Consider the following 576,716-nt stretch of genomic DNA (forward strand, 5'->3'; position numbering starts at 1 on the left):
CTGATGAGCATCCAGACCCAATGAAGCCAAGATCACCTATAATCAGATTTTTACTAGAGAAACTGCACACATACAAAAGGAAAAATAATATTCATAACAAATGTTTGTTATTTTCAGTACTGTTTCCCTGCCTAGCTACTTGTTCAGGTCCAGTTAATTTGCTTTTGAAAGAAGACATGAATTTTCAGATACATCCTAAATAAACTCTCACTTCTTTTTTAAATAGAGATAATTAACCTTTAGGTTAAAATACAATGCACCTTCAAATAAACAATACAGACTATGATGTTCATTTAAAATTTCTCAGAGCTGGGCACCAGTGGCTCATGCCAGAAAATCCGTAACACTCTTATCTCTAACTAAGCACCAAAAAGCTGGAAGTGAAGCTGTGTCTCAAGTAATAGAGTGCTAGCCTTGAGCACAAAAGCTTATGAACATCACCCTGGCCCTGAGTTCAAGCCCCAGGACTATGTATATGTATGCGTGTACACACACACACACACACACACACACACACACACACACACACACACACACACACACACCCTCAGAGACAGTATCAGCCATAGAAAGCAACAAATCCCTAATTTTCTCGTTTGCACTTCCAATATAGACATTTGAATCTAACTCTCTCTTGCAGTAAAAACTTGATTTATAATGTTTCAATAAGCTATTAAAATTTTCCATTTCTACTGTCCACTTTTCTTTTCTAGTAAAAATCACTCAATACTGAGATGCACCATGACTTTGGCTTACAGCAACAAATATTGATCTGTTTCTTCACAAGTCTATTTTTAAAAAATGTTAGAATTATAACTTGCTGAAAGTGAACAACAGTTGTTAAAATCTTTTTTACAGTATCTATATTTTGAAGAATCAATTTTAATTTTTAGGCTTCTCTATGTTCTCTAGCCTGCAGTCTTAAATTTTTGAAGTGTTTTCTTAAACACATTTCCAGAAAACTAGTAAAAAGGAAGTGGTGCTACAGCTCAAAGTGGTAGAGTGCTAGCCTTAGGTGAAAAAGCTCAGAGACTGTACCCAGGCCCTGAGTTCAAACCCCACAACTGACAAAAAAAATTAAAGTCTTCTAATCCAAAACAGTTTAAAATTGATGTGCTTAACACCATACCAAAATTAAACACTCTATTATTAGATACAGAAAAGTCAGGATAGGTAAATTAGTATTCCTTACTCATGTATAGTAACATGAACTTTACTTTGTAATATGAACATAGAACAACATATAAACCACCATCATTCTGAAATGCAGAGTCTTTCAGACTAACAGGGACTCAACTGATTTTATTTGTAAATTATGTCAGTTACTATGTTTTAGACACCTAAAGACAAATTCTAATTTTACTCATACTATCAAATAACCTTGAGATTATAATTAGTCATGTACTGCATAATGACATTTCAAAGATAAGTAGCATATGACAGTGGTCACATAGGATTATATAACCTGGTGACATCATAGCCATTTTGTGTTAAGTATACTATATTTGAATGACAATGCTACAATGTGCATAATGACAAAAGCATCTAATGGTATAATTCTCAGAATATGTCCCTGCCATTAAGCATAACATACTACATAGTGATAAAACATATGAGACAAAATTAGTGGCAAGGAGGTAAATTTCCACACTTGAATTTCTATGGTCTGTCTACCCACATTACTATAATATGACAAAAAGAAGAAAAAAAATTATTTCAGGTCACAAATTACTGAATTATTCTGCTTGGGAAGAGACCTACAATGATTATACAGCTTTGAAAAATAAAATGACATTAAAAAAATAAAATCTAGTTCTTGTAACTGTCAAGTAAATTTCTAGAATTTGAGCAAATATTTTCAAATCCATCAACAAATATTTCTTGAGAACCTACTAATTTATATAGGTTTATGGAGAAATGTAAAACAGGGTATCTACATTTTAAAAATTTCCTGTTTGGTTAAGGAACTTTATCCCTTGAATAATTCTAAAGCAAACAATTAGAATGTAGAAGACATCTCCTAGTTTTCTTTCCTTTTCAGATCTGGTCACTTCCACAATGCTATTTCCTTCTTCCCCCACTTTATCTGAATCGTAATAAGAAAGCACATTATCAGGTGACAAACTACTGGCCCACAATCTCTTATACAACTCCTTTGAGACTAGGTGAGTTGTAGAATTCTTTTATTTTCTGAAAGGTACCACAGTGCTGTTCCATATAGTAACCCACCTATAGTAAGAAGTGGAGTTGCTGATGCATGGATAAGAATGAAAGCTGTAACAACATAGCTGTAACAAAAATATGCTAAGTAGTTGAAATAAAGACTATAAATGGGGGGGGGCCCAAGGGGGGGGGAGGGAGATGGGAAGGGATAGGAAGGGGAAACAAAGGAGGAGGCAACAATGCTTGATAAGATGTACTCATTACCTTGCCCATGTAATTGTAACCCCTCGGAACGGTATTTTCACAATTAAAAAAAAAAGACTATTAATGTCCTCACTTCAGTTCAGATTTAACTACTGAGTTAGAAAGAAAAATTGGTTTTCAAAGTTTTTCAGATTCTAGGATTGAGAACAAGATTTATGGTAACTAGATGGACTATCCAAAGACTTGGGATAATTGTGATAATGGCACCTAATCATGCTCACAGGCTCTCAAGAAGATGCACTTAAATAGTGCTATGAGGGTAAATCTGCTCTTGTTTGTGCAAGTTCTGCCTTGAGTTTGGGTTTGAGATAGAAGTAAGCTCTGGCTGAGACTGTTAGGGGAGAACAATTATAGACAATACTATGACATTAGGGGTGTTACTGCTTTGATGAAAAGAATACTTTAAGAGTCAAATATTTTTTGAGTCTCATCTGTGTGTTCATTTATTTATTCAGCTAACAATTTAATAGTTTATTATGTGGCACCTCCATCCTATGAAAGGAAAAAATGGACGCACAAGACATAGTCTCTGCTCCCGTGGAGTAAATGTCCCACATCTGGTCTTTCACATGTTATTTACTGCCAATCCTGGGGCTTAAACTCAGGGCCTGGTGCTGTTCTTTAACTTTTTTCTTTCTTTTTTGTCTGTCGTGGGGCTTTAACTCTGGGCTTGGGCGCTGTCCCTGCGTTCTACCGCTTGAGCCACAGCGCCACTTCCGGTTTTCTAGTGGTTTCTTGGAGATAAAGAGTCTCACGGCTTTGTCTGCCCCAGCTGGCTTTAAACCGCGATCCTCAGATCTCAGGCTCCTGAGTAGCTACGATTACAGGCGTGAGCCACCGGCGCCTGGCCTGTTGCTGAACTTTTATGCTCAAGGCTGGTGAGCCACTGTTTTTGGTGATTAATTAATCACCAAATTGGTCATAAAGAATATCACGAACTTTCCTGCCTGGGCTGGCTTCGAACTGCAATCCTCAAATCTCGGCCTCCATTATAGGCATGACCTACAAGCACCTGGTTTCATCTCATTAATTATTAGAAAGAAAAGAAGAGAAGGGTTTCATCTCATTAATTATTAGAAAGAAAAGAAGAGAGGGTGGAGGGAGGGAGGGAAGGAGAGAGAGAGAGGGAGATAAGGGGAGAGAAGAAGGGAGAGGGAAAGAAGGAAAGGGAGGGAGGGAGAGTCCTGCTTTGCCTTTTTTTTGGGGGGGGGGGATCCGGTCGTGGGGCCTGATCTCTGGGCCTGGGCGCTGTCCCTTGGCTCTTCAGCTCAAGGCAAGCGCTCTACCACTGAGCCACCTTCCCAGCCCCGTGCTTTGCCTTTTTTCTAGCTAAGGCTAAACAAGTTCTCTGAGCTTTGGAGAGAATTTGAGAGAGCCAACTTCTTGTCTACAGTCTTTCGACAATCTATTTTTCCACCTTGGGAATGGCCACTGTGCACCAAGCGCACTTTGTGCCAGACGCTGGGTCACACAGAGAAACGGACCCATGACAGCTGAGCATGGCCGGGACCATGATGAAGCTTCTAGAAGGAGGGAAGAAGTGGTGCTAGGTAGGTGAGGCCTGCTACGGGGCCATGAGGAAGCTTTTAGGAGGGGAGGGGTGAGGCCACATAGCTGCAACCTTGCAGAAAGCCAAGGGGAAGCTTCTAGAAAGAGTGGAGAGGCGGTGCCAAGCGGCTGCGGCCTCGCAAGGAACGATGAGGAAGCAAGAGGGAGGGATGGCGGCACACAGGGAGCCATGAGGAAGTTTCTAGAAGGTGGAGGGGAGCGGTGGTGCAGGCAGGGGCGGCCTCTCCGCACTCCCGTCGGCCTGCCTCCTCCACACAGCCCGTCAGGAGCCGGCGAGAACCCGGCACGGTCGTAACACTCCCACGGCAGCGGCCATTACCTGAGAGGAAGGCCCCGCCGCCGGCCGGGGCTTCTTCCCGCTCAAATCCTGAGCCTCTGTCGCCTCAGGCTACTCGGCCGCCTGCCAGGCCCCAGCGCCCACAGCGGGCCCGCTTCCGCTCTTCTGGCCCCGCCTCTGCTTCCTCACTTCCGGTTCGTCACTTCCGGCTCCTCAGCGCCTGCCTCTGCCATGGCGGGTCAAGGAAGGCAAAGCGGCCCCGCTGGAGGGTTTCAAGCCGGAGAAAGGCAAAAGCTTTTCCTCTGTGACACCACCCGCAGTGTCCTTCGAAAGGCTTATTTATGTTATGCTTATTTTACAATTTATGTTAATAATGTAATCTAACGGGGAAAACAAACAGCTGGGCAGGTGGCTCAGGCCTGAGGCTGAGATCTGAGGATCGCGGTTCAAAGCCAGCCCGGGCAGGAATGGCCGCGTGACTCTTATCTCCAATAAACCACCAGAAAACCGGAAGTGGCGCTGTGGCTCAAGTGGTGGAGTGCTCGCCTTGAGCACAAAGAGGCTCAGGGACAGCGCCAAGATTCTGAGTTCAAGCCCCAAGACCAGCAAAAACAAAACAAGAAAAGCCTCCTGTGAGCTCTGGTTGTCACTTCCAAGGATGAAGAATTCAAGACTTTAACAGCCGAGAGAGATGAAGAGCGTTGTTATCTGCAGTGGGCAGGGGCAGAATGCCTGGAGAGATAGACGGTGCCATGTACTAAGGGGTCGTCTTTGATATAGTTAACTGATCTTCAGTGAGCACCTGCTTTGTGCCAGGCAGGAAAGACCCAGAGATAACTGAAGGCCCTGTGCTGGATGGGTTTATAGGCCAGTGGAGGTGATGGGCACTGTCATGGAATACTGTGACAAGATTTATATAGCCTAATAGGAGAGAGCATCTAACTGTGCCTTTTAGGGCAGGTCTTGCAGAACAGTTTAAATCTGAGTTGATGACAGGGAGTTCACTGGCTAGACAATGTAGAGGAGGACATTAGAGGCAGAGGCCACATCACCTGTAAGGGCATAAAAGCTATTATTTGGGTAAAACCGCAAGTGCTGTATGACTGTGGCTGTTGCAAAGGCTATTAGTGGAACAGTGGAGGGAGATGACCTGAAAGAAGGAAGTCAGATCGGGAAGAACCTTGCTCGCATTATCAGGTGATTTTTATCCTGCAGACATTGAAAATATAATCAAGTCCAAGTCTTAAAACATGTTGGTGACTGAGCGGAATATTAATGATAGGGGGAAAGACTTTTGGATAGGAAAATGCTTAGTAGTCAAAAGTAATGTCGATTTTAGCTTCTACTTCAGCTATAATTTTGATAAAACCAACATTATTGATATTGACATGTAGATGGGTAAGCACAATACAAAATGAAGTATGAGAGAAGTTGGAGTGTTTGAAATATTATTCAGTTGGCTAATAAAGTAATAGGGTAGTAGTAAGAAGAGGCAAATTGAAAGAGAGGCCTAGCAAACAGATTGGTAGGGCCATGAATGCCATGCTAAGATATTTGGATTTTATTTAATCAAGTAGTAAGATACAGAGAAGCATTTTATACATTCAGTATGAAGTATTCTTTTTTTTTTTTTTGCCAGTCATGGGGTCAGAGCTCTGGGCCTGGGTGCTGTCCCTCAGCTCTTCAGCTCAAGGCAAGCACTCTATCACTTGAGCCATAGTGCCACTTCCAGCTTTTTCTGCTTATGTGGTGCTGAGGAATTGAACCCAGGGCCTCATGCATGCAAGGCAAACACTCTTATCACTGAACCACCTTCCCAGCCCAGTATTAAATATTCTATATCAAACCTTAATGAAGATTTTTAACATACATCATATAAATTAGAAAGGAATGCTAAAGCATAGGCATCGTATCCTATTTCACATGTGAAGAAGTTGCATTAGGGAAATGAGCATAGATTCTGTATTTGTTGGATATATGCTATGTACTAGGCACTATACTAAGCCATGAGAATGCAAGGAAATGATAGTCCTAAGAATCTAATCATGGAAACCAGAAGAAACCAAGAAGTATAAGTAAATTGACACTAGCAAAGCAGGCATAGAGTGTACAATGAGAAAAGGCTTTCTGGAGGAGGTGAGTTTGAACTGAGTTTATAAAATGAGTTGGTTATAAGAATTGATCAGAATATTCAGTGAGCCAATTATTTAGTTGGGCCTAAACTCAAATCTCTTGTGACCAATTCTATGCTCTTTCCCCTCTACTCTGTGGATCAATTTTTGGCCCTTAATTTCAAGATCCATAGATACCTCAATCACAGACATACCTGTTATATTTTGAGGACAGAGATCTAATGCTTGCTTGCTTGCCTGCCTGCCTGCCTGCCCTCCTTCCTTCCTTCTTTCCTTCCTTCCTTCCTTCCTTCCTTCCTTCTTTCTTTCTTTCCTTCTTTCTGTCATGGGGCTTGAACTCAGCCTGGGCACTGTCCCTGCACTCTTCAGCTCAAGGTTAGCACTCTACCACTTTAGCCACTGTACCACTTCCAGTTTTCTGGTGGTTAATTGAAGATAAGAGTCTCACGGACTTTCCTTGCCCAGGCTGGCTTTGAACTGTGATCCTCAGATCTCAGCCTCCTGAGTAGCTACAGTATTAAGCCACCGGTGCCCAGCTTCTAATGTTTTTCTTTTAGAACATATTCCTGTCTGCATGTGGTCAAAAATATATTGGAAGCAGAAGAGAGGAAATGGAAGAAGAACAGAATGTTACAGTAATTCTGGCAATGAGTGATGAAGGCCATAAGTTCTTATTTATTCAGTTTCAAATTTATCCATTTCAGATACCTGTAGAGCAAAAATATTAAGTGAAAATTCCAGAAATAATTCATAAATTTTAAATTTTATGCTACTCTAAGTAGCATGGATGACATTCCTCATCTCCTGTTCTATTCCTCTATGGACAGGAAACACCCCTTTGCAAGAAAATACACACTGTATAAGTCACTTAACAGCTGTCTTGGATGTCAGGTGAATAGTTGAATTATTGAAATGCTTGTGAACATAACCTTTCATAGTAGTCACAGTGTCTAGGTCATTCATCTCCCTTCATTTCCCCATGGAGGCATTTTATCATATCATCGCAAGAAGGAAAAGCTGGGCATAATACAATAACATATTTTGAGAGAGACCACATTTACATTATTGTTACTATAGAATATTGCTATAATCACTCTGTTATTAGTTATTGCTAGTCTCTTATTTTGCCCAATTTAGAAGTTACATTTTACTCTAGGTATGTAGGAAATTAAATTAGGAAACATATTAAACAGTACATACAGGGTCAAGTCCCATACCCAATTCTAGGAATCCACTGTGCATCTTGGGATGCATTCTCGAGACAAGAGGAACAACTGGAGTGGCATGGCATGACACACTATTGGACTAACTCTCCTTGGACACATGTACTTTTACATTTAATGTGAGGTGGAGAAGTTACTGGACTTGGATCCAAATAAATGTGGGAATGAGAGAAAACAGAGTCTACAGTGACTCTCAAGTTTCTTTTTTGAGTGACTCTCACCAGGTCTTAGAAGCAGGTTTGGCAGAAACGATGATGAATTCTGCTTTGGGACATTTTGAATACGAGGAGCCTGGGGTTGGTGGATGCCCAAGCGAGTAAACAGGAGAGTACTGAGAGCTAGAATAAAGGAAACAGCTGGGTCTTGGTTCACAGACTTGAGAACCAGACCTGAGAGTAGTCAGCGTATGAAAGGTAACTGAAAATACAGATGGAAGGAAGATAGGGCAAGATCAAGTGCTGCAGGCCTGGTAAGGATGGAGCAGCCAGTAGTACTCAGGAACTTGGTTAAACTCAACAAAGGTTGGTATTATGCCAGGTGCTAGTAGCTCACACCTGTAATCCTAACTACTCAGGAGGCTGAGATCTGAGGATCACAGTTCAAAGCCAGACTGGGCAAGAAAGTTTGTGAGAATCTTAACTCCAGTTAACCACCAGAAAACTGCAAGTGGCACTCAAGTGGTAAAGTGCTCACCTTGAGCTGAAGAGCTCAGGGACAGTGCCCGGGCCCAGAATTCAAGCCCCATGACAAAAAAAAAAAAAAAAAAGTTGGTGTTACTAACCTAGTGGAATTAACCCCATTGAAGTGAAATTTGATAAGGGTACCCTTCTTGATCTGCTTTAGGAGCACAGTTTAGTTGCAGATTTTTCTTTGAACTCAGTCGTACAAAAATGAACGAAATTTGCTTCATTTCGTATCCCAGACATCCATTGTTTTAAGTACCTTAGTTCATTTCTTCTCATTCTCCAGTCTCTCAGCTTTGGAGGTGTCTCCAGATGCTCATCTCTGTCTGTATTCATTCTCCAGGTTGTGTGGTGCAGTTCTTATAGCTGTCAATCCCTTTCACAGTGGGCCGCTCTCAAGGCTTTATCAGCCCTAATCTCTCTTGACTTCCAAACTCATGTGTCTTTTGACCTCCCCATTGGTATGTCTGACAAACATTTAAATTCAATATATCAAAAAAACTTGATTTTTGTCTTCCAGATATGCTCTCTCATAATCTTTCCTGTCTCAATACATGACACATTCTTTCTTTTAGTTTCTTGGACCTTGAACAACCAGTTTGGAATTTTTGTGTTCTGTTTTTTGGATTTTTGTTTTGTTTTGTTTTTGGTTATGGCGGTATTGGGGTTTGAAGTGATTAAACAATGAATCCCTTGTGCTTTCTAGGCAAGTATTCTTCCACTTGAGCCAGACCTAAACATTGATCAACCTCTATATTGATTCTAGCCACTTCCCATCATTTCCATTTCCCAGTTCTAACCCACTATCCTCTCTTACGTGAAATGTTACAGTAGCATCCTATTGTCTTTGCTTCTGTTCTTCTGACATAATCTAGTTTCAACAGCCAGAGCAATCCTTGTAAAACTTAAATGCTAACTTAGATCTTATCAAATCTTCCATTTGCTTCCATTGGCTCCCATCTCACAGTAAAATCCTTGCCATGGCTAGAAAGACCCTGGTGTTTTCCCCACTCTTTTTCACCCTTGTCAAGCCGCATTTCCTATGGCTCTTCCCTATTGTACTTTTTCTCCAGGACTGAACAGTCATCCATGGAGATGCTCACTGGTATATGCCCAGCCTGTCCTTGGAGAAAGAAGGCCTAACCCAGAGAAGGCGTTTCAATCAATTGAACGAACGAAAAGGGAGTATCTGAATTCACAGTGTTGAATCCACAGTATCCATTTTACTAGAAAGTTAAATTAAGCATAATTGTGTATAAAAAAGGTTCTGTTGTTTACAATGACCCTTCAAGGAGGAATTGCTGAAAATCTGTTTAGACAAGTATGCTTTAATGGTCTACATGGTGGGCATGCTGCGGAGTCCTCCTGCAGCTGCTGTTTTCCTGAGTGTCTCCTGATGAGGAGGACTGACATTCTCACAGTAGGGTCTTTATTCTTAGGTCCTGCCTTTGTATTTGTTCAGTGACACACCTGTTATGAAATAAGCCACCAAAGTGGCCTGCTTTCCTCCCTGTGCACTGTGTACCAGCTCTGCCTTCTAGAACTCACAACCAAAATGAATTCTCCTTGATTCTTCTGTTTGGCCCTCTGCCCTTGCTTGGAAAGAGAGAGTTTATAATCTGATCCCTGGGGGATAGTGGAGAGGTATTTTCTATAGTAGATGACAAGTTGTAAATGTCCTGACACTTTCTCTATAGCACCCTTAAAGATTTTTCTTCCTTCCCACTCCCTGGCTATGGAAGTTAAAGCAGTCACTGTTTTAATTACTTCAGACTTCTGACTTGGATACTGTTTCATAATAAGGAAACTTGGCAATGGAGCTATTCAATGTAATAGGATCCAAGAAAGTCTTGAAAGTCCAAGAAAGTCACAAAGGCTGAAGAGCTCCGAGGCCAAATGTTAACATACTATTGGACTTGTTGCTGTTAGTTTTGGTTTTGTGTGAGTGCCAGTACAGGGCCTTGAGCTCTTAGCTTTTTTGTTCAAGGCTAGCACTTTACTATTTGAGCCCTGCTTCCTACTCATGTGTTGGAAATGGACTTTTCTGTCCAGGCTGTCTGAGGCTGTAAACCCCCCAAGTCTCAGCCTGCTGAATAGTTAGAACCACAGACGTGAGCCACTGGTATCCAGTGAAGATATTTTTGTTTTAAAATTAGTAACATGTTATCTTTCAAATCTATCTTTCTGTGGAAATAGTGGATATCCTATTCAGATGTAACCTGTTTTTAAGAAAATTAGACTAACTTGTATTAGTAGAAAGCAAGCCCATTATTAAAGAATTGGAGCAGCAGATGACTCATTTGATGTATAGTTTCTGAGCACTTGTCATGAATAAGATATTTAGCTGATTCTATAACAGATTCTTTCATTTCAACAAAAATGTTGAGCAAGCCAGGCACCAGTGGCTCACACCTGTAATCCTAACGACTCAGGAGGCTGAGGATCACCATTTGAAGCCAGCCCAGGCAGGCAAGTCATTAGACTCTTATCTCCAATTAATCACCAAAAAAAGCTGAAAGTGGCACTGTGACTCAAGTGGTAGAACACTGGCCTTGAGCAAAGCTCAGGGAGAGCTTTTAGGTCCCAAATTCAAACTCCAGGACTGGTACCAAAAAAAAAAAAAAACAAAGACATGTTGCTCAAGCTGAGCATATTGGCTCATGTTTGTAACTGCAGCACCCCAGAGGTGGAGGCAGAAGGGTCACGAGTTCATGGTCAGCTTGGGTTACACAAAACTCTGTCTCAGAAAAAAAAAAGCCAGGCGCTGGTGGCTCTCGCCTGTCATCCTAGCTACTCAGGAGGCTGAGATCTGAGGATCATGGTTCAAAGCCAGTCCGGGCAGGAAAGTCCGTACGATTTCTTTTTTCTTTTTGTGTCTCCTCCCCCCCACCCCCACCTCCCCACTGGAAGCGGCACTGTGGCTCATGTTGTAAAGAGCTAACCTGCAGCCAAAAAAAAAAAAAAAGCTAAGGGACAGCACCCAGGCCTTCATTTTAAGCCTCAATACTGTCATATCAAAAGGGGAGTGGGAGAAGAGGAAAAGGATAATGTTTCACAATGCAGAAATAGTGAATAATTGAATCTTAAATGATACCATCCTTCTAGACACCCTTAAGAATTAATGCCAGGACCACCCTTCTTGACCTTGGGTTCAGTCTCCAAACTCTGATGGTACCAGTTAGCAGCCATATGCCTAACTGCATGTGAAAGATCCCTATTGGTAATCCATCTTTAAGCAAGAGTAAAAGGAAGAAGCCTTTACTGGTTGCAGGTGATATGGGAAGAAGGGTAAGTTAGAAAGTCGAAGGTAAGATCTAAAGAAATTGAAGGTAACAAGATTTAGTTCATAACTGGGTCCTAAAATGCCAGAAAGCCTCCAGTCAAACCTGCTCAAGAGAAGCCCCAGAAATCTGAAGACTAGTTCTCAGACATGCTGTAACAAACCTGAGGTTAGAACTCAGCCTACTCAGAGAACTTTCTTTCCTTCTTTTTCTTCTCTTTCTGCCCTCCCTCCTTCCTTCCTTCATCCTTTCTTTCCTCCTTTCCCTCTTTTTTCTTTTTTCTGTTTCTCTTTCTCCCTCTCGTCCTCTCTCTTTCTCTTCCTTCCTTCTTTCTTTTTTTTTAACTCAAGAGTTACTATAAGCAGAGCACCACTGTCGTCTGAGTGCACTAAGAGAACATCTTCTCTGAGATTTAGCATTGTGACTGGTAAGGGGAGGTTTCAATAAGTTTCCCCAAGGAGCTTTCCTCTCTGCCTACATGCTGGGATGAAAAAGAAGGGCTTCCTTAAGGCCAGTAGCAGCTTTCTGATGGACCATGTCCAGGATTCAAATTTTTCTTATGCGAGCATAAGTGTTCAAGGGGGGGATGTTGTTAAAACTGAAACCAACATAAAGAAGCAAAAGTGTTTCAGTGAGCCTCCTGCATTTTTAGTTCAGCTCTGGCAGCCAGAAAACAAAACCACAGCATCTAAGGCTCACACCCAGCTCTGGGCAGCCCCATATCTGCTAGTTCCTGTGTGGTTTGCCTACAGACAGCAGGCTAGCTGGAGCAGCTTGGAGGGGAGAGCAAGAAGTAGAGAGGAAGAAATATTACAGATGGACCTGTAAGTTTGCACCCTTTTTCAGTGTGGCACTTGGAAGAGAGCAAAGGCGGATCTGTACTCTGAAATGCAGTAATTTTGATGTTTGAAGTCATCTTCCTTCTTGCAAGAGAAAATTCTAATAAACTCGGTGTCAGAGCCAAGACATAAACTCAACTTCTTCTCTTCTTAAAGGTATGTTGTTATGCAACATCAGTACACATTCTTTGAAAACCGTGAGCAGTTGTATGATTTACAGAATGATCCTCTATGAGTCAAGTCTAATTAAAAAGAATCCCATGGGCTTTCTCAATATTGCTTTTAATATTTCAGTCCATCAGTGAAGGTCTCTTAGGTCGTTTGTCATGACGGTGTTTGTGGTGATAGAAGCGGACTTCCATCAGATGAGCTGAAGACTTGGTCCTTACTCAACTCCTAAGAAAAACCTCCTCTAATTGGCTTCAAATCTATCTCAGGAAAAGGCTTTAGATGTTGGGGTCACAGAAATAAAATTCCACCTTACTGTCATCAGAATGTAAGCCAAATTGTGATAGAACTCTCAGCAGAGAATGAACTCCCACACTCCAGGGTCAGGGTTTCTGTCTTTGCTCAAATTGCTAGTTCTACTAGTATTTGTGTTTCCTTTACCAAGAACACCACTTGAGGCTCCTATAATGAAACACAACTTTATGATGAAATCTATTTTGAGAAGGTCTTGTTTGCCTGTCTCCTCATTAATAGCTAGCCTAGATCCCTGTGACTGTATCTAATCTATGCTTAGATTATTAGATTTATGCTTTTGTCCCCAATGTGCCTGAACATGAGTGAATATGAAGTTACACCAAAGTTTTCCCTAACTGAAAAATTACTGTATTTATATACTTCAAATTAGGCCTGGTTAATAAAGGATATGTAAATGAATTTGCATATTATTGAAAATATGCAAGTCTAGATCAATTAAGGGAGAATGTTTAGGATATAAAAATACAGCGGGGGACGGTGGTAATTCATGTGCTCATGTTACAAAGTATAGGAGGCTTCCTTTGAACCAATTTTCTTGCAATTTATCATAAGCTGTTAATTTTTAGTGGGTCCCTTTTTCCTTCCTAATTGTTTATTCCTGAAAGCATATTTAAATGAAGGCATTCTCTGTTAGTAACTTGGTATGGTATATAAGTCATCCCATTTATAGAGTAATTTTAAAGTGGTTCTCTTTGTAAAAGCATTCACTATTAAATAAAGAATACAATATAAATAGAAAACCACTTAAATGCATTTGCATTTTAGCTCTGAAAAAGTTCTGATCTCTGCCCTTTTCTGGGAACTTTAATATAAAAAAGATATGACCCTTGTATCATTGAGTAAAACTACCATTTTACATCCAACTTTGAGCATTCCCCACATAGTAAACTGTCATCTTATTCTCTCTAAATTGTAATAACTTTTCTCTTTCAAAAATGACTTGACTGAAGCAAAGGAGGAGGTGATTGAGCTGTTCAATATGAAGAGATACTCTGTTGCTAATATAATAACTTTTTTGAATATCCTCACATCTTAGGGCCTCATGAAAATGCCTTTTCTTCTTTATTTCAACTGTTCTATGCCTACCTCCCAGGGACATTGTAAGAATTAATGAGCTAACATAGATATAAAGCACCTCAGAGAAAGGGCACTCTAAGAAGGCAAAATGATATCATTATTAATTATTTCTTTTAATCTTGATCATTCTCTTCCCATCTCTTTTTCTAAATGCACTTCTCTTGCTGCTGAAGCCATTTCTTCTAGAACCCATTGCCTTCCGAAACGCTGACAATGATCCTAATTCCCACATATTTATTGATTCCCAGAGAATAACACCTGCTGGTATTGATGGCTTAAAGTACTCATGCCTGAACTTGAGCAGAGCTTGCCTCTCTTCCTGGATCAAGAAGTCTGCAATTGTTCACAAATATGTCATTAAGCGCAATTCCATCAGGATTTATTAAATAAGTAACAGTTGCTGCTGGATGAATCCTAGGGAGATCCTTCATGTCTGTGTGCCTATAAAAGCTCAGAACTTGTTCAGGAATCTTCATGAGTGCAGTTACTTGAATCAAAGGATAGAGGAAGCTGGTGCCAGTGGCTCATACCTGCAATCCTAACTTCTCAGGAGGCTGAGATCTGAGAATCAGTTTAAAGCTATCCCAGTCAGGAAAGTCCTTGAAACCCTTATCTCTAATTAACTACCAAAATGCCAGACGTAGAGTTCAAGTGGTAGCATGCCGGCTTGGAATGAAGAAGCTAAGGGACAGTGCACCCAGGCTCAGTGTTCAAGCCCCACAACTGGCACACACACACACACACACACACACACACACACACACACAAACACACACACACACACACACACACACACACACACACACACACACACACACACACACACCCCGCGCGCATACACACGAACAGATCAGGCTCCATTTTATCCACCTGAAGTATTTGAATCTCCATCTACAAAGATGCAGCTGAGCCTTGTGTCTCTGCCATTTTCTTCTTTTTCTTCTTTCCTTAGTATTTTGGCAGTTCTTATGAAAGCATAACCCCATCTTACAAACAGTTTACAAATGGTTGTTGAACGATGACTGTGTGTCAATGCTATGAGCCATATCTGTGCTAGGCACAGACATCTCTCCTACAATGCCATGCTAGATTTCAATAAGTTTGAGCTAATAGGACTTCAGTAAATTATTTTTAAAAGCAGTTCTCTTTTTCAAGATGTACCCGCATACAAACATTTAAGAGAATTATGTGAAACTATTACAAAGTACAAGATGAGAAAGGTCTTCAATGCTCTCCAAAGTAGGTGGAGGGCATGTGTCAGGAAGATGGTAAATCAAATGTTCAAATCTAAAGAAAAGTTGAAATGTCAGTGTGGTGGATGCATCTGTCCTCACCTCCTAGGTTCAAAACCTACCTTTTGTCATATTTGTTCCCTACATAAGAATTTCTTTCTGAATTACCTATAAGTGGTAGATAAAATGGCACTTCACTGCTAAATAATTCAGGTCCAAACTCAGAATCTGGACATTCTGCCACAGAACCATAAAACCATCATCAAACCTGAGAAGATGAATAGTAATTGCTCAGTATCATCCAGCACCTTCCTTACAAGTCTGTTATAGCATTAAAAGACAGGATCTAGTTTTCAAAAGCAAACACCTGTTTTGCAGTTGGCTTTTTTTTTATCTCTATTGGATTTTTTTTTATGTCTTGTAGAAGGTCCCACTTTCTGAATTGGTTGTTGCCTTCTGGTTCATTTGTTCCTTACCCTCTGCATTTCATATAAATGGTGAGTTTGGACTAAAAGCACCGTTAGGTTTCAGTTGGACATGTTTTCAAGGTGCTGCAGGGCATTCGGCACGTGTCTCGTTGGCAGGTGAGTCGTGCTGGCTGTTGTTGTCGTGGTACTAAGTTCCATCATTGCTCAAGACTTGCAGGATCTCTCCTATTATAATGGAATTTCTTTCCTTTTTGCAATTAGCAAGTGATCTGAAGGCATGACACTTTTACTTGATGGTTTTAGGTGATAATCCTTGCCTGAATCAACTTTTATTTTGATGGTCATACATATATATAGATATATATTAATGCACTGTGGCTTGGGTACTGAGATTTGAACTTAGGGCCTCATGCTTGCTAGGCAGGCATTCTACTGCTTGAGCCACACCTCTCAACCCTTTTTTTGCTTTAGATATTTTAAGATAGGGCCTTGTGTGTTTCCCCCCCCCCCAGGGCCAATCTTGGGTTAAGATCCTTCTCCCTATGCCCCAGCATAGTTGAGATTATAGGCATATTCACCATACTCAGCTGGTTGATTGAGATGTGGACTCATTAAGTTTCCCAATCTCACTACCCCCCTCTTCTTCTGGGGCGGGGAGGGCTGCCTTGAACCATGGATCCTCCTGATTCGTGCCTCCCAAGTAGCTGGTATTAAAGGTGTGCACCACCTTGGCCAGCCTTATACACTTTGAAGAAGGATAAAACATGCAAATTCACCATTATCAGCAGTGCTAGTTATAAGTATTAAGTAGTTATAAGTATGATAAGTAGTAGTAATGAGTATTTGCTGAGTTTGAACCCAGCCCTCCACTTTGTGAGGAGTGAAATGCACAAGAACACAGACTTTTTGTGCTTGTTTCTTAAGCTACAAAATGAGAGTGCTAATAGCACCCATCTTGTGGCATGGTTTTGAAAAGTAATCCACACAAGTCCCCTAAAGTAGTGTGTGTTCCGTTCATCATCAGCATCATGGCCATCATCATTAGCAATGCACTGATCTGACATTTGGCAAGTGTTTATCATTCACTTGTCTCCTGGCACCATGAAAGAAGTATTGGTATCCCTCCTCATAAATGGGGAAACTGAGGTGCAAAGAGTTCAAGTACTTTGCACAAAGTCACTCAACTAATATACTATAAAGCCACAATTTGAACCCGGGCAGTTGGATTCCAGAACATTCTGTCTGAAAAATACTCCAGGAAAGAGGAATGATGTGTGACATTGGCAAGAATCCACTCCCACCCCACCCTTACTCCTTCCCTGTGAGTTTGGAGTTATTGAAAATCTACTTCTGGTCTATTCAGATGAATGAGAATAGCATTCTATTAAGCATAGGTAACTAATTATACTTATTTCATTTACATAGCTTAAGGCCCTGTATGAGAAACTTAAAATATAAAGCCATTGGAAGTGAAGAATAAAAGTAGGAAGAAAAAAAATCGAAAGAAATAATACAAGAGCAGAGTTACGAGACCTCAGAGCCTCAAGGCAGAAGATGATATTTTGATAGAGTCAAGATAGAAGGGGAAAAAAAACCTTCTCATTTTTCATGCTCCTGTACTCCAGAAGATTTTTACCACTAAAACACAAGAGGACAAACCTTGTCAGATTTATAAAAGACCACACAGGGTTTCCTTATGGGATGATGGATGACTGTTGTTAGTAGGCAATCTCTCTGGATTGTAATTTCATATGCCCAGCTATTCCAGAAGTCAGCCCAAGCTTCAAAACCAGAACTGTATCCAGAAAAAAAGCCTCCCAAGTGCGGATTGGCCCATGCCCTTTCATTAGCATTACAAAAGGGTCCCAGTGTTGTGCCAAGTCTTTCTGCTCCTTAAATTGTCATTACTGAAAGCCCTCAAGTGTAATTTTCTAAAGAGAACTAAAAATAAGTGAGGAAAAAATTCCAGCATTAATAATGTTGTCTGTGCGTTCCTAACAGTCATTGCTAAATTGGTTTTGCCTTTTCATGTTTTTTAATGAAACTCAGCTGAGTTGATCAATTGGTCACAAATAATACTTTCTCATTTGTTTTCTTCTACACCTCTCAGCCTTTGTGCGAGTCTACAAATGGTTTCTGATTTGTGTCTTTTGTCTATGGGAGTTCTATGGGAAAAATATTAGAAATAAACCGCTGAGAATACCGTAGGAACTCAGTAAATAATAAGTAGCTCTCTTCATAAATGTGATTTTAAAGAAAAATCTTTTTAAATAAATAGGAAATATCATTAGGAAAGTATACAATGAACAAAAACCTGGTTAACTTATGATTTGAAATTTATGTTTATCATTTTATAGGTCATAGATTTTAAGCCTTTTAGGAGACAAAATGTGCAGTCAGCTAAAAAAAGGCTCTCTCTCGCCTCCCCCAGATAGAATGTTCTAAAAATATGGATCACTGCATCAGTAACAGTACCAGGAGGAGCTCAGTGGTACATTGTCTAAGAAAAGCTGCTCAAATTATAATACCTTCTATCAACTCTTTAAATTGACTGTAAATATGCTGATGCCCACAGCAGGTGGGTTTCTGTGGTGCTGGCATGTGGAGGAGCAGAGACATACATGAGAAGCTAATGAATGCTTCCCAAAAACTCTCCCAGGAGCCAGGCACCAGTGGCTCATGCCTGTAATCCTACCTACTCAGGAACCTGAGATCCGAGGATCAAGGTTTGAAAATAGTCTGAGCAAGAAAGTCCATGAGACTCTTTTTGTTGTTGTTGTTGTTGTTAGTCTTAGGGCTTGAACTCTGGGCCTGGGTGCTATCCCGCAGCTCTTCAGCTCAAGGCTAGCGTTCTACCACTTGAGCCACAGTGCCACTTCCAGTTTTCTGGTGGTTTATTGGAGGTAAGAGTCTCACGGTCTTTCCTGCTTGGGCTGGCTTTGAACCATGATCCTCAGATCTCAGCCTCCTGAGTAGATAGGATTATAGGCGTAAGCCACTGGCACCTGGCCCATGAGACTCTTATCTCCAATTCTAACCACCAAAAACTAGAAGTGGAGCTGTGGCTCAAGCAGTAGTGTCAACCTTGAGGGAAAAAATAAAAGCTAAGTGACACTGTCCCTGCCCTGAGTTCAAGCTCCAGTACCTGCACGAAAGAAAAAAGAAAGAAAGAAAGAAAGAAAGGAAAGAAAAGAGAAAAAATACAGAGGGAGGAAAATCCCCATGCTCAGCTCTCAGCCTCCTACAACTTTACACAAAATTTCCCTGCAGTCCATAAATGTGCAGTAGGATGTTTTCCCTTTGTATGCAGTTGGTCTATGCGGAACCCAATAGAGCCTTAAAAGGGGGGTTCACACATTTATCTCATTTGATCTAGCTCTAGTCTTTGAGGTACATAGACCACATATTTTACCTCTCATTTTGCAGAAAGGGAAAGAGTGAAGCTCAACAAGTTGAAGTGACTTTCTCAGAGTAATTTTGCTAGTGTCTGGTAGGATTCGGCACCCAAGCTATGTTGTAGCAACCCCTTCTCCCCCCACTCCTCTCCTTTTCCCCTAGCCTTCCCCTCCCTACTACCACCCATCCCTCCCCTTCCTCATGATGGGATTCTGCAACTCTAAATTGTGCTCTATGAAAAACTACCTGTGTGACCTTGACTAAGTTATGTAACGTCTCTGGGCCTCAGTTTCCTTCTGGTTAACATGAGAGGTCACAAGTATTTTCTGAAGTCCTCTAGATCTCTGCTGAAAACAAACAATCCATCGAGAACTTGGGGAATAACTTTTTCTCTTGTAGATGGTGAACCCCTTCCCCTTTCCCTGTGGGTCATGAGCGCTGGCATCCAGTTCCTGACAGATTCCTTTGCAGGGTCTAAGGCCTGTTAAGAACTATAAATATCAGTAGTGCCTGTGTGGGCTACTCTGGGTCGGTCTGCTGGTTGCCTCATTTGCTGCAGGGCCAACTATTTCCTAGCAATTATCCTCTGACCCCATGCTCATCATCGAGCAGCCAAACCACAGTATTTTAAATCCCTCCTGGGCAGTGCAGAGTGCAACATAGAAATAAATAATGCTGATGGACTTGCACACGACTGATGGAACCTTGCCTTCTAAAGAGGTTACTCCCTTTGAAGGACACAAAGCCTTCCACCCTAAGTTTTCATAACGGTGATATCCTTCAATGTCCGTGAAATGAGCCCATAACTCTAGATGCAGAAGCCCTGAGACTCACAAAGAAGTTAACAATATCTCCCCCAAGGGCTGTTAGTTTGGATAACTGGCTACCTCCACAGGCAGGGAGTAACCCTCTCTATTTCCCAGGAGAGCCTGTGAATAAGGAAATCAGGGCCCCGATTCTCAGTCTTTTTGCTTATGAAGTTTTCTAAGTGAGCTTTAGTCTGCAGAGTAGGGTCCTGTCTGCTTCTTACATGTGTGAGTATAATTTGTTCTGCATTGTGTCAGGGTCCTCGGGCTGTGGAAGGTGATGTGGTCCAGTGATGGGAATGGTGGGGCACCAACAGGCTCCCTTATTCTGTCTTCTATTCCCAGCCTCTTGGGTGACCCACATGTCCCAGCCCCTGCTCTGTCCCTGAGCCCACTGGAGACAGGAAGAGTCATGCCTGGCCACCCTAGATGATTTGTAGTTTTGATGTAATAGCAACATGCAGTATCTCACTTGAAAAATACATAACATGATGCTTTCTTACTTAAACAAACTCATTCTGTAGAATCTGGATTTTCTAGATTTTGGTGTGGGGGGGCATTACTCAGGGCCTCTTGTTTGCTAGACAAATGTTCAGCCACTTGAGATATACCCCAATCCTTTTGGTTTTAGTTTGTTTTTCTTTTTCTTTTTTTTCCAGATAGAGTCTCACACTTTTGCCCACTCAGCCTCATACCTCGATCCCCCTACCTCTGCCTTCAGAGTAGCCGGATCACAGGTGCCGTTACCCCATAGACCAGTATTTTAAATCAGACTACGCTTCATTTTATGGACTGTTATAATATCATGACGTGATATTGGAACTCTGTGAACACTCAAATAAAAGAAAAGGTGTGAAGTCAAGGAATCCCCTCACTGGAGAGAAATGTCTAGTTTCTGGAACCAGAGTACTGTAGCTTTCAGACAGTAAATGGACTTAGTTTGTTTCCAGCATGGGTGCGCATCTTCTACATTGAAATGAAGCTATAAGGAAGTAAGACTCACTACACAGCCAACTTTGTCAGCTCATATTATTTCAAAAAGTGAAGGGTCAATTCAGAGTTATTATCATCAAGAGAGTAGCTGTAATGCTTTGTCGTGTCGATGCTACAAAAATTACCTGTCTGGTTACTTTAATTCATCTTTTAGCTACCATCCGCAGAAATCCCTTCAATTTCTAGCTGATGAATATCCAGATGTACTGAGAACATTTAGGCTAATAAAAACAAAAACATCATAAAGTTCTTTTCGCTAAGGCCCTCATAATCTCTTAGGAAACTAGCACAGACAAAAGAAAAATGCCTCTGCAGTGCAGAGCTCCTGACAAAGAGATCCCAGGCACATAGCTCCAGGTGAGGATTTTCAGAGATGGCTTCCTGGAGGAGGCTCACCTGCAGGCAGAGGTGCGGTCTTAGCAAAGAGGCACAAACGCAGCCAGAAATGTTTATACCTCATGGAAATCATGGGAGGATCTGGGTCTTATTAGCTGAAGATAATAGGCCCTCAGGATCTCCCTCCTCTCTCTGCTCCCATTTAAACTTTTGCTCCTGGAAAGTGTTACCTCAGGCTCTTTTTCCAAATAGACTATTCCCTACTTTCAATCACATCCTTCAAAGCCCTCTGTGTGTGTGTGTCTGTCTGTCTGCCTGCCCGCCTGCCTGTCTGTGTGCACGCACACACACACACATCATTACTAGGCTTGAACTTGCAGTTTCTTGCTTGCTGAAGGCTGGTATACTACCATTTGAGTTATACCTCCACTCCCAGCATTTTGCTAATTAATCTGAGGTAAGAGAGTCCCATGGGCTTTTCATCTCAGGCTCGGCTTCAAACCATGACTCTCAGATCTTAGCCTCCTAAGTAGCTTAGGCTTATAGATGTGAGCCACTGGCACCCAGCAAAGCCTTTTATTTATTTATTTTTTTTTTCTTTTGGGTCTGGTTGTGGGGCCTGAACTCTGGGTCTGGGCTCTGTCCCTCAGCTCTTCAGCTCAAGGCTAGTGGTCTACTTGAGCCACAGCGCCACTTCCGGTTTATGTGGTGCTGAGGAATCGAACCCAGGGCCTCATGCATGCAAGACAAGTGCTCTACCACTGAGCCACCTTCCCAGCCCAAAGCCTTTTTTTTTAAGCATAAAAATTCTCGGTTCTTTTAGCCACCTTATATGATGCAGGTTTTCATGGCAATATTGTTTTTTTAAGTGCTCCCTTCTGAAGAGACTCCAGTTCAAGTCCCCTCTTCAGTCATAGTGTCCAGAACAGGATGAGCTCTTTAAGAGTACTCGAACAATGAATGTAGACCACGATGGAACAACTACACTAGTCCCTCCCATGGTGTGGGAGTTATGTTCCAGAGCCCCCGTCATAGGTGAAGAATCCTTGAAGTAGCAGCATTGTATAGTCGTCTCTGGCTATATTGTGGCTCACTTACTGCTGCTTTGCAGATTTTCACCTATCATGGGGTCTCTGGAACTCCTATGAGAGGGGAGGGATCACAATTTACATATATTTTTTAAAACCTGCAATATAATGAAGCTGCAATAAATGAACCACGATATAGTGAAGGATGCCTGTACTCCCTCCATCTATACCTTATCCTTTTATTAATATGGCTCAGATTTGTATTAGTCTTGTTGGCATTTATGTCATACTGTTGACTCATACTAAAATTGTGGTCAATTAAAACCCATGAATTTCCCATGAGCTACTAGTAAGCCAGATAGATCTCACTTATTCTATATTTACACTATTGGCTTTAAAGAAAACTGTCTAGGCACAGAGATTTAACATAGTGACATTTATCCCAATTACTCTTGATCAGATTGATAACAATCTATCAGAATATTCTAGAACTTGCATATTAGCTCTATCTCCCAGCATATGAGAGGCCTATTTATGCTATCACAGTGTAACTAATCTCATATTGGATCCCTGGCCTCAAGAGGATCACACATTTACTTTCTCTTCACTGTGCACAACTCATCTGCAGCCCTGGACATTTCCAACAAACCAGTGGGTCTCCGTCTTCCTCACTGTAAAAAAGGCACAAACATGAATGGTCGTTTCCTCCCCAAAGATATATAACAGTAAGCTACGTGTGTATAAATCCAGAAGTGTTCCTTGGTGGCAGTAGTACCTGAGAAGAGGAAAAGTTTATTTCAGGCTCTGATCACAGCTTGCAAAAGATATGATTAAATCTGGTACTGGTGGCTCACACCTATAACTCCAGCTACTCAGGAGGTTGAGATCTGAGGATCGAGGTTCAAAGCCAGCTGGAGCAGAAAACCCTATGACACATATCTCTGATTAACTACCCCAAAAAGCCAGAAGTTGAACTGTGGCTCAATTGGTAAATCACTAGCCTTAAATACTTGTCCTTGAGCTAGCACTCTACCATTTGAACACAAAAGCTCGAGGACAGTGCCCAGGCTCTGAGTTGAAACCTCAGAACTGGCACACACACACACACATACACACACACACACACACACACACACACACACACACACACAGATGATCATCCTTATTACTCTATTACATTTAATGGCATTTATTTGGGCAAGCTAGGCCTAGGTTGCCTGATTTGGGGTTCTAGTAACATCATGCAGTGTTATTACAATTTTTAGGTAAAACTATTTGCAGTTTATGTACATGCTACAAGGTATTATTTTCTTAGCCAGATCCATTGAGTGTGGTTGTCAAATTGTATGTGTGTGTGTGTGTGTGTGTGTGTGTGTGTGTCTGAGAGAGAGAGAGAGAGAGAATTGGGATGACATTAGTAGAATCAGGGCTATTCCACAATCTCACTCCTATTCTTCATCTAAATTTACAAGTTTCTGGAGAGCCCTTAACACATCCAAGGATTTTATGCGTCCTAGTGGTTGGATCAATATGGAAAGTAAAGAAACTGCATAGTCTTTAAGGAATAAAACACTCAAACTATACTACAGAAAGATGTTGATTAAGTTAAAAAAACTGAGTGGCTCTCTTCTCTTCAACCCACCCCCCACTCTATCCTCACCCCTGCCCCGCCCTTTTCCTTTATTTATTTATTTATTTATTTTTTGGGTCCCGTCATGGGGCCTGAACTCTGGGCCTGGGCGCTGTCCCTCAGCTCTTCAGCTCAAGGCTAGTGCTCTACCACTTGAGCCACAGTGCCAATTCCGGCTTTTTTCTTTTTGCTTATGTGGTGCTGGGGAATCGAACCCAGGGCCTCAGGCATGCAAGGCAAGCGCTCTACCACTGAGCCACCTTCCCAGCCCCCTGCCCTTTTCCTTTAGTAACACAAAGACCTTGAAGTTTTAAGTTACCTTCAGATTTTTTTTGAGTCCTCTGAAAGTCTCACCAAACCAATAGTTTGTACATCTCCATGGCCAAAGCAGAGCTCCCAGGGAATTCCTGTAGTATGTATCATTTCAAGCTAATAGAAATGTCATATTTCAAAACCTCCCCATGACCCGTTTTACTCATTACAGAAAGGTGCAGGGACTCTCTCAAGAGCTTGAGTCTTATCATTCTAATGAAAAAGTTCCTGTTGTTCTTGTGATCTTGTGATTACTGAGTCCATTACCCCTCTCCCACCTCTCACTGGCAACTGGGACCTGAGCCTCTGTACCTGGCTTAGTGAGTATGATCCAGGACTAGTAGCCCTTGAACCTCTTGGGAGCCTGTTAGAAATAAGGATCTTATTGAGTATAGTGATTCATGCCTATAATCCCAGCATGGAAGCTGAAACAAGAGAATGGAGGGCTTGAGGCCAGCCTGGGCTACACAGTGAGGCTGTTGTCTTCAGAAAAATAATTGAATTAAAAAGAGGATATCAGCCAGGCACTGGTGGCTCATGCCTATAATCCTAGCTACTCAGGAGGCTGAGATCTGAGGATCATGGTTCAAAGCCAGCAGGGGCAGGAAAGTCTCCAATTATCTCCAATTAACCACCAGGAAACGGGAAGTGACACTGTGGCTCAAGTGGTAGAGCATTCACCTTGAGCTGAACAGCTCAGGGACAGCACCCAGGCCTAGAGTTCAAGCACCACAACCAACAACAACAAAAGAGGATATATAATCTAGTTGATTCTCAGCCAATGCACCAAAAAAATAAAAATAAGTAAATAAAAGGAGAGGCCTTGTAAAGCATAATTCAAAAATTTCAGATCATGATATAGAAAAAAGTACAGTGTTCTTTTATTATGTTAGGGAGTGAAGAATTGTTTCTTAGGACCTTTCTCAAGTACTTTAAATTAGAACCTGAACTTTAAAAAAATATGAGGGCCAGTGGCTGATGCCTATAATCCTAGTTACTCAGAAGGCTGAGATCTAAGGATCTCAATTTGATACCAGCCCAACAGGAAATTCCATAAGACTCCTATCTCCAATTAACCACCAATAAACTGGAAGTAGTAGAGCACTAGTGGTAGAGCACTAGTATTGAATGAAAGAGCTCAGGGACAGTGCCTAGGCCCTGACCCCAGTCTCCACAACCAGAAAAAAAAAATTCCTATGGCTGAGTGTGGTTCAAATGGTAGAGTATGGGGCTGGGAAGGTGGCTCAGTGGTAGAGTGCTTGCCTTGAATGCCTGAGGCCCTGGGTTCGATTCCTCAGCACCCCATAAGCAAAAAGAAAAAAGCTGGAAGTGGTATTGCGGCTCAAGTGGTAGAGCGCATGCCTTAAGCTGAAGAGCTGAGGGACAGCGCCCAGGTCCAGAGTTCAGGCCCCACGACCAGACCCCCCCCCCCCAAAAAAAAAAAAAAACCCAAAAAACAAAAATCAAATGGTAGAGTACTTTCTTGGCAGGCATAAGGTCCTGAGTTCAAACTGGGAGAGGGGGAGGGGAGTTTTCCTGGTGATTCTAGGAAGAACTAACCTAGGGTGATGGGATTTCATCCATTTTACTTACTTTCTGCCTGTGTGCTAATACAAAATGTATAAAGTCACCTGTGATATTTAAGAGTGATGTTTAAGATGTTACCAGATTGAAAAGTTCACTATACATCCAGGTCTATCTCAAAGCAGATAGAACCAGTTTTCAGGTCCTCTTGCCATTCTGGCTCCTCATGGAGCAGTTCTGCCATGCCTGACACCACCAGGAAAGACATCTGGCAGTAGCACGAGATAGTTCAGTGGTCCCATTAGGGCCTGGCCAACCATCTGCCAGTAGACACCAGTGATGTCGCTAAGGACCCTCTATGTCCCTACAAGGACTTGCCCCAGATGTGGAGAAGCCCTGGGAGAATGCATATGGTTTTCTACAGAGGAACTTTACTCAGGTACAGCTATAAAAAGGACAGTGTTGTAGAAAAATGGAGCCATATGGTGTTTCGATATGGCCAGGCAAAGAAGAAAGTAGCAATGACCAAGAGTGGTTGGTGATGAGAGGGGCGGGCGTGGAGAAGCCTGCCACAGGCCAGAGGAGACATCTAGCACAGGCAGTCACCAGGGCTGGGTGGTCAGCTGGTTTAACAGGGCTGGGCAGGGACTGGACACCTGCTGAGAGCTACAGGAGTGGCAGGGGAGGGGTAGGAGAGGCTAGAGAGACAGATGAGGGAAAGCAGAGGCAGGGTGAGAGGAATGGAGAGAGAAATGGAGAGAAAGGGAGAGAAGCAGTCAGATTCACTTTTCCTATGTAAGACCTGAAAAGCGAGAAAGCACTTCGAACATTAGCATGGAAGTAGTGGGACTGATTTCAGGTAAATGGATTAAGCAGTGACTTAGGAGCAGGGAAGAAGCCCACTTGCTGGAACTGGGACAGCTGGGAGCCAGGCCAGCAGCAGGGGGTGACCTAGTGAAGGGGCAGCTGAGAGCAGCCAGCAGCCAGCGTTCAGCTCCAGCGAGCTCCTTAAATCCCTCCCAGCCCACAAGAGACTTAGTGCTGAGTCCACAGTTTGCTCAGCTTGCAAGGGGTCAGGCGCTGCCAGCTGTGGAGAAAGGGGCCCAGGAAGCCAGCCAAGCCCTGACCCTGGCCATCGCACAGCCACAGGATCAGCATGGGAATAGAACCAAAGACGTTCTCCAGGTCATTTCTGTCCTGCAGGGCATCTAAATCATTTCAGAAAGATTTTCTACTCTTTAAGTTGAAATCTTCCAGAGAAACATTTCCTAAGGACCGACAGTGCTTTCTAATCTATCTAAGTCACAAGTGCTTCCCTGTTACTGACCCACATCCTCTCCCTGGGACATAGCAGCTTTCTCTCACCCTCCAGACAGGATGGGCTTCTTAACATTCCTTAATGGCCTGTGCCTCCAGCCGCCCTCCTCTGCCTGCCAGACACAAGCCTCCCTTGCCAGGCCAGACGAGCACATTTAGCTAGCCACCCTGCGCTTCCCTCTCCAACCTTTTCGAGCCTTGGTAATCCTGTGGACCTGCCCCATGTCTTGCCTGCTGGTGATCATTACCACTAAAATGTGTTTATTAAATGTATCCTGTGTGTGAACTGCTCTTGAGGCCATGGAGAGCAGAGAAGGGAGGATATAAAAGAATATTCACAGCTTTGTTGGTTTTTATTATCGCTCTCTTCTTTCTCGAAGGAGCTGTCAATCTTGGCGATCTTGGCTGCTTATAGTTAAGTCAAAGCACTAAGTCCTGAGGCTGAGTTCTAGCAAAACATTTCCATTGTCCTGTAAGTGTTTACACTGTGACCCTCACCTAAGGACAAAGGATATAAAATAATGATCATATAAAATAGCTCTGATGTGAATTTAACTGTAAAAAAATGGATAAAGGCATTTGTTCATTCCAGAGATGATACTCTGAAAGTGTGGGTTTTGTTTCAAACGAACTGCAAAGGGATTTGTTAACTGAATTCATTCTCTTTGCTGCAACGGGATTAATTTCATTTCACATCATGTCTCTTAAGTAGGAATGTAAACTGATTTACAACAGGCTAAATGGATGTGTTGATGCTTGCAACATCAGTAGGATTTATTCCAACTAAATTGCAACCGTAATGGTGTTGCGTTTGTTTCCCCTTCCCTGAGGGCTGTCAGAGCCTGTCCTCCACGTTAGGACAGGCTTTGGGGGAAACAGCTTACCAGTGTCATGCTAAATGGGATGTAAGGAGGCAGATATGTCACGCGAGATGCAACTGGTCCCTTCTCACATCCTGGGGAGGGGTCTGTTCTATTGTTTTAAAAATATTTATTTTGGGAGCTAGGAAGGTGGCTCAGTGGTAGAGTGCTTGCCTTGCAGGCATGAGGCCCTGGGTTCGATTCCTTAGCACCACATAAGCAGAAAAAGCCGGAAGTGGCACTGTGGCTCAAGTGGTAGAGTATTCATCTTGAGTTGAAGAGCTGAGGGACAATGCCCAGGCCCAGAGTACAGGCCCCACAACTGACAGAAAAAGAAAAATCTTTTTTTTTTCTATACCATGATCCAGAATTTTTTGATTATGTTTCAGACCCCACTGATGCCTGGACAAGCACTTGGTACCCAGTAGGTTCCCATGCTAAGCAGGGTCCCTCATCTCCCTCCAGGTATCCCTCCTACATCTGTCTGTCTGCTCCATTCTCTCAGTTTGTAAGGCCACAATCTCATCATCCTCCCAGATTCTCAATCTCTATGTTGGGCCCTCTCCTTTTTTTTTTCTCTCTCTCTCTTTCTTGAATTGCTGACTTCTTGCCAGCCTGTGCTTCTAACACAATAAGGCCTGCTAGTAGAAAATTTTTCTGATTTCTATAGCTGGTAGGCTCTGTCACTACTGGTTACTTTTGAAGAAAAGGTCTTGTGGAGATGAGCCTGGGGTGTCACAGGGCTGTTGTATGGAGCAAATGTAATAATGGGTATAAAAAAGCAATTTGTAAACTGCAACATGCTCTCTGAAAGTAAGTTATGATCGCATTACATGATTTTAGGGTTTAAAGGCAGCTGGGTGGTATATAAAAATTCAGTAAGGTTCCATAGCACCATTGAAATAAAACAAAAATAGAGAATTTGGAGCATTGGCCCTTTCATCAACAAGATACAGGCTTCTCAACGATTTTTGGGTTTGTTTTTTTTTTTGCAGCCAAAGTGTGCCCATTGAGTTGAGAACACTCTGTTCCAAGGACCATGTCTGCTCACCATTCAGGAACAGAGGCCTTCACTCTTGGTTGAACTCCCCAGTCCCTCACATTGCCTCCCAAATCCCACACAGCCTTCAAGGACTAGCCTCAAACCTACATTTTCTTCCCAACTCTTCCCTGAGGTGAGGGGGAGGGAGAATCTCTTTCTCCTGACACTCTTGTCAGCCTCATCATAGAATTGTTCAGGGGGTATGGACCTCTCTGTAACCAGCTTCTGATTGGTAGCGGCAGTCTTAGCACCTGCCACAGACCCTCCCCTTCTCCCATAGTGATGCCTGGGCCATCCTGAAGGCAAGCAAATGGAAGTAGCAGATCAATTACAGAGAAAAAATTCCAGTTGTGAATCCGTTTTATCCCTGTACTTTTCTGTACACTTGAAATGCTTTATTTATTTATTGTTGGTATCAGGGTTTGAACTCAGGGCCTTGTGCTCACTCCACTTACTGCATTCTACCACTTGAACCACATCTCCAGCCTAGCTTCTTGCTGGATACTATGCTTTTTCTTTCTTTCTCTTTCTTTTCCTTCCTTCCTTCCTTCCTTCCTTCTTTCCTTCCTTCCTTCCTTCCTCCCTCCCTCCCTCCCTCCCTCTCCCTCCCTCTCTCTCCCTCCCCCCCTCTTTCTCTTTGATCTGAGACCAGGACTCAAATTCAGGACCTGATGTTTTTGCTCATTGTCTAGCACTCTAAAAACGGAACCATACCTCCAACCCCAACTAGATATTGTGGAGATGGAATCTTGCAGACTTTTCTGCCTGAACTGGCTTTAAACCATAATCCTTGGAATTTCAGACTTCTGAGTAGACAGGATTGCATATGAGATACCAACACCTGTGAATATATATTTTGTCAGTTGTAAGGCTTGAACTCTGGGCCTGGGCGCTGTCCCTCAGCTTTTCAGCTCAAGGCTGGTGCTCTTGAGCTACAGTGCCACTTCTGGTTTTCTGGTGGTTTATTGGAGATAAGAGTCTCACGGACTTTTCTGCCCAGGCTGGCTTTGAACCATGATCCTTGGATCTCAGCCTCCTGAATAGATAGCTAGGATTACAGGCATGAGCCACCAGCTCCTGGCAGCACCTGGCTATATTTTTAATAAACATCCATTTTTAAGGATAAAATGACTGTTTCCTTTTAACTTGATTTTCAGCCTACAAATTGTATTAGAGCTGGAATGATAAAAGTAAATCTTGGCTTCCCAGCCTCCTTGTAAATAATCTACTGACTGTGGAACCCCAGGTGACCTCAAGTTCTGAGACTGTATTGCATGCAGTGCAAGTTGTATTGAAAAATGAAAAATGCCATTTTTGAGAGCATTAGAAATAAAAATCCATGGTTATGTGTGATAGTGCACACCTATAATCCCAGCCTTTGGGACACTTGGGTAGGATTGCAATTTGAGCCTAGCCCAGAACAGGCCCCTAATCGCAAAATCCTAAATTAAAAAACGAACAAATCTCGAACTGATTTACTAATTTTTACTGGATTGTAAGGAATCATCTTTAAACATATGAACTAAGAACTATTGCTAAGTACATAATAGAGGTCATACCCCTCCCTCCCCCTCAAAATGTGGCAGGCTCTGGTAGCTCATACCTGTAATCCTGGCTATTCAGGAAGCTGAGATCTGAGGATCATGGTTTAAAGCCAACCCCATCAGGAGAATCTGTGAGACTCCAATTAACCACCAGAAAATCAGAAGTGGAGCTGTGTCTCAAAGTGGTAGAGCACGTCTTAAGCAAAAGAGCTCAAAGATAGTGTTCAGGCCCTGAATTCAAGCCCCACGACTCACCACCACCACCACCACCCCCTGTCCCCAATGTGTCAGTTATGAGGCTTGAACTCCAGGTCTGGGTCCTGTCCCTGTGCTTGCTTGCTAGTGCTCTGTCACTTGAGCCACAGCTCTACTTTTCAGCTTTTTTGGTGATTATTAGAGATAAGAATCTCATGGACCTTTCTGCCCAGGCAGGCTGGCTTCAAACCATGATAATCAGGTCTTAGCCACCAGAGTAGGTAGGATTATAGGTATGAGCCACTGGTGCCTTGAAACTCATTTTTTCTTTTTTTACAGACTATACTTCTATACAAAAGATAGCGTCAGTGTTTTGTAACAGCAAGCAGTGAATATGGTTTCCAGTTGCTTTCCTTTGATGCTTATTAGAAATCATCTTTTTAGTGGAAAATTGGAGGGGCAGACACTATTATGGAAACAGCACTGAGCTCTGTGGAAAGCAGGTTGTGTGCAGTGACGCCGTCCACACCCGTTTGAATGATTCATTGTTGTGGTGGATTAAAGCAGTGCTGTTACTGTAATACAGGTTTGGCCTGGAGCCCTTGCCCCACGCCAAGCTCTTGAGCATCGCTTCTGCCCTTTCCTCGGCAGCCCAAGGCCCCCTCTAGAAAATTCCTTGCGATACAGGCCTGGCACAGACCCCTCATCACAAACCCCAGCCAATTTCCCTCACAACACGCCTTCTCCCTTCACCTGCCAGCTGCTTCTTAGTCTCATACACTGTGTCTCTGAAATCAAGAGCTCCCAGCCAGTTACAAAGGGAAATATAGAATTACCTGGCTCTGTGAGTATTTTCATATCCTTGTAGACTTAAATAAGAGCACTTGTACAAAGCCACTTGAACTTGTTCTTAAGATATGCTAATTCTTTTTTTCCCCTCTTTTTCATTGCACTGTTGACCTTCTGGCTGGCTGACTAGTTATTACCTCTGGTATGTTTGGAACTATTTTTGCCCTAACTGTTCTCAAATGTAATTAGCATGGCTGCATGGGGGACTGTGATCTCATTAGAAGGCACAAATCGAGCAGAATTGGGAATGCTCCATGCTCATACACATCTCCAAGAAAAACACATAGCACTGAGTGAAAAGGCAGAATTGGTGATTTTGTGAGCTCTCTCTTGTCCATGGTTTGATTTGTCTAAGGAATCAAATGCAGAAGGTGTCACGGTACTTCTGTGTTAAAAATGAAAGCAATCGTGTTTTCTCAGGACTCTGCTTATGCAATGCGGCTGCTGTCACAGCTCTGGGTCAACCAAACCCCAAATACATCTTCTGTCTCTGGTTTCTCCCCACTCAAGAAATGCAAATCAGACAGGAGCCCATAGCTCTTGCCTGTAATTCTAGCTATTTGAGAGTCTGCAAATGGGAGGATTTTGGTTTAAGGCCAGCTCAGACATGAGATACCAGTTCATGGGGCTGGGAAGGTGGCTCAGTGGTAGAGTGCTTGCCTTGCATACATGAGGCCCTGGGTTCGATTCTTCAGCACCACATAAGCAGAAAAGCCAGAAGTGGCTCCAGTTCATGAGATACCATCTTAATAAAGGAAAGCTAAACATATGGTGTGTACCTGTCATCCCAGTAATGATTTGAAACCAAAAATAGGTGGATTGTGGTCCAGGCACACACTTGGGAAAGACACTATCTCCAAATTACCCAGTGAAGAGCAGTGCTGGAGGAACCTGCCTAACAAATGTTGAATCCTGTGTTCAAACCCTAGTGCTGCCCTCCCCACCCAAAAGCATCACATTTTTAAAACAGTATCTCATTTATCCTCACAAAATGGAAAATGAATATTCCCTAGAAGGTGGTTAAGAAATAGGGGGAAACGGAGGCTTAGAGAGGTGCTGTAGCACATGGACTGTTGTTACTTTCTTTGAGCATCTCTCTGCTCTTGCATGATAGAAGGAGCTCTTTATTTTCTGAACTGAAATCCATTTCTTCCTGCCTGCTCAGTTATTTCAGTACTTGTTCCTGAGTTTGGGTTCAATCCCAAATATTATTAAGTCTTTTATGAATAATAGTGAAGTGCTTCATCCCCGGGATCCCACAAGGTTTATCTTTTGCTAGCTCATTGCAGAGCATTTTGGAGGCCCCAAGTGGGCTCTACGTAATTGGAACTTTCCAGAAAGAGATTGCCTGACCGCTATTCACCTTGTTTGTAAGTCTATAATGTATTTTAATGGGCAGAGTTGTATTATATAAACAATAATTCTTCACTATTATAATAACATTTTCCCCTTAATTGCAAAAATATTTCTGACCTGAATTTATGTTCCTCATAGCTGCATGAGCAAGCAGAGTCTTGTTTGCCTCTATAATATATTAATAATGTATTAATTAGCTTCCAAGTGCTGTCCAAACAAGGAACAGGAAGGTTTTATCTAAATCATGAGATGTGAAATGAAGCTAACACTTCAATAATTATATTTTAAGAACAGTCTCAGAATTAAGCAGAGACCTAACTCTGAGAGAAGTTTACAGAAAACACCACTCAATTAACAGAACCTTTATTTGGTATCTACTGTATAGAAACTCTGAAAGGCCAGGAAGGCTACGACATAAAATTAGCCAATTTCATTTTATGGTCACAGTTAAAAGGAAATAAAAGGCAAGATAATCTAAGTGTTTGGATTTAGTGACAATTAACTTCAATATATTACATTGAACTGTATAGAACTGACAAAGTCTGACCATTTTTTAACCCAAAAAGCGACAAGTTCATATGATTTGACCTAACATAAAGTTAACAGCTCCTGAACTTTCTTTCTCTCCTTTTTTTTTTTTTAACTAAATGGTTCATATCAAATTAAAGTTACTATCACAACAGCCGGCACTTACTTAGTAAGTAAGCAGAGGTCAGAAGTTAGACTTCTATTTTTTATATTTATTTATTTTTATAGACTGATAAGGAGCATATTTTGTATGGTTGCTTATTTGTAGTAATAGGGGTTGAAATCAAAGCCTTGTGCTTGCTAGGTAAGTGCTCTACCACTCAATCCACACTTCAGCTTTTGTAGTTTTAAAGTCTCTGATTGTGTCAGATGTTTCTCTGGATTCTCTTTAGTCTCAGACCCTGTCTCCATGCTACTTTTTGTGAATGGGTTCATGGAGATTAGAAACACTTACTTTTGCCAACCACCTCCTAAATTATAGGCAACTATACATGTATCTCACTAAATATTTTCTTCTGGTTCTTTTAACATTGAACATATATTTACCAAGCACCTATTTTGAGCAAGCATCTGGAAATGACTAAGTTGTGTTGATACAAGTATATATGTTAATATGAGTCTAATGCAGACTCTTTACCAGATACTGTCCAAGTCTTGATGTGTATTATGTACCGTTGTTATATCCATTTTAAAGAGGAAAACTGAGGCCCCAGAGGTTGAATGAATTTCTGGAAACCAAGGGACCAATAACTTATCTGTTTATTTTAGGGGTCTCACTGTTTTTTGTTATTGTTGTTGTTTTTTGGGGGGGGTTGCAGTCATGGGACTTGAACTCTGGGCTGGGGCGCTGTCCCTGAACAATTTAGCTCAAGGCCAGCACACTACCACTTGAGCCACAGTGCCACTTATGGCTTTTTCTGCTTATGTGGTGCTGAGGAATTGAACCCAGGGACTCCTGCATGCAAGGCAAGCACTCTACTACTGAGCCACCTTCCCAGCCCCATCACTGCTTTTAAAAAAAAAAAAAAAAGTGCTTTCCCAAGAGCATGAACTCAAAAGTGTGACAAACTTCTAGTACCTGCTGCTGCCCTGAGAGAGCAAATACCAGCTCAGGCCCCGTGTGTGTCATGTGAAGGGACACAGTGCTCCGGGGACCCCACCCCCACCCCTGTGCTCCGCGCACACTGGAGCGCATGGCTGCAGGAACTATTCTTGCAGAGTCTGTATCTTACCCCAGATCTTATCACTGAGGCCCAGGCTCTATCAAGAAAATGATGATTCCTCTTCCCGTTATGCCCAACTCGTGAGTGCTGATAACACATCTAAATTCGAAGAAAATCTACACAAATCATCTCAGTCAACCTGAAAAGTCCAATGACTCATTCACACCTTCCTCACCAGCTCCTGCCTGGAGCCCTGGTTCCTGAAGCAGCCCCAGGCTCCCCGCAGCCGCAGCCCCAACCCAGTGCAGCACCCCAGCACAGCGACCAAGTGCTGGCTTTCCTTGCCCAGGCACTGGAGTTGCCTTGAGTGATATGGCCAGCTGCCCTCTTCTGTGCTAACTGTGACCCCACTCCGAATGCCCCCAAGGCAAGCTAAACAAGGTCGCCTTGCACAAAAATAACAAGAGAGAAAATGCTGGCTCTTCAATCTCCCAGGGTAAATGCCATCACTCTGGAGGTAAAAATCATAATATCTAAATATGATTCGATTTATGTCAGGTCTTATAAACACATGTACACATGTGGATGCCAAAACTGTGGGTGCCCTGAAGCCCAAAGCAAAACCAAACAAGACAACCTACGGTCTCATTAGCAAGATATGACCTGGTAGGACAAGTCACCAAGATAAAGACTAGAAAAATGAGACTGGCACAATGGCACATGCTTATAATCCTAGCTACTCAGAAGGCCGAGACAGGAGGATCACTTGAGCCCACAAGTTCTGAGTTCAAGGCAGGCTTGGGCTATGCAGGAAGACCTGTCACAACAAAAAGGAAGAATCAAAAAATGGGTGCTATGCCTTTTACACACACACATATACACACACACACACACACACACACACACACACACACACACACACACACACACACACACCCTTGTGTAATGCAGACCATTAAAGAGCTGGGTGCCCTAGCAATGATGAACTACTGGTATAACTAGGGATTTTCTTGTTTGAATTGAACCTATGAATGTACTGAACTTTCTTGAGCTTAGCTTCAGGCCTCCAGAGATGGAAGCCTGGCATGTATCTCTGCCTCAGTTCAAGGCAGTGCACAGCGTAGGGAAGAGCAAGGGTGGAGGAACCAGCCTGTTGGATTTCAGTGCCAGTTATATGATGTCCCAGTTGTGTGATCTTAGCTACTCCTGGGCCTCCATTTCCTGACCTGTGAAATGGGAATGATGAAATTAAAATGAACTCACAAGAGTTCATTGTAAAAGTTAGAGATGGAATTCAATAACAGTGTCTAATTTCAAATAAGCTCTTAACAGAGGTGAGTTATTTCTGATAGTATGGGTCCACACATCCCAGTAGGAAACCAGTGGGTTTGTTGTTGTTTTTACCTTTAATCTTGGAAGCACTTTAATCTCAGCTTTTTGTCGTTGTGATTATGAAGAAGGAGATGTTTAGCCATCCTTGGAGTACAATCTTTCCTTTCATTAGAAGCCATTATTAAGTCTCTTAGAGCTTTACTTCTGCAGGAAATGATGCAGATTACTTAATGGGTCTGTTTTGCATGCTTTGATCATTTATTTGAACTTCTCAACCATCTCCACATGCAGCATACACAAAAACATTATGGAAGATAGTGTGATGCTAGAATTCCTTATCATCTGTGGACCATTAGCTCAAATGTTTAAAATTCTCTGTTTCAAAGAGCACAGTTAAATTATTTACCCTATGGGTCAGTGGGTTTCATTCTGTCATGGTGGCTGGGCCACCTAATTCCCAAATACATGTTCAGCACAAGCCAATACAAATGATTCATTCACTCAACATCTATGGAATATGTGATGTGTGTCAGGCACTGAGCAATGCTCTAAGATTACATGTAATATGTTCTGCTTAGAGGAGTTTACAGCTTGGGAGGGAAGACAGGTGGAAAAAAATAGTGTAAATGTCTTCCCATCAGGCACTATGTCTTTGTGTGTATGTGTGCGCTTGCACACATGCACCTGCAAACTAAGGGTCCAGATGCTGTCCCTGAGCTTCTTTTGCTCACTGCTAGTACTCTACTACTTGAGCCACAGCTCCACTTCTAACTTTTTTGGCTTTTTCAGTAGTTTATTGGAGAGGAGCATCTTATAGGCTTTCCTATCTAGCTGGCTTTGAACCATGATCGTCAGATCTCAGCCTCGTGAGTAGCTAGGATTACGGGCATAAGTAACCAGCTCCTGGCTGTAGTTTCTTTTAATATACCCCTTAATAGACATGCTATATATAAAGTAAGGTAATATTCATGTAGGAGACCTAATATTTTTAATTTTCTGATACTAATTTTTCAAATACAGCCAGATATTAGGAGCATTTCAGTTATCTGATTATATTTACTTATTTTCCCATACACACACACACACACACACACACACACACACACACACACACACACACACACACGTGCTAAGGTCAGGGACTTTGTCTCTTTTGTCCCTGCCTGCATCCCCTGCCCCTAACTCTGTATCTGGCTCCTGAGAGAAGCTCAATAATATTGTTGAGTAAATGAATGGATTTCCATGAGCGTGAAATGAAGCAGTCATTTGCTTCACTAATGAGAGAAGAAAAGGAGGGGAGGGAACCACCACCAACAAACAAAACTGGGCTTAAAACAGTTTTTCACAAAAAGATCCAATTTGCAAAAATGGAGCTGTAGCTTCAAAGCTATCTTTCTCCCAGCAGCTCTACTTGGGGGGGAAGGGGGGAGAGGGGAGGGGAATCTCAGCTGCCAGCTTAGATGGTGGTTTTAACTGCCCAGTTACAAATTCCACCCAGTTGTACGTATTGGCAGATCCCACTTCCTTAAATGCTGTTGGATCAGTAAGGAAATGGTGGTTTTCCTCATTGATTTAATGCCAGTTCCTCTTTGGTGAAAAATCGCGTGTGCTGCTCATGGCACATGTGCACAAAAACTCAGTGTTGGAGGCCAGAAATTAAGTAAGTCGCTCATGTTTCTCTGCAGCCAGGTGACAGGAAACCGTTTCTACTTTCAGGCTAGAATGTTCAATCACTCTCCCTTCAAACTCAGCAGCGTGATGATTCCCCCTGGTGGACTGCACATATGCTGCTTTTGATCTGTGAAATAGCTCATTCCTGGGTGAACTTTAAGCTCCCAAGAAACGCATGTAAAATACTGTTTATGACTCACGGGTGAAATGCTTCATATTCTCATTACTCCAAAATGGTCGCATCAAACCACTGTCTCCAAGGTTCCTTTTTTCTCCAGGAAGAGAGTAGAAGAATGTCAGGCAGCTGCACTGTGATGATGATAGCGGAATGATTATAATCAATCATGATCATACTGTCCATGAATTGTGCCCTTTAATCTTGCACAGGCAACAGTAGCAAACCCTTTCCTCAGCAAATAGTTACCAGGAAGATGCGGGGATACAGTTCGGTTCCTGTTCTCTGATGCTTACAGATTAGCTGGAGAACACAAAGTAAAATTAACAGCCACTAATGAACTATTTGAACACAGGGTTCAGGAGAGGACAGGCAGACAGCTCTCCTAAAGGAGACAGACTTGAACTTCAAGTTCAACCTTTGGGGGGGCATTGGAATGAAACAATGGAGAGTGGTGGTACTAGGTGTCATGGATACTGGTACTAGGTGTCCCACCAGGCTGAGGTGGGCTTGTGGCAGGCAGGATTGGGAACAGATGGAGATGACCTTGAGCACCTCTCTAAGGACGTAGAACTCGGTTAAATAAGCAGGAAGGATGGGAGCTGAGCAACATAAAACTACATGGGACAGGGATTAAATTAGAGCTATTTCATCTTTGAGATAGCAAGACCCTGGCCCAGGCTGAGGACTGTGGGATACCCCCATTCTTCTACTGAAGGATTAATATAACATTATGCCTCAAAGTGCCTACACGCCGGGCAAGACAATGATGCTGACATACTGCGTGCTGTTGGTTTATGACTAGCCCCGTTCCCTTTAGATCCGCCACAGTTTGGGCATGGCTTAGGTCCCTGTAATGGCTGTGCACCACCCAGCCTTCTTTGTCCCCCACTTCATCTCTGTCAGTACTTTGTGTTTCTTGGTTTCATCCTCTCGGGGGTTTTTTTGCATCCTGTCCTTGGTTGTGCCGTTCCAGGAGTTCCTTCATGGCCACAGCCCCTCCCTTAGGTAGACTGAGGTCTCCCTGTTTAGAGCTCCAGTGCTGCCCACCCCTGCCCACCCCCAGAACCACATGGGGCTCTGTCACTGTGTCTCTTTTGTTTTTGCTTTGTTTTGTTGAGATGGGATCTTGCCATGTAACCCAGGCAGGCCTCAAACTTGAGATCATCCTGCTTCAACATGGAGAGTGCTACAATTAGAGGCAGGCACCATCACGTCCTGCTCCAACCATGAATCTTATAATTCCCTAATTAAGCCAGAGCTAGTGGCTCCCATCCATGAGCCTAGCTACTCAGGAGGCTGACATCTCAGGTTGAGGTTCAAAGCCAGCCCACGCAGGCAAAAGTGAGAGTCTTTTATATCCAATTAATCACCAAGTTGGGGTGGGGGTGGGGAAATAAAGCTGGAACTGTAGGTGTAGTTCAAATGCTACAGTGCCATCTCTTGAGCAGGAGAGTGAGGTGCTGAGTTCAAGCTCCAGTTCTGGCACTCAAACAAAAATAAAATAATTGCCTGATTATTTTGCCTCCCACACCTTAACCGTGAGCTCCTTGAGGGCAGGGACTGTGGGTATGCACAACTGAATACTTAACATCTGTCAGTTTCTGGTAGCTACCAGGCATTCACACATCTGAGGAATGAATGAATCTAATCTATGTACACCTTCTTGGTGCATTCATTCAAACTTCCATAAATATTTATTGAGCAATTAGTTGTGATTGGCACTATGGAGTTACACTTAAATGTCAAAATAAACCTATGCACTCAAGTTCTAAATTATGCATGCATACATTATCTTTGTGAAGTGTTAACGTGCACGCGCAGTAGCGAGCGTGTGTATCTACAAATACCAGAGCTAGCAAACGCAGTAAACCGTGTGCCAGATGTCCCTGAAATCTACAAAGAACCAAGAACCAAAAATGACAGTTAGCTCCATAAGCCCAGCAAAAGAGCGAAGAAAAAAAAAAAGGAGGAAAAGCAAAACACAAAAGAACAAAAGAAACTCCAGCAGAAGGAAGTGGCTGTTTTTGGGTTTGGGGAGTTGGTTGGGGGGGTTTTTTGTTTTGTTTTGTTTTGTTTTTCTGAGTGCTGGGGCCAAGGGTAGGGAAGATTTATAAAAGCATTCTGTGCTGGGCAGGTTCTTGTAAAAAGTCTGAGTTCTTCAAGAGCTGGCTCTTAGGAGCTGTTTGGAAAATTCATTGCCATGCACAAGCCAGGGGATTGCTTTTTATTCCGCTGGAAATTGTTAATGGGGACTGCATTAGCGGCCCCTTATTGCTTTGCCTGATAGAGAGACAGCAGGTTCGCCCAAGCAATTCTGGAACCCTGATCACTGCCAATTAGGGGAGCATTGTCTGGCTGACATAATCAAGTGAGTATAAATATGTTTATCGTGATTGGAATGGGGAAGGGAGACTGTAAAAAGATTGAGGCAGAAGCTCTCCCCCTTCCTCCCCTTTGCCTGTCCAGGATCAAGCCCAGCATGTCACTCAGGGCTCAGCAGTGGTGGCCCCTGGCTTTTGGAGATGGAAGATACAGTTGAGAATTTAGGGCTAAAACTGTTTTTCCATGAGGGGACCTGTCTGTCTCTCCTTATTTTACCTCCTTGCTTCCCCCCACCCCCTCCTGTCTCTCTCACTCTTCATCTTCACTTCTGTCATCACTGGAAAAGGAGGAGATGCCAGATGTCACATTGAGCACATTTTCATGCTGTCCTGTTGCTCTGTAGGGAGCGTGGCCCCAAGGAGCCCACACCCCCTGCAGCCAGACCAGCATGTCGTTCTGCGTGCAGTCCCCGCAGCATTGTGTTTATTTCATTGCTGACTTGTGGAACTTTTGTGGAAATACTTGTGATGTGTCTCGGAGGTGGGGGTTGAAAGGCTGATAAAAATAGTCTCCCACATGGGCTAGCTTTGGGAGGAATTTCTTGAATTTAAACAGCTGAAAAAGAAGGCACAGATCAGTCACATCTGCTGGCATTACTGGCATCAGACTGGGGAGCAGGCTCTGGTGGGCATCTGTACAGATTTCAACGCAGACTGCAGCCCAGGGCAGACACAAATGGCCCAATGTAGGGTTATGGGGGATGTCACTGACAAAAACTCATGTCATAGAAGGCTAGTCAATCAAAGGCAAGACATTTCTCACCCTTAACTATTTGATGATAGCCATTTCTGGAGCTAAATTGATATTCCAGCTCTGTGTGTGTGTGAGGGGGTGAGGAGGAGGGGAGGAAGAGAGAGAGAGAGAGAGAGAGAATGGGGATTGAATCCAAGGCCTCACTTGAACACTCCACTCCTTGAGCTATATCCCTAGCCCCTTTGTATTTTATTTATTTATTTATTTTAGATAGGATCTCAACAGCTGTGTGTGGATTGGCCTCAAATGTTCATCCTCCTTCTTCAACCTCCCAAGTAGCTGAGATTACAGGCATGAACCACCATGCCTACAAGTTTCATCTACTTCCTTTGTCCCTGCCTTACATGTGCTATTTTTCTTATCCCCTGATGAAGGCTAAGGACCCTTCCCAATAGTAAGAGTCAAGGAGCCCCTTTTCTGCTCCAGGTCCCTTTCAGCTATACTTGCTCCTTATAACTGCAAATTGCTCTCTGGCCTGTCTTCCTGGATTTGACATGATGATGTCAGTATGAAGATAAATAAGGTGCTCAGGTAGGAGAAATGCCATTTACAAGGATCACTGCCTAAAGGCATTGGCCACCTGAGTTCAGCCTATCCCAGCTACATTTTTCTGCCTTTGTTCAGAAACTGCTAAAGCTAATCCCCCTCCCACCCAGCTACCAGAAAGACATATTCTTTCACTTTTCAAACCTTGATGGATGCAACATCTATTTTGCTTCTTTTTTTCCCCATTTCTGTGTGTGTGTGTGTGTGTGTTGGTCTTGGGACTTGAACTCAGGGCCTAGACTCTGTCACTGAGCTTTTTTTGCTCGAGGCTAGTTCTTTACCACTTGAGCCACAGCTCCACGTCCAGCTTCTTTTGGGAGTGGGGATGAGGAAGGTAGTTTATTGGAGTTAGGAGTCTCACAGACTTTCCTGCCCTGCTGGCCTGCAACTGCCATCCTCAGATCTCAGCCTCCTGAGTAGCTAGGATTATAAGACATGAGCCACCAGCACCTGGTTCTTGTACTTCTTTTATTCAAATGCTTTTGTTTCATGGCCAGATACTGGTTTTTGAGAATTCCAGCTCATTTATCTCCAAGGGAAAAAGAAAGTCATTCTATATTTACTGTTAACAAATTACCACTTAAAGTAAAAATGCAGGGAAATCTCTCACTCTCTTAACTAAGGGTTATTCACCTTGGCTGAACCTTGTCGGGCTGACAACTACTGTTCCCTTCAAGTTGGCTTCGTGCCTGTCATTGGCATTTGTTTCTGTGAAGCAGAGACCTTTCTGGGTTCTGACGTGGTCCAATTCTGCTTTTGAGCAATGGGCCTGACTGTTGTGGGGCTGATTGTTTAGTAATCACATTTGATTAAATTCCTGACATTTGTGGAGGAGCTTATAGTGAGGGTGCTCTGGCTTCCTTGCCATTCTCCCCACTTAAATGGGCCTGGGCCCTCCCTGGAATGCTTGCCCATCCTCATCTGGTGGATACCTGCTGTGTCGATGGAACATGATAACCCTCTACCAACAGCTAATGCAAGGTCCTTTTTTTTTTTTGTCGGTAGTGGGGCTTGAACTCTGGACCTGGGTGCTGTCCCTAAGCTCATCAGCTCAAGGCTAGAGCTCTACCACTTGAGCCAGAGCCACAGTGCCACTTCCAATTTTCTGGTGGTTAACTGGAGCTAAGAGTCTCATGGACTTTCCTTGCCTGGGCTGGCTTTGAACCGCCATCCTAAGATCTCAGCCTCCTGAGTAGCTAGAATTACAGGCATGAGCCACCAGCACCAAGCTTAATGCAAGGTCTTAATGGCAACTTGAGTTCTGAGGTCAGCAAGCCCTACCTTCCTCATTGTAGATAATGAGGGAGGAACAGAACTGTGTGTTCATCTTTGCCCTCCTCCATAATCATAGCAAATCAGACAGGTGGCTAAGAACTGAATGTATCCTCAATGACATGTGGTCATGATAAGGGGCTTTTCATGTGCATGGTTAGGGGACATCTAGTTTAGTGATGCTTGCCATTGTACCCCCATTACCCCCCACCCCAAGACAGGCAAAGCTCTTAGACTGGTTGAACTTACATTTTATCTCATTTGGACTTTTTTTACTCAGGATGCCTCAAGCTAGGAAGAAGTAAATGGGGAAGCAGAAGTCCAGCTTCAGTGTCTTGGTTTTGTTGGTGTAGTATTTGGTGCTGTAAGATGTGAGCATCGAGGGGAAGATGTCAGCTGAGTGAGGAGTACCGGCATCCTCTCTCCACCGAATTTACAATTTTCTGTGTCTCTGTAATTACTTCAAAGTAAGAGGTTTAATGGAGGGAAGAAGAAAGAGGATGAGTTGGAGTGACATTTAGAAGACAGAAGTGGTCTGGGTTTTTGTCACTGGCTGAGCAAATATTTATATTTTGTTTGTAATGTAGGTTTTCCAGGGATGAAAGCTAGAGCTTCCTTTTCTAAGGAATGGAAGAAAAAAGAGAAAATGAGTCAACCTCTCCCACCTCAATTACCTACACACACTCACCTCGGCATCCATGCTCCCTGTGTCCTCCTCCTCTAGCCAAAGGGAGAAGCCTACCTGCTCAGCCAATGAACCCTGCCCCCAGAGCTGTCCCGCCCTTCCTGCTGCTCCCATTGGCTGCATCCTGCTGTGTGAGCTTTCTGGGTTCACTCTTACTCAGGGTTTTAACAGCCACCTGCATATATTGAAAATAGTCCCCAAATTTATATCTGTAATATAATTTTTCTATTTGCTAAGAAGTAGACCTACATGTCTAACCCCCTAGGGGGAGTCTCTGCCTAGGTGTTTCACAAGCATTTCAAATTCCTCCTGGATCACCTCTCCTTCTCTTCCCTTTTCTCCTCTACCAAAGTGGCCCCAGCAGAAATCTGAGACTCATTTCAGAGCTTTGTTATCCCGGGTACCTCTAGTATGTCTAGTCTAAATGGAAACGTGCTTGAACTGTAAAATATATACCTAATTTCAAAGACTTAGGGGGAAAATGCAAAATGTAAATTTTTATATTCATCTCACATGGCAATGGTGATAATTTGGGTACACTGAATTAAGTAAAAAAAGATACTAAAGATCAGCCTGGCACAAAATATATATATATGTTAAAGATCATTTCTTTATACTTTTCAGTTGCCACTCGTATATTCTGTGTGTGTGCATGTGCGCGCACATGTGCGTACATGCCAGTCCTGACATTTGAGCTCAGAGCTTGAGCCTGTCCTTGTGCTTTTATGCTCAAGGTTAGTGCTCTACCACTTGAGCCACTTTTCCACTTCCATCTTTTTGTTGGTTAATTGAAGATAAGAGTCTCATGGACTTTTCTGCTCAGGCTAGCTTCAAACCATGATCCTCAGGTCCTGCCTCCTGCATAGCTAGGATTACAGGTGTGAACCACTGCGCCCAGCAGAATATTTACTTTTTAATGTGCCACACACATAAAATTATGCACATGTCTTTCATTTGTGGTTTTCATCTCATGTTTCAGGATGATGCCATTCCAGGCTCTTCTTAGCCTTTTAGCCACTTGCAACTAGTCACTAATTTACAGCAGTTCTCTGAAATCAAAAAGGAAAGGAAAAGGGCCAGGCATGGCACATAATAATAATCCTAGGTAGGAAGATCATGGTCCAAGGTTAACTGCAACAAAAGCATGAGACTCTTATCTGAAAAATAAAATGGACCAGAAGGAAGAGGGAGGTGTGGCTCAAGTAAACTTGCCTAGCAAGCAGGGGGCCCTGAGTTCAACCATGAGTACTATGATGATGATGATCATGATGATGATGATGGTAATGATGAAGATGGTGATGATGTTGTAGGAGGTAGTGATGTTGGTGCGCAGGCTGACTTTGAATCCAGGGTTTACTTTTTTGGGGGGGTCATGGGGCTTGAACTCTGGGCCTGAGCGCTGTCCCTCAGCTCTTCAACTCAAGTCTAGCACTCTACCACTTGAGCCACAGCACCATTTCTGGTTTTCTGAGTGGTTTTAGGTGGAGATAAGAGTCTCATGGGCTTTCCTGCCTGGGCTGGCTTTGAACCGCAATCCCCGGATCTCAGCCTCTGGAGTAGCCAGGATTACAGGTGTGAGCCACCGGCACCCATTTTTTAAGCATGGCAACATAGGCTGTTACAGAACCATTTTGAACCTTAGCTGCCTCACTGGTTGGCTACATATAATAGTTCCTAGATTATTATTTTTTTTTGCTAGTCTGAAGATCATGTTTCTCAGATTCTGCCAAGCATTAAATGAGACAGCATGTCTAAAGCACTGAATATAGGGCAGTCTACCCTGTTACGGTATACCCCTCATCATTAATAGCCAGGAGGACTGCAGTGTTTCTTCTTCCTCTAGTTCACCCTGCCTTCCAGGCACTGCCTCCAGCCCACACATCCCCAAAGCAAGTGTTAGCAAAGTCTCCAATAAGTCCAAAGCTCCTACCACACTATACAAAGGTCTCATGCCCTGACTTCACCCCAACCACCAATGTCATTTCCTGACAGTCCACCATAACTGTAATTGGTTAGTGGGTCGCCCCACCCATTTGCATACACCATTCTGTGTATGTATGTCATGCTCACTGCTCTTTATGCTGCCCATTGCAGGGAAACCTTTTCTGCACCTGTCTCCATCCCAGACTGCATTAGGGACCTCTCCTTTGACCTCCACCACCACCTGAGGTTGGCTCTTTTAGTGCCATGCTACCACATACTTGGTGGACTTGTTGGCACTTCCACCTATTCTGCGGCCTATTGAAGGTCTGGAATAGGTTCTCTAGTCTACTCCAAGGCTCCAGGCCCAGCACAGTGCTGGAACAGAGTGAAGCCCAACATATGCTGAGTGGATGCATAGTCTAGATAGATGAGTGAGGAGCCAGTGAAATCGAGCAGCAGGAATTCTGATAATTAACCTGGGGAGAGATTGCCATTTCCTGGTGGTAGAGAGGGAGTCGGAAATGAAAAAGGAGGGCTGGAGATGTGGCTTGGTGGTAGAACACTTGCCCTGCATGTGAAAAGCCTTGAATTTAATCCCCAACACCACAAAGAAGAAAAAAAGAAAGAGGGAGGAAAGGAGAGAGGGAAAGAGGGAGGGAGGGAGGGAAAGGAAGGATTTGGACTTAGACAAGTAAATCAATGATGGAGGATTTGAAATGAAAAAGATCACAACAAGAACAAAACCACATTTGGTGCTGCTGGTGGCTTAGTAACTTCCTCTAAAATAGTTCTAGGAAGAAATGCAGTTCTAGGAAGGCTGAGATCACATAAAGAAACAATGTGGTATAATCAACTGATTCAAAGAATATTTGTCATCAGGACAAGTTACCCAGGTGACATAGTCGAATGTCAATCTGACAATTATATGGTAGACTTACTAATAATTTATTGAAGCTACTGCCCAGGAATTTTGTACTGTGGTGAAAAAGCCAAACATGGAAAATGTGGACAAGTTATAGGTAGTAAAATTGGGAATAATGATGCAAAAGGCCAGAATAATGACAAAATACACTTCTGAATGCCTAAGAGGGCTTTGAGGATTCCTGCTTTACTTCAAATATGGATTGCAAAGAAAAAAAAGTCTCTTGTAAGAACAGAAACACCAATAAAGCCTAACTGTAAAATAAAGAATTCAGAATACTACAGAATGCATAATGGCTAAAGCACACCTTTGACCCCTAAAATACTAAAAGCAACAAATCACACAAGGAAGTTAGAAAAAATAGGAGTTATGACATGGGAGGTACGCAGGATGCATGAATGAGAATATATACAATATGTGCAAACCACAACCTACCTGAAGTCTAGCCAGTCTTGCCTGCTATGTGCAACACAATAGGTTCCATCTCCAGCACTGCAAAAAATAAAAAATGAAAAAGCAAGAGAGAGGGGGAGGGAGGGAGGGAAAGAAAGAAGAAAGGGAAAGGCACTTAATCCTGGGACTACAGACTTGATCCCAAAGGCTAATTAACTCTCCAATTTTTGTGGAAATGATTTCAGGGGTAGGTGTTGTGTAAGGGGTAGAAAGCTGAGTTTGGGGGCACTAAGGAGCAGATGATTCCTTATACCATTTTTCTCAACAACGTCCAGTATATCACTGGAGATTCCATAGAGAAGGACATTTGGGATATGGACATTGTGATACGCTAAAAATATTATTTATCTAAAATGTAAGTTTAATTGGGTATTCTGTATTTTACCTGGCAACCCTACTTACTGGGGTATACATTTTCTGTCCTGTAAGCTAAAACATATTTCAACCACTGTTAGACACTGAGAAATATAAATATTTTCTGTCATAAAAGTATAACAGCTCATGCCTATAATCCTAGCTATTCAGGAGGCTGAGATCTGAGGATCACGTTCCAAAACCAGCCCAGGCATTAAAGTCTGTGAGACTCTTATCTCCAAAAAACTACCAGAAAGTCAGAAGTAGAACTATGACTCAAAGTGGTAGAGCACTAGCCTTGAGCAAGAGCTCCAGGACAGTGCCAGACCCTGAGTTCAAGTCTAATAATTGACAAAAAGAAAAAAGTAATAATAGGTAGCAACTGCTGAGCACTTACTATGTGTCAGGCTCCATACTAAGTGGTTTAGATGGCTATATTGCATCTTCTTCCCAAGAACACCATTACCCATGTTTTTAAAGTGAAGAAACTAAGGCTCAGAGGATTGGCCACTTGCTCTGGGTGCTCTGGAGAGCTACTGGCAGAGCTAGGGTTTGCACTATGGTTGCAGGACTCTGAAGCCCATGTGTTGGCTTCTTTACTCCACAATGGGCAGCACTAGGCAAGAGATAGATGTATCTGGTTCTCCATGCCATCAAGAAAGCGTGAGACTACAGGAAGTCATGGGAGAAGGCCCCAAGGGAAGGCAGTTGGTGTTAGACCTGTGCCCTGGTTTACGTAAGAAAAAAAAGAGCCCCTAAATCTAGACAAATGCAGCTCCATGCCAGGACTTGTGTCTTGATTAGAAGAGCAATGATGGACTTCAGTCCCCATCACAGCCTCATCCAGGGACCTGGATGCACCATCAGCCTGCACAACCACACGTAGTGGTGTGAGTTCGATGACAGGAGGAGGACCAGGGCAGAGGCGAGGATGCACATGGGTGCCCACAGAACAGAGAGAAGCCATTTACCAAGGCTGGGCAAGATTCTGAAGTCAGTTTTGAAAGACAAGAATGAGAGAGCTTGCTGAAGGCCTGACATGACAATGAGAGGCTTGAGCGGATGTGGGAGGACCCGTGACAAGGTGACATTGACAGACTCTGAATGGAAAAATGATCCTTGCAAAGCTTCAGCACACAGGTCTTTGTCAAGCAGGAGGAGAAGGGCGGAGGGAGAAGAAGGGCACGGGGAGCCACCAGCAGCCACCTCTGACATAACAAAAAGAAAGAGGACAGGAGAGGACAGCAAGAGAACTTCTGCCACTTGGTGTCTCCCCCCAAGTGAGGCCCTGGGAGAAGCTGACCCTGGGATGGCACGTGTCCTTTTCCGGGGCGGTCACACGGGCATGTACAGAAGGACCAGGCCCGGCTCAGGTGGGCTTCCACAAGGCATTTTCTGAGATTCTAGAGGAGGAAATGAAGATAGCCAGGCCAAACAACTTAATCTGGAGGGTTTGTAGATCATACTTACAGAACAGCTTAATGTCCACATGGAGGAGATTGTAGGTAAAGGAATTGAGTTTAGGATAGACATAGTGGTCGCCTGCCTGTAATCCCAGCTACGAGGGAGGCAGAAGTGGAGAGTTGAGGCTGCCCTGGGCACAAAGAGTGGCAAGACCTTGTCTAAAAAGACAAAAGGTCTGGGGGTATAACTCAAGTAGAGCATTTTCCTAGCATGCTTGAGCCCTGGGTTCAATCCCCAGTATGGGAAGAAAGGGAAGATGTGGAGGGAACAAAGGAAGGAAGAAAGGGAGGGAAGAAAAGAGGGAGAGAAGGAAGGAAGGAAAGGAAGGAAGGAAGGAAGGAAGGAAGGAAGGAAGGAAGGAAGGAAGGAAGGAAGGAAGGAAGGAATTATAGAGATGGCCAACTGGGTGATGGTCACATAGGTAGTAAATGAACCCAACTGTACCTGGCCCCAAAGTCCATGTCCTGTTATGAAATAAAGACTGAAAAGTCCTGAGTTTACTTAATGAGAAAAGAATTGCAAGCCAGGTGCTGGTGGCTCACACCTGTAATCCTAGCTACATAAGAGACTGAGATCTGAGGATCATGGTTCAAAGCTAGCCTGGGCAGGAACATCAGTGAGACTCTTATCTCCAATTAACCATCAGAAAACTGGAAGTGGCTCTGTGGCTCAAGTGGTAGAGCACTCACCTTGAGCAGAAAAGCTCAAGGACAGCGACCAGGCCTAGAGTTCAAGCCCCATGTCTGACCAAAAAAAAAAAGTGTGTGTGTGGGGGGGGAGTTGCAAGATGTAACTGGAGGTGAGGCACAGAAATCCTGCCCATGGGGAGGAGCTGAGCAGTTGGCCAACAAGAGGAACAAAACAAGATGTGAAGTCTGGAATTCAGGTTTCCAACACTCCATTGCAGTAATAGAGCGTCCTGGCTTGGCCATGTTCCTGAGTTCTTATTACGGTTTTTACCTCAGGTTCAGCTAAAGATGGAATACAATTTGAGAACACTGGTGGGCTGATACAGTAATTTAATCCTATTCTGCTTAGCCCACCTCAGGCCCCGTCTTAAATACTGACTTACATTTAGCTAACAGGACAGTGGGTGACTGAGATGAAACCATCAGAAAATGACGAGGGCATGGAGAGGTACAGTGGTAGAGGACCCTAAAGATATTAAACTTTGTTTTTTTTGGTCGTGGGACCTGAACTCTGGGCCTGGGCACTGTCCCTCAGCTCTTCCGCACAAAGCTAGTGCTTTACCACTTGAGCCACAGAGCCACTTCCAGCTTTTTCTGCTTATGTGGTGCTGAGGAATCAAACCCAGGGCCTCAAGCACTCTACCACTGAGCCACCTTCCCAGCCCCAGGATATTAAACTTTAAAAACAAGAACTTGGGACTTGTGGTACAAAGATCTGAATTTTCCAAAACTAAGAAATTTCGTGAGATGAGTAAAATTCACAACATCATCCCTTTGTTTTAGACATAGTTTTGGTTTCATTTGTGGGATTTTACTTTGTTTTTATTTTCTGGTGGGATTGGGGGTTGAATGCAGGGCTTTGAGCCTTGCCCCCAGCCCTTTTTGCTCTGGTTATTTTGGGGGATAGAGAGTCACTATTTGCCCAGGGAGGACCTAGACCACAAACTTCCAATCTACTTTTCCCATGGTTTTACATGTAACCTGGACTGGCCTGGAACTTAAGATCCTCCCGCCTCTGCCTCTAAAGTATGGAGATATAGGTGTGCACCACCAGGAATGGCTAATATTTGTTTGACAAATTTTAGTACTTTTCCCAGGTAATGTGCTACATAAAAATGTCATTAGCTGGGGGAAAGTAAAGGAAGGGATAGCATCATCCAAAAAGAAATGTACTCATTACCTGACTTATAAGATGGCAGCCCCTCTGTACAATCCCTTAATACTAACAATAAAATTATACATATTGTTAGGAGTAGGGCTTGAACTCAGGGCCTGAGCACTATCCCTGAGTTCTTTTCACTAAAGGCTAGCACTCTACCACTTTGAACCACAGAGCCACTTCCGGTTTTCTGGTAGTTACTTGGAGATAAGAGCCTCACAGACTTTCCTGCTAGGGCTGGCATCGAATTGCAGTCCTCAGAACTGAGCCTTCTGAGTAGCTAGGATTACAGGCATGAGTCACCAGTGCCCAACTAAAATTATTTACTTTTATAAAATGTCATTACCTCTAACTTTTCAGCAATAGATTTATTGAATAAAGCCAGTTAAGCCACTGTCTGAATTAATGTCCCCTTTATAAACATTGAGACCAGTGCACTAAGAAATGACCAGTGTTCCAATAGCAAACGGGGGTTTGGGAACACAGCAAAAGTGGCAAGAAAGATTTAAGATTTTTGTAGTCATTCAGTCATTCTACCCTCTGAGCTTTGCCCAAATAAGACTGAAAGCAGCCCAGGCCCAGGCAGCAAGGAAGGGGGAACTGAGGGCACGAAGCACATTTGCTGCATTTGTGAACAAAGTCACCACCCCTAGTGACAACGGAGCAAGAAGATGGAGGTTTGCAATATGTGATAAATATGACAAGCTTTCAGGGTCCAAATCAATAAAAATAAATTTTAAAAAACCCACGAAGTAAACAGAAGGGAAGAGAGAAAAGAGAACAATGAAGGAACATAAAACTCTGGCCATATATTTGAAGGGAAGTCATGATGTGAATAGAAAATGGGAAGTGAAACCAAATACATAAAGCCCGGATTTTGCAAAGCGTCTGTCCATTCGTCTGCCTCTTTCTTGCCCTTTCCTCGCGTAGACCCTGCCGCTAACCCCCACCCGAGTTCCTGACAGAGCTCATTACGTGATTTCTGAGTGGAGTGGTAGTTTTAATGCTTCCTTTCTGTGTGGTTTAGTCAGTGGGGTTCATGGAGTATCTGTAGACAATTGCTATGGCTTCAGGAAATAATAAGGGTAAACCGATGCTCGAGTGTCAAGGGGCTGCAGGAAGATGGGGGGGGGTGTTCTTTATGATTTTTTTGGATTGATGGATTTGTTCATCATGCCATTTTAAGAAGAGAGGGGTAGGATAAATTAAAACAAAGTATTGTAAGTACATTCTAATTAGAGTCATAGTAAGTCACTAATATTTCCAGGAGAAAGAACAAATTTGAAAACCCCCAACTATATTGTGGGGGAAGAAATGTTAGAGAGGTGGGGGGAGGGAGAAAGAGAGGGAAAAAGAGGAGGAAGGGGAGAAGGAGGAAGAGGGGGCTGCGGCTTGTAAGTTTATGAACTGACATTGTCCCATTTCTCCAATTGCCTTAAAGCACATGATTACATGGTCTGAGGTCAGCTGGGTTCACTGCAGTCTTTGCTCTTTGACCAGACATAATGGGCTTGAATTTCAAGGGTATGTGAGAATTATTGCTGTCAATTTCTTGGCTGAAGGACAGCCACCTGGGAAGGTTCAGGAGTCCTATGCTATTATCCTGAACTAGTAGCAGGACTTCTGTGATTTTGCTAGTCCACTACCAGTAGAGGCAGAATGACAGAACACACTGCCTTAGAGGCAGACAGCCATGTACTCTAACTGCTTGCTTCCATTTTCTATCTGTAAAATGTGAAAGCCTCTACTAATCATAAATCTCGCAAAGGATTCCCATTTGTAGAGCTTTTGGCACAAGTGAAGCCAGGGCCCTAAATGGTAGCTTGCTCTCGGTTGGCTGGAGTTTCCAGGCATTGGCAAAGCTTGGGTGGTAAGTTCCCTGGTTGCTGTCCTAGTACTTCCCGTTTAAAGACAGCATGCATCACATCGGCCTTGCTCAGAGAATGGCTGCGAGCAGACACCAAATTGGTGTCTCCACCTGGCTGCCCTACCTTCCCTCCCTTCCTCTTGAGCCTTCTCCATCACTACAGATTGTTCCTTCAGCCAGGGCTCATTGCCAGGAAGTAGAAGATAGAAGTGAAGACAAATGGAGACTTGAAACTCTACAGGAGCATATGCTTGGTAAATCCACATTTTATTTATTTGTTTGTTTATTTTTGTTGGTCATGGGTCTTGAACTCTGGGCCTGGGTGCTGTCCCTCAGCTCTTCAGCTCAAGTGCTCTACCACTTGAGCCACAGCACCACTTCTGCTTTTATGGTGGTTAATTGGAGATAAGAGTCTCACAGACTTTCCTGCCTGGGCTGGCTTTGAACCATGATCCTTAGATCTCAGCCTCCTAAGTAGCTAGGATTACAGGTGTGAGCCATCAGAACCTGGCAGATTCACATTTTTAAAAAGCTAATATGACGTTCATTTTTCTCTACAGTCTATTTGATATAGTACTAAAAATGCAAAAACACTTTGGAGAAAGACATTAAACCCTGGAACCCCAGAGCCAAGCCAAGCTTTCTGCAGCCCCTCCCTGAAAGCCAGAGAGTTGTTGTCATCTGATTCCTGGAAGAGAAACTGAGGCATAGAAAATTAAGATTCTCAGCTGGGTGCCAGTGGCTCACACCTGTAATCCTAGCTACTCAGAAGGCTGAGATCTGAGGATCACATTTTGAAGCCAACCTCGACAGGAAAGTCCATGACACTCTTATTTCCCATTAAGCACCAAAAAAGCCACAGTGGAACTGTGGCTCAATTGCTAGAGTGCTAGCCTTGAGCAACAAAGCTCAGAGACAGAGCCCAGGCCCTGAGTTCAAGCTCTAGTTCTGGTACCAGAGAGAGGAGAGAGGGAGAGGGAGAGGGAGAGAGAGAGAGAGAGAGAGAGAGAGAGAAGATTCTCCAGCCACCAAGTGAACAACAGGTCTTGATTTCCCTGCTCTGAGAGCCGCCTTTCTATTGGGACAGTTTCCTAAACATGACAAGTTAGAGGGATGTGCTTGAGTTTAGTAGAATATGTGCTTTATGTTTAATCACATATGCTTTGTTTTTCTTACAAAAAGAGTGAGGATGAATGTGGTTGTGTGTGATAAGCCTTGAGCTAAAAGAGAGTTTGGTCTTCGAAGCAGGGCTGGAGTGGATTAAAAAGGAGGACCAGTGATGAGCAGGCAGTCTAAGAGTAAATGCTGCTCCCTTTGTCTAGAGCTGCACCTAAATTCTGGCGGGGAGTCCCCTGACTTGTCTCTCCCTTCTTCTCCCTCTCTCTCCTCTTCCTCAGTCACCCCCTCCCCTACCCCGCCCCCAAAAAACAACTTAAGCAGGGGGGAAAAAAGAGCTAATTAAAAACAAGGAAAGCATCCTGGAGACCAGTGAAATCTCCATAATCCTCAGTGACAGACGGGGACAGCAGCATAGCAATTTGATTAAATAAGGATATCAGGGACTCTCCAGTTGTGTCAAGTTTGTAGGTATAGAAAATATTGCATTTACTTGGCTTCCAAATCCTAGGGGATCCTGGGGGGTCCTGGGTAGAACTGAAGCCTTAGGAAGGTAGCCAGGGTCTGCCTGCAGGAGGGGCCAGGAAAGAGGCATAGGAGAAAGACCAGAGAAGCCTCCTCTCCCATTACTGGTAATGGGCTGAGGGAGACCTGAGGGAGAATGCAATACATCCCCTGCCCACATTCAGTGCTTCACTCAAGATCCAGATACCCATTAGTTGCCTGTCATTGGAGACAGCTCTGTTGGTGGCTCTCTGCAGAGGAGAAGCAGCACGAGGCTGAATTGTTATTCAGGGAACACACCTGCGCTTAGGACGGGAATGGATGGGAGATGGCGAGCGCCCTGGTGACTTCTATTCATAAGCCCCTTCCTTGTGGTCTCCAAGACTGGCACTGGCAGATGGGCGCTGATGAATTATTGTTCTCGGACAAGCAGGCAGAGAGTCCCCTGTAGTTCCATGTGTTCGGCCCTGCCGGTCGTGATGGGGGAGTTGTGCCTTCCTGGGGCTTAGCTGGGGGAAAAATAATGAGTCACCTGAGGACAAGAAAAAAAATAAGAATGTCTTGTATGTGTGAAACCATTTCACATCGAGCCTTTTTCAAGGGAACTAACATCTCTCATCTAACTAGCCAGAAACCCTTTGGTGGAATATAGGTTTCTAATCTTTGCTTTTGGGGTTGCCATAAAATCAGAAATGTTTATATCCCCAGAAAGGGGCCCCTGTCCGACTGAGAAGGCTGCTGCTTCTCCTGGGATCCTGAACCAGAAAGAAATGGCCTTGGGTCTCCAGAAAGAAATGGCCCTGGGTCTCTGACTTAGGAGGGCTAGCTCGGCAGAAGAACTGTTTGCCTCCGAGGACCTGGTGCCACCCCCAAGTTCCTGGCTCCCTTCAGCCTTGATGGAAGGAAGGCCAAGAAGGTGGAGAGGACACTGGCACAATTGCAGTTCTAACCTCACCCTCTACACCTGGCCTTGGATCCAAGTGTGGAGAAAAGCAGAAGTTGGAATTTTCTAGAAAAGGGTGTGAGGGTCTCTATTTTACAGGCTGCAGAGGATGTTAGAGGTAATTGGAGAGCAGACACACAAAAGAAATATATAAGCCGCGTCAGACTCTTGGCAAGGTTAACATTTCAACACCGTCAGCTGATGAGGAGCAATCTTGTGACAGCGATTCTGCTGGCATCCAAAAAGGTTTTTATTAGAGAGTCTAAAATGAGGGAAAGCCAGTCCCTGGTCAGGCCCAGCTTTCTCTCTCCCCTCTTTGCCCCCAATGCTTCCAGAATAGATTGGTTTGGGTCTCTAGAAAAAATATTTAAGCAGTAATTTAATGGGTGAGCTGTGAGGTAGTAACACATCCTAGGCTTAGGAATCTTTAAGGACATCTGAAACTTGTTTGTGTTTCCTGTGTCTATCCCTGATGCTCATAAAGACACAAAGAATCCAAACAAGGCTATATGGTTGGAGGGGGAAAAACCAAACAATAGGAATTTTGACACAAGATCATTTACAACCAGAAAAGCAGAGTGAAGCAACTTGAGAGGCTGCTTCTCATTCTCTCCCATCTAAGCAATTCTGTATTTTAGAGGCTCTAGACCCTGAAATGCTCGTGTTTATGTGTCTGAAAACTCACAAGGGACAGAGACAACCATCAGCAAACCTGTCTAGATAAAGATTATAGGGCTTCAAGAGGCAAAGAAAAGTTACAAGAACAAACGTTGATTTGGGGTGCACCATTGCCCTCTGTTGGATCAGATAAATCAGACTTCTTAGTGAAGGTGCCTGTTTCATTCTCTGGTTGGATTTGCTCTTTAAAAAAAAAAAAATGGGGGCTGGGAAGGTGGCTCAGTGGTAGAGTGCTTGCCTTGCATGCATGAGGCCCTGGGTTCGATTCCTCAGCACCACATAAGCAGAAAAAGGCTGGAAGTGGTGCTATGGCTCAAGTGGTAGAGTGCTAGCCTTGAGCTGAAGAGCTGAGGGACAAAAAAAAAATGAGGTGCGGGGTGCGAGTGGCTCACGCCTGTAATCCTAGATACTCAGGAGCCTGAGATCTCAGGATCAAGGTTCAAAGCCAGTCCGGGCAGGAAAGTCCGTGAGACTCTTATCTCCAATAAACCACTAGAAAACTGGAAGTGGCGCTGTGGCTTAAGCAGTAGAGCACTTGCCTTGAGCTGAAGAACGTAGGGACAGTGCCCAAGCCCAGAGTTCAAGCCCCACGACCGACAACAACAACAACAAAAAGAGTATCTTTGAGTGGGAAATTAATTGATCCTTATAAATGAATGTTTCTCGGCCATCCCTTTTCTTAGGAATTCCCAAATTCTGATGGCAAGTCATTTATTACAGATTTTGTTTTGTTTTGTTGTATTATTTTTTTTCTTTTGGTGATACTGAGGTTTGAACTCAAGGCCTGGTGCCTGCCAGAAAGATGCTCTACTACTTGAGCTAAGTCCCTAGCCCTTAGTTATCATAGTTTTACTCACCAACAAATGTTTACTAAGTGCCTATTAGGCTCTGGTCTAGGGTCTACACATCCATGTGTACTTCAGTAAGGATGCTTGCTTTTACTTTATGAATGGGTTAACCAGTGGTGACCAGTGGTCACATAAGTGGCATGAGCAGATTCAAATCCAGGTCCATGGATATCTAATCCACCCTTTTTCCACTCAGCTATGGCCCTCCCTTCAAGAAGACATATGTGTGTGTGTGTGTGGGGGGGGGGTTGTTCAACTATAGCTGGTTAGGCTAAGATTGTTTTACATATTTAAATGGCTGGAGGCAAGGCATCAAGACTAATAATATTTGTCAATCTGTAAAAATTATGTTAGATAGAGTTGGATTGAAAGCCAGCTATGCCCATTTGTTTATTATCTAAAGCTGCCCTCCTGGCTACAACAGCTCAACAGGATATTGGTGACCAAAGCCAAAAATACGTGTTCTCCTCCCTTTACAGAGAATGTTCGTCAAGCCTTGGCCTATTCTCCAAGGTGGAATAAACTATCTGTAGCAAGTTTTTAAAGGGCTCTGAGAGTTGAGAAGAGGGGGAACTAATATTATTTTACCCCCAGTGTGAAAAGCCAGAGGTGACTTACAGGTGTGCTTGGTTTTAAGATTCTGCACCTAAAAGCCCAGACGTTAAAACAGATCAAGTAAAAGACAGTTATTTGCATAACAAAGTTTTCTTTTTTATTTTATAAAGGGCTTCGCCACAGGGCTCCTTTGTACAGTGAGTCTCCATAATATATGCTAATATGATTCCATTTACAAATACTCTATTCATAATAACTTTTCAAGAATATTCCTACTGTGTACAGTGAGGCTTAGATATCACCTTCCTCCCCCCCACCCCCACCCCCAGTAGTGTAAGGTTTCCTACTTCTAAAAAGTAATTGAACTGACCTTGTCAGTTCCCTGGGGGGGAAGTGCTCTGCCTAATTGTCTCCCAGGAGCTTTCCCCTGCCAGCAGGAAGCCCATGGGTCTGTTAGCCACACAGGTGTGTGCCTCAGGTCCCAGCACTCTGGAGGCTGAGGTAGAAGGATCCCTTGAGCCCAAGAGTTTGAGGCTAACCTAAGCAACATAACTAGACCCTAGCTCAAAAAGGATGATGTAGATTGTAACAGTCTGTGAGTGTTTTAGTGTGAACCTAACATCACATTAGGTAGCTGATATAATTTTCCATTTTTTGCTAAGCCCTTCTTGGTAGATGCAAAGTCCTAAGTGATAGTCATCATTATTCTTTTCACTTCCTACACAAAGTCAAGTAATAAAAATTACATTGTGGTTAATGTCCTGATAAATATGTGACCAGCAGTACTTAAAAAAGCAATCTCAAGCCGGGCACTGGTGGTTCAAGTAAGCATCAAGCCCACCTTTGGTCCTTGGCTCCACCCAGACCTGAGCTTCTCCCAGCCCTGGAGTTCCCACCATACAACTGACTACTCCCTCTCTCTGCCCTGAGCTCCCATCTACCTCACTTCCGACCCTCAGACCATGCTGCTACCTAGACAGTGGAGGCTGCCATGTGCTCCCTTTCTGGGGGAAATTTGGCTCCTCTAATAAACCTTGTAATAATCTTTCTCCTGTGCCTGCCTGCCTCTGCACGGTCCCCTGAGATGGATGTGATGGATCCTTTCAGTTCACACCTGTCATCCTAGCTACTCAGGAGGCTGAGATCTGAGGACCACAGTTCAAACCAGCCCAGGCAGGAAAGTCTGTGGGACTCTTATCTCCAATTAACCACCAGAAAACCAGAAGTGCACTGTGGCTCAAAGTGGTAGAGACCTAGCCTTGAGCAAAAGAGAGCTTAGAGAAGCACCCAGGCTCAGTTCAAGCTCCCTGACCAACAAAAAAAAAGGAAGGGAGGGAGGGAGGGAGGAAAAGAAAGAAAGAATGAATGAAAGAAAGAGAGAGAGAGAGAGAGAAAGAGGGGGGAAGGAGGGAGGAAAGGAAGAAAGAAGAAAGAAAGGAAGGAAGGAAGGAAGGAAGGGAAAGGAAGGAAGGAAAGGAAGGAAGGAAAGGAAGGAAAGAAAGAAAGAAAGAAAGAAAGAAAGAAAGAAAGAAAGAAAGAAAGAAAGAAAGAAAGAAAGAAAGAAAGAAAGAAAGAAAGAAAGAAAAAGATTTCTCACATCCATACTCCAGTCCTAAGGCTTGAACTCAGAGCCTGAGCTTCTTTAGCTCTAGGCTAGCATTCTACCACTTGAGCCCCAGCTCCACTTCTGGCTTTTGGGTAGTTTAATGGAGATAAGAGTCTCACAGACTTTCCTGCCCAGTCTGGCTTCGAACTACAATCTTCAGATCTCAGCCTCCTGAGTAGCTAAGATAACTGGCATGAGCCACAGATACCAGGCTCTCCCTTAAGATTGCAAGACATTATGTTACCAGCATTCCCACATAAATGGGGCAAGTATTCACAATAGAGCTCTTCCCAGCAAAGTAGGAAGGGGTATGGCTGATTCAATTAGGGTCCATCTCCCTTTCAATTCAGATGGGAGCCTGAATCTTAGCCTAGCTTTATGGTGTTATGCAATTGCTCTTTTTAAGGGGTATAGGAAATGGAAACCTTGGCTATTCATAGTCAATTTAGGAGGAGCTGAAATTATTCAAGAAGTTTCTTGCCTGGTGCCATTTTGATGGTAACTAGGTTTCAGAACAAATTCACTTAATCTGGCTTTCAAATGGAGGCTATTTTAAAGAGCTGTCTCCTGCCTTTGGTTTCCACCTTCTGTAGTGACTGTATTTTAGAAATAGCCCAGTATTCCTCATCTATAGCCTGAATATTCTTCAGGATTGTTTTGTTTTTGTTTTATTGCCGGTAAGAGATGCTTTTGTGGAAATTGGAGGTGGAGTGGGGAGGGGGGATTCTGTCGGAGGGGTCTTATGTGGTGTTAACCTCTGATGAAGCAGATCTCAGGCACAGGGCTGCTAATGGATAATGTCTGCATTGCAAAGGGCTGGCGAGAAGCCGAGCTGGCATTAGAGCCCCACAAATGACATCTTACACAGGGCTGGGGTGGGAGGAGGCTGCTGGAAGTGCAGGCTGAGGCTGCCCCCGAGGCTGCAGCTTCTTACACCGTGGGGTAGGTGGCATTTCCGTGGCAGCAAAAGCACACTGATTCCATCTGTGATGTTCTCTGAAAAGGGGTCTCTCTCTTTGTCTCCCCCAGAGGCCGGAAGCATAGAAATTACAAACTCATTCACACTCTTGAATTCAGCTTGTGGTGTGCTCCCTCTCTGTCTCTGTCTCTGTGTCTTTCCCCCAGCCCAAATTTGTTGCCACCAAAATAATAATCATATATATGTACATATGTGTGTGCATATATATATATATATTCCCAAACCAAATATGTATTGGTGGCAGATACAGATTATAAAACAGATCAATACATACTGAATCAACTATATTAGTTTAGCTTACTTTCTCCCAGGTGGTCATTTTTAAACTTCTCAAAATTAACACTAATGGATAAAGAGGAATAAGGATATAAATGTGAATGACTTTTGACGTGCAGACCAAACTCAAACCTCTGGGGGATGCAATTTTTCTTTATCATTCTCTGCTATTGGAGAGAGGATGTTGAGGGTCTGGTCATTCCCCATCCTACCTTGAATGTTGCTCCTGGTGGCCCCCTGGTGGGGGGGGGGGTGGAGGGAGGTGTTCTGGCAGCTGAACAGATTTGACTTTACAAATGAAAACAGGAGCAAATACATTCTGTGAAGAGCAGGCTTGTTTAATTGGCTTTGGGGAGCCAGGTTCACTCTTACAAGCTGGGGAGTTGTGATGTACCTGTGTCACTGGCTTGCCACACTGCCTGCCTCCTGGGGGAAAGTGACGCTATTCAGAAGCAATTTTATTCCTGCCTCAGCTTCACAACCAAGTAATTTCCAGCCAGCCTGTACCAAGTGCCCAGGCCTGAGCTAGAGTCATGTGTCACGTGTGATGTCAGAGATGTCAGCCCAAGGTTATATCTAAACCACTCTCCTACCGCCCCCCCCCCATTTGTGCAGGGGGAGGATTTGCCCTCCCCCTGCCTCTGTTCTGCCTCTCAAGGTAAATCTGCATGGAAATGGCATGGTTTTCAGGACCAGTTACCTGACCCTTGATCTCCTGAAGTGAAAGTGTCCTACTGTGGAGAGTGACCCACAAAAGCCATTGTCACCCCCACCCCCACTGCAAATCAGAATGAAGGCCTTAATTAGGAGAAGTTTCTCGTGTTAATGTAAGGAGGTGAATCAAGTCAGCAAAGGCGCTTAGCATGGACCAAGGAGGGCAGCATCCTGGTCCCGCTGAGAGGGTGATGTGGGCTGTGAAAATGCTTGCTTGCCTTAGATGGACGGAGCTTGAAGAAAGTGCACAGAGCCTGTACTTATGTTGTTCCTGTTTAGAAATAAGTGTGGCTGGTGAAAAAGCTCAGCGTCAACTATGACATTTTATTAGGCTCCTGAGCCAACTTTTGTTTAATATCTACCTTTGGGCTGAGAATATTCAACTCTACAAATGATCTTTGGGAAAGCAAGCAAATGCAGGAAATCAGAGCCACGAGCCCCTTGCTATCACCAGGTCACAGTCGCCTTTAATCCTCCAAGCTCCCTGAGCTGTACCCAGCCACCTGCTGCCATCTTCCTTATTTACCCAAATCTTGTCTACTGGGACAGAAAGCCCCACCGAGAGGACAATTGTGGCCCCAGTGTGCTGATGATTGAAAGTGCCCTGGGTCTGAGGATTACTTAGTAATTCACCCAAAGGGTTTGGGACTTAAGGAAATTTTGAAAAAAACATAAATGCCAAACCACAGCCTTCCAGATTCTGCCCTGACATTAATCTGTCTTAGCAGGGAATTGAATGATTTGATAGTCTTTTAAGACTAAAGTGTCACATTTCAGTGAGAAATTTTTATATCAGACAAAACTTCCCTGGTCAGGCTGCTTTGACTGGGCAAAGATGCATGCCAAAAGATTCTCTTTAAAATACAGGCATGGCTCAAGGGATAGAGTGCCAGGGGACAGAGATTCTAAAAGCTTCAGCTATTTATTTAAAAAAAAAAAAAAAAAGCTAAGATTAACTCCTTAAAAACAAACGCAACAACAAATGATTCCACCCTCAATTTAGTACCTGGACCAGCAGCATTGATCTTTTTTCAGGGCATTGCCAGAAAGGATAGGTCTGTCACGTCTATAATGTTAGCTACACAGGAGGCTGAGATCTGAACATCTTAGTTCAAAGCCAGTCTAGGCAAAAAAAAAAAAAAAAAAGAGTCCTGGAGACTCTTATCTCCAACCAACCAGCAGAAAGCTAGAATTAGTAAAATGCCGGTCACAAAAGTGAGAAAGCCCCAGATCCAGCCCAAAAAAGCAGGGGGAGGGGGAACAAGATGTTAATTTAGAAATATCAAAATAGAAATGTCTGAAATGAACTTGGTTTACCTTATAGTAATAAAATAATTTATTTAACTAACCAAATCTCCCACCTCAAAAAATAAAATAAAAAACAAAAAACCAAAACACTTCCTACTCTCAAACCATGCAGAAGGATGCTGAGTTCCCCACTGGCCAATGCTGGATAATTCTCTTAAATGATTCAGATATAAGAGGGAAAATGGCATCTGTCTAATTAACACTGCCTGGTTAAATATAGCTGCCAAGGCACAGCCTGGGGACAGTGTTTACAGAGCAGCCTTCAGCCCCTTGGGCCTCGCGTTCCAATTGATAGCAAGCCTACGGTGCTTATCAGCTGGAAACAGAGAGGACCCAGAAGTGGGGACTGGCCAGGCCAGGCCAGGGAGCTGGATGGGGAGGAGAAAGGCTGAAGCCAGCTGAATTTCTTGCTCCCTGTTTCTGGGGATTCAAAACAAAAACGATCCTGGGCACCAGATCCCAAAGGTTCTAGTAGCTGTTGCTTTAAAACAACAACAACAACAACAATAACACAAAGAAAAGAATCAAAAAGAACCACAGAAATAAGTTCTCATCCTGCACGCAGCGCAGACCTCGCTGTTCCCTGAGCCTTGCGGTCAGGCCTGCAGACATTCACTGTCAACAGCTCTCCTGCCTACTGCAGAGACTGCTAGGCATTGCCATCTGCTCTGCAGTCCTGGGGTCCTTCCCTGGCAGAAAGACACAATGACCACGTCATTTCTCTTCCAGCTCTACCTCAAGACATGGAAGCTGTCGCCAAGTTTGATTTCATGGCCTCAGGCGAGGATGAACTGAGCTTTCGTACTGGAGACGTCCTGAAGGTAGGCAAGGTGTTGGGGAGTTGAGGTCTTGGGGGGGGTGGGGGGGTGCGTCTGGCCACTGTCACCTGACCATCCATACCAAGAACTGAACAGTTTGCTATGGAAAATAGTTCATTTCTTTCTAGAAAGTTCCTTCTAGGTACCCATGTGCCAGACACCAGGCTGCACTATGGAAACAGAGTTTCCTAAGTCATTATCCTTGTCCTGAGAGGGAAAAACACAAGAAAGAGCTGGGCCTGGCACAGATGGGCTCATGCAGATGCTCTGGCTGGGGTGTCAGAGAGCTCAGGTGAGGGGACACATGGCTCTACCATGAAAGATGGGGCTTGGAGGAGCAGGTGGCATGGGTGTCCAGAAGCACAGAGTCTGGGTCTCAGTGAAGTACCAAGTCACGCTGGATGCAGGGAAATGGTCAGGGGCAAGAGGGGGTGGATAGGGAGCCCAGGGTTTGACTAAACAAAGGTCCTGCACTGGGGCTGCTCAGAGCCTCCTTAAACTTGCCTTCAGCCTGCCCTTGAGTTGTAGTGGCCACTTGCAGAACTCAAGTGGCCTTGGACTTCCACCTTGCAGGCTCCCACTCACAGATTCGGCAAGTTAGCCCTTGCTTTTTTTTTGCAAAAGAACATAAGCCCTTCCAGAGCCCATCTGGAGTATAGGTAACACCACTGCCCCAGGGGGAGGGGCTCTGAGCATCTTCCTGGAGCCTGGCCCTGTCTCCAGCGGCCTGGGCTGTAGGTCATCTCCACCTCCCTCACTGAATCCTGGTGTCAGGACACTGAGCTGACACTCACTGAGTTCCTATTTAGGGTCAGACCTGGCTCAGTGACTTGGGGGCATTCCTTCCTCATCTCAGCAAGCCTAGAGACTGCTTTCTCCCCCATCAACAAGTCTTCAAGTGAGTAAAACTTACACGAGACCTGGGTCACACCAGTAGACGCTGACCAAGCCAGGTCTCTCTCTCTCTCTCAACATGGACATGTGTCCTTCATACCTCTCACTAGAAAGGAGCAGGAGCAGTACACAAGGAATAAAACAAACCTTGAATCCACATAGCTGTGGGTTAGCCTCTCACCCTACTAGCTGTGTGGTCTTGGGCCTAGTTGCCTGCCCTCTCTGAGCTTCAGTGCTTTCCTCTATCTATCCCTCGGGATCCAGGAAAGGATTAGGAGTAATTGTCCTGACCAAAAGCAGTTTCTCAATAAATGGTCACTGTATTAACAGTATCCTGTTTAGATGATTTCCACCACCCCTCGACTAACTTCATTGCCTCCTGCCTCTCCCTCCTTCAGGCATTCTGCATACTGGTCCCAAGAGGCTTTTTATAGAAGGCAAACCAGATCATATAGTCTACTCAAAATCTAAACCATCCGGCTCCACCATACCATCTGATCTCATGCTGTACACACACAGGCACACAGACACAGATACAGACACACAGACACACACAGACACACACACACACAGACACACACACACACAGACACACACACACACACACACACACACACACACATGGTTATTTGTTTATTTATTTTTGTTGGTCACTGGGCTTGAACTCTGGGCCTGGGGCACTGTCCCTGAGCTTTTTTGCTCAAGGCTAGCACTCTACCACTTTGAGCTACAGCTACTTCCCATTTTCTGGAGGTTAGTTAGAGATAAAAGTCTCTAAGAAGGACTGAGAATGTGACCTAGTGGTAGAGTGCTTGCCTAACATGCATGAAGCCCTGGGTTCGATTCCTCAGTACCACGTACACCAAAAAAGCCAGAAGTGGTGCTGTGGCTCAAGTGGTAGAGCGCTGGCCTTGAGCTGAAGAGCGCAGGAACAGCACCATGCCTAGAGTTCAAGCCCCACGACCAACAAAAAACAAAACAAAAAATGTCTCAAGGACTTTCCTACTGGGCTGGCTTTGAACCATGATCCTCAGATGTCAGCCTCCTGAGTAGCTAGGATTACAGGCGTCTCACACACACATCTTTGTGCACATACTGCCCCCAGGTTCCACTGCAACACACACATACACTGCCCTAGCTCAGACCCCAAGCTATGTGTCCTCTTCCCCACTGTGCACACATACTGGACCGGCTCTGCTAGGCACTCCTCCCTCTTCAGCTCTTCCCTGGCATTCATACACTTCATTCTAGGACATGTTTACCTTGCTTCGCATGGCAGCTGTTTATAGATAGGCTATATAGGGCCCACACTACTGCACCCTGGTTCTATAGTATCTGTCTGTGGGAACGTGCAGGTGTATAAGTGTGGTACTGGAGATTCTCACATCCAGAGCCTTCCCTTGTTCAAAAGCACTCTACCACTTGAGCTACAACCCTGTCCCTTTGGGGGTTTAGTTATTTTAGGCAGTAGGGTCTTGCATTTTTGCCCATGGCTGGCCTGAACTCTTTTGATCCTCCTACCTATACCTTCCAGAAGCTGGGATCATAGGTGGGAACTACCATGCCCACCTTACTGGTTGATAGGGGGTTCTCGCTAAGTTTTTCCCTGTGCTGACTGGAATTGCAATCCCCCTGCTCTCAGCTTCCAGAGGTGCTGGGATGAATGACAGATGCGAGCTACCATACCCAGCCCTTGTGCTTGGGATTAATTACACATTTCCATGTTGCTACCCTACTGGCCAAAGCTCTTTAAGGACAGGATGTCTCTACCTCGTGTTTCCAAAAGCACGAGGTTGGTCCTCCAGAGTGTTTGCGAAGTAAATGAGTGGTAAATTCTTTCACAAAAAATACTACCATGCGAGGATCATCTTTGTGTCTTCCTAAAATTCAATACAAATCACAGCCTTAACTAGATGCCCAGTATCTACCTCTTTTTTTTTCAGTATCAACTTCTTAAATCACCAAATCATGTTTCCACATGCTTATTTAGAATTCTTTTTTGTTTGTTTTGTCAGTCGTGAGACTTGAACTCTGGGGCCTTGGTGCGCTATCCCTCAGCTCTTCAGCTCAAAGCGAGCACTCTACCGCTTGAGCCATAGTGCCACTTCCAGTTTTCTAGTGGTTTATTGGAGATAAGAGTCTCATGGACTTTCCTGCCCAGGCTGGCTTTGAACCGTGATCCTTAGATCTCAGGCTCCTGAGTAGCTAGGATTACAGGTGTGAGCCACTGGCAACAGGCCTTATTTAGAATTCTATCGGACCAACTCTCTCTCTCTTTTCAAATTGTGCCCATTGCTGGTGAGAGCACCCGCAGGGAACCCACAGGACTGCTCGACGGTGGCCTTAGCACCACATCTTGGCTCCCACGTGTCATCTTAGTGGCGGGGGGGGGGGGGGGCCTATCTCAGCCTGAAGTGGGAACCACCCCACCCTTACATTCACTTTAAAGCCAGCACTTGGTGGCTATCCCAACAATTCACTTTGTGGTCCTCTTGGCTCTTTCCTGGCCTTCAGTGCTAAAGACGAAACAGAACTTTCCATTAAACAGGAACAAAAAAGAATCTTCAGTCACCAACCACCCTTAGACTGTGAGTTCCCCTAGGGGAAAGCCTCTACTTATCTCTGTATTCCAAGCAGCTAATTGCAAACAGCAGGTGCTTACTACATGTTGATTTGACCCGGCTAGTAAACAAGATTGTAGGCAAGAAACCTCTGCCGAATGACTTGATCTCTGTTCTCCCAGGAGAGAATATTCAGAAGGCACGTGGGCACGTCACACCTCAGACCTGTAGCTACCCACATCATCGGAATTATGTTGGAATTTGCCGGGAGCTTTGAAAAATGTCTCTTGACCCAGTCATTTCTACCTGCGTCTGTAATGTGTCCAACTCAACCCCATTTCTTTCTCCTAAAAGGGTGACCTGAAAGCACTGAGTTAATCCCACATAATTACCTTCCTTGGTGCTTCAGCTTTCTACTCTGCCTCTAAGAGCGGTAATTCCATCCAATTTTACTTTTTTTCTCCAGCTGTACTTTTGGTCTTTCTCTTCCCACGTCCAACTTATTCTCAGTCCATGTAACCCAGAAAATTATTCTCCTAGGGAACATTTTAAGAAGTAAGGTACAGCAATTTCAGTGTAAAATTCGGTGTGTTTAGGCTGAACACTTTGCTCAGGTTTATTTGATGGGTACAAGAGATAGGGGGAACCAAATTGATGGAGAGATGAGAAGAGGAAGTTATGGGTTCTGAGCCTGCAACAGCAGGAGGAAACTGTCCCCTCCTCCTGCCAAGTACTGTTTTTTCTTTTTGCAGAAAATGAGATTTTTTTTTTTTAAGACCTTGTCTTCTCTCTACCATAAAAAGCCTGTAAATTCAGCCTCCGGCAGGCCAGGCACCAGGCGGTAGAGACAAATGGCCAGCATTGTGGGGATAATGTTTCATTTTCTGCAGGAGGTGGTTAGGTAGATATGAGACATGGTTACTAAGATCATGGCTTGATTCAGGCCAGAGAACCAAGTGCCAAATGTGGCTCCAACCTTGATAAACTAGTTTCCAAATGACCTTTCCCCTTTGAATCTTCTCCCCTGGCAAACATCATGTCTCAGTGTGATTCCAAAGCTGAAAATCCAGAAGCAGCAACATGGAGGAAAATGAGCAGGATATCTTCCAAGTGGATAGAAGGCACTGGTGCTGAGTTTTGTAGTTCTTCCCCTGACCTAGATTTTGGGCTCTCTCTTCAGCAACCCCCGCCCCCTCCAACATCCACATGCACACACACAGCTTGAGTGATACCAACAGTCACATCTGATGTTAGAGATTGTATCGTTCTCTCTTCTCAGCAATTCTCAAACTCAAATATGGGACATGCTTTTATTTCTTCAGAACAAGTGATTATACTCCAAACACACACACGTAGAATGCTTTAAAGAACCTAGAAGCCCTTCCACACCCTCCAGAGCTGGAGGCCTTCCTGTAAGGACATCACATTGGGCAGAATTATATTTGACAACAGCATACACTTGCAGCTGCCAGGGCTCATTTGATCTCGCCTTGGCGCTGAGGCGCAGGGGGTTATTATTATCCCAGTTTTTAGATGGCTAATTGACTTGCCCAGCGTCGCTTAGCTAGTGACAGAGATGAGCTAGAAAGCAGGTCTTCTCGTTCCACATGCATGGCATTCTCCCCTTTCTCCCATCCCCGGAGTGATGGTAGAAATAGGTCACCATCGCTTCTCCAGCAGGTTGCTCTCTACAGTTCCTGTTCCTCTTCCCAACCTTTGTGTTTCTGGGAGAGAGAAACCCCTGACTTCAACCCCACCCACTGTCCCGAGTCCAGCACACACATCAGCTGCTCGCTGAGCTTTATATCTCAGTTGAAAAATTCAACTCAAATTCACCCGCGTACAATCTGAGCCTTTCCTGCTCCTCCTCCTCCTCCTTTCTATTCCAGCAAAGCCATCTTCACCCACTCAGTCTCCCAGGCTAGAAACCCAGAGTCCCCCCAGAATCCCCTTCTTCCTCAGAGCCCCCAAATGGCTACAGAATCCTGTCTGTCTTGACTCTTCCATTCCTCTAAAATACATCCTCAAGTCTTCTTAGCCTGGGGGAGCTACACTCATCTTCCTCCTGGCCCCGCTCTGATTCTACCCTGCCCCTTGTTTATCTTCACGCCCCAAAATTCGGATCCCCTTAATTCCTATTTTTACTGTTAGTTCTCTCCTTTTGTGGCTCTTCACAAACTTCCAGATAAAATCCAACCTCTTTGACATGAGCGAGGCTGTGTGCTCCTGGCTTTCCTCCAGAATTCATCATCTAAGCCCCAGCCATACTGAGGCACTTAGCTCCCAGAATGCACCACATTTCTCATACCCTAGACGTGGTTCTGACTCTGCCACCTAACTGACTTTTCTCATTGCTTGGACAGCTAGCCTCTCCAAGGCGTCCTTCCTGCCCATTTCCTGCCTTCCCCTCCTCTCCAAGTACTGCCATCTATGAAGACATTTTCAGCTACAAGAAATGGAAACTAAATATGGCTTAGGCAATAATGAGTTATTATATCTCAAAAGCCACAAGTGGGAGGATTGTCATGCAATTACTTCATCGGGGTCCTTTCCATCTCTTGCTCTGCCATCCTCATTTAGAATTGTTCAGAAACATTCTTGGTGGGGGTGGCAAATACTTAGCAGCGAATCTCATTATCTGAAATAACAAGGAGCAGTTGAGAGCCAGGGCTGGTGGATAATGAGGAACCGAGACAGGTGACAACACATGAGGTAATGTTGTACGGCGAGAAAACAGAGAAGCCATATTTTGAGAGGTAGAATGGAGAGTCTTTATTAAAAGGCCGGTGTCTGCAAATGGACTCTTGTCCCAAGATCTGCAGCCTCGCAAATACACTTAAGCCTGTCAGAAAACTGAGCCATGAGAGCTGGAGAGGAAAGAAAAAGCAGACCAACAATACCAACAAACCAGATCAGCTCCAATGGAGAGCTGAAGTGGGATGCCACGGTGACCAGAGAAAAGACAGGAGAGGGCTGGGAAGGTGGCTCAGTGGTAGAGCGCTTGCCTTGCATGCCTGAGGCCCTGGGTTCCATTCCTCAGCACCACATAAGCAAAAAGAAAAAAGCCGGAAGTGGCGCTGTGGCCCAAGTGGTAGAGCGCTAGCCTTGAGCTGAAGAGCTGAGGGACAGCGCCCAGGCCCAGAGTTCAGGCCCCACGACCGGACCCAAAAAAAAAAAAAGAAAAAGAAAAGACAGGAGACAGGAGACAGGACATGCACACGGAGACATGTGACATGACGTAATGGTGCCTGAGTTGGCCCAGGCCTAAATAGGGTCAGGTCAGGGGGCGGGATCACAGGGAGCTTGAGAGTTCATGCCCAAGACTGGCATTATAACCTATTATCCAAGTCCCCGCCCCTGCCTCTAGAAATTCAGGCATGCCCATCACCTGGAAGGTGGGACTTCCCTGCCTCCACCAGGAAAACAAGATGGTGTCAGTCAAATCTAATACCCTGTCATCCACCATGTGGCCAAGATGGTGCCAGTTAGATTCAGCATCGCTACTTCATTTGGGGATTCAACCCCTCAAAATAGCTTCTCTGTTTTCTCACCATACCACAGTGTCAGCCACCACAGGACCTTGTAACAAGATGGAACTTTTGGGTTTACTTGTGAGCTGACTTTTTCAGCAAGCAAGTCATCCCAACTATTTGTAAAACACTCAACATGAATATAGAGAGTCTCTATTTTCAAAGCTGGTCCCAGTTAGACCTGTAAGTTTTAATCCTCTTGTTTAAAAAAAAAAAAGTCCTTTTTTTTTTCTTTTTGGTTTCCTGGTTACCTAGGAAAGAAGGAAAAGTCACAGAGTAGGTGTTACCACCTCCTACCATCTGGCCAGATGAGGAGCTGAAGGTGCTGAGATCTGGGAATTTCCATCGTAGAAGGAGAGAGAGAATGATAGAAATCGCTCAGTGCTGGGTCAGGAGGCCACACTATAAGGAGGTGGCATAGATAGGTGGTACAAGTGGACAGAAATTACTAGCGGTTGAGAAAAGCCAAACCCCAAAGACAGAGCAGCTGTGTTCCCTCCTCCTCTGCTGGGGGAACTTGCAGAGCCACTCTCTAGATCCTTGGGCTTATTTTCCTCTTGCCTTGTGATAGTCTCCCTGCAGAATCCTCGTCCTGTTTTCTCCCATGTAGATCTTAAGCAACCAGGAGGAGTGGTTCAAGGCGGAGCTTGGGAGCCAAGAGGGATACGTGCCCAAGAATTTTATAGACATCCAGTTTCCTGAGTAAGTATTTCCAGCCTGCTGAGATGGGCCTACCCACACACGTTCTTACTTTTTTCAGTCGTCTCTAAAATTATCCATGCATATCCAAGAAACTGTCAGAAGTGGCTGCCTCTAGAGATCTTCCTTCAGAGCCTCCCGAGCCACACAGTGGAAGGCCAGGGGTGGGAGGAAGATTTGCATTTCATTTCATTCCCTTTTGAAGTCTACACCATGTGCTTGGATCACCTGCTTTAAGATTTTTTTTTAATATATATAAAAGGAATTTTACATTAAAATCACCTCTAATGATTGCACTAGCAGTTTCCAAAAAATCCACAGGGGGCGCTGTTCACCTCCCCTGCTGCAAATGCAAGGCACTTCTCCATTTACCTCCCAAGCTCACTTTCCACCCTCTGGAGGAAGCCCAAACAACCTGGCCCTTAATGGGGGGTCAATGGGGGGGGCGGGTACACGGATACCCCTGCCTTCCTTAAAGCCTGTACTCCCCCTCAGAGCAGTGGGTAGGGAAAGGGGGAAATTCCTTCCAGAAAGAGGAAGTGAAACACTGAGATTACGCCCTGTTAGTATCAAGAACGGACCACAAAGGTTAGATAGAAATCTAATCTTGTCTCAGAGCCAAAGTCTAACCCCAAGAGCACAGGTTTGTCAGAAAACCAGAGTGGTATTGATGATTTGTGACGTGTGGCTGCAACACTTTCAGTGGCCCACTACTGACCACTGAACCAGAAGAACAACTGGTGAGCACGCCTGCACCTGCCCTGTCCCAGATACTCCACTGTCCCGCCACCTGCTGGGGGGCTGCTTTGTACTTCCCTGCACCTCCACCTTCCAGCCCCCTCCTCACCTCAGGTATGCAAGGACAAAGAAGCCACCCGAGAGAAGCTCCCGATTCCCTCCCTTTGTCCCCACACCTCCCCCTCCTACAACCCCACTCAGACACTCTGCCTTCCTACAGCTGTCAGGAAGGAACTGTGGGTGCTTCTAACAGAAATCCCCACCCCCTTTCTCCCACATCAACTTTCCGTCCCCCTCTGCTGGAACACTTCTGTCGGCAAACACACACTACAATCATCTCTGCTATCATCTTACCAAAAGAGAAACACAACCAAGAGACTCGGCCCCCAGTGCTTTCCAGCTACTGCTTTATTTCTTTAAAAGCATTGCTTATGTTCAGTTCCAACCTCTCACCCCCCATTCTCCCTGAAGCCCCCAGGACTCCTCTGAACCTTCCTGCCAGGCCTCAGCCACCTATTCTCAGCCATCATCTCAGCACAAACGGACCTAGGTATCTCTTCTTCCTATTGAGACATGTTCTCCATCTGGACTCTGTGGGTCCTATGATCTTCCCACCTTTCTGAGTGCTCCTCCCTAGTTCTCCTCACCTCCTCCACCCTTCTTTAGGTTTCCGTTTAGAGGGCTCCCTTCTCAGTGAAGTATTCCTCATATACATACATATACATACATATGTACATGTATGTATGTATGTATCACAGTGCTGATGATTGAACCCAGCAGCTCACACATGTTACACAAGTGCTCTGCCACTGAGCTATATCCCCAGTCATCATATTTTAAGTGAGTTTCATCACCTACAACCTCTCTCCCATTTCCATTTCTTTCCATATGCTTATCTTCCTCTGACACACTGTACATTACGAAGTTGTGTGTCTCCTCGATGAGAAGACTGTCACTTCCCTAAGGTCAAGGTTGCTTGTTGATCTGCACCACACCCTATTCCCAGCACCGAGAAGAAGACTGTGCAGGCAGTACTAACAAAAGCTGTCACATGCATAGCTTTGGAATGCTTCAGAATATTGAAATCCTGGCCGTTCAGGTCTAATACAAAAAATGTGGGGAAATCTCCAGTTGGAGAACAAATCTACTTTCTGTATCCCCTGTTGCCTCTGATTTAACATTTCCTCGGGGCCGTGGCTATTGTAGAACTCATGGTGTTTTCTTCCCCCTTCTCTATTGCATTTCCTACATGCGTCCTGAAGGGGTGGATGGCAAATTCTCTGGCAAGACCTCCATTAGCCTTGTCTCTGGGGACAACCTGGCTTTCCCCACTTTGACAGTGGTTTAGAATAAGCACATCCCTCCTATCTTCCCTGTCTCTAGTCCAGAGTCTCTATCTGGAGGGTATGGTCAGTGGCCCTCAAAGGGATTCAGGGCAGAGGCCTGCTGGGCCTTTGTGTTCAAGCCACATGCAGAGTATTAGCCATCCGGGCAGCAGTTAGAGCAGTCACCTTGAAGCCTTGGGATCCTGCCCCACCTTTGGCTGCAAACTCTCATTTCACTCTCAGGGATAGAGGGAGGTTCTGGCCTCCTGCCCTGAGGGAGCCTCTGTTTGCCTTGCTGTGTTTGCCTTGAGTTGTGTAAGTGTTTGACTTGGTCACGCACGCCCTGCCCTCTGTGCTGCCTGTTGTGGCAGCCGTCCTGAGACAACAGATCTGGCTGTTTCTTCTTTCGACAGTAAAGATGAGTTTCCAGGCTGGGGTTGTTTTTTGTGTGTTTGTTTGCTTCTTAAAGTAGAGGGCCCCAAGGTACTAGGAATCACCCATAAACGACTGCAAAAGAGCTGGTTGCCAGCCTCCCTCTTCTTGGAGCGTGTGCAGGGCTCTGAGCCCTCGCACCCCACAGCAGCCCACGTGTACTCCCCCTCCGGTGCCCCAGGAAGGATCTCCACTCAACAGAGCTCCTGGTGACCAGGCAGTGAGTGTCCCAGGCCCTGTACTGCAGTGTCCACAGCAGCCCGCCCTCCCCCATCCTCTGTCCCTTCCACTCTTTCCCCCTCCCCACAGCTGCAGCTGGCGGCTGCTCCTCGGTGACTCACTCCCACACTGCCCCATTTTGGTGCAGTGGCACATTGCCAGGATGCACGCTTTCCAGACTGGAGAGCCGCTTCTCCTGGAGGGAAGGAACAAAAGGATGAGAGCTGAGGAATACCTTTCTTCTCCAGAGAACTGCTGAGAGCAAGCCTGGAGCCCTGAGGTGCCCTCTCTGCCCTGGGCTATGCAGGGTCCCTGCCTGGCCTCTCTTCCCTGCTGTGGACCGTGTCTCTGTTTCCCCCCTCCACTAGTTTGTTCTCACAGAGATCCTTTGTCCTCTCTTCCCCTGTAGGTGGTTTCACGAGGGCCTCTCCCGACACCAGGCAGAGCACTTACTCATGGGCAAGGACGTTGGTTTCTTCCTCATCCGAGCCAGCCAGAGCTCACCAGGTGACTTCTCCATCTCCGTCAGGTACGGCCACCCCCAGCCTGCCCTCACCTTCTTAGCCTGGAACTCCCAGACGGCTGAAGCCAGGAGGCAACAACCCCTCAAACAGGCCCCAGCGAGCAGAAGCCAAGGGGACTGCGCATGCTGCCTCCTTATCGTCCGTGCTTGCTGTCCACTTCCTGAACATGTGTCCTCAGCACCTCACTACATTGGGTCGTGTTCAAAATTCGATATCTAGTCACCTGTCCCTCCCCCCCCCACATACCATAGCCCAGGTGTTCCTGGAAGAGCGGGATTATTATCTACTCCATCTCTGTGCACTTCACAGAGCTTCGCACCCTTCAGACAGCTCATGAAGGACTTGTGGAAGGATGGAGATGAGGAAGACAAAGAGAACTCCCTCTTGCCCATACCCTTCTGGGGTTTAAATCTTAACCTTTTCTATTACCACTCATGTGTGTCTGAAAAAGGGCAGGGGAAAAATAGAACCCAGTCCCTGCTGTGGGCTGCTATGAGCTGCCTCAACATAGGAAAGCAGAGCCGAGCAGAGAACAGCAGAGCAGAGCAGAGCTCAACTGATCTGGGAGTTGGGGGGAGGGGGGTAACCTGAGAAGTGACTCCCAGGCAGAGGCCTCAGGTGTGAGTGTGGGGCATGGGGTCAGTATGTCCACCATCGATCGATCGATCGATCACAAGTCAGACTTGGCGAGCACCCGTGAACATGCAGGAAGTGCAGCAGCTGACAGTAGAGGCGGAGAGGGAGGAAGAGAAGAACCTGTGTTGTGAAACCTCCTGCCTGCTGCCTGTGATCCCACAGGAACAGGATCCTGGGGTCCTGTCGCGGGTCCCTGTCCTTTAACAGATTTTGAAGGCACACAGCTTTACTGCTTCCAGTTTAAAAATCTAATCTCAGGTAATAAATGGTAGCAACTTCGCTATGGAGAAAGAATACATTTTTATTTCATTCCATTCTGTTTTTGAGTGATACTGAGGTCAACTCAGAGGGGTGCATTTGCTAGGCAGGTATTCTACTCTCGAGCTATATCGCTTGCCCTTCTGTGCTTTTAGTTCTTTCTCAGATAAAGTCTCCTGTTTCTTCTCAGGACCAGCCTCAGATTATGATCCTCTTTTCTATGCCCCCACATACCTGTGATTACAGGCCTGTACCACCACACCAGCAAGGATAGATATATTTTAACATAGGAACAAAGGACATATAAATAAGGACTTACAACCATTTGTATGTACATGCACCTCTAGAATGCTTGAAAATAGCCTGCCCTTTTAGCATTGCTCTTGCAGTCTTGCTTAAATTCTTATTTCTCCTTAACTAAAACTCTTTGTGGCTGGGTGCCAGTGGCTCTCTCTCTCTCTCTCTCTCTCTCTCTCTCTTTTTTTTTGTCACTCATGAGGCTTGCATTCAGGGCCTGGGTGCTGTCCCTCAGCTCTTCAGCAAAAGGATAGTGCTCTACCACTTTGAGCCACAGGTCTACTTTCAGTTTTCTGGTGGTTAGTTGGAGATAAGAGTCTCACAGACATTCCTACCCAGGGCTGGCTTTGAACTGTGATCCTCAGATCTCAGCTTCCTGAATAGTTAGGATTACACGTGGGCCACCAGTGCCCAGCCCTCTGATTTCCAACTAATGACCAAAAAAGCTGGAAGTGGAACTATGCTCAAGTGGTAGAGCACTAGCCTTGAGCACCAAAGCTCAGAGACAGCACCTAGGCTCTGCATTCAAGCCTAGGATGGATGCGCACACACACACACACACACACACACACACACACACACACACACACACACACACACACACACACACACACACACACACACACACACACACACCTGTTTGTGTAGTTTAGGCAATGGTCAGCTTTAGCTCAGGTCAATATTAATGTATCACAAATTCTAAATTTCATAGATCCTAATTAATGAACCTTTTTTCTATTTTAAAAAACTTTAAGTCTATTTTTTAAAGACCCTATTAGAAACTAGTAGTTTATAAACCAAGTAGTTCATGAGATTGAAGGGAAGCTCTCAGCTCCTTTGATTTTAATGACCTTGACCCTGACTTTGTAGCTAGGAATTACAGCTTCTGTTTTCTTGACTGAAACAAATTCTGTTAAAGGCCAACCTTGTCTTCACCCCAAGTCAGTTCAAGTACTGAGGCAAGCAGCTCTTAGGGTGATTATTACTGTAGTCTCTATATCTTCTGCAGAACTATAGCACCATCTGTTCCAAAGAAAAATCATTTGTTTGCTTGGGCACAGGCTTATATCTATAACCCTAGCTACTTTGGAGGCTGAGATCTGAGGATCACAGTTTGAAGGCAGTCTGGGCAGGAAAGTCCATGAGACTCTTATCTCCAGTAAACTATGCCAAAAAAAGGCAGAAGCTCTAGCCTTGAGTAAAATGAAGCTCAGAGGCAGAGCCAAGGCCCATAGTTCAAGCCCCAGGACTGGCCAAAATAAGTATTTTTTTATTTTAACATCTGCTTTCTGCCATAGGTACAAATAATTAAGAATGTAGTGTGGTCCCATCACTTAGCACTTACTGAGGATAGAAAACTCTAGACTGGATCAGAGCCCTGAGCCCCTGAGCCATATCTCTTCTATTCTCCTCTCAGAACTATGTCCACAGACCTGCACTGGCAACCCCCATGTTTCTCCTCCCCTGTGGCTTTTGAGAGGAGGTTTTTGAATAATTATAGCATGAAGGAATAGTTCCTCCTGCTGTAGTAATGGTTATACATCAAGCCATGGATCATGGAGAAACCTGTGTCAGTGACCAAAACTCAGGCAAGACACAGTTACCCAAACATTTGGGCATGAGGTAACTGGATAGACTTTAGTTGCACTAAGCTACGAACAGGGCCAGCCCAGCAGATGAGAATGAAGGCCAGAACTTTTACTCCAAGCACAGACCCCTAAACCCACCTCTAAGGAGCCTACACTAGCCTTCAGAGACATCTCTGATCTCTAGAACCTTCTTGACTCTTGCCCTCTCTGCTAGATCAGGCTATCAGTAGCATTAGTGCCAGTATATCTTTAGACAGAATGTGTGACTGTTTGGAAAATAAACTCCACATCCAGCACAAAGTGACATGGTAGTGGAATAAGACTGGAGCTGACAGGCAAAGTCCAGTTGCCTCTGTCTAGATGAGTCAAACCCAGTGTTGATCTAAAAGAAAGTAATACCTTTCCATGATCAGAAGCAGACCTGGGCTTCTTGCCTCGACTCTGCCCCTGATTCACAGTGACCATCACCAAGCCCCTGCACCTCTCTGAGCTTTCAACATGCTCACCTGAAATAGGAAAACAATCATGAATATCTTTCTGATTAAATGCTACAGTTCTATATCCCTGAAAGCTCACGATGCTTCTGTAACCTTAGTTATGCAAAACTTGAATGAAGATCAAGAAATTATCAAGATGGACTGGAAAAATTATGACAAATTCTCTTAAGACCATTGGTAATAGACTTAAAGGAAATGGTTCAATGTGTTTCAGATGTCAGAAAGAGAACTGGGACTTGAAGCACCCTTTGCTGCAGAATCTTTTTTTTTTTTTTTCTTCTCTTTTTTTTGGTTGTATGGCTTGAACTCTGGGCCTGGGCACTGTCCCTGAGCTCTCCAGCTCTACCACTTGAGCCTCAGCGCCACTTCCGGTTTTCTGAGTGGTTTATTGGAGATAAGAGTCTCACAGACTTTCCTGCCCAGGCTGGCTTTGAACTTCGATCCTCAGATCTCAGCCTCCTGAGTAGCTAGAATTATAGGTGTGAGCCACCGGCACCGGCTTGCTGCAGAATCTTTAGCATCATTAGGGCTCTGGCAATGCCTTGTTTCAAACAAACATTATGAAAAGGACTTTGGTCACATAGTCTTCAAGACTCTTTGAACACTTTTTTTTCTTGTAAATGGTTCCACTGTCCAAGGCAGATTCCAGATCATCTGATGGGAAGTTGCCTCTCATGCCGCTGGTGTTGCATGTTCCTGCCTGCCTGCCCATTGATAGGCAAGTCATCCATCGCTACACTTCCTGCCCCATCAGACTGCCACCTTCCCTGCATGCAAACAGCCCTGCAGGCAGGGACACAGTTACCACGTAACATACAGCTTGGATTTGCCTTGCTCTCCAGGCACGAGGATGACGTTCAGCACTTCAAAGTCATGAGAGACAACAAGGGCAGTTACTTCCTGTGGACTGAGAAGTTTCCATCCCTAAATAAGCTGGTGGACTACTACAGGACAACATCCATCTCCAAGCAGAAGCAGATCTTCCTGCGGGATAGAACCCAAGAAGATCAGGTACAAGTCAGGTCCCAGTCGAACCCGATCTAGAGATTGGAGGCAGTCCAGGTTCCCACATAAACCACCAGGAAGGTGTGTCTGCTTGGCAGATCTTCTGAAAGACAGGCTAACTGCAGACAGATCTCAGTTTCAGTCTGAGCTCAACACTTCCTAGCTTTGTGACTCTGGAAAGTTCTTAGATCCTCAGTTTCCTCATCCACAAGATGGGTGATATCCACCTCATGGAAGGCAGTCTGAAGGTAACAGAATGGAGTATACCCCCATTTCCTGCATCAATCCTAATTATACTGCAAATACTCCATAAATATTAGTTCTTACTGGGAGTGCTGTTATTCTGCTATTCATGGGCATTACAATATCAGTTTTCAGCCATGCTCCAGAGTTGCCCAAGAGTAGAAATGGGGGCTGCAGGCCTAGAGAGCAGCCTAGGGCCAGAACTAAAGCACCAGATGGGGCTTTGTGACAGCCTGGGGTAGGTTGGGGAGACACTGGAAGAGCAAATCAGACCTGGAATTATTTCTCTTAGAACTGTTTAGAATACAGAGGATTGTTCATAGAAATACATTAAATTAAATATTAATTTAGTTGCTAACTGCCCATATTTCCCTGGTCAAGTTGAGAACCTTTCTGAGTGGGTTTTCTCAGTTGTAGAACAGAGAGAGCCAGCAGTACCTCCCTCACACGGCTCCTGTGAGGGCTAAACATGGTAGTCACAGCCCTGCCATTGAACGTGGCCCATGTCAAGCACTGATGCTTCCGCTCCCATAAGTGTATTCACACCCACATGTACAAACACTCAATATCTAAACAATCTTTCAGTGGAGAAGACTTGGTTATATGAGACAGGTATTATAGGGGGCGTAGAGATTGATTGGAATGCTTTGTATCCATGTGTGGAAATGTCACAATGAAATCCCCCCTTGTCTAGCTAATGTATGCTAATTAGACTAATCATCATCATTTTTAAAACGAGAGGCAGAAGCAGTGACTAGCATAATTGGAATCCTAAGGACAGGTGATTTGTTTAAAACCACATGTGCTTTGGGGAAGTAGAGAAAAGCCACCAGCAGTTTTTCAGGCTGGGAAGTTACAGTCTCAGAAGGGGTGTTCCCACCAGGTCACACGGCACAGTCCAGAAAAGAAAACAGACCTTACCCAAGACATCATGAGTGATTTCTAACCAGGACACGGACAGAAATATTAACTTACTAGGTAGGATGTGTGCTCAAGAGAGAAGAGAGGCAATATAAAACTGCATTCAACTGGATTAAATGAGTTAATATTTGTAAAATGCCAGCATCGACGAAACCCAGGGCTCTATGTCATTGTTTGCTAATAAAAACAACAATAAAACATTTCTGATTCACAGGTTGTCACAGCATGTAGAAAGGCTTCACTCTTTCCCACCATGCCCAGCTCTGGGCCTGGTTTCCATGACACTGCCAGACTGTTGTTGCCCGTGTCCCTATCACCAAGCTGTGAATGGCAGCTCAAACCAGGCAAAGTTGTCAATAGCAGGGTTTATCTGGGGTGGTAGGATATCCAGCAGCATGGCAACTTGTGATAAGAAGAGATGGCATTGTGTCCATAAAATAGAATATTTAAGCCTGATTACCCAGAGAAAAACAAAGCCACCAGCTATGGCCTTCTGAATGGGTGCTGTGTGCACAGTGCTTATCTGTTAATGCTGAGGCCGGAACTTGAAACACTGGGCAAGTCTGAGACTCCCAGTGGCCACATTCTCAAGTATAAAGGTGGGCATCATGGCTTCTCTTGGATGCTCAGCTATGAGCAGTCCAGAAGCTGCCAGAAGGCAGGGCCTGGATGGTGCCTATTCTCTCTTCCAGGGTCACCGTGGTGGCAGCCTGGACTGGAGGTCCCAGGGCAGCCCATACCCCAGCGGGGCTGCAGGAGAGGAAGTCAGGCCTTCAGTGAACAGGAAGCTGTCGGAGCACCCCTCTTCCCTTTCCTTCCAGTACCACCCACACCAGCCCCCACAGGGCCCCCCGGAGCCACAGCCCCCTCCACAGCGGTATCCGCCACAGCACCATTTTCATCAGGTATGGGGGTACATACATTCGAGATGCAAGGGCCTGCCCTTCCTCCCCCACAACCACACCCCAGGCTAGGCCCAGCCTCATTGGCACTCACAGAGTTCACCAGGCCTCCAAATGGTAGAAGAAATTTCTATGTACTTAAATGGCTTCCTGCCTGAACACACACACACACACACACACACACACACACACACACACACATTGGCACTCACAGAGTTCACCAGGCCTCCAAATGGTAGAAGAAATTTCTATGTACTTAAATGGCTTCCTGCCTGAACACACACACACACACACACACACACACACACACACACACACACACACATTGGCACTCACAGAGTTCACCAGGCCTCCAAATGGTAGAAGAAATTTCTATGTACTTAAATGGCTTCCTGCCTGAACACACACACACACACACACACACACACACACACACACACACACACACACACACACACACACACACACACACACACACACACACACACACACACACACACACACACACACACACACACACACACACACACACACACACACACACACACACCTGAGGACTCAATGAATCATCTCTTCATTTTCCTATCAGCAGAATTTCAAGTCTATTCATGCCCCTTAACCCATCTGGCTGTGGAATTGGACAAGAAAAAAAAAGGATTAACTCCTCCAATGGAGCTTTGCGTATTTATTTATCCCCTACCTATTCCAGATGGGATTTCGGGCAGCTTATGGAGATGGACAATACAACAGGATAACATCAGTCCTAACTTGCTTAGCAGGGCACAGAGCCCGCTGTGAGCTGCTCATATCTACTTCCCCAGCCCGCTCTCCCCCTCACCCTCACCCCCACCCACTAGCAGCCACGTGGCAGCCACACGGCACCACTCTCCCTACCTGGGCCCACGGTACTTTCTCTCATCTGTGGACTGTTAAAAGTTGTTCCTCTGCCTGAACAGCCCTTCCTTGGCCAATGCTGGTATTCAGGAATTGCATCTTCTATGAAGCCTTCCCTGATTTACCCAGGCTGACCTAAACCCTCTTCTTTCTGCTTGCTTAGCCCCTTAATATGCATGATACCCCTCTAAAGGAAACTCCCTGGAGGCAGGGCCCTTCTCTTTCTAGCAGTGTATCCCTAGTGCCTGGTACAATACCAGACACAAGGCAGGTGTCTGGTAAATATATCTGTTTTATTTTAATAGAACACACAGACAGACAGACAGACAGACACATACACACACACACACACACAAGATGTAGTGGTATGTGCTTGTAATGCCAATATTGGAGAGGCTGAGGCAGGAGCATTTGAACCTAGCCTGGGCTACAGAGCCAGACCCTCTCATAAAACAAAACAATGTATTAGAGGCCTGAGACCTGGGAGCGAGCAACTCCACAAGTAAAATATCTAGGGTCCCTTCATCCTCCTCCCCTTCAGTTCATTACCCAGTGCCATGCCCAGCAGATATTCCTGGACACTGGGAGGGATGCCCCACCATGATGGGTGCCTGCTTGCATCTGCTCTTAGGACCGCCGTGGAGGCAGCCTGGACATAAACGACCGGCACTGTGTCATGGGCCTGGGCAGCGAAATGAATGCTGCCCTCATGCATCGGAGACACACAGACCCTGTGCAACTCCAAATGGCAGGGGTGAGTGAGCCAGGCCGGGGGAGGGGGGGAGGGAAGGACAGTGTGGAGTAGCTCCAGCGAGACTGTCCGGTCCTACTCTGTTCTCATCCATTTCTTGGCTCTAGTTCTAGCACTGGGAGCCCAGTGGCCTTTCTTTATGACCCACTGTAATCAGGACTAGATGGCACTTAGTCTCAGTGGTAGAGCACTTACCCAGCACATGTGAGGTCCTGAGATCCATCCCCAGCACCCCAAGAACAGAACAGACCTGTCCTGTGTCAGCCTCCAGGGAGGGTTGCACACCCGTTCTGAGGACCCTGTGGCCAGAGCAGCCAGTGGCTCCTCTATGCCTGTGGTCAGCAGTGTCCCTCGCTTCCCCACAGCGCGTGCGCTGGGCCCGGGCGCTGTACGACTTTGAAGCCCTGGAGGATGACGAGCTGGGGTTCCACAGCGGAGAGGTGGTCGAGGTTCTGGACAGCTCCAACCCATCCTGGTGGACCGGCCGCCTACACAACAAGCTGGGCCTCTTCCCTGCCAACTACGTGGCCCCCCTGATGCGATGAATCCCTCTGGGGGTGCCAGGGACTTTCTGGCTGAGGACACCCACAAGAGAAGCGGCCAGGGAAAAAAAGCTGGACCTAATGAGTATTTTTACGTTCAAGTGTACATATATACATGAATGCGTGAATACATTTTTTTTGGGGGGTCCGGTCGTGGGGCCTGAACTCTGGGCCTGGGTGCTATCCCTCAGCTCTTCAGCTCAAGGCTAGAGCTCTACCACTTGAGCCACAGCACCACTTCCAGCTTTTTTCTTTTTGTTTATATGGTGCTGAGGAATTGAACCCAGGGCCTCATGCATGAAGACAAGTGCTCTACCACTGAGCCACCTTCCCAGCCCCGTGAATACATTTTATCACAGTAAATTATTGACAATTTGAGTTGGCCAATTAGCTGATGTGAGAGAGAATTCAGGTTGAAAGGATATTTCTACTTCTTTCTTGGGAGAGAAGAGGCAGTGGGGGAGTAGGAAGGGGACAGGGAGATGGAAGGGGATTTCTTCCTGCCCTTGATCCTGCCCACTGCCTTCCTGGTTGGGAAGTCTTCCCAGAGAGCAGCCATGCAGAGGCCACACCCGGCGTTGGACGCAGAACACTGGGTAGGGTAGACGTGGCCAGGCACGTTGCAGCTCACCTGCTGGGTTTTCCTCCAACTCCCCAAGGGTGGCACTGCCCTACTGAGAACACAAGGGCAGCAGGTTCAGAGCCATAGGCAGCAGGCAAGTGAGCAGGGAGCAGGCGGGATGAGGTCAGGAGTGGCAGTTTGGAGAGCCCGGCCCCAAGGCTGGCCTCTAGTCTTTCATCTCAGGCTTTCATCTCAGTCCTCCTCCCTGTGACTGACGAAAGAGTCTCTACCATGGAGAAAGAGACAACGCAGGCACCAAGTGCTGGGGAGCAGAGGATCTGCCCTAGCCGCGGGTCTTCCCCCCTGCCCGCCCCTCCCGGCCCTACGGCTCCCTGGGTGTAACTAACCTCTGATTCCTTGATTCTGCAAACAGAATCCCTGCTTCAGGAAAGTGCTTAAAGAAGGCCTGGCTGAGTGTGGAATTTGAAAGTCATGGCTTTGTGACTACAGGGTGGCCCTACAGTGCTCGGCTGGGTTTGCTCTTCACTTTCTGAATTTGACACACCAAAAAATGCTCTGCCCAGTAGTCCAGGGAGAAGCAAGAAATTGACTGGGGATGGACATATGGATGGATGGATGGATGGATGGATGGATGGATGGATGGAAGATGGCCCAGGACAGGAGCTGGCTTTGAAATGAATATCAGTTCAATCTGACTGTTGGACCCCACTCCCCCCCACACCAGGAATTTCATGAGGGAGAACAACCCTACCCTTACTGTCCCTTCTTGTCACCTCAAACTAGAACTGTGTGTCCTGGTGCCCAGCCCATAGCTTGGCTTGGCTGGAGGACACCAGGACACAGGATGGAGAGGAAGCTCAGTGCTTTTGTGGCATCCAGGAGCAAACATGTCTATATGTAGAACCCTTGTAAGGGTGTGTGTGTGTGTGTGTGTGTGTGTGTACACATACTGTGTGCACACACGTACAAATGTGTGGTCACATGTATGCTTATATGCATGTGTGTGTGTAGTGGCTGTGATGGGAAATGAAGAGCTGGGGTGAAAGCACCGGTGAGAGCGCATGGTGGGGGCCCCTTGTTCCCCCTCCCCGGCCTTCTGGCTTTGGGGAAAGTGTGGGGAGCAGCCCTCACCGGAGAGGATGAAGGAGGAGAATCTGACTCAGAAGCACTCTGTGTCCCTTGGACTCCGATTCTGCAATTCTCTGATCCCTTTCCATCCCAATTCTCTAGGTTCCCTTGAGGGAAAAGAGGGAAGGAGGGGACTGCACGGCAGGCACAGTAGGCACAGGGAGGGAAGGGGAAATAGCCCTCAAGTGTGAGGGGAAGCAGAGCGTGAGTGAGGAGAAGCCGCAGCCTTGGAAACGAAAGCAGGGAGGGAAAGGATGGACGGGTGCGTGCGAGGCCATGGGAGGAGAGGGAACAGGGCTTGGACAGGACAGAGCGGACCACTGCGGTGGCCAGGGATGGCCTGCACGGGAGGGAGGGGCCGCACAGGTGGGGGGAAGGAGAGTGAGAACAAGGCAAAGGGCAACGAAGAAAAGAAACGGGAGAAAGGGAGCCAAGATGCAGATGACCCGGTCAGCTATCCTGGTGCTAGGTAATGTTTTCACATCCCAGTAAATAAAAGCCAAAGTGATGTTGAAGTTTATAGTATTTGCAAGCCATATGCTTTAAACAGCCCACCACCTCCAGCCCCTCGTCTGGTTCCGTGGGAGGATTCCACCAGCCCTGGTTAAGAGAGACACATGACTCAGTTCTAGTCTACATCCTGCTCCTTAAAACACTTGGCACGAAGGCACTAATAAAGCAAGGAGCGCCGTCTTGCCCTCCTCTGACTGGTGCTGGAGGGGGCTCAGCCCTCAGGCGGCTGGGAGCCACCAGCATGTGATGGGGTCCTTGCCCTGGAGAGCTGACCGTGTGGGGTAGGCGCAGAGTTCCCAGACCCCTGGTCCTGGAGACTGCCTAAGCAAGGGCCATTGCGGGGAAAATGTTGGGGTACTTTCTGTTGGGAGCTAGAACTGACACCTTTCAGAAGGTGCTGACTGGGGTGCGGGGGGGGGGGGGGGGGGAGGAGTTGCCGCCCTGTCCCCATTCCCTACCCACTTGGTTTCCATCTATCAGTGTCTCAGCACCTCTCCCAGCCACACCACCAGCAATCAGCTCCTTTTCTCTGATTTGGGCTGCCACATTCTACATGACTTCTGACTTCAGAGCAGGGAGCATCCAAAGCAAAGCCAGTGCCTGTTGGACCAGTTGGATTTTCCTAATGGCTACCTGAGGCTCCCGGCATTCACAGTGCCTGGCACCTGCTACTGTCTACCCAGCTGAAGATAGTTTCTAGGTAATCTAAGACCAATGAGTCTCAACATTTCAAGGGCTTAGGACTTGTCAGGGGGCTCGTGTTAAAAAATGAATACAGGTTCTGATCCAATCCTGCTTTATTTATTTTGGCCAGTCATGGGACTTGAACTCAGGGCCCAAGCGCTGTCCCTGAGCTCTTTTGCTCAAGGCTAGTACTCTACCACTTTAAACCTCAGTTCCACTTTCAGTTTTCTGGTGGTTGTTTGGAGAGAAGAGTCTCACAGGGACTGGGAATGTCATTTAGGGGCAGAGTGTTTGCCTAGAATGTGTGAAGCCCTGGTTCAATTCTTCAGTACCACATATGCAGAAAAAGCAGGAAGTGGAGCTGTGGCAAGTAATAGAGTGCTAGCCTTGAGCAAAAGAAGCTCAGGGACAGTGCCAGGCCCTGAGTTCAAGCCCCAGAACTGGCAAAAAAAAAAATAAAAAATAAAAAGCCTCACAGACTTTCCTGCTGGGCTGGCTTCAAACCATGATCCTCAGGTCTCAGCCTCCTGAGTAGCTAGGATTATAGGCATGAGCCGCCAGTGCCTGGCTTCCAGTCTTGCATTTCTAACTAGCTCCCAGATACTGTTGCTAGGTCTGTATCTAGAGGAGTGAGGGCTAAGAACTTGGTAGTGAGTTCGTCAGCATTCTTTTTCTGGGGCATATTCAGCCATTTCTCTTCGCTGCTAATGAACAAGTCACTTTGGATTGGGGACAGACATGATTCAGAGCTGTCATTATGACATCATTCATATTTGATGGCCCAGTGACTTGTTCTTTTTAAATCTTCATCTCTATCTGGAATCAAAATCATTTTTGAGAGACAAGCATTCTGATGAAACACAAACAAGAATTTCCTGGGAGAAATTCTTTTAAACATGAGCAGAGGTTACAGAAAAAGTTGTGACAGCTTTCTCAGGAAGTCTTTAAACAGAAAATTGACACCCATCACATTGGGCCGTGGGTGAGGCAGGAGCATTAGGTCTTGGAAACCAGCCCACACCAGATAGATTGGCATGGCCAGAATACTTTGGCAGCCTTGTCTAAAGTCAGCATGTCTACCCTTTTGTATCAAAGCAAGCGAGTAAAAAAAATTATTTATTGTTTCAATTCTTTTAAAAAAATTCCTTCAGTCTTTCCGCATCATACTCACTGCCATGCTACCTCCATCCTTCCCTTTCCTTCCCTATCCTACCTTACCCTATCCTACCTTACCTTTTTTCCCCCTCTGCTGGCACTACTGGGTTTGAAGCCTCAAGCTTGCTAGGGATGTGCCCTACCACTCTAGCAACACCCCAAGTCTTTTGTTGCTTTAGGTATTTTTTTTAGCTAGGGTCTCAGTTTTCACATGGAGCTAGTCCAAAATCCTACCAACACCTCCCACATAGCTGGCATCACATATCCCACCATGCAGTCTTGTTTGTTGAGATGAAGTCTTGCTAACTTTTTGCCTGGGATGGCCTCAAACTTCAATCCTTTGGATTACTCTCTCCTGAGTAATTGGGAATACAGGCATGAGCCACCATACCTGGCCTTTTCCCATATTCTTCTGCCTGCATTCCATCTGTTCCCCAGTTCATTCTCCACATAGACCTCAGAGTGATCTGTACCATTCTTCTTCCCATTCACAAACCTGAGCATGCATCCCCAAGTCTTAAAGGCCTCAGATCCCTCTGTTCTTCACCTGACAATTTTGTTTAGGTCTGGATTTAAACGTTACTTCCTCAAACAGTTCCTTGCTGACTCCTAGTCTAAAATGGAACTTCCTGTTCAAACAGCTCAGGAACTCCATGCTTTTGCTAGTGGTGCATACACAGACAAATGGTGCCAGGCTGTGCATCTTTTAGACTGTAAGCCCCAGGTAGCAGGGCTCCATTGTGCTCTGTGAGCCGGTATGCCGAGCACCGAGCACTGTGCACGGCCCTCGGGGGTTCAATGGTATGTGTCTGATGAATAAACAAATAAGAGCCGCCTCATCTCACCTCTCCATTCCTCTGTGTGTGTGTGTGTGTGTGTGTGTGTGTGTGCGTGTGTGTGTGTGTGTGTGTGTGTGTGTATGACAGTCATTGGGCTTGAACTCATGGCCTGGGCACTAGCCCTGAGCTTCCCCCCACCCCAACAAGGCTGGCTCTTTACCACTTGAGCCACAGCTCCAGGCTTTTTACAGGTAAGTGTCTCATGCCCAGGCTAGCTTTGAACCTCAACCCTTAGATCTCAGCCTCTTAAATAGCTAAGATTATGGGTGTGAGCCACTGGTACCCAGCTGTCCATTCCTTCTGTGGCTCATATGGCTCAGGCTTTGCCGACGGTTAGATGCAAAGAAAGCAATATTACCATTGTGGTTAAATGCTGCTATAGCCCTTCGATTCTCCCCTCTGGATTCCCTTCTGGGAATCCAAAAGAGAGAGGCTTTTTTTTTCTCTCACGTGTTTAGGCACTGGTCTACTTAGGTCTCCTACTCAGGCTGTGTTCCATATGCCCTGGAGTCCATGTGGCACAGAGACTGGAGAAGGGTGGGCTGGAGAATGGCCTGCTCCCAATTCTGAAAGGCATTGCCAGTGCCCAGGGTGCCTCATCATCCTCCAGGAGCACAGCTTAGCCCCCTGTCACCCAGGCCCTCTCTCCGTCAGATGGGACATGGGTGCTAACCTTCCTCTCCATCTGTCCTTTCTTCCCCCTTTCTCCCTCAGCTGAAAAGGAATGTTCTGGCATTCCCTTCATTTGTGCCATAGACAGCACTCAGGGGCTCAGCACAGGAGTTGTAGGTGGGTTCCACCACAGCTCACTCATGAAGTCAGCAAGTACTTCCAAAGCAGCTCCCAGGCGCTGCTGTGGTCACAGTCCTGCACATGTGCTGTGATTTGCTGGCCCGCCTCGACCACTCTACTGAGGGGCCGAAAGGCAAGCAACGTCCTCAAGAAAAGGTGACACACAATGCAATGGTATGCCGGTCAAGGTTTAACCATTGGCTCTCTGAGAGAAGCCCTGATTTGGATCACTTACCAATCCTCTGGAGAAAATATTCCTCTTCTGTGGGAAGAGAATAAGAAGGCAAGCCCCAGACTGGGAGAAAACCTTTGCAAAAAGTTAATTATGGAGGTCAGTACTGGGGCTTGCACTCAGAGCCTCACACTCCAGCTTTCTTCACTCATAATTGGCACTCTACCTCTTGAGCCAAGCCTCCAGTCCATCTTTTTTTCTCATTAATTGGAGATGGAGTCTTACCGTCTTTTCTGACTGGGCTGGCTTCAAATGGCCATCCTCAGATCTAGCCTCTTGAGTAGCTAAGATTACAGAAATGAGCCACTGGTGTACAGCTGAAAGACAAATCTGACATGGGACTACTACTGGAAAGATAAAAAGAATTCTTAAAACTCCATCATAAGAAAATGAACAACCTGGTTTTTAAAAAATGGATAAAGACTTGAATAGACATACCCATGGAAAATAAGCATGAGAAAAGATATTTTGACACCATGGGTCTTTAGGGAATTTCAAATTAAAACAATAGTGACTTAACACTACACAAATACCCTAGATGGGGCTGGGAAGTGGCTCAGTGGTAGAGCGCTTGCCTTGCATGCCTGAAGCCCTGGGTTCGATTCCTCAGCACTACATAAGAAAAAAGAAAAAAGCCGGAAGTGGCACTGTGGCTCAAGTGGTAGAGCGCTAGCCTTGAGCTGAAGAGCTGAAGGACAGCGCTCAGGCCCAGAGTTCAGGCCCCACGACCGGACCCAAAAAAAAAAACCAACTAAAAAAAAAACAAAAACAAAAACACAAATACCCTAGAGACACAAGCACTTAAAAAAGTGGAGCAGCCGGGCGCCAGTGGCTCACACCTATAATTCTAGCTACTCAGGATCATGGTTCAAAGCCAGGCTAAGCAGGAAAGTCTATGAGACTCTTATCTCCAATGAACAACCAGAAAACAAGAAGGAGGGCTTGTGGCTCAAAGTGGTAGAGCACTAGACTTGAGCAAAAGAGCTCAGGGACAGCGCCCAGGCCCAGAGTTCAGGCCCCATGACAATAAATAAATAAATAAGTGGAGAAACAGGAATGTCCATTCTATGGCACAACACAGCACAGACAGTTCAGTGGTCTTTTATAAAATGAAAACAAAATACACCCTTACCGTATGATCTAGCAGTTACACTCCTTGCCACTTATCCAAAGGAGTTCAAAATTACATCCACACAAAACCCTCCACACTGATGTTTTAGTAGCTATCTTCAGATTGCCAGAACTTGGAAGTAGCCAAGAGGCACTTCAGAATTAGTAAACTGTGGCACATACAGGCAGTGGGATATTACTCGGTATTTTATTTTATTTTTAAAATTTTTATTATAAGGGTGATGTTCAGAGGGTTATAGTTACTTGACTCATAGGTCAGGTAATGAGTACATTTTTTAACTTGGTATTGTAAATAATACGCCACTCAGCCATGAGAAGACCTGGGGGCACCATAAATGCACAGCACTGAGTAAAGAAAACCACTCTGAAAAGGCAACAGTTCCAACTGCATCACATTCTGGAAAAGGCAAAACTGTAAAGACAAATAAGGACCAGAGGCTGCCAAGGGTTGGAAGAAGCAAGGGAGGAGCCAACCAAGCACAGAAGATGTATAGAGCTCGGTAGTACCTGCCAGAGTGTGGACACCTCCTTATACAGTTTTCAAAGCTCATGGGATATACAACAGCAAGAGTGAACCCCAACGTTAGCTGTGGTTTGGGCCATTGTGATGTGTCAGTGTAAGCCATCAGTTGTAACACATATACTTTGGTTTTTGTTTTGTTTTGCAGATGTTGACAGTGGGGCTGACTATGCATGAGCCCAGGTGGGGTTATAAAGGAACTTTATCTTATGTTCCAAAGGACTAAAGTCTATTTAAAAAAGAAAATTTTAAGTTGGACACTAGTGGCTCACACCCATAATTCTAGCTACTCAGGGCCTGAGATCTGAGGATCAAAGTTTAAAGCCAATCTAAGCAGGCAGGAAAAGTCCAGGAGATTCTAAATCTCCAGTTAACCAGCAAAAAGCCAGAAGTGGAACTGTGAATCAAGTAGTAGAGCACTAGCCTTGAGAGAAAAAGCTAAGAAAAAGCTAGAGGAGCCAGGTGCTGGTGGCTCACACCTGTAATCCTAGCTACTCAGAAGGCTGAGATCTGAGGATTGCAGTTCAAAGCCAGTCTGGTCAGCAAAGTCCATTAGACTCTTATCTCCAATAAACCACCAGAAAACCAGAAGTGGCGTTGTAGCTCAAGTGGTAGAGTGCTAGCCTTGAGCTGAAGAGCTGAGGGACAGTGCCCAGGCCTAGAGTTCAAGCCCCATAACCACCAAAAAGAAAAAGAAAAAGCTAGAGGATAGCATCTAAGCCCTGAGCTCAAGCCCCGTACAAGCAAAACACACAAACAAACACACACACACACACACACACACATCATGACGGCTGACTTGTAGCTACCAACATATCACAAAACTTGAAGTTGGAGGAGATGCACATGTTTTCTCTCTAGAGCAGATGGGGTGTGCCCAGCACCAGACCCAGGTGTGGGAAGCCTCTGGGCTCTTCAGGGAGAAGTGCTTTCACATCTGCAAGAAGCTGGGCATGCAGGGGCTGGGAAGGTGGCTCAGTGATAGAGCGCTTGCCTTTCATGCATGAGGCCCTGGGTTCGATTCCTCAGCACCACATAAGCAGAAAAAAAAGCTGGAAGTAGCGCTGTGGCTCAAGTGGTAGAGCACTAGCCTTGAGCTCAAGAGCTGAGGGACAGCACCCAGGCCCAGAGTTTAGGCCCACAACTGGACCCCCCCCCCCCAAAGAAAAAAAAAAGAAGCTGGGCATGCAGCTGCAGGTGGAGTTTTAGCTCTGGTGCTGGAGACAAAGGACTGGGGAGTCATACTTTGCATTATTCAGAGGGACATTTGTTTGGGTCCTTTACCTTGAATACCAATACACGTCCAGGCATCTACTGAGCCAGGCCACTGAAGACTAGTGGAAAATGAATGAGCCTGAGGTGTGACGACACAGGCTCCCCTGAAAATAAATGAAGCTATGAGGGGTTTGGGATCTTCCAGAATAAGGAGTTCAGAGGCTGGGCAGTTCTTGGCTTGCTGAAGTCAGACTCTCAGTAAGGCCATCCTGTGGGCATCAGAAACTGCCACTGCTGTTCCCATTGTCAATGCAGATTGGCTGATGCTTGGTGGAGAAGAGGCCCGTTCCCTCCCAACTTTAGTCTGTGAGAAAACCTTTGCTGAAAGTCCTCAGTAGCCATTCCTCAGATCCCAACCAGCTCCAGGAGAATGAACCCACCAATGAGCTACTGGCTTAGACCAATGGGTGGGATGCTACAGGAAGGAGATTGGATGAGGTGGGGGGTGGGGAATGGCCAACATACAAGACCCAACATACAAGGAGCATTAGAGGAAGACTCATTTTATGACCTGGTCTGACACAATTAAAGAATAAGAAAACAACCTGAGGGAGTCCCCTCCCCTCTCCCCCTGCAAGTGGAAATGCTTATATGGGGACACACATACACACACACACACACACACACACACACACACACACACACCTCTGTCAGCCTTCCTCTATGGACACCCACAGTAAGCCAGCAAGTCAGGGAAATAGGTTCCAGGGTACTCAAAAGAATGGGTGCCACACCGAGGGAGGCCCTGTGAGGACAGAGGCCCCAGCCAGCCCAGGACTGTGTCACCATCCCAGCAACACGTTGATCCTCCTGGCCAAAGATGCCCCGACCCAGGAAGGAAGGGTTGTGTGTGGCCACCCCATTTTCTCCATGGTCTGAATTCCCCAGGGCAGGCAGTGTGGGGCGTCTGGCTCCCTGGGCTCTGACCTGGTTATGGGGAGTTGCTAGGTAACTGCTTCCCACGCTAGAGGAGCTTAGTTACCATGGCAAGTCCAGATGGGTGGGGGTGCAGAGGAAAGGGAGCTCCGTGGTGAGGGAACAGCAGCCTGGACCCTGTCCCCATCCCCCCCTGTCAGTTTCCTCATCCGTAAAAGGAGGAAGGAGTAGCTGAGTCTTTTCTTGCTCTATCAGACCCTGATGCATACAATTGGCATATCCTAAATAAATGGGGTCTGACCCTCTGACCCCTACTCAAGAAGCAACAACTCAGAATGGGTGCAGAAAGGGAGTGGATTAAGTCTGCTATTTTTACAATGAAAGGCATCAGCAAGCTTATATTTCCATTAAAGACAATTAGAAGCTGTGGCAATTCTCCCTTCTGCTGGCAGAAGTTCAGATTCTGGAATTGAGAAGTCACCAGTCCTTGGGGCTCTCTAAGTCCCTTCCTGAACCTAAACTCTACAGGGAATAAAATCACAGCACCAGCTCCTAAAACACTTGAGCTAGCACCGAGCCTTCTCTAGGGTGACCCTAACTCCTACAATGAAGGCCTCTGCACAAGCTTCTCGGGTGTATTACTTCACCCCGGCTTCATTAGGAGACCCAGTCCCACTTGAGACCCCTCTCCCCTTGTTCCCACAAGCAGATCCCTGCCCAGGCCCTGGAGCTAGGCTGTCTGCAGAACCTGGCTCTTTGCTCCCCTGCTTCTGTCCCACCAGCCTCCCCAGGATACAGACCAAGTCTTCCTATACCGGCTGTGGTTGTGCCTGTCTGCCCACCTGCACCTCCATACACTGAGGGGCTGCTGCTCCCTTCCCCACTCTGTTCTTCACCCCTCAGTACTCAGATGACTTTGACCTGTCAGCTGCCCAGGTTTGTGTGGCTCTGGAGAAAGACTAGGCCCAGTGTACTCCCAGGAGCAGATCAGTCTCCTTCCTCCTCCTGAGACCCTGCCTCTCTAAGTCTCGCCTTCTTACACACACACACACACACACACACACACACACACACATGCAGAGACCAAAGGGGGGTGAGGTCAGGGAACTTTCTTCACCTCCCAAATGGAGGTTCCTTATGGCTAAAGGCAGTAGAAGAAAGATTTTCTTTTTATCTTGTATATAGGGTATGAGAATGTGGGGGTGTCAGGGTATGCTCAAGTAGTAACAGTCTCTCAACTGCCAGTTGTGCTCTGGGGTATTTTAGAACCTTCCAGTCCCACACCAAAAGCCCCATTGTTGAACTGTGCACCTCAGCCTCTTCTCACCTCTCTAAGCATCCGCCATTCTCCTGTCCCTTTCTGCCTGATGTGGAAAAGGCACAAGCCTGGAGACAAACTGACCTGGGCCCCAGCACAGACTCTTCCCACTCACAGTGTGAGCCTGTTTGCTACTGAGGCCATCTAGAGAACTGGGGATGAGTCATCCCGAGGAGCAGACAGCCAAACAGGAACAAACAGTTAGAGGGATGACTTCGTAAGGTCCTACAAAATGGGATGGGGTGCTGTTTTTCTCCCCGGTCTTTTCATTTCTCTGGCCCAGGCCAAACAACAGGGCATGGGAGAGAAGAAACAGGAGCCTTCTCTGAGGGTTTTGCTGGCTTCTGAGCTCTCTGACTATCTCATGCGTGCTATCTTCCCTGGCCACTTGTGTTCTCTGTCATTCTCCCTCTGTTTCTCTCTGTGTTTCCCTGTCTTTGTCTTCGTCTCTGTCTCTCTCTGTCTCTCTCTCTCTCTCTCTCTCTCTCTCACACACACACACACACACTTTTTCATTTTCACTTGGGCAGAAACAAACCTGCCTCCCTTTGCCCCCCCCCCCCCCCCCCCCAGTGAGGAATAAGAGTATTGCTGAAAAGCTTGCCTCCCCTCAAAAAACCTGGCCTGGCTTGTATTCCGCCTCTCACGCTAATCTTTGCACTCATTACACTAGAGCTGATGCAGTAAATCAACCTGAGAGCGTGGCCCCTGCCTCCTCGCCCACCTCTCCCCTGTGGTGCCCGCCCGGCCAGTGATGGGGCCAAACACTGAGAGTCTACAAGGATTCTTTGCTTGGCCAAACTTGAGTCAGGCATCTGGATCGATAGCTAGGCCCATCTGTGCAATTCCTTGTAAAATCCACTTTTGGCAAAGAAACCCTGCTACGTCCAAGTAGCCAGAACCACCTACCCCGGTATCTGATCATCCTCCAAGTCAAATCAGATCTCTTACCTCCCCCGAGCCCCAGGTGTGGTCTGGCCACCCTAGCCTTCCTTCGGCAAGAATCTGATAGGTTAGTTTGGCAGAGCCCCTCCTTTTCCCTCCCCTTCTTTACTCATTTGCCTCCCACACTCCCCCTCTTCCCCCCAGCTCCTTGGCTATAACTCCCCTGTGGCCTGTGCTACATTTGAATGGGAGCCCAGTCTCTTGCAAGACCCCGCTGTAGGGATCTATGTAGTTAAATCTTCCTTATCACACTTTGACAAGTATCACTGAATAATTTTTTTCTTTAACAGATGTCCAAGTAAAGGAATTCTTCTTTTCCTTTTTTTTTTTTGCCTGTCCTGGGGCTTGAAGTCAGGGCCTGGGCTCTGCCCCTGAGCCTCTTGTGATCAAGGCTAGCGCTCTACCACTTGAACCACAGCCACACTGGCCTTTTCTGTTTATATGGTACTGAGGAATCCAACCCAGGGCTTCATGAATGCTTGGCAAGCACTCTACCACTAAACCACATTCCCAGCCCCAGGAATTATTCTTGAAAGGAGAGTGCCAGGCTGCTTGGGGATGCGGCCCTGCCCAGCATGAGGTCCAGCTGCCTCCAGGAAATGTTAGGTGGAGGCAGGTGGACTGGTTGAACCTCAACCCTTGAACCTAGCCCTGTATTTTCCCTCTTTGGTGTCTGTGTTCATGCAGGACCCTGGGAACCCTAGGACTTGGCAGGTGCACCTGAGTTGGAATCTTTAGCTGTGTGACCCAGATTGGGTTGCTCAACCTCTCTGAGCCTCATCTTTATCAGTTATTCATGTCTCGGTTGTAACATTCCAGAGGATAAAACAATCACCTCTGAGGCATGCAATTGGCTCACATCAGAGAGACACCAATTCTTAGCCCCCTCTTAGGCAAAGAGTGACTTGAGACAGGTGCAGCGAGATAAGAGAATGACCAAAGCCCTGGTTTGGGACCTGGGGGAGGGGGAGGGTCCCAGAGTATCTACTTCATCAGGAATCCTCTCCTGCTACTCAGCCAGTAAACGTAGCCTGAACAAGTCACAAAAGACCAGAGCCAGTGGGGTTGTAGCGAATGGTCAATTACCTGTTCGGTGGCCAGCACTTTCCAGGGTCAGGCAGCCCAGGAGCTCTTACTGGCTGACTCTGGCAACTATCCCTTGGCTAAGGCAGAAGCACAAAGCTTACTGACCCCTCCACCCCCTCTGGTCAGCTGGAGGAGGGGATTCCCCCTGTACCTCACAGGAGGACGGGGACATTGAAATTCATGTTGTCTTCGAAGACAATCAGAAACTTACACCTACAGTGTAGTGTGCCTTGCCACATAGCACCCTCCTCTACACACACACACACACACACACACACACACACACACACACGTGGTCCCTCTGTGGCTTGAATGGTGAAAGGTTCACATTCAATTGAGTTGCCTTTTGTATCCCAGGTTCTTCTTTCTTGCTTTCTTCCTTTCTTTCTTTCTTCCTTTTTTCTGTCTGTCATGAGCCTCAGGGCTTAGATGCTGTCCCTGAGCTCTTTGCGCAGGACTAGCACTCTGCCACTTTGAGCCACAGCTCCACTTCCAGTTTGGGGGTTGTTAGTTGGAGATAAGTCTGCTGAGTCTGGCTTTGAAACATGATCCTCAGATCTCAGCCTCCTAAATAGCTAGGATGCCAGGCACGAACCTGCCAGCACCTGGCCTAACCTGTTTTTAAGAACTTCCTGGTTAGTTTGGAGTTGGTAGTGTCAGGGGAGAAGGGAACTGGGTTAAAAGTCTTATGGTTAGGGTGTAACTTCTGGGAGCACTAAGACAATTCAACAGTGCTACCTCTGACTGACGCCTACCTGTTGAGGAAGGCAACCATCTCCCCCCATCCCCTCAGGGAAGGGATTTAACCCAAACTTGGAGGCCCAGGAGAGAAAGGAAGGTCTTTGGCACTGGCCTAACTCACTCTGTTTGTCCCTCCCTGAATTGACTTTTGCCTCTTTATAACCCTTTGCTCTGAGCCTCTCATGAGCTCACCCTGGATTCTGGGAAGTACAGGGCTGATGGACAAACATCCTTGATCTCCCTTGCAGGCAGCAAAGGCTCCTAGAGCGACAGGCCCCACCTGGCCAATCCTGACATAAAGGTCAACCTCACTACATTTTTTTTTAGGGTTGGTCATGGGGCTTGGACACTGTCCCTCAGCTCTTCAGCTCTAGGCTAGCACTCTACACTTGAGCCACAGCGCCACTTCCGGTTTTCTGAGTGGTTTATTGAAGGGTCTCACAGTCTTTCCTGCCCGGGCTGGCTTTGAACTGAAATCCTCATATCTCAGCCTCCTAAGCAGGAGGATTACAGGTGGGAGCCACCAGTGCCCGACCACAATCCATTTTTTTAAATTTTATTATGAACCAGACTGCATTTGAGAGAGACTACTGAAACTATGCAAACCTCGGGCCCTTTGCCCCGGTTCTCCACTTAACCTAACGTTCTTGTCAGTACCCCAAAGACAGACATGGGGCTATGGAACCCCTTTATCTGTTCTCCCCATGTGGCTGCGTTGAAGAAATCCCTTTTGTCTGCCATTCACAGCAATGGGCACATTGAGACATACCTAGGCCCTCACCTGCTGGAACTGTCAGAGAAGAACTTTTGCCCCAAATGCTGGCAAGAGAAAGACAACTCAGAAGAAGCGGCCATGGCTGAGGATTGAAAGATCAGAAGAGCTTCTGGTGAACATCAGATAAAAGCATTTGCTACACCATGCCAAGGAAGGAAGGCAAAAAATGCCAGCAATGTAGCAGATTCAGATCACCAGTGACCTCAAGGTGCTTGAGCTTTGGATAGGGCGTGGTGGGGGATCATGGAAGAGTTTTATGTAGGCAAGGACACCATTACATTTGCCCTTTCAAGGGGACTAGAGGGGGAGACTTCACTTAGGGAGAGCCATGAGGATCTGTAAGAATGCAGGGTGGAGATAGCGAGGGGAGGGGAGGGATCGGGACAACACAGAGGAAATCCCTTCTGGCCCAGCGGCTTCCACATGAGCCTAGTCTTCCATCTGGGCAGAGGGTAGATGTCGGTGCCATTCCAGATGAGGGAAGAGGATAATGAGATTCCTTCAGGACATGAATCGGAGGGGTCCATGAGTTGTGTAAGAAGAGATGAGCAGCAGGACCCATATTGAGTTGTGGGGAGAGATGGAATTCTGGGTGATACTGGAGCATGAGAAGTACCCCAGCATAGGGAGGCTAGGTACCACATGGCGCTGCCAGATCTAAAAGACATGCAGGCCCTGAGGAACCAGACATATACAGGGTGGGTGAAAGACACCCACAGAGTGAGTGGCAAGGAGGTGAGGGGGGAAAAAAAAAGCAATTCACCCCATCAGAGATGGGTGGGGAGGGGTAGGCTGTCTCCAAGGCTATAGATAGAACTGCATCCTGGAGCTGCAAGGTCTGCAGGGGTGTGAGGTTGTCTAGGACCTAGTTAGTGCTCAATAAAGAGCTGTGAGCTGAAGAGATAGAAAGTTTAGATAAGCCACCAAGCAGCAGTGGGAGACCTCAGGGGTTGGTTCCTTGGGGCAGCGGGGTAGGTGAGAAGAGAAGGCAGCTTCACCCCTTCCATCCTCGGATCCGGCAGCCATGAAACCTTTTTCTTTTTCTTTCTTTTTTTTTTTTGTCTGGGCGTGTCCCTCAGCTCTTCAGCTCAAGGTGAGCACTCTACCACTTGAGCCACAGTGCCACTTCTGGCTTTTTCCGCTTGTGTGGTGCTGAGGCAAGGCAAGCACTCTACCACTGAGCCACTTTCCCAGCCCCCGAAGAAACCTTTTCTCCTTTTTCCTCTCACCCTGTCTGGAACTAAGCAACAAGGAATTTTTTTTATTTTTTTTTAAACTGAGATGTGAGAGAGCCCCCAAAGTTTTATAACAGGCTCTCGACACAAATTGCTATAGAGAAGAAAAAAAAGTCACCCCTGGGAAACTTATCTAAGAATTTATCATGAGTTGGCCTATTTTGAGACTCAAATTACACAGGAGGGCTTGGGGAAAATAGACGCGTGCAGGGATGAACACAGCTACAATTAATGTTAACTATAAGGTGTCATATCTTTACAGAATGCAGGCAGCAGTGTGTGCTGTGGAGGGCGAGAGGAAGGTGAATTAGGTGGGAGGGGCAGCAGCCTCGGGGAAGGAGGAGGGAGCAAGAAGCAGGAGGCAACCTGCTGGAGAAAGCAGCAGTCACCTTGGGCAAGGTGGCCTCTAAAGTTGGAAATGCAGCCAGTATGGGCCCCACCTAGTTCCAGGGAACTCAACTCAAAACTGGAGGGACCAGGAGAAGAAAGACCAGGGGCTTTCCTAAGGTGTCACTGCCTCAAGGAGTATCACTGGGCCCAGACTAAGCTACATCACTTAGCTAAAACTATAGAACCAAAGTGAGAAATCAATTTCCCCTGGATGGAGGAGCGGCTCAGTTGGTAGAGCACTAGCCAGTGAGCAAAAGCATCAGTACTGAGTTTGAGACTTAGTCTTAGACCTTCAGAAGGAAGGAAGGAAAGAAGGAAAGAAGGAAGGAAGGAAGGAAGGAAGGAAGGAAGGAAGGAAGGAAGGAAGGAAGGAGGAAGGAAGGAAGGAAGGAAGAAAGGAAGGAAGGAAGGAAGCAATTTTTCTTTTTAAAAATCTCATTAGTTGGTGTTGTTGGCTCTAGCCTATCATCATAGGTCAGGAGGCTGAGATATGAAGTTCAAAGCCAGCCCAGGGAAGAAAAGTCCCAGTGAGACTTGTATCTCCAAGTAGCAGAGCGCTAACCTGGAGAAAAAGAGCTCAAGGACAGCACCCAGGCCCTGAGTTCAAGCCCTACAACCGACAAAAAAAAATATTACTAGTAATACCCAGAATGTTTAGTTGTGCAGGAGAGTGGTAGGTAACAGTATCAGGCTCTATGAATTTGTATCTCCCTATTTCCAACTGGCAGCCAATAGCATAACCTTGAATGGGGACATTTCACCTCCCAGAGTCTCTGTTTATTCTTCTGTAACATCTCACAATTAGCATCTTCAGTCTACTTTAGCAGACTTGAGGGAGTCAAATAAGAAAACTGTACAACCTCTTGGTCCTGTGTCACCATCTTACAAAGATTACTGTGAGTCATTTGTTCTGGTTTGATTTTCAAGGTTGAGGATGGGACCCAAGGCCAGGGCTCTAGCAGTGAGCTACATCTCTAGCCCTTTACCAGAGGGCTTGACTTCCAGCTAAACGGAGCTCTCATATCTGATTCCTCTTTTCTATTCCTGTCAGCCATCATGTTGGCTAGCACGCATTAACCTCCCCCATGAATAAATCATTGGTATGTAAATAAGAATTATTATAAAAAGACCATAGTTGTGTTTCATATTAGTTCTATCTAGGGGAGATCTTCAACTGGGAACTGGTTCTAAAATATTCTACTCTGCTTCTAACCTTTTATTTTTTGGGGGGGGAGGGGTCAGGTGTGTGGGGCTTGAACTCAGGGCTTGGGTGCTGTCCCTGGGCTTTTTTTTCCCCTCAAGGCTAGTGTTCTACTACTCTGAGCCACAGCTCTACTTCTGGTTGGGGGGTGGTTAACTAGAGATAAAAGTCTCATGGATTTCCTGCTTAGATTGGCTTCAAACTATGATCCTCAGATCTCAGCCTCCTGGGTATGAGCCACCAGCACCTGGGCTTCTAACTTTTTCTGTCCAATCCCAGCCTGTGTCACCTAACATTTGTGTCCACGTGAGAGCAAAGTCCATGTTTCATCCACTCTAGTTCATGTTTCATTCACTCTAGTTCACTCTGTTCTGAATCCAGAACAGAGCCCTGTGCTGAATGAAGCTCAAGATTTGGTTAATGGCTTCTACAACTGAGCACAATGCTTGGCACTCAGCAAATAGCTATTGAGTGATTAAATGTTTAAATGAGATGAACACTTTCTATGGTCTGCTTTCTAATATTTCAAAAGAAGCAGTATAAAACATGAGTAGAAGGCAAGCCCTGGAGTCAGCTGGTCTGGGTTTGAATTCTGACTCTTGTACTTCCACCAGAACTGTACCACCCTCTCCCTCCTCCACCCACAGGGTGGAGGAAAATCTTAGAAAATGTACTGGAAAATCTTAGAAGCTTCTCTGTTGGTCACTTTCTGCCAGTCAGACGTAAGTACCAGTTAAATATGATATGTAATCTCACTTAACCCCTGCCACAACCTGGGAGGTCAGGAGACGCCTACCTCATGATCTCACTTTCCAGATGAAAGGCTGAATCCATGAACATCTGGTGGAGGTGTGCTTGCTAACCATAACCCATTTCTCTTCTCCCTGTCCTCCCTGTCCATCTTTCAGGGTCCACTCAAAATCCCTTCTGCTAGGCGAAGCCCTTCTTAGCCACATCCCACTGGGCAGATGAATTGCTTTTTCAAACTTCCCAGTCCCCACAGCTTTCTGCAATTACTTTTCTCTTGGCCTTCATTCATTCTTCTATTTAAGAAGTATGTACCAAGCATGAATTGTGTGGCAGGCACATAATAGTAGGATCATGTAAATATTGAGTCCCACACATCAGACTGCCTGATTCCTCCTGCCTTAGCCTCTAGGTTGCTGGGATTACAGGTGTGTGTCATGACACCCAGCTTCACTTCATGTATTTAAAATACCCTGAAGACACTCGTGTTATCTTGGGTTAGCCTTGATTGTCCCTCTCTCCCACTGCCCTGAGCTCCTTTGTGTCTCCAGGGCTTCCAATCATTAGAAAACAATTTTGATGCTCTCTTATCTAAAGATGGAAAGTGCATAAAGTGTTACCAGGAGAGAAGCCTTCCCGCTCCCATGAGTGGTAAAGAAAAAGTGAGGTGATAGGCTCTTTACACCAACCACCTTTACACCAACTGTCTTTGGGATCACTTAGGGCACCAAAGCTAACTACTGGCCACCAAGTTTGCAGATGTTGGTCCATGAAAGGTCTACCTAAGAAGTGATAATGTAGCTCAGTGGTACAGCCACTTGCCTAGCATGTACAGAACCTTTGGGCTCCATCCCCAGCAGTGAGGAAAAATAAAATAAAATAAAAAAGAATGCTTAGAACTTATCATTGAATACATCCCTCATCCTGGAAACTAGGTTCCCAGTACCCTTGTATCATTTCCCAAGAAAAGGAGAAAAGGCGAAGGTGACCAGGATGGAGAAGGAAGTCCTCTTAGACACAGCCTCGTTGTCCCTATTCTCAAGCTCTCCTTTCACTCTTAGAAAAGCACTTGTTTCTAGGCCTCAATTTCCTCATTTGTAAAATGAGGGGGTTGGACCAATTTCTAAAGCTCTTTCCAGCTCTAAGCTGCTGTGCTATAAAATGAGAGAAATGTGAACCCTTTGGTTGCTATGATCTGAAAATATTTTGAACGTGGAGAATCAAAATTGTACAGCAGCGCAGGAACAAAATAATATGTTAATGACTAAAGATTGTATTCAGTCCAATGGGAAACGGCAGAGCTCCCGGCAGTGAATGTGAGTGCGTGTGTGTGTGTGTGTGCGCACACGCACGCGTGTCTGTGCTCGGCTTCCTTCCTGGAGCTCAAGCATATATTCTGAATCACTAATATAGTAATCAAGGCCTCTGGCAGCCTCTTTTGCCCACTCATAGAAACATACGCACACTCCCCTTCAAATGAAACAAGTGGGGTGTCCGGAGGGGGAAATCCCACCGCAGCCTGCTTGCATCCTTTCTGTTGGGGTGTTGGTTTGTTTTTAAAGAAGTTTTTGCCAGGAGGTGTTGGGTTGACCGCCCCCCCCCCCCCCCGCCCGACCCCGGCCCAGGCCTCAGATCTCAGAACAGGGGCGGGATGATGGTGTGTGTGGGGGGGGGGGGGGGGAGCTAAGGATTCCATTAGCATCCAGCTTTCCCTCACCCTCCACAGCCCCCACCACCCCAGCCGACGGGGGAGTGGGGGGAGCCGACCCTCCCCGCGAGAGGGGTTCGAATGGCTGCCCCAGAGGCGCCCCCGCCGGAACCCACGCTCCGGGCCCTACCTGGGGGGGGGGGGGACGGGGCGAGCGTGCACCTGCCGCTCACCTGTCACACACCTGGGTGCGGGTCTGGCCGCGGGAAGAAGGTTCGGTTAGCTCACTGGCTTGTCCCTCTTCGAAGGGGCGGACCGGGGCGGGCGGACAGGCCCGAGCTAAAGGTCCGACTCCAAGTCGCTTTCCCCTCAGCTCCGGGAGTCCCTGAGGCGGGCGGGGCGTCTCCGGCACGGGCCGGGGCGCGCCCACGAGGAAGCCCCGAGGTCCCGGGAGACTCTAGCGCAGCGGCCCCGCCCCGCCCGACGGCCGCGCCCGCGCGGCGGCCCGCGCTGATTGGCGGGCTGGAGGGCGCGGGGCGGGGCGAGGCCGGCCTCGCGGCCAGGTGAGGCGCCCGCCCCGCCCCTCGGCGGCTCCAGGTGCGGCGGCGGCGGCGGCGGCGGCGGTGGTGGTGTGGGACCTCGGGGGGCGGGGGCGCCGGGGCCCGGGCGCGGCGGCGGCGGCAGCGGCAGCGGCCGCGGGGCCATGGCCGAGTCCCAGCTGAGCTGCCTGGACGAGGCGCACGTGAACGAGAAGGTGACCGAGGCGCAGGCCGCCTTCTACTACTGCGAGCGGCGGCGGGCCGCGCTGGAGGCGCTGCTGGGCGGCGGCGAGCGGGCGTACCGCGAGCAGGTCCAGCGGGAGCGGCTGCCGGACTTCCTCTCCGGCCCGGAGCGCCAGGCCCTCCGCGCCGCCTGGATCCCCTACGAGGACGCCGTCGTTGCCCCCGCGCGGGGCAAGGCCAAGGCCCCCGCGAAGGGCCCCGCCGAGCCGGACGAGTCCCTGGCCTACTGGCCGGACCGCTCGGACACCGAGGTGCCGCCTCTGGACCTGGGCTGGACCGACACCGGCTTCTACCGCGGCGTGAGCCGCGTCACGCTTTTCACGCACCCTCCCAAGGAAGAGAAGGCCCCGCACCTGAAGCAGGTGGTCAGGCAGATGATCCAACAGGCCCAGAAGGTAGGCCCGGCCTCGCCCCCCACGCGTGCGGGGGTCCCCTCACCTCACAGCACATGCCGCCGCCTCACCTCTAGGAGATGCCCTGCAACCTCCCGCCCCCACTTCCTCCCCGCTTACCTCGTGCGGCTGCCGTCGAGGCCTCTAGAGAGGATGGACGTGAATGACGACTGTGAGGCCCGGTGGTAAAATGGGCCTCTTGGAGGCCTGGAGCACAAGTTATGTGCAGCCCACGACGGTCCTCAGCCATTTTCTCCATTCCTCAGTCCCAGCTTGGTCGTGTTTCTCTTGGCAAAAGCTTTGTCCAAGTCCCAGACAGCTGACCCGACCCTTACCTTCTCCTGGGGCTACACTGAAGCTCAAGCAGCCTAGAATGAGTGCAGGAAGCTATTGCAAGGGCCAGCTGTGGCCTGACACATGCTGGGCACCCTTGACAAGATACAGGCCCTGCCACTCAGGAAAAACAACAAACCTTCCACTTAGCCCCATCCTCTGTGCTTTTCTGGAAGGAGGAAGTGTTTCTAGGGTGGCTGGTTAGAACAATGGTGTTCTAACCCAGTGTATGTGAAGCAGAAGACCACTTAAGATTTCTTTTGTGCCCTCCCTTACCTGGGTAGCGTTTCCAGGTAAAACGTAGGCTATTCTGTTAAAGTTGAATGTCAAATAGCAGCTCTTTTGTGTGCATGTGTCCCAATTATCACATACCAGTACAAAGAAAAAAAGTTATTAGTTGTTTATCCGAAGTGGGAATTAATGGAGCATTCTGTATTTTTATTTGCTAACCCAAGCTCCTCCACCAAGGGTTGTAAAGAAATAGGGACAGATCAGAATATGCAACAGGAGGCTGGAGTTCACCAGGCTGCTTGCGTGTCTGTGGCCATGTAGCCAGGAACACGTACGATCTTGTCTAATTCAACCTCTCTTAAGTATGATTGGAGCCTCCTTTCTGTCGGAGGCTGAATGTGCCTGAAAAGGGGAAAGCAAGCTAGGAAGGGCAGAGGTGAGATTCCTTTTCCTGGGAAGGTTGATCTAGGTAGTTTGCTAGATGGGTTGCCAGAGGAAGGGTTAACTTTTCACTATGCTTGCTTCCGCCGGCATTGTTCCTTGCCTGACTGAGCTTTCTTTGTATATTGCACTTTGTAGAAGAAAAAGACAAGCTTGAACATAGAGGAGAGGGAAAAGGAAGTAGGTGGCAATGCTGGGCAGCAGGCTGCAGCTGGGGTCAGGGGTCAAGTTCATGATGCAATACTAACAAAGGCTCTATTTAGCACTTCGTTATATGCCAGCCACAAATGACTGCATTTTCTCATTTGCTTTTTACAACCACTGGTTTCAGGTAAGTATTGTCCTTATTTTTGGAAAAGAAGAACCTGGAATCCAGGAGAGTTAGGTATATGTTGAAGGTTACATATACAGTTAGTAAGTGACTGAACCAGGATCCGCATACAAGAGCTCTTGCTCTTCACCACTGTGCTACCCTGCTCCTCCTTTTTTCCTCAAGTAATGGTGCGGTGGGATTAAGCAAGGAATTTGGATGGAGCTAACCTGGCTCTAATCTGAGGCACAGAATGTGTGACTGTTATAAGAAGGGAGACAAGGGACCGCAGGGGCTTCTAGTCTCAGGTGGGAAGACAAGGCTATCCTGGGAGTGGGATTTTCTCAACTCTTTACATATTTACCAATGGAAACTTCAAAAGTTGTGAGCCAGTCCAGATATTAAATGCGAGTTATTTCCCGAGTATCTACTGCAGTCCTGGCATCATTCATAAAGAAGATCCAAGCTGTGACCTTTGCCCTTCCAAAGTTTACTCAAACATTGGGACTCTGGGGGAAGGAAACAAGTTTTTAAGGACAAACATACTTAATTTGGGAAGGCTCCTAAGGGAAGTGTGTTGGAGAGGGAGAGAAAGAAACAGGGATGGGTAATCTCTCAGTAAGAGGCCTGGAAAAGGAGTGAGATTTTTTTGGCTCTAGAAAACACCAGGAGGTTTGGCAGCAGAGCTGTCCAGGTAGGAGCTGAGTATGTTTGGAACTTTGGGGGAAATGGGACTGTCCCCTGGGAACAACATCTCTAATCCACCCACCTTTAGGACCCTCTAGGCTCTTCTTGCTCTTAATAACTTCCCCTCATGTCTGTATAGCACCCTGTTTCACAGGCAAAGAAACAAGCATAGAGAAGGAAAGGCGCTTGTCCAAAGTTTATATGACTGGTTAGATAAGAGCTAGATCCCTGGGCTGTGTTCTCAAGGAGGCACCTTATGACCACTACCTGGCCCCATTTCCCCACTCCAGCTTGTCCAGCTGGCAAGCAACCTCCGGTGTTACGGAATTAGAGTCTTCCTCCTCCCCATTCACCCCCAGGGAGGGAATTTCCTTTGTTCCTGGGAGAGTCCGGCTGCCAGGAGCCTGGGTGGGGCCATCCATGAAATGGTTTCTTTGTAGAGACAGTGGAAGGCAAGCAGAAGTATGTGCCAAAGAGATCTGGGTTTTATTTCATTTAGTCCTCGGAGTAACTTTCTCAGGTGCTATCATTTTTGTTCCCAAATGATGAACAGGAAATTAAGGTTCATAGGAAGTTGTCTTGATTTGCCCACAGTCATAGCCTGGAAAGGGATCTGCCGTTCTGTACCTGCTTCTCTGGGACAAGGAGGAAGAGGCCTAATTAAGGGGTACTTTGTAAACATGGTTGAGGCTTTGGGGGGGAGCTATAACTGTGGTGGCCAGTGGGAAAGCAGCCCAGCAGGTATGGAGTAGGCAGGCCCCTAGAAACAACAGCCCTAACCCTGTCTGTGTCCCTCCAACTCTCAGGCCCTCTAGGCTTCTCCCTTTAATAACTACCCCTCCTGTCTGTGTATCATAGGCAAGGAAACTGAGGCATAGAGAAAGAAAGGTGCTCATCTGAAGCTTATGTGACTGGTTAGATAAAGACCTAGATCCCTGGGCTGTTTTCTCAAGGTGGCATGAAGGGAAGGTCTTGGAGTAGATGAGTCTAAAGTACTACTGTCTGGAAATGGCTGAAAGTCCTTCCCAAGCTGTGCTGCTGGATAACCAGCATCCACAGATTCAGCAGTATTTACTTATGGGGTAGATTTCCCTTCCCCTGAGAAACCTGTTTATTTTTGTGTCACTTAATGATGTCCTTTATCTGCTTAAACTAGCTTCAGAAAGGAGGCCTTTAGAGACCCACACATGAGTGAAGCCCTGGCCTGTGTTAGGGCAAGTTGCAGCTGCTTGGGAAGGCAGAGATCATTGAAACTGCCAGGGAGTGTCTGACAGGTATGACCTCTTGTGGACTGGGATGCTCTGGGTTCTTGTTTTTGCAAAGCCAGAGTAAGAGGAACAAGCATCAGTAATCGCACCCGGCCGGCAACTTGGGAAGGATTATGTGTGCATCTCTTTAGTCACCAGCCAAAGATTTGGAGATCTACTGTGTGCTAAGTATACATTAATTTAAAAAAAGACAACATATAAAACACACCTAGGGTCTTAAGTAGCTTAATAGTCTATGCTAACCCATCATTATAATTCAGTATGATAAATGCCTGAGAAGAGGGTGTCATGAAGCAGGTAGGGCACTCATCCAGTCCTAAGTCAGGTTAGGAATGGCCTTTAAAGTTGCATGTCTGAACACAGAAGGAAGGATGAGATGGCATCATGCCCTCTGCCTTTCCTCTTGCTTGGCTCCCTGTGATCAGCAGCATCCTTTCTTTTAAAGGCTACTCGGTAGATTCAACAAGTTATTACACTTCAGGATCCGTGGACAACTCAAAAAGAAAAAAAAATATACTTCACCTCAAAAATGGATGCTTGACTCCTACATTTCTGGTTCCCACCACCAAACACACCAGCTACCCAGCCCCTCAGACTGTCTGGTTTCCTTGCTTGTCTCCATAACTGCTAGGCAAGGTATTGCCTTTGTTTATCAGGGGAGATCCACAAACAGTCAGTGACATCTCTAGACCAAGGACAAAGAGATGACACAGCCTCCCTGGGTTTTGGGTTAGGATTACTTGTGACACCACAAACTTTTACAAGCACAGCTGAGGAGAGAGGCTGCTAGTATAGGGGGTTATTACTAAGTAGAAACTTTTAAAAAAAATTCCTGTTGTAGGCAATGGAATAGACTTAGCTATTTAGTGGAGAAGGGGAGGGGGGAGAGCAATCAAGTTGATCCCCACCCTGTTCATGGGATTGTCTTCTATCCTAGTTTGGCTGAGAAGCTACCTTTTCCTTGTTATTTCCTCATGTTCCCAATCCAGAATTTCCATGTGGCTTGCTTATCCTCCTTGGCTGAGAGCATAGACAAAACAGAGACTCTCTCCTCTGGGTCACTTTTGTAGGGCTACAATGGTAGCATGTCACTGGGTGTTGAGGACCTTTTGAAAGACAGGTCTGTTCCCTCCAGGGAAACAAATGTCTGGAGTCCTCCCTGCTGAATTGCCCATGGGAGATGGGATCTGGGTTTCCTTTAGTCCCCATCATGAAGGAGGCAGACATGCTCTAAATGGGGAGGGGGAGGGGTGTCAGAAGGATCTGGAGAATAGCTCCAGAGCAGGTGACATAGGCTGGGTAGAGATCTGGACTGCTGATGGTGCCCCATAGGATGTGGCAAAATCCTGGAGCCACCAGTTCACCTCACCAAGAGAGCCATCTTGAAGATGGCAGCCTTTGTTCTGAGTAAGGCCACTGTCTTTCCTGAAGAACCTCAGTGGACTCTTTCCTGTCTGCTACATCCAGGAATAGCAAGATCTCCTCTATACCAATTACGATGCTGGGCATTGATATACCAAGATAAAACTCACACACACACACACACACACACACACACTACACATACACACACTGGGCATTGATATACCAAGATAAAACTCATACACACACACACACACACACACACACACACACACACACACACACACACACACACACACACACCTACCTCTAAATGGTTTACATTTGAAAAAATGTCCTGGTTTATAGAATCAGAGTCAGACAATACACTCACACCTCACCACCTTGCTGGAGAGCTGGCCCTAGTTCCTGTTCCTGATGCTTCCCTCTCTCCCTTCATATCCGCTTCTCCCCTTCCATCTCACAGGAACAGTGGCTTCAGGAGCTTTTAAGCTGCATCTGAGAAGTGACTTAAATGCACAGAGTAAAAGGAGGCCTCTCAATACTCTGGGGACCTGCAGCTCCCTCTCTTTCTCCCACACAAACACTCTCCCTTCTTCTGCCATTACCCAAATTATTGTTCCACATAGGCCTTGTTTGGGAGGCACCAGGCAGTCCTGGAATCCTGGTCCCAATAAGGCTGGTGGATAATGGCCCAATGCAGACCAGCTCCTGAGAATAAGGACTACATAGCCCTTCAGGGTTCTTGCCCAGCCTGTCCAGGTATCCTTGGCAACCATGGTTTTGTATATGGGGGTTCTGCATCTTTTTCCTGCTGAATCATTGATCCCAGAAGCAGGGAATCCAGAACAATGGAGTTCTTCCTTTCTGGTCAGGACAGAAGACAGGCTGTGGTGTTGAAAGATCTAGTTTCTGTCCTGATGTAACCTAGCTAGGTGCTTTTCAGCAAATCTCTTCCTTCTCTGCATTTTCAGACTAGTAAAATTGAGGCGATAATGTCTAGGTTTCTGAATGGTTTTAGGAAAATAGAAATGGTGTGAAAGGTAGGATACTGCATGTAAATGGTAATAGTCTGGAAAATAACTACCACTTTCTCAGAGTGTGGCTGAATTTCCTCCCAGGAAGCTGGGGTGCCCCACCCAGCAGTTAGAGTTGGGAAGTTAGGGCAGGGAGGGCCCTGGCAGGTGTGCTTCCTGTTTCCTCCTCAGACCTTTGCCCACCTCCCTTCTTGAATCCATCTGTTGGCCTGGATTTGGTGACACTTGGTGAGGACGGCTATGTATCTGCCTCTGAGCTACCTGTAGGAACCTGTGGCACTCGAATCCTTATGCCAGCATTTTCTCTGGGATCTGCCATGGGCACAGAGGTATAAGACATGAAAGAGGTGTGGAGGTTCCCCGGGTCCTAAATCCAGAGTCCTCTGAGAATGATCCTCAGAATCGCTGGGAAGCTTACACAGGCCCAGCCAGAGCCTTGGGCACTCTGGAAAGACTCCCCAAGTCCTTGGACTCAGGAGATGGAGACCTGACACTTTCGTTGGAGTGGGCCTGTCCCATTGTCCAGACCTGGACCTAGGCGTGGTGCTAAGTGTGGTTTGGGGCCATTCTCTTCTTGAAGAGGGAGGATAGGCCTGGCCCCTTGGAAGTCTTATACATTAGGTCCCTGAAACTCTTGACAATGGATGGTTCCCTCAGAGATCAAACAGAGGAAGCAGAGCCTCAGGAAACTTCTTTGGAACCTGTTGGTTTCATGGTGGCTTTAGTTCTATGAGGCAGAGCTCTCACAAGACTGAGGCCATGGCCAGAGGAAGGAGTCTAGGGCTGGTAGCTGGGAGCCAGGGAGTCCTTACTCCTGTACCGGCCAGCTGTTTTCCTTGCTCACTGGACAATCTTGAACAAATCATTTGATTTTGCTGGGCCTCTATTTCTGCATCTCTTAAATGGGGATCATTTTTGCTGTCTTGTTTGTGTTTACAAGGTTGTGCTGAGAATCCAATGCAAGGCTCTGAGAAAACCTTGGAAAAGGTGAGCGATATATGCACAGAAAGGGATTTTTCCACCATTGAGAAAACAGGTGTTGTGTGTGTGTTTGCTTCCTTCGGCTACTGCAGTTCCGCATCTTAGGAGGGATGCAGTATTTTCTCCGAGTCTCAGGAAAAGTATGACATTACAGAGCTCCTAAACTGCTGGCGAACTGAGATCCTACCCAGGTGTCAGCAAAGCACAGGTTACCCTTGAGAATTGGCCTTTGAAACCAACTCTTTCCTCAAAAACTTCCAGAAACACTCAAAATATATTTATCCCCAAATATATTTTTCCCAGCCAGGCCCTGGTTATCTCACAGACTAGTTCTGGAGTCAGACAAACTATGCGACTGTTCTCTGATCTGACTTGGGTGGAGTGAGGGACAGAGGGTTCTTCCTGCCCAGCAGTACTGGAGGTTACACGGGGACACGGAGTGTGGGAAGCTCTGGGAAAACCTGTTTTGTCCTCTTCAGTAGCCACTTTCTGGTACCTTGGGGTTTGTGCCTCTTCCCTGACTGGTAGAGGAGACCTTTCGGGGAGTCCCAGCCCTACCCCCCGCCCCCATGCTCTCAGCTCTGGGATGCTGGCTCACCGTGGCTGGCTGCCAGCTCCAGTGCCTGCCCTTGGAGTGGAGTGTACAAAGTGAAACCTCTTCTGGGGCCAGCATCAGCAGAGCTGGGACGGAGGAAGCAGGGCAAAAAACAAACATGCAAGGCCGGGCCCTAGCTATCACCTGCCTCCTTTCTAGCACTGTTTTCCTCTGCCGATCACCAGAGCCATCCCTGCCCAAGCCCCGGTCTCCCCTACCACTACCACCATGTGCCACTGGAACTTTCTCCAGCTTTCCTTTTTCTTCTCTGATGGCTGTGGGTCTGTGGGCCCGCTAATGGTCTCAGGATCTTAGACCTGGCCAAGAGCCAATGGCTTTTGTAATGATGAGTCTCTGGCCCCAGCTCTCTAATGACCTGTACACCCATCCCCAGCACAGCGTGTACACTGGTCATTCTGCCTGGCTTTGGAGGTTCTGGTGGGGTGTGTGGGAAGCTCTGGATTAGTGGGTTTTTTGCTTCTTTTTTTTTTTTTTTTCATCAGTGAGTGAGTCAGGAGTGGAGGCGCAGAGGCATGGACCAGGACTTTTCCATCTGGGAATTTTTCAAGGACAGGTTGTGAGTGTCCTTAACTCTCCAAGAGAGTTTCCAAACTGCCTAGAAGATCCCCTATTTCAGTACTCACTCAGCTTGTTTTACTGAGGACCTACTGTGTGCCAGGTACAGATGAATAAAACAGGAATTCTACCTTAAGACTAATGGATCAGAGGGAAAGAAAATGAATTTCAGTTTAGTGGTGCTAGCTATTATTTATTGGGCATTGAAGTGCTGTACCTTTTATTTTTTGTTCATTGGTGGGCTTGTTTGTTTATTGTGATACTGGGGATCCAACTCAGGCCCCTGCACATGCGAGACAAGACAGGGTTTCTAGCACTGAGCGCCATCTCCAGCCCTACTAGCCAATTTTATTTAAACATAATGACAACCCAACAGCTTTCTACGTTACAGATGAGGGAACTGAAGGTCAGAGAGGATAAATAAGGTCATAATGCCGGTAAATAGTAGAGCTGGATAGGAGCCAAGATGAGTCTGATTCCCAGACTTGGGCACAAGTATAGAGTTCCAGGGAATTGACAATCTAATCAGCCAGTTTTTGCCAGAGCAGGCAAAAGGGTGGGGCTATATACAAACCTGGGGCATGTGGACTCATCCTATTCCTTGCACACAAACGGCTCCCAGCTACCTTCCCCTACCAGACCCTTCCCTGCCCTCTCACCTTGCCTCTCTGGGGAAGCCTTCCCAGAGCCCATCAGCAGGCCTTGGTGGCATTACCCCCGGAGATGACAAGCTGTCACCTCCAGTTGCCCTGCCCTTATGGATCAAGTGGGAGACATTTCTTCTGCAAGACGTCTTGATCCCTGCCTAGCTCTTCCACAGAGCCGAGAGCTCAAGGCCATAACCCCAACCAGCCAAGGATCCTAAAACTCGTTTGTGTATCTTTATTGGATTTTTTTTTAGCAGCTGATTTATCTTCCTAATTATGTTTGGCTTTAAGCTAATGTTAAAATGAGCTTGCATTAGATAATTTTCACTAATTAACACCAACTTAGTGCAGGGGAAGTCATCCTAGAAGCATGCCGTGGGGCAGGGAAAAGCTGGCCTCCGATCTTAAAAAGAATTACTATGCTTACTCCCTGGTGGGTCACGTATGCTTCTTCACGGCTGAGTGAGCTGACCTTGTACATGTGCGTACATCTGTCCTCTTTCTCTGCCATCAGGCTGGTATCCTCTGGCTGTCCCTTTTCATTTCAACCTCTGTCTCAGCTTGAGGATTACCTCACAGGATCAGATCCGTAGGATGGAAACCCCAGGGGGAGGACATGACCTGAAGGGTCAGAAACCCAGCCCCTGAACTGAGGCTGAGGGATCCAAAGAAGGATGTGGCCTGGCTGGGCCCAAGTGGGCACCAGCCACTGCCAATGCAGCCAGGGAGCCTGGTGTTTAATGATGTCTCATTAGTGAGCCCAAAACAGCAGAATGTGACTACAGACAGCTGGGACGCCTCGGCTGACAAAGCACAGATGCCCTACTGGGGCAGGTGGGGGCAGCCTGGCAGCCACATAGGAAACAGGACCCTGTCAAAGCCTGGCCTCAGTCGGCCTCCTTGGTTGTCCAGAATTCAGCCCCAAACTACATCCTCTTGCTATGGGAGGAAGCTGCTGTGTGCAGGTGACCGAAGGAGTGAGGACCATCGACCACCTCGTGGGCAGATGGAAAGACAACCAACCCATGGCCTTGACAAACATAGGCCTGAGCAGATGTGTACCAGGGGAGGGTTTGTGCTGGGGGAGGGGGCTGTCAGATAATCCTGTGATGCTTTGGAAACGGGAAAGCAAGGTTGTCAGTGCAGAAAGAATATTCCCATCATCCCAGAGCTGGAGAAGCATTAAGTTGTGGCATCATGCTGCTGGTGTATTTGGAGAGCAGGCTAACCTTAGGCAGCACAAACATGGGGAAGGTGGAAGAACACATCTTTGGGACAAAAGCACATGAAAGGTCTTCAAGTGCTCTCCCTCAGGGCCTACAACTTGTTTCTATCAGTAGTTAGGAGCGGTATCAGCTATGGGCAGAGAAATGACATGCTGAAGGTTGTGTTGTAGGATCTACGTGATGGGAGGGAGAACCACTTGGACAGGTAAAGTGATTGTCTATCAGGCTGACTATGAGACTCAGCATGTGCCAGACAGGGTCAGGAGGAAAGGCTACACTTACCTAGGTCGAAGGTATCATCACAGTTGAAGAACCATGTGGTATCTTCATAGATGGACTTCAGAGAGGTTTACCTGGTCCCCACACAGCCAGTGTGGAAAGTCTGATTCCAAGTCTGCTCTTTGCCTTACTGCAGTACACTTTTGGACCTGTGGGGATTGATACATCTAGTCCAAGGGTGGAAAGAAGCAAAGGGGTGGAGATCAGTGACAGGCAGTATTCTGTGGGGTCTCCCTCCTCTTTTAGTTCAGGCTACATGGAAGAGAAACTTAAAGCCCATCAGTTATTCAAAGAACATCTTTGTTTTGTACCTAGAGAACTTTCCTCATCCATGGCCAGACTTAGTCATTTTCTTAGAGCTGTGTGTGTGAGCTCAGTGAGCACCTGTAGATGCTCAGCATTGATCAGCCAACCGCCTGCTGCAGGCTCCTCAACTGTGCAGCCTTTCCCCTTAATTAATTCACATTGTAACCTTCCTGTTAGGTACAGCATTGCCTAGGCCTTGTGGACCCAAGAATGTCTCTACATGAGTGTATACCACAGGGCTATTCGGGGCTGGCTCCCAGGAGCTGTGGCCCCACACTGCCACTCCTCTCATTTCTTCCTCAGAAGTGAGTTGAGGGCCCTAAGTGATTGAGAGTTTTTACATACAACCCACTGTCCTGTAGCCCTTGCTCCCTCTTGGGGACTCTCAGAGAAGGGATTCTGCAGTCAAAGATGTTGGGCAGACCTAGCATGACTCTCTGCAGTAGGAAGGGAAGGGAATGACTGTCCTCTGGCCCCAGACAAACCAGCTCTCCCCCATCCTGTTGGAAGCTGGACAGGTGACTATTTTCTACATAGTAGCTGCTTGGCCTATTGTCTCCCCTGAAGGAGTTAGGACTAGTCAATTCAGATGGGGGCCTATAGCAGTCTCTGTGACAAAGAAAGGTCTTTGCCAGAGTGGTAGCAATCAAGTTTAATGACCCCCTCATAACTCCCCAGCCTTCGCTGGGACTTGATGGTGTGCTCACACCTGAACCTCCAACAGCCCTGGGATACAAGCACAGCCCTGGGAGGCTTGTCAGATAGGTGTGGGAGGAGCAAAGTCAAGCCCTAGGCTCACATTCTTGTACATAATCAGCAGTGAACTACCCCCCCCCCATCCTTTCCCTTTCTCCCAGAGGACAGATGACTATCACCGTGTACCTCCTGGGTTAACAGGGCTTCAGGTCAACAGGCTTGGCTTGTAGCCTTTAGCTTTTTCTGCTGAATAAGGGAGGGGTGGAGTTTGAGATCTTACTGGTACTTGCTTCAGAGCCTGGAGCTCTAGGCCAGATTTGATCTGACCCAGTGGCTTTCTAAGTTCATATCACCTGGGGGTAACAACTTGTTGATTACCGAAAAGCCCAGAACTGGTGTCAGAAGTGAGGCTTTAGTCCCAGCTCTCCCAAGACCTAGCTGAATAGGTTAATGCCTTCTGAGGTTCTTACTACTCTGAGATTCTTTTTTTTTTTACTCTGAGATTCTTGAGTCTGCAATGTCTTCAAAGGTAAGAAGCCAAGTACAAGTACACTGAGCAGGAGGGCAGGCCTAGAGGCTTCCAGGGGGCTGGTGCAGCCAAGCTCCACCTCCAGGCCTGGCCCTCCATCCCCAGAAAGATTTGTAGAGACAGTTGCTGTGTGAACTGCTTGCACCATCACCTGGCCTGGTTTCTTTGGACTTTTCCCCTTGGTTTATTCTGTCTTCCATCAGGGCTGGCTGCTCCTTTGAGGTTTTCAGTGGGCAGAGTGAAGGCTGAGCCACCAGACCTTTGAGCTGTTGCCAGAGCCACAGCCCCCTTCTCTGCACCCTTGAGGAAGCACTTCAACTCTGCTTTCAACAAAACAGTCTAACCAGGAATCCTGCTTGACATCTTTCATTCTCTTTTGCCCCAGTGCCTTGCCATTAATGAAAGAAAAATGAGTGAGACTGCAAATAAAGCAGTAGACATGAAATTTCTTCCCATGAACATGGAGAATGGACTGAGTTCTGCTCCACAGATGGAGGCATTTCATGGGGAATGGAAGATAACAAGAACAAAAGGAGTTGAAACTCCCTCTCATGTGCACATGGTTGGGGGATGCACCATTTGACCCTCACAGGAGACTTTTATCCAATCACTTGGGGTGGTACTGCTGGCACTGGTGGGTACCAACCACAGATGCTGCTAAACATCCTGTGCCAGATAGAGCAGCCTCCACAACAAAGCCCTAGGCAGCCCTGAAAAATCACTTATGCTAGTAGACAAGCCCTGGTTAAGGTGACCGGAAGCCATTGTGTGGGACCCAAAATGAGGGGCCCAGGTGGCATGCCCCGAAATGAAGCTAGAGGGGAAGAAAGGGACCAGCCATCAGGCCCCTCAAAGCCAGGTCCTGTGGCTTGGACCTCCTTTAGGGCAGCAGAGCCTACTGCCTCAGACTTGTTTTAAGGAACTAATGCTTGGAAAATGAATTCAGAGGACAGAGGCAGAGCAGGAAGGACAGCTAGGAGGCTTTTCCCCAAGTTCAGCCTGAAACGAGAAGATCTTGAGCTAAAATGGCAGTACTCCTGGGAACAGCAAGGAGCTAACCCTGAGAGGGCTAGGGCAAGCAGCGCTGACTCAGGGACTGACTGGAAAGAAGCTTAGTGGGCTTCGGTTCTGGACAAGTCTGGGAAGATCTGATTTTGGAAGGGCCCGAGAGACAGGCTGGGGGCATGCCCCAGCAGCAGCCCGCTCTGGGCGTGGACATCTGAGAGTCCTGCACAGTCTAGGTCATCCAAACTCACCAGGGCTGCAGGGCAAGGTGGATCTCTTGTCTCCATCTTTGTTCTCTTAATGGCAATTAAGGAATCCCAAAAGAGAATCTGCAAAGCTGGCGGTGTAATTAAAGTTGAATGGCAGATAGAGGGGTATTCTGGGGCTCCCTAACACTTCCCCCGCCCCCCGGCTCCCCCTCCTCTGCCCTCACCACCTGGGCAGGCTATCAAACGAGATGATGAGTTAACAAAATGTCCCGGGAGAAGTCCTATAGCATCAGAGCCTCTTTGCCAGTGTGTCTGCGACAGCTTCTAAAAACGACTGCCAGCTCAAATTAACCTCTCCCCCAGCGTCGCACATCAATAGACAACCAGGTGAACGAAGCTGGGTGAGGTGCCAGCCAGGAGAGGGACAGGATTTTTCTCTTCTGATGCAGCCCTGGGTTACTGAGCCTGTAAAGTCCTTTTCTTAAAAACCCAATTTCCTTGCATCTACCGTACACCGGGAGCCTTGAAGTTAGTGTTGACATGGGGAATCACGTGAACCCACTCGGTGCCGCAGCGGAGGGGGGCAGGGAGGCTGGTTTCCCTGGCCTGATGCTGAAGAGCTGAATGTCAAGCCAAGCCCTCAGAGACCAAAGCAGAGGGTAATTATCACTTCTCCACAAGTAGATTGCAGGAGTCAGTGAGCAATTGATTTTTTTTTCTACTACAGATATTTCATTGTTTAATTGGTAGTGACACAGATGACTGGCTCTCACCAGGGTGTGCAGACAGAGCCTCCTACAAGCCGGCCCTGGTGGCTGCCACCTCTCATACACTTAGAAAGTTTGGGGCTAGGGGAGCTCAGCTTCCTCCATTTTCTCAGTTGCAAAATAAACATTAGCAGTGCGAAATCCAAGAAGCTCAGCCAGGCGCCCGTCAGGCAGTCCTTGAGTCAACTTGAGTCCCACAGTGTAGGAGAGAGCGTGGAGAGGAGAGGACAGCAGGTCTTGGCCTCAAACTGTGGTTGGAAAGTGAGCTGGTACTCTGGGAACCCCATTTCTGATGGAATGAAGCTGGAACTCGGTAGTACCCTGTCAAAAGCCCTCGTGAGCCAGCCCAACGTCCCCCCCCCCCCCCCAACCCACCCATAGTCACCCTGGACTGGGCCTATCCATCCGGAGGACATGAATAAGGGCTTTATTCATGTGATTGGTTTGGCTTTGCGGGGTGGGGCTTAAACTTGGGGCCTGGGCATTGTCCCTGAACTCTTTTTTGTTAATGGCTAGCACTCTTTCACTTTGAGCCACAGTTCCACTTTTGGTTTTTGAGTGGTTAATTGGAGATAAGAGTCTCACAAGGACTTTTCTATCCAGGCTGGCTTAGAACTACGATCCTCAGATCTCAGAGTAGCTAGGATGACAGGCGTGAGCCACTGGCATCCCCCCCTACCCCCTGACCCTTCACCCCCTGTCCCCATCCCCGTTTGGCTTTTTGAGAACTCAGGTGTGACTGAATGTGCCACCATTCATAGAACCCTGCAGTTGCCAACCCATCAGGCACCTCTCATTTCCTTTCCCTTTCCCTCCCGTCCTTTGTCCACATGTAGGCAGTCACAGTTGTGTTCAGTATACATCTATGGGCATATTCATATCCTTGAAAAAGATACAGAATTATTGTAGTAAAAACTGTTTTACATAAATTGTATTAGGCTATGTAGCTCTTCTAACACTTTCAATTGAACTATCCATTTTTAAAAGTACTATCCAAATCATTACACACAAAACCAGCTCATTGCTGCTGTCGGCTATAAAACATCCTAGCTCATGACTCACATTTTCCTTACCCAGTCTTCTGGAGAAAGATATCTAAATGGTTGCCAGCTCCTTGCTATCCCAAAGAAAGCTGGAATGCCTTTCTTCCCGCCCACTTCTAGGCCTGTGCCAAGATCCAAGAGACTCTCTCGGGTGCAGGGCTAAAAGTGGTTTTGCTGGCTTATCGCTATGCATATGTTAAAATCCAGGACATTCTGCCTGTTGCTCCAGGCAACCGTCTCCTCCCAGTGTAATGAGAGTTCTCCTTTCCCCACTTACCAACACTGAAGATTTTCCATCTTTCTAATTTTTAGTTCATCTGTAGTTATAAAATGGTAGTTCTCTCTCATTTTTCTGATTATTGCTTGAAGTCTGTTCTTTATATGCTTATTAGCCATTCAGACACTTTCTCCTGGGAATTGCCTCTTCAGATCTTTTGCCCACTTTTCTAATTATTTTTCTGTCTATTCTTTGCTGATTTACAGAAACCCTTTGAATATTACCAATTCCTCTGGTCGCATAGATTGCAATCCCATCACTTGCCTGTCCACCTTTGTCTATACTAAACAGAAAATCCCTCATTTTTTCAAATACATCTTTTAAATTTTATTTGATTTGTGGCTGGTGATTTTTGGGACCTTAAGAAATCCTTTCTTAAGCCCAGCACTGGTGGCTCACATCTATAATCCTAGCTATTTAGGAGGCTGAGATTGAGGATTATGGTTCAAAGCGAGCCTGGTCAGGAAAGTGAGACTCTTTTTATTTTATTTCACTTTTTGTTGTTGTTGTTGGTCCTGGGGCTTGAGTGGCCTGGGCTCTGTCCTTAAGCTTCTTTTTGCTCAAGGCTAGGGCTCTACCACTTTGAGCCACAACGCCACTTCCAGTTTTCTGGTAGTTAATTGGAGATAAGAGTCTCACCGACTTTCATGCCCAGGCTAGCTTTGAACCATGATCCTCAGATTTTAGCCTTTTGATTAGCTAGGATTACAGATGTGGGCCATCAGCACCAGGCAAAGGTGAGACTCTTTTCTCCAATATACCAGTGAAAAGTTGAAAGTGGAGCTGCAGCTTAAATGATAGAGAACTAGCCCTGAGCCTAAAAGCTTGGGAACATTGCCTAGGCCCTGAGTTTAAGCCCCAGGACTGGCACCCAAACAAAACAAATCCTTTTGTCATGATGATGTTTTTATACATTTCATCACTTCCCATATTAGTTTTGTCTTTTACATTTCTGCTTACCTGAAATTCACCTTTCTATGGTGTGAGATAGGGATCCACCTTTATTTTCCCTATATGAATCAAATTTACCAATAGCACCCACAAAACAGCATCTTTTCTCCATTGAGTTGTGAGTCTAGCCCTACCATAAAATGTGTGTGTGTGTGTGTGTGTGTGTGTGTGTGTGTGTGTGTGTGTGTGTGTGATTTCACTGTTCTGTTCCAGTGGTCCATTTGTCAGTTCCTACCTCAGTACTATGGTTATTAGTACTGTAGCTCTGTCCTAATTTCTGGTAGGAGGCATGTCTCCTTTTGGCTTTTGTTTTCAAAATTGATGTCGCTATTTGTGCCTCTTTATTCTGCCTCAACTTAGAAGTACTACATGGCTCAAAAACATGTACTACTCAGGAGGCTGAGTAGCTAGGATTACAGGTGTGAGCCACTGGCGCCCAGCTGAATGCACCCTTTTTACAGTATTTCAGTTGATTACTATTGGAAAAGAGAGCTATTGATTCTTTGAAGTTTTACTTTTATCTGGCACACTTTCATCTCACACACTTCTATTCTAATAGCTTTTCTCCTGCTACTACAGGGATTTCTATGAAAATGTTATCTCTAAATATTGGCAGTTTTGTCTTCTGTTCTCACATCTCTTATTCATTTTCTTGTTGAATCGCATTGGTAAGGACCTCTAATCCTGTACTGATCAATAGCATATATTGAGATGTATCCTTGGTTTGCCAGAGATTTAAAGGAAATACACTTTAAGTTTTTCTATTAATAAAATATTTCATGTGAAAAGAAAGGTCCTTTCTAAGAATTTTAATCATAATTAGGGATCTAGCTTTGTCCAATACTTCAAAAATTATTCAGAAAATATATGATTTTGATTTCATGATATAAATGAAACTGATGTGTTCTCTGATATTGGATTATCCTTACATTCTTAGGACAGTAGCTTAGTTTTTATTTTATTTATGCTTAAATGGATTCATTTCTAGTAACTTTTCTTGATGGGACTGGGGTTTAAACTCAGGGCCTCACTTTTGCTAGGTAGCCACCGTACCACTTGAGCTACCCCACTAGCCCTAATTTTTTGTTTGTTTTGTTTATTTTGTTTTTTTAGTGTGTTATCCACACTATTTGCATTTTCAAATTCATTAATTGATTTTAGTATTCTTTTTGCCATTCTTAACTCTCTATTATGTCTATACTTTTCAGTCAGTATATTTTCATCTCCTTTTGTCATCTCACAAGATGTCTCCTTTAGTGTTTTTTTTTTTCAAGAATGATTCACTGTTTTTAAACACATCAAGCAGCAGTCCCATTGCTGTGAAACAGTGACGTGGGGACTCCCGTCAGCTGGACCCAGGTTTCTTGCTCTGCTGTGTGCTAGGTGTATGACCTCGCACCTCTGCATCTGTGTCCTCAGTTATGAAGTGGGAATAACAAAGGGAAAACTGTGAGAATCAGATTGGAAAATTCACCTAAAGTAAATGAATGAATTCATGAATACTTTAGTGTGGAATACACAGAAAGTATCTAGTACATGACAATCCCATCCACGGTGTCTATATTAGTTAGTGAGGGTTCTCCAAGGAAATAGGTGTGTGTGTGTGAGAGAGAGAGAGAGAGACAGACAGACAGACAGAGACAGAGACAGAATGCATGTGCTAATTTGGTATTGCTTGAGATGATTATTTAAGATATGGCCCCTGGGATTGTGGAGATGGGGAGTCCAGAATCCCAGGGTAGTCTGCAGGCTGGAGACCCAGGGAAGAGTTGCAGTCCGAGTCCAAAGGCTGCTGGCAGAATTCCTTCTTGCTCAGGAGAAGTCAGTCTTTTTTCTGCGAAGATCTTTGAACTAATTGGACAAAGCCCACCAATGTTATGGAGGGTAATCTATCTTATTGGAAGCCTTGTTGATCTAAATGTTGACCTCATCCAAGATACTTCCCATTATTCTTTCAGAATAATGTTTGCCTAAATGTCTGTACATCATGGGCCAGTCAAGTTAACACATAAGATTAACCATCACAGTGCTTTAGCCACTGCTAAATATTTTGCCTGAAATGCCTACTTCAGTGGCCCCTGCTAGGTCACCTGGCACCTGTGTATAGAGTAGAAAAAATCATCGCTTCCTCCAGCAGGCATTCTCTCCTGTAGTCCCCCTCACCTCTTTTCAGACAGCCCAGCCAACTTCCCTGCTCCCTGTTCACTTGACTTGGCACCCTAAGGCACCCTGTTCTTAATTTCTTTTATGTCATGAGGCTTGACCTCTGGGCCTGGGCACTATCCCTGAGCTCTTTTGCTCAAGGCTTGTGTTCTACCACTTTGAGCCACAGTTCCAGTTCTGGTGTTGAGTGGTTAATTGGAGATAAGAGTCTCATGGGGACTTTCCTGCCTGGGTTTGGCTTTTAACCTTGATCCTTAGATCTCAGCCTCCTGACTAGCTAGGATTATAGGTGTGAGTCACCAGCATGGGCATACCATTCTTTATCGTGAGGTCTTTCCTATTCTGCCCTGGCTGGAAATAATACCTGCCCCTCTTGAGACTCAGGGCATTTTGCAGTTAGTTAGCCATTGCTTATCTGTCTTCAGATTCTCACTTTGCCTGCAGGGCTCAAAACTATCACCCTCTTATTAATGATTCACTGGAAAAGCTGTGGAGAGTGAAAGTGATATTGTATGAGGGTGGGGGCAGGGAGACCCTGGAGCAGTGTGGTAGTGGTAGAGCATGTGGGTGAAGATGGTGTTGGACCATGCTGGTGATGGAGGCTTGCGGAGGTTACCTTGTGCAAGGCACTGCTCTAAGTATATGTGTACTCCTAAGTCTTCAACTCAGTGAGGTGCTATTGAGATAGGTGTTATTATTAGCTCCATTTTCCTGCCCAGGAGGCATGGGACACTGAGGCTGCAGGCGCAGAGTTGGTAAACTAGGTATTTGCCCTAGGGTTGTCTTGCTTTTGTGTGTGAGAGCATGCCAAGTCCCTTGACAATGAGGCTGCCGCTCTACAGACATTCTCTCCAATCCTCATGGCAAATGTATAGAGTATAAATAGAAAGTGATGGGTGCGAGATTGAGACCACATCTCTCTCACCAGAGTCCAGGCCTCTCCTTGGCATCTCACGGCTAGAGCACGGGGTGGTTTTCAAATCTGGTGTTTAGAACTCATGCCCAAACTCAAGGCATCCTGCCTTAGGTCTAGCTACCATGCCAGCAAAGGACATACAAAGGAGATTTATTACATGACAGCCATGGGAAGACAACTTTCATTTGTTATCTTTAGCCATGGGGTGGGGGAAATACAGGCATTGGCCTTAGGTTAAACAGGGAAAACTGGGGTCAGGGGCTGAGAAAGGCATGCAGGATCAAGACAGTCCCAAGCCCCGTCTCCAGCCTTTGTCCCAGAGGAATTCCTGGGAAGCTGTCATCACTTCACCTGCAACACTTCGCCTCCCAAGCTTTTGGCCTTTTTCTTTCTTTGGAACAGTTGGGTTTTTTTGTTTCTGTTTTTGTTTTAAATTGGTAAATCCATTTCTTTCCTGGAGCCTGACATGTGATTGCAAAGACTGCATTTTCTTTCCTGGAGCCTGATATGTGATTGCAAAGACTACAGGAGAGAATGGCTCAGGCCACAGGGCACAGGTGCAAACGGGCATGAGGGAAAGCGTTCCCACAAAAATAATTTTTAAGGTTGCCTCTTACAATTTGTCTGAGAATGAATGCAACTGAGTTAGAAAGATAAGTCTGCCCTACCCTGCCCTACCCTGCCCTGCCCTGACCTGCCAAAGACCTGCACCGGGTGCATCATCAGGACTGACTTTTGCCAGGGAAGGGTTCTGAGCAGTGTCCTTGATCTGGAATAGGAGGGAAGCGCTAGACACCTGAGGCCAGAGGCACAGCCGAGCCAACTGGAGGGCTTCCTGCCTCTGGACTGGGGAAGCACAGGGCTTTGAACAGCTGCGGGGAGGTCAGAGCACCCTCCCTGTATCTCAGAGAGGACGTCTCCTTGCGCCTGTTCATTTCCCTCCACTACCCCCTGATGCAGCATGCTTTGGCGAGCGGGCGGGGCCTGGAGAACCCATGAGTGGTGCATGAAGGCTGGAGTTCCCCCAGCACGCGCCAGGTGTGGGCAGGTGCGTCTCGGCAGGTTCTGTAGTCACGACATGCCTCAGCAGTGCCCTTCCCTGCCCAGGTCATTGCTGTGGTCATGGACCTCTTCACCGATAGCGACATTTTCCAAGACATTGTAGATGCTGCCTTTAGGCGTCGGGTGCCTGTGTACATCATCCTGGATGAGGCCGGAGTGAAGTACTTCCTGGAGATGTGTCAGGGTCTGGGGCTCACTGACTTCCGTATCCGGGTAAGCTGTACTATGGGGGGATGGGGCATGGCCAGGAGATGCCATCTACTCCTTTCCTCTGGCTCCTCCTCCTGCCCACCCCCCCACATGCCCAGCTTAGGGGCTCAGGTAAAGTTCATATCTCTTCTCTTTTTCCCAGTTCAGTGTTACCCCCTGGCTGCTGAGGCTGAAGCAGCAGCTTTGGCCCAGTAGTAGGGTAATGAGCCTGCGGAGCCCCTTGGGGCCACTGTCAGGGTCAAGTTAGAGCTGTGGGGAACTTTGGGGAACCCCCGGACTTACCCACACCCGGAGCGAGATTGTTGCCTCCTCCCAATGGCACTCTTTATGTACAACTGGGGGAAGCAGGGACGGTAGTGAAGCAGAGCCCACAGGCAGGGTCTGAGTACAAGAGGCTCGTCCTGTGTTGAAGCGAAGCCTTGTTCCCGGCAGAACCACAATGCCTTTCCCCTCTTCTCAACAGAACATCCGCGTCCGCTCGGTGACGGGGGTCGGCTTCTACATGCCCATGGGGAAGATCAAGGGGACCCTGTCATCGAGGTTCCTCATGGTGGACGGGGACAAAGTAGCCACTGGATCTTATAGGTGAGTGGAAATGGCTCAGAGAAGGTTCCAAGAGGCGTTTCTTTCTTTCTTTAGTCACAGTAACTGTTCAGGAAGGAGCTCCACTGGCCAATTCACAGCCAGAGTTTGAAGAGGCATCATTTGCCCAATGCCAAAGAGCCTTCTACCCATCCCTCCCCTTAAACTTTCTGGCTAATGGATTATTCCAGAAAGAGTCAACTTTTCCTACACATTAAGCACTGCCAGCGTCTTGGGGGCCTCAGCAGCTGGTTGCATTTTGAAGCTGGTTCTTAGTTGGGACAAGCCGAAAGTAGAATGGAGCAGATCTGGGAATGGAATATGCAGATGTGGCAAGGAAGGATGTCTCTAGAATTTTATTTTATTTATTTATTTATTTTTCTGTCGGTTGTGGGACTTGAACTCTGGGCCTAGGCGTTGTCCCTCAGCTCTTCAGCTCAAGGCTAGCACTCCACCACTTGAGCCACAGCGCCACTTCCAGTTTTCTGGTGGTTTATTGAAGATCAGAGTCTCACAGCCTTCCCTGCCCAGGCTGGCTTTGAATGGCGATCCTCAGATCTCAGCCTCCTGAGTAGCTAGGATTACAGACATGAGTCACCAGTGCCTAGCTTCTCTAGAATTTTAATGTAAAAAAATATTACCAGGAATCTGAGAGACAGTATGTGTGCAACCTCTCTCTTCCACGTAAATTAAAATCTAGGTGAAAAGAGACATGAGCACATGTAACAATTAATAAATGACCCGAGTTCTTTCCAGGTTAAAGTAATGGGTTTCTGCAGTGCTCCAGAAATTCAGAGGAGAACCAGTAAGGAGTGGCGCGCAGTCCTCAGCAGCAGCTGGTCACTATGTAGTGAGTGCGCTTGTTCCAGGGACTTGGCTAATGTCTGAATGTGAATTTATAAGTCGGTCCTCACACACTGTAAGTTCAGGGATCTCTCTGGGATGTTTTGCATCCGGGGTTCCATAAACCCCATTTTTGAACAACACACAAGGGTAGAAACCTGGTGTGAAGCCAGGCCTGGTTTCTCACACCTTGTGTCTGCTGCTGCCTTTGTCTGTGGCAGGTCAGTGGCAGGAGAGCAGCCGAGCAGGAAGAAGGAGGTGCCTTCCTCTGCCAGGTGCTGGAAACCAGCCGCAGTGATAGGGCAGGTGGAGGCAGGAAGCGGAGTGTTGAAAAGGCCCCTGGCAGGGCCGTGGAGAGGCTTGAGCACATGTAGAGGCTTTTCTGTCCCCTCATCCCCAGGTTCACCTGGAGTTCCTCCTACGTGGACAGGAACCTTCTCCTCCTGCTGACTGGGCAGAACGTGGAGCCCTTTGATGTGGAGTTCCGGGAGCTATATGCCATCTCCGAGGAGGTGAACTTGTACCGGCAACTGGGCCTGGCAGGAGGCGCAGGCAGACTTGGCCTTAACTACTCCTCCACCGTGGCCCGCAAGCTTATCAACCCCAAGTATGCCCTGGTGGCAGGCAGCCGCCCCCCTCCGGGGGAGATGATGCGCTGGGCGAACCGGCAACAGCAGGAGACTGGTGGCAACCCGGTGGGGCAAGAGGAGGGCAACAGCGGTAGCGAGGCAGCCCGGCGCCTGGAGAGCTTCCTGAATGACCTGGTCACGGTGGAGCAGGTGTTGCCCACCGTGGAGCCCATTCCTTTGAGGGAGCTGAGCCAGAAGGATGCCAAGATGGGCTCTCACCTGCACTCAGACCGGAAGCCAAAATCCCGAGAGATTCTTACCCAGAACGGCAAGGGAGAAGCTGCCAACGGGGAGGCCACCCCGGCCAAGGAGGGCAAGCGCTTCGGCAGCAGGTTCTTCAGCCGACGGGCCAAGAGGCCGGCGGTGCCCCACAGCATGGCCAGCTCCCTCTCCACAGACACCTTTACGGATGGCGAGCTCCTGGTAGGGAAGAGGCCTGCGGGGGATTCCAGTGCCGACGTCTCAGGTGAGCCTGCTCCCCAGGGGCCCTGGGGCCACCCACCACCCCCCCCCCCATATCCTAGGGAGGAGCTTCACCTCACATGGGCAGGCAGCAGCTTGCTGGCCTGGGGTGCGCAGGCAGTCAGAGAGCCCCACCTTTCAGTCTGGCTCCAGACTTCTTGTACTTGGTGGCCCCCGGCACGTCCGCACAGGTCAGCACAGTTCTGAGTTTCTGTCTTTTTCTGTGCAAGGGGAGAGCGACGCAGGCCTTGCCCTGGATCAGGGTCACTGTCACAGTTCTCTGGTGTCACTCCTAGTAGCAAGCACTCAGCTCAGTCCTCACCGAAACCGGAGCAAATGAAGGAAATGTGGCAAGAAAGGAGCCCAGCCCATCAAGGCGCAGGACGGAGACTTGAGCTCCGGCTCTGCTGCTCCGGCTCTTTGTGGCCAACCTCATTTCTTGTTAGGTTACCACCATCAAGCTCTAACCTGGTCAGGCACACCCACCCTCACCCATGCCCCGTGAGCCCTGACCCTGCCTCCTGTTTCTGTGCCAAACAGACTTGGTTTTTCTACATCTAACAACTGGGTTTGTGCTCTGGGAAGCACATGGTGGTGGTGGTGGTGGCAGTGGTGGTGGAGATGTCTTTCTGGCCATCTTTCTGGGATCCTCTCAAGACCCTGGATCTTTGGGGTTTTTTTTTTTTTATCCCAATCTTGGGTCTTGAACTCAGGGACCAGGCACTATTCCTGAGGTTCTTTTTGTTCAAGACTGGAGCTTTACCTCTTCAGCGAGTGCTCTACTTCCAGCTTTTTGGGGTAGTTTATTGGTGATAAGAATCTCATAGGCTTTCCTGCCTGGGCTGGCAGGAAATCTTCAGAGCTCAGCCTCCTGAGTACCAGGATTACAGGTATGAGCTACCAGCGCCCAGCTAGGCCCTGGCCGTCACCCCTCTCTCTGGAGCAACCTCTGTATAGCTTTCCAGGAGGCTGATGGTGCCAACCTTTGTTGGCAGTGCTGCCTTTCTCATCTCCCACATTCCCGAGCCAGAAGAATTTCCATGTTGGGATTTCTCCCTCCATAGTTCTGCATCAGTGAGGCCTCAGGTCTTGTCCCTGGCCCAGAACTCAGGTGTGATCCCCTGAGCCTGGCTCTGACTTGATGGTGAGTGGTTGGAGAGCAAGGACACACCCCTCCCCTCCACCGACTCGCAGCACTGCTTCCAAACCTGCCGCCCGAGCTGTGCTCAGGAATGTATCTGCGTCCTAGCGCAGGTTGGGGTGTCTGTGACATGAGCACAGAGGGCGCACCAGGACTGCCTCATCCCCCCCCCACTGCCTAAAGGCCCTGATAGTCCTTGCTCCCCCCACTGTACCCTGCTGAGCCCCAAAGTGGCAGGTAGAAGCTGGGAGAGGTGCAGTAAGTGGTCTCAGAGCTGTCTTGGACCACCTCAAACTCAGGCCCGAGCCCAGGCCCACATCCTGGCAGAAGAGGGATAGCTGGCCCCTGTTCCGTTCCCCTGGGCTTCCCCAACACCAGATGCCATCTTGTTGGAAAGAGGGTTGCCATGGTGAACACCTGGCTGGGAAGGGGAGGGCCGAGCCCAACCACAAAGGGGCTATTTCCCAAGTCTTGACTGGAAGTGCGGTGGAAGCTTTCTCTTCCGTCTGCCCCTTATCCTGAGGTGCTGTTGCCATAGAAACGCAAGGCCCATTGTCTGGTCCCTTCCCTGATGCTGACACTAGTGTGTGTGTTGCACAGCCCCAGTCATCTGCCACCACTGCCGCCTGTCTCTGAACATTTGAAAACTGCCCAGAAGCCAAGCAGACCCAATGTGGTTATAGAAGTCCCTCTCCAGCACGCCTGGCCACGGGAGTGGCAGCACACAGGCAGCCGGCCCCCGGGGATGCCCAGGGCCAACCCCTCCTCCTCCACGCTTGGGAGGACAGGGCGCATCCACACAGCCCAGGGGCCAAGGTTCCAGAGACCCTGCCCTGAAACTCAAACTCCCTTCGGAGACCTTCCTCTGCTTTCTTTCCCAAAGACAAGGATGAGACTCCAGCCCCTTCCCAAGGCCTTTGCAGCGCCTTCTTCCACGTGTAGGATGCAGGCCCCCACAACTCAGAGAGCTGAGATCCTAACAGCACAGAGGGGCCGGGGTGGGGCTGGGACTGACCCTCGCTCACCTGCAGCTGTAGTGGGGGAGGAGATGGCTTTAGCTTCTATGGCAAGGTCTCTGCTTAAGACACATTGCCCCCCCTAGACACACCCCTCCCTTCCCAGCGCTGTCTTTTCTTCCAGAAGAGGAAGGGTGAACCGAAGAGGGGTTCCCCCATCCCTTTGAGTTGATTGTAACTCTGCCCTGACTCTGTCCTGTCTCAAGGAAGAATGGGGGTTGATGACAAGGTGGATGAAAGAGAAAGGGAAAGAGAAGAGCCAACTGCAAAATTGCTTGATAAGAAGTATATATAGTTGTCAAACAGCATGCAAATTTTTGCAGACCCAAGTGTGGCCCCTGGGAGAGGCTCACAAATGGAACCGCTTCCTTTGGGGCTGGGGTGAGGGAACAGTGGGTAGTTGAAGGCTCAGAGCCCCCTCTAGTGGCAGAAGTCAGGCATTCCCTTTCTCCTGTCCCTGCTGGACCTGGCTCCTGCACTAGGTGACCTTCTGCCTTCCCTCCTTCCTGCCACCTGGGCTCACCCATCCAGGCGAGATCCCCAGCCTTATTCAAATGTCTGAACAGAAACCGTATGGCTGAAGTGGTCTTAGAAATCTGCATGTTAAACAAGAGCCCTGATTTTCCCAAGTAGTTTTCCACTAGAGAGTCCTCGGACCAGCAAATGACGTGGGGACTTCCCAGCATTCTCTTGAGGTGACCCTCAGTGCCCATGCCTCAAGAACTCCCTTGGGTGCCCCTGACTCGTGTGTGCGTGGGTCTCATGCTGTGCCCCCCTCCGGCCCCCCACCAAGCCACTGGGTTCCTGGATTGGGGGACTTCAGGTTTTTTCAGTGTCATCTTAGGGAACTGAGAGGCTGTGGACTCTCATCTGGAAACTGGGGTTCCTGTCAAGGATAAACTGATGGGAAAGTGCTCCCTGGCTCAGAGCTGCCTAAGAACCCGGGGCCTCCATTCTGGGTTTGACAAACGTCTGGGTGCTGCCTGAGCTGTGTGGGGCAGGTACTTCACCCACAGTCGATCACTTAATTCCCATCACTGTGATTGGGGAGGGGGGAGGAGCGCTATGCCCCTAACCACTCAACTCCAGAGCCAGGCAGCCAGCCGTGCCTGCTCACACTGGCAGGTGTCACCATCCCTGCCCTTCTGTGTCGCCTGGGCCTGGCCGGGGCTCGGGAAGGCACTGGGCACTGAGTGAGTGAGGCCACACACATCACCAGGGACGGCTGCTGTTGTCTTGTTAGTGTTGGGCTGAGTCCCCAAAGAGCTGGCCAGCACCTGCTCATTCACTGAATCCGCTAAGTCTGTGTCTGTGAAATGTGGGCCCTGTGTGGGGCCCTGCTCTAAGGCAGCCAAGGACACAGGAGGAGCCAGGAGCCAGGAGGTTGGCAGGGGCTGGGTGGGCAGGGGGAATGACCCTCCTGTGGAGGTGGGCGGTGGCCTCTGGTCAGGGAGAATTCAAGCAAAGCCGTGAGGAGGAGGGGCAGTGTGGAAATCAGGAGTGACTCTTCCAGATAAAAGGAACAGGAAGCCCTGCAAGCTATAGGCAGTGGGGCTATTCTTGTCACAGCCTTGCATGGGGTTCACATGTCCCAGCCACAGGGCATCATGCCCTAACCCCTGCTTCTACACCTCTTCATTCAGTGACCTCTCCCTGCACTCTGTACCCAGCTCTCAGACATGTGTCCCCTCCTTTTGCTGCCTGACTTCTAAGCCTTCTTTGGGCCACCCACACCCATGCCACACATACTCTGTAGAAACAAATGTGTCCTTCATGGGTTTTTTTCCCCATTGATTGGAGTGCTGGTGTGCCTGCCCACAGTAGGTTCCTGATAAATGAGCATCGACGGATGGAGCATCAAGAACTTCACCTAAGCCAGCTTCTGTGTCCTGTCTGAGGCATGGAGATGAATTCTGAGCTCCAGGATCTCCCTAGGTTCACACCCAGCCCTAGGAACAAAGGTGGCAGGTCATGTGAGGTCAGCCTTCTTCAGGAAGGAGCTGGGGAGCCCTCCTGCCCCCCTTTGCCCCTCCTCTCCCCCACCCCGAGCCCCGGTCCTGTCCAGATTCTGGCTCTAGAGATGGATTTTGCTTACCTGCCTCCAAAACATGCTGAGGCCTCTGGGGAGAAGCTCTACAGCTGCTTAGCAGAGCAGGCCACAGATCAAACCAGCCGCTGTGCAGGGTGTGTGTGTGTGTGTGTCCACAGATCAAACCAGCCGCTGTGCAGGGGTGTGTGTGTGTGTGTGTGTGCAGGCCACAGATCAAACCAGCCGCTGTGCAAGGTGTGTGTGTGTGTGTGTATGTGTGTGTGTGCCACAGATCAAACCAGCCTCTGTGCAGGGGTGTGTGTGTGTGTGTGTGTGTGTGTGTCCACAGATCAAACCAGCCTCTGTGCAGGGGTGTGTGTGTGTGTGTGTGTGTGTGTGTGTGTGTGTGTGTCCACAGATCAAACCAGCCGCTGTGCAGGGTGTGTGTGTGTGTGTATGTGTGTGTGTGCCACAGATCAAACCAGCCTCTGTGCAGAGGTGTGTGTGTGTGTGTCCACAGATCAAACCAGCCTCTGTGCAGGGGTGTGTGTGTGTGTGTGTGTGTGTGTGTGTCCACAGATCAAACCAACCGCTATGCAGGGTGTGTGTGTGTGTGTGTGTGTGTGTGTGTGTGTGTGCAGGCCACAGATCAAACCAGCCGCTGTGCAGGGTGTGTGTGTGTATGTGTGTCCACAGATCAAACCAGCCGCTATGCAGGGTGTGTGTGTGTGTGTGTGTGTGTGTGTGTGTGTGTGTGCAGGCCACAGATCAAACCAGCCGCTGTGCAGGGTGTGTGTGTGTGTGTGTGTGTGTGTGTGTGTGTGCGCGCGCGCCACAGATCAAACCAGCCCCTGTGCAGGGTGTGTGTGTGTGTGTGTGTGTGTGTGTGTATGTGTCCACAGATCAAACCAGCCACTGTGCAGGGGTGTGTGTGTGTGTGTGTGTGTGTGTGTGTGTGTGTGTGTGTGCAGGCCACAGATCAAACCAGTCGCTGTGCAGGGTGTGTGTGTGTGTGTGTGTGTGTGTGTGTGTGTGTGTGTGTGCAGGCCACAGATCAAACCAGCCGCTTGTGCAGGGTGTGTGTGTGTGTGTGTCCACAGATCAAACCAGCCGCTATGCAGGGTGTGTGTGTGTATGCGTGTGTGTGTGTGTGTGTGTGTGTGTGTGTGTGTGTGTGTAGAGGGCCTGTCTCCTCTCCTGTCTACCAAGGCAGTTGCTGCCCAAACCTGGGGACTCAAGGGCTTTTCAGGGAAGTCCTGCAGAGTGGCTTCCGCGTAGCACAGATGTGGCAGAGACTGACATTCGTGCACGCCATGGGCGGGACAGTGGCCTATGGCAAGTTTGGGGACACCGCTACAGACCCAGCACCCCAGGTCCAGCTCTGCTAGGGGAGGCTTCTTTGTCAAGCTCACAGCTGCAGGGCTCTGGAAGGTGGAGTGAGCCAGGAAACCAGCCCTTGCCCTGCGGGGAAATAACCCAGCTGCTGCCCAGGAGAGACGCTGGACGACTCCCGAGAGGACTCTGCCTCCTACTGTCCCACACCTCCGGAGCCAACTATAGCCGCCCCACCTACCCACACAGGCCAGCTGGAGTGGGCCACAGCACTGGCCAGCCCCCATGGGATGGCCACGGCAGGAGGGTGGATGCAGAGCCCAGGATGGGGAGGAGAGGGCCACCGCCTGAGCCGCCCACCCCAGCCCCTGCCTGGCTCCTCCATCCGTCCAGCTTCCTGCAGCGTGGCCACCCCGTGCTGCAGGACAACGCGCTGCGCAAGGCACACATTTGCCTCTTCCAACCCAGCCACGGGCGAGCCAGGGCAGGCTGCCTGAACCCCCGGAACACCTCGGGCTAGGCTGGGCTGGGCTGAGCTGAGCTGAGCTGGGCTGGGCTGGGCTAGGCTGGGCTGGGCTAGGCTAGGCTGGGCTGGGCAGAGCTGAGCTGAGCTGAGCTGAGCTGAACAGAACTTCGAGCCTGTGACAGGCGAGACTTGTAAGTCGCTGGTCACAGGGACTCCAGAGCCCTGCCCCTCTGTGGTCAGAGATGACAGCTTAATGTCCCAGTCCCTGGGGAGCCTGCTGAGTCTGCTGTGGCAGGAAGTGTCTTTTCTTTCCTGGGTGCTCAGAGTAGCTGGTTCCTCTATCAACAGAGTAGGAGGGTGACAGAAACCCCAGCCCCCCCCCCCCAAGGGAGGCATAGACAGCACCCAGGACAGGGGCTGCCGCGCTGCTCGCTAACGTCCCTCCCTGCCTGGGTCTCTGTCTCCACAGGTAAAACAAGTCTGGGTTCCGCTAAGCCCAGCAACTGCGTGGTTTCCTGAGCCCTGGGCCTGCCCTGCCCAGAGAGCACCTGTTTGCACATCAGACCCCGACCCGCGGGCCTCCATCCTTCAGCCTCTATCCTGACCTCAGGGCGGAATCCCAGATGGGAGGATTCGCAGCGCTTCAAGGACTGCCCACTGCGGGACTGCCCACTGCGGGACTGCCGACTGCGGACTGCAGTGGCCAGCAAGGCCACTGCCACCTTGTTTACAGGAAGTGGAAGCTTCACCAGTGTCCGCCATCCTTTCTGCCCTGCCCTGCCCCGCAGGTTCCCACGTCCTTATGCCTTCACGAACAGTCTCCAGGGCAGCTCCGGCTGTCTGGCTTCTTCCTTGGGCTTCTGGTGCTTTCTGGTCCCCCTGAGAGGATGAGTGGGGGGGAGCAGGAAGTTCAAGGTTCAGTCTTGCTCGTTCCCAGAATTCCATGTGGAAGACAGGGCTGCTTTGGCCTTCCTGCCCAGTCCCTTTGGGCTCCTGCACCAGACTGGGGTGTGGGGGAAGATGCCCCAGCCTCCTGAATGGGGGTGTGTGTGTGAGAGGCCATTTTTCTCTTCCCTTCCCTACATACTGCCCCTCCCATTCCCCCCCCCCAGGCGGGCTAGCCTGAGAACCCCGGCCTCCTTGGCAGGGGCCTGCTGCAGGTCTTGGGGATTTCAGGGTGCCTTTCCCTGGGCCTGCTCCTCCCCTCAATGTGCCTTGGTGTAAAGCCCAGTTTGGTTTAGGGTGTGGTGAGAACCTGGGCTCCCCTCCCTAGCCAGGGCTTCTCAAGCAACCCTAGCCTCCGGGGCTGGGGGCAGGGTGGGGGGGAGACACCGACACCGCTGTTGGCAAGGCAGCAGGCGGGAGGGGAGGGAGGATGTCCTGTCAGCCATTGGTTAGCTTCCAGTGGGGGGGGGGCGGGGGGAGAAGGGACCCCACACCCCTTCCTGAGCCCCTGTGAGGATTAAACACTTCTGGGAAGTGCTTCCTTTGCACCGGGGCCTGGCAGTGCAGCGGCGGCTTGTTCTGGGGGGAGGGGAGGACAGCGACTGGGCTGGGGTGCGCGCAGTTACACCCCAGCTCAAAGTGGTCACCTTGAAGATACAGGATGCCTTCCCTGCAGTGGTGGAAAATCTCGTCCTCCGTGTGGCTTAGCAGAGGGACCAGGCTCGTTCCGAGGCCTTAACCCCTGCCTCTTTCTGCCTCAGCTCCTCCCCCCCCCCCCCCCCCCCCGCCCCCTATGCCAAGAAAAGGGTCCTCCCATTCTGTAGGAGGGAAGGGGGAACCGTATGCCAGAGAGAAAGCCACTCCATGCGCTGGGCAGAGTGCCAGCCTGCAAGACGGGCCCCTGCGCCCCTTCGGCCTCAGCTTCCTCATCTCCTGGAAGGGGGTAAGAGGGACCCCCTTCCCCCCACCCCGCCCCCGCCTGTGCCTCCTGGCTTCTCCGCGTTAAGTGCCAGCACACACACACACACACCACACACACGCGAGGGGCTCCGATCCATCTCATCCCAAGGGTGCGTCTGGCCTGCCCGGCTGGGTGCCACGAGGCCATACAAGAGGGACGGGGTGAAAGGGCATTCGCAGCACCAGGCCCCGGCTTCACCATCCCTGCTCACTAGGGAGCTCCAGGCTGCCATTTTGCACTCCAACCCGGCTCACTCGTGGAGGCTGTCCGGGCTGGGTTAACAATCGCGCTGGGCAAGGCCGACCACCCAGTGCTGAGGCTCTGGTGCTGCTGCCACCTGGGTTTCTGCTCCCAGGAGGGCAGGAAACGCAGGGAGCCCAGCCTGAGGCTGTCCCTGCAGGCCAGAGGACACTCCCTAGACTGGTGTCAGCTGTCTGTCCTCCAGGTAGGGTTAGTTCTACCTGGATCCTAGGAGGAGTGGCTTCTGCTGATAGCCACACGGTGTGCTGGTGCAGAATTCATAGAAAGGCTAGGCCAAAAGGAAGGCCCAGAAACACAGAGGAAACTGGCCAGGCGTGGGCAGATGCACTGAGACCTATTTCAGCGAGCACCTGCTCTGAGCCTGTCATCTTGCTAGATGCAGCTTTCAAACTAAGAATGGCTCAGGAAAGAGCCCTTTACAAAGTCCCCAGAGTTGTATGGTGAACCCGGGGGATGCCTTATCTCTGTGGCTCTCCCCCCCAAAATCCCACATCATATCTCAGTCTGCACCCCAGGCCGTCAGCACTGGGGGCCAACACTGGATAACCCTCTTGGGAGAGGGGTGGTTCTACCATCAGAGGACATTGTCAGAAATCCTGGCCTCCTCCCCCTGGGTGCCAGCAGCACCCCTCCAGATGTGACAACCCAAATGCCCGTGGGGGAGGGGACACCCTCAGCCCAGGGCCCAGCGCCTGCCTTCCCTGTGAAGCTCTCCAGGGCGCTTAGGCCCAGACAGCGGCTGGCCTGCCTGCGATGGCACTTTGCAGGGCACAGCTAGGCGGTGGCGTCGTCCATCTTGGGCCTTGCTGAGCTCCTCCCTGCCATGTTCAGCCCAGAACAGGTGTGTGTATGTGCATGCGCACACAGGCCTCCTTCCACTCCACCCACCCCACCTCCCCCCCCCCAGCCCAGGAGACCTCCCAGGCTGGTCCCCTCCCTTCAGCCACACCCTCCATGGAAAGCACCCAGCAATGGCGCCCCCTCTTCCCCCCAAGGATCAAAGGCTGACAGCAAAAGAGCCCCAACTCGCACTGGGCCAAGGGTAGGGTCTGGCAAGCTGGCTGGTGATGGACTCTCAGTAGATGCCAGCAAGGGGGATGAGCCTGTCAGGCGCTGTGGATGTAGTTTGTCGCCTGGCAGGGGGCACCCTCGGGCCCAGCAGCTGTCACAGATTGCAACACCGAGCTTTGCAACAAAACAGGGTCCAACCAAGACTTTGAGCACCATGGTGTCGCCTGAGAGGGTGGCAGGGACACACCTGAGAGCATCCCTAGGCAAAAGAGCAGCGAGCTCTGCCCACAGGCCCTCACAGTGCCCGCCTCCCGCCTCCTGCCTCTGTCCCAGGGCTCTGCCCACAGACCCCTCACAGCCCCCCACCTCCCACCTCTGTCCCAGTGCCCTGCCCACAGACCCCTCACAGCCCCCCACCTCCCACCTCTGTCCCAGTGCCCTGCCCACAGATCTCCCACAGCCCCCGCCTCTGTCCCAGGGCTCTGCCCACAGACCCCTCACAGCCCCCGCCTCCCGCCTCTGTCCCAGGGCTCTGCCCACAGGCCCCTCAGCCCCCGCCTCCCGCCTCTGTCCCAGGGCTCTGCCCACAGACCCCTCAGCCCCCGCCTCCCGCCTCTGTCCCAGGGCTCTGCCCACAGGCCTCCCACAGCCCCCGCCTCTGTCCCAGGGCTCTGCCCACAGGCCTCCCACAGCCCCCGCCTCCCGCCTCTGTCCCAGGGCTCTGCCCACAGGCCTCCCACAGCCCCCGCCTCCCGCCTCTGTCCCAGTGCTGCTGCTCTGGCAGCAGGCAGCAGACGTCAGATGCCATTTTTCCTTCAGAGTTGACCAGGAGGCCAGGCGTTGTGAGCCCCACGGCTGGCTCACTGGCATAACTACAGTGCCTGATGAATACCTGTTCGTTAAATGATTGAAGATGTGACAGCCGCTCCGTTACAGAAAATAAACCGGCCATTAGACCGAGGCTGTGTGAAGAGGTTGCAGAATTGAACATGACCCTTTCAGGCTGGCTTCTGACTCACTACACAGGCAAGTCAGGAAGCGGTGCCTCTGTCTGCTGTTTAGTATAATGATTGGACTTTTCAAAAGTCCCTTCTGAGCAAGTCCTTTCTTCCCAATCCCTCAGGACTGGGTAGAAACTGGCTTCAGGCCCTGGCTTCTCAAGGATGCCCTCATTGCTGTCAGACTCTACAAAGACTAAGCAAGAAGCAAGGAGGAAAGGGGCCATGAGGTGAGCTCTGTCCAAAGCCCACCACCCATCAAGTCACAGAAAAGTCTAGAATCTGTTTATGTGGACATCTGAGAGTACTTGTACTTCACCACTCCAGGATTCAGCCATGTGACGTTAGAGCAGTGTCTGAAGCCACAAGAAAAAGCAGCTTCAGGAACAGATCTCATAGAAGACCAACTTGGATGGGTGTGTGGTGCAGTCCTGTAATCCTAGCTACTTGGGAAGTGGAGATCAGGGAATTGTGGTTTAGGACAGCCCAGAAATTCTGGAGAAATTCTGGAGACTCCATCTCTAGCAGTGAGGAGGCATGGGAGCACACACCATAAATAGGAGGATCAGAGTCCAGGCTGGCCAGCGTGCAATAAGAGAGCCTATCTCAAAAATAACCAATAGAGGATGGCCTAGTGGTGTGGCTCAAGTGGCAGAATGCCTACGTAATGAGGTCCAGAATTCACAGCCAGCACTGCAGAAAGAGAGACAGACAGACCAGGTAGAATCTGCCTTAGGAAACCACCAAGTAAGCCAGGGGCCAGTGGCTCACACCTGTAATCCTAGCTACTCAGGAGGCTGAGATCTGAGGATGGCAATTCAAAGTCAGCCTGGGCAGGAAAGTGCCATGAGACTCTTACCTCCAATAAACCACCAGAAAATACTTGGTGCTGTGGCTCAAGTGGTAGAGCGCTCATCTTGAGCTGAAGAGCTAAGGAACAGCGCCCAGGCCCAGAGTTCAAGCACCACGGCCAAAAAGAAAAATAAAAAAAGAGCTTGGAACCTGTGAAGAGCATAGGCAAAAATGGGCATCACACTCATAATGCCTACAGCCCTATGGGGAAAGAACCAGTGGTGTACAAAAATCTTGCACACTCATCTTACACGTTTTCCCCTTGCAGCTTTGTCGGTTGGGCTCTTCTTGGAACTGTCCTGGAGGTCAGACAACCAGGCAGGGAAGGGCTGCTCACTGCCGCATGAAGGCTGTGTCCATTTGTTTGTTTACTCAGTGGATGCTTCCTGGGGCCAGGCCTGATCTCAAGGCCACACAGCTTGCTGGGCCAGGCACAGACACGTGGTAGAGAGCTGGCAGGCTTCAGAAAGGGCAGGACAGGTGGGGGCTGCCATGGAATAGCTAGTGATCTGCCACATGAGGCGATACGCGATCACTCTCCTGGGCAGAGCACCCAGGGCAGGGCCTGGCCATTCCTCCCGGGTCCCCTCCTTCCTGTTCCTACATATTGGCTGAACAACTGGCACAGGGGGGCCAGACACGTGCAGGAAATCCCAAGGCCCCAAGTTGGAAAGGACCAGTGGAGAAAACTTGCCAAAGCTGCCATTTGTGAGCTGCTTCAAGGGGACAGAAGAAGCTGCCATCACTGCACACAGCCTGCAATTTCTGGTAATTTTCGGTGAGATACTTTTACTATGGAGAAAACTGTAAATATGAAACATAAAACAGAAAGCAAGGAAACAGAGTACTCCAGAGAAGACTGCCAGCCCTGCTCCAAGCCCCAGTACCCTAGGTGTGGACTCCGAACTCCTGATGTTCCTCTTTTCTGCCCACTAGAGACTGGTCAGGCCTCTGGAGAGCACTCAGTGCAGAGGCTCCATGGAGAAAGACTGCCACCTTGTGTCCAGATGGGAGAATGCAGACTTCTCTAGCTCAGGCCAGGAATGAGCAAACACTTTGGCTATAAAGGAGCAAAGTAAATAGTCTAGGCTTTGCAGGCATTTGACATCTGATGTACACAGATACTGCAGTAGCACGAAAGCAGCCACAGATGATAAGTAGGTGAACCAATGTTACTATAAAACTACGGACACTGAAATATGAAGTTCAGCTAGGTGCTAGTGGCTCACCCTTGTAATAATCCTAGCTGTTCAGGAAGCTGTGATTTTAAGATCTCGGTTTGAAGCCAGCCTAGGCAGGAAAGTCCATGAGACACTTATCTCCAATTAACCACCAAAAAGCTGGAAGTGGAGCTGTGGACAACTTTGAGGGGAAAAAACCCAAAAAAACTAAAGGACAACGCCCAGACTCACCTGAGTACCAGCACCAAAAGAAAGAAAAAGCTTGATTCCTGTAATTTTCATCTATCAAAATATTAGTTTTTTGTTTTGTCTTCCAGCCATTTAAAAATGTAAAAACCCCAACTGAGGGTATAACTCAGTGCAAAGCCTGTGTTTAGAAGACACAAGGATCTGGGTTGGATCTTCATCATGCGCGCACATCATGTGTGCGCACACATTCTCACACACACATGCTCTCTCTCTCTCTCTCTCTCTCTCTCTCTCTCTCTCTCTCACACACACACACACACACACGTTCACATGCACTAGCATGGCCCAAATGAAATTCAGGAGCTGCCATTCATTTTCACCCACTTCATAAGTTTCCACATGTAGCCTGTAGATGTTCGCTGTGGCTAACCCTGCGCTAGAGGTATATAAAAGCCCAGAGTTTTAGCAAACATTTACTTAATTTTTTGTGCATATGTGCTAATACTGGGGTTTGAACTCAGGGCCAGGACACTGTCTCTGAGCATTTTTTACTCAAAGCTTAATGTTCTACCACTTGAGCCACGGCTCCACGTGTAGATTGTTGGTGGCTATTTGGAGCTAAGAGTATGATGGACTTTCCTGCCCAGGCTGGCCTTGAACCACAATCCTTAAGTCTCAGTCTCATGAGACTAGGCTTACAGGTGGGAGTCACCAGCACTTGCCTTTCATAGCTATACCACTCATTCACTAAAACAAACTCACTGCAGATGATCTGCATCCTTGGCACTGTGATAAGACACAACTGAGCTCTGTCCCCAAATGCTCCCAGCTTATTGGAACAAATGGCCCAGGGAGGGCACTGCTATGATCAGAAGCATAGAAGGCGGGGGAGCTCAGAGAGACCCTTCACCCTGAGGAGGTCAGGGAAGGCTCCCCAGAGGAGGAAGGGAGAGTGAGGCCGGGTCAGAGCCCAGCCAGAACTTTTTTTTTAGTTGTGGGGCTTGAACTCTGGGCCTGGGCGCTGCCCCTCAGCTCTTCAGCTCAAGGTGAGCGCTCTACCCCTTGAGCCACAGTGCCACTTCTGGTTTTCTGGTGGTTCGTTGGAGATAAGAATCTCACTGATGGTTGGGAAGGTGGCTCAGTGGTAGAGAGGTTGCCTTGCTTGCATGAGGCCCTGGGTTCGATTCCTCAGCACCACATAAGCAGAAAAAGCCGGAAGTGGTATTGTGGCTCAAGTAGTAGAGTGCTAGCCTTGAGCTGAAGAGCTGAGCGGCAGCGCCCAGGCCCAGAGTTCAGGCCCCACGACTGGCAAAAAAAAAAAAAAGAATCTCACTGAGTTTCTTGCCCAGGCTGGCTTTGAACCGAGCTCCTCAGATCTCAGCCTCCTGAGTAGCTAGGATTACAGGCCACCAGCGCCCAGCCCAGCCAGAACTATTTTTTTTTTTTATTGTAAAGATACTATACAGAGGGTTACAGTTACATGAGTGAGGTAATGAGTACACTTCCTCTTGAACATTGTTACCCCCTCCATTGTTTTCCCCCTACCATCCCCTCCCTCCCTCCCTTCCCCGAGGTTCTTTTTTTTTTTTTTTTTTGATTGTGATTAAATGATTACATAATTTCAAAGTCACAAGTTCATTCTAACTTCCCTGGAGCAAATTGTCTACCACAGTCTGTAATATATAACAGTGTTCACATGTTATATACCATATTTGTGATCAGCAGCATGGGGATATTTAGTAGTGGTTCAACCAGATGAGCAGGAGTTCTTTGTTTCTTAAGTCCTGTTAGTTTTGTCGTATCACCTAACATTTTGGATTTAGCATCCACTTATCAGGGAGACCATGTCTCTTCGTTCTTGGCTTACCTCGCTCAACATGATTCCTTCTAGCTCCATCCATTTCCCTGCAAATGCCATTATTTTGTCATTTCTAATGGCTGCATAATATTCCATTGTGTATAGATACCACATTTTTTGGATCCATTCATCTGTGGTGGGGCATCTAGGTTGTTTCCATATCCTAGCTATTGCGAACAGTGCTGCAATAAACATGGAGGTGCATGTGTCCTTGTATATTGGTTCCTGTTGTTCAGGGTAGATACCTAGAAGTGGTATGACTGGGTCGTAAGGGAGGTCAATCTTTAGCTTTCTAAGGACCCTCCAGACTGCTTTCCAAAGTGGTTGTATAAGTGTACATTCCCACCAGCAGTGTAATAGGGTTCCTCTTTCTCCACATCCCCTCCAGCATTTGTCGTTGGCTGATTTGTGGATGTGGGACATTCTGACTGGGGTAAGGTGGTATCTCAGGGTTGTCTTTATTTGCATTTCCTTCACCACCAGGGATGATGAACATTTCCTCATGTGTTTCTTTGCCATTTTTATTTCTTCATTTGAGAAGTCCCTCTTTAGTTCCCTTGCCCATTTAGTAATTGGTTTGTTAGGTTTGGGAGGGATTAGTTTCTTGAGTTCCCTGTATATACAGGATGTTAACCCCTTGTCTGATATATTGCTGGTAAATATTTTTTCCCAATTAGTTGGTTGTCTTTCTAGCTTAGTTGCGATAGATTTAGCTGTGCAGAAGCTTTTTATTTTAAGGTAGTCCCATTTGTCGAGTCTCTCTCCAACTTGTTGTGACCCTGGGACTCTGTTCAGGAAGTTCCTTCCTGTGCCTGTAAGTTCAAGTGTCTCTCCTACTCTGTCCTGCAGTAGTTTCAGAGATTCAGGTTTAATGTTAAGGTCTTTAATCCATTTTGAGTTGCAGCCAGAACTATTTTAAGGAGACCTATAAGCATTGTGGACATAGTGAAGACTCAACATCTGTGCCGATTGCCAGTCCAGCCAGCGGCTCCGGAGGGGGATGTGAGGAATCTCCCTCCCTCCCCCTCTCCCCAGCCTTGTTGTGTCCTCACACTGAGAGCTAGGAGGGCAGCAGAAATGGCGGGTGTGCACCAAGAAGAGGATGCTTCCTGGAAAGAGCCGTTCTTCAGCCTTTTTTCCTTGCGAGTCTCTCCTCAGCTCCAATCGGCAGGGATTTTGTTTTGTTTTGTTTAACAGTTAAAAATGATATGACCTTGGGTAGTTACTTAGTCTTTCTCAGCTTGACTTTTCTCATCTGGACTCAAAAGGTTGTTATGTGAATGACTAGATGAACACAGATAAATAGATGAATGACTAGATGAACACAGATAAATAGATGAATGGATGAACGCAGATGAATAGATGAATGAATAGAAGAACTCAGATGAATAGATGAATGAATAGATGAATGCCTAGCACAGTGCCTGGTGTGAGGGCCAGCTTCGTTGTTAAGCAGCCTGTGCAGTATCGCAGGGTCCTCCACTCCAAATGTGACGGGTCTGTGTTGAGTTTAATGCGCTGACATCGCCATCTTGACATTTTTTAAATTTTCTTTTTATTTTTTTTTTCAGTACTGAGGTTTGAACCCGGCCTTGTGCTTGCTAGGCAGGCACTTGCCTTCCAAACCCACACCTGCAGCACCCCCCCGCCCTTGAGATGGGCTCTTGCTTCCTGCTTAGGTATGCACATGGACTTCAATCCTCCTGTTTTCCCTTTCTGAATTAGCTGGGATGATGGGTGCATGCCATCGTGCCCAGCTTCTTCCATTGAGATGGAATCTCAATGACTTTCCTGCCTGGGCTGGCCTGGAATCAATACCCTGATCTCAGCCTCCCCTGACAGCAAGGACAGCAGGCATGTGCCACTGCACAGCTATTGCTTGAGAAGAGGTCTATTCACATGTGCATCCAGGCTGGCCTCATACATAATCCTCCGGATTTCAGCCTCCCAGGTAGCTAATCCTGTAGTTGTAAACCATCAGCACCAGGATCTTAGGAGTTTTTTTGTTTGTTTTTGGTTGTTTTAACAACCTCATGATTCCATTTTGGATTGGATCCTACTACTTATGTAGTGATCTGGCTTGAAATGTTGTATTAAAAATGTTAGCTTTTGTTATTTTCACAAAGATGAGAATGAGTGCCCTGAGAGGCCTACTTTAGGAGGGAGGAGCAGACAGGTCCTTTGAAGGAGCCTGGAGCACGAGATGATGGGAAAAAGAGCAGGGGCCATTGTGGAGGTAGGAGGAAAGCTGGCTATTTTGGGAAGCAAAGAAGATTCTCAGAGTAAAAAACATAGTGGTGAAGCCATGGAAACAGGACTGGGAAAGTCTCTTGGATGTTGGCCAAGGTTATGGATGAGCTTAGAGAAATGAGTTTCAGTCGAGTTAGGGCTTGAAGCCAGGATTAGAGAACGGAGGGGGTGGGTGGAGAGAAATGCTGGTGGAGTCATTATTAAAGAAGCTGGGGTAAGGGGAAAAAAACGAAAGGAAATAGGAGTGAAGGAGGGGTTTTGAAGAGGGTGGGAGAAGCAGGTCCCAAGATCTGCACTGGGATGCAAAGAAGGGCCAATTGAGGCAGTATTTTTATGTGTGTGAGACAGTCCTGGGCTTGAACTCAGGGTCTGGGCACTGTCCCTTAGCTTTTCCATTCAAGGCTAGTGTTCTACCACTTAAGCTTCCCTTCTAGCTCTTCAGTTTATTGGAAATGAGAGTCTCACGGACTTTCCTGCCCAGTCTGGCTTTGCACTGTGATCCTCAGACCTCAGCCTCCTGAGTAGCTAGGATTATAGGCGTGAGCCACCAGCGCCCAGCCAGAGGCAGGAATTTAACCAAGAAGAGGTGGACCTCTTTTGTTTCATCTTTAGGGGAAAAATAAACCCATTGTGTTCCTGGATTCACTGTACAATTCTACAGGAATATGGACAAGAGCTCACTCATGGGAGTCAGGCTGCTTGGGTTCGAGTGTGGGTTTCATTACTACCCGCAGGGACCTGCAACAAGCCAGTCTTTCTGTATCTTCATTTTCCTGTCTGGAAAATGGCCATAACTGGCCACTGTCCCTGCGCTTCTTTTGATCAAGGCTAGCGCTCTACTACCTGAGCCACAGCACCACTTCCAAGTCTTTCTCAGTAGTTTATTGGATACAAGAGTCTCACGGACTTTCCTGCCCAGGATGGCTTCTAACTGTAAACCTTAGATCTCAGCCTCTTCAGTAGCTAGGATTACAGGTGTGAGCCCCCGGCGCCCAGCACAGTGTCTACTGCTCACAGACCCTGTCCATGTCAGGGCGGTGATTATTTATTATTATTATTATTTTGTCAGTTGTGGGGCTTGAACTCTGGGTCTGGGCACTCTTGATGAGCTCTTCAGCTCAAGGCAAGTGCTCTACTACTTGAGCCACAGCACCACTTCCAATTTTCTGGTGGTTAGTTGGAGATGAGCCTCATGGACTTTCCTGCCTGGACTGGCTTTGAACCACAATCCTCAAATCTCAGCCTCCTGAGTAGCTAGGATTACAGGTGTGAGCCACCAGAGCCCGGCAGGGTGGTGATTATTCATACCCACATCTCAGGATTCTCTTGTGAACTCCCCTTCTGATTGCAGGCCTTGCCCTGGGGTGGGGGGAGGGGGGAACAGTCAGTGTTGGGTGCTTTATAGAGTAGCTGCTCAGCAAGCGTACTCATAAGAAACTAGAGGTGATTTGAAAGTAGCACAGCGTCTCTCTCCAGGGCTTTGCTGTGCAGTAAATACTGCGACACATCATAAATGCTATGAGCATGTCTTCGGTAATCGACACCTTCTCGAATGTTCTCCTTCCCTGTTGCTTGTGGATATTGGCAGCAGCCATACCCCTGCCCCAGTAGGCAGTATCAGCTGTCAGCTGTCCCTCTGTCTTTCAGATTAGGTTCCTTTATGGAGAGTGTCCCATTGTTCTGCGCTTCAAGAATTTGTACACCCTGCCAAATGCAGGATAGCCAGTGAGAGCCCCACCTCCACCCCCCACCCCAGACCTCAGCGCGGGAGCCCCGCCAGCCAGCCATGCGGCCCCAACGCGTGTGGATCACGGCAGAATTGTTTGCAAAATTCTCATCCTCTTGGGTCTCATCCAGGCCTAGAGTGAGGAGCGCGCGCTGATCTCTCAAGGGACCGGAAGGAAGGCTGTTGCTTGGGGGTGACTTGGAGCACTTTTGGGAGCCATCCAAGACAGCCAGCGCTCATTAAATCTGACTTCCCTTCCAGCAAAACACCAACTGTGTAGAGCCCCACAGACGGCGCTCTAGCCGTACAGCGCGCCAGCAACGCAGAGCCTGTGTCCTGCACACACGCCAGTGCACACGGCTTACACAGTCTTTCTACTTGCAAAGCTGGGTGGGAGAGATGAAAAAAATATATATATATTGGTGTGTTTTGTTTAGTATGTAAGTTTAACATATATCATGTATTGTACACACACACATATATATATTCCCCAAGTGACAGACATGCAGAAAGTAAAAGAGAGCTCGCATAAAAAAACAATATCGTATGTCATCCTGTGACCTATGCTGCCTTTCAGAACAGTCTGACTCAGCAGCCACTAGGGGATTCTTGGATGTCCTTCTGGCTGTGAGTTCAGGATACACCCTGGCCCCATTCATTAACTCCACCTTCGTGCTAGGCTGACCAATACCCTGAAATCTTGACATGTACTGTCATAAGGCTTTGAAATCCTCAGCTTACCCCATAAACACTTAATTGATTTATTGGCTTCCTTCCTATGGGTTCAGAAACTAAGGACAGGCTCTGTCCAGAGCTACAGTTCAGAGCAGTGAGAGTTCTTAGAGCCCAGATTAAAGTCCTGCACCAACTCCCATAGTTGATTAAAAGAAATTGGGGGGGAGGGGAGAAGAGTATAGGAAGACCTTAATGGGTGAGTGGCTATAGGAGTGGGAATATGAGAGACTTTGCTTTTCTGTTTGTTACTTTCTAAACTGTCTGGCATATAGATGGTTATACTGAGCTGAGCAAATGTGATATATCTACTCAATATTATTTCTCGGATCAGGAAAGCAGCAATCTTATTTGGAAGTTATTTTCCTATTCTTGAGTGGGTAGACAGGCCAGAGGTTCAGGGTTCCCACTTTTCTCCAGCGGAGGGCAGGTAAGCAGAATGATGTGAAAAGGACAAACAGCTAAAGAACCTTCACAGACAAAGAGATTCTTAGAAGAACAGCTTTTGCCCATTGGTGGAGATTTCTAGTCTGCTTCTCAACCCCCAGAGAGTAGATATTGCCACTTGTCACAATCTCATTTTGGCTGACTACATTGGCCCTGTGGTTTTCCTTCTACTTGTCACCTCTTCCATGCCTCCCTTTCCAAGGTGGAGTCCTATGTGCTTGGGGTGGGGGGTGGGGGGAGGGGAGCATACTGTAGCATCACAGTATGGTTGTGAGTTTATCTGTTCACTTGACTGAGGTCCTTCCTCAATGGCAGAGGTAACCCTGTACTTTATGAAGGTGTTTAACAAGCTCATTGCATAATAATTGCTTCAGGAGTTTTCATCATCAGAGCAACACAAAAGCACAACGATGAAAAAGAAACTGTATTCCAAGGGATGTACCCAACCATTGATTGCACAACCAAGCATTATCTTCATTGAGGGTTTAGGAGGTACAGCCAGGCACTAGTGGCTCACACCTGGAATCCTAGTTACTGTATTCTGGGGTCTGAGGTAAGGAAGATCCAAAGCAAGGTTTGAAGCCAGCCAAAGCAGAAAAGTCCATGAAATTTCACCTCTGAAATAACCAGCAAAAAAGCAGGGCTGAAGGCATGGTTCAAGTGGCAGAGCACCAGTTATGAGCATGAGGCCCTGAGCTCAAACTCCATCACTCATTAGGGAGGTGGGGAGCCATATTAAGAGAGAAGCCATCAATGGAAGTTTGGGAAGGTTTTGGACCTTCAATGTTTTTCTCTTCGTGTTTTCTGGCTCCAAATCCCCATGTTGAAATGTTACCATGTGCTTTGTGTGTCAAATTATAAGGATTCAGGCCCATAGGATCTTTATTAAGAGTTGGTCTCATCATCTTTCTTTTTTCCTGCAATTGTCCTAGGAATCCCTACCATTTGCTCTCAATTGATATTTGTGCAATAGCTTTTCTTCCTTTGCTGAAAGGCCATAAATGTTGAGGTTTATTACTGTGTTACAGTGGTTACTTCACTATTAAACCTGTGCCAATGGGATTACACAATGGCTAGGATCAGGAAGCACAACAAGGGTCCTGATCACACTGAAGCTATATGAGATAGGGTTTGGGGATGGTAAAATGTTTTATGCAGGATGGATTTTGGCTAGAGTCCAGTACTGTGGCTCTTGGAGATCACTGCAGCCCTAGGGGCTTGGGGGTGACATTGGGACCTAAAGCATCCTGCCCTCCCCTGGCTGAAATGTGTTCACTTGGAGAAAGAACCCCATGGCCAGGAGCCAGGAGAACACAGCTCGCTGGGCATCAGCTACCCTGGAAGCACTCCAGGAGCTGAAGGGCTGTTCCACTTGCATGCAATCAATTATTTACTTCTAAGGCGATTTATTCTTTATCTCTTTCTAGATTTTTTTTCTCCTTGTTTCCAACTCTTGAGGAACAAGCTAAGGGACAAGATGGCTGGCTGGTGGGGGTTGTTAGGGGTAGGGCAGCTAGATACACAAAAAATGGTTGACCAACATTCATTTACAAATGAACACAGCTGTGGATATGTTGCTTTTATCAGGAAATATCAATATGAATGGGGATGCATGGCTGCTGAGAAGGAAAATAAGATAGAAAGGGAGTTAAAGAGCTTGAGTTCCAAAGGAAACTTAAAAAAAAAAATAAGTTATTATAAAGGTGATATACAGAGGAGTTTCGGTTACATGAGTACATTTCTTTTGGAACAATGTCACTCCTTCCCTCGCTCTCCCAGTTTTTCCTTCCAGTTCCCACTCAAATTACATAGTTCATCTTCCACAGTATCTAGCAAGTACCACTGCAGCATTTGTTCACCTTTTGGCCTTGCATTTCTCTGCCTCCCCTTACTTTCCAAAAGACAAATAGGTGAACAAACAAAAAGAAACAACAAAGAAAAGAAAGTCTCGTTTCCATTTCCTGGAATTGGTTTCGATAACTATTATATGATCAGAGGCACGTGGGCACTGCGTCTTTCTGGTTTTTTTCCCCCCTCGGGGGAAGTGTTTTTAAGATGGTGGTTCCATTATGAGCGAAGGTGGAAGCAATACACCATACTACAAGGAGGGAAGATTCTAGAGCTAGATAGAGAGACCCAGGCCCCAATGCAAGGCCCACCACCGATCTGGGTGACCTTGGGCCCCTTTCCTGACCTCCCTGGAGTCTGTCCTCTACGTCTAAAAACCAAGCAGGATCTAGCCAGAGGACCGGTGCAGAGACCTCAGTACCATCATCGGCACAAAGCAGACGCACGGCCAGCAGCAGACGTGACCATCGCCCACTTCTGCACAAATAAGCAGAGGCGACCACCCGCCCTCCCCCAAGCTCCACGCTGTGCAACCGGCCCCCGGCGCCGCCGCGAAGCCCGGGTCTCACCGACGCACCGACGTGCCCAATAAGGTACCAGGAAAAAAAAAGTGGGTGCAGTCAAACCAATGGCGTCGGCCCTTGTTGCTGGCCGGGCTTTCTGTCAGATCCACCAATAGTCTGAGGCTCTGAGTCGGAGCGACACCCCGACAGTCCAATGACGCCCAAGCAACCCACACAGCCCTTCGCAGGGGATAAACCAAGGAGCCGGCACGTATAGATTCCGTTATTACGCATTACTGGATGGAGAGAGGAGCTTAGGGGAAACTAGGCCTGGGAGAGGCACTAATGAGCTAAGAAAAGAGAAAAGAGGATGGTTGCGCAAAGCGAGCTCGGCCGCCATCATGCTCTAGTTTCCCCTTCGTCTCTCCGGTCCCGCGACCGAGGAAGCGGCCTCTGGGATGCTGAGGGGGTGTGTCCCCGCATGATTGGCGCAGGCCGCTCGGCCAATCCTAGCTCGTCAAACGGGAAGCATTTAGCCAATGAGGGGCGACAGCAGCCGCGAGAAATTGGAGGGGCGGAACAGCAGGTTGACAGGCACAAGCGTCAGCCAGTGAGATCTAGAGGCATCCTCCCCACAGCCAATGAAGTGGGGCTCTGGGCGGGCTCCCGAGTGTTTGTGTTGTGGTTTTGGGGGAGGGAGGCGGAGGGGAAAGTTTGTTTATTTTGTTTTTAGTTTCTGGGGTCCCCGTGCTTCAGGAAGGTGAAGCGGGAGAGAGCGACCCCCCCGCGCCCCTCAGTCCCTCAGCGACGTCGCCTCCATAGCCGGCGGAGAAGCGAGAGCCGCGGTCATCGCCCGGCCCCACAGCGGACCGCCGCGCTCTGGAAGCCGGCGCGGCTCGGCGGTGAGTGGGGACCGAGGGCCGCGGCGTCCTTCCCTTCCCCCTCTCTGTCCTTCCCCCCCCTTCCCTCCCCCTCCCACGTCCCCCTCCCCTTCCCCGCACGCCGCCGGGCCGGAGCGGGGCGACCGCGGGTGGGCCCGGACGCCAGCCCGGGGGCGCGCGGCGCGGCCTGGCCCGGCCCTCCGAGGGGCGGCGTGTGCGTGTCCTCGCCGCCGAGCGCGCGCACCGCAGCCGCGGGCCGCGCGGGGCGGGGGGCGTGGGCGCCGGGGTGGACGAGGGCGGCGGCGCCAGGCGCGCGGCGCGGGGCTGGCCTCGGGTAGCCGGCGAGGCGAGGGCCCCGCGGGGCCCCGTGTGGCGCGCGGCGCCCCGGGGCGGCCCGGCGGGGGCGCGCGCGCGGCCCCGCGTCACGCGCCGGCAGGTGTGAGCCCGGAAAGGGCTTCCGGGTGGGCTGGCGGCGGCGCTTCCCCGCGCCCCGGGGTGGGGGGTGGGGAGCGGGGGAGCTCGGGCCCCTGCCGTACCTGGCGGTGGGAGGAGGCCGGGGGAGCATCGGGCCCCGGGGTCCTCGGCGTCCGGCCCTGTGTGCGGGATCTGTGTGATGGAGTCACCGGGCGGAGGCCCCTGCGTGCGTGGAAGCGTGGGGAGGCGGTGGTGGCAGGAAATGAGGGGCTGGAGGGATGACAGGGTTCGAAGCCACCCTGGGGAGCGGATGCCACCTGCCCCTGGGCTGGTGCCTTTTAGATTTTAAACCAGGGTTGGGGGGTTAGTAGCCCTTAGCGGCCAAATACCGGATCCCGCAAAATACATTTTGAGGGACGGGCGAGTGACGCCCAGAACCGCAGCCTCCGGTCCGCCGCCTCGGAGCCCAGCCCAGCCTGCATTCCGTGGATGCTGGTAGTTGCAGGTCACCGGCCTGGGGCTTAGGATCCTCTCGCTTTCTTATGTATCTTTTGATTATTTTGTTACTTTTGACTCAGTGAATAAAGCCAACCAAGAGTCAGTGAATGCATCATTACGTCCCCAGCAGTTAGAAAGGTGCACAGAAACCCCACATCATCGCGTTTTCTGAGTTTAATGATAGAGGTCATTTTTTTTTTCTCTAGTGGAAGATTTCAGGAGTGTTAAGTTTTCCTGTTAGTTTGGCCAAACATCAGTAATCTTCCCTTTAACACGACGTAGGTTTTTCTGGTAACATGCACTGGACTTATTATTTCTCCTGCTTCTCGGCCTGGCCGCAGGTAGGTAAGTCGCTGTGCTTACTTAGGTTCACGGGCATCCCAAACACAAGACAGACTGACTTGTACTTAGGATGCAATGATGGTAATAATGATGCTTGTATACTTACTTATTTTGTGGTCACAAAATCCTAAACATCATGGTTTGAACAGAGTAGTTTCAGTGTAGGATTAGAAGAGAAGAAATTGCTAAGCTGCTTGTCTCTCTGAACATAAATATACTCCAGAAAAAAAAAAAAGCCCTCTCAAATAGAAGCACTTAAAAACGTTTTGAAATTAGCCATACCATGTATTCAAATGACAATAATAATATCCGCTCACATTTATGGCATGCTTACCATGTGCCCTTTATTTTCCTAATCTTTGACTTAGACCTGTGGCATAGATGCCATCACTGTTCTGGGGACAAAAAAGGCCTCTAAGAGCCATGCAGTGAGGAAAAGCTTGAAGTCTGCATGGTTTCACAGCTGTGTTTGTTTCATTTGCCTCTTAAATTATCCAGAGGAAGAAAGACAGGATGCTTTAGACTGTGAGGGACATGGCTTCAGTTAGGTTCAACCCCAATATTTAAAAATGTAGAAAAGGAGACTGTCATCTGGGGTGCCCATGACTCATGCCTTTAATCCTAGCTCATCCCTCTAATCCTAGCTGCTTTGGAGGCAGAGATCAGGAGGATCACAGTCAATGCTGGCCTGGGAAAAAAGTGAGACCCTATTTCAAATATAACTAGCAAATATATACTAGCAATACCCAAGTAGTAAAGCTCCCACTTAGCAAGTTTGAGGCCATGAGTTCAAAGCTAGTACCACTTCTACCCCTCCCATATACACACACACTCAAAAGAAGAAGAAAAGGGAGAATGCCACTAGTGATTACCTTTTCCTTGCCTAACAGAAGAAGTTAAGGTTAAATTAAGTTCATTCAAGATTTTCTACAGAAGTACATCTAAACTATTGTTGGTTTTCTACTGGGGTGTGTGTGTGTGTGTGTACGCGTGCATGCACGCACACGCACACACACACGCGTGCCAATCCTGGATGCTGTCTCTGAACTTTTTTGCTCAAGGATAGTGTTCTACCACTTGAGCCACAGCTCCACCTAGAGCTGGGGATAAGAGTGTTATAGACTTTCTTGCCTGGGCTGACTTTGAACTGTGATCTTCAGATATTAGGCTCTTGAGCTGTTAGAATTATAGGTGTGAGCCACCAGTAATGAGTTTGATTTTTTTTTTTTTGAAACAGTCTTGTCAGGCCGGCTTGAAACTGGTGATGGTTCTGCCTCAGACTCCCCGGTGGGATACCGGCATATGCCATCACATCTATGAAGAAACTTTTTTCTTCAATTAATTTTTTTGCTTCCTTATTTCAGAGGAAATAAGGAGCAGAGAGCTCTTACAAAGAGATTATGGAGAAAGAGGTGAGGCTACAAGTGGTATAAGAGACAAGAAAAGCTGGAGAATCCTGAGGCCAAGGTCATTGGCTATCCTTCGAGAAACTTCTGTATGTTCTTGTTCCATTAGTCCCCAGCCACCCTTTGTGCCAGGGTGTCTGTTCATTCTTCATAGCTCTCACCACAACTTGTGGATCAGGACCAGACCTGTTTTTTTGGTTTATTTTTTCCCTAGGGCTTGGGCTTGAACCTAGGGCTTTGTGTGTGCTACCTAAGCAAGTACTTGTTGGCCCACTCTCAAGAGCCTGTCCCAAGTGTCAGGCATACAGCCTGACTCCCAGACTCCTAGAAAATAGTTGTTGGTTATATTATGAGTTAGGCTTTTGCTTTTATTATTTATTGTTATCCTGTGGTTTCTGGTAGCCTCACCCTCTGCCTGGGCTTCTCTGTGACTTAGCCTGGCTGATGGAGGGCTTGCCACATAGAACTGAAATGTCTGAAGAGAATGCCAGTCCTTTTCTCGTGTGCTTTGAGCCTCTGCTGTGAGACTTACCACTAAGCCAGACTAGATTTAACCTAAACTGTGCTGAGCTTGTGGGTCCGGTGAGCATTGCACTCTGGTTATGCTGGCTGACATCAGCACTTGCACCTGTCCGTCCTCTCTTGTCTCAACCTGTTCTTGAGTTCTCTCTCCACCCAGCAAGGTGTGTCTGGACACCTCGTATGCTTTCCAGCCAAGCAGCCTGCTTGTCCTTTGATATAGGCAGTCTTTGACATTGACAACTGTTGAGTATTTTGTTTCTACAGATTACCCCCATGCTAGAATGCTTCATCTTTCCTGTGCCCCCTCCTCCCAAATCTATCACAGACACTTAGGATTGAAAGCTTTCAATGGTGTTTTATTGTCTATAGGGTTTACACTTTTTATTTTGTTATTTAAAACTCTCTGGACTACTCCTGTCTAATAGAAATAGAAAGCAAGCCACAAAAGTGAGTTGCATCCATAATTTAAAATTTTCTAGTAGCTACAGTAAAAAGGAAAAAGGAGCTGGATGCTGGTGGCTCATGCCTGTAATCCTAGCTGCTCAGGAGGCTCAGGAGTCTGAGGATCGCAGTCAGAAGCCAGCTTGGGCAGGAAAATCTGTGAGACTCTTACTGCTAATTAACTACCAAAAAGCCAAGCAATGAAGGTGCGGTTCAACTGGTAGAGGGCTAGCCTTAAGAAAAAAGCTCAGAGATGGGACAGTGCCTAGGCCTTGAGTTCCAAGTCCCAGAACACACATATACACACAAAGTGAAATTGACATATGTACCATTTTATTTCCTGAATAAAATATTACTGAAATACTTTATATTCTTTTTTGTTTTTTTTTGCCAGTCCTGGGGCTTGAACTCTGGGTCTGGGTACTTTCCCTGAGCTTCATGTGCTCAAGGTTAGCACTCTAGGAAGTGGTGCTGTGGCTCAAGCGGTAGAGCACTTGCCTTGAGCTGAAGAGCTGAGGGACAGTGCCTAGGCCCAGAGATCAAGCCCCATGACCAACCAAAAAAAAAAAAGACAGAAAAAAAGAAAAGAAGGTTAGCACTCTACCTCTTGAGCCACAGCTCCACTTCTGGCTTTTTCTGCTGTTTATGTGGTACTGAGGAATGGAACCCAGGGCTTCAGGCATGGTGTGCCAAGCACTCTTATCCCTAAAGCCTCATTCCCAGCCCCCTTTACATTCTTTTTTATGTTAAGTCTTTGGAATCTGGAATGTGTTTTTTAGTCAGATCCATCTCAACTCACACTAACCACATTTCAGTTGCTGGGTAGCCTCATGTTGGTAGGTGGCAGCCAACATGTTGGACAGCTCAGCCCTAAGCCATGCCTTCAGCATAGCTGACTACCAGACATGGGTAATTCCAGCCACTGGCCTTTTGATAACTGGATTCACTTCATCTTGAAGCAGCTTCATCATTCCAGTATGCTAAGGGTGGAGATCAGGCGGTGGCTGGCTCTGAAGTTACTGTTCTGTACAACGTAAGGGAATTGAGCTACAAGAAGGAATAACCTTTGAGCAGGCACACTGACCCTTCCTTGAGAAACACAGGGACCCGAGGATCATCCAAAAACTTGTGTTCTTCCATCTCTTCTGTAGTGTCGTAATATAATTAATTTTTTCTTGTTTTGAGATGATAATCTTCCCCTATTGCCAAGTCAACCTCAGACTCTCGGGCTCCGGTGGTCCTCCTACCTCAGCCTTCTAGGTGGACACCACTGTTCCAGGTTTCATGTGATATTTTTATAACACTTGTGTGTCCATTACTCAGAACCAATCTTTATTATATTTACAGCTGAGAAGACATAGACATTGACTAATAAGAATGGGTGTCTGGTGAATTAGACTCAGTGTCAACCACTCATACCCTCAATGAGGGTATGTGAAACACCTTGATTGTCCTCCATTGTATGTTGTCTGCTTCCCTATGAAGCCTGAGTTTCTTGGAAACAGGCCTTTGCTTTGTCCCCTAAGCATCTAACCTAGCCTGTAGTAGGCAATCTGTAAGTATTTTAAGTGGAGTATATTATCAAAATTGTTTTGAGGACAGACATCATGAACTATGAAGGAGTATATGGCCCTGAGGATTGAATTCAGGGCCTGGTCCATGCTGGGCATCTTGCTCTCCCACTGGGCCATCTACCCAAGGCCTCTGGCATGTTTTTTTTTTTTTTTAATTTAATTTTATTTTTTTTGTGAACATACTGTACAGAGGGGTTACAATTACATGGGCAGGATAATGCATACATTTCTTATCAAGCATTGCAGCCTCCTCCTTTGTTTACCCTTCACATCCCTTCCCTACCTCCCCCCTACCTCCCCAATCCTCCCTCCCTACCCCCCCCCCCCCACCAACGTTGTAAAGCTCGTTTTCGACATGACCTTGTACTTCTCACTGTTGCAACAGGTCCACCTGTATCCTTAAATGCCTTGTTTTTCCCATCTCCTCCACAAGTTATACTGACATCAAATATAGTGAAAGCAGGGGTTATACTGTGGGGGAGGGACATACAAAGCAACAAAGAGATAATCTTATAAATGCGTTAGAAACAAATGCATGAAATAAAAAAGCATTAAAATACATATCTAAGGGTTCATTTTCCTAACATCACATTATCTGACCTTTTCCGCTTGACTCATACATATACTAGATATTGCAAATAAGGGAAACCATGGGACCTATGTTTCTTTGGGCCTGGCTTACTTCACTTAATATAATTTTTTCCAAGTTTTTCCATTTCCTAACAAATGGGGCAGTGTCATTCTTTCTGATGAGGCATAGAATTCCATTGTGTATGTATACCACATTTTCTTGATCCATTCATCTACTGAGGGGCATCTGGGTTGGTTTGGCATGTTTTCTTTATTGTCTTGATGGGATAGTTTCTTCATCCACTGATTGTACGTTTATGTCTTTCTATCCCCCCCTTTCATCTTATTAGGGTAGATTAACAGGTATAGAATTGTGAATATTATGCACCTTACATGTTTCAAGTAGATTTGCTTTAAAAAAAATTAAACAATAACTGAGCCAGATGCCAATAGCTCATGCCTGTAATCCTAGCTACTCAGGAGGCTGAGATCTGAGGATCATGGTTTGAAACCAGCCCAGGCAGAAAAGCCTATGAGACTCATCTCCAGATTACCACCAGAAAACCAGAAGTGGCCCTATGGTTCAAAGTGGTAGAGTGCTAACTTTGAACAAAAGAGCTAAGGGACAGTGCCTGAGTTCAAGCCCCACAACTCACACAAAAAAAAGAATAGCTGACTAGATACTGTTACAAGTTTTCAGGTTGACTCAGAATTGAACTTTGCAGCTGTGCCTGGTGATGTATACCTATAATCTTGGTATTGGTAGGAGGATCAATAGTTGGAGGGACTCCAGTATCCCTTAGTGAGATCTTTCCTCAGAAAATGAGAAACAAAAAAGTTTGACTTTAATGGCTCATTTTTTCTTTCGTTGTTTGGAAACTGGCTCTCCACCAGCTTCAAAATCAGAGCTCCAAAGTCGTTGCATAATTATTGGCATTCATGCATACCTTGTTCAGAGAGACTTACTAGTAAGTCTAGGAGTCAAAAGTTCTGCATTTGTTTGTATTGCAGACACTTGCTTGAGAGCCAGCTATGTTCCAAGCACAGGAGTGCTTGAGAATTCAAAAACTGTAGTAAAAAAGTGTTCTTTAAAAGCCCTAACATGAAGGTGAAATGATCAGTTCTTCCTAGGAAGTTTTAATTTCTCTCTTGCTTCCTTATTCCCTATTGACTACATCATATCATGTTTCTAGATTTATCTGTCCTGCTAGAGTGTAAGTTTATGAGAGACCATTCAGCTCTACATATCCAGGCACATACTGTAGACATGCAAGTTTTGATTGAATAAATACCCCAAATAAATTACTTAGTTTCATGGAACCCTAGTTTTTTTCTCTTGCAGATAGGGAATTCTGTGCTTTTAGAGAATTGTTGAAACTTTAGTGAGAATAATCTTTTGTTAAAAAATGAAAACTATGGATCTATACATGTTTTACATCAATCTCAATATAAAACATTTATTCAAAAACCAAGTATAGCTCAGCGCCGGTGCCTCACATCTGATTCCTGTCTGCTTAGGAGGCTGAGATCTGAGGGTCAAGGTTCAAAGCCAGCCCGGGCAGGAAAGTCAGTGAGATTCTTATCTCTAATAAACCACCAGAAAACCTGAAGTGGTGCTGTGACTCAAGTGGTAGAGTGCTAACTTTGAACTGAAGAGCTGAGGGACTGCGCCCATGCCTAGAGTTCAAGGCCCACAACCAATGAAAACAAAACAACAAAAAAACAAGCATAGTGGTTGGTAGTTATAATCCCATCACTTGGGAGGCAGAGGCAGAAGGGTGAGGGGGTTTTCAAGGCCAGCCTGGATACACAGGAGGATTTTGTCTCAACAGAACAGCCTGTGCTGCCGTTGGCTCACACCTGTAATTCTAGCTACTCAGAAGGCTGAGATCTGAGGATTGTGGTTAGAAGCTAACCCAGGCAGGAAAGTCCAAGAGACCCTTACTTACAATTAATTAATCACCTAAAAGCCAAAAGTGGAGCTGTGGCTCAAGTGGTAAAGTACTAGCCTTGAGCACAAAGCTCAGGGATGACTTCCAGGCCTTGAGTTCAAGCCCCAGGACTGGTACACTTGCATGTGCATGCACATGCACACACATACACAAAACAATTTTTAAAAAACCATGCAAGTGGGCTGGGAAAGTGGCTCAGTGGTAGAGCACTTGCCTTGCATGCCTGAGGCCCTGGGTTCGATTCCTCAGCACCAATAAGCAAAAAGAAAAAAGCTGGAAGTGGTGCTGTGGCTCAAGTGGCAGAGCACTAGCCTTGAGCTGAAGAGCTGAGGGACAGCGCCCAGGCCCAGAGTTCAGGCCCCACGACGGGACCCCCAAAAAAAAACCCGTGCAAGTATAAATCTGATGGTTCCCCCCACATACTTAAAGAGTTCATGAGACCTAGAGTACCTGCCCTTGCCCCTGCCCCAGATGTGACTGCCATGTGAATAAGAACCTGAATTCTTATTCTTGTCCTAGTAACTGAGTGCATAGTGAAGACCCAGCCACCATCTTCATTTCCTGCCGCCCTCTCCTTGATTGCCTGTGCTCTCGTCACATGGGGTCCTCTTCAAGTTCCCAAAAGGCCTATTCTTTCTGTCTCAGGTACTGTGTGGTTCACAAGGCTCCCTCTGGATGGAAGACTGGCACCCAAATTTGAACAGATACCCCTGAGTCTTCAGAGCTCAGTTAATATGCCAATGTGTCGTTTATTTTTACTTTTATTTTTTTTCTGTCCGAGACTGGGACTCGAACTTGGTATCGGATACTTCCACTCATTGGCTGGCATTCTGCCACCTGAGCCATGCCTCCACCCCTTTCTTTAATTAATGACTCCCTAGTTACCCCACCCTAAAGAGAGAGCCCATTTTTAAACACTCAAAGAAAGCACTTAATACAATTGTAAGACAAGCACTTAATTTGTATATTACTTTACCCTGCTGGAAAACAGCTGCATGGATAAAAATACTTTGTCTCTTGTTCGCTAGTATCTAGCATCATGTGTTACGTGGAGTAGAGAGGCCTTCAAAATTATTTCAATTAAATTAGGAAGACAGAGTTAAAAAAGTATTTTAAAAACCTGGGCTGGAGGTATAGGTCAGTGACAGATCACATGCTTAGCAGATAAGAGGCCCTGGATTTAGTTTCTACCCAATACCACAAGAAAGTAAAAATTAAAAAGAACAGTTGTGATAGTTGAATTAAATATGGGGGACTTTCCAGGTTGCTTGTTTGTTTGTTTGGTTGATACTAGCAGCACTGGGGATTCAATCTGGGGCTTATTAGGCAACCATTCTGCCACTGAGTTATACCCCCAGATATTTATCTTTTTACTTTTTCAGTTGACAGATAATAATTATATGCCTAGGGCTGGGAAGGTGGCTCAGTGGTAGAGTGCTTGCCTTGCATGCATGAGGCCCTGGGTTTGATTCCTTAGCACCACATAAACAGAAGAAGCCAGAATTGGTGCTCAGTATAGTGTGCTAGCCTTGAGCTGAAGATCGCCTAGGCCCAGAGTTCAAGCCCTACGGCCGAAAAAAAAAATATATGCCTATATGGTATACAATGTGATGTTTCTATGTGTTTATATATTGCTCTTATCTTTATTTTTTTGTTTTAAAAAATATTGTTATTATAAAGGTGATGTACAGAGGGGTTACAGTTACATAAGCCGGGTAGAGAGTACATTTTTTTCTGGACAATGTCACCCCTTATAAATACTGATATTGTAAGACCAGCAAAGTTGACTCAAAGCAGAATGTGAGAAAATTGTCAGCAATCTCATACTCTCTATGAATGTAACCTTATGACTGTGCTGTGGAAACCAAACATATGAAATCTGTTTACACATAACAAAATTTTGAAAGAAAAATTATACCCAAACTGCCACCTGATTTGTTCATGTCTAATAATTGGCCCATAATGGCAGTTATTAATTGCTAATGTAAGATGAAATAAACATATCAAAATTCTCATCACTAAGAATGAAATTTTAAATGTGAAATGGATTTTTTATAATACCAATTATTTTCAGAGAAAGAGGAGTTCATATATATATATATATGTATATTTTTTATTTTATTTAATTAATTAATTTTTATCATGGGGTCTGAACTCTGGGCTTGGGCACTGTCCCTCAGCCCTTTAGCTCAAGGCTAGTACTCTACCACTTGAGCCATAGCACCACTTCTGGCTTTTTCTGCTTATGTGGTGCTGCGGAATCGACCCCAGGGCCTCATGCATGCAAGGCAAGCACTCTACCACTGAGCCACCTTCCCAGCCCCGAGATCAGATATATTTTATGTGGGATCTTAAAAGAATTTTATACATCCGTATTTGGAATTTTGGACTTTTTTTTCCTGTCAGTCATGGGCTTGAACTCTGGGCCTGGGTGCTGTCCCTGAGCTCTTGAGCTCAAGGCCAGCGCTCTACCACTTGAGCCACAACATCACTTCTGGTTTTCTGGTGGTTAATTGGAGATAAGAGTCCCATGGACTTTTCTGACCGGGCTGTCTTTGAACTGTGATCCTCAGATCTATGCTTCCTGAGGAGCTAGGATTACAGGCGTGAGTCACCCGGACCCGATGAGACTTGCTTTCTTTTTTTTTTTTTTTGGGTCCGGTTGTGGGGCCTGAACTCTGGGCCTGGGCACTGTCCCTCAGCTATTCAGCTCAAGGCTAGCACGCTACCACTTGAACCACAGCACCACTTCTGGCTTTTTTTTTTCTGCTTATGTGGTGCTGAGGAATTGAACCCAGGGCCTCATGCATGCAAGGCAAGCGCTCTACCACTGAGCCAACTTCCCAGCCCCGATGAGACTTTCTTTACATTCCATTCCGTTCCTTGTGAGAAAGTATGTTCAGTCTGCAGCCATGGTACTTATCTTTAATACTACTTGTAATAAGTAAACATTTAAAGATTTTAGAAAATATTGTAATGGAAGTTTTTAATTTGTCTGAAATTTTGTTTTAGTCATTGTAGGTTTTAGTGAGTAAACCGCTTAATTCTTACTGGTAGACATAATCACAATGGTCGTCACTTTAAACATCTTGTTCCGTGCTAAGGATGCATGTGATTACTGTGGGACATTTGAATGCTTACCATGTACTGAATGCTGTGCTAGAAGCCAGGACTGCCAGGATGGGAAAAGGAGAAGATCTTTGTTCCTGAGGGATTCAGAGCCAAATGCACAAGATAGACATGGACGCAGGGTGCCATTTGGTGGGATAAGTACTATACTAGACCGTATGGTACAAGGAGTGGGGCAACAATGTAAAGGAAGCTGATGTCAGCGTCCAGGACCAAGAGCGGACTTCCCATTTGAAACTAGAAATGACTTTATTTGTAATGATCTAGCGCATAGTATTTGAACTCAAAGACATTTTAAAGTTTCATTCTAGGAAGATAAACTAGCATCGTGCTTAGCTGATACATTTGTTGAGAAGAGTACCTGTAACTGCAAATGATGTCAGGTAGATTTACAATGTGGTGACTCACATCAGCTTATCTGTCAAAGCAGAGTGAAGGAAGTGACCTCTAGGTGACCTGCCGCGGTGCTGATGCCATCTCATAGGGCTCAGAGGCTCAGCAGTGAAAGGGATTAAATCAGGAAGGACGTACCCAGACCACTGTGGGCTCCTGGGTATGTGTCCCACAGCCTCCACTCTGCTTCCAGGTCACTCACTGAAGTAGCATTAGTCTCATTGGCTGCTAACCAGGGTTGGCGAAAAGATGGAAGGGAAATCTAGCTCTTTTTCCTTCTCTTCAGTTTCAACACTTCTTTTCTTTTCTGTCCCCTTCTGTGTTACCTTTTTGTTACTATAACTGATTTACAAAGAGCAAGTACTTAGGTTAGGGTATCCCTGGTCAGTTGGCTTATTCACAGTTTTGGAGGGCTCAGTCCATGCTCAGTTGGCTCATTGCTTTTGGGCTTTATGGCAATGCTGTACATTATGGTAGACAGTGGGAGCACCTGGTGAAGGGGCCCCTGACTTCATGGTGACCAGGAAGCAAAAGAGACAGGAAGAGGAGGAGCCAGGGTTTCAGTAAATCCTCTTGAAGGGCATATCCATATGACCTCACTTCCCTCTACAGGGCCTTCTACTAAAGGCTCTTCACCTCCTAATAGAACTAAGCCTTCAACACAGGGGCCTCTGGGGGTCATTCAAGATCCAAACTCTTAACACCTCCTGCCATCATTCCCTGCCAGTCCATCCCATCTTTTGCTATCTTCATTCTATAATCACTGAATTATTTTTTAAGAACAATTGTAATGCCAGGAATCCCAGTGCATAGTCATGTTTCTTGATTGATTGATTGCCAATTCTGGGGGCTTGAACTCGGCCTGGGCACTGTCCCTGAGCTTTTTTTTTTTTTTTTTTTTTTGGTCTTGGGGCTTGAACTCTGAGTCTGGCCTTCAGCTCTTCAGCTCAAGGCTAGCACTCTACCACTTGAGCCACAGCACCACTTCTGGCTTTTTTGTGTTACTGAGGAATGGAACCCAAGATTTCATGCATGCTAGGCAAGCATTCTTTTTTTTTTTTTGTCAGTCGTGGGGCTTGAACTCTGGGCCTGGACGCTGTCCCTCAGCTCTTCAGCTCAAGGTGAGCGCTCTACCACTTGAGCTACAGCGCCACTTCCGGTTTTCTGGCGGTTTATTGGAGATAGGAGTCTCACGGTGTCTCCTGCCCGTGGGCTGGCTTTGAACCGCGATCCTCAGATCTCAGCCTCCTGAGTAGCTAGGATTACAGGCGTGAGCCACCAGTGCCCGGCGCTAGGCAAGCATTCTGCCACTAAGCCACATTCCCAGCTAAATTTATTTTTTGTTGGTCATGTGGCTTGAGCTTAGGGTCTGGGTGCTGTAAGCTGTTTTGTTGAAGGCTAGCACTCTGCCATTTTGAGCCACAGTTCCACTTCAGTTTTAAGGTGGTTAATTGGAGATAAGACTCTCATGGACTTTCCTGCTGGGGAGCTGGCTTTAAACCATAATCCTCAGATCTCAGCCTTCTGAGTAGCTAGGATTACAAGTGTGGACCATAAGGTCCCCGGCTTAAATTTTTTTTTTTTTGTGGGGGGGGGGGGGGTCCGGTTGTGGAGCCTGAACTCTGGGCCTGGGCACTGTCCCTCAGCTCTTCAGTTCAAGGCTAGCGCTCTACCACTTGAGCCACAACGCCACTTCCGGCTTTTTTCTTTTTGCTTATGTGGTGCTGAAGAATTGAACCCAGGGCCTCAGGCATGCAAGGCAAGCGCTCTACCACTGAGCCACCTTCCCAGCTTAAAATTTTGGACAGTACTGGGCTTTGTACTTAGGACCTAGTGCTTTCTAGGTAGACACTCAACTACTAAGCCACACCTCCAGCCCCAGTCCCAGTGCATGGGAGGACCCTCCTGCCGGGACTGCTGGGATGGGAAGAGAAGACCTTTGCTCCTGAGGGATACCCAGCATTATGCGGGACAAATACTGTGATAGGCCATACAAAGGGTGGGGCAGAGATGAAAGGGAATGTCCTCAACAGCCAAGGGGCATGGAAATAGTCTTCCGTGGAAAGTTTCTTTTGGGCTATTCAGTGAGATCCTATCATTATACGTATACATACAAACCAGTGACAGAATAACAACAAAAGGTTAAGGGATCACTATACCTTATTGATTACCCAGTGCTTTTCAGCTCTGCAAGTCTGCTTGGTATTTCTGGAGTGAGAGTAGATGATTAAAGTCTAGATTGAGGGCTGGGAAGGTGGCTCAGTGGTAGAGCGGTTGCCTTTCATGCCTGAGGCCCTGGGTTCGATTCCTCAGCACCACATAAGCAAAAAGAAAAAAGCCGGAAGTGGCGCTGTGGCTCAAGTAGAGCGCTAGCCTTGAGCTGAAGAGCTGAGGGACAGCGCCCAGGCCCAGAGTTCAGGCCCCAGGACCAGACCCCCCAAAATAAAATAAAATAAAGTCTAGATTGAGAAAGGTACCAGAGACAATTAGTACTGAGTGTGTCCTATTTCTATAATGCATTTCTTGGGCATGTCTGTATTGTAAAAGTATATAACCCGGGAGCCTCAAAAAGTAAAAGTGGCCTAGGCTCTCTAACTTAGAGCCCTCCCCCCCTTCAGCCCCCAGCCCTCGCCCCTTCAGCCCCCAGGCAGATCCAGGGAAAGGTCTTGAGCAACTGCTGCTATGAGGTTCTGAAACTGGGAGAGCTGAGTAAAAGATGGAGCTGCGTTGTTCCTCCCGTGCAGATCCTGCTGATGGAGCAGTGTGCTCCATGCTCCCTTTGGCAAAGTGAGGAGATCTTTACACAGATGCACATCTCCGCGGAACTTCTAAATATACTTTCTTGTTAGGTCAACTGTGGACAGTGGATTCTCTTACATTTGTCTTCTATGATAAAAGTTTGTGTTGTTACACTGTATGCTTAACACTTAGGATGTTTTTATTTTGCAGTTTGGCTCAATCCCCTTAAAGCAGCACAGTCATTACTGCTGCTTCAACTATGCAGGGGCAGAGGTTGTGAATGACTATGGAAAATGGGGTCTGTGTGTGTCTTACCCTACCACTGTGTAGCACACAGATGGCCCCGGGGGAGTGTTACCTTTAAAACACCGAAAACAAAAAGAAAACAAACAGTGAAAGGCTCTTTGTAGAAAGAACAAAACCCAATAGAATGAAAATGCACAAGACATCACATTTCAAGCCAGTAAAGGCTGGGTTGAAAACTTTAAAAGGGGGGACCCTCTGCCCCAACCACAGCTTGTGACTCTGTCTCAGCACTTTGTGTGACACCACCCTACGCTTCTCGAACTTACCAGGGTTCCACTGATCTGTGTGTTTGCCTTGAAACTGATGTGCTCTGCACTTCCTGTCCTGAAAAATGTGTACTTGGGGTCATTTTCTTGAAATTCGTTAATCACTTAGTCTCCTTCTTTGGGATGGAAGGCTCAGGATGCTTTTCAGAAAGGTTATTCCAGGGGGCACTGCTTCATCTTCCTCCATGTGACTAATGGTCCTGGAGCCCATCCTCTAATACTCAAATTTTGAAATCTACTGACACTGATCTTGAAATACTTCCCTATCACTTAGCTCTTTTTTCAGTGACTTTGGACTCTTTTTAAGATAGGATCTTCCTTTCTTCTCTCAGACTGACCTGGAACTCTTGATATTCATGAACACTGAGATTACAGAAGTGAGCCACCATGCCCAGCAGTTTAGCATTCTAGTCATCCTCAGGTTATGTCTACAAGGCTTGGGTAGCTTTCTGTCATTTCTGCTGCTGCTTGTTGCTCCCCAGAAAACATTTCCTACCCAATATTTTCTTTTCTCTTTCTTTAAAAACCTATGTTTCCTTTTCTTTTTCTTTTTTGGTTGATTTGTGGGGCTTGAACTCTGGGCCTGGGCGCTATTCTCAATTCTTCAGCTCAAGGCACGTGCTCTACCACTTGAGCCACAGTGCCACTTCCGCTTTTCTGATGGTTAATTGGAGATAAGAGTCTCATGAACATTCCTGCCCGGGCTGGCATTGAAATGTGATCCTCAGATCTCAGCCTCCTGAGTAGCTACGATTGCAGGTGTGGGCAAACAGTGCCCGGCAGATTTTGTACTTTTTAGCATACACATTTTACAAAGAAATATGATTTCACTTACCAGTCTTCATTTTGCTGGCTAGGACTTCAAGTATGATCCTGCATAGAAGGGGTGTAAGTGGCATTGTTGATTATTCTCTTGCCCTCCCCATCTTAGGGGAAGGCATCTAGTTTTTTTGTTGGTGGTGTTTTTTGTTTTTTTGTTTTTGTCAGTCACAGGCCTGAACTCTGGGCCTGGGCACTGTCCCTCAGCTCTTCAGCTCAAGGCTAATGCTCTATTACTTGAGCCACAGCACCATTTCCGGCTTTTTTTTCTACTTATGTGGTGCTGAGGAATCAAACCTGGGGCCTCATGCATGCAAGGCAAGCACTCTACCACTGAGCCACCTTCCCAGCCCGGCATCTAGTATGTTTGATGACATTAGCTGTCTTTCCTAGTTGCCCTCTATCATGTTACAGAATTCCAGTGCTCAGGATGAAACCAGGGCCTTACCTGTACTAGGTAAGTGTTATGCCTCTAAGCTAAATTCTCAGCCCATTGTTTCTTCAGATGGGGTTTTGCTATATAGTTTAGCTTGGCTTTGAACTATATATTCTTGTGTTTCTGCCTCCTGAGTCCTGAATTACAGACATGTACCACTACAACTAGCACAGCATTTCTTTTTTCTTTTCTTTTTTGTTTTTGGGTCTGGTCGTGGGGCCTGAACTCTGGGCCTGGGCGCTGTCCCTCAGCTCTTCAGCTCAAGGCTAGCACTCTACCACTTGAGCCACAGCTCCACTTCCGGCTTTTTTTTCTTTTTGCTTATGTGGTGCTGAGGAATCGAACCCAGGGCTTCAGGCATGCAAGGCAAGCGCTCTACCACTGAGCCACCTTCCCAGCCCCAGCATTTCTTTTTTCTAATCCTAGTTAATTGAGAGTTTTTTTTTTCTCCTCTCAGTCCTGGGGTTCCAACTCAGGGGTTCATAAGTGCTAGGCTGACACTTTACTGTTGAACCATGACTCTAGACCTTTTGCCTCAGTTATTTTTGAGATATGATCTGGCTTTTGTCCTCACATATACTGATGTTGGAATGATACAGAGATGATTAGCATGACCCCTGCACAAGGATGACATGCAAATTCGTGAAGTGCTCCATATGTTTAATTTGAAGAATGAAATTGAAAAAGACATAAGGAAGTAGAAGGACCTTCATACTCCTGGATTGACAGGATTAATACTGTGAAAATGGTAATATTGCCCAGAGTAATCTACAAATTCAGTGTAAATCCCATCAAAATCCTATCATTCTTCAGTGAGAAAGAGAAAACAATCCAAATCTTTGTTACCAAAAAGACCCCACTTGCAAATGCAATCCTGAGCAGAAAAAGTAGAGGTAGAGGTATAACAATAACAAACTTCATGCTCCACTACAGAGGTATAATAAGAAACACAGCTTGGTACTGGGACAAAAACAGGGTTAAGGACCAATGGAACAGAATAGAATACCCAGAAATAAAGCCAAAGACCTATTGCCATTTAATATTTGATAAGGGCGCCAAAACACAGGCTGGAATGAAGACAGCCTCTTCAACCAATGGTGCTGGGAAAACTGGATGTCCACATGCAGAAAACAAATTGGATCCCTATCATCTTGCACCAGCATCAATTCAAGATGGATCAAAGATTTCAATCTAAGACCTATAACCATAAAACTATTATAGGAAGGAGTAGGAGAAACATTAGGGCTCCTTGGTACAGGCAGGAACTTTCTGAGTAAAGATCCAGAAGCATAGTAAATCAAAGGAAGTCTTGATAAATGGGATTGCATCAAACTACAAGGTTTCTGCACAGCAGAGGATACAGCCAACAAGTTAAAAAGACAGCCTACAGAATGGGAGGAGATTTTTGCCAGCTATACATCAGATAATAGCCTACTGTCAGAATATACAGAGAGCTTTAAAAAACTAAATCCTCAGAGAACTGACCACCCGATTAATAAATGTAGTCCATTTATTAAGGAGCTAAAGAGACTTCTCAGAAGATGTAAACATGGCCAGACAGACACATGAAGAATGCTCAGCATCTCTGGCCATAAAAGAAATGCAACTTAAAACTGAGTTCCATCTCATCCCAGTTAGAATGGCCATCACCAAAAATAAAAGCAATAACAGATGCTGATGAAGATGTGGCCCAAAGGAAACCCCAATATACTGTTGGTGAGAATATAAACTTGTTCAACCAGTTTGGAAAGCAGTATAGAGGTTCTTCAAAAAATTAAACATAAGCTAGGTGCCAGTGGCTCAGGTCTGTAATACTAGCTACTCAGATGACTGAGATTGGAGGATTGGGGTTCCAAGCCAGCCTGGGTAGGAAATTCTTGAGACTCTTATCTCCAATAAACTACCAAAAAAAAAAGAAAAGAAAAGAAGTGGAGCTATGACTCAAATGGTAGAGTACTAGCCTTAGCAAAAAAAAACCCTAGGGGATAGTAGCACCCAGGCCCTGAGTTCAAGCTCTAAGATTGTCAAAAACAACAAACTAACCATAAGAACTACCCTGACCAGCAGTTCAACTTCTGGACATTTACCCAAAAGATTATAAACCAGTATACAGTAAAGTCACTAGCACAACCATGTTTTATAACAGCACTATGTACCATATCCAAGGTGTGAGATCAGCCCAGATGCCCTTCAGTGGACAAATGAATCAAGAAAACGTGATGCTAGCTAACTAGCTAGCTAGATACACACACACACACACCACACACACACACACACACACACACACACATGCACACACACACACACACACACACACACACACAATGGAATTTTACTCATCCCTTAGGATGATATTGTACCATTTACAAAGAAATGGAAGGAGATGGAAAAAATTATGTGAAGTAAGTCAGGCCCATATTTTCCCTCATGTGGAAGCTAGAGTTAGCTTATAAACTTACAAGTAAATACATTCAGTGGTGTGCAAGTGTATACAAATATATTAACTGAAATATGGTAGATTCAAGGAAGAACTCAAATACTGTATTCACTTAGAATGGCAAAGTCTAAGTTCAATAAAATAAAAATCAGGAAACAGGTACTTGAAAGGGGTGGGGTCAAGAGGAGTGGGGTAGACAGTGAAGAGCCAGGGAAAGAATGTAGTCAAGAATCCAGTGTATATACTACAAAATTAAGAAAATTTGAGGGAGCCGGGGCTGGTGGCTCATGCCTGTAATCCTAGCTACTCAGGAGGCTGAGATCTGAGGATCAAGGTTCAAAGCCAGCTGGGGCAGGAAAGTCCATGAAACTCTTATCTCCAATAAACCACTTGAAAACTGGAAGTGGTACTGTGGCTCAAGCATTAGAGCGCTTGCCTTGAGCTGCAGAGTGCAGGGACAGAGCCTAAGCCCAGAGTTCAAGCCCCAGGACTGACCAAAAAAACAAAAAAAAAAAAGAAAAAAAGAAAAGTGAGGGAATGGGTGGGTTGGGAGGGATGGTGAGAATGCCGAAAGGGATAACATTGATTAAGACATATCGTATTCATAAACTGCTTTGTAGAATGGCAACTTCTATACAACTACTTAAAAATAATTTTTTAAAGATCTTGCTTGTATAATTGGGATGGCAGGCATGTGTAGTAACACTCAGCTTTTTTGTTGAGATGGGGGGGTCTCATGAAGTTTTGGTCTGGGCTGGTCTGGAAATGTAATCCTCCCGATCTCTACCTCCCAAGTAGCTAGGATTACAGGAATAAGCTGTTAGCACTTGGCTTACTGAAGTAGTTTTTTACTTCTTTATTTTAAATCAGGAATGAATGTTGAATTTCATCCAGTGCTTTTTCTGATCAGTTGAGATTTTTTTTTCTTTTTTAGTCATTTAATATGGTGAATTTTTAAAAAACAACTTTTGAAGTTACCTAGCATCCCCTGGGTTAATCCCATTATTCCCATTATAGTGTCTTAAAAAATTGGTTGAGCTAGGTGCCAGTGTTTCATGCCTGTAATCCTAGCTACTTGAGAGGCTAAGAGCTGTGGCTTTGGTTTGAAGACAGTCTGGACAGGAAAGACCATGAGATTCTTACCCTCCAGTTAACCACCAAAGTCAGAAGTGGAACTGTGGCTCAAGTGGCAGAGTACTAGCCTAGAGCAAAAAAACTAAACGACAGTTCAGGCTTTGAATCCAGGCCCCGTGACTGGCACACAAATGTTAAATCTAATTTGATCCTCAGATCTCATCCTCCAGAGTAGCTAGGATTACAAGCTCCCTACCGGGCTTTTAATATCAGTACTGGTTGTAGGTAGAGATATTGCCCCTCTCTTGATATTGGTAATTTGTGGTTCTTATTTTTGGCTTTATCTGGAAAAATATTAATGTCGTTTTTCTTCACAAAGAATGTTTTTGCTTTCATTGATTTAATTTTTTATTTAACAAAACAGCTTAATATGAAAATGTTCATGACCTGATTTTGTATCATAGTAAAACAAGCCTGTAGAAAGGAGACATATAGAAGCAATTGAGTTTTCTCAATTGCTTCTGAGTACAGTCATTTTAAAACTCATTCCAAGACTTCAAACACGATGATACTATTTCATCATAATTCCGTCATTCCAGTATTATTCTGTTGCTTGCCTTTTGCCACCACTACACATTCTTCTATCACAAGATTCATAGAAGTTAAATCTCTACAATCTCCACAATATTCTTTGGGCATATCTGCTACTTTTTAATTTTAAAGATAATTTTACAGTCGTCTTTTTTTTTCTTTTATTCACCAGAGTGACCTTTGTTGTCTGGTTTTTAAATGATGGGTTTAGAACATTATTGATTTTCTTTCCTCCTATTTTTGTGTTTTCTACTTCCTTAGTTTCTACTATTTTATTAATCTCCTGATTTCCATTTATTCTAACTTCTCTAGGTAGGAGCTGAGTTGAGAACTTTGTTCTGACATAGGTAGTCAGTGCTATAAATTACCTTCTTAAATATTTCTGCAAGAACTATAAATAATTTCCATTTGGTATGATGAGATATGATTTGGTTTTAACCTACTATCTTGCTATTTGTATTCTGTTAGTGCTATATTCCTTTTTGATGCCTCTAACTTCTTTGGAGACAGGCTCTCACCATGTAGCCTAGGCTGGTTTCAAATTTACTATCTTGCTGCCTGTGACTCCTGAGTGTTGGGACTACAGGTATACACCACCATGCCTAGTTTATCTGCCTTCTTTTTATTGAGTTCTATTGTATTATTTTTTAAGTGGTTCTGAGTTCTGGGAATTGAACTCCGGGCCTTACATATACTAAGCACACACTCTACCACTGAACTATATCCCCAGCCTTCATTTTTATCTTTTTGGGCAAATTAGCTATATTTCTTTGTTTTTATTATTTTATTAAGTGATAGTATGCATCTTCAAAATCTATCTTTAAATAAATTGTATCATCAAATACTTTATATCTCCATTTCACACCTCCAAGGTGTTTTGTTATAATTATTTATTTTGCTTTTATGTGTTATCAATACCTATATAGTGTTGTTGTTTGCTATCCTAAGGTTTGAACACTTGAGCCATGCCTCAAACCAAGTACTATTTTTGCTTTAAGGTAGCTATTTGAGTAGCTACCAGAACATTTTCAAAAAAGGTTGAACCATTTTATATTCCCACCAGCAACGAATGAAGATCTGTCGATATATAATACTTCTTATTTTCTACCATTTTTATTTTGGGGGTCCGGTTGTGGGGCCTGAACTCTGGGCCTGGGTGCTGTCCCTCAGCTCTTCAGCTCAAGGCTAGCGTTCTACCACTTGAGCCAAGCTCCACTTCCGGTTTTCGAGTGGTTTTTATTGGAGATGAGAGTTTCACAGACTTTCCTGCCCCGGCTGGCTTTGAACCACGATCCCCAGATCTCAGCCTCCTGAGTAGCTAGGATTACAGGTGTGAGCCACCGGCGCCCTGCTCACTTTTGTTTTTTTCTGCTTATGTGATGCTGAGGAATCGAACCCAGGGCCTCGTGCATGCAAGGCAAACACAGTACCATTGAGCCACCTTCCCAGCTCCTAAGATGGTTTTTTAAATTAGGTTGAGGAAGTTTCTTTCTTAGTTTCATTCCATTCTTAGTTTTAGTACCCTTAATTTATAGGGTATTGAATTTTGTCAAGTATCTTTTCTGTGCTTATTGAGATAAATCAAGTAGTGTTGTTAGTCTATTAATTTAATGTATTAATTTATTTTTCATTTTTTTGGGGGGGAGGGTTCCGGTCGTGGGGCCTGAACTCTGGGCCTGGGCGCTGTCCCTCAGCTCTTCAGCTCAAGGCTAGCGCTCTACCACTTGAGCCACAGTGCCACTTCCGGCTTTTTTTTTCCTGCTTATGTGGTGCTGAGGAATTGAACCCAGGGCTTCATGCATGCAAGGCAAGCGCTCTACCACTGAGCCACCTTCCCAGCCCCTTTATTGTTCATTATTAAGCCACCTTTGTTTGTATCCTGAAAGTTTCAAATAGTTATGATGAATGTTAATTTTTTGTGTGCCTGTGCCTATACTGGGTGGGGCTTGAAATTAAGTCCTGGGTGCTGTCTTTTAGCTTTTAAAAAGGCTCAAGCCTGGTGTTCCACCACTTGAGCCGTACCTCCATGTGCTTTTTGGTGATTAATTGGAGATAAGAATCTCATAGCTGGGTATTAGTGGTTTATGCCTGTAATTGTAACTACTTAGAAAGCTGAGATCCTAGGATTGTGGTTCAAAGCCAGACAGGGCAGGAAAGTCTGTGAGACTTTTTAACACCAAAAAGTCAGAAGTGGTAGAGTACTAACTTAGGGATAACACCCAGGTCCTGAGTTCAAGCCCTGGGACTGGCATAAAAAATTAAAAAAGAGTCTCATGGACTGAGCTGGCTTTTAAACCTGTATCTTCCGATCTCAGCTTCCCAAGTAGCTAGGATTACAGGAGTAAGCCATTGGCACCTGGATGAATGATACTTTTTATACATTATTATATTTGATTTGCTAGTATTTTGTTGAGGATTTTCTCATTTGCATTCATAAGAAATACTAGTCTGTAGTTTTATTTTCTTGTGATGTCATTTTCTAGTTTGCTATCAAGGTAATACTGGTCTCATAGAATGAGTTGAAAAATGTTCTTTATTAATTTATTTGAAGAGTTAGTAAAGAATTTCTCTTTAAAATTTTTATAGAATGCTAATGTGATTATCTGGTCCTGTGACTTCTTTATAGGAAATTAAAAATATGAATTCAGTTTATTATAGACCTATTAAAATGCCCATTTTTTATTTTTTTGAATTTTTAATATTTACTACTAATACTGATGCTTGAACTCAGGGTCTAAGCACTGTCCCTGAGCTCTTCTGCTTAAGGCTGGCACTCTGCCACTTGAGCTGCAGCCCCACTTCTGGCTTTTTGATGGTTAATTCTGGAGATAAGAGTCTCAAGGACTTTTCTGGCAGGCTGGCATTGAACTCTAATCCTCAGATCTCAGCCTCTTGAGAAGCTAAGATTACAGATGTGAGCCACTGGCACTCACTTTTTTTTTTTTTTTTTGTATGGGGCTTGAACTCTGGGCTTGGGCGCTGTACCTCAGCTCTTCAGCTCAAGGCTAGTGCTCTCCTACTTGAGCCACAGTGCCACTTCCAGTTTTCTGGTGGTTTATTAGAGATAAGAGTGGGCAGGCTTTGAACCTTGATCCTCAGATCTCAGCCTCCTGAGTAGTTAGGATTACAGGTGTGAGCCATTGGCACCCTGCCCACTATTCTTAAATCAGTTTGGTAGTTTGTGTTTTCCTAGGGATTATGTCTGATGTTATTGTTTTTACTTGGATGACAAACACTGTAAATTTTACCTCATTGCGTTTGTATTCTAGCTAATGAGATTAGGCAGTACTCCTGTCTTGGTGTGAGTTCTGCGGATCAGTTTTCTCTGATCCTTGAGATAGCCATGTCCCCAGTTTATGATAGTTTTCTCACATCCACATGCTGTTTTGGTACTCAGCTGAATACTCAAAGGGTCTTCCACAGATCTCTGGAATGCTTTCTCTGTGATTCTCTTTCCTGTCTAGTGTTGTGTCCTTATAGTCTGTGCAGCTTAGACTTTCCAGTCCAGCTCTGTCTCCTCAATAAAGGAGATCTTTGAGCTCCACCTGAGTTTCTCCTTACTGTTCTTTGACATGGAAACTTTTGCCAAGAGGCAAACTCTTGCTTGTTTCCACCTGTGAGGGATCGTGGTCCAGTGCTTCCTCATGTCCAGTACCTTTGAAAACTGTTGCTTTATGCATTTTGACCATGCTTTTAGTTATTTCGGGTTTAAAAATAAAGATATGTTGCTCCATCTTTTCTGAGAGTATATGTTTGGCCTTTTCTTAAAACATCTGAAGAATTCTTCAGGAGTCACTTGAAGCACATGAGATGATCTTTGGAATTTCCATGTGAGAAATCTTCATTCTTTCACATTTTAGGGAGAAAGTAAGAATCACTTTTTGGGTCTGATTGAGTGATATTTTCATCTAGATAATTGTTTGGGGTCCAAAATGAATTCAAAGTAATGCAGATTTCCTTGTGTGATTTTTAACTAGTTCATAAATCAGGAATTGCAGAATGCTTCATGTAAGCACAAAATTTCTTAGGAGTATGCACCTTTGCACCTTGAGAAGTCACATTGAATATTTCTATATATTAGCTGGTAAACATTTAGTATCATTGGTTTTTATTTCTAGCTTATTCTCAACTGCTTGTTAGCAAACTTTCTAAATAGCTATATGATACTCTGTTTTCCACTTAATGATAAGCTTTTTTGGGGGTGGGGGGGAGGATCCGGTCGTGGAGCCTGAACTCTGGGCCTGGGCGCTGTCCCTCAGCTCTTCAGCTCAAGGCTAGTGCTCTACCACTTGAGCCACAGCACCATTTCTGGCTTTTTTCTTTTTGCTTATGTGGTGCTGAGGAATCGAACCCAGGGCCTCAGGCATGCAAGGCAAGCGCTCTACTGAGCCACCTTCCCAGCCCCAGGCTTATATTTTTAACTACTACTCCTAACTATAAAAGCTTATTAAAACAATAGTCAACTAATTTCTGTGTAGGGTAACTAAGATCACTGATAAATACATTACATGACATAAAGCATGTAAAAGTGATTTGTGATATCTGTGCAAACATAACTAATACCTTCACATGTTTAATTAAAAGCAAGTCATGCTTTTAATTGCAGTAGCATAAGCCCTTGTCTACTATGTTGTGCACACTGTAGACATCATGGCATGGCCTTGTTCACACAGCTGTCTTCCACTTGGTTGCATTATCTTATTAACCAAGAGATAGCCCTAGATCCTAGTAAATTACCACACACACTGCTACTGTGTGTAGGTAGCATGTAACTGGATAAAATTCTTTTTTGAAGGGGAAGACCTTACATTCTCTTTCCAAGGTATTAGTATTTATCTTATCACCTTAGCATCCTATTAACTCTAATCACCCCTATTAGGGAACTGAAGGATGTAAAAAAAAAATACTTGGTTCTCACCTAGGGGTTTAGTTTAGTGATAGAGTGCTTACCTAGCATGAATAAAGTGACCTGAGTTCTAAACTAAATATGAAAGAAGGAAGGAGGGAGGAAGGAGGAAGGAAAGCATAAATAAATTAAAATTATGGTTTAATTCTTAGAATTTTCAACTTTTAATATTGATTTTTTTTTTAAAGTTTTACTTTTTGTAGCAGTGCTGACTATCAAACTGGGCCTCCTGCTTGCTAGGAAAGTATTCTACCATTAGCCTGAACTATTTGTGTGTGTCTGTGTGTGTCTATATGTCTGTGTGTGTGCTGTTCCTGGGGCTTGAACTTAGATCTTGGTTATTATCCCTTAGCAGTTTCACTCAAGGTGAATGGTCTACCATTTGAGCCACAACTCTACTTCTAGCTTTTTGCTGGTTAGTTGGAGATAAGAGTCTCATGGGCTTTTCTGCCCAGGATGGCTTTGGACTGTGATCCTCAGATCTCAGCTGAGTAGCTAGGATTACAGACATGAGCCACCAACACTGGCTTAGTTTTTGTTGTTGTTTTTTGTCGGTTGTGGGCCTTGAACTCAGGGTCAGGGTTCTGTCCCTGAGCCTTCTTGTTCAAGATTAGCACTATACCACTTCGAGCCATAGTGCCACTTCCGGTTTTCTGGTGGTTAATTGGAGATAAGAGTCTCATGGGAACTTTTCTGCTGAGTCTGGTTTTGAACTGAAATCCTCAGATTTCACCCTTTTGAATAGGATTGCAGGTGTGAGCCACTGGCACTAGGCTGTGTTTTTTTGTTGTTGTTGTTGTTTTGTTTTTGTTTTTTGTGTCAGTCCTAGGGCTTGAACTCTGGGCCTGGGCGTTGTCCCTCAGCTCTTCAGCTCAAGACCAGTGTTCTCCATTGAGTCACAGCACCACTTCAAGTTTTCTGATGGTTAATTGGAGATAAGAGTCTCACAGACTTTGCTGCCCGGGCTGGCTTTGAACCAAGATCCTCATATTTTAGCTTCCTGAATAGCTAGATTGGGCTGGCTTTGAACTGTGGTCCTCAGATATCAGTCTCCTGAGTAGGATTATGGGTGTGAGCCACTGGTGCACAGTGCGTGTTTTTGTTAATTGTGTTTTTTTTTTTTTTTTTTGGTCTTGTTTTTGGTACTAGGGATTGAACCCAGGGCATTCTACATGCTAGGCAAGCTCTTTGCCACTGAGCTATATCCCAGCCCTGGTTTCTGTTTTGTTTTGTTTTATTGGTCGTAGGTCTTGAACTTTGGGCCTGGGCACTGTCCCTGAACTCTTCAGCTAAGGGCTAGTGCTGGACCACTTGAGCTGCAGCACCACTTCTAGTTTTCTGCTGGTTTCACGGACTTTCCTGCCCTGACTGGCTTTGACTTGCAGTGCTCAGATCTCAGCCTCCTAAGTAGCTAGGATTACAGGCATGAGCCATTGGTGCCTGGCTCTTATAAATTTTTAAAACAGGATATTTGAGTATTGACTAGTTTTAGGAAAAGAGTTTATGCAAATATTTTAAGTGATATATCCCAGTGGATGTTGACAGGTATTTTTTAAAAAAAAACTTAGGTCTTACTGGATACTCCAAGAACCCTATCTATGTATTGTAGAATTCAGATTTTTTTAAATATCATAAGACACATTTACATATATAATGCCCCTGTCAGCTCAGGGGCAGAATTTATAATCAAATATATTAATATTTTGGCAGCCAAGATATAACTTGTTGTCTTGCTAAAGTGGGTAGACTTACTTTCAGGCCAGATTTTGCTGCTGGTTAAATTCACATAGTTTTGCCACCAAATGAATCGCTGGCAACCTTGGGTTCTGAGAAGTGTTTGGATTTGGAAATGTGAATCGGGGATTATGTAGACTGTGTTTACTTTCTTAACTTTCCTGTTTGGTTGCTTTTGTCACTCTCAGAAAATGAAACCTACTTTCTTTTTTTCTTCAACAGGATATGAGATTAAATCTGTTCTGTATAGGCCAGTTAGAAGAAATTAGGACACTTCTCCACAAAGCTTGATACCTTAGGCAGCTGTCTGTGTCATGTGACAACCCTGCTGGATTCTTCCTGCAGTTGGCTGAAGACTCATAGTTTGCTTTTTCCACACTTCTTTCTGAAGTGCCTTGAGATAATAATAGCAAGGAAAAGAGATACAAGATACCTATAGTATAATGTATACCTTATCAAATAGGAGCAGCCACTTTTCTCTAGACTTTTATTAACTAATGTGGTAGCTTAAAAAATAAAATTTAGGTTGGGCTCTCACCTGTAATCCTAGCTATTCAAGAGGCTGAGATCTGAGCATCACAGTTCAAAGCCACCACAGGGCAGGAAAGTTCCTAAGGCTCTTATCTCCAATTAAGCATCAGAAAACCAGAAGTGCCACTGTGGCTCAAAATGGTAGAACACTAGGCTTGAATGAAAAAACTCAGGCACAGCTCCCAGGCCCTGAGTTCAAACCCTGTGACCGACTAAATAAATGAATGAATGAATAAATAAATAAACTCTATATGGGCTGGAGATATCCCTCCGTGGTAGAGTGCTTCCCAAGCATGTGTGAGGCCCTAGGGTCTATTCCAACACTGCGAAACAAATGAAAAATGTTTGTAAAGGAAAGGTAAAAACTGAGATAGTACAATTAACAGCAGAACCTTTCTCTAACCTTACCACACCCTCACACTACAAGTTGTTGTTTTCGTTATTTTGGTTTTTGGCACATGATCTTGCTATGTACCCCAGGCTGGCCTGTTTCTGCCTCAGCCTCATAAGTGCTGGGACTGAAGTCATGGGCTTCCATGCCAGGCTTTTTTTTTTTTTTCTCTTTTTACAATATCAGGGTTTGATCTGGGCCTTGTGCTTGCTAAATACTCTACCACTTGAGCCATGCCTTCAGCCCTTTTTGCTTTAGTTATTTTTCAGGTTCTTGGGCCAGCTTCAAACTATGATCCTCCCGTCTCCACTGCTTGCATAGCTTGGATTACGCCATGAAACATCACACGATGGCCCATGAACTTTCAGTAATTGGTTTGTAGCTTTTTAGAGGTTTGGTACCATTGGAATGACTTTTTTTTTCTTCCAGACACTGCAGGATTTATTGGTATATTCTGATTAGGCATTTTGACCCCTACTAGATTAACTTTGGAGATGACCTTTTTATGGTAGCTGGTAGTTACAAATTTTATTTCTAGAGTTGCTTGTTTGCACTGTAGGGTTTTAGCCAATTGTGGGTAAGAGTTAGAGGCCAACATGACAGAAAAAAGAAGAAAGGAAAAAATACGTGTGTGTGTGTGTGTGTATGTGTGTGTGTGTGTGTATATATATGTATGTATATATATATACACATACATATATATACACACACATATTTTTATATATACACACGTATATATATACACACACACACACACACATATATATATATATATAACTCCAAGATATAGAAACAAGAGATCTCTTTTTTTAATTTTTGATTATTCTGTCTTTTTTTCTTTATGATGTATTCACCATACATACATACCATACATTTGGGAGGGTTGCGGGGAGGGTACAGAACTCAAGGGAAAAGGGATAAAAAAGTACAGCCATGGAACTCACTGGACACTAATAAAAGTGAACTGCACAACTGTGGGTGGTGATGGGAGGGAGGGAGTAGGAGAGAGTGAGGTAAGGGAAGACACTATGAAAACCAGAAATACAAATGTGTGATGGTTTGGCTTTGGAAGTAAATAATCCAAGTACTCCATGGGGCTTTACTGCTTTACAGCCTTGTGACCTGAAACCAGTTAACTTAGCATTTCTGAGCATCACTTTCCTTAGGTACAAGATGGGGAGCAATAATAGTTCCTCTGCTAGTTTATCAGGAAGACTAAATGAAACCATATCTCTGAGGAGCTTAGTCCTATATCTGGCACATGGGTGGCCCTCAGTAAGTACTACCTGTTACATCTGTCTCCACCAGACTTTGTCTAAGACTCTTCCATTTATCTCTGGAATTCAATCCTTCACTCAGAGGCTGGCAGGGAGTGGAGTGATGAATAAATTACTCAGTGTCCTCGAACTCTCCCCCTTGATTACAGTTTTCTCAATGGTGCCATCCTTCTTATTAGAATCATTCTTAACCTTCCCACTCAAAACAAACTTACTGAGGATTTATCATGAATTGAGCACCATGCAAGGAAGGCCCATTAGTGCTTACCGTACATCAGTACATAGTGAGCTGCCGGTGCTGAGCATTGGTGCCCAGCATGTTGAAGACTTTTTTTTTTGGCTAGTCCTGGGGCTTGAACTCAGGTCTTGGGCACTATACCTGAGCTTCTTTTACTCAAGGCTAGCACTCTACCACTTGAGCCACAGCACCACTTCTGGCTTTTTTGGTGTATGTGGTACTGAGGAATAGAACCCAGGGCTTTATGCATGCTTGGCAAGCACTCTACCACTAAGCCACATTCTCAGCCCTGTTGAAGACTTTTAGGCTGATTTAATTTATATTTCTAAAAGCTGTATATCAAAACAATTGGAAGTATACAGAAGGGTAACAGAAAGGCCAGTTGGTAAGCTATTAGAATAGAGAGAGAGGAACACATTCAAGATATATTTTAGAGACAGATTCAGTGGGACTTACTGATGAAATAGAAGTGGGAGACGGATGAGGTCAGCAATGGATTTCAAGCATGGAAGCTATGTATCATGTTAACTAACTGAGATGTACAAAGCAGATGGAATGTTTTGGGGAAAAGTCAGGAGTTAAAATTTGATCTGTATTAAAGTCTGAGATACTTTGAGGCATCCAGATAGAAATGTCAAGTAAGTAATTGAACATGAGAGAATTGAAGTTACAAAGAAAGTTCCCAAGGTGGGTATCCAGTAGTCACGCTTGTGGTCATGCCTATAATCCTAGCTACCCAGGAAGCTGAGATCTGAGGATAGTGGTTCAAGGCCATCCTGGGCAAGAAAGTACATGAAACTCTTATCTCCAATTAACTACCAAAAATCTGGAAATGGTGCTGTGGCTCCTACTAGCCTTGAGCACAGAAGCTCAGGGACAGCTCCCAGGCCCTGAGTAGTTCAAGCCCCAGGATTGGTACCAAAGAGAGAGAGAGAGTGAGAGAGAGAGAGAAGAAAGATGAGAGAGACAGAGACAGAGAGAGAAGGAGGGAGGGTGGGAGAGGGACAGGGAGAAAGAGAAAGAATATTCCCAGTTGTATATATAAAAGTGAAAGCTTTATGATAACATAAGAACAATAATTAAAACCTTAGGAATGGATGATGCCATTTAAGGAGTAAAGAAAATGGGGCTTGGTACCAAGTTCTGAGCTATTGTTAACATTTAAAGATGAGCTAAGAGAAAGAGAAAGGAGAAGAAAGAGCAATTTTAAATGCGGAAGGAAAATCCCAAGAATCCTCTAGCAGAGACCCTGGTGAGGGCTTTGCCATTCAGTAATTTTTGAAGCAGAGGGAACAGAATTAGTATTGCCGAGAGTTCCAGAAGCTGGAACTACTTGTTGGATGGACACAGAAGTCGTATTGAAATGCTTGAACAGAGCATGCAGGGGATCTGAGAAAGTGCAGATTGCAGACTTCTAACTTGACTGTGGCTGTGGAGGGAGCAGAGAAATGGAGTGTAGCTGGAAAGAGAGCTGACCCCAAGGAATTTTTGTTTTTTTTCAACAGGACCTTGTTGAGCACTGACATCTGCAGATGGGGAGGAGAGTACATGATGGTTGATGGAGGGGAAAAAAGGGCTGATTGAAAGGTTGGAGTTTGAGTAGAGAAGAGACGCTGGATTGGGAATGTAGATTTTTGGTTTTTGTTTGTTTTAGAAGGTAGGTCTCTTCTTTTGAACTAGGTGAAAGAAGAAAGAGAGACACAAGGCTAGGGTAGATTATATGAACTGCTCACGGGTAGAAAACAGATCACTTGTTAGTTCTTTTTCGTTCTCATTGCAGGGTCAGCACACTTGTAATCCTAGCTACTTAGGAGGCTGAGTTCTGCGGATCATGAGTTGAAGCTAGCCTAGGCATGAAAGTCAGTGTGATTCTTTTTTTTTTTTTTTTTGTCGGTCGTGGGGCTTGAACTCTGGGCCTGGGCGCTGTCCCTCAGCTCTTCAGCTCAAGGCGAGCGCTCTACCACTTGAGCTACAGCGCCACTTCCGGTTTTCTGGTGGTTTATTGGAGATAGGAGTCTCACGGTCTCTCCTGCCCGGGCTGGCTTTGAACCGTGATCCTCAGATCTCAGCCTCCTGAGTAGCTAGGATTACAGGCGTGAGCCACCAGCGCCCGGCAGTCAGTGTGATTCTTATCTCTAATAAACTACTGCTACTGAAGAGAGAGAGAGAAAGAGAGAGACAGAGACAGAGACACAAGTGGAGCTGTGGCTCTAGTGATAGAGCACTGGTCTTGAGCAAGAAAAGCTCAGGGACAGCGCCCAGGCTCTGAGTTCAAGCCCCAGAACCAGCGTGTATGGGCACACACAAAGAGGTGATCTTTGAACTGGAGGTATGATTCTAATTGTAAAATGCTAAGCCCTGAGTTCAAATTCCAGTACCTCAAAAAAAAAAGAAGGAAGGAAGGAAGAAAATGACATTTGTGCCTAGATCTGAGTGGTAAGGTGATATTTAGAGAACAACCCAAGCGGAGGGAACGACTTGAGCAGAAGCTTGCTGTGTGTGAGAAAGGTGGCAGGTAAGCTAGATCTTACTGTTCAGGAGCGGGCAGGAGGACAGGAGGTGAGAGTAATGAGTGTGTGCGGTCAGATGGTAAAGGTTGGAAAACAATGGCCAGGAGTTTGGAGCAGATATGTGCCACTGTATGGTAGCAGCCTCCACCAGGCCTGGACAGTCCTTGCCTCCTCCTTGTAGCAGAACTTCCTGTGGTTTTCTGTGATGCTGAACAGGGCTGACCCGTGTACCCAATGGGATAGTGTGGCAATGATGGCATGAAATCTCTAATGTTAGCGCAGAAGACACTGCAGCTTCCCTCACAGTGAGTGTTGTAAGATGAGGAAGCAGAAACCACGATATCTTTTTTGTTGTTGTTGTTGTTTTAAAGAAATTTTGTTATTATAAAGGTGATACACAGAGGGGTTATAATGAACATGAGTCAGGTAAAGAGTTCATTTCTTTTTGGACAGTGTCGCCCTTTCCCTTGCTCTCTCCCAGTTTTTCCCTTCTGCCCCCACCTATAAGTTTGATAGTTCATCTTCTGCACAGTGTCCAGTGAGTACCATTGTTGCATTTGTTCACTCTTTGTCCCTCCATTTCTCTGCCTCCCCTTACACTCCCAAAGACATATAAATGAACATATAGAACAAAAAGGAAAGAAAACAAAAACAGCAAAAAAGAAAAAAAACTTTTACTTCCATTGAGTGCAGTTCGATAAATATTATTTTGTATGATCAGATGCACATAGGCAGTGCACCTTTGTGTTCCTCTCCTGAGAGTATCCTCCTTTGGCCTCACTATGTGTGAATGCCTAGAGACCTGTATAATTTACTATGTCAAGATATTTTAGATCTAGCTTCTGAATAGAGAGAAAACATGCATCATTTATCTCTTTGAGCTTGGCTTACTTCAGTTCCTATGCTTTGTTCTAGGTCCATCCATTCATTTGTTTTTTAAGGAAGTATCACTAGTAATCTGGGCTGACCTCCAAACCTTCAATTCTTGATGCTTCTAGGCTGAAGTAGCCTGTGGAAAGGCTTATCTGTAGAGGAGCGCTCTCTCTCTCTCTCTCTCTCTCTCTCTCTCTCTCTCTCTCTCTCTCTCTCCCTCTCCCTCCCCCCTCCCTCTCTTTCTCCCCTCCCCCTCCCCCTTCTCTCTCACACACACATATCAAAAACCACTATGTGAGCACCATTTTAGAAATAGATCCATCAGTCGTAGATAGACCTTCAGAAGACTGCAGCCCTTGCTTGAGCTTCATTTATAAATATTGTAGCATATAACTGAAAGACAGCACAGTTATCCCATCTAAAATTTTAATTCTTTTTAATTCTTCAATATTGCCAAAAAAGTATTCTGATTTTATTTTTTAATCTCTTGTTAAATTTGGCTTGTTTACAGTAGGACTTTCAAAGGGATGAGCACAGCGTTTGGTTTATGTGTCTTAGATTTCTTTGTAGGTCCCACTCACTCATCTTCCCCTCAATTCATCTTGAAAATAAATTAGTCCTGTAGTTTCTGAATTTTTTAAATTGCGTCCCTATGGAGAGCTTTACATGTTCCTCTGCCTTGATTTTCAGGCAAACTGATAGTTATATATTGAATTCAGATTCTTTTTGCTTATAAGAATATAGGAGGAGATGTGTACCTTAAGAGTCTTAGGTGGGGCTGGGAAGGTGACTCAGTGGTAGAGTGCTTGCCTTGCATGCCTGAGGCCCTGGGTTCGATTCCTCAGCACCACATTAAAAAAAAAAGGCTGGAAGTGGCGCTGTGGCTCAAGGGGTAGAGCGCTAGCCTTGAGCTGAAGAGCTGAGGGACAGCGCTCAGGCCCAGAGTTCAGGCCCCACAACCGGACCAAAAAAAAAAGAAAAAAGAGTCTTAGGTGTAGTGGCTCATGCCTGTCATCTTAGTTACTTGGGGGCCTGAGATCAGGAGGATCTCAATTTCAGGCCAGCCTAGACAAAAATGCGGCTAGACTCCATCTTCCCTGTTTTCTCTGTCTGGTTTATTTTCTTATTGTCTTGATTTTAGGTTGAAATTTTCTGTATATATTTTCAATAAACTTTACCTTAAAAACAAACAAAAGGAGGAGGAGGGGTGGGAAGGTGTGGGTGGCAGGGAAAGTAGGAGAAAAATGAGGGAAGGTGTAACAAGTTGGACAAGAAATGTACTTATTACCTTACTTGGGCAAGAAATGTACTTATTACCTTACTTATGTAACTGTAACCCCTGTGTACAGCACCTTGACAAAAACAAAAAACAAAAAACCTTGTAGCTTATTTAACTGGAAAAGTCCTAGAAATAGTGGCCAGCCCAGTTTTAATGTGTGAACCTACTGTCCCACTGTCTTGAAATTCCATTGCTCAGTAAACGGAAGCAGAAATCTCTGGAGCAATAACTGGTCTAGGTCTGTAACAGGTTTTGATGTGGCAAACCTAGAACTTCTGGCTATGCTACAAAGCAGGGAAGCCATTGAGACAGCTCAAGAGTATACATGAAGAGATTCCTTTTTACTAGTGATGGGACATTTTGGATACCAATAAAATATTAATAGTGATATTTTTAAAAAAATTGGGTTGGTGATATAACTCAGAGATAGATCACTTATGAAACACTAGGTTTCTTCACCAACTCTGCAACAAATGAAATAGACACATATGTACTTACATATATGCATAGACATCCATTCATATAGATAAACAACAAGCTGTCCAGGATTTGACTCAGTAACAGTGTACTTGCTTGGCACGCATGAGGCTCAGGGTCCCAACTCCAGCACCACCATAAATAAAACAAATAATTGAATTACAACTTGCTCATGTTGTATTAAGTATGTATCTCCCCTTTTCACAAATGAATCCAATTTCTAGATCAAAGAACTAATTTCTAAGAATTATAGGGACTTAGGATATAGCTCCATGGTAATACACATACTAAGCACAAGGAAGGTCTGGGTCAAGTGCCAGTATGCACACACAAACTCACATGTGTGTTTGTGCACAGAGATACACATAAACATAGCTCCCTCCCTGCAAAAAAAAACCCACCATGGGGTCCAGACAGAAAAATCTACACAATGGAAAACTTTACAAGATGTACAACTCAATTTTCTTTCAACCAATACGTTGGAAAGGAGAAAAGAAAGCCACAGCATACTAAAGCAATAAAGAAGCAAAGTTCTTGTATTCAATTAATGATACCATTAAAAACTTGAATTCGGTAGATCCTTGAGAGAACATCACTGAGGAGCTTGAAAGATGACTTGAGCATTGTTGGAAGCTAAGGTACACATGCAGTATCCATGGCTGGAGAGTTTGGGGTGTGAAATGTTGAAGGTTTGAAAACAGCTGCTTTACTTTGCTTTCTTCAGTAGTAAGTGTGAGCTACAACTGAACTGCTCTTGAATTGGATTGAAATTTCCCAGTGGCTGTTACTTAAACAAAAACTTGTCTTCACTATCACGCTAGTAGAAACAGCATGGAGAAAAGCCAGATGTTGAATGTGGCACATGTTTGAGACACAGAAGCTTAATATGCAGCAGAAATAGCCTTCTTCCGCAGGTGCTTTTTGAAATGTTTCAATTTTCTTTGCCACTTAGTTTTGATTACCACTTCTGTGTAGTGAGAGAGGTTGTTGCTAATTTCCTATGAGGGTAGATGTTTTAGTTGGTCTTATTGCTGATGATTCTGCAATGTGTGCTGGAGTATATATAAGCATAAACACTGTCCAAACATTGTGATTCCTTAGATCAAGTCAAATCATCACTGTGTTGCTGCTGGAGGGATGCCACTTACTGAAACTTCATAGTTTTATTTCCCTACTCCGTGGCTTGGGAAAGACTATCTCTTTCTTACCTCTGTGTTTTTAAAAGAGGAATAAATCAGGCAATTTATTAGAAAATACAACATTACCTTAACCAAATTGAGATTTGTTTTTTCTTGTGCAGTAGAAAATTGAGACCAAAGAAGTCGAAGGTGGATGCAGTCAGTTGGCAGTACTGTGAATGTCTCAGATTCTTTGATCATTTCTTTGGTAGGCATCTCTTGATGATGTTGAGGTCATTTCTCAGACATCCCCACACCTTCCAGGTAAGGCACAGTAGGTGTGCCTCGTCTCACTACCACATGGCCACCTCTTCATGAGAAAGACTGAGAAAAGTAGTTTCTTATTTAAGGACAAGCTTACTCCTAACTGAATCTGGATCCCAGTAGAAGTATAAACATCGGCTTGTTTATCATGTGCTGTCTTACTTCCTGACATACAAGCTTCATTCATTTAGCAAGTGTTTTCTGAGTATCTGCCTTGTGGGTACCATGTATAAATATAAGGAGCCCCATTTGATGGGAGAAATGGATATTTAAACAAAGATTGTAAACTGGGTGTAAACTGGGTGTGCTGGCATATGTTTATAATCTCAGCACTCAGGAGGCTGAGGCAGGAGTATTGCATTGTCATTATGGGATAGGAAAAAGAAGGATCCTCCCCTCCCTCTTTCTCTCTATCTCTCACACAATAAAACACACAATAACAATGATTTCAGGTTTATAACCTGTGTCCCCCATGCTAGAGGCAGATGTAATTAACAGTTTCAGTGATTTACCCATGTCATCATGGGGTGACTGGTGACTTGAGCCGAGGCCTCCCATCCAGTGGAGCTCCTCCCCACTGTCTCACCCCCAATTGCAACTATTTGTGTTTTTCTGGCTTGATAGTCTATGATCATGAGCATGATGCCAACTTGGGGAAGCACTCTCTGCTGTATTGAACAATTGATGTCCATGATGAAATCGCTAAACCTAGGATTGTGGCCAAGATTTTATGAGACTTCACATTCCAGTCTTTCTCACAGGGAGCTTCTGAAATGACCAGTCATTAGGAGGTCTGTGAGGACAATTGTCAGCTGTAAGGAATAGGTTAGAATAAAGCTCATATATTATCTAGCGAACATTCAGAAGCTCTGCTTATTATGGGATGACCAGAGGAGAAGGTCTGTTAAACCAGCATGGTCTTTTTTTTTTTGGGGGGGGGTCCGGTTGTGGGGTCTGAATTCTGGGCCTGGGTGCTGTCCCTCAGCTCTTCAGCTCAAGGCTAGCGCTCTACCACTTGAGCCACAGCGCCACTTCTGGCTTTTTTCTTTTTGCTTATGTGGTGCTGAGGAATTGAACCCAGGGCCTCATGCATGCAAGGCAAGCACTCTACCACTGAGCTACCTTCCCAGCCCCATCATGGTCTTTTTATTTATTTATTTTTTAGCCCAGGCTGGATTCCAACTCCCAACCCTCTTGCTCAGCTTCTCAATTTTGTCCTATTCCAGCACACCTGGCTCACTGCATTGTGAGGCCCTTGCACAGGCTGGGCACAGTGCGTGCATGCGTGCAGGCATATGTGTGTGTGTGTGTGTGTGTGTGTGTGTGTGTGTGTGTGTTTTAAAGCATTTGCTTTTCTTGCAGAGACACAGTATTTTTATTGCTTTACTCCCAAGCCTTACAGGTGATGTGATGTTGATAAACCTTGGACAGCTTGAGTGAGTGTGGGCCTGCAAGTTTTTGTGCCCTCCTCCTGTCACAACCCAGTCACAAAGACATCACAGAGCTGGCTCTGCTGCCATCTCTTCTAGGAAAATCTCCTGATCCTGATCAAGTGGTAGGCTCTTTATCCATACATTACACAGGGTACCAGGTAAAAGACAACAAATGTTATCAGTCTGCGTATTGGCTTGTCAGCTTACTTTCCTGTAACCGTAGTTCATTTATTTGAGCACCTCTGTCAACACTTCAGAATAAAACAAGTTGGCATGTGGCACCCAGGGGCTGGCTCCTGGATGTGCAAGCTTTCCTACAGGCAGAAGGGGTTGTAGGGGTGCCCATTAGAGACCCTGTAGTGCCTTCTTGTGTTCAGAAGGGTAGAGTGGAGGGTGGAGAAAAACACTTTCCTAACCTGCCCTGCAGGGGAACTTGCCCTCGTGACCAGTGGGGAGTGGGTCAGGAGGGCAAGCTGGACCAGCCTCCTCATATCTCACCAGGAAGTTTGCGTTGTATTCTGCATGGGCCTGGGAGGCTCTGGAACTTTTTGAACAAAGGAGTGATTGGATCCGATTTTCGTGTGTGTGTGTGTGTGTGTGTGTGTGTGTGTGTGTGTGTGTGTGTGTGTTGTTTGTTTTGTTTTGTTTTCAGTTCTGGTGATAGAACCTAGGGCCCCACAAAAGCTAGGCAAATGCTGTACCTACTGAACTACATCCCTAGATCTAGATTTCTTTTTTTGGTCTGTCCTGGGCCTGAACTCTGGGCTTGGGCGCTGTTCCTGCGCTCTTCAGCTCAAGGCAAGCGCTTTAGCACTTGAGCCACAGAGTCACTTCCGGTTTTTAGTGGTTTTTTTTGAGATAAGAGTCTCACGAACTTTCCTGCCCAGGCTGGCTTTGAACTGCGATCCTCAGATCTCAGTCTCCTGTGTAGCTAGGATTACAAGTGTGAGCCACTGGTGCCTGGCTACCCAGATTTTTTTTTTATAGGAGCAATTTACGTTTTTTGCAAAGGACTTACAGTGTATGAAGTAGAAAAATAGAACATTCTCCCATCCCACTCCTCAAAAGTCCGTATTTTAAAGGCTGTTGTATATTTGCTAGGCTTTCCTATGTCTTTTGTTTGTTTGTTTCTTTTTTTTGTCCCAGTCCTAGGGCTTGACTCAAAGCCTGGACGCTGTCCCTGACTAGTGCTCTGCCACTTGAGCCATATCTTCACTTCTGGCTTTTTTGGTGGTTAATTGGAGTCTCCTAGTCTTTCCTGCTCTGGCTGTCTTCTAACTGTAATCCTCAGATCTCATCCTCCTCAGGAACTAAGATTACAGATGTGAGCCACCAGCACCTGTCTCATCTTTTCTTTTAATAGCACATACACTTTATTATATATTGTATATATACATATGTGTGGTGATGTACATGAGGAACATACCTGTATAACAAGATCATACATATATTTAGTAATGATTTTTTGTTTTACTTTAATGAGATATTGCAAGCATATTCCATGTTATCTTTGCTTCCTTTTTAATGGCTGCATAATACTTTATTTCTATTAGAGAACCCTAGTGATTAACACTTAGATGGTTTATAGTTCAGGATTATACATAGTATACCACCAGCAGCAAATAATATTTTTCCCAAATATATGTGTACATTTTTGGCTTTGTGTGTGTGTGTGTGTGTGTGTGTGTGTGTAGATTCATTCTTTGAAGTGTAATTGCAATATCAAAGAAACATACATTTTAAGTTTGTTGTCATATTGTGCTATAGGAAAAGAGTAAAAGAGCACAGCATAGGTAGGCCAAGATGAAAACCTGGGACCCACTGAGAATTCCTACTACAGTATCACCTCAGACTCCAACCCAACTCATCAATAAAGAAGCATTGTATCCCATGACTATCTATAGGCGCCTCTGTCTCTACACCTTTGCTGCATCAGTCTTCTTTGCCAATTTTCCAGTTCATTACAAATACTAAACTCTTTTCTCAGTGGTAGAACACTCATCTAGAGTGCTTGCCTTATACATGGTAAGGTTCTGGGTTTAATCTCTAGTACTACAAAAATATAAAAATTCTAATTTATAAAGATTTATTTTTGCTTTAGCTTTTGCAGTACTGAGGGAGTGGGGTTTGAACTCAAGGACTTGCACTTGTTAGGTGTGCTACTACTTGGGCCACGGTTCTTAACCCTTTTCGTGTGTGTGTGTGTGTGTGTGTGTGTGTGTGTGTGTATGTGTGTGCATGTGCATGCTGGTTCTGGGGTTTGAACTATCCCTGAGCTTTTCTGCTTAAGGTTAGCACTCTACCATTTGAACCACAGCTCCTCTTCAGGCTTTTTGTTGGTTAATTGGAGATAAGAGTTTCACAGACTTTCTTGCCCAGGCTGGCTTCAAACCAAGATCCTCAGATCTGAGCCTCCTGAATAGGTAGGATTATAAGTGTGAGCCACCAGCACTTGGCTTTGTTTTGGGTTTTGGTTTGTGCTGTTGTCCAGGGTCAAACAATCCTTTTGCCCATGCCACTGGTGCCCAGCTTTAATTTTTTGTGTAGTGTAAAATTTATTAGTGAAACAAAAATTAAATGACCAGCAATTTATGTCTTTGGAATGAAATTATATTGTGTTTTCAGAAAAACTTTCTACCATTCAATTTTATCTACTGTCATATTCTGTTTGGTTCTTCTGGTGGAGTGATTATTATCTGAAATTTTATTTTGGTACATGGAATAAGTAATTAGAATTAGAATTCCTGCTCTCCACTCTCACTGTGACTACCTCAGTATTACAAACCATTTGTTTAATTCATCTTTTTTCACTAATGTGAAGCACTTTTTTAATCATCATTTCCCATGTAAGGTACATTTCTTTTCCTCTTGACTTCCCAGAGTCCCAACCATGAAATTAACAGGATTGGCATCACACTGGGTAGAGACATGGCGGGGTGGGGGGAGGAGAAGTGGGAGGAGGCTGCTGGTTAGCTAAGTGATGTAGATTTGATGTCTGAATGAATGATGTTTGGAGATCAAGTTTGAAGAGGAGTTATTTTTCCACAAGGTGGGCTAGAGATTGGAGAGACTATGGTAGAAATTCCTAGCAGGTCCCCAGGTTATCCCCTTACCTTAGCCCCTTCCTTTTCTCTTCTAGATAAAACCATTAATTCTCAGACTCTAGCCTATGTCAGAGTCCTAGGCTGAAGGCCTTGTTAATCCTTACTACAACGATCTCAGCTAGGTTGGGAGCCTCAGCTCCAGGCCAGATCGCTCATTCACGTCCATGGTCCCACCAACGGTCTCCAGCTGCCTTCCTTGTCTAGTTTTCCTGCTTTCAGTGTCTCTAGATGCGAATTTGGACTATACTTGTCAGAGTGGAAGTTGAGACAAAGGAGTAAAGCTGAGAAGGGTTTCAAAAAAAGATAAATGGGCTTTGGAGACAGTAGATGTGTAAGACAAAAGGGAGGAAGCGAAAGAAGCATTTCTAAATATTCAAACCAGATTCACTCTTTGAAGAAATACTGTCCAGAATTCTGAGATCAATCTGAAGTGGAATTTATTTGAATAAATTTCAGCTGACAGTTGACACCCCACCAGTGGTTTCTCTTGTTTGTCTTAGTGAAATCTCATTATGACAGGTGACTTTGCAAGTAGATCTCTGCATTACCAAATACTTGCATGGCCGAGCCAGTGACCTACTTTAAGCAGTATCCAATTTAGCAACTCCAGTTCAGCTGATTAATTTGGACAGCCTTGTAGGGCTTGTAGAATTTAATCTAAAGTACTGTAGTACACTTGTATAGAAAAAAAAATGTCAATTTCTCAGGGTTAGCTTTAATCCTATTTAGAAATCTTGTTTATTGTGCATATATCTTTATTCTTTATCTCATTATACATTATACTTTATGTACTTACCTTTACGCTTAATGTTGAGATAAAAAAATGAGTGGACATGGTTAAGAAATAGAGGAAATGAATTTATCAAAACATATGCATGTATGAATGTATCACAGTGAACCCCTTTTTTTCTAAAATGCTAATAAAAATAAGTAAAAAAAGAAGGGACACTATGCTAAATGTCAGTTTTTATTTTTAAAAATTAAAATTTCCGCTTAAGAAATTCTTATTTCGGGCTGGGATGGTGGCTCAGTGGTAGAGTGCTTGCCTTGCATGCATGAGGCCCTGGGTTCGATTCCCCAGCACCACATAAGCAAAAAGAAAAAAAGCCGGAAGTGGCACTGTGGCTCAAGTGGTAGAGTGCTAGCCTTGAGCTGAAGAGCTGAGGGACAGCGCCCAGGCCCAGAGTTCAAGCCCCACGTCTGGACCCAAAAACAAAAACAAAAACAAAACAACAAAAAAAGAAATTCTTATTTCTGGGCTGGGAAGGTGGCTCAGTGGCAGAGCGCTTGCCTTGCATGCCTGAGGCCCTGGGTTCGATTCCTCAGCACCACATAAGCAGAAAAAGCTGGAAATGGTGCTATGGCTCAAGTGGTAGCGTGCTAGCCTTGAGCTGAAGAGCTGAGGGACAGCACCCAGGGCCAGAGTTTAGGCCCCACGACCAGACCCTCCCCCCCCCCAAAAAAAGATCTTATTTCTGCCATTGTAAATGTAGATATAGGGGAATAGAGTGTGGATTGATATAGGTGGGATGAAAAAATGATGGTGAACAAGGAGCAACAGGATGCAAAACAGCTTGAGCTATTACATACTGAGACCTATCCAAAAATAATAATAAAGAGACTGGTTAAGATGACTTATACTTGTAATCATGGTTACTTGGGAGGCAGAGATAATAAGGATTGTGATTTGAGGCCAGCCTCAGCAAAAAGCTAGCAAGATTTCCATCTCTGTCAACAAACTTGGTTTGATAGTCTGTGCCTGTGATCCCAGCAATACTAGAGGTGATACGTCAGAGGGTCACCTTCAGAGTCTAGTCTAGGAAAAATATAAAACCTAATCTGAAGAATAAGGCAAAAAAGGTCTGGAAGTATGGCTTAACAGTAGAATACCCTCAAATAAGCACAAGATGCTAAATTCAAACCACAGTTTTGTCAGAAGACAATGAAAGTCTGTTTATCAACGTATTTGTTTACTGCTCCTCGATTGAAAGATTATAAGTGAGGACAGTTTGGGATTAGATGGTTTGGCTTTTGTTTGTGTTTTGCTTTCTGGTTTGGTTTAGGAGATTGAACCCAGGGCATGTATTTTGCCATTGAGCTACCCCTCCAGATGTTGTTTGAATTTTTATTATTTTTTATTTTGGTTAGTCATGGGGCTTGAACTCAGGGCCTGGATGCTTTCCCTGAACTCTTTTGTTCAGGCTAGTGCTCTCCCACTTTGAGCTACAGCTCCACTTCCAGTTTTGAGGTTGATTGGAGATAAGAGTTTCATGGGAATTTTTCTGGCCAGTCTGGATTTGAACCGTGATCCCCAGATCTCAGTCTCCTCAGCAGCTTGGATTACAGGCATTAGCCACCAGTACCCAGCTTGTTTGGGGTTTTCAAAGTATTTCATAGATGACATTTTTATAAGCGGACTTGAAATCCATGTAACTTGGTTCTACATATATGTGTGAGATTATTATTATTATTAGACCCAGTCTTTCATATGCCAGGCAAGCACTCACCAGCCATGTGGGTAAGATTGTAAAGATGTCAGACATACAACTGGCTTTGAAAGAGTGTCAAAATATTTGTGTTTTTACATTTCATTGAGATGTGATTTACATACCTCAAAATTCATCCATTTTAAGTGTTCAATTAAAAAACTTTTAGTTAACTTTATACATTTTATAACCAACAACAACTCAGTTTTAGGAATTCCCACTATCCCAAAGATTTTCCTCTTCTCCATTTGCTGCTCTTTTTTTTTTAAGGGTGTGAGGGACCAGGACTGGGCTTGAATTCAGGGCTTAGTGCTCTTACTTACAGGGTGGTGCTTTACCACTTGAGCCATCCCACCAGCCCTCCCCTTCTTGTCCGTTTGCTCTTAAGCCCTGTTTCCACTTCTGCTTTAGTTAACCTCTTGTTTATTTTTTTTTTTCTGGACAATTCACTTAAGTCAAATCATACAATATGTAATCTTTCACTGAGTACAATGTGTTTAAGGTCCATCTATGTTGTTATTTGTTCCTTCCTGCTTTTATTTTGTATTTTTGTCAGTGGTATGGTTTGAACTCAGGGCACTTGAGCACTGTCTCTGAACTCCTTTGCTCAAGGTTACCACTGTGTGCCACAGCTCCGCTTCTGGGTTTCAGGTGGTTACTAGGAGATAAGTCTCACAGACTTTCTTGCCCCTGTTCGGCTTTGAACCACAATCCTCAGATCTCAGCCTCCTGAGTAGCTAGGATTATAGACATGAATCACGAACACCAGGTTGTTTTTTTTATTGCTGAGTAGTTTTCTGCTGAGTGATTGAATGCTTGTCTACTCATCAGTTGATGGACAGTTAGGTTGCTCATTCTTTAGCTATCATGAGTCATGCTGCTGCCAACATTCACGTGCACAAGTAATAACCAAATGAGAAATGGCTAAATGTGAAAACTAGAAAATTACATTGAGGTATTTTTAACTGTGAAAACTAAAAATCTTATCTTACACTATCTTAGATAGCAGTTTCACATTAATTCTTGCTCATAATCTGTGCTGTACCACTTGAGCCACACCTTCCAGTTCATGTTAATTCTTTATTGCTTCTTGAAGCTCCTTCTTGATTTGTAACTCCGCAATAATCCTGTTGTTTTAATGAAGTAGTGGAGTTTCATACTTGATATTTTCATAGTTATCACTTGTACTTCACCCTGGACTTCTAGAGCAGTGGCTTGGTTATACATGGAGGCAGCCCCTCTCAGGCGGCTGCTGTAGGAAACCTGTCTGTGTAAGGAGTTCAGGCTGGGGAGGCCGGGGGTGAGGAAGATGGGGGGGGGGGGGCGTGGGCAGAGGACGACCCATATGGTATAACACGCAAACTTAGAAGTTGAGTAGCTCTTCTGCTCCACAGGTCTTCACTGAGCATCTACTACTGTGCTACATACTGGAAGGTAGAAGAGGAAGGTTTACTCCCTGCACCAGGAATTAATTACCTGTACAAGCTTACCTAGGAACTAAACAGTACTACAGGCCATGGGATCCCAGAGGAAGTCAGGGATGGGAGCAGGGACAGGGTTAGCAGAGTCTAGATGATGGTGGTGATAATGAAGAGGAAAGTACTTGTATTACTGAGCTAATCTTGAGACAGGTATTTTTAGTCTGTTTTATAGATGGGAAAGCTATGAAACTGAGGTAGATATTTTGACCAAGGTGTTGAAATAGCTCAGGACATTGGGGTGTCACATAGAAATAACGACAACAACTCAAAGGAACTTGGCAAAGTTCACTGCCACAGAGGGGTCTGCCATCAGAAATCTGGCAGGCAAGCATGCAGAGCAGGCTGGCTGTCCCCTTTTTATCCCTAACCCAACAGGTCCCACCCCTCTGCTCCCATTGCTTAACTAACTGGAAGTAATTAAAATGCAAGGAGTTTCTGACAGGATGTCTTAAAGTGCTCAGGAAAAAGGATGTATGTAACTGAAATGCAATTAACAAGAGCCAAGCTACCTGGCCAAAGCAGGAATCCTACAGAAAACAATTTGCTCAAGATTAACAGAAAGGAAGCACTGCTTTGATTTAAAAAAAAAACAACGTTTTTTTTTCCACAAAGGTCAAACAGTCTTGAAATTGGCAGATCTAGAATTTGGGCAAAACGGGTTATGTCTTGAATGACCATGCACTTATCCTGGTGGAAGGGTGAGTGACCGCGTGCCTAGCTTGGAAGTGTGAGGAACAGGTGGGACAGGCGAGGGGGGAGCGTGGCTGGGAGGAGGAGGGCTCAGCTTTCTGTCTCGTGACCTGAGTTGCTGCTGTACCATAAACCAGCTGCCTTTTGTATTAATTCTACTTTTGCTTTGCTTTCAGTCTTTTTTACTGTGAAGTATGTCACACAATCAGAACACTGCATAAGCGCTGGCAGTGCCTTCCTTCATGACAAGGCTCTGTTACCCCAGCAGCAAAAAAGAAATGAGTATAAAATATAGATGGAAAACTTAGTGAATTATTTTACTATATCGCCTTGGACATCAGAGAATAGACATGTAGGGACCCAGCAGACCCACTAGTCCTGATCCTTCCTCCCCCACCTGGACATGGCTACACTTCTCATTTAGGTTTCTTTCACTTCACTCACACATACCTTCTGTAAACATTAATGTTTGGTCTGGTCTAGAACATGGAATCATATGCCATATGTTACTTCCTGTGTGGTTATCATGTTCCCAAGATTTGTTCACATTGCTGTTTGTAGCCTGTTACTTTTTCATGCTTTATAGTATTCCTTTTATTTATTTTCGTCAGTCGTGGGGCTTGAACTCTGGGCCTGGGCGCTGTCCCTCAGCTCTTTAGCTCAAGGCTAGCGCTCTACCACTTGAGCAACACTGCCACTTCCGGTTTTCTGGTGGTTCATTGGAGATGAGAGCCTCACGGACTTTCCTGCCTGGGCTAGCTTTGAACTGTCATCCTCAGAACTCAGCCTCCTGAGTAGCTAGGATTACAGGTGTGAGCCCTCAGCGTCTGGCTTTTTTTTTTTTTTTAAATGACATTCTGTAATGTACTTACTATTCTGCTGTGGAAAATATTTGGGATGGTTCCAGATGGAAGATGCCAAGGATAAAATCACAACAATCGAATTTAAAGATCTTAATTGGGTTGACTTCACTCCCCCCATTCTCCAAAGCCTCACACACATCTGTAATCCTAGCTACTCAGGGGGCCGAGATCTGAGGATCATCATTCAGTGTCAGCCTGGCAGATAAATCCAAGAGATTATTTGCTCTTAGCTAGCCAGCAAAAAGCTGGAAGTGTTGGTATGGCTCAAATGGTAGAGTGCCATCCTTGATCTAAAATGCCGAGGGAAAAAGTATGAGGCTCTGAGTTCAAGTCCTAGTACCAGCACAAATAAACCAAAACAAAACACATATTAAAAAAAAAAAAAAGCAAGCACTGGACCACTGAGCTACCCCTAATCCATCTCTGTCTTTAAATAGTTGATATTTTTTGTGTCTTAAGAAATAATTTTCTATCCCCACATTATAAAGCTATTGTTCCATAAGAGCTTCAAAAACCTTATTATTTCTCTTCTACATGTAGATATGTAGTTATGTAGTTCATTAGAATTTATTTTCATAGTTGGTATTCTAATTCATTAATGCTTCTAATGCTTCTCTGCATTCAGTAATTTTTTTTTAATGTTTTATCCAGTTCTCTTCAGCAGGGTGGTTGCCTGAATTGCCTATTCCCAGAAGCAGAAATAATCTTAGCTTTTTAGAATGGAAACTCAGAATTTTATTAGTGCACAAAATATCATTAAATTCTTGTCATGACGTTTGTCATGTTAAATTTGTTCACATGAGCATTTCAGGTTGTACAGTAGATTGACACCATTACCACAGAAATCCTTTGAAAATTTTGTTTTCACTTTGATCTGAAAATAATCTGTTTTTGTTTGATGCTTTGGGCTTAATCTCCAGCATGTATGTGTATGGCTCTCTCTCTCACACACACACATACACACAAATCTGTCTTGTTAGGGAGCCTTAATGAATATATTTACTAAAAACTAACTTTCCAAAGGACTGAAAAACTATATGCTGTAGCTTCATGACTCTTTTCTATTTTTGTATACTGTTTTCTCATTTAAAAATGAGACCAAAAAGGAGCTTCTGTTTGTTCAGCGCTTCTCTCAGGTTGTTGCATTTCCCGCAGGGTAGTTTCAGAGCACTAATCACAGGAAGAATTCAAGTGAACGAATGCATACTAGCCAACATTGGCTTGGTAAGAAAACAGATTAACACGATACCGCCAACCCGCTTTCTCTGGTTACTCACGAATTCAAACCTCTCTGTTCCAGAGATGGACTCTATGCCAACCACATCCAGAATGCTGTTAGTTTCTGCTACAAAATATGAGAAACTGTTTTCAGTTGATGGCAACTAGAACAGTGGCATATGATGCTCCGGAACTGTTTTTACAGCGAGCACAGGGACAGAACAGCAAACTCTCATGGTTGTTGGCACAGAAAAGCTGGCTACGTGGCTGATGTTAAATTTGCCTTTCAAGACAGCCAGATCAAGAAATGGCTGAAGGCTTTTGCAGTTAGTAAACACAGCTCCGGGAAGCCATGGCTAGGCGTTGCTGGGGGAGCCTTTTGCAGCTTCCAGCAGCCTAGCTCAGGGGAGGCGCCGGAAAGGAAAACCTGACGTGGCCTCTGGGGAATGTTGCCCAGCGCATAGAGGCTCCCTGAAGGCAGAGAGCTGTCCAGGCTCCGTGCCCAGTGCCAGGCTACCTTACCCTAACCATCTCCATCTTTGAGATTTACCAGGAGTGAGGTGGTTTCCCTGAGTTGCTGGGACTAAGCAAGTGTTTGTCTCCAGTACAGCCATGCCCTTCCTCTGTGCTCAGCCCCAGTTAGCACTGAATGGCTCCCAAAATGCAGTCTGGGGTCTCCTCTCCACCAGTCCATTGAAGACTCTTTCAGAGGGTCCTCAAGGTCCCAGCTAATTTAATTTATACTTGAGCGCCATATACCATTTAAATGCATTCTCCTGAGGCTGCAGAGCTTGTGATACAACAACAGATTGAAAGCCAAAGCTTCTAGAATGATCCATTTGTCATCCTGTTGTTCCCATACTCTCCTCCTCCTTGTCTCCCTCCCTACTGTCCCTTCCCTGTCCTACTCCTGTCTTCTTTCCCTCTCTGTATATCTATTCCCTCTCCATATATCTATATTTCTCTCTTTATATGTATGTATATACCATATAAATGGGACCTAAGGGGAGAGGGAAGAGAGAGAGAGAGAGAGAGAGAGTGTGTGTGTGTGTATATGTGTGTGTGTGTGTGTGTGTGTGTGTGTGTGTCTTGGACATTGGCTGCTCAATCCTATAATCCTCAAGAGGCTGAAATCTGAAGATCAAGGCTCAAAGCTAGCCCAGGCAGGAAAGTCCATGAGAGTCTAATCTCCAATTAACCACCAGAAAACTGGAAGTGGTGCTATGGCTTCAAGTGGTAGAGTACTACTAGTCTTGAGCAAAAAGAGCTTTGGGACATTGGCCAGGCCCTGAGTTCAAGCCCCATGACTGACCAAAAGAAGAGAAGAGAGAGAGAGAGGAGAGAATATCTCTATATATCTCTATACATCTTTGACTGTATTGGGATTTGAACTCTAGGCCAGGCTCTAAGCGAGAGTCTTACCCCTTAAGCCATACTTTAAGCTCTTTTGCTATGTTTCTTTTTCAGATTAGGTCTCACTAGGTCAGCCTTGGACTGTGGTCCCCTTACCTTTGTCTCAAGTAGTGATCCTCAAACCCATTTACCTTGGAACCCCATTTCATTCGTAAAAATTACTGACAACTACAAAAGTGTCTCTATGTTAATTATAATTATCAATATTTATCATACCACAAAGTAAAACTATGAAATCTTTAAAATATTAGTTCATTACAATTTACTAATAATAAGGTATCACATTTTAAAAATTCAAATTATGCTATTTCAAAGGATTAAATCCATGAGAAAAGCACCACGTCTTACAATTTGATAAGCATCTTTAATGTGTGCCCTGAAGCCAGGTGTCTCTGTGTTGACCAAATCTTAACAGTTGGCAGGCAGAATACTTGAGTACGCTCAGAACACTGTATCGAGTAGACAGTTTTTCCTAGCAATGTGTGTGTTTATTCCACAAGAGTTTTTGAGCGCGTCCCTGTCTAAATGATTGTGATAGCATGACAAACATATGCAGACGCTGCCTTCTGGAAGCTTATAACCTGTAGTGTGCATGCACATAAACAAGTGCAGACACATGCAGCAAGCCCAATTACTAGCTTAAAGGAAGAATGCACCCAGCTTACGAGCGAGAAGAGAGGGCATCACGAAAGACTTTACAGTAGCCCGGCGCCAGTGGCTCACGCCTGTGATCTTAGCTACTCAGGAGGCTGAGATCTGAGGATCATGGTTCAAAGCCAACCCAGGCAGGAAAGCCTGTGAGACTCCTATCTCCAATAAACCACTCAGAAAACCAGAAGTGGTGCTGTGGTTCAAGTGGTAGGTGCATTAGCCTTGAGCTGAAGAGTGGAGAGACAGCACCCAGGCCCAGAGTTCAAGTCCCTTGACCTACCACAAACAAACAAAAGACTTCACAGTTGTTTCCTGAGCCTGCACTGCCAGTGGACGCGGCATGCACCGGGCCCAACTTGCACAGCATGCATGGCCAAGTGGTGCTCTAGGAAACGGAAAACAGTGCAGCTTTTGTGAGATGAAACCAGTGGGTGGGCCATACCAGTCCTGTATAACACACAGGGGAAATGGCTTGTACTTTTTGTTTTGCCAATACTGGGGCTTGAACTCAGGAACTGGGTGCTGTCTCTGAGCTTCTTTTGCACAAAGCTAGTGCTGTACCACTTAATATAGTTTGGAGTCATTAATAAGTTCCACTTCTGGCTTTTTGGTAATTTATTTATTTACTTGTTTGTTTATTGGTCAGTCATGGGGCTTGAACTCTGGGCCTGGGCACTGTCCCTCAGCTCTTCAGCTCAAGGCTAGCGCTCTCCCACTTGAGCCACAGTGCCACTTCTGGCTTTTTCTGCTTATGTGGTGCTGAGGAATCAAACCCAGAGCCTCATGCATGTGAGACAAGCACGCTACCACTGAGCCACCTTCCCAGCCCATTTTTTGGTAATTTATTGAAGATCCAAGTCTCACAAACTTTCCCTGGTTTTGAACATGATCCTTAGATCTCAGTCTTGAGTTGCTAGGATTACAGGTGTGAGTCATTGGCGCCCAGCTCTAAACTTACTTTTGAGAAAGGACTTCTGGGACTAACAGTAGTAGAGACAACAATATTTTGTCTGAAATTTATTGATTCAAGCAATATAAGTGAAATATGCAGAGGTAGTTATTGTGACAGAATGTAGGCCTAAAGCCATGGGAAATGAATGCACTGTCACTCAAGTGCTAAGGAAATTACCACTGTTACTTGATTTGGTGATGGGAAAGGGAATCACAGAAAAAGTGAGACAAAGGACAAAGGGCAAACCAGTGCAGCAGCAATACTCACAAGACACTATGTTGGAAATGAACTTTACAACTTGGGGGAAGGGAGTCGGGGTGGGAAAGCAGGAGAAAGTGAGGTGGGGGGGTAACAATGTTCCACAGGATTTGTACTCATTTCTGTTCTTATGTAACTGTAACACTTTTGAATATCACCTTTACAATAAAAATTTTAAAAAATTACCAGTGAGCTACATCCCCAGCTTTAAGTCCACATTATTAATAGCCATTTGGTTTTTATTGAGTGGGGTTTGGGTGCTCTGTCTTATACTAGGCATTTTTTACACACTTAATTTACACTTGGAAAGTACCCTCTGAAGCCAGGGATGCTGCTGCACAATTATAATTGTAGCTACTTAGGAGGCAGAGACAGGAAGGACTTTGAGTTCCAGACCAATCTGGGCCATGGACAAAAACAAAATACAAACAAGAAGTCTGTGGGTGTAACTTGAGTGGGAGATTGCCTTTGTAACATGTGTGAAATCCTTGGTTCAGTTCCCACTACCACCTGTAGTCCTGGAAGATGCTGTTCCTATCCAGTGGATCAGAAGCTAAGGGTCTGAGTCAGGCCACAGGCTCACAAGTAGCTGTACTTGGTGGAGACTGTTCGCCCTGCTGCCAACGTGCCCAGAGCATGGAGATCATTGTGATGTTTCTCTCTTTCCAGGGTTTTGGTTTTTTGCACTGAATGTAACTTAGACTCATCGTCTCTGGCTGGTGTTGCCCCTGGATACTGTCAAAGGTAAGTTTCAAAAGTTTAAATCTACCATGTACTTGCAATAAAACAGGAGTATTAATTGTAAAAAGAAAAGAAAATATTGTGATATTCTTTGCAGTGTTCTTTTAGAAGGATGTTTGAAGTGATAGTTTCTCCTTTGTTAGTTCTGACTGTCTGTCTGCAGTACTGGGGATTGAACCCATGGCCTGAAACAAGCTAGGCGTATGCTTTACCACTTGACCTGTGACCCCACACCTTTTGTTTTTATTTTTCAGACAAGATTTTACTACTGGAGCTGGGAAGATGGCTCAGTGGTAGAGCGCTTGCCTTGCATACCTGAGGCCCCGGGTTCAATTCCTCAGCACCACATAAGCAAAAAGAAAAAAAGCCGAAAGTGGCGCTGTGGCTCAAGTGGTAGAGCCTAGCCTTGAGCTGAAGAGCTGAGGGACAGCGCCCAGGCCCAGAGTTCAGGCCCCACGACCGACCCCCCCCCCCCAAAAAAAAAAAAAAAAGATTTTACTACTACCTTCTTGCCTGATCCCCCTGCCTCCACCTCCTGAGTAGCTGGGATTATAGATGTGTGCCACTATGCTCCACTGTGGTAGTTCCACTACAGTGTCTGGTGTTGGAGCTAGGGGTGCAGCTCAGTGGTAGAGTTTTTGCCTAGAATGTGAGAGGCCTTGGGATCCCCAGCCCACATGTGTACACAGGCACACTTGTACATGTGCACGTACTAACTACAAAAGCATGGGTACTCACATTGATGCTGAGTTTAGTCATCAGGAGTAGGAATTCACACAGTTTCACAGAAATGTATCACTTGTTTCTTTGCGTCTAGTCCTCACTGCTCCAACCTGAAGTCCACATACTACCCCAGCTGGTTTTCTGAATGAGCATTAGACATGTCCACTCCTTTACTGAAACAGCCCCTATGACTTACAGTGGCTGAAGATGCTAGTCTACAAACCCCTCCAAAACTTAATTCCAGTCATCGGTTCTGGCTTCTTTAATGTGGAATTCCTCTCTTTGGAATTCCTCCCTTCTTTATTTTTCCTTCCCTCGCTTTTCTTTCCTTTTCCCCTCCCTCCCTCTTTTCCCTTCCTCTCCCATCTCTCTCCCTTCCATTTTCCTTCTCGTCCTCTTCCTTCTCCTCCTCTCCCTCCTTTTTCTCCTTCCTTTCCTTTTCTTTATTTCTGTACTAGGGCTTGAACTTAAGTCCTGGGTGCTGTCCTTAGTTTCTTTTTTGCTTTTGTTTGTTTGTTTATTTTTGCTGGCCATGGGACGTGAACTCTGGGCCTGGGCGCTGTCCCTCAGCTCTTCAGCTCAAGGCTAGTACTCTACCACTTGAGCCACAGCGCTACTTCCAGCTTTTTCTGATTATGTGGTGCTGAGGAATTGAACCCAGGGCCTCTTGCATGCAAGGCAAGCTCTCTACCACTGAGCCACCTTCCCAGCCCCTGTTTTTTAAGTTAAGGCTAGTCTTCTACCACTTGAGCCACAGCTCTTCTGGCTTTTTGCTGGTTAATGGAGTCTCAGGGACTTTCCTGTCCTGGCTGGCTTACAACCTTGATGTTTAGATCTCTGAGTAGCTGGGATTACAGGAGTGAGCCACTGATACCTGTTTGTCTCTGTTTCTGTCTCTGTCTCTCCCCTTCCTTTCCTCCCTTTTATACTGGGATTAAGTTCAGGACTGCAGACAGCTGACAAGAAGTGTAGAAGCATATGTATGTGACCCCTGTCTTGTACTAAATGATCTATCACTGAGCTATACCTCAGCCTCCTTCTATAAGTCCGACCAGACTATTTTCTGTTTTGCAGATATAGTTCTTACAGTTTTATGTCTTATTGGTATTTTTCTCTTCCCGTAGAATTTGGGACAGATAGGAAGAATACAACTCCTCGTCCCTCCCTTTTCTACCTTCCATTGTCTCCTTCTCCCAGACTCTGTAGAATTTCTAAATTCTAAAAGCACTATTGCTGCAGTAATAAAACATCCATTATTGTACATTAAAATTATTTATTTGTTTCTGTTAGCTTTGCTAGTCTATAAACTCTTTGAGATGTTTTTGGAAAGGAACTTTCTTAGATTTATTTTTAATAGATTATATAAAAGTGATACATTTTTATGGGGTAAATGTGATGTTTTGACACAGGTATACATTGTGTTATGTTTAAGTCAGGGTAACATCTGTCTCCTCAAATATTGGTCATTTATTTCTTTGTTAGTGAAAATACTTACAAGCCTTTTCTCTAGCTTTTTGAAATATGAAGAAAATTATTTTCACTAATAGTCATTCTGTGCAAAGCACACCTGAACTGGGAGTGAACTTATTTTTAATGCCTCTTGACTACTCTTGGACACCTTGCTAAGAACATATGTATATTTTAGACTATTTCTTCCTGCCTGGTTTTGTGGATAAAAATACAGAATATTAAAATTAACTTTTCCAAGATAATAATTAATAACTGACAAAGAATGATTCAGTTGCCTCAAAATCAAAGGTCATTCTGGGTTCTGTTCTGCACTAGCCCAGTACTATCTAGCATGCTGTAGGGACTCAGTAGATGTTTATTAAACTAATCTGAATTGAATTTTTTAATTTTTTTTTGGTGATAGTGGAGTTTAAACTTGGATTCATGCTCAAATGGGCAGGCATTCTACTTGAGCCATGTCCTCAGTTCTTTTTTGCTTTAGATCATTTTCAGTTAGAGTCTAACACTTTTTACCCAAAGCTAGGGATCCTTTTATTGTGCCTTCTGTGATGCTGGGTTTATAGGCATGTGTCACCGTAACCAACTTGCATTACATTTTAAATTTTAAAAGGCATTTCAGGGGGTGGGGAGAGATGGGAAGGGATGGGAAGGGGAAACAAAGGAGGAGGCAACAATGCTTGATAAGAAATGTGTTCATTACCTTGCCCATGTAATTGTAACCCCTCTGTATGGTATTTTCACAATTAAAAAAAAAAACACTTCAGGGGCTGGGAATGTGGCTTGATGGTAAAGTGCTTACCTAGGATGCATGAAGCCCTGAGTTCGGCCGGGCGCTGGTGGCTCATGCCTGTAATCCTAGCTACTCAGAAGGCTGAGATCTGAGGGTTGCGGTTCAAAGCCAGCCCGGGCAGGAGAGACCGTGAGACTCCTATCTCCAATAAACCACCAGAAAACCGGAAGTGGCGCTGTAGCTCAAGTGGTAGAGCGCTCGCCTTGAGCTGAAGAGCTGAGGGACAGCACCCAGGCCCAGAGTTCAAGCCCCACAACCGACAAAAAAAAAAAAAAAAGCCCTGAGTTCGATTCCTCATATACGGAAAAAGCCAGAATTGGTGCTGAGGCTCAAGTGGTAGAGTGCTAGCCTTGAGCAAAGAAGCTCAAGGACAGTGCCCAGGGCCTGAGTTCAAGCTCCAGGACTGTCAAAAAAAAAAAAAAAAAGAACTTTTGCTGGGCACCAGTTGCTTACACCTGTAATCCTAGCTACACAAGAGATCTGAGGATTGTAGTTCAAAGCCAGCCCGAGCAGCAAAGTCCATGAGACTCTTATCTCCAATTAACCACCAGAAAACTGGAAGTGGTGCTGTTGATCAAGTGTTAGAGTACTAGCCTTGAGCTGAAGAGCTCAGGGACAGTCCCCAGGCCCAGAGTTCAAGACCAATGACTGACAAAAAAAAGAAGCACTTTCAGTTGATTGTCATTCTTCTATAGAAACTCAGGTACAAGTTTAAAGTAGGCTGAACATAGAAATTAAGAATTAGTAGCTGGGTATTGATGGTTAGTATTCCTAAGCTGCCAGGACACTAAGTTCTGAAGATTGTGGCTCAACACCAACTTGCTGGAAAATCTGTGAAACTCATCTCCAATTAACCACCAAAGAGCCAGAAATGGAGAGGTGGTTCACATGATAGAATGCAAGCCTTGAACAAAAAAGCTAAGGGTTGGAAGTGGTGCTGTAGCTCAAGTGATAGAGCACTAGCCTTGAGCTGAAGAACTGAGGGACAGCGTTCAGGCCCAGAGTTCAAGCCCCACAACCGACAAAAAAAAAAGCTAAGGGGGCTGAGTGCTGATGGCTCATGCCTGTAATCCTAACTACTCAGGAGGCTGAGATCTGAGGATCCTGTTCAAAGTCAGCCTGGGCAGGAAAGTTTGTGAGATCTCCAATTAAAAACAAACAACAAAACACCAGAAAACCAGAAATAGCGCTGTGGCTCAAATGGTAGAGAGCTTGCCTTGAGCTGGAGAGCTGAGGGACAAGGCCCTGGCCCAGAGTTCACTATCGACAAAAAAAAAAAAAAAAAGCTAAGGGACCTATGTAGATTACAGGCTATAATCCTAGCTACTTAGGAGACTAAGATCAAGGATCACGACTCAAAGCCAGCCTAGGCAGGGAAGTCCATGGTGCAGGGAGAAGGGGAGGTGGTTTCACAGTGAAATCCCTATTGCATTTGGATATATCTCACATTTTCAGGCCATACCAAATTATCCATACAGGCTGCAGACAGCTGACAAGAAGTGTAGAAGCATATGTATGTGACCCCTATCTTGTACCAAATGATTTCAAGGACCTTCTATAGCACAAGGATCAAATGTTCCTTACCCCTGACAGGATCTACATGAGCAAATTAACTCAGTAAAGTGTTACAGAGTCTATAGTAGAAATCAGACAGATGTCACTGGGGGCACTGAGAATTGTCACTTTTCCCTAGAGAGGCTCAAGAAATACTTTATAAAGATTGAATCTGTGTATGTGTATGCACACATGCGCACGTGTGCACGTGCATGGTAGTACTCAGCCTTGAACTCAGAATCTCAGGGTTTTGCTTAGCTTTTGTGCTTAAGGCTAGCACTACCACTTAAGCCACAATTCCACTTCTGAAAATTGAGTCTAACATAACAAGTTAGTGTGTTAGTTTGCAGCAGCAGGAGAGAGAGAGGCTGGAGAAATCTGAACCAATCTGGCATATTGGTAAAGCTACAAGTATTTTTCAGTATGGCTGTAACAAGGAAACCAGACACATGAGGCTGGAGAGATGTGAGGGCTAGTCCTAGAGGATCTTGAAATACTAGCATATTTGCCAACTTTTATAGAAGACGTGCAATAGGATCTGAATCAGATTAGTCATATTAGCCATTCACATTTGTGAGTCATGTCCTGTATGTGTCAATCACTTATACATGTGTGGCAGAGCAGTGACAGCTCAAGATGAAGTGTTCCACACATGTTGTCACATCTTCTCCTGACAGCTTTGGTACCACCTCTTCACCCTTCTTCATGGAACTGGGCTTGGCTTTGCTTTTTACAATTCTGTAATGCTGCCTTGTTCACCTCACACAATTCTAAATAGTACTCTGCTCACTTGTGTACTTTTGCACTCCTACTTTATTCTCCTCCCATCTGTCAGAAAGATGGCAAGATGGACTGAGACCCTTAGGCACAATCAAGGCCGTGCTCTTCAAACAAGAGTGCTGCACAAGTCTATGTGTTTTGTGTGTGTGCCTGTGTGCACTGGATGTATGCAAACATAGTACATGCTAAGGATTGAACAGAGCCAAGCAAATGCTAAGTAATATACACTACTATCTTTTTTTGGGGGGGGGTCTGGTCGTGGGGCCTGAACTCTGGGCCTGGGCGCTGTCCCTCAGCTCTTCAGCTCAAGGCTAGCGCTCTACCACCACTGGAGCCACAGTGCCACTTCCAGCTTTTTTCCTTTTTGCTTATGTGGTCCTGGGGAATCAAACCCAGGGCCTCATACATGCAAGGCAAGCGCTCTACCACTGAGCCACCTTCCCAGCCCAGTATACACTACTTTTGAATCATACCCTAGCCCATCAGGACTTTTTCATTAAGAACTTTTTATCAGAATATATTAATTATTGAGGGGGAGATTTCATTGTGACATCTCTCCACGTGTATACACTCACCCTCTCTAACCTGTCTTTTCCCTGTTTTCTACCTTCCTAAAACAATTTCAGCAGATTTCATTATTCTGTTTTCATACATGCGAACAGTCTGCTTAATGAACTTCATCTTTATTGGTCCTCCTTGTTAGGCCACTCCCCCGCTGGCACACCCTTCCCTCAGACATTTCTCTATCCCCGTCCCCTCACCCCTCTTGGTCAACAGCTTTTGTGGCTGTTCTTTATACTGTGTTCACATATGGTTAGAGTGTATTTCAACATTACTCACCTTCTATCTCTTTTCCCTTTCTAAGTAGTCATGCAAATATGTAAATATGGATGTAGGTATTATATATATTAATAAGTATGTCTTTTTTAGTCTAGCTTCCACATATGAGCTTGGTTTGTTTCATTCAGTATGTTTTCCGGTTCTATCCATTTCCCTGCAAATGACATTATTTTGTTTATCTTTTTGGCTGTGTACTATTCCATAGTGTGTGTGTGTGTGTGTGTGTGTGTGTGTGTGTGTGTGTGTGTACTTTATTTATTTATTTGTTTGTTTGTTTTTGGGTCAGTCGTGGGGCTCAAACTCTGGGCCTGGGCGCTGTCCCTGTGCTCTTCAGCTCAAGGCGAGCGCTCTACCACTTGAGCCACATCACCACTTCCGGTTTTCTAGTGGTTTATTGGAGAGAAGTCTCATGGACTTTCCTGCTCCAGCTGGCTTTAAACCGCAATCCTCACATCTTAGCCTCCTGAGTAGCTAGGATTACAGGCCACCAGCACCCGGCTTGTACATCTTTTTTATCTGTTGTTAAGCACCTTGGCTGATTGTGCCATTTGGTTATTGTGAACAGTGCTGCAGTAAACATAGGTATGCAGATGTCTTTCTGGTATATTGACTTACTCTCCTTTAGACATACGCCCAATAGTTGAGGTCATAAGAAAAGTCTATTTTTAGTCTTTTTGTTTTTTGGTGTCAGTTCTGAGGCTTGAACTCAGGGTCTGGGTGCTGTTCCTGAGCTGCTTTTGCTTAAAGGACCACTCTACCATTTGAGCCATACCACCACTTCAAGATTTTTTATGAATAGTTTGTTGGAGATGAGAGTCTCATGGCTTTTCTTGCCCAGGCTGGCTTTGAACTGTGATTGTCAGATCTCAGTCTCCTGAATATCTAGGATTCCAGGTGTGAGATACCAGTTCCCTGCTCTTTTAGTCTTTTGAAGAAACCCCACACTGATTTCCATTGTAGTCTCACTAGTTTACATTTGCACCAACAATGAATGGGTTCCATCTTTCCCACATTTCCATGAGCATTTGTTGTTGAAGAAACATTAAAAACTATTAAGGATAATGCTAAAAGAAAAAAAAGGAAAAAAACTGAAGGAAAAAAGCAATAAGTAGGCAAACTATAGGATATTGATCAGGAAAGTTTTTTTTTTTTTTTGGTTGGTTATAGGGCTTGAGCTCTGGGCCTAGGCACTGTCCCTCAGCTCTTCAGTTCAAGGTGAGCACTCTACCACTTGAGCCACAGCACCATTTCCGGTTTTCTGGTGGTTTATTGAAGAGAAGAGTCTTACGGACTTTCCTTCCAGGGCTGGCTTTGAGCCATGATCCTCAGATCTTAGCCTCCTGAGTAGCTAAGATTACAGGCCTGAGCCACTGGCACCTGGCAGAAAAGAGTTTTAGAAATAAAAATAGAGTGGGATTGGGTGCTGGTGGCTCATGCTTGAAATCCTAGCTACTCAGGAGGCTGAGATCTGAAGATCATGCTTTGAAGCCAGGTTGGTCAGGAAAGCATGAGACTCTTATTTCCAATTAATTACCAGAAAACCAGAAGTGACACTGTGGCTCAAAATGGAAGAGCTCTAGCACTGAGCAAAAGAGCGTAGGGATAGTGCCCAGGCCCAGAGTTCCAGCCCCAAGACTGACAAAAAAAAAAAAAAAAATCGGGGCTGGGAAGGTGGCTCAGTGGTAGAGTGCTTGCCTTGCATGCATGAGGCCCTGGGTTCGATTCCTCAGCACCACATAAGCAAAAAGAAAAAAGCTGGAAGTGGCGCTGTGGCTCAAGTGGTAGTGCACTAGCCTTGAGCTGAAGAGCTGAGGGACAGCGCCCAGGCCCAGAGTTCAGGCCCCACAACCGGACCCAAAAAAAAAATCAAGTGGATATTATAACAAGGCTAGGAGTATAAGTTGGCAGTGAAAGAAAGGGATTTCCAATGGGATGTTGTTTGCTTTCTGACACTAATAAATACCTGAGATAATAAACTTACACAGAGAAAAGGTTTACCTTGGCTTATGGTTTTAGAGGTTTAGTCCATGACTGGTTGGCCCTGTTGCTTTGGGAAAAGCAGCACATGATGGCAGGATAAAATACTCACCTCATAGTCAGGCATGGAAGATACTGGGGTCCCACAGACCCTTCAAGGGCAGTGCCCCCAGTGACGGGAAGACCTCTCCTGGTCCCTACATCTGAACTCTCTCATCACTCTGGGTAGCACCTCTTTGGGCCCAAGGCTCCAAATTGTAGGGCTGTGGCCTGAGCATGTACATGGATGGATACTGGCATGTTGGGTGGAGGGAGTAGAGAGGGTATCTGCATGAAGTACAGCATAGTGTGTCCGGAAGCAGCGAGGGTAGGGAAGTGCTTCTGGAGTATGTGCTGATGGGCTGATAGGGAACACTGATCTTAAGTCTAGATGTAAGTTGGTGTAGAAGGGGACCCCATAAATAATAATCTTTTCCTTGAGTGAGTTCTGAATAAGCAGAAAAGTATAGAGCAAATCATTGGGATTCTTTTATTATTGTACAGTTGACAGAGAACTGGCTTACATCTAAGAACAAGTAAAAAAGAATTTTTTGGGGGGTGCTGGTACTGGGGCTTGAACTCAGGGCAAGAGAGGGCCAGTAGTGTGAAAGGAAGCATCTAGCATGCTCTCCAGCTTTAGTGTCTCTCCATACACTAAGCCAGAGCATGCCTGGCCATTTTCTTCCTTTCGTAAGGCACAGCCAGAATCCTCTTCATTTCCATTTTTCTCTTTGAAACACCTACACATGTCTAGCACAAACAACTTAAATGAGAAACTTCACTAACACGTAATATATATGTTGTTGGAAGTTCAGCTGCTGCACGCAGTAAATAATTGTCCTACTTTCTGGTGTCTAAAAGCCCTGCATGAAGACAGTCTCTTTCCCCTACAGTCTAATCTTTGCCTCAGCCATGCCGCTTAGGAAAAGCTGTGCCGGCATAATTCAAGGTCAGGCAACCTCTTCTGTACACGGAGCCACCGAGCTTGCTAATGCCCGCTCCCTTTGCTGAGGCCAGCATAGCTGGCATTTGCTTGCTAGGCCAGAGTGGCCAGTGTGCTGTGGCCACCTGCATAGTTGATATTTAGTTCAGATGAGGGTGTGTGTGTGTGTGTGTGTGTGTGTGTGTGTGTGTGTGTGTGTGTGTGTGTGTGTGTGTGTGTGTGTGTGTGTGTGTGTGTGTGTGTGTGTGTGTGTGTGTGTGTGTGTGTGTGTGTGTGTGTGTGTGTATTCTGGCTTTTAAACTCAAGGCCTGGGTGCTGTCCCTGGACTTTTTGCTCAAAGCTCCTGCTCTACCACTTGAACCACAGCTCTACTTCCAGCTTTTTGGTGGTTCCTTGGAGAGAAGAGTCTCATGGACTTTTCCTGCCCAGTCTGGCTTTGAATTGTGATCCTCAGGTCTCCTTGAGTAGCTAGGATTACAGGTATGAGCTACCAGCGCCCGACTAGTTCAGATGGATTTTAAATACTACCACCACCACAGTCAACTGAGGCTGGTGAGACCAGCAAAGCTCCCAAGCCTTTGTTAAGGCCTCTAGCCTAGCACATGCAGTCTTGTCTCTATAGAAACAGCCACTTAACTGACGACAAAGTTGCCATAACTACAGGCACAGTGAAGGTCAGAATACTTTGTCGCCTATAGTTTATCAGGCTCACACTTAAAAGCTAGCACAGAACTCTTAAACATTCACGAGACCTCCTATACTTTGCCTCTCACTAAATTTCTAGGCCCCAACAGAAAACTCTGAACTTTCACATGTGTTATATTCCTAAATATGACTTCATGTTCCTCCATCAAGATTTCAGTCCCATCTACAACAGGTTTAGGGCTAGTAAATAGCGGGGTTCTTCTTTTGACTTAGTGCTTTAACAATTGAGTTTTTTGGTTTTTTTTTTGCCAGTCCGGGGGCTTGAACTCAGGGCCTGGGCATTGTCCTTGAACTTCTTTTGCTCAAGGCTAACACTCTATCACTTGAGCCACAGTACCACTTCCGGATTTTTTTAGTGTATGTGATTCTGAGGAATTGAAGCAAGGGCTTCATGATGCAAGACAAGCGTTCTACCACTAAGCCACATTCCCAGTCCATTTTTTTAAATTTTTTTTTTTTTGGGGGGGGGTCCGGTCGTGGGGCCTGAACTCTGGGCCTGGGTGCTGTCCCTCAGCTCTTCAGCTCAAGGCTAGCGCTCTATCACTTGAGCCACAGCGCCACTTTCGGCTTTTTTTCTTTTTGCTTATGTGGTGCAAGGCAAGTGCTCTACCACTGAGCCACCTTCCCAGCCCCTAAAATGTTTTTTATTATAAAAATACTGTACAGAGGGGTTAGAGTTACATGAGTAAGGTAATGAGTACATTTCCTGTGGAGCATTGTTACCCCTCCTTTGTTTTTCCCCTACCATCCCTTCCCTTCCCACCTCCCAACTCCCCCACCCCAAGTTGTAAAGTTCGTTTTCAACAGTGTCTGGTACATCTCATTGTTACAATGGGTCAACCTGTATCCTTATTTCAGCATTTTGTTATTTCCCTTCTCCTCCCCAAATAAAAATGTATATACAAGATGCAGGGCACCGACATCAAATAGAGTGAAAACAGGGGTGATACACAGGGGTTATACCGTGGACAACATACAAAAGAAACAAAAAGATGACATAGTACATTATAAATACGTTAAAAACAATAGCAAGAAAGAAAAATCCACTTGTGTCCCTAACATGGGGTTCATTTCACTTAACATCATCTTATATGGTCATATGTACATGGCTTTTGACCTTTTCTGCTTGTCCTAGACATATACTAGTTATTGCAAATAAGGGAAACCGTGGGACCTGTGTTTCTTTGGGCCTGGCTTACTTCACTTAATATAATTTTTTCCAAGTCTTTACATTTCCTAACAAATGGGGCAATGTCATTCTTTCTGATGAAGGCATAAAATTCCATTATATATATATATATATATATATATATCACATTTTCTTGATCCATTCATCTACTGAGGGGCATCTGGGTTGGTCCATATCTTAGCTGTGGTGAATAATGCTGTGATAAACATAGTTATCCTGGTAGCTTTAGTATACCCTTGTTTGTGATCGTTTGGGTAAATACCCAAAAGTGGGATTGTTGGGTCATAGGGGAGCTCCATGTGGAGTCTTTTGAGGAACCTCCATACTGCTTTCCAAAGTGGTTGAACAAGTTTACATTCCCACAAACAATGTAGTAGGGTTCCCTTTTGGCCACATCCCCTTCAGCATCTGTTGTTACTAGATTTCTTGATTCTAGCCATTCTAACGGGGATAAGGTGGATCTCAATGTTGTTTTTATTTGCTTTTTTTTTTTTTTTTTGTCAGTAATGGGGCTTGAACTCTGGGCTTGGGCACTGTCTGCGCTCTTCAGCTCAAGGCGAGCACTCTACCACTTGAGCCACAGCACCAGTTCCAGTTTTTTGAGTGGTTTATTGGAGATAAGAGTCTCACAGACTTTCCTGCCTGGGCTGGCTTTGAACCGTGATCCTGAGATCTCAGCCTCCTGAGTAGCTAGGATTACAGGCGTGAGCCACCAGTGCCCGGCTTTACATTTCTTTTATGGCTAGAGAAGTTGAGCATTTCTTCATGTGTCTATTGGCCATTCTTATTTCCTCTTCAGAGAAGTTTCTCTTTAAGTCTTTAGCCCACTTACTTGTCGGGCAGTTGTTTCTTGAGGATTTGTTGTTGGGGGATTTAATTTTTTGAGTTCTAAGTGTATTTTAGATATGAGAACCCCTGTCCATTGTATCCAGCCCGGTTTTTTTTTTTAAGGGATTGGAGTCACCAAATATTGCCTTTGTTACCAGCAAAGATGAATTGCAGATGTGGCTTACATGTGCAAACCAGGTGAACTTCATAGCCCTGAATCTCAGAACCCACCAGACCTAGTAGTAGAAAATTATGAGGGTCCTGAAAAAGTTTATGTGTCCTAGGAAAATACCTGCCCCCGGGGAAGCAGTTTTGTTCTTTATTCTATACCTGCTCTGAGATGGGGAGGAGCAGAAGGAAAGTGCAGAGAAGCACAGTCACAGAGAGATGCTAGGAGAAAACGGGCTAGGAGCCTATAGGCTAGTGCGAATAAATCAAGTAGAAGTATCGAGAGTGGTAGTCAGCATGTTCTCACTGAGGATCTGTTGTCTACTGAGCCACAAATGTATTATTTAATCCTCAGAAAACGTAGTGTTCAGTATGAAGTCTGAGATGTGAAAGATCGAGTTTTGAAGCTACCCTGGGCAGAAAAGTCTGAGGCTTCATCTACATTATCCAGCAAAATGTTGGGCCAAGGCATGGCTCAAGTGGTAGAGCATCAGCCCTGAGCAAGAAAGCCAAGTGAGAGCTTGAGGTCCTGAGTCTAGACAGCATGGCTCCATAGATCTAAAGTATGCACCCTTTGGCTTTACACAGGCAAGAAAGAAAGCCTAAGACAGTCATTTTCTCAAGGTCACATGTGGACAGGCATTAGTATCTGACTCTGGTTACTGCTCTCTGTCCAGCTTTGTCACTTGTTCTTGCCCCTCACACCTAGCAGTGGTAAGGCTGCCCACTCTTGCCAGGCATGGGCGGTTCAGTATCCTTCATTCGTCTGTCTTAATTATTTCTTTTCTAACATGCTGGAAAACTGAGGGCTGGAGTAGCAGAGGGGGTAAGACAAATGGTAGTACCTCAGGAGGAGATGATGAAGTTTAAGAGGATAGGAAAGCCGGGTGTTGGTGGCTCACACCTGTAATCCTAGCTGCTCAGGAGGCTGAGATCTGAGGATCGTGGTTCAAAGCCAGCCCGGGCAGCAAAGTCCCTGAGACTCTTCTCACCAATAAACCATTAGAAAACCGGAAGTGGTACTGTGGCTCAAGCGGTACAGTGCTCACCTTGAGCTGAAGAGCACAAGGACAGCGCCCAAGCCCAGAGTTCAAGCCCCATGACCAACCAAAAAAAAAAAAAAAGGATAGGAAAGATTGGGAAGACAGAAGCATCAGGTGAAATCAGAGAGTCCCAAGGAGGGACCGCCATATCCAGCTGTTGGAACACCAGACAACCTGCCAACCTTACTGCCAGTCTGGAGACTTGAGAGGTAGGGATTTCTCTCTTGCGAGAGGCTTGACTTGGGAAACTATGATAGTCAAGAGGGCAACAGAGAGTCACCATCTTGAGAAAGTTTCTCTGGAATCAACAAGCAATCACAACTTTAACAATCCACAAGATGCTTCACAATAGAACTTGGGTTTAAATTAGTTGTCAGAGGTGTGGGAAGGGAGAGCAGACTAGCCAACAGAAAAAAGCAAAAAGATTTAAGCTGTAGGAAACCAGGTGGCAGCCCTGAAGCCAGAGGCTACATGAATGAGCCCAGCAGGCCCCACTCCTGGTAGATGAAGGATTGGGAATTCTCAATGAACCCAAGAGCAGAGACATCTGTAAAGCATTTGTAGGTCCCACCTCAGAAAGTGTTGCAGTTCCCTTGAAACCTGACCCATGTGTGGGATGTACCACTAAGCTCTGGCAACTCAAAAAGATCAGGCACAAGTCCAGCACAGCCCACATTAGATAAGAGTTAGCTGAGCCACACCTGGCAGCTCAGCAGCTTTGGGCCACCCTGCTGAGCCAAACAATAGGGCTATCAGCCATCAGCAAGAACTCTCAAGCCCTGCCACCAAGTAAAGTAACAGCTTCACACTCAGGCCTAAAACAGCTTCTTGCAACCTGTAGAGAAGTCTAGATATAAATATAGATATGAATATAGATATGAACCCAAACAAATATGAGTTATTATTTCACTAGGATTATCCCGTCTATCTCCTTCCTATTACCCAATTGGTGAAAGAAGGTCTTCCTAGAGCATGAAGTTACACCTTGGATCCTTTTTAGAAAGATGAATATAGGTAATTCTTAATCATTAGTACTTAACACAGAGGACTATGATTTACTACCTATTACAGCCTTTGAAATCATATAAATATATAGATATGAATATACATATGAACCAAAACAAATATGAGTTTAAAACTCATTCATTTGTTATATATCTGTCTTTGTTATTCTATTGATTTAGTGTTTTATGTGTTATATTTGTTTAACTTTATGGTTTTTCTCTTCTGTGAATCATATAAAAGCCATTTACCTTTTAATATCTACATTTTAGCATAGACCTGTTATTTCCTCCCATTTAATCTTATAGTTTGCTTCTCCTTCTTTTAACCCAACTGTGGTATCTGAATGTCATCACTGCATTTTAGTATTCTCCCTTGAATCATCTTTTGATTTCCTTTACATTGTCCCTCATCAGTTCTGCCACCTTATATCTACAAGTGGAACTTTTCTCTCCCATTCCTGCTTTTCACCCATAAATCTTCAGTTCCTAAACTCATGCCTAGAAACTAGATTATCTGAGTATCACTTGTTCTTTTTGTTTTTGTTTTTCACTTTTTGCTTTCTGTTTTGTCTTTCTGTTACTGTTGTCTATTTTTCTCTTTTCCTTGGTCCATTAATGTTCTCTGTTTTCTAAAATGTGTGTGTGTGTGTGTGTGTGTGTGTGTGTGTGTGTGTGTGTGTGTGTCTTCACTGTACCTTGACTGCTCCCTAACGCAGCACAACATTAAGTTAATAATTTTCTGCTTATCTCACCCTACCTTCCTAATAACCCGTCCCACAAAAGTTAGCTCTCAAGCCAGATATTGATAGCTCATACCTGTAATCCTAGCTACTCAGGAGGCTAAGATTTGAGGATCATGGTTTGATGCCATGATGCCATCCTGAGCAGACAAACCCAAAAGGCTCTTTATCTCCAGTTACTTACCAGAAAAACTGGAAGTGAAGCTGTGGCTCACTAGCCTTGGGCACTGAGTTCAAACCTCAGGATGGGCACACATGTATGCACATGTGCCCACACATACACAAGTTATCCCTATATAATATAGCCAAATAGTATTATTTCACTAGGATTATCCCCTCTATCTCCTTCCTGCTTACCCCATTGGTTAAAGAAGGTCTTTCTAGAGCATGAAGACACATCTTGGATCCTTTTTAGAAAGATGAATATAGGTAATTCTTTATCATTAGTACTTAACACAGAGGAATATGGTTTACTACCTATTACAGCCTTTGAAACCAAGCTTCTTCACTTTGAATAGAGAAAAGTTATACACACAATATCTCTAGCACTGAAATTGACTATTGCTCAGCTGAGACTCACCTGCCAGTTGATACACTACCACCACCACCAGCAGTCATTACCCCATTTTAATCAAACTGCAGAAAGGCACCAACTGAAAGTACGCAGGAGATGGAAACTGCAACAATCTTATACCCAGATGAACAAGTTCCAGTGAAAAATCATGAAGTTCATGAGCTAACAAGTCCTCAAAGATAAACAATGCTACAACAAAGGACTTAAGTGAGAATGAAGAGGAAAAAGTCTAAACAATGAAACCAATAAAACAATGATAGTATGGTTAATGAAACATAGGAACAGGTGTTTAAAAAACTGGACAAATTCCTAGAGAATTTGAACAAATAGCAAAAGAAACAAGAGAATATGAACAAGTTGGAGATTTATCTTAGTGGAAAAACACTTGTATGGCAAGTGCTAGGCCCTACTCAGTCCTCAGCTCTGGAAAAAAACAACAAAACTGAATAAAGAAACTGTGTAGGAGCTGGATGCTGGTGGCTCATGCCTGTAATCCTAGTGACTCAGGAGGCTGAGTCCTGAGAATCATAGTTCAAGGTAGAAAGTCTGTGAAACTCTTATCTCTAATTAACCACCAGAAAACAGGAAGTAGCACTGTGGCTCAGAGTGGTAGAGCAATAGCCTTGAGCTGAAGAGCTCAGGGACAGCACCCAGGCCCTGAGTTCAAGCCCCACGGCTGGGGGGTGGGGAAAGAGAAAGAAAGAGAGAGAGAAAGAGAAAGAAAGAATGAGAGAATAAAGAATATATTGAAAGCTGCAAAAGTGAGGAAGTAAGTAACTTACAATGGCAAACTTGTTAGAATAACAGATTTCTCAACACAGTTAAGTACAAGGGGTCATGGAAAGATATAATTCAATTCTTGAAAGAGATAATTCAACTTTGCCAACAGAGACTACTGTACCCAGTGAAGCTGTCCTTCAGAATTGAAAGAGAAATAAAGACTTTCTATTATAAACAATAGCTAAAGGAATCCACAACTTCTAAGCCAGTGTTGCCAAAGATACTTAAGATAACCCTGCTTGCAGAAGAAGATGATCCAAAACAGAAAAACAAAAAGAATAAACTCCATTAGAAGAGTGATTAGCAAAGTAGGAAGTAAAGAAGCAAGCATTGCAAAACAACAAAATGACCAGAAATGCTCTCAAATGATTGTGGACCTCTCAATATTAATATCAATTAGCTCAGCTCAAAACTGGGCTAAAAAATGTATAAAAGCAGCTTGGATTAAAATCAAGATTCAGCCATTTATTGTCTGAATGAAATACATCTCATTGAAAAACATGTACACAGCTTAGAGTGAATGTCACTGAAAGCAGGCAAGAGTAGCTGTACTTACATCTGATAAAATAGACATCAAGCCAGAATCAGTCAGAAGGGAATGATCCACGAACAGGAAATTATAGTTATTAAGATATATGCACTTAATAGCATGTACCTGGGTTCACTAGACCTGGACTTGATAGCATTAATGTGGTACACCCAGCACACTTAATAGAAGGAGACTTAGCACCAATAGATAAGCCATCCAAACAGAAACATCAACAAACAATTATTTTTTTGTTTTGGGTCCGGTTGTGGGGCCTGAACTCTGGGCCTGGGCACTGTCCCTCAACTCTTCAGCTCAAGGCTAGCGCTCTACCACTTGAGCCACAGCACCACTTCCGGATTTTTTCTTTTTGCTTATGTGGTGCTGAGGAATCGAACCCAGGGCCTCATGCATGCAAGACAAGCACTCTACAACTGAGCCACCTTCCCAGCCCCAACAAACAATTTTTTAAAAACAATTAAAATTAAATAGTACTATAGACCAAATGGAATCATCAGATATCCGCAGAGTTTTTCACCCAGTAGCTACACAATACACATTTTTCTTAGCATCCAAAGAACATTTTTGGAAACAGCATATTCTAGGTCATACAAGTTTGGACAAATACAAGAAAACTGAAATAACTCTTTGTATTCTTTAGGTAATAATGAAATTAAACTAGACTACAGTGAAAAATAATACAGAAAATATTTAAACCCATGGAGACGGAACAACCCATTGTTAAATGACAAGTGGGTTACTGAAGAAATAAAGGGAGAGTTCAAAAAGTGCCTTAAAAACTAAAGAGAGCCGGGCGTTGGTGGCTCACGCCTGTAATCCTAGCTACTTAGGAGGCTGAGATCTGAGAATCGCAGTTCAAAGCCAGCCCAGGCAGGAAAGTCCGTGAGGCTCTTATCTCCAATAAACCACCAGAAAACTGGAAGTGGCACTGTGACTCAGCTGGTAGAATGCTGACCTTGAGCTGAAGAGCTGAGAGACAGTGCCCAGGCCAAGAGTTCAAGCCCCATGACCACCACCAACAAAACAACAACAAATATAATAATAATAATAATAGAAGTACATCCTACCAGAACCAGGATATCCACTCTCTCCCCTCTTATTCAATATAGTACTAGAGTTCTTATCCAAAGCAATAATGCAAAACAAAGAAATGAAAGAGGGAAAGAAGAAATCAAACTATCTTTATTTGCTAATATTCTAATGTTATACTCAACAGACCCTGCAGGCTCTACCAAAAAAACTGGTAAAACTAGCCAGGTACCAGTGGCTCCTGCTTGTAATCCTAGCTACTTAGGAGGTTGAAATCTGAGGATAGTGGTTCAAAGCCAGCTTAGGTAGAAAAGTCTATGAGATTCTTTTCTCCAATCAATCAGAAAAAAAAAAAAAAGAAGAAGAAGTGGTGGAATTGAAGCTATGGCTTAACTAGTAAAGTGCCATATTTGAGCAAAACAACTGAAGGACAATACTCAGGCCCTGACTTTAAGCCCCACTTTAAAACTGGGTCGTAGAAGAATACAGAGTTAGTGCTCAAAGATCAAAAGGCCAGACACTAATGGTTTATACCTGTAATCCTAACTACTCAGCAGGCTGAGATCTGAGGATTATAGTTTGAAGCCAGTCTAGGCAGGAAAGTCTGTGAGACTCTTATCTCCAATTAATCACAGAAAAAGTCAGAAGTGGCGCTGTGCCCCAAGTGGTAGAGCACTAGCCTTGAGTAAAAAGGAGCTCAGGGACAGCACCCAAGCCCAGAGTTTGGACCTCAGACCAGCAAAAAAAGAAAGAGAAAGAGAGAGAGAGAGAGAGAGAGAGAGGAAGGAAGGAAGGAAGGAAGAAAAAAAGATTAGTAGCTTTTCTGTATACCAGCTATGAACCAACAGGCTGAGGAACAATCAGGAAATTAATTCTATTCACATTAGCCTTAAAAACAATGAAATACCTAGGTATTACGAACTAAGGAAATGAAAGACCTCTACAGTGAAAACTGTAAAATCATAAAGTTAAGATGTCAGAAGATGAAAGACCTCCCATGCTCACGGATTGGCATTATTAGTATTATGAAAATGAACGCACCGCCAAAAGCAGTGTTATATAATCAGTGTAATACCATCAAGATCTTAATATCATTTCTGACAGAATTGTAGAATTAGCCCAAAAGTTCATATAGAGGCATAAAAGACCCTGGATAGCAAAAGCAATCCTAAGGAAAAGGAGCACTGCTAGAGCCATCACAGTACCAGACTCTTAACTCCTACCACAGACCTACTACAATAACACACAGCATGTTATTGTCATAAAGAAACCTGAAGATCAGTGAAAACAGTAGAGAAGTCTCAGGAATATTTTTTTCTTTTTTCTTTTTAATTGTTATTATAAAGGTGATATACAGAGGGATTACAATTGTATATATCAGATATTAGTATGTTTCCTTTTGAAGAATATCACCCTTTGCCTTGCTCTCTCCCAGTTTTTTCCTCCTGTCTCCACTCGCAAATGGTATAGTTAAACTAATTTTTAACAAAGGAGCCAAGAACATACAATGGAGAAAACAGAGAGCCTCTTCAACAAATGGTGTTGGGAACACTGACTAGTTGGGAACACTGCAGAAAACAGAAATTAGACCTCTGTCTCTTCTCCTGTACAAAAATAAACTCCATTGAGATCCAAGAGCTTAAAGTAAGCCCTGAAACTTTAAATCTACTATAGGAAAATATAGGAAAGATCCTGGAAATTATAAGCATAGTTACATTTTTTTTCTGAATAGGAGGATGCCAAATACCCAAGGGCAAGTATTGACAAATGGTACTGACTACATCAAATGAAGAGTTTCTGAACACAAAAGAAACAACAGCAGAACCAAATAACAACCCATGGACTAGAAGATATCTCTGTCAGTTATTTAGCAAATATAAGATTAATGTCCAGGAGGTGTAGGGTAGATGTATCTTGTAGAATATTACAAACCCATAAAGAAGGAAGGGAAAAATCAGTTCAGGGAAGCCCATTTCACTTGGGGCAGGCAGACACGGACTGTCGGGCAGTATTTGTTTACCTTGGAGAAAGGGAATAGAGGTCAAGTGACAGCTTCTTCTCTACTCAGTATACATTTCACATTACCTAAATACACATTTGTTCCCAAAACACGGTGAGATAAACACAGTAGCTACTTTGATAGTTCCTTTCTGCCCAGCAGAAATGGTGGGAGAAGCAGAAGGTGAAGCAGAAAAGAAGTAGAACTCAGGAGGCTGAGATCTGAGGATCGTGGTTCAAAGCTAGCTGGAGCAGGAAAGTTCGTGGGACTCTTATCTCCAATAAATCACCAGAAAACAAGAAGTGGTGCTGTGGCTTAAGTGGTAAAGTGATCGCCTTGAGCTGAGGGACAATACCTAGGTCCAGAATTCAAGCCCCACCACAACTGACCAAAAAAAAAAGAAAAAAGAGAAGTAGAGGTCTTGGGGCTAGTCCAGAGCAGATCACCAGGGCTGGTATACACCAGCAGATGTTACACAGATCATTTTAGCTTTTATTTTTGTTCGCTATGAACCATTTTAAAATGCTTGACAGATTTATAAGCATTTGTACTTCTATTTTAATGGAGATTTGTTTTGTATTTATTTGAGTTTTCTTCAATAATTAGGTATTTAATGAGTTTGTTAATATGTTGCATAATTTGAAGAGCAGTAGGGAGTTTGAACTCAGGGCCTCAAGCTTGCTAGATTAGATTAGCACTATATCACTTGGGCCATGCCTTTAGCCAGGCAATTTGCTGGTTACTTTGGAGATGGAGTCTAGAGGATTTTTCTGCTCAGATTGGCCTCAAACCACAGGCCCCCAGATCTCAACTTTCTGAGCAGTTACTATTACAAGCCTAAGCCCCAAGACCTAGCTTGCCTTACATTCTTTTTTCTTTTCTTTCTTTTCTTTTTCTTTTTTTTTGTTTTGGGGCTTGAATTCAGGGTCTGGGTGCTGTACCTGAGTTTTTTCATTTAAGGCTAGCACTCTACCACTTTGAGTTACAGTACCATTTCCAGTTTCCTGGTGGTCAATTTGGAGACAAGAGTCTCACACAAACTTTCCTGCCCGGGCTGGCTTGGAACCACGATCCTCGGATCTCAGCCTCCTGTGTAGCTAGGATTGCAGGTATGAGCCACCGGGGCTTGGCTTTATTCACATTCTTCAGAGGAAAAATGTCTTACCCCAAAAATAGCCTAGTACTATTTTTTTAAACAAATGAAGGATTTATTGGGCATGTTTTCTTCAAATAAAAAGATGGGATAGTCGGGCACCAGTAGCTCACACCTGTAATCCTAGATACTCAGGAGGCTGAGATCTGAGACCCACGGTTCAAAGCCAGCCTAGGAAGGAAAGTCCATAAGACTCTTATCTCCAATAAACCACCAGAAAACCAGAAGTGGTGCTGTGGCTCAAAGTGGTAAAGCTCTAGCATTGAGCTGAAGAGCTGAGGGACAGTGCCTAGGCCTAGAGTTCAAGCCTCATGATTGACAAAAAAAAAAAGGGATTGAATACATTTTAATTTTAGTTATAAAAAAAATCAAGGATGTTGAACATAACCATGAATCCAAGAAACCCATTCAGTCGCTGTAGCATGACATAGCATGATGGCAGCATAACCTTCTGCAGCCTAACTCTGGTACACACCTTGGCTCCAAGGGTCTCCTTTCTGCCTACTGCAAGAACCACTGAAGATTTCCATATCCAGCTAGGTACTGGTGGCTCACGCCTATAATCCTAGCTACTCAGGAGGCTGATATCTGAGGATCACAAATTTGAAGTCAGACCCTAAAGGAAAGTTCATGAGACTCTTATTTCCATTTTACTAGCAGAGAGACAGAAGTGGAGTTGTAGTGCAAGTGTAGAGTGCTAGCATTGAGTGAAAAAGTTAAGTAAAGGATTATATCCAGGCTCTGAGTTCAAACCTCAGTACTAGGTTTAAAAAAACAAAAACAATAAGATTTCCATGGGGGAAGAAATCTAGAGCTGTTAATAGCCTGATCCATCCAAGGAGGGGGAACTGTTTCTTCCCCTTAGATGTGTGTTTGTGCACATATGTATGCGTGTGTGCACATACTCATACCTAAGTGGTTTAAGGTCACTGCCTCACAGTGCCCAGGATCTCAGTTACTGAATTTCAATTTAGAGCTTTGAAATAGCCAACTCTTGTCCTGCATTCCTTAACGTATGTTTTTTTTTCTTCTTTCAGGCAGTATTTTGCATTTCTGCAAAGTTTTGCACAGTGTCTGTTCCCATGCAAACCAATGAAGGAGAAGTGTCGGAAGAAAGCAGTTCCAAGGTTGGTAAATTGCTTAACAATACAAACAATTTGAGTAGAAACTAAAAAGTAGAGGCAATGGAAGAGTGGTGTGGGTGTTTTGTTTTAGATAAATCTAGAAATTAAATTGATTTGCATTATAACCTAAGTCCAAGAAGATATTTTTTCTCTGTATAATTTTTTGTTACACTGTATGACAAATTTAAAACTTATTTGACCAAATCTATGGTTCACTTTTAGCATACTACTACTGTATTTTTTAATTTCTATCAGGAAAATTATATACTCTTATATAAAATGAAAACTAATCAAAGTACAAGAGGTAAAAAGTCAAAAGCTATTCCTTACTTTTGCTGCATAGACGTAGTCACTGATAACTTTTGGAGATTAGTATGTTAGAAAAAAATGTTTTTTTCAGTTGTGGGGCTTGAACTTAGTGAATGGGCACTGTCCCTGAACTCCTTGTCTCAAAGCTAGCCTCTACCACTTTGAGCCACAGCTCTACTTCCGGTTTTCTGGTGGTTAATTAGAGGTAAGAGTCTCGGAATTTCCTGCCCAGTTTGGCTTTGAACTGAGATCCTCAAATCTCATCCTCTTGAGTAGCTAGAATTATAGGCATGAGCCACCAGCATCTGGTTAGAAATTTTTAAGTGGTAATTGATTTGTTGTTTAGATCACTAAATTGATTTTTTGTTTAGATCAGGTTTAGATCACTAAGCCTGAAGGAATACTGTCTTTGTCAACTCTCTCTATAAGTAATTATCTATGTGTTTATCATTATTACTATTGCTGTGTAGTTCCATGTCCTGACTTTCTGTGACTCCTTCCTGGCCCAGTCACGTGGGACCCTTGTCCCCTTTGCATATCCCCTTTCTTCTTCAGAATTGGCTATAGTGCTTCCTTGGAGCTTTTGAGGGTCACATTGTTTACTGCCCAGGTTGTACCCAAGTTTGGGGTACCTGATTGCTGCTATTGCTATCTGCACTAGACCAAAAGTGGAGCAGTGTCACACTCGAAAGTGTGCTATGTTGAACAGAAAAGATTACACGTTGTCTCATTCCTTAACATGATATGAAGAATTAACAAAACCATGGATAGGGGCTGGGAAGGTGGCTCAGTGGTAGCGCGCTTGCCTTGCATGCATGAAGCTCTGGGTTCGATTCCTCAGCACCACATAAGCAAAAAGAAAAAAGCCGGAAGTGGCGCTGTGGCTCAAGTGGTAGAGCGCTAGCCTTGAGCTGAATAGCTGAAGGACAGTGCCCAGGCCCAGAGTTCAGGCCCCGCGACCGGGCCCAAAAAAAAAAACCAAAAAAAAAAAAACCATGGATAGAGTCCAGATTGGTAGTTTCTGGAACTTGGTTGAGGAAAATGAGAAATAGGAGTAACCACTCAATGGGGCAGGGATTCCATTTGGCATGATGGAAACATTTCAGAACTAGATAGAGATGTTGCACATGCTGTAAATATACGGAATGCCTCTGAATTGTTCATCTTAAAATGGTTAATTTTGTGTGTCTTTCACATCATTGAATTCATTAAATGTCATTGCATTCCTATCGCACCAATCCTCACTGCCTCTAGGCCTCCTGCTGTGATTGGTTGAATTCTAGAGAGGCTGTGCCCATGTTCGCTGTTGTGTTTCCTGAGCTGGCTTCAGAAAAGCACTGTTTGTGCAGAGTCTCCGAGTCCTTCTTTCAAGTAGCCCCTCAGCATCTTTCTAAATCCCCCTTTACTACGTGTCATCATCTAGTCCTCTTGTTCTTCCTTTCCTATCTCACCGGTTCTCTTCTTTGGTTTTGTAGCTAAAACATCAGGCCTGTCTAGACCCTGTGTTCTATTGAGGGCTCATGAGAATCAGTGAGACACACAGATTCTGCTGTAGGATCTCCCTGACACCTACACGTGCACATGCACACGTGACCTAAGACACACCAGCCCCAGGACTTCTAAGGGAGCCATACACTCTTCCCCCCCAAGATCCTAATGATTAATTTATAATGAAATGTGATGATAAAGAAGGCTGGATTCTAGGGTGCTCTGGCTAGTACTACATTCTTTTCCTGGAAAGCTAAGATTTAATTGAAATATTGCTTGATGTACAGGGCTTGATTTTCCTGTAGTGTATGAGAAACAAAGTATTGAGTAGAATGAACACAGCGTTCCATGCTTTTAGAGGTTAAGTATGAAAAGTATGTTTTGTGAAACATAGAAGACCTAACAGGAAGTCACAGGTATACACCTTTTGGCCTGATTTTCTTAGAGAGAAGTACATATGACCTGCTATATTTGACATCTGTATACTTGTTGATCTGAAAAACATTTTATCTATGATTCATGGCTTTCAGTCATTGAATTTAATGTTATATGTGTGTGTGTGCGTGCACGCGCACACGCGTGCGTGTATGCATGTACCTGTGCCTCGTCTGGCTATTACGGAGTAGAACTGTGTATCACCTGGCAGTTTTACATCTGTTATATGATTACATACGTATTTTGGATGTCAGCTGTTTATGTCATCCTTTCTTCATTTTTAAAAATTGAGATAACTTGTCAAAAAATGAAAGAGTTATATAAACATTCACTTTATTTAAGTGAACAAAGCATTTACTGGGCATCTATGATGTACTGATGTCCTAGCTATACTACAGAACAAACAGCACCAGTGGCCCACACCTCTAATCCTAGCTGCTTAGGAGGCTGAGAACTGAGGATTGTGGGTCAGAGTCAGACCAGACAGGAAAAAGTTTGTGAGACTCTTATCTCCAATTAGCCACCAAAAAGTTGCAAGTAGAGATGTGTCTCAAGTGGTGGTAGAGCTGCAACTTTGAGCGAAAAAAATTTCAGGGACAGCTCCAGGCCTTGACTTTAAGCCCCAGATAATAGAACATATTACATATATTCATATAATATAGAAGTGCTAAATGATGTTGCACATTGAGAACTATTAGTCTAGGTGAGGGAACCATGTCCACCATGATACTTATGTTATATGTGCACATAGCTCTAAGCACTGACATCCTCCTTCACAGCAGAGAGGGTAAGACACAACTAGACTTAATACGGAGGACAAAGGTATTTTTGTTTGTTTGGGTTTGTTGGTGGGTGGGTGGGGCTGAGAGGAGAAGCATTTGTAGCATGTACATGGCAGAATATGACAGGAGATAGTCTTTCTTTAATTCTTTCTTTCTTTCTGTCTATCTGTCTGTCTCCCTCCCAATCTTTCCCCCTTTCCCTCCCCCCTTTCTTTTGCCAGTCATGGCGCTTAAACTTAGGGCCTGAGCACTGTACCTGAGCTTCTTTTACTCAAGGCTAGCATTCTACCACTTGAACCACAATGCCAATTCCTGCTCTTTCTGTGTATGTGGTACTGAGGAATCTAACCCAGGACTTCATGCATGCTAAGCAAACATTCTACCACTAAGCCACATTCCTAACCCAGGAGATGGTGTTTCATACATCTTCCTGTATATTAAACCATACCAAACTTAATGGTTTAAAATCCCCAAACCAGCCAGATGCCAGTGGCTCACACCTGTAATCTTAGCTACTCAGGAGGCTGAGATCTGAAGATTGCAGTTAGAAGCTGGCCTGGGCAGAAAAGTCCCCTTGAGACTCTCCAATTAACCACTCAAAAATCTGGAAATGGATCTGTGGCTTAATTGATAGAACAGTAGCCTTGAGTACAAGAGGCTCAGGGACAGCACCGAGGCCCTGAGTTCAAGCCCCAGAACCACAAAATTTACTTATTATTTAAAATAAAAATAAAATCCCAAATCATTATACTGGGCAGAAGAGTCCCAAATGCTTTATGTAGAGGGTTGGGAATGTGGCTTAGTGGTAGAGTGTTTGCCTAGCATGCACAAAGCCCTGGGTTAGATTCCTCAGCACCACATATACAGAAAAAGCCAGAATTGGCACTGTGGTTCAAGTGGTAGAGTGCTAGCCTTGAGCAAAAGAAGCTCAGGGACAGTGCCCAGGTCCTGAGTTCAAGCCCCATGACTGACAAAATAAAATCGAAATATTTTATGTAGATACTATCCTCAAGAATGAGGAACATATTTTCTTTCTTTCTTTCTTTTTTTTTTTTTTTGGTCTGTCGTGGGGCCTGAACTCTGGGCCTGGGCGCTGTCCCTCAGCTCTTCAGCTCAAGGCTAGCGCTCTCCCACTTGAGCCGCAGCACCACTTCCGGCTTTTTCTGCTTATGTGGTGCTGAGGAATGGAACCCAGGGCCTCATGCATGCAAGGCAAGTACTCTACCACTGAGCCATGTCCCCAGCCCGGAGCACAATTTTCTTTAAATGTGGCTTTATGTAGTGGAGAAACTTAACAAACACCACCTCAGCCAGAGCGGCCACCTCAGCCAGAGCAGCAAGGTCATGGCCATCTTGTCACCTGTGAGGTCATGTTTGTGGTATGTCCCCTGGATGAGTGGTGGTGAAATAGCACATCACATCTGCGTGCTCCTGTCCTCAGACCCATTGCCCAAGTCCAGTCAGAAATGCACTGGTCTGATCTGGCTAGAGGGCTACTCTGCAAAGGATCTGATTTAAAAAAAAAAAAAACTGCCAAGGAAAATGAGAAAAACTAACAGCAAAGCAGAGCCAAAGGAGACATGAGGAAATACAGTGTGGTATCCTGGATAGAGGTAAATAGCAAGAGAATGGAGGTAAATAGTAAGAGAATCTCCATATATGGGCATTAGGACATTAGGAAGTAACAGGTCTCAATATTGGCTCAGTAATTGTGAGGAACAGTAATAGCAGAGCTGGATGTGGGACATACTTGGAAACCTTCTCTCTGTCTTGTTTTTTAAAATCTAAACTTGCTCTGGAAAAAATAAAGTTGACTTATATTTTTGTTTTTGTTTTTATTTTTTGAGATAGTATCTCTGTGTAGCCAAACCCACACACAGCCTTTCGTTGTTTTTAATGATTTGATATTTGACTAAGCTCAGTAGGACAGTTCTGCTCCAAAATGGTGTTGGCAGGAGCTGAAGTCATCTGGAGGCTCAGTTGTCCAGAAATGTCCAATATGGCTGCTAGCTGGCATTGCCTGTCAGCTGGTGGCTCAGTTTTTGAGGCTGCTGTCCAGATGTTTTTCCATATGACCTCTTTGCTTACCTTGGGTTTCTCACACATGGCGTCTGGGACTCCAGAGGGCCCATTCTAAGCATGCATCTTCTGGCTCTGCCTCAGAAGTCACATTCTGTTGAATTAAAGTAAGTCACAGGACTACTTCATATGAAGGGTAGGAGAGAGAAATACCATCCCACCTCTCAATGGGAAGACTGGCAGGGAATCTGAGGCCATCATTAGTCTACTGTATAATGAATTAAAGTGCTGGGCTTGCCAGACACTGGTAGCTCACACCTGTAACCCTAGCTACTCACAAGGCCGAGACTTGGAGGATCACATTTGAAGTTTAGCCTAGGTAGAAAAGTTTGGGAGACTCTTATCGCCAGTTAACCAGTATAATGCCAGACGGGAGGAATGGCTTAAGTTACTAATAGAATGCCAGTTGTGACCAAGAAAGCCCAGTGAGAGTACAAGGCCCTGAATTCAAGCCCTAGTATTGGTACCAAAAAAAAAGTGTTGTGTTTAAAAAGAAGGCACAAAGCCAGGAGCCGGTGGATCATGCCTGTTATCCTAGCTCCTCAAGGAGGCTGAGATCTAAGGATCACTATTCAAAGCTAGCCTGGGCAGGAACATCAGTGAGACTCTTAATCTCCAGTTAACCACCAGAAAAAATGGAAGTGGTACTATGGCTCACTGGTAGAACACTACCTTTGAGCTGAAGAGCTGAGAGACAGCACCAGGCCCAGAGTTCAAGCCCCATGACTGAGGGGAAAAAAATAAAAAGGAAACAATGGAAATTAACTTATTTTAGAATGAGGAGTTTCTAGAATAGGTAGCAGATTTTTCAGAGTAAGAAATGAATTGCTTATTTTACTTTAACACTTGCTCTGTTAACTGATCTTGACAGAAAATATAATAGACAATAATGTTTGTATCTTTAACCCCAGATTCTTTAATTTTATATACTCCTGCCAAAAAATGTTATGGTTCCAATTGATCCTTGCCTTCAGTATGTTTTCATTTTAGCCATTCTAATGGATGTGAAATGCTACTTCATTTTGTGTGTGTGTGTGTGTGTGCGCGCGCGCGCGTGCACACATGTATGAGCACCCTGTCCTAATACAAGAGTTTGGACTGGCGGGCTGGGAAGGTGGCTCAGTGGTAGAGCTCTTGCCTTGCATGCATGAGGCCCTGGGTTCGATTCCTTAGCACCACATAAGCAAAAAGAAAAAAGCTGGAAGTGGTGCTGCGGTTCAAGTGGTAGAGCTCTAGCCTTGAGTTGAAGAGCTGAGGGACAGCGCCCAGGCCCACAGTTCAGGCCCCACGACCGGAACCCCCCCCCCAAAAAAAAAAGAGTTTGGACTGGCTTCGTATTGTTTTGAGGCGTTTTCACTCAAAGCTAGTGCTCCACCACTTACACCTTACCTCTAGTTTTAGCTTTTTTCTAGTTATTTGGGTTTCAAAGATTTGTCTTCCTAGGATAGCTTTGAACCAAGATTCTTAAATTTTAGCTTCCTGAGTAGCTAGGATTATAGGTTTGAGCTGCTAGTGCCTGGTTGTGGTTTTGATTTACATCTTGCATACTTTCTAAATTGAAGGTGCCAGCCAGGTGTTGGTGGCTCACGCCTGTAATCAGAACTATTCAGGAGGCTGAAATCTGAGGATCACAGTTTGAAGCCAGAAGGGAAAGAAAAGTCTCCTGGGAGACTCTTATCTCCAATTAACCTCTCTAAAAGCAGAAGTGGAGCTGTGGCTTAAAATGGGAGCTCTTTGAGAAAAAGACCTGAGGGACAGTGCTCAGGCCCAAGTTCAAGCCCCACAGATATAGATAGATAGACTAAGATAGATAGATAGCTGATGTCTAGGCCTCATGTTGGACTTACTGAAACAGAATCTCAAGAATTAGAACTTGTAATCCTAATTACTCAGGACTCTATTGCCATTTGAAGCCAGTCTGGACAGGGAAGTCTGTGGGACTCTTATCTCTAGTTAACCACCAGAAAACCCCAAGTGGAGCTGTGGCTCAAGTGGTAGAACACTAGCCTTGAGCAAAAGAGCTCAGGGATAATGCTTAGGCCCTGAGTTCAAGGAGCATGATTGGCCAAAAAAAAAAAAAAAAAAAGAGTGGGCTGGGAAGGTGGCTCAGTGGTAGAGTGCTTGCATGAGGCCCCAGGTTCGATGCCTCAGCACCACAAAAGCAAAAAGAAAAAAGCCAGAAGTGGCGCTGTGGCTCAAGTGGTAGAGCGCTAGCCTTGAGCTGAAGAGCTGAGGGACAGCACCCAGGCCCAGAGTTCAGGCCCCATGACCAACTAAATAAATAAATAAACAAAGAGCCAGACAGACAGACACAGTGGCTTATGCCTCTAACCACAACCATTTAGGAGCTAGAGATTTGAAGGGTCCTAGTTCAAAGCCATGCTAGGCAAAGTGTGGCAAAACTCCTATCGTAACCAACAAGCCAGATATGTTATACACTGTCTGTGGGCCCAGCTACCCAGGAGGCATGGATAAGAAGATCGTGGTTCAAGGCTGTGGATAAAAGGCACAGGGTCCTCCCTGAAAAAACAGAAAGAGGGGGCTGGGAAGGTGGCTCAGTGGTAGAGCTCTTGCCTTGCATGCATGAGGCCCTGGGTTTGATTCCTCAGCACCACATAAGCAAAAAGAAAAAAGCCAGAAGTGGCGCTGTGGCTCAAGTGGTAGAGCTAGCCTTGAGCTGAAGAGCTGAGGGACAGCGCCCAGGCCCAGAGTTCATGCCCCACGACCAGACCCCCACCCCCTCCCAAAAAAAAAAAAAGAGTGAGGAAGAAGGTTGTGAATTGAGGCCAGTCTGGGCTAGATAGTGAGACCTTCCTTAACAAAAAATAGGATAGAAAACACAGATTCACAAAAGGTGTCTACACACCATGTTGATAGCAGCAGTACCATAGTAGTCAACAATTGGAAAGCAACCCAAGTGCATGCAGGGCTGCACATGCTGTGGAATACGATTGAGCCCCGGAAAAGGAGGAGATCCTTCCATACACTACAATATAGGTGAACCTTGAAGTTGTTCTGCTGAATGAAATAAGCCGGTCACAAAAAGACTAATACCAAATCACTTTGCTGGTACTTCATTTCATAGAAGTAGGAAGCAGACACATAAATGGAGGAAGGAATGGGGAGCAAATGCAGTCATTATGTTCAATGTATACTATGTAGAAATTAAACAACGATGTAACTTGAGGTTTGGGCTTGGAAAGGGATATGGGGGAAAACAATGGGAGGGGTGACATGGACTGAGCTGTGTTGTATTCATAACCTGATTTATGGAATTGTAACTCCTTCGTACAACTACATCTTAAAAAGAAAGAAAAAAAGAAATAGCAAGCAGAATGGCCGTTGTCAGGGACAACAGGAGGAGTGAGAAATAGGGATTTATTGTTTAGGGAATGCAGAGTTTCAGAAGAAAGATGAAAATATTCTAGGATAGGTGGTAGTGATGGCTGCACATCAGTGTGAATCTACTTAATGCCACTTAACCGTACACTTAACGGTAGCTAAGAAGGCTGGGATATAACTCAGTGGTAGGGCATCTTCTTACCCAGGGTCAAGATCCTAGGTTCCAGCATAAAGCCGTGTGTATAACAAGTGTTAGGAAGTAAAGCTGAAAGAATTCTGTGGATTTCTTTCAATGATGAGAGAAAAAAAATGGGGAGACAGAAAATCAGTTTATTAATTCCAGAGACTCAACACTGAATAACAGGTATCCCACAAGGCAAGAACAAACTGGAGGACAGAGATTGTCAAATAAGTAGGAGAAAATATCCCAAACCTGAGGAGATGGAGTTCCTAGATTGTTAGCACTTACCCACTACCAAGTCAATAAGTGAAAAAAGAACTGTAGTTCATGGTTTGTATTTTTAGAAAACCAAGGATAATAGAAAATCCTAAAAGTTTCTAGAGAAGAAAGAGGTCACACCTAAATTTAGGCTTTAGAATGATACAGAACATCTAGGAGCTACAAGACAGCAGCACATTACCTTCAAATGAGGAAAAATATTTACTACAAATTCTATATTCGACTAGGAGTTCTATATGTCTAACTGTATGTGTTGATAAGAGTGTTTAAGTCGTTCAATGTTTTAAAACACTCAGTCCACATTCCTTTGACCAGAAAATCACTGGAATATATGCTCCACTTAATCTGGGGAATAAACAGTTATAAAACAAACAAAAAGATCTGGCAGCCTGTCTAGCGTAGGAGAGATAAGAGGAAGAGGAAATTCCAGAGAGGAAGGGAAGAGACATAACCTGGCTAGCTAGTTGTCAGTGGTTCAGCAACCTAAAGCACAAATAATCCAGGTTTGAATGTGAGTGATCCCTGAGGAGTGTCTACAAGATTGTGGCTGACCTGTCACCGGAGGGGTATGAGATGGTGATGAGATTTCTGGCTCTGGTGGGGATTTTGAGAGTCATTCAGTAAAAATACATAGCAAGTGGTGGGGGGAATCATGGAAGAGAGAGAAAAAATGGAAGGGAAGAAGGGAAGATAGGAGCAAAGAAAGAAGTAAGAGATATTAGTAATTGCTAGTTTCGGGGAAATGAAATTATACAATAAAGGAAATTTAATTATACCATTCCAATTTTGGGCTCTGTATATTGTTTACTTAGTAATAGCACTGTTTGAGCTGACTATTGATTTAGAGAAAAATGATGACTCATGTTGGGAGGACTGGGGAAGGAAGAGAGGTATGTATTGGGAAAGAGGTATTAACTTTTAAAATCATGTTTTTAGGGGATGGGGTTTAGCTCAGTGATAGAGTAGTTGCCTAGCATTCAAGAGGCATTGCAAAAACCAATTAGAAAATCAATTCTATATAGATATATGTATGTATATATAACAAGTAAAAAATTAAGTATTTAAGAAATAGATTAGTAGTGAGAACATGGAGGTAATGGGGCATAGTTTATTCTTAATAATTTGGGTTGTAAAAGCCAGGCATGGTAGTACATATCTGTAAGCCCCACACTGTAGAAGCTGAGGCAGGAGGATTGCAAGACTGGCTCCATACCTACACAAAATCAGGGTGTTTAGAGTATTGCAATTGCCCCCCCCCAAAAAAAAATAAGACAGTCTCCAAAATATGGATGAGTTGAGATGGATTTACTAGAAAGGGAGAAAGAATGAGTTCAACAAAAAGAATTCTTGATACAGGAAGCTCCCACAGGAACTAGGGCGGCAGAAAAAGCAAATTTAGGATACTCATCTGGCCTTGCAGACAAATAGAAAGGGCAGAAATTGAATAAGCAGGAAGGTTTCAGTGCCTAGTATGAGAAGAATAAAAGAGAAGGGGCATTAGTCAAGACATTATTAGACCCTGCCATCCTGTGGGATAGACAAGGGCTCCGTGTTTTGGAGACTGGAAAAGGGAAGTAGTTGGGTAAAGTCCTTCCTCAGGTACTTAGTTTGGGGAGTAGGGATTTGGAAAGTGTGCTAATGAATGGAGGCCTATCTGGGAGGGCTGTGTTCCATTGACTAGAAGCAGACAAAGATTGCATTGTTTCTTCCCAGGCTCTCGTCCAGGGTGAAATAGGTGCACACAGGGTCAGGGCTGCTGGAGGTCTCCTAGAGAGAGCCGGGGGAGCTTGGAGAAGGTCACCTGACTCTTCCTAGAAAAGACAACTTGGAAACCACCTTTGAAGTTGAGTAGAATGACACCCCAAAAAAGAGGAGAAGAGGGGGCTTCCCGGCAGTGCCAGGTGCTGAGATAGGAGTACAGAGCGGAAGTCACCTGCATGCTTTCACGAAGGAACCAGCTCTGTCGCTTTCTCCAGTTGCGCTCTGCCGTCCAGGGCAGTAGAGAAACAGGTTGGTAAGGTGGGAATATCCTAAGAGCATGTCTGTGGAGAGCAAATCTAGGATGCTGAGAGGAGACTCATGGTGTCTGTCATCGAAGGATGCAAATAGACTCTAGAAGAAAACCTATGGACGATTCCAGTTCCAGTGGAAGGGTAGAGTAGCAGAGGCAGTGAGGTTAAAGTCAGATTGCAGGATTTTCCTCTTTTCAGCATGGACTGAGGTGTATAGGGGAACCTGTTGCTGGTAAGAGCCCAGACCTGCCCATTGCCTAGCTGAAGTGGGAAGCAGCAGGCTGGCTTTCTGCCTGCCTGGGATAGGTCTACACAGTGTCTGAATTCCTTTAGGGCTCTGCCCAGGCCATATGCATTGTATTCCCACTGCATGGTAAATGAACATGGGAATGGAATATTTGCATAGACTTTACACACCAAACATCCCTAATCTGAAAACCTGAAATCCCAAACTTTGGATACCAACATATGATTTTCAGATTAGAGACTTAAGCTGTATATGGTTAAGATTGCATATAGGCTGAAGCAGGATGATTGCTAATTCCAGGCCAGCCTGGGCTACACAGAAAGCTCTTGTCCAAACACATACCAAAAAGACTTTCTCCTCTTCTTTCTTCCAGGGAAGAGGGCCGAGGCCTAGCCCCTCCCAGCTCTCTGGGGCAGGACTTTGATACTCCCAATTCGGCTGGCTAGTGCTTTGGCCTGCCGACCTGGCACCTGCCACCCAGAGGCTCAAACCTGAAGGATGTCAGTGTAGGTGACAAAGTACTATACTTGGAAACAGTGGCTTCAAGAGGTGTTACCCAGAATGATATGACATGACTACAAGCTTCCTGTGCTGTTTGTGTGGTCAGCATTTGATCTAAAGAAGTAAAAGAATAAAATATACCTGGGACAGTACATGAACAACAGATGGGAAATAATTACAGATTCACAACCATCACTCAGCAGTAGTCTTTGAATGTGTTTTACACACTTGGAATGAATGAATGAATAAAAATGACTCTGTATTTGTACAGCTCTCCCTGTCTATGATTTCTCATCCATGGATTCAACTGACTGCAGATTGAAAATAATTGGGGAGAAATAATGAACTGCAACTATGGCTCTTTGCGTGAGGCCCTGGGTTCCAGCCCAGCATCATCAAACAAAGAAAAAATTCGGAAACAACTATATCATGTTTAGATTTTTAGAATCACTCTTCCATAAACAGTACAGTAAAACAACTGCTTATATAACATTTATGAGATTATTTGAAGTATATGGAAGAATGTATGTAGGTCATTTACAAATTACCACACCATTTTGCATTAGGGAATTTGGGCATCCTCAGATCCAAAGAGGTTAATCCTGGAAACAATACTCTGTGGATACTGAGGGATATTTATGTTCTTTTTTGACTTTCTTCTCTTATCAGTGTTACATTTTTGAAACTCAATCAGATTGAGGTATATAGCTGTGTTGATGGGTATTAGCTTCTATATTTCTTTTGTAAAAAACAATACATCCTAACTACCTAGGAGGCTAAGATCCACGGATCATGGTTTGAAGCCAGCCCAGGCAGGAAAATCTGTGAGATTCCACCAGAAAGTTGGATGTAGAAATGTGGCTTAAGTGGTAGAGTGCCTTCAGTAAAAAGGAAAAAAAAGTTCAGGGCTAGATGCTGGTGGCTCATACCTGTTATCCTAGCTACACAGGAGGAAGCTGAGATCTGAGGATCAAGGTTCAAAGCCACTCCTGGGCAGAAAGGCCCAGGAGACTCTCATCTCCAACTAATTATTGAAAAGCTGGAAATAGAGCTGTGATTCAAGTACTGGAGCACTAGCCTTGAGCAAAAGAAGCTCAGGGACAGCACTCAGGCCCTGAGTTCACACTCCAGGATCAGCACTGGGGAGAAGACCGAAGGAAGGAAGGAATTTCTATATATTTGCAAAATTTCTTTGGATGTATACTTAGAAAGGAATTTGCTGCTCTATGTTCAACTATACTAGATAGGGAAAACTTTTTCAAAGCATTTGCACTAGTTTGCCCTCCCACTAGGAGTAAATGAGAGTTGCTATTGTTTTGAAATACCTTTGTGATTTTCATACAAATTCCTTGACTGGTAAGAGAGTAAGCAGCTTTTCATATGTTTAAAGGACATTATGTGAACCTTGTACTCAGTTATTTTGCAGACTTTTCTTAGGTTGACTTGTTCTCATTGTTTGTTTTTTTTTTTTGGGGGGGGGTCCAGTTGTGGGGCCTGAACTCTGGGCCTGGGCTCTGTCCCTCAGCTCTTCAGCTCAAGGCTAGCACTCTACCACTTGAGCCACAGCGCCACTTCTGGCTTTTTTCTTTTTGCTTATGTAGTGCTGAGGAATCAAACCCAGGGCCTCATGCATATGAGGCAAGCACTCTACCACTGAGCCACCTTCCCAGCCCTTCTCATTGGTTTTTAGTCATTCTTTTTCAATTCTGGATCCTAACCCTTTGTCTCCGTTTGCAACATGGGTTGCAAGTCAACACGCCTCCTTCAATTCGGCAAACCTGGTTACCAAAGAGAAGGGCCTTAAACAACAGGGAAGGAAAGCCATAAGCCCAGGCGTCTGTTGTAGGCACTGTAGTGACATTGCTCTGTGGGTGTGTCAGGCACGGAGCCAGCATCTGGAGCGAGTCTTGGTTACATCTTAGTTCCCGACTGCTGCTGACCTATGTATGGTACTTGCCTTTGCAGGTGGAACAGGAGGATTTTGTAATGGAAGGGCATGGCAAGACTCCACCTCCTGGTGAAGAAAGCAAACAGTGAGTCACAGTTTATTTTAAAAGGGTCCTATTACAGATCCTCACAAGCACTTTGATTCAATGCGCTTGAGATCCTGTTTGCCTGGGATGCATACATTGTGGAACATACCAGTTCCTTTGGTGGTGGTTAATGCATTGCTTCTATTTATAGGCCAACTAACTGGAGGGACAAGAAAGTTGGCTTTGTAGCTTTTTACATTTGACTAATCAAAATTTATGTTATGCTAAGCAAAGGCTTTAAGACTTGGGATATTCCAAATTGAACTAATTCAGTTTAGTTGTTTTCCAAAGAAAATATAAAATTGTGCATCTTTTCATAGCAATGTCTTCACGAAGTGAACTAAATTAATAGACTTTTCCTCACATTCCAAGTGTGAATTTATTTGAATAGTACTTCCTGAATTCTATTCCAGTGGTTATTTATACTTCTGATCATTGTTTAAATAACAAATCGCTTCCTAACAGAACAGAAATTATAAATAATACAACTTAGCCAACATTCTAAATAATTCAGGATATCTCCTCTGACTTTTTAAAGGGTGATTGGTTTTAAACTTGATTTTGGAAACTGCTGGGTAGCTTTTTCATGGCAGTGGGTAGATTTTTTTTTTTTTCCTCTGTCATAGAATTTGAAAAATTGTGCTGCAGAGTAGACTGGTTTTTCATATGCCCTTTTAAAGGAAAAACACTTAAGATTGGCTTAAAGTACTGACATACCTACTATTTTTTTTATTTAGTCAGTAGTCTCCTGAATTGAATAGGATCATAATTCATGGAATTTACTGAAAATCTGTAGAGAGAGAGTTCTTTCCCTCATCTTTCCCTCTCTCCCTTGAAAATAGTTTAATTTTGGTCTGTCTTGAGGAAATGATGCCTCTGGAACACTTAGGAATGAATTTTGTGGGCTAGATTGTGCTGGCCCGGTTGAGAATGGCTTGTCTTGAGTTTGCAGTGAATGGAAACCAGGTTATTTTCACAGCCGGTTTAATTTGCTAACCTAGCAGTTTTAAAAATAGCTCACAATATAAATCCTAACTTTGCTGTCTTCTGTCTAATGCATTTATATTTTAGATGAACTGATGGAATCAATTCATCTTTAGCAAATTAGAATGCCAGACATCTGTCTGCTCCCAGTGAGACTGAAATAAGAGGAGAAATACTTGCAGAGCTTTTCTCTGTGGCCCTAGCACCATCCTCCCCTTACACTGCTCCAAGGTCTTGTAACTTAGAAGTTATAGCTTCATTTGTCAAAAGCTTTCTGTACATAGATAGTTTGGTTAGATAGCTTTATAATCTATCATCTCTACTCCTCAAAGCATATTGTCTCAATTTTACTCAGATTAGAGTGGGAAACTTGCCCATGGTAATGCATTTTGAACTGAAAGTTAGGATTTGAACCCTGATACTGCTGACTTTAAGGTGTTTTGTAGTGTCACTCTGTCAAATCCTTTCCCTCCCCTACAGTGTTCCTAAAAAGTGCTGTAGTTAGCAAAGCTGCAGCTGTCCGGGTCACAGCCTCGTAAGTAGAAGGGAGTTGGGGGAATCAATGAAAATGGCACTAAGCCCATCTTGAAGACACAGATGAAAACTCCATTCTCCAGAGAGTGTCCATTTCCCAGACAACCTGCTGATTGTCTTTAAAGCCCTGCTCTAGTAACCCCTGTTCTGAATCAGCTTCTATAGGTACTCAGGAAACATTTCAGGGTGAGATTCTACCCAAGTTCTATGTTGTGCATCCAGTGTGTCCTGCACAGTTTCCAGCAGCCCTGTGGGACCTCAACATCTGTGTAGTGTCTTTATTTGGCTCTTAGAAACCTCCTATGACCTACTCTTTGCATAAATGAATTCTGCTTTGGTTTGGAGAGTTGTGTTTTGTTCTGTTGGTGCAAAGGATAGAATCCTGGGGCCTGGATTGCTAAGCGAGCATTCTCTCACTAACCTATATCTCCAACTCCTGCTTTTTTGGGGAGGGAATGAAGTCTCCTATCTCATAGTAAAGTAATAAAGCAAAAATGCATCTTCTCACTATGTATTCCTCCTCTGGACCTGTGAGAGTGGGAAGCAAAAAATTTGTGTTCTTTTAATTTTATGTATATGTGTGTGGGAGGGGGGAAGGATACTCATCCTAGTGCTTGAACTCAGGGCCTGGGTGCTGTCCTCTAGCTTTTTGTGCTCAAAGCCAGCAGTCTTAAGCCACACCTCCACTTTCATCTTTTTCTGAGGTTATTTGGAGATGAGGCTCATGGACTTTCCTGCCCAGGCTGATCCTCAGATCAGCAGTTGAGTCATAGATTCCTGGCAGACTTTTAATTTTTTCAAAAAGTTAATTATTTTGCAGTGCTAAGAATTGAACCCATGGCCTTACACATACTAGACAAGTATTTACCAGTAATACTGACTTACGTTCCCCAGTACTAAACTTTTTTGTGTTCGTACTGGAGCTTTTATTTATTTATTTATTTGTCAGTCATGGACTTGAACTGGGCCTGGGCGCTGTCCCTCAGCTCTTCAGCTCAAGGCTAGAGCTCTACCACTTGAGCCACAGCGCCACTTCCAGTTTTCCAGTGGCTAATGGTAGATAACAGTCTCATGGACTTTCCTGCCTCGGCTGGTTTTGAACTATGATCATAGGTGTGTACCACTGGCACTGACTTTTTGTTCTTTTTTAGCTTTCTGGTTTTTTTTTTTTTTTTTTTGTGGAACTAAGGACTGAACTCAGGGCCTTGCACTTGCCTGGTGCTCTTCCACTGAACTAAATCCCCAACCCTTTACTGAAGCTTTAAACTTAGGACCTTGAGCTCTGCCTTGGCTCTTTCACTCAGGACTAGCACTCTGCTGTTTGAGAGACATCTCTACTTCTGGCTTTAAAAAAAAAAAATCATTTGGCTGGGTGCCGGTGGCTCACGCCTGTAATCCTAGCTGCTCAAGAGGCTGAGATCTGAGGATTGCAGTTCAGAGCCAGCCTGGGCAGGAAAGTCCGTGAAACTCTTTATCTCCAATAAACCACCAGAAAACCGGAAGTGACGCTGTGGCTCAAGTGGTAGAGCACTAGCCTTGAGCTGAAGAGCTCAGGGACAGCGCCCAAATCATTTGGACATAAGGATCTCAGATTTATATGAGTGGACTTCTGCACATAGGCATGTGCTGAACCACAATCCTCAGATTTCAGCCCCTTGAGTAGCTAGGATTACAGATGTGAGCCATCAGTGCCCAGCAAGCTTTATTTTTTTTCTTGTCTAATGACTATTGCTAAACTTTATATACATTGAACCCTGATTGAATCCTGGACAGGAGATCTATGAGTGAATACTACACAGCAGGACCTAGAAGTGACACATTCCTAGATGACTTATGAGATTACCATTATCTCTTTTAAGATTAATGGAGAGTAGTGTGCAAGGAGAGAAAAGTGCGACTCTTTTCTTACCTTCCTTCCCTTTTAATCTTCCTAAATATATCCATATATTTCAAGACAAATAGATTAGATTAGTTTTGTTTTTTTGAGGCAAGCTCTCTAGAGCCCAGGCTGGTTTGTAAAACATTTTTTTAGCCCAGGCTGGCCTTGTACTTGATATCCTCCTGCCTCTTCTGTCATATGGTAATTCAGTCACAAGATACAGAGAAGCCACATTTTGATTGGTCGAATTGGGAGTCTTTATTAGAAAGACAGTGACTGTGTGTGGAGACATGTCCCCCAAAAACTTGCATCCTTGAATACTCTTAATATTGTTAGGAAACTGAGCCATGGGGGTAGCTGAATAAAGAAAGAACAACAACCAAAAAAAACCTATCTCAACCAAGTAGATCAGCTAATAGAGAGCTGAAGAAGGATGGCATGGTGACCTGAGAAGGGTCAGGAGACATGAGACACAGTGCAGAATGGCAGCCGAGGTGGTGATGGAGTGTCAAATAGGGTCATGGTCAGGGGACAGGGTCACAGGGAGCTCAAGAGTCTCCAGAGTACTTAGGATAGGTCTGACAGGTGCAGTAATCTATTGTCCAAGTCCCTACCCCTGCCTCTAGGAATTCAGACCCGCTGCCCATCACCTGGGGGTGGTACTTCACCTTCCATGTACCAAGAAGCCAAAATGATGCCAGTTAGACCCAATTCCTTATTATCTACTACATTATCAAGATGGCATCAGTTGGACCCAGTATCCTTATTTCACTACCTTCCATGTGCTGGGATTACAGATACGTATCACCAAGCCTGGTTGAAAACAAGTAGAGTTTTTCCCTCAATATAATTCTGAGACTTGCTTCTGTAATTTGATATCTTTTATAGTCTCATTCTTTTAGACTCAATTTAATTGAGCTGTCACTTACATTTGTGTATGGTATGAGGTAGAATGCTAGTTTACTTCTTTTCCAAGTTGATTTCCAAAATGGCTGGCATTCATTTTTTATTTTTATTTATTTATTTATTTTTTGTCGGACATGGGGCTTGAACTCTGGGCCTGAGTACTGTCCCTCAGCTCTTCAGCTCAAGGCAAGCACTCTACCACTTGAGCTACAGCGCCACTCAAGGCAAGTGCTCTACCACTTGAGCTACAACTCTACTTCCGGTTTTCTGGTGATTTATTGAAGAGTTTCATGGGCTTTCCTGCCCGGGCTGGCTTTGAACCACAATCCTCAGATCTCAGCTTCCTGAGTAGCTAGAATTACAGGCGTGAGCCACCGGTGCCCGGCTTCATTGGCTATTTTAATTGGAGGCCTAGGCTAGATGCCTGACTCTAAGGGTTCCACCATGTGAATAAGGGTGAAAAGGCAGGGAAGATTTTAATTCGCCATAGCCATGCTAGGAGGAGGAAAGGTAAACATGTCAGCCCATCTATGGGATACTGACATCTGTTTCAGTTGGAATTGAGGAAGGATTGGGGCAGAGCTTTGGGATAGGCAGAACTAAGCAGTTTTTGTCCTGGAGAGTCTGGTTGATCACTAAGTTCTGGTGTCATAAGGTGGCCTGAAGAAGTTCCTATTCTTGGAAGGGACAGTCTAGTTCCAGTGAGACAGCTGCAGTTGCTGATCACAGGGTGATCTTTGTAGGAATCTCTGTTGTTCCTGGATTCCAAGGAACTGACCATAGGTTTAGGATAATGACTGGAGAATTTCAGGTGGCTTTTGGGTGTTCTGGACAACGTAGAAATTGACAATAAGATATCTTCACTACTGGCAGCTTTGTGCCTTCAGCCTTGAAAGGGGAGGAGATAGCCTACGTGTTACCAGGTTTTAGCCTTTGCCATGATTAATATGCCTATGTGCAGTTAAGAAGGAGTTTGGCCCGAAGTTTTAGGGCAAAGAAGACAGGTGTAAAATGAATGTAGAAATGCCAGGTTCTAATGCCACCTTTAGTTTCCTTTTGGACAAAAGTGAGAAGTCAATGCCTTTTAGTTTTAGTAAAGTAGTTCCTATGTACTCTCACAGTATCTGTTTGATAAACAGTCTTTAACTTATGAAGGTCAGGGTAGGTCTCAGAGTTAATACCATTAGTCCAAGATCAGAAAGCAAATTCTTGTAAGATTAGGACTTTGTTAGATAATTGTGCCACCATTTAACACTTTACCATAGATTCTAGAAACCTTAAGTAATAATTATTTATTGGCAGTATTGGAGTTGGAATTCAGGGCTTTGTGGTAGGCCTGTGCCCTACCAATTGAGCCACATCTAAAGCCTGATTTTTGCTTTATTTTTCTGGTAGCATCTAAACTTTTTGCCCAATCCTTCTTGAGTTGTGATGTTCCTGCTTATGTATTTATGGTCATTACACCAGCTTTTCTATTGGTTTAGATGGGGTTTTAACTAATATTCCCCCCCCCCCCCCCCCCCCCCCCCCCCCGTTGGTCATGAGCCTGAACTCTGGGGTGGAATCTCTCAAACTTTTTTGCCTCAGTTAGCCTTGAACTATGATTCTCTTGATTTTTGCCTCCTGGCAGCTGGATTTATAGGTGTAAGCAACCACATCTGTTAAAAAATTATTTTGTTTCTGTGATTCTTTAAACTAAGTTCTATTAATAGGTAGAAGATGATCACCTGACATATAAAAAGCTCTCCTAAAAAATAGAATTTCTTTGAGAATATTGAGAAATTTCTGTGCTAACTGGTTAATATTTGCATCATTTGTGCGGAATTCTGGTGTATGTAAACAAGACGTAATAGTGTTTATGCTTTTAAACACTATATATTGTTCCCATGTTATTGCTTTTTAATAGAGTTTATTTACTATTAGTGTATCTAATGTAATCATTTTCTGAGATACTCACTTTAGGAGAGTTACTATAGCAAATCAGTCAAGCTAAATTTATTGCCATATAATTACTGCATTAGAATTACACAGCTATAACTACATGACGTGTTTAATGCAGGAGTAAATACAAAAACTATGATAGCTTTTCAGAAAGCAGCATGAACAGAAACTTACTCATAAGCTGGGCACTGGTGGCTCACGCCTGTAATCCTAGCTGCTCAGGAGGCTGAGATTTGAGGATCATGGTTTCAAAATCAGCTTGGGTAGGAAAAGTCCGGGAAATTTTTGATCTTCAGTTAACTACCCAAAGAAGCCAGAAGTGGAGATGTGGTCCAAGTGATAGAAAGCTAGCCTTGAGCACAAAAGCTCAAGGTTAGGCCTTGAGACAAGCTCTAGGGTCCACACACACACACACACACACACACACACACACACACACACATTCATACACACACATATAGACACACACATACACATATACATACACATACATACACACACACACACATATACACACATACACACACGAAATTTGCTCATAGTATGTATTTTGCTATGCTCCTGAAAAGCTCATTTCATATCAAATGTTCCTTTCTAGAAGGATATTGGATTATTTATGTGTATGTATGTATGTGTGTATGCATGTATGCATGCATGTATGTATGTATGTCAGTCCTGGGGCTTGAATTCAGGGCCTGGGCACTGTCCTTGAGCTTCTTTTGCTCAAAGCTAGCACTCTACCACTTGAGCCACAGTGCTACTTCCAACTTTTTCATTTATATGGTACTGAGGAATCAAGCCCAGGGCTTCATGCATGCTAGGCAAGCACTCTACCACTAAGCCAAATTCCCAGCCCATGGCTGTTTTCATTTTGCTTCTTTTTTTAATGTTTTTTATTGTAAAACAGTGTACAGAGGGGTTACAGTAAATGAGTAAAGTAATAAGTACATTTCCTATCGAGCATTGTTACCTCCTCCTTTGTCTTTCCCCTGCCATCGCCGCCCCCAGTTGTAAAGTTGGTTTTCAGCATAGTGTCTTGTACATTTCATTGTTACAATGGATAAACCTATTTCCTTATTTCAGCATTTTGTTATTTCCCTTCCCCTCCCCAAATTAGGAAAATGTATATACAAGATACAGGGCACTGACATCAAATACAGTGGAAACAAGGGTTATACTGTGGGAGAAGAACATACAAAAGAATGGGAGAAGAACATACAAAAGAAACAAAAAGGGCTGGGAAGGTGGCTCAGTGGTAGAGCGCTTGCCTTGCATGCATGAGGCCCTGGGTTCAATTCCAGTACATTTTAAATACATTAACAACAATAGCAATAAAGAAAAAACAAGTTGTGTCCCTATCTTGGGGTTCATTTCACTTAACATCATCTTATATGGTCATATGTACATAGCTTTTGACCTTTTTTCATTTTGCTTCTTTATGGTACTCAGGATGGCCTGTACATTTGTGGGAAGATATATTTGTAAGCTGCTTTGAAGCTAAGTATCAGGTTTTGAGTGGCAATGAGTTTGGCTTTCCCCTCCTCTCCCTCTTCCCTTTTTTCTCTTCCCTTTCTATTGAATTGAGATTGAACTCAGGTATACTTGTGAAGCAGGCACTCTACCACTCTAGCCATACCCACAGCCCTTTTAGCTTTATTTTTTGGATGATTTGGTCTTGCATATTTACCTGGGTCCAACTGGGACTGAGAGCTGCTTATTTCTGCTATTTAGCTGGAATGGCAAGTATGTGCCACTACACTCAGCTTATTGGTTGAGATGAGGTCTTTAGAACTTTTTGCCTAGGCTGGCCTAGAACCATGATCCTTGTGATTTCTACTTCTTGAATAGCTGAAACTTTAGGCATGAACTGTTATGCCTAGCCTAGTAGACTTTTGTTAATTGAATTTTATTGTTTTGACTTATTTTATGAGACCATTATAAAAAACAAATGTCTGAAAGCAGAATCTGTTGGAAGTTACGTTTGCACATCCATGTTCATCATAGCACAGTGATCAGAGGAAGAAGTCTAGTTATCTGTCCACTGATGAACTGCTGAACAAAGTGGAGTGTTCTCCAGCCTTCAAAAAGAAAGAAAGAACTGTCACATGCTACAACATGGCTGGATTTTGAGGATATCATATGAAGCAAATAAGCTAGTCACAAAAGAAAATAGTTGTATAATTCTAATAGGAAATACCCAAAGTAGTTAATATCATAGAAACAAGGCAGAAAAATGTTTTTTCTGCCCTTTTAGGTATTATAAATAAACATCCTTTTATCTCTCTGGCCCTGGTTCTGCCACAGTACCTGCTTCATAGTAGAAGCTTAGGTAACCACTTTTGACATCCTGAGTGAATGAGTCCAGAGTTTAGAGTCTCAATTTTTGTTTTTGTGTTTTGCTTTTCTGTGGTGCTAGAGATTAACCCAGGACCTCCAACATGCTAGGCAAGTGATCCATTACAGAGCTGCAGTTCTAACAACCAAGGACCAGCTGACTTCGAAATGTTCAGTGTGTGTCCTTGATTCCTTTCCTCTACTTCTCCCACCTCTATTTCCAGGCTGTCCTCTCTCACCTACACCACCATAGCTGCTTCCGGCTTGTCACTGCTGTTCTTGATCATCAGAGTGTTCTCCACCACAGCCAGTGTGAGCCCTGGAAACATAAATCTTCACTGTTTCTTCCTGATAGCTTGTAAGATGTATATGGGTCCTGGCCAAACTTGCTCTTGGAGATATTTAGAGCTCTGTCTCACATTATAGGAAATATTAAAAGGTACCCACCTCCTGGATTAAATACGTACTGTTATTTATTCCTGTAATCACATTTTAAATTTTTATAATTATGCTTCTGAAATTCTTTGGTTACGAGCACCTGCTTAATTCATAGTTATCTAAGACTTTTTTTTTTTGGTAGGTCATGGGCTTGAACTCCGGGACTAGGTGTTGTCCTTGAGCTCTTTTGCTCAAGGTTAGTGTTCTACCATTGAGCAACAGTACCACTTTCCCTTTTTCTGGTGATTACTTGTAGATAAGAGCTTCCCAAACTTTCCTGCCTGGACTCGCTGTGAACCTTGATCCTCAGCTCTCAGCCTTCTGAGTAGCCAGGATTACAGGCGTAGCCACCAGTGACTGGCTAAGACTTTTTTTTAAAATAATTTTTTTATTGAAATTAAGTGATTACATAAATTTCACAGTATTGTAGGATAGTGATACTTAAAGTCACAAACACAAGGCAAATTGTCATTATCTTGGTCTATAAAGTTTGTGAATTCTATGAGCTTTGACAATACAACTATTTCTTCTGTGTTGGGTGATATGTACATTTCTTTCCTTTTGCTTAGTGTCAGCTGTTCCCTCTGTCCCTCTCATTCCTTCCCTCCAGTCACTGCCCTTGAGTTTCTTAGTTCATTTTCATCCATGTCCAGTGCAGCTGATGGGCCCCTCTGATGTCTTTTTTCCCCGTTTCCCTCTGATTCTATGCCCTCCTCCTAGCTTCCCTCAGATGTGCATACACACACACACACACACACACACACACACACACACACACACACGAGGTCAAGAACATGAGAGTCATTTAGAAATTATATGGCAAATTAAATTAGATGTCCTTTGTTTCTTGAGTCCTATTTACTTTGTCATATCTCCTTGCATTTTGGATTTAACATCCACGTAGCAGGGAGACCATGTGCCATTTGTCTCTCTGATCTTGGCTTACCTTGCTCAAAACGATTTGCTCTAGTTCCATTCATTTCCCTGCAAATGACATTATTTTGTCCTTTCTAATGGCTGCAAAGTATTCCATTGTATATAGGTACTGCACTTTTGGGGGCATCTGCGTTGTTTCCATATCTTGGCTATTATGAACAGTGCTGCAGTGAACATGGAGGTGCATGTGTCCCTGTATCCTGGTTCCTGTTGCTCAGGGTAGATGCCTAGGAGTGATATGGCTGGGTAATAGGGGAGGTCTATATTTAGCTTTCTGTGGAACCTCCAGACTGCTTTCCAAAGTGGTTGTATAAGTGTACATTCCCACCAACAGTGCAATAGGGTTCCTCTTTCTCTGCATCCCTGCCAGTGTATGTCGTTGGCTGAATTTAGGATGCGGGCCATTTTGACTGGGGTAAGGTGGTATCTCAGGGTTGTTTTTATTTGCATTTCTTTTACAGCCAGGGATGATGAACATTTCCTCATGTGTTTCTTTGCCATTTATATCTCTTCTTCTGAGAAGTCTGTCTTTAGTTCTCTTGCCCATATAATGATTGGTTTGTTAGACTTGGGAGGGATTAGTTTCTTGAGTTCCCTGTATATAATGGATATTAGGCCTTTTTTATTTTTTATTTATTTTTATTGTAAAGATACTGTACAGAGAGTTTACAGTTACATGAGTAAGGTAATGAGTACATTTACTATCGAACATTCTTTTTTATTTTATTTTTTATTGTGAAAATACTGTACAGAGGGGGTACAATTACAATAATGAGTACATTTCTTATCAAGCATTGTAGCCTCCTCCTTTGTTTCCCCTTCCATCTCTTCCCATCTTCCCCCCAGCCCCGCTACCCAATCCTCCCCCCTCCACCCCCCTGCACCAAAGTTGTAAAGTTCGTTTCGACATAACGACTTGTATACCTCATTGTTGCAATGGGTCCACCTGTATCCCTATTTAAACGATTTGTTTTTTCCCTTCCCCTCCACAAATTATACCGACATCAAATACAGTGAAAGCAGGGGTTATACTGTAGGGGAGGGACATACAAAGCAACAAAGAAATGATATTAGGCCTTTGACTGATATGGTATTTTTTCTCAATTGGTTGGTTGTCTTTCTAGTTTGGCAGCTATGTCTTGATGTGCAGAAACTGGACATAGAAAACATTTGTTACATATTTGTTGAACAAATGAAGAGTTCTGTTAACAAGTAATTTAGTCATCCTTTACTGTTGTAACTTAACTATTGTTATGTTATTGGTATAAACTCTCCTATGTAAAGTGGGTTATTGTTTTAAAACGACAGAATTCCATTTCCTGATAACTTTACAAGGATTTTATATCGGTTTCCAAAGTGAAAATTTGTCTTAAGTTTTACTTTTGTAATAACTTTCCCTCTACCCCCCTCCTTCATGGAGCTTGAACTTTGGATTCTGTCTCTGAGCTTCTTTTGCTCAAGGCGAGCACTATACCACTTGAACCACCCACTTCTGGCTTTTTTTAGTAGTTTATTGAAGATAAGAATCTCATGGACTTTCCTGCCAGGGCTGTTTTCCAACCAAGATCCTCAGATCTCAGCCTCCTGAGTAACTAGGATTACAGGCATGAGCTACCAGTGCCTGGCACACTAATAGCTTTAAATGTAGAGGTACAGTACAAAAATATGGTACCTAAAGGTTGAAGAAAAAGTTTTGAGTATATAATTTGAAAATAGACACGATTTTTCTACCCTCCCTCCCTCCCTTTCCTCTTCCTCTCTCTGTCTCTCTGAGTCTCTCTCTCCCTCTCTTTCCCCTCTCCCCTTAGCTCTCCTTTTTTTTTTTTCTGACCAGGACTAGCTATATAGCCCAGACGGGCATCAAAAATTGTGATTTTCCTGTCTTAGCTGGAATTCCAGGCATGCGCCATCACCCAGCCTCAGTATTTCTTTTCAGAATGTATTTGTTCTGTTCCTTGATTTTTTTGTACAGCTTGCTGTCTATACACAAGGCATCATGTTTACACATTCCATCTTGGAGAATGGAGACTTGGCAAAATTCAGTTTCATAGAGATTGTGCCCATCCCAAATTAAAACAAGTGGCTATATAGTCAGTCTTGTGCATTTTCATGTTGAGCATGTTCCACATAAGTAGGCTTTCTGTAACTCATCTGGAAGGTATTGGAAGGATAAAAATAGAATAAATGTTCAGAATTTCCATCCTAGGAGTTTCCTGCTTTTGCTTTCATCTCAATTGTCAGTCTAGGCTTGGCTGTTCCCTTTGGTGCTGTTCAGACAGTAGGGGCATTTTATACCGCAAATGTCCATGCTGCCAGATTGGGCACTGGCCTCTGCCTGCCCTGAAACAGCTCCTTTCCTGTTCTTCTGGGAATGGAAAAGGCAAAGAAGAAAGCCAGTATAATGGCCCAGAAGGCAAGAAGACAAACACATTGAATTTAGACCATGTGTACAGGTTCCTTTGCTTCCAGAGTCCATTGGTTCTCTGGTGGCTGACCTGTCGGCTTAGTTCGTTTGAGAAACATATCCTGGGGAACTCACCTTTACTGGTTTCAAGAAACCGGTGGAATCTGATAGTAACAGACTATTCTCACCTTCTCTCTACCATTTGAGTTCCTTAACGTCCATCCTTATGTAATCCTGAAACCAAGCCAAAGAGATGGGAGTTTCTATATACTATGTGACTTTTACTGCCCTCGGTTCCTTATGGTTGTGTGCTTTTTTTCTTCTGATCTAATAGAACTCTTAATTAATTATTCATTTATTCAACTTCACTAAGTGTGGGCCTCACAAAACAGTGAAGGAAGATAAAACAATAAAGCAAGATAAGTTATTTTCCTTTAGATAGTTTATAGTCTACAGGGAAAGATTGATGTTAAGCAGATTCTTTAACAAACACTAATTTGCAATTTTGGCCATTGTTCTGAAGTAGTAGTAAAGGATAGAAAGGAAATGCCAAGTGTTAACCTCATACCTGTAATCCTAGCTACTCAGGATGATGAGATGTAAGAATTGAGGTTCGAAGCCAGCCAGCCTGGCAGGCAAAAAAACAAACAAACAAAAACAGAAGCAGAGCTGTGACTCAAGTGTTAGAGCACTATCCTTGAGCAAAAAAGCTCAAGAACAGCATCCAGGCCCTGAGTTCAAACCCAGGACCAGCCCCCCCCCCCCCCAAGAAAAGTATATCATAGGCTTTCCCCAGGTGTAGACCAGTGTATTTATTTGTATCTATGCATTTTTGTGCCAGTTCTGAGGTTTAAACTCAGCTCTCTCTGTGACTCTGGGCTTAGCCTTTTGCTCAAAGCTGGAGCTTTGCCACTTGAGCCACACCTCCACTTCTGGATTTTTGCTGACTAATTAGAAATCAGAGTCTCTGGGATTTGTCTGCTCTGGCTGGCTTCCAACGTAGATATGCAGATCTCAGCCTCCAGCATAGCTAGGAGAAAAGGTGTGAGCCAGTAGTGCCTGGCTTGAGACTAATTTTTGACCTGGCCAGGCTAAGATAAAAGAAAGAAGCCAACCGCAGAGTTTTAGAACAGAAAGAAACCAAAGGCATCATTGAGGGATGTCCAGGGTCTGTACTCTACACCTTTGAAATAGAGGTCCAGAAGGCTAGGGCTTCCTTTTAGGACTGGAGTCCTGTCAGCCCTGGGCTACAGAAATAAGCACTGGGTGTTTTTCCTAGGTGGGCAGGAATGAAGATGCCTTGAGGTGAAGGGGATGAGGGTGTTGGAATCTCAGTTAAGTTTTAATTTTGTGTCCAGTCTTGTAGCCACTGAGCTACTTCGAAGCTCTGGTGGGGGAGGGGACTAGAGATGACTCAGAGCTGCTTAGCCCAGAGGAATTCAGTTTGCACCTCCAACCTAGTAGTTATTTCTGTTTGGGGGAGGAGCTACCCAACATAGGTCACCCTAAACAATAAACAGTTCACAATTGGGAAAGCAGTCGATTCTGCCTAGCTGTGTGATTTTGTGTGCCACCTAACCTCTCTGAATTGCCACTCAGTTTAGGCTGGGGCTCAAGTTTTTTTCTGTGTTTCTGGAGCTAGTTGGAGATCACTTGTGCTCTGTATTTCCCCTTAATCTGAAAAGTAAAGTCTCTTGTTGGATAAAGCTTTGTTTTAGCCCCTTTTAAAGAGCAGTTTGCCAGCCTGTGCTTGCTCAAACATCTAGAGAATCACTAGCAAGCACGCCAAGATAAGATCCAGGATCTGCAAAAATCGTTAGCAACTGAGCATATTTCTATAAAGCAACGAAGGTTTTTCTATTCTGTTCATCTGTTACCCTTCCGCATGCTGCTGCCACTTTCTCATGCAGGGTCTGTAGGCGGAGCATTGCACAAACGAGAGTGGAAAGGGGCCGCTTCCCCTTTAAGACAGCTTCAGCCCTAGGTCCCTCCCCTTTCCTGATTGACAAACCTACCCAAAGTCACATGATCCGCCTCTATTTGAAGGTCACAAAAAGCTGCTTCCTTTAGAGACAGAGGGGGAGAGAGAGAGCAAGAGGGAGAGTGAGTGAGAGAGAGTTAGTTCAAGCCAAAATGGCCGACAGAGTCTCTGCTGGTTTCTGAATATTTAAAATACAAAAAAAAAACAACAGATAGACAAAAAGAATTCATTTTTTGGACCTTTTTTCATTTCTATTTCTACCTTGTATGCCTCAATTTGCTGGATTTAAGCACTGCTGCACTTTATGAGGTTGGTAAATATTTTCAATTTTTAAAATCCAATTGATTTATATGGATCTTGTCTAACCGTTTTCACTAGTGGTGTTGCAAGTCGACATTTGATTAGCATGGAGACTGGCTTCAGACATTTCGTGAATCTGAATCAGACTCATGATGTACTTTTGGTTCGGCGTTTTAGGAATGGAAAGACTTGGTAAAATATTTAAATTTTGAAGTGATTTAACTGCACTTTAGTTTATATGTAGATTTCCATCTTTGTTTGTCTGGCAAATAAATGAAGCTGTGAGTAATTGGAAATTTGATATTTAGAAAGAGGTTTTTTTTTTAAACACAGCTCGCCCCCTCCCCCCTTAAATCTGCTGCAAAAATTTGCATAAATATAAATGGGTTTGCATTCTTTCGGCTGCTGAGGCCGACAAAGGATCTGGGAGGACAAGCCCTAAAATGGGAAAGCTGGTGGGGTTTTTTTTTTTTTTTTTTGGTCTTTTTTTTTTTAAACCGGGCCATCCTTCCTAGAGAGATATAAAACCTACAGTAAGACTTCATACATTTTAAACCTTAAACCTTGGGTTGGAGGTGAGTGACATCAGGTTTGGGGTGTATAAATTCCCCTGCTTGAAGCCCTCCCGAGCACTATGTGGCTCGCGGTGTTCTGCGCGCGCTCATTTGTGGTGGGTCTCCTCTCTCTGTCTCAGTGTGCAGCCAGATGCGCCTTGATTTCCATCGAGCTTTCAAACAAATGGCAGCATAGCCTCCTCAACATGATCGTTTTAAAGATATAAACAGCCATTTACTCCTATTCGGAACTGTTGCCTTTATCAATTCTCCCTGCGCAGTGGCCTCCCATGTCTCACAAAATAAAATTTTGGTTTCAGGTTGTACAAATGAATAAGCCTTTTCAGCACAAAGTCAATGTGTCTGCGTGTGTGCTGGCTGTTGTGTCCATGCACTCATTGTGAAGTGGCCACATAAGTGAGTGGCGGAGAGATGGTAGTATCCCCTGGAACTGGTGTCTGAAGTTAAATTCCATTACTCCTAACGCAGGATTCTGGAACAGGAAGGAAAGAAAGCCGAAAACTTGCTTTCAGGAGCCACCTCCCCTATCCTTGTGAGAGTGTGATGTAATGCGGCCCCGGCTGTGGCGGGTAAAGGGCTCCCTCCCACCCCCTCCACACATCTCGGCTGCTGGGAAGCCTTGTTTTCTTTGCTCTCTTTTTGTGTGTGTGTGTGTGTGTGTGTGTGTGTGTGTGTGTGTGTGTGTGTGTGTGTGTGTGTGTGTGTGTGTGTGTGTGTGTGTTTTTCCTCCTAATTTGTGTCCTCCTGAATTATGCTGTGGCATACTGGCAAGAGAAACAGTGATTGTCTAAATCTGTTACAAAGTATAGTTTAGAAAAGGCATTTAAAATATGCAAATGGGTAGAATTGTCATATCCCCATCATTAAATATGTAGACGTGGATTAAAGCTAATTAAGCACAAATGGAATAATTTTGATTAGAAGGGAGCAGTGCTTTTTGTTGTTTCCTTTTTAATTAATCTAATTATGAGATGCTTGCTGGGCTTGAAAGTGTTAAAAAATGGGAAAAATGCTGGACCATTTTGAAAATTTGACAGTCTGGAAGAGGGTGTGTAGTGCTTTCAAAAGCTTTATTCACAGTTAAATGGGTTGGCCTCTTGTGCTGAAAATGGCCTGTTTCTTTGGGACAATTGTGTGTAGGTGAAGGGACTTTCAAAAGACTTTCCATTTCAATACATAAAGATAATTAAAATTCTCTGTCTCTAAAGAGAAAGTATTATATCTTTAAAAATGTAATGTTGTTATATTAGTAATGGTTCTAAGTGGAGAAGTGCTAGTTTACATGCAGTGTAAATTTTTTGGAGATAGAAATTTAGCATTTGTATAAAAAGGATTTGAAGCACCACACTGAAGAGGCAGACAAATCTGCCTTTAAGTTATTACAGCTAGAATTTAAAGAAAAAGACAAATTAGTGATAGGAAGTGTTGCATTGTGAGAGACCTAAGGAAAATTAGAGCTCTGATTTTTGTTGTTTTCTTTGAGAATGAAAGATGACTCATTTTATGCCTATTTCCTAAGTTGGCCTCACTGAAGAAGAGAGAACAACCTAGGCTTTCCATGTTTGCCCCTTGCTTGTTTTTGTGAGCTATGAATGGCAAGTTAATTCAGTTTGCAGAACTGAGGACCCACAGCAGAAAGAATGAGACTAAGAGTATTAACAAAATGCCATCTGATTCATTAGGACAGTTGAAAGGTGAGATAAATAAGACCTGGTCTCACATATGGCTAGTGATGGATGGCTCTGGTGAATTTTAGAGGCTCAGCTGCCATTTTGGATCTAAGTTCCTACAGAGCCAGTCCTTATGGTCCACCAAAACTTACCAGAGGGATAGTATTAAATTTGTGTAATGTGAATTGAAGCTTTAAAAACTTTAAAGATGGGGCTGGGAAGGTGGCTCAGTGATAGAGCGTTTGCCTTGCATGTCTGAGGCCCTGGGTTCGATTCCTCAGCACCACATAAGCAAAAAGAAAAAAGCCAGAAGTGGTGCTGTGGCTCAAGTGGTAGAGTGCTAGCCTTGAGCTGAAGAGCTGAGGGACAGCGCCCAAGCCCAGAGTTCAGGCCCACGACTGGACCCTACCCCCCCCCCCCCCCCACCAAAAAAAAAAAAAACAACAACAACTTTAAAGATGTGGTTGATGTTACCAAAAGGTATTAAAACTTGTATGTTGTGGTTTGACATTTTAAAAGTGAGATGGCATGTGCACAGGAAGTTTCTTACTGGAGAAAGTTAAAGTTAATGTAATCCTTATTCTCCTGTTATCCTTATATCTTTATGCTGGGTCTACTTACGATTTTATAGCAGGAAATCTTCATTCATAGCACTGCTCTGCTCACAAAGAAGTGTTCCAGGATCAGATAGCATTTATCAGGAATAGTTTCTTAATTTTAGAGTGTGTTTTCTGCCTTTGCATCAGGTTCTAAGGAAGTCTTGGCATCTTTGCTCGATGGAACAAAGTCAACTCTGTTGTTCAGCTTTGGACGACTGTCTGCTATTTGTGGTCACGTCTAAGAGACTGTTGGCTATTACGGTCATCTCTAGGACAGTCCTTTAGAAAGAAACTTCTGAACATTGGAGCAGAGACATCTAAGGCTGTTGAGCTCTCCAGCTGTACCAGACACAGAAAGATGGTGGCAAGAAGAGCCTCAGGCAGGGCCTTGCAGGGGATTGTAACAGTGAGACTGAGTGGTCCTCACTTCCGTTGCCCTAAAATTGAAAAGATGATGGGAATTTCATTTTTATAATTCAGGTTGTATAATTATCTACTCTGCAGCTTACCCTGGACATGGTCTTGAGGTGACACAGGTGAATGGCACTTTGTTCCTTTCCTCGATGAGTACCAGTCTAGTAAGACTGCCAAGCAGTCTTGGCTGTATAGGTACAATATTTAGACTTAAGTGCCTGGGAACAGTATACTTAAAGAGTCCTTATTTAAAGAAGCCAATTATCCCATCAGTAGTTTTTAGTCACTATTTAGATACTAGACTTCCTTTAAGCGGAACTTGTGATTTCAGGATGGGGTTCTAGAGGGGGAACGGCATATGCCGATTGTTCCCTGCCACAGTATTGTGTGTGGATTTGCCCTAATCCCCCTTCCTCACCTGCTTCTAGTGATGAAGATGGTGGCAGGAATTAACACATATATTCTTTTAGCAATCATTTATTTTGTTTTTCCCAAAATAATGATTCATTATGGTATTTCCATTTTTATTATAATATACTTCGGTCATATTTTCCTCTCCCATTACCCTCTGTTGTCCCCTCTCCTGCTAGTCCTCTTCATCTTCCTAAGTAGTCTTCCTTTTTCTTAACTATCCTTTTAAATCTGGATTTCATGTATGAAAGAAAACACACAGTATTTGTCTTTCTGAGCCTGGCCTGTTTGACTTAGTATGATGGTCTTCAGTTCCATTCATTTTCCTACACATGACATAATTTGATTATTTATGGCTAATAAAATAGCACATTTTCTTTATCCATTCATTTGTGGCCAGGCACCTAGATGATTCTGTATCCTCTGATGTAGTTGCTGAGAGACCTAAGTGTTAATTTGGTCTGCCGGTCACCCCTGACAGCCACCTGGTTTGTGTGGAAATATTTGCTATCTGGCAACTTTGGGAGTAACTGCCTTGGTGGTAAATAGGATAAACTCTACAGTTCTCTACTGATAATCAGGGAATGCACAGTAATTTATCTCTGAGAATTTTGTGACTGAAGTTGCCTTCCTACTTCCTCTGTGACAGCCATCAGTTTTATTCTTTTAATCACCCTTCATTGTATCACCACCTAAAATACTGTTTGTATATGGACCATCTTTGAACACAGCTGAGCTTTCCTGAGAGCGGTGTCTTTATCTGACTTTTGTTGTGCTTGTTTGTTTTGTTTGTTTGCTTTTTAAACTGGTACTGGAGGTTTGAACTCAGTGTCTGGGTGCTCACTGTCCCCTAACTTTTTTGCTACACCACTTGAGCCACAACTCCACTTGACCTGTCTTAAACACTGTTCTATTAACAGAATATAGAGCAAGGGTTGGCAGAAGGAAGTCAAAGTGATCAGTAAGTATGTTTTTGAGTGACAGAGGTGAGGTATATACCCGTAATCTCAGCCCTGTGGAGCCTGACAGGAGTATTGAGAGTTTTGAGGACAGCCTTGATGACAGACCCTGTCTGAGAACAAAGCAAAACAAAACTCCAGAAAAGCCCACAGTATCTCAGCTCTACCTGAGCACAAGGATGCCGGGACTTGCTGTGTGGCCACAGGCCCTCTTCCTCCTCTGCAACAGGAGACAGAAGAGCGTTGTGAAGTGTAAGGGAAATGTGGCACCTACGGACCAGGCCACCTTAAGTTTGTTTCTCAGTGTTTCCTCCCAGCACAGTATTTGCCTTGATTGCATAAATGAGGAAGGCTTTTCTGGCTCCACAGAATACCTCCATTCTTTCTTGTGGCTGCCAGCATGGTGATGTGTGCAGACACTGGACAAGAACAGGAGCAGCACAGGGCCTTTTCTTTTTATTAAAGTCGCTGAATTCCTGTGGTCTGATGTCATCTCTTCATAGTCTCCAGTTTCTATCAGGCTCCGTGTCTGTAATGTATCCACATTTGCTTGGCTGCTTTTCATTCATTCTGTGTTTTACATCAAAGGCTCCTCAGAACTTTCACAGGATTCGATTGTAGAGTTCACAAGGCAAAGGAAAGCATAGAATATGATATTTTGCTTAATTTTGATCATTTTGAGCCCACACATATAAATTAGGTTTAACCAAAATTATTAGTTTTGACTCAAGAGATAAAAATGTAGTTCAGTTGCCCACTTTGTAAAATGTCATTTAATTAATATGGATGTCACAGAATGTTTCACTCATTAACCTTGGAATTTATTTTTTAAGAACCTAGAAAATTATGTTCTGTTTATTCATTCAGCAAATAATTATTGAGTACCTATTACATGCCAAGTATTAAGATAAGCAGTGGCATCTTAGAAGTAAGTAGTATAAAGATTTTCACTAGGAGCCGGGCGCTGGTGGCTCACGCCTGTAATCCTAGCTACTCAGGAGGCTGAGATCTGAGGATGGCGGTTCAAAGCCAGCCCTGGCAGGAGAGACCGTGAGACTCCTATCTCCAATAAAACCACCAGAAAACCGGAAGTGGCGCTGTAGCTCAAGTGGTAGAGCACTCGCCTTGAGCTGAAGAGCTGAGGGACAGCGCCCAAGCCCAGAGTTCAAGCCCCACGACCGACAAAAAAAAAAAAAAGATTTTCACTAGGCACTGCTGAATTAATATAAATGCAAGGAGGCTGGCAGGTGCTCAGGGGTTAGGGGATGGGTAAGGTTACTCAGCCAAACAGAAGTGACAGCTTGTGCAACGGCCCTGCAGCAAGAGTGGACACTGGCAGATTTGGGGAATTGCATATAGCATATGTGGACATAGTTGGAGTCTAATTATACTTGAGGGGGGAGGAAATGATCTATAAATGAGGTGAGACTGAAAAGCTAAACCTTGACCACATTGGAGGTCTTTTTCTTGAGGACAGTCAGAAGGTTTTAAGCAGAAATGTCCCACGTTCAGATTGGATTTGGGAGCACAGGGGGGAGGTTGAATACATGACCATTTGATCACCAGTTCAGATACTAGTGGCCTGAACCAGTAGCGCAGTTGGGAAGACTTAACAAGACTGATTACTAGGTGGAGGTTGGGGAAAACAAAAAGAAAACCCCTGTCTGTGGCCTGGGCACGTGATTGGGGTGATAGTGCCTTTCACTGAGAAGTCATTCAGACAAGGGACAGATGGGGCACTGACATCATGGATTCAGTTTGGGAGTTACTACATTTTGTTTGTTTGTTTATTTTTTGCTTGCTAGTCCTGGGACTTGAATTTAGGGCCTGGGCACTGTCCCTGAGCTGCTTTTGCTCAAGGCTGGTACTCTACTACTTGAGTCATAGCGTGACTTCTGGCTTTTCTCTTTATGTGGTACTGAGGAACCAAACCAGGGCTTCATGCATTCTAGACAAGCACTCTACCACTAAGCCACATTCCTAGCCTGAGTTACTGCGTTTTAGAACATTCAAATGAAGGTCTGCATAATTAGAGATTAGATCGATAACCAAAAAAAAAAGTAAGAATTGTCAGTTCCATGTTTACTGAGGTTTCCCTTAAGTTGGTTTTTTTGTTGTTGTTTTTGTAAGCTTTCCTAAGATGTACGGTATGCAATGTGAGGTGCTGTTTAGTGCTATTAAGGGGATGCTATTTTACAAAGATAAGGTCATATACATAGTCCCACTACTACCAAAGGCATTTGAGGAAAGAGAAACACTGGTTGTGGCTGGGTTGGTCAGGAATGGTTTCATAAGGATCTTGTGTTTGAGCTGAGCTGTAAAGTGTGGGCAGAATTGTGATAAACATTAAGGGCAGGCCATTTTAGCTTGATGAGGGTGAAGGATGGCTGGAAATATCCAGGGGGAATGGCTGGGGGATGAGTGGGTGTAGAAGAGCTAGAGTCTCTGCTGAGTAGTTTGTGTTTCTATAATAGACAGAGGGGACCTGTTGAAAGGGTGGTGGCATTGTGAGAAAAATGGTCTTTAGGGAGAGCTATGGCAGTAGTGCAGAGGAGGGTGAAGTGGGCTGTGAGGGGAGGAGTGGATATAGAGTCTGACAGGCCAGTTAGGAGGCTGTAGCAAAAGGGCTGTTGTGAAAAGGGCCAGCTATAAAACTTGGGTATGGGATGGGAAAAGGGGTTAGAGCCTCCCCAGTGTTTAAGGTGAATGATTGGAGTCTTCAGCACAAACGAATTCCAGCTTTATACGTATGACATATGGAGTTGAGGAAAGTTGGTGGGACTCCACATGGAACTGATCAGCAGGCCAGTGGCAGCGTGGAGCTGCAGCTCTAGGATGAGGCAGAAGCAGAGCTAAGGCTTGGAAAGTTTCCATAAGAAGGTATAGGCGATGCTGAGGAGTGCATGAAGTTTCCAGGAAAGACAAGAACTTCAGAATGGGACCCTGGGAACTGGAGTACAAAGAGGACCTGGGAAAGGGTGAAAAGAATGGTAGCCACAGACACCTAAGGATGAGGGAAGGATTTTTCAATCACAGATGCAGTCATACAGGAAGAAGACTCTTTGGTAATGGCACTGTTCCAGGCGGGTGTGGAGATAGGCTCCTGTAGAAGATGTTTGGGAATCATTATATTATATGCGATAAGCATAGTCCAGTAGAAATAGAAAGCAAGCCACAAGGGTTATTTACAATTTTCCAGGAATCACATTAAAGTTTAATTTAGTATATACAAGACGTATCATTGATTTAAGATATAGAATTGATACGTAGCCAGATACTGGCAGCTCACACCTATAATCCTAGCTATTTGGAAGATCCAAAGGATGGTTGTTTGAGGCTAATCAAGCATAAACATGGACCTCCATCCTAACCCTATAGCTAGGTGTGCTATAGGGTACATGAGTATCATTCCAGCTATGTGGGAGGCTGAGATTAGGTACAAGGTTAGCCCAGACATGAAAGTCTCCAGTACTCCCTCTCAACAAAAGGAAGAAGCTGGGTGTGATTTACCATGCCTGCCATTCCTGCCGTGACAGGAAATGTAAAGTCCAGGTGTGGGCCAGGACAAAAAAGGGAAGTCCTATTTCAGAAGTAAATCAAAAAGGGTTGGAGGTATGGTTCAGTGGGATTTGGCAGTACTGGAGTTTGAACTCAGGACCTAGCACATTCCCTGAGTTCAAACTCCAGTATTTTTTTTTAAAAAAAGGGGGGTATGTAATTGATTTTAAACTAGTGAGATATTGTAAATTTTTTTCATACTAAATCTTTGAAATCTCGTGTGTATTTTGTAGTTGCAACACATTTCAGTTTGAACATAAAATTTTTCTTAGCAATACATGATTTGTATTTAGAGCTGGTCAAACTTAGTGCTTTTTTCATGAAAAAATAAGTTTACATAATACCCACATTTTCCTAACCATACAGATTTTCCTGTAGGATGGTGCAAGTCTTTAATTAATTAAAGTAAAATCCCGTTTGAGGGCCACTAGCTGTGTGTCACTTTCAGAGAGGATGCATAGCGGATGCTCAGATTATACAAAAGCATGCTGCTCCCAGCCAGATGTCCAGATTGCTTCATCACAAAGCAGTTCACAGGACTAATATTACTTTGGACACATGTGGGTTTTGCCTAGTGAAATTTTTGCAACTGGAAGGGTGAAGGCTTTCATTTTTACTGGTGATCAGTTACAAACAAGACAATTTAAAACATTGCTCAGCTGAAATCAGTAGAATGGTACTTTGCTACCAGTTTGTGGTGTGACACTAGTGTGTGTCATTTTTCTTAAATGCTTCCCATGAGGAGGCTTCCATTTTAACATCAGACTAAATATGATGGGGGCAGGAGCACTTCTGCCCCTTTTCATGTTAATTTCTTTTGAACTCAGGGGGATGGTGGCTAGACTGGGGAGAGTGGGGCAGGGCATGAAACAGGAGTCAGGAATTTCTGCAGCTTTAAGTCAGCTTTTCCTCTACCCAATGCAGGGCAGGGGGTGGGGGGCATCTACCACAGGGCTGGAGAGTTTGTGTACATATATATATATATATACACACATACATGTGTGTGTGTGTGTGTGTGTGTGTGTGTGTGTGTGTGTATTTTTATCCATTGTGGGCTTGAACTTGGGGCCTGGGCTGTGTTGCTCAAGGTTAGCACTTTGCCACTTTGAGCCAGAGCTCTACTTCTGGTTTTTGAGAGGTTACTTGGAAATAAGAGTCTCCTGAACTTTCCTTGCCCAGGCTGGCTTCAAACTGGGATCCTCAGATCTTAGGTAACTAGGATTACAGGCGTGTGCCACAGGTGCCTGGCGTGCTTATATTTTGTATGCAGGCTATTTTTGCCCACTTGAGTCAGGAGAACTATTGTTTACTGAATCTAAGTGACTCTTACTAGTTTATAAAAAGCAGGTTCCAAGACTTTTAATGAATCTACTCGTTAAGACTGCTTTGTTGCCATTGACTACCTAGATCTTCAAAGCAATACCCAAAAAGGATAGACATTGCTTTGCACCTGTTTGTAACTAAACCTTGTTCACTCTAGGAAGTAAGCATTTTGTTTTTAATTACTGCACAATTTTGATTTTGGACAACCAAAAAAAAAGCCATAATACAATTGTGGCTCAAGTGGTAGAACACCAGCCTTGCTTAAGAACAGTACCTAGGCCCTGAGTTCAAGCCCTAGTATCCCCTCCACTCTTCCCCCAAAAGATAAATTGAATCTCTCTTGCCCTGGCTGGCCTTGAACTCCTGGACCCAAGCAATCCTTTTGTCTCAGCCTATAGAATAGAATACTTTGAGCCAGGCACTGGTGGCTCAATCTTGTAATCCTAGCTACTCAGGAGGCTAAGTATAGTGGTTCAAAGCCAGCCTGGGCAAGGAAAGTCCATGAGACTTTCTCCAATTAATTTATCTCCAATTAACCACCAGAAAACCAGAAGTGGCTCCATAGCTCAAGTGGTAGAGCACTTGCCTTAAGCTGAAGAGCTCAGGGACAGCATCCAGACCCAAGACTGATCAAAAAAAAAAAAAAGGACAAAAACATATTGATTATAGATTTATGCATTTGTAAGAACCGGACTTACATAATGGGCTAAATAAAATAATGCCTTTGAGTGTCTTCAAGGTTGGAGACCTAACAGATGATTGCTGTTTTCTCCAGGAGTCTGGAGCAACACAGTTTGGGATCAGTAGGTGTCTTGCCATGTGATTGTTTCTTTTCCTGTTTGGCTGACAGAAATAACTGCTCTTCTTTCTTTCTTTTTTTTTTTTTTTTGTTGGTCGTGGGGCTTGAACTCTGGGCTTGGGTTCTGTCCCTGCGCTCTTTAGCTCAAGGTTGAGCTCTCTACCGCTTGAGCCACAACATCACTTCTAGTTTTCTAGTGGTTTTTTTTTTTTTTTTGGGTCTGGTTGTGGGGCCTGAACTCTGTCCCTCAGCTCTTCAGCTCAAGGCTAGCACTCTACCACTTGAGCCACAGTGCCACTTCCAGATTTTTTCTTTTTGCTTATGTGGTGCTGAGGAATCGAACCCAGGGCCTCATGCATGCAAGGCAAGCACTCTACCACTGAGCCACCTTCCCAGCCCCTCTAGTGGTTTATTGTTGATAAGAGTCTCACTTTCCTGTCCGGACCTGGCTTTGAACCGTGATCCTCAGATCTCAGCCTCCTGAGTAGCTAGGATGACAGGCGTGAGCCACCAGCGCCCTGCTTGCTGCTCTTTCTTAGGCCAAGAAGTTTCTATTTACAAGCTGAAGTTAAATAATTGGGAAGCTTAGAACAGTGGTTTTCAATTTTTTTATTGGATCTACTATGAGAAATAAAATTTGCATGGAAATCCTGAATACAAAATTAAGTGTACAGAAGCAAATTGTCTGATACTATGTATAATGTATTCAGGTATGTTCTGTTTTACCCCATTCAAAATAGAACCCCAAGAAGTTGGACTCTGCCTACTAATTTCCTACTCTACGAAGAATTTCCTCACTGGTTTGAAAAAATTTTAGAGGGAGCTGCTCATGGATCACTATATTCCAGAATGTGATACCCATTTTTGCTGTTCTAGAGAATCAAATCGATCATTTCATCTAGTTATCACTCCAATCAAATTCATAAGTGACTTAAAGAAAAAAATGTTAGTTTGTTACTTCAGCCTATGGAAGCGGATTTTTCTTTTTTTGATACCAGTCCTGGAGCTTGAACTCCTGGGTGCTGTCCTTGAGCTTTTTTTTCTACCACTTGAGCCACAACTCTACTTCCGGCTTTTCTTTGATGGTTAGTTTTAGTTGGAGGTTAAAAGTCTCATGGACTTTCCTGTCCAGTCTGGCTTTGAACTTCAATCCTCCCATCTCAGCTTCCTGAGTAGCTAGGATTATAGGCATGAGCCACATGTGCCTGGCGTGTGTGTGTCTGTGTGTCTGTGTTTGTATTGTGGGGCTTGAACTCAGGGCCTGGGTACTGTCCTTGAGCCTCTCTGTGCTCTCAAGGCTAGTATTCAACCACTTGGGCCACAGCATTACTTCCAGTTTTTGAGTGATTAATTTGAGATAAGAATCTTAAGGGGACTTTTTTGCCTGGGCTGGCTTTGAACCACAATCTTTAGATTTCAGTTTCCTGAGGAGTTAGGATTATAGACCACTGATGCCCAGCTAGGTGAATATTTTTGATAACCAAAATGTTGTCTTTTTTGTTCATGACAGGGAAAAAGACATTATGATCAAAGAAGTTTTTTTTTAATCTACAATGAGAAGTAGACTGTTACTTTTTTTTTTTTTTACACATACTTAGCTGTCTGTGTATATGTGTGTATATATTTATGATAAGAAATGAAAGTGCAGTCAGGAAAAAAACGTACTGCATCCAAACAGACCTGTAGTCTGGAGATGATTTAAAGAATATGGAAGGTGCATGTAGGTTTCACGTAAATACTCTGTCATTTTTTTTTCTTTTTTTGTCAGTCATGAGGCTTGAACTCTGGGCCCTGAATACTGTCCCTCAGCTCTTCAGCTCAAGGCTAGCACTCTACCAGTTGAACCACGGTGCCACTTCCGGTTTTCTGAGTGCTTTATTGGAGATAAGAGTCTCAGGGACTTTCCTGCCCAGGCTAGCTTTGAACCATGATCCTCAGATCTCAGCCTCCTGAGTAGCGAGGATTACAGGCATGAGCCACTGGTGCCAGCTTACTCTGTCATTTTTTACAAGCTGCTTTTGAGTATCTGCAAAGTTTGGTATGCGAAGAGCATCCTGGAATCAGTCTCCCATAGATACTGAGGAATAACAAGGTATATTTCCTATTAGAGATTTTAGAGAAATTTAAGTAGAAAACATCTCCCCAACTGGCAGATTATGTATTTTCTTTGAAAAACCTTATATTAAACATTGCCATGCTTTTTTTGGTAGGGAAGTGGAAGCACCCTTCCATCCCCCCTTTTCAGGTTTCCTGGAGATACATCTCCCAACTAAGAGTAGTTAATATATTCTGTACACACACTCAGTATGTTTGGTTTCTTCAGTATTTCCCACTGTTCTGGGGTTACTAATAGATTTGCCTACATAAAGATGGCTCTTTCTATGATGAAGCTAAACTAAAATTAGCCTTTGCCAACTACAGGAATTCTTACATGGCTTCAGATAGTATAATATATTTTTTCCTATAAGTACCCTTGGTCTTGTTCTTGGGTTTTAGTCTCAACTTAAGGAAGTACACAGTTAGCTTCCCATTTCAGTTATTCCTTTCTTTCTTTTTTGTTGGTCATGGGGCTTGAACTCAGGGCCTGGGTGCTATCCTTGAGCTCTTTTTTGCTCAAGACTAGTTAGTGCTCTACCACTTTGAGCTATAACTCCACTTCTAGTTTATTGGCAGTTATATGACGATAAGAATCCTATAGACTCCTGCCTGGGCTGGCTTTGAACTGTGATCCTCAGATCTCAGCCTCCTGAAAAAGCTAGGATTATAGGAGTGAGTCACCAATACCTGGCTCAATTATTCCTTTCTACAACCAAGCTAGATTTAGGTATTCCCAGATGTCTCCCAGATTTACAAATAGGAGAGCTAGAACACTGAGCAGTATTGGAATCCAGCATTAGTTACCAGTTTTAAATTTTTAAAGACTCACTTTATTTCCTTCCTTCCTTCTTTCCTTTTTTTTTTTTTTTTGGCCAGTCCTGGGGCTTGAACTCAGGTCTTAGACACTGTCCCCGAGCCTCTTTTGCTCAAGGCTAGCACTATACCACTTGAACCACAGCACTGCTGTCCTTTTCTGTTTATGTGGTACTCAGGAATCAAACCCAGGACTTCATGCTTGCTAGGCAAGCAGTCTACTGTATGGCTAAGACACATTCCCAGCTCTATTACCATCATTTCAAAGGGGAAAAAAGAATTTAACAAAAACGTAAAGGGATAATCTCATTTAGTTGAATATTTCTTTATGAAAACCATTATACTGTTTTCTTCTGCCGTTGATAACACAGGTGCTCCAGTTGAGCATTTGGGAAGCACATTGTAATTAGAGACTGTCTCAGCCAGAGTTATAGTAGGCCTTGTGCTTGCTGGCTTTGCTGGCCTCATTCATAGGAATAAACCTATTCAAGCTTCAGAACTGCCTTCCTTCATTCTGTTTACTGATTACAGTAATGATAGTTTCATTGAGTCACCTTGTAAGAAAAATTGCTCTGTATCTGTTCTGTATTAGTGTAAAAAAAAAAGGAGAAAGAAGACTAGTCCTTTAGATACTAAACAGTTGTAGGCTCTAGAAAAATAAAAAAGGTACTTGTCAGACTTAATGAGATACATGATGGTAGTGATTATATAAAAGTGTCAAGTAGGTCACAAAATTAATATTACTTGTGTTATGACTATTACTTATAAATGATTTATTTTTATTATTTTTATTTAACACTGTCTGGTCTTGAAATGATAATCCTTCTGCCTCAGCCTTTTCAGTGCTGGATTACAGACATGTCCCATCACAACCCTGTTCAACTGACATAATTTGCCAGTCTTTTGGCTCTTAATGAGTTGTGTATATTGGCCATGACAGCTTATCTAACATTATCTAACATACTTGTCCTCCACTGTTATATTTTAAATGACAGAGACCTAAAATCTGGCCATCCTACGTGAAATGTCCCCTTGTCCCTTTCTCTCAGTGAGAGACAGAGCTTAATGGATGCAGTGCACTCCTCTAATCAAGACCACAGCTAGGAGGTCTTGGGCCTGCACTTGTGTGATAATGCTTATCAGCTGGCTTGGTGGGGTTGCAGCCTCAGCAAGGGTTTTAAGGGAGCTGGGGCAGAGAGAGAAGTGAGAGGTCAGGGTTAGCTGTGTTGGGTGCTGGGTAGACTTGAACTTGAACGTGGGATTGGAAGGATGTGTTTATTATGTAGGTATTCATTGATCATATTTAATGTGTCAGGCCCTGTGTAGTGCTGGCAATAGAAAAATGAGACCCAGCTTTTACCTGTGGATTTTAACTAGTAAGAGTGATGTTGCCTGTAACAAAGACAGTGCTGATGTGCTGAAAGCTGGGACTTAAAGGGAGGAGTTGCTTAGTAAAGGGAATAGTGAGTAATCCGGGGGGGGGGGGTGGCCTTTTAAAGGGTTCAGAACATTGCTTGGATCAGTGTGGTTCTGTTTTGTAATTACTATTGTTATCATTCTTTCAAGTAGTGGTAACAACATCAGGTAAAGTTAGGGATAGTGGGAAGTGTTGAGTTAGTAGGATACAATGTTGGCTGACTGGAGAAGAGTAGATGGATCGTTTGGACTGGTATGTTTTTTTGTTTTTGTTTTTTTTGCACTGGTCCTGAAGCTTGAACTCAGGGCCCAAGTTTCTTTGTTCAAGGCTAGCACTCTACTACTCTAACTTCTTTTGAAGCTCTATTGTAGATAAGAGCCTCACAGACCTTTGGGTGTGGGGGAAAATAGTATTATAAGAGAACTCAGACAGGAAAAGGCTTGGGAAAGTAGGTTAATGCCCCAGAGAGCCAGCAAACATAAGCCTCAATTGCCTGACTTGGGGAGCAGAAGGGTCTACTAGGCTACTCCAAGGCCCACAGGGCCCCCTCCCCCCCCAATGTCATCATGCTTATTGCTGTCTGCCATGGAGGAGTCCCCAGGATTCTGTTTTCTTCTTGCCAGTATATTGAGTAGCTCTAGGACCAGAACTTGTTCTCCTTTTGTTTTTGCTGGGGATCTAATCCAGGGCCTTATCTCACACTAGACAAAACACTCTGAGACTGTTTGTATATGAACAAATGAATCAAGAATGACTTGAAGTAACTCATCAAACATTTATTAATGGTTTTATGTGTTTTAGGAGCTATGCTAGTCTCTGGGGATTAAATTAGTGAGCAAAAATAGAAAAATCCTTGCCCTCAGTGGGCTTTCATTCATTTTTTTTTCTCGTGCCAGGCATAGGTACTATCCCAGAGCTTTTTTGCTCAAAGCTGGTGTTCTACCACTTGCCACAACTCCACTTCCAGCTTTTTTGGTGGCTAATTGGAGATGAGTGTCATGGACTTTCCTGCCCTAGCTGGCTTTGAACCGTGGTCCTCAGATCACAGCCTCCTGAGTAGTTAGGATTACAGAGGGGAGGCATTAGCACGTGGCAGGCTTTATTCCAAAGTGTGAGTAGGAAGTCTGGGGGAAGGAGTGGGTGGAGAGCTTTGAAGGTGCAATAATGATTTTGTCTTTGGCAACTTGAACTGAGCCTGGCATCTAGCAAGCATTTGACTAAGTCAGAGAAGAGACACTAATTGTGGGAAGTGGTTCATGGCATAGATGACATGCTAGCTCTAGAGAGTAAGGTGTGTTGGGAATGGGAGGGCATTCCCCAGGGAAGCATCACTGCCTCTATGAAGTAGGAGATAAAGCCTTAGAGGAAAAAGAGCCCTGGAATCCCCATCACAAGAAAAAGCAAGCTACAGAGAACTTGCTGCCGTCTCCAGTGTCAGGAGAGAGGGGTGGCTCTGTTGGTAATGCTGCAGTCTGTGTCAGTGCAGGCCTTTTCTCTGCAGGCAAAACTGTAATTAGTTGGGGCTGTCTGAGGCCAAGTAGGAGTATACCTAGAATGGTAGTGTTGGACAATGTTGCATGTATTGGTGTGTGAAATGAGAGTTCAAGCTGGGTTTCCAGTAAACTAAAAACCCGAGGTAGCCATAGAGAAATCTGGGTTGGGAGAAATGAGACCCTGTCCATTTGAAGGGAAAGCTAAGATGCCTTCTGGTGTGCTACCCCAAGTATGCTGTTCTGGGTACTTGAGTTGCACTAACTCAGCTAGACTCTTCCTGAGGCCCTCTCCACCAACTGGTGTGCTACCCCAAGTATGCTGTTCTGGGTACTTGAGTTGCACTAACTCAGCTAGACTCTTCCTGAGGCCCTCTCTCCACCAACTGTTGAGAGGTTAGATAGATAGCCTTGGCTTGAGCACTCTTCTATTCTGCCTTAGGAAAAAAGAAAGAAACAACCCCCCCCAAAAAGCACTCCTAGACCAAGTAGCTCTGTAGTCGCTTCCACAACCTTTCCTTCTGGAAGAAATCTACACTTTAGGCAAGATGAGTGTACATGCTACCCTCCACACTGAAGTGTTCTGCATCTTCCTTCAACTGGTGATTGAAAATGTTCCATGTACTGAACATACACAGCATTGTTTTCTTTGTCAGGAGTCTCAGACAGGACATCTGTTTACATAATATCAGGTATGACAAGCTATCTAGAAATGATTTAAAATAAACAGGAGAATGTGCTTATCTATGACATTTTATAACTTAATCATCTTTGGATTTTGATATCTGCAGGGAGGGGCAGAGGCTGACTGACTATACTATATGTAGACTAGTGTGTGTGTGTGTGTGTGTGTGTGTGTGTGTGTGTGTGTGTGTGTGTGTGTGTGTGTGTGTGTGTGTGTGTGTGTGTGTGTGTGTGTGTGTGTGTGTGTGTGTGTGTGTGTGTGTGTGTGTGTGTGTGTCCTGGGGCTTGAAGTCAGGGCCTGGTCACTGTCTTTGAGAGTTTTTTTGTTTTGTTTTGCTCAAGGCTGGTGCTCTACCACTTGAGCCACAGCTCTGCCTCTTTCTTGGTTTTGTGGGATTTTTTATTGTGTTTTGTTTTTGTAGTTTTTGGAAATAAGAATCTTACGGACTTTCCTGCTCAGGCTGGCTTCAAACTGCAATTCTCAGATCTCAGCTTCCTGAGTAGCTAAGATTGCAAGCATGTGCCATCAGCACTTGGCTTCTTAATAAACTCCTTAAAAAGTAAATAAACTTTTGGACTTCTGCTGTTGGGTAAGGACACTAGCCTGATCCTATGACATGCCACTCAGGCTTAGGTCTTTTGTAAGCCTAAGGAAACCCCCTTTAAACTTAGCCTCGAGACTGAAAGCACATGGGCTTGGCAAATGCGTGCGGCCTTACCCTTATGCATGAAGGAAGAATGACTTGTTGAGACCATGGTGTAGACTCATGGTAAAAGACTGGCAAAAGCCAGACGCTGGTGGCTCACGCCTGTAATCCTAGCTACTCAGGAGGCTGAGATCTCAGGATCTAAGTTCAAAGCCGGCCCAGGCAGGAAAGTCCATGAGACTCTTATCTCCAATAAACCACTAGAAAACTGGAAGTGGTGCTGTGGCTCAAGTGGTAGAACACTTCCTTGGGCTGAAGAGTTGAGGGACAGCGCCCAAGCCCAGAGTTCAAGCCCCACGACCAACAACAACAAAAAAAGACTGTGGCATAGCCTCATCTGCCTCTGGACATTTTTGTGTGTTCTTTTAGTACCAGGTTTCCTCTTGCAGCAGTTTGGAAAGGAAATGCCACTAAGCTTCTACCTCATCAATGGAAACTAATTTTCATGGTTTTAAAAGAAACACCACATGGAAACCACGTAACCTGGATTGCCAAGAAATCTTAGGTTGTCAAATGGTGAAGATAAACAGCAAATAAATCATCCGGTATTATATGTGGGCAATTTTAAAATTTATTACTGATCCTAGTGCTTTCTATTGAGGCCACACATTTGAAGTATTTTGCCCACTTGATTGTCCCACTTCTGCTTGTCTCCTCTTTTCTCTCCTCTTCTCCCTCTCTTCCTCTCCCTCTTTCTCTTCCCTTCCCCATTCCTCCTTTTCTTTTCTCTTCTCTTCTTTTCTTTTCTGTTTTTTGTTGTTGTTGTTGTTGTTGTTGTTGTTGTTGATGATGGTGGTGGGTCTTGAACTCAGGTCCTGGGCTCTGTCCCTCGCCTCTCTGTGCTCAAGGCTAGCACTCTGTCACTTGAGCCACAGCACCACTTCCAGCTTTTTCTGAGTAGTTTATTGGAGATAACAGTCTCACAGACTTTCATACCTGGGCTGGCTTTGAATGGCCATCCTCAGATCTCAGCCTTCGGAGTAGCTAGGATTACAGGCCACTGGTGCCTAGCTCATTTATTCCTTTCTGAGATCAGGCTAGATTTGGGTGTTTCCAGAAGTCTACCAGATTTTTACCTGATGGTTCTCAGTCTTAGGTATAGGGGAGCTTAGAACACTGAGAAAGCAGTATTACAATCCAGCGTGAGTTACCTGTTTACCAGCGTCCGGCTACTCTTTTTCTCTTTAAGCACTATTGGATAGCCTATGATGCATCACATTATTAACACCTTTGATTTGAAAACTGTTTTCTTCTAATAGGTTTTTAATAATGTCTTAAATGAAGAATCCTAACATTTGGTCTCTGGCACATGTCAGAGCTGATAGGTAAAAAGCAGACAGTCCACCACTGAGAAACTGTCCAGTGGTCTCAGGGCCAGGATTCTTTGGGATCCCTGAGACTAGTTGGTATCTCTCTGTGGAAAGCAAGGTAGAGAATGTAGCCTATTTATTTTTAGTTCTTTGTTAGGAAATGTCACCTCCATCCTGAGTACTGATACTGCTTTCCTGGGTCACTTTAGGTGCTTTCTACATCTCCCCTTCCCTTGGTCAAGGTGGTGAATGGGCTCTCTCCAAGATGGTGTTGGACTAGTGTTGAAGCATTGCTCTGAATCATACTGTTTCCTTAAGGCTCTCTGAGTGGAAGGACACGAGCAATAATTATTAGGTGCCTATTATTTAGCAGGTACTTCCCCTTACCTGATTTAGTCCTTCTGGCAGCATGTTCAGGTAATGGTTTATCTTCATAAGAAAAATGGAGTCCTAGCACTTAGAAACCCGGCCAAAGCCAGAAAGCAAGAAGTGAATGAACAGTGTGCTCTAATCCTGACATACCCTCTTCCCAGGCCTTCCTAAACACAGTTCAGAACCGAACTTGCACCGATTGAGCAAATCCCTGCTTTATAAAATGGGATATTTTGGATGGAATAAGATACAAATGGTGGGAACAGATAGTTTTTTGAGTACTCACCTCACTGTATCCGTGGTTGACGGTGGTGGTTGTGGGTCTTGAACTCAGGTCCTGGACTTAGGCCTTCGGCCTGTGTTGATGCCATGGGGAACAGGGGCTTCAGGAGCAGTCTTGGGTGGCCATGAGGGAGTGGTCCTAGGTGGCCATGCAGAGCAGGGGCTTCAGGAGTGTCCTGGGCAGCCACTGGGAGGTGGGGCTTCTTGAGCCACATGTCACTCAACTGAAAAAAAAAGAATCACTGGGAAGTTAAAACATTGTTACAGTGATTAATTGTAAGGTGAAAGTGATTAATCTTTTTAAAAATCTTAACTGTATTGGGACTAAGTACAAATGTAATCAAGTAGGGCTTATCAAAGCTATAATGAAGAAAATAGAAATCATTTGTAATTAGACTATAATTAAAGGCAAGTACATGCCCAGTGATTTTAATGTTTAAAAACAATTAGTTTCCTTAAGTAGGTTAAACATCTGGGTTACAAGCTTGTTTATACTATTCATGTACTTAGCAAACCTGTTCTTCATAAATGATGCAAAGGTGAACTGTGGCTTGTTCTCTGAGTGATCACAAATTCAAATTTAATGGATATCCTTTTTAAAATAGACTTTTACATATTATTTTAATTCTAAAAGTGTTTGTTTTCTCTTCTTCCCCCCCTCATCCTCCTTCTAAGCAATTAAGTCCCAAAGCCTAGTAAATAGGCAGAGCTTAGTATAGGAAGCCTGCCCAGTAATGTCGGAGCCCAGGTAGGTTGAGGTAGTTGGTGTGGAAGAGGTGGAGGCATTCATGAGGGGCACATGGTGCACCCCTCAGCAGGGAGAGACTGGTTAAATATCAGTAAGTTCAGGATAATGGGAGCCAGCAGCTCTCCTTTTGGAGAAAGTTTTATAAATATCATTAGAGAGGAGACCACAGAGCGAGCTCTGCAATCTGCAGGGCCCGATAACAATCCAGTCCAGAGTTTGGGTGTGAAGGGCTGGAGCACTTGACTCAAATGTGGAAGGCCCTGGGTTTGATGCTTAACACCAGAACAAAAAGTATTGACGTGGGTACATGGATTTTAGTAAGTACGGATAGATATCAAAGTAATATCACTATAAAATGCACACATACTTGTGTGTATGTTCTTATGCACCTGTGTACCTACATCTCTTTTCTCTGCCCCAGCTCTGTCCCTAGTAGAGATGAGATGCCTAGAAGCAGTACCTCCAGGAGTAATGAGACCCTCAGGTGCCCAGATCCTGGGTTCTGTATAGCAGTTTCCACTAACAGGGTCCCTGGCTGCTAAGAGTAATGGCCAACCATGGGACTGGTCAGGTATATTTAAAGTAACTGAGGAATATCTTATAAGAAAACAAGGAACATTTTGAAGAGGGATGGAAATGTGCCAAAAAGGACACAGAAGCCAGTTTGGAGGCTTCACTGACAAGTTTTCATAACTTGGTCACGAAATTTTAAGAAGCAATAGTCATGAATTACAACCTATTGAATAAGAGTGAACTGAGAGTTCTCCACGCCTACTTTGCAAGAAAACCCATGTATGAACTCCTGATTCAGAGTTTGAAGAATAAATCATTTAAATTTCAAAATGAATCTCCACAAAGGCCAATTGGCTACAAAGGGAGAAAAGAGTAACTTTACAGTGGAAAATGTGGCAGATGCCACTTAAATCAGCTGAACCAGGTGAACATCACTAGCAAAGAGGCAAATTGAAATTATGTCACTTGCAGAGGATGTGAGACAGTGTAGCATCACACGATTCCTGCCGAGGCATGGCCTGAATCAAATCCTAAAGCAATGACAAGCAAACCTGCCTGAGGGATATTCTGTAAAACATAAATGGCCTGTGACCTCCAAAAACTCCAAGCTATTAAAAGTCTAAAAGGACTTGATAAACCTTTCTAAACTGAAGGAGAGTAAAGATTCATGTCAGTGAATGCAACACATTGACTCTGTCCTGTGTCCTTATGTTGTAAAGGTCAATCCTGGATAAATAGCAAAACTTGAATGGGACTTGGGAAAGATTGGTAGGGAAAGATGTATCGGTGTTGATTTGAATTGATTTGATTTGATTTCCCCTCCCCCCCATCCTCTTTTTTGGTCGGTTGTAGGGATTGAACCCTGAGCCTGGGCACTGTCCCTGAGGCTCTTCAGCTCAAGTCGAGCACTCTATCTCTTGAACTACAGCGCCACTTCAGTTTTCTAGTGGTTAATTGGAGATAAGAATCGCATGGCCGGGGCTGGGAAGGTGGCTCAGTGGTAGAGCGCTTGCCTTGTATGCCTGAGGCCCTGGGTTCGATTCCTCAGCACCACATAAGCAAAAAGAAAAAAGCTGGAAGTGGCACTGTGGCTCAAGTGGTAGAGTGCTAGCCTTGAGCTGAAGAGCTGAGGGACAGCACCCAGGCCCAGAGTTCAGGCCCCACGACCGGACCAAAAAAATAGAATCGCATAGCCTTTCCTGCCCTGGCTGGATTTGAAACAGGATCCTTAGATCTCAGCCTTCTGAGTAGCTAGGATTACAGGCGTGAGCCACTGGCGTCTGGCTATGTTGATTATCTTTTTGTTTATATTATAGTAGCATAGGTTAGTGGTTTGGTTTGGTTTTGCTCTTAGGAAAACACATATTAAATATTAAATTATTTAAATATCACCCTCAGTGGTTGTAGGAGAGTTCATAATATCCTGTCAATTTTTCTATAAGTTTGCGATATTTTTTTTCAAAATTTAAATAGAATTGAAAATTTTAAGTACTTCTCATAGTACCTAAAATTTAAAAATCTTACATTTCTTGTTTTACTTCTTTGGGGCTGGGGCCTCTGCTCTGATGTGGAGCTAGGTGAGGCATTGGATCCCTTATAGTTTCTATTGAGAATTTGTGATGTGCTAATAAGCACACCACTTTCCTAGGAATACAATGCTTACTGATAAAATGGAACATTCCTCTCCCCAAAGTCAGTAGGCTTTGTGTTATTTGGGGGTGCCAAAAGTCTGACTATACATATTTTTGCAGTGCTGGAGTTGAATCCAGGACCTCAGGCATGCTGGGTAAGCACATTACCACTTGAGCTACACTACCAGCACACAGCTTTACCATTTTTCCTGAGAGAGGCAGTAGGAGGTAGTGTGAGATAAAAGACTCTCAACTCATATCCTAGCACTGCAAGAAACCTGAAAACTACTCAGCCTCACTGGCTTGGTTTCCCTGTCTGAGGTTGGAAGGTTCCTGGTCCTTTCCAGAACTGTTGTGAGGATGGTGGTGGCAGCAGGGACACATGCAGGGTGCTGAGGCAGGCGTGTGTGAGGCTTGTAGGGAGCCAGCTCTCCTGAGGGCAGCCTGCCCTGGTGGATGGCTTGCATTGATGCGTATCTAGGGTACAATTCTGTATTTTTATAATATTGAATTGCCCTGGCCAGGCGCAAGTACCTCAAACATGTAATCCTAGCTACTAAGAAGGCTGAGCTCTGAGGGTCTGGCTTGAAGCCAGCCTGGGCAGACAAATCCTAGAGACTAAAAGCTAGAAGTAGAGCTATGACTCAAGTGGTAGAATACCAGCCTTGAGAGAAAAAGCTAAGGGCCAGCCCCCAAGGCCTGAGTATGAGCTCCAGTATCAGTGTGTGCACAAGCATACACACACACACTCACACTTTTCCCTTGTACACATTTTTGCATAGTTGTGCTTTAGGTTTTTTTTTTTTGTGGGGGGGAGGTACTAAGGTTTGAATTCAGGATTTTATACTTATTAGAAATATGTTCTACCACTTGAGCCATACTGTCTTTTTCACTTTAATGTTTTCAATAGGATCACCCATTTATATCAGACTTGCCTATTGAGGCTAGCTGCATACCTGGATGACAGGAGGTACCATCATACCTAGCTTTTATTAGTTGAGAATGGAGCCTTGAGAACTTTTTGTCTGGTTTGGTATAACTGAGATCTTCCTAGCTAGGATTACAGACATGAGCCTCTGTGCCTAGCCAGGTGAAACTTTTAAGAATATTTCATTACTTTTCTATCATGAAGTTTGTTTTTAGTGGCTTTGTCAGTGTCTCAGTGATGTGAAGAACTAGGTGGAGAATGGGGACATGTGTCTGAAATTCCGTGCCATATAAAACTGGAATTTATAGATCCTAGTGGAAAATATGAAATACTTCCGGCATTTTCCAACATTGTTCTTATCGCAAAATTTTCCGACTTTCAAATAATTGAATTGTAGAATAAAATTCAAAAGGCTCATATAACATATGTCATCACTGGGAAATATGAAATTACCACATCCCAGGTAGTATGAGATTTTTGAGAGCTTTGCCTGGTAGATTTTGAATGTCAGAGATATTCCTGCATTTTCAAGTTTAGTTCAGGTCATTTAACTTGACTTTTATAGGCTGCATATCCTTTTTTTCAAAAAAAAAAAAAAAAAAGCATAAACTTTTAAAACATCTAAATGTGGATGGATGTGGTTTTTGCCTGTTAGAAGTAGTTTGCAAATGACCGACTTTCTATTTTGAGTTTTTAACAAGAATGTTGCCTCTTGTTACCTTTCACATTTAAAAGAATCAAGTGACTTATTTTTAGGATATTATAATTGCAAATAGATGGTGATTTTCCTATACTCAGGGGTGGGGTGTAAATAAGCCATTGCTTCTGTGACTGTATAATGAGCTCTTGTAGGGCAGGAGAAAGCTCGAAAATGAATGTCACCAGAAACGTGCGTGTCAAAGACAGACAGCTGGTTTCCTTCAGGTGAGTCTCATTTCAGTATTGACTCAATGGAGGAAATGACTTAGATCTCGGCCCAGTGTTGGACAGTATCCTTTGTAGCTTCATGAAGATGAGATTTGTTCATGTTACTGGCCTGTATCAATTCCTACTACTTGAAGTTTGCCCCCGAGTTTGGAAGGGGCTCATCTGCATGGTGTGTGCTGGAATAGGGACAAGAAAAGACTGAAGTTGCATACCATTAGCTCATGCCTGTAATCCTAGCTACTCAAAAGACTGAGATCTGAAGATCCTAGTTTGAAGCTGTTCTGGGCAGGAAAGTCCATGAGAGTATTATCTCCACTTAATCACCAAAAAGCTGGACATGGAGTTGTGGGTCACATGTAGAATGTTTGGCTTGAGCAAAAAAATCTCAGCGACAGTGTCCAGGTCTTGAATTCAAGCCCCAGGACTGGTACCACTCCCCCCCCCAAAAAAAAATAAAAATAAAAAATAAAAGGACAGATGGTTGCAGGTGGGAGAGAACTCTCCTCTGCAGATCTCACATCTGAAAATGTATCCTGCTGTGAAGCCCATCCATGTTGCTTCCATCTGCCTCCCCCTCCCCATTGACTTTGAAGAACTTCAGAACTATTGTCTTAGACTGTGATGAGTAAGCTCCGTGTTGAATGGACTTTTGCTTTGCAGGTTGGCCTTAGCTTACTAACAAAACACCACACCACAGCCAGCTTTTATTGGTTTTGTTATCTCGTGAGGTTTTTGCCCTGCTGGCCTCAAACTTGTATCTTCCAGATGTACCTCCCTCGTAGCTAGGATTGTAATTACCATGAGTTACCATGCCCAGCTTTATTTTGTTTCTGAGACAAGCACTTGTTAACATTGCTGAGGCTCGATGCACATTCTGCTTTCTGAATAGTGGAGATTGCAAGTGATACCTAGCCAGACTCACGTGGGCTAAACAAGCTTGATGAATAGCTCAGAACAAAAGCATATTAGGTCTTAAACTATTGGTGCCCTCCAGCTGGGTGTGCTGGAGTGCATCACAATGACTTCACATGTCACAGCCACCCAGCTCTCCCTGGGCCCAGTGCCTGACTTGCTTCTTAGTGGATTTCCATCAGGGTTGCTTCTGGCTGCATGACCCGCCTTCTTTCCATCAACCCATGTCCTACCACTTGCCCTCCTGTAACCGCAGTCAGCTTCATGAGAATACTCCATGCTGCTGCTGTCTCTTCTTGCAGGTACGTCACGGAAATGCAAACATGCATGGCTGCATGGTAAAAGAGAATTGTGAAGGCATTCTGTGATTGTTTTGTTAAGACTACTTCACAATGATGACAAATGCTGGGGATCCATGCTCTGCCTTGCTCTTGCTGGCAAGCTCTGTTACTCATAAGAAGTTCTATATTTAAGATGAACTTTTAGCCTACCATCTTTTTTCTTCAGCCTTAAGTTCAGGCTGTCTGCTTAAATTTTTTGTTTTGTTTTGTTTTGTTTTTGTTTCCTGCCATGTGGCAGATGTAGCTGAGATGGACCTTTAGAAACTGCTGAGAATTCTGGCCTCATCGTTGTGAGGGCTCAGTGAGCTAGAACCAACGTAGGGAATAGCAGCTACCATCCACATGGGCCTCCCTGGTCTTTTATTGCCTTTATTATGTGTCTCGCTACACCTTTCCTTCCTTTCTGTCTTTCTGCCCTTTACTTTTCACTACCATTTATTTATTAATAACTGAAAAGGTCAATAAAATTGTATTTTAAAAAATTAACTGAAAGGGAATCCATAGAAAAAGGAAGGAAAAGAGAAAGGAAGAAGAAACATTACATAATGTAATGTTTTAATCAAAACACTTAGTTGCTGAACTCAGAGCTTTGTGCTTGCTAGCGCTCTACTACACCTCCAGTGTGTTTTTGTTTTGTTTGGTTTTGTACCAGTACTGGGGCTTAAACTCAGGGCCTGTGCTCTTTCTCCTAGCGTTTTTGCTCTAGGTGAGTGCCCTCTGCCACTTGAGTGACACCTCCACTTCCATCTTTTTCGTAGTTAATTGAAAATAAGAATCTCATGTACTTTTTCTGTGTGGGTTGACTTTGAACTGAAATCCTCAGGTCTCAGCCTCCTGAGTAGCTAGGATTAAAGTCATTAGCCACTGGTGCCCAGTTGCAATCTTTTTTGTTAGATTATTTTTCAATTAGGGTCTCATGGTTTTGGCTTAGACCAGCCTTGTACCACAATCATCCTATCTACTCCTGCCTCATAGTTGGGATTACAGGTGTATACATTATACCTGGCTTATTTGTTGAAATGGAGTCTTCTTAACTCTGCCCAAACTAGCCTCACACTTTGATCTTCTCGGTCTCCACCTACTGAATAACTGATAAGTGTTTGCTACAATACCTGAACTATGTGTATCTTTGTTGTTGTTACTGTTTGTTGTTTGGATTTGATTTTTAATTGTTATTTTTGTTTATATGGATATGAGGCCTGTGCTCTCACTTGGCCTTCTCTCTCTGGGTTGGTGCTTTGCTACCTGAGCCATACCTACAGTCTACAGTCTGCCATTTTGGCAGGTTAAATTGGAGATAGACTGTTTCGTAGACTATTCTGCCTGGGCTGGCTTTGAACCTTGATCCTCAGATCTCAGCCTCCTGAGGATTACAGGCGTGAGCCACTGGTGCCCAGCAGCCTCTTATTTTTGACCTCAGTGCCTTGAGCTCTGCTTGGCTTTCTCTGTCATTGGCTGACTCTTCCACTTGAGCCATGCTCCTCCAGTCTGGCTTTACGCTAGTAATTTTAGAGATGGAATCTTGCAGATTTTCTGCTTGGGCTGGCTTTGAGCCACAGTCCTTCAGATCTCAGCCTCCTGAATAGCTAGGATTACAGGCGTGAGCCCCCAGTGTGTGGCTTCTCCCTCAGCCTGTGAGCTTAACCGTTTCTTTGTATGTTGCTGCATCTATTCAGTTGGTTTTTGTTTTTTTAAGATTTGAATATTTTGGCTTTCATAAATACTGTTTATTCTGTGGGTTCTTCGTTGTTGACGTGTAAGGAACTTTTTATATACATACTTGTGAATGTCTTGTAGAATGTAACATTCTAATGTTTGCTCTGGCATGGAAACTCAGTTCTTTTCCCTGTGGGGGTTCTGGGGCCAGGCCAGGCAAGGCATCTCCGAGTCTAGCAGTGTGCATGTTCCCGGCTGTTGACCTGCTCTTTTACCAGCTCTGTCCTGCTGTACAGGCAGTTCTAACAAGTAAGTAGCCAGCGTCTACTGTCTGTGTTACAGTGGGCTTGTAGAATTGGGTTTTTATGTTTGTACCAGTGTTTGAAAACTCAATATAGCTTTCAATCATGAGACCTGTAACTCCCCTGAGGCTGCCTGTGGCTATCAGCTGTACTCACACCACCTGCCATTATTCTCTTTCCTTTGTGGTGGACTTGGTGGTGTGGTACTAGATGCCTTGTCTATTTTTAACAAGTTGCCAGTTATCTGGTTTTTGTAGAGCAGCTCAGATGGCACAGGAAAAATGGAGCCTGTTTCTGATCTTTATTTTCATTTTCCAGTAAAATTAATGATCTTCATGAGGACTCTCACAGTTATTTTGAAAGCATGACGCATTTTACCTCTGTTCTGTTTGTCTTCTCTTTCCTCTACTCTCAATACCATTTTGAAAGCAGTGTGCATTCATGTAGCTAGCTGAGAGTACTTGGCTTGCGTACACATTAGTTTTGACAATGTTAATTCCACAGATAAGACACACGAAGCTGATCGACTGGCCACAGTGGTGGAGTTTGCTAGCCCCCATCTCCCCATTGGTTGGCTTTTTGTCATAGGAAAAAAGTAGTTAGGATCAAACTTTGTTTTGTTTGCTGATGGGTCCCAAGCACTTAGCATGTTATGTGATAGTGAGCAAATGATTTAAATAACTATCCACAGATTATTAATACAAGGTTAGATCAAGGGTTTGTGCGTCGGTGTGGCAAAGGATTGACTGGGGTCATGACTAAAGGTCGGAAGCCTGTTGGCTCTGGAAGTGCTGCTTCTGTGGTTACATATTAAAAAGACACCAGACATAGTAAATAACAGAATGGCTGGGAAATCACCAGAGCAGTCAGTAGTTGGTGTACCCAGAAGCCATCATAGACACCAAGCAGGTGTTTCAGGTCTTGGTGGAATCTGTTGTTGAGTCTTGAATCAATAATTTTAAAATTGGCAATTAATCATTGAGAATTAAAAAAAACTAATTGAAAAATTATGTGGCAAGTAAAATAGAGACAGATATGTTAATTTTTCGTGGTTCTGGGGATTAAATCCATGATGTTATATGTACATGCTAGACATGTACTCGGCACTGAGTTTTATATCCTCAGCTCAGGAATACTGGTTTTGTGAAAGTCTCCATTATAGTTATATTATCTCTACTTAAAAAGTATAATTGCTGAAAGTATTGGATGCTAATTATTTATAGAGCAGCTTGTCATTTTTAATGCATTAGAAGATTACTCTGTAAATGCAGTATCAGTGTGGTTTTGTTAGAGCTCAGCTAGCAAATTTGGGTGTATGAGAGGGATTTTGACTACCCTCAGTCCCTGACTTGTCGTTCAGGCTTATCTTGAAGTCATGAGTTCATGGGTTCCTTGTACCTCAGCCTTTCAAATAACTGGGGCTATAGCCATGGTTACTAGATTTTTGGTTTTGTGGGTATTGTTTTTGAGCTGAGTTTGAGCCGAGGACTTTGCTTGTTAAGCTGTTTAAGCTGTACCTCCAGCCTCCTTAACCTCTAGGTTCCGAGATTAAAGTGGATTTCATTCTTACCTGTCCCAACCAAGAGGCAAGTCACAGAAGAGTAAATTAAAAATTAAGCTTCTTTTCCTGGAGCTACCTCCTTGAGTTTTGAGTGTTTAGCTCTTTTATTTTTACCAACTACAGAATGAGATTAACAGACTTTTCCCCAGGTTTATGAAGTTTATGCATTTGGGTCAATGTCAAGTACATAGTAAGCACTGAAATACTAGAAAGATTACTAAAATGTTTTGCCCTCTGGGCCAGTGGTGCTACACACTTGTAATCCCTGCACTCAGGAAGTAGAGGTAGGAGGATTGAGTTTGAGGTCAAGTCAGCCTGGTCTCCATAGTGAGATTGTGTGTGTGTGTGTGTGTGTGTGTGTGTGTTTGTGTGTGTGTGTGTGTATTTAATTTTTAAGTTAATTTCTGCAAGCGCTGATGGCTCATGCCTATAATCGTAGTTACTCAGGAGGCCAAGATCTGAGGATTGCATTTCAAAGATAGCTCAGGCAGGAAAGGCCTTGAAACTAGATAATATACTGAGGGGTTACCGTTCCATAAGTCAGGTATTGATTACGTTTCTTTTTGAATAGTTTTACCCCCATTTTCTCCCAGTTTTTCCCCTCTCAACCCCCTTCGCCCACAAGCTGTATAGTTCATTTCAAACATAGTGTCTGGTGAGTACCACGCTGAATTAGTTTACCCTTCGTCTCAGCGCTTCTGTGCCTCCCTACCCTTACCAAATCAGATGAACTTACATACAAGGCAAAAGGTACAGAAATCAAAAACCAGCCACAAAGGGAAAAAACAGAAGAAGGAAAAGAACCACAAAAAGTAAAATAAAAACCTCTTGTTGCCATTTCTTGGAGTTCATTTTGATAAGTCTCTCTCTCTCTCTTTTTTAATCCAATAAACTATTTAGAAAAAGCCAGAAGTGGTGTGCTGTGGCTCAATTGGTAGAGTGTTAGCTAGCTTTAAGTAAAAAAAAGCTCAGAGACAGCATCTAGGCACCTGAGTTCAAGCTGGCATACAAAAAAGTAAGTTAATTTTTGTGGATTGTCCACTTAGGAGATCACTGGGCATGAGTGGTTAGAAGTTTCTAACAGTTAGCAAGCATTTCATCTTTTTTGTATTTAAATGATTTACTGTTTTAAGAATGTAATTTTTTAGAAATATTACTGTAGTAAGAGAAATTTAATTTGGGATTCAGCCCAACAAGACCCCCCCATGGAAGACTATGTAAAATATTAGAAAACATTAAAGAGGCATAGAACCCTGTCATCTTCATGGATAAAGAAGGCTCACTAATTTAAAGACACATGGGCACATAAGTTCAAAGAAATTCCAACAAACATCCCAGTAATCTTTCCGAGATATAAAGTGATTTTTAAATTAATTGTGGGAGAAAGAACTGGTGCGCTTAACTGACTAGGCAGCTTAAGGGAAAACGGTAGTAATGATGGCAGGGGTCCGACCATCTCATGCTCTGTGATGGCACTGCCCTGCTGGTCCTTGGGGAGAGGTGGCAGTTGACACTATAGATTACTTGGAGAAATAATGTTTTTTTCCAACAAATGGTGAGAATCTTCTGGTAGACTGCATTAGTATCTTGGAGCCTCAGACAAAATACCGCAATGTGAGAGTGCATCCAAAATCATGCTCCCTTGAAAGGCTCTGGCGGCACCTGTTTCTTCTCTCTTCCTGGCCTCTGGGTTCACTCCTCGGAGCTCCCTGGCTTTACAGCTACATGACTTTAGATCCCGCCTTCATCTTTGAAACAATGTCTTACTCTTTGCATGAGGATCAAGTCAGACACCCTGAAATGCAATGAGATCCAGATGAATATGAAAATACTGCTCTAGAAATGAGTAGGTTAGAGCCTTCAAAGTTATGACCTTGGAGCAGAGATAAATGTTTAGATACAGTAGCCAAAAGCAAAAAACATGAATTTAAATTGACTTTTTTGTGTGCCAATCCTGGAGCTGAAACTCAAGACCTTGGTGCAGTCCTTGAGCTTTTTCACTAAAGGCTAGTGCTCTACTACTTGAGCCACAACTCCACTTCTGAGTTTTTTGGAAGCTTAAGTGAAGATAATAGACTCACATGCTTTTTCTTTCCTGGGCTGACTTTGAACCCAAATCCACAGATTTCAGCCTTCTGAGTATCCAAGATTACAGGCAAGAGCCACCAGTATTTGGCAGTACATTCTTGTTTGTTATGATTAAGATTTACACGCACCAAATGATACTACAATAAGAGTAATGTAAAGACTGGAAGTGTGGCTCACATGTTAGAGAGCCTGCCCACCAAGCTTGAGTCCTGAGGTCAAACCCTGGTACCTCCAAAAAGAAAACAAGAAGTGATAAAATAGGAGAAGATATTTTGGGTACATATGATCAATACAGGACTTGTATCTAGAGTGTAATAAAGAGCTCAGAAAAAAGATCGGGGTGGGGGGAGGGAGAAATAAGAATTTCACAGTAGGGAAAATGCAAATGGCCAATAAACCAAGAGGATAGAAGGGGACTCTTAAATAATTAGTAATGAAGGAAATGGAAGTTAAATCACACGAGATGCCTCCTTTTAAAGTCATTAAATCGGCAAAAATAAAAAGATTTTAAAATACCAAATGTTATTAGAGGATACAGAGCAATGAAAGATTACATTCTTCTGGGGAGATTATAAATTGTTGTAGGCCCTTTGGAACATAGTATTATCCAGTAAAGTTGGAAAACATGGGCCCCTTGGTCCCCACAGTCTCAGCCTCAGTGCTCAACAGACCCTTGGAACCCACTGTCCACGGGTTCCATGTGACCACCATCCTGGGAAACCCAGGATGCTGCTCAGGATACAGGCATACAGTTAGATTGCATACCACAGATGCTTGATTCATGTTTTTCAATAGTAGTCCCAGTCCTATTATCACTAAGCATATTTACATTTACTTTGTTTTTTGGGGGGAGACTATTAAGGACAAAGCAACCAGGCACAGTGTCGATAAGCCCAGCCACTGGAGAGATTTAGAGGATCACCATTCAAGTCCGGCCCAGGAATGATGAGCAAGACCCCATCCTAATACATCTTCATAAGCCAGGCATAGTAGAACTTGTCATTCCAGACACACAGGAGGAGTAGATGGGAAGATCTCAGTTCATGTAGACCTAGACAGACACATGAGACTCTGAAAAACAACTAAAAAACAAAAACAAAAAAAGGCTGGGAATTGACCTGGGAGGCATGAGATTCTGAGTTCAGACCCCAGTACTGCACTGCCCCAGGATCACTTTTCCATAGATCACACACCATTTAAACACAACAGATGATAATGCAAAACTGAGAGCTTCTCTGCATCAGCTGACATGCATAATGCACACAAGGAATTACAAAAAGTTTTGTTTAGAAATTTCTTTTGCATTCTAAAAAACTATTTACATCCTTGGTAAAAGCCTATATAATAAATTCATGAATAGGCAAACATATTTCATCTACTTCACGAAAGAACTCACATCCGCATCTCTAGCAACTTGGATGTAGTGATAAAAATGGGAAACCTAAATGCCTGTTAAGAGAATGAATAAATAAATACATTGTAGCTATTTGTTGTTGTTGTTGTGGGGCTTGAACTCTGGGCCTAGGCGCTGTCCCTGAGGTCTTCAGCTCAAGACTAACACTCTACCACTTGAGCCACAGCACCAGTTCCAGTTTTTTGAGTGGTTTATTGGAGATAAGAGTCTCATGGACTTTCCTGCCCGGGCTGGCTTTGAACTGTGATCCTCAGATGTCTCCTGAGTAGCTAGGATTACAGGTGTGAGCCACCAGCACTTGACTACATTGCTGTATTCTTATCTCTATAAACTACATCAACATAAGTGAACTTTAGGAACGTAACATTAAGTGAAAAAGGTTAATCACAAAAGAATAGTATAATTCCATTGATAAAATTCAGAAGTATATAAAACTAAAATGTTGAGGTCATCATGTGGTAAGTTAAGTGGTGGTTAGCACCAGTGAAATATGAAAGGATGGGCTTGGCTTCAGGAAAAATGTGAAAGATAGGCCCAAGAAACTTTTTCGTATGTGTTAAGTATTTAATCATGAAAGTGTTTAGAAATTACCCCCAAAAGTTTTAATGTTTTTAAGAGTGGGAAATGTCATTTCTCTATCCTAAAACCAACTCATATACTGAATACTTTTTTTTTTTTTTTTTTTTTTTGCCAGCCTGGGGGCTTGAACTCAGGGCCTGGGCACTGCCCTTGAACTTCTTTTGCTCAAGGCCACAGCACCACTTCTGGCTTTTTCTGCCTATGTGGTACTGAGGAATTGAACCCAGGGCTTCATGCTTGCTAGGCAAGCACTCTACCACTAAGCCATAACCCCCACTTATTTTTAAACATATTTTGAGTTCTCTCAGATGAGAGGTGCTTGAAACAGGGAAGAGAAAGGCCTGGTGATCCTTGTTTGTCTTGTGATTTTGGCATTGAGAGGGCTGACACGGGCAGTTGCTCCAGAACTGGCTGGGGGGGAGGGGGGGAGGGGCGGCTCGGCAGAAAGATTAGCTGCATGTAAAAGCTTATTCACATTTTTATCGGAGCAACAATATGCCTGTCTTCTGTTCATTTTGTTTTTTCTTGGCACCTAAGTAATTGAGCCAGATGGAAAATGTTTCCCACATTAGATTCTCTTTGAACGTGTCAACCATTTAATTTTTACTGTCCCTAATCTTCTGTTGATAGGACTTTAAAATGTGAGTAGTTGACTAAAAGAGTCCAATTTATTCGAGTCAAAGTTAATTGCAGACTGTTTCCTAAGGTAGTCTTGCTTCCCACTGAATTCTCTAGTGTGAAAGCTTTTAACAATAGCTTACCCCAGCCCCTTTCTATTGAAATCATGTAGTTAATAGATAGTAAGATCAAAACAAATAAAACTAGCTTTCATTAAAATGCCTGTCTGAACATGGCAGTCATCTGATTAGCAGTTGAAAAACCCAAACTTTTATCTCATAAACAACATGGAAAATGCACTGAGAAACTAAGACAAAACGGTTTGGGGGATGGGTTGGGGAGGGTGCCTAGGTTTGTAATCCTTGCTACTGAGGAGGCTTTGACATGGAGGATTGCAGTTCAAAGCCAACCTGAATCGAAAAATCTGTGAGACTCCATCTCCAATTAACCGGCCCAAAGCCAGGCATGTGGAATGGCTCAAGTGATAAAGCTCCAGCCATGAACTAGAAGCCAAATGAGAGGGCAAGGCCTTGACTTCAAGCCTCATACTTGGAAAAAACAAACACCCACTTTATTCCTTTTATTATCCATAGCTATCCCAAAGAAAGCCTGGAGATAGATTTAGCCAAAGCTTCCTGAGAGCTAGCTGTAGGAGTTAGAATGCTAGCCAGAGGGGCTGGGAAGGTGGCTCAGTGGTAGAATGCTTGCCTCACATGCATGAGGCCCTGGGTTCGATTCCTCAGCACCACATAAGCAGAAAAAGCCAAAAGTGGCGCTGTGGCTCAAGTGGTAGAGCGCCTGCCTTGAGCTGAAGAGTTGAGGGACAGCGCCCAGGCCCAGAGTTTAAGCCCCATGGCCAACAATAACAACAACAATAACAAAAAAAGAATGCTAGCCAGAAAAGGGATACAACCACATTTCAGCTGTATTCTAGCCAGGAGTGTGATGTACATTTCTGTCTAGTCTTATTCTTGAGGTCCCAGTCTTTTGGTTGTGCACCTGTATACAAACAGTGGATAAGCTGTTATCTGCAGCAGATGTACAGTAAAGTTGTCAAGATGAAACAGGAAAGTTTCAAAAGCTCTCTGTGGGAGAAAATTAATCTGTAGTGCAGTGTTGTTTATCTGGAATATTCTTTTTTTTTTTTTTTTGATCCGGTCGTGGGGCCTGAACTCTGGGCCTGGGCGCTGTCCCTCAGCTCTTCAGCTCAAGGCTGGCGCTCTACCACTTGAGCCACAGTGCCACTTCCGGCTTTTTTCTTTTTGATTATGTGGTGCTGAGGAATCGAACCCAGGGCCTCAGGCATGCAAGACAAGCGCTCTACCACTGAGCCACCTTCCCAGCCCTGGAATATTCTTTATAATGACCATTTTAATTATAAATTATATTGGCCAGGTGCCAATGGCCCACACCTGTAAGCTACTCAGGAAGCTGAGACCACAGGATTGCAGTTCAAAGTAGGGGTAGGTGGGAAAGTCCATGAAACTCTTAGCTCCAATAAACTCCTCATAAAAAGCTGGAAGTGGTGCTATGGCTCAAGTGGTAGAGCGCTAGCCTGGAGCACAAATCAGCTCAGGGGACAGTGTCCAGGACCTGTGTTCAAGTCCCAGGACAGTCAAAAACAAAGATTATAAATGAGCTGGGTGTCAGTGGCTCGTGCCTGTAATCCTAGCTACTCAGGAGGCTGAGATCTGAGGATAGTGGTTCAAAGCCAGCCCAGGCAGGAAAATCCATGAGACTCAGATCTCCAATTAACCACCAGAAAACCGGAACTAATACCGTGGCTCAAGTAGTAGAGTGCTTGCCTTGAGCTGAAAAGCTGAGAGACAGTACCCAGGCCCAGAGTTGAAGCCCCACGACTGACCCCCCCCCCCAAAAAAAAAAATATATATATATTAAGGATTCTGTTTTGAATCCGAGTCTCTCAGAGATGAATAAGGCTAAGGAGCAATGCCACAGGGTTGCATCAGGTAATGCTTCTACAGTGTACCTCAGTGTACCACAGCCCTCCCCGTAAACCCCTGCAACTGAGATCACAGGTGTGTATACCCTGTCCAGTCTGCATCTACATTTTCTTGAAACTCTTGGGTAACCCTCTATCAGCTAGCCCATTTAGTGACCAAATGTAACCTAGCAGAGCCTTCGGTGTGATCTCTCTAATAGCTCTTTTTGTGTAGGGTTTCTGGGGGTGTTGCTGGTCCTGGGGCTTGAAGTCAAGGACTGGATGCTGTCTCTGAGCTTATTAAAGCGAATGCTCTACCACTTGAGCCATTGCTCCACTTCAGCTTTTTAATGATTAATTGGAGATAAGAGTTTCACAAACTTTCTTGTCCAGACTGGCTTTGAATTAGGATCTTCAGAGCTCACATTCTTGAGTACCTAGGATTACAGGAGTGAGCCACTGGTACCCTGCTTCTTCAGTACTCAAACTGTCCATCATCAAGTTCTGACTTTGGGTCTAAGAGTTGTTGTTGTTTGTTTGTTTGTTTGCTTTTTCTCACATTAATTTTGGATTTGAAAGGCAAAAGATGAGGACCAAAGATCTTACTGTGCGTGAATGCCTAGATTCCTGTATAATTTATTATGTCCTGGTGTATTTTAGATCTAGCTTCTGCAGATGAGAGAAAACATACATCATTTCTCTCTGAGCTTGACTTACATCACAACATAATTTGTTCTAGGTCCGTCGATTTCCCTCCAGATGACATAAGTATTCTTTCTAGTGGCTGTGTAAAATTCCATTGTGTATACATAGCACAATTTTTAGATCTATTGTAGAGAGCATCTGGGCTGTTTCCACAACTTAGCTATTTGTAAGTAGCACAGCAATGAACATGGATATGCAGGTATCTTTATGGTATCCAGGCTTGTGATGTTTTGTTCTGGATAGATCCCCAAGAGTGGTATGGCTGGATTCTAGGGAAGATCTATGTTTAGTTTTTTGAGGAACCTTCAAACCACTATCTAAAGTGGTAGTGCTAGTTTACATCCCCCACCAACAGTAGGCACCCACTTTTAAAGGTAGAAAATAAGCTGCTTTTCTTTAAACAAAATAATGTGGATAAATACTATGAAGAGAGTTGACCGTGGTTATTAAAAGGGTAACATGAGGAATCCTTGTGATAAAACCGCTGTATGTTTATTATTATGGTTATGAATATATGGCATAGAATGAAATATACATATACCAGTGAGTGGGTGTATAAAGTGGCTACAGTCTGAATGTGGCTGGTAGATTTTTTTTGGGGGGGGGGTCCAGTCATGGGGTCTGAACTCTGGGCCTGGGCGCTGTCCCTCAGCTCTTCAGCTCAAGGCTAGCACTCTACCACTTGAGCCACAGTGCCACTTTTGGCTTTTTCTGCTTATGTGGTGCTGAGAAATCGAACCCAGGGCCTCAGGCATGCAAGACAAGCGCTCTACCACTGAGCCACCTTCCCAGCCCCTGGCTGGTAGATTTTTATTAACATCAGTATTCAGATTGTAATATTATGCTATAATTGATATAAGAAAAAATGAAGTCTATTCATGATCTGTGTAGTGTTCTTGAAACTGCATGTGTATATACAGTTTTCTTTCAAAATAAAACTTTTAATGCAAACAAAATTAAATAAACCGCTTGCACCCCAGTATTAATCTCTGATTTGGATATTTCTTCAGTGATAATTTTCTATTGAACTTACTGCCATTACAATAGCCACATTTACTAAAAATTTTTGAGAATATTTAGCTGTTCCCCTCCCATCTTTTTTTTTTTTTTTTTTGCCCGTAGTGGAACTTGAGTTTCCTCAAGTTCTCACTTGGCCTTACTCTGCTCAGGCTGGCTTTGAACTTTAATCTTCAGCTTTCAGCTTCCTGAGTAGCCAGGATTATATAGGCATGAGCCACCTATCCCAGCTTTTATTTCTTCACCTTTTAACATCTTTGAAATAAATATAAAATATTGGAATGTCTTCACAGTCATTGACTTCCTACATGTGATCAGTGAGTCATTTGGTTATGTTGGAAAAGAAGACTAACCGGTAAAAATCTTGTGACTTCCTAGTTATTAAACATTAGTTTCTTGGCTCCAGGTCCTCCTCTCCCTTTCTGTGTAGTGATGTGGGACTCCTTTCTTCTGAAGTTCTGATTGCCACATGGAGGGGGCTTTTTGTTCAGCAGTGCCTCCAGGGGGCCTGAGAAGGTGGCTGCATGGCAGCAGAGGAAGAAGGACTTGCTGCTTCCCCTCTGCTTCCTTTGCCCTTTAGGTGCACTTGGTACCATTTACCCTCAGCGGCAGCTTTTCCTTCCTGCAACATCTGCATCCATTCTCTAGTTTTTCCCATTTGGAGGCTCAGCTTCATGGCACCCTCTGTGGTGGCACTATACCAAAGTCCTCGGCTCAGAGATATACATGGCTCTTTGAAGCTCAGAGCCTCCTCCCCTGGTTTCCCTAGCCCTGGGGAAACTGCCTACCTCTGCACCACGTTAGTGCACACACTCTGCATTCACCCTTTTGGTGACTAGTTCATAGCTTCTTACATAGTCATCCGTTCTTCATATTATCTTTTATATTAAAACCTCCATTAAAATAATGAGTGTCAGTTGTGTCTCCTGGGTAGACCTTGACTGATAGCTGTGTATCAGGCCCACCAGTTGGTGCATATTCTGCAGCTGAGCAACTCTTATCACATGTATTCTGTTCCCTTCTGCCAATGACTTTTGAAACATAAACCTGATGTTCCGCCACTTAACAGCCATCATTTGTAGGTTCTTGTGCTCTCAGGAACTGTTCTTTTTGTTGTTGTTGTTTTTAAAGATGTAACAGAATTTACTTAAGCAAGAAATAGGTTCAAGGACCTGGCTCCATTCCAGACCAAAGATGAAGAACACTATTCTTAATGAAGCCTACAAGCCTGTGAGAAGCTGGCCCCGCCTACTAGACCTGTGTCATTTTATAATTGGCTGGGAGGAGAAATTCCCTAATTAACTAGAATTCGCAGTATGTCAGCTTTCGGTCTTCTGGAATAATTAAGGGAAAAGAAAATGCATAAATGTAAGTGTCCAGCTTAGCCTACTTTCAAGGACCAGAGCTCTGTGCTTTTCACTCCAGGCACATATGCTGCATATTCGTTCTGAAGCCAATGACATAGTCTGAAATTTTCTTTTTACCTTGGAGCATTTCCTTCTTTGCTCTGTTTTCCCTCACCACATCATTGGCTTCAGCCTTTTGGTGGTTGAAAAAAACACAGGAACTCTTTCTCAGTACTTATCCCACAGAGTGGTTCCACCATTATTCTTTCACTGAAATTCTATTTTACTGATTTGCTAACATTATCATAAAATGTTAGGGTTCAAGTTAACCTGGCACCATCCTTATCCCTTCCCTTTCTCCCATATATGGCCCAGAGCAGGGGGTGTGACCTGCCCAGGTCCTGTAGTGTTAAGGCAGGGCCAGTGGATCTGACACTTTTCTTTGACAGTGAGAATTGCACACCTACTATGTATAAGGCAGTGCTGTGACTATGTAAATTAGCTTCCATTTAAGGTTCTAGAGTTTATATTCTAGAGTTGCTTTAAAGCAGATTGTGCAGATATATGAAAAAAGGTATTCAAACACTGGTTCTCTATATCTGAAAGTGGAGTTCAAGTCTCAGCCAGGAAGATGTTACCAGAATGAGCACTTTCAAGATAAAACCCATTTGTCGCAGTAAAATTTCAGTGTAATTATTGTGGAAAGACTGCATCAGAGGACATATGCTCTCCATAAAATTTTAAGTGTAAGGTGCAATTGATATAAGCACAATGTTGAAAAATAGATCTCTAGAACGGATGCACATGTCCTCCGCCCCACAGCCCCTGAAAGCCACAGTTCTACAGGTACTTACATCACCAGAATAGTGCACCTTGTCTTTAGCCAAGAATTCCCTCCTTCTCCCCACCCCAATCCCATCCTGAGATTTGGAGCCTCATTCTCTTGCCAAGCTTGTTTGCTTGGCTGGTACTGCTTGAGCTGTGCTTTCTAGTCCAATTTACTTATTTATTTAGTTAGTTATTTTAGTTAATTGGCAATGGAATCTCACAGACTTTTAGGTTAGCTTCAAACTGTGAAGGAGTGGGGACCTAGGAACTCATACTTGTAATCTTAGCTACTCAGGAGGCTGGGACTTGGAGGATCACCATCACCATCACCACCACCCACACCCCATTAAAAAAAAAACAAACTGAAGGATTATAGGTAGTGAGAGCCACTGGCACCTGGCAGTTCCCCTCTTTTACCAGACATTCCTTTATAGTATACTCATAGAATAAGTCTGCTATTTTGGGACCACTTACAGTATTCTTAGGGGAAAAAATGACCCAATTCAAAACTAGAAGTAAGATTTTTGCTTTTCAGTTTGGAGTCAAGTTTCCTTCCCCTTCCCTTCCCCTCCCCTGCTCCAGCCTAGTGTGGTGGGTCATTCCTGTAATGCCAGCTACTTGGGAGGTGGAAGAGATCCAGAAGAGCCATGGTTCAAGTCCAGCCTGGAGAAATTATTAGCAAGAACTCATCATAAGAAATAAAATAAGACAGGTTTGGTAGTGGGTATCTCATGCCAATTATTTCAGGAGGCGTAGGTAGAAGGGTTTTGAACCAAGGCTGATAAAAGACTGTATCTAAAAACAAAGCCAGGAAGTGGCCCTGTAGTTCAAGTGGTAGAGCGCTAGCCTTGAGCTGAAGAGCTGAGGGACAGCACCCAGGCCCAGAGTTCAAGGCCCATGACCAACCAATAAATAAATAAATAAAACAAAGCCAGAAAGGGCTGGGCATGTCTCAAGTAGGAGAGTAAAGCACCTGTCTAGCAAGTGAAAGGCCTGGTGAAAGGAATGAAAGGATGGAAAAGAAAGGAAGTATTGCCAGCACAGCTTTGTGGGTGTAGGTAGATGAACATTACCCTCTTTATACTTGTTTAAACAAGCATTTATTACTCTCCTTGGACCAAGCTTGGCACAGGATGACCAGAAAAATAGAGAAGGTAAAAAATGAGTCTGACAACAGCAGGTAAGGTCTGGTCTGGGAGACCTGGTGGTGGAGGCGGGGTGTAAATTAGGCCACAGCACAGAAGCTGGTTCTTGATGGGGAAGACAAAGTTTTTGTCCACTTTTGGACACTTTTGTAGAGCTATAGGCATAAATCAGAACTTTGAGGACCTTCTGGGAAACAGCTGGACCTGTTTCTGGAGTTTACGGCTGGTCTGGGCAGGTGACATTATGCGCACACCCACTAGAGTTACTTTGCTGTCATAGGTGAAAAGTCAAGGGAACCTTTATTGTTAAAATTCCCCGCTGTATAGAATGTATTGCTTATCCATTCTCCCTAGGGAGAATCAGTCTCCTGAAGACAGATTAGGTCTATGTCATCCCTGTGTCCGCAGGGCCAGAATACACCTGGCATTTAGTAGGTGCACAGTAAATATTTGCTTATATCCTGGGGTTTAGAACACACTTTGCAGTGTGTGGCCATGCAGGAGATGGGGCTCTGTGATTGTAGCTCAAGAATAGGAAGAATCCTAGAAGCAAAGGGAGGGCATTCCCTCCCTTGTTGGAAGCATTCTCCTGTTCCTCACCTGATGCTTCTAAGTAGCATGCTGCTGCCGCCGCCAAGGAAACATGTCCACAGTGGCTGGCCACACCCACTTCAAGGCTGCTTCCTCACTTTCCCTAGATTGCTCTTCCCCCAAGGGCTTTCTTGAACACTCAGCTCTCCCAGGCCACACATCTACCTAGCACAGAAGCCCTCCCTGCACTTTCTCCCAAAGAGTTTCCATTTCTGCCTTCTCTGTACTATGTCCCCTTACCCTACCTGCTTTATTTCTTCCAGTTCATTGGTGTGGCTCAATCCCTGTTTCCTCTTACTGGAATGTAAATATGATTTGTCTTTTAATCCTCTGCCAGAACAAGTTATAGCCTATACCTACTAAGTGAATATGAGAGGAATGAGGGGAATAAATGGAATTTTCTTCCTTTTTCTTCTTATTTATTTATGCATACATATATATTATAATTTTAATTTATCATATATATGTTTATTATAATTATTTGTCTGTACTAGGGCTTAAATTCAGGGCCTCTTGCTCCATTCTCAGATCTCAACTTCCCAAGTCACTGAGTTTATAGGCATGAGCCACCAGTGCTGCACTCAAAACTAGATTTTCTTACAAAGAAAAAATCCTCTTATTTATTTTAATTTTGGGGGGAGGGTTGGGGGCCAGTCCTGGGGCTTGAATTCAGGACCCTGGGCACTGTCCCTGAGCTTCTTTTGCTCAAGGCTAGCACTCTACCACTTGAGCCACAGTGCCACTTTCTGCCTTTTCTGTGTATGTGGTACTGAGGAATCTAACCTAGGGCTTCATGCATGCTAGGCAAGCATTCTGCCACTAAGATACCTTCCCAGCCAAAATCCTCTCTTGTTTAAACCCGTCGTTTATAACCTTTATGAACAACAGATTTTTTTTGTCAGGCCTCCCAGTCCAACTGACCTCCTTGACTGCTGTAGCTGAGGAGGGCAGGGTGTACAGCCTTGACAGATGGATGCACTGACACACCATCACCATCATGGGACCTGGAGCAAGGGTTGAAAGCTTGGCAGTGGTACAGCTGCAGTTTCCTCTTCCAGGGTGAAGGGTTCTGTCCCCTCCTCTCCCTGCCTCTCCTGGAAGCCTTTGTTTCTATCTGCTGTAGAGTCACTTAGAAAGTGGGTGGAGTGGGAGCTGTTGAGTCTACTCTGCTGGAGGCAGTACATAGTTCTCTAAGTGTGCGTGCACTTTCTTGTTTGCTTGAACCATCCCATCTTGAGATTGTTTTACCTTTTTGGCCAGCGCACCTCTATTTTTTAGTTTGGCATTCAATGTTGATTTTCCCATTTCCTTTCAGCTTTTTTTTTTTTTTTTTTTTAAGCAAAAGATGCACATACAGCAATGTCGAACAATGGAGAGTAGCGCTGTAGCTGAGCTGACTAGAATTGGTCGGATGAATGTGCCTTCTTTCTTCATTTTCTCTTGCTTTAAAGCTTTGTTTCAGGAAAAAGGAAATAGGTTTGGAGAGCAGTTGTTGGCTTTTCAAGACCAGACTTGTTGCTCTAAGTTGGTAAAATCCAGAGCTACAAAAAGATAGAAGTAAAACAGTCCCAGGACATTAACCCAAAGGCCCTGCAGGTGGCCCCATTCTACAAAAGGGCTATTTCTGGTAAGCTTTAGGTTTCCCTCCAAGTGTCCCTGTTCCTCCCTTTTCCTCAGTTGTGCTGGAAACTGCAGCCTTCCTTCTTGTGCCTGGGTACTCATGCCAGGCCAGCCTGAAGGGCTCTAATTCTGTCACTGTGACACAGCATAATCCGTTCCTTTTTGTCAGAGCTCCCTGAATCCTTCTCTTGATGTGTGAATTATTCATACATGCCTGGACTCTAACACAGTGACCAGCTTAAGGGTCTAACTGATGTTCAGAAGCAGCGTTCTTGTTCTGGGTGAGTGCTCAGGAAGTTAGATACATAGTTGAGCTTCTCTTGGATCTGGCTCAGTCAGTCAGATGAATGGGGTTGGCTGTCTTTTTGGTTGAGTTTCTACCTTCCTGCTTCCCCTTGCTCCTACGCTGCCACTCAGCATTGTTCTGAAATATATCCAGTCCAGATGTTTATATATGAGAATTAGACGGAAACTTGATGAATAAGAAGTGGTTATATGGGATGGTTTAACTGAAGGATCTTGATGGCTAGTGTCCTGATATGAAGCTACCCCTGGCTTAACTATCTCTTTTTCCATTTTAAGGTGTAGCCAGGAGGCAAGGTGATTCATACCCAGTCATAAAGGCCTTTTCAGCTCTGAGATAAGTGAAGGCCCCAAGAAAGTCTTGGTTGGGGATACTCCTGAGTACCTACCTATCTCACGTAATACTCTGTCCTTGCGACCTCACAGCTCTTGCTGGAAGTAAAAATAGGAAGTTGTAAGCTAGAGATCCATTTGCAGCTTATTAGGGAGGTAGATTTAATCCGCCTGGACAGTGTACATCTTCATGATTATGAGTACCTTAAGTTACTGCATTGACTTCCAGAGTGCAGTGCTGAGGGATCAGGAATAGAAAGGGGTGGGTAGACAAGTGAGATGCCATCTTGGCTCTGGGAAGTCTTGACTGGGGCCACAAGGAAGGAGGAATTCAGTTCCCCCCTTTAGGGGAGCCACTGAGCTGGGGAGCCAGGGAGCCAAGGAACTGGGCTCATTCTGGGGATGGAAGGTTCTCACACAGGAGTTGGAGGCTTGCTGTGGTGAAGCCTAAAGTGCTCTTCATCTGGACTCAGAATGCCTTTGCCACTTCTGACTTCCAGACTTTCATGTTACTTACTCAACTTAAAATCATGATGTTTTATTTAAGGTTTTTTTTTTTTTTTTTTTTTTTAGGTAATGGTATATTCACATTCACTTGTAAGAAATAGTTTGTTATATTATGTACAGGAGAGGATTTCACTGTTAACATTCCCCCCTTCCCAAAACAATGTTAGTGAGGGTCATTATTATATTTCCATAGTTGCAAATAATCTATTTTGACAGTATTCAACCTCCTTCATCCCCTTTGTTAGCTTAGCCCTTCTCACTAATACTTGCCCACTGACAGTCTATTTCTTTCTCCACTCTCATACCCCTTCTGATACTCAGCTTTCATTGTGGTTCTTTATGCTATTTTTATATGTACTTAAATGTATTACAAAATCATTCACCCTCTTTCTTTTTTTCCCTTCCTCTTTTAAGTAGGCCCTTAATGTCATTCGTGTTCTATTTATCCATATGATATATATATATGTGGATATGTACATCTTCATGAATATGTATGTCTTTTAGGTCAAGCAATCCACATATATGGAAACACAATATTTTGGTTTTTGAGCCTGGCTTATCTCACTCAGTACAATAACCTCTAGTTACATCCATCTTCCTGCAAATGACATTGATTTCTTTATGGCTGTGCAGTATTCCATAGTATATAGTGTTTTATTTATTCAAGAAATAATCTTGAGCTGGGTGCTGGTGGTTCCCGCCTACAGTTCTACCTACTTCAGAGGCTGAGATCTAAGGATCGTGGTTTGAAGCCAGCCTGGGCAGGAAATTCTGTGAGACTCTTATCTTCAGTAAAGTACTCAGAAAAAGTCAGAAGTGGCACTGTGCCTGAAGTGGTAGAGTGTTAGCCTTGAGCACAAAGAGGCTCAGGGACAGTGCCTAGGCCCTGAGTTCAAGCCCCAGGACTAGCAGAAAAAAAAAGAAAAGAAAAAAAAGAAAAGAAACAATCTTGTATATTCTTTTTTTTTTTTTTTTGGGTCCGGTAGTGGGGCCTGAACTCTGGGCCTGGGCGCTGTCCCTCAGCTCTTCAGCTCAAGGCTAGCGCTCTACCACTTGAGCCACAGCGCCACTTCCGGCTTTTTTCTTTTTGCTTATGTGGTGCTGAGGAATCGAACCCAGGGCCTACGAGCATGCAAGGCAAGCGCTCTACCACTGAGCCACCTTCCCAGCCCAATCTTGTATATTCTTTTACCCAATTTCTCCTCATGGAAACATTTTTAAAAAGCTAAACAGTTGTCTGTAATCACCAGCTTTTCCTTCTGACGCAGTAGCAGCAGTTTTTGCCTCCTTCCAAAGAGTCCTTAGTCATATCTAAAACTTACATAGGTTCCCTTTTACTTAATGTACATGGAAGAAAAAAGTGTTGTTGGGTTTTTTTTGCATCTACTTTTTAAATTTTAACAATGCAACCAAAATACCTGTCCTCACTGGTATAGAAAGAGCTTCCTAATATAATTGCATAGTATTATTTTAAGTGGATAAGACATAATTTACTTAGCCAGATCCCCAGTCTCTTACCAATACAGACATTATGTAGTGAATAGCCTTTACATACAGTTTTCTACTTGTGTAAATATTTTTGTGATACATTCCTGGAAATAAAAGATAGCTAGGTTAAAAATGACATGTACATTAATTTTGATAAATAATGATTAACTACCAAATTGCTCTCCAGAGAGGACAGAGATTATGTCAGATTACATTCTCACCAACAGTGATATAAGTGAATGCTTTCCCCCTGTCCTGGTTGACAATATACATTACCAAAATTTATCTTTATTTCTTTCTCTGAATTGATTGTTTCCTTCACAATTTTCTCATTGGATTGTTGGATTTTCCTTGTTCATTTATAAGAACTCTTTATCTAGTATGGAACCCAGCTCTGAGTGATATGAATTACTGATGCTTTTGTGATCCATAATCCATAATTTGTTTATGGCTTCTGAGTTTGTATTATGGTTAGAAAGTATTTGCTAGTATCAGAAAAAAAACCTACTCGCAGTTTCTTAGCTTGCTTCATTGGACGCCCCTCTCTGGCTTGCTCTCTCTTATTTCACCAATTTGGAGTTGATTGTCCTGTAAGAGGTGAGCTGTTTGGATCTCTTTTATTAGAGAGTTCTGTGTAGATCTTGAGTGCATTGTCAGGAGTGGTGTCTCACACCCATTGCTCCTTTGTTGCATAAATGGACTTAGAGGTCAAGTAATTTGTTACCATTAGTGTCTGAAATACAATTTGATCTTAAACTCAACTTCTTTCTACCTGGCTACAGTATAGGGAGTAGGGGGAGGAGGTTGGGTATAGTATTATGAGAGAGGGACTCAAAAGAACTTTGAAGAAGATGTTAAGAGGCCAAGCATCCTGAAGTACAAAAAAAAAAAAAAAAGACATAACTCTGGCGTTCACTAATAGAATCCGTTCATAAAAATGATATATAGAAAACATACTTTTTAACTAAAAACAAGTGTGTGTGTGTGTGTGTGTGTGTGTGTGGTTAGAACCTCATGACAGTTTCAGAGACACTTAAGAATCCTGTCAGAAAATATACTTACATGAAAGTGTTACTGAGATTGCCTATTATTGCAAAATACAATGGTAGGTCATTCACTAAACATTTCCGCAGGCTTTCTAAGAAGAAATTGGGTGCTAAACTCAATTTTGAATAAATTAGACATCCTGGATCTGGCCTAGTTGTTACCAAAAGGTTGTATATAAATACTTTAGATTTTGAGTCATTTTCTACTGGTATATAATTTTAGATGAAGGACTGGGTTATATGAGTTCACAAGTCAGGCTTACCCTGTAGTTCATTACTTATTACTATTAAATATGCTTATCTTTCAGAAATATGTATTTCCCTCTAGGTAATTCAGTTTTTGTCATTCAGCTTGCTAAATTTACATGACAACTACTGGCACACAAGAACACGACTTTCCATTTTTACCATTCTGAAAATAGAGCACAAATTAAGAGCATTGAGAAATAGGGTACAACTCTCACCTGTGGAATCCATAATGCAGTCAGTTCTCTTCTCAGCTTTTTTTTTTTAAGTACTAAGATAAGTGTCACAAATAACACCCTTTCTTGGAATATTTCCAGAATTAGAACAACAGATGTGAGTTTTAAGAGAATGGGAGTAACACAGTATAATGGGGAAGCTGGCACACTGCCTATCTACCTCAGCATTAGCAGTATATACTAGAGCATCCTTGAGCAAAGTCTTACTATTCTGTTTCTGTTTAAATTCCAACATAAAACACATGGTCTTTTTTTTTTTTTTTTTTTTTTTTTGCTGGTCTTGGAGGTTGAACTCAGAGCCTTTGGTATTGTCCTTGAGCCTCTTTGTCCTTAAGGTTAGTGTTCTACTACTGGAGCCACAGACCACCACTTCTGTTTTTTTTGAATAGTTAATTAAAGATAAGAGTCTGCAGGGACTTTCCTGCCGACACTGGCTTCAAACTGTACCTTAGATATTTGCCTCCTGAGTAGCTAAGATTACAGGAATAAGTCACCAACTCATTTGGCCTTTTTCTTTTCTTTTCTTTTCTTTTTTTTTGCCTGTCATGGGTCTTGAACTCTGGGTCTGGGCGCTTTCCCTCCGCTCTTAAGCTCAAGGCGAGTGCTGTACCACTTAAGCCACAGTGTCACTTCTGGTTTTCTGAATGGCTTTACTGCCGGGGCTGACTTTGAACCTCGATCCTCAGATCTCAGCCTCCTGAATAGCTAGGATTACAGGCATGAGCCACCACCAGTGCCCGGCTATTGGCCTTTTTCTTAAGGCACACATCTCAAATGTGAAAAATTACTGTCCTGAAAGACCACACATGACAAGATTCCTCTCATCTTCTCTTTTCCCACGTTGTATATAGCCCCAGAGTTAAGGACATACAGTTAGAGAGATTTACTCTTGGTATTTGCTTTTTTTTTTTCTTTCTGATTTTGTAAACTTTACCTTTCTGTGGAGAGTCAACTTACTAACTGTAATCTGGGTGTAGAACTGCTGACAGTCTTACTGAGGCAGCAGTCTCATCTGTCAGCTGCTCTGTTGTGACTTTGATGTGTCTGGAAAGTGCTGCAGGAGTGGAAAACCCTGTCTGCTACCTGTTTGCAGGCAGTTCTCTAGAGACTATTGGCTACTGACTTGTTCCTTCCACATCTTACACAAGTGCCTCTGAATGATGACATTCACCTGGGGACCATATAAGGAATGGGGTTCAGGAAATACAGCTCCAGGTCTTTCCTTCAATGCAGGAAGGCTATCAGTCTGCTACCGCAGGCACTAATAGGGATGTGGAAGATCCTGTGCTTGACCATAGAAAAGTGCTTTTGCTAGCCTAGTGGTTTATGCCTGTAATCCTAGCTACTCAGGAGGCTGAGATCCAAGAATCTCAGTTTGAAGCCAGAAAAGACTTAAGATGATAACGTCTAATTAACCAGCAAAATGCTGGGCTGGAAGCATTGCTCAAGTGGTAGAACACTAGCCATGAGTAACAAAATCAAGTGAGAATTCAAGGCTCTGAGTTCAAGCCCCATACCAGTACCAAAAAGGGGTGCAATTTAGCAGTACTGTGAAAAAAAAAATAGAGGAGTCCTGGGTGTTTGTGACATGGTGAGCTGTGATTTCCAAAAAAGCTATCGTACTCTTGGATGGTTTATCATCTGGGACAAGGAAGGGGCAGGATTACTCTGTGTGAACCCTGCATCGTACAGCAATCGAAAGAGTGTACCTAAGTGAAACCCATTTGGGGTTTCACCCCAGTGGTAAGGGGATAGAAAGCCCAGTGTGGGGAACATTAGAAGGAACTAAGAAGACCTCAGAGCAAGTATTTCAAGAATTGGCCAGTGAGCTCAACAAAAGGCAAGGCTTAGAGCCATTTCCCAAGGTAACATGAAGAACCTCTCACCCAGCTGTACTACCATTGAATAGAAATCTCCTCTAGAGAATGCCAGGCCAGCTGGCAAGAAAACATGAGGTGTAGGGCGAGTGACTTCAAATAAGACGGTCTTCAGATACCATCTACCATGAAATTTTTGCAGGAAAACAAAATCCACCAAATTAGGGGTTACAACTTTGGCCACGTGGAATTTCTGAAAGTAAAAAGCAAGTTCTTTTGTTTTTTAAAATACCTTTCTTTATTTGGTTAAAGTAATCCCAAAGGAACCAGTTTCTTGCATGGGCTCTAAAATAGGAACGTAGGGAATTCATGAAAAGCTTAGTTAGGCTGCATGAGGAAACTGACTGCCATGTTTCATTGTTTCTCAATCGCCTATTATTTTCTACGTCATTATCTCAGTGGAGTTTCAGCCTAGTTGGTACTACATGAGTTGTTTAATTGTCTTTTAAAATACTCTTGTAAATAATTGCACAGTAATTTGGTATTGAAACACAGATAGGTGTAGCTATAACAAGGCATATGCTTGACATTTAAAAGTTATGACTCACAGAAAAATGACTATAATTCAATATCTTCTTGGAAAAAAGCAATTGTGAATGCATTATAGCTACACTGCTTAAAGACCTGTTAGAAATGGGGAATTGTAGGCTCTATCCCATATATATTAAATAAGAATCTGCATTTAACAAGATTCTCTTTAGAGTTTGAGAATCTTTGCAGTATATAACTCCTCATAGGAAGCGAAGTAAGCCATGTGTAGAAGAAGCTGGGTTAGATTTAATACATTGCCTATCACGTGTCCTAAGATAAAACTGAAGGCAGGAAAAATTGCTTTGTCCATCTGGATGAAGAAATATGCGTTTACATAATCAATTCTGTTATTGTTTTCTTTCTGTGAGCCACTCGGTCTCAGGATGATTTTTATGCCCCAGCGGTGTTTGGCCTTGTCTACTAATATCTGTACAAATTACATTAGCATCCCATTAAATTTCCCCAGTCAGATCCAACAAGTGAAAAATGCTACGAACAAATCCGACACAGAAATTTGGAGTGCCATACTATGTAATTTCCTCAGCCTGAATGGATGCATTCCAACATGCTCTCTTTTTGTGTATTTTTAATTAAAATATTCTTAATGGATACTTGGAGTGCTTTACTTAACTCTTTCCACTGTGCTCCTTTTTGTTCATTTTTTTCCCCACGTAATGCATGTGGTTTCAGTAATCCTTAATTGAGTATGATTGATAATGGCTTTGTGTCTCTTTTCTTATTCTTTCATGAATTGCCAAGGTTACCTTTTGTCTTTTAAGGAAATGTGAACAAGTCATATATCAGTAGATGTGTTCTGGACATTTTTAAGGCATGGGCAGACAGTAGCATGTACTCCCACTTTTGCAAGGGAGACACACTGAAGAGAACCCACTGGCACCTGCTGGGAGTACACCTCAGAACCACCCCACCCCCACGGGTCCCAGGAGAGCTGCTGCCTCTTCATGTACAAGAAACAGTTGTGGCAAAGTTGTCTTTGTCCATCTTGCTGAGTGTTCCCCCATTGAAGTTAGACACAAACGTCCCTTACGGCAGTGCAAACGACATCTCGGTGTCTCATTTTAAGGGATTCTAGGAAGTGGGCCAGAGGTGCTTAGAACTGATGTTGACAGAGCTTAGTGCCTACTGCCACATAGCAAAGTAACAACTTGAGTGTCCTTACATTGCTCAAATTCTCAGTTAAAGAACTATATCGTGTTAAGCACTGGTGGCATATACCTGTGATCCTAGCTACCCAGGATGCTGAAATCAGGAGGATTAAGGTCTAAAGACAGCCAAGATTCCATCTCCAAAATAACAGATGAAAAAGCAGACTGGAGATGTGGCTTATATGGTACAGGACCAGCTGAGCAAGCAAACCCTTGAGACTGGGAAAAATACATTGCATTGTGAGTTAGGTTGTACATTTTGAAGACCCTTGTGGTGTCTAGTGTGTTTAAGATGAGCAGTTGATCAAGTAACAATTTGAACATGGTAAGGTGGTATAAATTCTAACATTTTTAGAAATTTATTTCTGTGACAATCAGGGCTGAATAATTTCTAAAGTTCCGTTGGACAATAAAGAATTCTTTTCTTTTCTTTTTCAACTTTGATGGTCTGCTGGCACTCTGCCATTTGAACTGTGCTTCCAGCTGGGCGTTTGCTGGTTATTTGTTTGGAGATGGAGTCTCTCGGACTTTTCTGCTTGGGCTGGCTTTAAACTACAGTCAGTCTTCCAGATCTTAGCTTCCTAAGTAGCTAGGATTATAGGTGCAGTCCACTATATCAGGAAATGAAGAGCCGAGTGAGAAGAGTGAGAGGTGGGGAGATTAATGGACTGCATTGTACACATGGGTGGGATCCCCCCTTACATAACTAGTGTGTGCTGATTTAAAAAACAAAAATGTTGATTAATTAAAAACAAAAAGCTGGGCACTGGTAGCTCACTATCAGAAAACTGAAAGTAGAGCTGTGGCTCAACTGGTAGAGTATTATCCTTGAGCAAAAAGCTCAGAGACAGCACCCAGGTCCTGAGTTCAAGCCCCAGGACAGATTTAAAAAAAAGAGTACTGAAGTTGACATGAGGTAGGTAGCACAAATCCCCTCTAGTCAGTAAGTAGAATCCATGTATTAGCTTATTAGGATTACTCAGTTAAAAAAAAAAAATGCCTTCATTGTACGCTGGTCATCAGTGCCACCAAGAGGTAGCATAGTTACCTTTTGAAACTTAGAAATTTAGAACTTTACCTTTAGAACTTTAGAAATTATATAGCCCTGATAGTCACCTCCCCTGCTGTCTAGGTCGCGTCTTCTTCTCTTGCATGCGAGCCATCTGTTCCTATGGATTAAGGCCTTGCCCCAGAGATCCCCCTTCATAGGCTTCCTTAATTAGAGAAGCCTTTACTAAGCATCATGTCTAAGGTGGCATCCTCTCCCACACCTTTCTCCTTCAGCCCACCCTGCCCTGTCCTGTTCGGAGCTTGGTTGCCGGCTAAATGTTACTTCATACATACTTTGCAGAATATCCTGGTTGTGTGTCTCTCCAGTGTAACATAAGCCCCCTGCAAGCTGGAACTTGATTTTTCTTTCTGTCCTATTCAGTGCTTGTAAATGTGCCTGGCTCTTAGACACTCAATAAACATTTATTTAAAAAATTGAATCCATTGAGACTGGGAATGTGGCTTGGTGGTAGAATGCTTGCCTAGCATGCATGAAGCCCTGCGTTCAATTCCTCGGTACCACATAAACAGAAAAAGCCAGAAGTGGCACTGTGGCTCAAGTGGTAGAGTGCTAGCCTTGGGCAAAAGAAGCTCAGGAACAGTGCCCAGGCCCTGAGTTCAAGCCCCAGGATTGGCAAAAAGAAAAAAGAAAAGACCATTCCTGGGCATCTTGGTAGGAGGAGAATAAAACAGAGGGCACCCCAGCGTTCTACATCCCTAGTGATAACATTCATGCTAGTTATTTCACTAGCTCTGAGGGTATTACTGACTTGGTGTTTGTTTTGACAGCTCCAGGAAGACACAAGAGGCAGGGACAATCCTTGAGAAGTGTACAGCAAAGGACGAGTTTCTTTGGAATGGCAGAGACAGTTTCATTGAAGCAAATAGCTATTAAGCAAGACTTGTCATTAGGATAAAGTGATGGGTAGTGAAAAGGAGGGTGGCTTTTGTGTCAGGCACACAGAATGGCTGGGGAAATGTGGAGGCTGGGTACTTACTGAACAGCAGTGCTAGGGAGCTGTTGTCCTCATCCACAGCTTTTTGCCTTCAAGGTTGCAGCAGGATTTTAGGAGTGTGGGCATCTTGGGCCTTGGTGCAGAGTTCAAGCCCCAGGATCAACCAAAAAAAAAAAATGTTGTGTTTTGTTGTTTGTTTTTCATCTAGAGTCTTTTACTAGTTTAGGACTAGGGCTGTAGTGCAGTGCTAGAGCAAATGCTTGCCATGCGTAAGGCCCTAGCTCTCATCAGCGGCAAGTAGCATCTTAACTTAGATTACAGTGTTTGCTTACCTTCCCTCAGGGTGTCTCAGTTCTTCCAGGACTAACAGAAAGTTAAAGTAGCAGGTCACACCTTTGTCTACTGTAGAGGCTAGTTCTGGTTGCTCATATTAAAGGTGGCCCGTGGGTGATGCTCCCACATTATGTATTCCATGTATTCCAGTACCCACAGCGGGGAGGCATGGAGAGTACACTGGGGCTAGTGCATGAGGTGGCTTGAGCTGGCAGCCTCAGATTCCAGTCTGGGAGTCCCCAAGGGCTGTGAGGGGTTTGAAGGAACCCTGAACTCCATAAATACCTGGACACTGAGCCCACCTAGAGACCGTGAATTTCCCAGCAGGTGACTTCATTGGATGAAGTTCTGGAGGGAAGCATGTTACCTCTGATTGTAAGGATGAACAATTATGCTTTCCCTTCAAGCTTTCAAGCATCAGATGATCACTGGGCCTCACCTTTGTCACCTGCTGTCTGCCATTCGGATGCTGAATGAGAAGTTTGATTGCTGAAGTAATGTTGTAAAATACTGTAGACATGAATGAGTATTTGTATCAGCTTAATCCTAGCTAGGTATTAGAACATCTAGTGGGCAGAGGTTGAACTTCTAAAGGTCTCTAGTAATTTCTGTGTAATTGATCAGGAATGCTGCCGGGGTAGTCGTTTTGGTGTTTGTTGTTTGGATTTTGTTTTGGGAAACAGTCTCGAACTTAGAGTTGAAATCTGTATGGTTTTGAAAAGCCTTTTGTTCCTGAGTTATTTGAGAATAGGCTGCTGACCCTCTGTCCTGGTGCTTACAACTCTTTCACCAAAACTGTAACATAATTAAAACAAAGGAGAACTTTCTCCTGTATCCTGCACTATAACCTTGAAAAGCAAAGGTCAACATGAGTGGCATACTACTGTTGACTCTTCAGCCCTGATCAGGGAGGCACTAGCCTTCTTGCAAATGGACCACATGTGCATTTGGTTATGAGTCTTAGTCCCAAACAGTTCCTCTATTCTCCTTGACTCTCGAGGCTTTGAAATGTCTGAACATCGTGAGACATTCATTTTATAGGATCCCTCTCTGGAGTTGTCCGATGGTATTTGGGTTGTACATATCTAAAAGGACCATCACAGAGATGGTGCCAGGTTCTCAGCCTCCTTATAAGGACCTCTCCATTTCAGTGTTCACACTACTGATGGTGCTTATTTCGCATAGATTAACTTGATTAAGATGGTGTCCACCAGGCTTCTCTTGTCTTAATTACTCTTTTCCCCCTTTTAGTTTAATTAACATTTTATAGGGAGGTGCCTTGAACGTATGTGAATATCCCATTCCTGTCATATAATTTGTTTACATATGGATGTTTGTTTTCCTAACTTATATAATGTTTGGTTTGTATTTTGGTTTTTCTTAGTGGTACTGAAGTTTGACTTCAGGATCTCACACTCTGCTCTACCACTTGAGCCTCACTCACAATCCTCATCATGTGATATTTGTGTTGTCCCAGATAAGCTCATAGAAACCCCCTTCAAACTATCTTCTGTGACTATTTGAACTTCCATTATTCTTGAATACTTTGTCACAAACATGCGTTCTAGTCTTGAGTTTTTCTAGCCTAAGCCTCAAAATTAGATTTTTGTTCCAAAGGAATCTGGTTCTTTTAGTGAAAAATGGTACTTTAGAATAGTCATAAATCTAGGTGTTAAATTGGTGTATATTATTTGGATGCTGCTTGTTTTGCCCTCACAGCTTCAAAACTGGAGAATAACTACATTAGTATATTATGTGTTTATGTCTGTATGTGCATGAAGGGCTTTATATAGACATTCACTTATATTCACAGGCAAACAAAGTTGACTATATTCATTGTTTTGTTGAAAACAATGGATTCATGGTAACCAATATTGGTCCAACTCTACATGGTTCATTTGAATTTTCTCTATTTCCATTTTTAAAACACTCCTTTTCAATTCTAAGGCACCTGGCTGCTATCGTCCTTAATATGCATAGCTATTGGTCAGTGGCCCTGTATGCAGCCCCTCTCCCATCGCTACCTGTGTGGCTGGTGTGGCCCTTGGGCTCACTCAGCCCCTGTAGACCTCTGCAGATGGTGGTGTTGTATGGCTTAGATAGAGCACAGCTAACTAAATTAGAGAAAGGTGAATCCCATACCGTTTGATTATGTAAGTCAATGGCAATTAAAAAATATTTAAAAGGTGATGGACAGAGGGCAATAGCAAATTTTTAAGTCAGGGTTAGCAAAGTAAATTCTCCCTAAGGGAATGAAATTTAAGGAGAATACTAAATTCTACCAAGATGCAGTTTAAAAAAAGGAGTGAAAGCAAAGCTTGTCTCCTGGAAAGCTTTGAAAAATATTTGCTTTGGAAATAAATCTACTTCTAGTGAGCATAAATTTCAATCCCTTTCCCCGAATTGCCTGTTTATAGGGAAAATATTTGAAAGGGGTAGTTGTTCTGTAAGAATGTGTCTCATTAAAGATTTGTTGCTATTTTTAACAGGGAATTTAAAAAATAAATGTAATTTTAGAGTGACAACATTTTTAAAGCACTATTTAGATGAAGATGCTCAGACTGTGGCCGCAACTTTTCTGCAATCAGTTTAACTGGAGAATGTCAGAGCCAAATTATGGTGAGGAGGAGCCTCATCTTCTTCCATTTGCAGCCAGCGGAAGTTCGGGGTTCTTAGAGCCAACTATAACAGAACCTGCGGCCAGCTTCCCAAGATGGCCAGCCTCCATCCGGCCCACTTTCCTGAAACTGTTTTCTTAGAGTAGCACACAGTTGCAAGTGGGTTTTCTCCAAGAGCCCCACACTTAGGCTGACACACACAAAATGCCAATCCAGAGGGAGCCAGCGCTGGACTGAGGAGTTGACTGTATTTTTAGAATTTTCATGGAAGTTACTTTTATGCTTTGAATTTTGCATATAAGACTTAGACACTCAGAAATGCAGAAAGAAATAAAAACTAATGTTTGTAAATGGATATAGTCAGTAACAGCATGTAGGTAAAATAATTTTTTAAAAAGTCTGAGTTTCTGGGCTGGGAATGTGGCTTAACATGCATGAAGAAGCCCTGAGTTCGATTCCTCAGTACCACATAAAGCGAAAAAGCCAGAAGTGGCACTGTAGCTCAAGTGGTAGAATGCTAGCCTTCAGCAAAAAGAAGCTCAGGGACAGTGCCCAGGCCCTGAGTTCAAGCCTCAGGACTGGCACACCCTCCTCCTGTACCCCCCACCAAAAAAATTCTGAGTTTTTGTAACTTCAACATTGATTAACGTATTCATGAGAACCCACTTCAGTTTTCTTTGGCATAGATGAGCCTGTTCAATTCTACTTTTAGACTTAAGACCTTCAGGAACCACTTACGTGCCATTTTCAAACCTTGTATTTCCTTAACATTTTCCTTTCATTTGATTCACTTTTAACTTGGATATATCATAGGTGATACAATATTTTAATTGACATGATGCATCATATTTGTGGCTTTGATGCATTGGGTCACTTAAAATCCTAAGTACCATGGAAGTGTCTGCTCCAGGCTGTAGAAACTGGGAACTCAGTCTCTATTATGGTTCTACTTCTAAAATTCAGTGAGCTCCCAGTCTGGGCTTTTTTTACCTTAAAAAAAAAAAACACCCTATTTGAAAGCCAGGTGCCAGTGGTTCACACTTGTAATCCTAGCTACTCAGGAGGCTAAGATCTGAGGGTTGATGTTTGAAGCCAGCCTGGACAGAAAACTCTATGAGACTCTTAAGTCTCTAACTACCAAAAGCCAGAAGTAGAGCTGTGGTTCAAGTGGTAGGGCTGGCATACACCCAAAAAAGTATACACTTTTTATAAATGGGGTGGTAAACCAGGTTGTGGGGATACCTCAGTGTGAGTCTATGTATCCTTTAGGTTTAGGTAAAATACAGTATTCTGTGTAGACACCTAGATGAGCTTTGTACAGAAATGCACTGTGAGTATAATGTGTAACCTGGTATGATATTGTTTTAACAGAGAGAAGGAGCAAGAAAGGGAAGAACAGTTAATGGAAGACAAGAAAAGGAAGAAAGAGGATAAGAAGAAAAAGGAAGCCACTCAGAAGGTTGGTTTCATCAGTCTGTCTTGGCTTGGATATCTGACATCTTAATAAAGTTAGAGACTGTAGTCCATTGAAAAACTTAAAAACTTGGTGGTCCCTGGTGGCTTATACTTGTAATCCTAGCTACTCCAGTCAAGGCAGGACAGTCCGTGAGACTATCTCCAATTAACTCTGGGGGGGTGGGGGAAGCCGGAAGAGGAGCTGTGGCTCAAGTGGTAGTGCATACTGAGCAAAAAAGCTCTAGTGCATACTGAGCAAAAAAGCTCAAGGACAGAGCCCAGGCCTGAGTTCAAGCTCCAGGACCAGCAAAAAAAATGTTTAAAAATTTGAAAGTAGCCAGAAAAGTTAGAATGAACTTGTAACTTTAAATGAGCATCATTATTCCACAATACTGTGAAATTCGGGAAATTAGGTAATCACTTAATCACAATCAAAAAAAAAAGAACCTCAGGGAAGGGAGGGAGGGAGGGGATGGTAGGGGGAAAACAATGGAGGGGGTAACAATGTTCAATAGGAAGTGTACTCATTACCTCACTCATGTAACTGTAACCCTCTGTATAGTATTTTTACAATAAAAAAAATTTGAAAGTGGGAAAAAGTTCATGGTTTACACTAATTACTTGTGATCATAAAGTGGATGCTGGCTAATGCCATAGCAATTCTATGGAAACAGCAATAAGCAGTATTGAGAAAGGCAAAAGATTATCAAGGCCTCAGCTTGTGCTGTATGTCTGCATTTGCATCATGGTTTATAGTCTCTGTTTTGCTTTTAGAGATGAGTGTGCTTTTCAACAATTCCATCCAGAAACTACTCTCAAAACAGTGGACTTTCATGATGCTCTAGGAGCATAGAACTTTGTATGGCTTTGAGGAATAAGAGAGAAGCTAAAAGGACGAAATAGGGCTGATAGCTCTGTCGGGTCTAAGTTGAAGGGCTTGTGGAAGGAGCTGCTAGAAGCACTGAGTAGCTGCACCACTCTTGCCCAGCCCTTTTGTTTGCCTGCTTTGCTGCCTCCCATCACAATTCCCACCCCCCCCCCCGTCCCCCCCAAGTCTTGGAGCTTGAACCCAGGGCCAGAGCCTGGGCACTGTCCCTGAGCTTCTTTTGCCCAAGGCTGGGACTCTACCACTTGAGCCACAGCACCACTTCTGGCCTTTTCTGTTTATGCCAGCCTCACAATTCTTTATGAGAGCCTGCAGTACTGTTTTGAGCAACAGGAGGATTTGTTGGTCCATCAGTTTTTGTGACTTTAGAAACAGGGCTTCACTTCAGGGCAGGTTTGAGAGTTCATGCTAAGGAAGCTAACTTAGGGAGGTATAAAGTGTTCTGCGGCTTGGGGGACGGGGGGACTTTTGATGTAGAACAGGGTCAAGGAGATGGACATGAGCCAATGTAAGGCAGAAGGGGCACTGGAGATTCTCCCAGCATTGTAAGCCACAGCTCATAATTTCAGCTTTAAAAGTATTGAAAAAGATCCGTTATGAGAACTAGCATAAGGAAAATCTTAGAAATATTTTCTGAATTGGGTCGTAAGTATATGAGATATAATTTATCTCTTCTCTGACTTATTTAGAAGATACATTCATGATTACTTGGTGCTATCATATACTGTACTATGCTCGTTAAGGTTTGCCTGTTTGCAGTTGTGGTTCTCTTTCTGTTAATAGCAGTGTTTCTCCTTCATATCTTCATGCTGTCGGCATGCCTGCTAACTTTGTGCTGCTTCTCACTTGAGTTTTTTAGCATCATCGCAAAGCCAGATTACAACCCAGAGGCTTTTTGTACTTCATTTTTGGTCTCCAGCCACATTCCCTGCCATTGAAGTTGCACTGTGCAGAGCTGCCAGACACAGGATGGCAGTGCTGGGTGCCTCTAGACTCTTCCCTATCGCTTGCTGTCAGTTCAGCCTCAACTGGAGTGCTGTGAGATCAGACCTCAAGAAAATCCTTCTTTGCTTCAGGACACTCACATATCTCATTGACTGAATTGGTTGGTCCAAAAACCAAATTTTTCAGTCTATGAAAAATGGGCAGTTACTAGGCTGGTCTCCATAGGCCTTGAGCAGAGGCTGTTGAAAGATGCCAAGTAAGGGATTATTGCAGTGTCTGTGCCAGCTTAATTTGTAACTCAGTGTTTTCTTACATTGAACATATGAGTGTCTAGAAATGACTACTAAAATATGCATCTGTAAACTGTGCATCCTATTAGTGAATTCCACTAATAGGAAAATGATTTAAAACAAAGGAGAGAGCACTTAATTGGAGAGTGAAGTGTGATTGCTGGACGGCCCCCTGTGTTTGAATCTACACTGAACACTGATGAGGGTGACAGCAGAAGATAGTCACTCGAAAATTTGAAAGTGGTTGTGACCAATAAAAATTCAGTTCTTTGGGGTTGGGAAGATGGCTCAGTGGTAGAGCGCTTGCCTTGCATGCCTGAGGCCCTGGGTTCGATTCCTCAGCACCACATAAGCAAAAATGAAAAAAGCCAGAAGTGGCACTGTGGCTCAAGTGGTAGAGCGCTAGCCTTGAGCTGAAGAGCTGAGGGACAGCGCCCAGGCCCAGAGTTCAGGCCCCACGACCGGACCCAAAAAAAAAAAAAAAATTCAGTTCTTTTTGTTCAAAAATGTTGTAGCTCAGATAGACACCCTCTAGGCTGACACATATGGCTTTTGATTTAGTTATACTGAATTGTTGCATAATTACAGAATTAAATTCCAATTTAGCAGTTTTAAGGACAAAACACAAAGCTTACTATGGGATTGCCGAAGTGATTTTCAACCTCACTGTAGAGATAAATAGGTAATATAAAATGTGCTATGGTAGAAAGAATTATAGGGAATGTGCAAGACTTCTATTATGTGGCCATTCATTCAGTTGATGAACATGTGTGGTATACATCTTAACGCTTTCAGGTCTCTCATGTCGCTTTTCCTATTGCTCGGTAACTGTCTCTTTGTGTCTCTTTCATTTCAGACCAGCTGTGAGTTTCTTTAAGTTTTATGCATATTTGTATTGATAGTTAACTAGGGTAGTGACTGGTACCCAGTAGTTACTTTAAAAAAAAAAAAAGTTTATGTCATTGAACATGCTAGAGCCCTTGCCTAGAATGCTCCAGGCCGTGGCTCTGATACCCAGCACTGAAATGTGTATGTGTGTGTTGGAGGAGGGGGCAGCGGTGACTGATAGTAACAGAATCTTCCTAACGCATCGACTTTGATTTAAAACTGAAATTTGTTATTTCCACCCAGAAATTAAACACGAACTTTTCAGTTTGCTCTTTCCAGAGCCGTCCTGAGGAAACACTGTTAGATTTCCACTCATGAGAGAGGTATCAGAGAAGGACTGCATTCACACATTAGGCTGATGCCAGGAAAACAGCATTGTGTGGTGTTGGCAGAACACATGCTTTGCCCATCCAGCTTTTTACTCTCTGGTGATTGCTCTTTTAACAGAACTCACATTATAAGATATAATCGACATTATTTGAGTTTGTTGCTTACAGCTGAGAAAGGGATTTCTATACAGCTGATCTTCAAAATGGCATTCTAAGAAATATTTACAGTGGTATAAAACCAAAATTGCCTTAAGAAATTGATATGTGGATGTAATCTAATCATTCTCAGATAAATGGGGATTATAGAAAAATTACAAGGGATTTCAGGAGAATTGAGCTCTGTAGCAGTTCTGGGAAGCAGGTTCGTTTAAAAGCTACCTTGTTCCACAAATTCAGTACTACGGAATTAGCTTGTCTGTAATGCAAGAATGTAAAGATGCATTGTAGGAGGTCCTCAGAGTAGACAGCTTAGCTCAGATTGAGCCTGATAGAGGTCAGCTAGTTAGTTCCAGGTCATATTCTCCAAAAATAGCTATGTCTTCGTAGCAGGAACTAGCCACAAATATTCAAGACCTCTTCTTTGCAAGATGATTAACATTCATTTTCTAATAGCTTTTATTGGTCATATGACCAATATAAACATGCTTGAGAAGATTAACAGTTGGGGAAAAGTGGGTCAGAATCACCCGTGATCTTACTAACCTCATGTGATCACGGCTGGAACTGATGGATGTTTTCCTTGTGTGTGACTTCTTGTAGTTTTGTTGGTCTTACAGGACATATATAATTAGGTTCCCTCTTTGTTTTCCCCTCTTAACAATACTGGAAGCAGTTGCCTGTGTGGCTTCTAATCATCATTTTCAAGCTTTATAAAAATCTATTATTATATCTAGCCTTTTAGGTTAATCACTTTATTTATAGCTGTCTTAGTTACTATTCAAAGAAATATTTTTTAACAAAGCACTCTATATTTGTTCACATTTTACATATTTCAATTGTAATGCTATACTTCATGCTCCTTTATATAAATTCTGAATACAACAGCAAACAATTACTGAGCATTGCCATAGAATGTCTGATTAATCCTTACAACAAATAAGTGGAAAACTGAATTCAAACTGAGTTAAGAAGTGGCATGACTTGGGTTTAAATCCTCTTTTGCTACTGTGATCTCTGATGCTTCCCATAGTGGGCTCCTAAAATTTTGCTTTTTAGATTTGAGTACATACTAACAAGGGAATCTTTTTGTCTCTGGGAAATTTAGTTGGAGCAACCAAAATAATGAACATCATTCCAGCATGTGGATCATGTCATTTAACCAGGGAAGTGCTTTTTAAAAAGAAAACAAAAAACTCAGCCAGATGTTGATGGCTCATGTATATAATCCTAGCTACTCAGGAGGCTAAGATTTGAAGAGCATGGTTCAAAACCAGCTGGGGCAGGAAAGTTTGTGAGACTCCTACCTTCACTGAGACTCCTTCCTCCACTAAACTACCAAAAGAGCCAGAAGTGGGCTGGGAAGGGGACTCAGTGGTAGAGTGCTTGCCTCACCTGCATGAGGCTCTGGGTTCCATTCCCCAGCACTACTTAAACAAAAAGCCGGAAGTGATGCTTAAGTGGTAGAATGCTAGCCTTGAACTGAAGAACTGAGGGACAGTGCCCAGGCCCAGAGTTCAAGTCCCATGACTGACAAAAGAAAAAAAAAACCAGAAGTGAAACTGTGGTTCAAGTGATAGAGCGCTAGCCTTGAACAAAAAGAAAGTCAAGGACCTCCAGCCCGAGTTCAAGCCCCAGGACTGGTGCGCGTGCACGCACGTGCGCGCACACACAAATACACACACACACACACACACACACACACACACACACACACACGGAAAAGAAATATTACACTTTTACAATCCTTCCAAATAGTGATCATGTAAGCTGTAGCTGGACATATAGCCATAATCTCTGGGATGTCTGAATTAACTCCCACTTTTCCCCCTGCCTTTTTACTAATCCTTTGTATGTTTTGTCCGATAGCTTACATTACTTGTTATCAAAATTAGTTCTATATTATTTAATTAGAAGGCAAATTTCATTTATTTATGTCTTGTTTATTTTGCAGGTCACGGAACAAAAAACCAAAGGTAAGAGTTTTTTTGTTTTTCCTTTTAAGCTCAGTGCTGAGCTGTCACTCAGGGTTGGTGACTCAGCCTCCAGCCCACTGAAAAGAGTGGTGTAGAGTCATTAAGGTGGTTGTTAGCAATCACTGAAGAGCGATAATGACAATAAAAAGTACTTGTTAGTAGTGTTGCTAGTTGGTCTTAAATTTTTCAGGAAGCAGAAATGTACTTTGTTTTAAACGTGAGTCATGATTTTGAACTGAAACTTCAAAACATTTCATAGTTCAATAACACAAAACACCAGCTCCTACTTTGAGATGGACACTGCAGAATTTGGTTTACCATCCAATCCATGGCATGCATTGTCTAAACGGAATGTGCCGTTTAGGATGTTCACACAATCTTCTGAGTTAGAGCTAGTAGAGGTTTTTAGATAACACATCAAAGATAGTGTATTTTGGATAGATTAGTGCAGAACACACTCAGGTTGAGTTTTGTTTTAATTCTTCCTCTCTCATTTAATCTGATGGTCACACTTTTGCTTAGTATCCAAAAGAATGAGAGCACTAGGGAGGCTGAGGTGTTAGAATGCCAACCTTGAGTGAACAAGCTAAGCAGGAGCCTGAGTTCCAGCCCCAGTAGCAGTTGTACATATGTGCGCATACACACAAATTGGCTACTTAATTCCTTAGGATAGCTCCTGTTGTTGCCCATTAAATGTGGTTCACAGTTATAGGTTGAAATTATTTGCATAGAGTTGTCAGGATCCAGCCCAGGCTGCTGTTAAGTGTCTCAGACTGTGGCCCCAGGTGATGTATTTTGAAAAGTTCTGCAGGTGACCTTAGTCACTCTGGATGAAGGATATCAGATATGACTGTTCTGGAGGTGGGTAGATAAGGATGAAGGAGAGATAAGACTTGCTGAGAGTCCATGCCTATAATCCCAGCTACTCAGGGGGTGGGGATCGGGAGAGTCCTGCTCAGGCAAAAACTTAGCAAGATCTTACCTGAGCAAGTAAATGGGGAGTGATGGCCTCCTCTGTTGTCCTAGCTAAGAGTAGGCTCTGAGTAGGAAGATCTGATGTCCAGGCTGGCCTTGAGCAAAAATTCAAGACTGTATCTAAAAAATAAAATAAAAAGAGCTGAATGCATAGCTCAAGTGACAGATCATTTGCCAAGCAAGCATAGGTCCTGAGTTCAAAACCCTGGACTGCAGCCCCCAAAGAAAGGACTTAATGAGAGACCTTCTAATGATTCCTTCCTTCCTTCCTTCTTTCCTTCCTTCTTTCCTTCCTTCTCTCCTTCCTTCCTTCCTTCTTCCTTCCTTTCCTTCTTTCTTTCTTTCTTTGACAAAACATCTTACAAGGTGAACAAGGATAGTGCTAATTTCTTGGAAAATTAGTTATGGGAAACAAAATTCTCAGATAACTAAGACCCTACTGTAATGTATTTCTAATCAAAAGACATTTCAAAGAAAAATGTAATCTGGGACTTAGTAATGATTTAGAAAATAAACTTAAGGGAAATCATTATTAGTGTGATTATTTCAATTCATTAGAGGATAGTGTCCTCCCTTACATAGTCATCCAGTTCCCAACCCAGAAGTAGGCTTTCCTTTGAAAGTATTCTGGTTTCGGTTTGGTTTGTTTTTTGATGTTGTTGTTGTTGTTTAAGACAATGTCTTCCTTTGTAGCCTAGGCTGGTAGTCTCAAACTTGTTATCCCCTTGCTTTTTCAAAACTCCATTTTGGGGATTACAGTCATGTAATATGGCTCTGAAATATCTTTGTAGATTATTCTGCTTAATCTATAAAGTATACTTTGCTATATAGAAAAAGTATTGTTTATAGTGGTTCAGTGTCCATATTTTCTAAATCACCTTACTATCTAGGGAAGGACTTAGGCACTTAAATATTTATAGGGTTTTTTGATGATTTATAGGGATGAGAGATGAGAACATTGGTGTTTTCCTGGACGCCCCGCTCTGTGGTCTCTGGACGTTGGGGTTGGGTTCCTAGGTCTGTCCACAAGTCCGGTGCTCATGAAGGCAAGCTCTAGTTGTGCCACAGAGACACACTGCTCTGCACATCAGCGGCGTTGCTTTTGGGAAGTGGAAAACCCATGAGGTAGTTTGAGAACAGGTACTGGCCTGTTCTCAAACACTTCCTCAAAAGTCAGACTTCGCTTTCTGCCCAGTAGCAAAACTTTCCTTCACATCAGGATATTTTCCTCACTTACTGAGATAGAATATACTTCATATTCTTCGTATGCTCCCTACACTCAAAATTTAAAAATAAATTCAGCTGGACACTGGTAAGTTACACCTATAATCCTAACTATTCAGGGAGTTGAGATCTGAAGTTCAAAGCCAGCCCAGTCAGACAAATCCACAACTTTTATCTCCAGTTAATCAAAAAACAACAACAAAAATCACACACACACACACACACGCACACACACACACACACACGCACACATGCAATTGGCGGAAAGCACAGTTGAAGTGGTTGAGCCTCAGCTGTGAACATACAAGCCAGTCAAGAGTGCAGGGGCCTCAGTTCAAGACCCAGAATCCACACAAAAGTAAGCCAGTTATTCTAATAAAACTTACCGGGAATCTGTTTCATCTCACAGGATTTGTTAGTTAAAGCAAGAGGTAGACAAGAAGTGAAAAATAAAAATTACCCTTGAGTTGTGGAGGGGGGTGCTCGCCATTCTAGGCTTGCTGTCTTGCTTTACACACAGTTCGTCATTTTTGCTGGCTACTTCTCTTCCCTCAGCAGATATTTCTGGGTCCCATTCCTGTCCCCTAAAACATTACCTCCCTTAGGCAACCTCCCCTTAACAAAACCTATAAGAAAAAAAGATTGTGTTTGTGCTGAGTCTTGGGTTAGGCAGAGGACTGAACTTAGATTTTTCTGTATTTCAGAGAAGTAAATTCATGCTATGTTCTTCTTTTAACTTCTATGATTATTATTTTTGTTAATGAGTGTTCTGGAAAAGAGATTGCAAGTTAAGGTCCTATGAGGACATGGTCCAAAAGCTGGACTGCCACTCAGGTAACAGAGAAGGAAAAACACCTCAAACAAAAGCTTTAGATCCTCCTTTGTGGATATAGAATTAAGAGTTTGGCTGGGCTCACTGATGGCTCACACCTGGAGTCCTTCAAAGACTCTTACCACCCATTAAGCAGCAAAAGCCAGAAGTGGAGCTGTGGCTCAAGAAGTAGAGCCACAGGGCTGGAAAGGTGGCTCAGTGGTAGAGCGCTCGCCTCGCATGCATGAGGCCCTGGGTTCGATTCCTCAGCACCACATAAGCAGAAAAAAAAAAAAAAAGAAGTAGAGCCACAAAACTTAGCAAGAGTATGAGGCCTTGATTTCAAGCCTTTGGTACCAGCACCAAAATAAGAAAGGATTGAAAGGCTCTGGTGTCTGGCATGGAACATTTCCTTAGTTAATACCTGTTATAGATGTTTTTGTCAGTGAGACTTATTCTGACCCCAAAAGTCCCTGTGATGAGTGAAAGCAGGGAGGAAAAACTTCCAGCTCAGTGAGTAAGTTACATTTTTAGATACTGTCATTGAAAGCAGTGATTCATAATCTTCCCCTACACTCTGCTGACACACATCTAAAGGACACAGTCTAGGCTTAATGGACAACTGCAACACAGTTCAGTCTTCTGAGCTTATTGCAGAGGCATAATTTAGATTATTTATAAACTACTTGTAGCGCTTCTTATATCTGTGGAGATACCAGTATCCTAGTAGAGTTCTTGTTCAGAGATGAAACTAGTTATTGCTAAGAGAGATAAGGAGGTGGAGCTATGGCTCAAGTGGTAGAGCGCCAGGAGTGGGAAAAGCCAAGAGAGAGTGGGGAGTTCTGAGTTCAAACGGCAGTACTGGTACTGCCCCCCCAAAAATACATGAGTGAATGTGAGGTGGATGACATGTGGCTCAAATAGGTGAGCACAGGAGTGTCCTGAAGGTAATGAGAACTTTAACCAGTCAGTAGCAGTGCTGATAGAGAGGAAGGAAGGAATTGAGATAGATGTTTGGTTCTACTGTGTGTGTGTGTGTGTGTGTGTGTGTGTCTGTCTGTCTGTCTGTCTGTCTGTCTGTCTGTCTCTGTCTGTGTCTGTGTGTGTATAGGCAGATTGAGAATTCTAAGCTACCTGCTGAGGTGCTAACTTGAGCACAAGTTGGGTGATGACTTCACTGTGTTAGATAACAGGATCTAGTGTTTGGAGCTGAGTGAGTTTAAGCAGAAGATGGAAAGGTCTAAATTGAAGATAATGATGTGGGAAACAGTTACACAGCAATAGCTAAATCCTCAGCATGAGAGTTTGTGTTCAAGTAACTTGAGTGTAGCAAGAGTACAGGTCCCATTTCATGTTGATTTCTTTTGGTGCTGGGATCCAGCACCTCATGCATTCTGCCACTGAACGACACCTCTTTTTTTTTGGTCAGTCATGGGGCTTGAAATCTGGGCTTGGGCTCTGTTCACTCAGCTCTTCAGCTCAAGGCGAATGCTCTACTGCTTGAGCCACTTCTGTTTTTTTCTAGTGGTTTATTGAAGAGTCTCACGGACTTTCCTTTCCTGGTCTGGCTTTGAACTGTGATCCTCAGATCTCAGCCTCCTCAGTTGCTAGGATTACAGGCAGGAGCCACTGGTGCCTGGCTTACACCTCTTCTTAACTAGGCATGTACCACCACACCCAGCTTAATTTTTTTCATTTTTCATTTCTGTTTTTTTTCTTTTTCTCTCCCACTTGAACCATAACCCCAGCTCCTTTTACTTTGTTTGCTTTTTGGATTGGATCTTTCTTTTTGCCTAACTGGCTTACCTAAACCATGATTTTGCTATTTATACTTTCACATACCTAGGATTGCAGGCACACACCAGCCTAGCTATTTACTTACTTACTTATTTATTTATTTTTGATGGTTCTGGGGCTTGAACTCTGGGCCTGAGCTCTGTCCCTGAGCTTCTCTGTTCAAAGCTAGTGCTCTACTGCTTGAGCCACAGTGCTTCTAACTTTTTCTGAGTAGTTGATTGGATAAGAATATCATGGACTTTCCTGCCTGGGCTGGCTTCGAACTACAGTCCTCAGAGCTCAGCCTCCTGAGTAGCTAGGATAACAGGCGTGAGCCACTGGCTCTAGTTTTAACTTTTATTGGTTGAATGGAGTTTTAAGAACATTTTTACTCAAGCTGGCTTCAAACTATGATCCCTTCCAGTTTTAGCCTCCTGAGTAGCTAAGAATATAAGCATGAGCCATCATGCCCAGCTAACTTTTTTTTTTTTTTTAAGATACAACTCATAGCCAAATCCAGCTGCCATTTTGAAATTATGATTAAGATTACTTGAAATTATGATGGAGTTGGAGTACAGTGAAAAGCTTAAGGTGTGGCCACTGATAGAGGCCTGCCTAGCAAGTATGAGGCACTAAGTTTAAATACACACACACACATACACACACACACAGTAGTCAAACCCTTGTGCCAGTGGCTCATGCTTGTAATCCTAGCTACTCAGGAGACTGAGATCTGAGGATAATGGTTTGGAACAAGCCTTGGCACGGAAGTCCATGAACGTCTTATCTCCAGTTAAGCACCATGAAACTGGAAGTAGAGCTGTGGCTCAGAGAACACTAGCTTTGAGTGAAAAAGCTCAGGGAGAGTGCCCAGACCTAAAGTTTAAGCCCCATGACCTACCCAAAAGAAAAGAGTAGTCGAAAGTAGGGGTTAGCCAGGATTGGTAACTCACTCCTATAATCCTCGCTAGGACGCTGAGACCTAGAGGTCCTTGGTTTAAAGCCAGCCTAAGCAGAAAAGTCTGCAGGATTTTATCTTAGTTAACCAGCAGCTGGGCTAGAGGCACATGAGCTAAGAAAGTTCTTTATATTTTTCAATGAATTAGGATTTATTCCATGTATCTCATGACACATGAAAATGAAAACTTCCTGTTTTATCCCATAAGTAAAGTTTTATTGGAAAATGACCATGCTTTTTGGCTACCTATAGCTGTGGCTACTTTTCTTTTGTAAGTACAGAATTGAGTGTTGCATTTAATACCCATGGCCATAAAACCTAAATATTTCCTATTGGACCCTTACAGAAAGTTTGCTGACCTCTGATCTGGGTAGGAGAAGTCTACAAGGGAATAGACAAGAGCTGAAGAGCTAGCCAGAATGGGTCTCACGAAAATGGAGGGAGGACTGGACTTGGGGGCACACATCTACTCAGGAGGCTGAGATCTAAGGATCTAAGTTTGAAGCTAGCCAGCCAGCTAGCTAGCCAGCCAAATCCCAGAGACTCTAATTTCCAGTTAGCCAACAAAAAGCCAGAACTGTAGGTGTGGCTCAAATTGTAGAATACCAGTCTCTTTTTTGGGGTTAGGGAGGATGGGGTCCGGTTGTGGGGCCTGAACTCTAGGCCTGGGCACTGTCCCTCAGCTCTTCAGCTCAAGGCTAGCACTCTACCACTTGAGCCACAGCGCCACTTCCAGCTTTTTTCTGTTTGCTTATGTGGTGCTGAGGAATTGAACCCAGGGCCTCAGGCATGCAAGGCAAGCGCTCTACCACTGAGCCACCTTCCCAGCCCCTAGAATACCAGTCTCAAGGGAAAAAGCTAAGAAACACTGTGAGGCCGAGTTTAAGCTCCAATACCAGCATGTGTGTGCATATGTACATGTGCATGCGCACCCACCCCCCCACAATGGAGAGAGGAATTCCCAGCAGTGTTAGGAGGTACGCAGAAGGTAAAGATGAACAAATCCATAGTGCCCACTTCCCATTAGACTAAAGTGACTTAATGAGGAGAGTGCTGTTGAAGGCAAAGACAGTGTGTGTTGTGGTGAAGGCATGAGCGCCTTAAAATCTTAAGAAGATTTCTAGATGATTTTTTTCCTGTTGGTGCCATTAGGTGATTAGTAGTAGTTTATATTGGTCCAGCTCGATTGTTGAGTTTGTTGAGCCAGTTTAGAAGTTCACCTGCTCCAGGAATTTCTTAAATGCTTTTGGATAAGGAGCATGGCTAAAACAATAGATTGCCAGCCAAGCAAACACGAGGCCATGAGTTCAGACTCCTGTACTGCCCCCCAATGCTTTGATCTGAAAAAGTACTGTCTTATTGATGTCTGTCAGAAATAAGGACAAATTCTAAGTAAGATAGAAGGATAAGGATTTAGGAAAGGGAGTCAGTCATTAGAGTATTTAAATAGTTTATGCATGAGGAGAAATTAGAAAATAGAATACATAGCATTTTCCCCAATTTTTTCACTTCCCTATGGTACAGAGACCATGGTTGAAGCCACAGACTTTTTCTTTAAGAATGAAAAACTATGAGCAACTCATCTTTGGAAATATTTGTACTACAACCTACAAATTATGATTCAGACTAGGCCAGGCCTGAAAAGCACACTTTCAGATTTGATGATAATTTCTCTTCTATTGTCATCCAGTAGTTTGGAGTAGTTTGAGATATACATGATCATTCTGATGTTTTAGCTTTGAACTTGTAAAATCGGGTTGATTTGAACTCTTGCCTAATAGCTGGTTCCTCCAGACAAGAATTTTGCTTGACCTTTTTAAATGCTTAAAGTTCTTGAATTCCTTGAAAAGTGTAATCAAAGAAATCTAATAAAAATCTATCAGGCCCTGAAGCAGTTAGCCTGTGACTCACATAGTCCTGTAGGTTTTTCTCTAACTGGGTCCTGGAAGTTTGAATGACTTGCCTCCTGAGATAACACTCTTAGAAGGGAAGTGGTTGAAGCATATTTATTTCCATTTTAAGTGACTTCATCATTTACAATCCAGGCTATACCTGGTATGGTGGTAAGAAAATACCCTGAAGGAGATCGTATAGCAATTTTTGCACAATACATCATGCCTACCAGATTTCCTTGGTTGAGATAATGCAGTGTAATACAGTGTTTTTGCAGCTGGAGTTTGGACCTCAATCATTTTAGGCCGCTCTTTTTTTTTTTTTTTTTTAAGGAAAATGGGGGAGGGAGGGGTGGGCATGCAGCCAACCTAGTGAAGTAAAAGTGAGGATTCTGGCTCTTTTATAGAAGGGAAGTTTTACAGAAGCACAGCTCATTCCTTCTAAAAACCAGTTGGGAAGAATCCACCCAATCTCTGCCAACTTTTTCTTCTCCTTTTTTTAATTCTAGTCCTGAGGCTTGAACTCAGGGTACTGTCCCTGAACTTCTTTTTCTCAAGGCAAGCACTCTACACTTGAGCCACAGCCCCACTTCTAGCCTTTTCTGAGTATTTTACTAGATATAAGAGTCTTAGCCAGGTGCCGGTAGCTTACGCCTGTAATCCTAGCTACTCAAGAGGGTGAGATCTGAGGATCACAGTTCAAAGCCAGCCTGGGCAGGAAAGTCCGTGAAACTCTTTATCTTCAATAAACCACTAGAAACCGGAAGTGGCGCTGTGTGGCTCGAGCGGTAAACTGAAGAGCTGAGGGATAGTGCCCAAGCCCAGAAGGTTCAAGCCCCATGACTGGCAAAAAAAAAAAAAAAAGAGTCTCATGGTCTTTCTTGATGGGGCTGGCTTCAAACTGCAATCCTCAGATCTCAGCTTCCTGAGTCACTAAGATTATAAGCATGAGCCACAGGTGCCTCGCCTTCTGCCAGCTTCTTGCTCGTTCTCCTAAGAGAAAGGGGATTGATAATGCCATGGAATCTTCCCGAAGCAGAAAAGTGTTATCATTAATCTTTATTCATTTACCAATCAATTATTAAGCCGTCAGTTGCTATAAGGAGTGAGGAGGGTACTATGTTAATTCATAGTAGATAATAACTGATTTATTTGCTTCTGGCCCTTGTTCATTCTGGTCATTATGTGGATCTTCTCACACACCTCCTTCCTTACTAGGACATCAGACATGGGTTACCAGAACTTAAGTTGGATACCTACTCTTTACTGCTGGCACCAACAGTATTCTCTAGTGTCCAGTGACAGAAGAGATCAGGCCCCCTGCTTTCTGATGACATTATCTCTCTGCTCATAAAGGAGTGCATTAAATGGCAACATGCTGGCCCAGCAGCATTTCAGCATTTCAGCATTGGAAGCAGTGCTGCTGCCAGGGCTGGCCCCCGCATGACTCTAGGTGGCGAATTTGGACCTCACAGTGTTCTGTAATACTCCAAGTCTGCGTTTGTGAGGCAGATTTTCTTGGGGAAAGGGTGACAGTCTTGTGGTAGGATGAAGGGAGAAAGTGCATATTCTAAGAGAATCTTCTCTGTAGGGGTTGGAGGAAGTCAAATGGTGTGGCAGCTTGTAGCTCGTAGTCTCTTGTGCACATTTCTATGCTATTTACCATTTTTTAATGGAAGTAAAATTCAACTTATTTCAATTAAATAGAAAAAGTATCCAATTGTTAAGTTTTTGTATTATTTGAAAGTTGAGCATAGTATTGCATGCCTGCAATCCTGGCTACTAGAGAGGCAGAGCAGAGCAGGATCTTGAATTTGAAACCAGTATGGGAAAATTTTGGAGGAACCGCTCCCCCCCCGCCCCCCCCCCCCCCCCACACACACTGTCCCAATTTCAAAATCAAAAATACAAAACAAAAGAGCTAGGGACATGACTCAAGTAATAAAGTACTTAAAGTTTAATCCTTAGTATGAAGGGAGAAAAGGAAGGAATGAGAGGGAAGGAAGGAACAAGAAAAGAAGGAAAGGAGAAAGAAGAGGAAAGGGTTTTCTTTTTGTGTTTTTTTTTTTTTTTTTTGACAAAAGCTTGAAAGACATAATTTTTCTAATACTTAATGCAGAAGACCAAGCAAGCCTTTGAGTTCAGGCATCTATAGGAAATCAAGTTGAATTCAGTGACAGTCTAGACCTGAGGAGTTTTGTTGGGGTCTACTCTTGCCAGGCTTTCAGGGAAAAAAGATGAGTGCTGCTCCCCGGCCCTGAGGGGTTTCTGTCCTTGAAGGAGAGAGGGTTCTGTGTGAATGGGGCATTTTGATCTAACTTTGTAGATGGATGAATTGCACAGAATGGTCTCAGCACAGGTGAAACATGCTTGGCTCACTTAGTCCAAAGACTTCAGACTAAGTTCACAGAGGTTAGCATTGAAGAAACTGGTAGGGGCCCGGAGTCGGAGGCGTGGCCCTGTTGGGTACTAATTCTGTTTGTTGACTGGGTTGCTTCTTTTTCCCCGTAATTAATGGGATGTAATTCCATGGTGTCGTCTTTGAATCCTTGTCACCATCACCCCTCATCTCCGCCTCCATCCCTCCCTCCCCCATTGACAGAAGATACCGGCAGCGATTTGGAAAGACCGTGTGTGTCCCCAGGAACAGCGGGGAAGATGGACTTGTTAGAATGGGTCTGATATGAGCAATCTCTAGAAAAATGTTCTTGGTTTCAAAGACTTTTCCAACCTCTCTTTCAGTGCCCGAAGTGACGAAACCAAGTTTAAGCCAACCAACGGCCGCCAGCCCAATTGGCAGCTCTCCATCGCCACCAGTCAATGGTGGCAACAATGCCAAAAGGGTGGCCGTGCCGAACGGACAGCCGCCAAGCGCCGCCCGCTACATGCCTCGGGAGGTGCCGCCGCGATTCCGTTGCCAGCAGGACCACAAAGTGTTACTAAAACGTGGGCAGCCCCCTCCACCGTCCTGCATGCTCCTCGGGGGCGGGGCGGGGCCTCCTCCCTGCACAGCACCTGGAGCAAACCCAAACAACGCACAAGTGACAGGAACGCTGCTGCAGAGCGAGAGTGGGACTGCGCCAGGTAAGGACCACCCTGAATGGAGGAAGAGAGCTTTACCTTGTGCATTGCCTGGTGCATTGCCTGGTGTGAGATCCCCAAATCCCTTATGTAGGTAGACTGCTGGGATCATTCATAAGATGGAGAGGATCCCAGTGTGAAAAGGGGAGTTCTTAGAAACTGGGTTACAGTGTCCTAGCATGAGCAGCTTGCAGTCGCCGCTGTGGGTCATCATGCTTTGAGCCTTTTTCTCTGGTCCTCTGTGGTTCTACAGGTTTATGTTCAGGGAACAACAAGGGGGATGTAGGGCTCCTATGGAGGCTGTTCTGAATCTCCAGATGCTGTGCTTATGCTTCCAGAATGCTACAATCAGAGAAAGAATGACCTTTTCCATTACAGTATAGAATCATGGGAAGACACCACATAATACCATTTTGGTTTGGTTTTGTTTGTGCCAGTCATAGGATTTGAACTCAGGGTCTGGGCTCTGCCTGAGCCTCTCTATGCTCAAGGCTAGTGCTCTACCACTTGAGCCACAGCACCACTTCTGGCTTAATCTGTTTATGTGGTACTAAGGAATCGAACCCAGGGTTTCATGCATGCTAGGCAAAGCACTCTACCACTAAGCCACATTCCCTGCCCCAGCTCCTTCTGGCTTTTTGGGGTGGTTAATTGGAGATAAGAGTCTGCAGGCTTTCTGGACTGGCTTTGAACCACAGTCCTCAGATCTCAGCTTCCTGAGTAGCTGGGCTATAGGTGTGAGCCATTGGCATCTGGCCAGTACCATTCTAGTTTTGTAGTGATTTTTTTTTTTCGGGAGGCGGGGGTGGTGGTACCAGGGTTTGAACTGAAGACTTGGTACTTGCTTGGCTAGTCTTCTCCCATGCCTCTGGCCCAGCTCTTTGCTGGTTATTTTGGAAATGGTATCTTATGGACTTTATGGATGGAATGGAAATATTACTTGACTTCAGACCATTATTTTCCTAAGTTTCTGGATTATAGGCATGAACCACCAGCACCTTCTTTCCCACTGAATTTTTTTTTTAATCAGTGTTTCTGATTTTCAAACCCCTGCATGTTGAGTTTGGTTAGACTCTAAAAGGTAGACATGAAGTGTTCTTCTAGAAGTTTTGAGTTTTTAAAGATGACTTAACTATGTCAACTAAAGCAAAGAACTTCCAGGTCCTGTTTTTTTTTTTTTTTTTTTTTTAAGTTCATTAATAGATTTCAACCTGCCTCTCAATTTATCTTTTGAGGTTATATTAAAATACAGAGCTTGAATATGGTCGAGCATTGGCAAGGACAGCTTATTAATGGTTTCCACTAATTTATATGCTTTGAGTTCTGAGTTTGAACAGTGGATTGCTCAAAAAAATTATGTCTCCATCTTGTGTGTAAAGTAAGGATGGAAGAAAACCTAGTAGTGACACAGGCTTTGTGCAGAGACATACCATCCCCACGAGGCTTCTGTGGCAGTCAGACCAGGCCCAGAGTAGACACAGCCCTTCCTTCCTAACCCTTGGTAGCCAATGAGGGGACTACACAGAGTCATAGGTCCAGTGTAAATCAGAGTCTCACATTGACACCATTAGAAAGAAGTCATTTTTCTTCTCACCAAATCTGGTATTAAACTATGCTACCCAAGTCAGCCTTAAAGCAATTGGCATAGGGCTCAACTCCCATATTTGTGTTGGACTGTTTGATCCGATTAAGCTCCTTTAAAAGCAAGTCTATTCATTTGGGACCTCCTGTCATTCAACAGAAGTGCACTGAGCAGCACTGCATGGCGATGGTGTGGAATTGGCCCATTAGCAGGATGAGATGTGTAAAGAGGCACCACCAGGGGAAGGAGCAATGTGAACATAGTGCTATTGCAATGGGGAAAATAACTATTGACAAAGGGGAGTTATTCCAGATGAGGAGCTCAAAAACAGCTACACAGAAGTGGCACTTGAATTAGACCCAGAAAGATGAGTAAATTTCACTGTGTGAATTTAGGGGAAAAGAAAAAAGACAGTAGTTGCTGTCATGGAATGTTGCCAAGGTAAGAAGACACAGCTGTGGAGTGTAGATGACTACATAGAAGGTTGTAGAAGATAATTTAGACTGGAAGGTTTGACAAAGGTCATGGCATATCTTGATCAAAATGCAAGCCAAGGAGTTCAGCTTCATTTTTGTGCACTAAGAAACTGGTGAAGGCAAACGAGCTTTACAACTTTGGTGGGGGGGGGGGGGGGGAGGCTGGGAAGGGATGTGAAGGGTAAACAAAGGAGGAGGCTGCAATGCTTGATAAGAAATGTACAATATACGCATTATCTTGCCCATGTAATTGTAACCCCTCTGTACAGTATGTTCACAAAAAAAAATAAAATTATTTAAAAAAAAAAGAAACTGGTGAAGGCTTACATATGGCAGTGGTAGAATCAAAAGGCATTTTAGAAAAATTGTTGTTTCAGTTGGGGGTGTTAGGAGCAGATGGGAGAGAGAGCAAGTTTATAGTGCTATTTTATTTGTCTTAAGAGGCAAAAATCCTTTCTCCATCAATAGGAATGGCAAGGAGATAGTTTTGCTAAATGGTGTGGAATTCAACTTAGTGAATAGAACAGTGGGCCAGTGAAGAAGAGGTGACCAACAGTTGTGATACAATCCAAAATGAGAGACTGGGTAGAGAAGACAATGTAGGGAGAGATTTGGTGAAACCGTCCTGGAACAGTATAAGCTCCAGGAATTGAGCGTAATGCTTGAGCAGCCATAATTGATCAGATGATCTCTTTTTCAGAGTCAACCCTTGGAGGTGCTGCTGCTTCAAATTATGCAAATTCCACTTGGGGCCCGGGAGCCTCCTCCAACAACGGCACCTCCCCCAACCCAATTCACACCTGGGACAAGGTGATTGTAGACGGGTCTGACATGGAAGAGTGGCCTTGTATTGCCAGCAAAGACACTGAATCTTCTTCCGAAAACACCACCGATAACAACAGTGCCTCAAACCCTGGCTCTGAGAAGAGCACTCTGCCAGGAAGCACCACTAGTAACAAAGGCAAAGGGAGCCAGTGCCAGTCTGCAAGTTCTGGGAACGAATGTAATCTTGGGGTTTGGAAATCTGACCCTAAGGCTAAATCTGTTCAATCTTCCAACTCTACTCCAGAGAGCAACAATGGACTAGGAAATTGGAGGAATGTGAGTGGTCAGGATCGAATTGGACCTGGCTCTGGCTTCAGCAACTTTAACCCAAATAGCAACCCATCTGCCTGGCCAGCACTGGTCCAAGAAGGAACTTCTAGGAAAGGGGCATTGGAAACAGATACCAGTAATTCCGGTGCACAGGTTAGCACAGTAGGTCAGGCATCCAGGGAACAGCAGTCAAAGATGGAAAATGCGGGTGTTAATTTTGTTGTCTCTGGCAGAGAACAGGCTCAAATTCATAACACTGATGGACCAAAAAGTGGAAACACTAACTCCTTGAACTTAAGTTCACCAAACCCCATGGAGAATAAGGGAATGCCCTTCGGAATGGGCTTGGGGAACACCTCCAGGAGCACTGATGCCCCTTCACAAAGCACTGGAGATCGAAAGACTGGGAGTGTTGGATCTTGGGGTGCAGCTAGGGGTCCTTCTGGAACTGACACAGTCTCTGGACAAAGTAATTCTGGAAACAATGGGAACAATGGAAAAGAGAGAGAGGACTCCTGGAAAGGAGCTTCTGTTCAGAAATCAAGTGGGTCAAAAAATGACTCTTGGGACAATAATAACAGGTCTACGGGTGGGTCCTGGAACTTTGGCCCTCAGGACTCTAATGACAACAAATGGGGTGAAGGGAACAAAATGACATCTGGGGTCTCTCAGGGAGAATGGAAACAGCCGACTGGGTCTGATGAGTTGAAAATTGGAGAATGGAGTGGTCCAAACCAACCAAATTCTAGCACTGGAGCATGGGACAATCAAAAGGGCCACCCCCTCCCTGAAAACCAAGGCAATGCCCAGGCTCCCTGTTGGGGAAGATCTTCCAGCTCCACAGGAAGTGAAGTTGGAGGACAAAGCACTGGAAGCAACCACAAAGCAGGAAGTAGCGACAGTCATAATTCTGGCCGTCGGTCGTACAGGCCTACACATCCTGATTGCCAGGCTGTCTTGCAGACTCTTTTGAGCCGAACTGATTTGGACCCCAGGGTGCTCTCAAACACTGGCTGGGGCCAAACTCAAATTAAGCAGGACACAGTGTGGGATATTGAAGAGGTGCCAAGGCTTGAGGGGAAATCGGACAAAGGAACTGAGGGGTGGGAGAGCGCTGCCACACAGACCAAGAACTCAGGGGGCTGGGGAGATGCACCCAGCCAAAGCAATCAAATGAAGTCTGGATGGGGGGAGCTCTCAGCCTCTACAGAATGGAAAGACCCCAAGAACACAGGAGGCTGGAATGACTATAAGAACAACAACTCTTCTAACTGGGGAGGAGGAAGACCAGATGACAAGACTCCTTCCTCTTGGAATGAGAATTCCAGCAAGGATCAGGGGTGGGGAGGAAGCCGCCAGCCCAATCAAGGGTGGACTTCTGGGAAGAATGGTTGGGGAGAGGAAGTTGATCAAACGAAAAGCAGCAATTGGGAAAGTACTGCAAATAAGCCTGTGTCTGGGTGGGGTGAAGGAGGACAGAATGAAATTGGAACTTGGGGTAATGGGGGGAATGCAAGCCTAGCTTCGAAAGGTGGGTGGGAAGATTGCAAAAGATCCCCCGCATGGAATGACACAGGCAGACAGCCCAATTCCTGGAATAAACAACACCAACCGCCGCAGCCACCACAGCAGCCACCGCCACCACAACCAGAGGCGTCTGGTTCATGGGGAGGACCGCCCCCACCACCTCCGGGCAGTGTTCGACCTTCCAATTCCAACTGGAGCAGTGGGCCTCAGCCCACAGCCCCTAAGGATGAGGAACCCAGTGGTTGGGAAGAGCCATCCCCACAGTCAATTAGTCGAAAGATGGACATTGACGATGGTACCTCAGCATGGGGAGACCCTAACAGTTACAACTACAAGAATGTGAACCTGTGGGATAAGAATTCCCAAGGTGGCACAGCACCTCGAGAACCAAACCTGCCCACCCCCATGACCGGAAAATCACCATCAGGTAAGCAAGTGCTTTGTCTCATAGGTTTTTGTGCAGAGAAGACATTCCACTCCAGGACATTTTTATTGAGGTGCATTTATTTACCTTGGCATTATTTTCTGAGGAGGCCTCCTACAGATCTTTAACTCTTGCTAAGAAAGCCTTTCTGTAAGATGCAAGAATGGCAGCCCTTGTATTACCTCATGGTGTTCTTTCTTGGGAAAAGGAAAAAATGTTAACACTGTATTTGTCTCCAGAGTTATTTCTCTTTTCTATTTTTTCTATTTGTCTGTGTGTGTGTGTCTGTGTGTGTGTGTGTGCCTGGGTGCTGTCCCTGAGCTTTATCTGCTCAAAGCTAGCGCTCTACCACTTGAACCACAGCTCCACTTCTGGCAGTTTGGGTAGTTAATTGGAGATAAGAGTCTCAAAGGTCTTTCCTGCCCTGATCCACAATTCTCAGGTCTCAGCCTACTAAGTAGCTAGGACAATAGGCATGAGCCACTCATGCCCAGCTCCAGAATTATATTTCCATATTCTTTTGGTCTACAGAATTCAAGTTTGCTTAACATACTATTCTCTAGATTGAAAAATAAAGAAGTTCCATTCTGATTCTCTTCATAGCTCATCCTTGTTGCTCCTCTTTCCCCACCAAAGGGAACTGTTGTGTGCTTGGCAAGTGTTCTGCCTCTGAGCTCTCCCCCAGCTCTTCGTGTACTATCCATATTAGCACATACAGTTCTTTTCCCTTTTTTTTGTGCCAATCCTGAGGCTTGAGCTCAGGGCCTGGGTGCTGTAACTGAGCTTTTTTGCTCAATGTTAGCTCTCTACCATTTGAGACACAGCTCTGCTTCTGGGGTTTTTTTTGGTGGTAAAGAGATAAAGAGTCTCACAGACTTTCCTGCTTGGGTTATCTTCAAAGCATAATCCTCAGATTTCTGCCTCCTTGAGTAGCTAGGGTTATAGGTATGAGCTACCAGCATCCGGCAGTGCTTCAGTTATTTTTCAGATGGGGTCTTAGGCATTTTTGCCTGGACTGGTTTCAGACTGTGATCCTCCTAAATCTTCTAAGTATCTGGTTCTGTTGGGATGGTGGTGCTGACTTGATAATTTTTAGCCCACACTGGCCTTGAACCACATTCCTTATGATCGCTACTTACCAAGTATCTGGCCTTATAGGCCAGCGTAAACCACAATGCTTAGACTAACCTGTCTCCTGATGGTGTCTGCAGTGCTTCCAGTTTTTCTTAACAGCAATAGAGTAAACATTGTGTATGTAATTTATTTTATTTTATTTTTTGGTCAGTCATGAGTCTTGAACTCAGGGCCTGGGCACTGTCCCTCAGCTCTTCAGCTCAAGGCTAACACTCTACCACTTGAGCCACAGCGCCACTTCCGGCTTTTTCTGTTGATATAGTGCCTCATGCATGCGAGGCAGGCACTCTACCACTGAGCTACCTTCCCAGCCCCAATCTTTTTTGAGATGATGGTATAATGTCCAGGTAGTAGAGTTACTGGGCCAAAAGTGGTGTGGGTTGGACTCTTTTTAAAAATGTCATTGCCTGATAACCTCCATAAAGGTTCAATCTCTGCTTCTGCCAAGAGGATTTGATACTTGTTTACTCTGCCTTCAACCCCGTTGAATGTTAACTGATTGTTCTTAAGAGACACTTTTTTTTTTTCTTAACAGTCTGGAGCAAAAGCACACCACCTGCTCCAGATAATGGGACATCAGCCTGGGGTGAGCCGAATGAAAGCAGTCCTGGATGGGGCGAAATGGATGATGCGGGCGCATCGACCACAGGATGGGGGAACACACCTGCCAGCGCTCCCAATGCCATGAAACCCAGTAAGTAGACCATATTTATATTTCTAAGGATTCTTTGTAAATTAGACTGTGAGGCATTTTGGTGAGAGCTATAGGGTATTTAGACAGTTGATTTGATAAGGTAATCTCAAACACTGATAGCAAATGTTGGTGCCTTTTCTTGTATTAAAAAAGTTTGCAGTGAACAAAAAGTCATAATATTATTGATTTTAAAACACAAATTAGATTTGATATCTGGTCAGGATTTTAATTTTGATGAGGAATGTGGTCTCTGTTACCCAGGGACTTCATTATTCATTCTCTCTATCCTTTTTTTTTTTTTCCTTCCTAATATGTCAGTCTTGGGATTGAATTTAGGGCTTGGATGCTATCCCTGAGCTTTTATGTTCAAGGCTAGCAATCTACCACTTGCCACTTCTAGCTCTCTTCCCCCTCTCCTGGACACTGAGTCCTGGGCCTTCCATATGCCATGTAAGACTGAGCTGCATCACCAGCCCTAACTTTTTAGTTTAGTTCTGCTGAGCACCAGTGGCTCATACCTCTAATCCCTCACTCTTCAGGAGGCTGAGATCTGAGTATCACAGTTTGAAATCAGTCTGGGTAAATAAATTTGAAAGACTCTTACCTCCAGTTAACCAGCAGAAGTTAGAAGAAACAAATTCCAGGAAATTGAAGGATGTTTTGTTTTGTTTTGTCTTTGTGGTGGTGGTATTTGTTTTTGCTTTTGAGTTTTTTTGTTTTTGTTTTTGTCTTTTTTAGAGAAGATGCAGAAAGTGAGGGAAGAAGGTTGAACAAATGCAGTCATGGTATTCGGTATACACTGTGGAAAATGACCTATGTAACTCACAGCAGGGATGAGAGAGGGAAAGCAAAGGAATGAGTAACATTGTCCAAAAACAAGTTAGACAATTAGTTGTTCTTTATGATACCTGTTTTTAATATTCATTGTATGCAAATGGATATTACACACTTAAGTACATACATACATACATACATACATACATACATAATGTACATGTATAAAACTGTAGGACTAGAGTAAACCATGCTCATTAAGAGGATCTAAGCTGGGCATCTATGGCTGATGCCAATAATCCTAGCTACTCAGGAGGTTGAGAGGTGCAAAGCCAGCCTGGGCAGGAAAGTCCTTGAGACTCTTATCTACAATTAACCACCAGAAAACCGGAAGTGGTACTGTGGTTCAAAGTTGTAAAGCACTAGCTTTGAGTGAAAAAGATCAAGGACAGTGCCCAGACCTTGAGTTCAAAGCCCCACAGAAAAAAAAAAGGACCCAAGCTGGGCATCAGTAATTCTAGCTACTCAAGAGGCTAAGATCTAAGGATCATGGTTGGAGCTAGCCTAGGCAGAAAAGTCTGTGATATGCTTATGTCCAATTAACCACCAAAAAGCTGGAAGTAGAATTGTTGCTCAGGTAATGGAGTATTCTCCTTGAGCAAAATGTTCAGGGACAGCACCCAGGCCTTGAATTCAAACCCCAGGACTGATACTAAATAGCAAAAAGAAAAAAAAAGAGCTAAGTTTGTTTAATTGTGATAAGCTGTCTTCAGTTTTGGAATTTCTGTCTACTGAGTACCTGGGGAACTCAGTATGGGGGGAGGAGGTGAACATTCAACCAGAAATCAGAAGATTTTGATTGTACTGTCCATGGCTTTACTCTCTAGAATACGAGTGATAGCATTTGCCTTACCATCTCGATGGAATGCATAAAATTACAAAGATACTGGCTGGGCGCTGGTGGCTCACGCCTGTGATTCTAGCTACTCAGGAGGCTGAGTTCTGAGGATCATGGTTCAAAGCCATCCCAGGCAGGAAAGGCCATGAAACTCTTATCTCCAATAAACCACCAGAAAATGGGAAGTGGTTCTGTGGCTCAAGTGGTAGAGTACTTGCCTTAAGCTCAAGAGCTGAGGGACAGCGCCCACCCAGGCCCAGAGTTCAAGCCCCATGACTTGGGGGAAAAAAAAAAAAATATATATATATATATATATATATATATATATATATATATATATATATAATCCTAAAATGCTACATCTAGATGGAAATTATTTTTCTGGTTTTTCTGACATATAGTTGTTTAAAAGGGCTAATCACTCTTTCCTTAAAGATTCCAAATCTATGCAAGATGGCTGGGGGGAGAGTGATGGGCCGGTCACAGGAACTCGCCATCCCAGCTGGGAAGAGGAGGACGATGGAGGAGTCTGGAACACCACCGGCTCTCAGGGAAGTGCTTCCTCCCACAACTCAGCAAGCTGGGGACAAGGAGGGAAGAAGCAAATGAAGGTAGCCTGCTTCTGAAATGTTTGAGCTTGCTTACTCATTCCTAGAAGGCAGACCTGAGAATTAACGGAATTAATGCAGAGAGAGAGACAGTTGGCATCTCTGAGATCCTAACTAAAGGGGAAAACATTTCCTTTGAAACCAAGGGTACTTACCTTATCCTCCTTACCAGTGACACTGAGGTCTTGCTGCTGTGTGTTAAATAGATTTTCAAATATAAGATCTTTTGTTTTTGGTTTTTATGTTGCAAATTGGTTGGTAGCTCTCAGTGCGCTCTTTAAAAATGCTTTTTGGCCAGGCGCCAGTGCTTCATGCCTGGACTCCTAGCTACTCGTGATGCTGAGACATGTCCTTAGGTTCTAGTAGACTTTTGTCCATTATTTGGTCATTTACAAATTAGTAGTGAGTCTACACTAACTGGATGAAAGATACTGATAATGATTGATGAAAAGATAATGAATCCCCAACTCAGCTGACACCTCAGATTGACTTAATTGTCAGCTTCAGGAGCAGATAAAAATAAATCTGTGCAGTGACATCTGTCACCCCTTAATATTCCAGCTCCAGTGACAGTAATTCTGACCTCTTACACTAAAGACTTTTGTTTATTTTTATTGTTTGTTGGCTCTGGGCTTGAACTCTGGTCTAGATGCTATCCCTGAGCTTTTTTGCTCAATGCTAGTACTCTACCACTTTGAGCCACAGCTCCACTTTGGGTTTTTGAAGGTTAACTGTAGATAAGAGTCTCACAGGACTTTTCAAATCACAATCTTCAGATCTCAGCCTCCCGAATAGGATTATAGGTGTGAGCCTTCAGCTCCCGGCACTTTTATTTTTTTTAATGGTCATAAAATACACATAAGGTCAAATTTACCATCTTAACCATCTTCAAATGTAGAGTTCAGTGCATCAGGTATGTTCACACACAATTCATTTTGTGAAATGAAAACTCTGTAGCTATTAAACAATGCCTTCGCTAGGCACTGGTGACTCATACTGTAATTGTGGCTGCTCACGAAGCCAGTAACTGGAGAATGAAGTTAAGCCAGACCAAAAAAGCCTGAGAAATTTTATCTCCAAAATAACCAAAGGCTAAGCTGGAAGTGTGGCTCAAATAGTAGAGCACCAGCCAAGCAAGTGTAGGTCTTCAGTTAAAATTTCAGTACAAACAAAGCATACCAAAAATTTAAAAAAAAAAAAAAAAAGAGGAAGAAAAAAATGGCTTCCTTTCTCCTTTGCCTCCAGTGAGGACCTTTTTTTCACCTTACAACAAATGCCCTATCACTTTAAAGAATAGTAAGATTGATATGACAGATGTCACCGCATACATATTTTTATCTGACCCTAGCTCATTGTCTCCCATCCCATCAAATCCCCATCTAGTGGAAATGGAGCGAGATGATTGTCACTGCTGCCTTGTTCAGGAGAGAAACCAGCTTGTTTCACTAAAAAATGTAGACCCACCTCTGCTCTGCTTGATGTAGGAGCTTATGTCAATGTCTTCCACCAGGTTTCTTTCCCTCTGTGGATCAGTGGCCTTCGTGCAGATGAGGTGCTCCTGTATGAGTTCCTCATTGTGTCCACATTGGGGTAATGTCTGGTTTGGGCAGGATCCTGTCTAAATAATGCACACTGACAACACCGGTCTTTCTCTCTATATGAGCCAGCTTGGCCCCTGAGCTCCTTCTTCAGTGGAAGTAGTGACACAGGGTGTTACAAAACCTGGCAGTGACTTCTTTCCATGTGAAAAGTAGAAGCACCGCATGTTTTTCTAGTGACATCTAGTTCAGCACTGGGAGTTAAGCAAAGACATAGCTGTTAACTAGGGCTTACTAATCATGCCAGCTAACAGGTAAACCATCAAAGTGACAAACAGAAATAATGCTCAAAAAGGTAAATTTTTGGTCCTACATTTCAGTAGGAGGCTGAGACAAATCCATGGTTCTGAGGTTCCATATTTCATTTCTGTAGTGCTCACTCAAAGGAGGAAACAATGATTCATGGATGAATCCTCTCGCCAAACAGTTTTCAAATATGGGATTGCTGGTAAGTTTTATTTCACTTTTATGTATAATGTCTCAAATTTGAGGCTTAGTACTAATTTGAAGGCCACTACCATATATAGTAATACAGAGCTTGTTTTCTATTCTTTTATTCTTATAACATATACTGGTATTTAAAGTTGAAGACTTGTACATTTACTATCTTGGGAGGGTAGGAAAAAAGAAGTCAGACACTTAAAAATGTATACTGTATTCTCAACATTGCTGTACCACTTTTTACATTACAATTTTAAAATAACAATATAGTAACTAGGAAACCCATACTGGGATTAATTATCTAGGGAAAAGGTGGGGAATTTTTAGTTGTCTTATCTCTTGGGAACTCTATGAAGGCACCCGATCTTGGTTGCCAAAAAAGCAACTGACTTGAGTTGGCAGCACGTTTCAAGACTTGATGACTTGACAAGTCACAAGAAATTGTCATCCTTTGGCTGCTGCTCATGGGATCTGATCCTGGGCCAGCTGGAACTTGAGGATGAGAGTTTATTTCTCCCGGCAGCTGTTGAATTGTTGCTCTGTCTGTGGATTAACTGAGGCTGATGGTGTGTGAAGATTGGACTTTAGCTGCATAGGCATGAGTTTCAGTGAGACTATGATATAGAAAACATTACAGTCCTCATCCCAGAGTAGAATTCATGTCAGAGGATTTAGTGCCAGTGGTAAGATGTGCTCTCACATGAAGGTAGAACTCCTTTCCTGATTCAAGTGTGTACAGTTTAATGCTCTTTTACCTCTTTACTTTTTTTCAGAGTCAAACTGAAGATAATCCAAGCAGCAAAATGGATTTGTCTGTAGGTGTGTATCACTCCGCCATTAGGAGTGGAGTGGAGTGGAGTGAAGCTGATGGTGGGCTTTGGGATCTCTTGTTTAGTGTGAGTTGGGATGATGCAGTTCAGTGACAGACATTTTTTGAATACTTACTTTCAAGGTTCCATGCAAAAATCCAGGAAAGACTACAAATGAATGTTTTCTGAATAGAAGGGCATAGAGGTCAGTGTTGTTGTCTACCCTAGAAAACAGTGTAGGTGGTAAGAGAAATCTGTAGTCTGATCTTCTAACCTTGGGCTGTGATCGTGTCAATGTATAGTAGCAGATTTAGAGAGCTGTGAAGGGGAAGTGGAAATAACTCCTGCACCTGTGAGATTATATCTTGCCTGTCAGACTATGAACACATTCAGCTGTGTTCAGCTCTTAAAATTTAAAGTTTAGGGCAACAACTGCACCATTTATCTAGCAGATGTTAAATAGCAAAAGCTGACAACTTCTCTCACTGAGAACATTTGAATTTTGTGAGCAAGATGTGTTCATCAAACCAGTAACCACAGTCTAAATATTTTCTTAGCTAGATTAGTCCCTAAGCTCCACAGAGGACAAGCTACAGCAGATATGTTTGCAGATAGATGTTTTGGTTTTTTTCTATGAAAGGACCCTGAACCAGTGAGAGCCAGAGCTCTCCTGGTCTCATCCTCAAGAGTAGAAAAGAGCTTGTGCCCGCCCCACAGAGCAGGGTGGGCCAGGTCACTCTTGGTTCTTGAGATTGAGTCACTGATCTTGAGATCGGTTTAGTGATCTTGTGATCATTCATTGATTCCAAAAATTTTCACCCTGCTTTTGTTCTTTCAGATAAAAAATTTGATGTGGACAAGCGAGCAATGAATCTCGGGGATTTTAATGATATCATGAGGAAAGATCGATCTGGGTTCCGTCCACCTAATTCCAAAGACTTGGGAACCACAGACAGTGGGCCTTATTTTGAGAAGGTGAGTTGAATCCTTTGTTTAAGGTAATAGTTCCCAAGAACTGCTTTATTCTTTGTCTTTTAAAATTGATTCTAGAAAAAAAGCATTTGAGTTACTGGACTCAGTGAACAAAGCACAAACATCACCTGCATTTATGTGGTGACATGAAGACATACATGTCAAAAGGTGATTGGAAAGAGCTAGGACCGTCTGTCTTTAGTATGTATCATGGTGAAGGTCTTAAGCTCTGGGATATTCATGAAGTTTCACAGACAGTGGAAACAAAACATGAAATACTTTAGAAAGAAATTATTCCAAATTAATTTTTTCTTGCTGTTCTTAGCTACATTCTTAAACTATTATTAACTACCAACTGAACTTGGGATTTGTACAGACATTTGTATCTCCTAAGGCTTTGACTTCTAGGGTTTTTTTTTTTTTCAGGAGAGTGGGAGGAACCACTTTATCTTTCCCACTTAGTACTTTATCTTTAGTTACAATGATACTTTTCAAATTCTCAACTACCTGATTAAAATAGGTTATTTTTATGCGCTGATTTTGATTTTACACTTTTAGTGAAGATGATTCCTTGATTCAAAATACCAATTTGTAGTGTTCCTTATATTCACGAAGCAACTAAAACTTTTAGATTTGACTGCTTTTGATAAGATTGATACTGGTCCAGACAACAGTATATTCACAACAAGATTGCCTTGGCTTCTGTCTCAGGAGCCACACAGCCAGAGAAATCAATATTAGATACATAAAAATAAAGGGTCTGGCAACTGTTACCGTAATACAATGGAACTTAATGTGTTACTAACTTAGAGGAAAAGGAAAAATCATATCAAAGAGGATGACAGATGGTCTCCGTTGGGCAAAGTATGATTTATTATCAGATCCAAATTCCATCCTCGGTTACTGCTAATACACTGTCACTTTGTTTATTCCAGTGTTTCTCTCTTTCCCTTCTTGCATTCTGTTGCTTCACTAACCAACACTCATTGTGATTGGCTAACTCCTACTACCTTTCAGCTGACTTTGCCTTTCTCCAATCAAGATGGGTGCCTTGGGGATGAGGCTCCCTGCTCTCCCTTCTCCCCTTCTCCCAGCTACAAGCTGTCTCCCTCTGGTTCCACACTACCCAACGTCAGCCTTGGAGCAATCGGCACAGGGCTCAACCCCCAAAACTTCGCTGCTAGACAAGTAAGGAGGCCTCTCAAATTTGTAACTGCTTGGCTAGGCCTCGCCTTGGCCCTGGTCTTCAGTTTATTGCATCATTTGTCTGTCTTGGGAAATTTGTTGATTACTGAATGCACAGAATGATAATTAAGTGTAGGTTTTAGCTCTTTCAGCCCATAGAACCATCTCTTCTCATGTTTCTCAACATGGACTTTATTTTAAACGTGTTTCTTTTGTCTTCTCATTTTTGATCATGAGTTCATATTTAATAACTGATAAATAACTTAGGAAAATATTAACAAGGCTATATAAGTACCTTATATAATCTAATTTAGCAGTATACCTACTTTTAATATTAAATAGGGTAATAAGTCATGGTTTGGAGGTCTTTTCTTCCATTTAATATACCTACTAAAAAATAAGGACAGAGTTGTAAGATTAAGTGAAGAATACCACATATTGCTAATCTAGTTTTTTTTAATTTGAAGTAGGATAATTGTTACCCAGAGAAGAGCAACTTGTAACAGATGGTAGAGCTTTGAGAAGAGTGCATATTGCTCACGTGTGGCCATTAGACCTGGAGCAGCCCTTTGCTAGGGTTGTACCTGGCAGTTCTCCAAGCAAGGAAGATTCGCACAATAGAAATGGAGTCTGCAGTTTTCTTGGATCAGGCCTCCTCACTCTCACAGGCTTGAGGGAGGGGATATAGCAGGGCAGGCTCTCCACAGTCTCTTCTGACTTTTTTGTAGAAAGCCAGGAATTTGGTGCCTCAGTGCCTTTGCATCAGTAATTCTGAAAGTGTGCCATCATCCTGTGAGCCCCCCCCTTGCCACTGTGCTCTTCACCTCAGAGTCACAGAAGGACATTAATTATACATTGTGTAATTATTAGGTGTTTCCAGTTTGTCTTATGTGGCTTGCATGTGTAAGTTAGAGGAGGGGTAAAGTGGTATCCAACATTGCCCAGCCAACTGACACACAGGCCTCTGTGCCTTCTGGTAGTTACTCACACATTTCTAAGAGTGGATTATACTGTCTTCAGATTAGTTACTTCTGAATCGTAGATTTTTTTTTTATATTTTCTGCCGTAATATTTTGATGTTTATCACAGTTCTCTTACAGAGGACATGGCTATGTATTGTTTATATAAACAGGGGAAAAATAATAACATAGATATTTTGAGTACTCATTTTTGGGTGACGTATTGAAACTATAAAACAGTCATAATAATGTAGCTCCAAGATCACATAATTATCCAGTAATCTATGTGTACTACATAGCTGGAATATAATGAAACAGCCAGGCCAGTTTGGCATTGGACTTTTAAGATTAAAGCCGTCTTTATTTTGGATCTGTGGATTGCTGCAATCAGTGCATATGATTGATGCAAAGTCTATTATTATCAGTGTGTGCACAGGTTCTATGGTAAGGGTTTTGAATACACTTCATATTAAAAAGAAAATTTAAGCTAGGCACAGTGTTTCAGACCTGTAATCCTACATGGAAGGAAGAGATTGAGGATCACAGTTTAAGGCCACCTTGGCAAAACCAAGTTTGAAAGATTCCATCTTGATTAAGATGGCTGTGCACACTGGCACATGCCTGTCATCCCAGCTATGGGGCAGGCTGGGCACAGTGGCACTCGCCTGTCATTCCCAGCAACACTAGGAAGTTTGTAGCCTAGGGCAGCCCCAGAATAAAGTAACACCTTGAAGATAACCAATGCAAAAAGTTGATGAAGGCATGACTGAAGTGGTAGAGTGCCTGCCTAACAAGTTCAAAGCCCTGTGTTCAATTTAGGAAAAAAAAAAGTTTAGGGCTGGGAAGGTGGCTCAGTGGTAGAGTGCTTGCCTTGTATGCATGAGTCCCTGGGTTCAATTCCTCAGCACCACATAAGCAAAAAGAAAAAAGCTGGAAGTGGCGCTGTGGCTCAAGTGGTAGAGCGCTAGCCTTGAGCTGAAGAGCTGAGGGACAGCGCCCAGGCCCAGAGTTCAGGCCCCACGACCGGACCCCCCCCCCCCCCAAAAAAAAAAAAGAAAAAAAAAGTTTAAAAAATAACATTTGAAGTTTTGATTTGCTAGGTGCCGGTGGCTGACACCTATAATCCTAGCTACTTAGGAGGCTGAAATGTAAGGATCACAGTTCAAAGCCAGTCTGGGTAGGAAAGTCTGTGAGACTTATCTCTACCTAATCACAAAAAAAGTTGGAAATGGTGCTATGGCTCAAGTGACAGAGCACTAGCCTTGAGCAATGAGCAAAGTGGAGCCCAAGGACAGGGCCTGTGGCCTAGGCCATAGGTCAAGCCCCATGACCAGCCCCCCGCCCCCCCCCCCCCCCAAAAAAAAAGTTTTCTAACTCACAGACCATTTCAGTCAGCTTGACGATTTGTTAAAAATTTTTATGCTTCTGTGAATTAAACCCTGAGGTTGAGGCAGATAACTCTGGGGACTCAGATCATTTTAGAAGCCACACATAAAGCCACAAGTTTTATTTATTTACAGGAGATCATCTAATATTAGCATATATAAACACTTTGTACTACCTTTGTCCTAATTTCTAAATTTAATTTTTTTAAAGGCCTCATATTTATGATTGCCCCTAATTCCTCACTGTGTAAAACAATATATCTGGGCCAAGAAAATGAGCTGTTTTAATGCCAGGATTCCATTTTAAGATATTGGTAGGAGCCGGGCGCTGGTGGCTCACACCTGTAATCCTAGCTACTCAGGAGGCTGAGATCTGAGGATCGCGGTTCAAAGCCAGCCCGGGCAGGAGAGACCGTGAGACTCTTATCTCCAATAAACCACCAGAAAACCGGAAGTGGCGCTGTAGCTCAAGTGGTAGAGCGCTTGTCTTGAGCTGAAGAGCTGAGGGACAGCGCCCAGGCCCCGAGTTCAAGCCCCACGACCGACAAAAAAAAAAAAAGATATTGGTAGGGCTGAGGGTGTACCACAAATGGTAGAGTGCCTGCCTAGAAGTGCAAGGTCCTGAGTTCAGAGGCCAGGACTAAGGCAAAAGAGAGAAAATACAGTTATTGTCTCTAGTAGTAGAGTAATTTGCCTAGCAAGCTCAAGACTCAACATCATGAGTTCAAACCCAAGTAAAGAGCCTCTTTGATAAACAGCCTCTTTGATAGACTGCAATTGCCTTACTTATTTCCATTTCAGGTTAATACCAGTGCTGCATGTGGCTTCAGAGGTACTTGGACTTTATTTGGGAAGGGAGGAGTTTATCAGCTAAGAGGGAAGCAGTTCTTAATTTTATAAAAAACTTCTAAAGAAGCACATTATTTTAAATACTACTTATCAAAACAAAGTTTGAAATTAATGTGACTAATCCAGGTGCCGTGATATGTACCGGTAGTTCCAGTTACCTAGGAGGCTGATAAAGCAGAATTTCTTGAGTCCAGACGTGCAAGGCCAGTCTTGGCAACTCCATAGCAAGCTTTCATCTCAAAGTCTGTAGTAGCATTAGAATGACTCTCAGGAGCAGGCATGTGGTTCAGAGATAGAACACATGTTTACCATGTGTGAGGCCCCAGCTTTAAGACCCAGCACCTCCCCACTAAAAAAATAATTTCATACTTGCCAAAACAAACTCTGGCAAAGATTATAGCTTCCTATAACTTCACCATCTAAGGACCAGTCATGAATAAATGACCTTTAGTATCAAGGTCATTACTTTAAACTTAATCCTCTTTTTTGGGTGATGTTCAGTCAAACCATCCAGTTATCAGAACAAAGAAAACTTAGAACTGATCTATCCTTCATGTGACAAATCTGATGAGTTTAGACAGGGTGAGTAGGAGTATTAGTCTCTAGAATTAAAGATCTTCTCATATTTAAGCAACCATTTGAAGACATAAAATTCATGTTGGGTTTCTTTTTCTTTTTATGAAACACACAGATTTGAATTGCCATTTCTACTTTGTTTATAATCATTTTTATTTTTAGTGCTTTTAAGTTTATTGATTTGCCTAAAGCAATCCCTTTAATCTATTTTTGAATCATTAAAGCCATCAAAGTACCTTTAATGTTCTAGAACTTTTCGGTGCTTTTAACAAATTCTTTAAAATAGTCATCCCTATGGCAAGCTGAAGGTGGTGACCTGAGAGTTCACACGCTGAGTTTAAACAGTGCTGCAGCTTTCTTTGTTGAAGCTGCTCAGTGGGATGTTTCAGGATACCTCAAATGACATGTCCATCTTACAGACTAGGGCTCTGGGAGTAGGAAAACTCAAGGGTTGAGCTGGTGGTGAAAGGTAGAATGAAAGTAACTCTTAACAGTTTGATGGTATCATCACAATGTTCCAGTGCTTGGATGACAAAGAGATGAACTAGTGGAATGCATGTGGAATGGGGAAGAAGGTTTAGGGGAGAAGACCTTCACAGTGACCTCTGACCCAGGCCTTGAAAAGGTCAAGAGGATATGATGTAGAAAAGAACCTCAGGAAATGGGGCAAGATGACTTACTACTGTAACCCTAGCACTCAGGAAGCAGAAGCAGGAAGAGCACAAATTTGAAGCTAGCCCTGGGCTCCATGGAGGGAGAGCCCCTCCCATCTCTAAAACAAATTTAAAAAGTAACTTTAGGCAAAGGAGGTAACAGTGTTGGGTTATCAAAATCAGGAAGGCGCAATCACCCTTTGAGCCCAGCTTTCTCCAACTCAGTGGAAGGGTAGTGAGGTGCTCAGTGCGGTGAGCCCTCAAGAATCAGGAGGTGAAGCTTATTTGTAACTAGACTGATATCCAAACATTGGAATGAGAAGTTACAGGTGAGTAATGTTCATTTTAGTATCCCTGAAACAATTTTTACTGTTTCCCTTTCTTCCCTTTTTATCTCACTGTGTGATTGATTGACATTTCCTCATCTAGTAAAGAAGGGGTCACAAGTCCTGGGTAAAGAAAGGGGTTCAGGCTGGAGTAGGGTCCTCATGATAATAGGCTCACCACCATGGCAGTAATGACATGGTTCAATTATCCCATTGTAATGTTATTTTACAATTGATAGGATAAGCATGTATTTTTATGCAGGTGCCTTTTAAGATCAAGTTTAAGGACAAATTTGATCACCTCATTGAGGGCTAGAAGGGTACTCAAGCCATAGAAGAGCACCTGCCTGGCAAGCGAGAACCCCAGTACCACTAAAACACAAAGTCGTTCAGCTTAATCTTACACTGTTTATACCTTTTAATCATAAAAGAAAATGTAGTGCCGATTCTAACGTCTGGCTAAGTTTTAACTCTTTCAGTTTGTAGAGTTCATTAGCCTGCACAGCTGGTGAATGATATGCCTGTGAACTGATTTGCATAGCTGCCCCAGCGTTCCCAGATGAGAAGCATCTCAGTTATACAATGCTGTAATTGCATGGAACACAGACCATGATTCTTCTGAGGGACAGAAACCAAAATTGCTTCTTACTTGCGTTTGCTCTCATTGACAAAAAGCCTTACTGGTGCTCTTATTTCTACAGGGCGGCAATCATGGTTTATTTGGAAACAGCACAGCACAATCGAGGGGCCTGCACACACCAGTGCAGCCGCTGAGTTCTTCTCCTGGTCTCCGGGCGCAAGTGCCTCCCCAGTTTATCTCCCCCCAGGTAAGCAATTTCACGGGTCCACAGTTGTTGTTGTTGTAATTTGCCAGTCCTGGAACTTGAACATGGGACCTAGGTGCTGTCCCTGAGCTTCTTTTGCTCAAGTCTGGTGCTCTACCACTTGAGCCACAGCGCCACTTCCAGCTTTTTTGCAGGTTAATTGGAGATCAGAGTCTCATGGACATTCCTGCCCAGGCTGGCTTTTGAACTGCAATCCTCAGATCTCAGCCTCCTTAGTAGCTAGGATTATGGGTGTGAGCCACTGGTGGCCGTCGTGTCCACACTTTTGATTTTAAAGACCAGGTGGTTACCAGTTACTAAATGAGAAGTGACTGGTTTTATAGGCATGAACAGAGTGATGATTACTAGTCTAAAATTAAACCAACTTCAAGATTTTTAGAACAAAATATCACATCTCTTTTATTGCATCATGCATGCAAACAAAGTAGATATTTTTTCATGAAAAGCATTTTCATTCTGTTCCTTTTACGTCTTCTCTTAGTTATCTTTGTAATATTTATATACACAAGTAAGACTATTAATGGAAATGCTACAACTCTCGGAGGCTGGTTGTCCTCAAGGATTCACCCACATATGAACAAGAGAGTTTCCAGATTCTAGGTTATTTTGAAAAATTCTGAGGAGCTATTTGCTAAACTATTGAGTTGATACTCTGGGGTTGTAGAACTAATGAAAAAACAAAGATGCCTGGGCGGACATCTTACTCTTGGAGCAGCTGTGTGGAGGAGTCAGTCCTTAGATGTCACAGGAAATGTTTAGGTCTGCTTCTCCCTCAGAGATGCTCAGTTCACTGTCAGGGAGGTTACACATGCTCTGAAAACCCAGTAGACAACAGATAGTAAGTGTGATAGATATTGTATAACATGTTCAGCAGAAAAATTCTGATGAAAATATACATACATGCCAAAAATGCCATGGGACATCCCTGAGTGCAGTTAGTACACACTTTTGAAAAAATGAAGGACAAGAATGTAAAACATTCTCAGCCATGCACTGGTGGCTCACGCCTGTAATCCTAGCTACTCAGGAGGCTGAGATCTGAGGATCACAGTTCAAAGCCAGCCCAAGTAGGAAAGTCTGTGAGACTCTTATCTCCAATAAACCACTAGAAAACCAGAAGTGGCACTGTGGCTCAAGGGGTAGAGCGCTTGCCTTGAGCTGAAGAGCACAGGGACAGCGCCCAGGCCCAGAGTTCAAGCACCACGACGGACCCCAAAAAACAAACAAAAAACAAGAATGTAAAACAATCTCTGTTGGAGAATGGAACTGGTACCAACAGGAAGCAGAAAGGCCAATAAAGAGGATGAATGAGGATGAATATAGCCAAAGTTTATTTCCTAAAATAGAAAGATGAAATCTATTGAAGTTACTTTAAAGTGAGGGATAAGGATGAGTGATAGAGAGATGAGTTGATAGGGATACATTATATGCCTACATAGAAATGTTACAATGAGGTGTCCCTTGTACAGTTTAAGGTTCAGTAGAGGCAGGAGTGGTAGCGCTTGCCTGTAATCCAAGCTATTTAGGAGGTAAAGAGCAGGAGGATTTGGTTCAAGGCTCACCCAAGCAAAAAGTTAGCAAGACTTTATCTCAGTTAACAAGCTAGGCCAGCTCATTCCTATAATCCTAGTTACTTGGGAGGAGATAGAGAGGATCATGAGCTAAGATCAACCTCATAAAACAAAATGTTAGGCCTGTAATCCTAGCTACTCAGGATGCTGAGATCTGTGGATCACTGTTCAAAGCCAGCCCGGGCAGAAAAGTCTGTGAGACTCTTACGTCCAATAAACCACCAGAAAACTGGAAGTGGTGCTGTGGCTCAAGTGGTAGAGTAGAGTGCTAGCCTTGAGCTGAAAAGCACAGGGACAGCACCCAAGCCCAGAGTTCAAGTCCCACGACAGACATAAGAAAAAAAAATGTCACAGGACCCCATTTCAAATAAAGGTGGGCATGGTAGCATGTACTTGTCTTTGTCATCCAGCTGTGTGGGAAATGACATTAGGACAATCATAGTCCTATGATTAACATAACACAAGACCCTGTTCAAAAACATAACTGCAGCAAAGAACTGGGAGTGGCTCAAGTGGTCAGGGCCCTGAGTTCAAACTCCAGTACTGCTAAAAAGAAAAGCATGTACAACAGTTTCTGGAATTGGTCGAGGCTTTTCCCTAGCAGTGACATTTTAAGTGAGTCTTAGAGAAGAAGTCAGAGTTTCTAGACACAGACAGATTACACTGGCCTTCCAGTGAAGCAACAGAATCTCTGTGGGAGGAGTTTGCAGCAGAATTTGGCAAAGCTTTGTTTACTTTGCTCTTGACTTTCTACCTTGGCCTGATCACCTCAGGTAGTTATTATGTGCACCCTAAATTTTGACTATTGCTAGAGATAGTGGAGGGTGAACAAGGCCTTTCATCTGTGTAGTCACAGCATAATGCTCTAACACTAGCAGAGATGGAGGCTGTGTTGGGCTGGTGCAGGCTCCAGAGCACAGGAGCACAGGCCAGGGAGTGATGATATGTGGGCACTCTTGTAACCAGCTCCTCTCTCATCTCCATGGTACAGGACCCCATTGTCCTGCCTTCCTGCCTCTTTTTAGCATATGTGGGCAGCGCTTACCCTTTCTCCCCTCTGATTTAATTGTCTTTCCAGCACTAGGTGGGTTCTTGTCTCTCCACCATCTTTACAGGTTATTTTTCTGTCACAGGCTTCCAGCCTCACCTCTTAAACCTCTCTTGATGATCTCACCTAATGGAGTGACTTACGTTCAAACTTTGTGTCTGTAGCCCCCACTTTTTCTCAGCTTCAAGGATTGCTGGGCATCTTCACTAGGATGCCTTATAGGCACCTCCAGTTAACATACCAACTGAGCTTCCTATTCTGAAAAACACCTTCATCCAAGTAAGTAGGCCCCATTCTGCAGTGGTTCAGACCAAAGGCTCAGGCCAGGATGGGACCTCTCATGGTCTATATGGTTTTGTTTGTTTGTTTTTAATGCCAGTCTTGAGGCTTGAACTCTGGGCCTGGGCACTGTCTTTTAGCTTCTTTTGCTCAAGGCTAGCATTCTACCACTTAAGTCACAGCACCACTTTCAGCTTTTACTGTATGTGGTACTGAGGAATCAAAACACCCTGGGCTTCATGTATGCGAGGCAAGCACTCTACCACTAAGCCACATTCCCAGCCCTCTCAAGGTCTATATTCTATCCAACAAACCCTTGCTTCCACACTTTATCAAGGCTCTGTCCCCTTACCACCTCCACTGGTCTAGTCCTTGGTCAGGCCACTCCCTAACTCCTAGACTATTTGGGGACCTCCTGCCTGCCCCACCCTGTTCATCTCAGCCTGAGTCAAACAAGTCCTGTAAAGCCATTGCCAGTAGCCAGTAGCACAAGAACACTTGAAATGTAGCTTAATTTAAAATGTAGCTTAAATTTAAATGGTACTATTTCAATATTGCAGAAAGTTCTGCCATGGCACTACTCTAGAACACTAGATAGATCACCTTGCTCCTTTACATGGAGTCCCACCACAGCTTACTGTCTCAACAAGTGCAGTGTTTATGGTTCTTGGTGACCAGTCTCATACATTCATTCCTCTCAGCCAACTGGCCCTACATGCCAGTCTTGCCCCTAGACACTCTTCCCCTGATCGCCCCTCTGCTCCATCTTTATTCCCATTGGATCTCCATGTCAGTACTACCTTATCAGAGCCTTTTCCCAGACCTAGCTATGTGCCATGTACTTCTACCATGTCACTTACCTTTTGCCTCTTTGGAATTTCCCTCTATCTGTGGTCTTTCTCTCCTTTGCATAGGAGTGTGTCAGGCTTCCAGGGGCACGGATTGGTTGGCCTCGCTCACTGCCCGAACCTGAGTATTTCCAGCTGGGCCTGGCCCATGTTTTGAACTCAGTAAATAAGTGTCACATCCTGGGACAGTGCATATCAGAATGAGTTCTAGAGTGCAGATGTTAGGACCTGGGTGCTTCAAATGCCTCTGCCCAAGGTACCCTGCTCGGCTTACAAAAAGAAAAGTGCTTGTGTGTACACGAATTCTTTCTAATTTATCAAAACGTAGATAACACTGTTTTAATACACAATGCAGGCAGAATATTAACTAATAAAATGCCCTTTTTAAAAATGACATTTCTGGGCTGGGAAGGTGGCTCAGTAGTAGAGTGCTTGCCTTGCATGCATGAGGCCCTAGGTTCGATTCCTCAGCACCACATAAGCAAAAAAAGAAAAAAGCCGGAAGTGGCGCTGTGGCTCAAGTGGTAGAGCATTAGTCTTAAGCTGAAGAGGTGAGGGACAGTGCCCAGGCCCATAGTTCAGGCCCCATGACCGGACCCAAAAAAATAAAATAAAATGACATTTCTGTATTTTAAAAAAAAGTGGGATAGCTCTTTTTAAAAATTAAGACAAGGTAACTACACTGAAAACTTACATATGCGGGGCTAGGAATGTGGCTTAGTGGTAGAGTGTTTGTCTAGCATTCATGAAGCCCTGGATTCAGTACCACATACACAGAAAAAGTGTCAGAAGTGGCACTGTGGCTCAAGTGGTGGGTAGAGTGCTAGCCTTGAGCACCAGTGACAGTGCCCAGGCCCTGAGTTCAAGCCATAGGACTGGTAAAAACAAAAAAAAAGACAAAAACAAAAAAACTTGCATATGCAAAAAAAAATTCTAGAAATTCTCAACCCTTGTTCAGACTTCGTACAAGTACAGGCATACAGTTCACTAAAAGCTGCTATTGTTGAAATTGTGTCCCAGTGCTTAGTGTTTTCTCCTGGCCTATAATTTTTTTGGCAGCACTGGTTTGAACTTAGGATTTCATACTTACTAAGTAGGTTTTGTTTTGTTTTCTGTTGGTGCTGGGGAGAGAGCCCTGGGCTCTAGCACTGAGCTACAGCCTTAGCCCATATTGATCATTCTTACTGATGTATTACCAGGTATGTGTACTATGATTTACTTGACACTTTCTTTCCAGCATTAATGGCTTTTAAAATACTTCTAAATTAGGGCTGGGGAGGTGGCTCAGTGGTAGAGCGCTTGCCTTGCATGCATGAGGCCCTGAGTTCGATTCCTCAGCACCACATAAGCAGAAAAAAAAAGCCAGAAGTGGTGCTGAGGCTCAAGTGGTAGAGCGCTAGCCTTGAGCTGAAGAGCTGTGGGACAGCGTCCAGGCCCAGGGTTCAGGCCCCACAACCGGACCTCCCCCCCCCCCCCCCCCAAAAAAAAAAAAAATACTTCTAAATTTTCACTGTAAGTAATGCTGCTAGGAAATTCTTACCATATTATACATTTGTTTTATTTTGAACTTGTGATTCTCTTGCCTCTGCTGGTTTAGGTAAGCATCAACCATACCTGGCTTGTTTTCCAAACTTACTTGCCCAGAATAAAAATTGGATCAGAGAAAAAGTGTGTGTGTGTGTGTGCGCGCTTGAACTTAGAGCTTGGGCTCTGTCCTTTAGCTTTTTTTGCTCCAGGCTGGTGCTCTACCACTTGAGCCAGAGCTCCATTTCTGGCTTTTTGGTGGTTAATTGGAGATAAGAATCTCATGGACTTTCCTGCAGGTGCTGATTTCAAATCTCAATCCTCAGATCTCAGCTTCCTGAGTAGGATTATAGGTCTGAGCCATCAGCATCCAGCAAACATGAACAGTTTTAAAAGTTTTTGTAAACATTGGATTTCAAATCCATTTGGACCACTTTACAAGGGCAGCTAGTATTTAATCTAAGTATAGACAGCAGACACTGAAACTTGTCTAAGATTTGTTACAATGGTGAGAGTATAGCTGGGTAGTAGGTGTTTGCCTCACATATGTGAGGAACTAAGTTCTGTCCACAACACTGGGGCTAGGGAGTTGTTAAGACCACCTTGTCTTTACAATTGCTTTGTCCCTCCTGTCACTCAAGAATTCAGAGTAACACATTCCAGCAGGCTTTCTGTCTTGCCTTCAATTGCTGTCATTTTGTACCTGCAGTGCTTTCATTAAGTACATATTGATTACAAGAGCTTCACTTTCTACTGCTCAGCTGGAGACTGAAGGGGTTTTAAGCCAGCATAATTAACTCTGTGCAAGAGGAATGTGCAGATGTGCACTTTAATTATGCTGCATGCCAGGTACAGACAGCCGTTTGCCAGGAATTTAATAGTACTTCTCTCCAGTCCTGCTGTAACAAAAGAGGAAGACTGTGTACGTGCGTGCAACCTGCAGAAGAGTTGAGCAAGGCTAGTTAGGAAGTCCTCAGAAGTATAACATTGATTATCTCAGCAGGCAAGTTCTACAACATATGTGGTGACACTATTCAAACGTAAAATTGTATTCAGATGGTTTATATACTGAGATCTGGGGGGATTGCTGCTCAAAGCCAGGCAAGACTTAAAAGTTCATGAGCTTTTCTCTCCAAAATAACTAGCAAAATGCACATGGCTTTCATGGTAGCACATCAGCCATGAGCAAGCAAGCCACACAAGTACAAGGCCTTGAGTTCCAACTCCAGTACCAGCATGCATAGATAGATAGACAAGACAGATGCCATTCTGTGCTTTTTTGTTGTCTTTCTGTATCATTAAACAATATAATTTGTCTTATTTTTACCTTTTTTTTTGTACTTTATGTAATAATCCCACATAATATATGCCCACTTCCCCTTGTTTTTCTTATTTTTGCTTGACATTATTTCTACAATTTTCCTACCTGTGGTTCATATGTCTCCCTTTATATGAATGTATTATAACTTGTTTAACTTTTCCGCTTCTACTATTGATAAACATAAATAATTTCTCTTTTTTTGCTATTATAAACAGTACTGCTATGAATATTCCTACTTGTCTGATAGGATGCACTTCTCTTGGTGTCTACTTTGGTGGTTTCTTTAATTTGAGGAGTGGTCTGGTTGGGGGGAGGGTGACAGATATGGCTGTCAACAGGGGATGGTATCCACCCCTAGACTGAAGAGAGAGGTAGATTGATCCAGAAACCATCTGCTAAAAGTGAATGGAGAAAGGAGGAGAAATGCGAGTCACGGCTATTTATTTTGGAGGCCAACAGGTTAAAAAGCAGAATAGGCAAAGGCAGTCTCGTGAATCATGGATGAAAATTTTGCAAAGGAATTTAGAAATTGCTTCATAATTAGAGCAATGCGGTTTAATTAAAATACAACATAAACCAGATAATGTACTAAAACTTGACTTGTGAAATGTAAAAATGAAGAGAACACAAAAAAATAAAATAAAAAAACGTTTTTCGGTTGTGAGGCTTGAACTTTGGGCCTGGGCGCTGTCCCTCAGCTCTTCAGCTCAAAGCTAATGCTCTGCCACTTGAGCCACAGCACCACTTCCGGTTTTCTGGTGGTTAATTAGAGATAAGAGTCTCCGGGACTTTGCTGCCTGGGCTGGCTTTGAACCGCAGTCCTCAGATCTCAGCCCCCTGAGTAGCTAGGATTACAGGCGTGAGCCTCCAGCTCCCAGCTTAAAACAAATTTTAGCAGTGTACATCGTTATACACACTACCCTTTAACTATATTTAATTATATATTCTTTAACACAGTCTATCTAAAATATTATTTTATCATGTAGTTAGTGCTTAACATTATTACTGAAATTCTACTTTCTTTAATGCACTTATCAGATTTGTGCTTTACACTTAAGGACATTTAGGGCTGCCACAGCAACTTACTACAAATTGTGACTTCATACAACAGAACTAGTCTCTCATTCTCTGATAGTTACAAATCTAAACAAAGTGGTAGCAAGTTGCTCCCCACTGGAAACTGTGAGGGAGAATCCATCCAGCTTCTCAGCTAGCTGTGGCCATTGCTGGAAGTCTGGGTGCCCCTCCGCTTGTAGCCAATGTAACTCCAATGTGTGCCTCCATGAAAAACGGTTGTTATTTGGGGGAACTTTGGAGTATGTGTTCCATTTACACGATTGTCACATCTGCCACAAGTCTTGTAGGAGCTCAGACAAGCATTTGAGTCGTTCGGTAGTGGTGTCATTCACATCTTCCATTGGTGGAAACAAAGCTGCTAGGAAATTGGACTGCCCAGGCAGGCTGCTTTAGCACAACACCTAGTTTTGTTTTGGATGTTTTATAAATGGGATCTTTTGTTTTGCCCAAAATGGTGTCCAGGACTCTTGAGCTCAAACAAGCTTCCTGCCTCAGCCTCTTGAGTAGCTGGAACTAGAGGTACTCACCACCATGCCCCACTAGTGCTGAACTCTTGATCAGTGCTGTGTTCCACTCCAGAGGAGAGTGTTATCTTTACTCTGATTGGCCTGGCTGAGCAGCCAGTTACATAGATGATGGTGCAGGGAATCTCATTTCAGCCCACTGAAGGCACCTTCAGTGATTGGTCAGAAATGGGAGGAAGTCTTTAGTTCTGTCACCAGTGCTACCAGCAGCCTTGCCTGGCTCATTCCAGAAAACCAGAGAGAAGGAGCCACCCAGTCCAGTAACCTCCAGGCTCTTTGCCACAGGCTTTCTGTGTTTCCTATTTATATATTGTTCTTATTTGTATAAAAAGAAACACTTTTTTGGAAGTATTCAGTAGTTCTGTGCTGTTTGGTATATTTTGTTTTATGGCACATTTCTTTTTTTTTTTTTTTTTTTTTTTTTTTGTCGGTCATGGGGCTTGAACTCTGGGCCTGGGCGCTGTTCCTCAGCTCTTCAGCTCAAGGCGAGCGCTCTACCACTTGAGCTACAGCGCCACTTCCTATGGCACATTTCTAATAATAGTTTTTCAATTATAATTTTTTTCTTGAAGACACTTTCCTAATTTTAAATTATTCTTTTATTGTAGAAAATTTTAAAGTCAAAAGAAAATCTCACTGCCAGAGATAGTCTAGGATTGTTTGAGTCAAATAGTCCTGGACCATTCAGAGCCATATAGAAAGAGCCCATCTCAAAACACAAAGTGTTGATGTTTCAATTTCATTCTCACAAATATTTTTGAGGGGGGAAAAAAACTCACAGTACTTGCTTTAATTCTGTCAAAATTCTTATTGAAGGGGAAAAAAATGTTTTGAGAATTTCTAAGAAACCCACCCCATCCTGCCTATTTTCTGACTAGGTTTCTGCCTCAATGCTCAAGCAGTTTCCCAACAGTGGCCTGAATCCAGGTCTTTTCAACGTGGGGCCCCAGTTATCTCCTCAACAAATTGCCATGCTGAGCCAGCTTCCACAAATCCCCCAGTTCCAGTTGGTAAGTAGCAAGTGTGCTTCCTGTATCTGAAAAGGTCATTAGCTTCCTATCTTCTGTGTCTTTGTCACTTTTTATGTTTGTCACTTTTTATGTTCAAACTTGTATACAAATGACTGAGCATGCTTCAAGGTTGCTATATCACTTCGCCTGACAGTAAACTTAACCAGTAGACCAGGAATTCATCAGTGCCTCCCTTACCGATGCTTTTGACCAGTGACTTGCGCTGCAGTCGAAACCCTTCCAGTGTTCTCAGCCAGTCAGTCTTAGGAAGCCCTGGACCCCTCTTCTCTTCTCTCTGGGTTTTGCAGGCTTGTCAGCTTCTCCTGCAGCAGCAGCAGCAGCAGCAGTTGCTACAGAACCAGAGAAAGATTTCTCAAGCAGTGCGCCAGCAGCAAGAGCAGCAGGTACCTCGGTGGGGAGGGTCTCTGAGACTGCCTCTTGGCTTAACCACTAGAGAGACATTTGGAGCACTGGCTTATCGTGTGTCTCTGTTTCTCCTGGGCCCCTCCTTGATCTGGCTGCTATGCCTTCAGCTGGCTCGAATGGTGAGCGCACTACAGCAGCAGCAACAGCAGCAACAACGGCCACCGAGCATGAAGCACTCACCCTCTCATCCGGTTGGGCCCAAGCCACATCTGGACAACATGGTACCCAACGCACTGAATGTGGGGCTACCAGACCTTCAGACCAAAGGGCCAATCCCTGGATATGGTTCTGGTATGTTAATCATAGTCAAAAGTACCTTTTTTTCAAAATCCACTTGTCTAAGCCTCTAATGGGGGTTGAACTCATGACCCTTCATTTTTACAATAGCCGTACAAGGTTACAAGGCAGAAAACAGTTCTTCTCCCTGGTTGCAGATGAAATTGTGAAGTCTGAGGCTCTCAAGCCCTGATTGCTTTCCCAGGCTCACCACACAGCTAGTATATAGCAAAGACAGGCCGGCCGCTCTGGCTCTAACACAGCCTAATAGTGTAACTTGTTTGTAAAGGCCAAACTGCTCTCCTTCCAACAGCAGGTTTTGAAAGCCAGTTGAAGTGTTTGCATGTGCTGTGATTGCTACAAATGGCTTATGTTGTAATCTATTAAAATATGTACAAGTTGAAGTGTTTGACTCAAGTGATAAAATTGCCATGGAAAAATGAAAAACTAAAATTTTAAGGCAGATAAAAAAACTTATCTAATGTTATGATTTCATAGGATTTAAATAGAATTAGCACCAGTAAGGCTATACTTTTGACATTCATTAAGAATTTTTTGGCAGGCAAATCATAACGCTTTTAGAAATGAGAAATGTGCTGTAAGCAGAATCAAGTCAGTAAGGCAACAGTGATTCAAAATAAAAGTTAAAACTAAACAAGAGCTGGGCACTGGTGGCTCAAGACTGTAATCCGAGCTACTCTAGAGGCTGAGGAGATCTGACTACCAAGGTTCTAGCAAGAAGCCAGAACTGGAAGAATGGTTCAAACCGTAGCAAAACAGCCAAACTGGAGCATGACCTAAGTGATGAAGTATTAGCTGAGCAAGCAAGCCAAGCAAGTTCAAGGCCCTTAGGTCAAACCCCAGCCCAGGCCCAGAGTTCAAGCCCTACAACCAGTACCACACACACAACTCAAAATAGAATAACTGCTAAAGCAGTCCTCATTGATTCTTTTGTAGTTTCCTATTCTTTGCTTTTAGCAAAATTGAAAACATATCTAAATGTTCAGATATGAACAAATTGTGTTGTTATTGAGCCAGAGGGAAGGACCTATATCTGAAAAGAAATCCAGATAATTAAATGATGTGATAATTCTTGTCCCCCCCCCCTTTTTTTTTTTCTCAGTGGTAGGGCTTGAACTTGGAGCCTGGGTGCTGTCCCTGAATTTTTTCTGTTCAAGGTGCTCTACCACTTTGAGCCATAGTGTCACTTCCAGTTTTTGGTTTTCTGATGGTTAATTGGAGATAAGAGTCTCACAGACTTTCCTGCCTAGCCTGGCTTTATACCTCACCTCAATCCTCAGATTTCAGCCTCCTGAGTAGCTAGGATTACAGGTATGAGCCACCAGTGTCCAACTTTGTTCCCATCTTATATGTATGACTACTGAAGGGGTAGAGTGTTAACCTAGCAAACATAAATCCCTAAAATCAAACTCCAGTGCTGCAAAAAGAAAAAAGGCATTTCCAGTAACAATTTTCTTTGTCTTTTTATTTTTATGTTTAACATATCAAATTTTAACTAGTTACTCATGGCTAATGTCTATAATTCTAGCTTCTCAGGTGGCCAAGATCTGAGAATTGCAATTCTAAGCCAGTTTGAGGCCAACCCAAGCAGACAAATCCATAAAATTCTTACTCCAATTAGCCAGCAAAAAGCAGAAAGTAGAAGTATGGCTAATGTGATAAAGTAAAGCCATTGAAGCTCAGGACAAGGCCTTGAGTTCAAGCTCCAATACTAACAATTAATGAATAATAAAAACATAAAAATGTATCAAATTTTATACTATTCTTCTGGTATGCCTAGTGAAGAATAGTGCTGTGGCATGGGAATTGTAAACATGGAAGAAGAGAAATGCATATCTAAGATGTTCGTACTGGCATGGTACTGTAGAAGGATCAGCAGTTATAGGAAGATGTTTCTGTTATAAAAGTAGTCCTCCAGACCCCCACTCTGCCTGTAGAGTTAGGATGAAGCTTCATCCATGCCAGGCACTGAATGACACCACCAAAACCCATAGTTGTTTTCAGTGCACAACAAAATAAGTGGACATAAGAGAGAAAGGAAGTAGAGATGTAATTAGTCTTAGGAGGATATAAGAACTGAGCCAGGTAGTAGTGATGAGTAGAAGATGACTTAAGGAGTGTGTGGTGGAGAATGAGGTTGTGACAGAAACAGATGAGGTCAGTTGTACTTGCAAGAATGGTAAGTAAAAGGCATGTTCTGGTGAAATAAGTCTGAGCAAAGGCAAGAGACATGTTCTTTCTACTTGTACCTTGACTCCCAATTCAGAGCCTGGCATGAATTAGGCTCTGTATGAATATGGATTGAACTGAACTAAATGGCTTGTTTGAATGGGGTGAAGGCCCTGAATTTGGGAACTAGAGAAATACAAGGAAAGCACTTGGTTCTCAGGAACTTTGGTTTTGATAAAGTATCTTAAGTACTGTTACCACCACTGGCTTTCCACTCATTCTCCATCATTATCATTTCTCAGTGGCTGTTTGTTCTTCATCCCTGCACTCTTTAATTTCACTTTTTTTTTTTTTTTTTGGTGGTTGTGGGGCTTGAACCCAGGCCCTGGGTGCTGTCCCTGAGCTCTTTCACTCAAGGCAAACGCTCTACAGACACTTTGAGCCACAACTCCACTTCTGATTTTTGAGTGGTTAATTGGAGAGAAGAGTCTCATGGGGACTTTTCTGCCTGGGCTGGCTTCAAACCGCAATCCTCAGATCCCAGCACCTGAGTAGCCAGGATTCCAAGCGTGAGCCACCAGTGCCTGGCATTAATTTCACTTCTTGAGAGTCAATTTGAAAAAATTTTTTTTTCTTTTCCTTGTCCTAGGGCTTGAACTCAGGAACTGGGCACTGTTCCTAAGCTGCTATTTCCTCAAGGGTAGTACTGTACTACTTAAGCCATAGCTCTCCTTCCGAATTTTTGTTAGTTTATTGAGATAAGAGTCTCATGGGCTTTCCTGCTCAGGCTGGCTTTGAACCACAGTCCTCAGATCTTACTTTCCCAAGTAGCTAGGATTACAGGCGTGAGCCACTGGTGCCTGGCTGAAGAATCTTTATGTACATTCTCGCTCAAGTGGAAAACAAGATGAGAAGCCCCGTGAGATTCTTACCAGTGTTTGTGTGCTTTCACCTCTGCAGTGCTGTGTGGTGGGACATTGGGGAATGTTGCTCACTGTGACTCTTGCTAAGATCCCTACAACTGGGTCTTAAGCAGGGCTTATCACGCCATGAACTTGGAACCTCTCCCTAACTGCATCTTCTAGCTCTAGGATCTTCATGAGAAGACTTTCAAGTTGGTCTTTCAGATTCTGCCATAACCCCATGTGTCCCTTCCTCACCCTGGCAGTTTTTCTTTCTAAAACACAAACCTAGTTGCCTTCCTAGACCTAACATGTAAAGGCTTTCCGTGACATGGCTTTCCCCATCTCTGCTACACTTCCTTACTTCTTGTTACTTCTCCATAGACAGGGAATTGCTTTCCATTGAACTTCTCACCATTCCCTAAACACACTTGGTATAAGTAATGAGTCAGAGACTTATTGGCCTTTTCTCTCCAAAGTACCCATGCCAACCCATCATTGCTGCTGCCATGTATTCTTCTATTTGTGTTCTCCATTTCAGCTGCAGAGTACTTTCCAGTGGACTGTGACATAAATGCTTAATTGGTGACAAAGTAGGTACACACAGGCCCTGAGAATGGGCTAAATTAGATGGCAAGGACATACCTTTTCACACATTAACAAAGAGGCGACATCTTTTTAGCATGAGCCAAGATCAGAGTTTTGAATCGAAGCTTTATAAATTAGCTTGCGAATGATGGTGTTGTTCATGGTTTCTGCCTGAGAATTAGCATTGATGTGAGAAATACAGGAAAGAGATAACCCTGGTTCTCCATTTCAGGCTTCAGCTCTGGCGGTATGGACTATGGCATGGTTGGTGGGAAGGAGGCTGGGACTGAGTCTCGTTTCAAACAGTGGACCTCCATGATGGAAGGACTGCCCTCTGTGGCCACACAGGAAGCCACCATGCACAAAAACGGTGAGAGCCACCTCACAGTCACAATAAGCAGAGCCCCTGACCCCTAGCGGCCTTAACCTTCACCAAATATCCCAAATGCTGTTTGAAGTTTTTTTGCTTTTGTTTTGAAATGTGGTCTTGCCCATGTAGCTCAGGCTGCTCTCAAATTCCATGATCCTCCTGCCTCAGCCTCTTGAGTAGCTAGGATTACAGGCATGCGCCTTTTAAACTCTGAAAGATAACTAATCAGAATACATGAGGCTTGAGTTTTTCTTTTATTTTTTTTTATTGTGAAAATACTGTACAGAGGGATTACAATTACATGGGCAAGATAATGAGTACATTTCTTATCAGGCATTGTAGCCTCCTCCTTTGTTTCCCCACCCCCCTTCCCCCCCCCCCATGAGGCTTGAGTTTTTCACAAAGCTTCTTCCTCGTGAATAGCAATGTCTTGCGGGACAGCACTAGAGTACATTGCAGGCTTTGTGGTGAATTGACTTGGCTCCTCCTCTCCATAATTCTCTGGAAATTTCCTCATCTCCCTAGTAAACAGATAAGCGGTCTTACCCTTCTCTTACCCTTCACTTCTATTTGTTTCATTTGACAGTGTTTCACATATCAGGTCTCCATGAAAACCAAGTATGAATAGGTGTTTGGCTTTTAAAAGGCTCATTCAGTCTGCAGACTTCAGGTTCTCATTGTCAGCCCTCTTTAATAAGACCATCAAGAAGTCTAAGGAAGGAGTCACATGGATTTCTCTGCCTGCCAACCCCAAGCATGATGAAAATCAAGAATGACTTGTTGAAATGATAAAACTTAAGCCAGAGGCTGGGAGTTTAGCTCAGCGGAAGGGCGCCTGCCTGGCACACGCAAGGCCCTGGGTTCGGTCCTCAGCCCTGGAAAAAACAAAAAAGAAAAAAAAAAACTTAAGCCAGTGCTAGTAGCTCACAACTATAATCCTAGCTACTCAAAATGACTAAGATGTGAGGGTCATGACTTGAAACCAGCCCAGACAGAAAAGGCTATGAACTGAAATTTCAATAAACTCTCCTCTTGCCTCTTTTAGAACTGGTAGACAAGTTTTTGTTTTTGTTTTTCCCATTTCCTTAAGCATTCCCTGAGGTAATTGAGGTTTTCATTTCCTACTACTTGACCATAATGTGCCTATGAGCCAAACTTTCAGGCATTGGCTTGAGAAAAGCAAATATCTTCTTAGCTGAGCTAGGAGATAGTTTTGATAACACTCCTTTTAGGCCAAATCAAACAGATTATCTAACTCAATATTTACACATGTATTTTAATACATCATGCTAGAAATTATTTTTTAATTTGTTCATGAATTGCATCCTAAGACTACAGAGTAACATAATATCGGAGATTCATTGAGAAAAATTAGTAGAAAGACATCTGATTCATTGAGAAAAATTAGTAAAATGACATCTCACAGGTACCTAATGTTTTATCTAAAGAAAAACATATTTTCTTAGTTTCTGACTTAAGGAAATGTTAAAATTTTAACTTTTCCCCTCCACATAGCATATAAAAAACAAGCAGGGGCACCAGAAAAATCTCAGAAATGCCCTCAGGAACATTGAGACAAAGGGTTTGCTGTTCTTCCTGTGTAAGGCCCTGGGGCTCAGAGCTGCAGAGTTCATTGCTGGCCTTTTGCTGGCAAGGACCCTGGGACAGGAATTCCATCTCATTGCCTTGGAATTTAAAGCAATAGCAGATGCCTTTCTCTCTATTGGACTCCCTGCCTGCTGCTTCTAGCTAATCTAAAGCTAAGTTAGCACTTAAGAAATGTGGAGCCGGGCACTGGTGGCTCACGCCTGTAATCCTAGCTACTCAGGAGGCTGAGATCTGAGGATTGCGGTTCAAAGCCAGCCCAAAGCCAGCCCGGGCAGGAGCGACCGTGAGACTCCTATCTCCAATAAACCACCAGAAAACCGGAAGTGGCGCTGTAGCTCAAGTGGTAAAGCACTCGCCTTGAGCTGAAGAGCTGAGGGACAGTGCCCAAGCCCAGAGTTCAAGCCCCACGACCGACAAAAAAGAAAAAAGAAATGTGGGTAGGTATCATCTGTAGAGATGTCATTTAAAAACCTTCCCATAGCCCGGCGTCAGTGGCCCATACCTGTAATCCTCGCTACTCAGGAGGCTGAGATCTGAGGATGGTGGTTCAAAGCCAGCCCGGGCAGGAAATCCATGAGACTCTTATCTCCAATAAACCACTAGAAAACCAGAAGTGGCACTGTGGCTCAAGTGGGACAGTGCCACGCCTAGAGTTTAAGCCCCATGACTGACCCCCCAAAAAAAAAAGCTTCCCATTTCTCACTGGAGTGATTAGCATAGAAATTCTGGTGATCATGGTATGATTTGCAGCATATGAACATTTCATTGATTTCCTAAGGGGATTTACCATACTAAAAGAACCATTCATCATTCAGGAGTGAGGATGTGAGGTTGAAGCTGGGCACTGGTGGCTCAAACCTATAATCTTGCTACTCAGGAGGCTGAGGTCTGAGGACTGTGATTCAAAGCCAACCTGGACAGGAAAGTCTATGAGACTCATCTCTAATTAACCCCCCAAAAAGCTGGATGGAAAGCATGGTTCAAGTGGTAGAGTGACATCCTTGAGCAGAATAAGGCAGTTCTCTGAATTCAAGCAACAGTACTGGCACCAAGAAAAAAAAAAAATGAGAATAGACCTCTGAGTTACATAAGAAATTGAGAAGCTCAGAGAGGTAAGATGATTTGTTAAGGCCATCTCCGCCTTAATTATGAGGTAAGTGCCCCATGCAGCCTCATATTCCAGTGTTCTCTTTATTCCACATGCTTCAGAAAACTGTATTTAAGGTCCTCTGGAAAAAAGAAAAGTTTCATCTGGGGGCTGAGACAGTTCAAATGTCAGAGCATTTGCGTACCAAATGGAAGCCCCTTGTTCATTACTCAGAAAGAAAAAACAATAAAAATCTCACCAGAGTGCTTTCTGAACAGATCCTCTATTTCTGAGTTAACTAATTACCTCTCTCTTTCCTCAGGCGCTATAGTGGCCCCTGGTAAAACCCGAGGAGGGTCACCATACAACCAGTTTGATATCATCCCAGGTGACACGCTGGGTGGCCATACGGGTCCTGCTGGTGATAGCTGGTTACCTGCCAAATCTCCACCAACAAATAAAATTGGAAGTAAATCCAGCAATGCCAGTTGGCCTCCAGGTATTGTCCAGGAAATGCTTTTTCTAGAATAGCATTTGTTCAGGTTCTAATCACATTGTTTTTGCAATACACTTAACTGAATTCCATGCTTTCTTTTTCAATTCAGTAATTATTGTCTAGTAAGGGCAGGAAGGCAGGGCATGTGCTAAGGGAAGATGGAAAATCTTGACTAGGGGGGGCCTCTGGAGATGTAGAAGATGACCTTGTAGCTGGGAATAGAATGCCTGGAATACAGGCCTTAGTCAGTTGATTAGAGATTTTATTATTACTTAGGCTGTAGATATGCAGTGATGAATACACTGAGATTATTTAATTTTTTCTGTCTTCACTTTATTTATTGTAGGGAAATTAGAAAATTTAGTAAAGCCAAAATAAGAATAACTTGATCAAGAAGCATTGTACTTATAACTTGACTTAGGGAACTATAATCTCTTTGTACAGCTACTTAATAATAAAATTTTTTTCTGCATTCTTTTTTTTTTTTTTTTTTTGGCCGGTCATGGGGCCTGAACTATGGGTCTGGGCGCTGTCCCTCAGCTCTCCAGCTCAAGGCTAGCACTCTACAACTTGAGCCACAGCGCCACTTCTGGCTTTTTCTCTTTTTTTTTTTTGTCGGTCGTGGTGCTTGAACTCGGGGCCTGGGCGCTGTCCCTCAGCTCTTCAGCTCAAGGCGAGCGCTCTACCACTTGAGCTACAGCGCCACTTCCGGTTTTTCTGGTGATTTATTGGAGATAGGAGTCTCACGGTCTTTCCTGCCCGGGCTGGCTTTGAACCGCGATCCTCATATCTCAGCCTCCTGAGTAGCTAGGATTACAGGCGTGAGCCACCAGGGCCCGGCTTGGCTTTTTCTCTTTATGTGGTGCTGAGGAATCAAACCCAGGGCCTCATGCATGCAAGGCAAGCACTCTACCGCTGAGCCACCTTCCAAGCCCCTTAATAATAAAAATTTTAAAAATATATAAATAAAGATCCAAGCCAGGTGCCAGGCAAAGTTTTTTTTTTTAACTTTATGATGAAAATAGTTTCATAATTTAGACTTTTCACAGATCTATTTTTCTTTTTTTTTAGGGGGGGGATGGTGGTGCGGAGGGGTGAGAGGAGAGGGGTTGAAGACAACCTCTTTTCCTAACACTTGCTCTTCTTGTCTCAGAATTCCAACCAGGAGTGCCATGGAAAGGTATCCAAAATATTGACCCTGAATCTGATCCCTATGTCACCCCAGGAAGTGTGCTGGGGGGTACAGCCACATCTCCCATTGTAGATACTGACCACCAACTGCTGCGGGATAACACCACAGGTAGGCTGCCATATCCTCTGCGTGGATTCTGCCCAGCATTTTTATACAAGTCAGCCTTAGCCATGCAGGTACTTAATAATGTAACCAGAAAATAGGAACAGTTTACTTTTCACATTTTTTATTTTTTAGGCATATTTTTTAGGTATTTTTTTTCACTGGATCAACTGACATTTAATCTTCCATATTTTCTTGTTGTCACCTCAAGGGTCTAATTCTTCCCTCAACACCTCGCTGCCTTCACCTGGTGCCTGGCCCTACAGTGCCTCTGACAACTCCTTCACCAACGTTCATAGCACTTCAGGTATGAGAGTCATTTCTTCCCTTGGTTAGCACTTGCCATTAGTTTCCTAAGGAATACTTTTACAGGAGGCCAGTGATAGAGGAAGTCCAGAAGTCTTTGCCATCACCTTGAAGAAAGCTAAAAAGCTACAACTTTGACTCAAGGCCAGAAGTGATAGAATCTGAGCACTGGGTGCACAAAGAGGCAGGACCCGTGACCTGATTGACACAAATGCTTCCCTTGACAAATCTGCCAAGGAATCAAGGGACATGGGAAGAGATGGTTAAGTCCAAATTATTATTCCTGTGGCAGCCAATAACAGCTTGCTCTTCCCTAGAAATCCTTTAGCTTATAGACAAAAACAAGGGAGATGGAAAAAGTCCAAAGAAGGGGAGGGCCTTGGTTAATTTGACTAGAAGTACTTGTTGGCTTAATGGATATAATCTAGGATTTGAAGTCAACCTTTGACCTTTACATAATGCTCTGAGTAGACTATGTTACAATCCCCACTCAGACTCAGACTCAGACTCAAAGATCTGATACAAGCTAGCTATAGTCATATATTCCTATAATCCCAGCACTCAGGCTGAGCAGGACTTCAAGTTCAAGGCCAACATGGGCTACATAGCAAGATCCTCTCTCAAAAAAGAAAAAGAAAAAAAAAATTCTTAAAATGTGTCTCAAGGGCTGGGAAGGTGGCTTACGGGTAGAGTGCTTGCCTAGCATGCATGAAGCCCTGTGTTTGATTCCTCAGTACCACATAAACAGAAAAAGCTGGAAGTGGCGCTGTGGCTCAAGTGGTAGGGTCCTAGCCTTGAGCAAAAGAAGCTTAGGGACAGTGCCCAGACCCTGAGTTCAAGCCCCATGACTGGCCAAAAAAATAAAAAAGTCTCAAGTCTGAGCCTAAATTACACACGAGAAATCCTGTGTTTCACATAACCACCCAGCATTATACTTTGCAGGACTAATTTACATGTTACATTCATATACAGTGAGACTAAAGGAGGATACTCTTAGCGGAGAAACCAAAAGGTGAAATGCCTCTCTATACGTGTGAACATTTAAATAATAATTAGTTAAGTGAATTCCCAGGAAACTAAATGAATTTCTGCTGTTGTTGGTGGAGATGGTGTTTGTTTTTGCTTTTTTTTTTGTTTTATTTTTGTTTTTTTGTCTTGTGTGTTCATTTATCTGCCTTTGGGGGAGGGTAAGAGAAGACACAGAAATGGTAATACAAAGGATGAACAAATGCAGCAATGGTACTCACTAAACACTACATTGAAAATGAACTAAAGATCTTGTAGATGTATAGCATGAGGAAATTGGGGGAAAGCGAAGGAAGGGGTGACATTTCCCAAAAAGAAATATACTTGTTACCTGATTTATGAAACAGTAATCCTTCTGTAATCACCTTAATTATAACAGTTATTATTTTGCCAATCCTAGAACTTGCACTCAGGGCCTAGGTGCTATCCCTGAGCCTCTTTGTGTTCAGTGCTCGCACTTTACCATTTGAGCCACAGCTCTACTTCCAGCTTTTTTGAGTTTATTGGAGATAAGAATCTCATGGATATTCCTGCCCAGACTGGCTTTGAACCATGATCCTCAGATCTCAGCCTCCTGAGTAGCTAGGATTGCTGGTGTAAGCCACTGGTGGCTAGCTCTGAATTTTATTTTACTCATTATTTTTTTATACTGCTACTGGGGCTTGAACTCAGGATCTGGGCTTTATCCCTTAATCAAGACTGGTGCTATGCTACTAGAGCCTCTCTGGCTTTTTTGTGGTTAACTAAAGATAACAGTCTCACAGACTTTCCTGCTCAGGCTGGCTTTTCAAACCACAATCATCAAATCTCAGCCACCTGAGACGCTAGAAATACAGGTATGAGCCACCAGCACCCAGCTATTTTATTTCATCTATTTAATATTTTATTTAATTTTTATATTTTAGTATGTTATTTTTGTTCCTATTTTTATTTATATCTTTTTTTTGGTGTGTGCCAGTATTGGGGCTTAAACTCTAGGCCTCAGGCTTTCACTTTGCTTTTTTGCTCACAGTTGAACTCTGTCACCCGAGCCACATTTCCGGCTTTTTGCTGGTTAATTAGAAGTAAGAATCTCTTAGATTTGTCTGCCTGGACTGGCTTTGAATGGCAATCCTCAGATCTCAGCCTCCTGAGTAGCTGGGATTATAGTCATGAGCTACTGGCACTCAGCTCTTGCACTGATTTTTTTTTGGGGGGGGGGGCAGTTGGGGTCAGTCTTGGGGCTTGAACTCTGGGCCTGGATACTGTCCCTCAGCTCTTCAGCTCAAGGGGAGCACTCTACCACTTGAGCCACAGTGCCACTTCGGGTTTTCTGGTGGTGACTTGGAGAGAAGAGTGTCAGAGACTTTCCTGCCCAAGCTGACTTTGAACCGCGATCTCAGCTCTCAGCCTCCTGAGTAGCTAGATTACAGGCATAAGCCACCGGTGCCTGGCTCACACTGATTATTTTTGAGATAAAATCTTGCTCCATACCCAGAAATGTGCCTGGACCTCGAGCCTCTGATCTTTTTCCCTTCCGGCTCATTTTCATCCAACTCTTATTCCGTCTGTAAGTGCCCATATCTCAAGTTGACCTAGGTATTTCTCTACAGTTGAACATTCACTTTCAAATTCTTTTCTTTTTTAACGAATACCCTTATTTTTTTAAATAATGCTCCCAGGTTTCACTTTGTCACAGAATCTCAGTATTTCCCGTTCCTTCCTTTCTTTGTTTCCTGCATCCAGGCATGATTGTATCCTGAGTCATAGTCTTCACTGCCCATTCCTCCTGCTCCATTTTGTTTTCCATCACTCTTGTATAAACCCTGTGCTGAACCTGCTTCAGAAACTCCCCTGCAGGTTACCCTGCCCTAGCTTTCCACATCACCTCCTTACCTCCCTATCCCTGCAAAATGTGACATTCAATCAAAATTGGCTGAGATTATACTCTGTATTGGAGATCCTATGTTAAACCTTATCTCCCATTTTCCTGCTTTACCGAACTGGTCCCGTGATCTGAATTCTTCAGATCTGTCTCTGCAAAGCCTCTGCCGGCAGCCTAGCAAAGACTATCCTCTGCATATTGAACATTGTGCTGTTGCCAGGGTTACCAGTTATCCCACTATTCCATCTCCCATCTGAACTGGAGGCTCTTGAGGATCACTGTATTATAAACCTTAGCATTGATTTAATATCTTAAAGATAATAAGCCCTTAGTATTTGTGGGTTTTTGTTGTTGTTGGTTTTTTTAATTGCTAGTCCTGTGGTTTGAATTCAGGGCCTGGGCACTGTCCCTGAGCTTTTGGTCATGGTTAGCACTCTACCACTTGAGCCACTTCTGGCCTTTTCTGTTTATATAGTATTGAGGAATTAAACCCAGGGCTTCATGCAGGCTAGGCAATCACTCTACCACATTCCCATCCTAGAAAGCTAATTTTTAATGTACTTTTTGCATGAAGTATTCATAGAATAATTTAGTTGTGCTAGTATTGACATTCTAATCATATCATAAGCTTGACAGCTTTAGGAGTACTTACTCCTAGAATTACTTATCTTACTAAATCTTCAGTTTTTATGAAAACTTTGTAAAGTCACAGTGATACCACTGAAAATTTTTTGTTCAGTAAGCTCAGAGAACAACTTTTTCGAATAGGATTGTATACATATTTGTGTGGAAGCAAGATTTGTTTACATCTGTGGACAAACTTGCCCCATCTAACCTATTGCTTCTTGAATCTTCTCTTCTCACAGCAAAGTTCCCTGATTACAAATCCACGTGGTCCCCAGATCCCATAGGACACAACCCCACTCATCTCTCCAACAAGATGTGGAAAAACCACATCTCCTCCAGGAACACTACACCGCTGCCCCGCCCACCTCCCGGCTTGACCAACCCCAAACCGGCATCTCCCTGGAGCAGCACAGCACCCCGATCCGTCAGGGGGTGGGGGACCCAGGACTCTCGGCTTGCCTCAGGTGAGATCTCCTACAGCAGCCGCTGGGCTGGCACAGTGGGGAGGATGTGAAGAGGCTGGCACACCAGAGGAGACTGGTTGTCTGTATCTCTTGATTAGAAAGTTGCCGACAATACAAGGTGTAGAGACCCAGACCTCTCAATTAAAAATGACCAATAGCAGAGTAAAGAGAAAACATGGAGGGAAACAGTGTCTTGCAAATAGGCAAAAGATTCTATATGGGTCAGTGACGAGGAGAAAGGCATAGGATATAAGGGTCAGGGTGAGGCAAAAAAGATTTCTGCCACATGGTTTCTGGAGTTGGGGGTGTTCTGTTTTTGTTTTACTATTCCTCATCTTTTGTCTGTGGTCGCTTGCAGCCTCTACCTGGAGTGATGGTGGCTCAGTTCGTCCTAGTTACTGGCTCGTTCTTCACAATCTCACTCCACAGGTAATGGTGCTTTCTTGTGGTTTTCTAGAGAGGACTCAACTGTATTGAGAGTGAGGGAAGCTGGGCACGATAATATGCCTGTAGTCCCAGCTACTTGGGAGGCAGAAGTAGGAGGACCAGATAGCAAAAGCACAAAACAGTACCTATATGTGGTAAAGTCCCTGAGATCTAACCCCAGCACTGCCAAAAAGAGAGAAATAGGAAAACTAGGAGATAGGGGACATTGGTATGTAAGAAAAATCATTTTGTTTCCTGGTCACTGTGGGTCCTGCATATAGGAAGTAGGTATCTCCTCCCTCTAAGACATATAGCGACCTTCTGAAAGGGGGTGCTTAGCCTCCTGTCCACCATCAAATGGGTGGAAATCTGTGGAGTTTACAAAACACTCAGAGTTGAGCAGTATGATGTAGTGGTTTCTGTGTAGTCGAGGTAATTTTCTGTATGGATGAGCCAGTAGAATCCAGAACTAAGTAGAAAGGGATGTTTTAATTACACACTGAAAAGCTACCTGGGGCTCAGAATGTATCTCAGTAGTAGAGCATTTATCTAACATCCCTGTCAGCACAAAAACAAAAATGAGAAAGGGAGTGCTTGTTTTGCTAATTTATCCAGCAAGACCTGAGACTCAATATTAATCATTTTTATGCTGCTTAAATAACCATCCATTTCTACACTAGAAGGAATGAATTGATTTTGTCACTTACTGCCACATAGGTGCTTTTTATTTTCAGCCATTGTTCTACTCGAGTACAGACAACATTGCTGATTTGCTCTCACCACCGCATGCCCTGTGGTGGGATTTCTAGGGACAGGTTTGGTCACACTGAACTGCCCTCCCTAAACTGTGGTTGCTCTGTGACTGAGACAGTATCTGAATGAGGGAAAGGAACAGGAGCCCTGGGCCGTCATTGATTTTATAGCACCACTTTTACAATGCTCATCCAGGAGGAGTCTTGTCAAACTCTGTTTGCTTTTGCGTTAGGGTCTCAATATGTAGTCTAGAACTTAAGTGTTCTCTTGCTTCTGCTTTCTGAGCTCTGGGATTTCAAACCTGTGCCACAACATCTGGCATAACTGAACTCATTAGTTGACCTGACTTCAACTGTACCTTTGGTCAAGTTGCCTGAGGGCAGCTTAGGACACAGAGAAGGAGCAGAGAAGTAGTCTCTCCTTGAAGTGGTCCAAGTAAGACAGTATTCGAATGAATAGTCTATGAACTAGGCTAGGTAGTTATCAGTTCTGAATACCACGTGTCTAACTGTTTGGTTTGGTTTGGCTCTTTTTTTCTTTGTCTCTTTGTGAAATTGCTTACTGGGGAGGCAGAGAAATAAAACATTAGTAATGATCCCAAGAACTTTACATGTTCCTTTAAATTCTTATACTCTACTGTCTTTTCTGCCTTTTTAGGTTCTAAGATATCACTCTAATTTAATTTCCACTCACTTGTTTATCTTTTCAGGAGAACAGACCACAGGCTGAACTGTTCATTCATTTTGAGCTTTATTTATGCAGATATTTTATTTGCAAAATGGGAATGTGGGTCTCAGACCCATAATTTAAACATTGTCAAAATTTCCCACCCCTAACTTATATCTCATGAATACTGTTACTTCTTAGATTGATGGGTCAACCTTGAGAACGATCTGCATGCAGCATGGTCCACTGCTGACATTCCATCTGAATCTAACCCAGGGCACTGCCCTGATCCGATACAGCACCAAACAGGAGGCGGCCAAGGCCCAAACTGCACTGCACATGTAAGTACTCCATCCCATGCCCACCTAGACTGACACACATGAAATGCTCATGTGAGTATTCTGCTACCAGCACACACAAACATTCACGAGTAATCCCACCTTGTATGCATTTGCAGGAGACATGTCCTTTCTATCTGAGAGTGCTCATGTTGTTCTGCATATATCATAGGCTTGTGATTAAAATTCCAAATGTAAATAACTTGTGAAGTGTAGTGAGTAAATACCATGGAAATGTAATATTCTTAGTGCTGTCATTTTCCAGGTAGAATCAAAGTTGCTTGAGGTGACCTCTTTGTAAATAATGATGACATTTTTGCGGTCTTGGCAGGGAGCAGGATTTTTACTTGAAACAGATTGAACTAGATCAGACTTTGATCATTCCTCTCCCAGCCACCAAAATGGTGATAGGAAAGAGCTGCCTGCCTCCGGCCACAGCTGCCACGGTAAAGCACTACACAGAATGAACAAGTGATGGTGAGGTGGCAGTGCGTCCCCCTGAGGGGCTTTCGGTGTCTGGTGAGGACCTGCCTGATGCTTTCGATTGATCTTTTACTGCACATGGATTCTTTTGTTTTTAAGGTGCATTTTCCTTCCTTCCTTCCTTCCTTCCTTCCTTTTTTTTTTTTTTGCCGGTCCTGGGACTTGAACTCAAGGCCTGGGCACTAACGCTGAGCTTCTTTTTACTCAAAGCTAGCACTCTTACCACTGTTACCACAGCACTACTTCTGGCTTCTTCTGAATAGTTTATTAGAGATATGAGTCTCAGGGACTTTCCTGCCCAGGCTGGTTTTGAACCACCATCCTCAGATCTCAGCCTCCTGAGTAGGATTACAGGCATGAGCCACTGGCACCCACCTTTTTTAAAAATGTGATTTTTTTTAAAGAAAATATTTAGGTTCACAGCAAAATTTGAGAGGCCCTAACAGATATTTCCCGTACACCTTTGCCCTTCTCCGTGTGCCCAGCATCCCAGTATCCACAGTTCACAGCTGATGAAAATACACTAAGATATAGTCCCCATGCCTAACGCCTACATGCACAGCATTACATGTCCTTGGTTTTGGACTCAAAACCCTCTGTACCACGTGCTCTCCTGCCCATCTTTCTTGATATCTGTACTGTCTGCATTATGTGAATTCTGTATACCTTTGACTGTCAAGCTTTGGTGACAGCCTGATGCTCTGCTTCAGTTGAAATGCAGCATCTGATTTGTAGGCCTGGGGTGGGGTCTGTGATTCTGCCTTCTACAGCTCATCCAGGTAATGTGGCCTGGTAAGAGTGTCCTGTCCCATGTATGCTTCCCTCAGACCCAGACCCACAGTCCTCTCTCCCTCCTCTATCCAGGTGTGTGTTGGGAAACACTACCATCCTGGCTGAGTTTGCCACCGATGATGAAGTTAGCCGCTTTTTGGCACAAGCTCAGCCCCCTACACCTGCAGCAACCCCCAGCGCACCAACCGCAGGGTGGCAGTCCCTGGAAACCGGCCAGAACCAGTCAGACCCTGTTGGACCTGCGCTGAACCTTTTCGGTGGGTCTACTGGGCTCGGGCAGTGGAGCAGCAGTGCTGGCGGCAGCAGTGGGGCCGATCTTGCTGGCGCTTCGTTGTGGGGGCCCCCAAACTATTCTTCTAGCTTATGGGGAGTCCCAACGGTAGAAGATCCCCATAGGATGGGCAGCCCGGCTCCTTTACTACCTGGTGACCTTCTGGGAGGAGGGTCGGATTCAATCTGAACTTAGAACTTTCAACTCTGACCTCGTGACCTTTTTTGGAACAGCAGCAGCACTAACTTGACCTTTTCGTTTTTTTTTTCAACTTGCAATAAATACATTTTTAAAAGGAAAAAAGAAAACGGAGAGAGGAAAAAAAAAAAAAAGGTGGGTCATTGACAGACTGTCTGAGCACATAGTTGCCTCCCTTATAACTTCAGTTTTTCGTTTGGAATCTGAATCCAAAAAGAGAACATATCACTCTTGAAATACTTGAATCATGAACGCCAACCTAGAAAGACAATGTGAAGCAAGTACACATACCATTTAAATTTAAACACAAAAAATTAAAAAAATTAGTTTCTAGTTTTTCACTTTTTTCATGTTATATGGAAGTTGTTGCTAAGAAACATATATACTGAAAAAAATAGCTTTTTAACTTTGTTTGCACTGGGTGTGTTTCCGTCCTTAGGTCTACCATGTTTGGGTGGGAGGGAAATTCAAAAGAATTGTTGGGGGAGGGGGGAGGGAAGACTTGACGGAGCCTCACTTTAAAAACAAAAACACAAAAAACCTAAAAAAAGAAAAAAAAGAAAAAAGAAAAAATTTGTGATTGGCTGGTTGATAAATACCAGTGTGTTCTGGCACATGTAACTGCCCAGGCATGCTCGTTCTGGTATGTGTGTGCACGTGTGTCCATGTGCATTCGCGTGCATCTGCCTCTCTGTCTCTGTGTGTGCCTGTGTCCTGCCCTCCTCCTGCCCTACCCTGATTTCTCAGAAAGCTGCATTGCTGACAGTCCGCAGGCTGGCTGGCCGGCCGGCCATCTGCATTGGCTTTTTATTTTCTTAGTTTTTTAAACTATGAGAACACACGCGCACGGGGAAGCCGCTGCAACTCAAGCCATTTGGTCAAGGCTGCATTAAGAGAAGCGTGCTTTTCCATCGTCTGAGCAGGGAGCTCCTTGCCATTTGCGCATTCGCCTGAGTGTGAGGTTCTCTAGCTTTTCTCTCAACCTAGCAGCAGAGCAGAGCACTGCCAAGTCCAACAGTTGGAGAGCAGGACGTGTCCTTTGGGGTAGCTGTGTGTTTATTTCTGTTTTTTAAAGTGAGTGGCTGCTAGGCGCATTGAGGTCTTTGTGCAGTTTCATGCAGGCCTTTTTGTTAGTTTGGGAACAAAAGATAGTTTTTCAGTTATGTGATGTCACAGAAGCAGAGATGCTGTGTTCCTGCGTCCCTGTGTGATCAGGTGTGAGAGATTTGTCAAAAGTCTGGTGATGTGATTGAATCTTCTATTGGTTCTCATTGTCATCTGATGAAAACCAACAGCAGTAAGTTGTGAGCAGCCTCCTGGAAGCATCGCAGCTCCTCCTCCTCTGCTCCTCCCTCTCTGCTCCTCCTCCTACTCCTCTTGCGCTGAGCGCTACCTGTGCCAGGCCGGGGCGTGTTACAACACCAGGCCATCACTGACAGAAACGTTTACTTAACGAATGTTCTTAAACCAGTGTGTACTTCAAGCGTTTCCCTTTGTTTCTCCGTGTTGTGTATTTCCTGTGTATGTGGTTTTGCTTAGGCAGGAATAACTTAGCAAAGACTTTTTTAAGTATTGCACCTTTTTGGTTTTGACCTCTTTTTTTTTTCCTTGTAATGTTGCTTTTTTTCCTTTTTTTGTATTTAAATTGAGGGGTTTTTTTGTTTTTCTTTTTAAGCATCAATGTAGTAGTTCTCTGGGCCGAACAGGAGGCAACATTTAATCCACAGTTATCACCAACTTGTATGTACTTTGTTGGAATCAAAATATATCAAATTGCTTATTGTGAAGAATGACAGCAGACCTTACAGAAACCCCTTTGCACCAAGCAGCTGGGGGGTGGGGAGAAGAAGGGTGTGCAGGTAGCGTGCTAGCACTTGTGTGATTGTCCCAGTCTGCATCACACTGTTCAACATGAAGTGCCGACATTCTGTACCAGCAAATACCTGCCCATTCCAGCCCCTAGCGGGAGCAGACTTCTGTCATCTGTAACTCGCTGCTGTTGAGGACAAGGGAGTTTTTCTTTTCTTTAGCATCTTCAGTGAAGGACACAATAATGCCTAATGTATTTGACTTTCAGCTTGTGTCTTTGTGTAGGTGGGTGGAGGGGTATGTTAAAAGGAAAAGGAAAAAAAAAAAGATCAACCTAATTATTTACATGAGAGTGGTTTTGTGAGACAATGAATGGGAAATTCTGTAGTTCTGTTGGCTTGCTCTGTTGATTATAAACCTAGCCTTGAAAGAGATTGACAGGCATAATTCAAGTTGAGCAGTCCTGCGTGCGGGGTTGTGGGAGCCCCCCACGGGTGGGTAGGCAAACTTGAGTGTGCAGTGCTGGTTTGTTCCCACGGATGCCTTGTTCAAACTGACTGTGCCCTCCTCCTGCTCTTCAGTTTTATCACCATGCCCCTCCCACCTTTGCTCTCCTACAAAATGTCTCCTAGCCCCCGTTGACTGACCTCTGCACTGAGCAGAACCCTGTCATCTGTGACAGGTAACCTCCAGGTGAGGCGCAGCTTGTGTTCAGACATCTACAGACAGAAGGCTAAATCTTAAGTGTCCCCAGGCTAGGAGCTCATCTCAAGTCCTCCTGTGAGCCACTGGGGACTGTCCACTGCCGCTCTTGGTTCACGGCCATGTCCTGCCCTGCCCTCTTCCTCCTGCCTGTTGGGTCCTTGCCTGCACTATGGCTTAGTTGAGTTCCTTACGATACTACGGTGAAAGCCGGGTGCTAGAGCCCCTCTTGTTTACAAGACATAAATGAGGGATTTGAAATATGTAAAAATAAACATGAGAAGCTAAAATGTTCTTCCATCATAAGCTTAAAGGGAAAAAAACTAAAAACTTTTAAAAAAAGACCAAAAAGTGCATGTGTGTATATATATTTATATATATACATATACAAATACATATATATGCATACATACACATATATATTTTAGATGAAGACTAACTCTGGGAGCATTTAACAGTGTTTTTGTTTTGTTTTTGTTTTTAACATTTATTTTCCTGCTTTAAAATTTGCAAGCATTCTCAGGAATTCTAGGGTAGGAAGCCAGTTTTTGAAGATGGTTTATTTAACCGTATCTTATCCTAGATAGGCGGCTGTTTCTTTCCTGCTAATAAACTTCTACAAGTTCCTGAAACTTCAGAAAGTTTAAAACAATTTTTACTTAGAAAAAACATGTAAAAAGAAAAGTCTTCAAATGTTATTGTCATACTGGGGAAGTCATACATTTTAAAAACACATAGAGATATTTTTAAAAAATGATCAGTTTAGCAGCAAAAGGTAAATTTGTTCACTTGGAAGCTGTGGGAGAAGGATTCAAGCTTCAGAGAGTCATCAGGGGCCTGTTTGAGGTCAGGATGTGACTGCATGGGGAGTGTTTGGTGCACAGAGGAAACAGTTGCATGCCGCCTTTTCTTCCATAAAAGGTTAAACAGAAATCTCCCCAGTCATTTTTTTTAATGGAGCCCTTCTCTCTACCCCTGTAACCCCAGCAACAACAACAAAAGGAATAAAGACAACAGCTTAAAAAGAAGGAAGAAAAAAAAGTAACCCTAATCTGTAAAATAGTGCAGATGGATTGCTGAGAATATATGTGAAGAGTTAGGAACTATAAGTTAATAAAGTTTGGAACAACTTTTAAATGTAGGCATTTCTAAAGGAAAATTATGGACTGTTCTCTTAATGAAGAATGTCTTGTCTCACCTCCATTTGTAATGGGAGGAGGAGAAAACAGAAGAATCTAATAAGGAACAAGTGATTTTACTTTTTTTTTTTTTTAAAGCTCCCAGCTACTGTTGTGCTTGTTTTAATAACTGTTTTGAAATCTGCTGCTTAATTATGCCCATCCCTGGATGGCAGAGATGTGGAGTGTTTCAGTTTTGGTGATGTTGAATTCTCTTTTTGTATTCCCTCCTGGGGCTGGGGGTCAGAATTCCCACACGTAACCACAGCTTCTTTCAAACATTAAGCTCCCTGGTGGGAAAGAAACTCCAACTCCACAGGTGAAGGGAGTGGGTGGGATTGCTGCCTGATTTCTCTAAAACCGCTTGAGTGCCTTCATTCATATACCTAGACATCCTTCGTGGCTGCCCATAAAACTGGAGTCCTCCTGGATGGGCTCCAAAGGCAGTAGGCTAGATGAAAATAAGTAGATAAAAGTCAAGGCAGGTAAATAGGCTTTTATGTCTTGATAATGTGGAATGCCAAGTTCCTTCCTGTGTTGCCAGTCCCTGCTTGGGTGTGATGACTTCTTGTCCCAGCTATAGTGCCTGGGAAAAGTCTCTTTGTGGTGGGCCAGTGGAAGGGTTCCTATTTTTCTGCTCCTGTTCTCCTTTGTCCACCCCCTACCCTGTCCCATCATCTTGCTAGAAGCTTTGCATTTTTGGTTGGTAATGACCTTAAGAGCAGGATTGACTGCCAGGTGTCCTAGAAGAGGAAAGCTCTTTTCTTTCCTTGGTATTCGTTGGCAAAAGCCAGGTCTACCAAGAAGCTAAGGGACTTAGTTACACTTAGAAAATTCAGTAGGAGCATCCTTTCTCCTAGCACATTCTGGCATGTGGACAGAGGCTTGCTGGGCCACCCTCATTACATAGATTTATTTAATATTCATTTTCAACATGGATGTGTGAGCTTTCCATTGTGTACTAGCTTCTTCTATTTAGAAAACAACAACACTTGATTACTAGTGGCTGGGCGTTTCTTATTCACATCACAGACTTGGGTTCTCACCAGTTCTTGAGTAGCCAAAAGAAAAGAGGCACAAGTAAGGCAGGGAATGCCTTCCATCAGGCAGGACCACCTCTGCTGCCAATGAGACTGTGCTATGATCTCATTTCCACGTGACAGAAGACTGCTGTAAAGAAACAGATGCTCCCCTAACATCTCCAAATACTCAGTCCCTTACCCTTGAAATTTTCCACTTTGGTCGGGTTACCAATCAGCAGTGCTGGTTCAATCCCTGTACCACAAAATAGAAGATTTCAAGCCACTCTGATCAGTGCCCCTTCCCTCCATTTATTGCCAGTTAGTTTTATGTATAGCAGCTAGATTTTTGTATTTCTGTGGCTTCTGTTCTAATAATTGTTCTCTTCTGACATGAATGTAGCATATATCAGCAATTGGTTCTGCCAAGCCCCTGTGGCTTGAAGGTCTGCTGTAAGACACTCAGCGGGAAAAAATTTTTGCCTAAGAATTTGGAAACTCCCTTTTTAGTGTGTCTGTCAGAAACTAAAAGTTCATGGGCTATTAACTTGCTGCAAATATTCACTCTTTGGGGTTTGGAGATCAACCCATGCTAGGAAGCACTCTACCACCAAGAACCCCAGCTCTTCACTCCTGCTTTCATTCTTTGGTGGGGGGTGAGAGGGTGCAGGGAGAGCAGGCTTTGTGAAGTTAATAGCCAGATTCCATTTGACCTCAGAAGATGTATACTTTTTCATTTTACTTTCTGTATTCTGTGTTCTGGCTCTTCTCTTAGTATCTGTTCTGAACAAACAGAATGTCAGTCAATCCTGTTTTTCTCCCCAGCATAAGCAGGCTGTTGTCAGCATTGTTGGTTTCTAATATTAGGGCCTGAGTCTTCATACAGAAAAGGTCCCATTCTTCCCCACCCTCAAAGTGAAAATTCAGCATATAAAGCTTTCTTGTTTATTGCTTTGCCTTTTTTTTAAGTATCCATAAGGTCTTCAGTAGGAGTACAGGTACATTTTTAGCTGGTTAAAAGAGAAAAAAAGTCACTTTCCATTTTTTGCCAAGCTTTGTCACATTTCATTGTGCATTTACTAACACTTCTTAGTGTCATTGCAAAAAAAAAAATCTCATTCTGTGATGGTGGATTTCCTCCTAGCTACACTCGATGGTACAGCTGAGAATCTTCTAGCCTGTGGTATATACAGTGAATTTCCCTCTGTAGACTTGAGTAGCCATTCAGAATCCACTAGAGCCTTGACCCATACCATACCATACCCTCTTGGTTCCTTGTCTACAAAGACAGGGGTGTCATATATTCTAGAAATACACAACTCTCCAGAATGCTGACAAGGACATCATCTGAGTCTGTAAGCAAACCTGCTGCATCCTCTGTACCTCAGAGTCTGTGCAGCCTGTGGTGCCGTCAGCAGGCTCCCTTTCACACATGATCTCCCATTTGTCAATGAGAGTATTTTTTTTCTTGACTTTAAATTTGCTCAGAGGAGGTTGTCATATCACATTTTGTAGATTTGAAAGAATTGTCAATGCTGAGGATTATAATAGTAATTATTGTGTAGCAGCCTTCCCTACATTGCCCATATCACCTTCCCACATCTCCCCCCACCCTCCACTGCCAAACAGGAAGACCATGAACATCTACAGGATGGGGGAGGGGGACCCTGGCTGGGGGTGCAGCTGCTTTCTCCCAGCTCAGCACTTTTGTGAGTGTGAGGTAACTAATTAGATCCCTAGTAGTACCAAGTATTTTCATCATCTGAGTAGCTTTTAAGCTGTCAGACTCTGTAACCTCCTCCTACCATACATCCCTCTCCCCACAAAAAAAGTAGCAAAGTGACAAATGACATTTTTTTGCCTCACACAAGTTAAATAGTTATATTTTTCAATCAGTTATACACCCGTGTTCTGGAGGTTTTTGTTCTTGTTTATTTGTTTTGTATTTAGGTGTTCTGGAAGTGTGTGTGTGTGTGTGTGTGTGTGTGTGTGTGTGTGTGTGTGTGTGTGTGTGTGTGTGTGTGTGTGTGTGTGTGTGTGTGTGTGTGTTTCCACAAGAAACTTTGGGGAAGAGTGCTGCCTTGACCAGCAGGTGTCTGCAAAGCTGCCATCGGCTCGTACCTTTTCATGGGAGAGGAGTCAGATATACTTCCTAGGCCAGTGTGTTCTAATATAAGAAAGAAGAAATAGTGTTTCCTAATGCACTATGTGCCTCAACTTAGTTTTTGAATTATGAGTCATTGCTTTGGAAATAAACTTCCAATTACCGTTAGCTCTTTTCTAGCCAGTGTCAATAGTTGGGATGGTTTCTTCAAAAAGAAGTCCCTCCTTCCTGCTGTTGCTGTTTCCTCCTCCCTGACTTCCTGGCAGAGTGTGCATTAGAGAGTCCACCAGAGGCAGAGGGAGCTGCCTCCCTGTGAGCACTGGCCTGACAGCCAGGGGGGCCAATCTGTGCTGGGTGTGTGCATGCCAAAAATGACAAGGGGGTATTTATGCAAAACAAAACCTTTGGGAGCCCTTCAAATGCAACTTACCTTGTAAAGGTAGTGTGGTTTCTCACCAAGTGATGCATTCCAGCGTGAAGCTCCTTGCCAGAAATTTCCAGGGAAAATACACTAAATGTGTTTAAAACACCACTCACCCATCCCTTTTAATTTTTTCCGAGAATCACTTAAGTGTAGTACTTCTGAATGTGCCTTTGTGAGTCCAGATACCTTCTGTTTTAGGAAGAGGCCACCCATTGGGTGGTTTCCTAAGTCTTCCAGAAGTCTGGGTTTCTCCTAGCAGCCCCAGGGGCAGCTGTGGGGTTTTAGCACCAGTCATTGTGCAGTAGAGATTCTGGGAGATGGGAGGGAAGGTAACAAGGTATGTAAGCACGAATGCCAGGGCTAGGTAGTCCAGTGCAGTTTGACTCTCTCCATCTGCGTTCCCTAGTTTTCTTTGTGTATGTATGTGTGTGCATGTGGCTATTTAATTTTATGTTTTTCTGTAAGCACTGGAGAATTGGAATGTGGTGGTATTTGTGTCCCATTCATGCATGTAAAGAAGGCATTTGGGGCTTTGGCTTGCGCAGCCTCTCTGGGTCATGCATTCTTACCTTTCAGTCACGGCCCTGCGAAGGCTGCTCTTTCTTTCCCCAATGCTAGTCATGTTGTGTTGCTGGTTATACAAACAGGGTATTACACACAGGAAAAGGTGTTGAGGTTGATCTGTTGGAGGAAGAAAAAAACAAACCTGAAATCATTTTGTTTCTTCAGAACTAATAGAGCTAAACAGAGAAATCATTTGTTTTTGATGTTTGTTTTCAACAATTCCACCTCTTCTCCCACCCCTATCTTCTAAAGAAAGATCCAGTGAGTGCTAAGGGCCATTGGCACCATTCCTCAGATCTCCACGAGGAGGAAAGCAAATCTCTCTTCAGCTTCATTCAGGAAGACAAAGGGAGGAGGGGTGGCTGCCTCCAATGCTTCACTCTCATTCCTCTCTAATGGCCTTGAAATGTATTTTTATGCAAATGTGAATTTTGATACTGAATTTAAGAAGAGGTTGTTGGATTTTTTTCTTTTCTTTTTTAAAAGATCCATATGTGGTCATCATTGTTTCTTTATTTTGTATGGCGAATTGTAACTATGCATTCTGTGGGGGGGGAGGGCAGTGGAGAAAGAAGTGACTTTGCACCCTTGTTCTCCAGTTTCTGTGTCCATGGAATCCCCACATCCTCAAGGGGAAGGGGAATTGAGAAGGGATGGGCAGAAGAGAGCTCCCAGGCCTCCTGCTGGCTCGCTTGCTGGCAGGTCTGATGGCCAGGCAAATTCCAGGGGCCTGCAGTTCCCATCCACCCATGTGGTTCCGGATTCTAGCCGTGCAGTGTTAACCCAGAGGTACAGTGGAGCCCCAAAGGCTCCAGTGTCCTCTGGACAAAAGTACTCATCCTTCCTGAATCCAGAACCCTTGCAAACTCAGGAAACCATGCCACACGCTTGCTGGCCTGAAAGTCCATCTTCATGTGTCTGTTGGAAAACACCTCCTCTCCTTTTCAATGTTTTTTTCTTTTTGAAATCATTGTTCTGTGGATGTACTCTTAGGAGGAAGAAAAATCATTCTCTTCCCCATTTGTCCTCACCCCTTACTCCTTTCCCCCTTGCATTTTGACGCTGGACATAGCTGGTGAGCAGAGGGGTCTGAGACACGGCAGAACCTGCAGACATCTCCTCTTTGTGCTAACATTTCCTTTGTTGATTGTGACTGTGACAAACTGTGGCACCTGCATTGCTCTGGTCTAGGCATTATTCACAACACAGTATGGTAAACGAGAGGTTTGGCCTGTATTCAGTGTTTTCCATGCAGCAATTTTTGTTGATGTTCACAGTACTGTAATGAGTAACAGACTTGATCCCAGTCCTCGTGCCTGGCCAGGCGGTGCAGGCACGATCTTATCAGGGTTCCAATCTGTTAGATTGCCTTTAAACAAACAAACAAAAAAGACAAAAAAAATCCTGATGTTTCAACTGTCTAACACAAAACAATACCTCGAGGTACATTTTCCCTGCAGTGTAAACCCTCTAGCTTGTCTCCTTTCTGCCGTCAGTGGTTTCCCTTTACAAAATAGGGATATGTAAATAGCAGGATAACTTGGAAAACATTTTCTTCGCTGTGAAAGTAACCCTGAAATACAATGTTCTGTATTTTAAGCCATCAGAAGTTTCCAATAGGAATTTTTTTATGTTTTAGGAGAAAGGATAGAGCAGGTCAGCAGTGGCTTTACAGTTGTAATGGGACTGTCCTCAAACAGTGACAGCAGACCAGTAGCTAAATGCTGCCCTGAGTCAGTCCATCTATTCCATCATCCAGTCTGGGGAGGGGGTGAGGGGGTGGGGGGAGTGTGGTTCTGAGTTGCTCTCCTCCTGACCATCTGTCTCCTTCAGGGACTCTGGAAGGTTTGAATTCAAGTCTATGGGCTGTCCATCTTTCTTGCACATACATACATCCACACAGAGGATTGTTCTGTAGTCCACAATGGGATTTAGTCCCTGGCATTTCAGTTTGCACTGTGGCTTCGTCACCTTTCGATGCTCTGGCAATGTATTGATTTCTTACTAGAAGGAAACTCATCTAAGGAAACATGCAAACAGCCCCTCAGATCCTCCTTCCTCCTAACGCTGCTTGCTGGAGGGAAACACATGTAATGCATGCTGCTTGGAGGAGGCTCTCAGCTCTTGTCCACCTAAGGTTTGGGCCGCCAAGAGGCAGGGCCAGAACACAGCTTGTTGAATAGCTTCCTCACAAAAGACCCCGTTGTGTCCCACTCTAAGCTAAGTCCTATCTGTCAAGAAGCCCTTTTAGTGTGCGCTCCCTGATCTTGTGTAGTGACGACTTCCTTTGATGGAAGAAGCTTGATTGTAAGTGATGCATGTTATCCCCCCCACCTCCTCACACTCGGGCACTGTCAACTTGGATTTCTCTTGTTTGTCTGGAGGCCCTTCTCCTGTCCGTCTCCTACTCTGGATCCCTCGTGGGTTCTGTGTCCCTCTCTGATGCTCCCAAAGGGCTTTGCTGATCTCTGCGCCCCCTTCCCGGGTCGCTCCCCACTACCCCCTTTGCACACACCAGTGACCAAAGTGTACGACGCAGTGGTCTCACACAAGACATCAACATGGTGCACGCACCACGAGTGTGCTCACAGACACGTGCACAAGCTTCTGCACCCTTGGCCTTAATTTCAGCATGACTTAAGGTGCAGGAACATTTCTAACAGGTTTTAAAAAACATGGGGAAAAAAAAAAAACTTCTGGGAGGGAAAAAGGAAAAAAAAAAAGCAGATACAACAGCTCAAGAGCACCCACTCCTCACTCTCCACTATTCGCTTACAACTTCTCATTCTGTGCCCACCCCGCCTCACCCCTGTTTTGCGTAACCAAAAACCGACAAAAGCAACCTGAGGAGAGGTTTCTGGACTATTTTCTTTTTCTCCCTTTCAAAGGAGATACAAATGCTGCTTTGGGTTCCATAATCCTAGGGGACTATGTTTACATAGTGAAATACATCCTACCAAATCAGGAAAACGGTGAACAGTTACAATTGAGTCCCTTCAGTGAGAGGTCACTGAGGCTAAACTGGGGACAAGAGAGGACCTGGGAATGTGGCAGAGGAGGAGAGGCAACCATTTATCCCATTGTGATATGGGCTCCCATCCTCTCCTCCCTCCAGGGCTCTCCTTGCCCCTCAAACAGAAGGTGCAGAGAAGGGTCTAAGAAGGAGGCTGGATTTTTACAGAGGCAGCTCTTCAATTTTGCACACAAACAGAAGGTAGAGCAAAACCCTCTCATCTGAAACGCTCAACAGAAACCCATCAGAAGGATTAAATAGCTGCACAGAACCATGCTCTCCGCAAGTTACCTATAAGTGTTTGGTTTTCTTATACTTGAAATAGCTTTTACAATATTATTTGGTGGCTTTCTTTTCTCTCTTCTGATGGGCAGTACAGAGTGAATGGTGGGGTCTGACACTTATGGAGAGAAGAGGGAGGAAATGGCATTCTCTTTTTTTTTTTTTTTTTCTTACATAGAGGTTTAATCAAACTCCCATATGTCGAAAATTGCTCCTCATATTATTGGTTTTACATGGACACAGAAACTAGGCACTTTAGAGGTGCACTTGCACGGCAGGCTGGGCCCCCTTTTCTATATCTTATTTTACTTTTTTTAGTATAGTGGTACTTAAAATCACTGGTTCACTTAAAAAAACAATAAAATGTTAAACTCTACTAATGTACAAATAAGCTGAAAAGTTGCATTTTCTGTGTATTTTTTGCCATAGCAGGTACTGTATTTCTCATGCTGGATTTCAAAAAATATCTATATATCAAAAACAAACAAAAAAAACTGAAGGGTGGTGTTTGATTGGATTGTGACAGGTTGAGTAATAAGGAATTAAGTCGTCGTCATTTCATTAAAACTGAGAGATGATGTAATGCATATAAGAGTTTTCTGAAGGGTTTTTTTGGGCTTTTAAACAGCTTATTTTTGTTTTTGTTTAGTTTTTTATTTTTATTTTATTTTGGAAAGATATGATTGTATTATGTGCAACTCAGTTGCTTACATTATAACTACAAAATATTTTTGGGTTCCTGGAAAAAAAAAAAAGAAAAAAGACTAATAAATGTGTTTGGCTGCTAAGCATTTACTATTGTGGTTTCCTGGTTTGTTTTTTTTCCTACCAATTTAATTTGCTCACTTGCTGATTGCTTCTCTTTTTTCCTCCTCTTCCTCTTCCCTCTCCCTCTCCCCCCCACCTCTCCCTTTCTCTTTCTCTCTCCTCTCTCTCCCTCCCTCGCTCCCTCCCTCTCTTCCTATTACACAAGGAGGAAAGTCAGCAGTCCTGCCTTTGTGTTTAGGGCTCAGCTTTGCTCATCTGCTCTTTTTATTCTGCTTGTCCATAGGGTTGTTGCTAGCTGCTTGCTGTCTGCTTCAGTGCTAACCGTGACCACCTGCTGCAGGGCAGGGCTCAGATTTTCCGAAAGAAATTTATATTCTTCTGCCTTTGCCTATGATCTTGTTGGATCCTATTTTGCATTTGTGTGAGAACGCTAGGGTGGAGAAGAGAAGACAGGAGAAGCCAACTAACTTTTGTTCAGAAAATGCCACACTGAGTGCCTTTCCTCCTGCCTATGGGTACTGAGGCACAGTCCAGCCTTAGCCATTGAACTAGGTTTTGCCATCTCCACCCAGTCTTAACTGGTAGCTGCTGGAATGAAAATGTATCAGATATGCTTCTGTATCTGATTCAATTCTCAGAATGCTATTTGAGATAGCAAATGCATTTCATCAGAATAACTAAATTAGTCAATAATAGGCAAGCATATTGTTAGTATACTTGTCAACGCCCATAAATCCCTTTCCCCTATCTTCCTTGACACCTGTATGATGAAATTTCCACTTTCTACTATCATCCAAAAGCACCCAGGCTGACTTCAAACCACAATCCTCAGACTTTTGCAGGGCTAAGAATACAGGTGTTAGCCACCTTTAATCCTTTTTTTTTTTTTTCTATTTTTGTGCCAATACTGGGGCTTGAATTTACGGTCTTATGCTCTTAGCTTTTGTGCTCAAGGCTGGTGCTCTACCCATTGAGCCACACTTCCACTGCCAAGTTTTTGCTGGTTCATTGGAGATGAGTCTCTCAGGTTTGTCTGCTTGGTGTGGCTACAAACTGCGATCCTCAGATTTCAGCCTCCTGAGTAGCTGGGATCAGAGGCTCTTATCCCCTACTTTTAAGAGTCATTGACAAATTCTTCCACCTTCTTGGTCAAACTACTCGCTCCCCACCCCCATCTTTCTGTCTCAGCTCGTCCAGTTCAAATACCTCCATGTGGCCTCAGCCAGCAGGCCTTGCAGCTTTACACTGCTGGTGTGACTTGAGAGCTCTATCTCCACCGCCAGCTCTTGGTGGCTCTGCTAGTCTCTTCTGCCCAGTAGGAGCGCTGCAGTAGCATCCTAGTCATGTGCTCCCCTTCTCTTCCCCACCACTCTCCACGGGTGCCCGCAAAGCATCCATAACTTGTGCCTATAATGCCTAAGATACAAACTCCATTGCTCACAAACCCCAGGCAAGCTGCTCTCAGTCCCCTGAACCCCTTGAAGTGAACTCCCCTCACCCCTCTACCCTGAATTTGAAATTTCTGAATTCAAAACCCTTCTTGAACTCAAAAGCCTCCCCAAGTGCTAGGATTCCCACTACACCAAGCTCTATTTTGATAATTATCTATACGCTAGTGACTTCTAAGTTTATATTTCTTTTTTTTTTGGGGGGGGGGGGGTCCGGTCGTGGGGCCTGAACTCTGGGCCTGGGCGCTGTCCCTCAGCACTTCAGCTCAAGGCTAGCGCTCTACCACTTGAGCCACAGCACCACTTCCGGCTTTTTTCTTTTTTGCTTATGTGGTGCTGAGGAATCGAACCCAGGGCCTCATGCATGCAAGGCAAGCGCTCTACCACTGAGCCATCTTCCCAGCCCCCTAAGTTTGTATTTCTGATCTTTACCATTCAGCTCCAGTCATGTATACATAATTACGTGTAGAACATTTTGAAGCACTTGGCTATCCTGCAAACTCAGTTAACCCAAGACAAAATTTGTTCTTGTCTATGTCGCCTGCGTCTTGACTCTTGCTACCTGGTATCACCAATTATAAAACCCAAAAATAGGAATGTCTTTGATTCTGCCTCTTCTATTCCCCTTACTATTTACAGCGACCTGATTGGTTGTCCTTCTTAATGTTTATTCTTCTGTTTCTTTTGGCCTTTGTACTGCAAGACCACCTACCTTTAGGTCTTCTCACTGCATCAGCTCAACTGTTTTCTCACCCCAGATGCCCTTCTCCCAGTCCTTTGTTTTTTTTTCCCATTCCAGTTCATACATAATAACTAGGATGATCCTTGTCAAACAAAACACAAATCTGATGGGGTCATCCTCTAAAGCCCTGTTTGGGGGCACGGGGGTAGGGTTCCCCACTGCTTAGAGTAAAATACAGATTTTCAACAAGCATTTCAGTTCTATTGAATTCCCCAAAGCCACTTGCTCCTGGTCTCACCTCTCTACTCCAACCCAGTGCATCCTAGTGCCTATTACACTTCAGTGTAGATATTGTAGAATGAATCATCCCAGTGGGCTGCAGGGGTTACATCCGGAATAGAAAAAAGCATGTCTGTCCAGTGAATTGAGCCACAAAAACAAATTGGGAAAAGTAAAATTCCCATCTTAAGTGTTGCTTTAGGTAACAGAAACAGCTATATGGAAGTGTCTGGGTGACCTTCAGTGCTGCTTCAAGGGGACCCTCGGACAGAATGCAGAAGGTAAGCCTCCCAGCTGTGCCTGTGCTTCCCCAAGGGAGGAACCACTCTTCCAAAAGCAAGTGGGGGGAGGGAGGACAAGCAGTGGTCAGGAAGGAGGAAGATTGTCCAAATGCTAAGGACTTAAGAGTGATGAATAAGTACAGGAAAAAGAAAAAAAGCGATTTGTTGCAAAAATCAAAGTGCCATTAAGATGTACAGTGGGAAGGTTTGCTACCTGTGTTTTGGTCCCTGACCCTCCACAGACAGGATAGTAGTTCTTTTTTTTTTTTTTTTTTTAAACTCAGGGCTTGGACACTATCCCTCAGCTCTTCAGCTCAAGGAGAGTGCTCTACCACTTGAACCACAGCGCCACTTCCAGTTTTCTAGGGCTTTATTGGAGATAAGAGTTTCACAGACTTTCCTGCTTGGGCTAGCTTTGAACCTTGATCCTCAGATCTCAGCCTCCTGAGTAGCTAGGATTATAGGTGTAAGCCACCAGCACCTGGCTAGACAGGGTATTTCTTTATGCGGAGGTGGGAAAACAAATGTTTTATGGGGCTTTTGATTGGACTACTAGGCAAGGATATTGGGGATCAGTGAGTGTTATTAGGAGGAAGAGGAACATGGCAGTTCTAAGAACTTAAGCAGGGTAGAGACAAACTGCCCTCAGAGTCTCAGGTAAGGAGGTAGGTATGCCATCATACCTGACTCTACTCCATGGGGTCATCAACTACACTTTACAGGTGCGTGAAACCAAAAGATGAAATAACCTGCCAAGTAACAGAACTTAAGACATAACAATGCCAGGAATGGTTGGTGAGAAGACAGCCAGGAAAGGGGAATATTACAAAAATACCAGGGCAAGTGAAGCTAATTCTATAAGGAGAAGGCCCTATGCTAAACACACACACACACAGAAGAGAAGTTGCAATGGGGAGGTTAAGGATTCCAGATGAAACAAGTGAAGGAGTAAAATCCTTAAATGAAAAGGCAGGGAGGAGTGGAGGCAGAAATCCTATTTTCAGGGGATAAAGGTCACAGAAAGCAAGGTTAAGCAGAGGCAAGGGAGAGGACTGGAAGGCCAAAGAACTGGTTGCCTTTGCAGATGACTGCTTACTGGCTAGGTGACTGAGCAAGTCACTCACGTGGAAAGCTATGGATGAAACCTATTTCTACTGTAGTTTGACTCAAGGGGCTCACTAGAAAAGTATTAAATGCTACCCTTTCTTGGTATTTCTCCCCAGAACTGCAATGTAGAAATGAGGTGGAGTAGTTGGCCATATAATTAGCCATAGGAACATATAGGGCATGTTATCTGAGTTTTTTGGGGAAAAGTCCTAATCCTAATATGTCAATTTTTTTTTGGGGGGGGGGGTCCGGTCGTGGGGCCTGAACTCTGGGCCTGGGCGCTGTCCCTCAGCTCTTCAGCTCAAGGCTAGGGCTCTACCACTTGAGCCACAGTGCCACTCCCGGCTTTTTTTCTTATGTGGTGCTGAGGATTCGAACCCAGGGCCTCAGGCATGCAAGGCAAGCGCTCTACCACTGAGCCACCTTCCCAGCTATGTCAATTTAAGATACTGAAGGTCAGAGAAAGGAGATTGATATAATGTGGGACATAGCAGTGGAAAAGGAAAGAGCATCTTCAGGGTAAGGCCTGAGGCGGAACGCTTGGAGAGGCATAAGTAAGCGGTGGTCTGATCATTACCTCGGATTGGTCAGGCGAGTCAGGCTAGCCCCTGATACAGTCGGTCAGTTCGGTCTCACCAGGATCCCTGGTGAATGCAGGAAAGGATGGCTCCGAGGCAAAGGAGACATGCAAAAGTGAAGGCAGAGATGCCTGAGTTTTTAACTTGTGGGCCCAAGAAAGGAGTCGGAAGTTAAGTTCTCTCGTTGCAGGCCTCCTAAGTGTTCCAGACATGGCTGAATTGCTGAATTTGCATTTTGGCTTGGTGGGTTTTGTTGTTGTTGTTGTTGTTTAATAGACAAGGTCTCCCTCTAGCTCAGAGCTCAGCAGTGTCCCAGCTTCAGCCTCCAAAGCCCTGGGGTGGCGTAGGCGGCACCGTGAACCTCGAGGGGGCGGGACTTCCGCAGCCTAGTCCCGCCCCACCCCACATCTGCCCTTCCGCTTCCGCCCTCACGACCCTCGTCGCCTCCCGGGATGGCGGCTGGTGGCGACGTCTGCGGGCCCGACGGCTACCGCTCCCCGCTCTCCTCCCGCTATGCCAGCCCGGAGATGTGCTTCGTGTTTAGCGACAGGTACAAGTTCCGGACGTGGCGGCAGCTGTGGCTGTGGCTGGCGGAGGCCGAGCAGGTAACGGAATGAGAGGCGGGCGCCCGCGTGCGGGGCAGAGGGCGGGCGGCGGGGCGCCCCGGGTCGAGCTGCTGGTTCGGGCTCCACTACCTGCACGTGTGTGTGCGTGTGCGTGTGTGTGTGTGTGTGTGTGTGTGTGTGTGTGTGCGTGCGTGTGCGTGTGTGTGTGCGTGCGTGTGTGTGCGTGTGTGCGTGTGCGTGCGTGTGCGTGTGTGTGCGTGCGTGTGTGTGCGTGCGTGTGCGTGCGTGCGTGCGTGTGCGTGTGTGTGTGTGTCAGACAGACAGACACACAGATGCACTGATGCACATCCGTAGGGTCTCTGCAGCTCAGAGTGGCCTTGACCTTAGGTTCCTCTTGTCTGGCGCTCTAGAGTTCTGGGATGACAGACCTTTACAGAATTCTTAATTTTAGTTTTTCAGAGTGCATTCATCTAGGTCAGTTGTAAAACTGTCACCCTTTGGGGCATTCTGTGCCAACCACTAGAGATTAAATAATAAGTACAGTAAAGGTCTCCTCTCACAGAGTGTACTTTCCAGGGGGATAGGTAGGTGAATATGTACAAATATCAGGTGGTGATGAATGCTCTAAATAAAACCAGGCTAAAGGAGTAGAGTGACACGGAGTGTTTTACAGTGATGTCAGAAGATCCCTGAATAGATGACCCTTGAGCTCAGGGATTAGATATGGGAAGCAGCAAGACAAGAGGAGTTAGCGAGACAGGACCAGTCACAGTCCCGATAGACACACCACCATTCACTTAGAATATAATTTACCTTGATTCCTCACCTTTCTCCTAACCCCATACACGTAGACACACTGTACTTTGAGCCTGGTTGCTGAAATTTTAATTGATTTGACCACTTGGGTACTCAGGGTAACATTTTTTTTTTCTGTCACGTCATACAATTGCAACATAGACTTTTGGCTTTATTTTACTTATTCTGCAGACATTGGGTTTGCCTATCACAGATGAACAAATCCAGGAGATGAAGGCAAACCTGGACAACATCGACTTCAAGATGGCAGCCGAAGAAGAGAAACAGTTGCGACATGATGTCATGGCTCATGTGCACACCTTTGGCCACTGCTGTCCAAAAGCCGCAGGCATTATTCACCTTGGTGCTACCTCCTGTTATGTTGGAGACAATACAGTAGGATCTTGTGTTGTTTATATTAGGACTCAATCTTTATCATACATTTATAAATTCATTTAAATTTCCTAATGTATTTTTCTTTCCAGTGGCCTTTATAACTTGGCTATGGCTTCTGAATGGAAAGATGAATTATATTTATTATTGTCAAATGAACTTTTTGGGTCTGGTCGTCGGGCCTGAACTCTGGGCCTGGGCGCTGTCTCTCAGCTCTTCAGCTCAAGGCTAGCGTTCTACCACTTGAGCCACAGCGCCACCTCCGGCTTTTTTTTTTTTCTTTTTGCTTATGTGGTGCTGGGGAATCGAATCCAGGGCCTCAGGCATGCAAGGCAAGCACTCTACCACTGAGCCATCTTCCCAGCCCCTCAAATGAACTTTTTGATTAGTGCAAAACATGGAAGAGTAATAGCAAGCATTTTCCTGAAAGTTTACCAGATGGCTCTGATACTGTGTATTTATTTCCTGTACAATGAATACATTTATACTGTGTTGATTTATTTTTCACAAATACCATAAGATACATATTTTCATTTATATTTTATTCATTTTTTGTGCCAGTCCTGGGGCTTGAACTCAAGGCTTGGGTGCTATCACTGAGCTTTTTTGCACTAGGCTAGCACTCTACCACTTGAACCATAGCTCCACTTCAAGCTTTTTGGTGACTAATTGGAAATAAGTGTCTAATAGACATTGGGGGTGAGGGACAGAGTTTTTTTTAAAAACAAAACAAAACAATGGTTTCAACTTTTTTAACCCTTGTTCTGAGTCATGCCTTCCCTTATTAACAACTATAGATGAGAATAAAAAGGAGGAAGAAACTAATGGAAGTTTCTCAGAGACTCAGCTGCTCCTTTCTGGAAAGATGGAAGCCTTGTGGCATTGCACTTTTTTTTTTGGTCTGTCGATGGGCTAGAATTCAGAGCCTGGATACTGACCCTGAGCTTTTTCACTCAAGACTAGCACTCTACCACTTTGAGCCACAGCTCCACTTCCAGTTTTTGAGTAGTTAATTGGAGACAAGAAGCTCAGGGGGACTTTTCTGCCTGGGTTGGCTGGCTTCAAACCCCAATCCTCAGATCTCGGCCTTCTGAGTGGTTAAGATTACAGGTATAAACTACTGGTGCCAGCTTAACATTTTCAATCACTTTAGATACCACAGCATACTTTACTGTGCTTTTGAAATCATCATTAGAAAACATCCTCTATTAGCATTTCTGGGTTGTTAGGAATGAGATAGGCTGCTTGCTGAGGTGTGACCCAATTGTGATGGCCAGAAAGTATTGTATAATAACAAGGTTTGACAGAGCTGTTCATGGCCATTACATTTTCCTTTGCAGGACCTGATCATTCTTAGAAATGCGTTTGACCTACTTTTGCCCAAGGTAAGAGTTTGGCATAAGTTTGATACCAGCTTCCAGTCCCTGTAGTTAAGAGATGGGTCTCCAGTTATGACTTAATCAGCAACATCAGACTATATAATCTACATAATCATTTATTCAACATGACTATGTAATTTGTGGAAAAAATAGTTTCTTTTTTGGGGTAATATAGTAGTGAATTCTTTTTAAAACATAGCCTTTTACTATTTACTTTTTGATGGTGTAGGGTTGAACAGAGAGCCTCATTCTTACAAGGCTGATTGGTATTCTCTCACCTGAGCCATGCTTGCAGTCTTTCATGCTAGTACTGGAGCTTGAACTCAGGGCCTCTTTTAGCTTTCTCATTCACAACTGGTGCTCTAACAAGCCCTTTGCTGGTTATTTTGGAGATAGAAGTCTAGCAAACTTTTTTACTTGGGCTAGCCTGGAATTGTGTTCCTCCAGATTTCAGCCTTCTATATATGAATGGGCCACTGGTGCTTGGCAAAACATAGCCTTTTAAATAAAGGAAGTGCAACCAGAAACATGTTGCAAGAATTTATGTGTCAGGATTATGACTTTGTCCTGTTATTCTGCAATGGTCTTAGTAGTTTCAGTAGTTGAATCCATTTTTGAATGTTGATTGGTATGAACCCTGATCAGGACACCTGCAGATACAAAGAGAAAGGATAAGGATGCTGCATTCCATGAGCTATAGAGGGCTCATTTCATGTAATATTGCCTGAAAGTTTGATCTGTCATTATGTAATGGACTCATGAATTCACCTCTTTCTACCCTGTGGTGTTGGCCTGTAGCTTGCCAGAGTGATCTCTCGACTCGCTGACTTTGCCAAGGAGCGCTCAGATCTACCTACCTTAGGCTTCACACATTACCAGTAAGTGGTTACGTATGAGCATGCAGCTTTCAGATCTCCCATTTCCATAGTAAACGTAAGAGAAAGAAGCTCAAAACATAAACAGATAACTTAGGGTGCTGATGAGAAATGAGCTTAATACCCACCTTAGAAGTTTTGCTGCAGGCTGTATCTAGCATGCTAGAGCCTGGAGTTCAATTCCCAGCAACCCCCCCCCCCCCCCCAAAAAAAAAAATGATAATGAAGCTATGTGCTCCAGTCCATACCTGTAGTCCCAGCTACCCAGGCTGAAGAGGAGGATAGCTTTAGCCCACAAGTTCTAGACTAGCATGGGCTGATCTGAGATCCCAGCATCAAAAGCTATACTGCTGAGGTTAGCAGCTGACTTAGGAAATATGTGTAAATATGTCTCAAGAGCCATAGTGTTCACATTTGTTTATTTGCATTTGTTGTTGTTGTTTTGTTAGTACTGGGGTTTGAAATTGAGGCCTCACACTTCGCTGGGCTGGCTTGCTCATGGCTGCCACTTGTCACACCTCTAGCTCTGCTTTTTGCAAGTTATTTTGCAAAGGGAGTCTCACAGACTTTTTTTTAAACTGAAGCTGGCTTTGAATCACTATCCTCATCCTAGTGTTTATAGGCGCAAGCCTCCATGCCTGGCTCACAGTCCTTTTTTGGGGGGCGGGGGGGGGTGTAAGTTTATTATGGGGCATGCTGTCCCTGAGCTCCTTTGCTCAAGGCTAGCACTCTACCACTTTGAGCCACAGTGCCACTTCTGGTTTTCTGGTGGTTAATTGGAGATAAGGAGTCTCATGGACTTTTCTGCCCAGGCTGGCTTTAAACCACAATCCTCAGATCTCAGCCTCTCTTGAGTAGCTAGAATTACAGGTGTGAACCACCAGCTCCCAGCAAGTTTTGATTTTTTAAAAATGTGCAAGTATTTTCATGATTAGTGAATAAAAGCTGTTTTTGAAAGCTGATATTACTATTGCAATGCTAACTATAGGTGTTTGAGGAATGCATGTATTGATATGATACCATCTGCTTTTTTATATATATTTATTTATTTATTGCCAGTCTTGGGCTTGAACTCAGGGCCTGGGCACTGTCCCTGAGCTCTTCAGCTCAAGGCGAACACTCTACCACTTGAGTCATAGCTCCACTTCCAATTTTCTGAGTGGTTTTTTTGGAGATAAGGGTCTCATGGACTTTCCAGCCTGGGCTGGCTTTAAACTGCAATCCTCAGATCTCAGCCTCCTGAGTAGCTACAATTATAGGCATGAGTCACCAGTGCCTGACTGTGATAGAGTGTTTAAAAGAGGAGGAAGGGTAAATCTTTTTTTTTTTTTTTTTGGAAGATGCCCAGACATCCTTAACCTTAAGGTCCTTAGCTTGTCTAATATACTCCTGGCTGAAAGGAAAAACAACAAAACCCACCTCTTGAAGGAAGAACTATTTATTAGGTTAAAAAGTTACAATATAGTAGGGCTGGAAAGGTGGCTCAGTGGTAGAGTGCTACCCTTGAGCTGAAGAACTGAGGGGCAGCGCCCAAGCCCAGAGTTCAAGCCCCATGACCGACCAAAAAAAAGAATAGTCAGCCGGGCGCTGGTGGCTCACGCCTGTAATCCTAGCTACTCAGGAGGCTGAGATCTGAGGATCGCGGTTCAAAGCCAGCCCGGGCAGGAGAGACCGTGAGACTCCTATCTCCAATAAACCACCAGAAAACCGGAAGTGGCGCTGTAGCTCAAGTGGTAGAGCGCTCGCCTTGAGCTGAAGAGCTGAGGGACAGCGCCCAGGCCCAGAGTTCAAGCCCCACAACCGACAAAAAAAAAAAAAAAAAAAAAAGAATAGTCATGCAGGGCGCTAGTGACTCACTCCTATGATCCTAGTAACTCAGGAGGATGAGATCTAAGGATAGTGGTTCAAAGCCAACCCTGACAGGAAAGTCTGTGGGACTCATCTCCCAATTAACCACCAGAACACTGGAAGTAGTGCTGTGGCTCAAAGTAGTAGAATACTAGCCTTAAGCAAAAAGAGCTCAGAAATAGTGTCTGGGCCGTGAGTTCAACCCCAATGACCAGAAAAAAAAAAATAGTTCTTATGAGAACACCACTAGATTTACATTGTATTGATTCTCCTTAATAATGATTTCCTCAAACCTTTTGGCTCTTGTTTTGTTTTTACTATTTCAATAACTCTTACTTAAATTGTTCCTCTATCCATAGATAACAGTGGCTATTAGAAGGCCTTTATGAAGTTATGCCTTGGTTTGAGATTTGTGTGTTCCTTTCTGGTTGTTTCAGGCCTGCTCAGCTAACCACAGTTGGGAAACGTTGCTGTCTTTGGATTCAGGATCTCTGCATGGATCTCCAGAACTTGCAGAGGGTCCGCAATGACCTGCGCTTCCGGGGGGTGAAGGGCACCACTGGCACACAGGCCAGCTTCCTGCAGCTCTTCGAGGGAGATCACCAGAAGGTATTCTCAAAGTGATCTGGGACATCACTTCAGCAATGCAGCCCAAAAGATGATGTTCCTTCCAGGGGTGTAGCAGAGATTGCTCCCAGATAAGCTGCAGGGAGGAGGATGGGCCAAGGTCTGGGCCAAATGACCAGTTGGGATACTCTGTTAACTAGATTTCTGTACAACTGTGTCTTTTCTGTCTCTAAGGTAGATCAGCTGGACAAAATGGTGACAGAAAAGGCAGGATTTAAGAGGTGAGCACTTCAGGAAAAGCTGGCCTCCTTAAATTTGACAGGTCTATGTTAGTATATCTCTGATTTGATCATAATTTTTTGGTCTTCCTTTGCTTTGCTACCTATTTCCTCTTCTCTCTGGTTTAGGCTTTGTTGTTATTTTTGTATGTGTGTGCCAGTCTGCGGGCTTGAACTTAGAGTCTGGGTGCTGTCCCTGAGCATTCAGGTTGGTTCTCTGCCATGCGAGCCACATTTAGCTTTTTGGTGGTTAATTGGAGATGAAGAGTCTCACAGAGGCTGGCTTCCATCCTCAGATCTCAGCCTCCTGAATAGCTAAGATGATAGGGATAAGCCACTGGTGCCTGGCTCTTCTATTTCTTCAGGTCATCCCGTACCATATTATTATTTTGATTTTTTTTTTCCCCCTGGTGTTCTCATGTTTAAATCTGGCCATTTCTCTTGAGATCCACTAGATTTTGTCATGGCTTTTTCTCCCAGGTCTGTCATTGAACTCTTGGCAGGACACTGGAACTCTAGACCATGTTTCTTCCTCAGGACAGTTTCCTGAAGATAGTGAAAAGGGCAGTAGAGAGTGAGTTACCAGTCAGGTCCTCTGGGCTCCATGTTACTGGCTGGCCAGTCATAACTAAGCTGTCATTTAGGCTCTGTTTTGTTAATGTCTGACCACCGTGATTTGATATGTGTTAATACAAATCTTTACTTCCAGGGCTTTCATCATCTCAGGGCAGACGTATACACGAAAAGTGGACATCGAGGTGCTGTCTGTGCTGGCTAGCTTGGGGGCATCCGTGCACAAGGTGAGGGATTGGGGCAGTCTGCACTGTGGGGAATGGGAGCTCTGGGGACTGGAGACTAAATCAGCCTCAGGCTTTCATTTAATTGTCTCTCTGTCATCTGCCAATTAGAGCAGTTTGTGACGGCAAAGAAAGCCCTTAAATTAACATGTCTTAAAGGAAAAGACTTTTTGCACAATGACATCTTATTGAGGGCTATGTTACACTTGATCTTCCTGTTGTCTTTATGTGATGTTTTTTGAGGAAGAATACTGGAGTTTGAACTCTGGGCCTTGTGCTTGCTAGGTAGACACTCTGCTACCTTGATCTATACCTCTAATCCCTTTTTTGCTTTGGTTAGTTTTGAAATTAGAGTCATGATTTATAGTCAGTCTGGCCTGGACTGTGATCCTCCTATTTATGTTTCCTACCATAGCCAGGATCACAGATATGCACCTTGTTCGGCTCTTTGTATTGAAATGAGAATCTTAACTTTTTGCCTAGGCTAGCCTGGAACCATGATCTTCCTAAACTCTGCTTCCTTAGTAGCTAGGATTATAGACATGTATTACCATGCCTGCTTTTTTATTTTGCCAATGCTGAGGCTTGAACTCAAGGCCTTGTGCTCTTGCTTGGCTTTTTTGTTCAAGGCTGGCATTTTACCACTTGAGCCACACTTCCACTTTTGCATTTTGCTAGTTAGAGAAGAGTCTTCAATTTGTCTTCCCCAGTTGGCTTAGAATTGTAATCCTCACATCTCGGTCCCCTAAGTAGCTAAGATTTAACAGTGGGGGCACGGGTAATTTTGGTCTGTAATAAGGTCTTGCTATGTATCCTGGGGTGGTGTCAAAATCAAGATTCTCAGGCACCTTTGGCTCACACCTGTAATCCTAGCTACTCAGGAGGCTGAGATCTGAGGATCACAGTTGAAAACTAGCCTGATCAGAAAAGTCTATGAGACTCTTACCTCCCTTTAAAACTATCAAAAATCCAAAAGTGGAGCTGTAGCTTAAGTGGTGGAGCACTAGCCTTCAGCTAAAAGGCTCAGATACAGGGTCCAGGCCCTGAGTTCAAGGCCCAGGAATGGTACCCTCCCAAACAAAACAAAACAACAACAACAGAAAAACAAGATTCTTCTGCCTGAAGTTCTGTAGTGCTGGGATTGCAAGTGTATACCAGCACACCACACCTATCTCTGTGGTGTCTTAAAAATTGTTTCACAAAGCATGTTAATGTTCAGTATATTTGTCATCCCCGCTCTTTAGGAGCAGAGAGAAGCCTCAGGTACATTCTGGTAATTTTGGGCAGGACTTGCTGGCATTGAGCTCAGCAATGCACACCCTAAGAGCCCCTTCCCTGCATCAGCCCTTCACTGCCTCCAGAGCTCTCCTGCACACTGAGCATGTGCGATCATGCCTGTTCCCGTACTTCCCCTAGATTTGCACAGACATACGCCTCCTGGCGAACCTCAAGGAGATGGAGGAACCCTTTGAAAAACAGCAGATTGGTGAGTGTTAGGTTGAGATCTGGGAACACCACAGACCTGCTGGAAAGGCGTGCGCTCGTGCTAAACCTCCCCATTGGCATGCTTGCACCTTTGCTGTCCCAGAAGTCTTTCTGCCTTTGCATCTTGTCCTGGACAGGCTCAAGTGCAATGCCATACAAGCGGAACCCCATGCGTTCAGAACGTTGCTGCAGCCTTGCCCGCCACCTGATGACGCTGGTCCTGGACCCGCTGCAGACTGCTTCCGTGCAGTGGTTTGAGCGCACACTGGATGATAGTGCTAACAGGTGAGCACAGCAGAGACATCACAAACAGCACACTGGGAAGAGGACTGAGAGAGGTGGCCTGGGAGCAAAAGGACACTGAGCTCTTCTGCCTCCCTCCCTATCCTAGGAACCCTGAGTAGCAGGACAGCAAAAACAAAGACTGGCATACTGAGTATGTGACCCCATGTGCAAGAGCTGTTGGAGCACCGAGGAGAGAGTAGTGTGGGAGGATTCAGGCAAACTTCATAGACAAGGCAGTGCCCCAGTGATTACATAGCATAGGCAGTTGAAGATGAGATCCTATGTGTATAAAAGCATAAAGGTGGGAGGAAGAATAGCTTAGCAACCCACTAATAGCTGAGTAGTGTGAGGAGATGAAGCTAAGGCATGATATGATCACAGGAAGAAGCTATTTTCCCCAAGGCCTCATGGTTCCCACTCTACTCTGAGGGCAAATGTCCAGGGTGATATATTTGGGTAAGAAGTAATTTGTAACTACCCATAAAATACCAGCATTCATGACTCTACATGCACATTTAAAGCAGGCTCGCAGGGCTGGGGGGTATAGCTGAAGTGGAGAGCTTAGCTAGCAAGTAGGAGGTCCTGTGGTCAGTCCCAGGTTGTTTTTTTTGTTGTTGTTTGTCTGTTTGTTATGCTTTAAAAGGAGCAGGCTTACATTCACATTCTTGCCTGCTTTGCAGTGCAATAGGATTTCATTTTTGCCCTGAACAAGATCGTGATATGTAACCCAGGCTGGTCTGAAACTTGTGATTTTCCTGCCCAAGCCTGAGATTTAAGTGGAAAGATATAAAGCTGGCTAGCTCTCTGGGATCTGTCCTGGGCTAACCAATAGAAATAGGTCATGTGAACTGGTTCTGAAGTCAGTTATTAGTACAGTTTTCCCTGAGTGTCTGTGGGGGCTTGGTTCCGGGACAGTGTGCATCCTGAAACCTGCATATGCTCAAGTCTACGTGTAAAATAGTGTAGTATTTCATGTAACACGCACATGTTCCATATGTTATAAAAGACCTCTGGTTTACTTGTGGTACCTAATGTCATGTAAATGCTAAATAAGTAATTGTTACACTGTATCCTTTAGGAAATACCAAAACAAAACAAAAAAAAAACTTCATATGTTCAGTTCTAATGAAATATTTTTCCCAAGTAATGTTAGTCCATAGTTGGTTAAATCTATGGATGCTGAATTATTGGATTCTGAGAGTCAACTGTACTGTTTTTAAGAAGCTGTGACCTGCTAAACATCCTAGCTACAATTTAAAGAATCAGTTCTAGGCTGGGAATGTGGTTTAGTGGTAGAGTGCATGCACAAAGCCCTGGGTTTGATTCCTCAGTACCACATAAACAGAAACACCTGGAAGTGACACTGTGGCTCAAGAGGTAGAGTGCTAGCCTTGAGCAAAAGAAGCCCAGGGTCAGTGCCCAGGCCCTGAGTTCAAGCCCCAGGACTGGCCAAAAAAAAAAAAAAATCAGTGTAGTCAGACACTGGTGGCTCACTCTTATAATCTTAGCTACTGAGGAGTCTGAGATGTGAGAATTGCAGTTTGAAGCCAGACTGAGCAGGAAAGTCAATGAGACTTTTTTCTTTTTCCCTCTGTGCAACCCCCTTCAGTGCCAGTAGCCCATAGGCCAGGCAATGGTTCAGGACCACAGTTTGCTCTGGCATGGGACAGTATGAAAGTCCCAGAGGTACAGGCCTGCCATAAATCCAACCCGTGCATTAGTGAGACTCTTATGTCCAATTGGCCACCAGAAAACTGGAAGTGGAGCTGTGACTCAAAGTAGTAGAGTGCAAGCCTTGAGGGAAAAATCTAAGGGACAGTGCCCAGGCCCTGAGTTCCAAGCCTTGCAAATGCCAAATCAAAAAAAAAAAAAAAGAATCATATAAAGTGTTTGGATCCCATCTGAACAAGTCAGGGGTTAACATTAGATTCCAAGCCTACATTAGCCTAGTGACCACAAAAATAGAGTGGAACCATGTACATAAAGAGCCAGAGGCAGGGCTGGGAAGTTGGCTCAGTGGTAGAGCGCTTGCCTTGCATGCATGAGGCCCTGGGTTCGATTCCTCAGCACCACATAAGCAAAAAGAAAAAAGCCGGAAGTGGCACTGTGGCTCAAGTGGTAGAGCGCTAGCCTTGAGCTGAAGAGCTGAGGGACAGCGCCCAGGCCCAGAGTTCAGGCCCCACAACCGGACCCAAAAAAAAAAAAAAAAAGAGCCAGAGGCAGGTCAGGCACCAGTGGCTCACGCCTGTAATCCTAACTACTCAGAAAGCTGAGATCTATGGATCACAGTTCAAAGCCAGACCAGGCAGAAAAGTCCCCATGAGACTCTTATCTCCAATTAATGACTCAAAAACCAGAAATGGTGCTGTGCCTGGCTCAGGGACAGCGCCCAGGCCCTGAGGTCAAGCTCCACAAGTGACAGACAAAAGCCAGAGGCGGCAGACTGGCTTGCATGGCAGGGTATCTGGACTCTTTCCAGGACTTGGTGACTGGGTGCTGCTGCCTTGACTAAGGCCAGAACCGCGAGGAGAGAACAAGTTTGTACTGGTGAGCAGGAGGTAGTGAGGAAGAATAGATGCAGTTAGTTCGGGTTTGAAATGTTTTAAGTCAGCTACTAGAGCTTTCCACTAGCTATAAGAAGGTCTTATTCTTGGGCAACTGGTCTGGACTAGAGGGGACACTTGAAGTCTTCAGACTGAAGAAACTTGTCCAGGGAGTACATGCACATGTGAATGCAACAGCTCAGTTTCCTGCCATAGACCCCTGCCTACCTCTAACATTTGTTTAGATGGGTAATGGAATGGCTGTTTGTTTTATAGACGGATCTGTTTGGCCGAAGCCTTTCTCACTGCAGATACCATATTGAATACACTGCAGAACATTTCAGAAGGATTGGTGGTGTACCCCAAAGTAAGAGGTCTTGATTAAAAAAGCAAAATACTGGGGAGAGACTGGGGTGTGGGAAGGGGGAGGAGCTCATCCTACCCCTAGGTCTGAGGAACTCACTGACAAGTGTGTGGAATCGAGATGAGTACTTCAGTTGCCTTGCAATATCAGCTGGCATGAATCCGCAGCTCCAGTGGCTAGAGCGAGGAGGTGGCAGCACCCGCCCCGTTTTAAGGCACTTTCACTCAGCCTTAAGGCCTCACATTGAATTTACAAATTTGAAGCTTTAGTTGTTCCAAAAAGTAGCTTTTGAAAGTTACCTTGTTGCTAGGTGCTGGTGGCTCACGCCTGTAATCCTAGCTGCTCAGGAGGCTAAGATCTGAAGATCACAGATCAAAGCCAACTTGGGTAGGAAAGGCTCTGAGACTCTTGATCTCCAAAATCCACTAGAAAAAGCCAGAAGTGGTACTGTGGCTCGAGTGGTGGAGTGCTAGCCTTGAGCAAAAAGGAGCCCAGGGACAGTGCCCAGGCTCAGAGTTCAAGCCCCAGGACTGGCAAAAAAAAAAAAAAAAAAAAACTAAATCAGAATTTACATTACTGAATACTACATCTCGTTGCACCTCTACCTCTGTTAAATAATGGTAGTTTGTGTCCACGCTGTGCATTTTGCCTGATGTAGTTGATCTTGTGCTGTGTCACTGTGTAACATGAAGGCCTCTGTCTTGGCCCTCCCCTTTTTCTACTAGGTAATTGAGCGGCGCATTCGTCAAGAGCTGCCATTCATGGCCACAGAGAACATCATCATGGCAATGGTCAAGGCTGGGGGTAACAGGCAGGTGTGTAGGCCTTCATGCTCTTGGATAAATGGAGAGCACACCTTTAGACCTGCTCTCTCCTCCATGAAGGATGGTTCGCTATCTCTAGAGGGTGTTATATTGAATTCAAGGGTATTAAAAATCACCAACCACCGGGCACTGATGGCTCTTGCCTGTAATCCTAGCTACTCAGGAGGCTGAGATCTCAGGGTCATGATTCAAAGCCAGCATAGGCAGAAAGTCTGTGAGACTTATCTCCAATTAACCACCAGAAAATTGGAGGTGGTAATGTAGCTCAAAGTAGTAAAGCACTATCCTTGAGCAAAAGAGATCAGGGAAAGTGCCCAGTCCCTGAGTTCAAGCCCCATGACTGATGGGGGAAAAAAGTCACTAATCACATGTGGAGAAAGTGAAGAATTAGGTCTGAATTTCCACAGGAAATTCAGTAAGCAGGTAATCAAGAAGAAATCATTCTGTTGTTTTTTGAGACATGGAACATCTACCTAAGGTCAGTTAGGGTTCTGGTGAGGTCAGACTGAGAGATACCACCTCAACTGTGTAGAGTCTGATGGCTGCTCACCGGGTGTTGAAATGCCCTTCCAACAGTGAAGTGACCTGACTTTGCTCTCCTCAGGATTGCCATGAGAAAATCCGAGTGCTTTCCCAGCAGGCAGCGGCCGTGGTCAAGCAGGAAGGGGGTGACAATGACCTTCTGGAGCGGATCCAGGCTGATGCCTACTTTAGCCCCATTCACTCCCAGTTGGAGCGTTTGCTGGATCCCGCTTCCTTTACTGGCCGTGCACCTCAGCAGGTAAGCATCCTGCAGAAGCTTCCAGACAAGTCACCCCATGGCCTCTTCCATACTGCTGGCCTGCAGAACCCAGAGTGCTATCTGGAATGCTGTTCCTTTGTGGGGATGGGGCTAGTTAGTAAAATTGAATAGGCTCTGAAGTGTAAACAGGTGGCTTTTTAATGGCCCAAAGTACTTGTTCTCTCTGGCTTTCTCAGTTTGCTGTCCTACTGTGGAGTCATGTGGATTGAAATGTCCAGCTGAGTGCTTTGTAGTCAGAAAGGCATCCCTTCCTTTTATGTGTGTGCTGGCACTCTTACCATTTGATCCTCAGCTCTATTTCCAGCTTTTTTAGTGGTTAATTGGAGAAGTGTCTCATGGGATTTTCCTGTGTGTTTAGAACCGTGATCCTCAGATCTTAGCCTCCTGAATAGCTAGGCACCTAGCTTTATCTCAGCCTTTTAAAATGACGAATAAGAGTTCATTTGAAAACCTTACTCAGGCTGGGGATTTAGCTCTAGGAGAGAGCACTTGCCTATCACCACCAATAAAGAAAAACAACAACAACAAAATCTCTTGGAATACATACTAGGGACTTGGTACATGTATGATTAGTACTATATTTCATTCTGAGGATTTAGCGAAAAACAGTGTTTGCCTTCATTGCGCTCAGAACTCACAAATGAATCATCACATTACCAAGCAGTCACTGAGACTGGAGCGCATCTTTTGGGGTTTGAGTTTTTATTTTTTGTCTGTCATGGGTCTTGAACTCTGGGCTTGAGCGTTATCCCTCAGCTCTTCAGCTCAAGGCGAGCGCTCTACCTCTTGAGCCACAGCACCACTAAGAAGCACATCTTTTAGTAGGATCACAATGAGACATCTCTTTGAGTGTAGAGAGAAGACCATGTATGGAAGCTGATGGGTAGGGGTTAGCCTGGGAATGCTAGGTTGAGCATTCCCAGAGAGCATCTATACTTTAGTAGATTCTTGCCACAGTCGCTAGTTAGTGGCTAGGAAGTAACAAGATTTGAAAATTAAGACCAACAGGAGTTTGTCATTTATATTTATATTTGTTATACAAAAGTTGGATTTGAAAAGACTTCAGACTGGAGGTAAGTAGGAACACCATTAGGAAGGTCACAGCCAATAGCCAAGCAGTGGTGAGAAGGATCTGGAGCCAAGATGGTGTGGTCCATGTGGATCTGTGAGGATTTCAGGGTAGTGACTGGGTCAAAGTGATAAGACCAACTCAGAGAACACAGGCTGAACTTGTCTGCACACATGTATTGGTTGGAGCACCTATGTCCAGGGGAATATTTTTTTTTTTTTTTTTTTTGTCAGTCATGGGGCTTGAACTCTGGGCCTGGGCGCTCTCCCTAAGCTCTTCAGTTCAAGACTGAAGAGCTCTATGGGCTGGGAAGGTGGCTCAGTGGTAGAGCGCTTGCCTTGCATGCATGAGGCCCTGGGTTCGATTCCTCAACACCACTTAAGAAAAAAGCCAGAAGTGGCGCTGTGGCTCAAGTGATAGAGCACTAGCCTTGAGCTGAAGAGCTGAGGGACAGTGCCCAGGTCCCAGAGTTCAAGCCCCACGACCGGACCCAAAAAAAAAAAAAAAAAGGACTAGCGCTCTACCACTTGAGCCACAGCACCACTTACAGTTTTCTGGTGGTTATTGGAGTTGAGTTTCATGGACTTTCCTGCCCACATTGGCTTTGAACTATGATCCTCAGATCTCAGCCTCCTAAGTAGCTAGGATTACAGGCATGAGCCACTGGGCCAGGTGGGCATTTCTAAGAGACTATCCAATAAAGTAAATGCTCAGTAGTAGAATAAAACTGTCGAACTGAAGCCTGGCGCCAGTAGCTCATGCCCATAATCCTAGCTCTTCAGGAGACTGAACTCTGAGGATTACAGTTCAAAGCCAGCCCAGGCAAGAAAGTCCATGAGACTCCATTTAACTAGCAAAAAGCCAAAAGTAGAGCTGTGGCTCAAATGGTAGAATGCTAGCCTTGTGCCCAAAAAAAAGGCTCCGACACAGAGCCCAGGCCTGAGTTCAAGCCCCAGTAATGGCGTGCGCGCGCGCGCACGCACACACACACACACACACACACACATACACAGAAATTATCAAACTGGGTGTCAGTGATATCAACTGACTGGAAAGACACTGGGCTTGAGGCATGGTGAAGCTGTAGCATGCCTGAGAGAGCTATTGCCTAAACATGTTTCATCTTCTTTGCTTTCCTCTCTGGCAGGTGCAGAGATTCTTAGAAGAGGAGGTGTATCCCTTGCTAGGACAATATGAAAGTGTGATGAAGGTGAAAGCAGAACTATGTCTGTAATGCTGGGAAAGAATTAAATGAATACTACTGAGAGTTTGTCACTTTATTGGGCCATGAAAATAGTGTTATTACAATACCTCACTTTACCTCAATAACTGACGCATTAGGACTACAGGTGTGGCTCAAGTGATAGACTAAGCAAAAAAGCCAAGTGAGAGCACAGGGCCCTGAGTTCAAGCCTCATTAATGATACACACACTAAAAACTTGCTGCCTTAACGTTAATACAGTGTTTCTGTAGTGCTTTACTTGGCTTGGAGTTTGCAGATGCCGAGTGCATTGTTGATTTCATTCTGTATAGCAACTCAAACTACATAATAAGCATGCCTCACTCCTGCTCTTTCACGGCTGTCTCAAGTCTACAGGTGGCTGAGGGGTTATGAGTAATACTCATCATAAGTGAAAATCAAACATGCAAGTTTAGCCTAATGTGCTCGGAACATTTACATTAACCTAACCTTAGGAAAAACCATTAGTAAGGCCTGTTTATAAAAGGATGTTGACTGTCTCATGTAACTTGTTAAATACCGCACTGATGACAAAGCAGGATGTTTGTATGAGTAGGCCATTCCACCATGTAACATCTACAGTTTGACCTTCTACTTGTGTAGTCCTTCACATCTGTTCGCTTAACTCAGCAAGAAATCCTTGTCGTCCCTCCTGGAGGCGGTCTTCATCTAAGACCTAAAGCCAGTAGATACCTTTGTATTCAATCAATTTCTGCTAGAATAAGTAATAAGAGTTGAATTGACAATGAATACACAAATAAATGGATATAATTGCCAGACCTCCTCAGCTCAAGTGCCTCTGACTTGTTCCATCTTCTGCTAAGCTTATGTGTAGGGAAGCACTGATTGGGAATGTTGATTTCATCACAGCATCTCAAAGTTTCCAATCCTTGTTACATGAGTTGAGAGCTAATGGAACCAAATGGGCCGAAGAAAGTTGGGTTATGGATTAGCCAGCTAGAAGGAAAGACTAGTGCTGACCTGGGCTTACTCTACGTCATTTTTTTTTTTTTTTTGGGGTCCGGTCCTGGGGCCTGAACTCTGGGCCTGGGCGCTGTCCCTCAGCTCTTCAGCTCAAGGCGAGCGCTCTACCACTTGAGCCACAGCGCCACTTCGGCTTTTTTCTTTTTGCTTATGTGGTGCTGAGGAATCGAACCCAGGGCCTCAGGCATGCAAGGCAAGCGCTCTACCACTGAGCTACCTTCCCAGCCCCCACTCTATGTAATTTTCAGTGTAAATGAAATAGGAAGTTTTTGTTTATTGGGTTTTCAGTTGATAGAAAGCTATCATATGTATTTATTTGTAGCATCTGACAAGAATAAATGTAAAGAAACAGTATGAGCCAGAGCTGAGATTTTTTAGAATGTGTTAATGATAATGTCAAGAAAAAGCCACCTGAAACTTCAGCACTCAGGTTCAGTTTTGAATATTTGGTCTGTGGGATAAACAGCTAACCTCCAAACATCTTGATCTCATCATGAGAAGTGATTCATTCTCTTCACTCACTGGTCAACTTTTTTTTTTTCCCTTAGTTCCAGTCCTACAGCTTAAACTTGGTCTGGGTACTGTCCCTGAGCTTTTGTGCTCAAAGCTAGCACTGTACCACTTGAGACACAGCACCATTTCTGGCTTTTGTGGTCGTTAATTAGAAATAAGCGTCTCTCAGGCTTCCTGCTTGGGCTATCTTCTGATCTCAGCCTCCTGAGTAGCCAGAATTATAAGCGTGAGCCACCAGTGCCTTGTTAAACTCTGTTTTTAGTGGTACTGAGGAGTGAACTCAGGACCTCATCCTTCTGCTGCTTACATAGGGGCAACTCTACCATTCAAGCCATACCCTTAGTCCTTTTTAGTTGTATTTTCCTGCTTACATTTTCCTGCTGCTTACATAGGGGGCAACTCTACCATTCAAGCCATACCCTTAGTCCTTTCTGTTGTATTGTATTTTCCTGAACCACAATTCTAGTTAAGACTCCGTAGCTGGGTTTGCCATAGAGACCAGCTCTCATTGTTAGTTGTCTGAGATGGTTTGGGGCCCAGTAGTTGCCCAATCACACAGCAATCCACGTTCAGCAGGAGCTGGAAGGCTAGTCCTGAGGAAAAAGGCTAGATCATTTCCAATTATATTACATCAAAATTAGTTCTAAATTGGGTGTGAAAGTTTAGCTTAATGTGCTTGCTTAGCATGTGTTAGGCCCTGGGTTTGACTCAGCACCAAAACAAGCAATAGCCATAAACACTTTGACTTATGGGAAAAAGTGGAAGGCAGTCCATTAAACTGGTCTAAAGTTGAGTACAGAAAAATGGGTCACATGAAGCCATGCATTTAATACACCTAAACTGTGGGATAACATAGCTACTCCTAAAATTAATCCTCTTGTGAATTTTGGCCTGTGTGACAAGGTTTCACTGTGTTGTCTAGCGAGGTCTCAGACTTAGGTTCTGCCCGAGCCTCTTGAGGTGCTGGGACCACAGATAGGTGCTCATTACTATATTCATCATAGATCCAGCTGAAGAAAAGTAAATGGACATCGATCATTCTTTCTGCTCTGGGATGGGCTGCTCAGAGGAAGCAGCAAATCAGTGTAATGTGAAGAATCACATGCCAGCCATACTGAGGATGTCAATACCAGAGACTATGGTTAATAAATTTCCTCATAGAAAGGAACAAGATAGTCTTGTTCTACAATTCTGTTACACTTCTGGCCACTAGTGACTGGTTTGGCCTGTTCATCTTCCTGGTTAGTTTGAATGGGTGGGTTTGTACATTACTCTTTAACATTCTCTTGTTTATGTTTACTTGGTGCATATAGATTTACAATCTAACCTTATTTTTCCATGTAACCCCAGTTAGCCTAGGGTGAGCTGTGGGTTGATTGGAGAGAACACTCCTGCGTGCTTTAGGGTTAACTATGGTTAGGCAGTGCTCCAAGCTTGGCGCCATCTGACATGAGGATTTGTGTGAACAGGACAACTGGCTTTCTGTTTTACTCTCAACACTGCATTTATTGGCCTCTTCCCCTCTTGATCTTAGATTTCACTTAAGAACTGGGAGAACCTGATGTTTGTAAAACTAGCCTTCAGTAGAAGCATATAGTTTAGATTCTTTAAGTGTTACAAGGATCAAGTGAGCTGGAGTTGTACAGTAAGCTCTGACATGGTATCAGAAAGCATCATTTTCCTTCTTGAGCTCACAAAGATTCATCAGCTTCAGTATGGTCAGTGAGGATACAGGCTGACTGTATTAAGTGGTTGCTTACCATGAAAGATATTCTGTCTTGAATAGAGGATAAGGGTGAAATACGGATACTGTGTCTAAGTAAGGCCATCTTGTCCTCACTACCATCTTGGCATCTTAATACATGATGGTGACTTTCTGAAAACCAGAGATGAAATTCCACTTCCTCATCCCCACCCGATGTGCTAGGAGCCTGAACTCGGAGAAGCAGATGAAGGGGGTGGTGGAGACTTATACAATAGGTTCCCAGATCTGCCAGACCTGTACCATAAACTCGCCAGACTCTAAACTCCCAAGCTACCTGTGACCTTGCCCCTAACCATGACTCTATTTAAATAGCCCCTCCACCCCTGCTACCTTCGGTCTCCTGACTCTACGGGTCATCTCTTCAACTCTCCATCAGAATTGATCTGGTCTGTTGAGATTATTTCCTGCTCTTAACACCCTCATGGCTCAGTTTCCTAATGATATTAACTGCTTTTGAAGTTGCAAGTCTTTGGGACATGTCTCCTTGCTGACACCAGCTTTCTAATAAAGACTCCCGATTCAACCTCTGTATCTCTAAATCCAACTCCCTATAACAAGGGGATAAATCAACATAAGTAAACAGAGAAAGGCTGGAGGTATGCCTCAGTGGTATAGCACACTGCCCAGTACTGGCAAAGAACAAATAATATTGGGGCTGGGAAGGTAGCTCAGTGGTAGAGTGCTTGCCTTGCATGCATGAGGCCCTGGGTTTGATTCCTCGGCACCACATAAGCAAAAAGAAAAAAGCTTGGAAGTGGTGCTGTGGCTCAAGTGGTCGAGCGCTAGCCTTGAGCTGAAGAGCTGAGGGACAGCGCCCAGGCCCAGAGATCAGGCCCCACGACTGGACCCAAAAAAAAAAAAAAAGAATAAATAATATGTGGGCTGTCAGGTGAGGGAGCACACACAATTAGGCAGTGCTGTGTGTTGGGAAGAAAAATGAATTTGGTCTCAGATCCTGCACTGCCACTTCCTAGCTTTCATTATCTTGGCCAGGTCTTCTGGAAAACAGGAGTGGAAAAATTCACCCTACTTTTCAGCACAGGAGTCTTGAAAAAGCCAAGGTGCTTGGTGGTGAGGCACCTCCTATTTCAATGGTGTCTCACAGCCTTGTCTGTGACATGCCCCCTGCCAACACCACCACAGACAGTATTTAGTTTAATGAATAGGCTAGGGTTCTGTCTCTAGAACTGAGGTGTCTAGGCAGACATGGCAGATGCTCTCGAAGCTTCGGACCCCTCCGAAGGAGGCCAGCCCTACTGCATCGTAAATACCTTTTTTTCGGGGGGGGGGGGGGAGTTGGTCGTGGGGCTTGAACTCAGGACCTGGGCATTGTTCCTGAGCTGCTTTTGCTCAAGGCTAGCGCTCTACCACTTGAGCCACAGCGCCACTTCCGGCTTTTTCTGCTTATGTGGTGCGGAGGAATCGAACCCAGGACTTCATGCATGCAAGGCAAGCACTCTACCACTAAGCGTTGTTTCGTGGGCACCATCCCAACCAAGGCCTTGAGCATTGTGGGAGGGTACCAGGCCGCTACAAGGCTGGTTCTGCGCCAGGAAGGAGCGCTCCCCGGCCTTGCGGAGTGTCCTGACAGCTGCTTCACTCGCCGTTATCCCGGGCTGCTCCGCCCGCGATGCAGATTCATCGCCGAAGGCGCGGTCCTGTCTCGCCACGGCAAAGACTACAACTCCCAGCGCGCCCCGCGGCGCTCCCCTCACCACCCCCCCGGGTCCCCGCTCCAACCGCACATGCGCAAAGGCTCCGCCGCGCATTGACTGGGTGAGAGCCACGGATCCGCGAGCCCGACCCGGGATTGGCGCTGAGGTGGCCGCGGCGCAGGTGAGTGTCGGGGACCCGGCGCCCACACCGTCCCCTCCAGTGGGGGCTGCGGGCGCGGAGCTCTCCCCGCGACTGGAGGGCGGGAGGCGCCAGCGGGGTGAAGGCTGTGCCCCAGGCCGAGGGCGCCCGTGGGTGGCTTGGGGCCCGGCGCGGGCCGTTGGCACCTGCACCGGGGCAGCCAGGTTCCGGGCGGGCGCCTGCGGCCGCCGCCCCGGGCGCAGGTGCGGGGCCCGGAGCCAGGGCCGCCCCGCCCGCGGCCGGAGCGTGCGGCGTGGGGAGGCGCGCGGGGGGCGGTCGCCCGGCGCGGGACGGCGCGGACGCCCCGGCTCTGCCCCGGGGACGCGCGTGGGAGCTGCGGTCGCGGCGGGGAGGCGGCGGCGCGGCTCCGGGAAGCGGAGCGGACTTGAGGCAGACGCCCGCTGGTCCTCGGCGCTGGCGGTCTGGTGGTGTCCTCTTAGCCGAGGGCAGACGCGGGTTCTCACCGCCGATTGACTGAGATCTCCGCGATCTTTCCGTCTCCGGCTGTCGGTGGAATTTGCCGTGAGTTACCGGTTCCTTATATTTGAGGTGGAATATTTAGAGGTGGCCTGGAGTGTTTTCTAAGTCGTATTTTATTCACAAATTCAAGTTCATAGCCAAACTAATTCACAAAGTGATACTATTATTGTTGTTGTTGTTGTCGTCGTTGTTGTTATTTTGGTGGAGGAACAAACCAGGCTGGGCCTGGAACTCAGAATCCTGTCTCAGCCTCAGAAGGCAGGCGTGCTTAAACTGAACTTTCCCTCTTATTTACTGGTGGCTTTTGTGACTGTGTTGGCGATTCAGTTTGTAGTTGGCTGTGTTCCCTGCCTTTTCTTCATCTTCTGATGATCCTTAAAATTTAGAATTCCATCTCACGTGTTCTGCATATTGCTGTTCTTCATGATTAATTTATCATTGATTCTAATAAGTCGATGTCATTCCTGCCTTTTGATAATCCTTAGTGAATTTGGCGGCAGGGGATGGAACCCAGTGTCTCCATTACTGAGCTGCGATCCCTCAGCCCCAGAGTGTAGCTCTTTCACCATGAATAATCTTTAGGCTCAGCTTAAACCCTCTTCCCAACCTCCCTTTTTTACTTTTTTTTTTTTGCTAGTACTGGGGCTTAAACTCAGTACCTGGCACTGGCTCAGCTTTACCACTTGAGCCACACCTCTAACCCAGCTTTTGGTTAGTTATTTTGGGGATAGAGACTTGTAGACTTTTCTTCCTGGGCTGGCTTTGACTGTGATCCTCTAGATCCCAGCCTCCTGAGTAGCTAGGATTACAGGTGTGAGTGACTTGAGCTTGGCTCTTGTCACTTCGATGGGAAAGTGAACTGGAGCAGTACCTGGCAGAAATGAGCCTGGTAGTAAAGTGAAATGATCATCCCCTTTATTAAGTGGCCATTTTTCAGTGCCTGAATGGATGTGAGAACACCTTGCTGGCTTCGAGTCTTAAGCGGTATTCTGCGTCATGTGTGTTTTTCTCTTAGTTCTCAATGAGGATCTTGGCAGGTTCCCAAACTGTTGTACCTTTGGTGATTCAACATCAGTTTCATTGGCTTATTCTCCAGACTGTCTCTGCTTCTCAGCTGGAAGCAGCAGTAATTTTCCACAACAGCCATTCAAGAGCTCATTCAGACTGCCCCAGGAAATGGGACTGTCACAAAGGGTGGGACCCACCGAAGAAATGGAGATCCTGTTTTGTCATCACACAGGCATTTGATAGGAGATCTGGACTGGGCACACTCTAGGTGGAAGAGGTGTCTACTTGAAGTAATCATTGACAGAGTTACTGAATGCCTGTTTAGCTAGCTCTATAACGGTTGCTGGCATTTATAGGTGTTCTCTGTTTACGTATGTGTAAAAGAGGCTAATGATTTTCTCACAAATACTGCGACAGAGCCAGAATTCAAATTAAGTCTATCTGACTGTAAAACTCATACTCTTTTCTTTTCTTTCTTTCTACCAAGTCTTGCTATAACCTTACTGGCCTCGAATTTGATATTTTCCTGGCTCTCTCTCTTCCCAAGTACTGGGATTATAGGCATACCTTTTCACTGTGTTGCATAACCTTATCAATAAAATAACAAAAATGTTCAAATCTTTAAGCCTTTCTCATTGTGTGTGTATACATATGTGCATATGTGTATTTGTGTGCTGATTGTGGGGCTTGAACTCAGGGCCTGGATGCCATCCCTTGGCTTTCTTGCTCAAGGCCTGATGCTCTACCAATCGAGCCACAGAGCCAGGCACTGGTGGCTCATGCCTGTTATCCTAGCAACTCAAGAGGCTGAGATCTAAGGATCATGGTTCAAAGCCAGCCTGGGTAGGAAAGCCCATGAGACTTTTATTTCCAATTAACTACCAGAAAACCAGAAATGGTGCTGTGGCTCAAGTGGTAGAGCTCTGGCTTTGAGCAAAAAAAACTTAGGGACAGGGGGCTGGGAAGGTGGCTCAGTGGTAGAGTGCTTGTCTTGCACGCATGAGGCCCTGGGTTTGATTCCTCAGCACCACATAAGCAGAAAAAGCCGGAAGTGGCTGTGTGGCTCAAGTGGTAGAGTGCTAGCCTTGAGCTGAAGAGCTGAAGGACAGTGCCCAGGCCCAGAGTTCAGGCCTCACAGTGAACAACAACAAAGACAATAAAACCACTTGAGCCACAGCTGTCTTTCTGGCTTTTTGATGGTTAATTGGAGATAAGAGTCTCACAGACTTTTACCCAGGCTGACTTCAAACCATGATTCTCAGATCTCAGCCTCCTAAGTAGCTAGGATTACAGGTAGAAGCCACTGGCCTCCCACTATAGACTTTTTTTTTTGTCGGTCGTGAGGCTTGAACTCTGGGCTTGGGTACTGTCCCTCAGCTCTTCAGCTCAAGGTGAGCACTCTACCGCTTGAGCCACAGTGCCACTTCCGGTTTCCAAGTGGTTTATTGGAGATAAGAGTCTCATGGACTTTCCTGCACAGGCTGGCTTTGAACCTCGATCCTCAGATCTCAGCCTCCTTAAGTAGCTAGGATTACAGGTGTGAGCCACTGGCACCCGGCTAGACTTATTTTTTAAAAAGCGAACTATCTTCTTCTCCATTAACTTTTTCCTGCATTTCCATCTGACCTCCATTTTCACTTTGGAACTGCCCTTATAAACTCTGTTCAAGGGCTGGGAAGGTGGCTCAGTGGGAGAGTGCTTACTTCACATATATGAGGCCCTAGGTTCAGCAGAAACAGCTGGAAGTGGTGCTGTGGCTCAAGTGGTAGAGCGCTAGCCTTGAGCTGAAGAATTGAGGGACAGCTCCCAGGCCCAGAGTTCAGGCCCTACGACTAACAAAACAAAAAACAAAAAAACCTCCATTCAACCGTTTATTGAATCCCTGCTGCATAGTCTGTCTGGCTGGGATAGGACAGGTTTTCCCCTGAGGGAGTTTAGGGACTAAAGAGAATGAAAGAAGTTAAGAATCAATATGACATGTTAAGTACAGAATAGAAGCTATAGTCTTTTTGTCTGGGGAGTTGGGCGCAGAACACTTCATTGGGCAAATGGACTGCCAACAGAGAGAAACCTTAAATTGCTCTAGAAGTATCATAGCATTAGGTCTCCATGATTACGCGTATACTCTCTGGGAGAAGCTGTCTTTCTCTAGTGAAAGATACATGTAGGCTTTGGAAAGTAGGCTGCACTTTGTGATAGCGGCTTCAGTGGGAGTTTCTGAAAGCGAGCCTTTGTCCTGGTCACACCCTACCCACCTCTGTCGCCGAGAGCCGTGGTAAGTGATGGACAGTCCGTGGAGGCCGCGTGCCCACCTGCCTCCCTTCCTCCTCACTCTCTGTCTCACACACACACACACAAGCACACACAGTAGGTCTTAGCAGTAGTGGAATGTGACTGGAATAATGAGCTGTTTCCAGCATTGCTTAGGAACTGAGCTGGACAGCACCATTAGTTGAGAATTGTACATCTAATCAGCTCTCCATTTTGAAAATTTGCTTCATTACTTTGTGATCACCATTCATAAATTAGGAGACATTCATCTCTTCAGTAGCCACAGTTAGCCATTAAATCTGTTTTCACTCCTAACATTATTCCTATCTTCCAGTTACATACATATTCTTGCTTCTCTAAGTGTTTTCAAAGCATTGGTGATATATATGTTGTGCCTTTTTCCTAGTGATGTAAATTACTTTCAAAGGTTAACTTTTTTGTTAGGTAATTTTTTTTTTTTTTTTTTGTCGGTCGTGGGGCTTGAACTCTGGGCCTGGGCGCTGTCCTTCAGCTCTTCAGCTCAAGACGAGCGCTCTACCACTTGAGCTACAGCGCCACTTCCGGTTTTCTGGTGGTTTATTGGCGATAGGAGTCTCACGGTCTTTCCTGCCCGGGCTGGCTTTGAACCGTGATCCTCAGATCTCAGCCTCCTGAGTAGCTAGGATTACAGGCGTGAGCCACCAGCGCCTGGCTAAGGTTAACTTTTTTGGAATCATTGTATAGCTTTCTCAATAAGAGTAGTACTAAAATTGAAATTGTAAGCACTGTTTGTTAGTACAAATCTTATTTTTAACTTAAGGCAAGATATGGCCCATGCTTGTAGTCTGAGCTCTGAGACAGGCTAAGAAATCAGGGTTGTTTGAGCTCAGGAGTTCAAGGCCAGCTTGGGCTATATCGGCTCTATAAAGTCTTAGGAAAGGCCCTAAACTCCCATTTTTCCTTAATAAGATTATGTGACTATGCCAGCCTGTCTGGATTCTAGTTAGCCTTCTAGCAATCTAGACATGATGCAGCAGGTCATTTCCTTCTGGGGTATAAGAGCTTGAATCCATGCCTCATGCTTGCTAAGCAAAAACTCTACCACTTTAATTGTGTCCTGCTCATTTCCCTCTTCTTGTGTTTGATTTTCATTTGTACATACCCTTAATTTATATGACTTGAGGATAGGTTAGAGTCCAAACTAGTTTGTTTGTTTGTTTGTTTTTGGTGCCACTCCTGGCGCCTAAACTCTGGATCTGGGCACTGTCCCTGAGCTTCTTTCGCTCAAGGCTAGACTCTACCACTTGAGCTGCAGCTTAAATTGCAGCTTTTTGCTGGTTAATTGGAAATAGAGTCTCAGGGACTTTCCTGCCTAGGGTGGTTTTGAATTGTGATCCTCAGACCTCAAGGACCTGAGTAGCTAGCCAGTGCCCAGCTTACTTCCCCCCACCCTTTTTTTTTTTTTTTTGGTCTGGTCGTGGGGCCTGAACTCTGGGCCTGGGTGCTGTCCCTCAGCTCTTCAGCTCAAGGCTAGTGTTCTACCACTTGGGCCACAGCACCACTTCCGGCTTTTTTCTTTTTGCTTATGTAGTGCTGAGGAATCGAACCCAGAGCCTCATGCATGCAAGGCAAGCGCTCTACCACTGAGCCACCTTCTCAGCCCATCCCCTCCTTTTTTTTAATGTTGAAAACAGTATAGGAGCTAAGAACACTAACAATGAACTTCAACTTCTGGCTCTACAGGGGCAGAGTTTACACAAGTTTCTCATTGGATCCCCAACATTACAAACATGAAGTCCTAGCTCTCCAGCTTTAAACTACACCAGTTAATATAGCTTAGCGATACCTTATTTTTCTCATTTGTACAAGCAAGATAGCACCATTACTGCTTATAAGAATAGCTGATATTTGGAAATGTTTATTTTAGATACCTGTCCCTGTTCTGTTCTAAGAATTCTACTTGTACTTGCTTAAAATTGTTCTAACAATATGTATTTTTATTATAAAAACCTGTGTCCATTTACAAGTGAGAATCAGTCACGAAAATGCTTAGTAACTTGCTCAAGGTCACACAGGTGAGCAGTAAAGTCAGGATTTGAACCAGAGTTTGTGTTTGTAATTTCCTATTTGATAAAGCTGTTTGGAATATTTTTTAACTTGTGTAAAATGGCTATAATATGCATTCAATGAGTATTCATTACAACAGTAACTTTGAGTAATTTATAAAACATTTTGTGTATGTTTTCTTTTTTTTTTTTTTGTCCCTGACGTTTTTTGCTCATTGGTTAGCACTCTATAACAGAGCCATGCTTCCAACCCCTTAAAGGGCTGGTTATTTCTTTTCTTTTCCTTTTTTATTTGGCGGGGGGGGGGGGGGGGGGGGGGCATAGTTTCTTTTTTTGTCTTGTGAACAACCATCTTACAGCTAGGAACAGGCACAGATTTGGTCATTTCCAATCCAGCAAGTGGAAGGCAATGCCCTGGATTATTGCAACCTTGAATTATTTGGCCTCACATTTTAAGAGACTTTAGTGTGTATAAATTATTTCAGCGTGCTCAGCATCCAGACCAGATTCTTCTGAGCAGCACAGCTCAATTTCACTTTGGAAGAGTGCATTCCTGCCCACTATGTTGCTGGGCTCATGACATGACTCATATTAGACCAACACATTTGAACCTGAGGCTGAAGGGCCCCTTCTACATTGTAATCAACAGTTGACTTCTAATATATAGACAGTGGAGCTGCTGTGTTTATTTCAAGGAACCGTAGTTATGGTTTAGAGTGAAATGTTCCCCAGAAAGGCTCTGCAATTTGAAGGCCTATTCCCAGTACATGCGGTGTTCAGGGAAGAGGTTGGGGAAGTGCTTAGATTGTGAGGGCTTGCTGTCACGGGTGGATGAATCTATTAGGGATTCAGAGTCTGTACAGACTGTTGGGAGGTGGGGAAACTATGGAAGGTAGGTTGGGGTGGGTAGGAGGAAGTGGCTCACTTGGATGTGTCTTTGAAGGGTAGAGCTTGGGCATGGCCCCTTCCTGTTGTTAGTCCTCGCTGCTTCTTGGCTGTCCTGAAGTGAACACTGCCTTTGCCACACATTTTTGCCACGATGTCTCACCTCAGGTCTATATGGTAGATACAGCCAACCTTGAATTCCTCTGAAATCATTCAAAGTCCTGGGGCACAGCAACACTCAGGACAAGAGTCTCTTCTTTGGGGGCTGGGAAGGTGGCTCAGTGGTAGAGCACTTGCCTTGCATGCCTGAGGCCCTGGGTTGATTCCTCAGCACCACATAAGCAAAAAGAAAAAAGCCGGAAGTGGCGCTGTGGATAGAGCCTTAAGCTGAAGAGCTGAGGGACAGCGGCCAGGTCCCAGAGTTCAGGCCCCACGACCAGACCCCCCCCCCCCCCAAGAAAAAAAGAATCTCTTCTTTGAACTGATTCTAGAGGAAGAAAATAATTAAAAACAAAACCTTGGCCAGGCACCAGTGGCTCATGCCTAGCTACTCAGGAGGCCGAGATCTGAGGATTGAAGCTCAAAGCCAGCTCAGACAGCCAAGTCCAGGAGCTTGTTATCTCCAATTAATCACCTGGGCTCTGTGGCTCAAATGATAGAGCACTTGCCTTGAGCTGAAGAGCTCAGGGACAGTGCCCAGGCCCAGAATTCAAGCCCCACAACTGACAAAAAAAAAAAAAAAGCCAGGTGCTGGTGGCTCAAGCCTGTAATCCTAGCTACTCAGGATGCTGAGATCTGAGGATCACAGTTCAAAGCCAATCTGGGCAGAAAAGTCTGTGAGACTCATATCTCCAATAAACCACTAGAAAACCAGAAGTGGCACTGTGGCTCAAGTGGTAGAGTGCGCACCTTGGGCTGAATTGCTCAGGGACAGCGCCCAGGCCCAGCATTCAAGCCCCATGACCAACCAAAAAAACAAAGCAAAACAAAACAAAACCCTAACCAGGTACAGTAAAGTCAGCCAGTTATTTTAACTCTTCTTTAACTGGCATTTCCTCAGGTCATGTAATAGGAAGTTAAGTGAATCTCAGCAGCAAATCACAAACATTGACTTTGAGTAATTTAAATTATGTACTATAGGAATGTATTAGAAGGATATGTGGGTGGGTGCAAAACTGAGGAAAAGCTGAAGAATTGGCTTGTGTTAGTCAGACCTTTGTTGCTGTGACAAAATATGTACTTAAGAAGCAACTGAAAGGAGAAAAACATTTACTTACACACTGATTCTTTCTTTTCCCTCTCTCTTTGGATTCCAGTGTTTGAGGATTAGAAGCTGAGACGATCGTCTTTAAGGAACCCAATGTCCTGATCCCACACAGCTAATTAGTTGATGACAGCTGGATGGTGGGGTGGACACAGCTAATTGATGACAGAGCTCGATAGTGGCTGGGTCTTCTCTCTGTGGTGCCCTTCAGTCTTGCTTGGCTGAGGTCCTTGCAGTGCCTGGAATATTAGCATAGCACTCAATGAGGTGGTTTGTTTTTTGTTTTTTCATTTTTTGCAGTAGTGGGATTTGAACTCAGGGCCTCACACTTGCTAGGCAGGCGCTTTATTGTTCCACTTCCAGTTTTTTGCTCTGGTTATTTTTGAGATGGGTCTTCATTCCTAACTGGCATATGCCTGAACCATAATTTTCCTTTAGGTTTTACTTCCCTCAGTGAGCTATTTAAATATCTGACTTTTATGAAGTCTTTTCATATCAACTTGTAGTTATCTCTACCTTTATTTGAACTCTGATAAAAATTTATGGTCCATCCATTTATGATTAACTAGCCTTGAGTTCATTTTTATATATCTTATTTTTAAAAATAATTTTTTTAATTTAATTTTATTTGTGCACATACTGTACAGAGGGGTTACAATTACATGGGCAGGATAATGCATACATTTCTTACCAAGCATTGCAGCCTCCTCCTTTGGTTTACCTTTCACATCCCTTCCCAGCCTCCCCCCTCCCCCCCAATCCCAATCCTTCTCCTTCCCCCTCCTTTAAAAATAATTTTATTGTTACTTTTGTTTTTTAGTCAGTTGTGGGGCTTAAACTCTGGGCCTGGGCGCTGTCCCTGAGCTCTTCAGCTCAAAGTAAGCCTCTACCACTTGAGGCACAGCGCCACCTCAAGTTTTCTGGTAGTTTACTGAAGAGAAGAGTCTCATGGACTTTTCTGCCTGGGCTGGCTTTAAACTGTAACCCTCAGATCTCAGTCTCCTGAGTAGCTAGGATTATAGACGTGAGCTACTAGCACCCAGCTGTGGTTGTAAATGCTTTTATTTCACTTGCCCTTCAGGTGCCTGTCACTCATTTCTGACAGGAAATCTGAAGTTATGAGGCATTGTATTGCCCAGGGGGCACACAGCTAAGTAGCAGAATAAGTTGTCAAATTCCAGGGGGCCTGGCTCCCACTATACCGTGATAAAATAAGATATACATAGATATGCCTGGAAGACATATTCATGTAGGTATCTCAAGATGCAGGTGACTAAGTGCCTCATAACACAGGTGGCTAACTTACTCACTGGGCAAGCATTGAATATCTGCCACGTAGAAGGGGTGAAGAAGATACAGCTCCCTGGAGCTTCCAGCTGGTGAGGGAAGACGTGGTACGCGGCTAGACCAATGGGATGGGCGCAGTCTGCGTTGGTAGCTACAAGTAACTGGCAGGAGGAAGCCCTAGGCAAAGCTTCACAAAAGTGGCAATTCAGTGAGCACTGAGCGATGGGTAGAGTTTAACTGGGAATGTGAGCTGGCTCTCAAAGCAAAACAATGAAAGAAAGGCCCAGAGAACGTGGAGATAGCATGGCCCCGGCGCCCAGGCAGTGAGGGGAAGTAGGAGCTGGTGAATGCAGATGGGGCATTTGTAACCAGAGCTGTGCTGCTGGCCACGGATCTGCCTGTTGAGTGGAAAGATAGTGTGGAGGCACAGAAACTCTCTGCGAGGTTTCTCCAGTGGCTCAGAAAATGACAGGCTGTGGAAATGGAGCACGAGAGGTGTTCCAGGGGCCCCTACAATTTGCCTAAACCTTAATATCTGGATGTCTTAGAAGAAACAGGAAAATACAAAAGAGCCATCTGGGCTGGAATAAAGGTGAAAAATACAGACACTGCAGTGTTTGTGGGCAGTCAGCCGGAGCCACCCAGGAGAATGTAGGGAATGGCCAGGTGGCGGCTGGAGTGCAGGGCTGGAGCCCCCATCAGGACCCATGAGGGGCAGGTCCTTTAAAATGAGAGAGCGCTTCCTTTGCCTGACTACTTCAGCAGTGCAGATAGGTTACTCCAGCCCTTAAGGAGCTTTGTTTACCTTAAAACTCCTGATGGGTATTTTCAGAGCCACAGGAGTATTGAGCTGTGGTTAACTAACCCGTATTTGTCTCACTTTTCCTCCCCAGGGGGCCAGATGGCTCCCCGAAGGGTGGGGATGGCACACCTGTGGCAAGGACCTTCCTGCTCACCCTCCGCACACTGCCTGGCTGGGGAGTAGAGGAATGACCCTGGAGGGATCCTAGGAGGTGAGGAAGGTGGATGCTGCACACGCTTGTTTGCCATGAAGGCCCAGAGGTCATGGCTGAGAAGCTGAGCCAGTCCACCTCGTAGGGCGCCACTTCTCTGGGCCGCAGGGCAGGAAGGAGAGACCTTCTGTTGGCTTGGTGAAGTCTAGGGGAGGCTTCTGTTTGCTTGGTTTGTGTTTCCACCATTGCACAACCGTACCTACGTCTTGCCTGGAGGAACACTATCTCTGGTCACAAAGGTAATATTGACTGAAGGCAGGGACAGGGCTCAGCTGTGGGCCTGTGGGAGTGGAGCTGGGCGGGAGGGCCAGTGGGTGGTGGGGTGGTTTTGCTCTTCTGCTCATGGCTGCTGTGATGGAAGCCTTTGAGAACTTTTTTTTTCCTTTCTTACAATGTCAGGATTTATTGAGTAGCAGTATGTCCTCAAGCCATCTCAGTTTCCCTAGCTTTAACTCTCCAAGTACAGTCAAGTCCACTGGATAGCCCTAAGCCATTGGCAACATAGGTTCTTTTGTTCTTGTCTTCATTTACAAATCTTTATAAATTCAGATCAAACCTTCGCTTCATACTGGAATAATATATAGGTTACTGAATGCTGAGAAAGGGTTAAAGAGGCTGCATAGTTCAGAGGGCTGAAGAGTGGATAGACACAAGGACACATCTCTGGAGGGGACTTGCAGCAAGGACCGCGCTGTGAAGACAGGCCATTCTGTCATCCTGAAGCCAGCTGCTTGTCCCGGGGAGGAGAAGCTGCCCCAAGCGGGAGTCCCAGGATGCAGGCGGAGGCCTTCGAGAACCTCAACGAGACGGCGAGTTCTCAGCACTCTCTGGCACTGAGGGACGTGGTCAGGAAGCATAGGGTAGACGACAAACCAGCACGAGAAGTCCGCCCCGCCTAGCTGCCCAGTGAGGGGCTGGGGGACAAGGTGTCAAGGCTTCTGTTAGCAGCCTGTTCTGAAAGGAAGCAGGAAAGTCCCAGAATCTGAGAGAAATGTAGACACACTGTTGTTAACAACAGTCAGGCAGGGTGTTCTCAGTCAGGTTAACAGAGTAAGACTTTTCTAAAACCAGAGAAGAAGAACAGTTAAAGATGGGGTGGGAATGTGGCTTAGTGGTAGAGCGCTAGCCTTGAGCAAAAGGAGCTCAGGGACAGTGTCCAGGCCCTGAGTTCAAGCCCGAGGACTGGGAAAGAAAGGAAGAAAGGAAAGGAAGGGAAGGGGGGGAGGGAGGGAGAGAGAGAGAGAGAGAAGGAAGGAAGGAAGGAAGGAGAGGAGAGGAAAGGGAAAGAAAGAGAAAGGAAAGAAAGGAAAAAAAGAGAAAAAGACAAACACTTAAAAAGAGCAAGGAAATGACTGGTTGCATTTTTTGTTGTGGTGGTCACTGGGCTTGAACTCAGGGCCTGTGTGCTGTCCCTGGGCTCTTTTGCTCCAGGGTAGCGCTCTACCGCTTAGAGCCACAGCTCCACTTCTGGTTTTCTTGTGGAGATAGAAGTCTTACGGACTTCCTTACCAAAGCTAGCTTTGAACCGCAATCCTCAGATTTCAGCCTTCTGAGTAGCTTCCAGCACCAAGCTTGCCTGTTTGCATTTTTTTTTTTTTTTTTGTGGTCAGTCGTGGGGCTTGAACTCTGGGCCTGGGCGCTGTCCCTCAGCTCTTCAGCTCAAGGCGAGCGCTCTACCACTTGAGCTACAGCGCCACTTCCGGTTTTCTGGTGGTTATTGGAGATAGGAGTCTCACAGTCTTTCCTGCCCGGACTGGCTTTGAACCGCGATCCTCAGATCTCAGCCTCCTGAGTAGCTAGGATTACAGGCTTGAGCCACCAGCGCCCGGCGCCTGTTTGCATTTTTAAAGGATTTCCTTTTTTTTTTTTTGGGTCTGGTCGTGGGGCCTGAACTCTGGGCCTTGGCACTGTCCCTCAGCTCTTCAGCTCAAGGCTAGTGCTCTACCACTTGAGCCACAGCGCCACTTCCGGCTTTTTTCTTACGTGATGCTGAGGAACTGAACCCAGGGCCTCAGGCATGCAAGGCAAGCGCTCTACCACTGAGCCACCTTCCCAGCCCCTTTTTAAAGGATTTTTGCAGCTGGCAGGTAGAGTGGATAGGGAAGGTAACAAGACTGGAGGCCCAGGCCCTGGTTAAAACACTTGGAATAATCATGGCAGTGAGAAGTGCTGTCAGCTCTAAGTAGTTAGCAGCAGGTTATAAGAGAAGAAGGTTTCAGGAGATGTTACGAAAGGCCTGACAGGATGACCAGGTGGTCCTGGCTGGAGGAAGGGCGTGGGCAGATAGCAATGCCATTTCCAGAGGGGGAAGACCAGGTTCATGAGAGCTAATGTGTTGATTGGAGGAATGGTAAGTTTGAAGAATGAGGCAGCTGGATGTGCTGGTCTGAGGTTCAGACAGAAATAAATGTGTTTGGTGGAAGGAAACCAAGAGTCCCCTGCCAGCACACGTGAACAAGGCAGGAAGCGAAGAAGCCGCTCTGGGACAGTGCAGGGAGGACGGCCGGGAGGACAGTGGGAAGGGGGCTCTGGAGCAGCTGGGGCAGAGGAGGAAGGCAGGGCGGCAGTGCTGCGCTGAGAGGAGTGCTTCAAGGAGGCGAGCGGGCAGCCCATGTCGCCCTGGGAGTGAACCTCAGTGGGTGATGGTGTTAGCCGCGCCAGCGTGATCCAGCCACTCACACAGCAGAGGCACCACACCAAAGGAGAAACAGAACCTGACAGGGGTCGTTTCAGAGAAACACAAGTCTTCTGTGTAGGGTGGGGGCAGGGAGCAAGAACGAACGCTTTGTACTGAAAAGGCCTTGTTCTGCATGAGGACTTTCTGGATGTTTGGCGTCCCCTCCGTTCACCAGGGAGTGCCTGTCGCATGTGAGGCGCTGTGAGGGAGAAAGAACAATGTAAGTCAGGAAGCATAAAACCAGCTGCCGAAATGCAGCCTCTAGTTTTTAAAGTAGTATTTTATGTACTTACACAAGGAAACTAGATAAGCCAATAAAACCTACAGTGCTCAGTTGAAATCACTTGCAGTTTCAATTATGTGGTCTGAAACTATACGCTGTATAATATAAGCTTGCAACATCCTACCAAGATTTTTCTCAAATCTTAAGTTACTTAATCCTTATAACCTTATAAAGAAAGAGTGACATCTTTACTTGTAAATGTTTTGTCTAATTTTACCTCAAATCTTATAAGAAGTTCTTATGAGAGTAGTAGAAGATGCAGGATGCCCCAGGAACTGACCTTACCAAAACATAAATCACAAATGGACTTATGGTAGCTCTCTCATGCCTGTGTGCCTCTTCCCCCCACCCCACCCCATTGCACTAGGCCAGAATGGCCTTGAATTTAGTATGTAGCCAAGGATGGCCTCAAATGCATGCTCCTCCTGCCTTAGCCTGGTGAGAACTGGCATTCTTAGTGTGTGCTACCACATCCAGCTCCACGTAGGCCTTAAAAAGCAAGAATATCGGAAGTGGCGCTGTAGCTCAAGTGGTAGAGCGCTCGCCTTGAGCTGAAGAGCTGAGGGACAGTGCCCAGGCCCAGAGTTCAAGCCCCACGACCGACAAAAAAAAAAAAAAAAGCAAGAATATCCTCTCCCAAACCCCAGGGTACAATAATAATGTCTTATAGATCACCTCATTCTGCAAATGCAGCTTCTTCCCTCGTCTTTGAATTTCTTGTTTCCATTTTCTGTTCATGTCACCTCTAAATTTCTATTACTAGTTTTTGTGTGTGTGGATCTTGGGGCTAGAACTTGGGGACAGGGTCTGTTCCTGAGGTTTTTTTGTGTAAGGTTAGCATTCACCACTTGAGCCACAGCTCTACTTTGTGCTTTTGGTAGAAAAAAGAGTCTCAGATTTTTCTACCTGGGCTTAGATCTCAGCCTCCGGAGTAGTGAGGATTATAGATGTGAGCCACTGGTGCCCAGCCCTATTGCTTTTTTTTGTCAGTTGTGGGGACTGAGCTCTGGGCCTAGGCACTGTCCCTCAGCTCTTCAGCTCAAGGTGAGCGCTCTACCATTTGAGCTACAGAGCCACTTCCAGCATTTTTTTTTGTTTATGTGGTGCTGAGGAATCAAACCCAAGGCCTCATGAGTACAAAGCAAGCACTCTACCACTTGAGCCACCCTCCAGCCCCCTATTGCTTTGAGAAGTATTTCTCGGTGCGTGGGAACAGCCACAGTGCCATGTGAAGTAGACACCTGGAGACAAATGAAAACTACACCAGCTTCACCATGTCAGTCCTTTACAAGAACTTGAGAAATGATGTCTGTGCCTTTAGCGGTTTAGGATATTTGTGCGTTTGGGGTTGCTCAGATGTCAGATTCATGCCGTGCTTCATTCTAAAGAGTTACTTATAAACGAGAGGAAAGGATCCACTTCACAGTTAGACCTGAGCAATTTGCACTTCCTATTATTCCGTTTTTGCTTTCCTAGGTTTTATATAAACATCAAACTGTGTGAAGGGCTTGCGGTGAGTGGTGACTGGTGAGCAGCAGGAGGAGGCATGGTGCGGAAAGCTGCATTGCGCTCTGCTCCAGGCCTCCTCTGCGGCCTCTTTTTTTGTGGTGGTGTTAAGGTTTGAATGCAGGGCCTTGTGCTCGTGCCAGTCCTAGGGCTTGAACTGAGGGCCTGCGCGCTGTCTCTGAGCTTTTTCGCTCAAGGCTAGCACTCTACCACTTGGAGCCACAGCTCCACCTCCCATTTTTTGGTGATTAATTGGAAATAAGAGCCCCACAGCCTTTCCTGGAGTCTTCAGATCCCAGCCTCCTGAGTAGCGGGAATTGCCGTGTAAAGCCCCGCTTCTGGCCCCATTTTTTTCTCAGTTAATTTGAGAAAAGATCTTTCTTCCTGCCTGGGCACATACTTGGATTGCACTCTACCTGGTGAAGGCCACTTCATCCAGCTTCCCTCCACTGAGACGGCCTACCCTGCCAGGTCTACCCTGCCAGGAACCGCCATCCTCCCAGTCTCCGTCTATCAAGTAACTAGGAATTATGGGGTGAGCCATGAGTGTCTGGCAGGAGGGTGTTTTCTTATGTAAATGCTCTTAAGCTGAAAGTTGCGTTTAATTGATATATCTAACACACATACTAAGTTAGAGTCACTCTTATTTTAAAGTACACAATGCTTTTCTTTCTTTTTTTGAAATAGGGTCTCCTGTAGCCCAGGGTGCCAGGTTTTGGAACGTGCTACAGAGCCTCAAATTTGCAATCCTTCTGCTTCAGCCTCCACACTGTGAATAAAGGTGTATGCCACCACACCCAGCAGTTTGGTTTGTTCTTTTTTGTTGCTAGTGATCTAACCTATTAACCCGTCAAACCTATTCACCAGGCAGAGTTCTTCCACTTGGCCACGCCTTGAGCGGTTCTTAGTGTATGTGTGTATCTATAGCTGTGTCCACTCCGGAGCACACACCATCTCGGAAGGAGCTGGGCTTCTCCCATTCCCCACCTTCCAGTTCCGGACACTGTGATCTACCTCTGTTTCTATAGCTTTACCTGTTCTGAACATTTCATATGAATTGGTATGTGCAGGGTGGATGAGAGAGGGGCACACTCATAATCCCAGCTACACCGGAGAATCATGGTCCAAAACCACACAAAAATGTGTGACTCTGTGTGCATGATTCAAGTGGGAGGCCGCCAAGTTTACTCCCCCCCAAAAAAGTCACACAGTAGGTGGCCTTTGTCTAGATAGCCTAGATTGCTTTTTGTCTAGCATCCTATTTTTTTTTATAATTGAGATTAGGTGATTACATAAATTTCACTTATCTCACAATATTGATACTTAAAGTCACAAACACATTTTAACCTTCACAAGGCAAATTGTCATTATCATGGCCTATACAGTTTGTGAATTCTATGAGCTTTGACAATACAACTATTTCTTCCACACCAGTAATATTTATATTTCTTTTCCTTTTGCTTAATATAAAGCTGTTCCCGCTTTTGCCCTCATTCCTTCCCTCCCATCACTGCTTTGAGTTGCTTAGTTCATTTTCATCAGTGTTCAGTGCAGCTGATAGGCCCCTTGTTGTATCTTTTCCTGTTTCCCTCTGATCCTGTGTCGTCTTCCTAGCTTCCCTCAGTCACGCGCATATGTATACCATATATGTGGTCAAGAACATGGAGTCATTTAGCAATGATATGACAAAATGAGTAGAAGCCGTTTGTTTCTCAGGTCCTGTTTGTTATGAGGAAGAGAGTCCACCACTCAGAGACAGCCTCATGCAAAAAGATGAATTTATTGGAGAAATGGATAGCTGACAGGCCAGATACGCAGCACAGACCCCGAACGGCCCACAAGCTAGGGTTTTTAAAGGCAAAATCCATGCAGTCAAGCCTGGCCACATGCAGGTAGCCAATGGGTTGGCAACACAACACAAAAGATTGCATAGTCACATCAGGCCAACACAGGTGGCCAATGGAGTTACAGTCTGCCTTATAGTAGCTGTTTAAACTAACCTATCATTTTGGTTTGAATTAGCGCACGAATCTGGTGAGCAAAAGGCCCATCTGCAAGCACACTCTCCCCTCCCCCCAAACAAACGGCTGCAGGGCAACTCAGACAGTACACTGTTTCATTTGTCATATTTCCTTGCATCTTGGCTTTAGCATGCACTTATCAGGGAGACCATGTGCCGTTTGTCTCTCTGCTCCTGGCTCACCTCGCTCAGCATGATTTGCTCTAGTTCCATCCATTTCCCTACGAATGCCATTATTTTGTCCCTTCTAATGGCTGCATAGTATATTCCATTGTGTACAAGTACCACAATTTTTGGATCCACTCATCTGTAGTGCGGCATCTAGGTTGTTTCCATGTCTTGGCTGTTGTGAACAGTAACATCCTGTTTTCAAGGTGTGCCTTTTTTTTTTTGGTCTGTCATGGGACTTGAACTCAAGGCTTGGGCACTGTCCCTGAGCTCTTTTGCTCAAAGCTAGCACTGTATCCCTTTGAGCCGAAGTGCCACTTCCAGCTTTTAAAAGGTTAATTGAAGATAAGAGTCTCATGGGGATTTTTGTGCCAGGGCTGGCTTTGAACCACGATCCTCAAATCTCAGCCTCCTAACTAGCTAGGAATACAGGTGTGAGCTACCTACACCCAGCTAAGGCTCCATTCCTTTTTATGCTGAGTAATATTCCATTTATGGACACACTTCATGTTGCTATTCATTCCATCAACTGATGGACTTGATTCATTTATTTTGACAATAAATAAAGCTGCTGTGAATATTTGTATACAGATTTTTTTTTTTTTTGGTCAGTCGTAGGGTTGAACTCTGGGCCTGGGCACTGTCCCTGAGCTCTTCAGCTCAAGGTGAGCACTCTGCCACTTGAGGCACAACGTCACTTCTGATTTTCTGGTGGTTAATTGGAGACAAGAGTCTCATGGACTTTCCTGCCTGGGCTGGCTTTGAACCATGATCCTCAGATCTTAGCCTCCTGAGTAGCTAGGATTACAGGCGTGAGACACTGGTGCCCGGCTTATTTACAGGTTTTCTTTTGTGATATAGTTACTGACTGAGCAGTCCAAAGCTGAAGTCCAAAATGCTCTGAAATCTACAACCTTTTTAGTGCCACAGTGACTTAAAAAAAAAAGTTTGGATTTTGGCCAGAAGCTTGTGGCTCACACCTATAATCCTAGCTACTCAGGAGGCTGAGATCTGAGGATCATGGTTCAAAGCCAGCCCAGGCAGCAAAGTCCATGAGACTCTTATCTCCAATTAACAACCAGAAAACTGGAAGTGGCGCTGTGGCTCAAGTAGTAGAATGCTGGCCTTGAGCTGAAGAGCTAAGGGACAGCGCCCAGGCCCAGAGTTCAACCCCCTGACCAACAACAACAAAAAAAAAGTTTGGATTTTGGAGTTCTTTGGATTTTAGATTGGGGATGCTTACCCAATAGAGTCAAATATCAAATATCTGAGAAAGTCTGAACTCTGAAACAGTCTTGATCTGAAGTACTTTGTCAAAGAAAATAACATAAAAAAGCAAGACCATCTTAGATGTCTAGCTATTTCAATTTTATAAGATACCTTAGTGTCCTCATAAATTCTTCCTAAAAAAAGAAAAAGATCGTTTAGACAGAACATTAGTGACTCACATCTATAATTCTAGCCACTTAGGAGGCTGAGATCTGAGGATTGAGTTTCAAAGTCTGTGTGGTCAGGAAAGTCCATGAGACTTTTTATCTCCAAGTATCCACCAAAAAGTGGATAGTGGAATTGTGGCCCAAGTGGTAGAGCTCCAGCCTTGAATGAAAAATGTCTGACAAATGCCTGCAGAAAGCCACCTGTCTGACAGGAGCTGCCTTACTATGTCACCAAGCAACATAGACTGGACTGGAAGCCACGCTGGAGTGTGTGTGACCCTGCACACCTGCCACCACACACTGAAAAGCACACCCCTGGTGAACAAACTGTCTACCAAGGAATTGGCCCGGGAAGAAGGGACATCTTGGAGGCCATCTAAGGCCTTGTGACCTCTGCTTCCCATTTTTACCTTTCCTTCTGAGCAGTTCAAAGTGTCTGCATTTCCATGGTTTTTCCAAGTGTCAGCCTGTCTCTGTACCCTTTGACAAAAGCAGGCAGCCAGTGAGAGGTGACGTGGCTAACGGCTCCTGCCAACTCCAGACGGCTGCTTTCCAGAAGTTTCCATAACGACTGGAGCAGAAGGGCCCGCCGGCCCAGCCTGGCAGTGCCCCCTCTGCCTCCTGCCTGGGCGAGCCGTGAGGATGAGGAGTGCACACGGAGGAAGCAAGTGGGTCACATGTGCCACGTCTGCCACTTCTCTGTGCTCCCACCCGAGCAAAGTCCACATCCCGTTCCACCCGCACAGCGCAGTGGCGCCTCTGTGTGCGGGCAGGTGCGGCTTGTAGCCACTAGGACCCTCTGATTTCCAGCTTATTGACAATAATCCAGGGGCCCTTCTCCCTGCGCCTCTCTGCGGTGCCTCCTGTAATCCCTGCCCCTCCCCATCTTCCCCCTGCCCCAGCCAAGCTCACCCGAGCTGCTTGGCTGCTGCCACCACTGGTCTCCCTCCTGCAGCTGGCCCAGGACCTGGTCTCTCCCTGCTAATCTTCGCTCTGACCACGTGGAGTATGGTTCTATGTTTGGAGCACCCCTGCTATCCTCCCTTTAACTTTGCCTTGCGTGATTTCTCATACAACTGCTGTCCTCACCATCTGGTTTTCTTTCTTGTCTGACTCTACTACAGTGTAAGGCCGGCCTCTTTCTCACTCTTGCGTTGCAGCCCTTGGAACCCAGCCCAGAGTGCACAGTCATTGCTGAATGGGCTGGAGGGCAGACATAGCCGTGTGTGTGTGCAGCCTCTGTCCTCCACAGCAGAAATTCTTCACTGCCTCCATTTCAAGACACCCGGTCTCCTTGCTTTGCGTCTGCCCTTCGAAAGTGTCATCTTTGGGGTCATGGGTAATGAGAAATCTTTCTCGTCGCCTAGCTCTGACATGTTATGCTGAATCATCCAATGATGTCTTATAGGCTGTTACAGATGAGTATCAGCAATTTCATATGACTTTTATCCCACTGTCCAGGGCCCAAATTATCAACATATGCTCTTTATTAAGGGTCATGTTTCCTTCATGGAACTGGTTGTTTGATTTCTCTTCCTCTTTTCATACTGAATTAATCCTTCTCATTTACCCAGAATCCCTAGTGCCAGTACTGGTAGCTGGCATAGCCAGGTTGGCGCTTTGTCCTCAGGGGTGGGTTGGTGCTCAGTCTTCCTGCCGCAGCTCCTCTCTATTTCCCACATTCATTTTGTAGAGTCAAAGCCCTTATCTAGACATACAAGTCAGAGATTTACTATTCAGAAAAGACAGCCTAGTTCCGGCTTCTGTGAGGCAGGATTAGGAATAAGAACTAAAAGATTGAAGATGCCCCTCCTTGATGATTTTTTCCTATTTTTAAAGATTGAAGTATAATTCTTTTTTATGTCTATGTGCCAGTCCTGGGTCTTCAACTCAGGACCTGGGCTGTGGCGGGAACCACAACTCCACTTCCAGCTTTTTGGTGTCATCTATCTGTCTGTCTGTCTGTCTATCTGTCTATCTATCTAGTTGTTACTTTTTTTAGTTTTTATTAATTTTTTTGTCAGTCATGCGGCCTCAACTCTGGGCCTGGGCACTGTCCCTCAGTTCTTTAGCTCAAGGCTAGCGCTCTATCACTTGAGCCACAGCACCACTTCCAGCTTTTTCTGCTTGTGTGGTGCTGAGGAATGGAACCCAGGGCCTCATGCATACAAGGCAAGCACTCTACCACTGAGCCACCTTCCCAGCCCCTCTACGTTGTTATTTTTATGTTGATCCTGGGACTTGAACTCGGCTTGGACACAGTTCCTGAGCTGCTTTGTTGCTCAAGGCTAGCACTCTACCAGTTGAGCCACAGCATAGCTTCCAGCTTTTTCTGATTAGTTTACTGGAGATAGAGTCTCACAGAGGGGCTGGGAAGGTGGCTCAGTGGTAGAGCCACTGACACAAAAAAGTCTCACAGACTTTCCTGCCCAGGGTGGCTTCGAACTGCAAGCCTCAGATCTCAGCCTCCTGAGTAGCTGGGATTACAGGTGTGAGCCACTGGTACCTGGCTTCTAGTAGCTTTTTACCTACTATTGTCCTTGCACATCTCTTCTTTGAGGAAATGTCTATTCTGATCCTCTTGTCCGTTTATTAATCAGGCTGTTAGTCTTATTGTTGAGTCCTTGGTTTTTTAATTAAGAGGACAAAAGCGGGAGGGACAGAGCTGTAGGGAAACGGCTGTAAGTGAGTGATGGGAGAGGTTTAGATTATTGCACTTTCTAACTTGGCCTTCAGCAGGTATGGTGTGCGTGAGGTGCTGGCACGGGCCTGGCATCACAGAGACCAAAGGCATGTGTACCCTTTGGGTGGGGGTGTGGCTGAGTGATGGAGTATTACCTAGTGTGTTTGAAGCTCCGAGTTTTATATCTGGCATCACCAAACTAAAACATTTCAGTTCAGGAAACGGTCCCAGTATGTTTTAAGAAACACTGTGTGCAGTGTATGTCTGATTCTCCTTGCTTGGGTCTCAGAGCCAAGAACATTAGTTCTGTAGGCTCTTCAGAGTGCATCCTCTCAAACAAAATGCTTGAAATTGGAGGCTTTTTCTTTGAAATCCCCTCTTGGTATCCCTTTTGTCGTCTGAAAAGAAAAGAAAAAAAAAAAGCCAGGTGCCAGTGGCTAACACCTGTAATCCTAGCTACTCAGGAGGCTGAGATCTGAGGATCATGGATCAAAGCCAGACTGGGCAGGAAAGTCCATGAGACTCATCTCTAATTAACCACCAGAAAACCAGAAGTGGTACTGTGGCTCAAGTGGTAGAGCACCCGTCTTGAGCTGAAATGCTTGGGGACAGTGTCCAGACCCAGAGTTTGAGCCCCATGACTGACAAAAAAAAAAAAAAAAAAACAGGACTGGACAATAAACAGACAAATGTCCAGGTTTACAAATGGGAGTGTGACTTTTCCTTTCTTCTGGGAGGCCCCTCCTGGGGAGAGGCTGCTGTGGCATCCGCCTTTGCTCTCCTGCAGGACAGATGGTTCCTGAGCAGATGAGGCCTGGGGAGCCACCCCACTGTCAGAGATCAGGACCGTGAGCTCTACGTGGGGATCTGCGGGGGTCTGCCGCAGGCTGCACAGCACCATGTCAGGTACCAGAAGCTAGGGGGCGCTGGCTTCTGTGTTTTTTAAGGAACTTTCAAGATCAAACCGTGGAGACGGGATGACGGGCTTCAGGCTGTCAGAAGTGACTGAAAGAAACTCTTCACTCTAGTTCCAGCCTCCCTCTCTCCAACCCAAGGAGGGGAAGGGCCAGGAGTCCAGTTTGGGCACATGTTGAACATGGTGCTGCCCCCCTTTCCAGTAGCATGCCCGCTTTTCATGGTTTCTTTTATTCCCTTCCCCTCCTGCCCCATTCCCTTGCGTGGCGGTGCTCCTGGAAGGGAGGGCCGGCTAACTCTGTCTCTGTATGTTTTCCTGACTGTCCTCTCTCTGTCCTGCTGGTTGTAGGAAGCCCCGCGCCGTCTGCCGGTGGCCCCTTCTCAGCCCTGACTCCAAGCATGCGGCCCCAGGAGATCCTGGCCAAGCCCACACAGGTAAAGCGGCGGCCTGCTGCCTTCCCGCAGACCTTGTGTGTGACATGCGCAGAAGGAAGAGGAGCATTCAGAGGCAGGGGCCGTCTGAGTGATGTCAGAGGCCCGGGGAAGCGTAGTCTTTGATCTGGGTAAAATCTACCAGCCAGCCGTGTGGGTGGCATCTTTTTGGAAAGTGGTTCCCGGCCTGGGGCTCGATGACCTTCTTCCTTTCTAATACTGGTTCTAGCCGGAGGAGTTGGCAGAGGAGCTGGAGTTCTGCTACGATGAGTTTGGCTTCCGGGTGGAGCAGGCAGGTGAGATGTGCGTCCTGGCCAACGCTGGTGCTGAGCAGGCCCGGCCCGCCCCCCTGCACGCCCCCTGCGCGCCCCCTGCGCGCCCACGCCAGCGCTCCGCTCTGCTGCCGTTTGGACTCATGGAGATGGCTGGTTGGGTCTTGTGAAAAACCTTATTGAACTTCATGGTAATAAAATAATAATGTTCAATTAGAGAAAAAATATAGAAAAGGATGAATTTAGAACAAAACCCACAGCCGCTGGGCAACCTGGAGGTGCCGCTGGCGCTCAGGAGCAAGGGCGAAGGCTGTGTGCGGGCCACGCAATGAACGTAGGGGGCTGGGAAGGAGGAGGTTCAGGCCTGAGCCCCTGGACCTGCAGGTGCAGTTTCTGGATGCGGGGGGCGCGGGAGGGGGGGGGGCTGGGCCAGGATTCAGGTCTCGGCACAGAAGAGCAGCACAGTGGGGTTTGGCTTCGGAGCCATGGGGAGCCGTGGGGAGCCCTGGCTGTGGTTGATGTGTGGCACCTCCCCCTCCACTCTCTCCTGGCTGAAGGCGCAGAGCCTGGGCACACCCGGCTGGCGGGAGCGCCCCTGGAGGACGACGCCCCGCAGAGGCTGCGGTGGCAGGCCCACCTGGAGTTCACCCACAACCACGATGTGGGGGACCTCACGTGGGATAAGATCGCCGTCTCCCTCCCGCGCTCTGACAAGCTCCGCTCCCTGGTTCTGGCCGGCATTCCACATGGCATGAGGCCACAGGTGAGACGCCCCAGGGTGCAAGCGGGGCCACTGGGAGCACAGGGACTCACAGGGGCCATCCGGACCCACGGGGACCCACAGGGGACCGAACACAAGGACTCACAGGGGCCACAGGCACCACAGGGGCCACAGGCACCACAGGGGCCATCCGGATCCATGGGGACCCACAGGGACCCACAGGGGACCGAACACAAGGACTCACAGGGGCCATCCGGACCCACGGGGACCCACAGGGGACCGAACACAAGGACTCACAGGGGCCACAGGCACCACAGGGGCCATCCGGATCCATGGGGACCCACAGGGACCCACAGGGGACCGAACACAAGGACTCACGGGCCACAGGGACTCACAGGGGCCACAGGCACCACAGGGGCCATACAGACCCACAGGGACCCACAGGGGACCACAGGGACTCACAGGGGGCCCTGGGGGCGAGAGCAGCGACTTAGTCCTGCAGCTGCTCCTCAGTTGTGGATGCGGCTGTCGGGGGCGCTGCAGAAGAAGAGGAGCTCGGAGCTGACCTACCGGGAGACGGTGAAGAACAGCTCCAACGATGAGACCATCGCTGCCAAGCAGGTGAGGCCCCAGCCTGGCCTGAAGGAGCTGCCCCTGTTGGGCTCTTAATCCTGGAGAGTCTTGCTCCCTCCTGGGTCCTTCGTGGGCACAGGGAGAATCGTCTAGAAGCTTGAGAACACAGATTTGGGTCTCAGTAGGATCAGTGGGATTTTAAGCACGGCTTGGGCCTTGGCCACACGCGCTTACTCTACGCACTGGTCACGCACATGCGCACTCAGGAAGGGAGCAGGTGATGGACACACCTGCGCGGGGAGCGCTCTCTGGGGTCAGGCAGGCCCTGGAGTCTGCAGCTGCATCTCATGGGGCCTGTGGGGTCGGTGCGGATGCCTGACAGATTGAGAAGGACCTACTTCGGACAATGCCCAGCAATGCCTGCTTCGCCACGGTGAACAGCATCGGGGTGCCGCGCCTGCGCAGAGTCCTCCGGGCGCTGGCCTGGCTCTACCCGGAAATCGGCTACTGCCAGGGCACAGGCATGGTGAGCCTGCCAGGGGTGCCTCCATGGGGGGGGTGACGTTGCTCCCCAGGAAAGTAGGATGGGGTGTGGGGTTGGGCCTGGGGTCCACAAGGGGTCAGGCCAGCTGCTTCTGTCAGGCAGGGCCTGGGGGGCTGGCCCGAGGCAAGCCATGGGCAGCAGCCCAATTAGTGTGCGCTCGCAGGCTCTGACCTTGTGCTCAGGCCGCCTCTGCCCTGCCAGGTAGCCGCCTGCCTCCTGCTGTTCCTGGAGGAGGAAGACGCTTTCTGGATGATGTGTGCCATCATCGAGGACCTGCTCCCTGCCTCCTACTTCAGCACCACCCTGCTGGGCGTCCAGACCGACCAGCGGGTCCTGCGCCACCTCATCGTCCAGTACCTGCCTCGCTTGGACAAGCTTCTCCAGGAGCACGACATAGGCAAGGCCCGGCCAGCCCCCTTCCTGAGCCCAGGGGTCTGGGGCTGCTGATGGATGGAACTCTGAGACCTCTGGACAGCGGGGCGGATAGCTAGGCTGCAGGCACAGGCCCGAGAGTCTGCGATGCCCATGGCCCCCAGAATCCCCCGCTCTTGCTGCTCTCCAGGAGGTGGCAGACAGCCCACTGCCAGGCTGGCTTCAGTCTCCAGCGGCCCTGATGTCTATTTGCAGAGCTGTCCCTGATCACACTGCACTGGTTCCTCACGGCCTTCGCCAGCGTGGTGCACATCAAGCTGCTGCTGCGCATCTGGGACCTGTTTTTCTACGATGGCTCCCTGGTGCTGTTCCAGGCCACACTGGGCATGCTGCGCCTCAAGGTGAGCGAGCCCAGGCCCTCCTCCCAGCGCCCGGCCTCAGCCAAGAGCCGGAGCTCCGTGCCAGCCCTGGCAGCCTCCTCGGGGTGGGCCTGAGGGTGGCAGTGGTGGGCAAAGGGCACGGGCATGTCACCTTCCGGTCCACCTTGCTCCATCCTAGACCAGCATAGTGTGGCCTGAGTCCTGGTCACTGCAGAAGGGTGTGCCTGTTTGTCTGTCTGTTGGAGGGGAAGGGAAGGGAAGGACGGACAGTGTTTTCCTGGGCCCAGAGCAGAACTAGCTCCTAAACCCAATGTTTAGACAGAGAGCGCTGCTCTCTGGAGACGGTGCCAGGTGCCAACCCCCACTCCTGCCCTCTGTGGCCAGGAAGAGGAGCTGATCCAGTCAGAGAACTCAGCCTCCATCTTCAACACGCTGGCCGACATCCCCACGCAGCTGGGGGACGCGGAGCTGCTGCTGGGGGAGGCCATGCGGCTGGCCGGCTCCCTCACGGCCGTGGCGGTGGAGACGCAGCGCCGCAAGCACCTGGCCTACCTCCTCGCAGACCAGGGCCCGCTCCTGGGGACCGGCACCAACCCCAGCCTCTCCCAGGTAGACCGAACGAGGAAGGGGTGCCCCAGGCTCTGCCACCCTCGCACCCCACCCTGGCACACCCAGGGCCTGGCATGGGCACGGAGCGCGACCCGGCCCTCAGTGTCGTGCAGCGCCAGCCCCGAGCTGTTTCTGCCCCTTCTCTCCCCCCCCCCCCCCCCCCCCCCCCGTGGCTGCCTGGCGCCTCCACCAACCTCCCTGCCCGCCTGCAGGTCGTTAAGCGCAGGGCGCAGCGCCGGAAGTCCGCCATCTCCTCCCTGCTTTTCGGTGAGCGCCTCCGCTTGCCTGCTAGCTGCCCTCCCTCCCCGGGCGGGGGCAGGACGGGCCGGTACCCCAGCTCTCTGCATCTCCCAGGGGAGGATGACCTGGAGGCCCTCAAGGCCAAGAACATCAAGCAGACAGAACTGGTGGCCGACCTGCGCGAGGCCATCCTGCGTGTGGCGCGCCATTTCCAGTGCACAGACCCCAAGAACTGTAGCATGGTGAGCGCTCAGCGCCGCCCTGCGCCAGGCTCCCCTCCTCCTCCCCAGCCCCGCCTGCCGCTGAGGCTCCCTGCCCGGGGCTTTCCGTCCTCTCTGGCAGGAGCTGACCCCAGACTACAGTATGGAGAGCCACCAGCGGGACCACGAGAACTACGTGGCCTGCTTGCGCAGCCACCGGCGCCGGGCCAAGGCCCTGCTTGACTTCGAGCGACACGATGACGACGAGCTGGGCTTCCGCAAAAATGACATCATCACGGTGTGTGGGTCCCCGCCCGCCCCTCCCCGGGGGCTCGGCCCAGCTGCGGCGCCCGCAGGGCCCTGAGCCGAGCTCTGCTCTGCCCAGCTGCGGCCCGGGCGGCGGCGTCCACAGGGCCCTGAGCCGAGCTCTGCTCTGCCCGCCTCCGCAGATCGTGTCTCAGAAGGACGAGCACTGCTGGGTGGGCGAGCTGAATGGCCTGCGAGGTGAGGGACCCCCGCCCGTCCCCCTCGGCCTGTCCTCACTCTTGGCGGGGAGGGGGCCTTGGACAGCCACTGCCCCCCCCCCCCCCCCACACACGGCCGTCTCCTCCCACAGGCTGGTTTCCAGCCAAGTTCGTGGAGGTCCTGGATGAACGGAGCAAGGAGGTAAGAGGGCACCAGGCGGGCCAGGGCTGCCCCGCAGCCACGCCTGCCTCAGCCCCTGCCACGGCCCGGCCCCGCGTGAGTCCTGCCGCGGGGCATGGCCTTGCGGGTGGGGAAGGGTAGCCGGCTGCAGGTGTGGGGCCAGGGTCTCTGAGACCCCTTTCTGCTGGCAGTACTCCATTGCAGGGGACGACTCTGTCACCGAGGGGGTCACAGACCTCGTCCGCGGGACGCTCTGCCCGGCCCTCAAGGCTCTGTTTGAACACGGGCTGAAGAAGCCGTCCCTGCTGGGGGGGGCCTGTCACCCCTGGCTGTTCATCGAGGAGGTGAGTCACGGACTCCTGCAGCCTCGGCCCGCAGAGCCCCTCAGGCCCTTCGGGCTCCTGGGCTGGCATGCGCATGCGCGGGAGAAGCTTGCAGGGAGCCGCGTGTGCTTGGTTGGCCCTGGCTTTGCGCAGGCCCCACACTGGCCGTGTCCCGTCTGTCACAGGCCGCAGGCCGGGAGGTGGAGAGAGACTTCGACTCCGTGTATTCCCGCCTGGTGCTCTGTAAGACGTACAGGTAACTGCCCGCCCGCCCGGCAGGACCCGTGCAGGGAGGGAGGCCACAGTGCCCAGCACCCCAGGCAGTGCTGGAGCTTTGGTCCCCTCAGGTTGGATGAAGATGGCAAAGTCCTGACCCCAGAGGAGCTGCTCTACCGGGTAAGCAGAGCCTCCCCGCCCGCCCTCGGCGCCTCCCGGGCACCCGGAGGGGCACCGGTGACCGCCTTGCCCTCCCCAGGCCGTGCAGTCTGTGAACGTGAGCCATGACGCCGCGCACGCACAAATGGACGTCAAGCTCCGCTCGCTGATCTGTGTGGGGCTCAAGTAAGTGTAAAGGGGGTGATGAAGGGGTGCCCGGAGCCACGGAGGCAGGTCAGGAGCTGCCCGGCCCGGGCCCGCCCTCCTCCCAGCCTGTCCCCAGTGAGCAGGTGCTGCACCTGTGGCTCGAGGTCCTCTGCTCCAGCCTGCCCACCGTGGAGAAGTGGTACCAGCCCTGGTCCTTCCTGCGCAGCCCCGGCTGGGTCCAGATCAAGTGTGAGCTCCGGTGAGGACCCAGCCCAGCTCCTGGCGGGTGGCTCTTCGGGACCCAGGACTGGGGGGGGGGGGGAGGGGGGCACTCGGCAAGAGGCAGGCCCAGGGCCACCTGAGCCTCCCTCTCCCTTCCCAGAGTCCTCTGCTGCTTCGCCTTCAGCCTCTCCCAGGACTGGGAGCTCCCCACCAAGAGAGAGGTGTGTACAGCTCTGCCTTCATGGGGCACGGGGTGGGGGCACACCTGGGGCCTTGGGGTGCCTCTTCTGAGTGCAGTATCAGCCAAGACTGAAGAAGGGCTGTCACGTGCAGGAGGACAAGCAGCCGCTGAAGGAGGGGGTTCAGGACATGCTGGTGAAGCACCACCTTTTCAGCTGGGACATCGATGGCTGATGCTTTCCCAGCTGCCCGGGCACAGCCTCCTCTAGCCATCGGCTGCCCAGCAGCGCCCCGCTTCCAACAAGAAGAGGGGGAGCTGCCCTGCTTAGCCCAGGCCTGCTCTGGAGCAAGTCTGGAGTGGTCTAGGCCCTCTAGATGGGGTTGAGTCCCCCCCACTCCAAGCTCATGCTGTTGGCCAGAGCAGAAGGTGGCCAGCTGCTCAGCTGCTGCCCCCGGTGCAGGCTTGGGGGCCCAGACCTTAAGGAAACCTCAACCTTGGAGCCGGCTGCGCGCTCTTGCTCTTGCCAATCAAACGAGAGCTGCAGCCTTGCTGTCTGCTGAGGCGCGGGGCGGGGTGGCTCCTGGGGTCAAGGCCTCCTGACCTTTGTGGCTTGTAAATAAACCGTCTTGGTGAGAGCGCCTCTGGTCTGCCTCCAGGCAGTGCTGCGCACCCAGGCGCTTCCCGCCGTGGCCAGCCAGAGTTGGGATTTGAGTCGCTGGGCGGGAACCAGACAGACAAGTTGGTGTTTGGGTTTTTTATTTCAGAACGTTCACACAGCGTCCTCACCTTGGCCCCAGCCCTGGTTTTGGCGCGCCCTGGCGACTGCCCTGTGCCCTCGCGCCAAGGCCCCCTGCCCAGGGTCACGCCGGCTGCGGTGAAGCGGTGGGATGGAATGTGGGGGGGGGGGGAGCACCTCTGCCCTTGGGGCACTAAGGGGCAGGCGAGGCACGGGCCGTGGGGGGGTGTGGGCACATCAAGCACATGTGAGCTGGGCCTGGGTAGCCGCAGCGGGAGGGAGCGTGCGTAGGTGTTGTGTGTAGTAGAGAGGTATATACACCTGTACACAAGTCCTTTGCCACCAACCGCTAAATGGTCACTCTACACCAAGACACTACAATGGCGGGCGCTCCCTCTCGGGAAGCCGTGGGAGGCAGAGTCAGGGCCCATGTCCTCCCCTCGCAGCTCAGGGGAGGGAAGGAGGGAGGGAAAGAGGGAGGGGAGCTGGCCCTGACCCTGCCTCTGCCGCGCTGCAGCCAGCTGTGCACCTCTGACCTCAGAAAAGGAGGTCGAATTAAGCTGGCTCTGGCCACACCCCGCTGGGGCGACAGGTGCCCCTGGGCAGTTTCTGCCCTCTGCCCTCCTCTCCGCCTCGCCGGACGGGAGGAGCAGGGGCTGTGATTGTCAACGCTCACAGCCACACGGGCGCCAGCTGGAGTCGGGGCTACAAGCAGGAATCCCAGTGCAGCTGCAAGTCGTGCCCGTCGAGAAAGTCCGTGGAGAAGAGGCTGGGGGCTGTGGTGCTGAGGGGAGCCAGGCTGAGCACAGGGCCGCCCGAGGACAGCTCCAGCCAGTCCATGCTGTCTAGATGGCCGTCGGCCAGGTCCAGGCCCAGGCCGCTGCTGGGCTCAGCAGCAAAGTGCAAATCGGAGGTGTCCATGGGAGAGGGGGGGTGGTCCAGGATGGCAGAGCTGCTCAGCATCTGGCTGTGGAGGTCATCGATGAGAGAGAGAGGCTCCGGCCCATCATGCCCGCTGGTCAGCAGGGGCAACCCTGTGCTGCTCTCCAGGAAGTCCTCCAGACGCCCGGGGAGGGCAGGGGAGCCTGGCGGAGGCAGGGCAGCCTGGGGGAGCTTGGTGGGAGGGGAGGGCTGCACTGTCAGTGGGGACCCACAGTTTGCTACTGAGGGTGGCTTCTTCCCTGGAAGCGACGGTGGCTCCTTGAAATCTGCGGAAATTTCTGCCATGGAGAAGGTGAAGGGTCAGAAGCCAGGCCTAGACCCAGCACAAGATGACCAGAGGCCTCCCCTCCCCCCCCCCACCGCAGGGACGCCCAACTACAGCAGGAACGATGAAATTCAGATGGTGGGAAATCTTTTTTTTTTTTTTTTTTTTTGGGTCCGGTTGTGGGGCCTGAACTCTGGGCCTGGGCGCTGTCCCTCAGCTCTTCAGCTCAAGGCTAGCGCTCTACCACTTGAGCCACAGCGCCATGTCTGGCTTTTTTCTTTTTGCTTATGTGGTGCTGGGGAATCGAACCCAGGGCCTCATGCATTGCAAGGCAAGCGCTCTACCACTAAGCCACCTTCCCAGCCCGGGAAATCTTGATGACATCAGATGTGGCCATTGTTTCTTGGCTGCACCACCGAATTAATACCAAAATCTAAACCTGGACTGGGACTCAGAAGAGTTCTTGCCTAGTGTGTACATACATATACATACATACACACACACACAGAGTTTGGAGCACCAAAAGACAACCAAAGTGAAAAGATTCCTCTAGGAAAAAACTGCAAATCATGCGTTTGATAAAGGATTAATGTCCAGAATATGTAGAAAACCAAAACTCACCAAGGAAGAGCTCAAAAACTACCAGGAAATTTGACATTTTCTCTAAAGCAGATATACAAATGATCCACAGCACACAAAAAGAAGGCACCCAAAACCACAAGCTACTTCCAAAGCAGGAAAGAGGTGTGGGCAAGGTCCAGGGTACTGTCAGCACATAAGGCCTGGGTTTGACCCCCAGCACCAAAACCGGTAAAATTGAGATGCCTATACAGATGTTGGTTAGAATGTAAAATGGTGTGACTTTGGAAAAACAAGGGCTTAAAAAATTTTTTTCACAGGCTGGGAAGGTGGCTCAGTGGTAGAACGCTTGCCTTACATGCATAAGGTCCTGGTTTCTATTCCTCAGTACCACATAAGCAGAAAAAGCTGGAAGTGGCGCTGTGACTCAAGTGGTAGAGTGCTTGCTTTGAGCTGAAGAACTGAGGGACACTGCCCAGGCCCAGAGTTCAGGCCTCATGACTGAAAAAAAAAAAAAGTTAAAGGGGCTGGGAAGGTGGCTCAGTGGTAGAGTGCCTGCCTTGCATGCCTGAGGCCCTGGATTCGATTCCTCAGCACCACATAAGCAAAAAGAAAAAAGCCGGAAGTGGCGCTGTGGCTCAAGTGGTAGAGTGCTAGCCTTGAGCTGAAGAGCTGAGGGACAGCGCCCAGGCCCAGAGTTCAGACCCACGACTGGACCCCCCCAAAAAAAGAAAAAACTGCAGAGTCCAGGCAGTCCCATATCCAGGTATATATACTCTGAAGAATTGAAAGCAACAGCGCAAGATTTCTTCACTCATGATAGCCATGACAGCATTGGCATAAAAATGGGAGAACACTGAGAATAAGTAAGTACACTAAGTAAAACAAGCCAATCACATTACACACTGCTTGATTTCTACTGACATGGGTTCCCTAGAGTGGTCAGAAGCACAGGCAGGCATTAGTGGCTCATGCCTGTAATGCTAGCTGTTCAGGAGGCTGAAATCTGATGATTGCAGTTCAAAGCCAGCCCTGGCAGGAAAATCCATGAGACTCAGACTGCCAATTAACCACCAGAAAACCAGAAGTAAAACTAGCAAAAAGCTAGCCTTCAGTTAAAAAAACAAAAGCAAAACTCAAGGACAATGCCTAGGCCCTGAGTTCAAGCCCCAGGACTGGCATGGACTGCCACTGGCTGGAATGCAGGCAGGCATGCAAACGCGTGCACACACACACACAAAAGAAAAAAGAATGGAAGGAGTTTGTCTAGTGAATAGTGCAGTTTGGGATGATGAAAATGTTCTAGAAATGAATGGTGGTGATGGTCACACAACACTGAGGTGCTAAATGCCAATTAATGGTACACTTCAGAACAAAATGGCAGCTAGGTGCCCGTGACTATATCCTAACTGCTAATGAGGCTAAAATCTAGATGATGGTGGTTCTAGGGCAGCCCAAGCCTGTGAGACTCCATCCCCAAAATAACCAGCAGAAAAGCAGGGCTGTAGGTTCAAGCAATAGATCACCAGCCAAGCAAGCTGGCAAGTGTGAGGTCCTAGGTTCAAATACCATGCTTTGCTACAATAATGTTTTTTAATTATAGAGAAGCTAGGTGTGCTCCGGCCCTCTGGGTAAGCCATTACCCCCCCACCCCCCGCCCCTTTTACACTATCTGCAGCACGCGCTCGCTCTCTCTCTCTCTCCCTCTCTCTCTCTCTCTCCAGGAACAGGCAGCACTCACCTCTCCTTCCCCCCTGCCCCTCCCCCCCCTTAAGAGTCTCAGTGGTTCTCAAAGATCAGTTCTGGATCTTTCCTGAGCTTCCAGCCTGGATGGGCAACCTCAGTGGGTCTTCACATCAGCCGGGGCAGCTGCACCAGGGCCTGAGCTCATTCCTCTGCTGCTCCCGCCCTGTTGCGGCCGCTCCGCCCTCACTCCCCAGCACCACAGGCCTGGGCTCCACTGCCAATCTGGCTGCCGACAATGTCCACCTCCTGCCTCGAACCAAACCTCTCCAAGTGTCACCCAGTCTACCTCACCCGAGGCTGCGCCCCTGTCCCCATCTGCTTCCAAGTAGCGGCCCTGGGTGCCATCTCCGCCACTCCACATGCCAGCCTCCCCCTGCCGGCCACACTTGTGCCCAGGCCTCTCCCAGCCCTCGGCGCGGGCAGCAGCAAACCGTCCAGGGCTGGGGAGCAGGTGGGGGCAGCAGGGATGGGAGTTACCTCCGCTCTGAATCAGAATGTCGAACAGGTCATCCATCTGCTGGCTGGAGGAGCCGTTCTCCTGGGGGACAGAAAGAGAAAAGAACATACACGAAAGTCCAGCGCAGGGCCCCGCCTGGCCCAGGTGCTGCCCACTGCCCCGCCCCCCCTCACCTGGTGTTTGGGATGCTGGGTCACGGCCTCCTCATAGCCAGGGGGCTCCTTCTTCAGCAGGGAAGCGGGGGCTCCAAAGGGGGGCTGAGGAGGGGGCTCTAGGTCCATCTGGGCAGATGGGCCGGGGGCCGGGGAGCCCGGCTGGGACGAGGGCTGCGTGGAAGGCTGCGTGGAGGGCAAGAGGATGGCAGGTCAGGGGCAGGGCCAGGCCGGAGGCCCAGGGAGTGTTGGCGCCTCCCCGCCTCCTGCCTTCCAGCCGCAGGGATGCAGGGGTGCTGGGTGGGGGGTGGCTCTTTGCAGTGGGGCACACGCGACATGGAGGAGCGCTGAGGGCTGTCTGTTCAGGGCTGCCTGGTTCAGGCCTCGCTGGGGTCTGAGCGGCCAGGCTGGCGGCGCTGCACTGTATTGCACTACGCTACACTGTTACACGCCCGGCAGCGGCCCAGTGGACCGATCCCATAGTCAGTGGTACGCTGGGGTCCTGGCCGTGGCCAAGCGCACGTGCGCTCTGCTATCAGCTCCTTCCTGGGGCCACCATCCCGATCAGGCCCCGCCTCTCTCAAGTCTTGTCCTCCCGATCGATGGATTGATCACAGGGCTGCCCTGCACGCACCCCTTCCACGCCCTCCCTCCCCCCCATTACCTGGCAGGGGCTCCCGCCGGGCAGGCTGGGGCTGTCTACGCTCTTGTTGGTCACAGTGAGGATGAGGTGGGTCCCCGAGGAGTCGGTGAGGATGGCTGGAGAGGTGACTCCCCTGAGGAGACCGCCCCCTTGGGGGCCCTGGAGCAGCGGGGGCCCCGGAGCCTCCTGCTTCACCACCACAGTGCGACCGTCTCCGTGGCCGGCCGCGGGGGCTGCCAGGCTGGCGCCGAAGGGGTGCGCGGCCCCCTGGGGCTGGTGGCTCAGCGGGCAGCTGGGGAAGCCCCCCTCCTGCTTCACAGGAGCGGCGGGCAGGGCCGGGGCGCAGGCGGGCTGCTGGGCGCGTTTCTCCTGCTCCAGCTGCAGCCGCAGCAGCTCCACCAGCTGCTGCTTCTGCCGCAGCATGCGCGTCAGCTCCTCGATCTGCTTGTCCTTCTCCTGCAGCATCTGGTCCTTGTCCAGCCCCTCCAGCTCGGCCCTGGCGCCCGGGCTCAGGCAGCAGGGCGTGCAGCGCGCCCCCTCCTCTTTCACCAGGATCTGCAGGGGTGAGGCCTGCAGGGTGAGCTGGGTCAGGGGCGACGTCACCATCTCACTGAAGGCGTCTCCGGGCGTGGAGTTCTCGTCGCCCGTGCTGAGCAGCGAGCGCTCTGAGGGCGTGGGAGAGACCGGGGGTGTGGAGCCCGTGCTGCCGAACTTCACCACGCCATTGCTGCTCACCGTAGCCACCACCACCTCGGCAGGGGCCAGGCCTGCCGCCACGAGCGCCGGCCCCGAGCCGAGCCGGGCCGTGGGGAAGGCCACCACCACCTCCCCGGCCGTGGGCAGGGCGGGCGCGGGCGCGGGGGCCTTGGGGGCAGCAGCTTGGTCTTGGTAGGCGCGCAGGCGCTCGATCAGCTCTGTCTTGGTGCCTGAGACGGGCAGGGACCTCAACTTCAGTTCCTGCTTCAGCTCTGCCACCTGTGGGGGTGGGCAGCGAGGGCAGCGGCCGTCAGTGCTGGGCAGCAGCAGCAGCAGCGGGGTGGCGGCAGCACGCCAGCCTCCCCTCCCAACCCCCCCCACCCCCAGGACATCAACGCCACAAGTCTTCCGAAGACCCAGCCTGCCACCCCCTCACGTCCACCCCCCCACCGACTCCCCCAGCAGAGCACCGGCCACTGACTCCTGAATTCTACAGATGAGGGAACAAGAAAGCTACCTGGAGATGACAGGAGTGGCTGGGACAGGACTTACACCCAGGCTGATGGCCACACAGGCTGGGAGCCCTGCCTCGGGAGGGGCCAGCCTGGCCTGAGCACAGGCTCTGGGGGGAGGCTTTGGTCCACTGCATCCTGACTGCATCAGAGAAACACGTGGACACGCAGCGCTCCCTGACCCCAGCCACATCCCTGTCTGGGCCCTAAAGGTGGGCTGCGTGGGCCATTCTTCCCACGGCCTGTACCGGAGAGGCCAGATGTAGCCAGCAAGCGCAGGCATCTCACGCTAGGCCAGCTGCAGCCTTGGGGGCACCACTCACTCTTTGGGGTGCCACCCTGCCCTCACACCGCACAGCATGTGCGTGAGCAGATTGAGGTGCGGTGAGCTGGCCAGGCCAGCGGACCCACAATGAGTTTGGTGTTGTTAGGACCACAGCCAGACAGGTCCCAGAGCAGGTGCCTGGATCCCCAGACCTGGACCCCAACACGGCGCCCCAACTGGGGGCCTGGGTAGAAGGTCCTGGGACAGGCCAGGAGGCGGTGGCACATGTCTGCTAGGGCGAGGCGCTGGCCACTGACCTTCATGTCGTCCAGGTTGGCTGGCAGGTTTCCCGGCTTGCTAGTCAGCGGGGTGCTGTTCTGACGAGACAGTCCCCCAGGCCCTGGGGTCCCCGAACTGGAGTTGCTAGTGGTGCTTGAGAGGGCACGGGCAGGCGGGGGCACGCTGCCTCCCAGAGCTTCACCCGCAGGTCTGGGGGGAAGAAAGGCAGGCGTGAGTGCCGGCCTCTCCCTCACCTGCGCAGGCACATGCCCTCCTGTGGGCCCCAGGCCCCCACACCCAACGCAGCTTGCCAGGCGCCTACTTGGGAGGGGCAGGCAGGATGGCCTGGTAGTTGTAGTGCTGCTGCTGCTGCTGCTGGTTGAGGATCTGCAGCTGCAGGAAGAGCTGCTGCTGCTGCAGGATCTTGGCATAGGAGGAGTCCATGGCAGGTGCGCCCTTGTCCTGCTTCTGGTCGGGGGGGATGTACTGGTGGTACTTGAGCTTCTTCACCTTGGGCTTCAGCTCCTTGGCCTTCTTGCTGCGCTGCGACTTCTCGCTGGCAGACTTGGGTTGGCTTTGCTGAGGACACAAGAGATGGCGCCTAAAGAGTCACCCCAAAAGGGTCAGCCCAGCCCCGAGCCAAGTTCACCACCCCTCCCCCTCACTGGACTGCACCCCACAGTAGCAGAGGCTTCTCTGGGTCCACAGCGAACCAGAAAGAGCAGGAAACAGGCTGGTTCCAGCACTGCCACCAGAGCCGCCAGCCTGGAAGGCCTTTGAGCCATCCAAGGAGCAGCACGGCGGCCTCAAGCAGTGAGAAGTAAGGTGAAAACCGTGACTGCTTCTTGGGGCGTCAGCCACGGCGGACAGGCCTGCTCAGAGCACCCGCGACCTCCCGAGCATCCTGCCCGGCCAGGAACCGTCACCTGGAACTTGAGAGTGAGGGAGTACGCTCAGAGAGGCTGCTGACCCAAGGCTGCACGGTGACCTTGATACTGACCTATTTATGCCCCAAACGTCTCCCCCCACCCCGCCACCCCGCCAGAGCTCCTCAAGCATCACCTCAGGGCCTATAGAATCAGGACCCAGGCTAAGCGCAAGCGCTCAGTGGGCAGCTGCAGGAGCTGTCCTTGGCACGAGGGAGAGTAACTGGAGGAAGGCCGCTCCTGTGCACAGGCCCAGCGCCACTGCGGGAGCTGGAGCCGGCTGAGCAGTGACCGAAGGGCAGAGGACACTGCAGGTCCCGCTGGGATCCCAAGCAGGTGGCCACAGGGACCAAAAGGAAGGTGTGGGCGGGCTGACCCGTAGGGGAGGCCCAATGAGGGCGTGCGGCACTGAGGCGCTAGGTGCGCAGGGACAGGGCATCCCTTGAGAATGCCAAGCGCATGCACCTCCTGCCTGAGCCAGGCTGGGGGGAGGGGAGGGCCAAGAGCTGCCCCCTCCCAGGGGACGCGGGAGGAGCGGTGCAAAGTACCCAGCAGGGCTGCGGGAGCAGAGGGCGTCAGGGAGGCCAGGACTGAGGAGGGACAACGCTCGGTCTGCTGCTGGCACAGGGTGCCCACCCATAGGAGATGGGCACACCAGCAAGGTGCGCGTTGGAGCAGCTATGGGCAGAGCGTGCTTCCAGACACATGGAGGCCAAGGGATGCCAGCGTGACCCCAGCAAGTGTGAAGGTGTGGGTGTGGGAGAGGGGGGCTGTGGCATGCCGGGGCAGTTAGGAAGATACCCTAAGGTATCCCAGGGTCAAGAGGGGCGCTGCCAGAGGCCCATGGAGAGGGAGACTCCCTCAGACCCAGGAGGACATCAGGGAGCAGCACGGAGGGACAGGCAAGGGCTTGGTGAAGGCCAGAGGACAAGCACCGGACGGGCTCCCGGGCTGTGGCCCTTGCTGCCCCTGAGATTCAGGGCTAAAGCAGAGGAGCTGGGGTGACCAAGCTGGTGCCCGCTTTGTGTGGAAAGGGCACCTAGAGAGCAGAAGGGGCAAAGGCGAGGCAGGGGGCTAGGCATTCAGGGCTCAGGCAGCACAGATCCAGGAAGCTGGCAGGGCCGAGGGGCACAGGGGCCCTGGCACCAGCACCTGCACTGCCAAGTTTAACACCAAACCCTTGTGTACACAAGGCCACCAAGCCTGGCGGTGCCCACCACGCCAACGCCACAAACCCTTCCTCCTGGCTCAGGTCAAGGCCTTGGGGGGAGAATGAGCACATCGCCCCAAAGGCCAGCTGCGTGACCTGGCCTACATGACCCTAGACACGTCCCTTCCGCGTTCCCCGTCAGTAGCCTGAGGCAGTGGCGGAGGGGGCAGATGCATGAGCGCAGGGTCCGGCCCTGGGCTGGGTGCAGTGTGCCCGCACACCGCGCTGTCCGTATGGGAAGCCGTGCGGAAGCGCACGTCTACTGCAAGGCGTCCAGGGCAGGGCGCCGGAGGCGCTGCGGGCTGGAGACAGAACGCGCTGCGGCCTCGGTGACTGATTCAGGGGCTTCAGGAAAACGCCAGACAGCGCATACACACGTGCACACACACACGTGCACACACGTACTCGCAGATGTGCCCCAAGTGATGCCTGAATGAAGCCCTGGCACGCGGGGGGGGGGGGGGGGTGCATCAGGCCATACCTTAATGAGCGCGGGGGCGGGTTTGGCGGCGGGGACAGCGGTCCCGTTGGTGAGGCTGGGAGGCCGGGGAGGCAGAGGAGGCTGCTCCCCCAGGAAAGGTGCTTCTCCAGAATCTGCGCCCACTGGGAGTGGAGGGAGAACCTGGAGGGGAGGAGGAAGTGAGGACGGCGCGCAGGGGAGTGTGCCCTGCTACCCACACCAGACGGCCAGTGCCCCCGGGGGACGAGGCAAGGTGAGACGGGCTAAGGAGGGAAGGGCGTGGAGAAGAAGGAGAGGTCACGGCCCCTTTGTTGAGATGGGTGGGCCGGGGAGCTGCCGACTGGGTGCGGGCGCCTGGCCCAGGGCCTCTCGATGGGCTCAGGCTGCCAGAATTAGGGGCTGGTGCTGACGGCGCCCTCCCTGCTCACTGCTGGGCACTCGAGCGCCGGCACGGCCCACCTGGCTCAGGACGCACAGCAGCGCGGCCCTAGCAGGAGGGGCAGTGTCGGGAAGTGGCTCCCCTCACCTGAGTGGGGGACACGGAGGTGGCACTGGGCAGTGGCTCACTGAGTCGGGCCTCCAGGGGTGATGGCACTGAGCTCTGGGACTCCTGGCTGGCAGGCTGCTCGGGGGACAAGGCATCACTGCTGTCCTCGTCAAAGGAAGAGCTGTCTGCGACCTTCGGGTAGTTCACCTGGCCCACTGAAACCAAAGCCCACGTGAGGCTCCTCCTGCAGCCCCGGAACCAGGGGGCAGGGAGCAGAGGCTGTGGCGGCGGGCCGCCTCTGGGCTGTAGGGCAGCGCCGCTCCTTAGAGCAGGAAGCAGAGGATCGTGACCCTGAACCCTGCCGGCCGAGCCCTCTGAGGTCCGGCAGCTCTCCTGCTTGCTTCACGCCGCATGTGGCGCCCTCCCTCCCGCCAGCCCTCCCTGGGGGGAGGCGGCAGGCAGCGCCTCCTCACCCGTCCGGGGGTGCCATGGCACATGTTGACTGTCCCCATCCCACTGCCACACAAAACTCTTGCCTGCTGCTTCCGAGTCCGCAAGTGAGGCCATCACCCGCTGCCCGCTGGTGAGGGCCACAGGCTAGGGAGCTCCTCCCTGGGGCTGCCTCAGTTCTCCAAAGACCAGACCAGCCTGTGGAGGGGCTCTGCTGTCATGAAGGGTGGGTGTCCTGGAAAAGGACGCCCGCCTCTCCAGCGCCACAGGAGCGGCTGAGGTGTGGGACCCCGAGCCCCAGCACTGGGCAGCAAAGGCACCAGAAGAACCACACGGATGTCCACAACTGCCCGGGCTGGACCCACGCCCAAGCCCTGATGGCATCAAGTACAGCCCCCGGCCCCTGCGTAGCTCACGGGAGCGAGGGAGGGGAGGAGGCGCACACAGCATGGGAACCCCAGCGTGAGGGGGAGCAGAGGCACCACACCACTTCAAGTCAGGTCAAAACCGCTGCTCCCGCACCGCGGTGGGAAGAGCAGGCTGAGGGGGTCAGCATGCCGAGAGAGGAGGAACTGAGGAAATGGGGAAGGCAGAAGGGGACACCGGGCCAGGGGAGCCGTGCGGAAGAGGGAAGACTCCAGATGAGGAAAAGGAATAAGCCTCAACAACTCAGATTGGGGCTGTCCGGGCTTAGCTCCCGGCAGCCTCTGCATCCCGAGAGCCAGGGCCTGGCCTGTCTTCTCCCTTACCAGCCACCGTGGACATGGGTCAAGGACACGGAGGCTGGGCTCCCTCGGCCCCGCCTCTGTCCCGGTGGGAGCCAAGTGTGCGGTGCCGGGGACTAGGCTCACTGACCACTTATATTTGTGCAGGTCCTCTCTCAGTTTCCCAGGAAGAGGGAGGAAGTATGGGGACCTGATACATCCCAGCAGCTAGGTGACAAGGCCAGCAGAGCCACAGCTCCTAACCACCCAGCCCAGCCGAGGATGCTGCTGGCCATGCCCGGAGGGAGGACTGGGCGCTGAGGAACACAAACCCCATTTCCCCCTCTCCAGTGGCCAGGACTGTGCTGGAAGCAGAGTCCGGTCCTTGTCCACAGGAAGTTATGGTCCCAGCCTTTAGAGCCAAATAGATACTCTACTGGCTAGAAATGCAAGAGCTAAAGACACTCAGATTCCAGGAGAGGAGAAGGTGTGACCACACACACACACGCACACAAAACTTTAGACTTGGCTTTGCATCACACTGTAATCCTCTGAATCTTAGTCTCCTGAATAGTAAGGATTACAGATGCAAGCCCCCCAGTGCTTGGCTATGACATGAATCTTAAGGTAACTGGGTGGCCTGATAGGAAAGACAGAGAGAGAGAGAGAGAGAGAGAGAGAGAGAGTGTGTGTGTTCCATTTCCTTCCCCAAAGTGCTTCCTCCCATCTTCTCAGCCTCTCTCTCCCCTTCCTCTCGGCTCTTACACTGCTCCATGACCCCTCTCTTTTTGTGCACTGAGCTTCTAAACAGATGGCCTATAGCCGCTGTTGCCGTGTCCTCACCCCCATTCCCTTCCCCCATGGTCTGGATTTTGCTGGCGATGCTCCTCCCGACCCCCACTGCCAAATCCCCAACTCACTGCGCTCCCACAGGCCTCCCGGCGCAGCCTGCGCTACCTGCGGCCTGCGCTGTTCTGCTATGCGCCTCGCAGCCTCCCGGCCACGGCCTGTGCTGACCCTCTGGACCACTTCCTTTCAGCAAACCCTGATTCAACTTCCATGTTGGCTCTCAATGCGCTCCCACCCCCAGTGCCATCCCCGTCAGGCTCTGTGAATGCACATCGGTTATTAGATGCCGCCTGTCACAGTGGCTGTCAGCTGGCCTGGCGTACAAGCCCCCACTGACAACAGCAGCTACCATTCCTTAGGTCTCTCTGGGCGCCATGGGCTTTGCTGGTCCCTGCCCACCAGACACAGCATCCCGCAAACTCCCACCAGGCAGGATGAGTTGGCTACAATGTTTACAGGGCCACAGACTTTCTACCACACCAGAAACCTGGCCCTTGCACCAGAAACCCCATGCTTCTATGTCCTCTCATGACAGACTGAACTCTCCTGAGTGTGTGAGTCCGTCTATAACCACAGGACTAAATGCAAGGCTAGCACACTGGGGTGTCTGGGTAAGAGTGTGAGCACACACTGGCATGTAACTAAAGGCTCTGCAGAGTCTGGGGAGGACAGCGCTGGACAAAGCAGGAGCGATGCCAGGGCATATCAGTGAACACCGGGGCTCTGCACCAAATGGGAAAGGGGAACTCGTGAGCCAGCAGGCCCACTTCCAGCATGGTGGCTCCCAGAGGAACCATACCTGCAGCCAAGCCCTAGAAATGGCTAGTGTCCTCTGGTCCACCACTCAGTGGTTGCCCTTTGTGCTCTGGACAAGACAGAAGTCATTTACCCAGGAAGCCCTGAGAGACTTTCTCTGAGAGGTGAGAGTACGTGCTCTGGCCAGGGATCAAGTCCTTGTCCCACTGCTATGTGGGAGACATCTCTATACCTACATCAAAGCTTTGGTGGAGCAGAAGCTATGGTTTCGCTGCTGTGCTCTGCTTTGTGGGAGTGCAGCCCCACCACTGAGTTACATCCCTAGTCACTCCATTGGGAAGGGCAAGGGCCCTGCGTTAACAGAGATGGAAGATGAACGGGGGCCTCAGTGCTCACTCAGTTTGTGTGGCCACGATTCCTGAGACACCTGGCCCTGTTGCCAACACACAGCTCCCAGGCTCTCAAACTCAGGGCTTTGGAGCCCAGGGTATTTTGGGACTCGAGGGCAAGAAGGCAAGAGGTGAAGAGCCCTAATTCAACCCTGCCTCAGAGCCCGTCCTTCCCCTGGCTACAGTGCATACAAAGTGTGGCCCAGGCCTCCTCACCAATGATGGCTTCCTTCAGGCTGGACTCCACTGGGAGAATGTTCTTCTCCACCAGCTCCATGGGGCCAGGCCTCTGAGCAATCTTCTCATTGAGGTCATCAGCTAGTCTGGCTCTCTTAAGCTTCAGTTGCTTGGCCTGGAGGGACGGCTCAGCCGAGGTCTCTGCCCATGGGAGAGAACGGGGAGCAGGAAGTTGGAGGGAAGGCCCTGGTCCTGTGCTGGAAGCTTCAGAGACCATCTGAGTGGGAAGTGCACCCTGGGAGAGAAGGGGGGCCTGGCTTCAAGTCACAAAGACAGCTCTGCCAGGCCAGGCAAGGTAGAGGACTTTCTGTGGAGTTTCAGGGTCAAAGGAATACGAAATGGGGGAACGGCTCTCCGCTCGCCGGAACCGTGAACTGCTCAGGCAACTCCCCTCTTTGCTCTGGGTCTCACTTAAAAAATGTGGGGTTCAGACTCAAGGTGTTTGTCCTGGTCCTAAAGACGATCCAAAGCTAAACAAACAAAAGTAAATATAGTTGTGCTGCTTCCAGGAGCCAAAATCTCTCTCTCTCCACCTCAGAAAGAAGTACATTTCTGAGCCCCAGCAGTTGTCCGGCTAACTGCCAATGAGTAAGTGACAGAATGAATCAATGAATGAATAAAAAAAAAAGTGCAGGCATGTTAAAAACAAGTTTTGGAGAAGAAAGATGATCTGCTCTGGCAGAGAAGTGTTTTCATACTAAGAGATGGAGGATTGAAAAGGCTGGCAAGCCACGCTGTGGAAATGTGGCTGCCCGTCGTGGGCATTTCCCAAAGCCAGTGGTGGCCCCACCACATTGCTGTTTCACTGTGAGAAGCCTCAAGCTGGCTCCTGCCAGCACAGAGAGAATAAAAAACAGGTGGAAGAAAGTGCTGGAATGGTGTGAGCACAGTGGGAAGCATTTCCAACCTCTCATACCTTCCAAAATGTGCATCCTGACCAACTCTGATCTCTCCGGCCGGGAGCGAATCTTCCGCTTCAGATAGTCCTCGGTCTGCGGAAAGAGCACATCAAGAAACTCTCAAAGCCAGGGCACGATATGCTTATGGCATATGCACAACCAGACCTCAAAGCAGGAGTGGCCGGTCACTCTGTGGCCACCGTGGCTTTTATTTGGTGACTACAGGGCAAGCAGGGCCTGAGAGACACATCAGTTCCCCGGCATCGGCCAGGTACTGTTCTCTGGACCCAGCTGCTGCTGAGGCTGCGCTACTACATGCGTGCCATGATAAAGGTAACAGACGTTCATCGAAGAAAATTAGGTGTTGTCCAAAAAGAAAGGTACTCTTCACCTGACTTACGTAACTGTAACCTCTCTGTAAATCACCTTTATAATAACAAGGAAAAAATTAAAAGAAAGACAAATCCAGGAGCCAGTGGCTCACGTCTATAATGCTAGCTACTCAGGAGGCTGAGATCTGAGTCCAGGCAGGAAAGTCCATGAGACTCTTATCTCCAATTAACCACCAGAAAACCAGAAGTGGCACTGTGGCTCAAGTGGTAGAGCGCTCGCCTTGAGCTGAAGAGCTGAGGGACAGCGCCCAGACCCAGAGTTCAAGCCATACAACCAAAAAAAAGCAAGCAAAGCAAGAGAAAATTAGGGTAAAAAGTAAAACATTTAGACAACTAGTATTAGTATCTTGGGATATTTTTTCCTAGACTATCGAAACAATGTAGAAAATATCTTTAGTTTTATAGGGCTGTAATCAAAGTATATATACACATGTGTATATTTACGTGTGTGTGTGTGTATGAGATCTCAGCCTATGTGTGACCTCACAGTGGCATCTGGCCAAGACCTTTAGTGAAAAGGACAGGATCGGCTGAGACTGACTAGGTCAGGACAGGGGAAAGTACAGCAGGAAAACACAATGCCAGGGTTCATTTTCTGAACTAAAGGTCAAGCCTGGTCCCTGCCTTCTCCCTGCCAGGGCAGATCCTCTCTCTCCAAAATCAAGGCTATCACCTTGATGCTCTGTGGCAGTCCTGGGATCTGAGCACCCCAGGAGATGGTGCGAAGAGGCTGTGGGTGGGCAGGGGCACCCCCAGCCGAGGGCAGAGTGTGGCTCCAGTTGCCACAGACGCAAACACATGTTGTAAAGCTACCTGAAGCTCTGTATAGTGGTCTAGGGAGAAGCAGAATATGGGACTGATTACGAAAATGCCTAGAGGAACTTCTGGAGGCAGTGAACTCACGGCTGCTGGGAGGGTGGAAAGGACAAATTTCCTGATAGAAACCAGAGGACCAGTTTGTTTCCAGTGCAGAATGGAAAGAAAAGGGCTTGGCGGCTGCTGCTATTGAAGCATTCACCAGTACAGGAGGACAGGGTGGCCAGATGAGGAATGGAAAGGGGATCAGCCACGTGATGTGCCGTGTCTGAGAGATCCTCTAATTAGGACCTGAGGCCAAGGGGGTGGGGAGGCGGCCACTACAAATGCTGCCTGCAGAGAGGCAGATGGGTTGCGGGGTGCCATGAGTTGATGAGGACACGTGGGACCCCTGGAACACAGGCTAACAGGGTAGGCATCTTACGGAAATGCAAAATCAGTAGCTTTCTAAAGCTTTAGGTTGTTAGACCTAATTAACTAAAGCAAGTTATGCCATAACTAATCCAAGAACTCATTTTTCATACCTCAATGAAGATAATTTTTAGTATATAATTAAATATGAAAGCAAATATTGTCATTTGAATGTCGTTTGTGAACAGATGTGTACCATAAGCACATACTGGATAAATGTTTACCATGTGTTAGAAAGTAAAATTACTTTGCTAATAGAAATAAATCTGGGCTGTGGTGTGGTTCCTAGTGCCACTAAGACAACAAAACAAAACCAAAGCCCACAATCCTAGATTTGCCATTGCTGGTTAGACAAGTTAGCTACGCACTCTTGGCTGCGTCTGTATGGAAAATGGCACCTAAATCACAGGGTGCCATGAGGGTGAATAAGGAACAGCAGGATCAGTGCTGAAGGACCGCGGGTGGGCAGCACCGAGCCCTGCCTGCCCGGGAAGCTGTGGAGGGACTGGAGCCTGTCTGTTCTGCGCTGCCGCAGGCCCCCTCCAGCCAGGCCTTCTCTGGCTTCCAGAAAATGGAACAGAGCTTTGTTCCTGGCACCCATGATTTCATTCTTCTCACTTCTGAGAACTGAAGAAAGGTCTCTGGAGTAAACTTTTCGGTCTCTAAGAGAGGTATAGGATTTCAGGGAGCCAAGGCCCGTGGTTCTCTGTGGTGAGGTGCTTTTTTCCTTAATTTCATATGAAGGGAAAAAAGCCAGGGGTAGAAGGCAGCGGAGAGAAACACATTCTGGTGACTTCTTCATCTCCACCCACACTGTACAGCAGGGTATTCCCCGGGGGCCTGGGAGACGAGGACACAATGGAGGAGCTGCACTAGGAAACCCCGCTTGGAATATGACCTCTCTTCTGCTTCCCAGAGTACAGGAGGGTGCTGGCTGCCCTGGGTAGACGGGAGAAAGGGAGGCTCTGCCGCGAGCGCCTACCCGCAGGGCTGGGGGAACGTGCTCTGGACGCAGAAAGCCTTCCCATGGCTGCCATCCATGAGCGCCTCAGCAAAATGAAAGCTGAGAAAGCCTAGTGGTCCTCAAAGCCAGGCTTGGGGAAGGAGGCCAGAGAGCATCACAGAGCTCAGAGGCACTAAGAGCCTTGCCCTCCTTCTACTCCAGTGTCACCACAGGAGTGGCCAGGGGGGAGGAGGGGGATGAGCAGAGGTTTCTATTATTTAGAGCTGTGAAGCAAAGGTGACCCTAGACTGTGCTACCACTGGAGAGAATTGAGAGCCAGCCATGTGATGAGTTCTTACAACGTGCTTCAGGGGTCTTTGGGAAAGGAGATCCTTACCCGAGCCCGCTCCAGGCTCCTTCTCTGCTCATGAAACGCAGCAGGACTTTTCAAAGCTGTTGAAAGAAGAACCATAAAATAATGACTTTTAGAGGCTGGGGATATACTGGATGGTAGAGCACACACACGAACAAGGCCCTAGGCTCAATCTGCAGCATAAGGAAGGCCAAAGGGAAGAAGAGGGGAAAGAGGAAGGGTAAGGGGCAGAGGGAGGGGGTAAAGGGAGAAAAGGGAGAGGAAAGTGGGGGAAAACACTTTAAAGGAGGTGGTATCACATTTAATACTACAATTTTCAGCGGAGAAGGCATCTTAAATCCAACTTAATATTAGCAGTGTCTTTAATGACGCCCGAGTGGTCAGCTGCCCTGCTAAGCAGTTTGGGTCACTTCATGGGAGCAAGTCACTGCTCTGGGCGTGGGTTTTATACTGTGGTACAGCCCCATTATCAAAACCTCAGACAGGGGCTGGGAAGGTGGCTCAGTGGTAGAGCGCTTGCCTTGCACGCATGAGGCCCTGGGTTCAATTCCTTAGCACCACAGAAGCAAAAAGAAAAAAGCTGGAAGTGGCGCTGTGGCTCAAGTGGTAGAGCACTAGAGCCTTGAGCTGAAGAGCTGAGGGACAGCGCCCAGGCCCAGAGTTCAGGCCCCATGACTGGACCTCCCCCCAAAAAAAACAAAACCTCAGACATCACCTCCTGGGTCACACCTACTCTGGGGAGGCCACAGAGAGGGGGCAGGGCTGCCTGCTGGGCCACTTGACTTCTTCAGCCTCATTAGGAATCAAGTGAGCGGGCCCGTTTAATGGGACAGGGAAGCCAAGGAGTCGATGTCTTCTCAAACGCCACTTCCATCTTCAGCAGTGTCCAGTGCTGTTAAAAGCCATGGTGTGGTTCACGCTGGTGAAGAAACCCACCCCCCACAGCTGATATGTGGCTCCATTCTGTTCTGGGACACTGCCATAGCACCTTAGCTCCCATCTACAGCAAGCAGACTAAACCAAGCCCCTGTGCAAATGCTGCAGTGTGGACAAAGGGCCTGTGTCTCTTTGTCAAAAGCTTGGTTATGAGGTGACCGATGACGATTTAAAACATTGAGGATGAGGGAAAGGTCTGACTCACTTCAAGCAAGGAACAGTGGCAATAAGAGAGAAATGCACAAGACTATGGTCAGTGTCACTTCTGCTTCCCAGGATCTGTGAACAGCTGTGAAACTGCACAAAAAGATAACTTCTGGGCTGCTGTCTGTGGTAGAAGGCAGGGATAGGGAGGTGCTAAAAGTAGCAAGAGCACAGATAGGACTCTATCCTGCCCAGCCTCTCTGCTTCCTCCCTTCCCTCCCCCAGGGCACTTAGCCTTAAGCAAGAGCAGTCTCACAAGAAACTTTCAAAGTGCCAGCACCACTTGTTTAAGGTGTTTTTTTTAAGTTATTATGAGAAAAGTGGGAATTTAAAAAGAACTCCACACAGATTCCTTCCCATTCCTAAGCAGCAGGAGGCGCTCTAGACTTAGCAAACAGTCTCAGAAAAGCCACAGGCTCTCTCCAGTCCATCAGCGCGCCCATCCCAGGGAGCCGTCCCATTACCAGAGGCGGATGGAGGAGGCTTGCACCTGTTTCTTTTGGGCAAAGCTGGCACAATTCCAAAATCAGTTCCAAAGCCCAATGTAGCAGGACCTGGTGTGGGTGTTATGGGTGTGACAGGCCAGTGGGAATGAACGCACTGCCTTGGCTCTTAAAAACTCAGCACATGATGAGACAAGGAGAAAACTTCACGTCCACTGGCCCACCCAGCTCCCCTTCTGTCTCATTTTCTCCAAAGCACTCATCATCAACTTGACTGTCCTTCTAGTAATGAGACAAGGTCTTGCTATGCAGCCCAGGCTGGTCCCCAGCCCTCCGCCTGTGTGCTGCGATTACATGTGTCTGCTACTATCTGCAGCTAGAGTTTGTTAAGTGCTCTAACATCGAGCCACGTTCCCAGCCCAGCTAGTTCTGACATACTTCACCGCCCCCCCTTTGCCCCCACAGGGCTGAGGAACAAATTCAGGGCCTTGCACATCCTTTTCTACTAAGCTAAATCTCTAACCCCTAACATACTTTTTATTACGTATTTTCAGTCTCCTATCATGACAACAGGTCATGACTCATCTGGGTTGAAAATTTCACAAAAGCCCCAGTAGCAATACAAGGGATTTGTAGACTAGTGCTGGCTCTAACAACACGGGTGTGAGTGCTTTCAGGACCTCATTCCTTGTAGAGAGCAGGACTCTGCTCACCTCCAAGAAGAGAACCAAGTGAGAGTGAGTGCACTTGCAGGAGCTCAGGATGTGAAGTGGTGCTGTCACCAGACACTGTGATTCACTGAGTCACTGGCTCAGTTTCCACAGGCCAGAGCATTCTACACACTATCCCATAGAGCACACCACTAACTTGTGGAAAAAACAACCTGCAAGCACAGAGCATCTTGACAGGAGTGGCTCTATCATCTTTGTGTTCAAAGGGCAATGTATATTAATAGGAAGCCAGGTGAATGAATGGCTACTAAAGTATGAATTCTTATTTGGTCCTGCAGTTACGGGAGCCTTCATATAATAGCAAGGAAGGGACTAATTTTCAACGTGTCAGCTTACGGGGCAGGTACTGGTCCAGATATTTCAAATATGCCGGCTCACTCAATATCCCTAGTTATTCCATATGTGTGTGTTGGGGGGGGGAGGGCGGTTATATTCATTTTTATGGGCCCAGAGGAAAAGCTAGCCGCAAGGCATCACTGAGAGCCAGGGTAGATCCAACCCAGGCCCACTTCTGCCTTCTCTTCATCTGAACCTTCTGTTCAATGTGTAAATTCCAAGTAGTTCTATTTCTTTCCTCCTTGCCTCCTCTTTGGAAGTACTGGGGTTTGAACTCAGCTTTATGCTTGCTAGGTAGGCACTTTACCACTTGAGTCATGTCTCTAGCCCATTCTGCGCTGGTTATTTTTGAGACATGCTCTTACTTTTTGACTAGGCTGACCTGAACCGCAATCATCCTATTTTTTCAGTTCCTGAAGTAGCTGGGATGATAGCTGCATGCTACCATACCTAACTAGCTATTATTGAGATGAGGTATCTTGAAATTTTTGCCCAGGCTGGCCTAAAATCATGATCCTCCTAGATCTTAGCCTCCTAAGTAGCTAGGATTACAGGTATGAGTTATCACACTTGGTTCTGCTTTGTTTTTGAGATTAGGTCTTGCTTTTTGCCTATACCAGCCTGGACTGTGATCCTATTTATATTTCCCATTCTGCATCTGGGGTAGCAGATGAATATCACTAGTTTCAGCTTTGTCTGTTGACATGGGGTCTTGTGAACTTTTTGCCCAGCTTGCCTCAAACCACAATCCCTTCACCCTCTGCCTCCTGAAAAGCCAGAATTACAAGCATGCATGATAGTGTTTGTCTTCTTTCTCCATTTTTATTACTGTTCAGCAGGTTCAGTGATTTCAAGAGCCTGGAGACAGGCCAGCAAATGCCCACTGGGGAAAGGCATTTGCTGTTGGAAGGCAGCTCCAGTGTGTGTCTACACGGCATTGCTAGTGCCGCACTGTGGAGGGCAGCGTGGTGATGGAGGTGTAAGATACCCCAAGGAAATACTTGGGCTTTTGTGATGTGGGAGCAAGTAAAATGGAGACTCAAATCACTGAAGCCTTCATGCTACGAAGATGAGAAGGAAGCAGAGTGAAGTGGAAAATAGGCTTTGAAGTTTAGGCCTCTGGTAGTTGTGGAAAAAGCAAAAAGACTCAAAGTTAATGGACAAATGAAGCCACCCAGGAGGGCCACAGCTCCCTTGGTCCATCTCCTCCTCCATGCCGCTTTAATAGCTTTGAGAGGGAAGGTCCAGGGTATTATTTATTCTAATTTTCATTTCCCCAGAACTCCTGATCTCTGAAAAGCCCCAAAGGCCAATGCAAACCTATGAACTGTTACAGACAGTCTCTTGCTCATCCTTCCCCCACAGCCCCCCACAAAAAGCATAAACAGGAGGACAGAGTCTCAAGCTAGCCTGGGCAAAAATCAAAGCACTATCTGAAAATAACCTAAAGGAGATGAGAGTATGTCTCAAGCTGTCTATCAAGTGCCAGGTGCTGAGTTCAAACCCCAATAGCACTGAAGAAAAAGTCACTGGTGCTCTGGTACTACTGTGTGTGATGAAGGAAGTGTGCAGCTCCCGTGAAGAAAAAGGCCAGGCCCCTGCAGAAGTCAATGAGAGAAGTGGGCAGGAGGAGTGGCCATCTCACTCAGTTTCAGTTCTAGAATATGGGCCCACCCAGTGGCTAGAACCACTAATGAAGATACCAACACTCATTTTCTTCCTCTTCAGACACATAGGCTGCCTTTAATATGAGGACATTTGTGAGAAAAGAAGTAAAAAGAGAAAACCCATTTCTATTTTAAGACCATTCTGGCAAGCATCTTTGGAAGGAGAACATGGAGCTGAGCTTGGGGATGTCTGCAAGCCTGGGACCAGGCTCACCTTGATCTCACCTAACACTGAAGAGTAGACAGGATGACCCTGAAAAAACTGGCTTAGCTCAGCAATTTCTGGAGCTCAAACCAGCTTTCCCCTCACCAGCACCAGATTTACTTACACCTGCAGCCAAGTGAGTGCTCTATGCTCCCTGTCATGGATGACAGCAAGGAACTGCTGAGCTCATGTCCTCATGGGACGGTTCCCACCCTGGGTAGGATGGTACACGCAAAGCTCTGTCATCACCAGAACTGGAAACTATGCACCTACAACAGAGGGCTCTGGAGTGCCACAGTCCAGGCAGCCCATCTTTCAGGCAAGCTGGCTATTGCTTAAGGTTCTTTTTCTTCCAAGGAAGTGGGGAGCAAACGCCCAGTGCAGTAGTGGGGGCCAAGAGAGAAGGGAAGGGGGAGGGAGGGAATAAACACATACCAAACCATGTGGGAAACAATCCCTAGCCCTCAAAGAAAGCTCATGATTTGTGGGAGCAAACAGTTATGGTGCCAGGTGGAAACATGCCACTGATGCTCATTTAAGGTGCCATCAAGAACAGGAGAGCTAAGTGTCAGCACCAGGGAAGAGCATGTGAACTGACCAAGAAGCCTTTGAAGCAAGAGAAAAACCCACATAAACAGAAAGAAGCTCTGCAGGCAGAAAGGAGATCATCTGAGAGGGAGGAAGGACAACAGTACAAACATAAAGGTAAAAAAGATCAAAATAGCTGGGTGCTGGTAGTCATGCCTGTCATCCTAGCTACTGAGGAGGCTGAGATCTCAGGATCACAGCTCACAGCCAGACCAGGAGAGTCTGTGAGATTCCTATCTCCATTAACCACCAAAAAGTCAGAAGTAGAACTGCAGCTCTATTAGCCTTGAGGGAAAAAAAAGCTCATGGACAGTGCCCAGGCCCTGAGTTCAAACCCCAGAAGTGCAAACATGCATGCGTGTGCATAAACACACCCTTCAACACACCAAGAATCAGAAAATCTCATACTGCTCAACAATGGAGATATTAAAAACTCCAACATGACAGGTGCTAGAATTAGAAAGCAGCCATGATTTTTTAAAAAAGTGTTTCAATGAACAATTATGAACATCCTTAAAATAGAAATAAATAAAACAAATAAAAATAGGAAGCTTCAGCAAAGAAAGAGAATCAGAGGGGGGAAAAAAAAAGATACAGGGCCAGATATGGTGCCGCATGCTTATAATCCCAGCTATTCAGTTGGAGAAGAAAGGAGGATCAAAGTCTGAGGTGAAAGTTCAAGACAGGATCTGAAAAATAACCCAAAGCAAAAAAGGCTGGGGCATGGCTCAAGTGGCAGAGTGCTTGCCTAGCAATTGTGAGGCCCCCACAGTACAAAAAATAACAACAACAAAAAAAGTAAAGAGGAATAATTGAACATTTTGAAACAGAAATTATCCCACCTGAAAAACAAAGAGAACAGACTCTAAAGGAGAGAGGAAAAAACAAACAAACCAGAGACTCAACAACTATGGTACTTAAAAAAAAGAAAACTATCATTGTAGCCAAGTACCAGTAGTTATACTGTAATCTTAGTTCTTCAAGAGGCTGAGATTCAGAGATTGAAGGTTTGAAGACAGCCTAGTCTGAAAAGTCCACAGGACACCATCTTGAATTAACCAGCAAAAAGCTGGGCTAGAGATGTGGTTCAAGTAATAGAGTGCCAGCCGAGCAAGCAAAATATTGTACAAACTATATTCTGAAGGAGAGGGAAAAAAGGGTGAAACAGAAAAATAATTCAAGAAATAATGACAAATTTGGCAAGGGACATAATCTACAAATCCAACAAGCTTAGTAAACCCTCAAGTAGATAAACCCAAAGAAATTCATGCCAATTACACTTTTAAAAGCTAATGACAAGCACTGATGGCTCATGATTGCAATTCTAGCTAATCAGGAGGCTGAGATATGAAGATGGAGGTTCAAAGCCAGCCCAGGCAAGAAAGTCCGTAAGACTCTTATCTCCAATAAACTACTCAAAAAAGCTGGAAGTGGTGCTATGGCTCAAGTGGTAGAGTGCTAGCCTTGAATAAAGAAGCTCAGGTACAGTGTTTAGTCCCAGGACTAGCCAAAAACAAAAAAATAAATAAATAAAAATAAAGAAAGCTTAATACAAACAAAACAGCTGAATGATGTTATATTTCTCATCAGAGCCTCTGGAGCCCAGAAGGACGAAGCTTAATATTTTCCAAAAGCTGTTAGAGACCACTTCAACCAAGTTAGTGACATAATTAGAACTGTATACACAGGAGAGGAAGAGTTGTTTCTAACTTATCTTTTACATAAAAAACTAAAAGGAGCAGAAATGGATCTGTCAATTACCACATATTCACATCATCCTATCTGCACCACATACCCCCTTCCCCTTTCTTCATTTGGATTTTTTTTTCTTTTTTGCTTATGTGGTGCTGAGGAATCAAACCCAGGGCCTCAGGCATGCAAGGCAAGCACTCTACCACTGAGCCACCTTCCAGTCCTTCATTTGGAATTTTTTAAACCTAGAAAATACACTGAAAGTATAAATAACAGAGAGCCTTAAGCCTGTGACCTAGATTTTCCAGTTATCTTTTAGCCATATTTTCTCATCTTGCTTGGTCAACCCTCCTCTTATAGACACACACACTTAATGTTTTTCATTTATGGAATCATTTGAAATTAAGTTGCAGACACTTTGCTTTTATTCCTTCACTGTGCATTTCCTAAGAATAGGAATTCTTACATAATTAGAACACTTCAATCGTTGCTAAGAAAGTTAGCATTAATTCAATAATACCTAGCTTGAAATTCCCCAAATGATCCCTGAAACATCTTTTATAGCTGGATTTTCCCCCAAAACCAAGATTTAATCAAGAATCTACATTTAGTTGCTGGTTCTTTAGTCACAATCTAGAACAATAACCCTACCTTTTTTCATAAATGACCCTGTCATATCCTTTCCTGAGCTACTACTGATTTTATAACTAAAACTACAAAATAGTGAGAATCATTTTACAAAATGATTAAGAGGCCATTTAGGAGAAACTGGAGTGACTGGATGATGTGGCACTGACAATCTCAGACTAGGAATACAGGGGAGATAAGCTTGATGTAGGTAAAAGAGACTATGTTCAGAGTTTGAGTTGACTCTGAGTTACCCTATTAAGCAGTGTCCTAGTGAGAGAGTGTGCATAGATAAGATGCCCTTGGTTTACAAGCAGCTACATCCCGGTGAGCACATCTCTAACTTGAAAATGTGTCAAACTGAAAATGCACTTAACAATTCTAAGCTAATATAGCAACCTAGTACACAGGGCTGGTGGGGATAGGGATATAGAAGAGACCTTGTTCAGCTAGTATCTCCCCACTCCTGTGTGGTAGCTACAAAAACAAAAAATGGAACAATAGCAATTTTAATCTGATCCTTCACATTTGATCCATTTTTCCTGTCTAGTCTTTTGGAAATAAATGCATTGTCACTTGCTCTAAACCCACAATGGGATAGAAAGGAGGACTTCCGATTTCATTTTAGGAAATGTCAAGGGCACATATTCTATTCCTTTTCCCATCCTCCCTCTCTTGGGATATGTGTATGTGTGTACATATACATGCACAGACACATGTGCAGCAGTACTGGGCTTTACCACTTAAGCCACAGCCTCTCTTGTAGGGGTCAGCCCAGCAGGAAAAGAATGCCAGAAAAAGCCAGAAGTGGTGCTGTGGCTCAAGTGGTAGAGTGCTAGCCTTGAGGTGAAGAACTCAGGGACAGCATCCAGGCCCAGAGTTCAGGCCCCATGACCAACAACAACAACAAAATAAAACCATCCAAATTTAGATGAATTCTTTGCCTCGTTGCTTGGCCAAAGCAGAGGAGTCAGATTACTCTGTCTGACTCCTAATGGCACTTCCATTAATTTTGTCAGACACTACATAAGACCACATAAGTGCAAGGCAAGACAGACATCTCCCAGCATTGGAGACATATGTACATGTGTGCATGTATGAGTGTGCACATGCTGGGTGTAAATGTATATCCCCAAACATTTTACATATAGCAACTTCATCTGTCTTAAAGTTACATTTTTCCAGGTGCCATTGGCTCACACCTGTAATTCTAGTTACTCAGAAGGCTGAGGTCTGAGAATTGTAGTTTGAAGCCAGCCCAAGGTAGGAAAGTCTGTGTGATCCGTATCTCTAATTAATCACAGAAAAAATAGGTAGTAATGCTGTGGCTCAAGTGTTAGCCTTGAGCAAAATGAGCTCAGGGACAGCATCCAGATCCACGGTTCAAGCCCCAGGACTGGGTGGGGGAGGGGGGGTGCAGGGAGGAGGGGGAGGAGAACTTGCTAAATCTTTTCAACATCTGGGTTTAAGATTTCAAGTCTGGGGCTGGGAAGGTGGCTCAGTGGTAGAGCGCTTGCCTTGCATGCCTGAGGCCCTGGGTTCGATTCCTCAGTACCACATAAGCAAAAAGAAAAAAGCCAGAAGTGGCGCTGTGGCTCAAGTGGTAGATCACTAGCCTTGAGCTGAAGAGCTGAGGGACAGCATCCAGGCCCAGAGTTCAGGCCCCACAACCGGACCCTAAAAAAAAAAAGATTTCAAGTCTGCCACCTATATGGGTAAAGAGTTATAATTTCCTAAGCTCCTTTCATGATTGTTGTAATAAATTCATTCTTACAAGTCAAAAAAATCAGAAGACTGGGGATGTAGATCAATGGTACACCCTACATCTGTGAGGCCCTAGGTTCAATCTAAAGCACTGAAAATTAATTTTTTTTAAAAAAATCTGGCTTATTCTTTTCCTCGCTTCCTTGCTTGGACCTGCTTTGGCTGGCTCCATACCAGCTGTTTGGATCAGGTTGTGATCATCATGCCCAAGAAAGATGGCTACAAAAACGCAGTCCTCTGTCTCTGCACCTATCAAGTGCAAAGGCACTTTTTGTGCAAAGGCAGCATTTTGTACATCACTGGTGCGTATGGGTTGATACTGACATTATGCAGATAATTTCTCTCAGGATTCTAAATCTAGTCAGAGAAGGAACTAAACCTACCACAGAGAACAAGTTTCATGGCAGCTCTAAAGGCTGGGAATCACACGCTAGACTTCAGGTGTTTGTTAGGGCAACTGTCTAGTGAGAATATGTGCAAAATTTTTCAAAATTTTCCACGGCAAAGAAGAAATTAAAAATCTCTTAGTCTCCTGAGTAGCTAGGATTACAGGCATGAGCCACTGACACCTTAAAAATCTCTTTTTTTTTTTTTTTTTTTGGGTCCGGTCATGGGGCCTGAACTCTGGGCCTGGGCGCTGTTCCTCAGCTCTTCAGCTCAAGGCTAGCGCTCTACCACTTGAGCCACAGAGCCACTTCCGGCTTTTTTCTTTTTGCTTATGCGGTGCTGAGAAATGGAACCCAGAGCCTCTGGCATGCAAGGCATGTGCTCTACCATTGAGCCACCTTCCCAGCCCCTAAAAATCTCTTATATTTAATCCAGAGTTATTATGACCAAGGTAGAAAGATAGTAGTGGCCTTCAAGCCTCACAAGTGGCAGGTATTAGCACTAGGGGGAGCTAAGAAAAATGGGGTCACTCTCACCCCTACTTCCTCTTACCAACTAGGGGTCCTGTTAATGACATTGTTTTCAGCTTTCAAGAATTTTCAGTTGGAATTCTGGTGAAAGCACGGTAGGCTATCATCAAAAATTCCCATGTGGCTAAGTGCCATCATAAACTGTGACCCCTTCAGGACCTCATCGTGGTAGTGTGGCCTAGGGCAAGTCATGTGACTCATCTGAGGTTCCGCTCCCCGCCCACAAATGGCAGTTACGCTACTACTGCACTAGGTACTTGCAGGAGATAAAGTGAAAGTACCCAGCCATCTGCTAGAAGCTGGATTAAACTTAATGCACTGCTACTGCTGTCACTACCATCCCCCCCCTCCCCCAGCCCCATGCCCATTCTCCTTCTGCAAACACAGCATATGTGAGAAGGTAGCCGCTGAGAGCTCCCTGGGTCTGACTTCCATTTCTTGCCCTTCTGTTCTGAACTGACATACTAAAATAACCAAAATATTCTGCAACAAACGCCATTAACCAAAGTATGTGTCAACAGCCCTAGAGACTCACTGTGACAATGAGAAACAGGACTAAGTTTATGTGAATCAAAGACACATCTTGGGTGGTGAGATGTGGAAAGGGGACCACACATTTTGGGCAAGCAAGGATTCAAATGAAGAGTCCTGAAGCATACTGTGTACACACCGTTTTGCAGGCTTGCTACCACCCCTTGTTTTGGCACCTGGGCTATCATCTCTACCCAAACCAGCAAGGGAGTCATCTACTAAGAATTAACACAGGAATAGAGAATGGAGAACTGAGGCCAGCTCAATCTTTTCCTTCTCTATGGGACAAGCTGCTTTAGAGTCTCCCACTCTTAATCTAATAGTGGGAGAAGCTCAGTCTGAGAGAGGTTAGGTAGACACATGGTCTCATACGGTCTGGATGTCAATAAAGTGAATTCCAAAGATTAAAAATATGGAGGGCTGGGAATGTGGCTTAGTGGTAGGGTGCTTGCCTTAGCATGCATGAAGCTCTAGGTTCGATTCCTCAGTACCACATAAACAGAAAAGGTTGGACTTGGAGCTGTGGCTCAAATTGTTAAGTGCTAGCCTTGAGGAAAAAAAAAAAAAAAGAAGAAGAAGAAGCTCATAGACAGTACTCAGGGCCTGAGTTCAAGCCCCAGGACTGGCAAAAAAAAAAAAAAAAGATATGAAGGGCCAGCTGGGCACTTGAAGCTCATACCAGTAATCCTAACTAGTTAGGAGGCTGAGACCTAGAGGATTGTTGTTTAAAGCCAGCCCAAGCAGAAAAAGTTCTCCAGACTCTATCTCCAATTAATCAGCAAAATGCCAGACTAAAGGCATGGCTCAAGTGATACAGAATGCCACCAATGGCCAAGCAAGTTCAGCGAGTATGAGTAACCAACAAAAATACAAATAAAATAAAATGGCTGAATAAGTTACATTTGATTGCTGTGGTTTGGAATATTGTCTCTCAAAAGCCTATGTTAGAGCATTTGGTCCCTAGCCTGTGGAGGTATTCAGAAGTGGTGGATCCTTCAGGAGGTTAGCAGGAGACAGGCCCTTGAAGGGGTGGTGGAACCTCAGCCCAATCCTCTTCTGCTCTTTCATTTCCCAGCCACCACAAAGTGAGCAGCTTTGGTCCACTATGTATTCATCAGGAAGTAATGTACTGCACAGCCCCAACTATCATGGGGCCAACCATTCGCAGACTGACTGAGGCTCAAACACGGAGAACATGGATGGGATCAGGATAGCTGGGTGCAGGGAGAAGATGAAGGGCACATAAACTGATATATGAAATCTCCTTTTGAGAATCAGTTGACATCAGCCAGAACAGGGAAGTCTGTGAGATTCTTATCTCTAATTAACCATCAAAAAACTGGAAGTGGAGCTGTGGCTCAAAGTGGTAGAGCACTAACTAGCCTTAAGGGGAAAAAAAAAAAAAAAGAGCTCAGGGATGGTACCTAAGCCACACAGCCAATAAAATAAAACTATTTAAAGATATTTTAAGTTCATAAAAATAGAAAAATAAGCAAAAACTGAGTCAAAACAAAATCTTTTTTTTTTTGCAATGCTGGAGACTGAACCTCAAACCTTGTACATGCTAGAGAAGTGCTCTACCACTGAGAACAGTATCTATTTAGTATCTATTTTTTGTGGGTGTTTTTTTGTCTTGAGGTTTTTGTTTGTTTTTCTTTTGAAGTATGAATTTAAGGTCTCATACTTGCTGGGCAAGAGCTGTCCATTTGGGTTTATACCTTCAATCACCAGTAAACTTTTTTTAAATCAGTTGATTACCTCGGGTACTTTTGGTATGTATGTCAAAGGACAGAGGTATCTCCAGGATTCTCTTTAACATATATGCCAGCCACGTTTCTATCTAGCTTTCATACTATAGCCCTGTCTAAGGTTTCAGAGATCACTTTGCTGTCATTTCAGTACATACTCCTTGGTAAAACCAAAATCAATCTTCAAAAAAAAAAAAAAAAGAATTATCCAGGTGTGTGGTGCACACAGAAGGCTGAGGCAACAGAAGTAAAAGTCAAGTCCAGCCTGGGCCTCACAGCAAGACTGTCACAAAGCAACAATTTAAAAAAAAAAATCTGTCTTTTCTAAGTATGCCTAAGTCATCTGTTTAGATGCAGAATACGAATCACTTGTGTCCTACAAATCATATTCTAGTAGCTTGAAGAATTTTAAATCACAGGCATATCAGATATGTATCAGGGCTTCCCTTGGCCATGTGACTGTAAGATTTGAACTCTTTAGGTAAAACTAATAAGTAGCAATAAGAAGTGAATTTATGGGCTGGAGGCATGGTTCAAATGGTAGCTCAAGGCCCTAAATTCAATACCCCCCAAAAGTTAAAAACTAAAAATTAACATGATTTTATAATCTCCTCTACTTCACTAGTGAGCAGAGGAGTGGAGAGGGCTTTTTGTCTAAGCTCTACCTGAAAAGCGGTAGTGGTCAGTTCCTCAAAAAGCTTCTTTGGTTCACAGGAGCTACAGTTCAGAGATGACCACACAGAACTTCAGCAGCTCCCAAATGGACTTCCAGCAAGTGGGAAACCAATCAAGGCCCAGAGACACCAAGATCTGCCCTCAGCCTGGTTCTCACACAAAGGCACTTATCTGTTAGGTGCCCATGAGATATAATGTGCCTGACCATATAACTTTCCATTTAAAAACAAAAAAAAGTGACCTTTAAAAAAATTTATTTATTTATTTTTGGGTCCAGTAGTGGGGCCTGATCTCTGGGCCTGGGCGCTGTCCCTCAGCTCTTCAGCTCAAGGCTAGCACTCTACCACTTGAGTCACAGTGCCACTTCCGGCTTTTTTCTTTTTGCTTATGCAGTGCTGAGGAATCGAACCCAGGGCCTTGAGCATGCAAGGCAAGTGCTCTACCACTGAGCCACCTTCCCAGCCCCTAAAAAAAAATTTAAACTTACAATTTTGTCACCTTAAATCTCTGTAAGCTGAACAGTAGGTGGGGGCTGCAGCTCAGTGGCAGAGCATGTGTTTGGTTCAATCCTCAGGTGGGACAGAGGAGGAAGGGAGGAAGTGAGATGGGGAAGGGAAAGGGAATAATGAGACAAAATCGACCCATGGCGACCTTTGGCAGGAGCCCTTCCTCCTAAGCTGTTCAAATGTACAGCTTTCTTTGCTTTTTTCTTTTTTTTCGGTCGTGAGGCCTGAACGCTGGGCCTGGGCGCTGTCCCTCAGCTCTTCAGCTCAAGGCTAGCGCTCTACCACTTAAGCCACAGCACCACTTCCAGCTTTTTCTGCTTATGTGGTGCTGAGGAATCAAACCAGGGCCTATGCAAGCAAGGCAAGCACTCTACCACTGAGCCACCTTCCCAGACCCTTGTTTTACCTTCCTAGCCCTACAGCTTGCTTTTCAAAAAGATATGTACAGTTTCTTTTTAGAAACTCCTCAGGCCAACAGAATAGGGATGTCAGTGGGTTCTTCAATCTAGACTTCACTTTTTCAGATTTCTAGATCTCTAAATCTCAATAGCAATTGGTCAATCTTTTACAGTTTGTCCCAGCAGTGCTCACATTTCTTTGAAAGATAATGCAGTGGAGGTAAAGAGTAAAGTAAGCAAAGACATCAGGGTATTGGGGTGCAGGAGTCCTGAAGATTATGATAGGAGTCAGGGAATGGTGGCTCAGCCCAGGCTGAGCCTCTTAACTATCTTCCACTTGCCCCTTTCCCTTGCTCACCATGCCCCAGCCCACTGACTTGATGTTCTGCAAACATATCAAGCTCATATTGTACCAGGCAGGCCCTTTAACTTGTTTCTCCTTCTTTTTTTTTTTTTTTGGTCGATCGTGGGGCCTGAACTCTGGGCCTGGGCGCTGTCCCTCAGCTCTTCAGCTCAAGGCTAGTGCTCTACCACTTGAACCAAGCACTACTTCCCGCCTTTTCTGCTTATGTGGTACTGAGGAATCAAACCCAGGGCCTCATGCATGCAAGAAAAGCACTCTACCACTGAGCCAACTTCCCAGCCCCTTGTTTCTTTCTGTTGGAGCATCTCTTCCTGCTTTTTTTTTAATCCAAGACTGGGACTCAAACTCAGTGCCTGATGCTTTCACTCACTGACTAGTGCTCTACCAACTGAGCTAGGTTGCCAACCCCCTTTTCCTGACACTTAAATGGCAGACTCCAATTCACCCCTTTAAGTCTCAGCTATGACATTTTCTCACCAGGGAGGCTTTCTTTAGCCACCTCTTTTCATTTTGTTGTGTCTTATTTTTTTTGAGATGAGGCCTTGCCATATAGTGCAAGCTGGTCTCAAACTTATGATCTCCCCAAGTGCTAGGATTACAGGAATGCACCAGTATGCCCAGGTTCTTATCTATCTTAAACCTGTTACTAACATCTGTCATGCCAGGCACCAGTGGCTCATATCTATAATCCTAGCTACTGAAGAGGCTGAGATCTGAGGATCACAGTTCCAAAGCCTGCCCAGGCACAGACTTTTATCTCCAATTAACCACTCAAAAAACCAGAAGTAGAGCTATGGCTCAAGTGGTAGAGCACTAACCTTGAGCACTTGGAGGCTCAAGGACAGTGCCCAAGCCCCCTGAGTTCAAGCCTCACACCCCCCCAAAAAATCTGTCCTGTCAATTTCAATATATCACAATGTTCACCAGGCCCTAAAATTATCTGCTTTATTCATTTGCCTCTTTTTCTCATAATCAGTCTTGCCCTTTTAAATATAAATCTGAGAGCAGGAATAGATGTGTTTTGGTTGTTGTTTTGGTTTTTGTTTTTAGTGTGTGAATGAGCATTAGGTGCTAGGTATGCAAAAACTGAGTACAGATGGGAAACATCACTTCTCAGATGAAGCCACACACTGCCTCCTGGCATTTCTTTTACTCCACTAGGGTGTGTCCAAGTGGTGATGACACACAAACAAGAGGGAAGCCTGCTCTCCACTGATGACTTCAAAAAAATGTCAGAAAGAGTAAAATCTTGGGGCTGGGAAGGTGGCTCAGTGGTAGAGCGCTTGCCTTGCATGCATGAGGCCCTGGGTTTGGTTCCTCAGCATCACGTAAGAAAAAAGCCGGAAGTGGCGCTGTGGCTCAAGTGGTAGAGCACTAGCCTTGAGCTGAAGGACAGCGCCCAGGCCAGAGTTCAGACCCCACAACCGGATCAAAAAAAAGAAAGAGTAAAATCTTGCTGGCTCTAGCTTTCAGCTCCACTAATTTCCCAGATTTGGTTTCATTTCTCTCCCAAAGGATGTAATTCTGTACCCCTGAGCCCTCATGGGTGCACACTCAGGTGGCTCACATCCATGCCAGCCTTGCGTATCTGAGGACCTCACTTTAAAGCCAATTTCTGCAGGCAGAAAACATCATTCAGACAGATGGAGTAGAGGCTTCTCAGCCAAGCAAGCTGAACCCCAAGGCAGAGCGTACACAAGTGGGCTCTTCCTTACAATACCTCAGTGCAAAGTCTGCTTAAAGGGAAGTGCAACAAGGCACCAGAAGCCCTCTGAAAGGTGCAATTCAAAAGCTGACACTCTTTAAGTTTAATGCTGTCTGATTTACAAATCTTGATTGATTAGGTCACTTATCTTTTTACTAAGAATTCCTGAACTGGAGAAAGCGTGAGACAGAAGAAGGTAAATAATACCTGGTGGCCTCGTTTTGTTCGCTGCTTCCTGTGCCATACCAGGTCCACACAGCCATGTCCTAAAAGCAACTCTGAGAAATGTGGAGAGAAAGGGCACTTACGTGGCATGATCCCCTGGCTCACTAGTTCTTCCCGGGTCCGGCGCTGCTGGAGCTTTAACTGGAGCACTGCGGGGCAGCAGAATGAGAGAAGAGAAGAGAAGTCAGCTGAGTATTTCTCCTCAAAAGACACATTTTCAAATGTAGACAATGTCTGAAAACAGAGGGTGTAGCACGAATGAAAGATCCCTTGAACTGCAACTGTGTGTAATTGCAGAAGTTGCTTGATACAGCAGGGTTTCCGTGTTCTGCTGTGGGCGGCAAGAGGAAGTTGCGAAGGGTCCTGCAGGGCGATAACAATCCACAAACTACCAGAGTCTTGCCTCTTGCTCAAAACCTATAGCACTCAGTCTTTCTCCTAAAGCTGAAAAACATCAGTTCTAAACTTGAAGAAAATATGAGGAGCACCATGCAAAAGGAGCTTTTTCCAGATGCTGTACACTTTCTCTGTATATGTTTACACCACAAGTATGGTAAATGATGTACTTATTCACAAAGACCAGGAAGTACTGGTTATCTATACCATTTTTCTCTAAAAATTATTGCTATTTTCACTGTGCAGTACATTTCTCTACACTATGAGAAATTCTGCCGTTACTGTCACTCTCTTCTTTCTCTTCCTCTTCACTCGGGGCCTTTCTCTGTTGAGGTGAGACAACAAAGCTAGATGAGTCAATTGACATCCGGGCTAGTAGACTGAGGAGTGTTTCTTTCATTTCTACTCTGGCAATACTACTTAATGAAACAGGGATTTTTATTAAGTTAAAAGTCAATTAAAATCAATGGCTCCTAAAGGGTGTGACAACTTCATGCTATGCAGAATGACAATGGTGTAGCCAAAGTTCCGACTAAGTAAGAACAGGTCTAGGCAGAGTATAGAAGGATCCCACAGGCCAAGGGAAGGCCCCTGAAGGATAGGTTCTTCAGCTATAGGGTTCTAAAAGTACTGTGTGAGGAAACTTGCATCTGCTGAGAATCAGGGTTCCAGTACTGGCTTTTTATACACAATAGTTTTTAGCAAGGCATCCCAGAATGGGAGAAGAATGACCAGGTTTTTACCTTCATCTCAAACTCAGTAGGTCCAAAGTAGGACTTGTCTTTTCTTCTGAAAACCTACTCTGAGTCCCAAACATCTTATCTCTTAGTATCATTATCCTCCCAGTGTTGATGCTCAATGCTTAAGCCAACTTTAACTCTTCTGCATTCTCGTTCTCACATGCCTCCTATCTTACCTCTCCGTGCTTTACCCAGCTGCAGCATTAGCTGCATTAGCTCACTGGCTCATTCTCACCTAGGAAGCGTCTGTGCTACAGGCATACCAATCAAGTCTGTTCAGTTTCTCTTCCTCAAGTATTATAACTTTTTCTACTTCCTTTATGTACTTCACCTGAAAATGCCCAGCCTCTCCTCTAAACTTCCAATTCACTCCCCACATTCAGAACTACTATAGGCCTCCTGTGAGCTGCCTTTGTTACCTGTTATAAAAAGTACAATAATGTTTTGTCTTATATAGTTGTTACTCGCTAAAAATACCTTCCCTAGTAGTTTATAAACTCATTGAGGGTAGGAATATATTTTTTCTTTTTGGTGTTATTGGGGCTTGAACTCAGGGCCCCATGATTGCTAGAGAGGTACTCTTCTACCATTTGAGTCATGTCCCAAAACTTTTTGCTTTAGATTATTTTCAAATAGGAATTATGTTATTACCTGAGCCAGCATCAGGTGGTGATCTTCCTCCTTATGTCCTCTCATGTGCCTGGAACCACAGGCATGTACCCCCCACACCTCTTATTTGGTAAGATGTTGCTAATTTTTTACCTGGGTTGCCCTTAAAACAATCATCCAGTTCTCTGCCTCCCAAGTAGCAAGGATTAGAGGCATGAGCCACCACATCCAGCAAGAATGTATCTTATTAAAATTTGTGCACCACCCCCTCAAACTTCATACACAAGTAGGCACTCTACTATTAAGGCATACCTTCAGCCACTTTATTTTTTTCAGTCAGTCATGGGACCTGAACTCTGGGCCTGGGCACTATCCCTTAGCTCTTCAGCTCAAGACTAGCATTCTACCACTTGAACCACAGCACTTCTTCCGGCTTTTTTCTGCTTATGTGGTGCTGAGGAATCGAACCCAGGGCCTCATCCATGCAAGCACTCTACCACTAAGCCACCTTCCCAACCCACGTTCAGCCACTTTTAGCACTGGTTATTTTTGAGGTAGGGTCTTGCTTTATACCCAGGTGAGGTTCTTGCTTAATACCCAGACTGGCCTGAGCTGTGATCCTCCTACTTGTGCTCCCTGTCTGTGTCACACAGCATAGTTGTAGTATATGACAGGTGGAACTACTGAGTCCAGCCCAGCCATTGGTTGAGATGGAGTCTCATGGAGTCTCCTCTACTTCCCTGCCTGCTGGCCTTGAACTGCAATCTCTAGATCTCTGCTTCTCAGTTTATAGGCTTGGGCCACTGCACCAAGCTAATCATTGTTTCCTGAACTGAACTGGATTTCAAAATGATATACACAGTGTGAGAAACCTAACCAAGAGGATATTGTTTCACAAATCTGTGTTTAAAGCAAAATCTTGAAGAATTAAATAGATGAAAAGAACAGTCTGCTATATAGACACACTATCTATGTACTTGTGATTTGGGTGTTTAGTTTTGTTGTGCTGGGGATCAATCCTAAGGCACAAAGGTAAGAGCCTTATCACCGAACTACCTCAAGTCCTATTCTTTAGTGTTTTGAATCACATAATCTTTATAACATCCCTACTGGACAAGTATTGTTTATCCCAGAGAAGATTATGTAATTCCCCTAAGGTTATCTCACTAATAAGAGGTAGAACAGGATTTGAGCCCAAACATTCTGATTCCAGGACCTGAGCTCCTCGCCATGTGTCTCCAGGGTTTTCTGGAAGCCGGTTCTGCTAAGCCAACAGACCCAAAGCGGTTCTGCTAAGCCAACAGACCCAAAGCGTGTCTACTTAGGTTCATTCTCTGATGGGGCAAAGGGATTGAGAAAATGGAAGGTTCAGACCAGGATCAAAGGAGTTCATGGGATCAACTCAATAAAACAATGTGTGTATGTGTCTGTCTGTCTCTGGGTGTGTGTTTGTAGGCAATACACATACGTTCACCGTGCACTGTTCCTGGGGGTTGAACTCAAGACCTGGGCACAGTCCCTAAGGTTTTTTGCTCAAGGCTAGCATTCTACCACTTGAGCCACAGCTCTATTTCTAGCTTTTTGGCTGGTTAACTGGAGATAAGAGAATTCATACACTTCCTGCCCTGTATGGCTTTGAATCACGATCCTAAGATCTCAGCTCTCTTAAGTAACTATGATTATAGTCATGATCCACCAGCAACAGGCTCAACAAAACATATTTAATCCAAGAACTTAATTTCACAATAATTATAGCCTTAGGTCAGCAACAATGATAATAAACAAATAATAACAGGAGTCATTGAGTATGTTATTATATATCTGGCTCTGTGCTATATGACTGATATGCTTTCAGTTTAGGAAAAAAGGGGGAGGGAGCTGGTGATAATGGAAGAGTGGTATTGCCTAGCAAGTAGTATGCCCTGGGTTTAATTACTTGAAATAGAATTAAAACAAAACCTGTGAGGATGGTATGCTTATTATCACTATTTTACAGATGAGGAAACTAAAGAGCAGACCTTTAGATTATTGCCTGTGGGAACTAGATAGGACTTGCCTGGGTCTCTGACTCTCTTACTAGTATAAAATATACATCTGCAGAAAAGAAAAGAGAAAGCTAAGCAGGATCAAGTAGAAGATGAATAAAAGACCCACTGTCTATCACCTTCATAAAAAAGTTTTTTGGGTGTTAGTATTGGGGCTTGAGTGCAGAATCAAGACACTCTCCCTTAGCTTTTCACTCAAAGATGGTACTCTACCACTTGAGTTACAGCCCTATGTCTGGTTTTGGGTTTTTTAATTGGAGATAAGACTCATGGACTTTCCTGTCTGGCTTCAAACTATGATTCTCAGATTTTTTTTTTTTTTTTTTGGGGGGGGGGGGTCCGGTCGTGGGGCCTGAACTCTGGGCCTGGGCACTGTCCCTCAGCTCTTCAGCTCAAGGCTAGTGCTCTACCACTTGAGCCACAGCGCCACTTCCGGCTTTTTTCTTATGTGGTGCTGAGGAATTGAACCCAGGGCCTCAGGCATGCAAGGCAAGCGCTCTACCACTGAGCCACCTTCTCAGCCCTGATTCTCAGATCTTAACTTGAGTAACTAGAATTACGGATATGAGCCACTGGAATCTGGGTGAATTTATAGTTTTTTGAAGGTCTGATATTAGGTAAGTTATTAAAAATGACTAGATATAACAAATTAATTTGATTTCAGAAACAAGGCGATACAATTTAATAAAACTAAACATTTCAAGGAAATAATTACTAAGTAATGGCTATTATTCAAAATAACTTTGAAATATCACTCAGTAGTCTTTGTAAGTAAACCATATGCAGAAAAAATTATCAAGAAATTATGAAAATTTTGGATTTTTTTTGACTCCAGAACTTTAAAAGCTATATAAGGCCAGATTATGAGGTTGTTGAAAACCTGGGTAATCTATCAATTATATGCAATAGAAAAGAGATTAATGTAAGAAAGACAGAAGAAATAAATAGTTTTCATTTGATACAACCATTCAGTAGTAATGGAACCATTCAGTTAGCCAAAGTAACTATTCAGATTTCTTGCTATACATGAGTAATGTTATTATGTTGTTTTTTTGTTTTTTGTTTTTTTGGGGGGGGGGAGGATCCGGTCGTGGGGCCTGAACTCTGGGCCTGGGCACTGTCCCTCAGCTCTTCAGCTCAAGGCTGGCACGCTACCACTTGAGCCATAGTACCACTTCTGGCTTTTTTTTTCTGCTTATGTGGTGCTGAGGAATCGATCCCAGGGCCTCATGCATGCAAGGCAAGCACTCTACCACTGAGCCACCTTCCCAGCCCCAGTAATGTTATTATGATTTCTAGATTTGTCTTAATATTTGTGCTTACTACAAAGTAAAAGTGTATTAAAATTTTAAACTAATTAAACCTTAGGCACTTAAATAAAATTAAGGCACGGATCAGTTTATAAATTAAGACAGTGTATAAGAACAAGTATAAAATTTTGGATTTTTCTGAGACAGGGTTCCACTATGTAGGCCAGGCTGTCCTTGAACACCAAAACTTGTTGCCTCAGCCTACTGGCTGGTACGATTTTAGGTGTATACCACCAGATATAGCCACATTTACACTTCAATAAATTTCCTAATCAAATGTTTCATAAAAAGCACAATAAAGGTCCCTACACAACACACACGCATGCACGCACGCACGCACACAGTGCTATCTCTAATAAACCTTTTCCATCTCTAAAATGAATTAAAATTAAAGTTCAATCATCTGAAAATTCCATCTTAGGCTGGGAAGGTGGCTCAGTGGTAGAGTGCTTGCTTTGCATGCCTGAGGCCCTGGGTTCAATTCCAGAAGTGGCACTGTGGTTCAAGTGGTAGAGTGCTAGCCTTGAGCTGAAGAGCTGAGGGACAGCGCCCAGGCCCAGAGTTCAGGCCCCACGACCGGACCCCCCCACCAAAAGAAAAGAAAATTCCATCTTGTCCCTCCTAGAAGTTCTTTTTTTTGGAGGAGGGGTGGTTTGTCATGGGGCTTGAACTCTAGGCCTGGGCGCTATCCCTCAGCTCTTCAGCTCAACGCAAGTACTCTACCACTTGAGCCACAGGGCCACTTCCAGTTTTCTGGTGGTTTATTGAAGATAAGAGTCTCACAGACTTTCCTGCCTGGTCTAGCTTTGAACCGCAATCCTCAGATCTTAGCCTCCTGAATAGCTAGGATTACAGGTGTGAGCCACCAGCACCCAGCTAGAAGTTCTTAACCCTATACTTACTTAAGGTCTTCCTGAGTTTCCAATTAAAATAATAGTTTATCCCATGTCAGTATTATGTAGAGTTTTGCTATGATCTGACTAAAGGTTTCTGCTGTTGTATACAGTGTATAACTCTCTCCTACTAACTATGGCAAACAACACCTTTTATACTTCTGGGCCTTAGGAATTGTTCACTCAGAAGAAATCATTTGGGCAGGGCGCCAGTAGCTCATGCTCAGGAAACTAAGGTCTAAGGATTGTGGTTCAAAGCCAGCCTGGGCAGGAAAGTCCATGAGACGCTTATCTCCCATTAATCACCAGAAAAACTGGAAGTAGAGATGTGGCTCAAAGTGGGAGAGTGCTAGCTTTGAGCAAAAGAGCTCAGGGACACTACCCAGCCCTGAGTTCAAGCCCCACAACCAACTAACTAAATAAATAAATAAGGAAAGGAGGAGAAGGAGAGGGGAATGGTAGGGAGGAAAGAGGAGAAGGAAGGAGAAGGAAGAAGGGGAGGAGGAAGAGGGGAAGAGGAAGAGGAAGAAAAAGAAGGAAGAGGAAGAGGAGGAGGAGGAGAAGGAGGAGAAGAAGAAGGAGGAGAAGGAGAAGGAGAAGGAGAAGGAGAAGGAGAAGGAGGAGAAGGAGGAGAGGAAGAAGAGGAAGAAGAGGAGGAGGAAGAGGACGAAGAGGAAGAGGAAGAGGAAGAAGAAGAAGACGAGGAGGAGGAGGAGGAGGAGGAGGAGGAGGAGGAGGAGGAAGAATCGTTTGATAATTCACAATGGCAAAATCCATAAAGCCCTACATAATCTGTACTCACTGAAGAAATTACCCTAATTGGAGCTGCACATGTTAGTAGATGCCTGTAATCCCAGCACTCAGGAAGTTAAGAGAGTAAAATTATGTTAAAGGCCAGCCTGAGCCTGAAATATGCAGTACACTTTTTTTTAAACTCTGAAGTCAAAAAAGAAAGAAAGGAGGAAGGAAGAAAGGGAAGAAAAGAAGGCAGAAGGGAAGAAAAGAAGGCAGAAGAGAGGAAAAAAAAAAAGATTGGGCAATGGTGGCTCACGACTATAATCCTAGCTACTCAGGAGGCTGAGATCTGAGCATCATAGTTCAAAGCTAGCTCAGGTAGGAAAGTCCATGAGACTCTTATCTCCAGAAGTAGCACTGTAGCTCAAGTGGTAGAGCGCTAGCCTTGAGCACAGAGAGGTTCAAGGACAGAAATCAGTCCCTGAGTTCAAGCCCCAGGACTGGCAAAAAAAAAAAAAAAAACCCACAGTAATTTTCTTTACTCTTAATTCTATGCCTATAAATTTCCAAAGCTTGATCTGCTAATCATTGACACATTTTTCCCTCTTCAACCTTCAGGTACTGATTCCAAAATAATAAGCAAATCCAACCTAAATCTGAAATAGACGCCATGGATTACCTCTAGCTTCAGACTGGAGAATGTATTTTATTCAGAAGAAGAGAGAAGCAGCAGGCTGGGTTTTAGCTTTAAGGGAAGTTCTGCCTTACACATTAGCTTCAGAATTCACCTGGTGCATCCTGGTGGTGAAAATAGATTCACTCATCACTTAGAACCAAAGGGTACTATTGACACTCCCTGGTTTCATTCTTAGGAGAAGTAGGTATTCCCCAAGCTCTGCTGCCTGGGTTAATTTCCAGTGTCACCAACATTGAGAGCTGGGATGGAGAGAGATGGGGTGGAGAGTGCTCCCCATCTATTCACTTAACAAGAAGTTACTACTGGCCGATCACTACGATAGCAGGCACTGGGTTATGAGGACAGACACACTTGGTCTCTGCTTCCACGAGCTCTCAACCAGTGGAGACATACATCACCAGTGACAACAAATATGTCAGTACAAGTTGTGATATTTAAAATGTTTTACAGCTGGGCACCAGAGGCTCACACTTGTAATCCTAGCTACTCAGGAGACTGAGAGCTTAGGATCAAGGTTCAAAGACAGCTGGGGCGGGAAAGTCTGTGAGACTCTTATCTCCAATTAATCACAGAAAAAGCTGAAAGTGGCACTGTGGCTCAAGCGGTAGAGCGCTAGTCTTGAGAGGAAAAGGAAAAAAAAAAAAAAAAAAAAAAGAGCTCAGGGACAGTGCCCTAGGCCAGAGTTCCAGCCTCAGGACCAGCAAAAAATAAAAATAAAATGCTTTCCAAGAACAAAGTATACAAGAATAGTCAGGCTCAGCCAAGAGTGGTGGTTCACGCATGTAATACTATACTCAAGAAGTGGAGAGCAGGAAGATCACAGTTCAAGGCCAGCCCAGGTAAAAAGTTATGGGCTGGGAAGGTGGCTCAGTGGTAGAGTGCTTGCCTTGCATGTCTGAGGCCCTGAGTTCGATTCCTCAGCACCACATAAGCAAAAAGAAAAAAACTAGAAGTGGCGCTGTAGCTCAAGTGGTAGAGTGCTAGCCTTGAGCTGAAGAGCTGAGGGACAGCGCCCAGGCCGAGTTCAGGTCCCAGGACCGGACCAAAAAAAAAAGTTATCAAGACCCTCATTTAACCAAGAGAAAGCTGTGCATAGTGGTTTATGCCTATCACCCTAGCTACTAAGTGTAAATGGGAGCACTGACATTGAGGTTGACCAGGGCAAAAATACAAGACCTTATTTGAAAAATAACTAAAGCAAAAGGACTGGATGGGTAGCTCAAACTGTAAAGCTTAACCAGCAAAACTTATGCAAATATTCCAATATTTTAAAAAAATAACAAAAAAAAAAAACCTGAAATACTTCTGTAGTCCTAAGCATTCCAGGAAAGGGATATTCAACCTATATATAATTTTCTCTTTTTTTTGCTGGTCATGGGGCCTGAACTCTGGGCCTGGGCACTGTCCCTCAGCTCTTCAGCTTAAGGCTAGTGCTCTACCAGTTGAGCCACAGCGCCACTTGCAGCTTTTTCTGCTTATGCGGTGCTGAGGAATTGAACCCAGGGCCTCATGCATGCAAGGCAAGCACTCTACCACTGAGCCACCTTCCCACCCCTTATATATATAATTTTCTTTCTTTTTTTTTTTTTGTCGGTCGTGGGGCTTGAACTCTGGGCCTGGGTGCTGTCCCTCAGCTCTTCAGCTCAAGGCGAGCGCTCTACCACTTGAGCTATAGCGCCACTTCCGGTTTTCTGGTGGTTTTTATTGGAGATAGGAGTCTCACGGTCTCTCCTGCCCGGGCTGGCTTTGAACCGAGATTCTCAGATCTCAGCCTCCTGAGTAGCTAGGATTACAGCCGTGAGCCACCAGCGCCCGGCTATATAATTTTCTTAAGCCTTAAAGACACTAAGCTCCCCTTAGTCCCTTTGTCTGGGTGGGGGGTGGGGCAGAGGCAAATCCTGGGGCTTGAACTCTGGACCTGGGCTCTGTCCCTGAGCTTCAGTCAGTGCTCTACCACTCGAGCCCCAGTGCCACTTTCAGCTTTTTTGTGAATAGTTTGTTGGAGAAAAGAGTCTCACAGACTTTCTTACCCAGCTAGTTTCAAACCACAATCCTCTGATCTCAGCCTCCTGAGTCACTAGGATTACAGGTGTGAGTCACCAGCACCCAGCCCCTTAGTCTTTTTCTTTTTTTTGGGTCCGGTCGTGGGGCCTGAACTCTGGGCCTGGGCGCTGTCCCTCAGCTCTTCAGCTCAAGGCTAGCGCTCTACCACTTGAGCCACAGCGCCACTTCCGGCTTTTTTCTTTTTGCTTATGTGGTGCTGAGGAATCGAACCCAGGGCCTCAGGCATGCAAGGCAAGCGCTCTACCACTGAGCCACCTTCCTAGCCCCCCCCTTCTTAGTCTTTTTCATGATTAACTTTTTTCTTCAACTAAGGAAAGCAGTCTGATTGGATTATCACTGTGTATGCTGCAACAAAAATTTATTTATGGTTTGTTTTCAATGTAACAACACAATTTAAAGACTTAAACTATCCTCAGTGAATGTAGTATGCCTACAGCATCCATCTTTAAGGAATGACCAAAGGACATCATAGAAAGAATCAGAAAACATGGGTTCCAGTCTTGGCTCTGTTGGTACCTAAATCAAGTTTCCTAACTTATTCTTACTTGGGTAACACTCTACCACTACAGCCAAGTCACTAAGCCTGATCAAAATATAATTTTTCAACCTAACCCCTGCTCATTGAAACTGAAAATACAAAGTACATGAAAAGTACCTTTTAAAATCATAAAATAGTACAGATATTCCCTAGAGGCTTTAACTAATCTGGTACAGCACCTCAAAAGAGAACATTATTCTTCAAAGAAAAGGGTCTTCCATATCTCAAGTTGTTCTGGCTGTAGGAGGGAGATATGAAAAGAGAAAGGAAGGGTTCTGTTTTTCTACAGAAGTCAGTGAGGGAATAAGTAGTCAGGGAAGTTCCTCTGCTCCTAGATTCTCGGCACCTGTTAAGTGTTAGGCAGAGGAGTCAGTACCATTCATTATTTGTACAGCAAGTGTGTAAAGCATGACCTTAAAAATTCCAAGCTGTCAATGCAAAAGTAGTGCCTGAAAAACCAAAGAGGCAATTCATTTTTGGTCAAAGAAAGAAAAGGAACTGCTGAATTTCAGATCTAGAGTTAAAAAGAAAGCGGAAGCAAGAAAAAGTAAAGTGTATCTGTATTCATACTAATTTCAGCATCTAAAAAACCATATGGCTACAGCCAGGCCTGGTGGCACACACTTGCAATCCCAGCACTCAGAGGCTAAAACAGGGCTAGGAAGGTGGCTTAGTGGTAGAGTGCTTACCTATCACACATGAAGCCCTGGGTTCAATTCCTCAGCACCACATACAGAGAAAGCTGGAAGTGGCACTGGGCTCAAGTGGCAGAGTGCTAGCCTTGAGCAAAAGAAGCTCAGGGACGGTGTCCAGGCCCTGAGGTAAGCCCTAGGACTGGCAGCAGCAGCAGCAGGAGGAGGAGGAAGAGGAGGGGAGGAGGAGGAGGGGGAGGGGGAGGAGGGGGAGGGGGAGGAGAAAAGAAGAAGAAAGAAGAAGAAGGAGGAGGAGGAGGAAGAAAAAAGGAAGAAGGAAGAAGAAAGAAGAAGAGGAAGAGGAAGAAGAAGAAGAAGAGGAGGAGGAGGAGGAGGAGGAAGAGGAAGAAGAAGAGGAAGAAGAAGGCTAAAACAGAAAGCTTGCAAGTTAGGGAAGAGCCTAGACTACACAGTGAGATTGTTCACCCCTCCCCCCAAAAAAATCATATAGCTAAATATAATGTGGTATCTTGGACTGCATCTTGGACACTGGTAGGGAAAATGGATGAAATCCAAAGAAAAACTGGAGTTCTTTGATAATAATGTGCCCATTTTAAACATGTCATAGTTATAAAACATGCTAACACTGGGGACAACCAAAGAGGTATACAGAAATCTCTGTACCATCTGCATGTCTAAAATCATTCTAAAATAAAAAATTTATTTTAAAAATTCATGGATTTGACTCTTTGAGAGATTTATAAATCAATTACCAAAACCTATCAAGGGCCAAATTTTCTAAACTGAAATGCTGCCATCTCTTGGAGAGATAGCATAAATCCCATAAATTAATAATTATGAAGAATATGAAGAATTAACCCATCAATTAATAATTATGAAGAATGAATAATAATGGACCCTCTAAGAAACTGAAATTATAAAGTCATTCATGTCATAAACAATTGCAACTAGTCATGATGGAATTTTGTTGTTGTTGCTGATCCCGGGGCTTGAACTCAGGGCCTGGGCACTGTCCCTGGGCTTTTATGCTTAAGGCAAGTATACTACCACTTGAGCCACAGCTCCACTTTAGGCTTTCTGGTGGTTAATTGGAGATAAGAGTCTCACAAATTGGGCTGGGAAGGTGGCTCAGTGGTAGAGCGCTTGCCTTGCATGCCTGAGGCCCTGGGTTTGATTCCTCAGCACCACATAAGCAGAAAAAGCCGGAAGTAGCGCTGTGACTCAAGTGGTAGAGTGCTTGCCTTGAGCTGAAGAGCTGAGGGACAGCGCCCAGACCCAGAGTTCAGGCCCCACAACCGACAAAAAAAAAAAAAGAGTCTCACAAATTTTGGAACCATGATCCTCAAATTTCGGCCTCCTGAGTAGCTAGGATTACAGGTGTGAGCCACCAGCACATAATGGAATCTTGTAAATACAGTATTATAGAAGAATCCTGAGGTTGATTTAAAAACCATCTATCCCAAATTGTAACAAATGATATTTCAAATGTGATTTAAAGTTTTATTGATAAGCTCACTCAAGTAATTCACAAACCCACAAATTTTGCTTCATCCCTGCAAACAGTATGTAAAAGCAACTTGTTTTTCAAATAATATTTTATAAACCAAAAATAATACCAAAAAGATGATTTCTTCTTTTTAATTTGACATTGTTAAGGATAAAAGTAGAGTGCTAGAAGAAGTGCCCTTCCTGCTTCATTCATCCAGCTTGATAACTTATAAAGGTAAGCTTATGAAAACCTGGCTTAAGTTATTAAAATATGCAAAAAGGTCTCTATTCCATGATAATTACAAAATGATGAAGATCTACATACATCATCTCATTTAATTTTTCTAATCAAACTTTGTGGAAGATACTATTACCATTTCATAGACAAAAACAATTTCATGTTTGAGGGACTAAACTTGCCCAAGGTCATAGTAGGAACTAAAGGGCAAAGCAGAAACTAACCCAGCTCTGTGTGACTCCAGAGCAAGCCCTGAGTTTTATTTACTTCATTTATTTATGTTGTATGTTCTGCTCTTCATGAAACCTACCAGGCATCTATATTTTAAAATGACACTAGGGTCATGGACATGATAATTTATATAGGGCTCTAAGTGTTCACACAGTCAGACTAAAGGAGGATACTTCTTTTTTTCTTTTCTTTTTTTTTTTTTTTGGTCGGTCGTGGAGCCTGAACTCTGGGCCTGGGCGCTGTCCCTCAGCTCTTCACCTCAAGGCTAGCGCTCTACCACCTGGACTACAGCATCACTTCCGGCTTTTTTCTTTTTTCTTATGTGGTGCTGAGGAATCGAACCCAGGGCCTCATGCATGCAAGGCAAGCACTCTACCACGGAGCCACCTTCCCAGCCCAAGGAGGATACTTTCTTAGGAGGAACCCACAGGTATAACTCCTCTGAACATTTAAAATAAGATTTAAAAATCCGTGTTTACAAAAAATAGAAGCATGGGTTTTTAGTGGTGGTGGTAGTGGTGTTCATTTCTGCTTTTTTTTTTTTAATCTTCTTATAGGAGGCAAAGTGGCTAGCACGGAAATGGAAGGGTGAACAAATGAAGTCATGGTATTCAGTATATACTCTGTGAAAAATTAACTATACAGTTTGTGGGCAGAGATAGGAGGGGGAAACTGAGGGAATGCAAAGAAAGGAATGACACTGTCCAAAAAGAATTGTACTCATTATCTGACTTATGAAACAGTAATCCCTCTGTACACACTTTAATAACAATAAAATTATATTAAGTGACACAGCAGGACTATTTACATTATGTGGGCTAGAAGACAACATATACTAAGTAGGAGAAAATCGAGGTGACTGAAGTGAGTAAAACGCATGTTCTATATAGAATATGATATATCAGAATTCTCTGAGAAGGCTAATTATATTCAAATGCCAAAGGAAACACAGACTTTAATAGGACCACAGTGAGATCTAAAGGCATTCAAAAGAGCTACTCCTAGAGATAGGAGATATAGAAGGAAGCAAAGGTTGGTAGGGTTTTTTGTTATTGTTGTTTTTGTGTTTTGGGTTTGTTTTTTTTTTTTTTTTTTGGTTAGTCATGGGGGAACTCTGGGGCCAGAGCACTGTGTCCCTCAGCTCTTCAGCTCAAGGTGAGTGCTCTACCACTGGACCCACAGTGCCACTTCTGGTTTTCTGGTGGCTAATTGGAGATAAGAGTTTCATGGACTTTCCTGCCCGGGCTGGCTTTGAACCATGATCCTCAGATCTCAGCCTCCTGAGTAGCTAGGATTACAGGCCTGAGCCACCGGTACCTGGCTGGAAACAAAGGTTTTTACAGGACATCATCCCACTTGGCTCTCAATGCAGAGAACATCTATGCTATAAAGACAGAAAGTACCCATTTCCTATACAACTTCCCTCCTGCAACCTGCCAAAGATTCTAGATTCTAGCTCTAGGGAGATTCTTGATTCATTTATCCATTCACTGACTCAAATGTATAATATGCCTATTATAAATACAAGGCACTGTGCTAAATGATAAACTACTAACACAGAGAGATGAGACCTCTGCCCTTTCAGAGAACATGCTCCTGTGTGTGTGAGAGAGAGAGACACAGAGAGAGAGACAGAGACAGAGACAAAGAGAGACAGAGAGACAGAGAGAGAAAGAGAGAGAGAGAAATAGAGAAGTTGTATACACTATAATTTCAGGTGATACAATGGGGAAGAAAAATAAGAATAAGAACAAGAGACTAGCTGATGGATAGTAAGTTTAGGCACAATATATAAGAGAAAGATGTCAAAACAATGAAGAACTAAAGAAACAGTACTTCAGAAAGTAGAAATAACAAGTACAACTGAGAAAAGATTTGTTCTGAGAAGAAAACTAAAATCTAAGAAATAAAGAGTCTAATACATTAAACTCCTGTATTACACAGTCACATACACTACTACAGTGATTTGATCTTAACAGCTACTTTTGGTACAAAATTACTTGTCTTACAAAGAAACTGAGGTCCAAAGAGGTCAAGTAACTGATAGCAGAGCTAATAAGAGGTAGTGTCAAAGCTCAAACAGGTTATTCTAATATCTAAGTCCATGCTCTTTCAACTACATCATATTTAATGACAGTCATAGCAAAAACTATAATTACATATAAATGAAGTAAATCAAACAACTCTTTCACACAGTGTCAAAAGTCTGGGCTCAGCACTTCATTTTGGGTTGTTGCCATCTTTCCCTAAATTTAATTTTCTTCTCTAACTGGGGAAGACAAATCTCATACTGCCAATTACTTCTGTATTATCAGAGTATTTTCCCCAAGGACCTTTAGGCTGTGTTCAAACAACTCCATCACAGGAAACAGGCTTGTTGGTACAACCCTGTAGTCCTAGCTGCTCAAGAGACTGAGGAAGAAAGGAGACTCGAGCCCAGGAGTTTAGGATGAGCTTGTGCAACATAGTGAGGCCCTGTTTCTTAGGGGGAAAAAACTCAAAACCCTCCATCACATAAGATCTGAGCATAGTATGTAGGTGCATCAGAGGCCTGAGATATAGAAGGAAACTAGGAACGTGCTTCCTTTAACATATTCAGAGTCATCCGTACAATCTCTTCCAAAATTAAAGACACCAGGAATGTCATTTCCCCTGTGGCATTAGTTCTACATGTACACCCAGAAAATGTGGGCAGTTTCGATTTTCATTTGCTAATCCCTGCTGGTATGACTGGTACTGACATGCTGCTCGAAAGTTTGTTGAGGGCAGGTGACAAGTGATCAGACTTAGATGTGCTGTCGTTCCCATAGCAAGCCAGAAGAGACAAGATGCTTTTTCCTTAACACTAAATTAGAGCACTTCTATGTTTTTTGTAACATGGACTTGAAAATTATATAGCATGGCAGGATAATTACAAAACTTGTAAAGAAGGTCTTCTAGGCCTTTTCATACACATCCTGAAAATACTTGGAAGGTATGATTTCTTGGATTACTTGGAAAGGTGATGGCTACTAAAGTATTTCAAGCTTTCTTGATAGGCTTTTCCTAGTTTACTGATTGATTTCTTAAAAAAAAAAAAAAAAAACATAAAACACAAGTATGTGTTTTTTTAAACATACCCGGGCATGTTAGTGCACACTATAATCCTAGCTACTTGGGAAGCACAGCCAAAGCAAGCCCAGAAGGAAAGGGAAGGAAAGGAAGCAAAGGAGGGAGAGAGGGAGGGAAGGGAAGGAGGGAGGGAGGGAAGGAGGGAGGGAGGGAGGAAACAAGAAAGGGAGGGAAGGAGGGCTCCAGTGATTCCTAGGTTCAAACTTCATCACTGAATTTTCTTTCAAAAATGCTATTACTGTATATACCCAGAGCAAATCATGTCTTATTTAATGAAAAGATTTCTAACTTAATATTCTTTTTTTTTTTTTGGGTCCGGTCGTGGGGCCTGAACTCTGGGCCTGGGCGCTGTCCCTCAGCTCTTCAGCTCAAGGCTAGCGCTCTACCACTTGAGCCACAGCGCCACTTCCGGCTTTTTGCTTATGTGGTGCTGAGGAATCAAACCCAGGGCCTCTTGCATGCAAAGCAAGTGCTCTACCACTGAGCCACCTTCCCAGCCCTAACTTAATATTCTTGAAATTAACTTTCAGTATAGTAATTAACAACATTTCATTTAATTAACTGAGTATCAATTGACATTCAGGAGAATTTTTTGTTTAAATTTAGTGTAGTGTTAAATGTATTAATGGTTAAAACTTTTTACATTAGAAACACTCTTCTAGAGGAAAAATTAGACAGGTAATAAGAAAATTAGAACACATGGATTTTTAGTGTACATACATATATAAGCATATACATGCAAATATATAAACTTGAACACATTAAAAACCTATATGTATCTATATACACACACAATCTGAAAGTTTCTTAAATGTTTATATGGGAAGTTTTCTTTTTTTTTTTTTTCGGTCGGTCATGGGGCTTGAACTCTGGGCTTGGGCGCTGTCCCTGCACTCTTCAGCTCAAGGTGAGCGCTCTACCGCTTGAGCCACAGTGCCACTTCCAGTTTTCAAGTGGTTTATTGGAGATAAGAGTTTCACGGACTTTCCTGCCGGGGCTGGCTTTGAACCGTGATCCTCAGATCTCAGCTTCCTGAGTAGCTAGGATTACAGGCGTGAGCCACCGGCGCCCAACTTACATGGGAAGTTTTCTATGGGTGTTTAAAGATTTTTAAATAAATTTTGGTAAAGCCTGCAGTAAAATATTTCTTCTCCATAGAAGAATGAAATCCAGGGCTGGGAAGGTGGCTCAGTGGTAGAGCACTTGCCTTGCATGCTCGAGGCCCTGGGTTCAATTCCTCAGCACCACATAAGACAAAAGCCGGAAGTGGTGCTGTGGCTCAAGTGGTAGAGTGCTAGCCTTGAGCTGAAGAGCTGAGGGACAGCACCCAGACCCTGAGTTCAAGCCCCATGACCCAAAAAAAAAAACAAAGAAGAATGAAATCCATGAAATTAAATCCCATATAGTATATAGGAGTTAAAGCTGTTAAAACTAGCATCTAACATTAGAGAAAAGCAAACATTCTCCAGATCACATACATAAATAAAGGAGAAGCCTATGGCCTTGTAACTCTGTAGTATTTCCCCTTTCTACACCCCAAGGATTAGTAAAGACATCTCAAAAGTAAGGCTATGTTGTAAGTTCAGGACTTCATGTTGTTATAAGAATTGCAACTCTGTATTTCCTGAAGTTTGTGTGAGCCCATTTGCAAATGGAACATTTCATTACCCCAGGTTTTACAAAAAATTTTACAAAACAAAACTCAAATTATGTGAAAGCAAAAGGAAAATCAATGCATTTTGTGGCCACTTCAGAAATAGTTTCCTTATCTATCCACTCACACAATTCTTTTATTTAGGTATTTGGCTCCTTTAACACACAGCATTGGTAGAAGGGACATTCCAGATCAAGAGCTCAAATTAGAATGCAAACTGATCAAATAATTACCCAATTACACACACCACAACATTCTAGCATAATTTTGAACTATGCAGAGAATGCCAGGCATTAACAACAGAATGCTTTAAATATTTTTTGGGTTGGCACATAATATTTGTACATTTTTTTTAGGTAGAATGTGATGTTTTGACTGACCTATATATTGGGTAATGATCACACTGGAGCAACTAGCACTACCTTACATTTTTATCATTTCTTCAAAATGTGCCCTTCTAATGATCTGAAAATATCTAATGCATTAATATTAAATATATTAGCCCAGAATGTTCTGTGTGCCTGTGTGCGTGTGTGCATGCATACATGCCTGCACTTGTCCTGGGGCTTAAACTCAGGGCCTGGGGCACTGTCCTTGAGGTTTTTTGCTCAAGGCTAGTGTTCTACCACTTGAGCCATGCTTTACTTCTGGCTTTTTGGTAGTTAGCTGGAACTAAATGTCTCATGAACCTTTCTGCACAGTCTGCACTGTAACCCTCAGGTCTCAGCCTCCTTGTAAGAAGCTAGAATTACAAAAGTGAGCCACAGGTACCCAAATCCTAATGCTTAGTTTTAAAATGTCCCTGGCAGGAGCTTATACTTTCTTCATCCTGCATTTTCCAATAGTTTCCATATTAACATCTCTCTCTGAAGTGTCACACTAGCAGTTTCAGAAAAATGAATGAGAGTTGTGTGAGACCCAGTGTGATCCTCAAAAAGAAAGACCCCCTTTCCTCTCACTCTTGTGCTTCTCCTGGGCATGAAAATAGTCAGAACTACAACAACAGCTGGGGATCATTAAACTGACAGAAATAGCTTAGGAGACTCCAGTGTGTATGAGTGGGGGAAGGAGGCAGAGTATCAGATTAAAAACACCAAAGGGCAACAGGCAAGTGCATGTGTGTGGGTAAAGCCTACGGAGTGTAGCATACCTAAATTTCCTTTACCTAGTCAAAGGGGGGCAAGAAGCAAATGAAGGGATGAGGTGACTGCAGCTAATTTGCACTGCCGCTTACCCCCCATTCTTGGATGGAAGGTCACACCTAAACATGCAAGTCTGAATGAGGACAAGCTGGGGGTAGGAAAAGGAACCATGGAATCTCAAAGGCTAATCCTAGGGGCTGGATTGTGGCTCAGTGGTAGAGTTTGTATACCCTGCAAGTGGTAAGACTTGAGTAAAAAAAAAAAAAAATTAGTACTTCAAAAAGGAAAAAAAAAAAAGGAGACTAACCTCAAAGTCTAGAGAAGCCACTAAAAGGAGATGAGTCAATTCTGAGGCTGCGCTGACAGTAAAAAGCAACTCTAAAATGGGCAGGAGCCAGAATTATGAGAATATATGCTAACCACTAAGTGGACTCAGAGATCAGTCCAGTTTCAAGGCATTCCCCCAACTAAGGAAGATCAAATACTAAAGGAAATGCAGCTCTTGCCAGTACTCAGCCATACTTCCCCAGTGCTAGCTTCTGAACCTGGCAGACCTCTGAATGTGGAAGCAGGAATGTGCCATCTGCCTGGGCCACTGCCCGAGTGTGTTCAGCACATGCCTGAACACCCTGAGAAACCTTATCCGTCTCATCCTCAAGGACTGGGCTTACCGATCTTACCAGTGATCTATGCTTTTAAGTCTGTTAGTCAATTTGGGGTACCTTCATCCCCATACTTGCAAGGCTGTCTGTACAATGTCATAAAGACTTCTTCTACTGAAGCACTCCTTTAAAACTAATCTTACACGAGTATAGTTTTAGATAGATTCTCCACCTGCAAACCTGAACAGGAAATGATTGCAAATACAGTGACTGCAACTCTATTTAGCAAGAATACTTTGTAACTGTGTGATTGCATGAACTTTGGTTAAACATTTTATTCAACAAACCTAATTATTTACTAGAGAAGGCTCTAAATTGATAGTTGGTCTCAACAATCAAAAACAAAATAAACAAACCACTGCACTACCTGCTAGAAATAGCTTGTAACAACAAAACTGGCAGGAAACTATGTCCATGCTTTTATCTAAAATACAACAGTTTGATCTTAACTATATTTGGACCTGTTTCCTAAAATGACTCTAAATAATTCAAAATAAATTAGCTGATTCTGACTATTTGAAATTAGGACTAAGAAAGATAGAGAAGCCAACACAAGTGGCTCATGCCTGTAATCCTAGCTACTTAGGAGGCTGAGATCAAAAGGATCACAACCAACCAGGGCAAAAAAGGTCAAGACCAACTAGGGTAAGAAGTTCACGTGATAGCCTTCTCAACTGAGAGCTGGGCACAGGAACCTCCATCTGTCATTTTAGGTGCAAAGGAGACTGAGATCAGGAGGATTGTGGTTCTTGGCCAGCCAAGGCAAAAGAATAAAATTCTAGAGATTCCATCTCAAAGAAGGAACTGGGACTGGTGGTATCTGTCATTCAGGTTTTGTAGGATGCATAAAATAGGAGGACTAATGTCCAGGTAAAAAGTAAGATCCTATCTCAAAATAGTGCAAAAGGGTTGGAGGTATAGTTCACCAATAGAGTGCTTCAGGTGCCCTGAATTCAAACCTCAGTATACTGGGAAGGGTGGGGGATGGGGGGGGGGGGGGAAGAGGCATGTACAAAATAAGCCCACTTGACTAAAGAGTAAAGAGTAAAAGACTAAAGAGTAAAAGTTTAGACTTTCCTATCACATAGTTCATTTTGAGGCTGAATAACATCAAAGGACAAGATATACATTAACCAAACTACTATGACTGTAATTACCTCTCACTGTATGCAGCCTGAATGGGTATAACTGTATCACTGTGTCTTTCATCAACCTTTTAGAGTGCAACCTTTACCTAAAATTTATAACTAATTTCATAAATATTCATAATTAATTACTACGTGTATGCCTTGTCACTAAGTACAAGATAGGAACTGAGAATAACACAATGCATTTATATAATACTTATAAGGCTTACATATATGATCTCATAATTCTTACACCTATGATCTCATAATATGCACATGGTTTTATAATTGTTACACATATGATCTCATGATATGCACACATGATGTCATAATTCTTACACATATGATCTCATTACTTATACATGTGTTCTCATTTGGCCTTATGATATAGAATGTCAGACTTTATACCTCCTATTCAATGAAAGAACTGGCTTAGTCAAGCCTACAGCAACTTTGCCAAGCTCACAATTGGCAAGATCAAACAAAAAAAATCATAAATTTTGATTATCTGCCCAGTGCTAGGACACTCACTACCTGTCTACCATAAAAAGACTTCTGTCCTCAAGGAAATAATCTCTGATACCTAATTCCTTGACCAGTGCTTTCCATCTCTTGGTTCAACATAATATTCTGAATCTTATGCAAAACTGTTACAGAAAAGATTATTAATATTACCAGGAGCCAGTGACTCACATCTAAAATCCTAGCTACTTCGGAGATTGAGATATGATGATTTGGGTTCAAAGCCCTCCCAGGCAAAAAAGTCCCCATGAGACTCTTATCTCCAATTAATTACTCATAAATTGGAAGTGGCACTGTGGCTCAAAGTGGAAGAGCACTAGCCTTGAGCGAAAGAGAGACAGAACCTAGGCCCTGAGTTCAAGACCCACAACCTATATATTTACACATATAATACATAACATACAATATATATTAATATCACTGACAATCAGTAGAGATCAGTTCCTTCTGACAGCTAGAATTAGCTATATGAAAATGAATGATACTAAAAGATAGGATTCAAACTCTGTGTTACTTTGGACCAAAATATCATGTTTTGCTGATGGACATACTACTACCCTCTAGTGCAAAGCATAGTATCTATCAGCAAACTCAGAATACAACATTAATACATATGACCCACCAAGTATGTATGCAGAACCTTTGCTGTACTTTTTTTTTTTTGCCAGTCCTGGGGCTTGAACTCAGGGCCTGGGACACTGTCCCTGAGCCTCTTTGTGCTCAAAGCTAGCATTCTACCACTTCAGCTACAGCGTCACTTCTGGCTTTTTCTTAGTAGTTTTTGGAGTTAAGAGTCTCACAGACTTTTCTGCCAGGCTAGCTTTGAACCATGATCCCAGACCACAGCTTCCTGAGTACCAAAGATGATAGGCATGAGCCACCAGCACCCAGCTTTTGTTGTGCATTTTAAAGGGAAGGACAAAAAAGATTGAACTACTATATGCATAAGATTCCATAAGACCATGTAAGTGTTTCAAGTAATTTATAAATGGAAAAGATAAGAAATGTACAAAAAAAACAAACACTGTAATTGAAAAGCATTATAAGTGCTTCAATAGTTTGCAAATAATATTACCAGAGCCCAAAAGTACTGGGCAAATCTTTAACAGGGACAGCAAGGTATTGGCAGTATTTGAACATTTCACAAATATAAGACAGACAGCAAAAACCTGGTCCAGAGGTGGGAAGAACCATGAGCCAACACTCTTTAAACAATTTAGCTAGAGCACTAGGGTGATGAAGAAGAAGAATGGAAAGGAGGCTGCTGGTCTTCTGTGAAAGGTTTAGAATTAAGCTATCTGATGCAGTAGCTGCTAGTCACCTCTGATATTTACATTTAATTAAAACCAAATAAAATTAAAACTTCACTTTATCAGTCATACTAGACAATACAGATAAAGTACTAGGCAGTGCACAAGAAAACACTCATCTTTCAAGACTGCTCACCACTCCTTTAAAAAAAGGGAGGGGAGGGGGATGACATGGAGGCAGATCTGATACTTGCCAAAGACTATCAGTGAAGAAAATAAAACTATAAAAGAGTTATTAGGATTTAACTATAATAATAAAAAGAATCATTTTCACTGAAGTATCTTCAGATATTTTGAGGAAGAACTGTTCTTCAAACACCTGCTTCAGCCCAAAAATCAGATATTCTTTATATTTTTACCACCTAAAATACAATCCAGCCCAAAAATCAGATATTCTTTATATTTTTACCACCTAAAATACAATCCATTTCTTCTACGCAGCTTCAAAATGAAACTGATTTTTTAAAAATAATGTGTGTTATCTATGATAATACGCCTTCTCAAGATCTAAAAAATAATTCTAAAAAACAAGGTTCTAAGCACACCATAAAAATATACAGTCAATTGAGTAAAGTAATCACAAGTTTTTATTTCTATTTCCTACAGAGTTCTGTATTTCATGTAAAGACATTCTTATTGAGCAGACTGAGTCTCTAAAGCATTACAACTCTCTGGATTATTAAAAGAATTTTTAAAAAAATTACAAAAACAAAAGTAGTGATTTAAGTTCTGAGCTCTACTGTCTCTGCCTTTCAATCTTTGCTCTAATAGTGCCATGGTGTTTTTCTCATATTACTTCAGAACATTTCTAGATATGTAAAGAAAAATCAAGTGTCTCTCAACCAGTTCTTAAAACTGTTCTCTATGCAAACTGAGTGCTTATTTTCCTCCCAGCAGATTCATTCATTGCCATCGCCACAGGCTAAAGTTATCCTGTCAAATACTAGCTAGCTAAGTCTCAAAGAAATCTATAGAAAACACAAAAGAAACGTCAATTTTTTAAATAAAAGTAGCATTAGGCAATAAATAAAATAGATTATATATAAATTATGACATTAGACCATTAGCTTATCCAAGCTAAGAGAAAAAAATATTTTTTCATGTCCATATCTGACAGAATTTGAATAAAGTCCCTACCCTCTATTTTTTTCCATAACTCAGAACTCTCCTGAAAGAATTCAGTACCACCAAGAAAACAAGTTACCACTTAATTCAAATACTGACCAAATTCAAATACTGAAAAAAAAAATTTCCTCAAATTAAAGCCTTAATTTTCTGCAGAATTCAAATGTGTGCCTTTCATTCTCCCAAAGAATTGTTTGTTTGTTTTAGCAGTTTTGGAGAGAAGACTATTCACTAAAGAAAATTCCCTTAAGAACATGCTAAAACATCTTCCAGGTGTTATTTTATTTAAATTATGATAGCATACTGTCAGGAGACCCTAGAAGTCACACACTTCCAGTATGTGAGAGTCAGAAGAAGTTGCAGTTATTCCAAGTAGCTCCCTACTTATATTTATTTGTCCAGTAGCAATAGCCAGAGTATGTTTTATTGATAAAACACTGCATTTGATCCACATAAAGAGTAAGAATCCCAACTTACTAAAGACAAGTTTTTTTCTTCCCTTCTACAGCCCAGGCTTGGCTGAATGAGCTATGCACAGAGGAGGGAAGAGGGGAGAGCATAGAAGGAACATCCTAATCAATGTCTCATCAGGTCATGAAAAGCACCTCAAAATATCTATTCACTGGATCACAACAAGCTTTCATACAAACTCTGGGAGAGTAAACCATCTGAAGTGAATGTTTGGATAGCTACAGAGAAACAAAGAGGGTAAAGCACAGCAGTACATTCATGAGCACTCAAAAGCATGCAAATTCCATAGGATCATTACTCTAACCTTCCCGCAAACTGTGATAAGGGGCCAGGCACACTGCTGAGTAGCTGTCCTTCCCCGGCTTCACAACAATCCATGAGAGTGGCAGAATCCTGCAGGTAGACTGATGCATGCTGGAGGAGGAGTGAGACTCCAGAGGCCAATACTGCAAGAAGCCAGTGTTCCTTCCCTCACTCCTTAGAGAGGCCATTACGTTATATGATGAAGATCTGATTAGCATTGCTCTGTAGGGTAAAACAGGCACTTCATTTCTGCAGTACAAAGGATTCCAAGAACACCTAGGTCCCAAGTTTACTTAAGGAGTGGGGCATTAAAAGCAGTGACAGTAGAAGGTCAGAACCAGTATGCCTGCTGGCAAAACATTTCTTTCTGTCAGCACTGGGCCTTGACATGAACACCTCCCTCCTCAATTCAAATGCCAAAAAGCAGGACTGGGATGATTTCAATGTGTAGAGCTGGAAGAAGAGAGGGTTCCCTTAGAGAAAACGCTCGTAGCAACCAACCAACCTCATTCACCCAAAATAGTAAACAGTTGGTTTCTCTGCTCAGAACCAAAAGGCTTTTGCCAGACAAGCAGTATCACATGACCAAGTTCCCTCTTCTTTCTCTGCCTCCCTCCCTTCTTGTTCAAGGCCTGAACCAAAGTGGAATAAAGAGCTAAAGAACAACACTATTTTATTTTACTTGACAATTGTATTTAAAATGATTATAGATGAACGACAACAAACGGGAAGGGAGTAGGGATATGGAAGAACTGACTTTGAAAAAAGCCATATCACACCACTGAGATGGGAACCATAAATACAGCATCCAACATGGTAAATGTACTCAGTGGATGAACAAAGGAATGAATGCTTCTTAGCAAACTGCAAAGGTTTTGTTGATGAAATCACTAGAAGATATAGCTCAGTATCTATTTGACTTGTTTTTAATCAAAAGAAAATAAGACTCAGCCAGGCAGTGGTGGCTCATACCTGTAATCCTAGCTACTCAGGAGGCTGAGATCTGAGGATCCTTCTTCAAAGACAGCCTATGCAGGAAAGCCCATGAGACACTTATTTTCAATTAGCCACCCCCCCCCCCTCAAAAGCCAGAAGTGGAACTGTGGTTCAAGTGTTAGAGCACTAGCCTTAAGCAAAAATGCTCAAGGATAGTATCACAGGCCCTGAGTTCAAGCCATAGAGGAAGGGAGGGAGGGGAAAAAGAGAGGTAGGGGAAAGAGAGAAAGAGGGAAGGAGAGAGGGAGGCAGGGAGGGAGGGAGAGAAGGAAAGAGGGTAGGCTTTTAAAATGTTTGCTGAAGTCATACACAGAATTGGGACTAGAGTGGCCATCCATCAAAAATTTGCGATTCATATCCTCATTTTGTCAACTTCAACTTACCTTACCATTTGATGTTATAGCCTCATCATTCAAGTCATTAGGTACGCTGTCAGGTCAGCTTTATCTTTACTGAATTGAAAAACTACCCAACTGATTATAGAAATAGCTGCCCCCATGACGCTCACTGGCATTGGGAGAGGCTGGCTGCAGAGATGAGATAGATGTACGCCACATCCTTCTATGAGTTTCTCCAGCATCTGAAAACTGCACGAGACATGCAGGGCAAAGGTATCAAAGTGGAAATCCTTATGCAGAGAATTTGCCCCATGGGAAAATAGTTGAAGTTTAAGAATTAAATATGTCACCATTGCACATTTACATCACGCACGCAAAGCCCTGCTTCCATCTGGGTAGTGGTGGCTCACACCTGTAATCCTAGCTATAGAGGAGGCTGAGATCTGAGGATCACAATTCGAAGCCAGCCCAGGCAGGAAAGTCCATGAGACTCTGATTTCCAACTGACCACCAGAAAATCAGAAGTGGTGCTGTGGTTCAAAGTGGTAGAGTGCTACCCTTGAGCGATAAAGCTCAAGGGATAGTGCCCAGGCCCTGAGTTCAAGCCCCATGACCAACCAAAAAAGCCCTGCTCCTTAAGTGACCAGGGCCATGGCACCTACTCACCAGGACAGCCAGGGGACTCTCAAGAGTAGAGAAGCTCTTCTCACCCACCCACCCACAATGTGACTAGTTTAGCATCTGGAGAATAGAAAGAAAAGAAAAAAGAAAATAACTTACTTCAGAGACCCGTAATTTAAGCCACAACTTTTTCCAACAACGACAAGTAGAGATAATTATTCAGCTAGTGTCAGAATACAAATAAAGAAACATGTTAAAGATGAGGACAAGGAGCACACTGAACTCCCTAACAGTACCTGGAGGGTAGGTACAAAACGATAATGCTACTTTGGAAAATAGTTTGAAAGGTTATTATAAAGTTAAACTTTTGGAATGGGAAGGTGGCTCAGTGGTAGAGTGCTTGTCTAGCATGCATGAAGCCCTGGGTTCGATTCCTCAGTACTATATACACAGATAAAGCTGGAAGTGGCCCTGTGGCTCAGGTGGTAGAGTGCTATCCTTGAGCAAAAGAAGCTCAGGGACAGTGCCGAGGTCATTGGTTCAAACCCCAGGACAGGAAACACCCACCCACCCATCCACCCCCCCACACACACATATATACACACATACTGTGAGCCACATGCCTGTAAACTGGCAACACACACACACACACACACACACACACACACACACACACACACACACACACACACACACACACACTGTGAGCCACATGCCTGTAAACTGGCAACACACACACATACACACATACACACACACTGTGAGCCACATGCCTGTAAACTGGCAACACACACACACACACACACACACACACACACACACACACTGTGAGCCACATGCCTGTAAACTGGCAACACACACACACACACACACACACACACACACTGTGAGCCACATGCCTGTAATCCTAGCTACTTAGGCTGAGATCTGGTTTAAAGCCATTTAATGTTTCTCAATCACCAGAAAATCAGAAGTGGTACTGTGGCTAAAGTGATAGAGTGCTTGCCTTGAGCTGAGGACCTGAGGGGCTGCACCCAGGCCCCGAGTTCAAGCCCCACCACCACCACCACCACCACCAAATGTGTATGTATATATGTGTGTGTATATATATATGTATATATACACACACACACACATACACACACATATATATTTATAGAGTAAAAATGGGAAAGAAGCATATAAAAAGAGATCTGTTAGCATTACTAAATTCTTATTTTAATGAATTCACAGTCATTCTAACAAAGATATGCTATTATGCTTGGTACTTACATTCCTTTAGATTTTCTTCAGTTAACATCTTCCTACATGATATTAAATAAATACATTAAATAAAACTGTCACCCAAAATAGCAAGCCAGTCACAGTCTCTCCCAGGAATCCTTGTTCTGATTCTCTGACTAATACTGAGTCACTAAAGAGTACTAATGAGCATGTTGAACACAAAACTGGAGCTGAGATCTAGAGTACACTGTGGACCAATTACTGACTGCAAACAGAACTTTCTGAAACAGAAAAATCAAGAGCAAGAGAGAGCTTCTAACAGGCTGTGCCTCTGAGCAATCATACATATCTTAAGGGTAGAAAAAAAAAGCTAAGCATTTAATGTTTCTCAAGCAAAAGAATTTTTTTGAAAAATTAAGCTTACTGCCTCTCTATAATCACATGCTCAAATGTTTGCTTCATTTTTCTTTTGTAGAGTCCTGTTACGGAGCCCTGGTGGGCCTTAAACTAAGGATCCTCCCAAGTGCTGGGTTGACAAGTATGAGCCACTATGCTTGGTTTTTAAAAGATATTTTTATTACCATTCTGAAATTATTCTTTCTTACAAATGACTTGGGAACAGCAGACACTTAAGGAGATTTCAAAAGCATTCTGTACAATATAAGAAGAAAATGTCTTCTTTGGGATAAGGGTTCACACACTGAGGAGGTGGTTAGGTCACTGGTGGTACTGTTCCCAGAATCGACTAATGTAGCATTCCTGGGATCATAGTTCTTGTAAAAGCAAGTTGTTGTAAAGACTAGGCCTGTGCTCTAAATACTTCTGGCTTCCTGTCGTATCATGGGATCTTACTATCCCACTGTGAGGCCAATGCCGTGTTGAGATAAAGCTGGGAGGCCATCACCAAAGCCAAGCGAAGCCAGTGCCATGCTCTTGGATCTCCAAAACTTTTTAACAAATTACCCAGATTCAAGCATTTTGTTATAGCAACAGAAAATAGACGAAGACAAGATACAAAATGACTCTGCTTAAACTTTCTCCCATAAATTCCCCTTTGAAAGCACACATGTGACCCTTAAACCCAAACACAGGAATTTAAGAGACAGACAAAATTCAGACAGGATTTTCAAGTAGTCTATAAAGTAAAAGTCTACACTGATAAACAGAAAAAGAGTTCTATACTTTTACATGTGTTCCTTTTATTCATGGTTTTTTTTGGGGGGGGGCGGGGAGGGGGTCCGGTCGTGGGGCCTGAACTCTGGCCCTGGGCGCTGTCCCTCAACTCTTCAGCTTAAGGCTAGCGCTCTACCACTTGAGCCACAGCACCACTTCCGGCTTTTTTTCCTTTTTGCTTATGTGGTGCTGGGGAATCGAACCCAGGGCCTCATGCATGCAAGGCAAGCGCTCTACCACTGAGCCACCTTCCCAGCCCTTATTCATGGTTTATAATTTCTTTTATGAATTAAAGTACATTTGCCATGCTTCTAGCCCCAGGATCCTTTTCCCACAAAGAAAACCCATTTGTTACTCTCCTCCACTATTCCCACTGCCAACCTATCATCAAGATACAGCCAGCAGCTAGCAAAGTTCTGAACAACCTGTGTGTGGCTCAGGTTGTGCTGTGTATTAGCATAAGAATCAAAAGAAATCCAAAGGACAGATTCTGCCCTCCAGGTGAAGCAGGGCTAATATGGTTAGAAACCCTGCTCACTTATGCTTCTCGCTAACTGCTTATTATCGTTCCAAAACATATTACTATTTGTTCTGTCAGTGGTTTCGATGGTACAAGTCAATCTTCTCCACATTACAAACTGTCAACAAATCTGTACACAGTCTGGGGAGAGGGGAAATTACCAGATGATGTCAAAATACATTCTGCGAATTCATCTCCCTTTACCTCACCTCTAAAGCAAGGGCACTCACTGAGTGTTTGGTTTTCTACAAATCCATAACATTTCCTAGAAATCAGAGAGGCCAGGGTTAGCACCCAGGCTCTGAGTTCTAAGTAAGGTACTTTAATTTGATTTTCAGCAGCTTGTTTTTTGTGTGCTTTTTTTATTTTTAATTTCATTCATTCATTTATATGCCAATTCTGCAGCTTGAACTCAAGGCCTGGGCTCTGTCCCTGAGCTTTTCTTGTTCAAGGCTAGTGTTCTACCACTTGAGCCACAGCTCCAATTCCAGCTTTTTGGTAATTAACTGAAGATGAGAGTGTCACAGATTTTCTGGCCTGGGCTGGCTTTGAATCATAATTCTCAGATCTCAGCATTTGGAATAGCTAAGATGAAAAGCATGAACCACAGGCACCTGGCAAATGGTTTTTTTGTGGTGGTGGTGGTGGTGGTGATGGTTAAAAAAAAAAAAGTAGGAAGGCAGAGTGACTCACATTTGTAATTGCAGCTACTCAAGAAAGCTAAGACCAGGAATATATTGTTTGAGGCCAGCCTATGCAAAAGAATTGTGAGATCCCATCTCAACCAGCAGCTGGGTGTGGTGGTAGTACCTCTCATCCTAGTCATGTGGGAGGCTGAGTTGGGAAGATCATAGTTCCAGGCCAGCCTGAGCTAAAAAAAGAAAAGTTCAGGGGCTGGGAAGGTGGCTCAGTGGTAGAGTGCTTGCCTTGCATGCTCGAGGCCCTGGGTTTGATTCCTCAGCACCACATAAGCAAAAAGAAAAAAGCCAGAAGTGGCGCTGTGGCTCAAGTGGTAGAGTGCTAGCCTTGAGCTGAAGAGCTGAGGGACAGCGCCCAGGCCCAGAGTTCAGGCCCCACGACCGGACCCAAAAAAAAAAAAAAAAAAGTTCACAAGACCCCAACTCAACAGAAAAAGTTGGGTATAAAGATGTACATTTGTAATTTCAGGTGTAACAAAAAGCATAAATACAAGGATCACAGTCCAGGTTAGCTTGGGCAAAAAATAAGATCCTACCTCAAAAATTTAAAAAAGCACAAAAGGGCTGGAGACGTGGCTCAAGTGGTAGAGTACTTGCCTAGCAAACATTAAGCCCTGAGTTCAAATCATGGTACTGCTAAAAAGGGGAGGATATAAAATTTCAGATTTATGTATCTATGTAAATTTAAGCAAATGTGGATTATATATAAAACACTTTTTGTGGGTCTTTTGTTGTTTTGTTGTGGGTCATGGGGCTTGAAATCAGGGCCTGGGCACTGTCTCAGAGCTTTTCTGCCCAAGGCTCTACCACTTTTGAGCTCCACTTCTGGTTTTTCTGGTAGCAACTTGGAGATAAGAGGTGCACAGACTTTCCTGGCTGGGCTGGCTTTGAACCACAATTCTCAGGTCTCAGCCTCCTGAATAGCTAGGATTACAGGTGTCCATCAAGAAAAAATTTTAATGCCCCAAATTCCCTAAATGAGGATGAACATATTAAACTATTTATTCAATTATTTCCTCCTCCTGGTTGGTGCATTTTGCCAGCTCCTGTTTTTCTACACCTCATCTCTAAAACCAGTCCTCATTCCCTTTACCTCACCATCACAGCTTACCACATGAAGATCACAGTGGATATGGACACTACAGCAAATAGTTAACCCCATGCACTAGCTGCCAGCAAGCACAAGTAACACAATAATATTTTACTTATAAAATAAACCTGAATATTGTTGAATTTACTATTACTTCTCTGACAGCCAAACAGAATAAACACTAATTGTGCATATGAAGGCTTCTAAGATCTGACTAGGATGTACTGTGGTCTCCACAGTACTCCATTAGCACTTTATTGGAAGCCAGTAAGTATCCAAAGAAAAGCATACTGTCACCCAGTGCCAGTGGCTCATGCCTGTAATCCTAGCTACTCAAGAGACTGAGGTTTGAGGATTGTAGTTCAAAGCCAGCCCAGGCAGGAAAGTCTGTGAGACTCTTTTCTTCAATTAACCACCAGAAAACTGGAAGTGGAGATGTGGCTCAAGTAAGTGGTAGAGTGATAGTCTTGGACAAAAAAGCCCAGGGACAGAACCAGGTCTTGAGTTCAAGCCCCACAACCAACCAAAAGAAGGGAGGGAGGGAGGAAAGAAGGGAGAAAGGGAAGGAGAAAGGAAGAGAGGAAAGAGGAAGGGAAAAAGGGGGTACTGTCAAGAACCAAATTCTTACTGTACAAAAATGTATCCCCTTGGTGCTGGGAAAGTGGCTCAATGGTAGAGCACTTGCTTTGCATGCCTGAGGCCCTGGGTTTGATTCCTCAGTACCACATAAGCAAAAAGAAAAAAGCTGGAAGGGGCACTGTGGCTCAAGTGGTAGAGTGCTAGCCTTGAGCTGAAGAGCTGAGGGACAGCGCCCAGGCCCAGAGTTCAGGCCCCATGACCAGATCCAAAAAAATAAAAATTTAAAAATTAAAATTAAAAAATATATCCCCAAATCTCAGTTACTCAGTCATGGCGCTTGAATTCATGTCCTGGGTGCTGTCCCTGATCTTTTCTACTCAACAGCAGTGCTCTACCACTTTAAGCCACAGAGCCACTTCTGGTCTTTTGGTGGTTAATTGGAGATAAGAGTCTCATGGACTTTTCTGTCTGGGATGGATTGGAACCATGATTCTCAGATCTCAGCCTCCTGAGTAGCTGAAAGAATGAATTGCCATTCGTTCACTGAAAGTTCTGTCTATCCATTCAGTGAAGATTCACTGAACATTCACTCCATATGTCAGCTCCAAGAGAACAGCATGGAGGTGGTCTTGGCTCATGTGCGCATGCATTCCTTACTCACACCAAAATCCTCTCCAGTTCTTGGACATACTAATAAGCACGTTCATACATACACACATACAAGTATGGATAACTCCTTTGCTTCACTCAGATCTCTGTTCAAATGTCACTTTCTAGTAGCGTCTTCCTTAAACACTCTTTTCTAAATCACCCACGGATTCCTTCCATCTATCCCTTTTCTCTGCTGTTTTACATAACAGCACTTATTACTACAGTATTATGTCTGTCTACTGCACTGACCTCCTTCAAGAGAACATAACTTCCCTGTGAAATTTTCCTATCTACAGAAAAAAATCACTTTGACTTTCTTATTATTCTATAACTCTCTATAACCCTTGTATTTTGTAAATAATTTTCTGTGGCTCTTATATATCTCCAAAAAGAATATTAATGTCTTGTGTCTCAGAATCATTCCCCCAGAATAATTATCTTAAGGTTAAGTATATAATTAATAATTAATTAGTAATTACAGACTAAGACGAGCCTACTAGCCATAAATATTATCAGCCCTCAATCATTCATGCTAACAATATAAACACACTGCACATAAAGAATAAATGGTATATGACCCTATCATTTACAGTGGACAAGTGTTCTCACTTGATCTTTTCCACTCAAGAATGAGTCGCACCTCTGCTTCCGGCTTTTTGCTGGTCTTTCAGATTTTTCTGCCCAAACTGGATTTGAACCTTGATTCTCAGATTTTAGCCACATGAGTAGACAGACTTACAGGTGTGAGCCACTGCTGCCTGGCTTTGTTTTAAGCACTATATAGTTGCTTCCAAATTGCTAGAAAGTCACAAGGCTATCAAAAATGATTTAGCAACACAATTCTTAACTTGTCAGGGTACAGTGCCTGCTCAGCTGACAAACAACTCTACAAGTTTTCCTCATCTATGACATAAAGATAAAAATGAGCAGAGGTAGTCAAATTGTACACATTTGCTCATTCACACCTTTCCCTAATATATCGAATGCTGTTTGGGCACCAGGGATCGTCTACTCTCTTAATGGGAAAATACACTGTGTCAAAGGAGTGCTTTTATAAATACAATGATAGTATTCATAAGAATGTGAAACATTTGCTAAAATGAAAAGGAAATCTGTCATAATCTACTCTTCGGATAGTACAAAGTTAACAGAAAGCCAAAGTTCAAATTAGCCTATGGCTAATTTCCTCAAGCTAGAGTTTCTCAACTCCTAGAACTCTCTCTGGTTAGATTCTCTTTCTCATTCAGTTAGTCAAAGTCTTCTAATAACTACATACCACACAACTGAAAAGCTAGCTTTCATTGCCTAAATTTTTGTTTATATCTGGTAGAAGCTACAGCTTTCTGCCACAGGGGATTCAAATAATGCCTATGCTTATCACCAGAAAACTTCTCAAATATTTTCAGTAACCTAATAGCAACAGCTTTGCTACTAAAAAACTTCCCAGCACCTTCCTGTTTTGGCAGTTCCTGCTGAAATCCCCCTCCCCATAAGGGGAAATCTAAGTAAAAACATTGCCAGCCTCAAGTTCCCTTAGGCAAATGTCCAGCCTCAGTGAAAGGCCATGAGGTTAAACATTTCTCAATGACGTAAACTCTCTCAGAAGGAGGAATGAGGGAAAAAAAAATCAAAACTTATTCTTCCCATTGCAATAAATCAAGAGATGAGTCCTTAAAAAAAAAAAAAAGAATGAAGTTAAACTATATACTGTTTCTTTGCCGAGGTCCCCAAGCGGGAGAAAAGAGCCCAAATGAGAGCTGTGGGGTGGGAAAGGCAACTGCAAGAACCAGCAGGCCTGTCAAATCAATAGACCCATCTCTATATCCTCCAGCAACCTCTGGAATGTTAGTACACCACATGTTTCTAAGCCATTGTATAAAACTTATGGCTGTTAGAACAACTAAAACTGAAATTGTGACTGAAATTGTAGTTGTAGGATAAAATGAAGTGACATAGGAAGCAAATCACTATTTAGAATAAAAATGTAATAGTTGGGAAAAACCAAAGGAAACTACATCTAATCAAACTCCTGAGGAAAGATTTTTTTTTTTTTTGGGGGGGGTCCAGTCGTGGGGCCTGAACTCTGGGCCTGTGCACTGTCCTTCAGCTCTTCAGCTCAAGGCTAGCGCTCTACCACTTGAGCTACAGCACCACTTCCGGCTTTTTTCTTTTTGCATATGTGGTGCTGAGGAATCGAACCCAGGGCCTCAAGCATGCAAGGCAAGCGCTCTACCACTGAGCCACCTTCCCAGCCCCATGAGGAAAGAATTTAATGTTGTTCATATAGAAGGCAAACTCATCATGAGCTGGTAGGGTTGACTCAACCTCTATAGACAGATAACAGAATAAAATAAAATAAAATCAGAGTTCTCCAAGCCAGGTGCTGGTTGCTTACACCTGTAATCCCAGCTATTCAGGAGGCTGAGATCTGAGGATCATGGTTCAAAGCCAGCCTGAGAAAAAAGTCCATGAGCCTCTAATCTCCAATTAACCACCAAAAAAAGCCAGAAGTAGAGCTGTGACTCAGCTGGTAGAACACCAGGATTGGGGGAGAAGAGGAGCTCAAGGACAGCTAAGCCCGGAGTTCAAGCCCATGAGTGGCTTAAATTAATTAGTTAATTAATTGATTTAAAAAATCAGAGTTCTCAAGAACTGATTCAGATTGTAGAACTTTCTAGTTAGAAAAGGCTTAATGCTGTGAAGGGTAAACAAAGGAGGAGGCTGCAATGCTTGATAAGAAATGTACGCATTATCCTGCCCATGTAATTGTAACCCCTCTGTACAGTATGTTCACAAAAAAAAAAATTAAAATATAAAAAAAAGAAAAAAAAAAGAAAAGGCTTAATGCTCAGAAGAAAACACTGAAGTTGAAAGTATCATTACGCGTACATAGTGCTTTATTTCTCAAAGTGCTTTCAATCATTTGGTCCTTACATAACCACTATGTGACAGGAATTAGGATTATAAAACCAGATACCACTCTACTTTCAACTTATTTCTTACGTGGAATAGGACCTGCTAGGTACAATAATGCACTAAAATCGTCATTCTATGGTAGTATATGCTACACAAATACAAGACAGGCACAGGAGAAGGAACACCTAAGTTTCAGGGAATAAGGATCAAATATAATAAGCATTTATTTCAAAAGAGCCAGCCCTTGGTTTTGAAGGATGAAATGTAAGCAGCCTGAAATGCACAAAGAGGAATGAATGGTCAAGACAGAGGCAAAATTAAATGTAAAGAAATATAAAATTAAAGGGCACCAATATTCTAAAACTCAAAAGCTGACAAGTATTACTGCAAACCAGTGAATTCAGAAATGAAAAAAAAAAAGACCAAATAGTAAAAGATTGAACAACAAACAGTTGTATCTTGACAGCTAGATGAAGGACTCATTAAAGGAGAGTCCAGCTCTACAGAAGGCGTTCTACCAGTTGAGTCACAGCTCTACTTCTGGCTTTGGTGGTGGTGATAAGATCATTTTAAAACATCAGTTTTAATATATGTGGGTCATCTGCATGTCCAGATAGGAAGAAACTTAGTGAATTAAATGAATCTAAAATCAGGAATTAGGTGAGGGCTATCAATGTACATAGATGCACATATCACTTGGTAAGTGGTAATTGAAGCCATGGGTTGGGATGTGATTGGTTAGGGAGAATACAAAACTGAAGCAAAGTAAAGGATTAAAGACTAGGCGGAAGACACTGTACAAGGGAGTAAACAGTGGTCAGAAAAGGCTGCCCTTTCACAGAAGCAGAAAGAACAGTGTTAATAGTTTAGCTATCTCGCACTTGAACTCCTTTCACTGGGGAGAAATCCCAAGACAGAAGGAAGGCCTCTTTTTCTTCTACAGAAACCAGTGGAACAGTGTTCCCTCTATCAGCTTCCTGGCTTCTAGCTCATAAATACTTAACGCAAGTCCAGCTGATCAGATCTTTCCACCTAGGAATTTGAATACTGAAGAAATGACTCAAAGGTAAAAAATAATAATAATAAAAAGTTATTCTAGCACTGCAGTATCTAGTGGTAATGGTGCCAACAGCAGTGGGTGTTCCCTGGAGACCACGTGAGCAGCAGAGGCAGAGGGTCCAGTAAGCTGTACTAATGAGAATCTTCAGCAGGCTGATTCGGCAAGTTGGTATTTACTTACTATCTCTTGTTTTATGTAGTTTTGCTCATTTTCAGAACTTTGTTGTCCACCCTTCCTATGCTTTCACTATTCAATAATTTTCAATTTAATTTATTTTATATTTAAGTTTTGTTTGTTTTGTCAGTCGTGGGGCTTGAACTCTGGTCCTGGGTGCTGTCCCTCAGCTCTTCAGCTTAAGGCCAGTGCTCTACCACTTGAGCTACAGCTCCACTTCATTTTCTGGTGGTTTATTAGAGATAAGAGACTCATGGACTTTCCTGCCCTGGCCGGCTTTGAACTGCGACCCTCAGATCTCAGCCTCCTGAGTAGCTAGGATTACAGGCTTGAGCCACAGGCGCCCGGCTATATTTAAGTTATATTTAAAGAACCTGGAAAATACAGAATGAGGAGAGAATACTAAATGGAGTCAAATGGTAAAGAAGGATCTGATAAACTGAGGTTTAAGTGGCCCCATGGATAGTGTGATTAGTAGGTCATGGATGTCTTTGGTGAAATTGCTCACACATTTTATCTCGTTCCATCCCTACAATGTCTTTTGAGGAAGATAAGTCAGTTACTATATCTTTATTTTAAAGATGAAAAAACTGAGGCTTTAGAGATGAAAATTATTTGATGTTACACACTTCTTTTTTTACTATTCAAAGCTAATACCCTCAAAAAAGTTATTTTACATGTGCTCATTAAAAGAGAGGTTAAATAACTATAACTAATTATGTGTGTGTGCATGTGTGTATGAGAGAGAGAGAGGGAGAAAGAAAGAGAGAGAGAGAATTAGTACTGGGACTTGAACTCAAGGTCTGGGTGCTATCCCTGAGATTTTTCACTCAAGGCTGGCACTCTATCACTAGAACCACATCTCTTCCGGCCTTTTAGGAGTTAATTGGAGATTAAAATCTCATGGACTTTCTTGCCCAGTCTGGCTTTGAACCTTGATTCTCAGATTTCAGTCTCTTGAGTAGTTAGGGTTACAGGTATGAGCCACTGGTGCCCAGAGCCTATACTAATTCTTATAACAAATGTCAGTGACATAGTAAGGACCACATATGTGAATCCAACCCCAATCTTCCACCTTCTTCAATTTTGGTACTATAAACAAGACTCTAACAGAAGCACAAGAACCGCTGTAGACAACCACCTAGAAACATACTTAATGAGGTTCTTTGTCAACACCCTTTCTTTGGTCATTGCCTAAGAATACATCATCAGTTAAAAGAGACTCCTCTTAAGTAGAAGAAGGAATCCGCTCTCCCTGGCCATGAGAACCACTGTGGGAATCAGAGGTTGAGAGTTTTCAAAAGATGATGATTTCCCAACTTCATTCCTCTGGGATATGTCACAGCCAGGAAGACAGAAATTGGAAAAAGCAGCTTTCACAAGCTGCCAAATTCATGTTAGTCCCTGGGGATAATTAGCCAATGAGGTTTTGCAGAGCTGATGTAATGCTGGCAGGAGCTAACATTTTATGGTTGAACATGTAGCCTCTTGATATTTAGCTTCAGGGCTAAAAAGGATGACATCCTGAAAGGCCAAGAAACTCATACCCATAACACCACCACTTAACAATTTGCATTTAAGATCATTTGTAAACTTGAACTGATCCATCTTTTTCATAAATCGTTTACAAAAGCATTTGTTAAACTATAAATTTTCCGAACCTTATTTTATGTAACTCTTGCTAGGGAAAGAAAGTTCTAAGCACTTCCACAGAAAAAAGACAACTTAGAAAGTTTAAAGTAACAAAAAAAGAATTAGAGAAAGGGAAGTTTTCCAAGGAGTAAAGTCTGTTTATGGCACTTTAATCCCACTACTAGCACACCAAATTGAAGGCTGTATGACATTTTCACTAAACTGAGAATGCTAAATCGAAGGCTTTACAGAGTACTACATTCCTCACAGAAATTGTCTATCTTAACCTCAGAGGTACTCTGAGATTCAAGAGATAACAACAATCAGTGGACAAGGAGCAAAAGTCTTAGGACATTAACACTTGGTTTGAGTGTGAGCTGTTAAGCTTCAGAAAGAACACTTGTCATTTTAATTTAAAAAAACAAAACTTGTGTCTTTTGATTAAAAGATGTGACAATGACCTCCCAAAGCATGAACCAATCTGAGTACTTCAATAAGAAAACCTTGCCAGATACCAGTGGCTCATGCCTATAATCCCACCTACTCAGAAGGCTGAAATCTGAGGATCACAGTTCAAAGCCAGCCGGGGCAGGAAAGTCCATGAGACCCTTTATCTCTAATTAACCACCAGAAAACTGGAAGTAGCACTGTGGCTCAAGTGGTATAATGCTCACCTTGAACTGAAGAGCTGGGGGACAGCTCCCAGAGTTCAAGCCCTATAACCGACCAAAAAAAATTTTTTTTTAAACCTACATAAGCCAAAATACATAGTGCTAGCAAAGACATGCTAGCTTCTTATTTGATATGTGACAATTCCTGGATCAAGTGTGGGCAGAGAAAGATCTAGTGATATGATGTCAACACTTAGAACTTCACAAAAGTGAAAAACATGCTTCTTAATTTGAACCAGGGAAGCTAGGGATTGTTTTAGTTTTTAAAATGACCCTCTAAACCTTAAAAAGGATCTAAAGGAACCACCTTTTAGCAAGATAATTTTTACTTCTCTTTGATCTGGAGATGACTCAGAATGGAGTGGCTCTCTTCTATCTATCTATCCACAACTTTATAACACATGTGTATGGTATTTATCAAGTACCCTAACAGTTCTTTGTTACTAGACAAACAATATATTCATATGCAAATATCTAATAGATGTATCCTTAATATATAAAAGGCTAAAACAGTAAAAAGGAAGACATCTGCTTTGTGGAATTTATAAGCTAATTAGAGAAATGCACAACAAACAAAAATCCTATAAATAAGCATATAATCTCAAATTATACAGACAATGAAGAGAATGAGATAGTAAAAAGATAACTATGAGGAACTGGAGGAACATTTTGTGAGACCTGAAGGTCAGGACAGAATGATGGCCAACAGTGGCTTAAGCCTATAATCCTAGCTATTCAGGAAGCTGAGATTTGAGGATCAAGATTAGAAGCCAGCCCAGGCAGGAAAGTCCATGAGACTCTATTTCCAATTAACCATCAGAAAACCAAAGTGATGCTGCAGCTCAAAGTGGTAAAGTGCTAGCCTTGAGCAAAGAAGCTCAAGGATGTGCTACGCCCAGGCCCTGAGTTCAAGCACCAACAAGGAAGTAAGGAAGGAAAGAAGGGAGGAAGGGAGGGAGGGAGGAAGGGAGGGAGGGAGGAAGAAGGGAAGGAAGGAAGAAAGGAAAGAAGAAAGGAAGGAAGAAAGGAAGGAAGGAAATGAATCAGGACAGAAAGAAGGAACAAAACAGGGAGGGAGACTGGAGGCTAGAAAGCAGGAGGAAGGATCAGGAGGTAAAGTCAACGAGGTGGGGACGGTAGATACAGGAGCTACCCACACCACCAAACTCAGCACAAATACTCCTTCCAGTGTAGATACTACTTAACTTCTTATTTTCAACCAAAAGAGGATCTCACCCATGTGGGGACCATGTTTTCCTTATCTTTCCATATCTTTCTAGTGTGTGTGTGTGTGTGTGTGTGTGTGTGTGTGTGTGTGTGTGTGTGTGTGTGTGTGTGTGTGTGTGTGTGTGTGTGTGTGTGTGTGTGTGTGTGTGTGTGTGTGTGTGTGTGTGTGAGAGAGAGAGAGAGAGAGCGCACGGCTTAAACTCAAGGCCTTGGCACTGTCCCTTAGCTTTTTTGCTCAACATTGGCCCACTACTAATTGACCCACAGATCCACTTGTACCTTTTTGGTGGTTCACTGGAGAGTGGCTTTGAACTGTGATTCTCAGATTTCAGCCTCCTGATTACAGATGTGGCCACTGGCGCCCAGCGCATGTGTCAAATTCTATGAGTACATCAAAAACACTTTTTTTTCCCTTCAAATTTACAGATTTGTCTAAAAGCAGGTCTACTAACTGCCTTAGTTGGGATTCATCACAAATTTAGTAACATTGAGTCCATTGAGCAAAAGCCTAGATGCTAATGGAAGACTATTTGAAAACATCTCAGGGGCTGACTAAGCAGACATAAAACTCAGCTGTTAATAAGTGTGTTGAAGTGTTTTCAGAAGAAAGGAGGGAGCTAGAAATCTTTTTTCCAAACCAGTTTGAGCCAACAGGACCTTCACATAGCACATGTTCACACTCTAAAGATACACAGGTTTAAATTTAATTTCAACCCACAGAAACTATGTGCTACATCGGAAAATATTTCTAATGCACGTTTCTGGCAAGATTCTCAAGAAGTTTTGCTTAGTTTCAAACATATGACGCTGGCTTTGGCCTTGGGTACAGTCAGAAATCTTAGTACACTGTAATTCAAAATAGCATCCTTTCTAATCCTTGTGAGCAGGTATAACACTATTAAAAAAAAAAAAAAGGCTTCTAGGCACAGGCCAAAGCTTTGTCACATACAGGCTTATTTGTAAGTAGAGTCAAAGAAAAAGGGCCTTTCTTATTTCTTAATACTTTCATTTTACCTCCAGCCTCTTAACGCCCAAATTAGCTCAGAGCATCTTGATTTGTTATCAACTGTGACTGTTTTTTATTGTACATGAAATGTAAATAAGGAATAAAGCAATAGAATGTCCCTAAACTTAAAAAAAAAAAAAGAAATACACCCACTTATAGGTTTTGAAAAGCAGAGCAACAGAACCATACTAGTTCAAAGACATGGGGCTCAGACTGCCTGAAATAAACCAATCTACTTTCACTGTGGAAATTACCTAGATAGAAAAGGAGAATAAAAGACCCTAAATAAATTTTTCATTTGCCTTATATTAATAATAAATAATATTGTTCTATCTTAAGGGTTACAATTTAAGCTTATAATTATAGAGCACTTAATTTAATAAAGTTTTTTGACTTTTGTATTGTTATTATAAAGGTGATGTATAGAAAGGGATGGATTTAGTAAGTTTTTAAAAAATCAACTTTATTAGCCAGACTCTGGTGGCTCATGCCTGTAATCTGAGCTACTCAGAAGGATGAGATATGTGGATCAAGGCTCAAAGATAGCCTGAGGCTCTTATTTCCAGTTAACTAGCAAAAAGCCAGAAATGGAAACTGTGTCTTCAGTCGTAGAGTGCTAGCCTCAAGCAAAAAAAAAACCCTCGAGGATAGTGCCCAAGCCCTAAACTCAAGACCTACCCAGGACTGGCACAAAAATCAACTTTATGGAACTTTTTAACTTCACACATTTCATAGTTCAGTGCATTCTGAAAAACGTGTATCTTTATAAACATCAGGATGATCAACTCATAAAACATGTTCAGCTGCCCCATCAGCCCATTTGCTTTTTTTCCTCAGAAAATTTGTGGGATCCCTTCCTTCCTTCATCCCTCCCAGCACATGCTACCATGACCAGCTTTTACACAATTCTTTAAAACTAAGTTACATATCATACAATTGACCCATTCAAATTACATATTCAGTAGCATAACCATCACCATTATCTAATTCCAGAGCATTTTTTTTTTAATTTTTAAAAAATTATCTTTTGGTTTATAGAAGGGTCTCATGTCAACATGTCAAGTTTATGAGTACAATGCATCTTGATCAATGCTACCCCTTCCATTGTTCTCCCCATCTTTCCCAACCCCATTCATCTCCTCAAATTTTCTAGTTCTATTTTCACATTTTCTATTTTCTTCTCTCCATTTGTCTACTTCCCGCCCTTTGACTGCTCCCTTGACACTACAAGTTCCAACTTCCTGGTGTTCATTTTGTTAAACTGTAAGTAGGCAAATCATTCAAAAGAGTTACAATGTTGGGTGGGGCAGTGGTGGCTCACACTTGCAATCCCAACTACTCAGGAGACTGAGTGCCGAGCATAACTTGTTCAAAGTTGGCCTGGACAGGGAAGTCCATGAGAGACTCTTATCTCCAATTAACCACTTAAAAGCCAGAAATGGACCTATGGCTCAGGTAGTAAAGAGTTAGCCTTGAGCAAAAAAGCTCAGGGACAGCACCAAAGCCCTGAGTTCAATCCCAGAACCAGCACACACACCAAAAAAATTTTACTATTGGGATCCTCCCCTATTAGTTGATATGTTTGATACAGGCACAAAAATAGACTGAAGACCAATGCAACGGACTAGATAACCCTGGGAAAAAAAAATCCCTATAGCCATTTACTATGTATTGACAATGGAACCAAAAAATACACATTGGAAAAAAAGAGAGCCTCTTCCAAGACAGCCTCTTGGAAAACTGGATATCCATATGCAGAAAACTGAAACTGGATCCCTGTCTGTCACTTTGTACTAATACTAATTCAAAAATGCATCAGGACTTGAAACCTTGAAACTACTACAGGAAGGAGGAGAAAACATTAGAACTTATGGACATAGTCAAGAATTTTCTAAGTAGAGAACCAGAGGCACAGAAACTCAAAGAGAATTGACAAGATTTCAAAAGTTAAAACGTGGGCTGGGAAGGTGGCTCAGTGGTAGAGCGCTTGCCTTGCAAGCCTGAGGCCCTGGGTTCGATTCCTCAGCACCATATAAGCAAAAAAAAAAAAGAAAAAAGCCGGAAAGTGGCGCTGTGGCTCAAGTGGTAGAGTGCTAGCCTTGAGCTGAAGAGCTGAGGGACAGCACCCAGGCCCAGAGTTCAGGCCCCACTACCGGACCCAAAAAAAAAAAAACAACAAAAGTTAAAACGTTTCTGAACAGCAAAGGCCATAGATACTAAGCTAAAAAGACAGAAAATTTTCATTACTCCAAAAGAAACTGTGTATTCATCTCAGTTATCCCCTTCTGCCCCCCAACCCCAAGCCCTGGCAATTACTAATCTAATCTATTTTCTGTTCTGTCAGTTTGCATTTCATATAAATGGAAGCATGATAAATGGCTTTTTGTATATCTCTTCTTTCACCTGAAACAATATTTGAAGGTTCATATGCTTTGAAGCAAATATCAGTATTTTGTTTCTTTTAATAGCCAAGTAATATTCCTTTGTATGGATATACCACAAATTGTTCATGGACAATTTAACTGATGGACAATTGGGCTGTTTCCACTTTGGGGCTATTAGGAATAATATTGTCATGAACATTGTGTACAAGTTTTTGCATGCACGATGTTTTGATTTCCTTGGGTATATATCTAAAAGTAGAAATGCTAGGTCATGTGGTCTGTTTTGACTTTTTGAAAAGCTGCCAAACTGTCTGCATTTCTTAAATCAACTTCTTATTTTTGAGCTAATTATAGATTCACATAAATAATACTAAGATCTCATGTATCCTTTTCCCAGTTTTCCCCAATAACAACATATTGTACAAATATGATACAATATAAAGTCCAGATACTGCCACTGGTATATAGTCACAAAACTGAACATCTCCATTCCAGCAGACACAGCTCACACCATCTTTGGCCTCTGACAATTACCATGCTGTTCTCTATATTTCCAATTTTGTCATTTCAAAACCCCATGTCATACAAATGGAATCATTTAGTATGCAACTTTTTAGAGTTTTCACTCAGCATAATTTTCATGAGTGGCATCCAGGAGTTTTATTTTATTGGCAGGTCATTCTTTTCTTTTTTTAATTGATGAGTGGTATTCCAGTTTACCTTTTTAAGAATATATTAAGCCAGGCACCAGTGGCTCACACCTGTAATCCTAGCTAATCAGGAAGCTAAGATCTGAGGATCATGGTTCAAAGCCAGCCCCGTCAGGAACATCCATGAGACTGTTATCTCCAATAAAGAACCAGAAAACCAGAAGTTGTGCTATGGTCAACTGGTAGAGTGCTCACCTTGAGCTGAAGTGCTGAGGGACAGCCCCCAGGCCTGGAGCTCAAGCCCCATAACTGACCACCCGCCAAAAAAAATTTGCGATTCATTTGGGCTTCTTGCACTCAATATGTTTCTGAAATTCATCAAAATATAAGTCCATTTTTTATTGCTACTAACATTACAAATTATCAATGCCTCATAATTTAGCCATTCAGCTGTTGATGAACAGGTTTTTTATTTTGTTCTGTTTTTTCAATTTTGGGTCATTAAGTTGCAGCCAAGTGCTGATGGCTCATGCTTATAATCCTAGCTATTCAGGAAGCTGAAATGTGAGGACTGCAGTTCAAAGTCAGCCATGGCAGACAAATCCAAGAAACTTGTATCTCCATAAGCAGCAAAAAGCCAGAAGTAGAGGTACAGCTCAAGTAACAGAGCACTGGCCTTCAGCAAAAAAAGCCAAGCAAGAGCTCAAGGCCTTAAGTCCAAGCCACAATGGCCTTGAGTTCAAGTTCCATTAATGGAGAGGAAGAAAAAGGGAGGGAGAGAGAGGAAGGGAGGGGGACAGGGAGAAAGGAAGGGAGGGAGAGACGGAGAGAGAGCAAGAGAAAGGGAAAGAGGGAAAGAGGGAGAGGAAGAGAGATAGAGACAGGCTGACAGACAAAATTAAGTTGTGGCCAGGTACCAGTGGTTCATACCAATAATCCTTGCTACTCAGGAGGCTGAGATACGAAAACTGCCATTTGGAGCCATTCTGGGCAGAAAAATCTTCTGAGACTTTTCTCCAATTAACTAGCAGAAAGCCCAAAGTGGAAGTTAACTCAAGTAGAATTCCTCTTATGCTCTTGCTAAGGAACAGCAAGAGATCTTTAAGTTCAAGCCTCAGAACTAGTGTGTGTGTGTGTGTGTGTGTGTGTGTGTGTGCTTGCACACACACGTATGTCACCCACATACATACACATGAATTAAGTAGCTAGACCCTTCAGTACAAATGTGAAAAATATGAATGTTTCCATTTCTCTTGGGCAAATAGCTAGAAATAGCATTGTTAGCTATATGCTAAATAATATCCCATATTTAGTTTCTTTATAAGAAACAACCTTTTGCCCCCAAAGTGGTTATGTACCGTTATGTATTGTTATATACCGTTTAACTTTCAACACTGTATAAAAGTCCTCACTGCTTCATATCCTTGCAAAACACCTGGTATTGTCATTCTTTAGTTTTAACTATTATAATAGATGTACAGTGGTCTCTGTATGGTATTCATTTGTGCTTCTCTGTTAATCAATAATGTTTAGCAACTTTCCATAAGCTTATTAGCCATACATATGTTTTAGAAGTATCTGATCAAGTATTGCCACTTCTTTTTTTTTTTTTGGGGGGGGGGGTGGTCCGGGCCTGGGCGCTGGGCCTGGGCGCTGTTCCCTCAGCTCTTCAGCTCAAGGCCAGCGCTCTACCACTTGAGCCACAGCGCCACTTCCAGCTTTTTTTTTTTGCTTATGTGGTGCTGAGGAATCGAACACAGGGCCTCAGGCATGCAAGGCAAGTGCTCTACCACTGAGCCACCTTCCCAGCCTAGTATTGCCACTTCTTATTCAAGTGTCTTCTTGCTGTTTTTTTCCCTGTTTGTTTGTGTCAATCCTGGCGCTTGAACTCAGAGCCTAGGAGCTATACCTGAGCTTTTTTGCTCAAGGCTAGTGCTCTACCACTTGCGTCACAGCTCCACTTTGGGCTTTTTTTGGGTGATTAATTGGGCTTTCCTGCCCCAACTGGCTTCAATTCTAAGGTCTCAGACTCCTGAGTAGCTACAATTACAGGCATGAGTCACTGGCATGGTAGAGTCTTGAGTTTCTTTATCTAGAAAATCAAATGCATGGCCTGCCTAGCAGTACAGTCTTGCAGCAGTGAAGTGACCTGTGAGTCTTCTCCTACGTATCAGATGGGGAGGGTTCTTACCAGGCTAGCAAAGGTAGAGCTAACAAAGAAGGTGAATCAGGGTAATGAGGGTGAGTATGGTCAATATAGTTTATTTGGAAATGTGAAAATAGAACAATGAAACCTGATGAAATTGTTTGGGGGGGAGGGAGTTAAAGCAGTTAATGGGGATAAATTGTATACATGTATAGAAATGACACAAGGAAGCTCCCCTATACAACTAAAGTATGCTAAGAAAAAAAAATTAATGAAAGTAGCTGTTGCAGGAGTATTTTAAGTGGTAAGTGCACAGGAATGTCTTGTGAACATTCAAACTGGACTTGGGTGAATCTGTAGGTATAGAAGGCCTTTAGTGCTCAGGACACACTCTGAGTTGCAAAGCACAGGCAGACTGAGGTCTCAGCATCTGTCTGGATAGCCTAATTTATGTTAATAGCATATTTCATAATGGCACTGCTCTGAAAAGGATAATCTGATTCTCAAGAGAATATTCTAAGAGAATGGCTCAGAAAATGAGGGTTAATTTAATTAACATTTTAATTCTTTGACATAGTGTTTCTGATCCTATTTGTATTATGAGATTTGGCTTTCTGACAAACAGCACATGGAATGTTAAGAGGATTTTCACACTTACCCTAAGGTCAATGAACAAAACATGTTAGAGAAAGACATTAAAGCAGTTTATGCTACTGTCACCATATTCTACCTAAGAAAAGCCAGATTATTCTTACTCATAAAAGAAAAACCAAAAAGTGGTATGTTTTTCATTTATAAATTAAGTGTGCATAGGAAGGACTCATAACTCCGCCAAGAACATGGCCTAACACAAACACCGCAAAGATAAATTTCAATAAATCTTACAAAACAGAAACAAAGGCAGGAAATGGCGCTGTGGATCAAGTAGTAGAGTGCTCTCAGGGAGAGCACCCAGGAGTTCAAGCCCCATGACTGACAAAAAAAAAAAAAGAAGAAGAAGAAGAAACAAAGGCAAAATGTAAAAAGGGCTTTACACAAACTAGTCAGAGGAACCAACCCAATGGTATGGAGTACCTCCCTATCATGCACCGTGTGGTCAGGGGAGTGCTTGGACTGCAGAGGTCCCAAATCAACAGTTCTAGCTCCTAAGCCAAGACACCTTGCTGCCAGATTTTCTTTACACTAATTTCATTAATTTCCTTCTTTCTAGGTCTTCTGTACTCACCCTACCACCATACCACCCTTATGTGACATTTTTTATGATACTAAGAATGTCCCGGATCTCTGGAACTGTGAGTCCTGCCCAATATTGCCTTTTTAGCTTGACAAGTACAGGGAAACAAAGTTGCAGTTTGGAGGTGATGGCAGAATGACACTTTTTAGTACTTTTCCTTATTATTATAAAAAAAATTCCCCCCAAAAAATAATGTATGTGGCAAGGCACCAGTGGCTCATGCCTGTAATCCTAGCTCTGGAGGCTGAGGTCTGAGGATCACAATTCAAAGCCAGCCTAGGCAAGACAGTCCTTGAGATTCATCTCCAACTAACCACCAAAACAACTGGAAGTGGCACTGCTATGGCTCAAAGTGGTAGAGCACTACTAGCCTTAAGCAAAATAGCTCATGTACCCAGGCCCTGAATTCAAGCTTCAGAACCAAAAAAAAAAAAAAAGCATGTAGCAGTCATAAAAGTGAAGTTCCAAAGAGTATGACTTTATGAATCTCATCTTTATTTAATTTGGCACTGTTTTAATAAAGCTAAAGCTATGCTTCATGGTCCTGACAGCTTGCCTCATCCAAATGAAAACAAAAAAGAGGAAAAAAGAGAAAGAGACAGACAGATGAGTTCAAATTTCTTTGATCTGAGTTCTAACTCTGAGAGAATCCCAGATAAATCAGTGAGTCAGAGAAAGGGCAGAAAGATATAAGCCAGAACACTGACGACAAGAACTGTCTACCTACCTGCCTTCTGAGATCACCATCAAGCTATGAGCTCATCCCCAGGCCAGAAAAGACAGAGCAAGATGGGGAACAGCAGAGAACCACACTTCTGGGAGGTTGAGAGGGAGAAAGCTTTTTTTTTTTTTTTTTTGTCTTCACCTCTTAAGATGTGAATTAGTCTGACCAGTGACAGAAACCTGCCATGGAAAAAACCCAAACAGATACAAGATCTCTGAGGAAAAGGGTTACTAGCTTCATGTAATACAGGTTCTGATTATTTCTTTTAGTTTACTGCAGAAGAAAGAACACTGGCATGGGAGTAAGAAAATGAATTCTCCTTCAGTCTTTCTCAATTGATTTTGAAAATAAATTAACTCAGATGGGTTAATTTCTTCACTTTTAATTAAGGGGAGGGCATGAAAATAGCCAAGATATCTTCAGGTTCTGAAATTTATTTTTTGAGTAGCAATGGAGTTTGAACTCAGGGCTTCATACTTGCTAGGTTGGTGTTCTTTTCAGTCTCTTGACTCAATCTCTTAACTGGTTAGAAATGGAGTTTGTTGGGTTTTGTTGTTGTTCTTGTTTTTTGGGGGGGAAGTCAGTCCTGGGGCTTGCACTCAGGGCCTGGACACTCTCCCTGAGCTTCTTTTTGTTCAAGGTTAGTGCTCTACCACTTGAGCCACAGTGCCACTTCCGGGTTTTTCTGAGTAGTTTATTGGAGGTAAGTTCTCACACAGGCTTTCCTGCCCCAGCTGGCTTCAAAGTGAGATCCTCTGATCTTAACCTCCTAAGTAGCTAGGATTACAGGCATGAGCTACCAGTGCCCACTTAGAGATGGAATCTTACCTACTTTTCTGCCTGAGCTGCCTTTAAACCACAGTCCTCCAGATTGCATTTTCTTGAGTAACTAGGATTACAGGTGTGAGACACTATCAACCGGCCCTGAATTTTCTTAAATAGAAAAAGCTACTTTTTAGCACAAATTAGTATTTGGAATATCTAACGATGCAAAAGCCAGGTGATGCTGAAGGTTCTGAAGTTCTTCATCACTGTCTCTATGAATACTATGAACCTAAATGGGGAGGGGAGTTTCCTTAAAGAGTTAAAAGGGCAGTTCATCTGCTGACAATCTGTCCTTTTTTTGTGTGTCATTCTTCCTTTAACTCTATATTATCATTCTTCTGTCAACCCATACTCCCATACTATTTTAAAATATACAGTTCAGAGGCAAACTGTAATGATTAAGGAGCTAGAAGATTAAGAATTAATGAAATATGGAAATACTTATTAAAGTTATCATCCAATATATGTATTTTTGGAAAAGGTAACATGATATGTGTTATAAACACAAAATAGTTAAAAGGAATACAGTTAAAACCAAAGCATTTCCAGGGCACAAATTGAGAAGATTTAGAGGACTTCAGTGTGTAACATATGTTCTACTTTGTAGGTTGAGCAGTAGAAAGTATGGGTTTGTGTCAGATTTTAACTATCTAACCTATTGGTGTATATTCTCTTTGCATTTATGGAATATTCCCATAAAAACAATAATTAACACATTGTTTGGTGAAACAAAAAGCTTTTTCTACCTCCAGTCCTCTATCCCTCTTCCTTGAAGCAGCCACGGCAACCAGTTTCTTATGATCCTTCCAGAGATAACCCACACCTAGATAAGTGTGGGGGTGTGGGAGTACATTATTACAGGCATACACGTGACAGAAAAAAAACAAACTGCCTCCATAACACTGCCTCATCAAGGTCAGGTGTGTGTCATGGGACCAAAGCGCACCTAGGGAACTGTCTCAATCCTTTTCTCTACAGGTAAAGTCTAGGCCACTGCTGTGAAGGTATGAGTTAAGGTGCTGGCACTGTCTAGACACAGGTACAGGGCCTGCCTGGCCAGAGCTACACATGCTAGCTGTCAAGAGCAGACCCCTAAGCCAGGCTCACACTTGGAATCCTAGCTACTGAGGAGGTTGAGATCTGAGGATCATGGTTCAAAGCCAGCCCAGGCAAGGAAAGTCCGTGAGACTCTTATCTCCAATAAACCACTAGAAAACCGGAAGTGGTGCTGTGGCTCAAACAGCAGAGCACTCACCTTGAGCTGAAGAGCTGAGGGACAGCTCCCAAGCCCAGAGTTCAAGCCCCATGACCGACCAAAAAGAAAAAAAAAAAAGAGCTGACCCCTAGTAGTCTTCATGCCAAAAGATACCAGTTAATGTTGTGCCCCAATATTCCTTTCATTTTAGCTTTACACACACACACACACACACCTATAACATCCATCTCAAGTCTTTCATTTTCTAACCATGACAATTTAGATAAATTCTCATAATGGTGATAGAGGCTACAACTGTGGCTTGATCAGAGAACACTTACATTTGTCTAGAAATATAACTTATCCCACCAGCCACACTGCAGAGAGATACTAAAGAAATTGCACTTTGAAAGCCATGTTTACAAAACCACCAATTTGGGCCAAATTGGCTAAAATATAAGTTGGTGGTTATAAGATCTTTCTCTCTCATATACTGGGGTTTAAACTTGGAACTTCATATTCTTGCTATGTGGGCACTCTACTGCTGACCTTCCTATTGCTCTGTGTGTGTGTGTGTGTGTGTGCGCGCGCGCGCGCACGTGCGCGCGCACACTTGGTTCCTAACTGGTACATGCTTGTAATCTGCCTATTTGAAGTTTCCCACCACAGCTAAGATAACAGGTGCATGCCATTGTGCCCAGTTCTTAGCTGGGAAGGGAGTCTAATGAATCTTCATGCATTTACTCGATTGGAATAATAATTCTTAAAATATCAGCCTCCCAAGTAGCTAGGATTACAGACATGAGCCATAATGCTTGGCTTGGAATTCATTCCTTAATGTAAGAACAGATCTCAAAATATTTGGATAAAATCTTGATTTAAAGACTTCATACTGCTGGGTTCCAATGTCTCACACCTGTAATCCTAGCTATTCAGGAGGTTGAGATCTGAGGATCATGGGCAGCAAAGTCCATGAAAGTTTTACCTCCAATTAAGCACCAGAAGTGGAGCTGTGGCTCAAATGGTAGCGTGCTAGCCCTAAGCAAATAAAAAGCTCAGGGACAGCTGGCAGGCCCTGAGTTCAAGACTCAGGACCAGCACCAAAACAAATAAAAAAGACTTTATACCTATTTATTAGGGGAAGTATGCCAAACCAAATTTCATCATTCTTTCAAAAAATGTCAAGTCTCTCCCATGTACAAATATCAGGACTCAAGAAACAGATAAATATATCATCCTCAAAAAGCTAATAATCTAATTTCTAAAGAAGACATGCAGGGCTGGGAAGGTGGCTCAGTGGTAGAGCACTTGCCTTGCATGCTCGAGGCCCTGGGTTCGATTCCTCAGCACCACATAAGCAAAAAGAAAAAAGCCGGAAGTGGCGCTGTGGCTCAAGTGGTAGAGTGCTAGCCTTGAGCTGAAGAGCTGAGGGACAGCACCCAGGCCCAGAGTTCAGGCCCCACGACCGGACCCCAAAAAAAAAAAAAAAAAAAAAGAAGACATGCAGAGCCGGGCGCTGGTGGCTCACGCCTGTAATCCTAGCTACTCAGGAGGCTGAGATCTGAGGATCGTGGTTCAAAGCCAGCCCAAGCAGAAGAGACCATGAGACTCCTATCTCCAATAAACCACCAGAAAAACCGGAAGTGGCGCTGTAGCTCAAGTGGTAGAGCGCTCGCCTTGAGCTGAAGAGCTGAGGGACAGCGCCCAGGCCCAGAGTTCAAGCCCCACGACCGACAAAAAAAAAAGAAGACATGCAGAAATGATCATTAGCTGCTAGACATTACAGTATAAGCCTAGAATCCCAATACTCAGGAGACTGAGGAAGAAGATCATGAGTTTGAGGCCAACCTGGGCTACACAGCAAAGTCCTGACTCACAAAACCAAAGCCACTAGCTCATATGAGATTTGGATACTCACAGTTTGAATCCAGCACATGCAGAAAAATTTATATGACCCCTCTCAACAACTGTGAACTAAGTACAGTGATGTATGCTCATCATCCCACTTATGATGGGAAGCCTCACATGGGTAGACTGTACCAGAGCAAGAAGAAAGATCTTACCTTGAGAATAACCAGAACAACAAGGCTGCCTAACAAGTGAGGCTGGAGACTCACTGGTATAGCATCTGCCTAGCAAGTGAGGCTCTGAGTTCAAACTCCATACTGCACTCCCCCAAAATAAAAATAAAAACAAACAAAAAGGGTAATTAGTGTATACTGTGAAGACGGTACCACTGTGGGAAAGAGGAAGAAGGGTGACTCAACTAAGAGGGTTCCCAGAAGGCAGCACCAAACTGGGTCCAACATATCAGATAAAGACCACCAGCAGTAACGAGGAGGAAATCTTTAAAGATATACTAGTAAGTCTTGCCAAAAATCTCCAAGCTCCAAATACCAAGTAAAAACTATTCATAAGTACATGATGTACCCTGGAACTTTGTTACACATTCAGTATCTTAAAGTTTGATTCTGCTTTAAGGGGTTTAGTTTCTTTAAAATAAGAAACAGTAGTTTCATCTATAAAGTATATAATCATGAAGACATAGATATTCTACTGTTAGAAAATCTGTGGGTCCTAAAAATCATTTCACAAGAATCATATAGTCTTGGTTTACTGAGGTTTTATTATAGATGCTTTGTCATTTCCTATCATGACTACAGTATGTTATAAATGGCTGCCACACTAGTTATTATCCAATTCATACCCATATCACTTCAGAACAAAATGATAACAGTATCACAAAACCAATATATTAGTAAATTGCTTGAACATTTAGGAACAACAGGATATGGGCAAGACAGTTTGCTATTATTCCTTCCTGAACCCAGAATCTCTGCTTTTATGAATATAAGCAAAAGAAATATGTCTAAATACATTGCCTTCTTGGTAAGCTTTTGGTTCTACCTGTATCCAACACCCTTGACAATGTCATCCATTCTTGTCTTACATACTATTGTCCTTTGAAAATTTTATGAAGTAGTTGGTCCAACAGATGGGTGACTAGCTCTGCTTAACATATGTTGTAGGAAATACTGCTCTGAGACAAGAAAGTATTAAGCACATCCCTTTTCCAGGTTAAAACCAGAAACACTGAGCACCTTTAAGGAAAATAATCTTTTAACTTAAGACTATTAAAAGTTACTGGGCTGAAGTATCTGTGAGTAACAAGGTGATCAAAGAAGTTAGAGAAAAATTCAAGTGCTAAAGTCTATCCCTAAAGATAAAATATGCGCTTGCCCACACAGAAAGAGAGAACTGGAATACAGAGAGGAAAAAAAAAATTCAAGTCAGTTTAATAGGGAGCTATTTCATCAAAGACAGATGGGAAACATTCAGATAAGCATATTATCTTGTTTATCAGAACACTACAGATATGTGGGAGGAAAACGAAAGACAACCTGAAGCACATAGCATATATGAACAGAAAAATTGAACTAATAAATGACTAATTATGGTCATACTTATAACCAGAAAAGAAAAAAATAGAAGCATTTCATCTTCTTTTCTGCCTCTTTCTTGTCCATAAAGGCTTAACCTGACAGCATCTGATCCTGTCTCAACAGATGGATATCTAAGGCTGACAACACACTACCTAAGAGCTCCCCAAGGAGAACAGCAAGACCACGGCTGCCAGAGACAGTATCTGCCAGAACCAAGAAGTCTTGTTCTCCATTGAGTGAGGCCAGTAGATGGGGAAGAAGTCCACAAATACCACTTGTATGAATCTCTCAAGATATGCTCAGAAACAGGAAAACACTACAGATTACATTTTGGTAGAAATCTAAAAATAATAAAGGGAACATTCTTTATTTTTGGATATCTGACTTATATGCTTAAAAATGCCAAAAGTAAAAGAAACCATTAAATGTGTTATTTAGAACATTTTCACAGATCCAATACAAAAGATGGTTTGTGAAAGTTATACAAGACAGAGAGAACGGCTAAGAAAAAACATAGAAGATACTTTCACAAAGGCATAAAATAGTATAGTGATTAATCTACACAGATAAACAGGCTTTCTGATGGTATGCAAAAGCAATTTAATAGGCTTTCGCTAAAAGCACTGTCACAAATAATAACAAAATAACTCAAGAAGACAAATAGTTTTATTTCCTCAAATAGGTCTGCTTACTCAAGAGTCTGAAGATCGGTTAGCATTTAATTTGATGCTAAGACTTAATAACCATAATTTGCAAATATAGAAAAAAATAAAAGCATGAAAATGCAGTACTTTTATTAGGTAATTTATTTTATCTTTCTTCCATCTCTGTCCAATCCTAGCACTTATATATTTATTCAACCTATTTTAAGAAGCCTGTGGCAAATAAGATTTAGAAGAAATAAAAGAAGTTACCTGACTGTACAGCCATCATTAGCATCTCAGGTTCCAACAGAGTCATGACAATGTCTTCTTAGAAACAACAGCCCACAAAGACAATGAAGAAAGTCAAAGTCACAGGAAAAAAGACATCTTCGGAGTCTACGCAGGCTTTCACAAATCCAGTCTCATGCCTGAGCTCAAACCAGACAGTGAGAACTTGCTCCCTTTATGACAGACACCCAGCCACCACGCTTCAGGAAAGTCAAGATGGCCTAAGTTGAGTGACTGCTGACAGGAAACCAAGTGCTTCAGTGAAGACACAAATATGTGGTTAGAGCTGTGTGTGAGCTCCACCCCTCATCTCTAGGGGAGGGAAGATATGCTGGACTTTCAGAAAACAGATCTAGTGCTTCCCTCTCTCTTAAGATCATATTTTGTTCAAAACCATACGAGAAAGGACTTGGCTGCTAATGTAGTCTAAGACAAATGATGAAAGTCTAAGACAAAAAAAAAAAAGAACGAAAAGAAAAGAAAGTCTAAGATAGCACAATGAAAGCAACTATCTCATGGGAAAAAAAACAGTCACAGAGAGGTAGGAATAGGATATAGATAGACATATATATACATATATATACACAAATAAATAACTGTAAGCTAAGTAAATTTTCTGAAAAAGAATTCTAGCAGCCTTTTAGTCTGTGATATTTGTAGATAACAGGCTAAGGAAGCTGAATATTTAACTACAAAAGCTCAACTATTTTTCTCCACCCCCATTTCAATTAAAACTGTTTTAAAAGTCACCAAAAGCCAGGACTATGTAATCTGTCCTTCAAATCTGCCAGTCCCCTAAAAGCATTCTTTATCTGTGCCCATGTGGCACAAGCTATCTACAGATAGATGGTAAATTGATGCTGGCAGGGTTTTTGGTGTTTTTTTTTGTTTGTTTGTTTTTTTGGTTCGTCATGGGGCCTGAACTCTGGGCTTGGGCACTGTCCCTCAGCTCTTAGCTCAAGGTTAGCACTCTACCACTTGAACCACAGTACCACTTCCAGCTTTTTCTGCTTATGTGGTACTGAGGAATCAAACTCAGGGCCTTATGCATACAAGGCAAGCACTCTACCACTGAGCCACCTTCCCAGCCCTGGTGGCAGTCTTAAAATGCTTTATGTCAGGCTGATGTGTAACAGAAGGAGACAGTTTCAGTATGTAATAATTTCCTTTTCAGTTGGGCTCACATCTGTAATCCTATTTACTCAGGAGGATTATAGTTCAAGGCCAGTGAGGGCAAAAACTTAGTGAGACCCCTACCTCAAATAATAGCTAGGCAAGGTAACACATGCCTGTCATCCCAGCTATAGGAAAAGCATAAATAGGATCATGGTCCAGACCAGTGCAGTCATAACTGCAAGACCCTATCCTCAAAAATAAATAAGGCAAAAAAGGAGGTCTGAGGTGTGGCTTAAGTAGTAGAGCACTTGCCTAGAAAGCACAAGGCATCACATTCAACCTTCAGTACTACCACAAAGATAAATTAGATGGAAAAACAAAGAAAAGAAGGAAATTTCCATTTCCTGATGAAGAAAACCATTAGCACCAATAAGGCCTTTTGAATAGGAATGAATACATGTAGTTCACCTTCCATTGAAAACAGAAATTTTAGCCAGGAACTGGTGGCTTCTAGCTACTCAGGAAGCTGAGAGCTGAGAATCATGGTTCAAAGCCAGCCTGGGCAGGAAAGTCCCGTGAGATTCTTATCTCCAATTAATCACTAGAAACCCAGAAGTAGTGCTGTGGCTCAAAGTGGTAGAGTGCTAGCCTTGAGTGAAAAAAGCTCAGGGACAGCACCCAGGCCCTAAGTTCAAGCCCACAACCAACAACAACAATAAAAAAAAACTTTACAATCCTTTTAAATTATATATACAGCAAATTTTTTATTTACCCAAAATAAGAAGCTTATTTGTTCTCTTTGCAGTACTTTTTATGAACTGATATTTATAGTATTTGGATGCCTTTTGCTTATTTGGTGAACTTTTAGTGAATAGTTGGAAACTAGAAACCCACCCTTGGACTGTTTATTTAGAACTTATCCATCTTTCTAGTGAAGTGGCAGTCCACACCAAAGCCTACAGCTGCAGCCTCAGCCTAGCGAAAGCCTTAATTCTTATGTAGTCAAACAAATGATGAACAAAAGGAGTATCTTTGTTTCATTAGTTCATCTTTTGACCTGCAGTTTCTGTGACTCTCTTTTCCCTTCCCCAGATCAAATAAACTTTTTTTGTTTTGTTTTGTTTTTTGCCAGTCCTGGGGCTTGAACTCAGAGCCTGGGCACTGTCCCTGAGCTTCTTTTGCTCAAGGCTAGCACTCTACCATTGAGCCACAGTGCCACCTCTGGCTTTTTCTGTTTATATGGTACTGAGGAATCAAACCCTGGGTTTCATACATGGTAGGCAAGCACTCTACCACTAAGCCACATTCCCAGCCCCAGATAAACTTATATACGAGACAAAGGTTACAGAAAACTAAAAGAAAATAATAGAAATAACTGCAAACAATACAAAATGAAAGACTTTGTTTTCAATTCTTGGAGTTCATTTTGATATGCTTCATTATAACTGTAACCCTGCTGTTCATCACTTTTACAATTTAAAAAAAAAAAAGAGTTGAAGACCTACAAAGAGAACAGCCTCAGAAAGAGCGAGGGCAATGCTCATGGAGAAGAAAGGGCAGTGCCGATCCGGAGTAGAGGAGAGTCTGTGGAAGAGAAATCTTCCCTTTCTTGTTCCAAGAACATCATGTTTAAAAGAAGAGCTCTATATAGCACTGTGGGAATGACTCAACAGCAACAGAGTGGCAGCCGGTGTAGGCTGCATGCTGCTCAGGAAACAAGCAGCCACATTCTCACTGGTCCTTTCTGGCAACCCAGCTCTCTCGGACTGTCTTAGCCTAGAGTCTAGTGAGAGGTTGGCGACTCTGAAAGAGCTGGATCACCCCTTTGTTCCCCCATGGGCTATGTTACATTCTTAGTTGTGCGAGGGGTTTTCAAAAGAACCAAATGCTCACATTTCTGTATGTAGAGAAAAATAAACAGAAATTCCAAGATTCCTGCAAACAAGATGGCACGCAGGACCCAGGCTCTTGCCTTCTCTCCTTTCTGATGTAAAGAACCCAGCTCCACAGGAGACACTAAGTCATGTGACATCACTAAGGGTGAGGGAGAGATAGGCAGCATACCTCAGTGATTTCACTTTTCATAGCAAGTCCAGACCCATATGTACTTTTGAATAAAAGGAGCTAAAGAAAACAGAAATCTAAGAAAGTAATTTTTTAAAAGGAAGTAACAGAATCTTTGCCTATTGCTCAGATTTGACATTTACCCTTAAGAATATCAACAGAGTCACTGGGAAAACAGTTTCACAACTTTAATAAAAGTTTGAACCCTTTTGGTTCAAAATAGTAAAAGCTTCAGTTCTACTAATTTTCTGCTAATTGGTAACATCTCAAAAAATGGAACTAAACTAAAGGTTCACAAGGTCTCTATGCAAATGACCATGATTTTCAAGCAAACAGCATCAAGGAAAGGAAGGATAAACCATCTGAATGTCCAATAAAATAAAATCTTTACTTCTAATCATAACTTTAACCCAAATTTAATATGGCTTTAGTCTACTAATTCATTCAAAGGACACATGATACTACAAGACCGCAATATAGTTTTTAAATTTTTAACTACTTTATCACACAGTAAGTGAAAATAGAATAATAAAACCCATTAAAAATTGTTTAAGCTGGGCACTGGTGGCTCACACCTGTAATCCTAGCTACTCAGAAGACTGAGATCATGGTTCAAAGCCACCCCAGGCAAGAAAGTCCATAAAATGCTTATCTCCAATTAACCACCGGAGAAACCAGAAGTGGTGCACTAGCCTTGAACAAAAGAGGTCAGGGACAGCGCCCAGGACTTGAGTTCAAGCCCCACACCAATCAGAAAGCATTTTAAAAAAATTGTTTAAAAGGAAGAAAGAGCCAGAGCCAGGTATTGGTGGTTCACACCTGTAATCCTACTCAGGAGCCTGAGATCTGATGAGCATGGTTCAAAATCAGCCCAAGCAGTAAAGTCCATAAGACTCTTATCTCCAATAAACTACCCCCAAAAAAGGCTGGAAGTTGAGCTGTGCCTCAAGTGGTAGAACACTAGCCTTGAGCAAAAGAAACTCAAGGATGGGGTGGGGACAGGAACAACAATCAGCAGGGCAGGGTGGCACAGGCCTACAATCCTAGTACTCAGGAAGCTGAAGCAGGAGGATCTTGAGTTCAAGGCCAGTTCAAGCTATATAATGAAACAAAGAAAGAAGGGGAAGGGGAAGGGAAAAAGAGAAACAGGAGTGGAAAGAGAAGGACAGGAGAAAAAGAAAAGAAAATAGAGCCTGGGTGCTAGTTGTTCATGCCCTTATCAACCAATACTACCTCAGCAGCTGGCGTAAATCTGTTTTGCCACGATGTAGGATGCTGAGATTAGAGGACTGTGGTTGTAGGGTAGCCTGGGAGGGAGAGGGAAGGGAGTTTGTAAGGCTATCTAAATGGAAGAAGCTGGGTGTGACAGTGTGCACCTGTCATCCTAGCTACCACATGAAGCATAAAATAGGTAGACTGTGGTCTATGCACACACCCAGGCAAAAAGTGAGACCAGATCTAAAAATAACCAATGCAAAAAAGTGGCTGGAGTTATGGTCCAGAGGTAGAGTATAACTGCTTACCAAGTGCAAAAACCTAAATTTAAATCCTAGCACTACCAAATGAATAAACAAATGAATTAATTAATTAAAAGAAAAAAGCAGGCAAGTTTTTAATATTAGCTGACCCTCCCACTGTATTTGTTAATTTCCATAATCTCCTAAAAATCTTCCACTTCCTAGGTTTTCTTATAAATTTAAAATCCTACTTTGTTCCTAAGCGCCTATGGCTCACACCTAAGCTACGCCAGAGGCTAAGATCTAAGAATGAAGGTTCAAAGTCAGCCATGGCAGTAAAGACCAATTAGCCAGCAAAATGGCAAAAGAAGAGCTGTGACTCAAATAGTACAACATCAGCCTTGAACAAAACAGCTAAGGGACAGTGCACAGGCCCTGAGTTCAAGACTCAGTAGCAGCTCATATAAAAAAGAAAAGAAATAAAAATTCTTACCCTGCTACCTCTCTAACCTTTCTTCTCAGAATCCTGAATGTCTCTTCTTTCTCTGTCTCTCTGTTAACATTCACTTAAGTGCTAATCAGTATATAGCTCTGACATTGCTCTTAAGTTCCAATTATGTATCTTTATCTGGCTATCTTAACCTCCTCCTATGCCCAAACTTCCAGAGTCATTACCTGCACCAACCCCTATGAACATTACTTCTACTTTCCCTGCAATAGGTAACAGGGCCCAAAAGGATAAATTTACACTCTCCTCCCTCTGGCCCTAACCATCCAATTAATTGCCAAGTGGCAAATTAATTAACAAAATTAACTATTTCATAATCTACTCAAATTAATTTTTTTGCTCTATCACTACAAACAGTGCTTTTTTTCATGTCTTTAGTACTTCTTGCCTGAAACAGAAAAGGTTTTATAAAAGTTTACAGCAAAGTTGAAACATACTAAGGTAGGAAAGAATGGCAAAATAAACAGATTGTGTTCCAATCACTTACCTTCAAAACTCAATTGTCACGTGGCCAAACTTGATTCACCTGTCCACAACGTTGTCTATTACCACATGCAAAGAGCACCCCGTCAACAATATATCACTCTAAGCAAATTCTAGACATCATCGAATTTCATCTTTATTGATTTAGGCATATCTAAAAGATATTACTATTTTTAACATAACCATATACCATTTCCATACCTTGAATTTTTTTATTTTTTGTCGGTTGTGCGGCTTGAACTCTGGCCCTGAGCGCTGTCCCTCAGCAATTCGGATCAAGGCTAGCAAGCAACCACTTGAGCTATAGCACCACTTCTGGTTTTCTGGTGGTTTATTGAAGATAAGAGTTTCACAGACTTTCCAATCCAGGCTGGCTTTAAACCATTATCCTCAGATCTCAGATCCTCAGATCTTAGCCTCCTGAGTAGCTAGGATTACAGGCATGAGCCACTGGCGCCTGGCCATTCCTTGAATTTTCAAAATTCTTAATATTATTAACAAATCAATGCCCAAATTTTGCTATCTTATAACCTTTTAAGAGTCTCTCTCTCTCTCTCTCTCTCTCTCTTTTGGAACTGGGCCTGGAGATTGAACCAAGGGCTTTGGTGCTAGCCTTTAAGCTTTTGTGGTCAAGGCTAGTACTCTACCACTTGAACCTCAACTCCACTTCTGGCTTTTGCTGGTTTGACTGAGGTAAGAGTCTCATAGATGTTCCTGCCTGAGCTGGCTTCAAACCATGATCCACAGATCTCAGCCTTTTTTGTATCTAGGATTACAAGTGTGAGCCTCTAGTACCAGGCTTAAGTCTCTCTGTCTCTGTCTCTGTCTCTTGCTGATATAAAGGTGATGTACAGAGGGGTTATAATTACATAAGTCAAGTAAAGAATACATTTCTTCTTGGACAACATCACCCCTTCCCTCATTCTATCCCAGTTTTTCCCTCCTGTCCCCACCCACAAGTTGTATAGTTCATTTTCCACATAATATCTAGTGAGTATCTGAGCATCTGTTCAACCTTTTGTCCATCTATTTCTGTACATGCCCTTTACCTTCCCAAAGACAGATAAATGAACAAACAAAAGAAAAAGAAAACAAAAACAGCAGCAAAGAAAAAAAAACCTAGTTTCCATTTCCTGGAGTTCATTTCAATAAATATTATTTTATATGATCAGATGCACATAAGCATTTGCCTTTGTGTTTCTCTCCTCAGTGCATACTCTTTTGGTCTTACTGTGTATGAACGCCTAGAGTCTTGTACAATTTATCATGTCCCAGTGTATTTTAGATTTAGCATCCCCATATGAAAGAAAACATCTGCTGTTTGTGTCTCTAAGCTTGGCTTACCTCACTTAACATGATTTGTTCTAGGTCTATCTATCTCCCTGCAAATGACATAATGTTATTCTTTCTAATGGCTGTGTAAAATTCCATTATGTATAGGTACCACATTTTTTGGATCAACTCAGCTACTGTAGGGCATCTGGGCTGTTTCCATAACTTGGCTATTGTGAATAGTGCAGCAATGAACATGGATATGCATGCAAGTGCATTTATGGTATGCTGGCTTGCGATGTTCTGGGTAGATGCCCAGGAGTGGTATAGCAGGGTCGAAGTCTCTTAATTTACAAATTTCTCCTCCTCCTTTTATGTATTTTTAATTGAAATTTTTTTGTCTTTTCTTCTTCTTCTTCTTCTTTTTTTTGTACTGGGGATGGAACCTAGGACATTGTACTTACTAGGCAAGTGCTTTGCCACTGAGCTACATCCCAGCCCTCCTTTTCTTGTATGTTATTTGGTGAAGCACTCAAGATTTTATTTGATATTTTATTTTTTTGGGGGGGGTCTGGTCGTGGGGCCTGAATTCTGGGCCTGGGCACTGTCCCTTAGCTCTTCAGCTCAAGGCTAGTGCTCTACCACTTGAGCCACAGCACCACTTCCAGCTTTTTTCTTTTTGCTTATGTGGTGCTGAGGAATCGAACCCAGGGCCTCAGGCATGCAAGGCAAGCGCTCTACCACTGAGCCACCCTCCCAGCCCTCATTCCACATTTTACATATTGCTGTTTCCCCCACAGTGTCATTGCTATGCTGTGTATCGCCTATGTTCCCAGTATACTGGGCATTTGCTACAGAGGCAAGAATATTCCACAGGTGGTAGTCCATACTAGGCAATGACCTCTTAACTACACCACTTCTCTCTAGCCTTGCCTATATTAAAGCCATCCTTGTTACCAACCGATTCTTATTCAGATTGCCTATTCTGGAAAGCTTTCCCTGATCTAGCAATCTCCTCATTCTACTTGCACTTTGTGAACAGGCAAACTACAGCTCATGCATGCTCCCTTAGCACTAATAAGAGTTATGCCCACCTCTATTATTGCTCCCTAGCGTATGACTTAATTCCTCCCCACTCCTAGATCTAGCTAGCACAGGGTCTGATGTGTGACAGCATACCTAAGTGTACGCTAAGTGGAATGAAAGACCTATTTATAACATAAAAGTCAAACAACATGAGAAAAGTTCATAACAAAAGCATCTCTACCTATCCATACAGGGCAGGTCCTCTGCTAAAACTCCCATTAGTACACATATTTAAGGAGCTAACACTTAAAAAAATTTTTTTAATTAAAAATCCAGACGCTCATGCCTGTAATCCTAGCTACTCAGGAGGCTGAGATCTGAAGATCATGGTTCAAAGATAGCCCAGGCAGGAAAATGCATGAGACTCTTATCTCCAATTAACCACCAGAAAACCAGAAGTGGTTCTACCACTCAAAGTGGTAGAGCTAGCCTTGAGCAAAAGAGCTTAGGCATAGTGTCTGGGCTGCAAGTTCAAATTTTACAAGCAACAAAATAAAATTTAAAATCCATGACATGAATTTATACTTAATATAAATAAGAATGATAGCTATATAATAATATATTAAGTCCCAATGATAATAAATGTAAAACTTCTTTGAGATCCTATCACCCCTATTAAAAAAAAAAAAGAAGGTAAAACCCCAGAAGGCTGTCAGCCCCGCTAGTTCATATATCTTTTTTGTTTGGTTGGTTGGTTGATTGGTTGTGGGGCTTGAACTCTGGGCTTGGGCACCATGGTCCCTCAGCTCTCCAGCTCAAGGCAAGCGCTCTACCACTAGAGCCCCAGCACCATTTCCAGTGGTTCATTGGAGATAAGGAGTCTCATGACTTTCCTGCCTAGGCTGACTTTGAACAGTGATCATCAGATCTCAGCCTCCTGAGTAGCTAGGATTACAGGCATGAGCCACCAGCACCCGGCTTTACATGTATCATTTCTATAAGACAACATAGTATAGAGGACCACACAGAAATGACAACTGGCTCTGGGATTTCAGAACACTAAGTGTTCATTTCTGATCTGGAGCCTCACAAGTACGTGCATGGGTTTACTGAGTTACAGTGACACAAAAATTTAAAGTAATCATACTGAAATCTCACAGGATCCAACCAGGTAAGACGTTCCCCAAGATACCTAGTGTTAGGCAAAGTGAAAACACAAAAGGTAATGTAATATAACCCAGCACCTAAGCAAGTAATTACAAGTCCTGGGTAGTTTTTCTATTCTATAACCACAACCTACTACTGATGAGGAACCCAGTCAAGACCTGCAAACCCAGGACAATCACACATTATCATCAGTATGGTATTCCCAGGACTAAGGACAGATGAAAACTCTATTTTCAGCTCACATTCCAAAGTAAAGTCAACGTCAAAGCCTACAAAAGCCAAACTATGAACAGCCACCTCATTCATACTGGATGCCTTCAATATTGTTATGATACACAGTGTCAAAGCCAGTATGGGCATAGACAAAGGATTACTCAGTCTGACTATCCCTGCCCTCTTCTCTTAGGTAAGGTAGAAAAACGTCTAAACAAACCAACAATGGAAAACAAAGGGGAGGGGAGGAAAGGTAAAGACAGGGAGAGAGAGGGAAGACAGACAAAAGAAAGAAAGAGAGAGAAAGAGAGAAAGGGAGAGAAAGAAAGAGGGAGAGAGAGAGAGAGAAAGAGAAAGAGAGAGAAAGAAAGGAAAGAAAGAAAGAAAGAAAGAAAGAAAGAAAGAAAGAAAGAAAGAAAGAAAGAAAGAAAGAAAGAAAGAAAGAAAGAAAGAAAGAAAGAAAGAAAGAGAAAGAGAAAGAAAGAAAGAAAGAGAAAGAGAGAGGGGGGAGGGGGGAGGAAGGGAGGGAGGAAAGAAGGAAGGAAAAGAAAAGAAACCAAGAGCTAAACAAATTTAAAAGAAGTGGAGCTGGGAAGGTGGCTCAGTGGTAGAGCACTTGCCTTGCATGCCTGAGGCCCTGGGTTCCATTCCCCAGCACCACATAAGCAAGAAGAAAAAAAAGCTGGAAGTGGTGCTATGGCTCAAGTGGTAGAGCGCTACCCTTGAGCTGAAGAGGTGAGGGACTGTGCCCAGGCCCAGAGTTCAGGCCCCACGACCGGACCCAAAAAAAAAAAAAAAAAAAAAAAAATTAAAAGAAGTAGCAATCAATTCTAGTTAAACCTGGATTGCCTCTTATGGGAAGGATAATGTAAGTTCTTTTCTGTTATCGTTGGTGGTAAGTGATAGTGGTGTTTCTTTTTGATTTGGCGTTTTTTCTGGGGGTGGGGGGCAAAGGGAGGGTGCAGAAAGGGAGGGAGGAAGGGTGAACAAACCCAATCATATTATTCAGAATATATGTGGGAAATGACTTATGTAACTGGTGGGCATGGACAGGCGGGGAAAATTGGAGGAAAGCAAAGGAAGGGATAATATTATCAAAAAAAAAAAGTACTCTCTCTGCTCTCTCTCTGCTTTCTGCTCTTTTCTAGCTCTCTCTCTGCTCTTTTCTAGCTCTTTTCTCTCTTTCCCAGCTCTCGCTCTTTCCCAGGCCTTTCCCAGCCACGTGGAGTGCCAACCTTGCCTAGTACCAGCAGGTCTACTGAATAAAACTACCCCTTACCTGAAAAAAAAAAAAAAAAACAACTCATTATCTGACTTATGAAATGGTAACCTCTCTATACAACACCTGAATAACAATAAAATTATACTAAATAAATGTGCCAGAGTTATCAGCTTCTTTTCAAGCTTCCAACTCCACAGAGTTGAACACCCATGAACTATAAAATAACAAAGCATGGGCTGGGAAGGTAGCTCATTGGTAGAGTGCTTGCCTTGCATGCATGAGGCCCTGGGTTCAATTCCTCAGCACCACATAAGCAAAAAGAAAAAAGCCAGAAGTGGCGCTGTGGCTCAAGTGGTAGAGCGCTAGCCTTGAGCTGAAGAGCTGAGGGACAGTGCCCAGGCCCAGAGTTCAGTCCCCACAACCGGACCCAAAAATAAAATAAATTAAAATAAAATAAAATAACAAAGCCAAAAGGAACCCGATCTTAATGCAGCCTCTTATCCAGCGTACTGAGAGTGAGGAACACATAAGAAATTCTTCCACAAATTTCTGGCAAGTGTTTCCAGTCGATTACTCGCATACCTGTGGAACAATCTTAAAAATACTGTCTTAATGAGCCAAGAAAATGAACTATGAGGCCAAAAGCAATGGAATACCCACAAACATCTGGCCACAAACAGCTGGAGAACTAGTAACCAAAAAAATACAAATTAAAATGAAATTGTTTTGCCTCTCACATTAGCATTTTTTAAACAAGTAAGGTATGAATACTAATAAGTAACCAAGTGTTTCTCAGGAGCCTCAGTTCTTAATAAAACGTATAAGACAGTGGTCTAGGGCCCAATGACTCCATTCACATTACTGCCTCCCCTCATATCCTGTCACTAACACCTTAGAATTCTTTTAGTTCTTTTGAGCTATTTTTCCTTTCTAATCTTTGTCTCTTCTTTCTGCCCCTTTCTCCACCCAGTCTGCACACGTTATTCCTTTTGTCTTTTGTTTGGCAAACCACTGTGTTCTGGACCTCAGCTTAAGGCAGCATCCTCAGAAAGGCTTTTAATGGCCAGTCCTTCACCTACACTACCCTCACAACAGATGCTATTTTGTTGTAACATCATATGCTTTTCTTTTGAAAGCAATTACCAAAGTTTGTAACTGAATTGGCATGTTTAACCCTGCTTAATCTTTCTCTCTTTCATAAAACTGTTAAATCCGTGACAATACAAATGACATCTTATTCATTAATGTCTAATACTTAGAATACCTTTGAAATTCAACAATCACTGAATATACTTTCAACACTAAAACTTTAAAATCAATTTCCTTTTCTTTTTCTTTTTTCTTTTCTTTTCTTTTTTTTTTGCCAGTCCTTAGGCTTGAACTCAGGCCTAGGCACTGTCCCTGAGCTTCTTTTACTCAAGGCTAGAATTCTACCACTTGAGCCACAGCACCACTTCCAGCTTTTTCTGTTTATGTGGTACTGAGGAATCAAACCTAGGGCTTCATGCATGCTAGGCAAGCATTCTACCACTAAGCCAAATTTCCAGCCCCTCCATTTCTTTTTTGAAAAATTGTTTTGTTATTATATAGGTGATGTGCAGAGAAGTTACAATTACATAATCAGGTAAAGAGTGCATTCTTTTTGGACAATGTCACCTCTTCCCTTCCCAGTTTTTCCCTCTCATCCCCTAATCACAAATTGTATAGTTCATTTTTTAACATAATGTCCAGTGATTTATCTCCATTTCTAAGAAAATAATCTAAAATATAAAAAAAAAAGGCTGGCACTGGTAATCCTAGCTACTCAGAGCCTGAGATCTGAGGAGTGCAGTTCAAAGCCAGCCCAGACAGGAAATGTCAATGAGACTCCTATTTCCAATTAACCAACAAAAAGCTGGGATTGGAGCTTGTGGCTCAAGTGGTAGAGCACTACCCTTGAAGTCAAAAGCTCCCAAAGATAGAGCCCAGAACCTGAGTTCAAGAGGAAAATGACTGAAAAGTCCAGTCTGGGAAAGATTAATGATGTCACAGAACAGATTGTTCTGTATTCTTTTAAAAGGCTACATGTGCCAGGTGTCAAGTGGCTCAGGCCTATAATCTCATTCTGGAGGCTGAGATTTGAGGATCACAATTATAAGCCAGCCTAGTCAGGAATTCTTATTCAGATTTTTTTTATCTCCAATTAACCACCAAAAGAAAGCGAGAAGTGGAACTGTGGCTCAAGTAGTAAAGTGCTAGCCTTGAGGAAAAAAGACAAACAAAAAACCTCAAGGGACAGCACCCATATCCTCCTGAGTTCAAGCCCCAGGACCAGCACACCAAAAAAGCTACATATTAGCCAGGCATGGTAAGGCACACTTGTACTCCCAGCTACAGAGACAGGAGGCTAACAAGTCTGAGGCTAGCACAGGTAAAGTTGGTAAGACTGTATATCAAAAACAAAATATAAAAGCAAAGGACTGGGGTGGCTCAAGAGGTAGAGTGCTTACCTAACATGCATGAGGCCCTAAAAGTCCTATCCTCAATATGGGAGGGGTTGGGAATGCCTATAAAAATACTTCCATGTCATATCAAAAATCTTAAGCTACCATGTAAATCAAAAAAGCAGGGCACTCAACTGGATCTGTAGTGTTAGGCTAGAAGAACACCGAGGGAGGTAACCTATGCTGACAGCATGCTGGCAGTTTTTCTCTGAGAGATGGGATCTGTGGGGAGTTGAGGTGCTTGTTGTTGAGGGTTTTGTGCTTTTGGAACAGGAATTCTAATCTGGTATCTGTATTCCTGAAGCTCATAACATTTGATGAGTAACAATGGGAAGCCAGTTTATCTTTTAAGTCCTGGAATAAAATAGGTTAGGAAACTATATATCATATTACAAACAGAATCGTTTATGAATTGACCTGCTTAGGATCTAGCCATTCTCAAGTAAGAACTAATACAGTCCTTGATGCTTCCAGAGGAACACAATTAAAAATCTTTTGCCTCCCCCAGAAAATATTTGAATCCCAAACTGCCCACACAAGATTTTTATTTCTCCCAACAATTAATTAGTATCTCATGGGCAACACTATGGTATGAAAGAACAAAGTGCATCCCTTAAGAAAAAAAAGCACATGTGTCCTTTTCCCCAATCAATGAGGATTCTTAAACCATACCACCATGAAAGGGGAACAAAGATGTCTTTTCCACTTCTATTATCTCCCACTTATTTCTCTTCCTATAGCTCACCCATGCCACCTAGAACCCTAGAAAATAAAACACAAACTGTATCATCATCACTTTCAGAAAAATTATTTGGGATTAACATCAGCTAAAAAAGGATAATTTTTTTAAAGGTAGCATTTACACCAGTTTATAATGCATTGATATTCAACAATTACTTGTGAATTAATGAACTAGTGGAAGGAATGGGGTATGGGCAGCAGAGAAGTAGGAAGACATACTAAAAAGCAATAATAAGAAGCCAAGCTTATAATAATCACCTAAACCTACACTGGACATTGGTGACTCACACCTTTAATCCTAGCTACTCAGGAGATATAGCTTGGAAAGATCACAGTTTCAGGCCAGCCTGGGCAAAAAGTTGAAAAGAGCCCATCTCAACCAATAGCAGGGTATAGTAGTTCATACCGGCAAACCAGCCTATCAAGTAAAAACCAAGGTCAAATGCTTTATAGAGAGAGAAAGAGAGAAAGATTAAGGATTAAGTTTATTAAAAAAAACTTGCAAGAAATATGAAATAAAGTAACCATCTATAACATTATAAACAGAAGATCCTGATTCAGGTCAGGGAATGCAATAATTATGTATGGACTCACCATTCTTCCTCTCACTAAGTGGAGGCAAATTGGGATTCCTGCCAGGGTGGAGGCCCAGGGTCAGCTCGGGCTGCAGGGAGAGCTCCTGCAGTTCATTGGCCACAGCTTCACTCTGGGGGCTGGGGGCTGCAGACAGGGACACGAGCACCAGTTCATCGTCATTTTCGCCAGCCCCTCCTCCGTCCAGGCCATTCACCGCAATGACGGAAGGGGGCAGGCACACCACACTGGAGAAATCCACCTTGGCTTTCGTGATGACAACCTGGATATGGCAAAAGAAAAAAAGGTTAAGACTGTATCATAAAGAGGGCTGGGAAGGTAGCTCAGTGGTAGAGCACTTGCTTTGCAGGCATGAGGCCCTGGGTTCGATTCCTTAGCACCACATAAGCAAAAAGAAAAAAGCCGGAAATGGCGCTGTGGCTCAAGTGGTAGAGTGCTAGCCTTGAGCTGAAGAGCTGAGGGACAGAGCTCACGCCCAGAGTTCAGGCCCCATGACCGGACAAAAAAAAAAAAAAGACTGTATCATAAAGAAACTGGAGGGCTGGGAAGGTGGCTCAGTGGTAGAGTGCTTGCCTTGCATGCCTGAGGCCCTGGGTTCGATTCCTCAGCACCACATAAGCAGAAAAGGCCGGAAGTGGTGCTGTGGCTCAAGTGGTAGAGCACTAGCCTTGAGCTGAAGAGCTGAGGGACAGTGCCCAGGCCCAGAGTTCAGGCACCATGACTGGCAAAAAAAAAAAAAAAAAAAAAGAAACTAGACCACTGAACATATGAATACTATTATAAACAAATACTATATAAATCATATAATTATTATAAAACTTTATAGAATCATTATAAAACCCTATAATGATCATTATGATCATATAATTATTATAAAATTATTCTTTAAAACTTTCTTTTTGAGACAGTGTCCCATTACAGAGTCCAGTCTAGCCTCAAATTCACCATGGATTACAGATAGGGGCTACTGTAACCAGCTTAAGAGGTTTCTGTAAAGTGACCTAGCACATCCTTGAACGTATGAGATTCCAAGTCTGACTGTGTCCTCAACTAGCTCACACAGGAAGGCTAATACAGTTGAAATAAAGCAGCATAGACAATAATGAATGAAAAGGAAATGCTGGCCAAGGAGAAATAGTATTTACTAATTACCCTTAGATATTAAAGTATCATGTTATGCCATCAAAATCTGAAAGGAAATTTCAGAAAACAATTCCTAACTCATTAGAGTTCATAAAGAAATACCAACATGCAGACATCTTTTTAATAATGAATATTATCCTAATTTTAACCTACATAAATATTCACACAGCCAGGCACCAGCAGCTCACACCTGTAATCCTAGCTACTCAGGAGGCCTGAGATCTGAAGATCACAGTTCAAAGCCAGACCAGGCAAGAAAAGTCAATGAGACTCTTTTTTTTTTTTTTTTTTGTCGGTCATGGGCCTTGAACTCTGGGCCTGAGCACTGTCCCTCAGCTCTTCACTTGAGCTACAGTGCCACTTCCGGTTTTCTGGTGGTTTACTGGAGATAAGAGTTTCACGGACTCTTCTGCCCAGGGTAGCTTTGAACCGAGATCCTCAGATCTCAGTCTCCTGAGTAGCTAGGATTACAGGCGTAAGCCACCAGCGCCCGACTCTGTGAGACTCTTATCTCCAATAAAGCACTCAGAAAACTGGAAGTGGCGCCTTGGCTCAAGTGCTAATGGTGAGCTGAAGAGCTGAGGGACAGTGCCCAGGACCAGAGTTCAAGCCCCACAACCGACCAAAAAAAAAAATTATATTGAATGCTTGTTAAGTATAAATATTATTTTCAAATCCAGTAGAATTTGTATACTGTTATTGCTATCACTGAATTTCTCAGGTTTTCTAATGAGAGGTTTGAACTCTGTAGCAGATCCTTTCTGTTATTTGCTGAGCATGCATTCTCCTACTGAGATAAAACCCATCCCCTAATAGGAACTCTAAGTGATTAGGATTTAAAATCTGTTTACTGAAAACTTGTTACTGAATGTGAAGCCAGTTTCCTAAGTGTTAGGCCTTAAGTTTTGGTTTCAGAAAAACAAAATGCATTCCAAGACATTCCCTCCTCCCTCCTTTTCTCCTTCCCCATTTTGTGTGTGTGTGTGTGTGTGTGTGTGTGTGTGTGTGTGTGTGTGTGTGTGTGTGTGTGTGTGTGTGTGTGTGTGTGTGTGTGTGTGTGTGTGTGTGTGTGTGTGTGTGTGTGTGTGTGTGTGTGTGTGTGTGTGTGTGTAAGAAAGAAAGAAAGAGGGGGAAAGGGTATTGAGGACTGTTGCCACAGGAGGTTATATTTCAAGGGACTCAAATATCATAAAATTGAAATCTTTTTAGTCTGCAAAGGCTGCTGTTAAAGGAAGCAAGGAAACAGACATGCTCTTTCAGAGTCTGGGGCAAAGAATACTGAGCTACGATAAATCCTATATAAGTTGTTTTCCCAGTGCACCCAGAGACACTGTTTAAATGATGATAAAAACATTGCGTAATGTTTTTATATATGAGTGTGTCTTTTTATATTGGGTTTTTCTTAAGTGAACTGTAGAATAAACATTTATACATTTGATATTCTTTATAAAATGATTTTAAAACTGTAGAAGATTCAGCATATAAACATGCAACATACATACATACATACATACATACATTCCTCTGTGTGTGTGTGTGTGTGTGTGTGTGTGTTTTACTAGTCCTTGGCTTGAACTGAATGCTGTCCTTAAGCTGCTTTTGCTCAAGGTTAATGCTCTAACATTTGAGCAACAGCTCAACTTCAGGCATTTTTGATAGTTGGAGGTAAGAGGCTCATGGATTTTCCTGCCCAGGCTGGCTTCCAACCACAATCCTCAGATCTCAGCTTCCTGAGTAGCTAAGATTACAGGTGCAAGCCACCAGGGCCTGACAAATATACATATATTCTTTATCACATAACCATGTTCACATTGAAATGAACACTTGAACCACAGTGCCACTTAAGGTTTTCTGGTGGTTAACTGGAGACAAGAGTCTCATTGACTTTCTTCCCAGGCTGGCTTTGAACCAGTGCCTGGCTCAATATAAATTTTTTAATTGAACAACGAGGAAGCAAATGAAAGGTATTTCTGCTGGGTGGGTCATGTCTGCAATTCTACTCAGAAGGATAAGGTCCAGAGAGCGGATCACGGTTTGGGGCCATCCTAGGCAGAACGTCTGCAAAACTCCATTTCCAAAAGCTAACAAACAAGGAGAGGAATATGCCACTGAAGAACTACAGCTAAAGTGTTGGGCTAGAAATCATAGTTGCATACATAAAGTTGTTGCCAGGAGCTAGTGGCTCACACTTATAATTGCAGGTACTCAGGAGACTGAGATCTGAGAATTGCAGTTTGAAGCCAACCCCAGGCAAAAACATCTGTGAAATTCTTATCTCCAGTTAATCATTAAAAAAGTGGAGCAAAGAAGCCAGGTGGGCGCCACAATCCCTGAAACTCTTATCTCCAATAAACCACCAGAAAACCAGAAGTGGCGCTGTAGCTCAAATGGTAGAGTGCTCGCCTGGAGTTGAAGAGCTGAGGGACAGCGCTCAGGCCCAGAGTTCAAGCCCCACGACCAACAACAACAACCACCACAAAAAAGTGGAGCGGTGACTCAAGTGGTAGAGCACTAGCCATGAGTAAAAGAAGCTCAGGGACTACACTCAGGCCCTGAGTTCAAGCCCAAGGACTGGCACAAAAATAAAAAAGTTCTTAACCTACAGCAAAGCCCCAATACTTCAGCCTTAACTGATACAATATTATAACTTATAACTTGGTATGATAGTAAGTAAAACTTTATGCTGCTGAACAAGGAGGAAGAGTTCAACAAAAGAACACCAGCAATTTTATAAGATTTGCCAGATTAAGGCAGATGCCAGTGGCTCACACCTGTAATCTTGGTACTCAGGAGACAGATCTGAGGATGATGACTCCAAGACAGCCCAGGCAGGTTCCAAGCCAGCCCAGGCAGGGAAGTCAATGAGACTCTTATCTCTAATTAACCACCAGAAAACCACAAGTAGCACTATGGCTCTACGTGGTAGAGTACTAGCCTTGAGCAAAAGAGCTCAGGGAAAGCACCCAGACCCTGAGTTCAAGCCCCACAACCAACAACAACAAAAAAGATTTGCCAAGTTAAGTGAAAAGCTAAAAAGCTGCTCGATAATGTGTAAATCTTTACGTGATTACATGAGACTAACATTAAATGATGTCTGTGAATACCTTATATTCAAATGTTATTTTTGCATTAATAATGTCCTGGAGGCTGGAAATACAGGGTCAAGCAGGACAGCACCTGCCTAGAAAGCACAAAGTCCTGAGTTTAAACCCAGAACTGTCAAGTCATCAGGACTATCTATCAAATGATCCATCAGTCTCTATAACACCTACCAATAAGGGTTTAAATAAGTATAGAGTTTTATAAGATAAGAAAGTTCTAGAGAACTGATGTGCTTAATACCACTGAATATTTAAGAGGTAAAATTTGAAATTGTATATTTTAGCATAACAATAATTTTCAAAGCCTAACAAAAATCTCTGCTTTAAAAAAAAAATTGTAGTCCAGTGCCAAAAGCTCACACCTATAATCCTGGCTACTCAGGAGGCTGAGATCTGAGAATCGCAGTTCAAAGACAGCTTGGGCAAGAAAGTTCATGAGACAGCCAGGCGCCGGTGGCTCACGCCTGTAATCCTACTCAGAAGACTGAGATCTGAGGATTGCGGTTCAAAGCCAGCCGTGGCAGGAAAGTCCGTGAGACTCTTATCTCCAATAAACCACTAGAAAACCAGGAGTGGCGCTGTGGTTGAAGCAGTAGAGCGCTTGTCTTGAGCTGAACAGCGCAGGGACAGCCCCCAAGCCCAGAGTTCAAGCCCCACGACCAACAAAAAAAAGAAGTCCATGAGACTCATCTCCAATTAACCACTAGAAAACCAGAAGTGGCACTGTGGCTCAGGTGGTTAAAACACTCACCTTGAGCTGAAGAGCTGAGGGACAGTCAGTGCCCAGGCCCAGAGTTCAAGACCCACAACCGACAAAAAAAAAAAAAAAAGAGAAAGAAAAAAAAAAATCAAGCCCAATGTAAATGCCAGGTATTTTCTTCCCAACTACAACAGGAAGCTGAGGTAGACAGAGAGACCCTATCCCCAAAATAACTCTCCCAATAAAGGACTGAAAACCTAGCTCAGTGGAGGCTAGCTGCCTAACTAGTATGAGGCCCTGAGTTCAAACTCTAGTACTGCCAAGAAAAATATTCTTCCATAGAACTAAGGTAAGAGTCAGTGAAACATGACCTTGACTTTGAGGAAAACATTAGAAATCAAGAATAAGCAGTGTAAGAAATGTGCTCATTATCTTACCCATGTAATTGTAACCCCTCTGTACAGTATTTTCACAATAAAAAAAAAGTTCTTTTATATATATATATATATATATATATATATATACATATAAAAGAATAAGCAGTGACAACCACCAGGCACCTGGGGCTCAAACCTGCAATTCTAGCTACTCCAGAGGCTGAGATCTGAGGATCGCGGTTCAAAGCCAGCCCAGGCAGGAAGGTCCATGAGACTCTTGTCTCAATAAGCCAGAAGTGGCGCTGTGGCTCAAGTGGTAGAGCGCTAGTCTTGAGCTGAAGAGCTGAGGGACAGCGCTCAGGCCCAGAGTTCAAGGCCCATGACTGAAAACAACAACAACAAAAAACCTTGGATGGATTTAATTCTCTAGCAGAGACGCTATTCATTTTGAATAGCTCATAAGAGAAAATTCCACCAACCGTGACAATGTGGAGAAAAGATTAAAAAATGCTTAGGGCAAACCTATTAGGAACTATCTTTTTACCAGTTCCTAAATATTCCTAAATTTTTATTTACTGTAAAACTTGCATCATATGTTTCACATTAGTTTTGTAAATTATAATTTTACTAAAACCAAGAGCAAACATGGTTTTCACCAAAGGATCACTAACTTCAATTTCCAAGCTGCTGATTCACATCCGATCAGTAAAAGCCAGAACAAAAACAGCATGGGGGCAGGGTCATCTCCCACAACCCATCTGCTCTTTCCCTTGCTAGCCTGATTCTGCTTCATCTTTCCTCACTCTACCCTATTTCAGGCTGCAGGCCTTCTACCCGTGCAGAGCAACAGAGGCAACCAGAAGCAAAAGCATAAATAGAATGGAAGGGTTCAGAGGCACAAATGATAACTCTGAAATATAAATATGACATTCATTATGACCCACAACAAAGTTGATTTTACACAACAAAATGTATAGTTCTTTGTAAGTCAGAATGGTTCTTTTGATTATAACTTCCTCTATATAACGATTATTTTAATTGTTTTTTTTTTTTTAACTTTTCTTTTGACTTATTTTCACCAAAGTGGATCTTTGAAAATCTTTTTTTTTAGGGAGGGGGGAGGCTGGGAAGGGAGGTGAAGGGTAAACAAAGGAGGAGGCTGCAATGCTTGGTAAGAAATGTATGCATTATCCTGCCCATGTAATTGTAACCCCTCTGTACAGTATGTTCTCAAATAAAATAAAATTAAATTAAAAAAAAAAAAAAAAAAAGAAAATCTTTTTTTTTTGGTCCAGTCGTGGGGCCTGAACTCTGGGCCTGGGCACTGTCCTTCAGCTCTTCAGCTCAAGGCTAGTGCTCTACCACTTGAGCCACAGCACCACTACCGGCTTTTTTTCTTTTTGCTTATGTGGTGCTGAGGAATCGAACCCAGGGCCTCAGGCATGCAAGGCAAGCGCTCTACCACTGAGCCACCTTCCCAGCCCAGATCTTTGAAAATCTTAACAATTCTTAGGAGCGGGGCTGGGAAGGTGACTCAGTGGTAGAGTGTTTGCCTAGCATGCATGAAGCCCTAGGCTGGATTCCTCAGTACCACATACACAGAAAAAGCCTCAAGTAAGCCAGGCGCCAGTGGCTCACGCCTGTAATCCTAGTTCCTCAGGAGGCTGAGATCTGAGGATCAAGGTTCAAGGCCAGCCCAGGCAGGAAACTCCGTGAGACTCTTATCTCCAATAAAACCATTAGAAAACCGGAAGTGGCTCTGTGGCTCAAGCAGTAGAGCGCTTGCCTTGAGCTGAAGAGCTGAGGGACAGCGCCCAGGCCCAGAGTTAAAGCCCCACGACTGACCAAAAAAAAGAAAAGAAAAAGCCTCAACTGGTGATGTGGCTCAAGTGGTAAAGTGCTAGCCCTGAGCAAAAGAAGCTCAGAGACAGTGCCCATGCCCTGAGTTCAAGCCCCAGGACTGGCAAAAAATGAAACGAAACAGTATGAGCTGAGTGTCAGTGGCTCACACCTATAATCCTAGTTACTCAGAAGGCTAACAGCTGAGGATCATGGTTCAAAGCCAGCCTAGACAGAAAAGTCCATGAAACTCATCTCCAATCAATCACTCAAAAAATCGAAAGTAGAGTTGAGACTCAAAGTGGTAGAGGACTAGCCTTGAGCAAAAGAGCTCAGGGACAGCATCTAGACCCTGAGTTCAAGCCCCATAACCAACAGAAAAATTAGTATGTTAATCTACTTCAAAACAATGGAGAAAGAACACGGAACAGTGGTGTTGCAGATAAAAGATGGCTGCAAATTTTGCTACTTTTTGGGGGGGGGGGGAGGGGGGGAGGGGGGTCCGGTCTTGGGGCCTGAACTCTGGGCCTGGGCGTGTCCCTCAGCTCTTCAGCTCAAGGCTAGCACTCTACCACTTGAGCCACAACGCCACTTCCAACTTTTTTCTTTTTGCTTATATGGTGTTGAGGAATCCAACCCAAGGCCTCATGCATGCAAGGCAATTAATTGTTCTACCACTGAGCCACCTTCCCAGCCCCAAATTTTGCCACTTTTCCTCCAATTTATAGGCAAAAATCTATTTAAACTTCCCTTTGATTCTGAGCTGGCCTCTATCTTGACCAAGAAAGTACAATGAAAGTGATATTATACTAGTTACTAGTTTAGGCTTTAAGAAGACTGGAAGGTCAGGTATAGTGTAGAAACAGAAAGATCATGAATTTGAGGTCAGTCCTAAATACACAGTGAGACCTTATCAAGAAAGAAAGGGGAAGGGGAGGAAGGGAGCAATGGAGGAGGGAAGGAAGGATGGAGTGGTCTCTCACTCTGTACTACCAGTGCTCTGTGCTCTCATGTTGAGAATCTAACCTCCCTGCCACACAGACCTTAGCAAAAGGTATCAAGACTCCAAGAGGAAGGAAGGGGATGCAACAAGACAAGGCTTCCAGTCATCACACAGATGTCAGACACATGAAAAAAAACATCAGGGACACTCCAGACAAATCCAGTCACATGCTGGGTGACACCAAGTGATCCCAGATAACATTATGTGGACCTAAATTAGCAATGTTTAGGCCAGAAGAATTCCTAAACTAAGCACTGATAAAAGTCCTCACCCACAAAACTATAAGCTATAATAAAAGTCATTAGACTTCCCAACACATCTTAGAAGTTAAATGGATGTGAAGTAATTCTAATTCTTCCAAGTCTAAAGAGAATTCTGAGAGGAATATTTTCAAACTATAATTGCTTACTCAGCTTAACAACTATCAATCAAATATTCCAAGAAATAAAAAACTTTTTGTCCTAAGTACCTGGATATAATTTACCAAAACTGGAGAGTTTACAAAGAGAAAGACATGGGATCCAGCTAGAAATTCTAACTCAGAGGAGAAAGAAACACAATTCCCTGGATCAAAGTGAAGACAAATATCAGGGCAACAACAGAAGAGCAAGCCATGAAAAGCTGTGAGTCCAGATTAGAACAGAGAGAAAATAAGCTATATGAGGAAAATCTCCAGAGTGCTATGGTTTCAAAGTATTCCCCACCCCAATCATGTGTTACAAACTTAATTCCTCAATTCACATGTTGTTTTGGGGAAAATCAGGATTAGGTGCGAAGAGGAGGATGGGGCTCCCGTACTCGTGATTCCATCAGAGAATAAGAGGCCCTAGCTAGCATACTCGCTCTTGCCTCACCATGTGACGCCTTCTGCTACGCTTATGGTGTAGTAAGAAGGTCCTCACCAGCTGCTAGTGCCATGCTCTTGGACCATCTCAGTCTCCAGACTGTGAGCTAAATGAACTTCTATCATTTATAGAAGAAATTTATACAGTAGCTTTAACCCTTGGGTTAAAACCCCAGCACCAATATATGCGCATGTGTGTATATACATATACATATGCATATACATATACCTATATGCAAGCACATGAATACATAAAAACATATATACATATAGATATAGATAGTATTTGTGACTCTTAAAGAATATAAAAGGACCGAAGGAGTAACTCAAGTAGAAGAGTACTTGCCCGTGAGTTCAAACTGCAGTGTCACCAAAAAAAAGTACAAAAAGAATTAGTGACACTTTTAAAGAAGATTAAGGGAAAACTAAAAGTATATTTAGAAACATGAAGAACACTGGACCTAAAGAGATATAAGTGGGGGGAAGGGGAGTCGGGGAGGGAAGGGATGATAGGGGACAAACAAAGGAAGGAGGAGGTAACAATGCTCAATAGGAAATGCACTCATTACCTTACTCATGTAACTGTAATCCCTCTCTACAGTATCTTCACAATAAAAAACATATACAAAAAAAAGAGATTTAAGTGAATGCTTCAAAGTAGTAAAATTGAAGCTCACAGAGGCAGACATACATATCTACGCAGCTGCCATAATCTATACTCTTTAGGCTTCTGGGTGGTCCTGATGATTCTACAGAGAATCAGTCTTAAAGAATTAGTTAAGAATTAATGTGGCGGTGAAGCATATACTGGAAATAGGAAAAATGGGATAGGGGAAAGCTACTACATTAGGCAAAGTAAAGGACTATACTAAGATCATGAACTTAGAAAGTTAGTGTAGAAAGAAGGGAAATCCACATAATGTACCTGGAACAGAACTCCTGTTCTGTTGAATTAACGTTAAATAAATAAAAAAAGATTTTTATGAAATGGAAATGTTTGTATTTAGTTGTGGGACATGGAAACTGTCAACGGTGACTCCAATAGCCAAGTGTGGTAGTATACATCTATAGTCCCAAGAGAATCATGAGTCTCAGGACAGCCTGGGCTATGGGGTAACATCTAGCACGCTCAGCTTTTTGTTGAGATGAAGTCTCACTAACTTTTCACTAGGCTGTTTTCAAACCTTCGTCCTTCCAGTTTCTACCCAAGTGGTTGGTATTGCAGGCTTGAGACCACTCCTGTCCAAAGATTTTCTTCAAGAGTGAAAGGTAGTTTGGATTGCTCAAAGAAGATTTGCCATTTGGATATCTGGTAGGGACTTGTTGGGAACGATGTAGAGAAGAGTTTAATGGAAAAGGCTTGAGGACAGGGATAAAATACACATTTTACTTTTTTTTTAATTAGCTTAATTTGTTATATTGAGGGGGTGTTGATTGTTAGTTTTCCATACACACTGACAATGTATTCCAGTCAACCTCACTCTCCACATTTTACTTCTTGTTTTTATTTCTACTGCTTCCAGCTGGTGAGTTCATGTCCCTTTATATAAGCTCTCCAGCTTACTTGTATCTTTAAGTCTGGGGACAGCTGGTTGCCCCTCAGCATTATAGAGTTACAGCTTTATTAAGCTTCTGAAATAGTGTGAGTGGAAAGTGCTGATTTGTAATTAGATACTCAGCTGTATAGGATAATTTTAGGAGTCAGAGGGTTTGCCTACGGTCCAAAGTAGAACTAGACTAATTATGAAATTAATTTTGAGGTTAGGAATTATTCAGTTCTTTTTTTTTTTTTGGTTGTGGGGCTTGAACTCTGGGCTTGGGCGCTGTCCCTGCACTCTTCAGCTCAAGGTGAGCGCTCTACTGCTTGAGCCACAGAGCCACTTCTGGTTTTCTAGTGGTTATTGGAGTTAAGAGTCTCACGGAGTTTCCTGCCTGGGCTGGCTATGAACCGTGATCCTCAGATCTCAGCCTCCTGAGTAGCTAGGATTACAGGCATGAGCCATCGGCGCCCAGCTTATTCAGTTACTTAGATTCTTACACCAAAGCCCTATGCACCAATAAGCCAACATAAGTTGAAATGTCACCAGGCGATAGAAAATCTACAGTATAGAAAAATCTGCCATAGTGATCCTGTTCAGATATGGATAATATGAAAAAGGCCATTTATTAACATATTAACTTTGGAATGAAAAAAACCTGTTGAAACAAAGCTCACCAGGATGAAGACTGGAACACCTGGAGGTAAGGAAGACATTTACAGTGCAGTGCTTTGTTTGCACACTACAATGGAACATTTGAAGAGAAGCCCTTCCAGTGCCTGCAGCCTCATATCCTATCCTTACATTTCCCAATGAGCTCTTCTCCAATATAACAAGAACATGTTTATACTACTTTATAAAAGGAAGATTTATCTCAACTTGTCATCAAGTATTTCCAAACTAAGGAAATAAATATAAATAAAATGAAAACTGCCACAGTTTTGGAGGAGCATCCAAACACGAATGTCTACTCAAGATTGTAGAGTACTTTGAGTCATCAGAAGGGGCCAGATACTGTACTCCTGAACACCTGCTGGCACTACAGAGAGACAGGACTCTCAGAGCAACATACACTGTTGACAGCACTGTAGCATTAAGGGCTTTAACCTAAGTGTAAGTCATTAAAATATTATAAGACATGGTACTAGATTTGATATGAGAACTCAGTGCCTAGACCCTGAGTTCAAGTCCCAGGTCTGGCCGAAAAAAAATTAAAAAAAAAAGGTGGCAGGAGCTGGGCACCAGTGGCTCATACTTATAACCCATGATTTGAAGATCATGGTTTGAAGCCAGTCTGGGCAGAAAAGTCCATGACTCTAATCTCTAATTACCCAGCAAAAAAAAACAAACCCTAAACTGAAGTCAGGGCTCAAGGGTAGAGCACCAACTGTAAGTGGAAATAAGAATCCCAGAGTCTAAGCCCTGGTATAAGGGGGGGGGGGGGGGGGGGGGAGAAAGAAAAAAAAAAAAAAACACCCTACATGAAGAGAATGGCTATCATCAAGAAAGTAAAGAGCTGGAATATAATTCAAGTGGTAGCCTGAGGTCTTGAATTCAAACCCAGTATTGACAAAATAATAATAAAATGCTAGAAAGACTGCAGAAAAAGGAACCCGTGGGCTGGGAAGGTGGCTCAGTGGCAGAGCACTTGCCTTGCATGCCTAAGGCCCTGGGTTCAATTCCTCAGCACCACATAAGCAAAAAAAGAAAAAAAGCCAGAAGTGGCACTGTGGCTCAAGTGGTAGAGTGCTAGCCTTGAGCTGAAGAGCTGAGGGACAGCGCCCAGGCCCAGAGTTCAAGCCCCACGACCGGACCCAAAAAAAAAAAGGAACCCGTACACACTGTTTGTGGGAATATAAATCAGTTCAGCCACTATGGAACTCAGTATGGCAGTTCCTTAAAAATTATGAGGGCTGGGAAGATAGCTCAGTGGTAGAGCGCTTGCCTTGCATGCATGAGGCCCTGGGTTCGATTCCTCAGTACCACATAAGCAGAAAAAGGTGGAAGTGGCACTGCGGCTCAAGTGGTAGGGCGCTAACCTTGATCTGAAGAGCTGAGGGACAGTGCACAGGCCCAGAGTTCAGGCCCATGACCAACAAATTAATTAATTAATTAATTAAAATGAAACTACCAGTTATATCATTTCTAGGTATATTTCCAAAAGAAGCAGTTAGTTACCTATGCACTCACGTTTAAGTTGGTAATATACAGTTTAAGAAAATGTACAACAGAATTTTATTCAGACATAAAGGAGCACGAAATTATGTTGTTTGCAGGAAAAATTTGGAAGGGAAGCATGTATGCAATAAAATGAGCTAGGCAATGCACTGGAATGAAAAATGAGTACAACAAGATTATAAGGGCAGCAAAAGAAGAAACATGGATGAGCAGACTCTGTCTAGGCCTCAATGCTACTGGGCAAGAGGGAGCTATATGCAATATGCTCTAGATATCTGAGGTCAGTGAAGTTTTAAATTTTTATCAAAATATCATTAAGGTTGAGGGTATAGCTCAGTTGGTAGAACACTGGCCAAGTGTGAATGAGGGTCCTGGGTTCAAATTCCAGGACTACAAAAAAAATTAAATAAGCTTTTTTAAAACACATCACACAGTTTAGATTTATAACAAGAGTAATAAATATTGTGTAATCCTACTTGTAATAGTTAACTTAGTCCAAATAATGGAGAAAGAAACAAAATGGCAGTTTCTAAGAGGGGACAGGAATGAGAAATGAGTCATTGTTTAATATCAACAGGGTTTAGTTTTGCATGATGAAGTTATGGAGATAAATCGTGCTGATGATTACAAAATACTATGAATGTAGCTAATACCACTGAACAGTAGACTTGAAAGTTATTGAGATGGATGACTGGGAATACAGCACAAGAGAAGCCCAAAGATGAAATGCCTTAGCCATAAAAGCAGTGAAGTAGATAGAAATACACAGACTCTCATAGCTCGGGCTCAAAACTCATGAATGTATGTAAGTAAATAAATCAAGAGCTGGGATATAGCTCAGTGGTAAAAGGCTTATTTAACATATGCAAGACCCTGGGTTCAATACTCAGAATCAAATACATACAAACAGTAAGTGAGTTCTTTTGTTTTATGCCAGCTCTGGGGCTTGAACTTAGGGCCAGGGCATTGTCCCTTCACTTTCTGGTTCAAGGCTAGCACACTACACTTAAGCCATAGCTAAACTTTTAGCTTTTTGGTGGTTAACAAGCAATAGAGTCTCAAGGACTTTCCTGCCCGAGCTGGCTTCCAATCATAATCCTCAAGCTTCCTAAGTAGCTAAGATTACAGGCATGAACCACTGGTGCTGAGCCAAATAAGCAGTATTTTTAAAACTATATCCATATCAGGAAACTGGCACTTGAAAGGTATTGAGGAAGCCGGGGGCCGGTGGCTCACACATGTAATCCTAGCTACTCAGGAGGCTGAGATCTGAGGATCTTGATTCAAAGCCAGCTCAGTCAGGAAAGTCCATGAGACTCTTTTCTTTTTTTTTTTTTTTTTTTTTTTTTGGGGGGGGGGTCCGGTAGTGGGGCCTGAACTCTGGGCCTGGGCACTGTCCTCAGCTCTTCAGCTCAAGGCCAGCACTCTACCACTTGAGCCACAACACCACTTCCGACTTTTTGCTTATGTGGTGCTGAGGGATCGAACCCAGGGCCTCATGCATGCAAGGCAAGCACTCTACCACTGAGCCACCTTCCCAGCCCGTCCATGAGACTCTTATCTCCAATAAACCACCAGAAAACTAGTATAGGCGCTATGGCTCAATTGGTAGAGCACTTGCCTTGAGCTAATTGAGCTGAGGGACAGCACCAGGCCCAGAGTTCAAGCCCCATGACTGACAAACAAACAAAAAATAAGGCGTTGAGGGAAGCTTAACAGGATAGATGAATGTAGAGAGAAAGGAAGAAGAATGCAATCATAATATTCAATGAATATCCAATAAAACTGGGAAAACTGAGGAAGGAATTAGGTTGGGAGGTATGGTAGAGAAGGATGAAAGGGGTGACATCAATCAAGATGAATTGTACTTATAAACTAATTTGTTGAATGGTAACACCTTTGTACAACTACTTAAAAGATATTAAAAAATATATTTTTAATTGCACTCATAATATCACCAGTATACTGGTATTACCAATAGGTGATGGTAAAAATTTTGCAATTAAATAAAATGGAGTAAAATAGAAACTGATTTCTTCTGTTTCTGATCTCTTCATACTTATAGTACATTGGGTCCTAATATCAAACATGTCTTAAACTATGAGTCAGTCGTAAGTGAGAAACACTGCTCTGGATACTGATAAAATGAGTTAAGACTAATTATCTTCCCAAAAATCTGTGCCAAAACATTATATTAGGCTCAAGTGAAACAAGCTACAAGTTGAATTACATATTTAATAAAATTATATTTTCTAACAAATGAATACACCATTTGTCCTTGAGAAAGCAAGAGAAATAGAGATAATAACAAAGAGAGAAAGTAATACAAGCAACATGCAGGCATCTCTAGAATACCAGGCACAAAGTCAATTATTTCCATCAACCATGAACATACACAGATTACTACAGGAAAATAATACCAATTTGCTTAAACCACTAAGCCATTTTAACCACTCAACTACTCTTAATTTTAGGGCTTAAATACCACCAAAACAAAATCACAATGGTAAATGCCTTCAGAATCTGCATGAAGATTCTCAAATGAGGAAATAAGAACTAAATCCCTTAGAAAAGTTCCGAAATCACACACACACACACACACACACACACACACACACACACACACACACACACACACACGCGCGCGTGTGTGCGCCAGTCCTAGGGCTTGAACAAGGCCTGGACTATGTCCTGCCTTCTTTTTTGTTCAAAGCTAGCACTCTACTACTTGAGTCGCAGCTCTACTTCTAGCTTTTTTTGGTGGTTTAGTAGAGATAGAGTCTCACAGACATTCCTGCCCAGACTGGCTTCAAACCTCAATCCTCCCGAGTAGCTAGGATTACAGATATAAACTACCAGCACCCAGCTAGAAATTACAAACTATACCTCTGAAAGGTTCTTTTAAAATAATTTTTCTGCTTTAATAACTTTATTTATGCAATACTAGGGGGTTTGGCATGAGAGCCTCAGGTTTACTAGGCAGTTGTTCTACCTCTGAGCCACGCCTGCAATCTTTTTATGCTGTAGGTACTGTCTTGCTTCCTGAGTTTTGCTTCCTTCCATAGCTGGGCTGAAAGGCAAACATCATCACTTCCAGCTCTTTTCTGTTGAGATGGAGTCACAAGAATTTTTCTATACAGACTGGCTTAGAACCCGGATCCTCCCAATCTCAGCCTCCCGCACAGCTGGGATGACAAATGTGAACAATCATATCCAGTACTGGTTGCAAAGGGGTCTCGTGTATCTAAGGCTGGTAATCTCAGACTACCAAGTAGCTAGATGTTAGACACCAATGCCTGGCTAGTCAATAACTTTTTAAAAATAATTACGATAAAATAAAATACTAGGCCATGTGTGGAGACACATACTTATAATCTCAGCCCTCAGAGATTGAGGGAGGGTCTTGAATTTAAGGTCAACCTGGTTTACATAGCAAGTTTGAAGCCAGCCTGGAACACATTGTGAGACCTTGTCCAAAACAAAACAAAAAATTTTTTAAAACCTGACATTTATGTGGGAAATCCTATGTTATAGACTACTATCCCTGATTCCTGTCCACCAAATGTGCTCACAACCACTTAGTTAGTTAAAGATGCTTAAGATAGTTAAAAGATAGTTAAAGATGCTCCAAATACTTGTCCAAATACCCTATGGAAACATGGTACCATACCCTATAGAAACATAGGGTATGCCTTTCTCACAGAGAAGTACTGGAAATACTGATACTCTCTTCAGAACAGCTAACAACCAAATTGAATTGTAGCCTGATTCTAAGCAGATATGAGGTAACCATCAGTGCCTTAATCCATTTCCAAGATTATAAAATCTGAAGTAGTAGTATTTTCAAAGTAGTATGTAGCAAGCATAGACCACTTAAAAAATGACTGACATATGGACTCTACAAGTATCCTAAGTTAAAAGTGAGTTTTAGCCAGGCGCCGGTGGTTCACACCTGTAATCCTAGCTACTCTGGAGGCTAAGATCTGAGGATCACAGTCCAAAGCCAGCCCAGGCAGGAAAGTCTAAGAGACTCTTATCTCCAATAAACCAGAAAAACTGGAAGTGGCACTCTTGCTCAAGTGATAGAGTGCTAGCCTTGAGCAAAGAGAAGCTCAGGGACAGTGCCCAGGCCCTGAGTTCTAGCCCTAGCACTGGAAAAAAAATTAAAAAGTCACTAAGCATTATGTGACAAATTTTATCAGATTAAGAAATAAATAACCGGGGCTGGGAAGATGGCTCAGTGGTAGAGCGCTTGCCTTGCATGCCTGAGGCCCTGGGTTCGATTCCTCAGCACCATATAAGCAAAAAAAGAAAAAAGCCGGAAGTGGCACTGTGGCTCAAGTGGTAGAGTGCTAGCCTTGAGCTGAAGAGCTGAGGGAGAGCGCCCAGGCCCAGAGTTCAGGCCCCACGATCGGACCAAAAAAAAAAAAAAGAAAGAAAGAAATAACCCTTAATACTTGTGATCAGAAAACAGTGCCAAACACCAAGGTTTAGAGTGGTTAAATAACTTGAGCTGGGGTTCAAATCCAAGTGTTTTCAGACTCCTCACTAAGAGATATATTGTTCCAAGGCACACATAAGACAACTAGAAGAAGGAATTTTGAAAACAGGAAAGAACTTGTTTGAAAACTATGAAAACTATTAATACTCCACTAAAGTGCAACTATGAAAAGGTTATCAGCAAAAGTCTTTGTGACCCAAGGAAAACCAGTTTTGCATCCCAAGACTCTTATGTAACTGTATTTAAACTATGCACTTAAAAGTTCATATTACAAAAAAAAGTTCATACTACAAAGGGCTCAAATTAGATGAACTTATGAACTACATATTGCCTTTCACGATACTCAATTTTTAAACAATGCCAGCAAATTTAGTTTGTTGCTCTACGAGCTGTTTCAATTTTAAGAATTACATACTTCCTGACAAAAGTTATCCAAAGTAATCAAATATTATCATTAATCAAATAGTATCATTCTACAGATTATACATTACAAAGAAGAAAGGCAACTTTATAATGGATTAGTCTAGCAGACAGAAATTTTAACTTACTGATGAGATTTAATATCATCATTAAAGGGATAAACTAACATCTTGGGCCTTTAACAAGCTCAGGTGTACTAGAACATTAGTTTGCTATTTTTCACCCTTTGGTTGTGGGACTTGAACTCAGGGCCTAGACACTGGGATATTTTGTTCAAAAAGCTGGCTATCTTCCACTTTGAGCCACAGTGCCATTACCAGTTTTCTGGTGGTTAACTGTAGATAAGAGTCTCATAGACTTTCCTGCCTGAGCTGGCTTTGAACCACAATCCTCAGATCTCAATCCTCCTGAATAACTAGGATTACAGGTGTAAGACACTGGTTCCATTTCAATTAGCCAGTAAAATATCAGTCTGGAACATGAATCAAGTAAGCCAAGTTAAAGCATGAGGCTCTGAGTTCAAGCTCTACTAGTACTAACACACAAAGGATGAGTGAAGGGATGATTTTAAAGGAAGTTAAAAATAGTTATAAGGTATTTGGTAACCAATGGCTGACACCTAGCTACTGAGAGTGAGATCAGAGAATTGCAGTTTAAAGCCAGCTGAGGCAGAAAAGTCCACAAGATTCTTACCTCCAATTACCAAAAAAGGCAGAAGTGGAGCAATGGCTCCAGTAGTAGGGCACTCACCTTGAGCAAAAGAACTCAGGACAGCGCCGAGGCCTTGAGTTCAAGCCCTAGGACCTGCATACAAACAACACACACAAACCACTACCACCACACACAAACCACACACACACATACACCATACATACACAGTTTAAAAAAAAAGAAAAAAAAAGTATGTACAAAGTGCTGGGTGGAGTGATTCAAACCTGTAATCCTAGCTACTAGAGAAGCAGAGATTGTGGGATCAAAGTTCAACACCAAACCAGGCAGAATAGTTTATGAGACTCCATTTCAATCAATGGCTGAGAGCAGTGTACTCACCTGTCATTTCAGTGTCAAAGGGAAGCACAAATACAAGGTTCTCAGTCTAGGACAACCCAGACATAAAGTGAGTCCCTTGCTTGAAAATTACAAACACAAAAAGGGGCAGATAGAATAGCTCAAAAGGCAAAAGTGCCTGCTTATCTAGTACAAGGCCCTCAATCCAAATCTTCCGTACTAGGAGAAAAAAAGTGTTTACAGAAAATCATTTGTGGGTGCTAGAAATGTAACACTGGAGCATAGTAATGGTTTCCTAACTTTTCAACCCAGATGAATTTGATAGTATGTAAGTTGTATCTCAATGAAGCTGTTCTCTTTTTTTTTTGGTCGGTCGTGGGGCTTGAACTCTGGGCCTGGGCGCTGTACCTCAGCTCTTCAGCTCAAGGCGAGCGCTCTACCACTTGAGCCACAGCGCCACTTCCTGTTTTCTGGTGGTTTATTGGAGATAGGAGTCTCACGGTCTCTCCTGCCCAGGCTGGCTTTGAACCACGATCCTCAGATCTCAGCCTCCTGAGTAGCTAGGATTACAGGCATGAGCCACCAGCGCCCGGTTGAAGCTGTTCTCTTAAAACTGGTATTTCCACCTCCCATGCTCCTGGATAGGCCGACTTAATATAGTAAAGATGGTGATACTTCCAAAATTAATATACAAATTCAATGCAATTCCTATTAAAATCCCAATGACGTACATCACTGAAATACAGAAAACAGTCCAAAAATTTATATGGAACAACAAAAGACCTAGAATAGCCAAAACAATTCTAGGGGATAAAGACAATATGGGAGGGCTATCCATGCCGAACTTCAAACTCTACTACAGAGCTATAATCACAAAGACAGCATGGTACTGGCACAAAAACAGACCCGAAGACCAATGGAACAGAATAGAAGATCCAGATATAAATCCACAGGCCTACAGCCAGCTGATATTCGACAAAGGAGCCAAAGACATACAATGGAAGAAACACAGCCTCTTCAACCGCTGGTGCTGGGAAAACTGGGCAGCCACATGCAGAAAACTAAAAGTGGACCCCAGCCTATCACCATGCACCAACATCAACTCAAAATGGATTAAAGACCTTAACATTAAACCTGAATCTCTGAAACTACTGCAGGACAGAGTAGGAGAGACACTTGAACTAATAGGCACAGGAAGGAACTTCCTGAACAGAGTCCCAGGGTCACAACAAGTTGGAGAGAGACTCGACAAATGGGACTACCTTAAAATAAAAAGCTTCTGCACAGCTAAATCTATCGCAACTAAGCTAGAAAGACAACCAACTAATTGGGAAAAAATATTTACCAGCAATATATCAGACAAGGGGTTAACATCCTGTATATACAGGGAACTCAAGAAACTAATCCCTCCCAAACCTAACAAACCAATTACTAAATGGGCAAGGGAACTAAAGAGGGACTTCTCAAATGAAGAAATAAAAATGGCAAAGAAACACATGAGGAAATGTTCATCATCCCTGGTGGTGAAGGAAATGCAAATAAAGACAACCCTGAGATACCACCTTACCCCAGTCAGAATGTCCCACATCCACAAATCAGCCAACGACAAATGCTGGAGGGGATGTGGAGAAAGAGGAACCCTATTACACTGCTGGTGGGAATGTACACTTATACAACCACTTTGGAAAGCAGTCTGGAGGGTCCTTAGAAAGCTAAAGATTGACCTCCCTTACGACCCAGTCATACCACTTCTAGGCATCTACCCTGAACAACAGGAACCAATATACAAGGACACGTGCACCTCCATGTTTATTGCAGCACTGTTCGCAATAGCTAGGATATGGAAACAACCTAGGTGCCCCACCACAGATGAATGGATCCAAAAATTGTGGTATCTATACACAATGGAATATTATGCAGCCATTAGAAATGACAAAATAATGGCATTTGCAGGGAAATGGATGGAGCTAGAAGGAATCATGTTGAGCGAGGTAAGCCAAGAACGAAGAGACAAACGGTACATGGTCTCCCTCATAAGTGGATGCTAAATCCAAAAGGTTAGTGATACGACAAAACTAACAGGACTTAAGAAACAAAGAACTCCCGCTCATCTGGTTGAACCACTACTAAATATCCTCATGCTGCTGATCACAAATATGGTATATAACATGTGAACACTGTTATATATTACAGACTGTGGTAGACAATTTGCTCCAGGGAAGTTAGAATGAACTTGTGACTTTGAAATTATGTAATCATTTAATCACAATCAAAAAAAAAAAAAAAAAAAGAACCTCGGGGAAGGGAGGGAGGGAGGGGATGGTAGGGGGAAAACAATGGAGGGGGTAACAATGTTCAAGAGGAAGTGTACTCATAACCTCACTCATGTAACTGTGACCCTCTGTATAGTAGCTTTACAATAAAAAAAAAAAAAAAAAAAAACTGGTATTTCCTAACCAAAGCAAAAAAGTTATATATTAAACCATAAAAGTAGCCAAAATGGGCTGGGAAGGTGGCTCAGTGGTACAGCGCTTGCCTTGCATGCCTGAGGCCCTGGGTTCAATTCCTCAGCACCACATAAGCAAAAAGAAAAAAGCCAGAAGCAGCGCTGTGACTCAAGTGGTAGAGCACTAGCCTTGAGCTGAAGAGCTGAGGGACAGCACGCAGGCCCAGAGTTCAGGCCCCACAACTGGACCAAAAAAAAAAAAAAAAAAAAGTAGCCAAAATGAAAAGCACTATAATTCATTCAAACAGATATGAACATTTTTATAGATTAAAAAATATGCATGTATCCATTTCAGCTCTTGAAAGGTCAATATTATGTCTCTAGGTAATTCTACAGAATTACATACGTAGAATTCTCAATCCACAATGAAAGTGCACTCCTTTAAGAGTTCCAAGGCAAGACTGAGAAACCTCTGCTGCGGTGTAAAAAGGAATACTTCAACTTAATTTCATATAAGCTACAAGAGGGCTTAATTATTCTCATCCCACAATTAGATCCATAACTGAGGGACCCAGATATGGTATGAGAGAAAAAACTTTAAGAGAACATTAAAGGGTAAAAAAAAAATCAAATTTATGATTGTTAGTGGTCATGTCTGTAATCCTAACTATTCAGGAGGCTGAGATCTGAGGATTGTGGTTCAAAGCCAGCCTGGGCAGTGAAGTCTTATCTCCAATTAATCACCAGAAAACAGGAAGTGAAACTGTGGTTCAAAGAGGTAGAGTGCTAGCCTTGAGCAAAAAAGCTCATATACAGGCTGAGTTCAAAATGTACAACCAACAAAAACAAAAAAAATGTTGATCATTTCTTTACAAATATGATGACAGCCAGTCAAAATAGCCAAATGGAAATTTTTTGGTTATCTGGGGAAAGATCAATTTGCACTGGTTCAAAGACTTTTGAAGAAGTTTCCCAAACAAGAGTACTTTATTTACTCCATTGCAGATACACAGATCAAGCAAAACTACACCTAAAAACAACTTCAATTCACATCTGCTTTGAGCTCTAAAAATATTAACCTACTCTGACCTCCCTTGCACCAACTTCAGCAACCCCTGGGTCAAGAGTCTCAACTTCCCAAAACAGCACAGGTGTCTCTAATTTCAGATCTACCAATCTCCTCCCTGACTTGGCTAAATCTCAAGTAAGCTCAGAAGACAAAAATCAAAAACTTACTCATGTAGGTATTTTTTCTCTATCTCCAGAGCAAGACACAAATGAAACACCATAAATCAATATATAATTCTATTTCCTCTAAGTGGCTACGTCAAAACATACAGATCTATACAAACTATCCACCTACATCTGAAAAAAAAACTGTATTATCAATGGACTGATATATTTCTATAAAACAACACATGAAAGTTTACTGTATCATGCCTAACCCCCAGGAGGCATTTAATAAATGTCTTCCTTTCTATTAATTCTTACAATATTTCTTTGTTGCTCAAATAAAAAAAATAGAATTAAATTTCCTAATTTGACCACCCAGATCAGATCCTGAAAATTCAGGCTACCAGAAGATTCATTTGCAGAAGTTAAATTTTAATCTGCAGGGCTGGGAAGGTGGCTCAGTGGTAGAGCGCTTGCCTTACATGCCTGAGGCCCTGGGTTCCATTCCTCAGCAACACATAAGCAAAAAGAAAAAAGCCGGAAGTGGCTCTGTGGCTCAAGTGGTAGAGTGCTAGCCTTGAGCTGAAGAGCTGAGGGACAGCGCCCAGGCCCAGAGTTCAGGCCCCACGACTGGACCCAAAAAAAAAAAAAAAAAATTTTTTTTTAATCTGCACTGGCCTACTCTCTTCCTATGTGGCAGTTTCAATTCCAAGTTCCTGCTCCTTCTGCGTCAGGAAGTAGCCCAATGGTTTTTCATTTTAGCAATGTATCAGAGATGTCCCTGTTCTGTGTGACTGAGAGGAAGCAATCTCAAAACCCCATGCTGTTCTAAGTGCAGGGACAGCCTAAGTCCAAAGACTGACATCAATCCATAGAACTCCATGTACAAGTTCACAGGATCCTGGTTGCAGAATTGTGAAGATTACTACTGTTCTATATATCAAGTTCATTGAAGGATCTAAGTCTCATGCACCAATTAGCAGTGGGGTTGGAGGGTCTCAACATACTTCTGGAAATACAATACTACAACTATATGAACGAACAATAGCCCTTTCTTTTTTTTCTTTTTTTTCTTCCCCAGGGCTGAGGACCAAACCCAGGGCCTTGCGCACGCTGGGAGGGCGCCCTTCCGCTGGGCTAAACCCCCAGCCCCAGCCCTTTCTTTAACAGTGAATGTTCAGACAAATCAGTTTCTAGACTGATGTGAGGCTGCAATTTTGAGCCCTTCTTAAATACATGTGACATAAGACAGATATATGAACCAGTCATATGTAATATGCTTTTGTTCAGGTCTTAGAGCTTAAGATAGTAACACAAGCACTCTGCATCAAGTCAAATTCCAGTAATCACAGATGGCCAGATCCTGTCATCAATAACAAAATTTATAGTTTCAGTGATGACCTTAACCACTTACAAGATAAAACTCTTTGTTGCTTTTAGTCTACAGTTCATATAGGCTATAGAATCCTAAAGCAACCAGATTAGCTACTCATCACCCCAAATTGGTTTACATAATGACTCCAGTACAAGAACTTCTGCCCTTAAATGTTGTATCAGAGCTGGGCTAGCCTTGAGTAAAAAAGCTCAGAGACAGCGTTTAGGCCCTGAGTTCAAGCACACACTCAGGCATGCACACATGCACATAGACACAAACACACAAAGATTATATCAGAGAGACTAGACTGCATGAGTGTGTGTGTGTGTGTGTGTGTGTGTGTGTACTCATGATTCTGTTTTATGACCATCAAACTTTTAAACCAGTTACATTGTTTTTTCAGTAAAACATTTTTACATTTTTACAGTAAACATAGTTCATAACATTACACATGAACACTACACAAACTATGATGACAGATCACTAATGGACCATGCAAAAAAAGAATATTTCCCTAAACAAGATTCAAATTTATCTAGTCTAGATCAGCATAACTGAGATACTAACAAATACAGTAGAAAGGGAGACAGGGAACTACCTTGTTTACAATTCCAACAGACAGATGAAATTCAATTTCATGCCAACTATACCCTTCAATCACTAAAACATAAACAATAAATAAATAGATAAATAAAATGTTCATGCAATATAAGCAGGTCTTGCAATTCTGAAAGGTATTCTCTTCATCACCACAACGATGGGCTGTCAATAGCAAAAAGGCCACAGAGATGGGAATTAAAAAATAGGTAACCAACTGGGTGCTTCACTCCTGTAATCCTAGCTACTCAGGAGGCTGAGATGAGGATCTCAGTTCAAAGCCAGCCCAGGCAGGAAAATCCATGAGACTCTTATCTCCAATAAACCACCAGAACACTGGAAGTGGCACTGTGACTAAAGTGGTAGAGCACTCGCCTTGAGCTGAAGAGCTGCGGGACAGCGCCCAGGCCCAGAGTTCAAGCCTCACAACTGATTTAAAAAAAAGTTAATTATTCCCAGGTTTCCTTTTTTCTTTTTCTTTTTTATCTGAACAGGAATCGTTTTTATAAAAATCTGTAGTCTGGGCTGGAAAGGTGGCTCATTGGTAGAGTGCTTTCCTTGAATGCATGAGGCCCTGGGTTGATTCCTGAGCACCACATAAACAGCAAAAGCCAGAAGTGGCTCTGTGGCTCAAGTAGTAGAGTGCTAGCCTTGAGCTGAAGAGCTGAGGGACAGCGCCCAGGCCCAGAGTTTAAGATCCACAACTGACAAAAAAAAAAAAAAACTCTGTAGTCTCCAGACCTAACAATGCCTTGCACTGTTCAATATATTCTTAACTAAAGAGCTAACTGACTCAATTTCAAAAACATTAGAATTCTTTTTCTCTTAGGGCATTGAAACAATTGGGTTTATCAAAATCTAATGCATGCCCGATGCTGGTGGCTCACACCTCTAATCCTAGCTACCCAGGGAGTCTGAGATCTGAGGATCACAGTCCAAAGCCTAGACAGGAAAATCTGGGAAACTCTTATCTCCAATTAACCACCAGAAAACCGGAAATGGAACTGTGGCTCAAGTGGTAGAGTACTTGCCTTGAGCTGAAGAGCTCAGGGACAGAGCCCAGGCCCAGAGTTCAAGCCCCACGACCAAAAAACAAACAAATAAATAAATAAAACTCATCTTTATCTATTCCAATATGGATATACTGAGTATCTATGAGACATATGTCTCATATAATATATATATATGTATATATATATATATATATATATATGATAAACTAAGTTAGATGATAGGTTAAATCTTGTGTCCAATAACCTTTTCATTAAAATGGAGCTACTGCTTTGTTTGTAGACTATCCATATGCATTTACAATGGCAGCAGTCATGGATACTAGAAGTCACAAATTCAGCCGCCAATAACAAATTCAAAGTTTATTTTCAAAAACTTTGCAAAAACTTTGCATATGATAACAGCTTCAGAAGTTAAACTGCAGCCCTTTTCCCTGCAGATGGGAAAAGAGTGCCAAAGGAGCAAACCCTGTCCTGACTCTGCTCTTGGCACAGCTTAGAGCAGAGGAGAAATGTGCAGGGCCAGCAAAAGCCTCAAGGTAAATCTGTCACCCAGGGCAAGAGGCATTTTGGATATCCATACTACTCAAGGCTTAACTATTACTTTTATACATGCCCATGTTCGTTTAAAACACAATCTGTGGTTTGGAACTTAAAAAATGTTCTAACGTGCTAGTCTGTCCACATATTAATCAAATCTGCCAAGTTTGAACATGCCAAGCTTAAAATACTCACCAGATCTTCTACAAAGGGATGAGCTCAATCTTTTATTCTCAGGAAAAGGAACTCAGAGGAGCAGCGTTATTTTAATGAATGCTATAACAGAAAAGAAAAAAAAAATCAACTCCTAAATAGTGATGTTTCACTTAAAATATATTTGAAAAAATTCCTAAGCCAAACATTAGTGGCTCACATGGTTCGAAGCCAGCCCAGGCAGGAAAGCCTATGAGACTCTTTTATCTCCAATTAACTACCAAAAAAAGCAGGAAGTAGAGCCATGGTTCAAGGGGTAGAGAGATAGCCTTGAGTATAAAGGCTCAGGGACAGTGTCCAGGCTGAGTTCAAGTCCCAGGACCAGCACACACACAAAAAAACACCTATAGATATTCTTATTATTTATAGATATATGTGCATATATATTTTCATACATAGTAATAAGAAAAGCTAGGCCAGGCACCAGTGACTCATGCCTGTAATCCCAACTATTCAGGAGGTTGAGATCTGAGGATCGTGGTTCAAAGCTAGCTCAGTCAGGAAAGTCCCTGAGACTACAGGGACTTTAACCACCAGAAAATCCGAAGTGGCACTGTGGATCAAAGTGATAGAGAGCAGCCTCGATCAAAAAAGCTTAGGAACAGCATCTAGGCCCTGAGTTCAAGCCCCATAACCAACAAAATAAAAGAAAAGCTAATGGCAGATTTCTTACATTAATTTCAAAAGAATACCTTGGATTTTATTTCCGCATTGTTAGGGAATATATTTTGTCTTTTTCTTTTCTTTTTTTTTTTGGTACTGGAGATCGAACCCAGGACGTTGCACCTGCTAGGCAAGCACTTTGCCACTGAGCTACATCCCAGCCCAGGGAATATATTTTGAAACTCATTTCTATATGAGACCATCTTATAAAAAGGTTGTCTTAACTTTATAATAAGAATTCTATTTTTATATGAAGAGTAATGTAAGTTATTTTAGTGTTGTATTTTTATCCGCTTTAGAAAACCAACAGTAAAACTTGGCACCATTAAACTTTTATAACTAGAACCTCAGAATCTAACATAGCAAATCTCTTCATTTTCATCTGAGGAACTTAATTCTCTGGGGATTAGCTCAGTGATTTGGTAACAGAAAAAAAAATCTGGGATCAGCTGCACTGCTTTACCAAAACAGCAATTGTTTTAGAAATTATAGTAGAAAAAAAAAAGCTTAAATATCCATTCCGTAAGCAGATATGACTTCAAGATTTAGAAATACTATCCCTTACAAACAAGAGTAGTAGGACTGGCGATGGCTCAGTGGTAGAGTGATTGCCTGGCATGCCTGCTCTGGGTTCAGTCCCCGGCACCAAGAGCAAAACCAGACCAATTATTTTCAATGCTTGTGGCTCCATTCATTTTATATAGGATCTCTACGGCAATTCAGCTTTAAATAGTTTTTCTTTATTCCAAAGGAGGTGAGTATAATTATTACAATCCACAATGATATCCTCATCTTCTAAAAAAAACACATTTCTCATAAAAATAAGTAATTTCATAGAAGAATTTAAAAATCTTTCAAATTCTAAAAGAGTTCTGGATACACTTCAATGACAGACTGCCATAGAGGCACTAGGTCTAATATTGAACACTCCAATATAAATTATATACAGGGGGCTGGGAAGTTGGCTCAGTGGTAGAGTGCTTGCCTCCCATGCATGAGGCCCTAGGTTCGATTCCTCAGCACCACATAAGCAGAAAAAGCCAGAAGTGGTGCTGTGGCTCAAGTGGTAGGGTACTAGCCTTGAGCTGAAGACCTGAGGGACAGCGCCCAGGCCCAGAGTTCAGGTCCTATGACTGACAAAAAAATAATAATAATAACTTATATATAGGAAGTAGCACGGTAGCTCAAAGTGATAAAGGACTAGCCTTGAGCAAAAGAGCTCAGGGACATCCCTGAGCACTAGCTAGAGCACAAGCCTTGAGCACAAAGGGCTCAGAGACAGCGCCCAGGCCCTGAGTTCAAGCCCCATGACCGACAAACAAAAATTTTTAAATTTTTAAATTACATATATGTATATAGACACACATCTATCTATCTAAAATGTTTGAACATGCATATTTTTCTCTCAGTCTTAAACAATAAAATACTTCAACTATTTACATAGCATCTACATTGTTTTAGGCACTGTAAGAAATCCATAGATGAGTTAAGGTGTGGGGAGGATTGCATAGATTGCATGCAAATACTAAACATTTTTGTTTTTGTTTTTTGTTGGTTGTGGTGCTTGAACTCAGGACCTAGGCACTGTTCCTGACCCTCTTTGTGCTCAAGGCTAGTGCTCTACCACTTGAGCCACTGCGCAATTTCCAGCTTTTGAGTGATTAATTGGAGGTAAGAATCCCACAAGGACTTTTCTGCCCTGGCTGGCTTTGAACCACAATCCCTAGATCTCAGCCTCCTGAGTAGGTAGGATTACAGGTGTGAGTCATCCAGTGCCCCACCTATTAAGCCATTTTAATAAGAGACTGAAGAATCAGCACACATTTTTTTTTTTGCATCCAGTGATACTAATCCCTATAAATACCAATGGATAACTGTTAATTCAATATATGTAAATTGTAAAGGAAAACTCACTTTATAATTTTCAATTATTCGACCTATTATTTCATATGGGTCTCCTAATCTGTAAAGTATCTATAGAGATAAGAAAAAAAAATTACAACTTGAATCTCAGGGAAGAGCCATTTGCCTATCAGTAGACTAGTAAGAGGAGAAAGGATCCTGGATATCTCAAAACTGACTTGAGCACTTTGTAACTAATTTTTTTTATTTTTTTTATTTTTTTTGGTGCTAGTCCTACAGCTGTGCCTGAGCTTTTCTGTTCAAGGCTAGAACGCTACCACTTGAGCCACAGCTCCACTACAAGCTCTTCAACTGGAGATTAGTCTCATGGACTTTCTTGCCCAATCAGATTTCCAGGATCCTCAGATATCAGCCTCCAGAGTATAGTGTTACCAGCATAATCCACACGAGCCCAGCTTTGTAGTGAATCCTGAATGAACATATTGATGCCTGCTTTAAAAAAAAAAATGTTCTTGTTGGTCATGGGGCTTAAACACAAGGTCTGGGTACTGTCCCTGAGCTCTTTTGCTTAAGGCTAGCGCTCTACCACTTTGAGCTTCTGGTTTTCTGGCAGTTAATTGGAGGTAAGAGTCTTACAGACTTTCCTGCCTTGCTAGCTTTGAACCATGATCCTCAGATCTCACCCTCTGGGATAGCTAAGATTACAAGCATGAGCCACCAACCCCTGGCACCTGCTTTTTTTTGACAGAATAAAATATTTTCCTTTACTCTTCCCATAATAAAGTAATTTAATGTTTAAAACTGGTAAAATGCAGCAGGCACCAGTGGCTCACACCTGCAATCCTAGCTATTCAGGATATCTGAGGATAGCGGTTCAAAGCCAGCCCAGGCAGGAAAGTCCATGAGACTCTTATCTCCAGTAAGCCACCAGAAAACTGGAAGTGGCACTGTGGCAAGTGGTAGATCGCTAGCCTTGAGCTGAAGAGCTATGGGACAGAGCCCAGACCCAGAGTTCAAGCCCCAGAACTGACCAAAAATAAACAAACAGAAACTGGTAAAATGCACTGTCCAAAATAAAATGTATGTACTCATTATCTGACTTATATAACTGTAACCCCTCTGTATATTACCTTTATAATGATGATTTTTTTTTAAAAGAAAAAACTGTTAAAAAAAATGTTTAAAGTACATGTGGTGACACAGGCTTGCAATACCAGATACAAGGGTGGGAGAGAGGAGTATCAAAGTTTGTAATCAGGATAGGAAAAAAAAAAATCCTAGTGGGACTATCTCAAAACAGCAAACCAGGCAGGGTGGCACATGTCTATAATCCCAGCTACTTCATAAGAGGATTGTTGACCAAAACTTGTCCTGGAAAAAAGCATGAAGGCACATCTAGACAATATAGTAAAGCTAAAAGGGCAGGAGGCATGGCTCAACCAATAGAGCACTTGCCTAGTAAGTATGAGGCACTAAGATCAAACCTCAGGACTGAAGAAATGAATGAATCAATCATTCAATCAAACAAACAAACGTAATAAGGTATACACTGAAAAGTAGGTCTCTTTTCTATCAAAGGAACCTTACCATAATAAACAATGTTCAAGTTTCTGTAATTTAACTTTCTGGGGCTGGGAAGGTGGCTCAGTGGTAGAGTGTTTGCCTCACATGCCTAAGGCCCTGGGTTCGATTCCTCAGCACCACATAAACAGAAAAAGCCAGAATGGTGCTGTGGCTCAAGTGGTAGAGCGCTAGCCTTGAGCTGAAGAGCTGAGGGACAGCGCCCAGGCCCAGAGTTCAGTCACCAAGACCAGACCAAAAAAAAAAAAAAAAATGTAATTTAACTTTCTATATTTTGGTGCCAGTCCTGGGTACCACTTGAGCCACAATTTCACTCCTGGCTTTTTTTGGTAGTTAACTGGAGATAGAGTTTCATGGACTTTCTTGTACAGGATGGTTTCGAACCATGATCCTCAAATCTCAGCCTCCTAAGTATCTAGGATTATATGCATGAGCCACTGGCACCCAGCTAAGAAGCTCAGGGATACAGCCCAGGCCTAGAGTTCAAGCCCCAGGACCAGAAAAAAAAAAAATCCTAGCTATTCAGGAGGCTGAGATCTGAGGAGAACAGTTGGAAGCCATACTGGTAGGAAAGTCAGTGAGACTCTCATCTCCAATTAACCACCACAAAACCAGAAGTGGAACACCAGCTTTGAATTTAAAAGCTCAGGGACAATGTCCAGTCCCTGGTTCAAGCCCATGACTGACAAAATAAATAAATAAATAACCCACAACACATAAAGAAATCAATACTACTACACTTCTAAGTATCTACGTATCTACTGCAGATCTTGGAAAGGGGAAACAACTAATTCACTTTTGGTTTTGTGTATGTTGAGTTTTAGAGAATGGTTTTCCAACTTTCCTAGTAAGACAGGTCATTGAAATAGTATTTTTAATATTTTTTTTCTTTCTTCCTTGGTGGGGGGAGAGGTGTGTGTGTGTGTGTGTGTGTGTGTGTGTGTGTGTGTGTGTGTGTGTGTGTGTGTGTGTGTGTGTGTGTGTGTGTGTGTGTGTGTGTGTGTGTGTGTGTGTGTGTGTGTATGTTGAGTTTTAGAGAATGGTTTTCCAACTTTCCTAGTAAGACAGGTCATTGAAATAGTATTTTTAATATTTTTTTTCTTTCTTCCTTGGTGGGGGGAGAGGTGTGTGTGTGTGTGTGTGTGTGTGTGTGTGTGTGTGTGTGTGTGTGTGTGTGTGTGTGTGTGTGTGTGTGTGTGTGTGTGTGTGTGTGTGTGTGTGTGTGTGTGTGTGTGTGTGTGTGTGTGTGTGTGTTGCTAAGCATGGATCCAAGATCTTGTACATGCTAAGCAGAATAATAAAATAGAGTTCCTGGCATCTGTTACCAGCACTGTATTCATCCAGATAACTACAGGATTCCAGTGATCCTAGTAATGATCAACTTCAGTCTGACGTTCTACTCTTACTCTAAAAACACTTTTTTTCTCTCCTTTGTTCCCTGGAATATCACCAAAGAAGAGAATGATCCTGAGTCTGAAAACAGAGCATCTAGAAAATGAAACAATACAGAGAGTAATCTACCCAGAAGTATCACCATTACCACATTCTGGGTCAAGGCCATTGGAGAAAGAGCAAAATCACATCATCACAGTATTGGGAAAGGATTACCATATGTCAACAAATATTTTCCAAGTGGCCGTGTTAGATACTAAGGCTACACAGATTATGGCCAAATTCCTATTCAGGGCATTGTATGCTAAATACTATTCTAATAAGGAATTAATTATGGATTATGCAGTATAGAAGAAGGAATAAAAGGGTGGTTCTTTTTTTTTTCAAAACAAACTGTCATGACTTGAGATCACTACATCCATTATCTCCCACCAATCTTTTGTACAAAAGACTTGTGCTAATTCAAGATAATAAGAAAGAAGGGCTACAACAGTCCTAAAAGGGCTAGGATTTGTAGCCTCTTAGATTCAAGAACTTGTTCTCCTCTGATTGGCTTAAAAATAAAAAGAGCTGGAGCCAAAACTTAGTGGAGCACCTGCTAGGAAGCACAAAGTCCTGAGTTCAAACTCTAGTACTGCCCACCCAAAAAGTGCTTATGATCATTCTGTTCTTCCACATTTTTTTCCACACAAATCACAGGAAACCACTGTACTAGTCCAACTCAGTGCCAATCTCTAAATTTTACAAGATAATAAATACTTAACCTTTAAAAAAATCTGTTCAAAGAAAACAGTCCCTGCATTTTCCTTCCTAAGGAAAACATCATAGGCAATTTGCAGAGGTTTAAGTAACAAGAATAGAATAAAGAACAGAATAAAACAAGCCAAGCTACATAACTTTTCCTTTGGCCTAAGTTCTAGTATCTCCCCCCACCCACCCCCCGCCCTCATTCTCTTGCTCTGCCAGCTCTCTTGCTCTCTCCTCTCTTCTTTCTCTCCTCTCTCTCTCCCTTTTTCCTCCCCAAGAATTGGAAGTCTTTCTAGCTCTGAGAAATTTCCCCTCTCCCCCCAGTCCTGAGGCTTGAACTCAGGGTCTGGGCTTTTGTGCTTAAGGCTACCACTTGAGCCACAACTTCACTTCCAGCTTTTTTAGTTGTTAATTGGAAATAAGAGTTTGATGGACTTTCTTGCCTAGGCAGGATTTGAACTGTGATGCTCAGATCTCAGCCTCCTGAGTATCTAGGATTACAGGCATGAACCACCAGTGCCCAAGCTTAACTCTGAGACTTTTACCTTATAACTAACTCTAGCTTCCTTCTCCATGACTACCCACCAAGCCTATTATGACTCTAAAGAACCTACCCACAAGAACTACAGGAATTTACTAATCCACAAACCCTCTTTTATTGTTACTTTCTAGACAAAAGCCTCTAACTTACAATGTCAAAAAAATTTCATTTGTCTTTATGTATCTCCAAAGGGAAAAATTTACCTTTGACAGTTCTTTACTTAGCTCTCCACCCAATTAGAAACATACTTTAATCACCAGAGTACATCCTAGCAAACTGCTGCTGTTTCAACAATTATAATAGTGTATATGCTTTCAGTAGTGAGTCAGCCTTAGGAGTGGTTTATGCATGGAAATTCACAAGCTGGCATGTACACTTAGATTCAAGAAGACAAATGGAATTTCTGTGTCAGATTTTTCCAAGAGTTAACTAGTTTTTAAATTGATTATATCTTTCCAAAGTATTTACAGATGAAATGGTATAACGTCTGAGGTTTGTTTTGAAATACTGAAGAGGAATAAAGTTGGTGGGAGATGGGAAGGGATGAGAAGGGGAAACAGGAGAAGGCAACAATGCTTGATAAGAAATGTACTCATTACCTTGCCCATGTCATTGTAACCCCTGTGTATGGTATTTTCACAATAAGAAAAAAAGAATGAAAAAGAAAAAATAAAAAAAGAAGGAATAAAGTTAAATAAGATTGGTCATGTGTTGAGAATTTCTGAAACTAGTTATAGGTTCTAAGTGGTTCATTACATTAATCTATTTTTATATTTGTTTGAAATATCCCAAAATAAAGGTTAACATTTTTACTAATGTCATGATCTAGCAAACTTAAAAAAACAGATGAAAGGCTAAGCATAGTAGTTTCACACCTGTAATCCCAGCTGCCTGGAAGACAGGTTGGGAGGATCAAAGTTGAAGGCCAACCCAGGCAAAAAGTGAAGCCTCAACTCAACAAAAAAGCTATGTATAATAGTGTGAACATCTGTAAGATCCCATCTACCTCGAGGTGCAGGTAGGTGGATAATAGCTCACTTGGGCTGGCTGGTATGAAAAAAATGTAAGGCCCTATTTGTAAAACAGCTAATAGAGTGTCTTCCAGCAAGCCAGAGGCTCTAGGTTTGAACCCTACACACACACACACACACACACACACACACACACAACTACAAAAAACCCTACACACACACACACACACACACACACACACACAACCACAAAAGGAGAAAAAAAAAGATAAAGAACAAAGTGATACTTGGGGACAATGAGCTCCATAGCCTACCAGAGTAAAAGCAATTTCTTAGCATATATCTCAATTCTAACAGTTATTCTTCACTGAGCAAGTATTTATTTATTGAGCACAAGTACCATGGGAACAAAATTACTAAGCACCAGTCGGAGTGCTACAGACATGATAATTAACTAAATTCTCCCTCTTTCTCTCTCTCTCTGGCAATCTGTAGTGGCAAATGGGGAATGTACATAGCATCCTAGAACAAATCCAATTATTAACAGTCCAACTCAGCCAACTATTTATTACCACTTTAGAAAAAAAGAAACCTAGAAAGGTACAAATAATTCAATTTAGATGTTAAATTCTAAAAATACTCAACCTGGGAGTTGAACAGATCATTTCTTTTTTACCTAAGTTAATTTATATTGTTTTGTAGATTATTAGATCATCAAGTCCATGCCTATGTATACCTTGTAAGTGAATGTATTCATTTTCATATAAAGCAGAAAATAGCAAACCATCCTCCATTCAGCAGACATTTTATTATATATTATGTGCTAAATAGAAAGCATAAATATAGTATCTAGTCTCATGGGATTTATAAACTAAGAACATAGGGAGACAGAAATCACAACTCTCCAAGTTATAAAGGAAACAAGGAATCTTAGGACAAAAAAAAAAAAAAGCCTACATTTTTTAGATATAGTGATAAGGAAAACTGAAAGAACTGTGGTAAGACTACTGGATGATGGTAGCAAAACCAGAGAGGAAAGACAAGGAATGCTAGATAAGGGAGGGAGACTGAAAAGATATAGCATGCAATGCACTCACAGGTCCTCTAAAGAAATCTACTATTCTGAATACAAAGAAAAAACCTTGAAGATGAAGTAGACAAGTGATGTAATTCTGTTTATGTTTTTAAGACTATTCCTGTTATTCTGGAGAGAATGGATTGAAAGAAAATAAATGTTTACAAAAAAATTATATTAGTAAAACCAGAACACTGAGATGATTCATTTTTTATTGGTAGTGGGGCTTGAGCTCAAGGCCTAGGTACTCTCCCTGAGCTCTTTTTGCTCAAGGCTAGCACTCTATCACTTTGAGCCACAATACCATTTCCGGTTTTCTGGTGGTTAACTAGAGACAAGTGTCTCAAAGACTTTCCCGCCTCTGCTGGCTTGGAACCTGGATCCTCAGATCTCAACCTCCTGAGTAGGTAGGATTACAGGCATGAACTTCGGGGGTCCAGACCAAAAGTGATTTTAATCAACAACAACAACAACAAAAATCACCTCTACACTCCATTACCAACCTAAAATCGTTTAAATAGCAAGTCCAGGCTTCAACTACAGTTTTATGTAGCTCTGTGTTGTCTTATTTGTTTGTTTGCTTTTAATGCTTACAACCAATGGGTCCTGACCTCTGAGGAGGTCTCTGGGCAGCTACAAGAAGCCCACATATCTGGGGGTTAGCATTCTTCTCATTCTCCAATTGCCAGAGTCAGATTCATTTTCATTTACTTATTTAGTCCATAATCAGCTTCTTGACTGAAAGGAACAGAGTAGGGGACTTCCTCAAGCATTTTAAGAGACAATAAACTTTACTGAGCATTTGATAAAGAATGTGATTGCATAACCTTTCTTGCTTCTGCCAACTACGTTCCAGGTGGAGAATCTACTATGAAAGCAATTCTAATATTCTTGTCTGAATTTGCCAGATCTCAGAAAACTGCCCAAAGCAAACTTATTTAGTTCCTTCCTCCACTTCCCTTTGGTGTTGGTCCTGGGGCTTGAATTCGAGGCACAGGCAGTATCCCAGAGTTTTATTTGTTGCTCAAGGCTAGTTCTCTACCACTTGAGCCACAGGTCTACTTCCAGCTTTATTAGTGATTAAGCAGAGACAAAAGTCTCACCGAGCCGGGCGCTGGTGGCTCTCACCTGCAATCCTAGCTACTCAGGAGGCTGAGATCTGAGGATCGCGGTTCAAAGCCAGCCCGGGCAGGAGAGACCGTGAGACTCCTATCTCCAATAAACCACCAGAAAACCGGAAGTGGCGCTGTAGCTCAAGTGGTAGAGCGCTCGCCTTGAGCTGAAGAGCTGAGGGACAGTGCCCAGGCCCAGAGTTCAAGCCCCACGACCGACAAAAAAAAAAAAAAAAAAGTCTCACCGACTTTCTTGATCCAACTGGCTTCAAACCACAATGCTCAAAGCTCAGCTTTCTTCGAAGCTATGATTATAGGCATGAGCCACCAGCGTCCAACTAATTCCATATACTTTTTAATGTGTTTTTCATTCTAAAGTCTGGAAAAGAAAAAAATTTCTACAATCAATCCAAAAATTCATACAGAGCATGAAAGATCCTAAATAGCAAAAGCAATCCTGAGTAAAAAGAGCAACACTGTGGGTATCTCAATACTGGACTTCAAACCATACTACAGAGCCAGAGCAGCAAAAATAACATGGCACTGGCACAAAAAACAACTGAAGACCAATGGAACAGAATAGAAAATCCAGGAATTAAACTATACTCCTACAGCCATCTAATTTTCAACAAGGAGCCAAAAACATACACAGGAGAAAAACTAATCTCTTCAAAAAATGGTGCCGGGGAAACTGGTTCTCTACTTGCTGGAAACTGAAACACTTAATCCCTATCTCTCACATTATTTTAAAAAAAAAAAAAAAAAATCAACTCCAGATGGATCACAGAACTCAAAGTAAGGCCAAAGACTTTAAATCCACTATAAGAAAACACAGGGGAAACTGAAAGTTACAGACACCAATTGCTCAGAAAACAAGAAGTGACAAATGGGACTACTCATATTAACAAGTTTCTGTGCAGCAAAAAAAAAAAGAACGAAAGAAACAAAAACAGAAGGAGGAGGAGGAGGAAGAGAAAAAGGAGGAAGAGGAGAAAGAGGAGGAGGCAAAAAACAGGGAAGAAGGAGGAGGAGGGGAAGAAGAGGAGGAGGTGAAATCTTCACTAGCCATTTAACAGATAAAGCATTACTATCCAGACTGTACACAAAGCTCAAAAAATTGAACAGCAAGCCAGGTACCAGTGGTAACACCTATACCCCTAGCTACTCAAAAGTTGTAATCTGGAGAATATAGTTCAAAGCCCATCCAGGAACATAAGTCTTTTAGATTTCATCTCCAAAATAATCAGAAAAAGCAGGGCTGGAGGCACAGGTCAAGTGGTACAACACCAGTCAAACAAGCAAGCCAAGCAAGCACAAAGCCTTGAGTTCAAACCCAATACTGGTAAGAAAAAATAAACAAGTATCAAAAAAACAAATAATCCATCCTGGTGATCAGGGTTCGAAGCCAGTTTGGGGAGGAAACTCTATGAGACTTCTTAACTACTCAAAAAAAAGCCTGAAGTAGGGCTGGGAAGATGGGTCAGTGGAAGAATGCTTGCCTTGCATGCATGAGGCCCTGGGTTCGATACCTCAGCACCACATAAGCAGAAAAAAACCAAAGTGGTGCTGTGGCTCAACTGGTAGAGCACTCACATTCACCTTGAGCAAAATTAATTCAGGAACAGCACCCAGGCCCAGAGTTCAAGCCTCAGGACTAGCACACACACACTCAAAAAAAAAGAGTAATGTGATAATAACTAGAAAGCATTATGCTACCAAGCATGCATGAGAAAAATGTATAAAAGAGTAATGTGATAATAACTAGAGAGCATTATGCTATACACACACACACACACACACACACACACACACACACACACACACACACACACACACACACACACTCACTCTCTCAACCATGAGATGGATATTATCCAAAAACAAAAAATAGAAAAATAACAAGTGTTAAGGACATAGAGAAACCAGAGCCATGTGTACTGTTGGTGAGTCTCTAAAATGATAGTGTAACTGAGAAAGTGTAATGGAGAAAATAATAAGATTCAGAACCTGTCAAAGGTAGCATGCAGTCCTAGAGGTGTGGCTCAAGCAACACAGTATCTGCCTAGCGAATGAGACCCTGAGTTCAAACAACAAAACAACAGCAAACAACAAAATATATAACATATATTTGAAAAACTATGTTTGAATGACATAAATTTATATTAAGTATGATATTCTTTCTTTGTTTCTTTGCAGCTTTGGGAACAGAACCCTGAGCCTCAAACATGCTAGGCAAACACACTGCCACTTGAACTATACCCCTAGCTCTTTTGTTAACATTTTGTTTTGTTTTTGAGACAAGGTCTCACTCTTCATTTTGTTCTGGCTAGCCTCAAACTCAACATCCTACTATCTTCAAGGAGCTGGAATCACATGTTACCATACACAGCTTAGTATGACAGTCTTAATAACTAAAGACCATAAAACTTTTTATCTTCCTTCTCTGGTATGGTACTCAAGACAAAAGTAGAAACAGTTCTTAAAGAGAAATCTGTCATAAGGACAGATATATCTTTCTGAACTAAAATAATGTACAAAAACACACATACACACAATTCTAATACCGATTTCCTTTTTCCTTGTTTCTATATTCCTGTCACATTTCTCTCATGTAGTTTCTCTGATGTGTCAGCACAGAGACAAACTGACTACTGCAAAGGCAAAGGCAGTTCATTAAGTACTCTTGCTGGACTCAGATTGCTGCCGTGGGAACTGCCTCCTCTTAAATTTCTGGGCTATTATCAGATAGAAGCAGCTCTGAATCTCCCTTGGCTTCCTCTGCAGAGACATGTGCCAAGTAAAGGTGGGGGAGAAGAGGCCAAGGTCCAGTTTCCTGAAGTCCTATATATTTTTTTAACCTTTTTATCCATGATGGACTCTGAACACATGTTATTTAGCTTCCCATTAGGTTTTATTTTTTAAACCTGCTTCATACAAATATTATATTACATCCATGGGAGAGAAAATAATATCTACTAGGTGATGATGCTACTACTCTAAAATGCCACAAAAACAAGACAAAAAAGTCAGGGAATAAAAATAAGTAGCTGTGCCCTGGTGGCTCAGGCCTGTAATTCTAGCAATTCAGGAGGCTGAGATCTGAGAATCAAAGGTTCAAAAAGCCAGCCCACTGGGAATGTGGCTTAGTGGTAGTGTGCTTGTTTAGCATACATGAAGCCTTGGGTTTGATTCCTCAGTAACACATAAACAGAAAAGGCTACAAGTGGTGCTGTGGCTCAGTGCCCTAGACTCAAGCACAGAGAGGCTCAGGACAGAGCCCAGGCCCTGAGTTCAAGGCCCATGACCCTTGGGGAGGAGGGAGGGAGGGAGGAGGAGGAGCAGCCGCACAGCAGAAGAAAATGAACAAGAAGAAGGAGGAAGAGGAGGAGGAGGAGGAAGAAGAAGAGAAAGAAAAAATTACATGAGGATATCTATAGAGAAGAGAATGTAAAAATGTGTTACTATCACTCGATTGTATTAATCGAGCTCTTTTAGTTAAAAAAAAAAAAAAAAACAGTCCCATCACCCTCTTGGCTCTCCACTATCAGCCACAGGCAGCACTGATCTCAATTTCTCTCTCTACAACTTGGTTTTGCCTATTCTAGAACTTCAAATAAATGAAATCATTCACACAATAGTCTCTTCTATGTCTTATTTCACTCAACATATTTCTAATTCAG

General features: G+C 44.4%; 6 protein-coding genes, 1 long non-coding RNA gene and 2 other non-coding genes across 16 annotated transcripts; 6 read left to right on the forward strand and 3 right to left on the reverse strand.

The window, feature by feature from the left end:
• The first annotated feature begins 12,275 nt into the window (after window positions 1-12,275).
• On the forward strand, window positions 12,276-82,142 carry Grap2 (GRB2 related adaptor protein 2). Of its 2 annotated transcripts, none has more exons than XM_042697958.1 (8): window positions 12,276-12,587; window positions 62,437-62,528; window positions 70,121-70,212; window positions 73,333-73,452; window positions 77,567-77,735; window positions 79,586-79,798; window positions 81,321-81,443; window positions 81,806-82,142. In XM_042697958.1, exons 2-8 carry the CDS (start codon window positions 62,451-62,453, stop codon window positions 81,983-81,985), a joined length of 975 nt encoding a protein of 324 aa, XP_042553892.1. In that variant the 5' UTR covers window positions 12,276-12,587; window positions 62,437-62,450; the 3' UTR covers window positions 81,986-82,142. The 2 variants fall into 2 exon arrangements, with proteins under 2 accessions (XP_042553892.1, XP_042553891.1); XM_042697957.1 differs by lacking the exon at window positions 12,276-12,587 and adding an exon at window positions 52,361-52,434.
• A 20,316-nt stretch (window positions 82,143-102,458) lies between these two features.
• Window positions 102,459-132,883, forward strand: Fam83f (family with sequence similarity 83 member F). The gene is made up of 5 exons (XM_042697954.1): window positions 102,459-102,973; window positions 122,913-123,080; window positions 123,541-123,662; window positions 124,903-125,597; window positions 132,047-132,883. Exons 1-5 carry the CDS (start codon window positions 102,500-102,502, stop codon window positions 132,094-132,096), a joined length of 1,509 nt encoding a protein of 502 aa, XP_042553888.1. The 5' UTR covers window positions 102,459-102,499; the 3' UTR covers window positions 132,097-132,883.
• Window positions 132,884-148,036: 15,153 nt separating this feature from the next.
• Tnrc6b (trinucleotide repeat containing adaptor 6B) lies at window positions 148,037-375,144 on the forward strand. 3 transcript variants are annotated; one of them, XM_042697931.1, is made up of 25 exons: window positions 148,037-148,241; window positions 199,006-199,080; window positions 220,990-221,079; window positions 234,697-234,764; window positions 306,355-306,442; window positions 311,887-311,908; window positions 322,287-322,628; window positions 325,384-327,732; window positions 329,399-329,557; window positions 331,665-331,840; window positions 333,809-333,883; window positions 334,650-334,695; window positions 335,524-335,660; window positions 342,292-342,417; window positions 351,506-351,637; window positions 351,946-352,041; window positions 352,171-352,354; window positions 356,252-356,389; window positions 359,407-359,583; window positions 360,734-360,880; window positions 361,086-361,181; window positions 364,937-365,161; window positions 365,520-365,590; window positions 367,208-367,347; window positions 368,692-375,144. In XM_042697931.1, the coding sequence occupies exons 3-25, from the start codon at window positions 221,035-221,037 to the stop codon at window positions 369,077-369,079; spliced, it is 5,427 nt and encodes a 1,808-aa protein (XP_042553865.1). In that variant the 5' UTR covers window positions 148,037-148,241; window positions 199,006-199,080; window positions 220,990-221,034; the 3' UTR covers window positions 369,080-375,144. The 3 variants fall into 3 exon arrangements, with proteins under 3 accessions (XP_042553865.1, XP_042553868.1, XP_042553867.1); XM_042697934.1 differs by lacking the exon at window positions 329,399-329,557; XM_042697933.1 differs by lacking the exons at window positions 148,037-148,241; window positions 199,006-199,080; window positions 220,990-221,079; window positions 234,697-234,764 and adding an exon at window positions 249,210-249,410.
• LOC122123678 lies at window positions 164,585-164,689 on the forward strand. The gene has a single exon (XR_006150432.1). It is a non-coding gene; the product is annotated as a U6 spliceosomal RNA (small nuclear RNA).
• A 703-nt stretch (window positions 375,145-375,847) lies between the features above and the next one.
• On the reverse strand, window positions 375,848-385,658 carry LOC122123571. Its single transcript, XR_006150414.1, has 2 exons — window positions 385,326-385,658; window positions 375,848-377,005 (listed from the first exon to the last, which is right to left on the reverse strand). It is a non-coding gene; the product is annotated as an uncharacterized LOC122123571 (long non-coding RNA).
• Window positions 385,659-385,753: 95 nt separating this feature from the next.
• On the forward strand, window positions 385,754-402,216 carry Adsl (adenylosuccinate lyase). Its single transcript, XM_042697935.1, has 13 exons — window positions 385,754-385,931; window positions 386,880-387,083; window positions 388,421-388,465; window positions 389,258-389,337; window positions 391,620-391,791; window positions 391,984-392,030; window positions 392,737-392,827; window positions 394,241-394,310; window positions 394,447-394,594; window positions 397,414-397,504; window positions 398,227-398,316; window positions 398,930-399,106; window positions 401,344-402,216. Exons 1-13 carry the CDS (start codon window positions 385,779-385,781, stop codon window positions 401,428-401,430), a joined length of 1,455 nt encoding a protein of 484 aa, XP_042553869.1. The 5' UTR covers window positions 385,754-385,778; the 3' UTR covers window positions 401,431-402,216.
• On the reverse strand, window positions 396,184-396,310 carry LOC122123680. Its single transcript, XR_006150434.1, has one exon. It is a non-coding gene; the product is annotated as a small nucleolar RNA SNORA42/SNORA80 family (small nucleolar RNA).
• Window positions 402,217-406,461: 4,245 nt separating the features above from the next.
• Sgsm3 (small G protein signaling modulator 3) lies at window positions 406,462-435,365 on the forward strand. Of its 4 annotated transcripts, none has more exons than XM_042697906.1 (22): window positions 406,462-406,535; window positions 428,367-428,485; window positions 428,844-428,929; window positions 429,156-429,222; window positions 429,756-429,961; window positions 430,433-430,540; window positions 430,875-431,018; window positions 431,238-431,433; window positions 431,664-431,809; window positions 432,173-432,397; window positions 432,610-432,664; window positions 432,752-432,879; window positions 432,980-433,135; window positions 433,287-433,341; window positions 433,454-433,503; window positions 433,674-433,826; window positions 433,991-434,061; window positions 434,153-434,201; window positions 434,281-434,366; window positions 434,464-434,586; window positions 434,710-434,770; window positions 434,883-435,365. In XM_042697906.1, exons 2-22 carry the CDS (start codon window positions 428,479-428,481, stop codon window positions 434,961-434,963), a joined length of 2,253 nt encoding a protein of 750 aa, XP_042553840.1. In that variant the 5' UTR covers window positions 406,462-406,535; window positions 428,367-428,478; the 3' UTR covers window positions 434,964-435,365. The 4 variants fall into 4 exon arrangements, with proteins under 4 accessions (XP_042553840.1, XP_042553841.1, XP_042553843.1 ...); XM_042697907.1 differs by having other exon boundaries at window positions 406,490-406,535; window positions 428,372-428,485; XM_042697908.1 differs by lacking the exon at window positions 406,462-406,535 and having other exon boundaries at window positions 428,320-428,485; window positions 428,844-428,914.
• Mrtfa (myocardin related transcription factor A) lies at window positions 428,502-522,964 on the reverse strand. 2 transcript variants are annotated; one of them, XM_042697905.1, is made up of 14 exons: window positions 522,722-522,964; window positions 468,650-468,715; window positions 452,329-452,384; window positions 449,387-449,462; window positions 448,450-448,611; window positions 445,125-445,300; window positions 444,620-444,760; window positions 442,325-442,581; window positions 442,041-442,212; window positions 440,272-441,225; window positions 439,629-439,793; window positions 439,476-439,536; window positions 436,151-436,686; window positions 428,502-428,512 (listed from the first exon to the last, which is right to left on the reverse strand). In XM_042697905.1, exons 1-13 carry the CDS (start codon window positions 522,765-522,767, stop codon window positions 436,172-436,174), a joined length of 2,847 nt encoding a protein of 948 aa, XP_042553839.1. In that variant the 5' UTR covers window positions 522,768-522,964; the 3' UTR covers window positions 428,502-428,512; window positions 436,151-436,171. The 2 variants fall into 2 exon arrangements, with proteins under 2 accessions (XP_042553839.1, XP_042553838.1); XM_042697904.1 differs by lacking the exon at window positions 428,502-428,512 and having other exon boundaries at window positions 435,470-436,686.
• Window positions 522,965-576,716: the final 53,752 nt, after the last annotated feature.

This window comes from Dipodomys spectabilis, unplaced genomic scaffold, assembly GCF_019054845.1.
Source record: "Dipodomys spectabilis isolate Male_0828 unplaced genomic scaffold, ASM1905484v1 ptg000230l, whole genome shotgun sequence".
In the NCBI taxonomy this organism is placed as follows: domain Eukaryota; kingdom Metazoa; phylum Chordata; class Mammalia; order Rodentia; family Heteromyidae; genus Dipodomys; species Dipodomys spectabilis.

Coding starts and splice junctions, on each gene's coding strand:
- Adsl (XM_042697935.1), top strand. CDS start 385,779: ATGGCGGCTGGTGGCGACGTCTGCGGGCCCGACGGCTACCGCTCCCCG. Junction 389,338..391,619: donor TTAGGCTTCACACATTACCA/GTAAGTGGTTAC, acceptor TGGTTGTTTCAG/GCCTGCTCAGCTAACCACAG. Junction 398,317..398,929: donor AGGCTGGGGGTAACAGGCAG/GTGTGTAGGCCT, acceptor TGCTCTCCTCAG/GATTGCCATGAGAAAATCCG.
- Sgsm3 (XM_042697906.1), top strand. Junction 434,062..434,152: donor GTGCTCTGTAAGACGTACAG/GTAACTGCCCGC, acceptor TGGTCCCCTCAG/GTTGGATGAAGATGGCAAAG. Junction 434,587..434,709: donor CAGATCAAGTGTGAGCTCCG/GTGAGGACCCAG, acceptor CTCCCTTCCCAG/AGTCCTCTGCTGCTTCGCCT.
- Grap2 (XM_042697957.1), top strand. Junction 73,453..77,566: donor GACTTCTCCATCTCCGTCAG/GTACGGCCACCC, acceptor CTTGCTCTCCAG/GCACGAGGATGACGTTCAGC. Junction 79,799..81,320: donor CACAGCACCATTTTCATCAG/GTATGGGGGTAC, acceptor ATCTGCTCTTAG/GACCGCCGTGGAGGCAGCCT.
- Mrtfa (XM_042697905.1), bottom strand. CDS start 522,767: ATGACTCTGTTGGAACCTGAGATGCTAATGATGGCTGTACAGTCAG. Junction 442,582..444,619: donor CCGCCCCCGCGCTCATTAAG/GTATGGCCTGAT, acceptor TTGTGTCCTCAG/CAAAGCCAACCCAAGTCTGC. Junction 436,687..439,475: donor CATTCTGATTCAGAGCGGAG/GTAACTCCCATC, acceptor TCTCCATGGCAG/AAATTTCCGCAGATTTCAAG.
- Fam83f (XM_042697954.1), top strand. CDS start 102,500: ATGGCCGAGTCCCAGCTGAGCTGCCTGGACGAGGCGCACGTGAACGAG. Junction 123,663..124,902: donor GTAGCCACTGGATCTTATAG/GTGAGTGGAAAT, acceptor CCTCATCCCCAG/GTTCACCTGGAGTTCCTCCT. Junction 125,598..132,046: donor TTCCAGTGCCGACGTCTCAG/GTGAGCCTGCTC, acceptor CTGTCTCCACAG/GTAAAACAAGTCTGGGTTCC.
- Tnrc6b (XM_042697931.1), top strand. CDS start 221,035: ATGCAAACCAATGAAGGAGAAGTGTCGGAAGAAAGCAGTTCCAAG. Junction 322,629..325,383: donor CGAGAGTGGGACTGCGCCAG/GTAAGGACCACC, acceptor TCTCTTTTTCAG/AGTCAACCCTTGGAGGTGCT. Junction 365,591..367,207: donor TTCACAATCTCACTCCACAG/GTAATGGTGCTT, acceptor GTTACTTCTTAG/ATTGATGGGTCAACCTTGAG.